Source organism: Schistocerca nitens, chromosome 1 (genome assembly GCF_023898315.1).
Source record: "Schistocerca nitens isolate TAMUIC-IGC-003100 chromosome 1, iqSchNite1.1, whole genome shotgun sequence".
NCBI classification, from domain to species: domain Eukaryota; kingdom Metazoa; phylum Arthropoda; class Insecta; order Orthoptera; family Acrididae; genus Schistocerca; species Schistocerca nitens.
The window spans coordinates 1,218,050,198-1,218,626,913 of record NC_064614.1 but is presented as its reverse complement, the minus strand read 5'-3'; the positions used below and the strand labels follow the sequence as shown (position 1 = coordinate 1,218,626,913).

Below are 576,716 nucleotides of genomic sequence, written 5' to 3'. Positions count from 1 at the left end.
AAACAAAGGGCGAATTAGGGCAGTTTTCCAGTGACTTGGGATTTTCTTGGTTTCCCATACTTGTTAAAGTTCTTTGTGTAGTGCCTCTACTGATGTTTCTCCCCCAAGCTTGAGCATTTCTGCTGTAATTGTGTCTTCTCCACATGCTTTCCTGTTTTTTAGATTTTTGATTATGTTTGTGATTTCCTCTCGTGTCGGAGGTGTTGAATGTGTTGGTAATGTTTCTGGTTGCGTAAAACTGAGAGTCTGGATGGGTGTTTGGCAGTTTAGGAGTGTCTCAAAATATTCAGCCAGGATTTCACAGTTTTCAGTATTGTTGGTGGCGAGAGTCTTATTATTTCTCATAAGGTTTAGGCAAGGGGACTGGTATCCTCGGAGTTTCTGGTTGAATGTTTTGTACCAAGCCGCCGTGTTGCATTTATTGAAATTCTCTTCGATTGAGTCCAGTTGTTGTTTTTCATATTGTCTCTTGGTGTTGCGAATAGTTTTCGAGGCATTCTTTCTGGCTTGCTTAAATTCATCGAAGTTGTTTTCAGTTTTATGTGAGTTCCACTTTTTCCAGGCTTAAAGTCTTTCATGCAGAACTTCATTACAGTTGCTGTCCCACCACGGGTGTCCTCGGTTTGCTCTTTTTTGGAAAGGTTGTTTCTGTTGCCTCAATCAAGGTGTTCTGAAATTCTTGGAGGTTTTGTGAGGGGGAGAATGTCTTTAGTTTTTTCTGAAAATCCTTGAGGTTAGAGTTGGACTTAAGGTTGTAATTTCTCAGGGTTGTAAGATCAAAATTTATTTTATTTCTGTTTTTATATTCACCGTTTCTGCTTTTCTGTTTGTTTTGTGGGATCAGTTTAGTTTTTATTTTCGTGAGACAGTGATCGGAATCGAGGTTTAGAGATTTTCGGACACGTGTGTTCAATATTTCTTTTTCACATTTGGAGGAGATGGCAACGTGATCTATTTGAAATTCTCCGATACTCTTTATCGGAGAGACCAAGGTTTTTTGTTTTCTGGGAAGATGTTTAAAACGTGTTGACATTAGCTTGAGTTTAAACTGCTTACAGAGCATAATTAACCTTTCTCCATTTTTGTTGGTTCGTTTGTGTGCGGGAAAGTTGCCGACAATATCGCGGAATTTCTTTTCTTTTCCAATCTGAGCGTTAAAATCTCCTAGAAGTATTTTTGCATTGTTTTATGGGATTTCTGATATATGATCCTTATGTTTTCCCAGAATTCATCTGTTTCTTCCCTACATTTAGCATTATTTTTGTCATTTGTGGGAGCGTGAACATTGATTAATGTGTATTTTTTATTTGCACATCGAAAAGTGAGGAAAGATGTTCTCGATGATGTTGACCAAAAATGTTCGACAGAGTTCAGAATTTTTTTGTTTACAGCAAAAGCTGTGCCAAGCTGAGGGCATTTCTTCATTACAATTTTTCCAGGTTTTCCTTTAAATATTCTGAATTTGTTTGATTCAAATGTGTTTTCATCAGTGAAGCGAGTTTCTTGTAGCGCCACAATTTGTATGTCTTCCGTGTGTAACTGGTCTGTAAGGTGCTTAAGTTTTCCCACTTTGAGAAGGGAGTTTATGTTGAGAGTTGCTATGTTGAAGATTTTTCTGGGTTTAATCTTGTTGGATTTGCATGGTGTTGCAGACTCCCCAGAATCCTTGGGTCTGCTTGCGTCGTTGCCGACGGTGGATTGGCCAGCTGGGGTAGTTTCGTTATTGAAAGACATTTCCATCATGCGTTAAGATTGTAACTGTTGAAATTCTTCAAAGTTGGGGAGATTACTTGCGTAACCTACCAGGAATACGACTAACGTTGTTAGCGTTAGAAGGTTTCTTGAAACAGCCGCCTCTAACATGAGGAACAGACGCTGCCCACAAGCCGCCCAATCTGGGTACAGACGCTTGCAGTTATAGATTTTTGGTTCCTCCGCTCTCTCAGCCGTTGGGAGTTAAAAATTCCTCATCCGCCTATGAGACCGTTGACCGGTTTTCACCCGTAACCCTAGGCAGGGGCCCTCACAGGGCGCTACCATCCGGAGCCAGATGGACCCAGGTTTTTTTACGAGGTTGTTACTCCTCCCCCTCCTCCTCCCTCATCACTTGTAAGATGAGGATCCGGGCTTGGGACAGGCAATGGCGGAGTTTTATTATTATTATTATTATTATTACTTTTATCGTTACAGCGTGAAGAAATACGTTACAGAAGGCCGTGCACAGAATTGTGGTTTGGAGGGGTCTCGGTGTTCGGTTCCTATTTGAGCTAGGAACACGGGGTAAAAAGGCTTTGCCTCAGCCTGCAGCAGATGTTCTAATTTAAATATCTTTGAAGCTGCCAGATAGACGAAAACCTAGTTCCCTTTTTTTACACCCCTATCACTGCCCAGGAAATACAGTATCTGAGCGAAAGCATTCGGACACCTAGCTGAAAATGACTTACAAGTTCGTGACGCCCTCCATCGGTAATGCTTGGATTGAGTATGGTGTTGGCCCACCCTTAGCCTTGATAACAGCTTCCACTAAAATAGGCATACGTTCAATCAGGTGCTGGGAGGTTTCTTGGGGAATGGTACCACATTCTTCATGGAGTACTGCACTGAGGAGAGGTAGCGATGTCGGTCGCTGAGGCCTGGCACGAAGTCGGCGTTCCAAAATATCCCAAAGGTGTTCTGTAGGTTTCAGATCAGGACTCTCTGCAGGCCAGTCCATTACGGGGATAATATTGTCGTGTAACCACTCCACCACAGGCCGTGCATTATGAACAGGTGCTCGGTCGTGTTGAAAGATGCAATCGCCATCCCCGAATTGCTCTTCAACAGTGGGAAGCAAGAAGGCGCCTGAAACATCAATGTAGGTCTGTGCTGTGATAGTGCCACGCAAAACAAGAAGGGTGCAAACACGACCACAGCTTAACACCACGGCCTCCGAATTTCACTGCTGGCACTACACACGCTGGCAGATGATGTTCACCGGGCATTCGCCATACCCACACCCTGCCATCGGATCGCCACATTACGTACCGTGATCCGTCACTCCACGCAACGTTTTTCCACTCTTCAATCGTCCAATGTTTACGCTCCTTACACCAAGTGAGACGTCGTTTGGCATTTATCGGTGTGATATGTGACTTATGAGCAGCCGCTCAACCATGAAGTCCAAGTTTTCTCACCTCCCGCCTAACTGTCCTAGTACTTGCAGTGAATTCTGATGCAGTTTGGCGTTCCTGTGTGATGGTCTGGATAGATGTCTCCTTATTACACATCACGACCCTGTTCAACTTTCGGCAGTCTCTGTCAGTCAACAGACGATGTCGGCATGTACGGTTTTGTGCTGTACGTGTCCCTTCGCGTTTCCAGTTCACTATCACATCGAAAGCAGTGGACCTAGGGATGTTTAGGAGTATGGAAATCTCGCGTACAGACGTATGACACAAGTGACACCCAATCACTTGACCAAGTTCGAAGTCGGTGAGTTCCGCGGAGCGCCGTATTCTGCTGTCTCACGATGTCTAATTACTACTGAGGTCCCTGCTATGGAGTACCTGGCAGTTGGTGGCATGACAATTCACCTAATATGAAAAACGTATGTTTTTGGGAGTGTCTAGATTGGCTATTATTATTATTATTATTATTATTGTTGTTGTTGTTGTTGTTGTTGTTGTTGTTACGAAGTAATTTCAAACTATGTAAACTTTTTGTTGCTGACATAATATGGCGCCAAATTGCCAGTTTTTACAATGCATTGTAATCAGAAATTTTAGAAAAGTTCAAGTTCTTTTCCACATTATCTGAAAATCTGATACTCCAGTCTTCCTGGAGATTTTCTGACCACAATCGTGATTAGTCTTTCGTGATCTCATTACATGGCAAACCCACCTAAAAGCATTAGCTTTAATTTTTGTTCCAGTGCCAGGTTAAAAGAGGAGAGATTTCTATGGTTTTTTTTTTTTCGGATTCGACTTTATCCTCTGACAGTGTCCTTCTGTACTCTAAAAATTTTACATAGTACTTTGCTTACGAGTATCCTTATCTCATTATCTGAATACTGATACTCCAAGTGTGTGTTGTGCTGGTTGCATAAAATGACGCGTACATGACGGATTTTATTACAGATATTTTTTTCTCAATAAGATATTTGACAGGACGTAAAAAAAAGTTTTATTTGAGTTGAATTGTAATTTTGAGTTAATCTTCTGCGTTTGCTGTCGTAAAGATTTTTAAACTTGTTCAACATGACAGTCTAAGTTGAAGATATTAGAAGATGTAAGGTGCTATTAAAAGATCACTGTTCACAAATTGGCATTTAGGAGCTGCGCCATTCATTCAGTTTTCTGCTCGACTGTCTCTATTTTTTTTTTTTTTTTTTTGACAGACTTCCATTCTATTCACCATTTGTTTCAATAGTATTCTCGAGATAGGTTCACCATTTTGACTGGAAGGGCACAGTTTTTGTCAGCAGTTTTCGCTCCTTTTCATTCTCGTAACAATGGGATGTTGCTTTGGCGACGAACGCGTCCTGATCACCTGGCGCAGTTGAAGTGGCCGCTCCGTACGATCGCAGCTATGGGCCCGCCATCTAGCGGTCGAGCTAGCGAACTACGAGGCGAGGCTCGCGTATCGAGTGCGGTGCGTCTCGGAAATGTGTGATCACTGTTTACGCGGAAGAATTGAGATCATGTAGCTATTTTGCTCCCGTCGGGTGTACCTGCAGTTTCTCATTTCACCAGAGAGAGAGAGAGAGAGAGAGAGAGAGAGAGAGAGTGTGTTTACACAATGGCCCTTCATTAGTAACACGATCGAATGAAATTGGCATTGAAAGAGGGAGTGGCGCTCAGGAGAAAGTAGAGAGAGGATCCTCTGACCGAGTTCGCAGCAATGCGAGCACTCGAAGGCGGCCGGCGCCGGAGGGATGAAGGATTAAACCCCTCCAGCGGCTTAAGAGTTGGCACTCCAGCGAGGCTGGCGCTGGAACTGGAGCACCTCTCGGCAGTCGTCTGTGACTTAGTGTCGGAACGGATTCAGGGGCTCGACTTAATGGCTCGCTGGAGACGTGGGAAACAGCGTCGCTCGCTGTGTATTCCGTAGCACCGCTCCATGCCCATAGTCACTTCCCTTCATGTCATGTTTTAGTTTTCCAAACTGTCATTAAAATGTAGAATCTCCACAGGAGTCTGTACGACCTCGAAAGGTAAATTGCTGCAAAGATCAGGTTATTTTCAATTTTTCAACACCTTTAATAAACCAGTTACAATCCTACAGGGATCATTTTTTGTATTTTGTCTTTCAGAAATTTACGGTTTGAGCGTTGCCAATGAGTAGACACTGTATATCGTACAAATTGCTTTGTATGCAAGACAAATTTGTCATGTAGGAAGTGAATAACATCAATAGTTGTCGAGAAGGCAGCTGCTGAAAGGTGGCACTGCAAAGGATGGCTGGCTATTTCCTTATGGTAATTTATTGCATTTTTACGCGTTGCTTATCTGATTAGAGTTAAACGATTTAATATGTCATTTTCGTTCTGTTTGGCACTCTACGGATAACAAACATATGATATTACAGTTTTTCTGTACATATATACATATATTCTTGTCAGTTATTCGGTTTAGATATGGTACGATTGTCAGCGACACTGAGTCTGAGCAAATGGTAAGAGAGCTAGAGCTGTTTTTCTCATTTTATTTTCGTACTTCACACTTTGTGCTACATTGTACAACCAACACTTTTCTTCGCGACACTTCCCCTCACTTCCCCTCACTTTCCCCATTTATTCCATGAATTTAAGGGACACCGATAATTACAATTCATATTTCAATTTTATCGTTGGAGATATGTAATATGTTTTTGAGAACCATGTTTATACATTTTGTCGTTTATCCTGCACTGTTTTCTTAAGCTTTAAAAACGAGCCGCGTAAAATGAAACATAACCTCGTTTTACCGTAACTAAATATTATTGCTTAGCTTTCGGTTAAAATTTGTGTAGTGTTGAAGCAAGTAGGTCCTGTATTCTCAGTAAGCACGAATTGCAGTCATTTGCATTCGCAGTAATGAGCTGCTCACATGATGCGATGATTTTTTTTTTTGTTTTGTTTTTGCTCATGATTGGCCACAATGTTACCTTGAGTTCTTCCTCTTCCTCCTTACACGTACTATATTGAGAATATAAAGTTTCTCATGAGTGAGAGGTTCAGTGCCTACTTATGCGAAGTGTGTATCCAAGTCCCAGTCGGCAGAGCGCAACACAAATGTTGAAAAATATCCAGTGCCGGATTCTGGAAGAAAGCGCCTCACATCTCGCTAATGATGTGTAGCAAAATGCTGAAATACTTAAGTCGCTATCATTAAGAAATAGTTCAAGAAATTTTGGAGAGAACCGAACGAAAAAAACATCTGTTGATAAATTTTGTTGTAAGTGATATACAAATTGAGACTAATTCCTTGCAATAATTACACTGTTAGAGATTTTTTCGCCTGAGCTACACAGAACTTACCATAGAGAACCACTCACAAGCGCTTTACAAATCTGGAACACTAGAAAATCGCAATGAAGGTCTGGAAATAAACAAACGTTTAAGAAAAGGTAACAATACTTTGCAACTCGCACTTAAATAAGCGCGATTACTCTTTACGTCTGTGCTAATTGCAGAATAAATTTGGGAGAATTTTCATGGATATAATGACAATTTGCTGTCATTAATTAGGAGAGTGCTTAAAAGAATTATGCAGTCGTCCGCGTGGAGCGGTCCAGAGATAACAAGCTAGCATTAACACAAAGGAAATAGGCCCGTGCTGGCGTTACCGACCTTGTATTGGTTCAGCCCTGCTCTCTGCTCAGTATTTGAGGGTTGCGAATTGTTGGAGAACGTATGTGGGAATTAAAGTGCATGTTGTTTCTGTTATTACCTCTAAGACTGGTCCGATGCATGCCTTGTACTTGTGGTGCTCGACAGCGTGTAAATGGGGAAATCCGCTAACATAGGCGACTTCGACAAAGGGCAGATGGTTATGACCTTGCACTTGGGAGTAAGAACTGATGATATTTTTTAAAAACATCGGGTAGCCGATGTATCGATATTTAAAAAAGTAGCATTACCAGTCCTCCACATATCGATATACAAACGGAAAAAATTATTGATGTTTCGGCCTATAAAAATATCGGCTGCTCATTGAAAATGTACTGCAGGCTGTAGAGGTCTAAGGCGGCCAGGGTGGCCGAGCGGTTCTAGGCGCTACAGTCTGGAACCGCGCGACCGCTACGGTTGCAGGTTCGAATCCTGCCTAGGCTAGAATCGTGGTACACTAGTTTGAGGAGCACGATACTGTTCTCGCGTCGAAGTCTCGGCTAAAAAATTCGCCTGATTTGAAACTTTTCGAACACATCGGGGACATTATCGTGCGCCAGCTCCGCACCAGAAACTACGGAAATTGCCTGACTTGTGCGTAGACAACTTGAGTGAGTAGTATTTATTTTTAACAGTGTTGTCCTTAGGTTAGTTAGGTTTAAATAGTTCTAAGTTCTAGGGGACTGATGACCTCAGAAGTTAAGTCCCATAGTGCTCAGAGCCATTTTGTAGAGGTCTATATTTAAGTATTGATTTATTATTAGATATTCTGTACATCAACAAACTGGCAGCTTGCTCATCCCCCTTAGAGCACAAATTGAAAGGAAAACGATGCACGTTCACGTTTGGCGATAACCACTTTGCTATCAATGGTAACGGAATGTAAGTGGCACCATAAAATGTATCCGATGGGTCCGTCGTTCGGTTTCGTCACATATCGGATTTCTCCGGAACACTTCATGTTGACTACCCTGTTTTTTTTTCCTGCAAACGCCAGCGACCTAGAAGTCTCAGTGTCAAAATTGAGTGGTGAAGTTAAACATCGCAGTTTCTGTTGGTAGCGCCGAACTCCGATCACGTCAGAATTTCCCTTCACTCGTCTCTGCTTTCAGATACACTGCTTGGAAGCGACGAAACACGTCGGCTGATCGCGTGGTGCTGTCGCGAGCATGCATGGAAAGTGGTTGATGGACGCTGGGTTGAAACCATGACTAGGCGACAAGGTTCTGTACAGATACATCACGGAACGTAGGATTCGGAGGCTTGCACGCTCTGTAAAGCAGGATAGGCGGTGATAACATGGCAGATCTGAAGACGGAGTACTTTGCTTGTGCAGGCGCAAGTATTTCGAAGCGCTTCGATCAGCACGCTTTGGTGAATATAATAGGGCTCCGCAAGAGACAAGCCGTACGCACGTGTTCCCATGTTCACCCGACGACATCGTCAATTACGACTGCAGTGGGTCCGGGACTATCGATATCGGACCTCTGGTCAGTGGAAACGTGTTGCCTCGTCGAACGAATTACGTTTTATGTTACACCAGGTCGATGGTCCTGTCCGAGTTCGCCGTCATCCAGGCGAGCGGTTGCTCGAAACATGAATCAACCCACGGACGCAGGGCGGTCGGAGATGTGGGGGGATGTTCATCTCTGCCTCCGTGGGACCTCTGCTAATGATCGAAGGCAACAGAACAGCTGCTGTCCACCGTAAACGTTATTGCCGCGCACCTGCACCCCTTCGGGCATATTGTCTTCCTCCGACGGCGCTGGCATCTTCGGTCAGGGTAACAGTCCGTACCATAAGGCTAGAATCGTGGTACACTAGTTTGAGGAGCACGATAGTGTTCTCGCGTCGAAGTCTCGGCTAAAAAATTCGCCTGATTTGAAACTTTTCGAACACATCGCCGTCTCCGCACCAGAAACTACGGAAATTGCCTGACTTGTGCGTAGACAACTTGAGTGAGTAGTACTTATTTTTAACTGTGCTGGACAATTATAGAGATGTATGTGGAGCATAACAGCCCCAGTTTCGGACGAGCGAATCTGGATCAGTGGAATATTATTTTCTCAGTTACCGCAGCTGTTATTGGCCCACTGCGATATGCTTCTATGTACTTGAATACTGGTGCTAAATTTGAGTTGAATTTAAACTCAATTTTAGCCCTGTAACTCGAGCTCTTCATGCAGTCAATAAGAAGAAGTCAATCAGGCCAGCTCTGTTTTTTTTCCATCACCGTACCGATTCCTCGGTGGACCCCCTCATTTCTTGTTGTAGTAGTTTACCGAATTTTCAACATCTTTCTACAGCGCAAACCCTTCCATTCTCTTCCTCTGCAGTTTCCAACGTATCTCCATTCACTTTCTGTGGTGCACATTACCCAGAACTTTTTTCCCCGATTTAAGGCCTATGTTTCACATTAGTGCATTCCTCGTTAAAAGAAATCCATTATTTTCCTGTGCTAGTACACTATGCGATCCGAAGTATCCGGACACCCCCTAAAACATACGTTTTTCATATTAGGTGCATTGTTGTGCCGCCTGCTGCCAAGTATTCAGAATCAGTGACCTCGGTACTAATTAGACATTCCGAAAGAGCTCCACGGAACTCAACGCTTCGACGTGGTCAAGTGATTGGGTGTCACTTGTCATACGTGTGTACGCGAGATTTCCAGACACCTACAGATCCGTAGGTCCACTTTTTCCGATGTGACAGTGAAGTGGAAATGTGAAGTGACCCGTACAGCACAAAAGCGTACAGGCCGACCTCGTCTGGTGACTGACAGAGACCGCCGACATTTGGAGAGGGTCGTAATGTGTAATAGGCAGACATCTATCCAGGCCATCATACAGGAATTCCAGACTGCATCAGAATCCACTGCAAGTACTTTGACAGTTAGACGGGAGGTGAGAAAAGTTGGATTTCATGGTCGAGCGGCTTCTCATAAGCCACACATCACGCTGGTAAATGCCAAACGACGCCTCTCTTGGTGTAATGAACATAAACGTTGTACGATTGAAGAGTGAAAAAACGTTGCGTGGAGTGACGAATCGCGGTCCACAATGCGACGATCCGATGGCAGGGTGTGGGTATGGCGAAAACCCGGTGAACGTCATCTGCCAGCGTGTGTAGTGTCAACAGTAAAATTCGGAGGCGGTGGTGTTATGGTGTGGTCGTGTTTTTCATGGAGGGGGCTTACACCCCTTGTTGTTTTGCGTGGCATTATCACGGCACAGCCCTACATTGATGTTTTAAGCACGTTCTTGCTTCCCACTGTTGAATAGCAATTAGTGGATGGCGACTGCATCTTTCAAGAGAATCGAGCACCTATTCGTAATGCACGGCCTGTGGCGGAGTGGTTACACGACAGTAACATCCCTGTATTGGACTGGCCTGCACAGAGTCCTGACCTGAATCCTTTGGGGTGTTTTGGAATGCCGAATTCGTGCCAGGCCTCACCGACCGACATTGATACCTCTCCTCAGTGCAGCACTCCGTAACGAATGGACTCTCATTCACCAAGAAACCTTCCAGCACTTGACCGAACGTCCGCCCCTGGTAGCTGAGTGTTCAGCGCGACGGAATGTCATAACTAACGGCCCGGGTTCGTTTCCCGGCTGGGTCGGAGGTTTTCTCCACTCAGGGACTGGGTGTTCTGTTGTCCTTATCATCATTATCATTTCATCGCCATCGACACTCAAGCCGCCGAAGTGGCGTCAACTCGAAAGACTTGCACCAGGCGAGCGGTCTACCGGACGGGAGGCCCTAGCCACACGGGATTTCCATTTACTTGACCGAACGTATGCCTGCGAGAGTGGAAGCTGTCATCAAGGGTAAGGGTGGACGAACACCATACTGAATTCCAGCATTACCGATGGAGGGCACCACGAACTTGTAAGTCACTTCCAGCCAGGTGTCCGGATACTTTTGATCACATAGTGTATCATCCGTGCTTTGTTTATCGTGCGCTATTTTGTTTCCGAAGTAGCAGTGTTTCTTTAACTTGTTTAGTGAATCTATAAAGCGCTTCTCTTCAGACATTAACCGACCCCTACAGCCGCGTGCGTTACCACGTCACTAACAGGGATTCGCAGAGGCGCTCCTGCCCGCCTCGGTGCCGCCGGCGCGCCGGCCAACGTGGATGTGGGTTTGAGGCGGTTTCCCACATCCGACCAGGTGGATGCTGGTTGGCACCTACTTCGCGCCTCAGCTGCACAATTCACATTTAGAAAATGTGCTCACACCATAACATGGGGTAACAGTTTGTACACGCAGGCAGATGGAGTCCATAGATTCCGTAAGGGGGTGGGTGGGGTGGCGACAGTAAAGGCATCCGTCCACTTTCTGCCGCTAACATTGCAGCAGAGCTTCTGTGAAGTTTGGAAGGTAGGAGACAAGGTACTGGCGGAAGTAAAGCTGCGAGGACGAGTCGTGAGTCGTGCTTGTGTAGCTCAGTGGTAGAGTGCTTGCTCGCGGAAGGCAAAGGTTCCGTGTTCGAGTCTCGGTCCGGTAAACAGTTTTAATCTGGCAGGAAGCTTCATATGAGCGCACACTCCTCTGCAGAGTGAAAATTTCGTTCTGGGAACATTTCCTAGTCCTGAGAAACATGCGGATCCCGTGAAGAGCGGGCGGGATAAGGCCTGGAGCAAGAGTACCTTCTGACATTACTTCGTTATTGAGTACTGCTGTGCTCTCTCGTGTGGTTGTGACTGCTATAACAGATTCACTAACAGCGTGCTGGACATATAGTTGTTCCATCTACATCGGTTTTCCGTGAGCCACAGCGTACCTAGTGCAGCAGATGATACACAGGACTACAGACTCTCCCTACCCTATGGATGGCTACTAAATTGTCTATGTTAGCGGAGAGGGGACCGCTACGTGAGAGATACGTAGGAGGAAGTAACACGTTTCTTTAGTCCTTCCGGAACGTGAACTCTCAGAATTTTAGGGTTAAGGCTCTGTGCAATCCAGAACGCTGTCGCTGGCACCTTCACCACTATAATTCACTGATGATTTCTGTGTCACTTTTGTATTATTCTAACAAATCCTCGTGACGAATCGTGCAGCTGTCATTTGAATCTTTTCTCTGTCGTCAATGCAGCCAACGGGTCCCCGATCCACGAACGGCACTAAGAAACTGATAGAATAAGGATAAGCGACCACTTTCGGTGTGAATTAATGTTCCTTAACGTTCTGCTAATAAATGTCGCGGCGAACATGATACGCAACGATCAAAACTGGATAGTGTTTCCGTTTTTACGTGTATTCTGAAGGAACAGGCGTTAATCGCGACGGCTGCCACGCTGTTGTAGCAAGTTTACTTTAACTTGGCGTAACCTCATGCTGTGTTTCTCTGTGTTCACGAGATTGGAATGTCTGTCGCCCGACCTTCTTGAGGGACTGCGAGGGAATGTCGCAGCGACTGTCAATAAAGATGTGATCTACGCATCATGTTAGTAGACTTACACTTTGTTTGTAATGGCGATCTCGACCAAGATTTAAAACACTCGAGGCAGTGATCTGGTTAAAAAAAGAAAGCGTTAAATGGCATGGGAACCTTGCCGGAAGTGATCGATGGAGAACATCGAAAAATATATGAAGATGGTATATGTTCTTTCGGACCACTATGGCACTTGACATCTGAGGTCATCAGCCCCCTAGACTTACAACAACTTAAACTAACTAACCTAAGGACATCACGCACATCCATGCCCGAGGCAGGATTCGAACCTGCGACCTCAGCAGCAGCGCGGTTTCGGACAGTGTTCTGGTCCTGCCAGGGTCATACTGGGATAGCCTAATACGTACTAAGACGACCGCTCGCGATAAGCACGCGCGCAATGCAGGATCGAGTCCCAAGCCGTCACAAATTTTCATTGTCTTCATTCCATTGTAGTGTTGATGGTCGTCCGCTTTCGGAACTGCGAATGCATTTGATGTATTTCACAACGCCTGTAGCCGTGGCAGTTCCCGTTCCTTCCGACACGGATGTTGCATCGTACGTCTGAACAGCTCTGGCACTCCCGTATCGTATTTCTCTGCCGACACCGGGCAAATGACTTCCAATTAAAACGTCTCCCCACTGCATCGTACTTCTGAACAACACAGGCGCTACAGTATCGTAACACTTAAGTATCTTGCAGAGCGTGCGTAGAACCACTTTCAGACCATTTCTCGATAGTTACACAGTCGAATAGGATGTGGGGAAAAAATGAACAGCAAACTCTTTCAAACGAGCACTCATTTCACTTTCTCACGATTGGCATTTCTCCCGGTTTAGATAGAAGCCAGCAAGTGGCATCGGAGGGAGACGGTGATCGTGATTTCGTAAAAAGATCTCTCCCCCAACGAAGAACGCCACTCCACATTGCTGCTCATAACTTGGTCACACTCTCTCCTTTTTCGCAGTAATACAAATAGCGCCACCGTTTCTTTGAAGTTTTCAGATGTCCTCCGTCGGTGCTGCCTTGTAAGAACCCCCATGCTTCGGAGCAGTACTCTCGAAGAGGACAGACGTGCGTGTTGTCGGCAGCATGTTTAGCAGACTTGTCGCACCCTCGTTCCGTTGGCAACTGGCTGGCTGTTCTGTCCCGCCTCCCCACCTCTTACCTTACCGTAGCGGCCGGAGCGCACAGCCCCCTGCACAGTAATTGAATGAGGGCGCCAGCAGCGGCGGCCGTGTGCTGGCTCGCCAGCGGCCGCCCCTGTTGTCCGCCCCCTCCCTACCTGTTACTGCCCTGCCAGGCACTCCACCTGCACAGAGGAAACTCAATAAGCCGCGCCTGTACTGCTGCACTTACCGCTCAGAGCTAACACAGGGGCCTACACACCACTTGTAAATTTCAGATTTGTTTAACATGCCTTTAGGCTCGGTTTATCTCGCGGTAACCTAATCTACAGAGTGCTCCGCTATTTTTCGACGTAATTGCATTTGAGATATCATCGCAGGTTCGTAAACTAATCGTTTCAATATTATCGCGGGCTAACAGGATAAATAACTGCTTTTTGTGAGCTGCCTCCCCTGCCCGTGCAGGACTCGCGGTTCAAACTCGCGCCAGGCCATCCTGAATTAGGTTTTCTGTGATTTCCCTAAATCATGGTTCCTTTGAAAGGGGACGGCCGTTTTCCTTCCCCATCCTTGACACAATCCAAGTTCGTGCCCCGTCTCTAATGACTTGTACGTTAATGTCACATTAAACCCAAGCTTCTAACTTTCATTCCGTGCCCACGTAGGTATACAGCGGCCAGGAAAGCTAACTGCGCTTAGCGGGACCACGAAGAGACGATATGAGTGAGACTGTTTTATTACTTTCCCAGAGCTCAGTTTACTGTTGGTAGTGAAAAGTAGTTCCTTCCCCCGACGGCGTTGGGTTAACGACCGTAGTAAGCAAAAGGTCGTCTTTCCACCAAATACTCCAACTTAATTTCCCCACGAACCACTGTTACATTTTGGTAGGGGTTAACCGACCTGTTACGAAAGTGACCGCGCGCCCCAGTATTCGTTCGATATCTCATGTCATATCTACTTGATAGCGGCTGCAAATGTTGCAGTAATACTGTAGAGTCGAGTGCAAGGGCGTCTTGCCCGCGGTATCCTTTACACATGCATAAATTCGAACTCTCCTGTCCGTCACGGCAGTTAAAGATTTGACTTGTTCGTCCCAGTTCATAGCACAATCGCTAAGTACACTGCTGGCCATTAAAATTCCTACACCAAGAAGAAATGCAGACGATAAACGGATATTCATTGGACAAATATATTATACTAGAACTAACATGTGATTAATTTTAATGCAATTTGCGTGCATCGATCCTGAGAAATCAGCACCCAGAACAACCACCTCTGGCCGTAATGATGGCCTTGATACGCCTGGGCATTGAATCATACAGAGCATGGATGGCGTGTGCAGGTACAGCTGCCCATGCAGCTTCAACACGATAGGACACTTCATCAAGAGTAGTGACTGGCTTATTGTGACGAGCCAGTTGCTCGGCCACCATTGAGCAAACGTTTTCAATTGGCGAGAGACCTGGAGAATGTGCTGGCCAGGGCAGCAATCGAACATTTTCTGTATCCAGAAAGGCCCGTACAGGACCTGCAACATGCGGTCATGCATTATCCTGCTGAAATGTAGGGTTTCGCAGGGATCGAATGAAGGTTAGAGCCACGGGTCGTAACACATCTGAAATGTAACGTCCACTGTTCAGCCGTCAATGCGAAGAAGAAGTGACCGAGACGTGTAACCAATGGCACCCCATACCTTCACGCCAGGTGATACGCCAGGATGGCGATGACGAATACACGCTTCCAATGTGCGTTCTCCGCGATGCCGCCAAACACGGATGCGACCATCATGATCCTGTAAACAGAACCTGGATTCGTCCGAATAAATGACGTTTTGCCATTCGTGCACACAGGTTCGTCGTTGAGTACACCTTCGCAGGCGCTCCTGTCTGTGATGCAGCGTCAAGGGTAACCGCAGCCATGGTCTCCGAATCGATAATCAATGCTGGTGCAAACGACGTCGAACTGTTCGTACAGATGGTTGTTGTTTTGCAAACGTCCCCATCTGTTGACTCAGGGATTGAACGTGGCTGCACGATCCGTTACAGCCATGCGGATAAGATGCCTGTCATCTCGCCTGCTAGTGAAACGAGGCCGTTGGGATCCAGCACGGCGTTCCGCATTACCCTCCTGAACCCACCGATTCCATATTCTGCTAACAGTCATTGGATCTCGACCAACGCGAGCAGCAATGTTGCGATACGATAAACCGCAATCGCGATAGACTAGAATCCGACCTTTATCAAAGTCGGAAACGTGATGGTACGCATTTATCCTCCTTACACAAGGCATCACAACAACGTTTCACCAGGCAACGCCGGTCAACGGCTGTTTGTGTATGAGAAATCGATTGGAAACTTTCCTCATGCCAGCACGTTGTAGGTGTCGCCACCGGCAGCAAGCTTGTGTGAGTGCTCTGAAAAGCTAATCATTTGCATATCACAGCATTCATCTTCCTGTCGGTTAAATTTCGCGTCTGTAGCACGTCACCTTCGTGGTGTAGCAATTTTAATGGCCAGTAGTGTAGTTACGTGACATCACTTGGTGGAGACGTTCGTTACGGATGAATGCAGTATTATTTTATCTCTTGGAGAGAACTTGAAGAGAGAAGGTTCAGTACCATCAGCCAGTCACTGTGTAGTGAGTTTGCGCAGAATACGTGCAACTACATGCACGCTCCGCAATGCAGTTTTCGGTGTGTGGTGTAGAGTTCGATGCGGGAACGGTTTCTGCAAACAGCGACTATCCATCAACCTCAGGTTTTCAGTATTTGTTCGATTTCAACTTTATCGCAGGTAATAATAGTAATAAAAAACAGAAAATCGGTTATTTTGAGCGGTTTTAACACAAGTTAAACTGGCAGGGGAAAAAAAGATGTAACCGAGAACCGCTAGTTTTAGCGATTAGGCCGGTGTTACAGAACCGTATTTCTTTGACAAAGAAATATGATCAAATATTCCTCAAGTTTCTTTGAGAAAGATCCTTAAACTGGCGCTCAAAAGGGGCATTACACTGTCATCATATTTTTCGTCAAAGTTCAAGATGGCGGACAACAACGACTTGTTATTATGCGCTACAGTTGCTTGTATCACAATTGCATTGTGTATGGATTAGGAAGAGAAATGGCGGGCAAAAGAAACATACTTCGGTGGAGGCGTGGTTTTTATGTAGAGATAATAAAGACATACAGCAAAATTTGTCACGAGAGCTGCAATTGGAGGATGTTGCCTTACATAAACTACTTACGAAGAGATGAGAGTGAATTTCAGTATTTGCTCAGTAACGTGGTTTCTCATATTACAAAACAGATTACTCACTTGAGGAATGCTATATTTGCAGAAGACGGGCTCACCATAAGACTGAGATTTGAGATCTACGCTAGTTTTCAATACAGCACTCGAATGCTACAGCGCACATTATCCAAAATAATCCCAGAAACGTGTGAAGCGATTTATAAAGCACTGAAGGAGGGATATCTGAATAAATGTTTAGCACAGACTATCGCAATGAGAACTATTTTTCTTTTTGAATAATTTAGTTAATACGATTAGTGTTCAACAACTGCAAAATCACTACAAAGCACGAAACAAAATTCAAATGGCTCTGAGCACTATGGGACCCAACATCTGAGGTCATCAGTCCCCTAGAACTTAGAACTACTTAAACCTAACTAACCTAAGGACATCACACATATCCATGCCCGAGGCAGGATTCGAACCTGCGACCGTAGCAGTCGCGCAGTTCCGGACTGAAGCAAAGTACGAAACAAATGAAGCACTTTTTAACTCGTGGCCTCTAGGGTTCAAAAATAGACAAAGTAGAATCGAAAGCTAAGAAAAAAAATTTGTCATAGAGTGCGACCACCCCTTCTACTCCGGCTTGATGAAAAGCTGCCTGGACGTTTTGCAAACGTAGAGTGGGTGGCTCGAGCTGCATTGTGTAGATGAAGTCACCTGCAGCATATTCCACCTGCTCATCAGCGTTCCCCTTGCTCGTTCCCCACTACGTTCGAAGCAAGGCTATTAAAAAGAATCGGAGGAACACCGCAACTAAACTTTCAAGCCGTGTTTGCAAACACATTAAAGAGACGTCAGATAGCTGTGGCGATGCCAACGCTCCGGGTGGTTACATTTCACGTTCCAGTGAACAGAAGACAGAAGACTACGACGAGGCTCTAGATTTGACGAACTATGACAAAGAAATATGATAGCGTAATGCCGGCCTAAGCTCCATCCCTAGTTTGGCTCGGTCCTGAAAGCGGTGGCCGGCAGGGTGTGCAGTAGCCGCAGCGCCTGTGACAGGTCGCGCTAGTTGACCCCAGCGCACGTGAGCCGCGAGGCAGCAGGGAGGCGGCGGCGCGGCTGGCTGCAGGCGACAGGAATAGCAGCCGGCCGGCTGGCTGGCGATGGCTGGGCGGCTGTCTGCCAGCCAGCACACGTCAGGCAACGTCGGGAGAGGTGTGGGAGTGGTTAGTCACAGGCAACACGTCGGCCTGGTGACGCTACGGTGCCCGTAGGGATGGCGGTTACCGCTGAAACAACCGGTTTTCACTTGTAACGGTTTTTCCCACGCCACTTTAACCTGTCTGTTAAAACCGCTCAAAATAAACGGTTTCATAAGTACTAAAATGTAGAATTTCACGACCGGAAATATCATGTCCATTATCATTATCCGGGCTGTTACGCCGTGGTCGGTTGATGAATTCTTTGTCGATTCCCAACGTTTCGTCTCCGACTGCGGGAGACATCGTCAAGGGGGTCCGTAGCTCGATGGAAGGTCCAACACACCCACTGGCTCACTACTGACTGACGTTTAGACACCGTTCTTGTAGTGGTACCCACATAAACATCACCACAGCTGCATGGGATCCTATACACTCTAGCTTTTTCCAATGGAAGATACAGGAATACCTTAAGCCTGCCAAGGACGCTCGCAAACCACTGGAAAAACCTGGAGTGTATAGGATCCCATGCAGCTGTGGTGATATTTATGTGGGTAGCACTAAAAGAACTGTTTCTAAACGTTTGGAAGAGCATAAGCGAAATTGTAGAAGAGGAGAAACGGAACGATCAGCTGTTGCGGAGCATGCTTTCCAGCCAGGGAATCGACACAGAATTCATCAACTGACCACGGCATAACAGCCCGGATAATTATAATGGACATGGTTTCATAAGTGAATGATTTTCGTTTTTTTATTCCTATTATATCCTGTAATAAACATAGAAATCGAACAAAGATAGAAAAAATTTTGACTCTCCCAGTTTCAAGATACATATTTAAGCAAAATATTAAATTAAATAGGCAAATAACATAAAACTTAGTCCCTGCGCCGGCCGTTGTGGCCGAGCGGTTCTAGGCGCTTCAGTCCGGAGCCGCGCTGCTGCTACGGTCCAAGGTTCGAATCCTGCCTCGGGCATGGATGTCGGTGATGTCCTTAGGTTAGTTAGGTTTGCGTTGTTCTAAGTTCTAGGGGACTGATGAGGTCAGATGTTAAGTTCAATACTGCTTAGAGCCATTTGAACCATTTTTTGATAAACCTTCAGACAGGAAACTGGTTCGTCACAGCTTTGGAGCACAGGTCCGGAGCATACGACAGCGGAGAAACAGAGGTGAAAGTATTAGAACCGTTTGGAGTGTGGCGTTGTGGCAGACTGCTGGAGATGACGCGAACTGATCCAAAAGCACTGAGCACGTCACGCGACGAGTCAATGACCGGCATACGCAGCCAGCTGCAGGGAGTACCTACAGAGTTATGCCCGGTGTCAACCGCAGTGCAGCCGGACATTTTTCCGCATAAACAAATCGAGGGCGAAACTGGGACCTATTGGGTTGGTGCACAAGTTCGTAGCGTTTGCCCGTAAGTTTAATAGAGTATCTACAACAGAAACACATAAGTGAGACTTTCGTCATCAGTAGTATAATCTGCTTCACTATTTACAACGGTCTTCCTACGCTGCGGTAACTTTTCGACTGCACGACTGTAGAAATCACGTGATTTTGAGGAGAAGAACGGGTCGAGCTATGTTCGGAGCGCATTTTCATCTGGAAACGAGGTTCCTTGAAGATTGTTCGATAGAGAGCAGAAAAGGTGATAATCTGAGGGCGCAAAATCAAGTGAATAAGGTGGGTGCGCAATGGCTTTCCAACCCAACTCCTGTATAAAGGTTTTGTCAGTCTAGCAAAATGCGGCCGGGCGTTATCGTGGAGTAGCATCACTTCTACATCTACATCAATACTCTGCAAATCACATTTAAGTGCCTGGCAGAGGGTTCATCTAACCACTTCACAATTCTCTATTATTCCAATCTCCTATAGCGCGCGGAAACAATGAACACATATATCTTTCCGGACGAGCTCTGATTTCCCTTATTTTATTGTGGTCATCGTTCCGCCCTATATAGGTCGGTGTCAACAAAATATTTTCACATTCGGAGGAGAAAGTTAGTGATTGCAATTTCGTGAGAAGATTCCGTCGCAACGAAAAACGCCTTTCTCTTAATGATGTCCAGCCCAAAACCTGTATCATTTCTGTCACACTCTCTCCCATATTTCTTGATAATACAAAACGTGCTGCCCTTCTTTGAACTTTTTCGATGCACTCCGGCAGGCCTATCTGGCAAGGATCCCACACCGCGCAGCATTATTCTAAAAGAGGACGGACAAGCGTAGTGTAGGCAGTCTTCTTAGTAGGTCTGTTACATTTTCCAAGTGTCCTGCCAATAAAACGCAGTCTTTGGTTCGCATTCTCCACAACATTTTCTATGTGTTCCTTCCAATTTAAGTTGTTCGTTATTGTAATACATAGGTATTTAGGTGAATTTACGGCTTTTAAATTAGACTGATTTATCGTTTAACCGAAGTTTAACGAGTTCCTCTTGCACACATGTGGATGACCTCACACTTTACGTTATTTAGGGTCAACTGCCACTTTTAACACCATTCAGATATCTTTTCTAAATCGTTCTGCAGTTTGTTTTGATCTTCTGATGACTTTAGGAGTCGATAAACGACAGCGTCATCTGCAAACAACCGAAGACGGCTGCTCAGATTGTCTCCCAAATTGTTTATATAGATAAGGAACAGCAAAGGGCGTATAACACTACCTTGGGGAACGCCAGAAATCACTTCTGTTTTAGTCGATGACTTTCCGTCAATTACTACGAACTGTGACCTCTCTGACAGGAAATCACAGATCCAGTCACATAACTGAGACGATATTTCATAAGCACGCAATTTTACTACGATCCGGTTGTGTGGTACAGTGTCAAAACCCTTCCTGAAATCCAGGCATACGGAATCGATCTGAAATCCCTTGTCAGTAGCACTCAGCGCTTCATGTGAATAAAGAGCTAGTTGTGTTTCACAGGAACGATGTTTTCTAAACCCATGTTGACTATGTGTCAATAGACCGTTTCCTTTGATATAATTCATAATGTTCGAACACAATATATGTTCTAAAATCCTGCTGCATATCGGCGTTAACGATATGGGCCTGTAATTAAGTGGATTACTCCTACTACCTTTCTTGAATGTTGGTGTGACCTGTGCAGGTTTCCAGTCTTTGGGTACGGATCTTTCGTCGAGCGAAATGTTGTATGTGATTGTTAACCTCATGGTCGTTGCTCTTGGATTGCGTTTGCAAGACGTCTCACTTGTTGACAGTAAATGTCAGCAGTGGTGGTTACCCCTCGGCGAAGCAGTTCACATTACACCACAGCGACGCTGTTCCCGCAGATGCATAACATTATCTTTTGTGGAGAGCGCAGCTCTTTGTAAACGGAATTGGTTATTTTGTTAGGGCTCCGCCGTTCCTTTCTTTTCGTTATGTTAACATAAAGACACCATTTCTCGTCAGCAGTAACGATACAGGATAGGAATGGCCGTTGTTCACGCGCCAATTGATGGCGAGCAGGCAGACACGCACATATGCAGTACCCAACACCTGATTTCTTAAGATTTCCCATTGCGTGAAAATGTCGCACGATCGTGGAATGATCACAGTACATCACATTTGCCAGTTCGTGACGTGGATTGTTGTAGATTAATGCGTTCAAACGATCTTCATAAAACACCGAAGCTCTTCCTCAAAGTAGAGAAAATCGAAAATGATCTTCCTTAAAACGAGAAAGACATTTTCTTGCCATGGCATTGACCCCACAAACGGCGCAAATGCTTCTAGCTGCCTCCGCTGCTGTCATCCCCCTACTGAACTCGAAACAGAAGAATATGTATGAAATGTTCAGATTTGTCCACTTGGCACTCCATTTTCTAGAGTCCACAGCTCCGCTCAGTATCTGCAAATGACAGAATGACAATGTGTAAATTCAAATAACAGTGAACCACAAATAAAAAATGACAATCGAGAAATAAAACTGTAGCAACCGGAATACCAACATGCAAAACAAAGGCGCTACGAACTTGTGTTCCAAAATACTGTGACAGAGAAAATCTCCTAGGGCATTTTGGGTTTCGAACTGCTGTCCTTTGGGGTTGAAATCTGCCCCATCCCACTGAGTGGCCGAGCGGCTCTAGCCGCTACAGTCTGGAACCGCGCGACCGCTATGGTCGCAGGTTCGAGTCCTGCCTCGGGCATGGATGTGTGTGATGTCCTTAGTTAGGTTTAAGTAGTTCTAAGTTCTAGGGGACTGGTGACCTCAGAAGTTAAGTCCCATAGTGCTCAGAGCCATTTGAACCATTCGAAGCACTGAGTGAACGATGGCGATCAAAGGAAAAGTATGTGTTATGGATACATGGTATTCCGTGCTCTTATACATTATAACGCTGTTCAGAACACCACGAGAAATTTTAGGTTGGTTTGAAACTTAGCCTTATGCAAAATGTGGTGTGCGTACTGTAAGACCTTCAGTACGCACACCATCAGATTATTTGACTTGGCGCTCTAACGAAGTAGGCGAGTGTCAGCGTTATGTCTCGTGGTCTTATCGTGGCGTGTTTATCTTCTGCCGTTAGGTTAGACGATAGAAATGCCACTTGCATGCTTAGAGTAGCAGATTGACGGTGACCAACTTTAAACAGAACTTGATTAATTTTCACACACATTTAGTAAAATAATAACAAGCATAAACATTACGTAACTTCATTCTGGATGCCATTTACAATTGACAATCTGAAGTTCCTTTGGTCTTGGTACGTTAATCTTATTCTCACATATCTCTGATACTTGACAAAGTGTCTATACATTTATCTTCGTGGCTATGTACTGTAATATGATAATCTTCTTAGGTGCAGACTGAAACTTGACTATAGACTGGTCCCGACAAATGCAGATTGGTACAGACTAATGCAGACTGGTACAGACTGAGTAATCGGAGGTCTGTACACACGTTATAATACCTCGCGCGTTCAGGTATCACTGCGCGAGTGTGATCCACGAGGAGAAAAGGTTCTACGTTAGCAGCAATCTCATTGGCTGCGTTACATATTAATACGGGGATCGGCGGAAGCAGAATTTGATCCGTCTCTAAGGCAGCGCCATCTTGTAGTGCGGAGACGGACGAGCGCTGCGCCTGCGCTGTTGTGCTTAGCGGGGCGCGCTCTAGTGGGAAAGTTGTGTACTCGCTGACTACGCGGAACTATGTACAAAACACAAACACAATTTATTTTTCATTTTTATATTTACCCAGACATGTTGCGATACCTCTGTGTCATCTTCTGTGGGTCAATTTTTTTTTTCTGTAAAGTAGAATATTAAATTTATAACTTATCTATTGTATCCCTAAGAGTTTAGAATACGTGCATTTCGCTTTGTTTCGTTTAGACTGCTCACCTCACCTTAAAATTACATCGCTAAATGAACTGCATTATTATACATCGGTTTTTGTACCCTTTCTCGTCGTTTTTATGACAACATGTCATCTGCGAAGTACCCATGAAAAAATTATTGTGTATTTGTGAAGAATTGTTTCGTGGGTAGAGGTAATGTGCGTTGTGCACCTTAGTGAAACGAATCACGACAAAGATACCTACGAGATGCATCTCTTAAGTACGCGGAGCGAGGCCGGTGAGGTCGGTGGTGGTGAAGTGAACGCTGTAATCACCGTCTGATGGAGCAGAGTGGAGGATATTAAAGCAGTGGGGGCGACCGCGCCCCGGGGAGCCGTCCGTGTTTGTGTTGTCACCGCCGTCCCGTCCCGCCGTGTTCTGCTGGCGTCGCCTCATCAGCTCGGCCGGCTGCGTAAACACAGGTAGCGTCGTTCAGCTTCCACCCTGCGTTAAACACAGGCCGCTCACAGCTTCATCACAGCCAGACAACGAGCCAGGTTCTGGGCAGGTGGGCGATTAAAAGTCTGAGACGCGTACCGCGCTGCTAGAAAGCTGAATACCTCTTTGTAAGTAGTGGGCTACAACAGAGGAAGAAAACTACAGGGTGATCAAAAAGTCAGTATAAATTTGAAAACTTAATAAACCACGGAATAATGTAGAAAGAGAGGTGAAAACTGACACACATGCTTGGAATGACATGGGGTTTTATTAGACCAAAAAGAAATTCAAAAAATGTCCGACAGATGGCGCTGGACAGCAAAACGTCAGTAACTGCTACCGTGACGGGTGAGAGGTACGCCGATATGTTACAGAATCGCATCATCCCCAGCCTGGCTGATAAACACCTGCTGGAACGTACGATGTTTATGCAGGATGGCGCTCTACCCCATATTGCTAGATGCGTGAAAGATCTCTTGCGCGCGTCGTTTGGTGGTGATCGTGTGCTCAGCCGCCACTTTCGTCATGCTTGGCCTCCCAGGTCCCCAGACCTCAGTCTGTGCCATTATTGGCTTTGGGGTTACCTGAAGTCGCAAGTGTTCCGTGATCGACCGACATCTCTAGGGATGCTGAAAGACATCATCCGACGCCAATGCCTCACTGTAACTCCGGACATGCTTTACAGTGCTGTTCACAACAGTATTCCTCGACTTCAGCTATTGTTGAGCAATGATGGTGGACATATTGAGCATTTCCTGTAAAGAACATCATCTTTGCTTTGTCTTAACTTTGTTATGCTAATTATTGCTATTCTGCTCAGATGAAGAGCCATCTGTCGAACATTTTTGTACTTTTGTATTTTTTTGTTTCTAATAAAACCTCATGTCATTCCAAGCATGTGTGCCAATTTGTGCCTCTCTATCTACATTATTCCGTTTTCAAATTTATAGCCTCTCCCCGATGTTATTCAATCTGTTTGTTGAGCAAGCAGTAAAGGAAACAAAAGAAAAATTCGGAGTAGGTATTAAAATCCATGGAAAAGAAATAAAAACTTTGAGGTTCGCCGATGACATTGTAATTCTATCAGAGACAGCAAAGGACTTGGAAGAGCAGTTGAACGGAATGGACAGTGGCTTGAAAGGAGGATATAAGATGAACATCAAGAAAAGCAAAACGAGGATAATGGCATGTAGTCAAATTAAGTCGGGTGATGCTGAGGGAATTAGATTAGGAAATGAGACACTTAAAGTAGTAAAGGAGTTTTGCTATTTAGGGAGTAAAATAACCGATGATGGTCGAAGTAGAGAGGATATAAAATGTAGACTGGCAATGGCAAGGAAAGCGTTTCTCAAGAAGAGAAATTTGTTAACATCGAGTATAGATTTAAGTGTCAGGAAGTCGTTTCTGAAAGTATTTGTATGGAGTGTAGTCATGTATGGAAGTGAAACATGGACGATAAATAGTTTAGACAAGAAGAGAATAGAAGCTTTCGAAATGTGGTGCTACAGAAGAATGCTGAAGATTAGATGGGTAGATCACATAACTAATGATGAAGTATTGAATAGAATAGGGGAGGAGTTTGTGGCACAACTTGACTAGAAGAAGGGACCGGTTGGTAGGACATGTTTTGAGGCATCAAGGGATCACAAATTTAGCATTGGAGGGCAGCGTGGAGGGTAAAAATCATAGAGCGAGACCAAGAGATGAATACACCAAGCAGATTCAGAAGGATGTACGTTGCAGTAGGTACTGGAAGATGAAGAAGCTTGCACAGGATAGAGTAGCATGGAGAGCTGCATCAAACCAGTCTCAGGACTGAAGACCACAACAACACTGACTTTTTGATCACCCGGTATTTTCTGCTACACAAAGTGCCATTAGTTTACTGCTTCATTCAATTTTAGTTTCGGTTCAAGCACTTCTACTGATTTCAGTGGTGGTGGATTAAAATATTTTTAGGCTGTGAGATTGGCTAGTGACATGTAACTGAGTCATATGTTCGGTAGACGGCGTCATCACAATAATTTTACATGTCGTCTCGCTCAGATGAAGAAACATTAGCGTTTATCAGAGTAGGGAAATGTGTTGTTCACTAACTTACACGAACGAATACGTGGAATCACCGCTTATTGCATATATGATTAAAAACGCTTGCTCTCTGTTGGGAGGACTGTTACGGTTTTAACGCGTCCCGTCGCGGAAGGAGGTCACGACAGTTTAAGGAAGGAAGCCCTCCCCCCTAGAAATTTTACCACTCTAATAATAATAATAATAATAATAATAATAATAATGATAATAATAATTTTGCGTAGCTCCTTCGCCACTTCGGCGACTTGCGTGTCCCTAACCTACTCCAGCTATCCAACAGGAGAAAGGGGAGCTGCAGTTTAACGTCGAGTCACGTCGTTGAGAAGTGAAGGCTAGGTAGGTTGTACCGCAGACTGAAAAATCCAAAGTCCGACCGGGATTCGAAGCAGCGACCTCTTGGTTTCGAATCAAGCGCTTTACTGCTAGATCATTAGGCGCTGTATCCACGACGCTGACGTCATATGTATTGAGAAGCGGCCGACCAGCCATACGACAATCTTTTGTATACTGGAATGGCCAGAAGTGCTTTTTCGTCTCCCACCTCTCGAATAAGAGTCAGCTGATAACATATGTTTTTGAGTGGGGTCCGCCTTTAGCTAACACTATTTTGTTTTTGTCCCAGACACGTTTCACTGCAGTTGCAGCATCATCAGTGGTTTTTTTATTGTTATGGCTGTTAAACAAAAGAAATGTTCTTTAGTGTTCAAATACATGCAAATATTAGTTTTTCTTTACAGTTTGTCAACTGCACCTATATACAACTTAATGTAGGCAAAACATTTACGCAAAAATTAAGATTTCTAAACTGTTGTGGCCATGCCTGATATTAATAATTTATGTGAAAGCTTTGTGTGTGTGTGTGTGTGTGTGTGTGTGTGTGTGTGTGTGTGTGTGTGTATCTATTTACCTTATGTTTCACTTACGGTTTCTTTTTTCGTCTTCTTCATTGCCAAGTTCAGTGTTTCGAGTTGTCACTGTTACTGTCTGTCAGCCGTGGTAACAAGATGCGGACAGTGAACAGTAGAAGGTGTGAAAACAAGATGCCAGACAGTGGAACAGTTAAAGATGTCATTGGCGGTTGTTTTTAATTTCTCAGAGAGAGAGAGAGAGAGAGAGAGAGAGAGAGAGAGAGATAGAGATGTGGGGGGGGAGTAGGTTTCAGGATTTATCATTATTATTATAATGATTTATATATTTATATATGTTTAGTTTTGTGTGTGTGTGTGTGTGTGTGTGTGTGTGTGTGTGTGTGTGTGTGTGTGTGTGTGTGTGTGTGCACGTGGGGGGGGGGAGGGGGGGCGGGAGTTCGATAGGTTGGTTTTATCTACTAATTCTTTGAGGGCAGGGAACAGAGTTCCATTGCAGAGAGCTGTGTGTTCATTTATTACTTGCTTTCCTTCAACTATGGCTTTTTGTATTTGATAATTTTCTTCAATTACAATTAAAATAAATTATCAAATAGAAATGGAGATGGAGAGATAGCGATGGAAGCGGAGGAGATAGGCACAGATAGGATGAGCAGCAGGAGGAGGAGATGACAGAGGGAGGGGAAAATAGGCAGAGGGGGGGGGGGGGGAGTGGAGGAAATGAACAGACAGAGGGAGAGGAGGAAATGGACAGCGAAATGAAAGTAAAGGAGGTGGACACAGAGGGCAAGAACAATACAGAGGGAGGAGGGGAAGAACAATATAGGAAAGTTGAGAGGATGAACAGGGAGAGCAGGATGGAGGGAATGGACAGACAAAGGGCGTGGTGTACGTGGACAGATAGAGTGGGAAGGAGGAGGTGAACTACTAGAAGATGGGAATATATACATACCCGGGCAACGCCGGGTACACGGCTGTTTCACAATAATATTGATTGGGGATCCCTATATATAAGATACATTTTTTGAAGGGATTATGGAACGATGCCATCGCCTTTATTGTTAATCTTAGAAACAAGCAACAGACTAAAACTGTCGTTTCAATTCTACATTTTGAACACTTGATCGAGATGTTTGTGTGCGCACAGTTTTGTGTGAATTTTACATTTTTTCAGAGAACCAGCATGTACGATTTTGAGCCGTTGGTGTCTGAGGCGCTCGTAAGTTCCGGTAACACGAATCATTAACTCTTGCGAGTGTGTATAAGCCATTTTTCCCCAGGGGCGCGGCGCCATAAAATTCCGCTGTCCCTGGGTGGGAAGTAGTATGCAACGTGCCAATTAGGCTCGCGCCGACGATGTACACACACACACACACACACACACACACACACACACACACGGGATTAATCAGCTAAAAGGCGCCGTGATTCAGTGGCCCTGTTACTGGGCATTAGCGGCCGGCGGACCTGCCATCATCGTCTGCTCTCCCCTCCCCTACCCTCCTCCTCCCCCTCCCCCACATACCCCCTTCTACTGTGCGCTGTTCTCTTCGTTAGCGTCCCCGCGGACACTAATTAGCGTGTGACGTGTAATCCGCCCCTTACACGGACTAGCGCGTAATCCTGCCGACCGCTAGGGCGAGATTTTAGCTGCCAAGTCCAAGGAGGCTGTTCTGGACTGTTCGTGTCGCCTTAACCTTGACACTGTTAATCTCCACCTTCATCATACGGGAGCTGAAAATTAGCTCGAACCACCCCAACACCTGTTGTGCTACAGTTCATTTACAATCTTACTCACTAAGTCACTCAAAAGTGATTAGTTTACTCCAGTGCTCTTAGACGGCAGGTCGTGTTGTCCAGAGGATCAGACACCGATTGCATGTGGAGTTGAACTGCTAACCACAGCGATGCAGGAAGTCATTGTTTGAAACCAAACGTGCACACCGAATGTTAGTCTGTTTCTCAAGTTTTTAATTACTTTTTAATCAACTTTCATTGTTCAATCCCTTGCCAACTGAACACTTCAATTACTGTACGCTGAGTGTTGCCAGCTTATGAACCAACATTTGCGTCGCTATTGTGACTCAGCTGGCCACCCGCAGAAGTGGTTGCTTGGTTATGATACTTCACTAAAACTAACATGACGCCTCTCACATGGGAGTAGGGCTCTTGAATTTGATGACGCTTATCACATCACAAAACTAGGCAGACGTTCATAGTATCTTATGTCATCTCCAGAACACCAGCCATCGACAAAAAAAACAAAAAAAAAGGTTCAAATGGCTCTGAGCACTTTGGTACTTAACAGCTATGGTCATCAGTCCCCTAGAGCTTAGAACTACTTAAACCTAACGACATCACACAACATCCAGTCATCACGAGGCAGAGGAAATCCCTGACCCTGCCGGGAATCGAACCCGGGACCAGCCACCGACATTTCAGACTCAAATCACTGACGTTTTCCGAAATAATTAAATATATTGAATGACCTTCTTTTTATATAGATAAATTTGTTGTAACCGATTTGAGTAATGCGTAATTCAAGTCTAAAAAGTGTATATTCACGTAATGGCTTCTGAGTTTCGGAACGTTCATTTGACAGAACTACGCAGTACGAGCATTTCTCCATAAAAAGCTGTCAGACTTTGTTGTCCTAGTGCTGTGTCTTCCAGCGTACATAAGTAACACTAGCGAAAATACGGCAGATCAGGTGTTGAAATTTGTGATGAATTTTACGACTGTAATCGCAAACCTACTCTGAGTGATTCTGTCCTAAAAGCTCGCGAACGTACCAGCACTATAATGCTGACATTAGAAATGCATATTATGCAGCAAAAATTTACTACTATTTACGACACAATTTCCTTTTCTATAGAACTCGAAAATGCAGGATGTTCCAGTTGGTGTTCTTCGATTTCTTGCAACTGAAATGGCACAAGTTGACATAATGTTGTTTAGTTCGGAGAGCAGGCGATTTGAGTAAGATCTTTCCCTGTTATGTTTCTAGTTATATCACAGTCCGAACAGCCGACCCTACGCCGATACCACAATCCTTAAGATCGACACTAATGCCAGATGGTCTAATTACACATATGAAGAAATTTTGGCGTTTACATCTCCTTCAGGATTCTCTTGCGCTTACATCAGTCGAGCGCACTAACTAAATCACCATGTTATACATCACGTAGATGTAGATCTTTTGTAAGCTCATTTATCCTCTCTTACGTCCTATGATTCGTTCATTTCCGAAGACAGTATCGTCATTACGGTTTTCCCAGACCTCACGTACATGTTCACCAATTTATACACTGCCTGATCAGAATCTGGACACACTCCTGTATAACGAGAGGTGACCACTAGTTGCCACGAGGGACGGACCCGTCAATGTAAAGTGAGGATGGGTGATTGTGTTCTCTATGAAGAAGCGGTAAGAGCAGAATGGTCAGGAGAGCAAAAAGGCCTCGAATGTGGATTAATCGTTGGATGCAACCTGAGTAAGAAAATGGTTCAAATGGCTCTGAGCACTATGGGACTTAACATCTGTGGTCATCAGTCCCCTAGAACTTAGAACCACTTAAACCTAACTAACCTAAGGACATCACACACATCCATGCCCGAGGCAGGATTCGAACCTGCGACCGTAGCAGTCGCGCGGTTCCGGACTGAGCGCCTAGAACCGCTAGACCACCGCGGCCGGCCCTGAGTAACAAATACGTATGGTAGATTGGAAGCTCGCTAAAGCTGCGCAGGTCGACTGTTAGTGATGTGAAGCGGATTTGCGAAGGAACAACCTCAGCTAAACCAAGAGCAGACACACCTCGTGTACTGACCGATAAGGACCGACGAGCACTGAGGAGGGCTGTTGTAAAAAATCGCGTGCAATCAGGGGAAGCTATCACTCACGCGTTCTGAAGTGGCACCAGCAGTCCAGCTAGCAAAATGACTGTGCTTAGGGAGTTAAGAGAATGGGAAACAATGGTCGAGCAATTCCTCGTAAGCCACAGATTTCTGTAATCAGTGCTAAGTGACGCTTGAGGTGGCGCAAAAAGCGACGTACTGGACAATGCTCGGGAGTGATGAGTCACGCTGTACCATGTGCAGTCCGATGGACGGTTTCGGGGAACATTACCTGCCATCGTGTGTCGTGTCAACAGTGAACTGCAGAAGAGGAGGTGCTACGGTATGGGAATGTTTTTCGTGTTTAGGGTGTGGTGACTTCATTGCCGCTAAATGGGGAAACAGACCAACATGTTTTTCAGGTACTGTTCATTACGTGCAGTAGAGGAACATTTCGGAGACGATGGTTGTTCGTGTCAGCATGACAGAGCACCCTGTCATAATGCAGAATCTGTGAGGCTATGGTTTGTGGACACTAACATTTCGGATATGGGATGGCCTGCCCTGGGTCCTGCCTGAACCCAATGGAACACATTTGGGTTGAGTTAGAAAGTCGACTTCGCTGCGTATCCTATACACCACTTCCATGTCTGATCTCGACTCTTGAGAAAGCCATTTCTCCATAGACATTGAGATATATCATTGAAAGTTTCTCTAACAGATTTCAAGCCGTCATTAAAGGTGAAGGGTGGACACGCCTCCTATTAATGTCTACTAATAGTTATCCGGATGCTTTTGATCAGATAGTGTTCATCATGAAAGCACTGTCAGGATGATATCTGACCCCACATTCAGTTTGAGATAAATCTGTGTCATGATTCTGGGAGAGGCTTTACCATGTGTTGTTAAGTATTCAATATCCGCTTGTGGATTTCAGCGTCCGAACGCATTCATATTTACTTGGGTATTTGGGCTCGTGTTCATCTTGTATTGTGATAAAATTGGATGTTATGAATACTTACCTAACAGCTTTAAAGTACAAATGGCTCTGCATCAGTATTCTTACATCATCAGCATACTTACGTGACAGTGGCACAGGCTTAGTTTCAAAAAGTGAAAAGTGTTTGTCAGTCCACAGATGAGGGAATTAGTGCTGAAGGACGAAGGGAAAACATCATAATAATCCCGTAAGAACTTCCGAATACTTTTCTGCGAAAAAAGAAGGCAAAAAATTTCAGAGGACGTGTACAACAGGGCCGGCCACGACGTGCCAAACTTCACACGGGCCGAGTGTGCGTGACGCGTACGGGCAAAGGCCTCACTCGTTTCGGCTTTGCTCGGTCCTCAGAAGTACTCGGTACAGGCGACGATTCATTGAGTAATGCGGTGCGGTATTTCTCGGTCAGCGCAGCTCTCTTCAGATCGGCAGAATCCTGGTCTCATCGCTGTTTGCCCTTCGCTATTTGTTCGTGGTTTGAAGGCTATTCACAGGTTCAGTGGATGTTTGCACAAGAACAGACAGTCTTACTTTCTACCGTAACAAGCCTTTTGAAAATGAATGACGGTGACCGAAGACAGGGATCACAATACTCAACATCTATTACTCAGTCGCTTAAGCGACGGGTACTCCAAACGTGTTCTGAAACGATGTTTCAGTGCCATGCAAAAGAATTTAACAATTTCGTCGACACTGAAAGAGCAAAAACTACAACTACCGACAGGCAGGATTCATGGTTCTGTATACCAAGAAGCTGTGTGTGTTAAATTTGCAGGCACGCAGCACGTGAAGAAATCGGTGTTATCAATAGTAAAATTTCGGAAATCGTACGCACCATTCCACTGTCAGTTGCAACACTTTTCTATGGAAATGAACGAAAAGTATACAGACTTTATGTATTACTATAAAGTACGTTGGTTAGCTCAAGGGGCATGACAGGAACGGTTTTTTGATTAAAGACTCGCTACTGTTCAACTCACGAAGATAAAAGGAGTGCAGAAACGAAAATTATAACACCCGGAATGGATTGCAGACCTCGCATTTTAAGTGGACTTGACTGCACACTGCCCACCGCCCACAGTAACACACTGCAAGGCGAAAAACAAGTTCTTTCTGATTTCATGGGGACGCATTTAAAAAGAAAATCGCGTTGGCCGTGCGGAGTGGCCGCGCGATTTGAGGCGCCATGTCACGGACTGCGCGGCCCCTCCCGCCGGAGGTTCGAGTTCTCCCTCGGGCATGAGTGTGTGTGTTGTTCTTGGTATAAGTTATAGTTTAAGAGTGTGTAGCTCTAGGGACCGATGACCTAAGCGGTTTGGTCCCTTAGGAATTCACACACATTCGAACATTTTTGAAAATGCGTAGTATAAGGGACACATTGTAAGAAACACAGTCCTGTTCCCCGAGCCCACTGCCGTTAAAGAAAAGCGGAGGTTTGATGAATTCATTGTGGCCTTGATAGAATTACAACGAGAGTTTACTAAACTTTTGGGGACGCTGTCAATTTTACATCTGTTTTCGAGACCATTTGCGGTTTCAGTTGAAAGCACTCCTGTGAATGAGAGTGACCTGCGAGGTAATTCCCCTTTTAATGACAAATTGTCTTACGGTAAAACTGTCCAAGACGTATACATTGCTTTCTTCGGGTATAGTTTCCACGTCTCCATAATGACGTTGCAGAAGTTCTATATTATTTCGATAGAGTTATTTGTGTGAAAGACCTTTATATGATTGTGGAACTAAATAAATCGCGATTACGTGAAACATGAGCGCGAAAAATCTGTGAAATTGTTTGCGTGTGTCCTTATACTGACACTTTGTACCAGATAAGAATTATACGAGTATTATGTCTTCAGCATGCTAAAATAATTAAATAATACTGAAAATTTCTTTTGTTTCTTATATATGTTCTTAAGATATGTAAAATACACTGACAGAAAAAAACGCAGCAGCAAAAAATAATTAATTTAGAGTAATGAAATTTCGGGAATACATTTGTCTAGGTAACATATTTAAGTGGTTAACATCGCAAGATCACAGGTTGATGTAAGCACGAGGTATGCAACTGCAGTTGCGAAATGCTGGTACTTGGATAGCCGGTGTGACCGCCAGAATGTCGAATGGGACCTTGCAAGCGTACTTGCATTGTGCTGTACAGGTGCAGGATGTCAGTTTGTGTCAGTCAGTACCGGGTCGATTAATGCTGTTTGTGGATGATATCCTATGTGACGCTCACTGGAGAGAGCTCTGATGTCTAGCAGGTCAAGGCAACATTTCTACTCTCTGTAGGGCTTGTTGGGTTACAACAGCGGTATGTGAACGAGCGTTATCCTCTTGGAAAACGCGCCCTGGAATGCTGTTCATGAATGGCAGCAGAACGAGTCGAATCCCCAGATTGACGTATAAATTTACTGTCAGAATGCGTCGGACAAACTCGAGAGTGCTCCTGGTGCCATACTCCAGACCATAACTCTAGGCCGGCCGTTGTGGCCGAGCGGCTCTAGGCTCTTCGGTCTGGAACCGCGCGACCACTACGGCCGCAGGTTCGAATCCTGCCTCGGGCATGGAGGTGTGTGATGTCCTTACGTTAGTTAGGTTTACGTAGTTCTAAGTTCTAGGGGACTGATGACCTCAGATGTTGAGTCCCATAATGCTCAGAGCCATAAGTCCAGGTGTAGGTCTAGTGTGTCTGGCACATATCCATATTTCCTTGTAATATACATACACACAATACTCGTACAATTCTCTCAAAAAATCAGAATCAGTCAATATTCTCAAGTTCGAGTTCTGCGGCCGAAACAACATAGAGAAATCACATTCTACCGATCATAATATTACAGCTTTTCAAACTTTGTAGAAGAGTGTTATTAAAAGGCAGGGTGACGGATGCTGGTGTAGTTCCTGAGATGGGTTTAGCGCCGCAGCGCTTGTCACGAGACTGCGAGCTAAAGTTTAATTAGTTAGAAAGCGATGGGCCGGACCGAGTCACGTGACCTCGCGTGCAGCGTGGCCGTCTGCCCCCCTGCCACTCCCTCTGTTTACCACCTCGACATACTGCGAGCCGCAACATCACCAGGATGAATTGCAGTAGCATTTAGTTATCGCAGCACATAAGAGACAACCTGAGGACCCAGATGAAATAAATACGCTTATAAATAAATAATTAAATAAATAAATAACTAAAACGAATGGCTTTGAGACACCGTACACTAGGGCAAAATTTGCTGAATTTCCAAACCCAACAAATTTAATCACGTGACGTAACGACGTCCACAGCTTTGGTTTTAATTACATAACGAATCTATTTAAGTTTAAACTCTTGTCGTTCGCCGTTTTGTTACTGAAGGGAACCTTGAATTTAACCATATAACGAAATTTACTTTATTCAATAATAAACACTTGTTTATTAACTAATTCTAAACAGGACATAGATACTAATCCTCGGCCGTTTGCTGCAGTACTTACCTTTTGGTGATATTTTCGTAGGATGTTGTTGCTTGTCCCGTAACAATACGTCTTGCCGCAAAACGGTAATCCCATATTGAGCGAAGCATAAAACATTTATGTGACTCGCTACTGTCATCTCGAAACGAATGGTGCTATTTTGGTAACCTGCTGATTCTCTGTGTGCAGCCGTAGTATTACTTCAAAGCAAGCGAGGCCATGTTTGTTTCCTCAGACGACCCTGCCATCACACGGTAGTTCCTACCGTTTGTTTCTAAGGTAATGCCGCACTAGTGCAACGCCACACCAGATATTTGCTGTTGTTAGGTTAATCTCCAGTCCGGAAACTGGTTTGATGATACTGTTCTCTATGCCAGTCTGTTCTATGCAAAATTCTACATTTCTGCACAACTACTGCAACCTACATCCATTTGGGCCTGCACACTGTAGTTACCTCTTGGTCTCCCTCTGCAATTTCCCCCCCCCCCTCCTTCCATTCCCTCCCCCCCCCCCTCAACCCCGGCCCCACTTTCATCGATTACCAAATTCACTATTCCTTGATGCCTCAGGATGTGTCCTATCAAATAATCCCTTCTTTTAGTTAAGTTGTGCCATAAAGAGCTCTCCTTTCAGACTTTACTCAGTTATTCTTCATTAGTTATCCGATCCACCCGTTGGCTCTTCAGCAGTCTTTTGTAAGACCAAATACTGAAATCTTGTTTCCTCTTCGTGCCGGAACTGCTTAATTTTTCTTCATTGTAACCTAATTTATACTGTCGTAACGTATTTCCCTTTCTCAGATAAGCTTTCATTGCTATCACCAGTAGAAATTTTATCCTCTTTACTTCTGCTATCATCAGTAATTTTGCCCCTCAAATAGCAAAATTCATCTGCTACCTTCAGTGCTTTATATCTTAAACGAATTTCGTCATCAGCAACTGACTTAATTCGACTTAGCTCCATCACCTTTATTTTAGTTTTGGTTGCTGTTCGTCTTATAGTCGCTTGGCAAGACATTTTACATGCTCTTCAAATTTTCCAAGCCCTTTGCCGCCTCTCACATTATTATGTCATCGGTAAACCGTAAAATTGTGGCTTCTTTGGTATTGGGATCATTACATTCTTCTTGAAGCCTAATGTATTCTGCGTACCAGGAAGAACACTCTTAGAATGGTTGGCTCCAAGGATCTCAATAATTCGGAGGGTATGTCGTCTTCTCCAGCAGCCTTGTTTCGACTTACGCCTTTCTGTGCCCTGCCAAATTCTTCTCACAGTATCTTATTTTCATCCACTTCCTCATCCTTTTTCTTAACATTCTCTTGAAGTTTATTCATACAACATTTCAGTATTTTCCTTCGATCTTGTTTCAACCTATGCTTCTTTGCTTAGTGCTGCCTGTACATCTGACCTTTTTATGTTCACACAGTTGCTTTTCAGTTCTCCAAAGGTTTTGTTTAGTTTTCCTTTACTCGGTATCTACCTTTCCTAAAGTCACACATGCTTCTACATCTTTCATTTTTCCTCTAACCATTCCCACTTGGTCATTTACACATCCGGTCAGTCTCATTTTTGGACGTTTGTATTCGCTTTCGCGTGCTTCATACTACATGTTTACATTTCCTCCTTCCATCACTTAAATTCAGTCTCTATTTGATGTCCTGCTGTCGCCTCCGTTTCACGGAGCTCTAAGCTATTCATTCGTTTTGGTGTATCAGTTCCACTGTTTCAATCAGTTGTTTGCCTAATACTGTCTCTGAAAATGTAAACAGCCTTACATTGTTTCAGTTTACCCATTTCCCGTGCCTTTAAATTCCTATCTTTTTACAGTCTCTTCGTTTGTTATCAGCACTTCATAATCAATACATTATGGTAACAGACCACGTATTTCCCTGGAAATATTATGTAGTTTCATATCTGGTTTTATAAATCTCCGTCTTATCGTATACAAAATATCTGAAACGTACCATTGCCTCCATGTTAACATCAAAGTGTTGGTTGTATTTGATTTTTGCTACGCTGTCTGCAAAATTCTGCCGGACGACTTCCTTTTTATTGTTTGTGGTCGTCTATTTGAGCGGAGCGAAAACAAGGCTGCCTGTGAATTACATAATTTATTTTTGTCCGAATATTCATAGCCAAACGAATTGGAAATGTAAAAAGGTCTCTCAAATAGAGCACCGTCAGGCCTAGGTTCCCAGAAATATTTTTAATGCCTTGAAATTAATGTGGCTCCTGAAGAAAAACGCAACGCGTGATTCTTGGGGAAACTGAAATATTTCACGCACAGATGCTATGTAAGTGAAGGTTTAGGAATTTTCTCTCTTCAAGGCGTAGCTATTTTGCCGATAAAAGTCGCATTGATGTGATATTTGATTTTTATAATGGTTCAAATGGCTCTAAGCACTATGGGACTGAACATCTGAGGTCATCAGTCCCCTAGACTTAGAACTACTTAAACCTAACTAACCTAAGGAAATCACATCCATGCCCGAGGCAGGATTCGAGCCTGTGACCGTAACAGCAGAGTGGTTTCGGACTGAAGCGCCTAAAACCTCTCGGTCACAGTGGCCAGCTTTTATAATGGCTTCCTTCCAATCACGTACTACATTTAGAACTTTCGAAACAATAGACACTAGAAAAACAAGTGAAATATCAAAAAGTTAACGTTTTCATGCTTTTGTTTCTGAATAAGACTGGAAAGTTTATAAAATGTTGAAAAAAGCTCGGTGAAATAATTTTTGACATAATATGTCCAAAAGTGCTAAAAATAGATTAAAAAAACCTTTGACTGGCATTTTATGATACTCAAAAATCATGGCCAGTGAATAAAGCACATCAGATGTCTCTCGAACCTGTTTCATTTCTTACTTTTAGAGAAATCATTTCACAAAACATTTGATCGTTGTTTTCAGTTTTGTTATTTTAATTTTTTTTCTCCACTCCGTGTTCGAGTACAATTTTCCCTTTCTTCTTATCGAATTCCAGCATCTCTTAAATACCTGAAAATTTCTTGTATCTCATTATACATTTTTTTCATCACTTGAGGAACCAGTAGCACTGTACTATTGGCGGGTCTTTGTTATAGGCGGCACACGAGCGATGGGACACAACATCTGCGAGGTATCGATGAAGTGGAGTTTTCCTATACGACCATTTCACGAGCGTACCGTGAATTTCAGGAATCCGACACAACATCAAATCCCCATGCGGCCGGAGAAAGACCCAGCAAGAACGGAACCAACGGCTACTGAAGAGAACCGTTCGACGTGAGTGAAGTGCCACCCTTCCGCAAATTGCTGCAGATTTCATCTCTGGGCAATGAACAAGTGTCAGCGTGCGAACCATCAACGAAATATCATCGATATGGACTTTCGGGTACCCTTGATGACTACACGACACAATGCTTTACGACTTGCCTGGCCCCGTCAACACCAACATTGGACTGTTGATGACTGGAAACATGTTGCCTGGTCGGACGAGTCTTGTTTCAAACTGTACCGAGCAGATGAATGTGTATGGGTTTGGAGACAACCCCCATGAATCCATGAACCCTGCATGTCAGCAGGGGACTGTTATAGCTGGTGGAGGCTCTGTAATGGTGTTGGGCGTGTGCAGTTGGAGTGATTGGGATCCCTGATACGTCTAGATACGACTCCGACAGTTGACACGTATGTAAGCATAAAAAAAGTTCAAATGTGTGTGAATCTTATGGGACTTAACTGCTAAGGTCATCAGGCCCTAAGCTTACACACTAGGTAACCTAAATTATCCTAAGGACAAACATACACACCCATGCCCGAGGGAGGACTCGAACCTCTTCCGGGACCAGCCATGTAAGCATCCTGCCTGATCACCTGCATCTATCCATGTCCATTGTGCATTCCGACGGAGTTGGGCAATTCTAGCACGGCATTGCGACACCCCACACATCCAGAATTGCTACAGAGTGGCTCCAGAAACATTCGTCTGAGTTTAAACACTTCCTCAGGCCATCAAACTCCCCAGACAAGGACATTATTGAACGTATCTGAAATGCCTTGCAACGTGCTGTTCAGAAGAGAGGTACCTCGACCCCTCGTGCTGTTACGGATTTATGGACAACCCTGCAGGTGTTATGGCGTCAGTTCCCAACAACACTACTTCAGACATTAGTCGAGTCCATGCCACGTCCTGTTGCGGCTCTTCTGTGTGCTCGCGGGGGCCCTACGCGATATTAGGCGGGTGTACCAGTTTGTTTGGCTCTTCAGTGTATATTGATCATAGCACTTACTCACATTCCTATTTTCCTTATTGAATCTACTCCTGCAATATGAAATATTTATATTTGGTTTTTTGTTAATAATGCTGTATACACGTGGCCAAAAATCCTGTGCACTGTGTTATCGGACACTAATTTCTGACCATTGTACTTGAACCTATCAGTTCCCGTTTTTAAATTCTATAGCCTACGTACGCGACGAAAGGGATCTCAAGATTCCACGTACCAGTCTGTAGAACGCCAGTTTCATTTTTCCTGATGACGACGTCATCAGGAAACGGCCCGGAAACCCGAGTGAGTGACGATTTTATCTTCGGAATGTGATACGCAAAAGGATGCTATCATTAGTAATGCAAGTACTTTCGGATAGCGTTAATTTTGAAGTAGGTCCTCTCAGTTTGTAATTATTAATATTCACTAGAGGTGGAGTTGGGCGTGGCGTTAGATGTGCTGCGTTATTAATGCAAGCACATCTCTGCAGGGGAATAACTGGCGTTTATGATCATCCGGATAGTGGGATTTTAACAAACATTTAGAGTTCCCTTATAACTACCATGTAAAAATTGCGAAGAATTTTGTGAGATCGGCCATTTCCTGTGCCAACTGAAAGTAGTGACAAGTACGGCTGCATGATGATTCGGGCCTAGTAGTTTCACTGAGCCGCAGACTATTTTTACGGCGTGAGGTGTGGCACAGGTAAGACACACGATTCGTATTCGGGGGGACTGCGGTTCAAGGCTCCGTTCGGGAACAGTTGCAGCAGAGAGATGCCGAGATGGTTCCTTCACCACCCTCCCTCAAGTCGAGCTCGTACTCTTCGTTTATGACCTCGACGCCAATGGGGCGTGTTCTGAAAGACCTAATACGTCGGTTAGTCATTGATGACCACTGTAATCCACATGCAAGCCGCCATGTTGGTGAATGCTTTGTACTGAAAACTCACGCACTCATTAAGTAGTGTGTAGACTTAGGGATAGATGACATCTGCAGTTTGGTCCCATATGACTTTACCATTGATCAGTCAATCAGGCACTGCCATACCGAGTTGAATGAAGTTACTTGTCGTACCAGCTTTCAATGTTGCCAAATAGCCTTTCTTTGACGTCTATTTCCTACCGAAAATACGGGAAAAAATCGCAACACCAAAAAATAATTAATGTAGAGTAATGAAATTTCCAGAGTATATTTGTCTAGGTAACATATTCAATCGATTAACGTTGCAAGATCACAGGTTAATGTAAGCGCGAGATAAAACATTGCAGATATGAAATGCTGTCACATTAATAAGCGATGTAACAACCAGAATATTCAATGTAAGCATGCATGCATGCGTTGTGTTTTGCTGGTGCCGGATGTCAGTTTGTGGGATGGAGTTCCGTGGTTGTTGCACTTGGTCGGTCAATGCAGGGACGGTTAATGCTGGTTATGGATGACATTGGACAAGACGTCCGGTGATGTGCCATATGTGCTCGACTGGAGACAGATGTGGTGACCGAGGGGGCCAAGGCAACATGCCGACGCTCTGCAGACCATGTTGAGTTACAACAGCTGTATGTGGGCTAGCGTTACCCTGTTGGAAAACACCCTCTACAACGCTGTTAGTGAATCGCAGCACAACGCGTCAAATCACCGATTGAAGTACAATTTTGCAGTCAGAGTGCGTGGGATAACACGAGAGTACTCCTGCTGTCACACCAAATCGCACCCCAGACCATAACTCCGGGTGTAGGTAGTGTCGTAGCACGCAAACAGGTTGGTTCCAGGCCTTCAACTGGCCGCCTCCTAACCAACACACGGCCACGGGCATCGAGACAGAACCAGCTTTCACCAGGGGAGCACAGTAGAGCTCCACCCTGCCCACCAATGAGCTCTCTCTTGACACCACTGAATTCGCAAATGACGGTGGTTTGGGGTCAGGGCGTCTGGTTCGGAGCTGTCCTGGAAGTAACCGATTTGTAACCGTTTGTTGGATCACTGTACTCCTAACTGCTGCTCAAGTTGCTGCTGGAGATGCAGCACGATGCGGCATCGCCAAACGCTGAAGGCGATGGTCTTCTGTCTCGGCAGTGGTACGTGGCCGTCCGGAGCCCGGTCTTCTAGCGACCGTACATTCTTGTGATCGCGACCGCCAGCCATCATGTACACTTGTTACATACCTCCCAAATCTTTCTTCAACATCGCAGAAGTAATATCCAGCTTCTCGGAGGCCTGTAACACGATCTTGTTCGCACTCATTGAGGTGTTAATAATGGCGTCTTTCTGGTCTTAAAGGCATTCTTGACTAACATCAACTCACCACGTCCAGTCTGGAAGGTAACTAAACGCTCACGATCATTACTCCGTGTATTTAAAGCAAACGTGATTTGCATCCTCATAGTGGCGCTACTACCGTTACCCTTATGCAACTGGCGCGAAATTTGAATAGACATCCTGTTTCGGAGGCATCGAGACAGAACCAGCTTTCACCAGGGAAGCACAGTAGAGCTCCACATTGCCCACCAATGAGCCCTCGCTTGACACCACTGAATTCGCAAATGGCGGTGGTTTGCAACTTTCGTGCATGGCGCACAACTCCCTGTTGGTATAGGGATTTTTTACCATCAGTTTGTGCAACGGGTGCAGTTTTATCACAGACATTTTCCTACTGTGAGAATGCAACGAAGCGCGCTGTCGCGTTCCGAGTGCGAGAATTTCGGTTCACCCTGCAAGTAGGGCCGTGTACACTGCTTTCGAACGTATGCGGAATGATATATTCTACTTTGGTTTCCACTTTTTGAAGAAACTGTTGTATTTACTGCTAGACTACCACACACAAATAAGTGACCACCAATTTTCGATAGTGCAGTAGAGCAGAAACCTGTTATCAATTCATAGCTCGCAGGGCGGTGGCTCCTGTTGACAAGTGGAGCAAGACAAGCGTTGTCGAGCAGTTGGCTCTGTGGCGGCCAGGACTGTCCTGTCCTGTCCTGTCCTGTCCAGCCCATGGGAGAGTGGAGGCCGCGCTCTGCCGGCTGTTTACTCGCAGCTCGGCCCCAGGCGAGCACGTCCGCTGATAACTTTTTGTGGCAGGCGAGACTCTGCCGCCACAGCTGCCCATCGTGTGGGCCACAGAGCGGAGCTGAGCTGCAACCACTGCGGAAAGCCGGGACGCCGTTCTTCGGAGATCATCGAGTCAGTAACAACATCGCTAGTTCGGCGTTATTTCTGCGTTCTTAGAAGGGGACCGGAGGAACTTGGTCTCGCCGATTTGATTCATATTGATAGGGAGTGTAGAGTACGACTAGGACTTCAAAATATGTAAACAAGGAGATGCAACTCTCAACCGAAAAATTTAAGCCTGCTTATATATTTCGTATGATGGTCACTAGTGTTCAAGGATTCCGCAGCCTGGGGAGTAAGTGCTTACTTTCACAGTCTCCAGGTCTCTGGATCGAATTTCTCTTTTGGAATGTTCTTAATTCCCCCTAATTATGACTAAGATATGCGTGGTACACAACAGAATTGTGTAATGACCGGGAACCGTTTAGGAAGGTATACCAGTTTTTTCTTTTCAATAGACCCGTGGAAAAACCAATGCACATGCAAAAATTCGACGTTCGTTATAAGTGGTGTTGTCCCAGTAATTATTGTTTTCAGTGTTTGTATGATCAGTATCCTGACTCGTGCGGCGATCCATAGGCTACACATTATACTTCGCGTAAATGTAGATACAATAGTATAAATAAAATTGTTATACAGATTCGACTGAATGTTCTTGTGTATCCGATTCTTATATACAATCTCCTTACGAGAAAAGGTAAAGATTATAAGAACGATTCATTAAATATTCATAATGTACATAGCCATGATAAATCTCTTCTTAGAATTACAGGGGATTTAAAAAAATGTAACGTCAGCGAGGTTCGATCCAGACATCTCGACCTTATGAACGTAAGCGCATACACTCTCGCCTGCGGACTCGTTCATTAATACGTACCATACAAAGTATATAAGCAAGCTTAAAATTTTCTAATTCAAAAATGGCTCTGAGCACTATGGGACTCAACTGCTGAGGTCATTAGTCCCCTAGAACTTAGAACTACTTAAACCTAACTAACCTATCACAAACATCCATGCCCGAGGCAGGATTCGAACCTGCGACCGTAGCGGTCTTGCGGTTCCAGGCTGCAGCGCCTTTAACCGCACGGCCACTTCGGCCGGCAAAATTTTCTAATTCGATTTTCTCGACAACGATTCCTGTTTGCGTATGTTGAAGTTCTAATCGTGTCCTGCACAGCCTGTCAGTACGAATCAAATCGGTGTGGGGAAGTTCGTACGGTCCTATTGTTAGTAGCTGGAAATACGTACAAAGTAGCTTCCGCTTACCGTAGTCGACAGCGAAGGTACTTTTCGTACGCCGTATTCTGTGATGGGACTTATTTGATTTCTTCATCGGTTGGGAGAGGGGCTGTGTTTGATGTTATTCTGATGACAGGAACATGGAGTTAAATTTACAAAGAACTTGGCAGTATGAGCCTCCTTGACGTTGCACGCCCTCTGGCTTGGATGCATGCACTGATTCGGTTGGGAGGCGTGTCATAAAGCCGTTGTGTCGTTTCATCAGCCAAGGCGGCTCACTACTGTTGTAACTGGTCTCTGATATCCCGTATAGTGGCAGTAACTGTTTGAGAATCATGGAACAGATCTGGGGACGCCAGAAGGTTTCACATTGATTGATTATATAATGGTGAGACAGAGATTTCTAAACAAAATTTTAAACTGTAAGACATTTCCAGGGGCAGTTGGGAACACTGACCATAATTTGTTGGTTATGAACTGCAAAGTCAAGAAACGACAAAAATGTAGCAAATTAAGGCAATGGATAAATTGAAAGAACAAGAGGTTGCTGAGAGTTTCAGAGGCACCAACAATGAACTGAAACAGGGGAGAAGAACACAACAGGAAAACAATGGGTTACTTTGAGAGATGAAATAGAGAGGGCACTTTAGGATCACGTAGATGAATACAAGGCCTGTAGAAACTCCTCGTTAACACAGGAGATATTGTATTTAATTGATGAAAGGAGGAAATATAGAAATGCAGCAAATGAAGCAGGCGAAAGGGAATACAGATGTCTACGCTAAGCCGGAATGACTAGAGGACAAGTGCGAGATTGCTGAAGGATATATACCTAGGGGAAATATAGATGCCGCTATAGGTAGATTAAAGAGACCTTTGGATAAAAGCTCGGAATGCAACCCAGTACTAATTTGGAAGGAATATATAGAGTAATTCCACTGGGAAATTGAACTTGAACACTGTTACAGGAAGGGCAGAGGAAGTAGATAAAGATGAAATGGGAGAGATTATACTGCGGGAATAATTTGACAGAGCGCTGACAGATCTGAAACGTATCAAGTCCATTGGAGTAGAGGACATTCTCTCGGAAACAACTATTCCGGCCTGTATACAAGATGTGTCGGACAGGTGCAATACCTTCCGACTTTAAGAAGAGTGTAATAATTACATTTGAAACGATGGCAGGTGCTGTCAGGTGTGAATGCTACCAAACCGTCAGTCTAATAAATGATGACTGCAAAATATTGTCACGGATATCATTTTGGGTTCCGCAGCAATATAATAACATATGAGGCACTAAGACCCCACATCTAATAATCTGAAGAAAGGTTAACCTGTGTTTATAGCATTTTTAGTTTTAGAGGAACCTTTTGACAGTGTTAATTTGACTAAACTCTTTGAAATTCCGAAGTTAGCGAGGATGAAATGCAGGGACAGAAAGGTTGTATACAATTTGTACAGAAGCCAGCTATAGCTAGAAAAGTCGAAGGACATGAAAGGAAACCCATAGTTCAGATGGGGTTGAGACATGGTTGTAGCCTATACGCGGTGTTCTTCAATCTGTACACCGTCCGTCAAAAAGTTCCGAGAGTGATTTTATTCCTGATTATAAGCGACTTCAGGTCAGTAACTACGATAGCAGCTTGAACTAACAACTGTAAACAACAGATGTGCGTTCCACTAGTCGGTTCTGAGCAGGCAGTGTTAAGTATTGGACGTACGAACGTAGGCTGTCAGCACTGTTTTCTCACAAATCGCAATGGAACAACGAGCTGATCATCAGTAAATTAAGTATTCTAGACGTTGTTCGGAATGTTTTGAAGAAGAGAGATGTGCGTGCAAAGTTTGTCCCATGTACCTGGCCAATGAGAGACATGTGGCTGCCTACCACGACTTGATTGAGATGCAGAAAATGCGGACAGTTCTTTTCAGAAAAAAAAATCGCCACGGATGACGAGACTTCGTGTTATCAATACGAACCTGCCACAAACGACAAAGTACAGAATAAGTCTCTGATGGTTCGTCAAGACCGAAGGTGCGAATGTGCCGCGCAAATTGAACAACATCTGGAAGAAAGAGTTTTCTGACAGTTGCTCGTGGTTGTATGAACCTTCTTACTTTTTTAGTAATCCAGTCTCGTAACTTTTTGGACTGAAGAATGTACGAATGAAACCAAGGAGGAGTCTGGAAAGAAAGTTAAATTTCAGGGAGAAGAAATAAAAACATTAATGCCTGCCGGTGATATAGTAAGTCTGAGATGGCAATGGTCCGAACAGTTGAATGGAATATCTTGGAAAGAGATTATAAGGTTAAAGTGTTACATATCGGAGGAGTTAAATATTTTCGTTAGTGTATGTAAAGAGCCAGTCCCTTATACACAAGTTTTTCCTGTAATAGTCTCTGTATATAATAATAACTGTACTCTGTGACATCGTAGTGGAGATTTATCAATGATAAGCAACACTGAAATAATAGGCTGTTGCTGAAACACGATAAAGTAGGGAAAAATGTTGTCTTGTTTTTGAAAAGGACCGCGAGTAAGTCTCCCTCTCTCTCTCTCTCTCTCTCTCTCTCTCTCTCTCTCTCTCTCGTGCAGCCTGTATACACAATGAAACGTGCTGTATAAATTTTTTGTTGGAAGCTATGGTTTTGTTTACTGGTTTTAGAGTAATTAAATATTTCATCTGCTAAGAAATTTTGTAGTAATTTTAAATTTACTTCCTTCAAATTGGATAATTGTAAGTAGGCTGTTTAGGTTTTCTTGTTGGTAACGCCACGTAGCGCTCTGTATGAAAATCTCTGGCTGTGCTGCGTGCAGTCTGTGGCGGGGTGGCATTGTTGTAATATTCGCCATTGTAGTGTTGGGCAGCTGGATGTTAACAGCGCGTAGCGTTGCGCAGTTGGAGGTGAGCCGCCAGCAGTGGTGGATGTGGGGAGAGAAATGGCGGAGTTTTGAAATTTGTAAGACTGGATGGCATGAACTGCTATATATATCATGACTATTAAGGTAAATACATTGTTTGTTCTCTATTAAAATCTTTCAATTGGTAACTATGCCTATCAGTAGTTAGTGCCTTCCGTAGTTTGAATCTTTTATTTAGCTGGCAGTAGTGGCGCTCGCTGTATTGCAGTAGCTTGAGTAACGAAGATTTTTGTGAGGTAAGTGATTTGTGAAAGGTATAGGTTAGTGTTAGTCAGGGCCATTCTTTTGTAGGGATTATTGAAAGTCAGATTCCGTTGCGCTAAAAATATTGTGTGTCAGTTTAAGCTCAGTCCTGTATAATTTTTCAAAAAGGGGACGTTTCATAATTTACACGATTTTTCTCCATAGGATCCAGCGGAGTTGGCAGATCGTTCTGGAGGGACGCAATGACAGAACGGGTATTGCGTTCGTTCATTAATTTGTACATGCTCATAAGCAATCAGCGACTCGGAGATCAACGGCCAGTCGTTTTAATGTGTGTTGCAGCCATTCCATGCAAGACATGTTACAAATGATTCGGTCATTGTTCTCCTAACAATGATGCTGTCGATCTTTGCCTAGGCTAGACACCGGCCCCGTATTCAATAATTATGTGGTCACCTATTTTACAATAATACATTGATCTTCAGGAAGGTTATGAAAATAAAATAAAAACTTGAGCTAAAAAATGTTGCGCAATGCGCCAAAAAATAAATAAATAAAAACGAACCAAGGGTAATAGAGCGTAGTTCAATTAAATCAGACGATGCTGAGAGGGTACGATTAGGAAATAAAGACACTAAAAATAGTAGACGAGTTTTGGTATTCGGGAAGCAGAATAACTAATGATGGCAGAAGTAGCGAGGATGTAACATGCAAAATGGCAATAGCAAGAAAATCATTTTTCAAACAAAAAAGGGATTTGTTAAAATGTAACATCTATTTAAGTGTTAGGAAGTTTTTTTCCGAAGATATTTATCTGTAGTGTAGCCTTAAACGGAAGTGAATGCATTTCAGACTAGAAGAGAATAAAAGCTTTTGAACTGTGGTCCTACAGAAAAATGTTGAAGATTAAATTAATAGATCGAATGGCAATCGGTAGGTACTGAATCAGATTGTGGTAAAAAGAAGTTCATAGCACAAATTGACTAAAAAAAGGGGGCGATTGATGACGGCAAAGTCTGAGGCTGAATTTTGTAATGGTGGGAATGAGGGGAGTACAAAATGTTGAACTTGACTTCTGTAAGCAGTTTCAATTGGATCTGGATTGCAGTAGTTGCGCAGAGCTGAGGATGGTTGCACAGGATAAAGCTGCATCAAATCAGGATTCCACCGCAGGCCCACACCATGAATAGCAACGTAGTGTCGCAAGTATTTTTGTCGCAACTCGGGAGTAGTGCCTCTGTGGAGTCGAATGCACTGAAATAGTCTTTGGTACTGTTCGGTACATAAAGGAATGCGCGTGGCTGTAGCTGGTTGTACTGTAGTTTAGCGGTGGCTGCCTGCCCGGAGGTGCGTCAGCGCTCCAGTGACCCGGGCTCGGCTGGGGCGGCCGCTGCCTTTTGTTGCCTCCGGGCCCTTTGTGCGGCTCTGCCGCTGATTCATCCCCTGCGTTGCTGGGCAACGCGCCATCCACCCCTCCCGCTTACATCCAGGGGGTGCCCAGCGACCCAGTATTTTGTGCTCCGCTCCACCCTACCTCAACCCGTTCTGCTTGCCGGCCGCCAAGAAAACGTCGACATGTCTTCAAAACCTGTAACTGGAGTGAGCTGTTATCATTAAACCGTAATCCTACATTTTTGATATTTCGTATAGTTCTCGTTCTACACGCTGTGATTCAGAGTGCCTTAAAACATTCAACAATATCGCCTGGATTTCTACTGTGCGACTGATTCCTTGTGTACAATATCAATCACTTCTCTGTGGGATGAACGACCCAGTTTCTTATATGTTACTGTCCACGGCGATGCGTTTATTCTAATTAGGACGTAGCTGTACACTCATTCGATTTTTTCCGGCCACTATGTCCTCTTGCACCGTACAGTAGTTTGTCGCAAGACAGGAGTCGTGTAGTCATCAACAGTATGTATGCAGTGGCTGCCTCCGCTCACATCACAGACAGTAGTACGTTTTTTAAATGAAACAACATGGTTACTGTTACCAGTCACTGTTTCATTTATCTCCACGACGCGTTTCAAAGATTTAAACCTCCATTATCAGGTGGATTTACATTTCTTAGTATGACGTGTGTGTGTGTGTGTGTGTGTGTGTGTGTGTGTGTGTGTGTGTGTGTGTGTGTGTGTGTGTGTGTTTGTGTTGTGTTGCGATTATTTGGAGGAACTTGTGGCACTGTCTAGTGGAGAAACAAAATACTATTTCAGATTTTGGGTTTCCTTGGACAAAAAACTACGTTTATTTAACGCTAAAAATAAAATAAGTAAAATAGAGTACCTCCAGTGGTCACATGTTCCTTTCACTTTTGTAATGCATCACATGTATACTGTCATATTTTGTAAATAAATATGGCGTCTGGAAAGTATTAGGTGCAAGGATCATGTGTAGCAGTAGAGAACCATTATTACAGAGTACAAAGAATATATACATCGTAACAACATTATTACAGAATAAATTTTAAACGGTTTTGGAGATCTTTGTTTTGATTGTTGAATGCATGCCTAGAGATAAATATTTCAGGTGGTGTATAAATCCGATTTTGTCAAGTAAAACAGTTATTGGTAACAGTAAACTTGTCGTTTCATTTATGTCAAAAACAGTCAGAGTAAAACCTAACCTAAAATTTCCAGAATGAGATTTTTACTCTGCAGCGGAGTGTGCGCTGATATGAAACTTCCTGGCAGATTAAAACTGTGTGCCCGACCGAGACTCGACCTCGGGACCTTTGCCAGGAAGTTTCACATCAGCGCACACTCCGCTGCAGAGTGAAAATCTCATTCTGGAAACATCCCCCAGGCTGTGGCTAAGCCATGTCTCCGCAGTATCCTTTCTTTCAGGAGTGCTAGTTCTGCAAGGTTCGCAGAAGAGCTTCTGTAAAGTTTGGAAGGTAGGAGACGAGATACTGGCAGAAGTAAAGCTGTGAGTACCGGGCGTGAGTCGTGCTTTGGTAGCTCAGATGGTAGAGCACTTGCCCGCGAAAGGCAAAGGTCCCGAGTTCGAGTCTCGGTCGGGCACACAGTTTTAATCTGCCGGGAAGTTTCTAACCTAAAATGTTCGCATTTAAAGTACGCGTTTATCAAACAAGCGTCCGACACAGGAGGAAGTTCCTCGTTGCGAGAGACAAGCAGTGTGCAGAACTGAACTGAGGCCCGCTATAGAAAACTACGAGAACCGTTACGGATTGCTGTAATCCGACCAACATTTATTGCACGAACTAGATAACGCTACCCTTGCAGTTACCGACCGGTTTTACTACGACTAGTAGACATTGGTGAAGTAGCGTGCTGTGGGACATTCAGGCAGACGTGCCAGGTATTACAAATACTGGCAGTTGTCGACAGAGGGCGGAGACAAATATCTACTCGCTGACTCACACTCAGTTTGTTCGGAACAGCATAACACGTAACTAGTCTCGAGTGATTGGCCAGTCGTCTCGGTTGCAGCTCGTAGTGACCATCAGCGACTGAACAGTATCGATGGGTTACGACTGCTGAGTGAACACGGGCTGTCGGTGTGCCCCGCAAAATGAGGCCTAGTCGACAAACTTCATCCTTCTGTGACCCACATTGGCGGAGGAAAACTGATACTTGGTTCAAATGGCTCTGAGCACTATGGGACTCAACTGCTGTGGTCATAAGTCCCCTAGAACTTAGAACTGCTTAAACCTAACTAACCTAAGGACAGCACACAACACCCAGCCATCACGAGGCAGATAAAATCCCTGACCCCGCCGGGAATCGAACCCGGGAACCCGGGCGTGGGAAGCGAGAACGCTACCGCACGACCACGAGATGCGGGCAGCACACGCTCAACTTATACGTCATCAATGCAGAGTGCCGTCCAAGTATTTTCTTAAGTGTGGGAGGTTGCCTATACTGGGCTCAACGTGCCTTAGGTGGAATCTCACATTTGCAAAAAGCCCTTGGATGTCAGGTAAAATCCAAGTCGAAGCTTATCGAGATGCACTTGACTGACGAATTCGAAGGAGAACAAACATGCGGAGCCACAGGCTGAAAGAAAAGAAAAAAAAAAAACCTCTCAGACGGGTAAGTACCTAGCCCACGCGAACATGTGGGTTTGCAGCAGCCTAGGACACAAAATTGTTACCGTTCTGATTAACCAGCGCCTCTTCATAGCAGATAGCTTTCCTTGCAAACTCATCCTCGTGCCTTTGAGCCAAGATTTATTAAATTTTTCGTCGTTTATCAGATCGCCTATTACCGTGTATTTTCTGTCTTCGTGCACTTGTCTCTCCTCGATCTTCTTCGGTCTACTTCTCTGCTGTCACTTGTTTCTGTGCAGGACTTGAGCGATGGACAGGCGTTACGAAAAGCGGCCACGTGACAGCGTGAGATATAACCGAGCGAGGTGGCGCAGTGGTTCGACACTGGACTCGCATTCGGGAGGACGACGGTTCAATCCTGCGTCCGGCCATCCTGATTCAGGTTTTCCGTGATTTCCCTAAATCGCTCCAGGCAAATGCCGGGATGGTTCCTTTCAAAGGGCACGGCCGACTTCCTTCCCCGTCCTTCCCTAATCCGATGAGACCGATGACCTCGCTGTCTGGTCTACTTCCCCAAAACAACAACCAACCAACAGCGTGAGATAATTCAGCAGCGCAGCCGAAGTTCCTCCAGAAAAAGAGAAAACAGTAACGCGCGCGAACAATAGCGATTTTACTACAACACGGAGACGGTAGTGTGTTCTCTAAAGATGAATAATTTCAGCCGCCGTTTCTGGCTGATGGGCTCCTCACATTATCTTATTACCAGCAATTTATATGGCTTCTGTAGTTTCTCTGTCACCAACCTGATTGTTACTACCTTTACAGTTCATCAAGTGCGTCTCTGTGACTAAATCACTGCCTTTTCAATTTCCGTATCCGTTTCATTTCTTTTATTTCTGAGGCATCACAAATAGCTTACAATACGTACTTTTCTTCTTACTGCATGTATCGATAGGCATACCTCAGGTGCTATTGTTGATGGAACGGTAGGCTCAAGTGGTTTAGCCCTCATTTTTATACCCAACAGAAGGATCGTCTTAGTGTTCCTATCCTACAGTACAGGGTCGAAGTATGAACATTACACCCTTTCTCCCGCTGAGGCAAGTGGAAGAAATCGGTTGGTTCTTCCTGCATATGATGGGGTTTACGGTGGTCCGTAAGGGGCTTATGGACGTTACTTACAAAGTACCACAAAAGAGTTTTTTGCAATTTTTTTCGTTCCGAAACCGATTCACTGATTCAAAGATGGCTATGCGCAGCAAATGACCGAAATGTTTACAATATATTACTAACATACCGATCTAGAATAACTTTGAAAATTTTACTGATGTCTTTCTCCGTTTCCGAGAAACAGACGTTCAAACTTACCTTACCTGTACGCCGTAAAATCCGGTACGACGCGAAATCTAAATAATAGATAACGCAGCAAATGGCTCAAATTTTAGCGTTATATTGTCTAGGGATTCATCTAAAAGTGTCATCTTCTAGTTTTAAAAAAATCTTTATCTTTTATGGAAAGCACCCCAAAAATATTGTTTTTTGGGCACCAAAACTGAGCAGCTGATCCAAAGACGTTTATGTGCAGCAGATGGGTGTAGCTTTTAAGATATATTCCTAAGATCCCGATCTCGAACAACCGTGAAAATTTTGATATCTATCCGTTTCCGAGATACAGCGCTTCAAAAGGAAGGAAGATTAGAGTTTAACCTTCCGTCGACATCGAGGTCATTAGAGACGGAGCACAAGCTCGGATAGGTTGAGGATGGGGGAGGAAATTGGACGTGCTTCTTCAAAGGAACCATCTCGGCATTTGCCTTAAGCGATTTAGGGAAATCACGGAAAACCTGAACCCGGATCTTCGAACGGAGATTTGAACAGTCATCCTCCCGAATGCAAGTCCAGTGTGCTAACCACTGCGCCCCCTCGCTCGGTACATAAGTTCAGAGTTACCTGCTTGTACACATAAAATATCTGTTTATAATCTGGCTGAGGAGAAAACGCACTTCACAAAATAACGTAGCACGAAAAAATATGCTGTAAAATATCTCCGTTATTATCAGAAGAGTTCTGGGAAAGTCATGTTGCGGTACTGAAGCACATGCAAAATTTTTGTAGACATAAAATCCGGTCTGAGGTGTAAAATTAGTTTTGCGTTACTTCAGTTGTGCACATAAGTAAACCGTCAGAATTTTACTGACTAATAAAGTTCATCTGCATCTACATGGATACTCTGCAAATCACATTTAAGTGCCTGGCAGAGGGTTAATCGAACCACCTTTACAATTCTCTATTATTCCAATCTCCTATAGCGCGTGGAAAGAACGAACACCTGTATCTTTCCGTACGAGCTCTGATTTCGCTTATTTTATCGTGATGATCGTTTCTCCCTATGTAGGTCGGTGTCAACAAAATATTTTCGCATTCGGAGACGAAAACTGGTGATTGGAATATCGTGAGAAGATTCCGTCGCAACGAAAAACGCCTTTCTTTTAACGATTTCCAGCCCAAATCTTGTATTATTTCTGTGACACTCTCTCCCATATTTCGCGATAATACAAAACGTGCTGCCCTTCTTTGAACTTTTTCGATGTACTCCGTCACTCCTATCTGGTAAGGATCCCACACCGCACACCAGTGTTCTAAAATAGGAGGGACAAGCGTAGTGTAGGCAACCTCCTTAGCAAGTCTGTTACATTTTCTAAGTGTCCTGCCAATAAAACGAAGTCTTTGGTTAGCCTTTCCTATGTGTTCCTTCCAATTTAAGTTGTTAGTAATTGTTCTTTTCATATGAGTGACTTGCCCTGCTGTACCAGGGAAAATAATGCAACCAATAGAAAAATGCTCCTGTGAGAGCACAAAAAGGGCAAATGTGCTCCCCTTCATTAAAAGACACTGACTTAAACGTCAGGGTACCAGTTGCCTCATTCTATCTTCCTCTGCACTTTAAAAATTTTCCCAAAAATTTTGGCATGCGTACATATTCGCACTTTTTTGTGTTGAAAGAGAAGACAGTGGCAGTGGCTAAGAGACAGAAAAGTAGTAATAAATGCTGGAAGATACTAGACAATGGTTGTGTTGCAGAAAGAGCGAAGGAGACAACGGTAGTGTGAGAGAAAGAGAGGGACACAGTGGTAGTGGATCGTAGTTTATAGAGATAGGACGGTGCTAAGAAAATAGTGATGGGGACAGTGCAAGTGGGAGAGGAATAAAGAGGAGGAGAATGTGGAAATGGGTGAGAGGCAATGAGAATGAGAGACAGTTTATGACAAAAACAAGGAGGAAGAGAGAGAACAAACAGCAACAATGGGAAGGACGGAATGAGATAATAGCAGTAAAAGAGAGCAACAGGGAGACAGTGGCGGTGAGATGAGACAGTAGTAGTAGGACAAAACGAAGGAGACGGTGACTGTGAGTCAGGAGACACTGATAGCTAGATCGACGCGAAGAGATCGTGGTAATGAGTTGGGCTGAATGAATGAGTGAGAATCGGCAAGTGAAGTGGATGGTTACGAGCGACTTACCGCACTGGGCTAGTGGGTTGTATGTTAAAAAGAGGACGACTGTGTTCGCATGCCATCTTTTTTGGGACAGTTTTAAAATGGCGAGGAACGTAAAATAAGGCAGTTGGTGCCCCTCTTTTCAGTTTGCCTTGTAAACAGGAGCATATTCGCCTTATTTGTCCCCCGACAGAAGCATTTTCCCACTCGTGTTGTAGATACTCGGTAAAATGGTTCTAAACGCATTACCGTATTGCAGTTTTTGGCGTTAGTTGCCCACTTTTACTTTGAAAACAGTTTTCTGGTTCACACACTACTGAATTTTTAACGGTTTTTGGTCCTACTAACGATTTTGTGTAGTAGTTTCTTCACATTTGTGCCGCGAAGGCACTCTATTCAGTTACCCTGCAGAGTCAAGGATGTCTCACTCTGAACAGTACCGTGCACATTCCACTATCTCTATGTTTTCACAAATGTGTTCACTGTATGTCTTTAGTGCCAGTGTTATTGGCAAGTTTTCGTTTTTGTTACGTAGTTAGGTGAGTAGTGGCGGAGGCAGTGAAAGAACAGGGAACAATTTAGGTGGGGCCATACACCCAAAATTTGCCTTTATGGTAATCGATATGACACGATGTCAATTTGGCATCTGCCGACTTATCAATGTGCGGCTCGTCGTGAGTCACCAGGACAGCCGTCCACAGGGGGTGGGTCTGGCAGCACAGTACGGGGGTGTTCTGTGTGCCCTTCCCCTCTCCTCCACACCCCTTCCCTACCCCCACCCCCTCCAGACTGCCGTAAACAATGGGACATGGGCGCTGGCATCGACGCGGGGGATAATCCAGCCACTGTGCGCTGCGTTGCTCTCGCCACCGCCACGCGACTACTCTCTGCACCTCCCAGAAATCAGAATCTCACTCTGTAATAGGTTATACTATCTTGTCCTTAGGTGGACCTATTTAAATTTGTGTCCATAAAAAAAAGTGAGAAATTCGCACCTGGTTTTCCTCCTCACTAATTCACGGCCTACTTATAACTCGAAGGTCTGCCAGAAACGCTCACTGTAAGTTTTTCATGACGAATAAATCCGCTTCAGTTGTACTTGACAGATACAGTAGTTGGATAAAATCGTACACATTTCCCGTGTTTCAGACGCTTGAGTGCGTACGCCATTTTATCCAAATAAGGGATTTGTAAAAAAAAAAAAAAAAGAAAAAAAAAAAAACAGGCTCTGAGCACTATGGGACTTAACACCTGAGGTCATCAGTCCCCTAGAACTTAGAACTACTTAAACCTAACTAACCTAAGGACATCACACACATCCCTGCCCGAGGCAGGATTCGAACCTGCGACCGTAACGGTCGCGCGGTTCCAGACTGAAGTGACTAGCACCGCTCGGCCACACCGGCCGGCTGTCAAGTACAATTGAAGTGGATTTAGTCATCATGAAATTTTTTAGCAACAGTTGCGGATGCCCCGCAAAAACTGTATTCCGGTCACTATATGAGTGACTGTTTATTTCTCCACCCAAAGTGATCGTCCTTCCCAGTGGATAGCCACTCGAAAAATCAACTTCAGTGCGACTGTAGTTTCGTAGTGTTCAATCCGTCTGCCTTGTGTGTTTGTGGGTTCGATGTGAAAGTGTCAACGACCATTCCCGGTAAGCCATCTGACCATTAGGAGGGTTACTTGTACATCGTAAGGAGAACGGAAGCAGTTGGAACAGTGGTTTGGCGCTTTTCGAAACAGAAATCAGTGTATTGCGGAGGAATGCTAAAGACCAAAGATTGTAAGGTGCTCAGTTCAAACGATCATCAGTGTGCAGCTCCGGCAGAATCTCTCTCAAAAGTGCGTAAAACTCTGTTAGGTAAAGAAGAGGGTGTGAGAGGAAGAGACGTCGATTTCTAAAATATGTTCCGAAGAGTTAGGTGAGCTGCGCAGTCGAGGCTATAACTTTTTTTTTTTTTTTACTGAAATGCAAGAACAGAAAGTGCACGTGACGCTAGACTGCGAGAATCTATATACAGCTTAAGTCATATATGTGGAAACTCTGAGCGTTTTAGTTAGTACGACAGTGCATGTTGTGTACATTACACGTACTATACGCTTCTCTACGGGTATAGACCATATCATTATAAAGTATGCTTTGTCAAATAGGAACGAAACGGTATTTAAATTGTGTGTTTGTAACTTGGTTGTTATATTTTCCATTGTAGTTTCTGAAGACCCGGTCGTAACTATAAATGTGATTGCGTCAGACAGAAAATAAAAGAAGATGATCAGTTCCGATTGTAAAAACATGTCCAGTTCTCTTCATTAGTAATTTTTGTAAAGTGAAGTAAGAGCCCTCGGCTATTGTGTCTGCGGGACAAATTTCGAAATATGCACGGGTGGATTAATAGACCGTTCGTTAACCTTTTCTGGACGCAAATCTAATTGGGCTTAGTTTACAGGACACTTCCATATGTAAGATCTAGCTCTGTGACTAAAGAGAAATCAAAATGGTTCAAATGGCTCTGAGCACTATGGTACTCAACATCTTAGGTCATAAGTCCCCTAGAACTGAGAACTACTTAAACCTAACTAACCTAAGGACATCACACACACCCATGCCCGAGGCAGGATTCGAACCTGCGACCGTAGCAGTCCCGCGGTTCCGGACTGCAGCGCCAGAACCGCACGGCCACCGCGGCCGGCTACTAAAGAGAAGTCCTTTTGTTGGCCGTACACGTTCCACTTGTTTCATTTTTGAACCATGATCATCTGCCTGTAATCAGTGGCATAGTTAGGGTACAGCTACCGGGGCGCGCGCCCTGGGCGATGCAGTTTTCTGACAGGCGAGAAGGATGAGGAAGGCTGACAGAATAATGGGGAGGGAGGGCGCAGCAGGAGTGGCAATAAGAAGGCAAAGCACTGGATCGAACTTAAATAGGAAGGAGGCGGAAATGTAGGGAAAGGAAACCACGGGAAGATTCGAAATGAACTGTGATGAACAACAGTTACATCAGACCTACATCTCCCATTCTACAGAGACATGCTTCTCGTGCTTGGGTACACTAGATGGAGCCACTATCCTTATGCCAAAAGAGCCAACGCGTGCAGATTGTAAGGAGCGTTAGTTGTTTTGTTTGTTACTGTTTTGCGTTGATCACCAATGAAGCAGTTAAAGGGAAATCCCTTTATAGTTGCAAGAAATGCGGCTTTGTAATGTGTATTGTTCCCCTTTTTGAAGTTTTTCACCCCTGTGTGGGAGGGGACGGGGGGGGGGGTATGGTTAGGCAGATAATGAAGTTTCGTCTTGGGCACTAGGTACTCTAGTTACGACATGGCTTGTAATACACTTACGTGAAAATTCACTTTCTACGCTGTTCTAACTAAGAAGAATGTAACCAGTGACCAGCCAAGGATCTCTTATGCCGCAGCACTCAGCAAACAAACCTGATCATCCTTTCAAAGTGTGTTTGTAGAGTCTGGACTCGCTCCATGTTGTCAGCTACAAGTATGTAAAGCCACATATTCTTGTTTTACTGCCATCACACTTCTTTTACATGATACATTATCTGTCTAGTCTTGTCATAGGCGTCATTTAAGTAGAAACAAAACTGTCTCACTTAATCGGTCTTGATTCTTCGTGATCATGTAATACACCAAATCAATGTGTCCAGTTTAGTTCAAATTTTGCTCTTTCAGTATTTCTATACAATTCCCCATAGCACATCACGAGTCGAAATTCCTGTAAGGCAACGTACAAATATTAAATCACGATTTTGTTTTGACAGAATAGTGAATGAAATGAGGCAGTTGCAGACCAAAAGATTGTCGAGCTGTTAACGCCTACGCAGTGCCACGGTCTCTCACATCCATTAAATCCCCCTCACTCCCCTTCTTTTCAGCCCCTTGCTTGTGTGGCGCAGTTTACGATTTACTCCGATGTACCGACCACTCCACCCTACAATAATCCTTGTACGAAACGTCATCTATTATTTGTTCGATACATTCGAATCTCCAACTTGCCTTCATTTTTCGATCTCTTCGGCGCCCTCTAGTACCACGTAAGCTATTCCTTGATGACTTAACACACGTCTTATCAACCTGTCCCTTCTCCAGGTAATGTTTGCCGCATATTAGTTTCCTCACCGGTTTCTTAGCTTAACAGTCCATTTATTTTCAGTATCCGTAACTCCGCCTCTCAAATGCTTCCATTCTTCTCTTCTCCGGTTTTACCACTGTCAGTGATTCACTCCCATACAGTGCAGTACTCCATCCACTCATTCTCACAGATTTCTTCCTGATTTTAAGGGTTATATTTGATACTACTAGTCTTATTTTGACAAGGAACATTCTGTACGCCTGCGCTAGTAGTCTTCTTATGTATTCACTGATTCCTCTATCAAGCATTATTTCACTTCCAAGGTAGCAGAATACCTACGTTGGTTCCCTGTTACGATTATAGGTTGTCGGTAATATCATTTCTCCTTATCCTCTGTTCATTGGTCTTTTTGAAACCATGCACATAATGACATCAAAAACCTGATTGCAAAATCCTGACAGGAATTATTTGCAGAAGAATGGAAAAACTGATAGAAGGAGACGTCAAGAAGGATCAGTGTGGTTTCCGGAGAAATTTAGAAACACGAGAAACGTACGACTTCCTTGAAAAATATGTTGAATCAAGGAATACCTGCATTCATAGAGTTTATAGATTTAGAGAAAACGTTTGACAATGTTGACTTCGAAATTTTGAAGGCAACAGGTATAAAATACAGGGAGCGAAATGTTACGTACAATTGGGAGAGAAACCAGGCGGTAGTTATAACAATCGAGTGATGTAGAAAGGAGTGAGACAGTGTTTTAGGTTATCTCCGATGTTATTCAGTCTGTGCACTGAGCAAGTAGTAAAGGAAACCAAAGAAAAATTATGAGTAGGAATTGAAGTTCAGGGAGAAGAAATGAAATGTCGAGGCGTGCCGATGACATTGTAATTGCGTCAAAGACAGCAAAATACTTGGAAGAGCAGCTGAAAGGAATGGACAGTGTCTTCAAACGAGAATATAAGATGAACATCAACAAAAGCAAAATAAGGGTAACGGAATGTAGTGGAATGTAGTCGAATTAAATAAGGTCATGGTGAGGCAACTAGATTTGGAAATCCGACACTGAAAGTAGTAGACGACTCTTGCTATTTGAGCAGTAAAATAACTGACGATGGCTGAAGTAAAGACAGGCAATAGCAAGATATGCGTATCTGAAGAAGAGATTTGTTAACATCGAATATATATTTAAGTGTTAAGAAGTCTTTTTGAAAGTATTTGTCAGGAGCGTAAACTTGTACTGAAGTGAAACGTTGACGACAAGCAGTTCAGACAAGAAAAAAATGTAAGCTTTCGAAAGATAGTGCTACAGAAGAATGCTGAAGGTTAGATAGGTAGATCGCTTAGTTAATGAGCAAGTACTGGATCGATTTGGGGTAGAATTTGTGGCACTAATTGGTTGGAAGAAGGGATCGATTGGTAGGTCACATCCGTAGGCAACAAGGAATGGTTAGTTTGGTAATGGAAGGAAGGGGAGGGGGGGGCGGGGTAGAGAGGGAGATAAAGGCACGACTGTAGTAACCAGGTTCAGATGGATATAGGTTGTAGTAACTACGCAGAGACGAAGGGACTCGCAGAGGCTAGACTAGCACAGAGAGCTGCATGAAACCACTCTTTGGACTGAAGACCATAACAGCGGCAACATAAACAACAACAATTTGCGGGTAATGTTTTCAATGTCAAGTTCCGCAATGGGAGAGAGAAGAGCCCAGTGACACAGTTTGCACGGGGTGACCTCAGTGCCGTGTTGGCCGCAGGAGGGCGTCGCGATGTGAGGCGTGGGCGGCCACGGGGGAGGCACGTAAATCTGGCAGGTGGAGGCGGACATTTACGGCGGCCGCGGCTCGCCGCGTATTTCAAGGCCGGCCGCAAAAGGCGCTCTGCACAGTGTGACGTCGCCGGCTTACTGCCAATGCCTCGCAGCTCTGCCGTGTGTTGTGAGCAGGCTCGCGGTCGCACTCTGTGTGGGGGTGGATCTCGAAAGAAATCGCTACGTCACAGCACCACGCCCACTAACGACGAATCGTAAACATCTTTACTTGGAGAAAAGCAAACTCTTCATTGAGCTGTGGTTCATACGTCGATTGATTAGCGTATCGCGTTTCACCTTCTGTGTACACGTTTCCTACCCTGTTACAGATCGGTAGATGTGTGGAAAAGTTACTACAGAACACTACACCATCTGAAATTTTCTTCGTCGTGCTTGTCAGTAGTAGTCTCGGGTCGTACGAGTGACGACTCCTTACTTAGTTTATCTGACGTTTCGCCGACACACGTAACTGCCCGTGTGAAAGATGAACATTGTATTACAGTAATCGGGCAGGCCGTAAATACGAGTGTCAGTCTGAAAGCAATGCCTTCTGTTTTTTAAACTTTTTACAAGAAAAATAAATGCCATTAATTTGTCACTTTTCGAAATAATCGTCATCTTTGTCCACAGTTCATTTTTTTCCACTTCGAAACAAGAGCATGTACGGCTGTGTGCTGAAAATCAGTCGTGCTTCCTCAGACACTGGTGCACAGTATTTTTCAGGGTCATGGGATCTTCAAAATTATGCCACTGATGAGCTTCTTTGAGGAAGGGCTGTGCAGACGGAAGTCTGATGGTGCAATGTCAGGACTGCGTGGTGGATGGGGAAGACTTCCCAGTGAAGTTTTCCTATTTCGCCAGTGGTGAAGTGACTCGTGTGTTGCCTTGCATTGTCGTGCAAAAGAAAAACATCCGCCGTAAGTTTAGATGGGGAACTCACTGAAGACGTGCGTCGCGCTTTCAACTTCTCGAGGATTTTACATATTGGAAAGAATTTATGGTGCACTGTGTCTAAAAGAACCAGAATGACACCCTCAGCATTCCGAAAAACTGTTCCCATATTTCCAGCAGAAAGCATTGTGTCCAGTTACAATTTTCGCTAGAAACTACTCCTCCGCCACGTTGAAGCGCTGCTACATATTTGACGCAGTTGTTTTTCTTGCCTCTTTATTCTGCTCGGTCATTATTTTCGAAACTCAGCCTGCACAAATCTTGGAGCAACCCAGGTTTTCAATAGCGGCCATCACACTGCGTTTACTTATCGATAACTGGCGACACAGTTCATATGCTGTTACCCGGCGGTCGTCACAGATGATTTGGTCGACACGCTAGATTTTGTGTGGTGGTGGTGGTGGTGGTGGTGGTGGGTTTAAAGAGATTAAACGTCTAAGTTTATCAACTTCTTGTTCACTCCACCTGTCTGGGCCCATAATAATCTCATGTGCCAATGTGACAACGTTTACTAAATGATTGTGTGTGTCTGAGTCTGAACATGGGCTCCGTCGGTATTGATCTACTGGGATGTGAGAAACAGCCTGGCTGGCCGGCACACCAGCCGTCGTTGTTAATCTGCTCGGCGAAATCGATCCGGGCCAGGCTCGCCTCCCCGTGTCCCGGAAGCGGGTAGATCATGTGTGGATGTGTGAAGTTCTGGCCGCTCTGCGTTGCATCATCAACTGTGTTCGCCCTTCACCGTCTCTACAGCGACGGACCCCTTATGGAAGGGTGCTGACGTCCAGCGTAGCATCTCCATACACCGTCATCAGGCTCTCATGGATGCGGTTGAGCATCTCAACTTATGCAGTAAGAAATTCAATCACAGAACGCTGTTGCATACGTACGTCGATGTCAACCAGTTTCTAAAATTATATAGTGCTGCCATCTGCATCTGTACGATGCTGTTACTGGAATTGGCTGTAGAAGGAGGTTTGCCGAACTGCGCAATTTCATTATTACTACATTACCAAATAAATGAAGGAGAAAAAAATAGGAGACATTATTTTCTAACTGACCCTCTTACATCTGTACTGAGCAAATCATAGGAGAAGAGCCTGGCAAAGGATACTCTGTGACGTACTGTTTATTGAAGTTTGTCCCAGTTCCATTTACAGAAGGACCGTGGAAAGAATGACTGCTTATACGCCTCTGCGCGAGCCGGATTTTAGCACCAGTGCGTCTGTGAGGGAGATATGTAGAGAGCTGTATTCTTAAATCCTAGCCTGAAAACTGTTCTCGAAGTTTTCTGAACAGGTACTCACGATTTCTTGGGCATCCTTGTTGGGGTGTCTGGCAGTTAAGATTGCTCAATATGTTGCTACCCTCTTTCGCCTGTCAAGCGAGCCTCCGAGAATTCACACCACCCTCCTTTTTATACGGTCTCTTGTTAGTCTGACGGGATATAAGTCTCATACTCGTGATCAGTATTCAAGCACGGACCGTACTTGTATCTTGTACGGAATCCCTTTTTTATACAAATTGCAATTTCCCATTTTTGCTACCAATGAATCGCGCCTTGCACCTGAGCCAATGTCTTCGCTCTGCTTCATATCTCTACGCATACACGGCCCCATCTAGTTGTATACAAATCAGTTACAATAATGTGACCACTTTTTGAAAACCCGAATAACCATTTTTTGCAGCGCGGGGCAGGGAGTCAATGCGGTTCTGGGAGGTGCCGACGGGAGCGTGCAGCCATGCTGACTTCAGTGCCGTGGCCTTGTGCGCTAGGTTTTCGGTTGAGGATCTATGGTGCAAACAGCCTGATCGAGGTGCTCCCACAGAGTCTAGATTCGGTTTAAATCCGGGGAATTTGGTAGCCACGATAGTACGCTAACCTCATCCTGGTGCTCTTTGAGTCACGCACGTACACTGTGAGCTGTGACACGTTGCATTGTCCTGCTGGTAGACGCCGTCGTCCCGAGGATGTAGAGGCCATAATGGTCCCCAAGGATAGATCCATACTTTTGTTGATCCATCGTGCCTTCCAGAATGGCGAGATCACCTAAGGACCTAAGGAATGCCATAAAAACATTCTCCAGACAATAGCGCTCTTTCCTCCGGCTTGGGCCCTTCCGGCCATTGTTGTAGACCATAACACCAACGGCCCTCTGACGAATGCAGCACAAAACGTAATTTATCTGAAAAGGTCACCTGCTGTGGAGGCCCATATGCAGCAACGTTCTCTGAACAGGCGCTGTTGACAGCCCCTTGATTCATGAGGCCGGTCAGTTGCTCAACAGTTGAACGTCTATTCGTGCTTTCACATCTCTGCAGCTCACCCCTGTCATCTATGGCCCGTGGTGTATCACAGTTCCCTCGACGCCGATTTTGTTTACCGCCATTTTAACGACGGCGGCACGCGAACAATTTACAAACTTATTCGTTTCGGAGATTCTTCCACCCTTAGCCCGAAAGCCAATGATCGTGTCGTTTTGGACGTCAGATAAATCGTTCCGTTTCCGCATTTCGACAACGACTGCACAGTTTTATGCGTCCCCCAACACGCTTCATATACCCTCCACTGCCAGTACTGCCATCTGACGTATGTGAGTGGTCATTGCACGTTGACGTCGGACATGAGCGGTGGTCGCATTAATGTGACTGGACCGTGTGTTGTCATTAGAAGACGTCAACGTGGTACTGACCCAAAAACTTTTTGAATGTCTGTTGATACGGAATTAACTTGGTTTCGTATGTCTGTCGCACTGAGGATGTCACGTGTGGAGAGGGCGAGCGGAGTCTCCTATGGTCGATATTTTCGGGATCCATTCTGATTTCTATGGATATTATTTTGTTTGAGGTAGTTCTTATTTCTTGAATGTAGAATATGTACTAATACTCTGCTAAAAACAGATGCGAGTGATATAGAACAGAACAGTAGATATGTGGAGCAGTGCTTTTCTTTGTTATACGTGGTTGTGAGTGGTGCTGTTTTCAAATCACGGGGAATTACCTCTGCTGAAGCGATCTTCGGTAAATGACGGTGAGAAGCAGTGCTAATTCATTCGCAAAACTTGTACAGGACTTGAGAGTAACTCCACGGGCCCTAGGCATTTGAAAGGCCGCGGCCGATTTCCTTCCGGAACCTTCCTCTATCCGAGCTGGTGCTCCATCTCTAATGCCCACACTCTCGGTGGGACATTAAACCCCTAATCTTGTTTCCCGTTCACTGATGCACGAATGTCCAGTAGTTTGTGTGCATCAGTTTCCCTCTATTCTCTTTTACAACCTGTGCTTCCGCAACGTCCTGAGACTTGCTTATTTCTAGATAGATCTACAATGCTTTTCATTAATTTACGTGGTTCGTATTTGTCTGAAACACTGTTTGTGATACCGCTGCGCAAACACAATAGAGCCCGGAGGCGTGACGTTGTATCTGTATAGTTATATCTGTGGTAAATATGGGCGGGAGAAAAAAATGATTGAGAAATAGGAATGAAGAAAGAAGTTAGTTTTTAAATGGATACGACACATAGTCAAATTTATGTTTGAACAACGCTATCAAGCATCAGTCGTCTGTAGATACTCGTGCATATTGCGGGAGTTTTAAATCGTGAAGAGTACACTGTGTAGAACAGCATCCGCGAATAGCGGCGGGGAAGTACCGACGTTCTCGAATGGTTAATTTGTGTAAATTGTGAAGACTAATTATGGTTTAACACTGCCGTGGGACACACCAGAAGCTGTTTTTACATATGAAGATGTGTATCCGTTAGGAATGATATTCTCTGGCGGGCTGCGGTTACCGGTTTGTGCCACTGTGCCAGGCGGATGTGCGACCTGCTTCAGTTTGTTTACAGCCGTTAATATGCGGGTAGTTTCAAAGTCCTCGCGACAAACGTCTAGGCGTGATCGATCACGTCGTGGGGAGCAGCTTCGGTTACAGATAAAATGTTCCCTGACGTTTCCAAGCGACTCTTCGCGCCCTTTACTATTCACTGGCCTTAGGACGACGAGATTTCACCGAACAAGCAGGGACTTCTAATCAGGCGTGCAGCATATTACCTACTCCTCTAAGTTACTAGAGTGATTCTGAACAAGAAAACCATAAGAATGAGTCTCTGTAAGCGGGGAAAGATATTTTAGAAGCGAATCAATACTTTTAATTTTGTTCCTTCTACTGGCTTTTAACTCGCAGCAAGTGACTGGGTCATAGGCCACCCGCATTTCAGACGATCACCGCAGAGTGCCTACAATCTGCCGCCTCTCAGGCGCAGAACTAGTCGCCTGTAAGTGTCACCTAACATTTTGTTTCTAACAAAAGTTGTTCTCCACGACGTAAGCTAAATAATCCCTAGACTTTTGTCGCAAAGACTATGAAACAGCCTGCAATTACGACAGATTGGCAGACCCTTTGTAAACGGTCAGAATTCGGTCTGCGTGAGACATATCCTTTAATTTAATTCTTGGTTATGGAAAGGCAAACCACAGTGAAAAATGTACGGTAATGATGCATTTGATAGGACTGCTGCTTAGGCGACACGTAAAGAGAGTCAAAGGGTCTGGAAGTGCAGAAACTGAGCTCCATGACATAGTCACTGCTCCCGATACTGAAAATCGCGCGAATAGCATTATTCGTGCAGACCGGCGACGAAAACTCGATAATCAACCGTACAGCTATCGGAAAACATTGGAAGTGCCTGTGCAATGATTAAGACTTGGATATTCAAAGATGTGCTCGGGATGGGTTCCACAAACGCTCACAACAGACGGTAGGATCCAAGGAAAAACAATTCAATCGAACTCTTGGAGCAGTTTGAGGCCAATAGATGTCACTGATAGTTACAGATGACGGAACCTGGGTACAGCTTTGTGCCTGCCAGCGTTGTCCTGGTCCCAACATATTCAGACGAGGCAGGAGTTTGGATGAAGATACGAGCACGTGGACACTGGACAGTCGGAGTATACGACAAGTGTATTAAGTAGTTGCAGTCAGACCAGAAGTACATTCATTGCAATATCTCCCATTTTAAAAACTGCACGTAGCAGATAGTTGCATCGCAGTGTTCAAAGTGCACCAGTACAATTTATAAATCTTACTAGCAGATGGTGGTTTGAGCTCAGCACAAAACCTGTAGTCCAGTCCGCGGGCGCGAAGTACAGACAAGACAAGTCCGCAGCAGTGTGAAAACTGATTCTGGCTAAGGCATTCCTGCGCGATATCCTTTGTTCCTGGAGTTCTAGTCCCGCGGGGTATGCAGGAGAAGTCCTGTGAAGTTGGGAACGTAGTACAGAGATACTGGCGCAAGTAAAATTGCGGGAGGGATGCAGCAATGGGATCACAGCTTCGATCCCCCCGGTCCAGCACACAGTTTTAATCCACAGCGAAGTTTCAGATCAACGTACTGCAGACTGAAAAATCAGTCTGGAAACAAAAATATAATAGCTTGCCTAGGCTACATTGATTCAGCATTTATCAGCATAGAGGAATAGGAGATCCATTAAGCTCAAGACATGTCGATGCCCATTGATTTGTCTCTCTCTTACACTATGTACCCCTGATCTTTCTCAAATCAATTACAGGTATTGCCTGGTTTCGTAATTTAACAAATTCCCATTTCCGTGTGGCCAGTTCAGCAAAATGAACAATGTGCATCAGCTCTGTCCCCGACACTTGCCAGTCTGCTCACACATCGCGCCATCAACTCGCTAGATGCCAGAAGCGCGAAGATCATTCCACAGCCACGAACGAAGAACTTGGTGCGCCGCTGATCTAGTTTCCACGTGCTTAGATAGGTACAAATTCATCGAGCTTCAGTTCGTGCGTGCTGATACGATGATGATGAAAGGGGAGAATCTAAAATGGACGCCGTTCAGTATACGCGCATCCTTCCGTCAAACAGACTGGTTAATATGACGACAGGTCTGAAATCCTAGCCATAGACGTACTTGTCGAAACGGGTGACAAGCGTGGATAGCTGCGACGCCTCTGTGAGGTGGCAGCTGTGATCTCGCCGTCACACGTTTCAGATGCTTTGGCACTGCCGATGTGCTCTCTCTCTCTCTCTCTCTCTCTCTCTCTCTGACTGAATTTTGCGCTGCAAAAGCTCGCCTCGCTGGAGACGGTTTTATTTTTTTAGCGGCGTGGCTCGGCTGGCACCGAGTGACGCCCCATTATTGCTGAAAATTCCGCCGGCCCACCTGTCAGCACGCTCACGGTGCAGCACAAAGGGCCTGCCTGCAGCGGTTTGTCACAGACAGCGTTGAAATTTTGGTCTCTCTCTCTCTCTCTCTCTGCATGGTACGCTGTCCGTCCCAGTGTCCACATCCAGTTTACCTCATTCGTACACCAGAAGTGTAGGTGTAAAGTTGAATAATTCTTCTTGTCCTGACGCACAATATACATGGTAATTTAGGTAAGCTGTTTACGTCACATATTCCCTGAACCGTTCAAGATACCTCTTTTCTCGCAGCTTCGCTCGCGTACGTTATGTCACACTTATTTCACACAGACTTGTGTCTGATCTCAACTGTTTCCATGCCACACGACTCCAGAAAGAAATTTAGCTGTCCTATTCAGTCGAGTAGCATCACCTTTTTTATCGAAACTATTTGAGAAATCAAACTTCGTTGAAATGTTTTCATCAAAATAATCAGGAAAAACTTAAATCTCTCCGCCGCCCCCACCCCCCCAAACATACATTCCCGTTTTTATTTCTCTCTCCTCTTTTTGCACCTGCTTCATCGCCGTCTGTACCTCTTCCACCTGACGCCTCACAACCAGTACCTCTTCCACCTGCCTCCTCACAACCTATCCATCAGCCTTGACACCCCCACCCCTTCCGCCACTTTCACCTTCCTCCCCACACTCTCTTCTTTTTCCACCTAACTTCCATCTTCCACCTTGTTTCTACATCTCCCCCTTTCTCTCTCTCTCTCTCTCTCTCTCTCTTTCCATTTCCTCCTCCCCCTCTCTTTGCCCAATTCCTCCTCCCACCTCTCTCTCTGTCCATCTCCTCCTCCTCCCCCTATCTCTGTGCTACCATCCCCACCCCAGTGGGACCTAGATGGATCTTACCTCAACACTACTACTTTCCAGGCAATAACCATTATGTGTACCAGGTTTGGTTAAAATAGATCCATTGGCTTACGAGGCGATGTGGAAAACACACACACACACACACACACACACACACACACCTGTTTTGTGTGTTGTATGTGCGTGCGCGCGCGCGCAAATTAATTATAGAGATATCATAGTAATTCCAAAAGAGACAACGATGTTTGTGTTTTCAGAATACGATCATTAGTTCGCGTAAATTACAATAGTTAAAACTATAGATTTATCTGTGTTCAACGTGAAACCAACTGCTGTCTTACGCGGATGTTCGTGTTGTTATTCAGCTCTATAGTGTCAGACTGACGGGATGTTCCAACTTGACACAGCGAGCAAAGGCTGCTTACAAAAGCAGAATTGTCGAGAAAAGCTTAATTTAAGTCTGGTGCTAATCACACTTGGCTTCATGGCGTTGAACCGATACACCAAGAGGGAAGCAGAGGACGTGACATCTAAGTATGATTCACCATTTAACCGCGGTAACAGTCTTGCTTCTCTTTCTGTCACAGTTGTGAAAGGATCGGGCACGTCAAAGATTGAATGGATTTATAAATCAAGGAATTAGGCATAAAGGTTTTAAATAATAACTTCGAGTTATTAGTTTAATGTGCATACTTTATTTGTTAAACTATATCAGCAACATCAACAAAAAGAAATCACAAAAGACGGCGTTCTTCAACAATTCCTCAATATTGCAGTTATGCCATGAAGTGTTCGCAGTGCCTTCGTCTACTGCAATACAAGATGCAGTCTCTGGTACAAGGAGTTCTGAACGGAATGAAGAGTTTCTTCAACATCTTGTACATGCTACAACAATTCGAAGTTTAAAATGCTCTTGGTATACCGTATCTTGCGCATAGTCTTCACCTTTGAGTATTCGCAGAGAAGGAAAGATCAGTGGCATGAAATTAGGCAACGTGCAGACCAACTGATAACGCTTCACATCGTATCAAGCGACCACGAAAGAGTTGGGTGAGCGTTTCTCTTGGAACAAGCGGGTAACTGACGTCTGGTAAGCATTGGCTGTTTGTAAAACAGAGACTGCGAAGATGGGGCGAGATACAGTGTTAGCTCTGTCTGCTGCATTCGACGCCACTTCTAGCATGCTCTTCCTGTCAGCCAGGCTACCGCAGAAGATAGTAGAGGCAGGCACGTGAACACTAAATTATGCGATACAAATAATTATATTTCAGTTACAAACAATTTCCTGATTTGTTGTTTTAATTGCAGTACTTGATCAATAAAAACAAGTAAGTATACTACCCAGCGTGTGTCCTGGCAGAAAACTACGCTATTCTCCGTCTGGAGGTTGCAGAAGAGGCCTTTTTGACTCTGCCTTAATTGCCACACTGCAGAGTGAAAGTTGGTCAGTTAATACACACATGAACACACTCCGCTTTGTCCACTAAACTGGTTTTCTTCATGACGATATTAATTAAATTTACAGTGGTGCTAATATTGTAATAACGTTGTAAGAAGTTAAAGAAATTCAAAATTTGATTGAAAATGTGGACGTGAGAGTAGGATGTTGTAAACTCGAGACTTTTCCTCGATGTTTTACGTATATGAGGAGAGACCTTAGAGACCGCATCATGTAACCCGTACCTTATTATTCTATAGTTAATAAATCCAATGGCGGAGAGGAAGTTACAGATCGGATGACTGCAATCACGAGTCGATTTCGTAAATATTTCATAAGTCGGAAAACTTAACATACAACTTTTTGTATTAATATCAATTTTGCGCGGTATTCACGACCTACCAGGACCATGAGAGGGCGAGGTCAAAAGTGAGCTTAATACCCGCCAAGCATATTGTTTAAGAAAGTGAGAAAAATCGTTGTAGAAAAGGGCCTATTGATTCGTGTTGGCTTCACGAGCACGTTGTCATGGAGGAAGCCCTTACCTTCTCGGATGCGTGTAGCTCAGTGGTTGCCAACTTTCCTGAGATCATTACCCTCGAATGCAATCAAATGTTAGTTAGTTCCCATCTTTCACAACACCCACTTCCTTCCCTCCTTCCGTTCCCTCCACCATTGTCAAAAATGGCACTTAATTATGAGAAAGCAATTCTCAGTTCATCGCTAGTGCTGCTACAACTCCTCCTCAGAAAAGAAGGGTAACTATCCACATTGAGGGTAGACACTTGTTACGAAATATGCTTCTTTTCCACCACTCGTCTTCCTAGCGACACTTGATTCATCCACACACTGCACCCCGTTTAATATATTAATAATTTCATGCGGCTCAATGGCTGGAGAGGCGCCACTTCGGCGACTTGCGTGTCCCTAACCTAGCCCAATTATCTAATTGGTGAAATGACATCTATACTTTTTCTTGGAATCCGAAGTACGTGTCATTTGTGGCGATTCATTACATCGTTAAAGTCTAGGTTAAAATCCACACTGAAAAATTCGTGGTCTGATCGGAATTCGATCCCGAAACTTCTCCGTTTCCATGCGTGAGCTTTACCAGTTGATCACCAGACTCAACAATAAACTATCCACCAGACTCAACAATAAACTAACTTAAATGTGTGCACTACGGTGAGGCCCACTGTTTGTACTTGACCTGATTGCTGGACTCGGTGCTTCTAGATCAGCAGAAATTGGAAGACTTTGGGTTGCCAGTGCTTTGTGTCTCAGAACTGCCAGTATAATAGTAATAATACAGTTTAGGCTCTACAGCAGTGTAGTAGTAGCCACTACATAGTCGCTGTTGTGTTGTACTGTCAATTAGTCCGTTTATGGTTGTGAAGTGAAGAATGAAGCAGTTTATGGTCTAATGCTGGGACTACCTACAACTCGGAGAACACTCTTCCATGAGTTATTTAAGCATATGTGATGTATAGATACATCTCAGTTTTATTGTCTTAGGCTCATTGTACAAAGTACGTGTGTAGTGGGTGCACCTTGCGAGGAAGATGACGTTTATACTTTCGTTTCACTAGCTGTAAGCTCCACCACATTGTGTCACACGTTATTGTTGGTATTTAAGGAAGATATGTAATTACTGATAACGTATGTAATCAGTATTACAGTTTTTCGAATTAATGATAATAGTAATGGCCTTTTGAAACTAATTTAGTTTGATGACCAAAATGTAACCCAACCCTTTCGTTTTGAGCCCTTAGAGAATTACATTTTACCCCTCAGGGGGTAATTATCCCCAGATTGGGAAACGGTGGTCTAGCTGGCCCCACTACAGAATGGCCAACCTTGTCTCGCCCTCCACACAGACTAAAAAGCCGTGGGGGAGGCGATCGGCGTAGCCTCCCCGATAAAGCAGGCAGAGGAACCACTTTTTACCGGGGTGTGGGCACTCCACTGTCTCTCCACAGAGGAAGTAAAACCAAGGAGGCAAACTCTGTGTCCTGAGTCTGATGCAGGTACTCGTCGGTGTAGTTTGATAATGAGCTCACTCGTAAGTAGTAATGTTGAAGTTGCCGTCAGCTTTGCTAACCACATACTGGCCTCCATTACTTTGCCCTCCGTCACGTTTGGATGCCGTCTGTAAGAAGCCGGTGAGAGAAAGCAAGCGCTTACCGCGGTCGCTGAAATTAATGGGCAAGCAGTCTGCTTTCCGATCAGACTACAAATAACACAAACGGGTGTTCCTCGGATAAGCACTCCGTCCTCAGGCCACAAGTGGTCCATCGGGACCATCTGACCGTCGTGTCATCCTCAGCCGAGGATGCAGATAGGAGGAGCGTGCGGTCAGCACACCGCTCTTCCAGTCGTTATGACGGTTTTCTTGACCGGAGCCGCTACTATTCGGTCGAGTAGCTCCTCAGTTGGCATCACGAGGCTGAGTGCACCCCGAAAAATGGCAACAGCGCATGGCGGCCCGGATGGTCACCCATCCAAGCGCCGGCCACGCCCGACAGCACTTAACTTCGGTGATCTGACGGGAGCCAGTGTATCCACTGCAATAAGGCCGTTGCCCTTCCTTGGATAAGGGATGCCGCGAATACTGCCCTTTGCTTTCGATTCTCGTTTCTTTCATGATCAGTAATATCTCCCATCTTCCTACGGTATTGCGGATTTGTGTCGTCTCCTTATGTAAAGGCTGCCTCATATTTTCTTATGTAAAAAAGTAAAAAAATAAAAATCGTCATTCCGCCTAACAGTTGAACGTTTGTGGTTTCCCGCTGTCCCTTATTTTCTGTTATTATTTGGCTGAAAGACATGTTGTAAATTCGATCTCCGATGCTACGATGGTCCAGGAGACAGATGATCTTTAGGTAAGCTAGCTTTTATGCCCTCATTGAAGGCATTATAATGAGACGTATTGTTTAAATATTCATTTCTGCATTCAGTTGTACCATAACACAACTTGATATTCGGAAACGAGGAACTCGCCAGCCACAAAGACATCAGGCATGTGTAAATAGATTTACCACAAACTGCTTAATAAACGACGAAGGCTGTGAGATGGTCGCTAGGGAGACCCTTTCGCTTAAAATTTTAACGCCAGAGAAACTTATCTACAGTTGCTTTGTTTTGGGCACAAACAGAAGCTCGTCCAAGCTACAAATCGTTCTCCAGGAAACATTTATGGCTACTGTAGTAAACACTGCACAGTTTCTACAGACAGCATTACATAAATGTATGCCTCTATGCCAAGGAAGAGGGAATGACTGAGAGACTATGGATGAACAACTTGTTTATACGCAATGTAAAAATATTGTCGCGATTACGTTACTATACGACAAACCTTTTAGAAACGTTTTTATGCCCGCTTGCTAAACCTGAATCAAAACGACACTGAAATGTCAGAGACTGCAGACGAAATTCATGTGTTTGTTGACACTGGCTGTATCCCCATCAGACTACCAGCGTTGTCACTTCTTTACTGTGTACAGGGCTCGCGGGTAACAAAGTAAATCAAAGTTACTAAACTGCGAGCCCGCCCGGTTGGCCGTGCGGTCTAACGCACGGCTTTCCGGCCGGGAAGGAGCGCCTGGTCCCCGGGACGAATCCGTCCGGCGGATTTGTGTCGAGGTCCGGTGAACCGGCCAGTCTGTGGATGGTTTTTAGGCGTTTTCCATCTGCCTCGGCGAATGCGGGCTGGTTCCCCTTATTCCGCCTCAGTTACACTACGTCGGCGATTGCTGCGCAAACAAGTTCTCCACGTACGCGTACACCACCATGACTCTACCACGCAAACATAGGGGTTACACTCGTCTGGTGTGAGACGTTCTCTGGGGGGTCCACCGGGGGCCGAACCGCACAATAACCCTGGGTTCGGTGCTGGGTGGCGGAGGGGTGAAGTGGACTGCGGTAGTCGTCGTGGGGTTGTGGACCACTTCGGCTGCGGCGGGGACGGAGCCTCTCCGTCGTTTCTAGGTCCCCGGTTAACGTACAATACAGTACAATACAAATACTAAACTGCGAATTTTAAGCGAGTAGATAGGAAATAAATCTGCTGCTTTGGAAAAAGATGCTGCTTCCTCAGTTGTTTTAATAGCTGCTGTTCATCCCGTGCTGATAGGTTAATACTTACTTATCTACAGTGGCTGTTTTCAAAGAGGATACTATGGTTACAAATATCAGAAAATGCTGAGTTGTGTTTATTGTACGTGACTAATTGTGAAATTTACAACGAACCGTGCTGCTTGGGCTTTACAACGGACCTTGCTGCTTGGCATGTAGCTAACAGAACGTTTCAGACCTTGACTGTAGATATTCAGATACTTTGTAGAAAGAGTGGATAAAGAGGTACGTCTTTAATGTTCCTTTTAACCGACTGTTTTGTGTTTCTTGTTAGATGAGAGATTATTGAACACTTACGCGACAAAATACTATAACTCCTCTCTGAAGCATAGGCAAAGAGGGGAAGTCTTAATAAAAATTCTTTTCAAGTCGCATATTGAGATTGTGTGCTTGACAGTTCTGTTGACACTGATTTTCTCTGTTAGCAAAAAGATTAATGAAGCAGTAAACGTATTGGGAAGTGAACTGAAGAACTGCAAAATCCTTATAATGGTTTCTGCGGGAGGTAATATAATAAATATTGCATCGCTTTAGGGGGGGGGGAACCGTCGTAGGGAATCGGTGACGGAGGAAGAGCTGGTGGATTTCAGAGACGTGGAAACATGTGTGGGTGTGTCAGCAGGGGGCCAGCCGGAACTCGTTGAGCTGCCGCCGAAAATAAAACCCGTAGGCGGAGCTCATGCCGTGTACGCGTCACACACTGGTCCGGGCAGCACACTTGCAGCCGGCCAGCCGCTCTGCGCTCGTAGCCGGTAACGGGCCTGCAGCTGGTGCACCAGGGCGCGGGGGCGGGGGCGGGGGCGGGTCCGGGCAGAGGGCAACTGGGGAAGCGCCAGCTACGTCTGGCTGTGCGTGTGGCAGGTGCGGATCCAGGATTCTGGTCGGGACGGGGGGGGGGGGGGGGGGGGCGGGCTGTCATAGTCTGTTGCTGTCGCCTCCCATCCCCAGATCTAGCTTCCGTCACCATCAGTTTAACACGCCAAATAGGGCTACGATTATAATATTAATAACAGCAATAAAATATTTTAATGTAGTATAACTTTGTTTACCTCAGTGAGTGCATCGCTTTAGCAGAACTAGCAAGAAATTCCATTTCAGACAACTACATGATTAGAAAAAGCATTCGTCCAAAGGTTTGAACAGTACACGTGTCGCTCATGTGATTTAAGAACTACTTTAGCAACAAACAGAGTTTTGACAACAACAGGATTAACACAATATAAAATCAAAGCGTTCATACACCATGATCGATATTTCACCTAGCACGACGATTATGAACACAGGTCTGCAGAATATGACAATCCGAGCGTGTAAAGTAGGGGATCACTGTTTCTTTCAATAATTTCTGCCTACATTGTGGGAGTCGGTCTTCCTGTAATTTGTTTTTTCTTAGTTGCACGTTGGTACTTTTCCTTTCCGTCTCTGCTTACTCCCTGTGGTTTCCCTGTGGTCTTCCGACACACGCCGAATTCGTTGTCGGCGTCAGCAACAGCTACGATTAGCATGTGGATTGGGCGCCATAAACTTCTTAAATAGTTCTCTGCTAGCGGTCAGGGCACAAGCCCATCCGCGTGGGCAGGAAACTGGAAATTTCCAAAAATTTCCGATTATCGGGACTCTTACTTTTAGGCTACTTCATTCGCCAAATATAAGCTGAGAAATTTGCTTATTTATGTATGTAGAAACATATATGCTTTTACTAATGTTTTTTTTGGGGGGGGGGAGGAGGTGGAGCATTACCGCCCCTTCCCCTTTTACACTCGCTTCTTGTCTTCGTCCGCCTAGAAGTGGCAGGCTCGCAGACCTACTCTTGAGACAGCGCGGACTTCTGGACCGGACTCACTCGACTCGCGTCCCGTGCTAGGTCTCTGAGCGGTTGTTTCACATCAGCTTCGCCTGCCATTACGGTATATTTGTCTGCTTCCAGGGCTCTTCTTCTGAAACAGCTGTCTGTCCCGGCTATTCCCTGCTACAGTAGTTGCTACCCGCTAAGCTTGTGTAGTGTCGTACTGCTATTATTGCTGGTTTTCTCCGCCTGTGTAAACCATGGTATGTCTGCGCGTGTGTTAGCAATTTCATTATTATTGGTGGTACTTTGCGATAAAACGTTGGCTCGAGTAGCTTTATTTGGGTTAAATGAAATTCCGAGGGATTACGTCCATCCTACTTACCACTCGTAACTGACTACGACGAGAAAGTCACAGCAATTCAAGAGCTCACATGGAGAATTACCGACAGAGGCTCTTCTCCACACACCATTCTCGAACGGAGATGAGAAGAAGGGAAGTTATAGTGACTTGTAAAGTATCCTGAGCCACACACCGTAAGGCTCTTTGCGGGTTGTAGTAGCATTCTGCTGGCCAACATGTGAAGCAAGTGACGGAGGTATTCTTGTGAGGAGGATTTTTCCAACTGCTGAAATGGGGCCTCTGATGCGAGTGGTGTGTGAGCCTGCTGCCCGACCACGTCCATGTCCAATGCTCCGAAGATGGCCCGAACTTTAGGCAAAGACAGCACACTAGTCCTTCCTTCGATCCCAAGTTGTATCCCATTGGTTTGCGGAACACTCCACGGATATGAGAGCGACGGTGTAGGGGGGGCGGGGGAGGAGGGGTTATTTGGACGTCCCATGTCAACTGACCGCAATCTCGTTGAGGACATCAGCAATGCCATGTAGAAGGACGTCCCCGTCTTGCGTCCAGCCCCGAGCTATCTGCGTCGGAGCTGATCAACGGTTGGCCAGCCATGAATCCGGATTGGTGCTGCCCTACGCTCTAGGTTTCTCATGAAGTCGACGGCACGAGTGATAAGTGGTCTTACACGACACTAGCTGTATGTCTGCAATTGGGCTGTTCAGTCATGCAACTAGGCAGGTTTTCTCCGATTGGTACACCACTGTAGTTCATATGATAGTTTAGTCCATATGATAGTTTTATTTCTCTTCTTTCTGCATGATGGTACTGATGTGATAATACCCTGTGAAGCTGTAACATAGCTGCTGACGACATTTTAAAGGAAGTTGGCCACTCGTTCGCCTGGCCTTAGCTCCTGAGATTTTTTTCTTTTTGACGATGTATGAAAAGAAGGGTCTCCGTAATCAGATCACAAATCTTAGGTCCTTCGGAAGTAAATACAGGGGGCGACAGTGTCGAAGGTATTGCCATCGCCACCGCCACCACCTGAACTCATTACTGTATGGACACAAATTGTGGCCGCTTGCAACTGGAATTTAACTGGTATTGAAGATATACAAGGGGCACCATCGCTGACAGGGACTGGGACAACCTATAAGAATGATGTAAAAGTTTGATGAAAAGCTTCTCTATTTCATGTTTCCTCTTGTTGAACGTCAACATTAACTCGTTCCTCGGTAGAGATATTAAGCAGGCCACGTACATTTAATCGTCGGTTTTTCAAACAAAAGTACTTTCAGAGAAGTCTACTGCTACTCACACGAGAATACGGTAAAGTGAGGGGCTGAGATACCTGAATTTGATGGAGACAAGAGGACATTTGGAAGATGACGAATGAACAGCACGCGAGCCCGCATCTCGTGGTCGTGCGGTAGCGTTCTCGCTTCCCACGCCCGGGTTCCCGGGTTCGATTCCCGGCGGGGTCAGGGATTTTCTCTGCCTCGTGATGGCTGGGTGTTGTGTGCTGTCCTTAGGTTAGTTAGGTTTAAGTAGTTCTAAGTTCTAGGGGACTTATAACCACAGCAGTTGAGTCCCATGGTGCTCAGAGCCATTGAACAGCACGCGAAATAAACAGTTTGATGGTTCAAATGGCTCTGAGCACTATGGGACTTAACATCTGAGGTCATCACACATCCATGCCCAAGGCAGGATTCGAACCTGCGACCGTAGCGGTCGCACGATTCCAGACTGAAGCGTCTAGAAACGCTCGGTCACAACGGCCGGCCAAACAGTGAGAGGAAGCATATGCCTTACAGCACTAGAGTCAAATATATAGGCTGCGAGAACAGGCAGGAACGCAATAAAGCGGGTCACAACGGCCGGCCAAACAGTGAGAGGAAGCATATGCCTTACAGCACTAGAGTCAAATATATAGGCTGCGAGAACAGGCAGGAACGCAATAAAGCGGAAACAGAAAGTCTACGATAAAACTTCTCGCTTTCTGAGAGCTGAATATGGCCGTTTATCTTGTCCGGTCGGCAGATGTAACAGGAGGGCGTATAGCTTTGACGTTGTGATGAGGAACGCTGTGTACCACAGTGCTTTTTTCCCTTTGTTTCTGTACAGAACGAGTTGGGGCGCGGAGGGGCACTAGCAACGTTCCACGTAACGGACAGATTATTTGTCAGTGTCGTATCTTCCCTTTGCATCCGCTGTAATTGCCTGTCGACTTTCCCTGACAAGGGGTGTCACGTCGCTGAGTAATTAAAAATTAATCTCTTTTTGCACGGTCGGACTACTGGGCAAAGGAATGGAAGCAACTCTGAACGGAATGAGTGACGAGGTAGTCAGACGCAGCCCTAAAGCCAGACCCATCCTTCCCGGATTGAGTTACCGGTTAGCCTAGCTCTAGGGGCTTTCTAGTTCACTTACACGTCACGACTGCCGTGCGGCTGATGGACTGGCTACTGTTGCGTACGTTTAACTGCTTACCTCCGGTCGCCTCTCTCTACATCTTTGTAAATCGAATGTATGGGATACAGTGTTCCACTTGCTGTTGTTTTCTCGTTTCGCACCACAGCTTACTGGGGACTGAACGACTTGACTAATCTGAGAACGATCTCTTCTGAGACATCGCGGCTGTAATACATACATATATATTTTCGATCCTTGTCAAAAACTGTAGCATTGGTTTCTTTTCACGGTCCTAGCCGGAGGTCATATTTGAAAAAATTAACATACTGATAACTCACCAGCCGGCCGGTGTGGCCGTGCGGTTCTAGGCGCTTCAGTTTGGAACCGCGTGACCGCTACCATTTGATAACTCACCATTTCAAGTTCGTCTCTGTTCTGTATCCTAGTAATGAATATAATTAAAGGGACGCTGTCATTTAATACGAACTGGCCTGCAACAGTCTTTTGTCAGCGTCCAAAGCTAGAGGCACAGTTTGTAAGAAAATACGTCTGACATCTGGACGGAAACCAGAAACTGTCCTTCGTGATGTGCAGATTTCATTGGGCCCAGAAGAGGCTACGAGGCGCTTCACGGCGGATGACACTTGCAAACAGCAGGCTCGGCGTGCCTAATGTTGAATTCTTCGAGCCAATGTCCACACACTCCCGTTACATGTGTTTACAGAGTAAACGTCTCCACAGACTATTTGTAAAGAGCACGATATGCTTTGACACCGTATCGTGTGTTACGAATTATTTCATTCCCACGGATGGAACGTGGGAATATTTTCATATATTCAAGTCGGTACAACTGGTGGTAAATATTCTCTTCGCACTCTCTAGGGAAACGGTCTGTATGGAACCGAAAAGATTCTTCATTTCAATACGTATGTTTTCACAAGAAATTAGAAGTGCTTTTTTTTTTAATGTTCTGCCAGCTTCCGTCAAACACGCTGGATCATATAGTCTGCTGTTTTCGTTTGCATACGTCCCACGTACGCTGTTATCAAACCGGATTTGAGTTCACAGTCTGCAACAGTTTTGTACTCTTGGTTTGAAGGAAAGTGTAGCAAAGAAACTGATCGACAGTTTGCCAGAATCCTACCAGTGCTGTATAGTTGCATGAGGAACTACTGATTTTTGGTATTTCGATTGCGTCACTGACAAAGTCGTAACTCGTTACTCACATTGACTCTACTTTACAGCTTTTAAAAACATACGGTCCTTTGCAAGAAACCGAAGCATGAGTTGATATTTGTGCAGATCCCAACTTGCATCCCTTCAATCAGATCAAGTATATGTGCTTTATTCTCTTCACAATCATCTCTATTCATTAAAAACAGAACAAAACAAGCTCGATGTGATTCTGTTACGCACGTACACGAGATAATATCGCCAGCGGCTTATTTTTTAAGAATCGCGTTGTTGGTAGTCCAATACAGGATGAGTCTTGTGCTTTTTCGTGGTACTTGATGTTACCTACACCGGTTGCAATGCTTTGTATGCGGAAAATACCGTATTGCATAGTTTCTCGGATTTAATATTTCTTGATGGATGTTACTACGAATTTCTGGATGAACAGCTGCACTAGAGAGAGAACATGTTTGGAGACGATCGTCTCATAGAACCTTGCGATGATTTTTGCTGTTGTAAGTCACAGTAAACTAGTGGGACTACAGCTGGCTCCTCGTCCGCTTGCTTGTATTGCGCAGTGTGTCTTTCCACAGTGTAATGAAACAATTCTTCCGTTCTTGTGCACTGGCGTCTGTAACGTTCAGCGTGCCTACTTTAAATTAGGCTTCGAGTCACGCGTAAATACTGGAAAAGGATTACGTTACTGATCATTTCGTGAAGACTTTGACGTGTCTTTTTACTAGTATGCCGCATTTTCGAAATCGTACTGAGCGTGTCCATGTGCCTTGATGAATGGTTCCGAATCATAGTGAATGGGTTACGTTCTAGCAAGTTGAGGTCTACCTTAGAGATCTACCTTAAACAAAATCTCGTGAATACCATTTTCTACTGTCATTTTGATTAACGTCTAATAGCTATGGAATATAAGGACGGAAGCTCTTGCAACAGACCAGAAAGAAAAACAGCTCTCTTCAGCCACGAGCAAGTTAGATTAGATATGCTGCCTTAAGTGAAACCATATTATCAGGCGGAGGTCAAATCAGTGAATTACGACTCACTGGATATAGTTTTGTCACTCTCGTCTCTGCCTATGCTCCCACTTTACACAGCAATAAAGATAATAACAATCAATTCCACCATCAACTGGGCAATGTTTTCGTCAAGATACCTACTGAAAATGAACTGTTCCTGCTTGGCAACTTAAATGACAGAATAAGGAAAGGCAATCGCTTTTGGAGAAACAGTGAGAAGAGGCAATCGCTTTTGCAGAAACATAACAGGTAATCAAACTATTGGAAACTGAGGTGCAAATGGGCTGCTGCTTCTTGGTCTCTGTGCAGAGCGTGAAGTTTCCATCACCAGTATGCAATTACGCTTACCTAATGGTTACAAACACTGACATCTCGCTGGCTATGTCATCAGTAGGCAGCGTGACAAGAAAGACGGTCTGAGAACAAAAACAGTACACACCGCGAGAGGGTGTCCAAAGCTCCAATACAGCAGAGGGACATCATAGAATGCACTGCTACCATTCGAGTCGAGACTAGTGGGTAGCTGTGGGCGACATCCACCAGAGGATTTCTGGAGCCCTAATCTGTGGGGCCAGGGAGCAATCGACAAACGTCATTGCGGAGAGGCGCGCCGTAGCCACCGCCTGTCTTTCGTTCCTGTGGACGTACTCCGATGCTGCGCGCCTTACACCCATTGGAGGCCTCATTGTGACCCAGCGTGACGTGGGCACACCGTGCAGAGCCAGTGTGTGCTCGCTGTGCTGTCAACAGGAGCACTCTGGTGACTCATTGAACAGAGGCGGCGCCGGCAACGTCGGGCCCACGTGATGTACGGGCCCTGCAACGAACTTGTGACGTCACACTAGTCGCCGTGCCCACCATACTTCGCGAACGCTCGGTTCCGTTCAGTGCCCACGGGAAAACAATATGTAATTCAAAGAGTACCAACAAAAGTCTTATCTTTGTCGCGTACTATCGAGAGTTTGCATGTGTTTAAGTGCGCAGTTAAGAATTATTAAACTCTTCCGAAATAGTTTTCGCTCCCCGCCGGAGACGGCTGCTGGCACTCGTGCGACCTGCAGAGTCACGTGCTGTGACGTACGCGCCGCGGCCGGTCTTTCTCGTGGGCCCCGGGCCAACGTGGCGTGACGTCGCAGGGCGTCGAGAACGCGCCTTCACAGCTGCAGCGGCCGAGACAGAGCGCCGTGTGGAGGGGTGTCAGCGCATTCCGCCGTGGCTAGCGCCCTTCTGCCCGCCGCTGCTTCTAAGGGCAATGCTTGTTTGTTAATGGTATTTCCTTAGAGCTTCGGGCGCTGAGCGTACCATCTCCCACCGAGCCACTGCTCACTCGTGTCCGAGGAGCGACGGTCCGGCCTGATCCTGATCCTGACGCTGACGATCTACTACCGTCACATAACGCAATGTGCGGTCTCCAGGCGGTTACAAAACGTACACCACGGTACTGTGCTCGGCGCACGATACTTCGTGTCAGTAGTACCGCATCTCTGTTCTGTTCCATTCGCGTATTGTCGGAAGGAAATATGTCTGTCCATCCGTCTCTGATATCTGTTGACCTATTTTTATTATCTTTACGCGAAATATACAATGGTGGCAGCAAAGGTGTTCAGCATTTTTTCTCGAATATCGGTTGTCCAGTGTTTTTATTTATTTGGTATCTGAGTAGGGCTCATCAGACGTATAAGGTCTAACAAACTGTAGAGCATCGTACACAAAATTTTACACACTGTACATCAACATCGATACGAAAATTACAGTGCGATCTTATTAAAAGTTGACCCAATCTCCAAAAAAACGGCATATAAAAGGCGATTTATTCTCAAGGTTTTCAAGTTGGAGCATATACTGTACCCGAACATTTTGAATCACCTTGAAGAAAATGACTTGTTGATGATTAACCAACACGGATTCAGAAAAATCGTTCTTGTGCAACACAGCTGGCTCTTTATTCCCATGAAATAGTGAGTGCTGTCGACAAGGGATCTCAGATCGGTTTCATATTCCTAGAGTTCCAGAAAGCTTTTGATACCCTTCCTCCCAAGCGACTATTAATTAATTGCGTGCATATTGAGTATTGTGTCAGTTGTGTGACTGGATTCGTGTTTTCCCGTCAGAGAGGTCACAGTTTGTAGAGATAGACGATGAGTCATCGAGTAGAATAGAAGTGATATCTGGCGTTCCGCAAGGTAATGTCATAGGCCCTCTGCTGTTCCTGATTTACGTAAATGATCTAGGTGATAATCTGAGCAGCCCCCTTAGATTGATTGCAGATGACGCTTTAATTTACCGTCTAGTAAAATAATCAGACCATCAATTACAAAACGATCTAGGGAGAATTTCTGTATGGTGCGGAAAGTGGCAATTGGCAATAAACAAAGAAAAGTGCGAGGTCGTCCACATGGGTACTAAAACAAATCGGATAAAGTTTGGGTATACGATAAATCGCACAAATCTAAGGGCTGTCAATTCGACTAAATACCTAGGAATTACAATTGCGATCAACTTAAATTGGAAAGACCACATAGATAATATTGTGGGGATGCCGAAACAAAGACTGCGCTTTGTTGGCAGAACACTTGGAAGATGCGACAAACCCACTAAACAGACAGCCTACATTGCACTTGTCCGTCCTCTGCTGGAATATTGCTGCGCGGTGCGGGATCCTTACCAGGTAGGATTGACGGAGGACATCGAAAAAGTGCAAAGAAGGGCAGCCCGTTCCGTGTTATCGTGCAGTAGGGGTGAGAGTGTCACTGAAATGATACGCGAGTTGGGGTGGCAGCCACTGAAACGAAGGCGGTTTTCTTTGCGGCGAGATCTACACTCCTGGAAATTGAAATAAGAACACCGTGAATTCATTGTCCCAGGAAGGGGAAACTTTATTGACACATTCCTGGGGTCAGATACATCACATGATCACACTGACAGAACCACAGGCACATAGACACAGGCAACAGAGCATGCACAATGTCGGCACTAGTACAGTGTATATCCACCTTTCGCAGCAATGCAGGCTGCTATTCTCCCATGGAGACGATCGTAGAGATGCTGGATGTAGTCCTGTGGAACGGCTTGCCATGCCATTTCCACCTGGCGCCTCAGTTGGACCAGCGTTCGTGCTGGACGTGCAGACCGCGTGAGACGACGCTTCATCCAGTCCCAAAAATGCTCAATGGGGGACAGATCCGGAGATCTTGCTGGCCAGGGTAGTTGACTTACACCTTCTAGAGCACGTTGGGTGGCACGGGATACATGCGGACGTGCATTGTCCTGTTGGAACAGCAAGTTCCCTTGCCGGTCTAGGAATGGTAGAACGATGGTTCGATGACGGTTTGGATGTACCGTGCACTATTCAGTGTCCCCTCGACGATCACCAGTGGTGTACGGCCAGTGTAGGAGATCGCTCCCCACACCATGATGCCGGGTGTTGGCCCTGTGTGCCTCGGTCGTATGCAGTCCTGATTGTGGCGCTCACCTGCACGGCGCCAAACACGCATACGACCATCATTGGCACCAAGGCAGAAGCGACTCTCATCGCTGAAGACGACACGTCTCCATTCGTCCCTCCATTCACGTCTGTCGCGACACCACTGGAGGCGGGCTGCACGATGTTGGGGCGTGAGCGGAAGACGGCCTAACGGTGTGCGGGACCGTAGCCCAGCTTCATGGAGACGGTTGCGAATGGTCCTCGCCGATACCCCAGGAGCAACAGTGTCCCTAATTTGCTGGGAAGTGGCGGTGCGGTCCCCTACGGCACTGCGTAGGATCCTACGGTCTTGGCGTGCATCCGTGCGTCGCTGCGGTCCGGTCCCAGGTCGACGGGCACGTGCACCTTCCGCCGACCACTGGCGACAACATCGATGTACTGTGGAGACCTCACGCCCCACGTGTTGAGCAATTCGGCGGTACGTCCACCCGGCCTCCCGCATGCCCACTATACGCCCTCGCTCAAAGTCCGTCAACTGCACATACGGTTCACGTCCACGCTGTCGCGGCATGCTACCAGTGTTAAAGACTGCGATGGAGCTCCGTATGCCACGGCAAACTGGCTGACACTGACGGCGGCGGTGCACAAATGCTGCGCAGCTAGCGCCATTCGACGGCCAACACCGCGGTTCCTGGTGTGTCCGCTGTGCCTTGCGTGTGATCATTGCTTGTACAGCCCTCTCGCAGTGTCAAGAGCAAGTATGGTGGGTCTGACACACCGGTGTCAATGTGTTCTTTTTTCCATTTCCAGGAGTGTATTTACGAAATTTCAATCACCAACTTTCTCTTCCGAATGCGAAAATATTTTGCTGACACCCACCCACGTGGGCAGAAATGATCATCATATTAAAATAAGAGAAATCAGAGCTCGAACGGAAAGATTTAGCTGTACCTTTTTCCCACGCGCCATTCGAGAGTGGAATGGTAGAGAAGTTCGATTAACTCTCTGCCAGGCACTTAAGTGTGAATTGCAGACTAACCATGTAGATGTAGATGTATACCAGCACAGTTAAACATGTTGGCAAACAGCAATCCTTGGTGACAAGGTGTTGAACTAGGTGAGGTGTAGCGTTGATCTGTTCAGGCATCCAAAAATTATGTGGTTGACACCCTCTTCTTTACTGCATTTGTTCAGTAGAGGTGCGACCGGACCAATGCCATTGAGATACTTCCTGTAACAGCCGTGACTGAAGGATTAAGCGTTTTTGAGTCCTCCGGAGCATCGACGTTTCTCGTGCCAGAAGTTAGTAATCACCATCAGATTGATTCTGATATGATCTTTGCCTTTGTATTTGGAGAGATCTTACCGATACGTGTTTAACTTGTCTCTGGTTATTAATTTGATCACGTTGAAAATGTCTAAAAATTAAAAACTCTGCTCGACAGGCCAAGAGGGCCCAACGGCACCGACCGGCCGCCGTGTCATCCTCAACCCACAGGCATCACTGGATGTGGAAGTGGAGGGGCATGTGGTCAGCACACCGCTCTCCCGGCCGTATGTCAGTTTACGAGACCGGAGCCGCTACTTCTCAGTCAAGTAGCTCCTGAGTTTGCCTGACGACGTGTGAGTGCACCCCACTTGCCAACAGCGCTCGGCCAGTAATTCCACGTGCTCCCTCTCTCCTCATAGACGGCTGTTTGGCTGTTTTGGCTATCTTTTCTAATGTTTCATTGGCATGAATGCCAATGTGTGCCCAGCACGTCGTGACATTCTGATTTCTATTCTTGATCTTTAATGTCATATTCACGATTCCATATGCTGTTGGAAAGTTGGATAGTCCACTGTGCAGATGTATATTGTCTAAATTTACTCAACAAGGTGTCGCAAGTACATGTAGTGATACGAATATTTTGATTTGGTACCACTAAACACAGTGTTTGGTATTCACAAGTATATATTTTATGCTGTCAGTGACGTTATCGAGAGAGATATCAGAGGAAGAGCATAGTGCATCAGCGGCACATGACTCATGGGGTGTGTTGGGGGCAGGTTGTACAGTGACTGCTTCTTGCTACAGTAAGTAAAATCCAGTCTTTGAAGTTGACACTCGGCTGACAATAGAGTGATATTGTATCACGAATCATGCAAAATCAACCTTCCTAGGAATCTTAAGACAGACAAATTTTTCTGTCACTCCTGTGAAAGGAGCGCGCCTACGACACCAATTGGGTTGGCAGCCTGGGAGGAGCCAGTGCAACAGATTATCTGAAGATAACCGCCAAAGGAAGATCAACGGTTGTGGGGGTGAAACACCACCTGATTTGTATACGGACAGTGTTGGGAGAAGTGTCGTGCGAGCATTTCCGCCAATGATAGGTCGGTGCGTGATTGAGGTCTCTGCCGCTGCAGCAAACTTTCCGTGCGTAGGGAAACGTTGACGAAATTCTATCTCTATTTTTTCCTCACGCTTATCGGATTTTTGTGCGTTTTTATCATGATAGTCTGTGCATTGAAATGCATTAGTAATACATGTAGTTTTCATGAGAATTTGTGTGTGTATAAATGCTTCTTAAATGACAAGCTCAAATTATACATTGTGTGTTACTTCCTCCACTCGGTTTGCAGCTCTGGATTACCGGTTACAACATTGCTGTTTCGATTACCGTGCACGGTTACACTATCAGAAGACCCACAGAGATACAGTTCAAAAATGGTTCAAATGGCTCTGAGCACTATGGGACTCAACTTCTGAGGTCATTAGTCCCCTAGAACTTAGAACTAGATAAACCTAACTAACCTAAGGACATCACAAACATCCATGCCCGAGGCAGGATTCGAACCTGCGACCGTAGCGGTCTTGCGGTTCCAGACTGCAGCGCCTTTAACCGCACGGCCACTTCGGCCGGCAGAGATACAGTAATCAGGCGTCCGTATTACGTGCAATTATTTCACTTCACCAGACAGGCACAGTCGGTGCCATGAGTAATTAGTTGATTGCACTGATTGACTGTTCCGCCTGTTCTTGGTAGAATATTTTGTACATTATGAATGAAACACACACAACACTGGTGTAATCATTTTCATCATTTTCTTTGGGCATTTGTCCCACTCCAACGCGGTGTCGGCCTTGTTACTGTGGAATTTGGCAAGTGCGAACGTTTTCAAACGGCTATGTGTCGTGTAACTGAGGTGGGACGTGAGGACCAGCCCAGTATTCACCCAGTGGGATGTGGAACACCGCCTAAAAACCACATCCAGGCTGGGCGGCACACCGGCTCTCGCCGTTAATCCGCCGGGCGGACTCGATCCGGGGCCGGCGCGCCTACCCGACTCCAGGAAGCAGCGTATTAGCACCCCCGGCTAACCTGGCGGATACACAACACTGGTGCAATATTTATTATTTGTTATACGAACCGGTTTTCAGCTGTTACGCCATCACCAAGTATAAAGATAAGTATGTGGTGCAGTGAAATTTTGTTGGATCAAAGATTGTAAACTAGTGCATGTACAGAGTATCTCCATTTCCAGAGATGAAAATGTTAATGTTGGAATAGGAGGTTATTTCAGTGTAAACGCGATGTAAGGTTGTTTAACTAAGATAAAATATGTGACACACTACCCCTCTTACTCACATGTTCCATTTGCTGTATTCCAGTTCCTATAATTTCTCTTGTTGTGCTAAAAATATTTGCTTGTATAATTACAGCTGCATCACTCACCTGCTTAATATCATATACCATTTGTTTGTAGTTTAGGGACGTATTAAAGACAATATTATTTTGTTCACTAAAGCTTATTGTTCGATTATGTTCTTCTATGTACAACTGTTGTAATTTGTGTATAGTTCATTACTTAATGTGTCACACATTTTAGTTTAGTTAAATAAACTTCCATTGCATTTAGACTGAAATCACCTCGCTTGTTTCATTCCTATTCTAACGTTAACATTTTCGTCTCTGGAAATTGAGAAACTCTGTACGTGCACTAGTTTAAAATCTTTGATCAAAGAAAATTTCGCTGCACCACATACTTATCTTTGTCCCTGATGATGGCGTAAGAGCCGAAACTGGTTCGAGTAACAAATAATAAATATTGTAGAACGTTACACCAGTGAAGTGTGTGTTTAATTCGTAATTAGTTGATCTCAGGCACAGACCAGCAGAGGGCTGCTACTACAAATAACGTCGTCTTTCTTCCGAAGATCCCCATTTTAGTTCCGCAAGGCTTTGGTATGGGTCGTACCTACCTGTTAGGATACTAGAAGAGCGACACTGAATCCGGTCGATGTCACTGCGGAGGCAAGGCACAACAAGCTTGTCTCGTTGAGAGAACCGGGTCAGCGGCGGCGCGGAGCGCTGCGTTCAGCCACCTTTGCGCTCACTGTCCATAGTTTCTCTCGGCCGCTAACAGCTTGCCCTGAAGCTCCCCTGTGCGGTCGATTGTATGTTGTGTTTTGCGTGGGCGGCCGGACCTGCCTTTTACGAGTCGGCGGGGTCGGCCTTACTGCAATCACTGCCCTATAGCCGAGGGCCAAGGGCCGAGCAGTCTTATAGGGCGGTAGGCGAGGGCGGTTCACTTGCTGCGCATACCAGCACATGGCTTTAACTCGCTTGACCAAATATCTACCCGGTGCTGTGGTTAGTGATATGTTATCTCTCATGCGACAGTATCGTGGCGCCATTTTTCAACAGGACAATGCCTACAAGATCTCCAGATCTCTCCCTCATAGAACTTGTATGAAATTTAGGACCAGCTTGGACATCAACTGCGTCCAAGTGCCATCCAGCATATCAAGGACCAGTTACAACAGGTGTGGCGCAGTGTGCTTGCGTCGGGAGGGGATACAACGCCTTGTGCCTGTATACAGGCTATAGCGGGGGCAGGGGGGGGGGCAGCGTCATATTAATAAATCGGGTCATTGTATTGTATTGTATTGTATTTTAACCGGGGACCTAGAAACGACGGAGAGGCTCCATCCCCACCACAGCCGAAGTGCTCCACAACCCCACGACGACTACACCAGTCCACTTCACCGCTCCGCCGTCCCGCACCGAACCCAGGGTTACTATGCGTTTCGGCCCCCGGTGCCCCTCCCCCTCCCCCCCCCCCCCTCCAGGGAACGTCTCACACCAGGCGAGTGTAACCCTTATGTTTGCGTGGTAGAGTAATGGTTGTGTACCCGTACGTGGAGAACTTGTTTGCGCAGCAATCGCCGAAATAGTGTAACTGAGGCGGAATAAAGGGAACCAGCCCGCATTCGCCGAGGCAGATGGAAAACCGCCTAAAAACCATCCACAGACTGGCTGGTTCACCGGACCTCGAGCCAAATCCGCCAGGCGGATTCGTGCCAGGGACCAGGCGCTCCTTCCCATTCCGGAAAGACGTGCGTTAGACCGCACGGCCAACCGGGCGGGCAAATCGGTTCATAGTACCAATACCTTCTCAATCTGTCATTGTTTTCTCCACCCCCTTTTGGATACTTCATTAAATTGTTCAGGCACTTAAGTTTAAAAAATTGTAAGGCGTAAAATCTTAAGCATGGCTGTAGCAGCAACTGTGCAAATGTAATGTAGGCCTATGGAATAGAAACAGCCATAAGCTGCGGAAGGTAGTAGTAAAAAGCTCTTGACCTAGGTTTCAACCCATATAAATGAGCCTTCTTCAGAAGTCGTATTACCTAGAAATAAGTATATACACATAAATGCAACGTTCAAAAAAATCAAGATTGTATATAAAAAAACACAACATACATACAGTGGAGGTTATTACAATATGCAATAAAAAATGCGTCCACTTGTTACCATAAGTGGAAGCTGAATGGCCACGTGCAAAACACAGCAGAGCGGCCGACTGGCCCAGTGCCTAACATGGCCGCACTGTCTTCAGAATTCGTGTAATGTTTGGATTTCAGCATGTCGTACAGTTATACCAGCTGTCTGCTACGGCTATAGACCGCAGTGTGTATCAGCGCCATCTAGGCGCACTTTTCTCAACTGCGGTTTACACATGGATGTTGCTTCTTCAGATGCAAGTTTATCCGGTACTGGTCACACACGCCACATCTGATGTGTGTGTTGTTTTATGTATGACACAGCCAGACGATTGTCAATTTTTATTGTGAATAAGCGCCTTGGTAGCAAAACATGTTCAGTGTGTAAAACGTAAGTTGGGGCTTATTTTAATAGTTAATAACTTCTAACCTTTTTGAAATGTATCACTGCCCATGTTAGGCACTAAGCCAATCGGTCTCTGTGCTGTGTTTTGCACGTGGCCATTCAGATTTCAGTTATGGTAACAAGTGGACGTATTTTTATTGTTTGTTGTAATAACGTCCACTGTACGTATGTCGTATTTTTTTTACATAAAATGCAAGTTTTTTGAACGTTGGATTTTTGTGTATATACTTAACTGTAGGTAAAAGGACTTCTGAAGAAGGCCCAGGTCAAGAGCTTTTGACTACTACCTTCCGTAACTGGTAGCTGCTTTTATTCCATTTATTGTCAAGGCTTACTTAGGTTTCCTAGTATTTTGCAATAACACTTACCTTGTTCAACAGAGGATATAACAACTCGGTAAAAATTTGAAAGCGGTAATGATACCATTTGGGTAGCGTTGGCAGAAATATGTAATGAAAATGTCGTTATCACATTGTTTTTCGGGCCTATGCCAGGCGCCCATTAGCACTTCCACTTGAATGGAAATGTACAAATACCTCAGAGGTGTATACTGACATCTTCCTGCTTTTACCTACGGCAGCTGTTGTATGCTGTAGATAAACAAGGGCAAGTGTCTGCCTGGAAGGACTGTGGTGCATCTCGGAAGTGTTTGAGGCTCTGCATACCTAAGGATTTTTTAATTTACACTACTGGCCATTAAAATTGCTACACCAAGAAGAAATGCAGATGATAAACGGGTACTCCTTGGACAAATATATTATACTAGAACTGACATGTGATTACAGTTTCACACAATTTGGGTGCAAAGATCCTAAGAAATCAGTACCCAGAACAACCACCTCTGGCCGTAATAACGGCCTTGATACGCCTGGGCATTGAGTCAAACACAGCTTGGATGGCGTGTACAGGTGCAGCTGCCCATGCAGCTTCAACACGATACCACAGTTCATCAAGAGTAGTGACTGTCGTATTGTGACGAGCCAGTTGCTCGGCCACCATTGACCAGACGTTTTCAGTTGGTGAGAGATCTGGAGAATGTGCTGGCCAGGGCAGCAGTCGAACATTTTCTGTATCCAGAAAGGCCCGTACAGGACCTGCAACATGCGGTCGTGCATTATCCTGCTGAAATGTAGGGTTGCGCAGGCATCGAATGAAGGGTAGAGCCACGGGTCGTAACACATCTGAAACGTAACGTCCACTGTTCAAAGTGCCGTCAATGCGAACAAGAGGTGACCGAGTCGTGTAACCAATGGCACCCCATACCATCACGCCGGGTGATACGCCAGTATGGCGATGACGAATACACGCTTCCAATGTGCGTTCACCGCGATGTCGCCAAACACGGATGCGACCATCAGGATGCTGTAAACAGAACCTGGATTCATCCGAAAAAATGAGGTTTTGTCATTCGTGCACCAAGGTTCGTCGTTCAGTACACCATCGCAGGCGCTCCTATCTGTGATGCAGCGTCGAGGGTAACCGCAGCCATGCTGCTGCAAACGTCGTCGAACTGTTCGTGCAGATGGTTGTTGTCTTGCAAACGTCCCCATCTGTTGACTCAGGGATCGAGACGTGGCTGCACGATCTGTTACACCCATGCGGATAAGATGCCTGTCATCTCGACTGCTAGTGATAGGAGGCAGTTGGGATCCAGCACGGCGTTCCGTATTACCCTCCTGAACCCACCGATTCCATATTCTGCTAACAGTCATTGGATCTCGACCAACGCGAGCAGAAATGTCGAGATACGATAGACCGCAATCGCGATAGACTAGAATCCGACGTTTCACCAGGCAACGTCGTTCAACTGCTGTTTGTGTATGAGAAATTGGTTGGAATCTTCCCTCATGTCATCACGTTGTAGGTGTCGCCACCGGCGTCAACCTTGTGTGAATGATCTGAAAAGCTAATCATTTGCATATCACAGCATCTTCTTCCTGTCGGTTAAATTTCGCGTCTGTAGCACGTCATCTTCGTGGTGCAGCAGTTTTAATGGCCGGAAGTGTATGTCCATGTCTTTCCCCAGAGAGAATAACTTCATCTGTAGAATTTTGTATATTTCTCTGTGTTCTTGATGTGCCCTGACTACACGTCTACGTAGCTTATTTGTTTCCTCCGTAACACAAAACAGGGAACATTGCTGTCCTCTTCGTAAAGTGCTCCATCTGTTAAATTGCGCATGAAGCGCAATATCTGTCTAATTTGTGATGTAGATGAAAGTAAATGTAACTTGAGGCACAGTAGTAGTCCAATTAAAACTACCACAGACGGGTCACAAACAAAACCGATTATGACGAATTCAGAATTGCTCATCAGCTAATCATAATATTAAAATAGCGAGCCGTACAATTATGACGGGACATAATTTCACATTTTCCTGTGTGCGGCGACTTTTTTTGTTAGTTAAACGTTATCAAGGAACAGGCTTGGAAGAGATAATCCGGTGTGGATATGTATTGTGTAGTGTAGAGAGAGAGAGAGAGAGAGAGAGAGAGAGAGAGAGAGAGAGAGAGAGCGAGCACTATTCTTCCCGAGGACTTCAGGTTAACCGAACACCTCATCTGCATCATCTCATTTGCATGATAGCGCATGTAATGATTGCTGCATCAAGTCCTGCATCACACGCTGGTATAAAGGAAGCACGAGGACCGCGTTGCTTCTACACTGATATGATCAGTGCACGCTCCATAATTTCAGCTCCTGTCCAGAATGGATGATCTAACTATGAAGTGTTTCGGTAAGGGTGTTCGGTGCTTATTACAGCTTTCACGCCGCACACCTGTTGCGGTAACCTTTGGCGTCTGACCCCGCTCTGCCCCGCTGTTGTGACGTGGGAAGGTGGGCGTGGCCCTGAGAAGGAGCAACCAGGGTCGGCCAGACCTTGCTCTAGAGCCGGGCAGGCAGCGAAAGCATGGACCGCACTGCAGGGCCATTAGGAGCAATTCTCCAGTGCTGCCAATCAGCCCGGCAGGTGGCTTCGCTGCTCTCCTGAGGCGGCACATCTGCCGTGCCCACGAGGTCGCCGAGAAAGCCGACACAGCCGCAGAGAAACTGCGCCGCCTTTCCCTCTGGCTCGCCCTCTTTGCGGAGAACGTATCGACAGCTCTGATCAGCCACCTGCGCCTGCCGCGGTAACTTTCATAACTCACGTAATTATACGGACGTGATTTCTCGCAGAGTCGCGAATTCAGCTCTTCCGTCCGATGTCACAAACCTCCTGAAATTATCAACAAATGTCGTTCAGCTAGGAGAAAGCGCAGAAATTTTATCGCAGTCTTCAGTGGAGCTCTATTTACTACAGTTGAGGCTGAATTTAGATACACGTGGACAAGATTGCTACTTATTTACCGCAACATACTTAACTTTTTGAAACGTACTTTTTCCGCTCGTCCCACAGCTAAAGCGTCTGCGTCAGCGGTTTATGGTCTCCCTTCGTAAGTTGCAATTCTTATTGTGGACATTTTTTTTTTCACAGCCTGTCGAGGAGTGTTGGTTTTCAAAATGTATTTTGGTCTTGTTTCCTGCATTAACGACCTGAGAAACTTGCAACGCATGCAAGCAGTAGTAGGACGAGGTCACAAAATGCAAAATTCTACCACAAATTTTCTTTAATTTGCCGAGGTGATAACAAAGGAAATTTTGCATATTTTAAAAAAGAATCTCAATTTAACACATGTTAAGAAAAACAATCTTAAAAAAAAAAAAAGGTTCAAATGGCTCTGAGCACTATGGGACTTAACTACTGTGGTCATCAGTCCCTTAGGCTTAGAATTACTTAAACCTAACTAACCTAAGGACATCACACACATCCATGCCCGAGGCAGGATTCGAACCTGCGACCGTAGCAGCAGTGCGGTTCCGGACTGAAGCGCCTAGAACAATCTTCAAGAAAGTTTAATACAACCGAGAAAGGCAATCTTGACGGAGAATTTGCCACAGTTAAAGAAAAGAATCTTCAGCGAAACTTAAAACAGTTACGAAAGAAGTCTTCAGAAAATTTGACACGATTTAAAAAAAGCAATCTTAATTCAAAGAAAAGAGGTCGACCAACTTATTTTACAATTTGATAGAGAAGACAGAATGAAAACTTCACAGATTTAAAGCAATAAAAGAATTATAATGTGCTTCTCTTTAGTAAGCCCGCTGATTTAACAAACCACTTAAGTACGGCTTCTTAAAGGTGATTTGCCGCGTACAAATTAGTAAAGCAACTATAGCTAATCCACCACTTTACCACAATACAAGGGGAACTGGGCTATACCCGTAATTACATAAAAAGGAATAAACTCAATCAACGGGCCATAAAAATGAAATAAGTGCCGAAAATAATCACGGGCTAACCAATATTCCACTCATAAATGGGCATGGAAAAAATTTGTGGTTAAGACTTATGGGACCAAACTGCTGAGGTCATCGGTCCATAAGCTTACATTCTTAATCTAACTTAAACTTTTCACGCTAATTAAGGCCACTGAAACATGGTCTTTTCCGAATGTACTACTGACAAAAAGGTGATTCTTCTAGCTGGAGTCCAAGATATTTGTTTGTCGGTGATGTGTTTTGCGTTATTGTGGTGATATTTCCACAGAACGTTTCATCCCCTAACGCATATTTCTTTATATCTAACTGAGAAACGAAATACCAATTATCATCGATTTAGCTTTACAATTTTTTATTATAAGGAAATATTTTCTTAAAATTTTTCATCCCCCATTTCAACCACTGGCTGGTGGGGGTTGAATATTCAAGAACAGTGAAAGACGTATTTTTTTATTTCTAACAGAGAAGCCAAATGTTAACACCGGTTGTGCAGAAAAGATCGTAAAATCAGTATGTACACTACACAATTATGTCCGAATGAGGGGTGGCTACAATTATGAAGATACTCTTCATACTCCACCACTGGAAAATCCAGTATCACATTACACCGGGCGTGCTCTTCGACAGGCGAACAATGTTGGAGTACATTTAACAAATTACTTCATCGACGAAGGAATAGGTGATTGGGTAGATCGCAATATTTAATGTGTAACACATACTTATTGAAAAGATAAATATATGTACTCAAATAATAATTTCTTCTTTTCTGCGTTGTTATCTCCTTCACAGAATATGAGAACGAGTTATTCCCAAGCCCTTCTCCACAAGTTCTTATCTGAATAAATGCTATTTGTCATGTTCCATATGGCAGGACATTTCTCTATTTCATCTATAAATAATTCGGTATTAAAAGCGTCCATTTCGGACAATTTTTGGATGAACTGAGCAAACCCTAAAATACGCGCGCAGTCCGGAACCGTGCGACTGCTACGGTCGCAGGTTCGAATCCTGCCTCGGGCATGGATGTGTGTGATGTCCTTAGATTAGTTAGGTTTAAGTAGTTCTGAGTTCTAGGGGACTTATGACCACAGCAGTTGAGTCCCATAGCGCTCAGAGCCATTTGAGCCAACCCTAAAATACGTCTATCCGCGTCAAAAGCGCGCCCTCAACTGAACGGTAACATAGAAAAACAATGATGTCAAAGCGCGCGCGTTGACGCGCGCTGACAGCAGTGGAGCGCTAGCACAGCGTTGAAAAGCGCGCTTTATTAAGGCGCCCGTTAGCATGAGTACGACCTGAATGAAATGTATGTAGTCGTAAACGGGCGTTACGCGCTTGTCATGTGAACCTGCTCTAAGGCCTGGGATGGCGCCACTGTGTCTTGGATGAATGCACTCTACGAGGCAGTGCTCACCAGGTCTAGGTCGAATGCGCAACCGACTTCACTTGCGTGCTGCTTTCATCGCTGAAGACCGAGGCGCGCCATTCCGTATTCCAAGTGGTCCTCACACGGCACCAGTCGAGCCGAGCACGTCGTTGGTGTGGCGCGAGTGCTATGGGACTTAACATCTGTGGTCATCAGTCCCCTAGAACTTAGAACTACTAAAACCTAACCAACCTAAGGACATCACACACATCCATGCCCGAGGCAGGATTCGAACTTGCGACCGTAGCGGTCACGCGGTTCCAGACTGAAGCGCCTTTAACCGCACTGCCACACCGGCCGATGAGAGGTTTACATTGCCCGTAGTCCCACAGGTAATAACCGGTTCGCAAAAGTTGACGCGTTTGGGCTCACAAGCCATCTTATTTCTGCTGTGGTATTGTAGAATCTGCCACTGCTCCCCTTACGATACGACTGTCCTGGCGGGCGGCTGTGCTGCGTGGAAGTTCAGAACGTCGTATACGGGTGTGAGAATGTTCACATGACGACTGGACATACGAGCGTCGTTCCACAACTGATTGAGCACATCCAGATTGTGTGCCAGTTCTTCGAAATGACTATCCCGCGACTCGGAAGGCCAAAATTTGAACCCTTTCTTACTCGCTCACTTGGCTGTCGGAAGCACGAGTGCGTCTCCGTGGCATGGTTACTTGCTCGCTTCAGGAGTTTACACCACACTGACCCTCCTGGCTGTGAGCATTCCCTATCAATGGGTAGACACAGATGGCGCTCCGGTAGCTCTGCCACCACTTGTCTGCTCGCGGAGGAAGTTGAAACTAATAAGAGTACATCTACTACCCCGCAGGTGGAATATGCCATTATCTGAACATAATCGTGGTCGTCTTTCCAGGTGTACTTTTGTATGACAGTGTACACAAATATGTGTACTTTTATAAAGGTCCGCAAAGATATTAAAAATGAAGCTGACAGGGCGAAACGGTACAAAAGGCACTGAGCCGCGCGGGATTAGCCGAGCGGTCTAGCGGCGCTGCAGTCATGGACTGTGCGGCTGGTCCCGGCGGAGGTTCGAGTCCTCCCTCGGGCATGGGTATGTGTGTTTGTCCTTTCCTTAGGATAATTTAGGTTAAGTAGTGTGTAAGCTTAGGGACTGATGACCTTAGCACTTAAGTCCCATAAGATTTCAAACACATTTGAACATTTGAAAAGGCACTGAGATAGGTTGGAAATAGACAAAACTCCACAAATCAAGAAAAATCACAGACATAAGTAATCAGAAGACACAAAATAAAGGAATAAGACATCTGATAGAGGGCTCTAGTGAGAGATACTATCTAATGACGGCACGCAGCACTAGAGCGTGGCAGATCGCCTTAGCGGGTAGGCGTGGATGGTTGGGATGTGGTGGTAATGACGAGGTGCCATCGTTATTATCGATGATCTGATTGTCTCGGCTAGTGAACAACAAGATCATTAACTTTTTCTGCGACTAAACGGCTGTCTTTTATCGACCCTTCTGGTGGCTATAGCGCTTAGCTAAACTGTCTCAAACCTGGAAGCTTAGCGGTATCTCTATGAGGGGCGGTGTACTGAGCGTAGCAGCCACGGGAACGCATCGTGGCGGGAGGACAACTCGGTTGCCAGTGACGCAGAGCTCGTGCTGTTTAACACCTCCGATTTCGAAGAAAACGGCCGACTGCGCAGAGGGCTCTCCTTTTCGCGGCCAACCTGACAGTGCGCATCTGCACAGTTAGGGGCGGACTGATCACTTGCGTTAGGTTGCCAGGCACTGACTTCTCCTGACGGCCGGACAGCTTCTGTGCCGCCTGTCTGGTGTTTAATTCGTCAAGTTCAAAATGGTTCAAATGGCTCTGAGCACTATGCGACTTAACTTCTGAGGTCATCAGTCGCCTAGAACTTAGAATTAAACCTAACTAACCTAAGGACATCACACACATCCATGCCCGAGGCAGGATTCGAACCTGCGACCGCAGCGGTCGCTCGGCTCCAGACTGTAGGGCCTAGAACCGCACGGCCACTCCGGTCGGCTAATTCGTCAAGTACCGGCAAAACTTGACACAGAGGACTCCCTTACAACGGGAAACGTCATCTTGACGAAAATAATTTCTGACTTAATTGCAATTGCGAGCAGGGAAAATTTCGGGCAGTATCTCTATACTGAGGCAGCATTACTGCTTATTTGTTATAAGAAGTTTGCAACAGCAACACAAAAAATCCTTAATCAAATTACAGTCAAAATTAATTAGTGTAATTCCTAACCTAAAAGGTTTGTTAATTTCTAATGAATCTCAATGTGATACAATGGTAATAATTCGTCACCTCAGAAGAGTATGTTGTATTATAAATGTGTTATACATTTTCATGCATCCTATAGATAAGAGTATGTATTGTAGATCTTCCGCATCTGAATTTATATGACCATTTTTCACAAAAATGTTGGACGTCAGCGTATTAGCTAAGTTCAGTGCTCCACGAATGAAAGACAGATACTTGTTTAAACATAAGTTCAAATGGCTCAGAGCACTATCGGACTCAACTTTTGAGGTCATTAGTCCCCTAGAACTTAGAACTAGTTAAACCTAACTAATCTAAGGACATCACAAACATCCATGCCCGAGGCAGGATTCGAACCTGCGACCGTAGCGGTCTTGCGGTTCCAGACTGCAGCGCCTTTAACCGCACGGTTAAACATAAGTACTTTGTTTCTTGTTTCGTATTCTTTCGTATCCATTGCGTCTCGTTTGACACAATGTTAGTTTTCAATCAACTGCGTGTGACAATTCTGCATTTCACACAGTATGACATCTCGTATAAACTGAACTTGACCTAGCTAGAAGGTTTATTGGGGAAGCAGGGGAATTATAGAAGCTAGGTGGGGCAGAATGTTGGCATGATGCTGTTATGCTGCGGCCACATACCAATGACTTGAGATTTATCTGAGGAGTGCAATGTGATGCGGCGTTTCTATGCCGTTTTTGTTTACCGATGAGGTACTGTTTACAAATCACGGGTGAATTTGTCTTCGCAGTATGGACTATTGGTCACTTTAAAATCCACGCTGGCTAAGATAAGTGCAAAAAATGATGACATCGGTCTGTCAGCCTGTGGTGTGGGATTTTCAGGAATGACATTGGTCGCTATTTTATTGATGGCTCTCTAAATGGCCAGAAATATCTGCAGTTCCTAAGAGACATGATGCCGCTGTGATTTGGAGGTCTCTTACTGGAGAACGTCCTTGTGAGTGATCTGCAGCCTGCTCTTATGGTAGAGGGCACGGTAGCTCAGCGTGTTCGGTCAGCGGGTTACTGAGATTATGCATCAACGATGAACTTGAACAAGCGTCATGGGACGTCCGCTCCGAACAAATACGACGACCAATAACGAACAAAATGATAGCAAGGGGGAAAAATGGTATGAAGGTGGCCAGTAACAAACAAACTGCTAGTTTCCATTTTAGATTTGCTGTACACTACTGGCCATTACAATTGCTACACCACGAAGATGACGTGCTACAGACGCGAAATTTAACCGACAGGAAGATGATATTGTGATATGCAAATGATTAGCTTTTCAGATTATTCACAGAAGGTTGGCGCCGGTGGCGACACCTACAACGTGCTGACATGAGGAAAGTGTCCAACCGATTTCTCATACACAAACAGCAGTTGACCGACGTTGCCTGGTGAAACGTTGTTGTGATGTCTCGTGTAAGGAGAAGAAATGCGTACCATCACGTTTCCGAGTTTGATAAAGGTCGGATCGTAGCCTATCGCGGTTGCGGTTTATCGTATCGCGACATTGTTGCTCGCGTTGGTCGAGATCCAATGACTGTTAGCAGAATATGGAATCGGTGGGTTCAGCAGGGTAATACGGAACGCCGTGGTGGATCCCAACTGCCTCGTATCAATAGCAGTCGAGATGACAGGCATCTTATATGCATTGCTGTAACGGATCGGGTAGTCACGTCTCGATCCCTGAGTCAACAGATGGGGACGTTTGCAACACAACAACCATCTGCACGAACAGTTCGAGACCATGGCTGCGGTTACCCTTGACGCTGCATCACAGACAGAAGCGCCAGCCATGGTTTACTCAACGACGAACCTTTGTGCACGAATGACAAAACCTCATTTTTTCGGATGAATCTAGGTTCAGTTTACAGCATCGTGATGGTGGCATCCGTGTTTGGCGACATCGCGGTGAACGCACAGTGGAAGCGTGTATTCGTCATCGCCATACTGGCGTATCACCCGGCGTGATGGTATGGGGTGCCATTGGTTACACGTCTCGGTCACATCTTGTTCGCATTGACGGCACTTTGAACAGTGGACGTTACATTTCAGATGTGTTACGACCCGTGGCTCTACCCTCCATTCGATCGCTGCGAAACCCTATATTTCAGCAGGATAATGCACCAGATCCTGTACAGGCCTTTCTGGATACAGAAAATGTTCGACTGCTGCCCTGGCAAGCACTTTCTTCAGATCTCTCACCAATTGAGAACGTCTGGTCAATGGTGGCCGAGCAACTGGCTCGTCACAATACGCCAGTCACTACTCATGATGAACTGTGGTATCGTGTTGAAGTGGCATGGGCAGCTGTACCTGTACACGCCATCCAAGCTCTGTTTGACTCAATGCCCAGGCGTATCAAGACCGTTATTACGGCCAGGGGTGGCTGTTCTGGGTACTGATGTCTGAGGATCTATGTCCAATGAATACCCGTTTATTATCTGCATTTCTTCTTGGTGTAGTAATTTTAATTGCCAGTAGTGTAATTGTGCCGGACAAACGAATTTTGTCAATGAGCGACGTGTGCATCACGACTGCCATTCTTTGCGAGGCACTGCCATTGCAGAGGAGGTGCAGGTGGAGACGAGGTCTCGGGCTGCGTCTACCGGAAGTCACCGGCTGGCGGCCGCCACGGCACGTCGCGTCACAGGCGCTATTTCCGTCTCGTCCCCTGCCCCTGCCCCCACCCCTGCCCGCGTCACGCGCGCACACACGCTCGGAGTTCCCCACTCGCCTTCCGCTCTGCCGGAGAGACTTCCCGCTCCCAGCCTGCGCGACGCTCGCACCGCATTGCGCTGCTTTCATTACCCGGCAGCAGCGGGCGAGCAACGCACATCAGTGGAGCTTTCAAAGCGGCCACCGTTAGCGGGAGTAGTGGGCTTCGAGTATAATGCGGCTTCAAAGAGAGAAAGAGAGAGAGGTTCACTTTCTGTGTAATGGCCGGGTGAGAAAATGGTAGGACGCAGAGGGCACGTAATTTCACTATACGTCAAAGCTATTAAGAGAGATACTGTAGAAAGATCTTTATTTTTTTTTTCAAAATGATGTCTTTTATGATGTCCTTTCAACGGAACTCTGAAGTCCTTGTAAAACAGAATACAGTGATTTAACGCCTGTTAATGTTATTGAGAGGCAAGGTGGCTGGAGCCCGATGCTGCAGCGTAGATACCACCGAGAGGGGCTCCCAGGCCGTGGGACTGCTTGCTCCCTCTAGAGAATGCCTGTAGGTTCGGGACTCGGCCAGAAGTCCGCATCACAGATGCCGATCCGACTACAGTTCGCTCAATCACGTACAGTTTCTTGATGACGTCACCGAATTTCACTTTTAGATGCACTGTTCGAACAGGGTCTTACGAATTAGAAAAAAAAGAAGCACTTTCAACTCACTGAAATGACATTTCTCTCAGAGACGTGTACTCGCGCCACACGTAAGCGGACGCGCGGACGGCTTCAACTGCGCGAAACAAGTCGCAAATTTGCGATCGACGTGGGGCTACGTGGTTTTCCTGACAGCATACGAGGAGATGTAGATCCAAAGAAGAGTGGCGCGTTTCGCCACAGGGTTATTTGGTAAGCGTGATAGCGTTACGGAGATGTTTAGCAAACTCAAGTGGCAGACTGTGCAAGAGAGGTGCTCTGCATCGCGGTGTAGCTTGCTGTCCAGGTTTCGAGAGGGTGCGTTTCTGGATGAGGTATCGAATATATTGCTTCCCCCTACTTATACCTCCCGAGGAGATCACGAATGTAAAATTAGAGAGATTCGAGCGCGCACGGAGGCTTTCCGGCAGTCGTTCTTCCCGCGAACCATACGCGACTGGAACAGGAAAGGGAGGTAATGACAGTGGCACGTAAAGTTCCCTCCGCCACACACCGTTGGGTGGCTTGCGGAGTATATATGTAGATGTAGATAATATACAGTGTGTATGAGAAGCAAGTGAAGTTATCAGGTGATGTCTTTGCCGTAAGTACTCGTGTCTCGTCGGGATGGTGCATAGATTCTGAGGCAGAATAACAGGAATGAGAGACCACAACCTCTGAGAAATTAACATCTTCAACTTTTGTAGTCTTCCTAGGTTGCGTGTAATATTAAGGTTTATTGATTATTTTTACTTTTTGGACCGCCTGACTACAACTGAATGAAACACAATTTTCGTGCCATATGCGTTTCGCGTTTATTCTCTGCAAGGCATCTTCAGTGGCAGGTTGCGTGGACGATTTTCTACGTATTATGTTTCTGTTCCATTTTTGGTGCCGTTCCTCTTCTTATAATAGCCACTTGGGGTTTTTTCCACATTTCACAGCACTAGGAACTGAATACTTGTTTTCTTAAAAACAAGTGTTCAGTTCCTAGTGCTGCGAAATGTGGGAAAATTATCAATATATCGTAATATGAGAAGTTACTATATTACACTTCTACATTTACATACATACTCAGCAAGCCATCGTGCGGTGCGTGGTGGAGGGTACCCTGCTCCACTACTATTCATTTCCTTTCCTGTTCCACTGGCAAATATCACGAGGGAAAAACGACTGTCTATATGCCTCCGTATGTGCCATGATTTCTTGTATCGTATCGTCGTAGTCCTTACGCGCAATGTATGTTGGCGGCAGTAGAATCGTTCCGCAGTCTGCTTGTAATGTCAGTTCTCTAAGTTTCCTCAATACTGTTCATCAAAAGGAACATCGCCTTCCCTCCACGGATTTCCACTTGAATTCCCTAAGCGTCTCGATAACACTTACATGTTGTTCAAACCCCCCCCCCCCCCCCACTCAGTTACTTTGATGTCTTCCTTCTATCCGACCTGCATAGTAGGTCGCACAGGCGTCCTATAAACGGTCTCCTTTACAGGTGAACTACTCTTTCCTAAAAGTCTCCCAAAATACCGAACTCGACCATTCACCCACCTACCCTACCACATTTATCACTTGCTCGTTCCACTTCACATCGATTTGCAACGTTACACGCAGAATTTAAATGACTTGACTATCAAGCAGGACACTAGTACTACTGTAACCGAACATTACAGGTTTGTTCTTCCTACTCATCCGCATTAACTTACATCTTGCCACATTTAGTGCTAGCTCTCATTCATCCCAACAACTACAAATTTTCTTTGTCTTGTATCTTCCTACAGTCACTCAACTTCGACACCTTACCGTACACCACAGCATCGCCAGCAAACAACCGCAGATTGCTGCCCACACTATCACGAGAACGACAGGCGGTCCTGTCACACTTCCGCGGGCGCTCGTGACGATATCCTTGTTTCTGATGAACACTCGCCGTCGAGGACGATAAACTCAGTATTACTTGAGAAGTCTTAGAGCCACTCACATATATGTGAACTTATTTCATATGCTTGTATCTTCTTTAAGAGCCTGCAATGGGGCACTGTGTCAAATGCTTTCTGGAAATGTAGAAATAAGAAAGACACCTGTTGCCCTTCATCCATAGTTCGCTGTATATGTGAGAAAAGGGCGAGCTGGGTTTCACACGGGCGAGACTGTCTAAAACCACACTAACTCACGGACATAAGCTTAACTTCAGTACAATAACTCCTTCATGAATACTAGATACAAGTCCTTGACAAATCCGAGATAAGTCATACACTTCCAGCTCTTCACAATGAAGACATAAACGTAAATCTTGAGGCTAGTCTTCAAGTATAAAGAAACTTGCGACTGCACTATGTCGACACTAGACTGGAGATACACAAAACAACTCGGTGAGAAGTCGTATAGCACTCCGTAAGAACTGGGCAGAACTGTTGTTTAGGTCGCTTTATCCTCGTGGCAACGGCCTTGCCTCAGTGGATACACCGGTTCCCGTGAGATCATCGAAGTTAACCGCTGTCGGGCGTGGCCGGCACTTGGATGGGTGACCATCCAGCCGCCATGCGCTGTTGCCATTTTTCGGGGTGAACTCAGCCTCGTGATGCCAAATGAGGACTACTCGACCGAACGGTAGCGGCTCCGGTCAAAGAAAACCACCATAACGACCGGGAGAGCGGTGTGCTGACCACATACCCCTCCTATTCGCATCCTCAACTGAGGATGACACGGCGGTCGGATGGTCCCGATGGGCCACTTGTGGCCTGATGACGGAGTGCTAGTGCTTTATCCTCGTGACCCGTAGCGGCGGTGGCGCCCCACCGCAGGGGGGTGGCTAGCCGTTGGGCGGCGTCGGTTGCTGTAGCTGTCGGATGACTGCAAAACTTCCAGTGCCAACCTCTGTACTGTATATGGAACTATTGCTCCTTGTGTGGTATCGACCGGCTACATACCACACCAAAAGGGAACAATAAGAATGGAATACCAGGAACGAAGTGCTCGCATTAAAAGGGGTGTCGTTACCCTATGCATGCTTGAAGGATGTCAGTCACAAGATCTGCTGATGACATTGCTGTCCTCGGTGAAAGTAAAGAATTATTACAAGATCTATTTAACAGAATAAACGCTATAATGAGTACAGATTACGGACGGAGAGCAAACCGAAGAAAGATGAAAGTAATGAGCAGTAGCAGAGATGAGTTTAGTGAGAAACTTAGCGTCGACATTGGGGATCACGAAGGAGGCGAAGTTAATAAATTATGCTACCTTGGAAAGAAAGTAGTACACGACGGCCGAAGCAAGGAGGAAATAAAAAGCAGACTCTCACAGGCAAGGAGGGTATTCCTGTGCGAGGGAAGTTTGCTGATGTCGGCCTTAGTTTGGGGGAGAAATTTGTGAGAATGCTGAGCGTTGTATGGTAGTGAATCGTGGACAGTGAGAAAACAGTGCAGAAGAGAATCCATATGTTTGAGATGGGGTGCTACAGAACAAAGTTGAAAATTAGGTAGACTGATAAGGAATGAGGTTGTTCTTCGCCGAATGGGTGAGGAAAGGAACATGCAAAACACTGACAAGAAGAAGAGACGGGATGATAGTACACATGTTAAGGCTAGAGGGAGATATAGAGGGACAAACGATAGAAGAAGACAGAGATTGGAATACATACAACAGATAACTGGGGATGTTAGGTGTAAGTACTACTCTGAAATGAAGAGTTTGGCACAGGAGACGTTTTTTGTTAATGGTTGAGCGAAAATTGATTTTAAATGTACGTATTGAAGGAAAGAATAATAGAGATACAAGAAGCAGCACAGAAATGTTCCAGCAAGTACATTGTAAACCGATATGAGACACTTCTTTTATGACGTAGCGTTTGGATTACTGCAGAGTGCGTGGTAGCCCATAATTGCGTTGTCATTATTGCGTGCCTTACCTCCCTCGTGGTCTCAATTCATATATATCTTGGTTTTAAAATATTTTATTCGGTGCCCCACAGAGTGGGGCAAATAAAAGTGGCCCGAACGAGTCGATACGGTTGGACGTGAATGTATGCGAATAACTGTACGCCGTGACGCGCACACTACGTGTGCACCCGCCACGTGATCCACACCGATTCAGAGGGTGATGTGAGCTGTGTCCGTGTGAGTGGAGCACTGCAGGGGGACGATGGTACTCACAGGTGGAGCAGCGAGTGTTCGTTGTGGGAAGTTACGTGACAACGAAGTCGTGAAAACGGTGTGGTCAGTCGTTCCCTGAGGAATTTTATGATGTCAAAGTGCCAGCAAAGAGTGCCATTCAACGCTTGGTTCGGAAATGGCGTCAGACAGGATCTGTTTTGAACAAGTCAAAAAATATACAGGAACGTGCCCGCACCCCGAGAATGTGGGTGTAGTCCACCAAATCAACCCGACGCCTGTCGCAGGAGACGGGCATATCACGTCGATCACGAGGGCGTATTGGACCTGCACATTCATCGCTAACGAGTGTCTGTTTTTCATGCATTAAAACCAGCAGATGCTCCTCAGTGCCTCTAGTTTTGTGAGTGGCTGTTCACTGCTTGGGCTTGACTCTGTCCTTTATGTCTGATGGAGCCCGATTTCATCTGAGTAGTTACGTCAACTCACAGAATCACAGGTCCTGAGCAGCGGAGAATCTGAATAACTTCCACGAAAGACCATTGCATGATCAGAAGGTTGGGGTTTGGTGAGCAGTGTTTGCACGCTGCATTATTGTTCTCATCTTCTTTCATCAGGTGCTGAATTCGGCGCGTTACATTGCCAACTTTTTCAAACCATTTCTGGTAGCATTAACGGAAGAGGAAAAGACCTAAAGTTACTTCCAACAGTATGGAGCAGCTGCCCTTACAGTCGGCCGAATTTTGGAGCACATTTACACAGTGCTCACGCCTGACAGAGTTCTTAGCAGAGGTCAATGTGGTCGCGACCCTAGCCGGCCATCCAGGTCACCCGATCTGTCAGTGTGCGATTACTTTGTGTGGGGAGCCCTCAAGTCTGAGGTGTATCGCAGAACTGCAGCCGAACATTTAGGATGAGACTGCAACAATTCCAGCAGTCCACCTTCGATCCAGCTTTACCACCTTGCTGACCAGGGCTCAAAAGTGCCCATAGATGAATGGTGGTCGCTTTCAACATCTTCTGTAATAAGATTAGTGCTGTATTTCCTTTCCTGTACTGTATTTCTTTGTACCCTGGAACTATTTTCTCCGGGCCACTTCTATCTGCCTCACCCTGAAGAATCACTGCACCATCTTCTTCTATACATGACAAATACTATTGTTTAATCACAGACGCACAGTGTCACATTTTCAAGTCACAAATTGGCATATCGAATTTCTGCTAACGCTCTGAGCATGAGCAGCTACATTCTCTGGAACGCTCTGAGCATGAGCAGCTACATTCTCTGGCCGTTGCGTGAACCTCTCGGCTTATTGCACCGTTGGCCGCTGCCGTCTGCGCCTGCGCGCCAGCACTCTTATCACGCAACCCTCCCTTCTGCCGGCTCGCTACACGCGACCGCCGGCACGTGCCAGCAACACGTGGCCGAGTCCACTGCGGAAGCCGCCACGCTTTACACGTGGCTCACTGCCTGTCGGTCATGCGGAAGAGACACGTAGTGGCACTGATTTGGTATCCCTGTCGATGCCGGGTCATTTTGTGAGACAACGATTTCACTATAGAAAGGATATTACTTACAAAACACTCGTTCGCCCAGTCCTAGAATAAGTGTGAGGGAGCCGTACCAAATAGGACTAGATAGTATCGAACGTTAACAAAGAATGCACCATTAACGATCACAGGTTTGTCTGACATCTCGGAGACGGAAAACTTGGCTGACTGACGCTCCCTTGGAGACGGTACTGTGTTGTCTAAAGCTACTAAGTATACGAGTTACCAGTTGAATGATCGTGGTTCTGTTCCTGGTCTCATCGTCACATGCACTTAATGCCCGTTCCACCACGAGACAGACGATTTCCAACGTAAATTATAACGATGCATCTCCATCACAGCATCTTCCTCAGCCTCGTCCACAGGAGCTACTTCACAACTTGTTTTACATCAAAGGTGAATTATTATTATTACTGACAAGAATTGAAATACGAAAATAAATGTATCGAATAATACAACAATCTAAAGGCCTTAGACAAGATTGCTGTGTAGCGTCTACGCTGTTTACATTTTATCTGAACGAAATTCTTAAGGAATGTATGATAAAGGGTGGAGGAATTGGGCCTAGAGATGGATGAGGAGCCGGCCGGAGTGGCCGAGCGGTTGTAGGCGCTACAGAACCGCGCTGCTGCTACGGTCGTAGGTTCGAATCTTACCTCGCACATGGATGTGTGTGACGTCCTTAGGTTAGTTAGGTTTAAGTAGTTCTAAGTTCTAGGGGACTGATGACCTCAGAAGTTAAGCCCCCTAGTGCTCAAAGCCCATTTGAACCATTTTTTTTCATGACTGAGGATTACTTAACGACTTCTCTGTTCGCCGATCGTCTGGTAACATTAGCTGCGGGTGACGGTGGTACAGAGCACATCGCAAAGAAAATCATAGAAAAAATACAGCAAGGCCGAACTAAAAATATTTTTTTCTAAAAAAAATAATTTCCCTATATGAAGCAAACAACATGAAATATCATAGTTGAAAATGCACATCAGAAGTATAAATAACTGGGAGTTATTATCTCACATCTTAGGTTGTTAGCAGATGGTGCTGTCGTTTACCGTCTAGTAAAGTTATCAGAAGATCAAAACAAATTACAAAATGATTTAGGAACGATAGCTATACGATGCGAAAACGGGCAGTTCATCCTAAATAATGAAAAGTGTGAGGTCGTCCACAAGAGTGCTAAAAGTAATCCGTTAACCTTCGGTTACACATAAGTCAGTCAAATGTAAAGGGCGTAAATTGAACTAAATAGCTGCTAATTACAAGTACGAACAACTTAAATTGGAAAGTACACCACACAGAAAATGTTGTAGTGAAGGCGAATCAAAGACAGCGATTTATTTGCAGAACACTTAGAAGATGCGACAGAGCTATTAAAAGAAGATGACTACACTGCGTTTGTACGTCCTCTCTTGGAGTCCAGCTGCGCAGTCTGGGAGTCCAGCTGCGCAGTCTGGGATCCTTCCCAGATAGGATTAACGGAGTACACCGAGGAAGTTCAAAGAAGGGCAGCATGTTTTGTACTGTCGCGAAACAAGGGAGAGAGTGACACGGATATGATACGTGATTTGGGGTGGACATCATTAAAGCAGAGGCGTTTCTCTTTGCGGTGGGATCTCACGGAATTTCAATCGCCAACTTTCTCCTCGCAGTGCGAAAATATTTTGTTGACGCCGACCTACGCGGAGGAAAACAATCATAATATAATCGCATGAAAAGATATAGGTGTTCATTTTTTTCCGCGTGTTGTTTGAGATTGGAATAATAGGGATTTATTGTAAAGTTGGTTCCATGAACCCTCTGCGAGTCACTTATATGTGATCTGCGGAGTATCCATGCTGATGTAGGTGTAGATCAGGGTTCCAGTAAACAAGATATGAGGCAGAGGACAACACAAGCTAATCAAGCAATCAATAAGCTGAATTTCATCCTTTGGTCAGGTAGGATTACGAAGAAGACAAAAGAGAGTTGTATGAATTTTTTTCGATGTGGAGCAGTGGCCTGAGAAATGAAGAAAAAAAAAACAGCAGAAGCCGTGCAAATGCATCTTTTGATAAGAAGTTGTTGTTTCAAGGCGAGAGAAGATCCCAAATAAAGGACTCAGGATGTGAAGGAAAACTCCGACGTTCATCAGCGAAGAGGTAGAAAATGTCGTTTTAAGTAGTATAGGCATGTGATGAGGTTAGCGAATTGTGACACTACGTCTATTTCATTAGCAAATTAAGTTATAGCCGGCCGGAGTGGCCGTGTGGTTCTAGGCGCTACAGTCTGGGGCCGAGCAACCGCTACGGTCGCAGGTTCGAATCCTGCCTCGGGTATGGATGTGTGTGATGTCCTTAGGTTGGTTAGGTTTAATTAGTTCTAAATTCTAGGCGACTGATGACCTTAGAAGTTAAGTCGCACAGTGCTCAGATCCATTTGAACCAAATTAAGTTATAAATTAAATCCCGATTTTTTGTGTCCCCGAGACGAGAGGCAACGGACAGTCCCTAACATTATCCCCATTGTACAGGAGCAATTTTGGGCCTGTTGAATTTTGAGGCAACTCCTTTAAAAATGTAATTACTGGTAGCAATACGGCGGTGAGCTTTAGAGGTCTGAAGAAGGATGCCAGGGGCGAAGGGATTCATTCCAGGGATGTAGCTCGTGGTTAAGACCGGCCAGATAATGGCAACATAACGAACCTCGTGAGTTCCCTCAGCACTCGCTGAAAACGCAGCTTTTTGTACGAACTGCATACCTTGAAAGTCGGATGTTTTCTCACTGAGACCGAGATCCTAAGTAAGACCCAGTAGGGTCTCGTTCGTCTCAATCTTATAGGGGGGTTCATTGATTAAATTTTTGTAACTGCGATGTTAACTGATGCTCGGTAACCTGTGAACTTGATGTTGAATGCTTCTTCTTGGTTGGTTGGTTGGTTTGGGGAAGGAGACCAGACAGCGTGGTCATCGGTCTCATCAGATTAGGGAAGGATTGGGGAGGAAGTCGGCCGTGCCCTTTCAGAGGAGCGATCCCGGCATTTGCCTGGAGTGATTTAGGGAAAGCACGGAAAACCTAAATCAGGATGGCCGGACGCGGGATTGAACCGTCGTCCTCCCGAATGCGAGTCCAGTGTCTAACCACTGCGCCACCCCGCTCGGTCCAGCTTCTTCTTGATATTGAACACGCTTCACTTCTAATTTGATTGTTAAACATTCGTTTCATATTGCATTGTAAATTTGGAATGAAACATATATTTCAATTACGGGGTCGAATTTGGGCTCTTCCCTTTGTTATGATTATGGCACTGCTCTTCCTCTTCACATAAATCACCGTGATTAGTTTCATTCGTGAATGTTCAAAGTGACTGCTTGCTTCGCACCTGTTGCTTTCAAGGCAACATCGCCTTCGGTGGATGTCATTTGTTAGCAGAAGCGGCCAGGTGTAATGCCACAGGATGAACGATGGCCGAAAAATGTACCATGTTTATTAGTTGGCAACCTCCATACAAGAGAAAAGTGAATAAATGGTACAGAAAACAAGTGGAGGAAGATACGGAAGGAAGAAATTTTAAAGAGCATTTATACAAGAATCGAGTGTCTTGGATACGAGGGTGCGAGAAACCGCCTAAAGAGATGTAAACGTCTTGCAAAATAATAATAATAATAATAATAATAATAATAATAACATACATGGTTAACAAATATAAAGATAATAGCATTTTGCTTATTCCTATTATCTTCTGCGAAACCTCCCTATTCAGGGCATCATCCCTGCGTACATCGCGATGTTCCTTTATTTCGTTCATGTGGTGTTTTCAGAAACTTCTACTAGGTGGTTGTCATTAAAAAATCTCTTTAGCTGTCGATGATCTGGCATTTGTACTATTCAGGGCATTTGTACTATTAGGAAAGACTAGGAAGCCGCCTAAGGAAGCAAAATTTTAGGGGCCGGCAAAGGGCGGAAAAAATTAATTTCAAATCAAAGAGCGAAAAATCTGAGCAAATGAGGCTAAAAAATGAAAAATAAAAATTAATACACCGAATTGTTTTCAAAGGCGTACGGAACTGTTACGTAATAAATCTTTACCTCAATATTAAATCACGCAGTACTGAGTGCAAAGTGGAAACAAACGTGACCCTGATTCATTTGTGTCGAGCACTGGCTTGTGATATTGTTGCGATTTGATACCTTACCTCCCCTGCCCGCCGCTGTGACCGAGCGGTTCTAGGAGCTTCAGTCTGGAACCGCGCGACCCCTACGGTCGCAGGTTCGAATCCTGTCTCGGGCATGGATGTGTGTGATGTCCTTAGGTTAGTTAGGTTTAAGTAGTACTACGTTCTAGGGGACTGATGACCTCAGATGATAAGTCCCATAGTCCTCGGAGCCATTTGAACCATACTTCCCTCGGTCCCTCTTTTAGTTTTTGTTCTGCAGATCATTTGGTATGCGTCAGTTGAACTGAGGACTACCCACAGAAAATAAAGACGTTTGGTTACCTTCGATTGATGATTAAAAGTATAATAGGAGATTTGCATTTTTGTGCCGTTGTACGTTGGTGGTGGTGGATGGGGGGGGGGGGGGAGGTAGTCAAAAATCGAGTGGGTGTCATTTTTCAGTTCTCGCCTAGGGCGACAAAACACACGTCAACGGCCCTGCTTTCATGTGTAAATTTACCTCTTCTTCAGTCATTAGTTTTTTTTTTTTTGTATTATGATGTTCTTTCGAAAGTAATCAAGGAGCAGTTATAAGACAGGTAGAAAAATTTAAATATTTATGGCCATATATTGACAAAAGTAGACTGGATAATACAGAAGCAAAATACAGAACACAACAAAGCAATCTTTGAATCATTTTTGGTGGGATAAGAGTACACACGACAACAATAGGAAAAGATTGGGTAATCTAATGATTGACCCTGTCCTATACTACAGGTGATCAGAACTATGATTTTTAAAAATCCAATGGCCTCAATCACATATTCTTTCCGTGTGACTGGTATGGACATTAGCAAGTAACCGTAGGCAATACATGACACAAATCGAGCCACCATTTCCCATTACTGTCGTCATATTGCCACCATCCTCTTACCAGAAAATCCTAAAGCTTACAAACTAATAGTGCACTTTTTTAAGAGATAGTGAGCTATACATGTAATCATCGTGTAGTATGTGCTCTGCTTTTGTAATCATATGTACTGTTAATGTAATATGATGCTGGCTGTACATACAGCAAATGCAATATAAAATAAAAATTAGTCCACTGAGTTAATTTCGCTGACACGAAACGAATGGAGTTAAAGAGGATGAAATCAACGAAGACGCAGTGGCCTGGAATGAAATTAGTAGAGCCTAGTGTGGTCTGCTCATGACAAGTAATCGGGAAAACTAGTCGCGTTTCGGATCGCATGGGAAGCAACACGCTGCAACTTATATAAATACATCAAGAAACTGAACTTCTCCCCAGAAGACACAACAGACAGGGAAAAATATAGAGAAAAAAATCAGAACACAGAAATTTCAGCAAACGCCCAAAGCGAAGAAAACAGGAAAGAAGTGGACTAAAGAAAGGAAGAAGAAACAGAGTGAATATATGACAGGTGTTTGGAAAGAAAAGAGTCAGAAATAAAAGGCCATGAAAATTGTGTTTTAGCGCTCTCTTCAAGGGGAATTAACAGGAGAGAGCTGGTTCGGTTCTCATTGGCTTTTCTTTATTTAAGAGTTGCGTATTATTCCCAACTTGTCTCAGTTGAAAAAAAAAATGTCGCTTTTCTGGCGGTGGTAATGATTATCTGCGTCTCATTGTGAAAACGTGATATTTGAAAATTGACGTTGGGGTATCCATGACCCGGAATACAAAGTTTCTCCTGTGATGACCGTTTGTGTTTTCCGATGATTACCGCCCGGTCTAACTCTTTTAGAGGAACTGTGCAGAATCGCTCTCGCACGCGACGAGGCAATGAGAATATATTGCCGTCCGTTATTTGTTGGGTCTTGGGCGCTAGCGCGACTTCAAAGCCCCCAGCTGCGGCTAGAATGGGGAATTTTCCGCTCGGATGGCCGCGGGATTACTGCCTTAGCATGGCTCTGTTTCTTTAGAACTGCTCTCCTTGTACTGTCTGTCCTACTTTAACGGGAAATAGACCGTAATAGCACTTTGATATTTGCTTCACTTTTCTGGACTATAAAGGCTTCAATGCTCTTTTGCAACCTTCGCTTGTGAGTCCGTTTCTTTCCGACAAAGGAAAAAAAATACGGTTCTGCAGTGCCGCGGTTTCTTGATGCACGAAAAGATTTCAATCTAGTGTATCCATTTCTTTATGAAGTTTGTCTTTAATACGAAACTCAAATTGTAACACTAGGCTGACGAAAAACTGCTCGGTCATCTGAACGAGAAAAGTATGTAGTCACGAAATATTGTCTCTGCCTCCTCAGTGAATTAAATGAAATCACCGAGAGTAATTTTAAATACAATTAAACCTTACAGCCCCATCGTTCCCAAAGAAAAATCTTAAGTAGGTAAAGCTTCTGTGTGTATACGCGGAAGGGGGAGGGGGGGGGATATAAACCTAGGATGGGCTTTAACGTAAATACACCTATACCATTGTCGTGTGACAGCCGCCAGTCAAGCATTGTGGTCAAAATGTTGATACCATCCTCGTCAGGGCTGTGTAAGGTGCGCATGATAAAAATTTTGCGTTAGAATGCAGCTTAGTTATACATTAACTTATAGTAAAATGGTAATTTCTGTTAGATGGACACTAGGCAGTGGACTAAGGCATGTATCTGGGCGGCATCCCATTATGACCTATTGATAGTGCTACTGATTGCACAAACTAGTAGGGTTGCCCCACACACTTCCTTACAACAGTTTGTAGGATAAACGGGCACTTACGGAGACACAGAAACATGCTCTACATCACGGCCAAATGCCCATAAACAGGAAATCACTGGCTATGAAAGTCTGCATCGAAGGGACAGCTATTCAATAAAGCAGAAATATTCATAAACGCGTTGGAAGATCAGACTGTAGTGTTGCGTCATTAGAGCAGAACTACTAGCTCAGCTGGAGAGAATCGGCGGCTTCCTTGAAGAACTGATCCCTGATTTCAGTAAGGCATTTGACACCGTCCCGCACTGCCATTTAATGAAAGAAAAATACGAGCTTACGGGGTATCGGAGCAGACTTGAGATTCAATTCAAGACTTTCTTGCAGGTAGAACTCAACACGCGTCGCTCTTAACGGAACTAAATCGACAGATGTAAAAGTAATATCCGGAATACCACAGGGAAATATGATACGACCGTTGCTGTGTACAATATATATAAATGATCTAGTAGAAAGCGTCGGATACTGTTTAAGGCTATTCGCTGATGATGTAGTTGTTTATACCAGAGTAGCAACGCCAGAAGATAGTAAGAATTTGCAGAACGACCTGCAAAGAATTGATGAATGGTGCAGACTTTGGCAGTTGACCCTGAACGTAAATAAATGTAACATTTGCGCATACATAGGAAAAGAAATCCTCTACTGTACAGCTACGCTACTGATGACAAACAGCTGGAGACAGCGGCTTCAGTAAAATATCTAGGAATAACTATCCAGAGCGACCTTAAGTGGAATGACCATATAAAGCAGATAGTGGGAAAAGCGGACACCAGACTCATATTCATCAGAAGAATCTTAAGGAAATGTAGCTCATCCACGAAAGAAGTGGCTTATAAGGCGCTTGTTCGCCCGGTTCTTGAGTATTGTTTATCTGTCTGGAATCCCTGTCAGGTAGGACTGATAGAGAAGAAGCAACGAAGAGCGGCGCGTTTCGTCACAGGATCGTGTAGCTGGCGAGATAGCGTTACGGAGATGCTAAACAAACTCTACTGGCAGACGTTACAAGAGAGGCGTTGTGGATCACGGAGAGATTTACTATTGAAATTTCGGGACAGCACTTTTCAGGAGGAGTCAGACAACATATTGCTTCCACCCACATACATCTCGTGTATTGACCACGAGGAGGAAATTAGAGCCAATACAGAGGCTTACCGACAATCATTCTTCCCACGCACTATTCGCGACAGGAACAGGGTTGGAGGGATCAGATAGTGGTTCCGAAAGTGCCCTCCGCTACACACCTTTACGTGGCTTGCGGAGTATGATGTAGATGTAGATGAGCCGGCCGTTGTGGCCGAGTGGTTCTAGGCGGTTCAGTCGGGAACCGCGCTGCTGCTACGACCGCAGGTTCGAATCCTGCCTCGGGCATGGATGTGTCTGATGTCATTAGTTTAGTTAGGTTTAATTAGTTCTAAGTCTAGAGGACTGATGGCCTCAGATGTTAAGTCCCATAGTGCTTAAAGCCATTTTTAGATATAGCTGTGGAACACTCCTCAAGAGACGTAAGGAAACGTGGTGGGGTGGAGAGGGGACTAGATAGGGATGGATAGCTGGAGGCTACTGATCCAGTCTATGTCCTTCTTGGCTAACCCTTCCTGTAAGTACTACCAAATGGAAGATGGAAGAATCAACACATTTAATAAAAACCAAGAAACTGACATTTATCTTCTCATTCATCATAGTCCTTTACAACCTAAAGATGTCTTCAGTTCAGTATATTTGTTAAACAAAAATTGCGTTCATGCATTCAGTCACTTACCTTAAATACGTCCCAGAGGAATGGCAATGTGCAGTTTCGATTACCCCAATCTTTCAGCTCACCTTAAATGATTTATTTTGAATTTATGGTGTCTGTTCCTTTGAAAGATCAGACACCACGCAGGTCCCGCAGCTGTGAAACACTGTATGTAAATTCAAGGGGGATAATTGCTATCAGCTGCAGCGGGACATTAAGCGGAATCAGCGGCAACGAGCGAAAGTGTGTGTCGGACCGGGATTTCCACAGGTCGGACGTATTTGTGCATTCGCACAAAAGAAAGTATATCCATTGCCCACAGAGGCGAACAGGAGTGTAATGGACAGGGACTGCGGTTAGGTGGCGCTCGATGGGAGTGTGGATCGGCCATGAAGCGCGCCGAGATAGTCCGAGCAGTTGCGATAACGCTGTGTCCCTGATCGCGCAGTGGTTACCGCACCAGCCTCGTAAGCAGGAGTTCCCCGTCCTCCGTCCTGTGCACGTTTTCGCTCGTTGCCGCTGATTCCCCGTAATGTGCCACTGCAGCTGATAGCACTCATCCCCCTTCAATTTGAACCCTAAATGAACCCGACTGTTCTACGAGTTAGTCATATTACCACAGCATTCAGTTAATACTATTAAACAACATCTGTTGAACTTGCGATATTCGCATGTCTGAAGCAACTTTGCATCGTACTTCTGAACAACACAGGCACTGTAGTATCGTACAATCCTTTTATTGTTCTTCAGATGTTCGCCTTTAAAACCGATACACTTCTTAATATAATCGCACCATTATTGGAAACATTTTTCCATTTTGATGTTTGTGCTTCAAATACATCTTTGAAGGGCTAAAAATCACTGTCTGCACATTTTTGTTACACGTACGGGAAAAAAGAGAAGTCTTTAGGCGAAACATCAGGCAGTGAGGCATTAATTCCAAGTTCTTCTATGACAAATAATGAACTGCTTGACTTTGTGTACCATTCTAATGATGAGGTAAGGTGCAATGTTTTATGTTTCTTACCAGGATTACGTAGATGACTAGTGGCAAATAACTTGTTATATATCATTCATCGTTAACTGTTCTCAGATCCTCTGAAGTAGTGTCGCAACATGTTCAGTGTATCCAAAGAAACAATCACTCGCTTTCTTGGAAATGCTTCGTGAACGAATTACTTTTGTTGGATTTCGTTCATCCTGGAACACCCAGTCAGTTGACTGCCTCTTAGTTTCTGGCTCGTGCAAACATATCCAAGTTTCGTCTCGTGTTATGATGTTGTAAATGGATTTTTCGCTTCTTCGGTCGAATTTATTGAACACTTGTTAACACCAGTTTATTTTATTTGCAATCAAATTGTGCGAAATCCATTGCGAACAGATCTTTTTAACAGCTACATTTTCGTGCGAAGTCGAGTGTACTGCAGTCCTGGATATGCTTAACGATGTCTCTGCCCCACAGCCAGTCAGATGTGGAACCTCTTCATAATCTGTTTCACGCAACAACGATGCTTTTTCGCAACAACAACCGATTTTGGTCGACGTTTACGAAATTCATCGTTGTAGGAACCACGAACATGGAGGAGCTCTGCAAACCAACAGTAAATAATATTTTTGCTGGTTTCTAAAAGTTGAGCGAAGCGATATGATGCGTTGTTGCTGAGTTATGGCATAACGAAAATCGTACGAGACAGTTCAGTGAAGAACTTCATGTGTACTTTCCATTCTTTTCATTGTACTGTTTCTTTAAACGACCGTCGTAAACAAAACTCGGCCATTAACAATAGAAAACGAAAACACTTAAACTATACAGCTAGCGCTACCTAGTCATCATTTGGAAAAAGTTCACAACACTTGTCATGCTATTCGGAGAGACGTCGGGACGCGCGAAAGAGTGCGGGAATTCATGATACGACATGCGGATGCAGGCAGTAGTGCGTCCCATGGAGGCCACTGTGAACAGCTGCTGTGACATGGGTGCGATGCACCACAGGTAGTGTGTTTCGGGACGATTTGTTGTCGTTGCATACACACCATCCATTTCCGGATACGTGTCCATAGGATCTTTTTCTGCTCCATTTACGAGTCAGTCCCTGCAGTTTGTCCATATTATGATTATGTGTATGTATGTATGTATGTATGTATGTATGTTCCAAATCTCCTCCTAAACGACAGGATCGATTTCAACCAAATTTGCTATACCGTCCACTTACTGTCGGAAAGAACTAGTGTGCGGTGAGACGGTAAGAAGCAGCTACCTATCAAAGGGGTGGGAGTGAGCGTGAGAAAGAATCGTAGCTGTCGACGAGCAAATACCCGGACGTTATTCGTCCAGTAAAAAAATTGTAAATTTGTGGTAATCTTATGGGACCAAACTGCTTAGGTCATCGGTCCCTAAGCTTACACACGACTTAATCTAACTTAAACTAACTTACGCTATGGACAACACACGCACCCGTTCCCGAGGCAGGACGCGAACCTCCGATGGGGGGGGGGGGGGGGGGGGAAGACGTATTCGTCCACTATTTGAGAATGAGAACACATAGCGACTTGCAAAAAACTTTACGCCTAATTTCGAACATTCACAAAACTTTTTCTTGCTGCCATCCCCTACAAAAGGCGAATGGAAAAAGTGTACCGCATAGTACATTTTCGATGCTCATGCAGCAAAATTGCAGCATCAGGCATGACGCATTAATTTATTATTTCTTTACTCTTAATTCTATTCGCGCCACATTCTGCAGACAGTTTTCACCATTGAATGTACTTGCCAAGCTGTATCATTAAACAGCACATACTTTAGGAGACATGACGTCATGCACATTGAGTTCTGTGAAAAGGTAACTCCAGGGCGAAATTGAGTAGAGATACATGTGAAATATGTGTACAGATATGTGGGAAATGCACTAAATGTATCTGAAATGCGCGTACACAGGTGAGTCCCGGGTAAAGAGCACCTCCTAAACCCCTGCATCGATGGCTACCAGTCTCGGTAACATATTACGAATGGCGCTTAATATGTAATGCAGCGCATTTTATTCTGAAAGCAGGTTGGTTTTATTCTGAATACCAATACGCCATATTATTCCCCACTCTTTTGGTTACAGTACCCTGTTTTTCAACTTATCTCCTCGAATGCGACGACCTCACGCCACCTTACTGGCAGGGCCGTGTGCCCGCAAGGCACCAGTGTACTGGCGAACGTCGGAGCCAACGTCTTGCTGCACTTATAACCTCCGCATCATCCAAGTAGTGCCTCTCGTGGGGTGCATCCTCCGTTAGGCCAAGCAGATGGAAGTCGGAAGGTGCAAGATCCGGGCTCTATGCTGTATGAGGAAGAACATACCGATGAAGTTTTGTGAGCTCCTTCCGGGTATTGCTTTGTCATGGAGCAGGTGAAGTTCGTTCGCATTTTTGTGGCGACGAACACACTGAAGTCGTCTCTTCAATTTCCTGAGGGTAACACAATAGACTTCCGAGTAGAACGGTGCATTATGAGGGAGGACTTCAAACAGAATAACCCCTTCACAGTTCGAGAAGAGCATCGCCATGACTTTACCGGCTGGGGGTGTGGCTCTGAACTTTTTCTTCGGAGGACACTGCCGTTATGCTTCCAGTTCGAAGTGATGAACCCACATTTCATCGACTGTGGGGATGTTCGACAAAGGAATTGTCACAATCAGTCTCGTAACGCGCAAGCAGTTCCGCACAGTTCGTTGCTCTTTATGGTCATGAGGAATCCAGCGGGCACACACCTTTGAGTAGCCCAATTAGTGGACGACCGTGTCAGCACTACCAACAGAGACGACCAGTTGTGCTACGAGGTTTTTGATTGTCATGCATCGATCATCTCAAATGAATGTGTCCGCACGTTACGACATCGCAGGAATGACAGCTGTGTGTGGCGAGCCGGAGATCAGACAGATTTGCGCGAGCTTGTTGCAATGATGACATACAGCGCGCCGAACGACTCACCGTGCTTTTGTTCACCACCAGATCTCCGTATATCTTCTGCAATCGCGTATGAATATCTGTGATACTCTGCCTTTCCGTCAAAAGAAACTCAATGACATCTCTTTGCGTGGAACGTTCCTCCGTTCCACGGTGTCCCACAAAAAATTTCGCATTTTTTCAACCGAAATCGGCCGAGAAAAAAAATGCGTTACATTGGTTGTTTAATGGCCCTCGCGTATTTTCTGAAGTTATTTGGAGTGTAGCCTTGTATGGAAGTGAAACGCGGACGATAATAGTTCAGACAAGAAGAGAATAAACGCATCTTAAATTTGATACTACGGAAGAATACTAAAGATTAGATAAGTAATCGCGTAACTAATGAGACGGTACTGAGCAGAATTGGAGAGACAAGAAATTTTGTTACAACTTTACTAACAGAAATGATCGATTGATTGGACACATTCAGGGACACCAAAGAATTATCAGTTTAGTGTGGAGGGAAGCGTCGGGGTTAAATACGTAGAGGGATACCGAGGCTTGACTACACTAACCAGGTGCACATGGATGTACGAGGATGATTTGAAAAGTTTTCGGCACGGAATAAAAAGAAAGCACTTACATCACTGAAACTTTTTATTTTGCAATGTAGTCTCCTTGTAGATTAATGCACTTGGTCCAACGCTGTTCCAGTGCCTTGATCCCATCTGTAAAATGACTTTCCTCCAGCCGTCCAAAATAGCTGTCAACTCTGGCTGTCAGTTCTCCGTTTGAAGTGAATCTTCGTCCACCAAGAAAAATTTGCAGCTTTGAGAAGAGATGCAAGTCTGACGGAACCAAATCAGGTGAATAAGGCGGGTGTGGCAACAATTCTTACCTTAGTTCGTGTCATTTTTCCATGGCGACGGCACATGTGTGCGGGCTTGCATTGTCTTGATGGAAGATGACTTTCTTCCTTGCTAAACCTGGCCTTTTTTCCCGTATCTTTTGTTGCAGTTTGTACAGGAAGTTAGCATAGTATTCTCCAGTAATTGTTTGTCCAGTGGGGAGATAAGCTTCAAACAGAATCCCCTTCACATCCCAGAACACTGATGCGATGACCTTTCCCGCCCAAGGCATTGTCTTCGCTTTCTTTGGTGGCGGAGAATCAGCATGTTTGCAATGCATGGTTTCTGGATTAGTGACCCATCTTGGCAGACCACTGCGCGGGTTCTCCCGACCAAATTTAAATTCATTTGTCCACTTCGCAACAGTTGAATATGAGGGAGCAGAGTCCCCCAGTGTATTCTGGAAATCGGCAAGAATTTCCTTTGCTTTCATACATTTCTTTACGAAGTACTTAATCACTGCTTGAGTCTGGATGTTTTTCCATCTTCGCAAATCACTACGCGGGAACGACAATAGAACCACGTCACCACCACAACTCTCTTCCAAAAGCACTGACGTGGTACGTGTTTACAGGCAACAGTCCAATGAATATCACGTGAACAACGTGTTGCGTTAGCGCTGACCTCTCTTGGTGATTCCGAGAACTTTTCAAACCACCCTCGTAGTTTGTAGTAAGTATTGAGAGACAGACTAGCGTGGAGAGCTGCATCCAATCATTCTTGGGACTGAAGACATCATCATGAACAACAACAAGAACAAAAAAATTTACATCCCAAACATATTTATTTTTAGTGCTATGCTACTTCAAAATACTACTGCTATCGATATATCTGTTTCGCTCAGCACAACACCGAAACAGGTAGTGGAGCAAACAAATTCAATCACAAACGCAAGACTTATTGCGTTGGAAATGAAGCCGTTAGCCGCTCCTATTTTGGCTGTCAGTAGTTTCCAGTGTTGCTAGATTTTTCCGTGATCGTCAGCAGGTGCAGACGTTCTGGAGCAGTTCGTTTTACCTACCTTTTTCATTTGCCGTCTGGACGTGAGAGGCAGTGAAAGCTGCGCCGGCCATGTGCCGCTGCCAGCAGCGCACATCCAGCATCCAACATACAGGCAACCCCATCCCCGCCCCTCCCAATCCACAAGTCCACAACACTCGGTGGACTGCACTGCACCGTTCCCCCCTCCCGGTATCCTGGACTACCGTCGTGCTCCCCCTCCGTATACAGGATTTGCATTGAATTACCGCACACGCAGTCCCGTATCGAAAACTGCCACGCGTCGCGTTTAAAACGGTGATAGCGACAGAGTGGCTTTAATTACTCACTATTGGAGCCTGTATTACTGTACGCATAACTCGACAGATTAACATCATAAATACAGGCTGTGAGCTTTCATCAGGCGAAAAAGCTCTGAAATCAGTATCCTCCCCCCTGCCTCGTCCTTCTCCTCTGTCTTTGTTTGCACAAATTATCGATGCGATTATAACCTTCAGTTTTTTTAATAGACGAAAGATATTTGCAGCATCATACACAAATCCGTTGGACAATACAAGGGACATGGAATTTAACGGAGGGAAAGGAGAAAGTATAAAAATACAGCAAATGAAGCAGCCGAAGGGGAATGTAGACGTCTAAAAAATGAAATCGACAGAAAGTGGACATAGCTAAGCAGGGATGGCTGGAGGACAAATGCAAGGCTGTAGAATAATGGATAACTAGGGAAAGATATATGCTACCTATAAGAAAATTAAAGAAGCCTTTGTAAGTTATACTGACCTTGCCAGCTGATGTAGAAGATCGGTTGGAAGAGGACAAACCTACGTTCGTAGAATTTGTAGATTTGGAAAAACCTTTCGATAGGGTGCACTTGACCACACACTTCGAAATTTTGAAAGTAGCAGGGACCGAAAGATTGTTTACAACTGGCACAGAAACCACACAACAAATGCAAAGGACATGAAAGGGAAGCAGTAGATGAATAGGGAGTTAGAGTTGTAGCCTATCCCCGAAGTTATTCAATCAGTACTTCGTGCAAATTGTAAAAGCAATACAGCTGATGATGGCAGAAGTAGGGATGATATAAAATTCAAGCTGTCAAATAGGAAGAAAAGTGTCTCTGAAGAAGAGGAATTTGTTAACATTCAATAGGAAACTGTTAGGAAATTTTTTCTAAAGGTATAAGAGACAGTCAACTGAAAACGAGGCAGTGGAAAAAAGTAAGTAAACCGTTTACTATTTCGCAAGTGGTCGATATAATTGTTAATACATTTATGCCACTGCGACAGAAGACCGTCAATGCCTTCACGGGAAAAATGTTTGCGGTTGCCTACGGAACCGTGAATGTATCCAGGCGTACACCCCCTCGTCCGTACCAAATCAACGACCACGAATGTCTTTCTTCAGAGGTCTAAAAATATGGAAATCGCATTGGGAGAGATCGGCACTGATGGAGCACTTGTAAGGGCTACCCAGCGCAACATCTGTAGCGTACTCGAAACAACCTTGGCAACATGTGTGATAACGAAATTCATTTCTTTATTGCTGGTAAACGTACAGGGTGTCCCAGAAGGAATGGTAAATATTCAGCGATATGACAGGAATATTTTGAAGAATCTGCCTCAGTTGCGCAAATTTTCCAGTTTTTAACAGGTTTCAGCTAAATTAATCTAGCCTTCTTCAGAAGCATAAAATTACTATAACATGCCAGAGTAAGGCACAGTCAACGTTAAAATTAAAACCTATAGTACCGTGGTACCATGTCGCATTAAAACCACTTAAATGGTACCACGGCACTATAGGTTTTAATTTTAACGTTGACTGTGCCTTACTCTGGCATGTTATAGTAATTTTATGCTTCTGAAGAAGGCTAGATTAATTTAGCCGAAACCTGGTAAAAACCGGAAAATTTGCGCAACTGAGGCTGATTCTTCAAAATATTATTCTATCACAGTTGCTGACGGGGATGCCATATGCTAAAAATTCTTATATGACAGGAACGCTGGTGTGAAGCAAAAGGCTTCATACGGAGATATGCCCTGTTCTGAATGGTTTCCGAGATGGAACATATTTATTATACTTCTGTTTCTGGTGCACACGTATGTGTCTTAGCCAATCAACCTCATTGACGATTTATTCTAGCCCAATCTACCTCGTTGCTTTGAACCTCTTCGCTCGGGATGTCTTTCTGGCACTAAACTAGCTCTTTGAACGCGTAGTTGTCCGTGGTGTGTTGTGACTGGAGTACTGCGAGGGATTGAGAATGTATCAAAGACGATCATCCGTTAACTGTGCTTGTACACGCGCTGGCTGAAGTGCCACCACGTACACCAATGAAGAACATGCAGATACTGTGCATGTCTATGGATTCTGCAGTGGTCGAAGAATACCGTTGGCCCTTCCTAACGCATCGAATTCCTGATCGTAGAATGCTTACCGGAGTTCTCAGAATTTTGCGTGAAACAGGTGTTCCTCTAAGTTCCCATTTTTCTTCTTAACGTGTACTTCAGTAACCTGTGCAGTGACAGAAAGACAATGTTGAAATGGTGCAGCTTAGTCCTACTACCAGCTCACGACGACTTGGTGCACGTATTTATGTCCCACGAACACATGTATGGCGAACATTACATGCGGAAAACTTGTACCCATTTCACATAGAGTGTGTCCACAATCTTCACATTGGCGACAATACCACACGCCTTGAAATTTGTCACTGGTTAAATGGCTGTCGCCATTTACTTCCATTAATATTCGCTTAAACGAAATGAAATCAACAAAGTACGGAAGAATCATCGAAGGTTGCTGGAAAATCCACATACTAAAGTGAAAACCAATTTCCAAGTTAATTTTTTCGATCAGTGTTGGATGCGGTATCATCGGTAACCTGTTAAGAGGTCCAGTCATTTTAGAAGAGCGAATGACGGGACAGAATTAGTTCGATGTTTTTGGAAAATTCGTTTGTTGAACACCCTGAGGACGTTCCTTTGACCGCACGGACGGCAGTGTACAGTGCCTCGAACATGACAGAGCGCCTCCACGTTTTAGCAGACGTGTCGAAGGAACATCTCAACCGCACTTATCCCAATCGCTAGATTGGTCGTGATAGTAAAGTTAACTGGCCACCAAGATCGCCGCAGCTCACGCCATTAGATTTATGCTTATGGGGTTTGTTGAAGCGTGAAATGTACAAACGAAAGGTGAATAAGCGAGATGAACTTCCTGGACTCACCATGGACTCTGCTACCCTCATTAGGGAACGTGCAGAGGCACTCAGACAAGCAACGCTATATGAACGCCCAAGAGTGCACAAATGTAATGAAGTTGAAGTTGACGGTGGTACATCCGAACATTTTTTGTGAATTTTACAACAGCTGTAATGTAACGTGTACGATAACGCGTAGAAGTAAATGTGTTAAAAATACGTATTTTTCAATTGCTGCTTTTCAACTGTCGTACATGTGTAAAACTGACAATCTACTGAATAACACAACAAATGAAAAACAGTCTATTTACATGTGTTCTGTCTCTGAAGCCATTCGGAATAGAGCATATGAAAGGTTTATCGCATAATGATGTAACTCAGTTTCGCTCGTTGTGAGAAATGGAACGTTTTGTGAAACGTTGCCCAGAAAAATCAGGAAAGGCTAATATAAGTGCGTATCAGAACGTGGCGAGAAATGACTGCTAGTCAGAGACACGCACGGCGTATGAAGCAACAGTGAGCGTGATGTCCGTGTATGGAATGGAGAAGGCGCGCGATCTATCTGAGTGTGACTGAGGTCAGGTTGTGATGGCCCGGAGGCTCGGCACGAGCATTTCGGAAACAGCACGACTTGTAGGGTGTTCTAGGAGTGCTTTGCTGAGGGTCTTCAACACGTAGCGAAACCAAGGTCGTGGGGTTGGGCGAGCACCCCTCATTACAGATGTCGGACGTCGTGCAGCGACTGAAATGGGCGCGTGACCATCGGCACTGGAAGTTGGCTCGGTAGCAGATGGTTGCACGGTCTGACGAGCTGCGACACATTCATCATCATGCCGGTTAGAGGGCGCGAATCCGTCGTCTTCCAGGGGAACAGCTCCTTGACGCCTTGCTGCGGGACGGAGAGAAGCCGTGGGCGGCTCCAGTATGCTCTGGGGAACATTCACGAGGACTTCGATGGGTCCAGATGGGCTCGTGCAAAGCACCATGATGGCCAAGGAGTATCGTACACTGGTTACGTACCACGTACACCCCTTCATGCCGGTCACGTTTCCCGACGCCAATGGCTTTTTTCAACAAGATATGGCGCTATGTTACAAGGCAAGGAGTGTGATGGAGTGGTTCTAGGAACACAGTGGTTGACTGCCAACTGATGTGCTGGCCCCCAAGTCGACCGATCTTCACTCGATCGAACACATCTAGGATGTGACTGAACGTGGCGTAAGAGCTCATCGCCCGCCCTCCCCGGAATTTACGGGAGTTAGGTGACTTTTGTGTGGAGATCTGGTGCCGTCTCCATCCAGCGACCTACCAAGGCCTCATTGCTTCCATGTCACGACGCTTCGCTGCTGTTACCGTGCCAAAAGTGGACATACTGGCTATTAAGTAGATGGTCATAATGTTCTGGCTAATCATTGAATTAATACTCGAGCATAAATGAAGGTTAGTAATATTAGTATTATCACCATAATTATTATAAATTCCGTGAATGTCACTTTGAATTCACAGTTTCACTTTGAGTTAACAATACTTCAGCACAGTTAATTGTAGTAATAATTAATATTGTCATCAGAATTGTGTATAAATTGCATGAATTTCAGTTTGAATTAATACATCTGAGTCACCTTTGTCCACAAAATATTCTTTCAGAGAACGAAGAAACACCCTTCGAACAGGAGGAACATACGGTAAATAGGCTAACATGTCATTTTCCTTCAAATAAGTGGCTGGTCGTATTTCACCCTGTAGTGGTGCCTCTTTCATATTGTTGACCTGGGCTGGACGTCCCTTCGTTCCTTTTTGTATGTCCTAGGTAAAAAAACTCTCTATTAGCATTCAAAGTTGTAACGCGTCTTCGTAGGTTCAGATCTTCTATAGTACAACCTCTGAATTTGTAGTCAATATACTGGACACTGTAATTCCTTACAAGGGAACCTCCCCATTGCACCCCCTCAGATTTAGTTATAAGTTGGCACAGTCGATAGGCCTTCAAAAACTGAACACAGGTCACTCGAGAAAACAGGAAGAAGTTGTGTGGAACTATGAAAAAAATAAGCAAAATATACGAACTGAGTAGTCCATGCGCAAGATAGGCAACATAAAGGATAATGTGAGCTCCGGAGCGCCGTGGTCCTGTGGTTAGCGTGAACAGCTACGGAGCGAGAGGTCCCTGGTTCAAGTCTTCTCTAGAGTGAAAAGTTAAATTTTTTTATTTTCAAACAATTGTTTTGCGAGGCTGCACAGGTACACAGAGCAGTATTGTTTACGTGATCGTGTGTCAATTATCAAAGTTCAGGCACTCACATAATCAAGTTCGCTCTCCAAAATTCCAGGACATGTTCAGATTTGCTTGGACATATGCAGGATTTGACGGTCCACACACGGAAGAATTTGAAAACGTTAAAAACATATGTTTTTGACAGAGCACAGGGAAAACTGTGCGACTGTGAAACTGTTGCATTCACTTGTTGCAGTTTATGTGACAAATCCTTATGTTTTCATCACTTTTTTGGGAGTGATTATCACATCCACAAGAAAACCTAAATCGGGCAAGGTAGAAGAGTCTTTTTACCCATTCGCCAAGTGTACAAATTAGGTGAGTCGACAACATATTCCTGTCATGTGACGCACATGTCGTCACCAGTGTCGTATAGAATATATCATACGTGTTTTCCTGTGGAGGAATCGGTTGACCGCCCTATGACCTTGCGATCAAATGTTTTCGGTTCCCATTGGAGAGGCACGTACTTTCGTCTACTAATCGCACGGTTTTCCTGTGCGGTCGCAAAACACAGACACTAAACTTATTACAGTGAACAGAGACGTCAATGAACGAACGGACAGATCATAACTTTGCGAAAATAAAGAAATTAAACTTTTCACTCGAGGGAAGACTTGAACCAAGGACCTCTTGTTCCGCAGCTGCTCACGCTAACCACGGGACCACGGCGCTCCTGAGCTGACACTATCCTTGATGTTGCCTATCTTGCCCATGGACTACTCAGTTTGTATATTTTGCTTATTTTTTTCATAGTTCCACATAACTTCTTCCTGTTTTCTCGATTGATCTGTGTTCAGTTTTTCAAGGCCTATCCACTGTGCCAACTTATAACTAAGTCTTTGGGGGTTGCGATGGGGAGGTTCCCTTGTTAGTTTTGCGGTTAACTAATGCTTCTCCAAAGTCGCGATCAATACAAATTCTTTTTGCTTCTTTTTGCTACTGTTAATGGCTTCTTTCTTCGTGATTGAGCAATGATTTTATACCAGTCTAGCGGTGTGTAGATACTTCTTTTCTTTTGCCTAAAGTTCGAAATAGCCAAAATCAGCATCGTTTGGCAGATGCTAGTGCCCATTGTCATAAAAAAGTGGTCAAGAGCATCCGCTTGAAGCAGTGGATCTGTCCTAAGTTTCAAACAGCAAAGCGCTGTTTTAAAATTTATATTTTGCCCAGTATGGGCATCACTCTACATTTCTATTTGTTTTCTTGTACTACCCGCTTCCTTTGTGTGTTTCACTACGTATGATAAAATTTTCTGTGATCATCTCGAAGCTATAGTTTCGTCCTATACATACATGAGAACAGAATCAGTTCTGAGGCTGTGGCAGCCGCGATTATAACCATACAAACTGCGTTTATAACAACCTACTTAAATGTGAACTTAGAAAATGACAGGACTATTTCTAAATAAGGTGTGAAAGCGTAACATCTTCGGAGTTACATTTCGAAAATTCCTTATTCACTTTCATGGAATTTTATGCAGATTGAGGTCTCCTTAAATGTAATTCATTGTAGCACTTCTAATTTGTTTTCTTTTTGTCACCTGCAGCAGCTGATACCCAGATGTGGTGAACACCACATGTGCGTATATCTCTTCTTGGTGGATGAAAATTGAATTTGAAAGTGAAATCGCGATTGAAAATCTTTCTCTAGAGAGCCTCTGACACTAGCTTAGTGTCACTTCAACACATTTTTATTAATTGTATGTAACTCTGATGTTCAATTCAGAACACGAGTAATGTCTATTGGAGTTGTATCATCGAAATGATGAGATGAAAAACTTTGAAGGGGGGAATGAATTTGATTAACTGACCGTCTGGAGCATTGTTGGACTTTTATGAAGACCTCTTAAAATCACTATTGGGCTCCTCTCCATTCTTTACTTCTTGTGTACATCGAGTCATCCTGCCATCGGAAATTTCAAAAGTTCTCAGAAAATACCTTTTACAGACTTTCACTGAATAACTCTGAAAATGTAAATAATATTTTTAATACAAGCCTTTGGAGGTCGAGATACTGTTCGTGGTCTTCTTGCTCGAAGAGTTTCTAATTTGATTAGACCACAAACAAAGGCGTTTTGAGAGTTAAAAGAGCTCATTTTCCAAAAACTATCAAAAATTCCTTTCCTTTTTTCTTAGGGTATTTTTGAATCACATTGTAGTCTACAGCGACAGTCATCATTACAAAATATATAGCGGAAATTCCTTTCTTTTTTCCTTCGGATATTTTTGAAGCACTTTATAGTCTGTAGTGGCAGTCATCATAACAAAATATTTTAGAGGGAACTGTTTTTCCTTTGCTGGTATTCTTCCCCTCGATTCCTTTACAAAAATGGTTCAAATGGCTCTGAGCACTATGGGACTCAACTGCTGAGGTCATTAGTCCCCTAGAACTTAGAACTAGTTAAACCTAACTAACCTAAGGACATCACAAACATCCATGCCCGAGGTGAGGATTCGAACCTGCGACCGTAGCGGTCTTGCGGTTCCAGGCTGCAGCGCCTTTAACCGCACGGCCACTTCGGCCGGCGATTCCTTTACAGTTTAGTCTCTCGTCTTGTATTTTCTCTCTGTCGTTTTCTTCCACGTCATGGTCGTTGCTCATCTTGTTCATTAGACTTACTTTTGGAAGGTGGCATCCTGAAGCACAATCCGAAATTTCTTCCTATTCGTCCATAATTTCTCTAATCCTTTCTGAATTATTCATATTACCGTAAACATAAGCCCATAGAAATACTAGTAACAACTGCCAAATAATCAAGCCAATGGTTTCAACAACAATATAATAATATAGAACTTGCCTGAAAACAGTTTTGATAGTGTTAAAATAAAACAAACTTTTCTCCTTCTTAATAATAATAATAGTAGTAGTAGTAATGGAAAACTTCGCGGTGGTGGAACAGATAGTCTAATTTTATGACATTGAATTGTAGTGCTAGTCAGACTAGTTCACTTTGCTTCAACATGTATCATACAAACCATTTCACAGTATAACTTGTGGTGGCACCTGTGACGCTGTTGTGCATACAAAGGCATAAATGACTATGCCATCCAAAATAGTGCAGTTTCTACTACATAAAATAGTAGCTAAATCATTTTCGTCAAAATCGGACTTACACCATTATGCCATAAACTCCTTCACATGTCAACATGAAGTTTTTAGCTTTAGATGCTTGTTCCATTCATACCGCACTTCTCAGAGTATACTCCGCTTTTAAATTTCGTGAAGTGATCAATTTTAAATTTATCTACGTTCACGACATCTGTTTGAAAATTGTACTTTTATATCTGGGGCCATATCTGTATTACATCGAGATTTCGCTACTTTCTTTTATTGTTATTCTTATTATGTTAGAGGCAGACCAGACTAACTGAATGTAAAGCACTAAAAACCCCATTTCCCCCGCAGGGAAAACCAAATTATGACGGTTGCGCATTCATTCGCAAACGCGCCGGACCGGGGCTGGAGGGTAATTAAATCAGTGCGCCGCGCCGTACTTGCCAGTCGGTTTCGTCGCGCCGTGGAACCAGAACGGGCTGCCAGTGAGTGAAGCGGAGCGGAACGGAATGAAGTGGAGTGCAGTAGTTAGCACGTCGCCGCCCACTGCGTCTCTCCGCTAAACGGGAGCGCGATATTCGCAGACACGCGCGATGCCGTATCGAGAGTCTCAGCCAGACTCCGCCACATTAATTCTCGTCGCATGGCTCGGGGCTCGCCCGTGAGCTTTTGTTCGCGCCCAGATGGTCCGGACCGCCTCCGACGCCTCGGCAGTATGCTGTGGAGCCGCCAGCGTTGCCGAAGCCGCGGTCTGTACACTGAATACGCAGTGCGCTTCAGTGCACCGCCAGCATGTTCCGGCGCTCTTGTGGTCTGTATCCGAGGCAGACCGACATGCCGCTCAAGCGACACCTGCGCTAGCGAACTTCCGATCCGCTGTAGCTCAGCCGGTGCGGTACGTCACGCACACGGCGGAGGCGGCGTGGAAAGCAATAAGCTGCCCAGGATTACAACTACATTTCTCCCGCGTCCTTCACGTCTTCCTTGACCAGAGTGATGCATATTATTTACTGCGGGATTCGTACTGTACCACAAACACTATGGTTAATCGGGTTGATTACAGTCTTTTAATTTACTAACAGAATTGTAGCGTGCGTTTTTTCATATCCGAATAACTGATGGTATACTTTCCAATTATTTGCTTGCTCTCAGCCAGTATGTTTGTTCTTTCATCAGCATAATTTGGAACCAAAATTTTCCGAATTGATTTTCGTTCTCTCTTTTGGCTTTCTTCAGTGTCCCTCTTTCTGATTAAAATAAGTATTTCGGTTCCATGAAGACACTGTTTGATGACGGTGTACCAGTGTCTCAGTTTGATATACTTTGAGATGTATTTTTTATTTCAGATCTCTTTTTTAAGCTTCGGGGCTCGTTTCATTTTGTGACAACGAATTTCGTAACCAATGTTTTCCATGCCAGTTTCCTGAATGATTTCGCCTAAATATTTGAGTTCGGAAACTTTCTCGATTTTGCCCTATTTAGTTTTTAGAATTTTGAGTGCCAGGTAGTTGCTGGGCACGTATTTTTTCCCTTTGAAATCATATTTGTAGCACTACTCTTCCTGCTGTTTCTTTATAATTTTTTTTTGCGATATTTCATTATCCTGACATGTAACAACCAGGTCAGCTCCAAAAGCTTACTCATAGTATTAGCTCCTCCTGTTTCCATTCATTAATCAGTTTTAAAGTCAGTTTCAGTTTTAGCTGCTCCTGGATTACTTTCCCGAACTCACATTTGAAAAGTAATGCAGAGACTGCAACACCTAGTCTCACCCTTGTTTCAATTTCAGAATTTTCCACGATTTATTCCAAGAATTTTATATATGTGTGTGTGAAGTGCCACATGTGTAATGGCGATAATAGAAGGGAGAAGAAAGTAAACCAACGTCATCAGTGCATTTCACTACAGTCCCGAGTCAAGCGGTTTGTCTACGCTGTTAATTCTGTCACTAATGCCTCGAAGTGTCGCTTCGAGCTTAAACTTCGCGCGCGATGTCACTTGACGACAAGAATTAGCAGCATGGAATGTTGTCCAGTGAATAGGCGTAAAGTAGAATGTCATACGAACTTTCGGCCGCTGCTGTGGGGAGACAAGTGACAGTGTGCCTCGTAGTGGTCGATGGCGGACAACACCACCCCTGACGATCGCTGCCTCCAGGTATTAGCCCATAGCTACACCGACGATAATCATACATACGTAACTGATACATTGTATAAATATTATAAACGTGATCAATGGCACGGAGAGATAATCAGCAGGACGCTCCAGGACGCAATTTACATTATACGTCATAACGTCTGAGACGTAAACTAAGTGACTACTAATATATAGTCATCAGTCAGAACATTATGACCACCGATGTAGTATCGATATAAGCCCGTCCAGGCGATAGCAGCGTCACCTGGCGAGGAATGACTGCTAGTCAGACACACGCACGGTATGTGTAGTATCAGTGAGCGTGCTGTCCCTGTGTAGAATGGGGAAGGCGCGCGATCTATCAGAGTCTGACTGAGGGCAGATTGTGATGGCCCGGAGGCTCGGCACGAGCATTTCGGAAACTGCACGACTTGTCGGCTGTTCGACGAGTGCAGTGGAGAGTGTCTTCAATACGTGACGAAACCAAGGTGACGTCGTGGGATTGGACGGCCACCCCTCATTACAGATGTCGGACGTCGTAGGCTGGGCGGACTGGTAAAACAAGACACGTGGCGAACTGTGGCGGAACTAACATCAGACTCTTATGCTGGGCAGAGTACAAGCGTGTTTGATCGCTTAGTGTACCGATTATTCCTAAAGATGGATCTCCGCAGCCGACAATCCATGCATGTGTAAATGGTAACACCACGACATCGGCCACTACGACTGAACTGGCACGTGACCATCGGCAGTGGACGATGGCGCTTTGGCAGACCGTTGCAAAGTCTGATGAATACCGATACCTTCTTCATCACGCCGGTGGGAGGATGCAAAGGGGAACGGCTCCTTTACGCCTGTATTGCGGGATGCAGACAAGCTGGCGGCGGCCCCATTCTGCTCTGGGGAACATAGACGTGGACATCCATGGGTCCAGTGGAGCTCGTGCAAGGTACCTTGAAGACCAAGGCGTGTCGTACACTGGTTGCAGACCACGTACACTTCTTCACGAAGATCATGTTTCCCGACGGCAGTCACATTTTTCAGCAAGATAATGCGCCATGTCATAAGCTCAGGAGTGTGATGGAATGGTTCGAGCAACACAGTGGCTACCTCAAATTGAAGCGCTGGACTTCCCACTTGTCAGACCTCAACCCACTCGAACACATGTGGGATGGTGTTCAACGTGGTGTCAGAGCCTATCGCTCCCCCCCCCCCCCCCCCCCGTCCCCCCACGGAAATTTACGGGAATTAGGTGATTTGATTTGTGTGTGCAGATATGATGTCAACTCCCTCCATCGACCTGCTAAGGGCTCTGCTTCCATGCTAAGACGCGTCGCCGCTGTTACCGGTGCCGGTGCCAAAGGTATGTACCGGCTGTTAGGTAGGTGGTCACAATGTTCTGGATGATCAGTGTATACGACCACTTGAAAAAGGCAAACACGCCGAACGAACTCATCGTGGTAGACATATAATGAGTTAATAAAGTCTCAATAAAAAAAGCAGCAGAAAACGAGGAAGAATTTATGTAATTTGTCGTTCCTCGACCTCATACACGTTGCGGGCCTATCACAAAGAAAAGAACAGGTGTTCCCACTACACCGAATGTGCATTTTATACCTCTTTACTTCGGCCATCATCACTTATTTTGCTGCCCAAATAACAGAACGCATCTACTACTCTTAGTGTCTCGTTTCCGAACCTGTTTAGTCGGCATCGTCTGATTTAATTCAACTACATTCTATTATCCATGTTTTTCTTTTGTTGACATTCATCTTATAAACTGTTTTCAGTGTCGTAACCATTCCGTTTAGCTGCTCTTTTAAGTTCTTTAACGTCTCTTACAGAATTTCAGTCCCATCGGCAAACCTTAAAATTTTTATTTGTTCTTCCAGAGCTTTAATTCCCTTCCAAAATTTCCACTTGCGTCCCTTTACTGCTTGCTTTTTCCACAGATTGAGTAACATCGGGGATAGGCTATAACCCTGTTTCACTCCCGTCTCAACAATATGTTTATCGAATATGGAAGATGTACAGGAGGTCCATAATTACAGTTCAAGTTTCAAAACGGTCTAGAAAGAGAACTGCAGCTCCGAAAAACATTAGCGTATTGTTGACGAAGGGGGAAATGTCATGGAACGAGACAAAATTTCACAAAAATTTTGCAACTTAACGTAAGTGGGGTCAGCTATAAATAACGGATGAATCGCAATACGACGGGTATGGTTTGAGTTTCACATTGTACCATCCGTGCTCTTCAGCGAGCATGACTGTACAGAGTTTGGCAGTCAACAGTTGTGGCACAGTTAGCAAGGTAACCCCAGCCATCACGCCAAGGTAGTACCATACAGGATAGAAAAAAATCAGTTTTTAATTGTCCTGGGGCAAAAAATGCATAAAAAGCAAAATGGCATCGGTTTTTATCTGTAGCGAGACTGACGCAAGGTATGTTCAATATGCTGTCCACCGTTTTCTGCCAAAGTTGAAATCGAGAAACAGCATGTTCCACAACAGATGGGAATGTCTCGGGGGGTCACGTCCAGAATGCGTTGCGCAATGCGTGTCTTCAATTCAGCTACTTTAGTAAATGGAGCACTGAATACAACATCTTTCAGAAAACCCTACAGCCAGAAGTCACCTGGATTATGATCAGGTGATCCGGACGACCAGGCTGTAGGGAAATGACGGCTGATAATTCCGGCGTTTCCCAAATGCCTCTGCAGCAACCGTTTCACTGGTTGTGCAATGTGTGGAGGAGCGCCATCTTGATGAAAATGATCCTACCCTCACATCCACACTGTTGAAGGGGGGGAATGACTTTGGTGCGAGAAAGACTCTCATAGCGTTTACGAGTGAAGGAACAGGTAACAGGACCCGCAGGACTCATTTCCTCGAAATAATAAGGCCGTGTTATAAAAGATGCCGTCAACCCGCACCACACAGTGATATTTGCAGATTGAAGTGGTACCACTGGATGTGCGTATTGACGTGTGCTTCGAGATTTAAATGGACTTCGTCTGTCCACAGAATGTTCCAAGGCCATTCGTTTCCCACTCCCATGCGAGCAAGAAATTCCATCGAGCGTTTGTCTTCCTGGGAAGTCAGCAAAGAATGGTTCACATGGCTCTGAGCACTATGCGACTTAACTTCTGAGGTCATGAGTCGCCTAGAACTGAGAACTAATTAAACCTAACTAACCTAAGGACATCACACACATTCCTGCCCGAGGCAGGATTCGAACCTGCGACCGTAGCGGTCGCTCGGTTCCAGAGTGTAGCGCCTAGATCCGCACGGCCACTCCGGCCGGCGGAAGTCAGCAGGAAGCATGACTTGAACATGGTTGATTTTCTATGGATAGCAGTGCAGGATGTTTCGCAGGATTTCATACACCGTGCTTGTAGGAATTTCCAACGTTCGAGCATTTCGCCGTGCATTGCATGTTTGTACACCACCGCCGCTCGACGCCTCCTGCCATGCTTTGGCCACCTCTTCTACAGACGTCGCATCAACTGCTTTCCTCCTCCTGCCACATTCCACTAAAAAAAAAATCTCTCTTCAAATTTTGTAATCATTTTTTCAGACTCTTAGCAGACATTGGACAAATTACTTTTTTCGTACCGTTGAGTGTCCGGAACTTCTGTGGGTGTACTGGCGGGCAGTCAGTGTTCTTTTAAAAGAGCCTTACCGGCTGCGCGCGATCCTTCATGGATAGATTCATGTTGGGCGTCTCGGACGCTGCGTGGATCGTGTCCGTTGCGGTGCATATTGTGACGCATACAGCGCCATGTATTGGTCACATTTTCGTTAATTTTTTTCTCGAAGACGTTTCACCCTGCGTCAATAATATGCTGTTCAAATTTGTCGTCATTTTGAGCAGTGGTTCTGTTTCTACAGCGTTTTGAAACTGGAAATTTAATGATGAACATTCTGTATACCATTTGAAAACACTTTCGCAACGCGACCGCTTTTACAAGTACTTGATTAGGCATGATGCAGTACATGATTTATTTTGCAGTTCGACTCATTAACACCGAAGGAAATCACTCATGTAGTTGATTGGTTCTCTTCAACGGGATGCAGTACGGCCTCTTCCAATTCGACTGTGCGGTGTCTCCTTAGAGCACCACAGTCACGCCTGCTGGCGATGAAGGTACCTTTTCTCCAAGCGGGTGCGGAATAGCTGCGAAAAGGGTGTGCGATGGAGTCGGACGTTGTGGATAACACTGTCGATAAAGGCGACGAGCAGCTTTTCCTTTATAGTGTGTTTCGCCATTCAGGAGGATCATGCCGGTGAATTCTGCAAACGTGTATCCAGCCATGTTACTCCAACACTCACAGACACGTGAATGAGGCTCGAACCAGGTCAGAGAGGTAGGATAGACGCCAAATGACATCAGCTGATGCGTCGTGACCATGGCCCACCATGACCAACCTGTTGCGTACCTAAGTACCAAAAATATGTTTTCGAAGGGCTGTAGCACGGAAACAAGAAGTTTCCGGACATAGGTTTTTTCTTCTTCCCAGAGAGAGAGAGAGAGAGAGAGAGAGAGAGAGAGAGAGAGAGAGAGAGAGAGGGGGGGGGGGGGGGCTGGCAGCAGCGTAATATGCTTCTCTACAGCCTAAAAGTTAAAAAACATAATGAGAATAGAAACAAACAAGAAGAACAGGCGATAGAAGGGTGACATTGTAAAAAAACTGTAAAATGGCGTAAGGTATGGAATTTAAAATATAAAAACACTGCGCTGACGATGCGGAAGAAGAAGTAGACAGGCACAATTAAAAAACACGGCGACAGTCTGGTTTCTGTTCGCGCGAGATAAAAAGCACAACTAGCGACAGTATGGCGGCTGTTCGCAACACTGACAGGAGACGCCCAACACCTATACAGGTGACACGGCGGCAGATTGGGGGGGGGGGGGGCAGGACGCGGACCTATGACGGGGGAACATAGGTTCGTATTCAAAATATTATGTACTCACTCTCCGGTACAAGTTTGTAACGGGAATTTTCGAACACTCTGTGTAAATAATCGAGGATGCGGGTTGCAGGTGCTGTTCTGAGAGATGACGAGGTTGGCAGATGAGAGGAAATCGCAGTGGTCTGCGTCAGATCAGTGTGGGGAGTGTTGACAGAAAGCCACTGTGCGTGTGGCTTTGTAGAGAGCGCTGGTAGCTGCTGGCTGGCGGCGGGCGAGAGTGGTGGCCGCTGGTGAGCGAAGAGGTCGCGCCGCGGCCTTGGCGCGGCCTTGCCCGCCTCTCCAGTCGCGGCCACGTCTGCCTGCGTGACGTGGGCTGCGCCGAGCCGCGGCCGTAGGAAGCGATACGCTCACCCTGCTGGCACCACGATACTGTCGCGTGAATGTAACGAGCGCATGAGGGCGCGGGGTGTCCGTGGCGTACCGGTTTGTTGTCAGACCTCCCTTAATCACTTACCAGTCTCGACATCAAGTCTTACCCGATAGCTTCCCACACCATTACGCCAAGAGTAACGTCGCAGTATCTCTTCAAAAGACTGGAATAATGAGGCGTCTTCCTGGGTCGCTTCTATATTCGCCGACGGTGGCCATCCGGGGTAGTACAGAACTTATTCCTCACTCAACATTTTGTGTAGGACTTCGTACACAAAGGTAAGGAGAGGTGGCCTACAGAGTGATGTAGCAGCTGAGCTGGACAGGAGGAGAAATGATTAGCGAACAAGTTATCACAACAAACAGAAGATTTACTTTGCTTGTATTTCTCCAAGTGTGTGAAGACTGATTACAGACAATGCAGCTAGAATTAGAGTCAAGCACATACAATAGTAACTAGGATGAGGCTCACTGTACTAAGCACGAACGATGGTGTCATAGCGATGAGGCCTAAGTGCAGGTGGGCTGCGTCGCTGCCGCCGGCGCTCGTAGTCCAGAGCCTCTTGAGGCGTGGCTCAGCGGGTGTGCTCCATTGGGTCCGCCGGACATCGCGCGGTCTCTACAGTCGTCAGACGGAAACTTACAGTTCTACTGTCAACTGTGACGCCCGTGGGGTGGTACTGACATGCGATACCACACGACACAGTGCAACGCCATTCATCACCATGCATCATGGTCAGGGCATTGCTCCGAACACAGCTGAATGTGTTGCGGTGTTAACGACAGCCTACACATGGGACAGCGATTCCCTGGTCCAGCTGGTGCTAGTCTCCAACGAATGGTGCAGGATGGCGCAGCATATTGCAGTGTGTCCATTACTTGTTACTGGACGTCAGGAGCAGATGTCAAGAGGTTACGATGTGCTTGGTGCACAAGACAGTGATACTCCCTCGTGCTGGTCACACTTGGTCGGCCAAAACCTTGATAAGAGTATGCCTGACACGTTCCCATGCCGTCCAACATTGCACCGTACCACATCCGAACGCCTCACATATCTGGAAATGCACGATTCGACCAGCTGGCCAAATGGAGGCCCACAGAGGTACCTTTAAAATTCTGTCACATGTTAATAACGCTGTCTCACACTAATACGCTGCATCTGTGTGTCCTCCAGAGTGATCACTCAATAACTGACACTGTTCACGCCTCATATGCACAGTATCAGGCCTGGTAACAATATTAAACACGGACAACAACGCTGCCGCACTCTGATGGGTGTTCTATCTGTCACAGAGACTTGCAACTCTATAATCATTTACATATCGACGGATGATGTGTAAATGTACGAAGTTACGTTGGCCACCGACCATGTCTTCTGGTCAAATTTCCTGGCAGATTAAAACTGTGTGCTGGACCGAGACTCGAACTCTGGACCTATCCCTTTCGCGGGCAAGTGCTCTACTATCTGAGCTACCCAAGCACGCCTCACGCCCCGTCCTCACAGCAGGTCCTGAGTTCGAGTCATGGTCCGGCACACAGTTTTAATCTGCCAGGAAGTTTCATAGGAGCGCACACTCCGCTGCAGAGTGAAAGTCTCATTCATGCCTTCAGGTGGTTTTCTTGTCAGGCCGTGTATATTTAATGATTTAGAATGGTATTAATGGAGAAATGCCGCTTTATGTTGCAGGTAAAGTGACCCACATCACACGGTGTTGCTATCTCATTTTCAACGAATGAGTGCTGTCATTTTTGCTTCCCCTTATTGGCACCGTTTCGAAGCGCACAGATCGTTAACGCCACAGCGACTGTTCGGCGCTGCTCCTGCGTCAGGCGACCACCATGCTACTGCCAATACATGCTTCGTTTGCTCGCCATCTGCTACGGCAGTACCAAAGATAGTTGACAGACAGCACACTGCTCGCAAACTCAGATTCGCTCTCTTGTTAAACGGATTCACTGACTAGTTCTACTCCACAGTAACGATGTAACTGTAACACATTTCAATTATCGCTTATGGCTGTCAGATTTTATACACTTGTGCCGTCCAGAAAATAATGCTGGTTTTTCTCGGAACTTATGCGTTCTCAGGAGTTAGAATATCATGGCAGTATCGATGAAGATTTCTTTTACATGTGCTGTTTTGCTAGTCTCCACGCCAGCGTTGTATACCCTATTGTAATGGGTCTCGCCCCGTGCTCGTAGCCGTGTTTTCAGTGCATTAATTACACTGTCATCATCTTGAAAGTGTGTTCCACTTTGAGAATGTATGAATGACCGAAACAGGAGGAGGTCTGAGGACGCCAGGTCTTGGTTTTAACGTGGAATGTGCAACCCAATTTGACGATGTGGTCCCGGTTTCAGAGACTTGGTTTGCCAGCGCACATTGTCGTGTTGGATCATTTTTTCTTCATTGTTTTCAGACCGAGCGTATCGGAATGGTTATTGTGTTCGGCACATACAAGGTGAACATTAATAAAACCGACAAACTGCAAGGACTGATTCCTGACTGGAAATTGAGGAAAAAATGTGCTACGAAAACGTGTGACGAAATGGACGGTGTGAGTGCAAAGACATCAGATCGCCCCGCGACACAGTACGGAGCGGCATCACATCCACGTCACAACAGATATTCAAAGTGGCCACAGTAGGATGGAATTCACCCGTTCCACCGTCGCATTGTTGACTGCTGCACTCTTTCGCACGTTTCGGTGCAAAAACCGTCGACAAAATCCTTCACGTAGGGGAAAATCCGCGGGCCACTTGCCTGGAGCTCGTACTAGGGTTCGTCTCAGTATCCTGTAGAACTCAGTCCTCCAAATCTGGTGTACGCACAGGCCGCCGCCTCCCTGTGCGTTCGTCTGTCTGAAAGTACCCATGATCACACAAACACCCATAAAAGGGCTTCAAATGTTGTGTGATGTGGTAGCCCTTAAAATGGACATCTTAGCACGAAAATTAGTTCTGTAACCTCAGTTTTCACCCTTTAGCACTGACTATTCGTAATGCCCAAATAGTGGTATGATGACGGATTACAACATGATTTTGAGCAGAGTTCCGTAAAATTAGAATTAACGGGAGAATAGTGGTGATTTTTTGTAGCATTCAACCACTTAACAACTTCTCGAGGAAAGCACAGAATGGTGGACGGAAAAAGTATGCTTTTATTTGCCTATTTAATGTACTATTTTGATTCTGTGTGTCATGAAACTGAGCGAGTCAAAATTTGTCGACCTTTGTTCGATTTCTACGCTTATTACGGGAACTAATAGGAATAAAAACCGTCGATCAGTTATTTTAGAAACCGGTTACCTTGCGCAGTTTTAACACTCAGGTTAAACTGACGTGGAAGAAAATCGACACAACCGATAGCCTGTTGCTTCAGCGGTAACCGTCATGCCTAGCAGAAGGAGCTGCCTCGAATATCTTCTTTTTTGATGACTGTTGGAGGGGTGCCACTCCAGTGATTGCCGTTTTGCTTCTGGTTCAAAGTGCTGCTCCCAGGTTTCGTCATTTGTAACGATCCGTGACAAAAAGCTCTCTCTATTGGCCTCAAACTGCTCCAACAGTTCAAATGCATTGGCTTTCTTTGAATCTTGCAGTCTGTTGTTAGCGATCGTGGGCACGTCACAGCTTTGAAGATCCAAGAGTCTGAATAATTGTACGTGCATTTCTATTACTTATCGACAGCTGTAGAGACATTTGTTGAGTTGAGATGCGCCGGTCTGCAAGAACGATGGAGTCCACGCCGTTCACCGTGCAGTGACTCCGACGGGGCGTCCCGAACGTGTCTTATAATGGACCTCAGGTTCTGCACTTACTGACGCTTCAACTCTTATTACCCATCAGCCAATAGGACCCCTATCAACTGCATCATTACCATTCGCTGCATACAGGCGTACATGGATGTTCACCACGGTTTCTTTCTTCCGCAACCAGGAACTCGGTGACGCCACGTCGTTTATGACACGTTTATTGTGGAGACGCCATACTGACGGCACGCCTCTGCCATTTGTCGGCATCGTGCAAAACTTCGCACACTTGCAGAAGAAACTTGATATTTGAAGCACCTAAAAGGACGTTTTCCTGTACACATTAACGGCTGTAAAAGAAGTTGTGGCATTTCTTATTGTACAGTTCTCGTATATCGGAACTGCAGCTTCGACCGTAACTCATTTTCGAGGAAGTAGTCTACAACGATCATCAGAGGTAAGACGAATCCTGCACTCGCCGGTCAAGAGAACGCGGCATCATCCATCCAGGTTCCACTCCTGGAGTTTCCCTGCTTATGTTATTCCCGCAGAGCGGGACGGCCAGAGTGGAGACAGAAGCGTATTGTAAGATTTTATATACCCCTACCAGTTGCCTCCAAAATTGCGGCGTGCAGTTTGAGAGCACTCAACTAGTGATGCCTGAAAATCATGGTGGCTGATGTTGTTGATTTCAAGAGATCAATACAAAGCAGACCTGCAACGTTTTGTGTCTCCAATAGCGGTCGAATGTTCAAGTGACGTTGCTGTGTTGTACGCCAGTTCTGCGGCCATCTTGCCGGTATGTCAGCCCTCCACGCTGTACAGTGACTATGTGTGCGCAGTGTAACCCTGAAACGATCCTAAAATGTTTCAAATGGCTCTGTCCATTATGGGACTTAACATATGAGGTTATCAGTCCCCTAGAACTTAGAACTACTTAAACCTAACTAACCTAAGGACATCACACACATCCAAGCCCGAGGCAGGATTCGGACCTGCGACCGTAGCAGTCGCGCGGATCCGGACTAAAGTGCCTAGAACCGCTCGGCCACCGCTGCCGGCAAACGATCCTACGAAACGTTGACAGACTGAACGGTGTTCACAAGCCGCGTTGCCCGCTCACGATTGGACACACTTCGTCCTCTTCTGGGATGCACTGAGAATGCACAGTTCAATTTTATCCCCAGTATAAAGGCGGGGATTTCTTGTAGTCATAAGACTTACGAGAAAGACGCATCCGATCGAGCAATAAACAAGTCAGTAGGCGAGGTGCAAAACTATTCCGAGCAGTTCAGATGGCTAGTGCAAGCCCGGACGTAGGCTACCGAGGGCAAATGTTGCATACGCCGATGCGAGGCTGTGATTGTGTTTGCGACATGTCAGCCATCTCTACGTCATTTGTTCGTCAGTGTGCTCGAGATACTGCATTACTTGCACGCTTGCAGAGGATGTGCCACCACAACGCTTTGGAGTGGTGCGTGCATCCCAACATTATTAATCCATTTTGTGATTATTTACATTTTGTATTGCTAGATCGGTTTTGTGATTATTTACATTTTGCGTTGCTAGAGAAAAGTGAATACGGTACTCCTTCCTGCTAGTATGTTCACCTTCCGACAGGCACATTCTTCCATTTGGCAGAGAGCTTCGCTTTTCTCTGCGCGCAAAATTCCTTCATGCATTTTGAGTGAGTCTGTCTCCACTCCCCTATCGATTGGGAACCGCGTCGTGTTTTCGATCGTTCGTTTCGAGTTGTACAGTTTGCCACTAGGTTTTTTTGTGTGTGACATCTCTCTCGGGACCTCCTCCGGGATTGATTTCTAATGTTTAGTGCTTGGAAACAAGCACACTCTGCTTTTGGATTTTATCTCGAAAAAGTTCTTATTCTTCATCTGTCTACAGTTCATTGTGAACGGTGGCTTCGTCAACAGTTCTCCACCAGTTGCCGCGATCCAACGCTCGACATTTCCGTTCACATCATTTTCTGCAGCTTCTCCATGACTCTATCTACCATGCCACTTCAGTCGACATGTTACCGCCGGTCTGTTTGACATGACCATTAAATTGTACCATTCTTTTGCGATTCGTTTATGTAAGGTTATCTGCTTTATTGTAAACTTGTTTGCCGTATTTATTTATGAACAGCACTGCTGTAACTGGATTCCAGAAGTCTTTTAATGATTTCTTTTTATCCAGTTCCATTCAGTACCACCTCATTAGTTATTGGATCTATCCATCTAATTTTCACCATTCTTATATAGCAACACGTTTCACTTTCCTACAAGGCTACGTTCCAGACTAATATCTTCAGAAAACACTTCGTAACAATATTAAATTCGATTTTTGAAAAATTCTCTTTTTCAGAAATGCTTGTATTTAATTTACATATATACTTTTCATACCAAGCGCACACCGCCCTCCGTCCCCCTGCTCCAGCTCACGCACTTCACTTTATTACTCAATTACTAGCGCTACAAATCAATTAAACATATCGTAGTGATTTTTTCCTTGGAAATATAAGTATTCAGTATTAACCTTCGTCAACTGCATCGTGTAAAATGTTAATTGCACCCACTAGATTTTTTTTTAAGTTATCTCAGCTCCAGAAGGGCGCAGAAATTTTTTTTTGTTTAAATTCGTGAAAAAATGTGAGCAGTTTCCTTCTTTAAAAGTTATTTACGTGAAATAAAGTTTGAAACAGTTTAAAAAACACGCACAACAGAAGTGCAAGTTTTGCGAAGTCATTTTTTAATACTTACCATTAACGAAATCGTAAAAAAAAATTTAATATCAGGGTAGCACAATTCTTTGCAAAGAAACTACGCCTAAAGCCGTCACTGTAGGGCAATGCGCTGAGAAGATGTAGCCAATTATCGAGACTCCTTTTTTTTTTCAGAACGTCACTACATATCTGAAAATAGTAATATTTTTAATTTTTGAAACAAGAACTTTTATGACTTATCGCGGGCTATACTTACAGTGACATGAATGTTGACGAATTATAGAGAAATCTATTTTTAACGATTTTTTGATATACCTTTATGCGTAAATCGATACTTATAAAAAAGTAGACACTAGATCAAAAAGTAGACACTAGATCTTTTTAAGTCCATCAACTTCCTCATTCAGCATTTTCCAACCGGAACCACAATTTATTACTTATTTCAGAAAAACGTTTCTTTGCAACTTTGCGGATTTTTTTTTCTTTGTTTTTTGCCATGTTCGCCGTCTTGGATCGATTTTCATGAAAAATAAAATCTATTTCAAATTTAGTCTGTTTTGTTCTCAGGTAATAATTTTTTCAGTCGCTTCTCCGTAATGCTTGGACGAGAACTAAAATTACCTCAGACTGCTATGTGCAGTTTTGTAGCAGGACCTGTGCAATCGCGTGCATCTTCTCGCGACGCTACCGTATTGCTACAGCGATTTAACTCCGCAATGTTGACTTCAAGGTAATGGAGGTCAGAACATGCTGTAAGCTAATGCGGCGGCATACTTGTACGTCAATCTCCACGAGCGATCAGCATCAAGAGGTCGAGACGGGATACGAGCTTCTGATAGTTTCATTACATAGCGGGGGTGCCTCCATCCGCTGCTTCTTTGCAGTGGCGGTGGGTGTGTCTTCCAGACTCTGAGAGGTTAACGCGTTAATGTAACCAATAATAATACACCAAATTTTGTAGGTAAACGTTCCTGCATCGTATGAAATAAAAAAGGTCCTTGAATGTTTTCATTCTGTAAGCAACAACACGACTGATACACTAGTTCGAATAAACACCTTCGTTTAGCAGCAAATAGTTTTGCTGTTGTTCTTCATCTTCTTGCGGAGTATTTACAGCAGGCGCAGCGTCTCCGCCCCTAGTCGCCATCCCCTTCTGTCTTGACTTTCCCCAACGTTTATATTCCTTGGTTCCACCGTCTCCCCCACATCATTTTGCTAGTAGCGTCGTGGGAGACCTCTATTCTTCCGCTGGGATGGTATCCATCGCAGTATCCTATTTGATATCTTGTCTTCACTTATCCTGTTCACTTGGCCAAACCTCATCAGCTGTTTTTATTGGATGTCGTCACAGATGTCCCGATCCAGTTTCATCCTTTGTCGGATTATGTCGTTTCCTATCTTATCTATCTTTGCACAGCTTGAGCTCGTCTTAAGCAGTCCGTCTCCGTGGCAAACAGTTTATCCTTCTTTCCCCTTAGCTAACGTGCAGTACTTCTGTTCCGTAGAAAATAACACTCCAGATTATATTCTTATACATTCTCTTCTTATCTTTCTGTTCATTGCCCTTGTTACAGCCCTTTTTAATCCTATTACTGACTTCAGCATTGCTTGTGCCCTATATATGAAAGAACACTACAAGGTACGTTGCCTTTTCCACACCTACAATTACTTCTCCACCTATTTCCAAATTATTTAATTTTACTTTTCCAACATCCAAGTACTTACAGTTATGTATTTCATCTTATAGTTCAGATCATCTTCCTCTTGTGTTGGTATAACGTGGTGATCAGCAAAGTACAGGCTAAATACAGGGTGTCAATTGTTGAACTATATGAAAAGAAACGTAAATTAGTTACAAACAACGGCGTACACACACTTTATTCAACATATAAACGTCACAACAGATATTCGGATTTAGGTTGCAACATGTTTGATATGCCTGCCATCATTTGGTGATGACGTGGCGCAGACGAATTGCGAAATTCTGCATGACCCACTGAAGTATCGGAACATCGATGCTGTCGATGACCTCATAAATGGCTGTTTTCAGCTCAGCAAAGATTTTTTTGGTTATTGCCGTACCCCTTAATACAGCCCCACAAAAAGGAGTCGCATGTGTTCAGATCCGGAGAATGTGACATCCCATCGAGGCCGATGCCAGTGGCCTCAGGGTACCCAGTGTGTTCCTCCGGGACGTCAAACACGCTTCTGCTTCGATAGTGTCGAGCTCCGTCTTGCATGAACCACATCTCGTTGAAATCAGGGTCTCTTTTGCTAATGGTGATGAAATCATCTTCCAAAACGTTCACGTACCATTCGGTAGTCACCGTGCCGTCAATGAATAGCGAACCGATTATTCCGTGCCGGCCGGGGTGGCCGAGCGGTTCTAGGCGCTACAGTCTGGAACCGCGCGACGCTACGGTCGCAGGTTCGAATCCTGCCTCGGGCATCGATGTTTGTGATGTCCTTAGGTTAGTTAGGTTTAAGTAGTTCTAGGGGACTGATGACCTCAGAAGTTAAGTCCCATAGTGCTTAGAGCCATTTGAGTTGATTATTCCGTGATGGCATTGCAAACCACGCAGTCACCTGTTAGGGTGAAGAGATTTCTCGATCACAAAAATGCGGATTCTCGGTCCCCCAAATGCGCCAATTTTGCTTATTGACGAACCCATCAAAATGAAAGTAGGCTTAGTCACATCAAAATCCTGTTCGTCAATTCTGTGGAAAATAGTGTTGGCGAAACACAACCGCTGTTCCGTGGCCCTGGAGCTTAATGACTGACGGGTTTAACTTTTGTATGGGAAGAGATGCATGTCCTCAACAACAATTTGTCGCAGTGACTCCCGGTTGAGTTGGGTTGGGTTGATTTGGGGAAGAGACCAAACAGCGGGGTCATCGGTCTCATCACATTAGCGAAGGATGGGGAAGGACGTCGGCCGTGCCCTGTCAAAGAAACCATCCCGGTATTTGCCTGAAGCGATTTAGGGAAATCACTGTAAACCTGAATCAAGGTGGCCTGACTCGGGAGTGAACCGTCGTCCTCCCGAATGCGAGTCCAGTGTGTTAACAATTGCTCTACTCCCGGTTGATTCTCACCTGTTGTGCAGCTCGTCTGACCGATTTCGTGGGGCTGGTTTGAAACACAGCGAGTTATTCTCGATGTTTTCAGGCGTTTTCACCCTTTCTTGGAGGACCGACGTTGTCAACACTGCTATGACGAACAGTACCCATTCTCTCAAACTTGCGAATCAAATTCTTGATTGTTAGCACACTTGGACCGGTTGTCCTCAACTTCAACTCAGTCGCAAACTTCCTTTGAGCCGCAGTTGGGCTGTTACTGCTCGCATAGTAGGCCTTTACAAGCGTTATACGCTCAGGCACGCTGTACCGTGACATTTTCACGTGACAATGGGCGACAAGGCGCATGCGCATACTTATTACCATGATGCTCCGCGGCCAACCGTGCAGTGCAGTCCTAACGCAAACCGTTCAGAGGTTATGACGATTTTATTTCATATAGTTCAATAATTTTCATCCGGTTTCTCGCTGTCCTCTCGTGTCAGTCCCATAACCTGGCAGTTTGTGTGTCAAGTCTTCAGGATTGTTCTTAGACACAGCTGAAAGAGGGTCGGTGACAAGCCATATCCCAGCTGCGAATCCTTATTTACCTCAAATTGTTCTGCCGAATTAGTCCCAATCCTCACTCTCGCTGTATTATTTACACGTAATTTTCTAACAGCCTCTAGCAGCCTTTCGTCGTTTCTTTCAACCTTTTCCACAGTCTGTTGGTGGGTGCATTATCATATGCTTTCTCTAGATCAGGGCTTCCGAACGTGTGGTCCGCGGACCCCTTAGGGGTCCGCCGGCTCTTTCTAGGGGGTCCGCGGTCACCCTTCACCAAATCGTGTAAAATAATGAGTAAAATTATTGAATAAAAATGTGAAAAAAAATTCATGACTATTTTTTTCGTGTGAAAAACATATGTACTTCAGGTCGCATTCCCATGCAGCCTTTGCGGTTCCTAAGGGAGAACGCATACACAGTTTAGTGCCGGAGAATGCGGCTTCTCTGATCAACTATTTATCAACAATACGGGGGTCGTTTGTGCGCCGGTTCATGGCGGTAGATGCGCTGAAACCTTTACGCATGCACGGAGCGAGCTTTGTCGACCAATCACAGTGGCCGCTGGTACGTATGCAGCCCCAGGCATCATTAAATGTTAAACTTGCTTTGTCAGTGCACTACCTATTTCATAAGTCGATTTTTGACCTTCAAGTTGTTTTCATTCATCTCTAAACCAAAGGCTATTGATACTTTTGGGCCGGTGGGGGAAGGGGGGGGGGGATCATTGGGAGCATGGAATTTGCATTAAGAAGCTTTCAGTTCCCATGGGTACCGCTCTAAAATTTAAAGTTACTGTGCTCTTGACTGACTAGGGGTCCGCCATGGATTTTCGACTGAAAAAGGGGTCCACCAGCTGAAAAGGTTGGGAAGCCCTACTCTAGATCAATCAGTGCAACATGTGTCTCCAGTCCAACCTTAGTTTTATTGTGAAGGTGTTGTGCATTACCGATCTTCCTGCTCGGAATCCTGCTTGCCCTGCTTGCTGCTTGTCAGCTATTTTTTTCTCTACCAGATCTATCAATACCTTCGAGTACAGTCTTCAACTAAAGGGACCACTGCCAGACCCTTGTAATTATTTGGGTTATTACGTGATCCTTTCTTATGCACCGGTCTTACGTAAAATGTTTTACATTCCGATGGAACATCTCCATTTAATACTCTTTCAAACAGTTCTTCGGAAAAAGCTAAAAGGAAACCAGAAGTGATTTAAATGTCATCCTTGATTTTTTTGCCATTCGCTGAGATGGCAATCCTTGCTATTTCTTGTGCGAGTGAGTTGAATCGTGAAACAATTCCCGTGCAGTAGGTCCCCGACCACTGTGGCGAGTATAGGAACAGAGGCCCCCAGCCTGAGCATCGATGGGGCAGACGTACGCGTGGAGACGCGTCGGCCTGACCCTCGTTGCTATGCGACGGGCGTGCGGCCGCCGGTGGCTGGCAGCGTTGCGCCGCTTCGGAATGCAGCGCCGCGCCGCGGCCGTGGGGACCCGACGCTGCTCGCCATCCACTGTACACTGCGCTGTGCTAGCGACGGGGAAAGCAAAACTGATCTGAGTAACCGGAATTTTTAGGTATTAGTTTGGGTGTTTTTATTTTTTTACTAATAACCGTATAAGAAAACTGAAATATCAGATAGCCATAGCAGCTTTGCTAAAAGTTTTCGTTCTTAAATAAACCTTTTTTAAAGAACGAGTGACTTTTTTTTTGTAAAATTTGCTTGCTTTGAAATATTGCGTTATTATAGAAAATGGGAATAGTGGTCACTGCCATTTTAATAACAGTGCCGACAGAAACGAGCAACAGACACATGACGTAAGAATTGGTGCAGCGTTTCTGAGACAGTAATGTACCTGTTACCATGTGGTGTGGTCTACTGAATGGTACGCGTGTAGATGCAGCGTGCAACACTTGTCCTATATGTTCTAGGTGCGCCGGCCTGGGTGGACGAGCGGTTCTAGGCGCCACAGTCTGGAACCGCGCGACCGCTACGGTCGAAGGTTCGAATCCTGCCTCGGGCATGGATGTGTGTGATGTCCTTAGGTTAGTTAGGTTTAAGTAGTTCTAAGTTCTACGGGGCTGATGACCTCAGATGTTGTCCCATAGTGCTCAGAGCCATTTGAACCATTGGTTCTAGATGGTAATTTCTCACTATTGTCCTCCGACACTAGCTGTATTACAGAACGGCACCATCTCTAGTTTAGAAGGAATTTACCGAGATCAATATCAGTGAAGCACAATGCTCCATTTCTTTTAAAAGAGTAAAAACTTGTGACATATTACAAAGAGAAAACTTAACAGTACATTCCTAGTTACAGTGGCTGATCGCCTGCCTGTGTCTACATAACATGTCTTTATTTGCTTGTAGCCCTTGAAAACGGACAAATTAACATGGAAAATAGAGTTCTTCAACCACATTTTTCGCCCTTTAACACTGAGTATTCGTAATGTCAAAATATTGGTATGACCCTAGATTACAATATGATTTTCGAGCAGAGTTTCAGAAATATTAGAATCAATAGGAGAATATTGGTGATTTTTTTGTAGTAGTTTATCACTTACAACATTTTGAGAAAAGCAGCGAACGGTGCATAGACTTGTTTTATTTTCCTACTTAATTTAGTATTTTGAATTTGTGTATCTTGGAACAGAGAGGGGCAAAATTTTTTCAGTCTTTGTTCGATTTCTACGCTTATTATAGGAAATGGAAGAAATAAAAAACAGAAAGTTGGTTATTTCAGAAATCGGTTATTTTGAACGGCTTTATCAATGAGGTCAAACTGGCGTTGAAGAAACCGATATAACCGAAAACCGGTTGTTTCATCACTGTACCTGGTAACTGAAACGAAATGTACTGGCATCCCACATAGGAAATAACTTCAAATTACGTTGCTTTTATTTCACTTTTATATCTCTTCAGGTTCCACGGAACTCGCCTTGCCAAATCTATTCGATCATCACCTAGTCGGTTCGTAAATTTTTATTCATTTATTCGTTTCCAACCTTTGGAATCACAAGAGACTTGTTCACCACGCCTTGTTTATTCCCAGAACAACTTCTTTATCTCGCTCTTCCTGTTTCTGTGATCGTAGTTTTGGTTTCAGTAAGCACCACCTGTTTATTCAGACAGTGCACAGAGAAAACAGGAAGGAGTAACCTGTAAGAAATTTGGAAAAGGATTTGAAGTTCACAGAGAAGAAATAGAAATCAAGATTTGACGACACCGTGACAGTTCTGTCAGGGGCGGCAAAGGACTTGAATGATCAGCTAACGGAATGAGTGGTGTTTTGTGAAGTGGTTACAGGATGAACATAAATAAAAGTAAAGGAAGGATTTCGAAGTTTAACACAATTACATTGACCTCACGATGAGTTAAATGAAGCTCTAAAAATCGTAGGCCCTGTTTGTTACTTTGGGAGCAAAATAAGAGACGACTGCAGAAGATTTAGATTGGCATTTGCAAGAAGGGCTTCTCTGAAAAAGAGAGATGCATCCCCTAACATTAATTTAGGTAACAGGTTACATTTTCTAAAAATACATTATGTGGAAGTGAAACATGAGCGATAGACAGTATACGCAGTAAGGTGATACAGGCTTTTGAAATGTGGAGCTAAGAAGAATGCTGTAGTCCCTGCAAGTAATAAAAGAATTAATGAACAGAAGACGAGATTAAAAAACTTTGCAGTGCAACTTGACTGAAATTAGGTATACATACGACACATGCTGAGGTACGAGTTAATTTGGTAATGGAGGGGAAGAAGTGTGGAAGGGAACCATATGGTTCTAATGGTAGCAATAATTGTTCAGAGATGAAGAAGGTTGCACGGGACACAGCAGCGCGGACAACTACATGAAAGCAATTTTCTAAACGTTGTCTGAACACTACAATCCACTATGAGCTTCCACTTTTTTTCCTTCATCGCTTATTTGGATTTTCTCTTATTCCACTTGCTTTCCAATCCCGCTCCGCTTCTGTCATCCAGCTGTTTCCTGTGAAGCGTGTTGCACTCTACAGCTTTCTGATCAACCTGATACCGTCCATCCTCATGAGGCAGCCGGGAAACCTCCGTCTTCTCTTCCGTATTCTGCTAGAGATTGGTTCTACATTGTCATACATTTCCTTACTCGAACTTTTCGGTTTCGCTCCCAAAATATTACGTTTTGACCTCTCCATTTTGCTTCAGGCCCTCGTGGCCAAGTTAGTCGTCTTAACAGTCCATAACGCCGTACTTCTGGGTGTCGACATATCACAATGTCGAAATTTGCTTTGGTCGATTTGTTCATCTTTCCATCGATTGTTTTAACGAAATATCGTAGACTGTGCATTATCTGGGCCCTGTTTATTTTTCGTCCGTAGCTTGCCTGTTAGGTTTTCTTCGAGCTACTGCAAGCCGCGTACATTCTCCACCACTGGACCTTCATCCGATCTCCCAGTTGGTCCCTGCTGTCAATGCCTTACTCTTGTTGTATACTAACTGCAGGCCAACTTTCATTGCAAGTTCATCAAGGTTTTTCAGTGCCATTTTGCGTCTTCTTTGTTGTCACGTAGCAATGTCATACCACCGGAAAAGGCTATGCAGCCTATTGTCGTGTATGTCATTCTATACATAATTACCACAATACTGATTTAAAAATTAAAATAGAAACACACGAATACAAGACATTTGACAAATAAATACGGACACAATACCTCAAGGTTCTAAGAAACTGGTCTACAGAACAAAAGGAGTGTGCCACAAGCAGGCATTCAACTTCGAAATGAAAACATGGCGCGAACACATTATTCAGCTGCGCTAGAAGCCTGTTGAAACCGGAACCTGCAGACTTAGGCTGACATTTCTGTACAGTAAACAATGCAGCGTTAATCAAGAGTATCAAATCTGCATCAAATAAAAGCTGCAGTTCAGTTGTAACGTTTTTATGTTAATAACCGCGTATGTGACAAGAGTGTGTGTGCACTGGGGTGATATGGTTAAAATTCCAAAAACCTGCATCAAGTTCCCGAACTGTCTCGACAGACGGTTCACTAAACTAACGGTACTCTTCATGGATCGAAGTATTCGTAGTGTGCAAATTGAAAATAAAAGTATATATATTGTACCGGAACATTTAATTATAATGGAACGTAATATTTTGTCTAGTGGAGAATTTATTACTTAATTAGTCCTAAAAATCGAGTAACCCTTTTCATTGCGTTCCCGAGGGGGGAGATTGGTTCAAATGGCTCCGAGCACTGTGGGACTTAACATCTGAGGTCATCAGTCCCCTATAACTTAGAACTACTTAAACCCAACTAACCTAAGGACATCACACACATCCATGCCCGAGGCAGGATTCGAACCTGCGACGGTAGCGGTCTCGCGGTTCCAAACCGGCGTTCATATTGTGATAACGCAATTTGGCGAATACTTTGTTTATATTTGTGTACGCTGCGAGCTGATGTTACACATTGTCGTGTTTACGTCACACGCTGCTTCTTTCGCAGCGACACTTGTGAGCGACGTTGGTCGGCTGCCGGTGTTGTGTACGGCGGACGCAGCTCCGGGTCTCACTGCGGACGGAGTAGCTGGCGACGGCTTGCTGTTATTGGCCGTGACCCTCGGCGCCCGGGCCGCGGCGTCACGCTTCCCGGGGCAGTGTGTGGCTGCTGATTGAGTGCGGCAGCAGGGTGGACACGCTAGGAGCACAATCTCAGAACCAGCTTGCTTTGTTGGGGGCGAGGCCTATCCATTGCTCTTCACTTGACTGGAAAGCTACAACTCGCTTCGCTGCCACAAGATTTGAGTGGCTGTGATCCCGTAGCTGGATACCAGTATGGAGCACAGGCCGCGAAGTTCCGATCCCGCGCGTCTCTTGATTGCTTCGTTTATGGATCTCGATCGTGTGCGGTAATCTGTTTTATTCTGAAGCAGTACCTGCAAGTTGATACGATAGCTATTGCGTTCCTGTTTCGTGGCGGTAATGTAGCACGTTTTTTTTTATACAGATAAACTCTCGCAAGTTACTTTTTAAGGCGAAATTAATTGTCAAACTGCGTCCAGTGCGATGGCTTTACTCGCGATGGCCTTACATCACCTCACTGGGAGGGCATGTATGCCCGTACAGTACCACTCTACTGATCGACATCGCAGTTAGCGTCTTGTTGCATCAGTAACCTCCCCATCATTCACGTAGTGTTTCCCGTCGAGTCCGTCCTTAACTGGGCCAGACAGATGGAAGTGGGAAGGAGCGAGATCCTGGCTCTAGGGTGGACGAGGAGGGGCAGTGCGATGAAGTTTTGCGAGGAGCTCTCCGGTGCGCAGACTTCTGTAACACCTTATGCTGTCATGGAGAAGGAGAAGTTCATTTGCTTTCTTTCTGGCGACGAACACGTTAAAGTCGTTTCTTCAATTTCCTGAGGTTAGCACAATACACTTCCGAGTTGATCCTTGCACCGTGAGGGAGGACATCAAACAGAATAACCCCTTCAGAGTTCCAGAAGACCGTCGCCAAAGCTTTGCTGACTGAGGGCGTGACTTTGAACTTTTCATCCGTAGCTGAGCCACAGCTCTGTGCGGTTGACCGGCACGAGGGAGATCGGACAGGACTGCGCTTGCCGGCCGGAGTGGACGAGCGGCTCTAGGCGCTTCAGTCTGGAACCGCGCGACTGCTACAGTCGCATTCGACTCCTGCCTCGGCCATGGATTTGCGTAATGGCCTTAGGTTAGTTAAGTTTAAGTAGTTCTAAGTTCTAGGGGACTGACGACCTCAGAATTTAAGTTCCATAGTGCTCAGAACCATTTGAACCATTTGGACTGCGCGTCCGTGTGGCGATGATGACAGACTCCTCGCCCAACGACTCACCGTGCTTTTGTTCACTGCCAGTTTTCCGTAGACATTCTGCATGCACCTGTAAATATCTACGAAGCTGTGGTTTTCCGCCAAAAGAAACTCAACGAAAGCTCTCTGCTTGGAACGGACCTTCGTTACAGACAACATTTTAAAGACTATGTATAGCTCCGCCCCACCTATCGGAAGTTCAAGGAACTTAAGCGCCTGAAGCGGGAATGTTCCACGATGTGCCGTAACAAATTGCGTATTTTTTCAACCGACATTGGCCGAGAAAAAAAAGTGTAGCCTTACATACTGGACGCAGCTCGTATGTTATCGCAATAAAGAAACCTGACAGAAACTTGAGTTGGAGTAAAAGAAAAAAAAAAAAAGAATGTGGAGAATCGAGTTAACAGCGGAGATAACGAATCTAATGTTAATATTTGTACAGTTTTCAAATGGTTCAAATGGCTCTGAGCACTACGGCACTATACTTCTGAGGTCATCAGTCCCCTAGAACTTAGAACTACTTAAACTTAACTAACCTGAGGACATCACACCCATCCATGCCCGAGGCAGGATTCGAACCTGCAACCGTAGCAGTCGCGCGGTTCCGGACTGAAGCGCTCGGTCATAGCAGCCGGCTGTACTGTTTTCGCAGTACAATCTGTGCGAACTCTAGGAAGAACACAATACAAATGACGTGCACTCCACATGGGGGGTCAAACCAGGGACCGACATGACTACTGTAACTCTCTTTTATTTGTTGTTTGGGTCAGCAACCTTCCGACTAGTTCCTGCGCGCTGTGGCTCCTTCTAACACCATGGAAGTTGCTCTTGCATGTCTTTAGTACATCTTCTAACAAGCTGTCCGTTTTTCTACCTAGCACACGAGCCTAATGTGCTTTTTAGGATCCCTCCCACAGTCTAAAATGCGAAAACACAAGTTTTTCCCATCCTGTTTGAGAGCACCAAATAAGCCGACACTTAAAATGCTCGTACAGTGATACACATAAGCTGTTGCACAGTTCACAGATATTGCATCTTTGCTTCGCAGTGTAGGAGAATTTATAGCTCTCGTGTGGGCATAAGAATAAATGGCCGATCCACGACCAGTCGCGAGACACAGACCAAGGAAAAAAATCTTTCTCTCGTAACGAACGTCGTTTTATCAACAGACTGCACTCTGAACGTGACAGTAGGATTTCATTTTGTAGGTTTAGAAATTGCCAGAAAACGACCGACGCATGCAGTTTCTATTAGTACCGATATGCCTGTAGCTATGGTTTCCCAGAAGATATAGTATCCCGTCATTGGGACCTCGTTTGGATACTGATTGCTCTTGTGAGAGGCTTTCCGTATCGAATCTCCCCAAAAATCCTCCAGAATTGGGCTATAACAGCTGAGCGACTGACAACTGACACTGACCAAAAGGATGTGAGCCAACTGTGCAAGTGTACATCATACTCTCCTCCTACGAGGAAGAGAACGATACAGTGTTGAGTATTGACCTACAGTGACAAACTGGCTGGTTAAAAGTCTTATCTGATCATGCAATTCAGCTGTTCTGCAGTTTCTGTGGTTCTTTCAATAACACTATGGCTGATCCCCGACTTCTTCCTTGATTAACCGTACCACTGCCCAGTCACCAGTCACCTATGATCTTTATCTCGACGGTTCAGTGCTCTTCATCGTCCTCTCCGTTGTTTCCACATGCCAAGAACCTAGCAACTCGCATCATCCCTCCTTCCGATTCTTCTTCTCAGGGAATTTCAAGGTGCTTTGAACAGGTATTGAACGCCTGCGAAAGATATGTTTGTGACTGACTTCATTTCCATTTTCACCATGTTGTCCGAGATGTGAGCGAAATTTCCATACACTTTCTGTGCTTTACAGTCTCGTCATCTTACACAGGTCCTGCAGTACTACCACTCGACCTCAACACTCAACTGAACAGCATAGCAGTAACGGAGTCCACCTGCCAGAGAACTTAATGACTTTTCTTATCTTTAGATGATAGTTCCTCACTTATATCTATTAAAACATTGTTTTTGTACTCACCCTGTACCCCATGACTAGTATGCGCCCTCACTTCCTGTCAAACCTTTCTCGTTTTCCAAAATCCCTGCCTGGGGCAGACTTACGAATTTCTCGCTCCTCGGTATGCCTTATCTAAACCTTCTATCCTGTGGGACAATATTCTCCTGTTCGTCACTATATGCCTCTCCAAGAAACAACCAGAATAAGACAAGAGAGATACGTGTGTAAAGAAACACATAGGCAGTCGCTTAATATGCGAATTAAATAGTCGAGAAAATCGCCAATATTACGATGTACCCTCCACCATGCACTGTACAGTGGCTTGCGGAGTATAGAAGCGGATGTACCCTTCATTAAATTCGCATTTTCTAATACATCACCACCACCACTACAACAACAACAACTACTACTACTAGTAGTAGTAGTAGTAGTAGTAGTAGTAGTAGTATTGCCATATTATTATTATTATTATTATTATTATTGCCTCAGTTAAGTCCCATAAGATTTCACACACATTTGAACATATTATTGCCTATTAACATCATTATTATTTAGAAATGAAAGGTAACTTCTACGAAGAAATGACGAAAGACTCTATTAACCACTATTAATAAGTTACAAGTATTATTTTTAAATAAAAGTGAAACGCAAAAACACTTGTATATGGCTGCGCGGGATTAGCCGAGCTGCCTCAGGTGCTGCAGTCATGGACTGTGCGGCTTGTCCTCCCTCGGGCATGGGTGTGTGTGTTTGTCCTTAGGATAAGTTAGGTTAAGTAGTGTGTAAGCTTAGGGTCTGATGACCTTAGCAGTTAAGTCCCATAAGAAATGGTTCAAATGGCCCTGAGCACTATGGGACTCAACTGCTGTGGTCATAAGTCCCCTAGAACTTAGAACTAATTAAACCTAACTAACCTAAGGGCATCACACACATCCATGCCCGAGGCAGGATTCGAACCTGCGACCGTAGCAGTCGCACGGTTCCGGACTGCGCGCCTAGAACCGCGAGACCACCGCGGCCGGCAAAGTCCCATAAGATTTCACACACATTTGAACTTGTATATGTGAAGGCTTGGTCCTAATCCGTACTTTTTAAATAAAGGAGGAAAATATAAATATCTAAGTATTAGCAGCTAAAAGTGTCCGAAGAACGGTCTCTCTCTCTCTCTCTCTCTCTCCCTCTCCCTCTCCCTCTCCCTCTCCCTCTCCGTCTCCCTCTCCCCTCGTCAGCTCAATCGTATACAGCTACAACACTCCTGGTTTCGCGTGAAGCGATTTTGAGGAAACCGTAATTGCCGGAGAGGAAGCTAGCGCCAACCACTGCGTCGCATCGCTCCGATATTTAATTTATTTGATGTCCGAGAGAAATCATGTTGCGCTTCACCTTTTGTTTTTCCTTTCGGCACAGTACTTTTTTTTTTTTTGCATTTCTGCGGCTCCCAATTCTCTTCAAACCTTAATACTCTGCCTGTTTCGGTTGAATGAATTGAAATCTTTTCACTTTCCTTTTTCTCCTCTGGACGCTACTTAGGTTTTAATTGAATTGCTGCCGTAATTGAATTATACTCTCTGCACAACGCGACGGCAGATAGGCGATCGCTTTTCTTCTAATATTTCATGCAAACAGAATTCTCTCTAATTTCCCGTATAAATTTACTGAGTGAGAAAGAGTATTCAGAACATTTCCCGTCCAGTTGTTTGCCCATAGAAAAATATTCACCACTTTGTAAATAAGCATTTCGCGCAAAGTTGTTGACGACACTAAAATATTAAGAGGAGAGTAGTTCTGTAGCGTATTTTCTTGTCACCCGTTTTTGGCCCGTACCCAGAGCTCCAAAGACATCTGCAAACCAACTGTTGTTGGTTAACTATGATGAAAGGTTGCTAGAGAACATCCATCATTATAGGAAAAATAGTCGATTACATTTGCCGCAAATTCTATATGTTGAGTAGGTTTTCCGCAAACATAGCAATGGAAACAAAAGTCAGGAACTGTATAAACTTGTAGCGTGAGTTACGATTTACGATGGCTGAGACCGAATATGAAATAAAGAAATGCAAACACTGTCTGAGTCAGTATTTATATTCAGTCGCATTATCGGTTTCAACCTTTCGTACCACACATGCCACTATGACCACACAAATGAAGAATTTACACTAACCAATCAATTCAACTGCCCTTCAGTGTCCATTGCCGTCTCTGGCAGAATTACAGTGTCATCGGCAAACCTCAAAGCTTGCCCGTGAAAGACAAACGTCTGAGTTCGAATCTCGGTCCGGCACACAGTTTTAATCTGCCAGGAAAGTTTCATAACAGCGCACACTCCACTGCAGAGTGAAAATCTCATTCTGGAAACATCCCCCAGGCTGTGGCTAAGCCATGTCTCCACAATATCCTTTCTTCCAGTTCTGCAAGGTTCGCAGGAGAGCTTCTGTGAAGTTTGGAAAGTAGGAGACGAGGTAGTGGCAGAAGTAAAGCTGTGACGACGGGGCGTGAGTCGTGCTTGGGTAGCTCAGATGGTAGAGCACTTGTCCGCGAAACGAGTTCGAGTCTCGTTCCGGCACACAGTTTTAAGCTGCCAGGAAAGTTTCATAACAACGCACACTCCGCTGCATAGTGAAAATCTCATTCTCAAAACTTTTATTTCTTCACTCTGAGCTCTAATTCCATTTCCAATAATAGAACTTAAGAAGGTTCCTGTGGACAGGGTGTGAAGTTGTTTCTGTATAAACATGAGCAATAGTTTGAAGTTAATTCACGTACTGTACATATATTGTTACAGGCTGTGGCACTTATATAGTTCAGCCATGTACCATTAAACATTTGTCCTCACTGAGTTCAAAAGTGGTCGTATCGTCGTTCACGGTGAGGACCGCAGTGGTACGCCTAGCCATGCGACTGACGAGCTGGTGATGAAAATCAACGACAAAATACTTCAAAATCGTCGTTTCGCCGTTACGGAACTTTCGCAATATTTTCCCCTAATTTCACGGAGTTTGCTGCATGTGACGGAGAAGCTTGGTTATCACAAATTTTGTGCTAAGTGGCTTCCCAAAGTCCTAACGGAAGACCACAAAAAACAGATACATTCTGCAGCACTGACCTTCCCCGAAGAGTACGAGAAAAATGGTAATAAAATTATCGGTCGTATCGTCACTTTGGACGAGATCGGGTGAAACATTTCAGTTGTGAAACAAAAATTCAGTCGATGCAATGGTGACACACAAGTTGTCCCAAGAAACCAAGAAAGTTTTTGCAAACGCTGTCAGCAAGAAACATCATCACTACTGTGTTTTGGGACTCTTAAGTGAGCGGTTCCTGTTTATTTGCTTGGACGTGGCACAACTATTAACTCAGAGAGATATTGTCAGACACTGACGAAGTTAAGGTGGACGATACATATCAAGCGTAAAAGTTTTCTTTTTTTGACGATCACGCACGTTCACACGCAGCAATCGTACCCGAGAGCTCGAACGAACTTTTGAATGGGAGGTGTCTGATCATCCACCATACAGCCCGGATTTGGCGCCGACCGTCTACCACCTCTTCCTAGCAATGAAGACATGGCTTGCTGCACAACGCTTTGATACTGACGCTCAACTGATTTCTGCGGAGGCTATACTGAAAAACGTCTCACAGTGTGATCAGAGCCTCACTTTAAATGACGACTATGTAGAGAAATAGCTTAATAATGTACCTTTAAAATATACACAGTAAAATTTGGATTTTCTATATTATCAATTTTTTGTTTCAAAACGTTTGTTAATTTCTGGAGAGCCCTCTTATATGACGCTCATTTGCTTTCAATTGCTTATTTTCAAGCTGCAGCAGCCAGTAGATGTTGAGTGTTAAATGTTTTCACTGTAAAGTTTAGTTGACGCATGCACTTTGGCGGGTGTATTGGCTGCCGTCTGATATCGTGCGGGGGTGGTGGCTTCTGGGGACGGCGGCGCGTTGCTTGGCGGGGGAGGCGCAGGTGGCGCCTCTTCCCCGCGGCTCCCGGGCCTCCCGTTCTGACGTCGCGCCGCGCCGCGCCGCCTGGGAAATGCGATTACGCGTGGTCAGATTTTCCGCTCGCTCGCCCGCCGCCGCCTAACGCGATTTCCCTGGGAGATGAGTTACGGCGCGCACCTTGCCCCCTAGCCGCTCTGCTGCCCCGGTCTCAGGAAACGAAGAGCCTCTCCCTCCTGTCCCTTCCCCTCCGACTTCCGCCTGCCGGCGCTTCGCCTATTACCTGGAGGCGCGTACACGTAATGCGACAAATTCAGCTGCGCCGTCGCCTCACTTCGTTTCCCAAAACCATCAGCGTCTGACGAAGCACTCAACGTCTTACGGCAGCTCACTCCTCACGACGGCACCTCTTCTCAGACTCGAAGAATGTTAAATGAGAAATGCCGTTACGGCAGCCGAAACAGTTTGTTAGTTACACTCGTTTTTAATTTTTAATTTCATTTTTCATGTAATAAGAGAAGTTGTAAAGGAGAATAACGGGTGTCTTAACATCAAGAGTGGGAACGGCACAGTAGTGCGAGAAATGGAAGAAGTCCCTTACACATGAAGCGAGTTTACTGAAGACAGCAGGGAGCAAGGAAGGGGGAGATTGCTACAGGCGAAGAGAGAAAGAAATTCAGGTTGGTTCAAATGGCTCTGAGCACTATGGGACTCAACTGCTGAGGTCATAAGGCCCCTAGAACTTAGAACTCCTTAAACCTAACTAACCTAAGGGCAACACACACATCCATGCCCGAGGCAGGATTCGAACCTGCGACCGTAGCGGTCGCGCGGTTCCAGACTGTAGCGCCAGAACCGCTCGGCCACCACACGCCGGCGAAATTCCGGAACATTTACATCTGGATCACGTCACTGTATGGACGAGAAATGTCGGTCGTCGCAAATCGGCGGAGGAAGATACTGGGAGCGTTTGGTGCTATCCAAAAATGTCAAAAGTTAGGTGGAAAGATAAAATACGAAATGCAGTAATGCTAAAAAGAATAGGAGGGGATAGAAGTCTCTCGAAGACTCTTTACCAGGGGAAGCGACTGGCACATGTGAGATCCCTTAAGGGGAAGTTTACTATCTTTGGCCCGAAAAAAGCATGTTCTTTGAGAATTTTTTTTCTCGGGATGTGTTATAAATATCAATGTCAAATTTGGTCAAAATGTTTATTGATATTTCCTCTACAAACTGGAATTTTTTCGAGCGGAAATGTCGAAGAGCAAAGACGGAAGTGCTGTCCGAACGAAAAAAAAAATTCGATGTAGATCTCCGCGCGCGGTATGTCACAGGTCAGCCGGCTCGTCTGAAATAAAAGTAGGAGTTGTACCTCGCTGAAGTTATTTGGACAATAGGAAACAAAATTCCGGCCATTTGAAAAAAAAATAGGGTTTTTGTCATCGATTTTTCGACTTCGTCATCCAAGTAAAAATATTTATAGTTGATGGATCGGAATAAAAGTCCTACAACTCCTAGACAATTTAGTTAGCTTCGTCGGAAACAAATAACCATGCCACTCGGTTCAGTAGATTTGAAGTTACCATACCGCGCGATAAAAAAAATCGTTTAGAGAAAAACGCGTTTGAAGTTTTGACTACATATATATGCAATATTATGCAACTTACGTTCAATCTGCTATTGCAGGTCCAAAAAATAGTCCTTCCTCTTCCTCATAGAGGGCGTTCTGCTCGATCTGGGCCATCCTGCGCTGCTCCAGAGCAGCTCGTACGGCCGGTGACAATCTGTTTTCGGACGCTTGAATCCGGTGGTCGTCCGAATGCTTGGCGAACTGCGTCGAATAGAGTCCCAGGGTGACGTCCATCGTTGTCATGTTCTTCAGAATTGCTCAATACCCTTCGTTGAAGCTGCTCACTGCTAGGAGAGTCTCAGTCTCCACAGTCTTCGCACCAGAATGCAAATGCTTGGGGGCCAACTTCCAAACACACGCGTTCAAACTTTTATTTGAATTTTGTGTGTTTCCTCCCAAGCACCGGTACAATAACTCGTCCTCCGAAAGGGCGTCGTAGGTCGGATGAATGACTTTCTGAACTTCTTTGGAGAGCGGCTGGTCGTGTTGATATTCGTCCAGATGTCCGGTAGCCTCTGCAATGCGCCACTTGCACCAACTAGTTTCCCCATCTGGACAATTTTGATGTTGTGGGTGGTCGTCCGTCAAACACTTGTGGAAATACGTTGCCCAAATTGCCCTCTTCATCTATTCCACCGAATTGCAATGCCGTCGGATTGCCAAGCCGTAGTACGTCGTAAGCTCCTTGATCACTTGATCCTTGGGCAAGCACATAGAATAATTTTTCGCGGATACAAAGTAGAAACTCCCGAAAAAAACTGGTGCATGAAAAAGGCTGATTTCAGGCAGGTGCATTTTTTTTTTTTTTTTTTTGCTCAACCGCGAATAACAAACATTTCCAAAAGATAGTAAACCTCCCCTTACGGCATCCAGCTACTGGAATGTTTCTGGAATGAGCAGTAAAGGAGGAAAACAGTAGTGGCAACCAAAGAGTATAGGAAATGTCGCAAAGGCACGGAAAAATTAGCAACGGATAGGAAAATACCGACAAGTTCAAACCAGTACAGTGATTGATGACTTTAAAAAAAATCAAGTGCACAACAGATTGCCATGTCGGCCATGATCATTATGATCATCTTTTTCTAGCTCCGGTTACTCATAACTGCCCCACAAGCGACTACCTCTCATTCTGACTTTGTTGCACCCATGTTTTTGGCGTTTATTTCCTCCATGTCCATGTCGCTCTTCATAATTTCCAGCCATCGTCACGTTGGCTCTCCTCCTTCCACCTGTGACTTTACGCGTATTTAGGCGAGCTAATCTGACGCCCAGTATTGGTAAGAGGTAAGATAGATTTGTTGTACGGCTGAATAGTAGCGGGCACAGGTCTCAGGGCTGTTACGCTCGACTCCAGGTACAAAGATGGCATTGTCGCCGGAAATGGGGAAAATCCCAGTACGGGGAATTCCGACGGCTGTCGTTCGCATAGCCGTCGTGCAGTAGACACTGCTCCAAGTCATGGCGCAGTGTCAGACTAGCTGAAAGGTAGCTTCTTACAGCGCTTTGAGAGTCCACAATAATTAACACAAAGTGCTAAATCAAATTTGACGACATCGCCGATTTCAGATAAATGAGGCACATCCAGCGACACAATATTTCAGTATCTTTAAAACTACAGAAGTTCATATTTCACAGCGAATATACATTTTCACAGCCAGCCTCTGAATTAACAACTTTTAAATGCTTCGTGCAGATTCAGCATGCGGTATCTCAGATGGTAGCATTGCACGATGGTCATCGTCCCTGGAAGCTACTCGTCTGTATCTATTTCATATATTGACTTCCGACGTCTTTTGTAACTTTTTGTTACGCAAATGCTTGTCAGCACATTGTATTCTTCACATTTACACAGAAAATGGATACAACATAAATGCCTCATATTTTGCCACACTTGTATTTATTTAATGAACGGTTTACTGTTTTGCTGGTAACTTTATTCAGATGTTGATTGCAAGAGCTGTTAAAAAACTGGACTAATTTAAAAGCGGTCAATCGCATGTGTTAATGGATGCCACGATTGAAAAGAGAACCGAAAGACGCTTCTGTCAAGAATGCATAAATAAGAATTTAAGCAATATTTAACGACAACTTATTCTCATTTAAGGTGAACGCACTTGCACAAGAATACTAGCTCATTTATATATGAACAATCGTTTATTTGTAATTATTGTAAATGTTTTGAATTTAACCAAATGCACATGACATTTCTTTGTTTATATATTGTTCTACTGTATTTGTTTAGTCTGGAAAGTGCTCATGTTGATCCAGATCATGTCTGTAGAGCGTGAGAACGATGTGTGTTTGGCGAGGATGGCCTTCAGCCAATGGAAAAGCTGACAGTAGTGGAACACTACGCGAGTCAAGGGGAGACGGCGATTTCTCAAGTGAAGAGCTCAAGGGACCGATTGTGGACATTTTATGTCGAAGCTGGAAGAACGCAGACCTCCCTGTGGTTATGTGCATGATTCAGTCGTATAGGTGATTGCGAGTGGTGAACGGCCGCTGCAATACTTTTGAAGGGACTTTATATTTTGAGACTACTGAACGTGCTCCACAATAGGACTCTAACTTTATTCGCTTGTGTTAAGGAAGTGAGGATAGACATAGTATGACTTACTATTCTTTGTATCGCATGTCAATTTGCGAATCATCATGTTGAACTACGAACTGTTTTGAGCTGGTGAATATTTTGTGTATTGTGATCGCGAAATGAACTTAGTCTTCACGTATCTTTGGTAAATATTTAGTCTGGGGAATTCGTTACATTCTCATACCTCTCTCAACGTAACTTTACTGCATAAGAGTGTTATCCGCCTGTGTTTTTAAATGAATATTGTACGACCACTTCCCGTTTGTTTGAGATGTACTTTTTTGAATAAAAATTATTCAGCGTGATTCTCCGGCGTCGAAATCAATTACAGACATTAGAATGGAACCCTTGTTATTAAATTAATCATTTATCTTTCGGTTTATATTTCTGCGTAATTTATTAATTCGCAAATCTAGCTAATGCATAGTCCATTTGACTGCAGGATCACAACTGTGTCTCATTATTTGCAGCGAAGTAGCTGCAGGGCATGAAATCAGAAGTGTACGGCTCGATCCTATGGCTACATCGAGCTAGTCTTCTTAAACAGAGCCTACACTGGCGAAGTACCTAAAGTACGAGTAACGACAGGTAGAGAAGCAACTGGTTTGCTCGTATGGGATGCTCTTAGGAAGAGGAAAGGAGCAACTCAGCAGAAGTAACCGTTAGGTACCGTTGGACACTTCTTCGTTTAGTAAATTTTTGTTATTGTTAATATTGCAGACTTGGGAAAGTTTAATGCAGTTGTGTGCCCCCTGAATATGTAAGGTGTTCACGTGTTATAATCTTTGAGTCAGTTGAAGCTACGTCTGTGCAGTTGTCCTCCACAACATCAAAGGCGGTTGTAACCTGAACGATGATGTTTCTATTCTTTAATGTTCACACGCGATTTTCGTTTGTCGTGGTTCCGAAAGACGTGTCAGATGACTTACAGGCGACTTTGTTGAACAACCTTACCTTGGCTTACCCCACTCTCTGCCTCCCCCCCCCCCCCCCTCTCTCTCTCTCTCTCTCTCTCTCTCTCTCTCTCTCTCTGTGTGTGTGTGTGTGTGTGTGTGTGTGTGTGTGTCGTTCGCTCGCCCGCCTTCTCTTTTTCTCTCCGTATCCCTCTCCCCGTCTCTGTGTATCTCGTTTAATTTGCTATCTCTAGCGCCATGAATCCCTAATAAGGTGATGATAAACAGTTAAGTTTACACCTGTCGGATGCTCTCTTCACTGAAATGTGTTCCCATTAGAAAAAGATAATGTGGCTCAACACTTTGTTGTCAGTAACATACGACTACGAGTGACATACGCTAATAGAATCTGTCTATCTAGAAAAAGCATTCGGAAATGTAAACTGGTGCAAGATACTGGAAATTTTTAGAAAAATGGGGGTAAGCTATAAGGGAAGAGTGATAATATACAGTATGTACAAGAACCAAGACGGAACGGTAAGAACAGAAGATCAAGAACGAAGAACTCAGATTAACAAGGGTGTAAGAGAGGGATGTAATCTTTCGCTCCTACTGTTCAACACGTACATCGAAAAAGCAATGATGGAAATAAAAGATCCAACTGCGGGATTAAAATTGAAGGTTAATGAGTATCAGTCCTTAGATTCGCTGATGACATTTGTACCCTCAGTGAAGTAAAGAATAATTATAGAATGTGATAAAAAGCCCCAGGGTGTCGCTAACCCATGTCTGTGCAATGTCCTTTCTTCCAGGAGTGCTTGTCCTGCAAGATTCGCAGGAGAATTGTGAAGTGTGGAAGGTAGGAAATTCACTACATAAAGTGTTGAATGGAATGAACAGTCTAAATAAAAACAGAATATGGACTGAGAGTGAATTGAAGAAAGACGGAACGTAACGAGAGTACCAGAAATGAGACGTGCAACAAACTTAACATGAGAACTGATGACCACGAAGTAATCGAAATTGAAAAATTCTGCTATCTTTGAAGCAAAATAACACGTGTCGGATGAAGCAAAGACTGGATTTGGAGTGATAAAGCATGCTACACGCTGTTGTAATCCAGTGGAAGGGTGTGGGTTTGGCGAATCCCTGGAGAACGTTACCTGTTATCATGCGCAGTGCGGGCAGTTAAATACAGTCGCAGGTTCGAATCCTGCCTCGGGCATGGATATGTGTGATGTCCTTAGGTTAGTTAGGTTTAAGTAGTTCTAAGTTCTAGGGACTGATGACCATAGATGTTAAGTCCCATATTGCTCAGAGCCATTTGAACCATTTGAAGTTAAATACAGAGAGGTGGTGTTATGGTGTGGCTGTGTTCTTCGCGGTTAGTGCATGGTCACCGAGTTGCGCTGCAGCAAACGCTAAATGCGGAAGAAGAGGAACAGCTCAGAGACGAAAATAGTCTATATCAACATGACAATGCACACTGTCACAAAGCACCACCTGGGAGCCAATGGCTCGAGGACAACGACGTTCATGAAATGAGCTGGGCTGCCCAAAGTCACGACCTGAACCAAGCGGATCACCTGAACCCAGTGGATCACTTTTGGCATGTGTGAGAAAGTTGAATTCGTTCCAGACCCCTGCCTTCTCTGGTTTTGTCTCTCAGGAAATCTTGGACTGCCATTCCACCACAGACACCTCATTGAAAGTGCCCACCCACCCACCCACCTCGATCACTTGTGACCAGACAGCGTATGTTAAATGTGCAGCTGGTCCACAGAGAGGGGTTGGGAACGTTCCCTGGGGGTGTAGGGAGGAGAGAGACCGGCCTCCAGAGCTGACTTCTTCGCCACCTGCTGTGGCGTGCGACCACGGAACGGTTCGGCTCGGCACGCGAGCCCAGCCGTCGCTGCCGGGCCGCTGCTATTGATTGCTGGCGAGCGCCCAGCCGCCGGAGCGCTCCTCCGCTGCCGCGCGGCGCCGAAAGCGCTTTACGAGACAACAATAGGCGACTGGAGGCTAAAGCTTCTGTCTTCCCCCCCCCCTCCCCCACGACGTGCCCTGCACTCTCTCACCGTAAGCCGCACCAGGAAACTCTGGAATGTGTGTGTCTCAAGACCACCCGTACGTAGTCATAGTCACCCAAGTGGGGCTTCCGAGACAGTTGCTCCACTTACCTACTCTGCCCTCATCATTCCATCATCATACTTGAAAGTAGCTACATTGGACTGTGTACAGATTGGGTATTTGTACGAGCGCTTATGATCGCGCAGTTAAGGGCTCCACAAACCAAACATCATCATCATCCACTTACTAAAACCAGTTGCTTAGCTAGTCTATTTCTTGCGCATTTGCTTTCTATCAACGTTTCTATCAACCTCTCTGAACACCTGTGGCAGTCGTTGCTATCATCGCTGATCAACCGAGCGAGGTGGCGCAGTGTTTAGCGCACTAGACTCGCATTCGGGAGGACGACGCTTCAAACCCCCGCCCGGCCATCGTGATTTAGGTTTTCTGTGATTTCCCTATATCGCTTCAGGCAAATGCCGGGATGGTTTCTTTGAAAGGGCAAGGCCGGCTTCCTTCGCCATCCTTCCCTAAACCGATAGGATCGATGATCTCGCTGTTTCGTGCCCTCCCCCAAACCAACCAACCAACCGCAACTCTTCTACGTTAACGAATAGCGAAGCTTGGTTCTGTTCAGCGCCAAAAGACCGACGTTTCGACACGACGTGGTTCCCTAACAAACAGCTGAATGCAATTTTCGAATAAAACGTTTACTACGATGTCTCACGAATCTCTATCCATTCCACCTTGTCTCAAGTGATGTCCGCCCCGATAGCTGAATGGTCAGCGTGACGTATTGTCAAACCTCTAGGCCCGTGTTCGATTCCCGGCTGGGTCGGGGAATTTTCTCCGCCCTGGAACTAGGTGCTGTGCTGTCATCATCATCATCATCATCATCATCATCATCATTATCCTATCATCCTCATCGACTCCAGATCGCCGAAGGGGCGTAAAATTGAAAGACCGGCACCCGGCGAACGGTCTGCCCGACGGGGAGCCCTAGCCATACGAATAAATAAATAAATTACGGTTGATACGTTGAAATTATTTCGGACAAGTGGCCGCGAAAGATTTTCTCTGCAATGCTGTGTGAGGCAGTGCCAAATAAGGAATTTGGGGTCGCTTCGCTATTCGTTAACGTAGAAGAGTTGCGGTTGGTTGGTTGGTTTGGGGGAGGGCACGAAATAGCGAGGTCATCGATCCTATCGGTTTAGGGAAGGATGGCGAAGGAAGCCGGCCTTGCCCTTTCAAAGAAACCATCCCGGCATTTGCCTGAAGCGATATAGGGAAATCACAGAAAACCTAAATCACGATGGCCGGGCGGGGGTTTGAAGCGTCGTCCTCCCGAATGCGAGTCTAGTGCGCTAAACACTGCACCACCTCGCTCGGTTGATCAGCGATGATAGCAACGACTGCCACAGGTGTTCAGAGAGGTTGCGAAACGTTGATAGAAAGCAAATGCGCAAGAAATAGACTAGCTAAGCAATTTACATACAAGGTGTACAACTTTGCTTCCGCCGTTTTTTCCCAACATTTGAGGTTTTAATGAAACAAATTGGTTACACTTGTATCATTCAAAGTATTTTCCATCGCTGGCCACTACTTTCTTCCATCTTTCGGACAGTGTATGAATCCCGCGTCGAAAAAATTATTCATCTTTTGAAGCGATCCACGAATCGATCCAATTTGTGATTTATTCATGAGATCGGAAGTGTTGGGCAGCCAGGCCATGCGCCATTATCTAATCAGGTGATACTTAAGAGGGAGCAATGTCTGGAGAATACGGCGGGTGGGGTAGGACTTCCCCTTTTTAGCGTTTCCAAGTACATATTGACATCTTTTGCAACGTGGGGTCGAGCGCTGACATGCTGCAGAATCACTCTATCGTGCCTCTCGCTGTACTGCGGCCGTATGTCTTTTAATGCTCTGCTCAGACGCATTAATTGCGTTCGATAACGAGCACCTGTGATTGTTTCACTTGGTTTTAACACCTCTCAGTATACGACGCCGAGCTGGTCCCACCAAATGCAGAGCATGATCTTGCAGCTATGAATATTCGGTTTGGCCGTCGACGTGGAAGCATGGCCAGGATATCTCTATGATTTTTTTCGTCCCCGGTCACAATGCGATGCAGAAATCCCTTCTGTTTGTGCCTCTGAAGCAACTGTCCATAAACACACAAACGCCGTTCAACGTCTCTTGGTTTCAGCTCACACGGGATCCAAGTTCCTTCTTTCTGAATCATGCACATAGCCTTGAGACGTTTTGAAAAGGCTTCTCATTAAAGAGAATGTAAATAAAACCCCAACTTTTTCACAGATGATCCAGTTATGAATAATGAAATACTGTCTGGAAAAAAGCTGCAGAAATATTCAGTCGGTGCAACTTGCATTTAAATGTACAGAAACAGAAAATAATGTGCTTCACAACCGGCAAAACCGTATGACCACAATATCCATGACTCATAATCAGACTTATTTACCTCATACAAGTAACAAGATATAGCAGTTTGTGGGAATGTGAAATGGAAAGATGACCTAGGCTCAGTCGTAGGTCGACTCATTTGTGGGAAACTGGAAAAATGCAGTCAGTTTACAAATACATTGTGCGTTCCGTTATCGAATACTGCTCACATGAGCGAGGCCAGTCGCAAATAGGACTAACAGTGGATACTGAAAGTACAAAAAATCGGCGTCACAGAGGGTCATGTGTTTGTTTGAAAGAGGAGAGCGCCACGGAAATAACTGATAAAGTATCGTGTGTGGGTGTGAACAGTTCTATGTCGCGCAGACTGTGGGTACTATTGAAAAGCGCTTTGTAGAAAACGAGAGATGCCTTCGCCTTCAGTACCCTGAGAATTCGGCGGTAGCGGAGTACGCTCTAGTCAACGGGCATCGTATTGCTGTCGACGAGACATCTGTTACTACAGGACTTGGATAGCGTAGTAAAATGAGCTGTCGAGATAACAATATGTGACAACATTTTCAAAAAAGACTCCGGGCTGCAGCTAAGTACGGCTTGGTACCCGGCCATCGGAAGGTTGTAGCGGCCGCGCAACGAAAAAATTAACGTATACGGCGCTGGAACGAGCACCAGTGACGTCAGAGAAGGGAGCGCAGTTGTATAAGGACGGTAGCAGGACCTGTGTTGCTGCATCACATTACAAACGTCAGCGTGTGTTGACGTTGGCGCAGTAGCACGGTTGCTCGGCAGTGGACAGTAATTAGGCGCCATCGTCCCGATGGGTCTACTGCCTGGCTGTGCAGCTGGCTGCGGCCAGAGGCTGATACTTACCGAATGCCGTCCTTGGCGGAAGCGGCCCCAAATAATTGCGCCCGGAACGGCGCTAATTGAATTGTTTGTGCCGGCCATGCCCTCCCCTTTGCTCCTCTCCCCTCCCCACTCATCCCCTCCTCTCCTCTCCTCTCCTCTCTTCTCCTCCCACCAGACAAGACCAGCGCGCCCCAGCCGGGCAGGAGAGCATCTGGGCAGGTGTTTTGGCCGCTAGGAGCCGCCAGCATGGAGGTGAGCTGTTCCGGGCTGAGCAGGCCCCACCTCAGCATGCGACGCGACTCTACCGTAGAGCTTCACTTCACTTCTCTCCTCTCCTCTCCTCTCCTCTCTCTGGTTTTCTTCTCGTGGCCGCCTTGTGCTGCTGCTGACTGTAGTATCGATAGTGCTGCCGGTACAAGTCTACATACAGTCGCTGGTAAACTCCATTTGGTCTGCTAGAATCTACATAACTGGCAGTGTTTTATCCATTTATATGTGGAGCCCTCCGTTGATAATGTTGCTTGATACATTTTGCGCGGTCATGTTCTGAGATGACGTTGGCAGCCTGCCGCTCTCACATGCATTACCAACCTCCTTTTAAACCCTACTACGATACACCCTTTCCTGCCAAAAGTGAGTGGCGTAAGTGCGATTAATTTCAACGGTCCACTTAATGTACTTCCTGTGGAAATCGTTCTCCTATACGAGGGGCGTTCGGTAAGTAATGCAACACTTTTTTTTTCTCTCGGAAAATTTCGGTTGAGAAAAATGGGGTAAATGTGGGACATCTTGGAATATTCCCGCTCCTGCCCCTATAGTTTCATAAAGTTGCAATAGGTCGCGGCGCTATACGTAACTTACAAATTGGCGTCTCCAAAGGAGGTGCGTTCCAAGCAGAAGCTGTCATTTAAGCTTCTTCTGAAAGAAAATGGCAATGAACAAAAGCACGGTGAGCCGTTGGGCAAGGCGTCCGCAACTATCGCAACAAGTGCACAAAAACCTTTCCGATGTCCCACGTGCCGGTCGGCCACACACAACTATGACTCCTGAAATGCTGGAACGTGCGGTTACTCTCATTTCAGGTGATTGACGGATCACACTCGAACACTTCGCTACACAGCTGGACGTCTCTGTTGGTACATCTGACATATTTGTCCACCAGTTGAGGACGTCTTCCTCATCCACCGCACAGCCCGGATCTCGCACCATATACCTGTTTGCCCCAATGAAGGATGCTCCCCGAGGAATCAGTACGTGGATGATGGGGAGATTATTGATGCAGCAAGACGTTGGCCCCAACGTCGACCTGTAGGTTGGTTCCATGCGGACATACGGGCCCTCACACTAGGTTAGCGTAAGGCCGTCACGTTGGACGGAGATTATGTTGTAAAATAGGGTTTTATGGCCAAAACAATGGGGACTAATATGGTGTACTGGAATTATGAATAAAACCAACCTACTTTCAGAAAAAAAATGTGCTTCATTACGTATTGAATGACCCTCGCATATGTGGAGCACTCGGTTGAGAGTGTTTCTTGGTATATTGTGCACTCGCATGTTCTGAAGTGGCATTGGCAGCATGACGTTCTTCAACACTATTGCGATACAGCCATTCTTGCCAGATATTAATGACACATGCGTGATTAATTGGATCATAATTCCACTTGATGTAGTTCCTATGAGAGTGGTTCCCACATATTTTTGAATATGAGACTCGCTTGAAATTCTCATCATCCACTTGCAGACGTACTGTCTACCTATCACCATGTACTGTTTCGATGTAGTGCTATATCCAGAATAATTAGTTTCACTCACTCCTTGTTCTGAAGTGTATGTGGTACTTGCTGAAACTCCCTGGCAGATTAAAACTGTGCGTCGGACCGAGACACGAACTCGGGACCTTTGCTTATCGCGGGCAAGTGATCTACCATTTGAGCTACCCAAGCACGACTCACGACCCGCCCTCGCAGCTTCACTTCTGCCAGTACCTCGTCTCCTACCTTCCAAACTTCACAGAAGCTCTTCTGCGAACCTTGCAGAACTAGCAGTCCTGGAAGAAAGGATATTGCGGAGACATGGCTTAGCCACAGCCTGAGGGATGTTTCCAGAATGCACTTGCCCACGAAAGGAAAGGTCCCGAGTTCGAGTCTCGGTCCGGCTCACAGTTTTGATCAGCCAGCAAGTTTCGTATCAGCGTGCATACCACTGCAGAGTGAAAATTTCATTCTGGAAGATAAGAAAAGTTAGGACTTGTACGGAGGCGTACAGACAGCTGTTTCTGCGTCGCTCCATATCCGAGAGGAACAGGATAGGGAATGACTAGCAGTGGTACAAGGTGCCCTTCGCCATGCACCGTAAGGTGGATTGCAAGCATGTATATAGATGTAGGTGCATTATTTATAGTATTAAAAAAAAGCTTAGCCAACACAAGAGTGTCAACAGATCAAAAACATATCAACTAATACTATAAAACGTGGATTGCATGATAAATCTCGTAAAAAAGCAATTAAAAATGTTTGATTCGTAAACAACTCACATTACTTCTCGAGACAATCTCCTTTGAGTGATATAGACTACTTCCAGCGATCCTACGCCTTTATTCATCACATCGGAAAAAAGATTCTGTCAAATTCTAAAAAATTCTCCTTGACTGCTACTATCAGTTCCTCATTTGATGGAAAAATTCTTCCCACCAAGACAAAATTTCAAGTTGGAGAGCTGGAAGAAGTCACTGTGGTTAAGACCAATGAATAGGGTGAATGAGGAACCAATTCAAAGCTCAACTAATGCACTTACGCCATTGTTATCGCTGATGTGAGGGATGGTGCATTATCCAAGTGGCGAGAACTTTTTTGTACACCAACCTCAGTTTCAGATGACCCAAAAATGAAGCATATTTAGCTCTCGTTACGGTCCTGCCTTTTTCCAATTAATCCATGAGGATTATTCCTTGGGAAACCCAAAAACCAGTGGCCGTCACCTTACCATATGATAAAACGGTCTTTACCTTCTCTGGTGCACTGTCACCAGACTTTTTCTAGTGTTTTGTTTGCCGTTTTGACTCCGGCGTGTAATGGTGGGTCCAGGTTTCATCTACAGTCGCAAATCGGCTCAAGATGTCTTGCAGATTGCGATTAACTATCGCCAGACATTGTGTTCTAGTGTTCTGCTGGATGAGATTTTGATCGATTGTGAGCAATCGCTGCACCCAGGTCGCACACCGTTTCTTCACGGTCAACTATGCACTCGCACAGTTGAGGTGCCTACTGTCTGAGCAATCTTACAAATTTTTATTCAGTGGTCTTGCATCAGCACATGATGGACTTCGTCAGTGAATTCCTTTGTAGCGATCTCAAGTGGACGGCCGGAGCGCGCTCCGTCTTTGATGCTTGTCTGACCACGTCCAAATTCATTAATCCAATCGTAAATGGTCTTCAATTTTCGCGCAGAGCCCGCGTGAACTTCATCCAGTTCTACTTTGGTGTGTGTGGCAGTCCAACCCTTCAAACTAAAATTTATTATAACAGCACGAAACTCAGTTTTCTCCATTTTCAATCACAATCGACACAATGACCAATTCAGACGGCTGTCAACAATGAACTGTACGCTGTACATTCTTTATAGGATCCTTGGAATAATCAAGCTTACCAACCATGAAGGCGCAACAAATATGTTCCATTTCTTCATGGAAATTTAGCGGGCTTATCACATTCGTATTTCGTAATAAGTTTGTGGCAATGTCGCCTCCCTTTACAGTATTCCATCATCTTCAAACAACCTCGAAGCACTGCAGACACAATCCATCAGGTAAACATTTAGTGGAGTGGGAGTCGTAAGTGTCGCTGTGGCGACGGCGTATCCCAGAGGTGTGTAACGACCATTTTTTTCTTCTCATCCATGCTACAAAACGATGTGTGTACTTCGAATATGTAGCAGAACTGGACCGTTTTCACTGGCTAATTGGCGAGTGAAACCCACGCTTACTTTAGGCGCTGCTACCAGTGGGTACCGTAGCTCTGTCTTCGAGGGTCAGTGTCTAATGTCGCTAACAATTCTGCGTGCAGCTACCAAAAAAAAAAAAAAAAAAAAAAAAAAAATAGGCTTTGTCTGAATCGATTTGTTTGACATGCGCATCATTTCGCTTTTGCTACAGAAGAAAATAAGTTAATTGTCTAGTATCTTTATAAGGGATTTCAACGCTTTTGAGGAGCTGCCGGAACTAATTTGTTGATGTCACACAAATGGAGGTCAAAATATATTTAACTGTGCTTTTTAACTTATGCAAAACCACGATCTAAATTAATTCTGTAGCTACATTTCGTGCTCCTTCTATGATGTGAAAAAATAATGGTTATGTTAAGGAAACGAATTGAAATCTACGTTCCATTACCTATCAAGAAGTATTATATGCAAAAGTACAAAATATGGGAAATGGATTGACACATCGCAAAAATGTATGTAATTTTATTAAATCTCCGGATTTATATTAGTGACAGTTCTCCGCTTTCTCAAGGGGATGTTCTCGTTCGACCTACTGTAGCAAGTATGCTGGTTATCGTTCGCCAAGATTCTTGAACAATTCTAGCAATCGAAGGAAAAAATAGGTTATTCCTTAACAGCTAAAAATCAAAACACACGGTTGCTATCTGGCTCCAGATGGTGCAAGATTTGATCGACACGGTTATATAACGAAACTCTTGACAATTTAAATTTAAAACTGCAAGAAAAATATCAGATCACTTCGCAACTGGTGACCAAATAAAGGCAAACGAACGTAAAGCATTTCATTGGGAGGAACAGATCAAGAACACATTTTCGACGCACTTTCCGACATGGACAAATTAAATTTCTCTCGGAGTTTAAAAGTTTCTTTAGCGCATATTGACGTGCTTGGTGTTTCCTATCTGACTAGGAGAACACGAAAAATGTCATAACCCGATTTTCCAGAAACGTCGCTCAGTGGAAGTGACATCAAACTTAGCCGATTTATCTGTAGATACGTGATCGTTTCTTAGAAAAAGACTGTCAAAATTTTCGAGGTACTCTATGTGCATTTTAGAGGGTACATAATTCAGCCAATCCGGGGCACAGTGGCTAGCGTCGCAGCCTCAGAATTTTGCCCCCGTGTTCTAAACCCGATTATTATTTTGTTTGTAGTTTTTCCATTTATTTACCCACGTCCCTAGAAGATTACCATACGAAAGTTTTCGAATGTATATTGAAATAACATTCTTCTTATTCGTCCTCTGATTGTACGTCTGGTGAATAAACAGAAATGAAACAATAAATGAAAGAGAAATTTATCTGAACTTTTTTCGGTGCATTTCCTGTAGGGTATCTTGATTCATAACCAACTGCCCGCTTCAGTTTTCGGCAAAGTGATCCGTTATGGGTTGTTTTTCGCGAAACTATTTCTAACGTGTGAAATCTGCAGCAATGTTAATGTCGTTTCTTTCCCAAGCGAGATTCATAGAATGAAATATGACTGTGATAAACCTGTCTTCGTATGATGCCCGTGGTCTTCGGAACTTCTACGATCGGTATAATCCAAGCGAATGCACCACCTCTTCCTGAAGAATAAACGTATAAGAATAAAATACAAGAATGAAATATACGAGGGGAGTTCAGTAAGTAATGCAACAAACTTTTTTTTTGAAAGCAGGTTTTTTTTCGGGATTCCCACACATAATATTATTCACCACTCTTTTGGCTACAAAATCCTGTTCTCTAACATAATGTCCGCTCACGCCACCTTAATGGGAAGGCTTGTATGCCTGGACGGTACCACTCTACCGATCGACGTCGGAGCTAATGTCGTGCTGCATCAATAACTTCCCTATCATTCACGTATTGCTTCCCGCGGATTGTATCATTCTTTGGGACGAACGGACGGAAGTCAGAAGGTGCGAGAACGACACTTTAGGGTGGATGAGGAAGAACAGTCCAGAGAAGTTTTGTGATTTCCTCTCCGGTGCGCAGGCTTGTGAGAGGCCTTGCGTTGTCATGGAGAAGGTGTTCGTTTGCGTTTTTGTGACGACGAACAGGCTGGTCTTTCTTCAATTTCCTGAGCGTAGCACAATACACTTTAGAGTTGATCGTTGCACCACCAGGGAATACATCAAACTGAATAAGCCCTTCAGAGTCCGAGTAGACAGTCGACATGACTTTACCAGCTGAGGGTGCGGCTTTCAAGGTTTTCTCCGGAGGAGCAGTGCTGTGGCATCACTCCATGGACTCCCGTTTCGTTTTCGGTTCGAAGTGATGAATCCACGTTCCTCCGCCTGTAACGATGTTCGACAAAGAAACTGTCACGATCAGCCTCGTAACGCGCAAGCAATTCTGCGCAGACGGTCCCTCGTCGCTCTTTATGGACTTCAGTTAGGCGCCGAAGTACGCAGTGGCCACACCCCATCTATGTCGGCGCATTGTATCGCTGTGGCATGCCGATTGGGCTGCACTTCCAGACAACAAGCTTCGGGCCTTGAAAGCTCTTCCCGTGGCTTGGACGTCCTCCTCACGCCCTTCTCGGCGGGAGGAGGTAGTTTTGGCCCGGTTGCGAATTGGCCACTGCCGGTTCAGCCATCGCCATCTGCTGACGGCTGCGCCGGCGCCGTTCTGCCCATGTGGGCAATTGCTGACGGTCCGCCACATTTTAACGTCGTGTCCGGATTTTAACACCCTGCGTCTCGATCTTGGCCTGTCATGTACTGTAGAAGCCATTTTAGCGGATGACCCACGAGCAGCTGCTCGCGTTCTTCATTTTATCAATTTGACAACACTCTCAAAGGACATTTGATTATGCTGTTTTCTTTTTTAATCCTATGCCTGTCAGTATGTCTTTCATCGTGTTTTCCGTTTCGTTGCTGTTTTAAACTTGTGACTCGCGGTGCATTCCTAACGTAGTCTGGGCGCTAATGACCGTTGACGTTGTGCGCTCTAAAACCACAAAAAAAAAAAAACACCCCATCTAGTGGTCGAGTGATTCAGCACTACCAACAGAGACGTCCAGTTGTGCAGCGAGGTGTCACATTTTGATCCGTAGATCACTTCGAATGAGAGTGTCCGCACGTTCCGTCTTTGCGGGAGCCACAGCCGTGTGAGGCCGGCTAGCACGCGGGAGATCGGACTCTCTGCGCGACCTTGCTGCAGTGATGACAGACGCCTCGCCCAATGGCTCACCGTGCTTTTGTTCACTGCCAGGTCTCCGTAGACATTCTGCCAGCGTCCATGAATATCTGAGATGATCTGGTTTTCTGCCAAAAGGAACACTCTGCTTGGAACGCACCTCCGTTGGCGACGCCACTTTGTAAGCTACGCATAACGTCGCGACCTATTGGAGCTTCATGAAAGCATAGGGGCTGGAGCGGGAATATTCCAAGATGTCCCACATTTTCCGCATTTTCTGAATAGAAATTCGTCTCGAAAAAATAGTGTAGCATTACTTATTGAACGCCCCTGATAAGAATACGAGACTTTAAAACGATTGTAGCCCTCGAGAAAATAATACGTACACATACTATGTAATTAACGTATGACGTATCGTGAAACCCAGTTGTAATTTTACAATTAATGTAACGGCCTTGTATCTCCGAACTTCACAAGAATCGTTCGTGTAGGAACGTGCTACGGCCTTGAGTAGATAAATGAAACAAAAGAAATTAAATAGAATGTATAAACACAATAATCCGGTTTCAAACATTAGGCGCAAAAGTAAGAGCCCTAACGCTAGCCACTGCGCCACCATTGCGGTTGACGTTATCGCGCGTTTAAAGGCATCAAAATTAGTCGAATACTTTATCATATTCTCGGAAACGGTCGAATATCTACGGCGAAGTGGAGACATGTGTCGCTTGTTTCGAGAAACAGGGTTATGGCACTTGCCGGGTTCTTCCCGTCTACGTAAATTCAGTAGCGCCAAGGAGGCGCACGACCTGCTGCGGCAGCAGGAAGTCTTGAAGCGGGGAACGTGGGACGCTGCCGGGGCTGGAGAGCAGCCGCCGAGTATCGATAATGGCGCATGCAGGTCGATAGCGGCGGTCTCCTCAGGCACGCGACGCCTCGAGTAGCGGCCAAGGGCGGCTAAAAACCTCACTTCCACTGTCCCGTTTCGCTTCCTAGCATCGCTGGCGACCCTGGAGTAACAAGCGGACAAAGCAACCACTGCAAAGGACAAAACGTACCCTGGTATGTCTGTGGCTCCTCTGTTTGCTCCTGGGTGCATAAGGACCCTCAGCTGGCGAGAGGTGGATGCACGTGATGCATACAGTAACCTTGACGAGGATCCTCGATTTGGTGGTCCTGGTGTTATAGGGTGGGAAGGCATAATGATAACGCTCGCCCACATACCACTGCTGTAACCGAACATGCTCCACAGAGTGCAGACAAGTGGCTTTGACCCACTCGATCATCAGATCTGTCTCCAATCGAACAGATATGGGACATCATCGGACGACAACTCCAGCGTTATCCACTTCCAGCATTAACGCTCTCTGTATTGAACGGCAAGTGCAGCAGGCATGGAACTCCATTTCACAAACCCCGGCACTTGTACACCACAATGCATGCACCCTTGTATGCTTGCATTCAACAGTCTGGCGGTTACACCGGTTGTTAACGTAACAGCATTTTACATTTGCAATTGCTTATCTCGCTCTTTTATCAACTTGTGATCTTGCAATGTTAATCCTTTACACAAATCAGCTAGACAAATGTATTCCCAAAATTTCATTACTCCACATTAATTATTTTTTGGTGTTGCATTTTTTCTGGTCAGTGTATTTTAGCGCACACAGTGTTTTTCAGTAGAGCACTTGCCCGCGAAAGGCAAACGTCCCGAGTTCGATTATCGGTCCGGCACACAGTTTTGATCTGCCAGGAAGTTTCGTTTTCTTATCTTATTCTCGCAGGCGTTAGCTAGACGTACGTTGGTAGCAATCAGAGCTGTACCCACGGCGTGCCGAAGTAGCCCCACTGCCAAGGGTGCAGGCACAGACTGGGTGAAAAAACTGGCCGGAAAAAAATCAAGAAAGAGAAATGGTTTAAGAATTAAGTGGGAGAGGCGCGTGAGTTCTCATACCGGTCGTGTTCCTATCTTCCGCCCACAAGAAGCAGCCTTTCGCTCTCCCCACGACAGTAAACCACGCTGTTGTCGCAGTCTAATTTCTGCAGCATCCTGAAGAAGTGACTCCTACCGAACAGCAGTCAATCGCTAACGTGTTTTGTGCAGCAGCTGTGCACTTAGCTCACACAGATGCGCCTGCACAGTTCCCACATGTTCAACAGTGGAGCTTTTGCAGATACTTTGTTACGGTATTGTGTAATCTCAAAGGTCGGCGTGCGGGTGCCGAAGCAAATACAAGTATGCTGTCTGAAGTAAGGCTTCAAATTTTCCCGATTTCTGTCGATTGAGGACTGCACGGAGACGAGACGTGGAGGAAGCAAGAAACATAGGCGGTGGGGGGCTGGGGGTACGTAATTTACTTGTCCATCCAGTATGTACTTTTGCTGCTCCCGAGTTTCGGTTGATTCCATCCGTGGCGTAAATAAATAAGAACTCACGAATAAGCATTCTTTGGTCGATTAATAGTGTTACAGGAGTTGTTACTGTGCTTATACACAGCTATACTCTGTTCGTCTACACTGATACCTCGTACGCTCACCCACTAGTCATCGGCGTATCTGTCAGATCGTTTGTGTGTGTAGGGAAGAAGAGCAGCTCTATCGCACTAGCCTGGGACCGTGATTTAATCTCGTCGAACATAAAAAGCAGTCACTCCATCACTTAGTTGTATGAAGGTAACATCTACCTTATTGCGGTGCTCTTTGTCGGAAGTGGGTCGTGTGTCCGTATATTTCACTTTGTAACCACAACTGTTCACTGCAGAGCAATGGCATTTATGCATGGAAACAGCCTTAAGTCTCGTATTGTGCGCAATAGTGTTTCGGTAGCGGTGGGTGCATGTAGTTGGTTATGGGTGGCAAAAACTGTAATGCTAACGTAGGTAAGACTCGATGCTGTCAACAGAGATTGCGGTGATGTAATCTCTGTCTGCGGGGTTACCAAAGATCTCAAAGTACTTGACCGATTTACTTTAGTGTTAGCAAACAGAGAAGTTGAATTTATGACTTATCGGCTTATGATTAGAATGCCCCTAGAAAATCTGAATTTGCGATAGTAATAAACAAAACAAGGTTCAAGGTGAGAGAGGGGGAACAGGAGATGGATAGAGGGGTGAGAGGAAATGGACATGGAAAAAAGAAAGGAAGAGATGGCCAGAGAGAGGGAGGGCAGAAGGAGGAGATGGACAAAAGAAAGAGGGAGGAGGAAGTGGACAGAAAAAGCGAGCAGAAGGAGATAAGAACATATGCAATACATATTCGAAACGTGCTTTGCCGGTCGGGGTGGCCGAGCGGTTCTAGGTGCTACAGTCTGGAACCGCGCGACCGCTACGGTCGCAGGTTCGAATCCTGCCTTGGGCATGGATGTGTGTGCTGTCCTTAGGTTAGTTAGGTTTAAGTAGTTCTAAGTCTTAGGGGACTAGCAGTTAAGTCCCATAGTTCTCAGAGCCATTTTTTTGAAACGTGCTTTCTCTTTCTTTTCTTTTCCATTTAACCACAGTGAGCCAGAACAACGCATGGTCGGGAACAGCTAGCGCTTTGAGTGGCCTCGCTGTATTATGCTAATTTTCGGTATTGTTTCGGCTATTAAAATGTTTGTGTTACTTCTGCTGCACTGAAACCTAGTGAAGGAAAAAGACAAAGGGCTCGAGCAACGTACCTAAAAGTGTAGTTGCGACCACAGTTGCACTGATTTCAAATTTTCTGTTTCAGACGCTGGACTTTGACCGCGATGGCCTGACGAAGATGAAGAAAGCGATCAAGGCGATACACAACTCCGGCAACTGTAAGTACAATGGTCTAACACGCTGTCGTAAAGTTAATGCATTTAAATTAGCCCATTTTGCTGTTTGTATTCACGCACGCGAAGTGTGACAAGTGGTTTTGATGCGCTCTACGGGTCATTAACTCTTGGAGCTTTGCAGCTGAGACCAGTCGGAGAAGTAGGTTTCTCCCTCCGGTGGGTTGCTGAACGTTGTGATTGTAACGTACTGTACGTCGCGAACGAGGCGACTGGGAGCGGCTGTAGCTCCAAGTGCTCTCAGCAGCAGTAGCTGGCGCAGTGCTCTATTTTTCCCGCTTCACTTGCCTACTGCAGACGTACTGGGACGCTCGCGTACATTTCTGAGCTCGCGTGACCCAGCCGCATGACGCAGCGAAGCCGCTGGGAACGCTCTTTGTTTCACGGAGCCGCCTTCTTCCACAAATCCACGGCCGCTTGCTCCCACATTCTTTCCCAGAAAGATGAGACTGCCTGCAAGTAGTAACCTCTCTGCCAAATCCTGACAGATTGTAACTCGTGCAGAATGCACTCATAGGCAGCTGCCACATCTCTTCTTAATCACATTAATACTGCCGTGGTATTAGTCTCGCTATTACACAATAAAGCAAACTTGCCAGCTTAGCAAAGATAAAGTTTATTGATTTTAATTTTATTAAGGACATTGCACGTATGGCAGCGATCTATGTATGCTCTGACACCCCACCCTATAATTTCTGATTCAAATTATTTAACTTCTGTCTCTGCTGATATTCAGGACGTATACCTCGTCGTTCGTAACAGCACACTGAGCAAACAGGTGGAAAGTTCAGAATTGGTGATTGATCAAAGTAATTGTTACTTATCTGGTAAAATTCTTCGTCGTCATTTCTCGTGGCGCATGTCTAGGGATCTTCTTTCTCGATTTCCTGCAGAATGTCGACAAAAAACTTGGGTTTGCAGGAGTTCACGGGTTTGACCTTCTTGTATCAACTCTAATCAAAAAAATTAAAAATTTTTCAGTTTCCACTTTCTTGATATATTCTCGACATCATTTCACAAATTTTAAGTAACACATTTTCTTTGTCGTTCACAGCTATAAAAATATACTTCTGAGCATTGCTAATTAGACATATTGGGCAACATTCGCCCAACTTTGACCGCACGCGGCCATAGACAACTTCTCTCGGCAAACTACTCCACAGCAACACGCCTAGCTTATCCACTGATAGTCCACAGATTGTTAAATTCAAAGATAACAACACATTGCTCAAAGATTATTAAATTTCTCCATGCTTACGTTCCTCTCTGACATTTATATTCATTAAAAAAATCAAGACAACTTTTTATAAGTAATATTTACAAAATTTATGACAGTTAAAAAAAGGGTATCGCAAATTGCATGATAACACAACTTGTATCGGAAATTACACTTGGTACGTAGAACAAGAGGTAGCCAGACCAGTTTCATTACAAGGCTGAGAGAAGCTTCTGGGAATTTTTATCGACATGTCATAAACCTGGAAAGAGCACGTTGTGCAGGTATGCGTCGCGCTTTTACGATTCCTCTACCTTCTGAGGGAACTAAAAAACATTGTAACAGAACGGTATCGATTAACAGCCGACCACGCATTACTTCAAAGCTTCATCAGCAATGGACTGCTGCTATGGGGCCGCTCTAAGACTGCAGGAGCGTGCTGTTACTACCGAAGAAAGCAGTCGGAATCGCTTTCTTCGAGAAATAAAGAAACTATCTCTTTTTACCCTTTTCAGCCAATACGTGGTCAGCTGCCTTATTCAAGTCGAACTAACCATTCAGCCACCACAACATTCTGAATATGATTGAGAATACAGACAGTGAGACAGGCCAAGCTGTCGACTGACCAAGACACCACACATCTTTCCAGTGGTGGCCTTGAAAATGTTCAGTCTTCACACTGACTGCTTCTCTCATTCCTTAGTTGAGTTTCCCGTGCCACCCCTTCCTAACGCCTCCCCTCCTTTAAGGGGTTAAAAGTTGTCGCGTCTGTCACCTATCAGCGTAGCGATTTCGAAAATTCTACACGACTATATTTTGTTTTCAATTATTCTTGCATATCACTTTCCATTGACACAACCAATGGAAGGTCCTAGGGCTGTCTTACGACTACAGAATATTTTTCCATATATATAAAGCTGTAGTCAACTTTGTCTCTAAAATGCAAACCTTAAGAGCTATAAGCACTCTTTCATCTTCGATACTGTGAACAAATCTCTTCTACTACAAACTCTTTGCTTTCCCTACTCTGGGAGAAGGCAGTATGAACAAGACCAGAAAAATGGCCGGTATATATGAGCTCTAAAGTGCATACCGAAAGAGCTATGAGCATTTCTTTATCTTCGCTCTTTTGAACTATGTCTCGTCTATCAATCTCGTCTATCAACCAAGTCCCCGTAGATCTTAAGGTAAGCATTCCAGAGCCCATGTTTACTAGAAATTTTTTTTCTTATTTTCGTCCATACTACCTCCTCCCAGAACATGGAAAAGGAAGAGCTTGCAGTACAAAAGATTTGTTTCATAGTGTCGGAAGTCGGCTGTGTTGGTCTAGTAGTAAGCCGGCACTATAGCTTAGCGTATTCCGTCAGAGGGCTGGCCACCCTCTGTAATAAAAAAAAAAAAAAAAAACGAGTGAAGTATTCAACGGTGAACTCGGAGTATTATCATGTGACGTCGGCAGAGACCAGAACAATGACGGAGGAAAAGTGGTAAAGCGCTTGACTGGAAACCGAGGGTTCGCGTGATCGAATCCCGATCGAACCTTGGATTTTTCAGTCTCCATTTTAAACTAGCCTTCTCCTCTCAAAGATGTGAGGAATCACCAGAAATTACACGTGGTTCGGATTTCCCGTTAAACTGTAGTTTCCTTTTCTCCTGCAGGATAACTGGGATAGTTTAGGTGCACCCAAGTCCCCGAGGTGGCGTCTAATTGAAAAATTTACTATTATTACAGCATCGAAGATGATGAAGTGGTCATAACTATTAAAGTACGTATTTTACAGCCCATGTTGAAGTACTTTTATGCTTCGAATGATAGTTACTGTCATCCCTGAATGTTGACCAATCCTCCTGGGACGCCTTGTATATAAAGGCTGACCCAGCTGCCTCTACCGATAGGTTTTATGCACCACGCACTGTCTTCAAAACTCATGTGCGATATTTTCATATTCTCTCGCTTGCTACGTTCAAACCATTACTCCTACAGGAAAAAATGAACAGGACCGTTTTTGCACGTAGTTTAACGTAGTTAAATTTTGTTTTTGGATACGACTTCGGTAGACGTCAAAGTTTTCGAGTTAATCAAGAAAAATGCATTTGAAGGTCTTTCTCGTACGTTTTTATTTAATAATTCGAAAAGTATAGCCTCTAGCGAAAACGTATTCCAGTACAAAATTTAACTACATTAAATTTTCTACAAAATGGTCCTGTTCATTTTTTCTGTAAGAGTAACAGTTTGTGCATAGTGAGTGAGGAAATACGTAAATCCTTCCTGTAATGTTTGAAGCGCTACGGTCACAGGTTCGAATCCTGCCTCGGGCATGGATGTGTGTGATGTCCTTAGGTTAGTTAGGTTTAAGTAGTTCTAAGTTCTAGGGACTGATGACCTCAGATGTTGAGTCGCATAGTGCTCAGAGCCATTTGAACCAATATTTGAAAGCGTTGCCGGTTGTATAAAACCCATGGATGGGGGCAACTGAATCACCTTGTATATAAACATAGTTTTGTATCACCCCATTATGTTGTACAGATATACCGATTGGAAGGCTACCCCTTACTTCGTTTGTAAACCTACATACAGTTAACACGATTGTTACCTACGGGTAGAACGCTGCACTGAATAGATTGCAGCATTTCAGTTGAAACTAAATCAGCAGTAGGGACGCGGTAGAGGCGTCTGTGGCACAGCTGAGTGAACACGCACCATGCCACGAAGGGCAGCCGCGACCAGAGATCGGTTCGGCATCATCACGTTACCTGCTGTCAACCAGGGAAGTTGCTCGACATGTACACCGGAGTCAAAGTGACGTGGAGTAGACATGGAATCCGTTCCAGTTAATGCTAGCAAGGAGAAGTTCCACCACGTTTCTCCGGAGTGCTGTGAAAAGGACTTGCGCTGCACGGGCTCGGTGTCTTTTACGGACGAATGGTTCAAATGGCTCTGAGCACTATGGGACTCAACTGCTGAGGTCATTAGTCCCCTAGAACTTAGAACTAGTTAAACCTAACTAACCTAAGGACATCACAAACATCCATGCCCGAGGCAGGATTCGAACCTGCGACCGTAGCGGTCTTGCGGTTCCAGACTGCAGCGGCTTTAACCGCACGACCACTTCGGCCGGCCTTTACGGACGAAACTGGGATGTGTTTGCACCCTGATACCCACAGACAAGCTGTTTCGAGACAGTCCGGTAATATCGAACGCCTCCAACTGTTTGTTCCACATGTGCAGCATGGTGGTGGTGGAGTGATATTCTGGGGAGGGATTACGTTGGTTCGCCGTACACCTCTCGTAGTTGTTGAAAATAATCTTGCTGCTATTACTGCTCCACGGTACAGGGACGGGATTCTGTAGTGGGGCCGGATCACATCGTGAGGGATGGTAACTCGCGTACTAATCGTCCTATTCTCGTGAACACGTTCGTTCGGCATGCTGTGGGCACCAAAACGGCTTGGCTTGCCTGTTTCCTCACGTCAACAACGACCACATGCTGTGCGCGACTTACACAGAATCGCCTTTGAAGAGTGGGACAATTTGGACCAGGGCATGTTTGATGATCTCGTCGATGGTATGCCACGACGGATTCAAGCCCGAATCCTAGCAAGGGGACGTTCCACCACGTTTCGCCGGAGTGCTGTGACAAATTTTCCATGGCAAACAGACGTTTTTGTCGTTACAAAAATGTTTGGTTTCTTGGTTTGGTGATGTGAATACATTGGAAATGAATATATACGCGTGACTCGTAGCAAATTTTGTTTTCTGTGTGCTGAATTTCGAAATATGTAGTATACAGACTTTTAGAGGTTTTATAGGAGATAAAGAGATACAGTTTTTGCGATGAAAATGTCACAGATGCACCATTCCACCTCAGAATCCATGAGGATTTCTATGATGATGATGATGATGATGATGATGATGATGATGATTGGTTTATGGGGCGCTCAACTTCGCGGTCATCAGCGCCCGTACAAAGTTCCAATCTTTACACAGTCAAATTTAGCCACTTGCACGAATGGTGATGAAATGATCAGTCAACACACACATCCAATGCCCGGGCAGAGAGAATTCCGAAAATTTCGACGCTAGTGATGTTCGGATACGGTGTTCATACTGCCGTGTGATGAATATTGTTTTACGGATATTGCTGAATATGTCGTCCGTTCACATTAATGCATATTTGGCATTTGCGTGCTAATGATTGCCCAACGCGCCCCAAAGCCCATGTGTTTCACAAATAATGGCTGGAGCCTCAGCTAAAGAGTCAGTCAGCTCTCCCGCAGTGTCCATCGCTGTCTCGTACGGCAGATGCTTCGTTTCCCTAATAATGGCTGCAGCTTATACGAGACCAGTAACGCTTCTAACACAATACTCATCAAACGGCAGTGTGAACGTCGTTTCTGAACATCACCAGCGTCGAAACCGTCATGTCACCCTGGGGGAAAGCGCTTGTTTTCTTTATTCCAGACACACTATAAATATGTATACGTAGTTTTGATACACTACATATAGCACACACCAAGTCTGATTGAGGTCGGATAGCTGCCACTACTCTTTGTTGTTTCTTCCTCACGGTAGCAGTGGGTAACAACTGTGAATAGATGTACTGTAGTCCAAGTTTTACAGGAAGCCATGCCGTCAGGTGAGAGGATGGGCACCAATCACAATGTGTTAGGGTACGAGTGACAGCGATCAGCACTTTAACTAGTAAATTTCTTTGTTTATTTTCACGTAGCAATTTGTAACGCGAACATTCTTTAAAGCATAAATTACACCGAGCACCATTATATTGACTCTAGCACTCTAAGAATTAGTACTGTGGCCTCTGCCATTTCATGTTCACGCACTTGGTACATGCGACGAGCGGAGAGGCGCGAAAGCGAGCCGGCATGTGTGCGCGTGCGAAACGTGCACAGTGCTGTCTGCAGCCACCACACTGCTGCGCGTTATTGCAGATACATCTCATCTGGATGTAATGATGCAAAATAAACCGAATAAGTAAACAACAATAAATGGGAATGCACTTTAATTGCGTAATTGACACGTGTGTGGGAGAGGACTCCTACAAGTTGGTACGGACGATCCAGAGTTGTGCTTACGTGTGAAGGCATTTCCGCGCTCACCCGTACAGATACGTGAGTTAACCGTGTGTTATCCTACGTTCTATTCTGGCACTAAGCTATATATCTTTGGTGGAAAGTACTCCAGGAGTTTCAGAGCGACACACACACACACACACACACACACACACACACACTCTTACATATGTTTTTTAAAAAACTTAATATATATACTATGTGGACAAAAGTATACGGACACCCCGAAAACCATTCGTTTTTCATATTAGGTACATTGTGCTGCCAGGTACTCCACATCAGCGACAGAATGCGGCGCTCCGCCGACTCACGGACTTCGCACGTGGTCAGGTGATTGGGTGTCACTTGTGTCATACGTCTGTACGCGATATTTCCACACTCGTAAACATCCGTAGGACAACTGTTTCCGATGTGATAGTAAAGTGGAAACGTGAAGGTGCACTTACAGCACAAAAGCGTACAGGCCGACCTCGTCTGTTCACTGACAGAGACCGCCGACAATTCAAGAGGGTCGTAGTGTGAAATAGGCAGACATCTATCCAGACCATCACACAGGAATTCCAAACTGCATCAGGATCCACTGCAAGAACTATGACACTTAGGCGGGAGGTGCGAAAACTTGAGTTTCATGGTCGAGCGACTGCTCATGAGCCACATATCACGCAGTAAATGCCAAACGACGCCTCACTTGGTGTAACGAGCATAAACGTTGGACGACTGAACAGTCGAAAAACGTTGTCTGGAGTGACGAATCAGTGTACACAATGTGGCGATCCGATGGCAGGGTGTGGGTATGCCGAATGCCCGGTGAACGTTATCTGCCAGCGTGTGTAGTGCCAACAGTAAAATTCGGAGGCGGTGGTTTCATGGTGTGGTCGTGTTTTTCCTGGAGGGGGCTGTCACCCCTTGTTGTGTTGCGTGGCACTATCACAGTACAGGTTTACATTGATGTTTTAAGCACCTTCTCGCTTCCCACTGTTGAAGAGCAATTCGGGGATGGCGATTGCATCTTTCAACACGATCAAGCATATGTTCATAATGCATGGCCTGTGGCAAAGTGGTTACACGGCAATAAGATCCCTGTAGTGGACTGGCCTCCACAGAGTCCTGACCTGAATCTTATAGAACACCTTTGGGATGTTTTGGAACGCCGACTTCTTGCCAGGCCTCACCGACCGCCATCGACGCCTCTCCTCAGTGCTGCACTCGTTGAAGAACGGGCTGCCATTCCCCAAGAAACTTTCCAGCACCTGATTCAACGTATGCCTGCGAGAGTGTAAGCTGTCATCAAGGCTACCATTACCAGTGGAGGACGCCATGAACTTGCAAGTCATTTTCAGCCAGGTGTTCAAATGTGTGTGAATTCCTAAGGGACCAAACTGCTTAGGTCATCGGTCCCTAGGCTTACACACTGCTTCAAGTAACTTATGCTAAGAACACCACACACACACACACGCACACACATACACACACACACACACACACACACACACACACACACACACACACACACACACACACACACACGACCGAGGGCAGACTCGAACCTCCGGCGGGAGGCAGCCAGGTGTCCGGATACTTTTGATCACATAGTGTATAAATCGTTTATTATTATTGTTTAACGTATTCCGGGCGCAGTATGTGGAGTCTTATATGGTCAGTGACGCAGCGTTGATACTGAAAGGTAAATTATGAAATGGAGAGTCGGACAGAGATGAGAATCGTATGGACTGATCAACAGACCCATGCTTCGCCATAATGTTTTTCACTCTGTTGTGATAAAACGTCACTAGTGGTACTGAGCGCACCACACGCTTTACCAGAGGAAAAAAACCTAGAAACCTAGAAGACGGATGCATGCAAACAGGCGACACATCAGAGGTACAGCGTATGCTCTGCTCGGCTTTGTAGCTACCTTCACCGCCACTGACTTTAACACACGTTTAAACGTTCCTTAAAGTGTGACAAAGCGTGCGCTAAGGCGAACGGGAGAAGTCACGCTTCGTTAGATCTCCACAAAGCACACGTCAGCCCTGCACTCACAGAGAAACTGCTCTCCTGGCGTAAAGCGGTAAAAGGAAAAGAGCAGTTCTTATTTTCTCTGCGGCCGCTTCATTATGCGCCGTTACAGTGGGCAACACGAAGAGAAGAGACCAGTCATTACGGGAGTAAAAAAATGATGAGCAGACGTCCCGAGAGAAGGAATGTCTTTTTAGAAGGCGAATATTCGCTTCGAAGTTAAATAAGGATGAGCGAGTGTAATTTGGAAGGAAAAGTAATTTCTTTTTCCTAGAAGTTTTCCGCGACTGTAAGATTCCATGTCAAACGTGGATCAAAGTCAGTCAAAAACCTGCACCGGAAAGTATTGTGCCTGAAGGATAATGAACTTAGGAATAAACGATGTTTCCTGGTTGATGTTTCAGTCTAGTGAGTGATTTTAGAGTCCTGTGAAGGAGTGAGCGCTAGAAACAATCATAAACAGTTCCTGTTGTCTTTGTTGTGAGACAAGAGGTTGTGTTGTATGCAGCAGCAGTAAAAATTAGGAGTTCTACATATGTAACTGCTGTATAACACACTAAAGCTATTTGGAGGATTTTGTTAATCTACATCTACATCGTGCGCCGCAAGCCACCTGATGGTGTGTGACGGAGGGTACTTATCTACCACTAACTGAGCCCTCCAACCCTCTTCCACTCGCGATTAGTGCGTGGGAAGAATGATTGTCGGTAAGCCTCTGTGTTGGCTCTAATATCTCGAATTTTCCCTTCGTGCTCATTATGCGACGCGTGTATGGAGTGAAGTAATATGTTGTCCGATTCTTTCCGGGTATTGATCTCTCGAGATTTCAGTAGTAAACTTCTCCATGATCCACAACGCCTCTGTTGTAACGTCTGCCAACTGACTTTTTTGAGCATCTCCTTAACGCTCTCGCGCCGGCTGAAAGATCCTGTAACGAAACGCGCCGTTATTCGATGGATCTTATCTACCTCTCCTGTCAGTCCTTCCTGTTACGGACCCCAGATAGTTCGAGAGTACTCAAAAATCGGTCGAACAACCGCCTTATAAGTCACTTCCTTCGTGGATGAGTTACATTTCCTTAAGGTTCTTCCTGTGTTTATTCCTGATATAATAACTTTTGCTTCTGAAGTCAAAAACATGGCTTTATTTGATAATTTTCAATTAAAATCTCCCATATTTTTCGCACCACGTTTCCATATACTGCCTCCTTTCTTCTCGAAATCGTGTTGTCAGCGCACTGTGGGAGTTGTGAAGTGCACAGCTTGACAGCCCATGTGTCACTGACTGAATTCTTCGGCTTCTATCGGCGGTCTTTGTGCAGCATGGCATGCAATTTCACGCACTGATGTAGACTTGTCTTCGGTTCCTTGCAATCTGCAGCAGCGAGGAGAGGCTAGCGTGTTCACTAGGAATATCTGGGTCCGAAACGAGAAAAACCAATCCCACTTGAGGGTTGCGAGCTCAGTGGGATTGCTTCGTTTCAGATGAGGCTGCGTGCAGTCCAGCGGTGTTTTGCGTGTACTGTGACAGACGTGATTAAAGCAGAGGGTTTACATGAGGAACATTGCGGGAACAATTTGTCAGCAAATCATTCACGGGATGATTTATTTTGTTACTGCAACTATTTTTGTGATAAAGAGGTGGGAAATAAAACTTGGTCCATTTTTTTCAGTACTTTAGTGTTGCTGGCTTCTGCTTCTGCAATATTCACGTATTGTCAAGATTCATCGAAAACTTTTTTGTAGTTTGCAGCAGTCAGTGTATTGAATAGTTGTCTCCGCGAATGCAGTAGCGAGAAGTATTTTCTCGAAAATAACTGACAAACCACACAGATTACGTAGCACTAATCGGGCTAGATAAACGTAAGCAGAAAGTAGGGTCTAGCATCAGATTGTTGTTACGATGACAGTTCACTATGATATGCTTAAGCTGCAAACTAGGGAACTGAAGACTAGAAGCGTACGCCCATGCGGTTCTAAGAAGGGCATTGTCAACAGAAAAAGATACAATTTGCGTGTCCCAGAAACTGCAGGACACTCAAAAACTGGCTCTTTGTGTACTGCGAAAACTTACAGAGCAAATAATTCCAAAAATTGGTTTTCAAGGAGAAATTTGTTTGTCTGTCCTTCCTTGTATATCGCTCCCGTGAAGTTGGAATTGAAGAAAGGCTGCAAGAATAATAGGTGAACAAAATGCACAATCGAGGAGGTTAGAATGGGTGATCGAACCATACACCGTCAGAAATCGCGACACAGTGCTAATAAACAAGAAAGTATTCATAAGAAGCTAGAATACAGATATCACTGGTGGTGAATTCAATTGCAGGACTTCAATCTTTCGTTTTTTAATGAGACTGAAGTCATGAAGTAGAAGAAATTTATTCCTGAGAGAGTACGCTCTTGAACGTAAATAATATTCAGTATTGCAGAACATACTTCTATTATATGAATGACAAAGAACAAGAATCTGTTCCAAATGCGAAAATACAAAAAAAATACCATATAGCAGGACTCGAACCTGCTTCCACCGATACCGCGGGCCTACGTCGCTAACGACAGGACCGCGCCGTTCACGTACAGCTTTGAGGATTCGTATCGTTGACACTGAGGGGACAAAAATCATCGGGCACCTGCTAATATCGTGTCGGATCTCCTTTTTCCTATAGTAGTGTACGTGGCGTGTACTCAAGAAGTCGTTGGAAGTGCTCTCTGTAGCCATCCATAATTGCAAAAGTGTTACTGGTGCAGGATTTGTTGCATGAACTGACGCCTGGATTAAGTCCCATAAATGTCCGATCGGATTCATGTCGGGCGATCTGTGTGGCCAAACCATTCGCTCGAATGCTCCAGAATGTTCTACAGAGAAATCGCGTACAATTGTGCTCGATGACATGGCGCATTGTCATCCGTAAAAATTCCATCCATGTTTGGCTTCAAATGGTCTCAGAGTAGCCCAACATAACCATTTCCAGCCAGTGATCCGCTCAGCTGGACCAGACTACCCAGTCCATTCTACGTAAACACAACCCTCACCATTATGGAGCAACCACCGGCTTGTACAGTGCCTTGTTGTCAACTTGTGCTCACCGCTTCGCAGGGTCTGCGCTAAACTCGAACCGTACCATCAACTCCTACGTTTGCAGCTCGTGGTCTAGTGACTAGCGTTCCTGCCTCTGTATCACGGAGTGGCGGGTTCCATTCCCGGCCGAGTTGGGGGATTTTCTCCGCCCGGGGACTGTGTTGTCCTCATTATTTCATCATCATTCGTGAAAGTGGCGAAATTGGACTGTGTAAAGATTGGGAATTTGTACGGGCGATGGTGACCGCGCAGTTGAGCGCCCCACAAAGCGAACATCGAACTTCATCAACTCTTAACAACTGAAATCGGCACTCATCTGACCAGGTCACGGTTTTCTAGTCGTCTGGGGTCCCATCGATATGGTGACGAGCTCAGGAAAGGCGATGTCGTGCTGTCAGCGAAGGCACTGTCATGGATCTTCTGCTGCCATAGCCCATTGACACCCAGTTTCGCCGCACTGTCCCAACGGATACGTTCGTCATACGTCCCACATTGATTTCTCCTGTTATTTTACCTAGTGTTGCTTGACTGTCAGCACTAACAAATCTACGCAAACGCCGCTGCTCTCGGTCGTTAAGCGAAAGCCGTCGCGAACTCTGTTGTCCGTGGTGAAACGCAATGCCAGATGTATGGTATTGTAGCATACCCCTGACGCTGTGAATCTCGGAATATTGAATTCCCTAACGATTTCCGAAATGGAATGTCCCATGCGTCTAGCTCCAACTACCATGCCACGGTCCAAGTCCGTTAATTCTCATCGCGCGGCCCTCATCACATCGGAACGTTTTTCGCATGAATCACCTGAGTGCAAATGATAGCTCCGCCAAAGCACCGCCCTTTTATACTTTGTCTTCGCGATACTGCCGCCGTCTGTATATGCGAATATAGCTATCTCATTACTTTCGTCACCTCATTGTAATATGGGTTCTAAAAAGCAAGCAACTCGACCCGACTGTTGTGAAATGCTATTGGTAATACTTGTTTCGGGCCGAGCTGTTCCAAACGAAAATCAGCGAGTTTAGGTATTCGACGCAAGTGCACAGGCTATTGCTGTGCGGTGGAGGGAACCTCTAAATAGGGGCGTAGAGAGAATTGGTGTGGATGCGTGGTGCGGCCGCTTAAGCTGTCGGTTCCTCCCTGGGCGAGCCTTTGTGCGGTCCGCACAATGCGGCGCTTGTTCCTGGCCGTCGGGGACCCCAGGCCGTGATAAAGGCCGGCCTGCCGCGATACTGCCGTCTGAAATAGCCTAGCCGCCCAGCAGACTGCTCGCCGCGCCGCGTTTCTCCGGGGGCGCCGCCTCAGCTGGCGAGGTGCCAGCAGCAGCGGCAGTAGTAGCAGGCACCAGACAGCAGGCGGCGACCACGCCCCCGCCCCCCGCCACAACAGCGTCTGTGTCAACCGCATTCCTACTTTCTGTCACTCGCATCGCCTCGCCTAGCTGTCGCCCGTCATTGCCGTTCAACAACTATCCTTTCTGTACGTGGTCAGCTCGAACTCCTACGACAAAATTTCGCTGGTTGTTGAGGAATATTTTAAGGGCAACTTGGTATAAGGGACCCGTCATCTTCTGTGGCTCTATCATTCATTTCGCTTCTTTTACGACAATTACCTGTTTGTTGTGAAAATCCCTTTACAACAGTGGAAATTCCTGCAATAGGCAATCACCAAATCTAGCCCGGGTGGATCTGTTTTCTTGCAAGTACATAGCCGGCCGACGTGGCCGAGCGTTTCTAGACGCTTCAGTCCGGAACCGCGCGACTGCTACGGCGCAGGTTCGAATCCTGCCTCGGGCATGGATGTGTGTGATGTCCTTAGGTTTGTTAGGTTTAAGTTGTTCTAACTTCTAAGGGACTGATGTTAAGTCCCATAGTGCTCAGAGCCATTTTAACATCTTGCAAGTACATAGTGGGGCAAATAAAAGTGGCACAAAGAAACACAGGAGAGGAAAGGGAAGCAAACGCCTCTGTTCTCGGTCGTTAAGCGAATGCCGTTAGCCTTTGCGTTGTCCGTAGTGAGAGGGAATGCCTGAAATCTGGTATTATCAGCACACTCTAGACACTGTGGATCTCGGAATACTGAATTCCCTAACGATTTCCGAAATGGACTGTCTCGTGTGTCTAGCTCCAACTACCACTCCGCGTTCAATATCTGTTAATTCCCGTAGTGCGGCCATAATCACACAGGACACCATTTCACACGAATCTCTTGAGTGCAAATAAAAGCTCCCCCCCCCCCCCCCCCTGCGGGTCCGGGGATTAGAATAGGCCCGAGGTATTCCTGCCTGTCGTAAGAGGCGACTAAAAGGAGTCCATCCCCCTCCCGGGGGTAGTTAGCGCCTGCGTCCGGAGACGGACGGTTTCACGACCTATAATCGTGGTCTTTTTGGTTTTTCACTTCTCGTTTCTTCCTTCCTTTTGTTGGTTCCTTTCTTTGCTCTTCTCCACTTCACTGTCTTCCTTACTCTTTCCCTTGACTCCTCCTTGCCTTCTCATTGCCTTTTTCTCCTTGCCTTCTCATTGCCTTCTTCTCCTTGCCTTCTCCTTGCCCCCTTCTCCTTGCTTTCTCATTGCCTTCTTCTCCTTGCCTTCTCTGGTCTCCGCCTCGGCGTTTGAGACAGTCTGTCCACTTTCTCCCTCTCTCTTCTCTTTCCTCTTCTTCCTTCCTCCCTGTGCGTGTCTGAAGGCCGACCCACGCGTTCGCACGCGTAGCCGGTGACGGGGTAACGCGTAAGTCCCCGCCCTGGGTAGACATGTAAGGCACGCGCGTACCCCCTGGTAAAGGCCAGGCCCGGGGAGGGGTGATTGCCTGAGCTGATACCTTCTGACCATGCCGATTGGTCCCTCCGTCTGTTTCTCGGGAGGTGTGACCTGAGGTGTAAACATTCACCTAAGGCGGGAGTGCCCTCTGAGAGGGTCCCCACAAGGAAGGAGCGCGCCATCGGAGACGCTGGCAATCATGGGGGATTCCTCCGCAATGGATTCTACTCCATCGCTTTCGACTTCGACCCACAAACGGAAACGTGACCAGCCAACAGTGACAAAAATACTACCGCCTGCCCCACAGTTCCTCGTAGTTTCTCGATCTGAGGACGGAAAGGATTTTTCCTCTGTCAACCCTTTCGTTATCCAGAAGGGCGTAGATGCCATAGCCGGATCTGTCAAATCTTGTACCAGGTTGCGTAACGGTACCTTATTACTAGAAACTGAGAGTGCCTTTCAGGCACAAAAACTGCTTCGGGCCACACTCTTGTACACGTTCCCTGTCCGGGTGGAGGCCCACCGCACTTTGAATTCGTCTCGTGGTGTAGTCTATAGTAGCTCTCTCGACGGATTGACTGACGAGGAGCTTCAATCTTTCCTCGCTGAGCAGGGCGTGACGGCTGTCCATCGGGTCATGAAAAAGGTCAACAATGACCTTGTACCGACCCGGACACTTTTCTTAACCTTCGATAGTGTTAAGCTGCCATCGCGCATCAAGGCGGGCTACGAGGTTATTTCTGTTCGCCCCTATGTCCCGACACCTACGCGCTGCTACCAGTGTCAGCGTTTCAATCACACTCGCCAGTCTTGTTCCAATGCGGCTAAATGTGTCACTTGTGGCAGGGATGCCCATGAGGGTGACTGTCCACCTCCGTCTCCTCGTTGTGTGAACTGTCAGGGTGACCATGCCGCATCCTCCCGCGACTGTCCTGTCTATAAGGAAGAACGCTGTATCCAGGAAATTCGAGTCAAAGAGAAAGTGTCCACCTCGGCTGCTCGCAAGCTATTGGCTAGTAGGAAGCCCACGCTGCTCCCAGCGGGGAAATACAGCACTGTCCTCGCCTCTCCTCGGACTACCCGGGAGGTAGCAACCCAGACATGCGATCTGACCTTCAGCACCACGGTCGTCCGTTCGGCCAGTGCTAAGGTCGCGCGGTCGACGTCTCCTCTTCCTCCCATCACCCCACAGACACCAGCCACTTCCTCAGCTTCTGCTCAGTCGAAGACCCCGAAGTCAGATGCACGGGCCTTCAAGAAGGAACCATCCCGTGCAGACTTCCTCCGTCCCTCGACCTCCCAGCCTTCGACCGGTACTTCCACCAAACGTCCTTCTAAAAAGGCGCATAGGAAGCACAGTTCTCCTTCTCCGCCGCGGCGCCTTTCTTCTCCTGCGCCACCCAGCGGTTGCCGCCCCAGGCCGTCATCCGTTTCGCCTGGCCGCACCGCTGGTAGCCGAACATCTGGCCGTTCACCGGCGGAGGAAGCTCCCCCTCCCGGCCATCCTCCTGAGATGGCCGATGACCCTCTAGACCCCATGGACGATGACTGTCCGCCTCCTGCTAGCGGCGGCAGTGCTCGCTCGAAGCCAGGCCCTAAGCGGCCTTCGAGGTGACCCCTTCTCTCATCTTCCTTTTCTTACGATGGCACTTATTAACTGGAATATTCGCAGCGTTCGCTCCAACCGAGAGGACTTGAAGTTGCTGCTCCGCTCGCATCGTCCGCTCGTCGTAGCCCTCCAGGAAACGAAGCTACGCCCATGCGATCAAATTGCCTTGGCACACTACAGCTCTGTGCGTTTTGACCTACCCCCTGTGGTAGGTATCCCAGCTCATGGAGGGGTTATGTTGCTGGTCCGGGATGATATTTACTACGATCCCATCACGTTGCACACCGGCCTGCAGGCAGTTGCCATCCGCATTACTCTCCCCACTTTTACGTTTTCCTTTTGTACCGTTTACGCTCCATCGTCATCTGCCGTTACCAGGGCAGACATGACGCAACTTATTGCTCAGCTACCTGCACCATTTTTGTTAACTGGAGACTTCAATGCCCACCATCCTCTTTGGGGCTCTCCAGCATCCTGCCCGAGGGGCTCCTTGTTAGCAGACCTTTTCAACCAGCTCAATCTTGTCTGCCTCAATACTGGCGCCCCTACTTTTCTTTCGGACACATCTCATACCTATTCCCATTTAGACCTCTCTATATGTACTCCCCAACTTGCACGCCGGTTTGAGTGGTATGCACTTGCTGATACATATTCGAGCGACCACTTCCCGTGTGTTATCCATCTCCTGCAGCATACTCCCTCTCCGTGCTCCTCTCGTTGGACCATCTCCAAGGCAGACTGGGGGCTCTTCTCTTCCAGGGCGACCTTTCAGGATCAAACCTTCACATGCTGCGATCGTCAGGTCGCACACCTCACGGAAGTCATTCTCGCTGCTGCTGAATATTCCATCCCTCACCCTACTTCTTCTCCACGTCGCGTACCGGTCCCCTGGTGGACCGCAGCATGTAGGGACGCTCTACGTGCTCGTCGACGTGCTTTACGCACCTTTAAACGCCACCCTACAGTGGCGAATTGTATTAATTATAAACGATTACGTGCTCAGTGTCGTCGTATTATTAAAGAAAGCAAGAAAGCCAGCTGGGCTGCTTTCACCAGCACCTTCAACAGTTCTACTCCTTCTTCTGTTGTCTGGGGTAGCCTGCGCCGGCTATCTGGCACTAAGGTCCACTCCCCAATTTCTGGCTTGAAGGTCGCGAATGAAGTCCTTGTGGCCCCTGAGGCTGTCTCCAATGCCTTCGGCCGCTTTTTCGCCGAGGTTTCGAGCTCCGCTCATTACCACCCTGCCTTCCTCCCCCGCAAACAGGCAGAGGAAGCTAGGCCACGTGACTTCCGCTCCTCGAATTGTGAAAGTTATAATGCCCCATTCACCATGCGGGAACTCGAAACCGCACTTGGCCGATCACGGTCCTCCGCTCCAGGGCCTGATTCTATTCATATTCAGATGCTGAAGAACCTTTCTCCTGCGGGTAAAGGTTTTCTTCTTCGTACATACAATCGCATCTGGATTGAGGGACATGTTCCCGCATGCTGGCGCGAGTCTATTGTTGTCCCGATTCCTAAGCCGGGGAAGGACAAGCACTTGCCTTCCAGTTATCGACCCATCTCGCTTACCAGCTGTGTCTGTAAAGTGATGGAGCGAATGGTTAACTCTCGATTGGTTTGGCTGCTCGAGTCTCGCCGCCTACTTACCAATGTACAATGTGGATTTCGTAGGCGCCGCTCTGCTGTTGACCATCTGGTTACCTTGTCGACCTTCATTATGAATAACTTCTTGCGGAAGCGCCCGACCGCGGCTGTGTTCTTTGATTTGGAGAAGGCTTACGACACCTGTTGGAGGGCGGGCATTCTCCGCACCATACATACGTGGGGCTTTCGCGGTCGCCTCCCTCTTTTTATTCGTTCCTTTTTAATGGATCGACAGTTTCGGGTACGTGTGGGTTCTGTCCTGTCCGACACCTTTCGCCAGGAGAATGGGGTGCCACAGGGCTCAGTTTTGAGCGTCGCTCTCTTCGCCATCGCGATCAATCCAATAATGGATTGCCTCCCAGCTGATGTATCAGGCTCCCTTTTCGTGGACGATTTTACCATCTATTGCAGCGTGCAGTGTCCACGTGTCTTGGAGCGCTGTCTTCAGCGTTCTCTTGACCGTCTTTACTCCTGGAGTGTCGCCAATGGCTTCCGTTTTTCTGCCGAGAAGACGGTCTGTATTAACTTCTGGCGCTACAAAGAGTTTCTCCCACCGTCCTTACGACTCGGTCCCGTTGCTCTCCCACTCGTGGAGACAATCAAATTTTTAGGCCTTACCTTTGACAGGAAACTTAGCTGGTCTCCACATGTGTCATATTTGGCCGCCCGTTGTACCCGTTCTTTAAATGTCCTTCGTGTTCTCAGTGGTATGTCGTGGGGAGCGGATCGAACCGTCCTACTTCGTCTATATCGGTCGATCGTCCGCTCCAAGCTGGATTATGGGAGCTTCGTATACTCCTCTGCACGGCCATCCATCTTACGCCGCCTCAACTCCATACAACATCGGGGTTTACGACTTGCGATCGGAGCATTTTATACCAGTCCCGTAGAGAGTCTTCATGCTGACGCTGGCGAATTGCCACTCACCTACCGGCGCGATATACTGCTTTGTCGGTATGCCTGTCGGCTACTGTCAATGCCCGACCATCCTTCTTATCGTTCCTTTTTTGACGACTCTCTTGACCTTCAATACGGGTTGTATGTCTCTGCCTTGCTACCCCCTGGAGTTCGCTTTCGTCGCCTCCTTCAACACCTTCATTTTTCACTCCCTGCAACCTTTCGAGTGGGCGAGAGCCGCACGCCACCTTGGCTCCAGGCTCAGGTCCGCGTTCACCTCGACCTCAGCTCGCTCCCAAAAGAGGTCACCCCCGGTTCGGTCTACCACTCCCGTTTTTTGGAACTTCGTTCGAAGTTCAACAACATGACTTTCATTTATACAGATGGCTCTAAGACCAATGACGGGGTCGGGTGTTCCTTTATTGTCGGGGCACAAAGTTTCCAATACCGGCTCCATGGCCATTGTTCGGTCTTCACAGCTGAGCTCTTTGCCCTCTACCAGGCTGTTCTGTACATCTGCCGCCACCGATATTCTGCTTATGTCATCTGCTCAGATTCCCTGAGCGCCATCCAGAGCCTCAGTGATCCGTACCCGGTTCACCCTTTCGTACACCAGATCCAACGCTCTCTTCAGCAGCTGGTGGACGTCGGTACGCCGGTTAGCTTTATGTGGGTTCCTGGCCATGTCGGTATCCCTGGGAACGAAGCTGCAGATGCCGCGGCCAAGGCTGCGGTCCTCCAGCCTCGGACAGCTTCTTGTGGTGTCCCTTCGTCCGATTTTAGCAGGGTCATTTGTCGGCGCGTTGTGTCGCTGTGGCATGCCGATTGGGCTGCACTTACCGACAACAAGCTTCGGGCCTTAAAACCTCTTCCCGTGGCTTGGACGTCCTCCTCACGCCCTTCTCGGCGGGAGGAGGTCGTTTTAGCAAGGTTAAGAATTGGACACTGCCGGTTCAGCCATCGCCATCTGCTGACGGCTGCGCCGGCGCCGTTCTGCCCATGTGGGCACTTGCTGACGGTTCGTCACATTTTAATGTCCTGTCCCGATCTTAAAACACTGCGCCTCGATCTTAACCTGCCTACTACTTTAGATGCCATTTTAGCGGATGACCCACGAGCAGCTGCTCGTGTTCTTTGTTTTATCAATTTGACAAACCTCGCTAAGGACATTTGATGATGTTTTTTAATCCTATGACTGTCAGTCTTTTATTGTGTTTTCCCTTTTAGTTGTTGTTGTCAACTTGTGCCTCGCGGTGCATTCTTAGAGTAGTCAGGGCGCTAATGACCATTGAAGTTGTGCGCCCGAAAACCACAAAAAAATAAAAAAAATAAAAAAAATAAAAGCTCCGCCAATGGCCTTGTGCTCGAGGTACTGTCCTCATCTATACAGTGTGTTTCACAAGTGGTGGTCAATATTCAGGGATTTGACAAAAATGATCATTCTAAACGAAAAAGTCAAGTAAAACATGGGCTCTAAAACACGTATCTTAAGAACTATGAGCAGTTCCTGATCTTCGATACAGTGAAGCAAATCTCTTCTACTGCAAGCTCTTCGGTACCTTGGACAGAACTCTTCTAATGAACAAGTGCTCATAACTTTTAAGGTATGCAATTTAGAGCACTTGTTTACTGACTATTTTTTCTTGTTTTGGTCTGTAGTACCACTTCCCAAAATATGGAGAGCAAAGAGCTTGCAGTGGAAGAGGTTTGCTTCACAACATTGAAGATCAAGAATATCTCATAGCTCTTAAGGTATGCGTTATAGAGCCCATGTTTACTTGGCTTTTTTGTTTCGAATGATCATTCCTGTCAGCTCCCTGGATATTGACCATCACTTTTGAAACAGCCTGTATATGTGCACATCGCTATCCCATGACGTTTATCACCTCAGTCTATTAACAAATTTTGGTAAACGGCGTACTCTATTTACTGTAGTGAACTTCGAGATGGAGCACATTAATGTACTATATTATGAATTCTATTTTTTGTCGTATGCAAAATTCTTAGTGAAGGTAGCTAATGAGAATTGAATCTGTTTACCTACAGACGGAGACAATGGTTCAAATGGCTTTGAGCACTATGGGACTTAACATCTGAGGTCATCAGTTCCCTAGAACTTAGAACTACTTAAACCTAATTAACCTAAGGACATCACACACATCCATGCCCGAGGCGGGATTCGAACCTGCGACCGTATCCGTCGCGCGGTTCCCGACTGAAGTGCCTAGAACCGCTCGGCCACTCCGGCCGGCACGGAGACAATGGATTACTAGTTATGGACACTAATGTATAATAAGAAATATTAACACTTTCGGCTGTGCCACAGTCGCGTTCTTTTCATGGAAAGGCTACATCTTTCCCACGCGATTGTGAGTGAAATGATAATTTATTCCGCTGTTTATCGAATGCGGCCTGGCGGTCATATTCAAATGGTTATGAAGCGCGTTAGTGCACGTCACTGTCAAAGTGCCATCACCGACATGTCTGACGCCGTCAGTGGTCTTGGTTGCGTAGAGGAACACCGGTTAGAGCGCGTAGTGTCTCTCTTGCGACGTTACGCATCCTGACGGATTGCGGTAATTGTATAAAACGGCGATGCCACAAAGTATTAATTAGAGATTTTGGATACCTGAAAAGACTAGGCTCTTCAATTCGAGGCCGCCTCCTTTTTTGTGCACAGATCAGGGTATTGGACACACACACACACACACACACACACACACACACACACCTGCGCGCTCGTGCCTGACAGCAGAAGCCGCAGTGGGGGATCGCCTGCCTGTAGGCTGGCCGCGTGGCAGCAGTGTGGAGCGGTCGGCCGCACTCGGCAGGTGTGAGCGGTGTGTGTGTCTGTGGAGAGGTCAGGCCTGCGCTGCCCTGGTACTGGGACAGGTCAGCACCACGGCCGCGCCCCGCCGCGCCCTACCTGCCCACTGTAGCACCTGGCCGTGGGTGAACCACTCAGAGCGTTCCGGAAGATACCAGCATGCCGGTTCCTGCCATCACCAGTCACCAGTGAGAGGCGTGGCACCCACGGGTGCGAATACACTCTTGTATTTGTCGTCGCATGGAAGCAAGCAACCTCCGAATGCCACCTTGAGGAATTTCTTGGCTTGATACGTCACTTTTTGGAGCTTGCTGGCTGGAAGCTGCTATCAAAATATACGTCATCCCATCGTATCTCGGACATCCACTTGGGGTAATAAATAAGGAGACTTCGACAGTAAAGAATTTGTGCATTCCTCAAGGCGTCTGTGGCGTCAGCTGCAGTGTCGATCTTTCGTTATCGTGTTGGAATATACTGTATGCTACCCTGGTCATGAGGATATGACAACAGCTAGTATTATTTTTGCTACATACTGGCGAACATTCAACAGTTACTAAATCACCCCTGTTGCCAAATGCAATAGCTCCACATCATTGCAGGAAGTGATATGGAACTTGAGAATCGGCGCTTCCTGTTGCGTTTCAGCTGGTCGCCTAAGGAAACACATTGGGGTCTATCTCAGCGAGCGCCACAGACAGGAACGGGACTCATCGCAGATCACCACAAAATATGACTCAGTGTCCCAGTTGAGTCGGGCTGTATCTGTCTTGTGTTAAGCGACTCATGGCACGTGGAGATGTCGACCCGGCTTCCAGTAACGTGTTCCTCATGCTTAGCTGGTGTCATTCATCTATTCGTCAGAGGAAGTCGAACAGGCTTACTATCTCCTGGTGGTGTAGTCCTTCTACAAGGACCTGGGCCTAGTCTCCCTGCCTCGCTGTTACCGTGAGCCCACCTCATCAGGCAAAGGACTCACAGTGATCATTGCACCTCCCTCACCTCTCTGTGCTATCTGTCTGTATGTCACTCATTCGAACATTCGACCTCTGTCAAAGTCATAAACATAACAATAAGCTGCACATGCATCTGAAACGGTTGAGTAATGTTAGATGCACCCGATACACATTATGTATTCACACCGTTTTTCGTCTTTGGGCATGGCATTTTTGCGATCTTGTCCCCTTTCTTTTGAAGCGAATACATCAGTTTCTTTACTTTCCTTTTTATATCTGTAAGGGCTTCCGCATAAATGAAAAAATGAATAATTGTCATAGCTGTGGAAATGAACAAAGCTTGCACGTCATGTTGCGAATAATTATTAAATCGATCAGAAAATGTAATTCCCAGACACAAATTTGATAAAAAGAAACGGCATAGCATGTACCAGGCAGTTGTTGTTTAGTGAAGAACGGGGAAGTTTCATGTGAAGTTATGATTTCTAAATGGAACAACGGGAGCAGAGATGAGACATTACTACTACAGACGTGGTCGAAAGTGAAGGCCAGAATTAAGCCCAAGGGTAAATACACATAATAATTATTTAGTGCATTTGTCTGCAGACCTCTCTAGGAAAAAATCGTGTCTACGCTGATCTACAAATTGTTAGATGCAAAGACTAAAACGCAAAAAGAATTCCTGTCACTTGTTGCTTCTTCCATCAGTGGCAATGTTCGCTAATGTCAAAAGTGCCGAGATGCCCCTTCGTTCAGAGCCCACATCTATTTCCCCCGCCACCTCCCTGGTTGGGTGACTGAGATCGGAAGTCTACCACCACCTGCAGTAGGACCAGGCCTGATAAAATACTACGGTGTACAAACCAGCCTGTGTGTTGAGGGCATCTTTACTTGAGAAAAGTGTTTCGTGGCGGCGACCTCGGTGTTTCTAGATAAAGATTTATTGGCGAACGGAGTTCGTTAACTGATTTCCTCACTAGAATGGGAACGGCTGCCACCATATTACAATTACTACGCAGTGATATTCAAAGCACGCTGAGAAGAGAATAAGCATTGTGTTGTGGACTCTGTCTTCCACTGAGGTAACGGTTAAACTCTAGAACTGAACACGTTTTGTGCACAACACTGACTGAAATAAAATGATATTAAAGTAAAAAAGTTGGAACTGCGGGCAAGGGAATGACGTGAAGTTTCCTCGCTGCAAGTGGGAACAGCAAACGCATAGTGCTGTAACGGTGTACTTCTGCATAAGCTTTCCGGAGGAAGCAATCCATTCATGATGGGGGTGGTGAGAGGGGCGGCGGTGCTCGACAACGCACATGTTATGCGACAGCCATAACAGTAACATATGCTCCCGAACCAACCTAAGTTGCCACATCTCGCCACATGTGATCTGTTTTTTCTCTCAAAAGCGACAGAATACACCCGTTGGTTTTGAGACGTGGCTTAAAATCCTAGTTAAAGACTCACACCGCGTACATTTGGGAGGAAAGTTGTATTGCCAACACGTGGAACTAGGTTTCGGAAAACAGTATTTTTGCACAACTTTTAAGAGTGATTCCCAAACACAGATGATGAGCAGTCTCTCTGTTGACTGATTACGATGGTAGGGTGTCCCAGTCGGCTCGTGGTCCCAGTAGCGGTATGCAGGCGGCGTCCTAAGTAGGCCACTATCAAGAATTCCCTGTGTAGTTAGCGCAGGCCGCCGGCGCCTTTAACCGGTGTGCATTATTCAGCGCTTCACGGTCCCTGTGACGCCATCCAATAATGGTGATAGGGGCGGCGCCGGCGCCGGCGGCAGCGGAGAGGAAAATTAACGGCCGCCGCTGGGAGGGGCCCGGCTGTTCCGTTCTCTTCTGTGCTGCCCGCGCGCTTAGGGGTGCCGTAAGGTGGGTACAGACACGTCTTAAAGACAAACCTTGTTCCATAGTGTTTGTTCACCGTGCTGCGTGGAAAACCTCCCAACGGTCCCAGGTACTTTTCCGTCGAGTGTAAAATTTGTGCAACGTAAATAAGTTTCATTGCTTGAGGCAGAAGAGTGTTGTCTTTTAATAAATTTGTGGCTGTGGCGCATACATGAAAATACATACAGCAACAATTGGCTATTAACGCTTTGGAGAATAATATACGTACCAAACGTCTCTCCGAACAGCCGTAGATGTTTTCAGTTTGATGTTTGCAGTGTGTAGGTTGGGTCATCTCAAACCTTTAATTCCCCTCACGTGTTTCATGCGATGCTTAGAGTAAGTGGAAGACGTCTGTTTAGAAACAAAATATACAGGGTCTATCAAAAAGAATCATCGGATTTGACACGTCTATATTTCGAAAACTAATAAACATATGCAATGAATTTTGTTTTTGATGAACAGGAAACTCAGTTTTTTTTTCGTACCTTTTCATTGATGTTCAATATGCTCCCCCTTGAGATGCACGGCCTATGTCAATTCTTTCTTTCTTTTCCTACCACATTTATCCCGCACTGTGCGCAGGGTCAGCAGGGTTAAGTACGGAATTGGCATGGTTAATTGTAAGGGGTGGCCGGATGCCCTCCCTCCCTCCACCCCATACCCCCCGGGAGGGAATTAGTGTACCCCAGCTGTCTGCGTCTAGTGTAAATCGTGAAAGAGTGTTAATGTGTTTCAAATGTCTGCGGGTCGTGTAACTGAGTCGGGACGTGGGGACCAGCCCGGTATTCACCTAGCAGGATGTGGAAAAACCCCTAAAAACCATATCCAGGCTGGCCGGCACACCGGCCGTCGACGTTAATCCGACAGGCGGATTCGATGCGGGGCCGGCGCGCCTACCCGAGTCCAGGAAGCAGCGCGTTAGCGCTCACGGATACCCTGGGGGGTTCACGGCCAACGTCAATGGGGTATTCATATTGTTCCCACACTGCAGCGAGCATGTCACGAGTTACAGCTTCCACAGCTGCTGTTGTGCGATGTCTCAGTTCATTCATTTTTGTTGGTAACGGAGGCACGTAAACACAGTCTTTTATAAACCCCCACAAGAAATAACCACATACATCCACGTCTGGTGACCTTGGAGGCCAGTAATGCAAGGGTGAATCATTTGGTCCAGTGCAACCGGTCCATCGTTCAGTAATCCTTTGATTTGAAAATTCCCGCACTTCCAGATGGCAGTGTGGCGGTGCCCCATCCTGTTGGTAAATGAAGTCGTTCGAATCTGTCTCCAACTGCGGGAAAAGAAATTTCTCAAGCATATTAAGATACGTGTTCTCGGCAAAGAAAAATGGACCGTACACCTTATCTCAAATAACATAAGTTATTTTTTGAAATTAGATGATTCCTTTTGATGAACCGTGTAAACCTCGAGAGTTTGCCCTTTTCCACAGTACGTTGTTCATGCAAATATCTCGAATAATATAATAGTTACGTTTTTTTTAAATGGGACGATTCTTTTTGGTACACTCTTTTTACTTTAATTTGAATTTTCTGTGCTCATTCGCCCGAGCGGTCCGAAATTAGTCCGGAGCGATATTCATTTTAAAGATGTGTCGTTATAAAACAAGTGGAGTCCCACCACGCCCGCACTTGCATAGTGACCGTCACGTAAAGTTCTACTGTCGCTTCTGCGAAAGGGTTAGTATTTATATCGAGAAGTCACATGAGGCTGAAATGTATTGGTGGTACACTTGATGCGACCACCCACCGATATGGAGCCATGTAGTACAGGGTAGCGCACGAAAAACCGACCCAAAGGTTACTCACTAATTGTTACCCGTCACGAATAGATGCAACAAGATATAGATAATATTCTGACAATAAAGAGTAACTGACAATAGAAAACGTAGTCGCAACTGTTCCGAAAAAATAAATGACAATTGGTCGGCGACAATGTGCAGTCTAGTAGTCGGGGCCGGTTTTTCGCGCGCCGTTCTGTGAATAATAGAAAGCGGTTGAAGAACAGCGGTTTTAGGACAGAGAGAAAAAAGGCCACGTCAGATGCCATACGAAAAAACCTCTGCGGCTTTCTGGGCTGGTAGTGGGCTTCAAATGGCTCTGAGCACTATGGGACTTAACATCTGAGGTCATCAGTCCCCTAGAACTTAGAACTACATAAACCTAACTAACCTAAGGACATCACACACATCCATGCCCGTGGCAGGATTCGAACCTGCGACCGTAGCAGTCGCGCGGTTCCAGAGTGAAGCGCCTAGAACCGCTCGGTCACCACGGCAGGCTGTTACAGCATCTTGTACTGAATCATTCATACTGTACCATCAATAAAAGTAAAATCAGACATTACCATAATGCGTCACTGTCGTGAAGGGAAAATGAGTTTCTGCTGTTGAGTAATCTTACTACTCTGCCCATTATAACTTTAAAAAAAATTAGATAATAGGGCATACAAGCTGCTACAATAATTCTGCCTTGGCTGATGCCTATCGTTTCGTTGGAAACTGGTAGCAGATAAATATTTGTTTTGTCAGCAGCTCGTGGTAGTACGTAAATGACTGTCTGTAAATACCAGGAAGTGTTGAAAAGAAATGCCTCTGAATTTTTTTATGTGAAAACTCGTAAAGCTTTTGAAATAAAAGAAACTTTACTAATATTCTAAATCTTTATTCCTCCTGTCTGCGTATTTATTTTTCAATGTAGTCACCCTCGCTACGAACATATTTCTCCGATCGAGAAACCAGTTTTTTGATTTCGTCACTGTAGAATGTTTGGCTACATTAACGTAACCAGAACCTCACATCTGCTTGCACCGCTTCATACTATCGAAGTGGAGTCCTCGAAGGTCTTCTTTAAGTTTTGGAAACAGATGGAGATGGGATGGGTTCAAGTCGGGTCTGTTGAAGGATGATCGATGACAGAGAACCCAAAGCGTCAGATTCTTGCAGATTTCGGACCGGTCGTGTGTGTTCTGCCAGAGCCGGCCGCTGGTGGCCGAGCGGTTCTGGCGCTACAGTCTGGAACCGCGCGACCGCTACGGTCGCAGGTTCGAATCCTGCCTCGGGCATGGATGTGTGTGTTGTCCTTAGGTTAGTTAGGTTTAAATAGTTCTAAGTTCTAGGGGACTTATGACCTCAGCTGTTGAGTCCCATAGTGCTCAGAGCCATTTGTTCTGCCAGAACATTGTAATGCTGAGAGAGAGGGTGCTCGACGTGCGGACCAACTCTTATAATTCGTGCTCTCAGTTTTCAGAAACTCGATTACGGTACTCCTGTCACACAGCGACGTAGTTGCGTTACACACCGCCATGTTACACGCTACAATTTGCAGCCCCCTGTCGGCAGAGGGTTTCAATTTGCATCAACAGAGCGGGAAATTTGACCGAGTAATACGCATGACATGTAATAGCTCAACCGATATTGAGACCAGAATAAAAAATTCGAGGGCATTACATTTCAACTCGCCGTCGTACTTGTTAGCTTTGGAGCACAACCCGCACAAAATATAATAAGGGATTAAGGCCTTAAGAAGTTCTCAGGGATTCCAACGTATTGTTTGCGTTACCGTAACAGCTACACATTCCTGTGAATGTAACGTCGTCTCTCTAAATTGCACAAGGAGTTAAATTCTGATTTGCACCAGATTCGTGGGCTTTTATCAGACCAACTGCGAAAATTTTGTTTACACAACGGGTCTAGTGGAAATGAGGTACGACGTCTGTTCTAAAAAATTCTGGAACATTCGTTGTTCTCTCCAATGGTATGTTGGAGTGAAATACGGATAGCATCCCTGCACACGCCTGTGTTTAATTTGTAGCTGACGGAAGTTTCATTGTTGTATGACTGTTAGTTATTGTTCAGTGCCGTATTGAGTAGAAAGTTGTACAGCACAGTTTGCGAATTTCAAGATGGCAGAGTTACAGGAGCAACGCGTCTCCATTGAATTTTGCGTGAAACTCAAGAAAACCTTTACGGAGAGACACCAAATTATGCAGGAAGCCTAGGGTGATGAGTGTTCAAGCCGCACTCGGTGTGACAAATGGTCACAAAGTTAAAATAAATAAATAAATAAAAGGCCGGACGGAAGTTAAATCAGACTCTCCTCCAGGACGCCCTTCGACGTCCACCGTCGACGCTCACGCCAGGAACGTCAACGAAATTGTGCGTTTCAGACGAAGACTGACTGTCCGAGAGATTGTAGAGGAATACAACATTTGAGTTGGATCATGTCATGAAATCCTCACGCAGCGTCTTGGAATGCGTCGCGTTGCCATCAAGTCCGTCCCACATCTCACGAGTGAAGACCAGGAAGACCTTAACCTCGCAATCTGTGAAGAACTTGTGGATCGCGCATTTGAGAACGTGATGTTCCATAAGAGAATCGTAACTGGTGTTGAGACGTGGGTCTACGGTTATGATGTGGAGACTAAGGTTCAATCTTCGCAATGGGTCGGGAAAGCTTCTCCAAGATCAAAAAAAGTTCGTCAGTTCAGGTCAAAAGTCAAAGCCATGCTGCTAGTTTTCTTTGAGTTTAAAGGATTAGTTGATAATGAACTCGTGCCACAGGGACAAACTGTTAATCGATGGTACTATCGACAGGTGTTGCGACACCTGTGAGAAAATGTGAGAAGGAAACTAACCGAAATGCGGCGAGACAATTCGTGGCTCTTGCATGACGATAACGCACCCGCAACTTCACCCCTGTTGGTGCCTGACTGTCGCACAAGAAATCACTGTGCTGCCTCATCCTCTGTACTTTCCAGACCTGGCCTCTGCGGACTTCTTTTATTTCCAAAGTTGAAAACCGCGCTTAAAGGACGAAGATTTGCAATGATAGACGAAATAAAACTCGCAGACGGCGCTTCCCTCAATCAAGCAAAAGTCGTACCAAGACTGCTTCCGGAAGTGGAAACGGCGTTGGGTGCGGTGTATCAGTTGTGGAGGAGAGTATTTCTATGGATACCGTGCACAATAGGTAAAAGGTAAGCGAAGAAAAATATTGTGGACAGAGTTCTGGAATTTTTTGAACAGGGCTCGTATACAACTGCACGAAATAACAGCATTTTTGAGACACTTTACGGAGACTGTTGATATCTTAAAAACTGTGTTGTTTTACGTTGAGCAACCATAATTTTGTACTGGTGAACCTATTTTCCGAAAGTTCTGGGCTCACTAAAAGCTAGTCTCCCGACCAGAAACTTTTGCATGATGTGGACTGTTAATCCACCGACGAAAACCTCCCAGTCTAACAGTCAGAGAAATGTTCTGATGGGGGCATAAAAGCGAATGAAAAAGGATGGGCAGGAGGGGGGGGGGGGGGGCGGGTTGTGAGTGGCAGGGAGTAGGAGTAGCCGCAGTCCTCTCGCCTCTTTACTGGCGGCGCTGTTTCTGACCAAAGAGTGGGGGGCTTTATTGCGTGTAACAGTGGCTATGTTGTAATTAATCTGAGCCGTTTGTCTGGGCGTTATACTTAGGCCGCAATACAAACCTGATATTATACTCGTATGTCTTTTATCACACTCCCCGCGCAAGGTAAGAACTGCATTGACAATCTAGGGGAGGGCCGTTCAGATTCACGTCCAGCACTTGGTTTAGCGTGGTTATTAAATCGCTTGGGGTTAACTCTGGGATGGTTCCTTAGAAAATTGCCTGGCCCCATCCTTCCCCATGCTTTTCCAAACTGAACTCGTTCTCTTTCCGTGTCGTCGACTGGACTTAAATTCCAGATGTTTCTCTTTCTAACGTATGCAACGGAGCAGTCTTATTGGATCATATCGAATGATGTTCAAATCACCGTCCTGTATGACAGATTTAGATTTTCGTGGGTTTTCAGTCACTTGAGGCGACTGCTGGGCTGTACTCATCACCATCCAGAACATGTTTTTTTTTCCCAAATTGAGCTTTGTCTAATTCGTTAATATCAGCAACAAATTTGAAGGCTACCAGCTATTTTGTCGCAACCCATCCTAAGAGTGCATCATTCAACGGTATGTTTTTAAAAACATTTATTCGCACACGAAATTCTCAAGTCAACTTTGATCAGTACTGTTGCTAAAAAGTTTAATCTGAGTTTGTCTGGCCAGTCGCGGGTGGCCGGGCTGTTCTAGGCGCTACAGTCTGGAACCGCGTGACCGCTGCGGTCGCAGGTTCGAATCCTGCCTCGGGCATGGATATGTGTGATGTTCTTAGGTTAGTTAGGTTTAAGTAGTTCTAAGTTCTAGGGGACTTATGACCTCAGCAGTTGAGTCCCATAGTGCTCAGAGCCATTTGAACCATTTTTGAGTTTGTCTGAAACGCAATTTAACAGAAAAAACTCTGACACCTGACACCTGGCATTTGGAGTATTGTCTTCCGTAAATAACTGAGTGAGGTAGGCAATTAGTACAAACACTTGACTGCTTGATACCGTGTTGTTCGGCGTTTGGAACGCAGTTCTGCAGCGATTAGGCCTTCACGTGGCATGGACTCGGTAACTAGTTAGTAGATTTGTGGACGCATGTCACCCCCAAATGTCTGCGTGCAGGTCACACAATTCCCTTAAAGTCTGGCCGGTGATTTGTTAGCACGGAGGTGGTCCATGATTGCGTCCCAAATGCGCTCTACGTGGTTCAGATTAGGCGAGTTTGGTGGCCAAGACATCGGAACGAGAGTTCAATATCATCGAATCAGTTAACGTAGAGGAAGGTATCAGTGATCATAAGGCTGTGATAGCATCTGTGGCAACTGGTCTGACAACAAAAGTTAAGAAGGTATTTTTGTTTAGCAAGAGTGATAGGATACATCTTTCAGAGTATCTGCGCTGTCAGAATAAAATATTCGTTGATGAGGGCGAAGATATGGAAAACAAATGGAAAAAATTCAAAGAAATTGTGCAATATGCCCTAGAGAACTATGTTCCGAGTGAGGCCTTAAGGGACGGGAAAGACCCACCACGGTTTAATAGCCGTGTTAGAAAACTGCTACGTACACAAAGGGAACTTCATCTCAGATTCAGGAGAAGTAAAAACCTACCTGACGAACAAAAGCTGAACGAAGCGAAAATGAACGTAAGGAGAGCAGTGAGAGAAGCGTTCAATGACTGTGAAAGTAAAACTTTGTCAGTCGATCTGATTAAAAGCCGTACGAGGTTTTGGTCGTATGTAAAATCAGTACGTGGGTCAAAATCACCTGTTCATTCACTAAGTGACCACACTGGCACCGAAACGGAAGTTAGAAGGCCGAAATACTGAATTCGATCTTTCGAAGGTCGTAACACGGTCCCCCCTTTCAGTCATCGTACGAATGTCGAAATGGTAAATTTTGAGATAACTCATCGCGGAATAAAAAAAACGACTGTAATCGCTTAGTAGTGGAAAGGCGTCAACGCCAGATGAGATACGTATAAGATTACGCAAAAGAGCTTGCTTCCCTTCTAGCAGTAATTTATCGTAGATCGGTTGAGAAACGAAGGGTACCTAGCGACTGGAAGAAAGCGCAGCTCATTCCCGTTTTTAAGGAGGGCCGTAGGACGGATGCACACAATTGTAGACATATATCTGTTGTAGACGTCAACCTATTGTAGATTTATGGAACATGTTTTATGCTCAAGAATTCTGACGTTTTTGAAGAATGAATCTCTTCTACAAAAGTCTGTTCCGCAAACAGGGATACTGCGAAACTCAGCTCGCTCTGTCCCTCCACGACACTCAGGTTGATGCCGTGTTCCTTCACTTCAGGAAGGCACTTAACACCGTCCCGCACTGTCGTTTAGTGAAAAAATAAAAGCTTATCGTGTATCGGACCAGATTTGCGACTGCATTGAAGACTTCCTTGCAGACAGAACCCAACACACCGCTCTTAACGGAACAAAATCGACTGATCTAAAGCTTATTTCCCGAGTACCCCAAAGAAGTGTGATAGGACCGTTACTCTTCACAATACACTTAAATTACCCAGTAGAAAGCGTCGGATACTCTCTAAAGCTGTTCGCAGATGATGCGGTTGTCTATAACAAAGTGGCAGCGCCAGAAGATAGTAACGATTTGTAGAACGACCTCCAGAGAATTGATGAATGGTGCAACCTCTGAGCCGGCCGCTGGTGGCCGAGCGGTTCTGGCGCTACAGTCTGGAACCGCGCGACCGCTACGGTCGCAGGTTCGAATCCTGCCTCGGGCATGGATGTTTGTGTTGTCCTTAGGTTAGTTAGGTTTAAGTAGTTCTAAGTTCTAGGGGACTTATGACCTCAGCAGTTGAGTCCCATAGTGCTCAGAACCATTTTTGCAACCTCTGGCAGTTGATCCTGAACGTAAATAATGTAACGCTGCGCATACATAGCAAAGGAAACCGACTACTTTATAGCTACGCTATTGATGACGAATCGCAGGAAACAGTATCTGCCGTAAAATACTTACGAGTAACTATGCAGACCGAACACTTAAAACAGATAGTGGGAAAAGCAGATGCGGGCCTCAAACTCATACGAAGAATCTTAAGGCAATGTAACCCATCCACAAGAGAAGTGGCTTATAAGGCGCTTGTTCGACGGATTCTTGAGTACTGTTCATCTGTCTGGGATCCCTACAAGGTAGAACTGATAGAAGAGACAGAGAAGATCCAACGAAGAGCGGCCCGTTTCGTTACGGGATCGTTTAGTCGTCACGAGTGAGTGCCCCATGGAGATGTTCAACAAACTCCATTGGCAGACGTTACAAGAGAGGCGTTGTGCATCACGGAGAGATTTACTATTGAAATTTCGAGAGAGCACTTTCCGGGAAGAGTCGGACAACATATTACTACCTCCCACATAGTCTGATGTAATGACTGTGAGGAGAAAGTTCGAGAAATTGGAGCCAGTACGGAGCCTTACAGACAATCATTCTGCCCATGCCCTGTTCGCGACTGGAAGAGAGTTGGAGGACTCAGTCAGTGGTGCAAAAAGTACCCTCCGCCCCACACCATTACGTAGTTTGCGGAGTATGATGTACGAGGGTTGCTCAAAAAGAAATGCACACTATTTTTTTAAAAATCCATCTTTTATTCTACATGTTTGAAAGGTTTACAGTGTGTAGATACATCCTTTAGGAAAAATATTTTCATTTCCCCCATAATTTCCATCCCTCTCAACTCCCTTATGCCATTTTGGAACCAGCGCCTGTATACCCGCACGGTAAAATTCTGGACCAAGCTGTTGGATTCACTGTTTCGCAATGTGCATTAATGCGTCATCATCTTCAAACCTTGTTCCACGAAGAGTGTCTTTCAGTTTCCCAAAGAGATGATAGTGACATGGAGCCAGGTCAGGACTGTAAGGCGGGAGTTTCAGTGTCTTTCTTCCGAGTTTTGTGATCGCACCCATGGTTTTTGGACTGACATGTGGCCGTGCATTGTCGTGCAACAGCAAAACATCCCGCTTTTGCCGATGTGGTCGAACACGACTCAGTCGAGCTTGAAGTTTCTTCAGTGTCGTCACATAGACATCAGAATTTATGGTGGTTCCACTTGGCATGATGTTCACAAGCAAGAGTCCTTCGGAATCGAAAAACACCGTAGCCATAACTTTTCAAGCAGGTGTAGTTTCGAATTTTTTTTCCGTGGGTGAATTTGCATGATGCCACTCCATTGATTGCCTCTTCGTCTCTGCTGAAAAATGATGGAGCCATTTTTCATCACCTTTCACAGTTCTTCCAAGAAATTCATCTCCTCCATTCTCGTACTGTTCCAAAAGTTCGCTGCATACCGTTTTCTTGTTTCTTTGTGAACCACTGTCAACATCCTGGGAATCCAGCTAGCACATACCTTTTTTAATGCCAACACTTTCAGTATTCTGCAAACACTTCCTTCCCCTATCCCATCGTAGCGTGACAATACGTTCACTGTGATGCGTCTGTCAGCAGTCACCAATTCGTTAACTATCTGCACATTACCTGCAGTGTGTGCAGTACGAGGCCTGCCGCTGCGAGGACAATTCTCAATATTGCCGTGCCCGCTTTCATCACGTAACCTGCTTGCCCACCGACTAATTGTACTGCGATCGACAGCAGCATCTCCATACACCTTTTTCAACCTCTTGTGGATGTTTCCCACTGTCTAGTTTTCACAGCACAGGAATTCGATGACAGCACGTTGCTTCTGACGAACGTGAAGTGTAGCAGCCGCCTTGAAGACATGCTGTGACGGCGCCACTCACGGAAACAGGTTTGAACTAAGTTTGAAAACAAGCGGAAAGGATGTATCTACACACTGTAAAACTTTCCCACATGCAGAATGAAAACTGTATTTTACAAAAATAGTGTGCGTTTCTTTTGGAATGACCCTCGTAGATGTAGATACCTCTGAAGCCAGTGTAGCACGATTGTGGCCTTGTGACACGGACAGTTACACTGCTGCAAGATGCCATCGCCGTCGGGGAAGACATCAAGCATGAAGTGATGCAGGCGATCCTCATTAATGTTCACGTAGACCACAGCTCTCGTGGTGAACCCAGTTACCACTAAAGGTGCCATGGAAGCCCAAGTGAAAGTCACACATAGCAGAGTACTGATCCTGCAGGCCTGCGCCTTTGGCGCGCTGCGTGTTTCGAAAAGCTGTTCGCATGGATGACGCCGTATCCGAACGCGTCCATCGACCTTGTGTAAAAAGAACCGTGATTAATCCGACCAGGCGACACAATTCCGCTGTTCTACGGTCCAGTGTCGATGGCCATGTGCCCACTCCAGTAGATACTGACGACCTCAGTGGGTCAACATGGGAACACACAGAGTTCATTTACTACGGAGTCCCGTGCTCAACGGTATGCGCTAAACTAAGTGCACCGAAACACTTGTACCCAGGCCACCATTGTACTATATTGCCAGATGTGCCTATCCTGCTTTACACAGGGTGCAGCCTCCGATTTCCACGTTGTGAGATTAGACGAGAACATCAAACACTCTCCCGGCTGCTCGCGGCTTCACCGTCCTCCAACCAATTTGCAGAAACGCTAACAACAGGTGCACACATGTGATTCTTCAGTTTCTCCCGGCGTATTTGTTGCTCGAACAGTCCACGGGTATACTGCCGGTTCATAGTGTCCAATGGGCACAATATTTCGGCGATCAGACATGTCGCCATCGTCAGGTGCGCTGACGAACTGAGCTCCTGAGGGCGCACCTGACGATGGCGACATGTCTAATCGCCGAAATATTGTGCCCATTGGACACTATGAACCGGCAGTATACCCGTGGACTGTTGGAAGCGTACACATGTTTATAGCACATTTTCGGTTTATTTTCACGTGTACAATCAGCCCACAAATTATGTGACATTCCTCCGAATCACCCTGTATATTCTCAGGTGCCGATCGTTCAGATTAAATCGGTGATGAATGTGGCAACCTTCGATTCCCGGCGGGGTCAGGAATTTTCTCTGCCTCGTGATGGCTGGGTGTTGTGTGCTGTCCTTAGGTTAGTTAGGTTTAAGTAGTTCTAAGTTCTAGGGGACTGATGACCATAGCTGATAAGTCCCATAGTGCTCAGAGCCATTTGAACCATGTGGCAACCACGCCGTAATTGCTTCGCTTTTCACGAATTAAATTCCCTTTTCGGTACTACCTGCAGCGATACTGGCACAATCGGTCAGTTTGGTGTCACGCGATCGCTTGCGGGGCACAGCCTGGCGGGCCGACACACGTCGATTGCTACTGACCTCGTGAATCGAGCCATCAAACTTTCATGAGCAGCTATCTGCCATCGATTAGCGGCAGCCGGTCGAGAGCAACATTGCCCTCCAACACGAACTCGCAGGTCAGCAGCGGCCGGCGGAGGTCGCGCCACAAATCAGTGACATCCTGCTCGCTCCCAAGGGCTGTACTTACTGCTGCAGTCTGTAACAAGGCGTCCACATCCACACTCGGCATCACCGTAAGGCGCGGGCTGGAGGGTACTTTGTGAACCACTGCCTTTCCTCCTGCCAGTGGAGTTGGCTGTGCATCTCCGCGACGCTTTCGCGGCTACTTAATGAACCTGTAACGAAAAGTGCTGCTCTTCTTTCGATCTATTCTACTGCCTTTATCAATCCTGCCTGGTATGGATCCCATACTGACGAGCAGTACTCAAGCATTGTTCGGACGAGTCTTTTGTAAACTCCTTCCTTTGCTGATGGACCGCGTTTCATGAGGATCCTTCCACAGAACCTCCGTCTGGCATCTGCTTCACCTGCAATTAGTGTAGTTTATTTTTAAATCACTCCGTACGCATACTTCTAGACATTTTATGGAAATAGTTGCTTCTAGTGATTGTTGTGCAATCGTGTAATCATACAATAATGTGTCTTTCTCCCTATCACATGCGCAGCACGTAGATTTGTTTATGTTGAAGTTGACTTTCCGTTCCCTGCACCACTCGCCGATCCTCTGCGGGTCTTCCTGCCTTTCGCTACAATTTTCTAGCGCCCCGATTTCTCTCTATACAACCGAATCACCCGCGGAAAGCTCATGGAGCTTCCGATGTTACTTAATATGTCGTCTATATATATTGCGAAAAGCAATGGACCTCTAATACTGCCATGGGCAACGTCCGAGGTTGTCCATTATAATTATCCGGGCTGTTACGCCGTGGTCGGTTGATGAATTCTGAATGAACAGTTTTATGAGCAAACGGATGGCGTGGCTATGGGAAGCCCCCTAAGTCCCGTAATTGCAAACTTCTTTATGGACAAATTCGAAGAACAGGCCTTAGGTACTGCCAGCAAAAAACCAAATGTATGGTTCCGATACGTGGATGACACGTTTGTACTGTGGAGACATGGTAGGGAGGAACTAAGCCGGTTCCACGAACATCTGAACAGTATAAACTCGAGAATTCAGTTTACAATGGAAGAGGAGGTAGACGGCAAGTTACATTTCTTCGATGCGCTTGTTTTTAGAAACGAAAATGGTAGTTTGGGCCACTCAGTATACCGCAAACCCACGCACTCGGACCGTTATTTGCACCGGGATTCGAACCACCACCCACAACAGAAGCGGGGTGTTATCAAGACGTTAACGGACAGAGCTAGAAATATTTGTGAATCTGAGTTGCTCGACGCTGAGATGCAACATCTCCACAATGCACTAATGAAGAACGGATATTCGTCCGCCGAAATAAAACGTGCTTCGAGGCAGCCACGCAGAAATCATACTGACGTACAGGCTACTGCAAAATCTAAGGTTTTCCTGCCGTTTGTTAAAAATGTAACGGAAAGAATAGCGAGGATCTTGACGAAGCGGAATATTACCGTAATTTACAAGCCCGCCAGGAAGATACAGGAATACCTTAAGCCTGCCAAGGACGCTCGCAAACCACTGGAAAAAGCTGGAGTGTATAGGATCCCATGCAGCTGCGGTGATGTTTATGTGGGTACCACTAAAAGAACTGTTTCTAAACGTTTGGAAGAGCATAAGGGAAATTGTAGAAGAGGAGAAACGGAACGATCAGCTGTTGCGGAGCATGCTTTCCAGCCAGGGAACCACAATATTCGTTTCGAGGAGACGCAAGTACTAGCGGCCACAAGCGGATATTACGAAAGGCTCTACAGGGAGGCAATCGCAACACCCAAATAATTTCAATCGAAAGGAGAGGGTGTGAAATTAAACGGTATATGGATGCCGGTGTTAAAGAAGATGTGTACCACCCGTCCACTACTGGGTGATGGCAACGGCGATCGACGGCGACGGGCAGCGGCCAATTGCACTGACGTTTTCAAAACACGTGACGTCACGCCGCGGCGTGGGAGCGCGCGGACACGGAATTTAGCGGCAGTTAGTAGCGAGCCAGTGGGTGTGTTGGACCCTCCATTGAGCTACAGACCCCGTTGAAGATGTCTCCCGCAGTCGGAGACGAAACGTTGGGAATCGACACAGAATTCATCAAGCGACCACGGCATAACAGCCCGGATAATTATAATGGACATGATATTTCCGGCCGTGAAAGTCTACATTTTAGTAACGTCCGAGGTTGTTTTACGTCTGAAGGCTTCCCTTTGTTGACAGTGACATGGTGTACTCTGTTTCCTAAAAAGTAGTCAATCCTGTCACGCCAGTTGGTCTGATATCCTCCATGCTCGTGTTTTATTCATTAGACGGAGCGCGGAACTGTACTGAATGTTTTTCGGAAGTCAAGGAACACTGCATCTACACCATTTGATCAAAAGTATCCGGACACCTGGTTGAAAATGACTTAACAAGTTGGTGGCGCCCTCCATCGGTAATGCTGGAATTCAGTATGGTGTTGGCCCACCATTAGCCTTGATGACAGCTTCCACTCTCGCAGGCATACGTTCAATCAGGTGTTGGAAGGTTTCTTGGGGAATGGCGGCCCATTCTTCACGGAGTGCTGCACTAAGGACAGGTATCGATGTCGGTCGGTGAGGCCTGGCTCCAAAACATCCCAATGATGCTCTATAGGATTCATGTCACGATCCTATACATCCATTACAAGGATGTTATTTTCGTGTAACCACTCCGCCACAGGCCGTGCATTATGAACAGGTGCTCGATCGTGTTGAAAGATGCAATCGCCATCCCAGAATTGCTTTTCAACAGTGTGAGACAAGAAGCTGCTTAAAACATGAATATAGGCCTGTGCTGATAGTGCCATGCAAAACAAGAAGGGGTGCAAGCAACCTCCATGAAAAACACGACCACACCATAACAACACCACCGCCTCCGCAATTTACTGTTGGCACCACACACGCTGGCAGATGACGTTCACCGGGCGTTCGCAATACGCACACCCTGCCGTCGGATCGCCTCATTGTGTACCGTGATTCGTCACTCCACTCAACGTTGTTCCACTGTCCAGTCGCTCAGTGTTTCCGCGCCTTACACCAAGCGAGTCGTTTCGGTGTGATATGTGGCTTATGAGCAGCCGCTCGACCATGAAATCCAAGTTTCTCACCTCCCGCCTAAGTGCCCTAGTACTTGCAGTGGATTCTGATGCAGTTTGGCATTCCTGTGTGATGGTTTGGATGCATGTCTGCCTATTACACATTATGACCCTGTTCAACTTTCGGCGGCCTCTGTCAGTCAACAGACGATGTCGGCCTGTAGGCTTTTGTGCTGTACGCGTCCCTTTACGTTTCCACTTCACTATCACATCGGAAACAGTGGACCTAGGGATGTTTAGGAGTGTGGCAATCTCGCGTGCAGACGTATAACACAAGTGACACCCAATCACCTGACCACGTTCGAAGTCCGTGAGTTCCGCAGTACGTCCCATTCTGCTCTCTCAGGATGTCTAATGACTACTGAGGTCGCTGATATGGAGTACCTGGCAGTAGGCGGCAGCACAATGCACCTAATATGAAAAACGTATGTTTTGGGGGGTGTCCGAATACTTTTGGTCACATAGTTTACCTGGGCGTCGGTGTATAGTGCTTTCTGCGTCTCGAGGACGAACAGAGCGACGTGGGTTTTACGCAGTCGTTGTTTTCGGAACTCATGTTGATTCCTGGGGAGAGGATATTCGGTCTTCAGAAATATTATAATAAGGGAGCATAACACATATTCAAAAATTGCACAACAGGCCGAAGTCAGAGATATAGGCTCAAGGTTTTGTGCGTCTGATCGCCGACCCTTCTTACAGACGGAAATGACCTGCAGTCATTAAATTAGAGCGCTTCGCTCCACCAACAACGTGCGGTAGCGTGCACTGCTGCTAGAAGACGGGTAAGTCTTTCGTATACTCTGTGTAGAATAGTATTGGTTTCCCGCCAGGTCCAGTGGCCTTATCTTTGTTAAGCGATTTCAGTTGATTTTTGGCCCATGGTGAGTTATTTCGGTGTGTCATTTCGACGTTCGTACTGTGATTTAGAGGAGGAAGTACAGTGGTATCTTCCTGTCTCGGAATATCACGTTTAGTATTTCGGTTTTATCTCTGTGATCCTCCGTTTCGATGCTGTTATCGTTACACAGTGTCTGGACGGGTGGCTTCGAGCGGTTCTCTGATTTTACCTTAAGACCAAAACTCCAGAATGAAATTTTCACTCTGCAGCGGAGTGTGCTCTGGTATGAAACTTCCTGTCAGATTAAAACCGTATGCCGGACCGAGAACTCGGGACCTTTATCTTTCGCGGGCGAGTGCTCTACCAACTGAGCTACCCAAGCACTACTCACTCCCCGTCCTCACAGCTTTACTTAAACCAGTACCTCGTTTGCTACTTTGCAAGACTAGCGCTCCTGGAAGAATGAACATTGCGGAGACTTGGCTTAACCACAGCGTGGGGGATGTTTCCAGAATGAAATTTTCGCTCTGCAGCGGAGTGTGCTTTGATATGAAACTTCCTGGCAGAAGGTAGGAAACGAGGTACTGGCGGAAGTAAAGATATGGGGACGGGTCGTGATTCGTGCTTGGGTAGCTCTGTTGGTAGAGCACTTGCTTGCGAAAGGCAAAGGTCCCGAGTTCGAGTCTCGTTCCGGCACACGGTTTTAATCTGCCAGCAAGTTTCAAGACCAAAACCGCTTAGGATTTTCTGTCGACACAGCTGTTCAAACTACATACCTAGCGCACAGTTCTCGTAGGATTAGTGCACACGTATTGTACGTGCGAGATTACTTTTTGGAGACCGAACAAATCATATATAGGAACCAACATTTCCTGTGTCTATTCGTGAGACAGTCTGTAGACAGTACATAAGGGAGTTTCTTTCAGCCGTTTGCGCTTACGTTGGGCGGAGTCAGTTTTTCTGTTGTTTCGTTCTTTGTGAAGGGTCTTTTGTCTTCTGCGTTGCCTCATTCTATTTATCGTGATTATGTGGTTCCGCTCTGTGGCCTCAGGAGTCTTTAGGATTGATTGTTGGCGGCAGGTGTGGGCAGCTAATGAATGCGAGCCTTTCTCTGGCTGAATTGTTCTCTGCAGCCCGTGAGGCCGCAAGATCATCAACGCAGGCCAGCGTTCAACACAGCTTGTAATTTCCTACAACCCTTCCACGTTTTGATGCTTCTTTATTCTCCGAAAATTGCCTGAGAAGTTTGGATATGCGTATAAGAAAAAAATATAAATGCCTTTAGTGAAATGTTGCTGGGTCAGCGCCTGAAGAGCTCTCCAGTGGGGAATGTGTCGCGAAGAGCAGCAGTGGGCGAACAGATTTAGTGGAAGATCGTGACTTATTCTGCCACAAGGGTTTTTTATCAGTTGATCTGAATTCGCTAATATGAATGGCGTCAGTGAGTATGATAATAGTGAAGATGCTATGACAACACACACACACACACACACACACACACACACACACACACACTAGGGCGGACGGACATCGCTTATTCCAACGGCCTCGCCAGAATAGGACAGTTGATTTTTTAAAATATCTGAAGTCCGATATATCGATATTTAAACAAAAATGTGATTATCATCTCTCCATATATCGATAATTGGCGTAAAAAGTACGACGAACCCGGCTATAAGAATATTGGCTGCACATTGTAAATATACTGCCGGTCTTACAGTTGTATATTTAAGTATTAAGTTAGTATTAGATATTCTGTAAATCAACAAGCTATCAGTCTGCCTATCCTCCTTAGAGCAAGAATTGAAAGGAAAACGATGCACGTCCACGCATGGCAATAACAACTTTCCTAACAACGGTAACTGCAGGTAAGTGGCAGAATGAAAGGTGTCTCATGGGTGCATCGTTCGCTTTCGTCACGTATCGGATTTGAACGGAACACTTCGTTTTGACTTCCTTGTTTTTTTCATTTCTGCCAATGCCAGCGAACTAGTAGTTGTAGTGTCAAAATTGCGTGGTGAAGCTGAACGTCGCGGTTTCTCTTGATACCGCCGAGCGCCGATTGCGTCAGCATTTCCCCTCACACGTCTCCGCCCAATGTAAACACCAGACTTGTAATTTAGATTTCTTTTTATCATTTTCAGCAACTGTTTTGGAGGAATATTGATGTGAAGACTATATACTAACGCAACTCGTGTGCTGTTTTTTCAAATCGGAAGTCTTGTTATTCCATTCACACCGCCACACCCCCGTGCAATTCGTGTTCTTATTTTGTACCACATAAAGTTGCTTCACACAGTCAGAGAGAAAGATTGGACGTGATGAAATCTCGAAAAGTAGTAAGACTTCTTCACACAGTGAAAGTAAAATTACGTCCTACTACAATTTCAAAACAGTAACAAATTTAAATATTTTCCGAAAATTGTGGAGAAATGTAATAGAGTATAAAAATATCGGAACTCCATATTGCCTCTTTGATAAAAATGAGAAAATGTCGCCTATATATATACTACTGGACATTTAAATTGCTACACCAAGAAGAAATGCAGATGATAAAAGGGTATTCATTGGACAAATATATTATACTAGAACTGACATATTACATTTTCACGCAATTTGGGTGGATATATCCTGACAAATCAGTACCCAGAACAACCACCTCTGGCGGTAATAACGGCCTTGATACACCTGGGCATTGAGTCAAACAGCTTGGATGGCGTGTACACGTACAGCTGCTGAAGAAGCTTCAACACGATACCACAGTTCATCAAGAGTAGTGACTGGCCTATTGTGACGAGCCAGTTGCTCGGCCACCATTGACCACACGTTTTCAGCTGGTGAGAGATCTGGAGAATGTGCTGGCCAGGGCAGCAGTCGAACATTTTCTGTATCCAGAAAGGCCCGTACAGGACCTGCAACATGCGGTCGTGCATTATCCTGCTGAAATGTAGGGTTTCACAGGGATCGAATGAAGGGTAGATACACGGGTCGTAACACATCTGAAATGTAGCGTCCACTGTTCAAAGTACCGTCAACGCGAACAATAGGTGACCGATACGTGTAACCAATGGCATCCCATACCATCACGCCGGATGATACGCCAGTATGGCGATGACGAATACACGCTTCCAATGTGCGTTCACCGCAATGTCGCCAAACACGGATGCGGCCATCATGATGCTGTAAACAGAACCTGGATTCATCCGAAAAAATGACGTTTTGCCATTCGTGCGCCCAGATTCGTCGTTGAGTCCATCATCCCAGGCGCTCCTGTCTGTGGTGCAGCGTCAAGGGTAACCGCAGCCATGGTCTCCGAGCTGATAGTCCATGCCGCTGCAATCGTCGTCGAACTGTTCGTGCAGATGGTTGTTGTCTTGCAAACGTTCCCATCTGTTGACTCAGGGATCGAGACGTGGTTGCACGATCCGTTACAGCCATGCGGATAAGATGCCTGTCATCAAGACTGCTAGTGATACGAGGCCGTTGGGATCCAGCACGGCGTTCCGTATTACTCTCCTGAACCCACCGATGTCATATTCTGCTAACAGTCATTGGATCTGGACCAACGCGAGCAGCAATGTCGCGATACGATAAACCGCAATCGCGATAGGCTACGATCCGACCTTTATCAAAATCGGAAACGTGAGGGTACGCATTTCTCCTCCTTACACGAGGCATCACAACGTTTCACTAGGCAACGCCGGTCAACTGCTGTTTGTGTATGAGAAATCGGTTGGAAACTTTCCTCATGTCAGCACGTTCACGTTGTAGGTGTCGCCACCGGCGCCAACCTTGTGTGAATGCTCTGAAAAGCTAATAATTTGCATATCACAGCATCTTCTTCCTACGGTTAAATTTCGCGTCTGTAGCAGGTCATATTCGTGGTGTAGCAATTTTATATATATATTGCGGGAGAAATATGGATATATTGACATTTTGTTAACAGCCCTAGGTCGAAATGTATGGCCGTGGAAACAGTTGGTTTCCCTGTCACGCAGGCAACCACCGCAGCCTGCTTTACGACTTGTTTGGCTGTCGGCGCAGCCCGCAACTTGTGGAGACTGTGCTAGGGGGTGGGCGTCTCTAGGGAAGGGGAAGCACCGCCTGGCCACCTTTCTGCCTTCGTCGCAGCTGCCACAGCCTCGCTGCCAGACAAGTACGGCCAGAGAGCAGCGACATTCTCTGTTACTGTACCACAGACGTCCCTCTTAGAGATGTGCCCAGTTGCTGAAACGAGCATTATATGGTGTGTGATTCAGCGTAGCTCAGCTGAATTGCGAGGAGGGGGAGGTCGAAAATCTTTTTTTTTTTTACTGTATATATATATATACCACAATACGGTGCATGGTGGAGGGTATCCTGTATTTGTACAATGCACTCCTAGCTTGTGAATTTCAAAACAGTTGTCTCGTTATGGCCACACAGAGACCATGTCAGTCTCAAGCTTTTTATATATATATACGTGTTGATGGGCGGCCGAAAGTCTGAACTACCGCGCCCCAGAAATGTGAAAAAATGGTTCAAAGGGGTCTGAGCACTACGGGACTTAACATCTGAGGTCATCAGTCCCCTAGACTTAGAACTATTTAAACCTAACTAACCTAAGGACATCAAACACATCCATGCCCGAGGCAGGATTCGAACCTGCGACCGTAGCAGCAGCGCGGTTCCGGACTGAAGCGCCTAGAACCGCTCGGTCACAGCGGCCGGCCAGAAATGCGACTCCAGTGCCTTAACCACTGAACCACATCGTTCCGTAAACTCAAGAGCTCAGTCACTCACATTGTTGTGAGAAATGAGACAAAAGTACAGTCTTCTTGGGTTTCTCTAAACCTGCGTTCGAGCAGCTAAAGGAAGATTAGCAGACTGTACGACTTCATTTTCTCCACAGTTAACGCGCTTCCCCTGACTGTGGTATGTACGACTCAACATTTATCTATTTGGTACAACTGCTATCGTCTTTTGTTGCTTTCAGTAACGTCAAAATAAAGGAACAACAGAGGCCATGTGTACAGTACATGAATTTCGTTACTATCTAAGAACAATCGCAAAAGATATGAAGACGATTATAGGTGAACACCCCATCGACGACGAGATCACGAAAGTTGGGTTCGTAATACTGTTCGAGACGCAGCTTCATGTACTGGCCCTGTCAGACCATTCAGCACCGAGAACTCACAACAGGTGACGAAAATATGCTCTACAGGTCGTAAAAAGTGAACACTCAGTAGCAATGATCTACAACACGCCACGATAAGAGGACGTGTGGGACAAAGGGTACCATGATAAGTGATTTAAATGGTTGAGAGGTGACGCACAGGTAGGTCCAACAGCGCTCTCTTTTGTGTGACGGACAGGTCAGTGTCTGGCAACGCTCAGTCTGTGCGGAGCCGTCATATGAAGTGGAAACGTGTAACAAAGTGCCACTATGCTTCCACGATATCACAGGGCGGAATATCGGCATGTGTGTCCGTTCGAATGGGGCAGAATGATTGGCTTCCGGGAGGCAGGTCTTTCGTTCCGTGGCACTGCAGTTAGTAGAGGGCACGCCGCTTCAACAGTGAGGCGTTTGTGGAAGCAATGGAGAGAAGTGGGCCGTACACAGCGCCGACTGGAAAATACTGGACGACAATGCGACCACAGCGCGGGATGACCGCCATCTTGTCCGCTTGGCCGTAATGGACAGAACAGTTTCGTCCACAATGTTGGCGCGATGTCGGAGCACTGCAACGGATGTGGACATATCTGCGTCGGAGGTTCGACAGAGTCTTCTGTCGGCAAGACTAGTGGCACACATGCCATTGGGTCGGGTTGCGTTAGCTACATCCCACCAACGCCGCAGACTGCAATGGACACTTGACGACACTGGCGTGCTGAGTGACAAAAATAATGTTTTTGAACGAATCCCGCTTCAATTTGCCCTACGCATCCGCGTTCGATGTTGGCTTGGAGAACGCAATGGGGTAGACTGTGTTGTTGTGCGGCATAGCGGGCAGGCGCCAAGTGTCATAGCTTGGGGCGCCATTGCTAATAACACGCGATCTCGCAATCTTAGCAGCTACCGCTACATCAGTGACGTTTTACAGCCCGAGGCACTGCAGGCCGTTCCACATGCCATATTTCGGTAGGACAACGCCCGGCCGCATGTTGCGAGGAATGTGCAAGCCTTCTTTGAAGAGCGACTGTTACCAGCGCTTCCCTGGCCTGCCCGTTCGCTTGACATGTCACCCATTGAACATGTCTGGGGCCGGCCGGAGTGGCCGAGCGGTTCTAGGCGCTTCAGTCTGAAACCGCGCGACCGCTACGGTCGCAGGTTGGAATCCTGCCTCGGGCATGGATGTGTGTGATGTCCTTAGGTTAGTTAGGTTTAAGTACAGGGTTATTACAAATGATTGAAGCGATTTCACAGCTCTACAATAACTTTATTATTTGAGATATTTTCACAATGCTTTGCACACACATACAAAAACTCAAAGTTTTTTTAGGCATTCACAAATGTTCGATATGTGCCCCTTCAGTGATTCGGCAGACATCAAGCCGATAATCAAGTTCCTCCCACACTCGGAGCAGCATGTCCCCATCAATTAGTTCGAAAGCATCGTTGATGTGAGCTCGCAGTTCTGGCACGTTTCTTGGTAGAGGAGGTTTAAACACTGAATCTTTCACATAACCCCACAGAAATAAATCGCGTGGGGTTAAGTCGGGAGAGCGTGGAGGCCATGACATGAATTGCTGATCATGATCTCCACCACGACCGATTCATCGGTTTTCCAATCTCCTGTTTAAGAAATGCCGAACATCGTGATGGAAGTGCGGTGGAGCACCATCCTGTTGAAAGATGAAGTCGGCGCTGTCGGTCTCCAGTTGTGACATGAGCCAGTTTTCCAGCATGTCCAGATACACGTGTCCTGTAACGTTTTTTTCGCAGAAGAAAAAGGGGCCGTAAACTTTAAACCGTGAGATTGCACAAAACACGTTAACTTTTGGTGAATTGCGAATTTGCTGCACGAATGCGTGAGGATTCTCTACCGCCCAGATTCGCACATTGTGTCTGTTCACTTCACCATTAAGAAAAAATGTTGCTGCATCACTGAAAACAAGTTTCGCACTGAACGCATCCTCTTCCATGAGCTGTTGCAACCGCGCCGAAAATTCAAAGCGTTTGACTTTGTCATCGGGTGTCAGGGCTTGTAGCAATTGTAAACGGTAGGGCTTCTGCTTTAGTCTTTTCCGTAAGATTTTTCCAAACTGTCGGCTGTGGTACGTTTAGCTCCCTGCTTGCTTTATTCGTCGACTTCCGCGGGCTACGCGTGAAACTTGCCCGCACGCGTTCAGCCGTTTCTTCGTTCACTGCAGGCCGACCCGTTGATTTCCCCTTACAGAGGCATCCAGAAGCTTTAAACTTGGCATACCATCGCCGAATGGAGTTAGCAGTTGGTGGATCTTTGTTGAACTTCGTCCTGAAGTGTCGTTGCACTGTTATGACTGAGTGATGTGAGTGCATTTCAAGCACGACATACGCTTTCTCGGCTACTGTCGCCATTTTGTCTCACTGCGCTCTCGAGCGCTCTGGCGGCAGAAACCTGAAGTGCGGCTTCAGCCGAACAAAACTTTATGAGTTTTTCTACGTATCTGTAGTGTGTTGTGACCATATGTCAATGAATGGAGCTACAGTGAATTTATGAAATCGCTTCAATCATTTGTAATAACCCTGTAGTTCTAAATTCTAGGGGACTGATGACCTCAGATCTTAAGTCCCATAGTGCTCAGAGCCATTTTTGAACATGTCTGGGATATGGTCGGCCGGCAACTTGTTCGTTGAGGTCCTCCTGCAGCCACATTTGATACTTTGTGGACGCGCCTACAAACCGCGTGACAGAGTACTCCTCAGCAGCATATTCTGTTACCATGCCACGACTTCTAGCGGCTCTGATTACAACACATGGTGGCGCTACTCCGAACTGGATTTCCACAGTCATTGTGCATGTAGAGGTCTGTAAATCAAATCATTTGTGGAGTGTCATGTCGGTAATCGTTGAAATAAATTTCATTCCGATCACAACCTTCGGTAATGTGCTTCATTCTCCTAACGTATTCGGAAAATAAGACATTAAATAAAATCTACATGAATTAGGGTTCTTCCTGTTGCAGTTCAGTCTCTACAAAGGATACGTAGTATAATTATACTGCTTGCACACGAAATGGCAACCTGAGCTTTTGGATACCTGGGACGACAAATTCGCATAAAAGAGCTAAAAATAGAAAGCGGCACGACCATGTTAACGAGGTGCAGGACAACCAGTCGAAAGTGCAACCGGCTATTAGGAACACTTGAAGCAGTCACCGGATGGATCGCGACAGCTACGCTGTAATGCTCAAGCTTTAAAGACTAACCTCACGTCCTCTTTCTAGTATCCTGAAACAGCATAGAGTTGAAATCATGCATTTGCCTCCTGTCGGGACGTCTGTGACCCTTTGCTGTAGCTCAGGAAGCTCTTTGGCCGTCAGATGGCAGCAAAAGACAGACTTTTGTATCTATGGAGGTGGTGGTACCGCTACGTTATTCATTACTTCGTAAAGAGTTTAGGGACCCTCCTGACGTGAGAGCGACCCCATTGTGAGGATTTTTGTGCCTATAATCAAATGTGTGTGAAATCCTATGGGACTTAATTGCTAAGGTCATCAGTCCCTAAAGCTTACACACTACTTAACCTAAATTATCCTAAGGACAAACACACACACACCCATGCCCGAGGGAGGACTCGAACCCCCGCCGGGATCAGCCGCACAGTCCATGACTGCGGCGCCGCAGACCGCTCGGCTGATCCCGCGCGGCTGCCTATAATCAGCTCGATATAAGTTTTTCGTAATTGTTTCCTTAAGTGCTACTAAGTAATTTACGCCAACAGATACGATGATTATAGGCTCACGGAACGGTAACGTCCCATTGCGTTTTGTACATAAATTAAAATAAATACGTGTATGACAATGCACTAATGTGTTTTTATTGATTTGCTTATATTTTCCTCAAATTTTAAGTCTGATGGCGGGGTCAGGGATTTTCTCTGCCTCGTGATGGCTGGGTGTTGTGTGCTGTCCTTAGGTTAGTTAGGTTTAAGTAGTTCTAAGTTCTAGGGGACTTATGACCACAGCAGTTGAGTCCCATAGTGCTCAGAGCCATAAGTCTGATGGTACAGTATTTTATAGTTTACGTAGGAAATGGTTAAAACTGGGTAAATACGGAAAGTAGCTCACCAGTTCACTTCGTGACGGTATGGCACATAAATGCTGAACAACCTAAATATGTTTGCGATGACGAGCTCATCAAAAGGTATTCGGCCTTTTCGAGATAGGAGTGTTTCTTTAGGGTTCCACAAAAATTGCCACTGTTTTTCACGAGTGCCGTGTGAGATCTCCGATGCCATGAAACATCTACATTATTTTGTACCATTTAATAGTATCTGATGACTTCGGTCTCGAGGAGGCGTAAAGCACTAATCTTCTTTTTGTAGTAAAATTCTTTTATGGAGCTCTGACTGACCTTAATATTATGATGCAGCTCCCGTTTCCTCCTGCACGATATTCTGATGCCATTAGTTACGCAGATGGGTTGCTTATTAGTGCTGCGCCATTATCACCTCCGCAGTTGTTCGCGTTTACACGCAATTTTCGCTTGAATTCACCTCACTTGTTTTGTTGTGGGCCAGCCTTCAGCCTCTCTAGCGAATCACAAATATCTCCGTCGCAGCATTTTCTGGAAATACCTTTGCTGAAAGCGTCTTATTGCATAGCGATGGCGGCAACCTCTTGCCTCGCGGCTTCCAGCAAAGTACTCCGTGTATACCGAGTATGCGAACCCCGAGGAGAGCGACCGCAATATGTGGAGGAATGCCTTATCTGACAGCGGCTCACCTGGCAGGCCTTCCCATCCCGGGGGCCTCACACCGCCTCGTGGCGCTGGCAGTCACTTCCCCGCGAGTTGCGACGCACAAGTCGAGCTGCAGGGGTAAGCCGGCTTATATAAGAAAGCCCGCAGCTTACCCGCTACCTCATCGCTGCACCCAATCCCAATACAAAGAGACTGCGTACAGACGTCGGCCGCAGGTGAGGAGCCACTGACTTAGTCTCACGCTGTCTCCGGTACTCCCGTCATCCTTTCATTTTCTTTCTTCTCTTCTGCTGTTCGTTTTCTGCTTTCTTTTTAATGTTGTAGAGGAAACCTTCTCTTTACTTAATTTTGTTTCTGTATTTTATTATATCTTCAATTTCCGCTTTATTTATACCAATTTGATTAGACCTCAATGTACTTTGACAAGTTTCTTAATTTTTCAAGATATTGTATAATATTTTTATAAAAATGCTCGGGCTCAGTTTCTTGGACTTGCCCATAGATAATTAAATGGTTGAAATGGCTACGAGCACTATGGGACTTAACTGCTGTGGTCATCAGTCCCCTAGAACTCAGAATTACTTAAACCTAACTAACCTAAGGACATCACACACATCCATGCCCGAGGCAGGATTCGAACCTGCGACCGTAGCGGTCGCGCAGTTCCAGACTGAAGCTCCTAGAACCGCTCGGCCACAGCGGCCGGATATAGATAATTAGTCATCTCATAATTTAATGTATAATTTCCTCTAGAAGTCTGTGTGCGTCTACATTGCTTCTCAATTTAAATGTTTCTGTTTTGTTGCTCCTAAAATTATTTATCATATTCATTCTGCCGGCCGAAGTGGCCATGCGGTTCTAGGCGCTACAGTCTGGAACCGCGCGACCACTACGGTCGCAGGTTCGAATCCTGCCTCGGGCATGGATGTGTGTGAGTTCCTTAGGTTAGTTAGGTTTAAGTAGTTCTCAGTCTAGAGGATTGATGACCTCAGATGTTAAGTCCCATAGTGCTCAGAGCCATTTGAACCATATTCATTCTGGTCCTGTCACTGCCTTGTAATAATGAACTTTTGAACTTACAGATACTGATTTTTTAATTTATAAACGTCTTTCGCGAAGTTGAAAGCCAAGTCCATTTTTTTGTGATGTTCCTCTAGTAGCTCCCTTTTCCTCGCGATTAGAGCATGGTGATTTCTCTTTTACATCCGAGTTTATCTGCTCTTTTGACATTTTTATACATTCTGCTTAATTTTGGTGGTGCACTCTTGTATCCCACTTTGATGTTTGACATCACAAATTCCTTGCCACACTGTATGACTGCTTTTTTCAAGCGCACCGGTAGTTTCCGTGCTCTGTAGTTTAAAATGTGATTTATAAAATCAACATGTGTCCCCTACAAGATAGTACAGCCAAATCGGCAACTTAACGTTGACGTGCACGCAGTCGGGAAATCCAGTGCCACGAGAGACAGCTGTATCGGCACACGGCACGAGCTGCTTAACGTGATTTTTCACTCTCAGCGCGCTCCGGCGCCAGTTGTTGGATTTATTTGTCTCGCAAAACATATTTTCCTCAAGAAAGTAGATACGCATAGAATTCCTAAGTTAGCTCTATTAAAATGCATTTCTTTTGCTGACCACATGCCAGTCATGTTATTCTGAATGTGATATACATAAATAAAAACAACGATATCCGTGAACGTGTAATAAGACAAAAATGAAAGATACATGTCCACTCAGTAAGGACATCGTCTTTTAAAAGGGCACCAAATCGAACGACTGACAACCTTGTGCCTCAGTCCCTTTGATCTCCAAACCAACCAACCAACCTACCTGACAGAGAGCGCACTTACATTCACGAAACATCAAACATTACAAAAATTGTTTCTCTTAATTAGAAAACTCCCACAACGGTTTAGAAAACATGAAGTCGGGAAAAATTAGTGTACAGCAGGCCGCCAGTCTTCTACGGATCTACCACCGATTGCAAAACGTGGCGCCTCAACCATCTGCGCTGTGCTGAAACTCAGCAGTTAACATTCCCGTATTTTATGTTAGTCTTCAGTCGCCGAAATGTTATTGACGTATAATTATAACGAATCCTAACAAGAACGGCAAGTTTTCATGAGTCTTCAATCGGTCGTCACGTTGAGACGGCTTACTCTCATAACACGCGACTGATAACGCGAATACGGCTAAATAGGAAAATTCTTCAACCACCAATATGACATTCCCCGTCATTTTATTACAACAAATTGTACCAGTAACGATTCGTTCTCGGGACAGTCAATGTGCTGGTGGTTAGAAACAGCATATATTCATAGCGTGTAACGTATAACAATAAAACCCACCGAATACTGAACACGACAGATACAGTTTGGCGTCTTCTGTTTGTGACGTAGGGAACGTTCTTGCTTCCTTTTGGTTCTACGCTGGCGAACTATCTCAGATATTATTTTGTGTTTATCACGTGACAAAATGGTTCCAAAACGAGAAGTAACTGGAAGTGGCGTCACAAAACTCGTAGAGCGCAACGCCAACGTTAGCTAACTCGCCCCGTGGCTGATGGCTTAATGCGTCTCGCTCAGTTCGCCCATGAGGTCCAGAACGGCGTAAGCAAGTGAGCCTAGGTTAATGCCGTGTTCCTTGACATGAGGAAGGTATTCGATACAGTTCCGCAACGTGGTTCAGCGATAAAATACGAGCTTGCCTAGTATCGCATCAGGTTTGTGATTGAGTACGGCACTTCTTTGATGATAGAATTCGAAACTTCATTCGTAACGGAACAAAATCGAAAGATGTAAAGGTCATCGCTCTTGGTCTGTCAACGTTTGGTGCGATTTTTTCAAGATTGTCACTGTATTATTGGTCGGAAACTAAATAAAGTAAAGTATGTCGAGTTTCTAAAATATACTGCTGCCGCACTTATTGGAAGACATCCCCTTGGACGTAAGACAATCAGTGTGGTACCAACTTGACGGATGTCACACTCGTTTCGCACATACAGTGACAGACCATCTTAAGGGAACATTTGGTGAATACTAGAACACACCGTCAGCAAACTGACAATCGTCTGCATACGCACCAAAATTAACAGTTCCGTAGTTTTGCCTGTGGTGAAAATTCAAAAAGAAATCTATTAGGAGACACTGGCGACTCTCGAAGGCATGAAATGCATTATAAAATTGGCTGTGCTGCCGTTAACTCCTGATGAAATTCAAAGTGCAGTATTGTTTCCCCAGAATTACTGAGTAGCTTGTAGTAAAGATCAAGGCCAATGTTTTAGGCACTTGGTATGACAGTCGTGATAATAAACACGCGAACCGTACCTAATTTACGTCTTGCTTATATTTGCTGTAGTAGGGCAGACCTTTCTGGAACCTCTTCTCCTGAAGGCGGAACAGTGGTTTGCGGTGCTGTTACCTTGACACTATTTGATCGCTCCCCATAAATTTTATGTCGTTTCTCTTTGAACTTGTGTCAGATGCCACAGAAAAAGTATATTATTGCATTAGAATAAAACAAAGTCCATGTCGTAATTCGGCGACTATAAACTACAAAAATTCCTTGCAAACACCAGCAAATTCGCCATATTGACCGCTATAACTTTGCGAAAACCGCTCCTCGATGTATTTATTCATTTTGGACACATGGGGTGGCCTGTCTTAGCTGCTTCACCCTTTGTACCCTTACCAGCCAGAACGTTGTGACCACCTACCTAACAGCCGGTATGTCGACCTTTGGCACGAATGACAGCGGCGAAGCATTCAGGCCGTGGCTGGAGGGAGTTGGCACCACGTCTGCACACACACACGTCACCTAATTCCCATACATTCCGGGGGCGGGGACGATGAGCTCTGGCGCCACGTTCAATCACATCCCAGATGTGTTCGATCGGGTTCAGATCTGGCAGGTTGGGTGGTCGGCACATCAACTGAAACTCGCCGCTGTTTCCATTACACTCCTGGCTTTGTGACATGGCACAGTACCTTGTTGAAAAATGCCACTGCCATCGGGAAACATATTCGTCATGAAGGGGTGTACGTAGTCTGCAACCAGTGTACCATACTCCTTGACCGTCGTGGAGCCTTACAAGAGCTCCACTTGTCCCATCTATGCCTGTATGAATGTACCCCAGAGCATAACGGAGCCGCCGCCAGCTCGTCTCCATCCCGCAGAACAGGTGTCAAGGAAGTGTTTCCCTCTAAAACGACGGATTCGCACCCTCCCATCGGCATGATGGAGAAGATGTCGGGACTCATCAGACCATGCAATCTTCTGCCAGGCCACCTACCTGCAGTACCGATGGTCACGTGCTCATTTCAATCATAGGTGCCTACGTCGTGGTGTTAACATTGGCACATGCATGGGTGTCGGCTGCGGAGGACCGGCATTCGAAGTGTTCGATGCACTGTGTGTTCAGAGACACTTCAACTCTGTCCAGCAGTAGTGTCTGATGCTAGTTCCGCCACACTTCGTCGCCTGTCGTGTTTTACCAGTCTGTCCAGCCTACGTCGTCCTACATCTGTAATGAGGGGTGGCCACCCAACCCCACGACGTCTGGACATGGTTTCACCTTGTATTAAAGAGACTCACCACAGCACTCCTCGAACAGAGGATAAGTCGTCCAGTTTCCGAAATGCTCGTGCCGAGCCTCCAGGCCATCACAATCTGCCCTCTGTCAAACTCGGATAGATTGCGCGTCTTCCCCATTCTACGCACGGACAGCATACTCACTTATATTACATGCACCGTGCGTATGTCTGACTAGCAGTCATTCCTCGCCAGGTGACGTTGCTATCGCCTGGACGGGTTTATGTCAATAATAAAAATGGTTCAAATGGCTCTGAGCACTATGGGACTTAACATCTGAGGTCAGCAGTCCCCTAGAACTTAGAACTACTTAAACCTAAGTAAGCTAAGGACAGCACACACATCCATGCCCGAGGCAGGATTCGAATCTGCGACCGTAGCGGTCGCGCAGTCCCAGACTGTAGCGCCTAGAACCGCTCGGCCACCCCGTCCGGCCATGTCAGTAATAGGTCGGTGGTTATAATGCTCCAGCAGATCAGTGTACGTACAGAAAAAACTATGGAGAAATATTCTTAAAGTGAAACCAACTGATGAACGGGGAATGACGGACAACCTGTAAGAAGAGAGGAAAAGAAAACTTGTAGAATTAATGAAAACGACGAAAATGTCGTGCTTGGAACATGTGCTGCGAAGAAACTAACTCTAATGAAGACACGACAGAAAGATTTCAGGTTAGAGAGGTAGAGGAAGGAGGCAGCGTTGGATACTGGATGACATTTAAAGTTGACGACGGTACCGAATGACTAAGAAGAGGAGCAGGACACTTAATAGCGCTGAACACCCAGTCCAAACTTGCCATAAGTCAGATATGCCAGAGACGAATCTTGTAGCCGATCGAGCTGTGCGTACTTGGGGATCGAACTGCAACGGGGATTGGGCCGGTGCTTTGCGCAGCAGGTGCTGACGTACGAGTTTAGTGTCCCGCGGAAGCCCTGCACGTGCGGAGGGCAGCACTGGTGCGAGAGAAACGCAGCCAGCCCTGTAAGTAAACTTGGGCGTCGCCTCTTGTTTGACAGAGTTATCGCCCGCGTCTGTTTGTCAACTGTTACTCGGAACGCTCGGGCAACTTCCGCCGTGGGAGAGGGCGCAATATTAACTCAGTTAACGGGGACTCCAGTGTTCGGACCCTGCGATGCGTCTATATCTCCCAGGAGAACCTCTCCCTGCCTGCACGAAAAGCCGGTTGCTTTCGAGTCTTCGGGGAAACTGATTCGTCTTTTTCAGTATGTGCTGCAGGCAAATTACTCGCGACTGCGTAAGATGTGTGAGTCTAACAAGCAGCACATAATCTCAGCAGCCGTTCGTAAATAGAAAATGGTTCAAATGGCTCTGAGCACTATGGGACTTAACTTCTAAGGTCATCAGTCGCCTAGAACTAATTAAACCTAACTGACCGAAGGACATCACACACGTGTTCTTCCAGTTTGCTTCAAGTGACTTAGGAAAATCAGGGAAAACATTAATCTGCGTGGTCGAATAAGGATACGAACCTACCTTCGTCCTGTCATGGCCGCCAGTTATCACGTTCTGGGTCATCCTGTAGATCTGGAAAAAAAAGTCTTACGTATTCTACGAGGGGGGATTCAACAAGTAATGAAACTCACGAAGTGCGTTCCAAGCAGAAATCTGTCATTCAGTGCCTTTTGGCATAAAATCGGAGCATGACAGATATTCATTGGCGCTTCCAGAATGTCTACGGAGACCAGGCAGTGAACAAAAGCACCGTGAGTCGTTGGGCGAGGGGTTTGTCATCATCACAGCAAGATCGTGCAAACCTGTCAGATCTCCCGCGTGCCGGATGGGCGGCACTGAGCTGTTACTCCTGTTACGCGGGAACGTGCGGACACTCTCATCCGATGTGATCGACGAATCTCAAAAAAAAAACATCTGGCTGCTGAACTGGACGCCTCTGTTGGTAGTGCTGACTCACTCATCCACCAGTTGTGCCCGCTGGATTCCTCGCCGCCTAACAGAAGGCCGTAAAGATGGATGTACTCCGCGGGTGTACATAGAAGATGAGGAGCTTCTTGATGCAACAAGACGTTCGGTCTGACGCTCACCAGTAGAATGGTACCATGTGGGCATACAGGCTTTCCCAGTAAGGTGGCTTAAGGCCGTCGCATTGAACGGAGATTATGCTGAAAACATGGTTCTGTAGTCGGAGGAGTGGAGAATAGTATGGTATATTGGAATTATGAATGAAACCTGTTGAATCCTGCCTAGATGTGTCTAGGAAAGCTGCTTTCTCCGATCGCTAGACGACATTCAGACAAACCTTATTAATGAGTTTTATTATAAAGTGGGCAAATACAATACTTAACTTTGTGCTACACAGATGTGTCGCAAGCAAAGGGCGACAGACAAAATAAGAAATCTCTTCAGTATAACAGTTCCCAAATCCGTGTTGCATAGAAGTGAATAGAGTAGTTGCCGCTATACAAGTGCCTAAACTTGAAGCTGCTCTTCGACTGGGCCGCGACCAGTCGGGCGCGGTGCTTATGTTCTCTTCACACAGGGGGAGCTGCTGTCGCGTTGTCGTCCTGGAGAGGGCTTGGTCAGCGTGCGATTGACTGACCTCTTCTGACTGTCTTCCCTGCTCTATCGTTTCCGACTGCCGTGCCGGCGCTTGTCTTTACCCCGTGACAAAACCAACCTGTTTTCAGGAAAAATGTGTTTCATTAATCATCGAACGCCCCTCGTAACTGTTGTTTGCTTGCCTGTGACCCCGTTAGCGGTCGGAAAGTAATGCTGCTAATTTCCGGAAGCTGGCACAGAAATTTCTTACGAAAGTTAATTCTCGGACTCTTACATAAATAACGAGATCAATGGCCACTGTGATGCTAGAGAAACTTTTGTTTTATTTTTTAATAAGGCTGATAAACAATCGCCCTAGATACCAGCTAGACCAGACAGCAAGATGCTCTTCATAATAAAGTAACTGAACCGTTTCTTCTTCATTTAGCTTGACAAGCGAACTTGTACGCCTTGCATAGATAAGTGTTGTGGCCACCACCATCCCTAATCGGGTCATTATCCACAAGTGCGTTCTCAAAATAGCCGGCCGCGGTGACCGAGCGGTTCTAGGCGCTTCAGTCCGGAACCGCGCGACTGCTACGGTTGCAGGTTCGAATCCTGCCTCGGGCTTGGATGTGCGTGGGGTGCGATGTCCTTAGGTTAGTTAGTTTTAAGTAGTTCTAAGTTCTAGGGGACTGATGGCCACAGATGTTAAGTCCCATAGTGCTCAGAGCCATTTGAATCGTACTCAAAATGAGGCGTAGACAAAAGGGAAGATCTTATAATTCTGTCGAATACGAGTCCAGTATTGTAGCACCGTACAACCTCTGTTACTTGTTGATATATAGAGTCTTGACAACTCGCAAGAATGAACTGGTGGTGGGATCGACAGTCGCGTATGTTCCGTTTGTAGCGTTTCTCAATAAAAATAAAAAGAGTTTTTATATTGTTATTGGTTAAATAGCTATGAATTAATTAATTAAAATGGAATTGTAATAAATTTTATCTCTGCTAGTAAACATGACTTCTAAGAAAGCACTGAATAATTCGGAGGTATTGGTTGAGAGCACTACATGAACGTTTCTTGCTTTGCTGGAGGCAGTACTACTGAAATGATGAAACATGTCATAGAAAAATTTTACTCCCTTTCCTAATTAAGCTGGACTCTGCCTTCCAGTATCGTCAGTACATCAGACCGACGAGTGCGCTGGTAGAGAACGTTTTTTGAGGCCAGTGGCAGATCTGAATATTACGTGGTTTGCTTAATACCAGTGCCCGGATTTTGAAAGAAAAAGACCTGTAAAAATGATGTCGGGGACTTATCAATTATAATCTGATGAATTAAACGGCGAATAAACACTAACAGTGTTCGGCCGTGACCACCAAACAATGCGCCAGCAACCTGTCTTCGATGCAGCCTGAAACTGGTGTACAAAAAGTACGTAATACAATCACATATAACATGAATAGCAGGAAAAGCGATCTTCAAATGAAACACGGCTACTTAACATTAAATTAACATAATTATTCAACAGAAGCGTACAAGTGACAGTTACACAGCTTATCTCGACAACGGAGGACAAAAGAGAGAGAGAGCGGATAAGTCGCGTTACGCTTTTTTTTTTTATATCGTTAGACAAACGAATGTAACTACTACATTTTGCTTCACAGAGTGTTCTTTACACATTTTAACTCACAGATACTTCTTTACAAATTAATTCACGAATAATTAAAAATACATCATCTAATTACTACATCGGTTCTTTCAATTAATATACAAATTTATGTATGTAAAATTATTTATAATATTTTCTGGTGTTAATTAAAATTAAGGCTACTTTTTTTCATACTTTTATGAATAACATTTCACATTATATGTAGCCCATGAATAGTAGTGTTGTGCAGGACAAAAATATACCCGCCAGTACAACGATAGAGTCTTTGGTTTGCTCTGGCAGGAGACCGAATGGCTTGTCTAGGACACGAAAAATTAGTTCACTTTATTACAACATAGTTAAGAACAATTACTTAACTGTGTACAATCCATTTCTGCAGGAATGTCATGAGCCATTCACAGCTGTCTCTGAACATTAACGTGTCAGGTGATACAGGCAAAATACAAATCTCTCACTCAGAGTACGTTTAACGATAATGTTTACATTGTGCTCTGCCTAATGATTTGCTCACAACTGCGCCTGACAGAAGACGATGCTGTCTGGGGACTGTGTTGAGCCGTACTGTGCTCGGCTATTAAGTAGTAGAGGAGGCGATGTGGCGGCGGCTACGCAGGCGTCGCTCATTCGTCTTCCCTTGTGGTCCCGTTGCGAGGTACCAATCTTGCTTTGGCATCTCGCTCTCCGGACGACACCATATTAGTTGGTGTTCTGGGATTCCGTGTAATTATTGATATACATATTTAGACAAAAGGACGCGTCGATAATGGCCACACGGACTACTTTTGGCGATATTTGTCTTTGCAAGTGTTTGAAAAATTCGCTGTGAACATAACACAGCTATTAATAGAGTAGTGTTTTTTAAAGTTTCGCTGTTGGTTGGTTGATTTGGGGGGAGAGGAAGGGGAGGGGAGGGGGCCAAACCATACTGCGAGGTCACCGGTCTAATCGTATTAGGGGAGGATGGGGAAGAAAGTCGGCTGTGCCCTTTCGAAGGAACCATCCCGGAATTTGCCTGAAGCGATTTAGGAATGCCGGACGCGGGTTTGGCTCCTCGTGACCACACAGCACAGTGGACTATCTGGAGGCCCCTTAATCGGAAAAAACCGATCTCCAGAGATGGGGTCCCAGGGCGGAGTCTGTGTTTCATGAACGTGGGGCTTGCCAGACCTCGGTCCACTTTTTGTAGTGTCTCTTATGTTGAGTCTACTACGCCATAAAGCATTTAGAAAGAGTTATTAGCGATGAACATGAAGTTGCCAATTCGGGTGTTGTTTAAGACATGTGAATATTTTGTCCTTGGATAAGATGTTTATATTGAAGCTGTATGTTGTAGTATTTGGTTAAGGTTAAGACCAAACATTGGGCGCCAATTATTTAACGGTGAATTTAATCAATGTTACATCGCTTTCAAAATCGAGAACATTTGTAAATTTCCATGTATAAAAGACAATGCCCTGACTGACTCACTCATTTATTCATCATCCCCAGCCCAAGCACTAAGGACAGAAACTTGAAATTTGGAGGAGATGTGAACCTTATAATGTAGACATTGTTTAAGAAGAGATTTTTCGGAATTCCAACCCTAAGGGGCTGAAATGGCGGATAAGTATTTTTAAAGCTACATCTACGAAAATTATTAGATTTCTCGGTTACAAATAAAAAATACATTTTTCATTGTTTTTGAAAACTGAAATAGCGGATGAGATTTTTTATGAAAATATTTTATCATAGCATTTTTAAAGCTATATCTATCAAAATTTAAATTTGGCTTCTCTTCTCTGTTAGAAGTTAAAAAATATATATTTTCCACTGCTTATGCAAATTCATTCCCAATGGGGTAAAACGGAGGATGAAAGTTTTTATGGAAATATTTCATTGAGCAACCATTTTTGAAGCTAAATCTATCAAAATTTGTATTTTGGTTCTGTGTTAGGAACAAAACATACACATGTCGCTGTTTTTGGAAATTCAACACGTAAGGGGGTGAAATAAGGGATGAAACATTGTATGAAAATATTTTATTGCGAAAGCATTTCTAAAGCTAAATCTTTGAAAATTGGTGTTTCGCTGCTCGGTTAGAAGTGAAAAAACGTGTTTCACTCTTTTTGGAAATTAAACCCCCAGTAGGGTGGAACAGGGTGTCAGACTGATTCACTGACTCATCGTCGGCCAGCCGTAACTGCTAAGGAGAGAAACTTGAGGTTTAGAGCGGGTGTGGATCTTACACTGTAGACATCTTTTATGGAGGGATTGCCAGAAATTATATTCGTAAGGGGGTGAAATAAGGGATGAAAGGCTTTTAGAAAGTATGTCGATATTAAGGGAAGTTCGAAGCTAGAACCAGAAAAACGGGTAGAGATGAACATTTCTAAGAAAATATTCGTTATATTAAAAAAACTTTAAACCTAAATTTATGAAAATTGTATTTCACTTTTCGGTTAGATGTAAAGAAATAGTTGTTAGGGGATGAAAGTTGCTATGGAAACATCTCCACAGGAACGCAAAAGGCATGATTAACAAAACCTTTGTACCCCAACTACCAGAATCGCCTTTTAGTCAAAAGTACGTTCGGAAAAGACCATGTTTTACCGTCTTAATTAGCGTGGAAAGCTTAGGCTTTGCATTTGAGAACAACATAAAAACCAGATTTTTCACAAAAAAGTCAGCAGACCGCACAGTCTACGCGAGCGAAGCAGCGGTTGTTAGGTCGTGGGGGAACTCACTCATGTGTCAAACGTTCTGACTTTCCGAACGACCCTCGTATTATTTAATTCATAACGTGTAGCATTGTGGTCTTTCTACTGAAGAAGGCAACGTGCGTGCGCAAACTCTTGCTTTCGTGGACCTCCATTGCTGATAGGTAATCGTTAAGAGCATTTCTGTACACACACTGCGGGGCAGCAGTGTATATAAAGATTCTTTCCCGACAACCAGTTCTCATGGAGGAGATATCAAAACCCTCGAAACCGGCGGGTTTTGAATAGTCGCCCGGAATGACGGACGCGTAAACTTTACGCTGGAGAAGCCTTTTGCTCGCAGATAAGCACGAGGAAGTGGAAAACGTAGTTGAAACGGCAAGAGGATAGCAGAGTGATAATTAAAACTTTTAATGGGGAAAAGTGGCGCCTTCTCAAAAAGGGACTAAGGAAAAAAGCAGATCCAAAGAAAGGCGAAGTGGTAATAAAAAGCGGGAAGAGTGCATTTCTTCAGTATTTTGTTCGGGGAAGTGGAGAGCAGATAAAAGCAGAATAAAGGAGCTGAGAGATACAAAGACTCAGTGACCGGACAATGAGAGGACGATTGCCAACGAGACTTTGAAAAACAGTTCGTCCCTTTTAAGGTTCTCTATTGAAACGAGACAAAATGTCGAACAATCGCGAGAAACTGTGTAGAAATGCAACACCTCGACAAATAAGACTCGGAATCATTCTGCTCTGAGAAGTTGTGTCTGGGAAGTGCTTAAGTATCAGATTTCTAGTATAATGTAAGAAACAACACACCCTGACGGACTTACGGGAATGGGGCGGAAAGTGGTAGATGTGATTTACATGTACAGACAAATAAATGATTATACTTTAAGAAAAAATAGATTTATTATTCAAGAAAGCGAGATTCACAAATCGAGCAAGTCAATAAACTCGTGTCACAAACATATTTATTAACCAGAAATTGAAATGTCCGATCCATCAACAGTAAACACGAAATAATATTTAGGAAACATTCTCTCATTATTGGTCAGTGAATAGTAGACGATAATTTTAAGCTTCGAGCCGAGCGAGGTAGCCAAACGTGTGGTAAGACTGTGGACTCGTGTTCGGGAGGATGACGGTTCAAATCCCTGTGCGGACATCCAGATTCTGGTTTCCCGTGACGTCCCTAAATCGAGACATGAAATGTCTCAATCGATTTTTTTCCCGATCCTTCTCCAATGCGAGATAGCACTCCATCTGTAACGACCTATTTGTCGACGGGACGAGAACCCCTGAACCGCCTTCCTTAATACCTCCAAATTTCTCTGTAAAATTGGATGAATAAATCCAGAAAAAGATCTGTCTTTTATTTATCATTAGCTGTTAGTTAAGTTTTATCTTCTTGTTCTTTTTCCTCCCCCAATGCTTTTTCATCCTCTCAGTATGACTCTGTCGTCTTTCAGTGTCCATACATTTTTGAAGGTTGACTCCTTCTCGATAGTTGTCTGGATGCGAACTTAACACATGGGGGTCGATCATGGCTTGTGTAGTTACCAGCAGGTGAACAGTTACTTCGTGAGACAATTTTGGGTGCCAGTTTTCTGTATTAATCGTGATTTATCCGTTGGTGTGAAACTTCAGACGTCTTTTTTTGCAATGGAACTAAATCGTTCGAACGAGGACTAAAATTCTTCAGGATTTTAAAGCGACCACGCCGTCCTAAACCTACAGGGATAGGCAAAATAATGTGGACAGTGGCAGTAATGGGGTGGTTGTGTTTGATGGACAACAGCGCGTGTAAGGCACGTGTCGTGATGGACTGTGCGTGTTCAGTACGAACCAGGCATCAGTGCAGGTTGTTTACGAGTATCGCACACTTCGCATTTGCATTCAGAAGTCGAGGTCGACGTGCAATGAAGGACTTAGCGGAGTTCCAAAGGGGGCAGATTGTGGGGGCCCGATTAGCTGAAGCATCAGTAACCAAGACAGTCACCTTATTGAATGTTTCAAGAGTAACTGTTTGAACACTCATGACAGCGTGCACAAAACGTGGAAAGACATCATTGTGCAAACAAAATAGTGGGCGCAAATCAAAACTAAATGGCAGCGATGTCAAAACAACACAAAACTACGGCGGCTACAATGACTGTAGAGCTGAATAGCCATTTTCGAGACCCCGTATCTATCGACACTGTCCGCCGAGAACTCCATAAAGCGAATATTCATGGACGAGCTGCTCTACGGAAACAAATTAGTGACGACAACCAACGCAAAGAAGCGTAAAACATGGTGTCAGGAGCATAAATCCTGGACTGCTGATCAGTGGAAACGCGTCATATGGTCTGACGACTCAGTGTTTTCGTTATTTCCAACATAGGGCCGCGTTTACGCCTGGAGAACGGTGGAAGTGTGATGGTGTGGGCAGCCATGTCGTGGTATTCTGCTGGTCCCGTCATTTCTCTCAAAGGCCGTGTTACAGCCAACGATTATTTGAACATTTTAGGTGATCATTTGCATCTTGCATCCCATGATTCAAATGTCGTTCCCCAACAATGATGCCATACTCCAGGACGATAATGCACCCATTCACACAACCAGGACAGTAAAATGGTGGTATGAGGAGTATGCAATTGAACTGCAGCGTCTTCCCTGGCCAGCACAGTCCCTGGACTTGAACATTACCGAACCCTTGTGGGCTGTATTTGAGCGCAGACTCCGGAACAGATTTCCTCCTCCCTCGTCACTACAGGAGTTAGAAGAGGTTGCAGTTGAATAGTGGCATAACATTCCTCTGAAGACTACACAATCATTACATGCCAGTATTCCAAGAAGAATCGCAGCTGTATTACGGTCAAAAGGGGTCCAACCTCTTATTAATAAACCATTCCCAAGTATGTATAGATGTTCACATTATTTCCCTGTCCCCCGTAGGGCAAATATAATTTTTCAGTATCCGTCGTTCTATTTTCTCGATGGCGTTGACAATGTGTCACCTGCGTTAAGTGCTTCTGGAAAAAAGACTGTTTGGTGCAGTTACAGATTGTGTTTGATAGAAAGGAATTTGTAAGTATACTAGAATAGGCTTCACGCAGTTTTCCTGAACGGTTTTCATTAGTTACTCTCTCGCTGCCAGTGTTCCTGATATTTTCACCGAAGGACATGCAGTTTTTGACGTCTGTTTCTGCCGTATCTCGTCGTGAGGGATCACAGGTCTGTTTGCGAAGATGTGGTTACTCGCTAGAGATTTTGAGTTCAGTCTTGATAGCGACATCATTCGGATTCTGTAAGTCCTATCTGGCTTCAGTGCAAGTCTTACTTATTTGATTTCGACTCGTTCAATTTTTGTTCCCATATTTATTTCAGGTATTTATTTATGGCCTGTTTTCGTAATCTTGTCTCGTACTACATTGTAAATAACGCATCACCTTGCCTTTAGCCTGATTTTACATCAAAAGGTTTGGAAATTTTTCCCTTGTATTTTACTTAGGGACTATGTTTACCTAAGTGTATTGGATTAAGTTAGTTGTTTTATTATCCACACCATATTCAAGGAGCGTATTACGCAGTGTGGCCTGGTCGATCGAGTTACGGTTGTTTCATTGATATTATTTGTTAAATAATGACATGGCATTCAGCTACATCGACTTCTCTTTGAAGCTGAACTCGAACCTGTACGTGTCAGGGAGACAGCAACACTGTTCGCAAACTGCGGAAGTCATCATTTTGGTCTAAATTGTCCGTAACTTCCATAAATCTTAGTGAAATCTCTTGCGACTCCTCAAGCGAGATACATATGAGATGGTGTGTGTCGCATCAGGATTGACTGAATACTCGATCTGTCTCAAAATAGTTCGCCTCGTGGTTTTTATGCTTGCACAGTATGCTTCACGTTCCGCGGTTGCCAATACCCTATTTGTTAGGCTGCGAACACCCCTTTCTGCAGCCCGGCAAGCGCTATCGAGGATGGAGAGAGAAATGACTGGGGACACTGTTTCGGCACCGTCCTGTTAAATGATCTGTGATTGCTAAAGGCTCTCTCTGGGTCAGCTTTTCAGGTAACTCGCAGACGATCAGCGCTATAAATATGTGAGAATTTTTAAGAAACTGAAAAGTCTGTACCTTGAGATTCCATGAGTGATAAATGCCCCTTCTCTTCCCACACCCCCTCTCCCTAGCCTTTCTCTTTCGCGGATGCTTGTGGTTTAGCATAGTGCTTTTATTTCTTTTTTTGGCTTGGGGGAAGGGGGGGGGTGGTCATACTACCCTATGACACGCCATCCCAGCCCTCTCTTGGATTTGCGCCTGATGGTCAACCTGGGGAAAGCCTCCACAGATAGCGGAAACCGCAAGCATATCGTAATACATAAACAGTTGGTACAGAATGGAAGACGTACCTACTAGGTAGTACACTGTACACTGCAGCAATCAACTTCTCTGCTTTGCTCTGCAAGCCCCGCCCCTGTACTCTTCTGCCAAACTCTGCGAATTCTCTTTACTTCCCGACGAGCCGACAGATGCCGCTAATTACCAGATGCAATGTCGCTAAAAGCTCCCCTGTCGGCCTCCCGTGCACGCACGCACGCACGCACGCTGCCTGCAGCAGCCTAGAGAACCCACCGGTCCGCACCGCAGCCCCCTGCAATTGATTTGGCTAATCTGGCGCCAGCAGCCAGATTGATAGAATAGATACACAAAAATTGAAGGGGGGCTTGGGGTGGTGAGATGTAGGGATGGGGGCCGGGAGGAGAGTGGCTCGTATTGTCTGGCGGCGAGCAGCGCCACTCCGGCGCAGGAAGCCGTGAAATGGCGCACTCCGCGCGCCGGCGAGCGCTGATTTACTGCGCGGCCTTCCGCCCCCGTCATCCGTCACGCGGCGGCCTGAATAAACGTAATTTCCAGAGTAAACGGCTAGACGTTAACTGAATTGCCACCGGCTTGATTACGTTTTAAAGCGTTAACGATGCCCGTAATAGAAACAATGTACTGAATTTTAGTACCGCCTTGAGCACACTCCATCACAGTGTGACGGAGGTTTTTAATCCGCACCGTTACTCAGCTTTTGTTAAATGGTGCAGCGGGATGTGTTGAAAGTGACGGTATTATGGTGAATTTTTACTGATTTAATTAACGTGCGCTACAGCATGCACACAAACATGGGTGTACTTATTAATAGTGCTTGATTTGTAAAAAAAAGAAGTTACGATACTGTGACCTTCCGGGGAAATTTTTTTAATCGGGGTATTTGAACGCATCTTTTTCGTCAGAGGTAGGGGTACGGCGTACCGACGTGTGCCGTCACAAATCAAGCACTGCTTATAACAAAGACTCAGCAGTGCGCTAATACCCCAAGCGTACGGCATTTGTAGATGATTTTAACCTGCCCAGTATCAAGTGAGAAAAATACGCATACGTTTCCGGCGGTAAGGAGAAATAGTCTTACGAAGTAATACTGAAAACATTGTCAGAAAGCTGCCTCGAACAACTTTTCTGAGAACCCACACGTGAAAGCAATATTTTAGACATGCTAGTTACCAACAGGCTCGATCTTTTCACAGCGTCACCAACGAGAGAGGAAACAATGGTCATCGAAGGCAAAAAGGTGACGAAGAAATCTAGGAGAGTATCTGTCTTTGCTACAACTGATACTCACTAACAACTTAAACGAGAAACTGAAAATCCTTTTGTTCAGACCCGGTAAAATGCGTAAGAACTGAGTTTGAAGTGGAAAGATGAAAGGCGTTATAAATTGTGGTCTGGATAAATACTTACCAAGGAAAGTCATAAAAGACAGCAAACAACCGCCTTGGTTTAGTGGTACCGTTTGCAGAGTGTTGCTAAAAGAGAGACTGCCACACAATCGCTACAACAGAGACTGCAAGGAAGCTGATGGAAAAAACGCAAGAGCTGTAACAAGTCGTGCATCTGTAAGACGGATTATGGCTGTACCAGTTGTCAATCTCATCCTGGAGAAACATCCAAGAAAAGTGTGCTCATATCTAAAGTCAATGAAGATCCAAACCTACCATTCATTGTTTCATGTATCCTTCTGATGTTCAACGTAAATAGAATAAAAATGTAAAAATACTTATTCAGAAATGTTTTCCCATAAGTATACTATCATACCAAATTTTGACCGCTGGACGCATTGAAAAATTGTAATTCACTGAAACAGAGGCGCTACTCCACGTGTATTAAAAACCAGTGAAGACTACTGAAAGCCAACGAGGTACCAGGCCATGACGGTATTCCACTAAGATGTTACATTTAGTGCAAAAAGGCTAAAAGAATTGATGGAAAGAATTACAGAGCAATATCGCTGGCGTCTGTGCGTTGCAGGAACCAGGAGCAAATTTTAATCTCTGGCATTGTGACGTTCATGGAGAAGAACAAGCTGCTCTGAAAGAATGAGCACGCAGCCAGGCAGAAACAGCTCGCGTGAGACACAGGTCACTGTATAGTGGAGGCATGTGAAGAGGTAGAAGTCATCTTCCTAGATTCCCTAAAGGAGCTCAGGACTAGACCGCATACTCTACTCTTAACGGAACATGTAATCGTTCGAGCAATATTTGACTAAGAGAACCTCACATAGTGTACTGGACAATGTCCAACTGAAACGAAAGTAATACGTGTTTGCTCCAAAGAAGCGTAATAGGACATGTAATGGTTGGAGCATACCTAAACGATTTTTCAGTATCAACGGCACTGTGATAGTGTTGCAGATGATGCTGTGGTTTAGAAGAAAGTGTCATCGTTGAAAGATCGAAATGAAATGCAGGAAGACTTGAACAATATGTGCAGTTGGTGTAATGAACGGCAGCTCCCTTAAAATGGAGATAAATGAAATATGTCTACAAGAACTGATAGTATCCGATTAGAAGATTGGTGCGGGCACAGTTACAGCACGCCACATAAAGTAATTCTTTAGGGATGTCACTAAGAAGCAATGTGGATTGGGACCAACATGGGTAAACCGGAGTGTGGAAGGCGAGTGGAAGAACTGAATTTGTTAGAGGTGTTCTGGGAAAGGGTTGTGCATGTGTAGAGGATGTTGCATACGAGACGCTAGTTGACCAATTGTGAAGTACTGCTGCAGTGTTTGGAGTAGTCATCAAGTAGGCTCGACAGCAAGCTTGGGACGAATTTAGAGATTCACTGCTAGGATCGTAGGAGGTCGATATAGCCCATACGAAACGGCAGCAGGCATCCCCGGTAACTTAAATAGGAATACTTGGGACAAAGACTACGTAAAAGTCGCGAAATACTTTTGGGTAAATGTAAAGAATCTGTACTGCAGTACTGCAAGAACACTGTACAGCCATTATATTGCCACCATCGCACATTTGACTGCAGGAGTCGCACAGTCCCAGGCTGGAAACCCCTACTGTTTCGTCAAGATGAAGGCTGAGGAATTTTTGTGACGTCATCAGATGTAGTGCAACAAGATTAAGTATTACTTCTTTTATTCATCGGAATATATTTGTCGCTGTGTCCTCCGCGGCAGGAGTGGAATCTGCTGAATCCAGTGGCAGACCCAGGGCTGCCGAGATCGGAGCATCAGTCCCGAACGTAGCCCGGTGATTCGGAGTGTGGCAGGTTGCCCACCGATTGGTTCTGAAGGCGCTTCCTGTCGGCCGGTCTGCTGTGGATGAAGCCGTGACTACGGCTCACCAGCTCTCCTGGGAGTACTCTACCCCTCCCAGGTCACTGCCCATCTTCCACCAAATGGGCCATGATGTCAGATACCGTGACTTTCCGTTGAATACTGAACCTGGGCTACCAGTTCAATAGGCCGTCTGCCTCAAGCGCTGCTGAATTTTCAGAGCAGTTGGTCCCCTGAACTGAAACGGTGCTGGTAGAATTGTGGACTGCCCATCAGTGGCAGCTTCACTAGCGGATGCTGGTTCGCAGTCATGCGTGTCTACATATTGACAGTCATCACACCAGGCAGCAAGAGTGTGACCAACACTAGAACAGTATCACACTAGATGTTACAATGTAATAATCAGAGAAGTGAATGTGAACAACATCTACACTATCGATCCTACTGATCGACAGATTCTAGGCTGGTGGGGTCGGCTTTGCTGCGCGATATCACTTGTAATGACTGAATCAGTTTCTCTCATTACGAGTCGTCAGCGATCTTCAGTTTTGATGCACTGGTTTAATTAGTTTGTTACAGTATCATAACTGCTTTGGAAAACTTGTGATAGGTGTTGTTGCGTTCTTTATAGTGCTTCTTACATGTTATGAGAGTAACAGAGTCAATTTGGCCTGCACTTGCCTTATTCTATTCCGCTAATCTCGCTTGCGCTCACACACATAACTGTTCATGTCGTACTCCTTGTGACTGACTGATTGTGTGGAAATGTTAATACTTCCATGTGCTTGAGCAATGTCGGGCTGTAGGGACTTGGGAAACATTTCTCTCTCCTGTTCCCGCGCTATCTCGATCCGTAATGTAATGTATGGACCATGAGAATAAGATAAGAGATATCAACGTAAAGGTGTGATCAACCAGAAGGTTGATCTGAACACTGCAGTGCTTTAGCAGGCACAGTCCTCTTGACTGACAGGAGACCGACCCCGAGACCTTTGGATCTGTAGTATGGCACTTTGGCTCCAAGCTACACAAATAGGGGCATATAAAGACATCTTTCCCTCACTCAGTATGCGAATGGAATATGAAAGAAAATCGACGATATTGGTATGATGTACCTTCCGCCATGCGCTCTACAGTGGCTTCCCGTCTATGCATGGTGATTCGGGTAAAATGTTCACCTCAGGTTTTTTTGAACTGTTTAAGGTACCGTAATTCTGTTTTCAAGCAAATGAATTGTGATGAAGCGCCCACTACGCGACGTGTAGTCTCTTTTCGGAATTCTATTAATTACAGAACTTCGCTTTTTCAAATGCAAATATAGTAATTTCTGATGCTAGTATCGTAACTCTAAAATAGAATAATTCCATGGCGTTTCACTCTTCAATATCCAGTTAGTAATTTCGGAGTAATTACAAATTTAGAACTAAGTATTTACCTATTTTGAGCATGAAACAATTTGCTGTCTTATTCGGAAATCCCTGATTTCATAGGCAAATAAGGAAAAACTTCACATCATAAAGGAGGAAACAGTGTCGGACCAGAGCGATATCTGTCGAAGTGGGGCGCAGAAGAAACGTAGCTTTCAGTTTATCAGAGTCGTTCATGTGTGTCGAGTGCCGATTAGTTTGAAAAAATGACTGTCTTTCACAAACGAGGAGAAACTATATAGGGTCGACATTAATGAAACCGACAAACTGCAGGGACGGATTCCTGACTGCAAATAGAGGAAAAAAGGTGCTACGAACATGTGTCCGGAAACGCATCTTTGACACGGTAGATGAGGCTGACAAATGAAGGTTCCTTCGGCCATGTGGCGTGTGTTCCGTGTGTGTTGCAGGCTGTGCGATTGACGCAGCGTACTGTAAGCAGCAGAATGGGCCGGTATTCATGTCGTGTGTGGATAAGCAGATGGAAACGGTTCAGCGGCAGCACGGTTATACAAAAATAAGTACCCTCACAGACACCAACCACATCACACAAGATTTGAAGCCCTTTTTTTGGCGTTTGTGTAATCGTGGGTCCTTTTAGACAGACGAACGCTCAGGGAGGCGGCGGACTGTGCGTACACCAGGTTTGGAGGACTGAGTTCTACAGGATACTGAGACTAACTCTAGTAAAAGCTCCAGGCATGTGGCCCCCCAACACGGTGTAAGCAAAAGTACGATTATGTGTATCCTGGGTGATAACCGCAACCATCCCTGTCACCTACAACGAGTGCAATGACTATCAGCAGTGGATTTCCGTGTACATGAAGGATTTTGTCGATGATTTTTGCACCAGACTGTCACAGTTCTGGAATTTATGTCATCAGTCCTCTTTACCGACGAAGCAACCTTTACCAAGACTGGAATCATTTATTTGTATAATCGTCATCTGTGGGCTACAGACACGGCACGTGGTTAGAACCATCACTACAGCCATGACCATCTACTGGACACATGTTCATAGGACCTGTTTTTGTCCATTCCCACTTCGGAATCCGTTCCTGCCGTTTGTCGGTTTTACAAGTATTAATGTTCACCCTGTATACACTAGGCTTTTTAAAGAGTACGCAGAAGGTACGCGAAAGGAATAGATGCCTCGTACGCACGAAGGTGTCCCTAAAGATGGTGTCCAGCAAGAATGACGATTCAGCTAACGTGCAAAATATTATTATTTGAAGGGTACTGGAACATAACACAGACGATAGTGAGCAAGCCTACAACGAGCGGAGCGACGAATAAACGTTTCAACAGCTGTCCCTCGTAATCTACACCTCCGCTCCAGAGAAGATGCGAGTAGCTTCGATAACAGCCCACTTCAGTTTCCACCAGACTCCGCCGACCGGAGTGGCCGAGCGGTTCTACGCGCTACAAAAAAATGGTTCAAATGGCTCTGAGCACTATGGGACTTAACAGCTATGGTCATCAGTTCCCTAGAACTTAGAACTACTTAAACCTAACTAAGGACATCACACAACACCCAGCCATCACGAGGCAGAGAAAATCCCTGACCCCGCCGGGAATCGAACCCGGGAACCCGGGCGTGGGAAGCGAGAACGCTACCGCACGACCACGAGATACGGGCCCTAGGTGCTACAGTCTGGAACCGCGCGACCTCTACGGTCGCAGGTTCGAATCTTGCCTCGGGCATGGATGTGTGTGATGTCCTTAGGTTACTTAGGTTTAAGTAGTTCTAAGTTCTAGGGGACTGATGACCTGAGAAGTGAAGTCCCATAGTGCTCAGAGCCATTTGAACCATTTGAACCACCAGACTCTCCTTTTTTATTTTTGAGGTTGCAGTTTCCACCTCTTTACAGTACTGTGCTGCAGACCTACACTTTCAGGGACTTCTATCTCAGTTCCAAATCAATATCTGGTTCTAGTATAACCTGTTTTATAGAAACCTTTGTCTACCTGTGGTAACCCACATCTGATATCTTCCCCACTTCGGACTATCGTGTTCGATCTTACTTCTTAGCCGGAATTTTTTCATATTTTCCACGGCTGTGTCCTTTCGGACTTTGATATCAAGTAATTCGGTAGTCTGCTGCTCTTCATCACATTCGCCCTTGCTTTGCTTACCTGATTTTAAGCAAATCGGTAGTTCAATTTCTGCTGCTCTTCATCACATTCGCCCTTGCTATCTATCGCTTGAGCCTTGTCCTGCAGTTACGCAGGGTCAGCCATCGTTAGTCGGATTTGGCATGTTAATGTTTTAAGGGGTGGCCGGATGCCCTTCCTGCCACCACCCCATACCCCCCAGAACGGAATTAGTGTACTGCAACTGTCTGCGTCGGGTGTAATCGATGGAATGGTGCGAAAGTCTTCAGATGCCTACGAGCCGTGTAACTGAGGCGGAACATGGGGACCAGCCCGGGATTCACCTAATGGGATGTGGAAAACCGCCTGAAAACCACATCCAGGCTGGCCGGCACATCGGCCCTCGTCGTTAATCCGCCGGGCGGATTCGATCCGGGGCTGGCGCGCCTGCCCGAGGCCAGGAAGCAGTGCGTTAGCGCTCTCGGCTACCCTTGCTGTACTTACCTGATATTAAGCAATTCGTTATTCTACTTTTTCCTGTTCTTCATCACATTCGCCCTGGCTTTGTTTACCCTTAAGATATATTCTGTGTTAATGATGCTGACCATGACTTTCAGCAAGCCTTCTGAGTCCCCGTCACAACCAGGAAGTAGCGCTGTGTCGGCTGCGAATTGTAACGTTGCCATCTTTTTCCTTTCCACTTTTTCTCCGTTTCCGAAATATTTTTCGACTCCCCTCACGCTTTCTTTGGCGCACAAATTCAACAGCCAGTGGGTAGAGAGCAGGGGACTTACACTCTTCTTAACCTGAACGTTTGGCTTCACGTTCCCACGTTCGCTTATATGGCGTTTAAGAAATGTTCAGATGTCAACGAACAACTGGTATGAAGAAACTGTTTCATGCAGAAGAGGCGGGCGATAAGGAGAAGTGGTCTTACTAAATTACCAGTTGTGTGCGCGTGATGAACTGCAGGGTAACGACCCTCCCCTTTCCCCTGTACTTACCTGCAGCCTGCGCCAGGACTCGGCTCTCAGTTGCCAGAGCTTCGCCACGTTATCCCCTTAGCTCGCCGCGTGGGAGCGCCATCTTTTCTTTTATTAATACGAGTGCGGCGCAGCACTTATCTTAATTAACGCTGCGAGAGCGGCCACGCCGATGTGCACCCGTCACCAGGCAGAGATGAACAGCTCTCCGCGGGGCCTTATCTGACGAGCCAGGAAAGTAAATGCGTGGCGGAGGAGGAGGAGTTGGGGGGGGGGGGGCAAGTTTAGGCGGCGCGTCTCACGTCTCGCCATGCAAGTCCGTCGACAAGCTGAGTCCGCAGTCTCCTTACCCAGGTACGTCACGAGTAACGACTGCACGCTCGGAAATACGAAAAATCGTGGTGGCCCCAGGGGAATCTGCTCCCCGCTCCGTCCGAGTGCAAATACGTCTACATCTGCACAGTGTGGTAACCATACCCGGTAAAATTTCCTGTATCAGACCTAGTACCTGGATACGATGTTAGATGAAGATATTGTGTTAAAACATCGATAGTTAACGTTCCATATAGCAGATACTGTGCGTCCCCGTTAGTTGCGGATAGGACGTGAGCGTCACTGAAAGAGTTGCGAGAGGTAATTTTGCAACATCATTAGAATAGGAGGAGCAAACTCTTGGACTAATTAAGGACAGGTTAACAGAACAGATTGCATTGTTAGGCCCTACAGACCTTTTATAATAACAGGAAGTTCCTCGCGTTTAGTTATTTAATAACAGAAACTGAACGTACTTCTTCAACTTCTCAGGGCGTAAAGAATAAGCCATTACACTTCAGGCACGCAGCCGTGCAAATATTACTTCTTCAACTAATATTTCGGTTGCATATCATCCGGACATGCTCAGAGTGAGTCGCAAGTCAGGAAGTCTATAAAGAAAAGATATATGGTCTATGAAGTTCTGGTGCGTACCGGAAGATTAACAGACACTCTACCAACAAAGTGAAAGTAAGGACTGCTGCCTTACCAAACGCTACATCGCTACCAAAGGAAGTTATAAGAGGTTTAAAAGTGCGAGGTGCGGTACCATCGAGATTTTATCGGCTTCCTAAATTCTACAACATGGATAAGAATGAGCGTCTGGAGGTAACGAGCCCTGTCGGTTGACCAACGTATCTTTCTGCCTAATATTTAGCCTCATTATTAAAACCGTTGCTAGGAAAATGTAGTCACCACATTACTAATTCTGTGGAATTTATTCAGAGATCTAGCAACCTCAGGCAAAATAGTACGGATGGCTGCCGAGTTTGGCGTCGTATCATTATACGCTAAGGTACCATTAAAGGATTCTTTATCCCTTAGTGGCCAACTCTTTGACAAAGACTTCACGGCCTTATTTGAGCATGTACTTGAGCGAGTAGTCCTGTCATCTTACTCCCAGTTTAATAGTGAATTTTATGAGCAGATTGATGGAGTTTCTATGGGAAGCCCCCCTGTCCGCTCTGGTAGCTAATTAATTTGTGGAAGACTTCGAGATCAAGTCTCTCGACTCGGCAAAGTTTTAAACCAACGATCCTCTGGAGGTACTGGACGACAAGTGTGTGATATGGCCTCACGGAAAGGATGAATTCCATCGATTTCTTGAGCATCTGAATTCTGTTCACGCTAGTATTAATTTTCGTATGATGACCGCCGTCCTTTTTCTGGATGTTTTCGTTCGTCGTTAAGTTGATGACACATTAGGCCTTGCTGTATATCGTAAACCAACGCATGCGAATTTATATTTACATGCGAGTAGTTGCCATCACCCTTCACAAACCATAGGTGTCCTTAAGATCTTAGTGCAGAGGGCACAATGTATACCCGATTATGGTAATTTACAAGAAGAGCTCACACTCCTCAAGAGTATTATTAAAGCAACGTATATTGCCAGCAGCAGTTTCGCAGATCGTTCAATGTGAATTCTAGAATGCTAGTATGTGATCTGACAGAAGAAAGTAATACCTTGAGATTAAGAGCATTTTAGCCTTACGCGGGTGCTCTTTCCTCGAAGACAAGCCGTATTCTCGAGAAACAATGTGTTAAGGTAACCTTCCAGACTACTACGAAGATTGCAGCCGTACTCGGTTCTGTAAACAATTATTTATTCTCCGCAAGGCGGTTGTGATCAGATTCCTTGCGGAAGTTGTGACAAGTCATATACAGTATAGGTCAGATAACATGCACCGTTCATGAGAAGTGCGTGGAACGCCGAAGATACACACGCTTACTACAGCCAGACAAATTAGCTGTGGCAGAACATTGCATAGATACGGTCGTACGATGAGCTACAGTGACGTGAAGACTTTACCATCCACCTCTTTATTTTGGGATTCCATTTCCAAGGAATCCATAGAAATTAGATTAACCAGTAACTTAATAAAAAGAGATAATGAGTTAAATTTGGATAAGGCATGGAAACCGGCTCTTGGTATAAGTAAATTGCAGAGAAGTCATCAGGATGTTATCGCCGCCGGATATACTTCGATAAGCGAATCGAAAGTCTGAACTCTTGCACCATAGGTGGCACGTGTGTAAGTGCACATTCTTGCCGCCTACCAGCATATGTAATCCGCATACGCAGTACCACCGGGGTTGAGCATGTAAGGCCGCTCTTGACGCCTCGTCGTCAGTCTTGCAACTGACTCTGAGGATGACTGCACGGTACGCGGCCGAATATCAGTGAAAGAAGTAATGTTTACTCGGCTGCATGTCCGAAATTTAATGGAATAATGGTGAGTGAATGAGATATATCTTTTTGAATTTTCTCTTACCAGAGATGGTGTCTTTCAGTTGGCTGGGTTGCTGCCTAATTATGCAGTAGAAACAAAGGCAGCTCACATTTGTTGTCCTTCTATCATATCTCTGCTACTCGTCTTAGAGAAGACAACCATTGATGTCCCTCGTGTTACGTATAAATGTGAACGTTTTTGGAATTATATCACCCAAAACTACTTTGCTGAATACGTTTTCGTTCTGATCGCAAGCCCCGTGACGAAGTTTTACTGGCTTCTCATTGGCTGCTTCTACAAGGAGTCACTCTTCCGCGACTTCACAAATGTGACTGTCACATTACCCCTTTTGTTGTTCTCCAGCTGCTATTCTCTGCGACAGCGGCGTCCTTAATCACTACTGACTTCTGGTTCCGTGCTCTAGACTAACTTCTAGATACGGGGCCGAGTTTCATATCATCACTAAGCTACCATAAGGCTTCTGGAACTTTTCCTATTTCACTGTGATTGCGGACGTTGTGTCTCGTGGCCGGGAATCTTTCCTCAGAGAATAACGATGCCTCTGTAAGTCTTTTCTGTGTCCGTGCTATTGCTGGCATAGTGGCTCGTGGCCGGATACCATCCGTTGTGCGTCACTTCCTAAAAAACGAGGACATCTCTCCTCATTTACGAGTACGTTGGCCATATCTGGCCTGGTGACGACTGCGAAACGCGTTCTTTCTGTTCATCACCAGTCCCCGAGATACCTGTACTATGCCTGAGCGGACAGCGAAGCCGCTACCTCCTGCTCTGCTGACGACCCGTTTGCGTCGTCTTCTCAGATTACGCCTGTTTATGCAGCCATGAAAATGGTTCTGTTCAACGCAGTCCAACTGCTTGTTTATTGAATTTAATTCGATTCGAAATGTAATCGAACTTAAATGTTTATCTTAAAATGATAGATGTTAAGGCAGCACGAAATAACATCCATCGTACTGGAGCCTTAGGAGGAGACAGCGATCGGACTATATCCGCAAATAATTGACGACGCTGAGTGTAAGGAATAATCTGTGATGAAGAGGTTCCCACAGGATAAGTCGTGGGCGATTCGCATCAAACTATTAAAAAAAGCTTCAAAATAATATTTATTCGTTCCATTGTAGCCTATTACTTATAGTTCAAACACAGGCTCTATACCAGCTTAGCGCTCGCTGCTTCGCTCGCGTAGACTGTATGGCCTACAAAGATTCTTTTTGTTTTTATTTTATCGCATTTTTATTTTGTTCACACCACCTTTTAAGCTTTTCGTGCTAACTGAGGCCATATAAGCATGGTCTTTTCCGAATGTACTTTTGATCAAAAAGCGATTCTGGTAGCTGGAGACCAAAGTTTTTCAAAAATGTTCAAATGTGTGTGAAATCTTATGGGACTTAACTGCTAAGGTCATCAGTCCCTAAGCTAACACACTACTTAACCTAAATTATCCTAAGGACAAATACACACACCCATGCCCGAGGGAGGACTCGAACCTCCGCCGGGACCAGCCGCACAGTCCATGACTGCAGCGCCTTAGACCGCTCGGCTAACCCCACGCGGCCCAAAGTTTTTCCCTAAAAAGTATTCCTTTATATCTAACCGAAAAGTGAAATGCCGATTTTCATAAATTTAGCTTTAAAATCTTTTTAATGTAACGAAATATTTTTTAAAGCTTTCATCCCCTATTGCACTCCGATACGGGTTGAATTTCCAAGAAGAATGAAACACTGATTTTTTTTTATTTCTAACTGACAAGCTAAATTTAAATTCCCATAGATTTAGCTTTAAAAATGTTTTCGTAATAAAATATTTTCATAACAAATTTCATCCCCTATTTCACCCCTTATGGGTTCAATTTCCAAAATCACTGAAACACTTTTTTTTTTAACCGAGACGTCAAATACCAATGTTCATAGATGTAGTTGTATAAATAATTAAATAGTTCTTTACTAATGATATATTTTCAAAGAAAAGCTTTCACCAATTATTTCACCCCTATAGGATTAAATTTCCAATAATGCTGAAACACGTATTTCTTATTTCTGGCCGGCCGAAGTAGCCGTGCGGTTAAAGGCGCTGCAGTCTGGAACCGCGAGACCGCTACGGTCATAGGTTCGAATCCTGCCTCGGGCATGGATGTTTGTGATGTCCTTAGGTTAGTTAGGTTTAACTAGTTCTAAGTTCTAGGGGACTAATGACCTCAGCAGTTGAGTCCCATAGTGCTCAGAGCCATTTGAACCTCTTATTTCTGACCGAGAAACCAAATACCAATTTTCGTAGGTCTAGCTTCAAAATTGCCTTGATAACGATAGTTTCAAAAAACTCTTTATCTCCTGTGTCACCCCCTTAGGGATGGAATTTAGAAAAATCCCTTCTCAAACGACGCCTACAGCATAAGAGCCACACCTTTTCCAAATTTCAAGTTTCTGTCCTTAGCGGGTTGGGCTGGGCCTCGATGGGTCAGTCAACCATTCAGACAGACAGGACATTGCCCTGTACTATACATTGTAACTACACCTCCTACCAATCTATATTTACTGCCATTATAACTACTTCAGTTTTTGTCTGTCACATTTCACAAAGCACTCCATCGATTCCCGGGCCATAGACACGCCCTGCCGGTTCCTTGGGCGCTTAGAGGAAGTTGTGTATGTACCTGCCTCTTCCATTGTTTGTTGTCTCCCTGTTTGCAGCGAAGGATTGCCCTGTTCCAAGGGAACATCGTTGTCGCAGCCACACGCCAGTCCGCTCCACCTCGGTTCTGGTTCCTTGGGTGGAGAGACACGGCCCACGGCTGCGTTTCTCTACGGTGTTGTTACGATGGCTGCCCATATGGTGTTCGTAGTTATTCCGCCGCAACTGTTGACCTCAGCTACCTTCGCTTCGTTGCTCCTCCATCTGCTGCCGCAACCTGTCGTAGTGCAGTAGGTGGCTGTTGGTTGCTAAGATAACGCACTAACCAAGCCTTTCTTGATGTCAGCAAAGTTCTCCAAGATCTGCCACTACATTTCCTAACGCGGTTTCTCCTTGACGTCGGTCGTCTGATTGAGTTGGATTGAGTTGCTGCCGATCAGTACCAGCAGCATCGGCATACAGCCGTCATTCCCAGATAATATATTCTGGCGTACCTTCATCAACACACACACACACACACACACACACACACACACACACACACACACACACACACACACGGAGATGCCAGTAGACGCTATAGGATCCACGACCAATTAAGAAGTGTGGCAGAGCTCTTGAGGTATTGAGGTGCTTCATTCCCAGTCTCTGCTTTATATTTGGCAGAAAACCACGGGTGAACCTCGCTGTTTGGGCCTCATCTCATCGTTTCTGCCACAGATGCAGGATCTGAATTTGGATTTGCTACCCGCATGTGACCAGTATTCTTCTTAAATTCAGCAGTTCATGATATTGTTCTTTGCTTATCCAGTACATCGCCGCTTTTTCCATATCTAGAGATCAAGTGGACACGTTTACACATATTACTTGCAACCCTTCGACTGACACAGTGGCGAAAGCTCCCGTGAAGCGAAGAAGTATTCCACGTTGCACTTTGTTGATTATCCGTACTGGATAGTTTACTCACGTTGAGCTCGAGGGGGCGATCTGTAGTGTTTTCTTAGGAGAAGAAGAACTAGTTAGCCGAGATCGCTACAAAAAACCATTATTGTAGATAACCGGTTTTGGTAAAAGTATGTTACCATATTCAGATATGTAATAAAATTACAAAAAGTGCTACAAACTGTTTTACACATACTGCAACATTTCCCGTAGGTGAACCAAATCACAACATACCTTCAAAAAGGTTGTTACAAACATCTTGTGCCAGCTACACACAAAATCTTTCCGTTGAATTTCTATTTACGTAAAACATGAAATGAGAGATGCGTTGGCACGTCAAAATTACTACGTACGTCTTCAGTGACTTCTATTGTGCTTCTGGTCAGTTCACATCTTGCATTGGCTATTGATAGTTAGTCGTGTGCCACCCTGGGATGTATGACGTGTTATGTTACGGGAACGATGTTATAGCGAATTGTATAGCGAATTGTGTACTTTTATTTTTGACGGGCCAACGCATCTCTCATTCCATGTTTTATGTAATTGGAAATTGAATGGAAAGATTTTGTGTGTAGCGGGTACAAAATGTTTGTAATAACCATTATGAAGGTACGTTGTCATTTGGTTCTTCTATAGGTTAACGTTGTATTATTTGTATAACAATTTGTAGCACCTCTTGCAATTTTATTACAGATCTGAAGATGGTAACTTACGTTTTACCAAAATCGGTTATCTACAATAATGGTTTTTTATAGAGATCCCGGCTAACTAGTTCTTCTTCTCGTAAGCAATCCGTGCTGGTGTTTTACGAGAAAAAGTCCGTGGGGCGCAAGCACCCGCACTTCTGACCGTCCCAACCCTCTTGTTGCCCAGTGTTGAACTTAGTGGTGTTAGGAGTAAGTCAGTAATTCGGGCGACTGGTCACATTTTCACTGGACTTGCCACACTGAGATAATGACACATTGCAGCGAGTGACAGGGACAGTCGAATTTTACTAACCAGTCCTGTTAATAATAAAAATACTCATCTTTTTTGTGGCTCCTCTTTGTTTCATGTCGTTGGCTCGTCGTTCTCTTCCTTTCTGTGGTTCTACATCTACATGGATATTCTGCAAATCACATTTAAGTGCCTGGCAGAGGGTTCATTGAACCACCTCTACAATTTTCTGTTATTCCAATCTCGTAAAGCGCGCGGCAAGAATGAGCACCTATATCTTTCCGTGCGAGCTCTGATTTCCCTTATTTATTATGGTCATCGTTTCTCCCTACGTAGTAGGTCGGCGTCAGCAAAATATTTTCGCATTCAGAGGAGAAAGGTGGTGATTGAAATTTAGTGAGAAGATTTCGCTGCAACCTTTGTTTTAATGATGTCCACCCCAAATCCTGTATCATTTCAGTGACACACTCTCCCCTATTTCGCGATAATACAAAGCGTGCTGTGTTTCTTTGAACTTTTCCGATGCATTCCGTGAATCCTATCTGTTAAGGATACCACACCGTGCAGCAGTATTCTAAAAGAGGTTCAAATGGTTCAAATGGCTCTGAGCACTATGGGACTTAACTGCTGAGGTCATCAGTCCCCTACAACTTAGAACTACTTAAACCTAACTAACCCAAGGACATCACATACATCCATGCCCGAGGCAGGATTCGAACCTGCGACCGTAGCGGTGGCGCGGTTCCAGACTGTAGCGCGTGGAACGGCTCGGCCACACCGGCCGGCGCCGTCTGCAAACAATTGTCTAAAGGATGATCGGGATACTAGTTGAATAGCAATGTGAAAACTGGTGGACATGCTGCACAATTACATATATTACTTCTAGTCATTTCATTTCACAGTACAAATAAATAAAACACACACAACTCTTTCTCCATCCACGCACTTCCGACTCCTACAAGCAGCTGTCCAAAAAGAACCAAGTTTTTCCTCTAAAAACGTCTCGCAAATAAATTACTATCATACAAGTATATCGATCTATTTATGCAAAATAATCTTTGCCACATACATTTCATAAATAAAATACAGTTAACTGTCAATCTTTTTTGAGAAGTTTATAATCATCATTGTAATTACAGTAAGTATTTATAAACGTTGACATTTAAACATTTTCATGTAGTTTTGTAGCAGTGGATTTTTGGTTTTTATGTCTTCACCGCGGTATCGTTCACTTCATATGATACAAGATCGGATAGTACATTTATCTCACTGTAACCAGTTTCATTACACACTGTGTTCCATGATTGCAATTAATATGCATTTACAATACGTTCTTATTGTTTGCATTGGCAGCTTGTAATTGTAAATGGTGAGATTAATAATTTTCTTCATCGTTCTCCTGGCTCTCTTTTACTGCTCGCCCAAGAAGACGCCTAAGTATCTGGTGAGGCACGTGTCGTTTAATTACGTGGTCGGGTCTCTTAAAAGCTTGAAGCCAGAGCACTGCTGACAAAAGTTTCCCGTACCAGCTCTGTGTCTCAGAGCCGAAGTGCGGCCGTGGGTGGCGTGGCACACGGAAGGCGCCCTGCAAATGCCAAGGTGAGGGGACAGGAAACGGGGGACCCCAGGACACCCTACACGCACGGTGACAGACGGGAGGAAGCTGCTACCGTGGCGGCGGCAGCGCGGCTAGTCGTCAGTTATACGATCCCACGTTCGTTCTGTAGTGTTCCAGTTCTACCACCTATCTTTTGCCCCAAGAATTTTTTTCTCAGACACTCACAACAGCATCCATCTGTCTCGGTCCCGGTTTCTGGCGTTATATAGTGTCCTTTCCTCGTCACAACTGCGATTAAGTGGGCATATAGGGGGAAACAAATTTATTGTTTTTCCGTTTATGTGTCTAATCCACTATGGGTCTTTACTGCAGGTACTCACACTTTTCGGTTGCACGCCATCGCGACCTGCCGCACATTGCTACTCAAACATCGAAGTCTGACTGCTCCTCGCGCCACTGTCTGCAGCAGCTGATGGTGATGTGCAGTAGTTGTGTTCTATAACGGTTCGACTCCTGCCGGATTCTGCGTCGCCCGTGGACTTCGGAAACAACGGGGCGCGAGGTTAAACAACTCCGTCCGCTAGTATGCCAAAACAGACACGCCCCACGCAGCGAAAGATTCAAGGCGACTGCAACAAGTTAGCTGCCAGTTGCGGAGTTTTTCTGAAGCTGTTGCGCCCTTCGCCGCCTTTAACTAGAGGTTCGTTTGGTTGCGGTCGAACGTGAAGCGATGTCTTCCACATGAAGGCAATAGTGGTGCGCTTACAACACCACTTGTTTCTGTTTATCGCGGAGGCAGTTTAGCGATTCCGCGCACAGTGAGCTCATTACTGTAGGAGCTCTCCTCCCTCCAAGACATGTGGAGCAGTAGCGACAGCTTGAATGCTTCAGCATCCAGGATTCCCCCCAGTATCAAACGTTTCCTCCTCCGTACCTCAGACAAAGCATCGATGTTAAGGGTTCGTACTTTTTCCATCCACGCTGACGGAAAAATCCGCAATAACAAAACATAATTAAGGGGAGGTTTACCATCTCTGGCCGAAAAAAGCATATTCTTTGAGAATTTTTTTCTCGAGATATGTTATAGATATCAATGTCAAATCTGGTCAAAATGTTTATTGATATATCCTCTACAAACTGGAATTTTTTCGACCGGAAATGTCGAGGAGCAAAGGCGGAAACGCCGTCGGAACGAAACAAAATTTCGATGTAGAACTCCACGCGCGGTATGTCACAGGTCAGCCGGCACGTCTGAAATCAAAATTGCGTTGACGTTAGCGAAGTATATAAGATTCTTTAGAAGTTGTACCCCGCTTAAGTTATTTGGACAATAGGAAACAAAATGGCGGCCATTTCAAACAAAATAGGGTTTTTTCATCGATTTTTTTACTTGGTCGGCCAAGTAAAAATATTTATAGTTGATGGATCGGAATAAAAGTGGTACAACTCCTAGACAATTTAGTTAGCTTCGTCGGAAACAAAGAATCATGCCAATCGGTTCAGTAGATTTGAAATTACCGTACCGTATGTCTGCCGGCTGTTGTCAATGCCCGACCACCCCTCTTATCAGTCCTTCTTCGACGATTCTCTCGACCGTCAGTATGGGTTGTATGTGTCTGCCCTCCAGCCCCCTGGAGTCCGCTTTCGTCGCCTGCTTCGACAATAGGATTTTGCCCTCCCTACCACCTTCAGAGGGGTGAGAGCTCGACACCACCTTGGCTCCAGGCTCCGGTTCACATTCATCTTGACCTCCGCTCGCTCCCGAATGAGGCTGAGTGTATTGCTCACGGTTTGTCGAACTTCATGCGCGATTCGCCAATAACACCTTTATTTACACTGATGGCTCCAAGACTGACGATGGTGTCGGCTGTGCCTTTGTCGTCGGGGACGTCACCTTTAAATACCGGCTCCTCGACCAGTGTTCCAGCTCTACGGCCGTGCTTTTTGCTCTCTCTCAGGCCGTTCAGTATGCCCGCCGCCACCGCCATTCATCGTGTGTACTCTGCTCTGATTCACTCAGTGCTCTTCAGAGCCTTGGAGCTCCATATCCGGTCCAGCCCTTGGTGCAACGGATCCAGCAATCCCTCCATTCTTTTGCTAATCATGGCTCCCCTGTTAGCTTTATGTGGGTTCCAAGCTATGTAGGAGTGCCTGGGAATGAGGCTGCTGATGCTGCGGCCAAGGCTGCAGTTCTCCTGCCTCGGCCAGCCTCCCTTTGTGTCCCATCGTCTGACATTAGTGGGGTTGTCTGTAACAGGTTTGTGTCATTATGGTGGGATACTTGGTCGTCACTTCAAGAAAATAAGCTCCGGGCCATAAAACCGTTCCCAACAGCTTTGACAACCTCCTCCCGACCATCTCGGCGATAGGTCATTTGACCAGGTTGAGGATTGGGCATTACCAGTTTAGCCACCGCTACCTGCTATCCGGTGACCCCGCCCTGCAGTGCCCTTGTGATAATGCATTGACAGTGCGCCATGTTTTATTGTCTTGTCCCCGTTTTAATCAATCTCGTGTTGTCCTGTCTCTGCCATCTACCCTACAGGAAATTTTAGCTGATGACGCTCGAGCAGCTGCTCGTGTTCTTCGTTTTATTACTTTGACGGACTTATCCAAAGACATCTAACTCTTTTAATTATTTTATCTGCGTCTTTGTAAGAACTTTCTGGTGTGCGCCCCCCCCCCCCCCCTTGAGTTTTACCGGATTATATGTGCACTTAAATTTGTGACTGGGCGCTAATGACCTCAGTAGTTGAGCGCCCTAAAACCCCACAAAAAAAGCCATACCGCGCGAAAAATAGTCATTTCGAGAAAAACGCATTTGAAGTTTTGACTACATATAAATGCAATATTATGCAACTTACGTTCAGTCTGCTATTTCGGGTCCATAAACTAGTCCTTCCTCATAGAGGCCGTTCTGCTCGACCTGGGCCATCCTGCGCTGCTCTAAAGCCGCTCGTACGGCCGGTGACAAGCGGTTTTCGGCCGCTTGAATCCGGTGGTCGTCCGAATGCTTGGCGAACTGCATCGAATAGAGCCCCAGGGTGACGTCCATCGTTGTCATGGTCTTCAGAATTGCTCAATACCCTTCGTTGAAGCTGCTCACTGCCAGGAAAGTCGCAATCTCCACAGTCTTCGCACCAGAATGCAAATGCTTGGGAGCTAACTTCCAAATACACGCGTTCAAACTTTTATTTGAATTTTCTGTGTTTCCTCGCAAGCACCGGTACAATAACTCGTCCTCCGAAAGGGCCTCGAAAGATAGGATGAACCACTTTTTGAACTTTTTTTGGAGCGGCTGGTCGTGTTGATATTCGTCCAGATGTCCGGTAGCCCCTGCAATGCGCCACTTGCACGAACCAGTTTCCACACCCGGACAATTTTGGTGTTGTGGGTGGTCATCCGTCGATCTCTTGTGGAAATACGTTGCCCAAATTGCCTTCTTCATCCGTTCCACCGAAGTGGAATGCCGTCGGATTCCCAAGCCGTAGTACGTCGTAAGCTACTTGATCCTTGGGCAAGCACATAGAATAATTTTTCGCTGATTAGAAATTCCCGAAAAAAACTGGTGCGCGAAAAAGGCCGATTTCGGGCAGGTTCATTTTTGTTTGTTCAACCGCGAATAAAAAACATTTCCATTCCGTATTCGGAAAAACCGTTTTATGGGTGGATTCTAAACACTTTTATGGATCCAAAAATGCAATAAAAATCGATTTTTTTAACCAAAAGATAATAAAGCTCCCCTTAATATGGAGTGATGAAATTACGGGAATACATCTGTGTAGCTAACATATTTAAATGATTAAAATCGGTAGATAACAGGATAATGTAACCGCAACATAAGCCATTGCAATAAAAAAAATGGTTCAGATGGCTCTAAGTACTATGGGACTTAACATATGAGGTCATGAGTCCCCCAGATTTAGAACTACATCTACATTTGTACTCCGCAAGCCACCCAACGGTGTGTGACGGAGGGCATCTTACGTGCCACTGTCATTACCTCCCTTTCCTGTACCACTCGCGTATGGTTCGCGGGAAGAAGGACTGCCGGAAAGCCTCCGTGCGCGCTCGAATCTCTCTAATTTTACATTCGTGATCTCCTCGGGAGGTATAAGCAGGGGGAAGCAATATATTCGATACCTCATCCAGAAACGCACCCTCTCGAAACCTGGACAGCAAGCTACACCGCGATGCAGACCGCCTCTCTTGAAGAGTCTGCCACTTGAGTTTGCTAAACATCTCCGTAACGCTATCACGCTTATCAAATAACCCTGTGACGCACCGCTCTTCTTTGGATCTTCTCTATCTCCTCTGTCAACCCGACCTGGTACGGATCCCACACTGATGAGCAATACTCAAGTATAGGCCGAACGAATGTTTTGTAAGCCACCTCCTTTGTTGATGGACTGCATTTTCTAAGGACTCTCCCAATGAATCTCAACCTGGCACCCGCCTTACCAACAATTAGTTTTATATGATCGTTCCACTTCAAATCGTTCTGCACGCATACTCCCAGATATTTTACAGAGGTAACTGCTACCAGTGTTTGTTCCGCTAACATATAATCATACAATAAAGGATGCTTCTTTCTATGTATTCGCAATACATTACATTTGTCTATGTTAAGGGTCAGTTGCCACTCCCTGCACCAAGTGCGTATACGCTGCAGATCTTCCTGCATTTCGCTACAATTTTCTAATGCTGCAACTTCTCTGCATACTACAGCATCATCCGCGAAAAGCCGCATGGAACTTCCGACACTATCTACTAGGTCATTTATTTATATTGTGAAAAGCAATGGTCCCATAACACTCCCCTGTGGTACGCCAGAGGTTACTTTAACGTCTGTAGACATCTCTCAATTGAGAACAACATGCTGTGTTCTGTTTGCTAAAAACTCTTCTGTCCAGCCACACAGCTGGTCTGATATTCCGTAGGCTCTTACTTTGTTTATCAGGCGACAGTGCGGAACTGTATCGAACGCCTTCCGGAAGTCAAGGAAAATGGCATCTACCTGGGAGCCAGTATCTAATATTTTCTGGGTCTCTTGAACAAATAAAGCGAGTTGTGTCTCACACGATCGCTGTTTCCGGAATCCATGTTGATTCTAACAGAGTAGATTCTGGGTTTCCAGAAATGACATGGTACTCGAGCAAAAAACATGTTCTAAAATTCTACAACAGATCGACGTCAGAGATATAGGTCTATAGTTTTGCGCATCTGCTCGACGACCCTTCTTGAAAACTGGGACTACCTGTGCTCTTTTCCAATCATTTGGAACCCTCCGTTCCTCTAGAGACTTGCGGTACACGGCTGTTAGAAGGGGGGCAAGTTCTTTCGCGTACTCTGTGTAGAATCGAATTGGTATCCCGTCAGGTACAGTTGACTTTCCTCTGTTGAGTGATTCCAGTTGCTTTTCTGTTCCTTGGACACTTATTTCGATGTCAGCCATTTTTTCGTTTGTGCGAGGATTTGGAGAAGGAACTGCAATGCGGTATTCCTCTGTGAAACAGCTTTGGAAAAAGGTGTTTAGTATTTCAGCTTTACGCGTGTCATCCTCTGTTTCAATGCCATCATCATCCCGGAGTGTCTGGATATGCTGTTTCGAGCCACTTACTGATTTAACGTAAGACCAGAACATCCTAGGATTTTCTGTCAAGTCGGTACATAGAATTTTAAATTCACTGAACGCTTCACGCATAGCCCTCCTTACGTTAACTTTGACATGGTTTAGCTTCTGTTTGTCTGAGAGGTTTTGGCTGTGTTTAAACTTGCAGTGAAGCTCTCTTTGCTTTCGCAGGAGTTTCTTAACTTTGTTGTTGAATCACGGTGGGTTTTCCCGTTCCTCACAGTTTTACTCGGCACGTACCAGTCTAAAACTACTTAAACCTAACCAACCTAAGGACATCACACACATTCATGCCCGAGGCATGATTCGAACCTGCGACCGTAACAGCAGCGCGGTTTCAAGCCATTGCATAGCTGAAATGTTGGTACATTAATAACCGCTGTAACTGCCAGAATGTTGAATGCAAGCATGCATACGTGCATGCATTGTGTTGTACAGGTGTCGCCGAAAGTCAGTTTGTGTGGTCGAGTTCCATGAGTGTTGCACTTGGTCGGTCAGTACAGGCACGGTTAATGCTGTTTGTGGATGACGCTGGTGTTGTCGTCCGATGATGTCCAATATGTTCTCGATTGGAGACTGATCTGGTGGTAGAGCATGTCAAGGCAATATGTCGACACTCTGTAGAGCATGTTGGGTTACAATGGTGGTATGTGGGCGAGCGCTATACTGTTGGAAAAACACTCACCGGAATGGTGTTTATGGATGGCAGCACAGTAGGTCGAACCACCAGACTGACGTACAAATTTCCAGTCAGGTTGCGTGGGAAAACCACGAGATGCTCCTGAGAAATCGCACCCCAGACCGTAACTCCAGGTGTGGGTCCTGTGTGTCTAGCGGGCAGACATGTTGGTTGCAGGCCTTCAACTGGCCTCCTCGTAACCATCATTGGCACCGACGCAGAACCAGCTTTCATCAGAAAGCACAGTAGGCATCCATCCCCTCGTTTGACACCATTGAAGTCGCTAATGGCGGTGGTTTGGGGTCAGTGGAATGCACGCTGCAGAGCGTCTGTCTCGGAGCTGTCCTTGAAGTAAGCGATTTCTAACAGTTTGTTGTGTCATTGTGGTGCCAACTGCTGCTCAAATTGCTGCTGAAAATGCAGTACGATGCGCCAGAGCTATATGCCGAATACGATGGTCTTCCCCCTCGGTAGCGTCTCGTGGCCGTGCGGAACCCGGTCTTCTTCCGACATTCATTCTTTACCACCGATGCGAGCAGTCATGTACAATCTGTCTGCAATATGACAGAAGGAACATCCACCTTGTAGCCTTGTTAGACGACCTCGTTCATACTCTGTGAGGTGTTGATAACGGCGTCTTTGTTGCCTTGAAGGCATTCTTGACTAACATCAACTCACAGCGTCATATTTAAAAGGGAACTAACGCACACGACTGTTACAGCGTGTATTTAAAGGAAACCTGATTTGCATCCTCACGGCGGCGCTACTAGCGCCACACTTATGCGAATGGTGCAAAATTAAAGTAGACATCATCTTTCAGGTGTTGAAACAAGCCTACGAACTTTCGTTTCTTTCTTTCTTTCTTTCTTTCTTTGTTTCTTTATCGTCGCCTTGTCCCACGTCACGTAGGGTCGGCGTCGCTCTCCTGGATCCTTCTCCTCCATAGTTCTCTATCCATTGCCTCTTCCTTCTTCCATCCTTTTTCCCTTAGGTCCCCGGATATCTTATCCTTCCACCTCATCTTCGGTCTTCCTCTCCTTCTCGCTCCTTCAATCTTTATATTTTCAACTCTGTTTCTGATATACTCTTCCCCTTTTCTCTGTAAGTGTCCGTACCACCTTAGTCTGCTCTCTCGTATCTTTTCCCCCGTGAGTCCCACTTTCACAGCTCCTCTAACAAATTCGCTTCTAATCCTGTCCTTCCTTGTTACCCCACACATCCACCTCAGCCACTTCCATCTTCCTTTCCTGGGCTACTGTGATTCGCCATGTCTCTGCCCCGTATATCATAGCAGGCCTTACCACCGACTTGTACACTTTCCCTTTCAACCCAATGCTCACCTTTTTGTCACACAACACTCTACTCATTTTTCTCCAGTTGTTCCAACCTCAATTTATTCGGTGTTTTATCTCGCTTTCCAGTCCTCCATCCCTCTGTATGTACGACCCCTGGTGTTTAAATTTGCAGACCGATTTCAGCTCATCATCCTGGATCTTGCAAGACCTCATTTGCACATCCTTCAGTGCTAAATATTCTGACTTCGTCCTGCTAATTTTCATTCCTCTTTCTTCTAGTGCCTTCCTCCAATCCTCCAGCTTTTCCTCAAGTCTGTCGATGCTCTGCTCACAAAGTTTCGTTTATGTCGCACAAGTACTTCTTGGTGTTGCGATTTTTGTCCGTCTGTGTAAATGTGACGGCATCAGTCGAAGAGGATGACGTGTAATATTATTTTCTTAAGGAAAAGGTAAATCTTGATGTGCTGCGATACAAGTTGAGGAGAGTTCCTAATCTGTAATCGTTCAGTCCTCTATGAGCCGTCGTTCAAGTCGTGGAAGGTCCCCCGCAGCGCTGTTCGCTATTTGTTCTCCTTCCATTTGTAAAAGGCAAGATGCACCCATTCTGACGTACAATACTGACGTTACGGGTTTCAATCGCGGTGGCGGGAGACGTTTTCGCCAACGAGTGTGGTACATTACAGGACGAGAGGCGGCGGTGTGTGGTGTTGCATGACGAGACTTTGCATCATCGTCCTGCATTAAACACCGAATATGCCCGAAGTGTACCGTGGAGTGAGAGCATGGCGACCCGCCCAGCGAGCGAGGTGGTGCAGTGGTTAGCACACTATGGTTCAAATCCCGGTCCGACTACCCAGATTTAGGTTTTCTTTGAGTTCCCTAAATCGCTCCAGGCAAATGCCGGGATGGGTCCTTTGACAGGGCGCGGCCGATTTCCATCCCCATCCATTCGTAATCTGAGGTTGTGCCCCGAGTCTTATGATTCCGTTGTCGAAGGAACGTTAAACTGTAACCTTCCTGGCTCTATGAGGATCGCGCATGCCACGTGGCGACGTTACCCTCTCCGACAGCCTCCGTGCTAGTCAAGAGGCGTAGGCTGCATGCCGGCACTTGATATGACACCTCTCTCTCTCTCTCTCTCTCTCTCTCTTTCCCTCCCTCCGCTCTCATCTGTGTTCGCTCTACCTACATTCATCTCAGTTACACTGTACACAGTATTTCGCATCTAGTACGCAGCACACGCAAACCGCCGAAATTGTGTTCATTTAAACGCATGCGCCAAGCAATGATCCATATGGAAAGCAAAGTAAACAGAGGCCAAATGAGTCTGTGCTGAGACCGAACTGTGCGCGTCATGCAAATGTAAAACAATTGCAAGGCCAAGAGAAGAAAAACGAACCCAACGGACGTACGTGAGTCTAAAGTACTTGGTGCGCCTCTGTTAGCCTTCTACACCGAATTAATTTCTACATCCCACATTGCTCTAATATTTATTGAAAAGTTTCGTGAATGCATAGCTAGTAAGCATATGATTTGTAATTTTTCCCATGCTATGTATTGTTCGACCATTATTTTATGGACTCGACTCGAGATGGAATAAATTCAGGAAACCACTGTATGAGGAAAGGATGTGTGATCAATAAAAAACGATCACAACCAATACTAATCCGACTGTTAAGATTTAATTATTAAAAAGTTGAAATGTACGACATTTTTTAAACCGAGAATGGATACAAAATCGTGTTTGCAGTGACATCTCTTCTAACCTCTTGCCTTCGTGTGTCGCATTGTCTGCGTCGTCAACTTGTGCTCTTTACTGAAAGATAGTCTCCTTCCGCTTGTAGTCGCACGCCGTCAGGAACGCCATTAACTCTTGCTTTTTTATTTATTTAGGACGTAGCGTTTCTGTTTTCCTCTTTGTCGAATCTGGCCTCTTCGAGGTTGTCAGCGGACGATATATTTGTCACTGACATCCCATCTTGCCACTTTGTGCCAAAAACAAAGCGTTTTGTACCTAACACAAGCTCCCCACGTTGTAATTGGACTTTCCCCTTCAAAATGTCGATCAATCATTTGCTTTTTGCCCTGACCGTGCCCACTGCATGAAGATCTGATTCAGGCAAAGTAGTCATCAGTTGATAAGAATTTAAATGTTTCTCGAAGGCAGCAAGTCGATAAAACTTCACGTACGTTTCTCGAAGTCTCACTACAACTCTCTCCTCAAGAGAAAAATTGGAACCTTCTTGTCCTTGCCAAACGGTATGTATATAACAACTAATCTAATAAATATATGAAACTTCTTTGATGTCTTTACTTGTCCACAACAAAACGCAAAGTGAAATGTACCCCACTGTAACAAAAAAGCGGACCCGCGCCCAGGCGCCACACTGTTGGCTTCAGATAGTTCGTAAAACCAACAACGCGTCTTGGCGTCACACGCGGGTGCCCTGTAGGCATGAGAAGCAAATGTGTGTTTGGTGATACACCTATGTCACTGTGGTCATGAAAGGATTAAAATGAAACACGTATAGCAGTTTAATGAAAGAAACTTAGCCTCGCGGGGTAGCCGCGCGGTCTGTGGCCCCTTGCCTCGGTTCGTGCGGCTCCCCCCTACCCCCGTCGGAGGTTCGAGTCGGCATGGGTGTGTGTGTATGTGTTGTCAAAAATGGCTCTAAGGATTATGGGACTTAAGATCTGAGGTCATCAGTCCCCTAGACTTAGAACAAGGTAAACCTAACAACATCACACACATCCATGCCCGGTACTGGATTAGACGAGTAGATCGAGTAAGTAAAAGTAGATCGAGTAAGTAAAGAGCGGTAGTCGTCGAACTGCGAAAAAATGAAACTTATGGCAAAACCTGACTACAATGAGTTCTCCGTTGATGCGACACATCCTGATGGATTAAAGAATCGTCAGTTTCGTAATAGAAGAAAGTAGGGAGAGGGGTGAAAATCGTAGGGAGAAACCATGGAATGAGAACAGTAAGCCAATTCACATGGAGGTTGCGGTACTTATACAGAGATGGAGAGGTCCCAAATAATACTGGGGCCAAAAGTGCTCCAACAGTAGCTGCTAGAATCTGTACTCATTACCGTACAATGTTGGGCAAGACGGCGAGTGTTCATCAGTCAAAGGCAACGTCAGGAGTGTGCTTCCAGGGCAACGCGGTTCCAGATTGAAGCGCCTAGAACCGCTCGGCCACAGCGGCCGGCTGTGTGTTGTCCTTAGCATAAGTTAGTTTAAGTTAGATTAAGTAGTGTGTAAGCCTAGTGACCGATGACCTCATCAGGTTGGTCCCATAGAAACTTACCACAAATTTCCAATTTTCCAAAGAAACGTAGTCAAAATTTTAAACTATAATTTTATTTCCGCAGTAAATAAGTAAGTCCAGCTTCTACAGCTTTTATGACAGCGCGGGAGGAGTTTCCTCATTTGCAATTACAAGTTAGTAGTATAACAGTTTGAAAAAGAACGTAACATAGAGGGTGTGAGAGAAATTTTTCATGTTCTATAGTAGATGACTTTGCGATCGCTTAGTTCTGGACACATTTTTTCTATTTGGCACTACCCAAACACAGCAAAGCCTGTAAAATATTATATACTTTGATCGGTGAGCAAGTACAGAAGAAATTACACATAGTTTGAAATTTTGTTACAAAAACGCTGCCAAATCTATTTGTGTTGTGTTTGAACATGATCCCTTAACAGTACATGGGCAACAAAGCCGATGGAAGCGTTTCCTACCAGAAAATTTTAATATTGATCACGAAATACTCGTAAGTTGAGCAACGCCACAACCTTAGCGGGCTTGCTGCTCATTACAGGCGCCAAATTCGGTGATGCCCATGGTGATGTGTGGAAATAGTGGTCGTCGAAATGAAGTGAAGCTCTGCTGATTGACGAAAAGAGATGTTTGGCTCAAGGAATGTGCGGCTGTGTGTTTTTAGCAACTCTGCCTTGGAATTCATTTTCAATGCTTTTTTCTCGATACGCTCCTCTGTTGTTTATATCTTCTGGTTTTATATTGTTTCTTTCTACATCCCATGTGGGATTTTTTTGCAACTGTTCCGCGTTATGATGACGGAAACTATGACGGTTGTGTAGACAGCACGCAGTGGTTTCGCGGGCCGCGGCGTTCCGACCTCTGGCGTAGACGATAGAGACGTCAGCAGAAAGAGCACTGTAAAAAAAAACGCACTAAACAAACATTCCAACAAGTTTCCGCATCCAACAGTAGCAGTCAAGCGCAAGCGCTTGCACTACGACTTTTGTTGTCCTTTTTCAGCACAATTTCCGGTTACGTGATTCGGTTCCGTACCGTACATCGTGTGTGTAAAAACAGCTCTTCCTCTCACAGCTGGTAACGGGCCGGAACAGTTCAATTAGCCGCGTGGCTCTTTTTTTTTTCCGGAGCGCCAAGTTTCATAAACATCGCGCCGCCCTTTCAGAGACAGTCCGCCCGCCGTACCGCCGCGGATGTGGCGGCTGCGGCGTGGCCGTCAAAAATAGCGGCGCCGCAGTGCCGTGAACGGGCCGGCCGGAGCGGAAGTAAACACACCGAGTGTGAGGGGAGGCGGGGGCGTGCCAGTGCGCTCGTGTTTTGGTTCCGCCGGCAGCGCGGCCGTCCTGATGCTCGCGAAGCGTCGACGTAAGGCCTCTCGTCTGTCCAACGCAACCCCTGCGTTCCTCTCGGAGATCCTTCTGACATGGCGCTACCTCCGCCATCCACCAGCAACACATCGCGCCGCAGGTCGATGAACTCAGTCCCACAACAGTTTCTTAACACGGCGGAGCACACACGTATTCAAAAATGGTTCAAATGGCTCTGAGCACTATGGGACTTAACATCTCAGGGCATCAATCCCCTAGAACTTAGAACTACTTAAACCTAACTAACCTAAGGACGTCACACACATCCATGCCCGAGACAGGATTCGAACCTGCGACCGTAGCGGTCGCGTGGTTCCAGACTGTAGCGTCTAGAACCGCCCGGCCACCGCGGCCGGCACACACATATTAATCGACTGGTTATCTAATCGTCATGGACTAAAATTTCCCCCGTCAAACAGGCTGGCAATCACAGAGTTCAAGCTGAGTACAGAAAGGCTTTTTTTTTCTTTTCGTATATCTAAGTGTCCCATCCATCAAGCTGGTTGTTTAGATATTGCTACACCTCAAAAAATGAACGATGAACCTCACAAAAGTAATTGCCGCGGAATATTACCGCAGTGTTTGAGGAAGGAAAGGGGAGGGGGGGGGGGTGTCCGCAGCTCGTGGTCGTGCGGTCGTGTTCTTGCTTCCCACGCCCGGGTTCCCGGGTTCGATTCCCGGTGGGGTCAGGGATTTTCTCTGCCTCGTGATGGCTGGGTGTTGTGTGATGTCCTTAGGTTAGTTAGGTTTAAGTAGTTTTAAGTTCTAGGGGACTGATGACCATAGATGTTAAGTCCCATAGTGCTCAGAGCCATTTGAACCATTTTTTTTGGGGGGGGGGGGGGGGTCGGGGGGAGATTGCTGAGGGTAACTAATAGTAATAGTATGGTATTCTGCCTTCCGGCAGGTCTTGTCATGGGTTAAGCTTCTTCCCCGTTTGTCTGTCCATAGCCAGTCTTTTCATTTCTGAATATTTGTCTCCTTTTATATTGTCCAGCATTTGATATCTTCTTTTTCCTCTTCCCCTTTTTCCCCTCCATCATTCCTTCTATTCCTTCCTTCAATAAACAGTACCTCCTCAAACAATGTCCACTCCAGTTCCGTTTTCTCTTTCAGCATGTTTCTTTCTCCTCCAGCTCTTCTTAATACTTCTTCATTTCTTACTCAGTCTTCCCATTTCACCTTTTCCATTCTTCTCCATATCCACGTCTCTAGTGCCTTCAGTCTTCTTTCATCTTCCTTCCTCAATGTCCAGGTCCCAGCACCATTTAGTGCAACGCTCCAGATGTAACATTTCACAAGTCTTTTCCTCACATCTTTGTTTAGTGGTCCACAAACTAATTTCTGTTCCCTCTTGAATCCTTCTTTCGCCATTGCAATTCTTTTCCTAATTTCTGTTGAGCCCATATCATCCATTATTACACTTCCCAAATAACTGAAGTACTTCACTTGCTCTATTTCCTCTCCTCCTATTTTCATACGGCATTTTCTCCCCTTTCCTCCAATTACCATGCTTTTTGTTTTCTTCTTGTTAATGTTCATCCCATACATATTCTTCTAATTTTGTGTTTAGATCATCTAACATTTGTTCCTTCTCTCTTACACTCACCGGCCGTTGTGACCGAGAGGTTCTAGGCTCTTCAGTCCGGAACCGCGCTGCTGCCGCGATCGCAGGTTCGAATCCTGCCTCGGGCATGGGTGTGTCTGATGTCCTTAGGATTACTTAGGTTTAAGTAGTTCTAAGTCTAGGGGACTGCTGATCTCAGATGTTAAATCCCATAGTGCTTAGAGCCATTTGAACCATTTTCTCTTGCACTCTCTGCCATCACAACCATGTCGTGTGCAAATCTTATACACTCCACTCTCTGACCCCCCTATACAAGCTCCTCTCCTTCCGTCAAAACTTTCGCTAATAATTTCTTCCATATATATATATACATTGAACAGTGTTGGTGATAAACAAGAACCTCGTCTTACATCTCTTCCCAGTTGTTTCTTCACTAGTCACACTAATGAAACATGATTTTTTTTCCTTTGTTTATCAGCGTTAATTCGATTGTTGGCCGACGATGATGATGGAAGTTAGTGAAAACTGTGATTCCCACACGGTATGCGTCACATCTGCCGTGGAAAACTATCAAGTCTCATAACGCGCAGTGAAGCTGCCCAAATGTAAACAATTGTGTGAAAGGTAGCATGGAAGGCATTGTGCAAGAAAACTGTAGATCTAAATCCACATTACGAGAGCCACTGTTCAATGCACGTTGTACCACTGCTAGGCATTACATTTCTTGTTCCACTCGCAGATGGAGAGAGGGAAAACGTGATTGCTCGCGCGCCTCAATGTTTCTTTTAATCCGACCTGGTGGGGATCCGAAACACTTAAAAGCTGTACTCAGCCATTCACTTTGCCTACAACCTACTGTATGTGCTCGTTTCATTTCATATCGTTACGCCTGGATATTTAATTGGCGTGACTGAGTAATTATACATGCAGCTTAACTCCAATAGATCAATATTTAAAGCAAGCTGGCATACGTCTCACCAAGTGGAAATCGTACCCAAATCACTCTGGAGGCCCCTACCGTCACTGTACGGCGACACTTGAGCGTACACGTCAGCTTCTTCAGCGTACAGTCTCAGACAGCTGTCCTCCGAATACGACAGACCTTTCATGTATATGGAGGAGTGCACCTAACGCACTTCCCTGGAAGCACACTCCTGACGTTGCCTTTGACTGATGAACACTCGCCGTCTTGCCCAACATTGTACGGTAATGAGTACAGATTCTAGCAGCTACTGTTGGAGCACTTTTGGCCCCAGTATTATTTGGGACCTCTCCATCTCTGTATAAGTACCGCAACCTCCATGTGAATTGGCTTACTGTTCTCATTCCATGGTTTCTCCCTACGATTTTCACCCCTCTCCCTACTTTCTTCTATTACGAAACTGACGATTCTTTAATCCATCAGGATGTGTCGCATCAACGGAGAACTCATTGTAGTCAGGTTTTGCCATAAGTTTCATTTTTCGCAGTTCGACGACTACCGCTCTTTACTTACTCGATCTACTTTTACTTACTCGATCTACTCGTCTAATCTTCAGCATTCCTCTGTACCACCAAATTTCAAAAATTTACACTCCTGTCTTGTCTGAACTGTTTATATTCGATTTTAATAAATGTCTCATTTTGAGAAACTGTTTTTCTTGTTGTAGCCAGTTTGCATTTTATATCCTGTCTTCTTCGGCGATCATCAGTTATTTTCAGAATAAGCTTTTCGCTCTGCAGCGGAGTGTGAAATTCCTGACAGGGTAAGGCTATGTGCAGGGCCGAGACTCGATCTCGGAACCTTTGCGGGCAAGTGCTGTACCGACTGCTCTACACAAGCACGACTCACGACCCGTCTCCATAACAATACTTCCACCAGTACCTGATTTCCTACCTTCCAAACTCGCTCTTGCCTGCGAGAGACAAAGATGCCAAGTCCGAGTCTGCGAGTAGCACAAAGTTTTAATATGGCAGGAAGCTTCATCACTTACTTTGCTGCCCAAATAGCATAACTCTTCTAGTACTTTTAGTAACTCCAAATTTCTCCTTGGTTTCCATTACTGCTTATTAAATGTACAGACTGAATAACATCAGTCCGTCTCACTCCCTTGTTAGTTACTGCTTCCCTTTCACGCTCTATGACTCTGGTTTCTGTACAGGTTTCCTGAGTACAGTCCCTCCCATCCTCCAAATTTTTAAAAGTTAATTCTAGTCAATATTGTCAGAAACTTTCTCTACATTTACAAATGCTACGAACTTTGATGCGACTTTCTTCAACCTATCTTCTAAGATACGCAGTAGGGTCAATATTGACTCTCGCCGTCCTACATTTCGCTGCTAAACAAACTGATCTTACCCGAGGTCAGCTTCTGTCAGTTTTCCATTATTTTGTAAGTATTTAGTGTCAGTATTTTACAATCATGAGTGATGGTTCTGAAATATTCATACCTCTCACCAGCCTTCCTTCTTTGGAATGGGAATTATTTCATTCTCCTTGAAGTGTGAGTGTATTTTGCCAGTCTCTCACATCTTGCAAACGGAGTGGAACAGTTTTGTCATGGCTGCCTCTCCGAAGGATCCCAGTAATTCTTCTCGCAGTGCCATATGTCCCACCTCAACTTCACCTACTGCGTTTTCTGTTTCCATAATATCGTCTTCGGGTTTGTTTCCCTGGTACACACACTCAACATATTCCTTCCACCTTCCAACCTCCCCTTTTTTACTGAGTATAGCCTTCCACATGAGCTCCTAATATTAGTGAAGTTGCTCGTCTGTTCTAGAAAGGCGTCTATAATTTACTACAGGCGACATTATCTTTATATAATCATAGAATTGCTGTACGACCCTGCATCATGCATCCTTCTAGAGTCCTGCGTTTTCGTCCCAGTACTACTGCAAAATACATTAAACTAGAAATAAGGCAACAACCCCAGCTCCACCGACGAAAACGCGTGAATATGATTTTAAAATACGGAGCTGTATCTGTTCTACAAGCAATCAATCCCATTTGTGTACAAAGTTTGGCATTTGTGTGCAGTTAACGTTTGGTTGGTAACGAATATCGATTAAAAGGACACAAGTCTCCGCAGAAGCAATACCGCGTAGCAGACAGGTGTGATGAACAGATTCACAAGCGTCATAAACGGGGTATTATTTGGCGCAAAGTCAAACATTTGATTGGAAGACATGTTTTAACATATGAATTACTTACAAAATCATATCTCCGAAAACAGAATTTGCTGTACGTTCTTGTTTTATTCGTTACCGGAGTGCTAAATTGGAGTTACAATGGAATGATTAAAACACAGCGAAATGCAGGTGCTCGTGGCAAAGAAATGGATAATTCAATCATTCTGGCCTTTTGTTTCGAATGCGCTGGAAATGGTGTGTATAGTATGTCGACATGTGGTCCTTGTCGAGTGTGCGTATTGTCGCATGCCGCAGTAATACTCGGCATTTGCGCTTCGTTGACTAGCCAGGAAAGAACGTACGGCAGCACAGCAAATTGCATTTTAGGTGATGTGATTATGTAAGTTCTGCAAGTATTAAAATATACTGTTTCAATCAAATGTTGAAGTTTTTGCCGACTTCCACCTCATTTATGAATGTTGTGAATATGCTACTGACAACGGTCTATTACACTGCATTGCTTCTTTAGCGACGTCTGATTATGCTGTCTTTATATTACTTAACCACAAAACATTAATTGTACTCAAGTGCTGAGTTTTAGAGATACGTTACATTGATGGGCAGTAGAACAGACACATCTCCGTATCTTAAAATCATTTTTATTAGATGTCAGTCGTTCCATCTGAGATGCGATTGTTGTGGCTTCTTTAGTACAGACAGAATTTGGATGATGTAAATTTTTATTTAGCAGCCGCTACGTGTTTGGAGCATAAGCTTGTCTTCAGGCGACCGTTCTGCATAGGTTACGTACGAAGCTTATTTACAATTGATGGTGACTGAAAAGTTGTGTGTCGTCGGGCTCGCTCGCAGGTCTGAAAATAATTGATTTAGACAGCATGAGTTAGGTTAGCAATGACTCGAAGATTTTTTTGAATAACAGAACGTAGTATGTTGTCCAGGACAGCGAGTGTTGGTCAGTCAAAGGCAACATGAGGAGTGCCCCCAGCGAAGTGCGTTAGCAGCGCTCCCGTTGTCCGTGTGCGGCAAGGTGTTCTCGTATACGGTGGACAGCAAGCTGAGACTGTTAAGACGTCGTTGTATAGGGCGAAGTGTCGTCGCTGAATGATTTGCGCGGGATTTCTATTTGGCCTGGCGTATGCCGACTTGTTTTAAATATAGACATGCTTTAAGTTAATGTAGATGGATAGGGGAAGCCTATGAACGGGCAGTGGCTCGCGTTATATGGTTGTAGCTGTAAGAGCTTGTTGGAAAATGCCTTGCCTACTACTTTCTGCATAACTGTTTACGTTTGGGCAGCCTCACAGTGCGTTATGTGACTTCGTATTTTTCCACAGCAGATCTGACGCATGATATCGTCTCGACTGCAGTCCGCGCATATCGCGTGGAAATCAGGATTATCAGTGACTGCAATCGTCATTGTCCGCAAACAACAGTATTAATGCGAATAAACGAACGAGAAAATTTTATCTTGCATTACACGCTCACTGATTATCCTCAGCAAACCCCTCCTCTCCCTTCCTTCTCCCTCCCCACACGCTTCGTTTATTGTCCACGGCGATTACTTTGATGAGGTTCATTGGCCCTTCTTTGACGTGTAGCAAAATCGGAAGAAGCGATTTGATGGATGCGACACTTACATATACGAAGGGGGAAGAAGAGTTTAATATACTCATTAACGTATTCGGAACTGCGGATATCGATAGCCTCCAGCTATAGAATTGAATGACAACAAGGAAAATGTGTGCCGGACTGGGTCTCGAACCCGTATTTCCCGGTTATCTCGAGCGGTCGCCTTACCATTTGGTCTTTCGTGGACGACTCGCGGCCAGACCCAAACTACCATATGTCTTGAACCATGCGTCTACGACCTGTACTCTTACATCCATTATGTATATTCCCGTACAGCTGAGACATTTTACTTGAAAATCGCTTGCTCGGCGTCGGAGGGTAAATACGGTATTGCAATGCCTAAAAGAACTTGGCTTCCTAATTCAAAATATATTGTATTAATCGTATTAATATATTCAGTTTGAACTCTGTTTTTGTCAGCCTATCTGACGAGGAAATGTTTATCGACAACGATTAGATAAGCAGCCTATTAATACGGAGGTGGTCCACAGTGTTAAGAAGTTGTAGTCGGAAGGAGTTCATCGACCTGCGGCGCCAGATGTTCCTGATACATGTCGGTGGCGGCGCCGTGTCAAAAGGATAGGGGTGGAACGGGTGTTTGTGAATTATCAACTTTGAGCGCTGTGTGTGTGTGTCGTAGAGGGGGAGACAGAGGAATGTGTGTTATTTCTCGTTTTATGGAACGATTTCCCAACTGTAATCATCGTACTGTAAATAACAAACACAAACATCCTGAGATGCCTAATGCACCCGAGAAAAGTTTGTCAGAAGAAGAGTGTAGTTCGGAATTTAACTGTCGCACAGCATGTCTGGGTCATCCATATTGTTTGTTCTACAGCATTCCTTACCCGGCCCGGAGAGGAGCATTCCCTGGAATGCAGATTTTTGTTCTAAAAACTTCAGCCTTCTGTAAAACACTGAAACTATGAAAAAATCGTGTTTTGTGCTGGGTGAGCACCACGGCCTCGACAACTTCAGACACAGACCTATTTTCCACATGCCTCTTCAGTTAAACCTAAAACTGGCGCTGGTAAATATATCTACCTCTGCAAGTACTATGTATTAATTTTTTACTCATGATTCATTGGTGTAAATATCCTATAACTCGGGTCAGATTTGGAAATGGATAATAAAACGAACCGTTTCATTAATTAGTATTCCCTACAAGTATATATACTGATATGTGTTTCATTTTTATGCTCGAAAAATCGTTTTGTCACTTAAAGGCTTAAAATAAGTGCTTTATTTAGCATTTCTGGACAGTTTAGAGCTTAAGCTAATCGTCAAGTGCACATATAACATGGTGACACAGGAAAGTAGAATGAACCTCCGAATATAAGTGTCTCTTCGGCCAAATTGGACTCAGTGTTTCTTAAAATAATAATAAAAACAAAAGTCCGGATGAGTGCGAGTAGGCCTCGCTCATCGAGTGTTCCGTACGAACTCAGTTATGTACACGAGTACTTCGCCCATCCTGGGAATCGAGAGTCTCGACGATTTTTGACTGGTATCGGTACTGGCGAAATATCGGTCCCGGGAAATCCAAAACTTTCGGAAGTGTTTTAAGTTTTTATTTGTGTAATTTCGAGTTTGCTACTGTAATTTTTCATTTATTTTCTTAGTTCTGAAGTTATATTAACATGCTATGCTAACTAGGAGTTGTATTTATGTCTCATACTTTGATACTCGCAAACTTACTGATCAAAACCTATAGGATACTTCCCTTTTGACCTAGAATCGTGAAATTTGGTAAGAAGCAAGACTGCACAGTACAAGTGAAGGAAGAAGTCCGAAAATTGTTAACTGCACCGCCAAGGGACCAAACACCTCAGTACGTGACATAAATTTCAACTTGATACGCCTGCCCGTTCCTGAGAAAAAGTGGCCTTAACAGTCGACCAACAAATTGATTCTGCAAGAGTTCGGTTTTTAGCGATTGAGGTAGCGAACCCTAAAAGGGTGTCACTACTTACATACGTGCTTCTTCTCAGTACGCGCACCAAAATCGACTGACGGAAAAAAAAATCACAACAGTATGAAGGAATTGTGCGACATAAACGAAAGTTGGTAGGCGCGTTTCTACATGTGAAAGATGGTACCTATAGAAATTTTGCACCACTCGCATAAGAGGATGCGAATCAGGTTTACTTCAAATAGACGCCGCAACGGTCGTGCGCGTTAGTTCCCTTTTAAATACGACGTGGTGAGTTGATGTTAGTCAAGAATACCTGTAAGGCGACAACGACGCCACTATCAACACCTCACTTGAGTTTGAACGAGGTCCTGTAATAGAGCTGCGAAAAGCCGGATGTTCCTTCTGTGATACTGCTGACAGACTTGGCAGGAATGTGATCACTGTACATGACTGCTGGCAGATGTGATCACGAGAATGCACGGTCGCAAGAAGGCCGGGCTTCGGACGGCCACGTGGCACTACGGAGAGGGAAGACCATCGCGTTCGGCGTATGGCTCTGGAGCACCTGCATTTGCAGCAGCAATCTGAGCAGCAGTTGGCACCACAGTGACAAAACGAACTGTTACAAATCGGTTATTTAGGGGGCAGCTCCGAGCCAGACTCCAAATCACCGCTATTTGCTACTTCAGTGGTGTCAAGCAAGAGCTTTTCTCATGAAAGTCTATTCTGCCTCGATGCCAGTTATGGCGGTGTCTTGGTTAGGAGGAGGCCAGTTGGTTTTATTGACAGCAGCTGTGTTGAGCATGGAAGCACCTGTTGGTGCCAGACCGGGTCTTTAACCTGGGTACCCCGCTCTTGGTGAGCGGTCGCCTTAACCATGTCGGCTATCCGTGCATGCTTGCTGGACAGATCCCAACCTCCGTATAGCACAGGGTCTGTGCCCCCGTTGCGCGTACTTAATTGGATTTCCGCAAGAGGGTTAACGGGACAAGCGTGTCCAGCGTTAGTATATCGCCCTTTTGCCCGTCTAGGCTGTAATATCTTTTATTGCAATGTCTGTCCCTTCAGACAAGCATTATGCGAGCAATAGCGCCGTAAACACTGTGGCATATGGAGGCTTGGATTGATCCTCCAAGTGTGCACGGATAGCCGAGATAATTATGGCGACATCGCCATAAGCGGGAAATCCGGGTCTGGTAAATTCTTGTGTGTCTCCAATAAATGCATTTCCATGTCTAACACAGGTGATATCAAAAATTTTCGCAAATGTGCCAAAATTTCGTAAACTTCAAACGCTGATCTGAGTTCGGCCGCAGTCCATATGAGTAGGCGGCTATCACGTAAGGGCACAACAGCCCTGCATCAGAAAGTGAAAGACAGAGGGAAGGTTCAAATGGCTCTGAGCACTATGGGACTTAATATCTGAGGTCATCAGTCCCCTAGAACTTAGAACTACCTAAACCTAACTAACCTAAGGACATCACACACATCCATGCCCAAGGCAGGATTCGAACCTGCGACCGCAGCAGCAGCACGGTTCCAGACTGAAGCGCCTAGAACCGCTTGGCCACATCGGCCGGCACAGAGGGAAGGTTTTTAGAATTCCGGCTTGGTTCTTGTAACTAAAGTCTCCCTTCAGCGTGTGCGATGACGCAGATTGTGTGCTCAGTAAATGAGCTGTGTTGTGTTTAGACGTTATTCAAGGCGTGACATCATCTGAAATAACAGGGCGGCACGTAACGACTGGAGTTAACACCTATCGGTGCTCGTTAATGCGCTGTGAGTATAGTGTTAACAGAAGGATCCGCTTCGGTCTGCAGGCGGCCTTGAATCCATCTACTAGGACTAAAATTTTCGTGTCACGTTTGTCGCCAGTCTCACTTCGGCTGCTTCTCAATACTTTCATCTTCACTTGGATTGCCTCAAATTCATATTCTTTGTATATCAGACTGTGCATTCCGTTGAGCAGCTCCCGTAATTCTTCCTCACTTTCGCATAGGGTAGTAACTCATGACATTGTAAATAATTTTATCTGTGGATTATGCGAGGTTTCTCAGAGCTTGCCACACCACGATTACATGACACCTAAGTTCTTTCAGTGCCTCACTTGCAAGTGCAGAAACCACCGTTGAGTGCGCATGGACTCGCTCTGTTTGTACAAGAAGAACCGCTGATTGCCACTTAACCGCGCCTGTTGACGCTGGGCGGGATCGGCGACCCGATAGCTAGTTAAACTCGCTGTCTGCCGCCCACACCACACCTGCTTGAGGACCCGACGCCCTCGCAGCACCCCTACAGCCGCCGCAGTGCCTCTCCTACAACTGTCACTCCACATCCAGCCCTCTGCTACACTGACCGGCCCCACTTTTCTTCCTGCACTGAAGGAAGCTCGGAGATAATGGAAGGCTTATTAGACATTCTAAAGAAGGAATTATCCGAATAGGACGGAAATCGTAGACGTGATGCAGATATACAAACAAACAAATAATTGCAATTTCAGAAAAATTGGATGATTCATTCCAGAGAAAGAGCATCACAAACTGAGCAAGTCGATAACGCATTGGCCCATCTCTGCCCTTATAAAGCAGTAATTCGGCTTCGTATTGACTGATGGACTTGTTGGCAGTCCGCCTGAGAGATATCGCACCAAATTCTGTCCAACTGGTGCATTAGATGTTCAAAAACGCGAACTGGTCCCTGCCCGTAGTGCTCCACATGTTCTTAATTGGGAAGGGATTTAGCGACCTTGCTGGCGAAGATAGTGTCTGGCAACCACGAAGTAAGCTGTAGAAGCTCTCGCCGTGCGCGTGCGGGAATTACCTTGCTGAAATGTAAGCCCATGGTGGCTTGTCTTGAAGGACAGCAAAACAGATAGAACAATATCGTCGATGTTCCGCTCTTCTATAAGGTTGCCGCGAATGACAACCAAAGCAGTGCTGCTGTGAAAATATATGCCATCCCTGATCATCGGGCCATAATGCGAGCGACGATCAGGTTCATGTCCCACTGCTGCCCGGCACATCTCCAAGCACGTCTTCGGCCTGGAATTGCATTCGCTGGCGTGAAATTGTCTTCAGGAATGAGGCCCGCTTCGAATTGAGCCTCAGTGACCAGCAAAAGACATATTTGGAGATGCCTCAGGCAGCAGTGGGGTACGAACCTGACTGTCGCCCGCCAGGAGTGATGGTCTGAGGTGCCATTTCTTTCCGAAGCAGGACCCCTTTCGTGTCATCCGTGGCACCCTGACAGCACAGCGGTACGTTGACGATATTCTACTTCCCGTTTTGTTGCCCTTCATGGCAAGCCATCCTGCGCTTTCGTCAGCGAGATAATTCCCTCCCGCATATAGAGTGAGTTTCTACTGCGTATCATTGTGCTTCCCAAACCCTACCTTGGCGGATCCCTCGCCAGTCGAGAACGTTTGGAGCATTATGGGCTCGAGATTTTGACAATCTAATGTGGCAGTTGGACTGAATTTGGCACTCTATCAATCAGTGCCAAGCCAAATAGCTGCTTGCATAAGGGCCAGGGGCGGGCCAACGCTTCATTGACTTACTCAATTTTTGCTGCTCTCTGTCTCTCTTGTATAAATCATACAATTTTTCCGAAATACTAATCATTGTTTGTCTGTACATGTAAACCACGTGTACTGATTTTCGCCCCAGTCGCATAACACCCTCGTCGTTTTTTTGTCTTATAGTGTGCGTGCACTATATTGTTTTTCAAACACATTTCCAAAAAGAATTATTTCACCCAGTTCTTTTGAGGTTGATAGAACGACCAGATGTGGGGAGAACGTCGTTTTGACTCTTGAGAGAAAATACATCCTGACAAAAAAAAGTAAAGCGTCCAGAAGGGGAGGAGGAAAACTTGATGGGGCGAGATGGTATATGATGTTATTTCAATAATTATAACATCATGTCAAATTTATAAACAACTTGGCAGTATGAGCCCACTTATCAGTGTAGCACTGCACCCTCTCTGGTCTGTATGCGTGCATTGATTTGGTTGGTAAGGCTGTCATAAAGCCATTGTTTCCTCTCCTGAGGCAAACTGGCCCACTGCTGTTGCAACTTGTCGTCGATATTCTGGATACTGGCGCTAGGACAGAGCTGACATCCGACGTTGTGCCACACGGGTTCTATCAGGGACAGATCTGGGGATGTTGCTGGCCACAGCGTGCCTCAGGCAGTTCATAGACACACGTGCCTTATGTGAACGATCAGTGTCGTGTTGAAAAATGGTATCATGATACCGTAGCATGAAAGGTCAATGGCGTAGGACGGCACAGAATGTTGCAAGGAGCCCCTGTCCTCAGATGGCAGGCGCCACGGTGAAGTATACCTTGTGGTCGGTGCACAGTACATCGATCCCCCTTGTGGCAGTCAGACGTGGTTGACCGGAAGCTTGAGGATAAATAAGCCTGTCCTCGTGTTCTCATGCAGTCCAAAACCGGGAACTGTCACATTCAAATGCCCCATAACTCTGGATATTGCACAATTCGACCAGCTGGCCGAATGGAGACCCACAATGAAGCGCCTTTCGAACTGTCAGGTGCTGATAATTCTGTCTCATACTAGTACATGGCGTCTCTGTGTCCTTCACAGTGATCACTCGACAGCTGACGGTGTTCACGCATCTTACGCGCCCTGCCGGGCCTGGTACAACACTAACCATGAACAACACTGATGCACTCTCTTTGTCTTTCCACCAGTCACGGAGAACTGCAGTTCCAGTTGTTTTCGTATTCACCCAGATATATAATGCCGGTCAACCGAATACTAAGTGTCGAGAATGGCTTGAATAGGCGCCGAATAATATACGCCGAAATATCTCTAAAGCTGCTTTGATTGAAGAAGATACAGGTTTTCAAAAGGAGCGTCAGTGGCGATGTTTCCACTATGAAAAAGATATAAAAGAAATTCAACATGGAGACACTCTTTGTTGGATTTCAGAAAAGCATGTCATCTTTTTTGGCAGATGGAAGTTTCGGGATATGATGTAGAATACAGGCTCTCCAAGACACCTGATCCAACTGATTCAAGTCTTTGTAGCAATACAAGAACATCATAGTTATCGCCAACCATGCGCATAAACCAGGGAATTAGGCGGAGATGCAGTATGTATTTGACCCTATTTAACATTCATATAGATGCCTAGATACTTTCATGGAGAGACCAGAATTCTACTTTGCGAATCAAATTAAGAAGAGAGGAGTATGCATACACCTTACGGTACTCATGAAGGCATTATATAAGATACAACTCTTGAGCTCGAGATATCGTTTAAAGACTAAACACTAATATCAAGGAAACGGTTTTCCTAGAAAACGAATCAATAAGATGGAAAAACTTGTGTCGATAGTAAAACATTGGAGCAAGTGAGTTATTTACAGTTCATGGCTGCGATATAATCCATAAAGAGGCTAAGCATAAAACAAATAAACCAACACATAGAAAAGCGTATGTGGAACGATCGCAGGAAGCCTCCAAAGGAAACTGAGGAAAGAAGTGCAAATGAAATTTCATGAAGTGATCGTTGTTTCCACCTACTTTTACGGAATGATAGCACATAAAATTTGGAAAACCTGTATAAGGGCGAGAAAATTGCACGGAACAAAGAGGAATGAAAGAAATATCTAAGATCAGGGTTCTGTAGCTGTCATTACTTTCTGAACTTTTGCAGAGGACATCTTAGTTTGTCCGCAGTTTTTTGCCATCGTTTACCATCTAGTGAATTCATCAGAAGATGAAAACTGATTGGAAAATGATTTCGACAAGATAGCTTAATGACACGAAAAGTTGAAATTGATCCTGAATAGTGGGTTCCTCGAGATCAGTGTTAGAATAACTCCGTTGAATTTCAATTACATAGCGAATGAGACGAATTTATGAGCTGTCACCTTAATTTAATATCTAGGGCTTACATTTAGGAACAAATTAAATTTGAATGAGCATATAAAAAATTTCGAAGTGTACAATAAATCCATTAAGAAACTGTTACACAACGCTTGTCAATCCTCTGATATTGCTGCGCAGCACGCGTTAACAGAAAACGTCGAAATGCTTCAGAGGCAGGCGACTCCTTTGGTGTTAACACGAAATAGGGTAGTGTGTGTCACGTATATGGTAAGCAAGTTGGGATGGCAATCATTAAAAGCAAGAAATTTTACACTGTGGCGAAATATTTTCACATTTCAATCAACTATTTTCACCTTGCATAGTCAAAATATGTTGTCATTCACTTACACAAGGTTGAATAAGCATCAGAAATGTTCAAATGTGTGTGAGTTCCTAAGGGACCAAACTGCTCAGGCCATCGGGCCCTAGACTTACACATTACTTAAACTAAATTATGCTAAGAACAACACACACACACCCATGCCCGAGGGCAGGACTCGAACCTCCGGTGGGAGGGGCTGCGCTGTCCGTGAGACGGCGCCTCAAATCGTGCGGCCAATCCGCTGGCGGCTGAACGAGCATCTCGATAGAACAGTGGAGGTCCGTACTTGCACGGAAAGAATTAGGTGTACATTTTTATCACACACTACTCGAGAATGCGATAGTAGAGACATAGTTTGACAATGGTGTGTCCCTCCGGCAAGTTCTTCAGTGTGAACTGCAGGTCAGAAACAGTCTGAAAAGCTTGTAATGGTGTTGAACGGCAGGTTATGGAGGGAAATAATTGTTTAGAAAAAAATCGATAAGTTTCACCGTTTCCGATTTAATCAGCATTGAAGTTAGCCAACCAGACCGTTGCGCGCGCAGGTTTAAACTGCCCGCCAGAGGCGGTGTCGCCAAACGTGTTCTTCTTTCGTTTACTCAAAGCGAACAAGAGAGCAACACCAAAGTTGGACGTGGAGCGTTAGTAAGGACCGAATCAGAGTCAAAGTCTGAGCAGCCTCGTGCGCCATCGTCTACGCTATGAGAACAACTGCCACTAACTGTATCTGGCGGGGCGCTTGAATTTGCGCTTACAGCGGCCTGATCGGCTTAATTCGATGATCATTAACTCGGAAACGGCGGACCTTAGCGAATTTTCTCATAACGGTTGTTTATCAGCACAACCAACGCTGGAACACCCTCACAGGCTTTTCAGACTGTTTCTGCTCACCCTGCATAGGGGAGCTTTAGAAGCCGATGTATTTCGCATCCTCTAAGGAACTCCATGTGTCATATTTCAGCAGGACAGTGCACAGGTGCACCTGACGAGGAATCATATCTCGCAAAGGGACCATGAGGATAAGATGACACGGGCGCGCACAAGGGCCATCCTGTAGACAGTTAATTTTTCCTCGTTTTGTACAGAAATAGAACAGAACTGGAAGTAGCTAATATTGTTGCTAACCAATATTCGCCGTGCACCGTACAGTGCCTTTCCATTCTCTGGAGTCAGTTGCTAGCGCAGACGATGGTACAAATTTATACGCCGGACTACGGGAGGCTGGTTGGCAGCGCAAAGTTGCCCATTACCAGACTTTGCGTCATTGTCGTGCGCTACATTTCAAATCCCTTTGCAGGGTCTCACGGCTAAAAGTACAACCCTTGTCGCCAATCCTGAGGAGAAACTGCACACACCTATCCCTGTTGTGTCATTATGGTGGAGGCGAGAACTTCCTCAGCTCTAGGTTTGTCCTCACCGTGTGGCACCAACAGGAGGACACCGAGGTAAACGCCGCCCTCCTCTACCGCGTGGGCCACACACAAAATTTCAACGTAAACGGCTTTCCTAATGGCCACCGCCATATTGGGGTTTTTAATAAAAGTGATTTATGGTAATCACATAATGGTTCTGACATTACTGTTTGATTGCCCGATCCTTACACAATACACAGGTAGTTTCAGCTCTTCACCCTAATTGATTTTCTGGGGAAGATTTACATATTAAATTTATATACTTGCTTTCTATACATGTAATCGACTCACGATTGTGGTCGTTGTATTAGTAATTTCATCAGCTTTCGGAAACTGTGATCTGAACTTAATGGTCTGGATTTATAAAAGGCTATTCCTTTGTAAGACCTGGATGTAATGGTTGTGTTGGCCTTGTCAATATAAGTGTGAATCGTCCCGGAGAAGTCTATACCTACAAACGATGAAAACCAGCGGTAGCAAATAGCAGTTTCTCATCTAACAGGGGTATTCAGTATGTAAATGCAACACCTTTTTTCCTCGGCCAATTTCGGCTGAAAACTGCGTAATTTGTTGTGGAACACCGTGGCGTATTCCACCTTCGGCCCCTGTAGTGTCATGAAATTCCGATATGTGGCGGCGCTGTACGCAGCCTTCATCAAAGTGGCGTCTGTTACGGAGGTGGGTTGTGTGATAAACCTTTGCATTTCTTTTATGTTTTCGTCTTCTTTACAAGCAAAGAGAAAAGATGAAGTGGTAGTACATCATAGAGCCTATGCCTACCGTCAGGTATTTTTTATTTTCAGTTGTTAAAAAAAGAGAGGAGTTTTTCTTCTACCAGTAGGAGGAAGGAAGGATTCGCGCTCAGCTAGTGAACGAGTGAGAAGCACGCCATTTTAAGCGAGTAATTGTAGACCGTCATTTTGGGGTCGCTATGAATAAGTGAGGAGTATGTATTTCATATGTGCACCGTTTAGAAAAATACAGTAATGTTTACTAACAGAGAGGTCGTGTGATTTCTTATTTCAAATAGTACGACAATTACAAGAACTAAGCCGACCTGTGTACTTTGGAAAATTACGAAGATCCGATAAGCTCAATGGGAACACGGTCAAGACTTCGAAGGTGAACACGGCGACCAAACGTAGCATTATAAAGAAGGATAAGCACAAATCTACAGCGGAGAAAGAAACTACTTACACCTGCAAAATAATATGAACTAATACAAACTTATTTCCAGGCATAGCTCAGCTTATTGTGCTTGTCATTCATGCCGAAAAATTAATCTCATTAATTCAATACATTTTAAAAAGCTACGCATTTCAACTTTTTATGATCACCTATTCCATTATTTTATTATATTATAGTTGTAAGCAGAGAGCTGGCGCTTGCAGAATGTCTACGGAGACCTGGCACTAAGCAAAAGAACGGCGATTCGTTAGGCGAAGCGTCTGTCATCGAAACGAGGTCGCGCAAGCCTGTCCGATCTCCCGCGTCCCGGCCGGCTGCACACAGCTCTGGCTCTTCCACATTTGGAACGTGCGGACACTCTCGTTCGAGGTGATCGACGTATCACAGTCAGACACCTCACTGACAACTGGACGTCTCTGTTGGTAGTGCTGACACACTCGCCCGCCGAATGGTGGGGTAGTCTATGCTGTGTGCCCGGTGCGTTCCTCACCACCATAAAGGTCAACGAGGGACCATCTGTGCAGAATTACTTGCGCGTTACGAGTCTGATTGGGACCATTTTCTGTCGAACATCGTCACAGACGATGAACCATGGGTTCGTCACTTCGATCCGGATACAAAACGGCAAGCCATGGAGTGCTGCTACAGAACCTCCCCTCCGAAGTGGTAGCCCAAGCCGTACCCTGAGCCGGTAGAGTCATGGAGACGGTCTTCTAGGACTCTGAAGGGTTATTCTACAGGGTGTTTATAAATGAATATCGGGGTTTTAACGCTGTATGATATTTATTACATTAAACTTACAGTTATAAATGATATGTCAAACGAAAGAGCAAACTCGAGCAGTTTTACCAAGAACCTCATAAATGTTCATTGTGAGCACCATTTGTCGCACGGCACACATAAAGTCTTGAACTTCACTGTGCCCAAGCGCTGGATAGGCCGCAAGGGGCCCAATGACAGGGCTTGCTTTGCATGGCCTCCACGTTCACCCGACCTAACGCCATGCGATTTTTTCCTTTGGGGCTTCATCAAGGATCGTGTGTACCTGTCTCCGCTACCAGCAGACCTCCCTGAATTAAGAAACCGGATTGAAGCAACTGTTGCTACAATCACTGAAGATACACTTATCAACGTTTGGGAAAAACTCTGCTATAAACTTGATGTCTGCCGTGTGACAAATGGTGCTCACACTGAACATTTATAAGGTTGTTGGTAAAACTGTTTGAGTTGCTCTTTCATTTAACATATCATTTCTAACTGTAAGTTTGATATTATAAATATTATAAAGCGTTAAAACCCCGATATTCATTTACAAACACCCTGTATTTGATGTCGTCAATCGTGGTCCAACGATCAACTCTAAGTGTATCGTTCTACCTTCAGCAAACTGAAGACGCAACTACAGCGAATTCGTAGCCACAAAAATGCAAACCTCTCCTTCTACATGACAACGCAAGGTCTCAGACAAGTCTGCGCGCCCTAGACCAGCTGTTGGACTCTTCTTCCTCACCCACGCTACAGCCCGGACCTCACATCTTCGGACTTCGATCTGTCTGGCCCAATGAAAGATGCACTCTGTGGGAAGCAGTACGTGGATGATGGGGAGGTTGTTGGTGCAGCAAGATGGCTCCGACGTCGACCAGTGGAGTGGTGCCGTGCGGGCGTACAGGCTTTCCCAGTAAGGTGGCGTAGCGCTGTTGCACCGAACGGACATTATGTTGAAAAACGGTGTTTTGTAGCCACAAGAGTGGTGAAAAATGTGGTGTGGTGGAATTCTGAATAAAACCAACCTGCACTCACAAACAGTGTATTGAACGTCCCTTGTAGAGTAGCAACGACGGTACCCACCGAGTTTAACATCCCCATTCGAAAGTCAGGTCACCACCAGAAGTCACAAAAGGCCTCATTTCGTAAGACACTGCAAAGCAATTTGAAATTTAACGTAGGACAATGACGCATACTATGGTAAGGGAGAACTTCGGGTCGCCAACCATCCTCTCATAGCCCGCCAAATACATATTTATTCAATAATTTGAGTTAAAATCTGTACTGTACTCTGATATGTGGTTCCGAGTAGACAAGACGTGCAACTACTTAGATGTGATGATCCAGTGTTATCGAAACATGTAACCTAACAAAAGTGTGCAACTGAGACAGAACAATAAATGAGAATTATCTTATAAGTAATTATATTTGCCGATCACTGGCAAAATAACAAATCTGATTTCATAGGACAACTAACGTTTTCAGAGATAAAGTGAAAATATAAAGAAACGAATTTTCAAAATAACATGAAATGACTGTAATATGATAAATGGAACTTCGATTGATAGTCGCTTAATACTATAGTACTCCCACAATCTTCCTTTTAGAACATAAGGGCCGGCCGCTGGTGGCTGAGCGGTTCTGGCGCTTCAGTCTGGAACCGCGCGACCGCTACGGTCGCAGGTTCGAATCCTGCCTCGGGCATGGATGTGTGTGTTGTCCTTAGATTAGTTAGGTTTAAGTAGTTCTAAATTCTAGGGGACTTATGACCTCAGCAGTTGAGTCCCATAGTGCTCAGAGCCATTTGAACCAGAACATAAGGTATGCAAATTTCAACGAAACAGCGTCAGAAAAAGAATGGTAGCGAAAGGTCCATTTGACCCAGCTGCATCGTGATCTACTGCTGAACAGATGTCACAAAGGTATAGATTTGTTTCTAGATGTACGAGTTTAGTGATGTCACTTCTTGTTATTTCACGCTGAGGAACTATTGCCTTCTCTAAAACACAAAATAACGGGAACGAGCTACGAAAGATTGAGCCAATAAGAGGTAACAACGCTCTCTACAAGCAGAAAAAATTTGTATTTGTCGTTTTTAGTTGAAGCCCATATTAGGTGAGCTATATGTAATACCCAATGTATATTTGCTGTTTCTGAGCATTAGCGGACAGAGGATCTATCGAAATTGCGTCATTAATACGATTTATTGTAACGAAATTACGGAATCAGGTATTGGTGGTTAAACAGTTTCCACATTTTGTTATTTTCGTGTTAACAACTCGTGTGTTATGAAAGTACGCCGGCAGCAGCACATAGAAGATTCGTAAAAATCGTATCGTTCTTGGTATGATTTGTTGTAATTATGTGCCAAAGCGGAGAGTATAGTTAGAGGTAAGGAAACTTTAATAACAGTACAAATAATTGCCATTTACATTGATTCTCCGATCCCAGCATGTAGGTAGGGAGTGTGTGACTTCAGTGTAGAAACTCCAGGATTACTGATGGATCCAGTTTTCCGCGGTGACCTGCACTTCTTTGTCACAGGTGAGCCTCTGACCTTACAGAGATTGTGGGGGATATTGAGGATGTTTCAGGACCTCCCATCGAAATTTTTGAAGAAGCTCGAGGGTTTTCTTTGATAGCCTAGCCTAGCGTTGTCTCAGAGGAGCTCAATCCCATTCGAGAGTTTGACCATGCATTTGCTCTTCATGGGCAGTTCGAGCCTCAGCAACGTATTGCAGTACTCCTCAGTGTTGACTGTTGCACCCCATCTAAGAAAATCGAAGAACAGAAATCCCTCTTCGTCGGGTGAGACTCACTTTCCCATACTTTAGGACAGGGTGAGGTTTTTTGGAACACCGCGCCATCTCTTTGGAAACACATTCACTCCCTGCGAATGTGTTTCTGCTACAGCAAAGGGGTCGTTTCTAGTTCGACATACCTTATAAAGATCAGTTAATAGCATATCGGGGATTAAGGCCTTTAGGAGAAAGTAGTATAAAATTCAAAAAAATAGTTCAAATGGTTCTGAGCACTATGGGACTTAACTTCTGAGGTCATCAGTCCCCTAGAACTCAGAACTACTTAAACCTAACTAAACTAAGGACATCACACACATTCATGCCCGAGGCAGGATTCTAACCTGCGACCGTAGCGATCGCGCGGTTCCAGACTTCCAGACTGTAGCGCCTAGAACCGCTCGGCCACTTCGGCCGGATAAAATTCTAAGTCGTTTGTTGTTGAAGTTCACTGTTGCGTGGTTGGTAGAGGCGGTGAGTTGCGAAACAACGTGAATCAGTTTCGCGCGTTGCCGTATGTAGGTTTTTTCCCCCACATCACAAAGGAATTATCCAAATGGCACCGAAATCGATAGATCTGATGTACATGTACACACAAACGAATGATTACAATTTCAAAAAAATTGAATGATTTATTGAAGAGAAAGAGCTTCACAAATTGAACAAGTCTGACGCATTGGTCCACATCCGCATCTTATGCAAGCAGTTATTCGGCGTTGCACTGATTGATAGAGTTGTTGGATGTTCCCATGATGGATATCGTGCCAAATTATGTCCAATTGGCGCGTTAACGAGCTGGGTGGAGGGCCCTGCTCATTGTGTTTCAAAGGTCCTCAATTGGGGAGGAGACCCGGCGAGCTTTCTGGCCGAAGTAGCGTTTGGCAACCACGAATATAATCTAAGGATGCCACGAATAACAGCCGAAGGGGTTCTGTTATGAAAAGAAACGGCACCCCAGATCATCACTACTGGTTGTCGGGCAGTATGGCGGGCGACAGTCAGATTGGTATTCCACTGCTGTCCAGGGTGTCTGCAGACACGTCTTCGGCCTGAAACCTCATTGACTGGAGTAGAGCTGTCTTCAGTGATGAGTCCCGCGTCGAATTAAGCCCCGACGACCAGCGGAGACGTGTCTGGAGAGGCCGTGGACAGTGGTGGGATACTGACTAGACTGACGCCCGCCATACGGCCAGACAAGCAAGAGTGGTGATCTGGGGTGCCACTTCATTTCATAGCAGGACCCCTCTGGTCGTCATCCGCAGCACCCTTACAGCACAGCACAGCACTGTGTCGTCGGTATTCTGCCGCCCTTAATGTTATCCTGAGCTTACATTTCAGCAAGACATTGCAAGCCCGCACGAGTTTCGTGCTTGCTAAATCCTCCCTTGGCCAGAAAGGTCGCCGTATCGCTGCCCAGTTGAGACCGTTCCGAGCATTGTGGGCAGGACCGCCCAAGCAGCTCGGGATTTAGACGATCTAACGCGCCAGTCCGACAGAGTTAGGTACGATATTCCTGAGGAGGACATCCAGCAACTCCATCAATCAATGCCTAGCCGAATAGCTGCTTGCATTAGGGGAGAGCTGGCCCAACGCGTTATTGACCTGCTAACTTTGTAAAGCTCTTTCTCTTGAATGAATTGTAATTATTGATTTTCTGTACATTTACATCACATCTACCAATTTTCGTCCCATTCGGATAATTAGTTCATGGTGCGTCTTTTTCTTTGAACGGAATATGAGTGCGCTGTGTCAGGAGTGAGTTTGTTCGAGTTTGTGAGGTTGTATAAGCTGATGTCCTTAGCGATTCTACATAGCACTTTCGCTTTTCGTATTAAATGTTCGTGGATAGTGAAGCTTTAATTTGCGTATAGTACAAACGAAACAACGTGACTAGGATGTGGACAAGGGAGCAAATGCACGTTTTAATAGAGATAACGTAGAAATTTTACGCATAAAGAAAATGAATGGTTTGAAAACCACGTAGAGCAGATGGCTGCTGCTGGAGGGTGCTACAGTCGCAAATCACGTTAACCGCGACGTCCCATCTGAAAAGGGCGCTCCGAATCTTCCGGCTGGATTGTCTGTCTGCGTCCACGTCAACGTCAGCATACGAATGAGCCGCGCCCACTCATCTAGCGCGCCGTAGCAAGCCGTCTGTGCTGCCCGCCCCCCAAAACTCGTGTATTCTATTTGTTTGGCCTGCAGCTAGCCAGGTATTTAGCCACGCCCCCAAAAGTACAGCGGCCGATGCGATGCGGGGTGAGGTGAGGGTAGCACAGGGGCAAGCCAGTCAAGGCCCGGAGTGCCGCCTGCCCGCTCCGCTCACGGTCGCGCTGGTGTTGTGGTGCGCGGCGCGGCGCGGTAATTACAGCCGGTGGCCAGACACTGGGCAGCACAAAGTTTGCTAATTACAGGGGAGGGGGCGGGCCGTGCTTGTCCTCGTTACAGATTTTCCAGCCTGTCGCTCTCTGGCCGGACTCTGACACAACTTTCCTCAGGCGCAGGAAGTACCCACTGTTAACGATGGGGGCTAACGGAGAGTAATACAAAGCCGGAAGTAGGAGAGCGGTCAGATAAGGATTTTCTGTTGTACCGGGCGAAAATACACTCGCCGGCACAATGGTGGGTTCTTTACTTTGCTCCGGAAGGAGACCGAGTGGTTACTATAACGCACAAAATATTTCCTCACTTTATTACGAGGGCCGTTCAACAAGTAATACGTCTTTTTTTCTCGGCCAGTTCCGGTTAAAAAATATGAATTTCTTATGGAATATTGTCGCATCACTACAGTAGTTTCATGAAGTTCCGAAAGAAGGCAGAACTACACTACTGGCCATTAAAATTGCCACACCACGAAGATCACGTGCTACAGACGCGAAATTTAACCGACAGGATGAAGATGCTGTGATATGCAAATGAATAGCTTTTCAGAGCATTCACACAAGGTGGGCGCCGGTGGCGACACCTACAACGTGCTGACACGAGGAAAGTTTCCAACCGATTTCTCATACACAAACAGCAGTTGACCGAGGTTGCCTGGTGAAACGTTGTTGTGATGCCTCGTGTAAGGAGGAGAAATGCGTACCATCACGTTTCCAACTTTGATAAAGGTCAGATTGTAGCCTATCGCGATTGCCGTTTATCGTATCGCGACATTGCTGCTCGCGTTGGTCCACATCCAATGACTGTTAGCAGAATATGGGATCGGTGGTTTCAGGAGGGGAATACGGAACGCCGTGCTGGATCCCAACGGCCTCGTATCACTAGCAGTCAAGGTGACAGGCATCTAATCCGCATGGCTGTAACGGATCGCGCAGTCCCGCCTCGATCCCTGCGCCAACAGATGGGGACGTTTGCGAGACAACCATCTGCACGAACAGTTCGACGACGTTTGCAGCGGCACGGACTATCAGCTCGGATACCAGGGCTGCGGTCACCCTTGACGCTGCATCACAGACAGGAGCGCCTGCGATGGTGTACTCAACGACGAACCTGGGTGCACGAATGGCAAGACGTCATTTTTCGGATGAATCTAGGTTCTGTTTACAGCATCATGATGGGCGCATCCATGTTCGGCGACATCGCGGTGAACGCGCATTGGAAGCATGTATTCGTCATCGCCATACTGGCGTATCACCTGGCTTCATGGTATGGGGTGCCATTGGTTACACGTCTCGGTCACCTCTTGTTCGCATTGACGGCACTTTGAACAGTGGACGTTACATTTCAGATGTGTCACGACCCGTGGCTCTACCCTTCATTCGATCCCAGCGGAACCCTACATTTCAGTAGGATAATGCACAGCCACATGTTGCAGGTCCAGTACGGGACTTTCTGGATACAGAAAATGTTCGACTGCTGCCCTGGCCAACACATTCTCCAGATCTCTCACAAATTGCAAACGTCTAGTCAATGGTGGCCGAGCAACTGGCTCGTCACAATACGCCAGTCACTACTCTTGATGAACTGTGGTATCGTGTTGAAGGTGCATGGGCAGCTGTACCTCTACACGCCATCCAAGCTCTGTTTGACTCAATGCCCAGGAGTATCAAGGCCGTTATTACGGCCAGACGTGGTTGCTCTGGGTACTGATTTCTCAGGATCTATGCACCCAAATTGCGTGAAAATTTAATCACATGTCAGTTCTAGTATAATATATTTGTCCAATGAATACCCGTTTATCATCTGTATTTCTTCTTCGTGTAGCAATTTCAATGGCCAATAGTGTATAGGAGGTGGAATCCAAAATTTTCGGGACTGCTGCTGCCATCTGGAAAGTATTAATAGTAGATCTTCGCACCGCTAGGTGGCGAGAGCTGCATATGTGATGAGTCAGTGTGCGGAGTGGCATTCAGCTGGGAGGACGTGTTGCGTGTCCACGGTGATTTCCGTAATACTCTGTGTTTGGTGTGTCGCGATTTTACTACGGATCCGCGAACAGAACAGCGAGTGTGTATCAAATTCTGTGCGAATCTCGGGAAAATTGGCACGAGACCCTTGCAATGATTCAACAAGGGTTTGGGGGACAGAGCATGAGTCGTGCGCGTGTGTTTGAGTGGCATGCTCAGTTCAGGGCCGGCCGTACAGACGTCGAAGATGATGCTCACACTGGAAGACCCGTTAGCCGCACAACACCAGACATTGTTGCCAAACTTCAACAATTGGTTCGTGCGGATCGACGTCGAACCATTCAAGACCTTGCGGATGAAGTGGTTATCGGTTATGGGACATGCTAACGAATGTTGCCTGATTAACTGCGCACGCATCGTATCGGTGCAGAATTTGTGCCAAGGATCTTGACTGCCGATCAGAAGGCACAGCGTGTTGAAGTGTGCACGGACCTTCGTCAGACCGCATCTGATGATCCAACCTTCTTGTCACGGGTTGTCACCGGCGACGAGAGCTGTATTTACGGTTATGACCCAGAGACAAAGCAACAATTGTCCCAGTGGAAGAGCCCAGGCTCTCCAAGACCCAAAAAAGCGAGACAGGCGAAGAGGAAAGTGAAGAGAATGATCATCGTTTTCTTTGATACCAAGGGAATTGTGCACATAGAATTCGTCCCACCCAACCGAACAGTGAATTCCGCGCACTACTGTGACGTTTTGCGACGGCTCCGTGAAAACGAGCGGCGACAACGGTCCGAACTTCGGCGTCAAGGGACCCGGTTGTTACATCACGACAGCGCACCCTGTCACACGTCCTTGCTCACCAGGACCTTTTTGGCAAAAAAACAACATGGCGGTTGTACCCCACCCACCGTACTCGCCAGATTTAGCACCTTGCGACTTCCCGCGATTCCCAAAACTGAAACTCAAATTGAAAGGCCGTCGGTTCGACACTCTAGAAAGGATTCAAGAAGCATCACTTGCGGTTATAAACACCATCAAAGAACAGGACTTCCAGAAAACGTTTCACCAGTGGCAGAAGCGTTGGGACCAGTCTGTACGTGCAGATGGGAACTACTTCGAGGATGATGGTGACCATTAGTCCAAAGGCAAGGTTTTCAACAGATGGCAGCACCAGTCCAGAAAATTTTGGATAGCACCTCGTACCTACCCTTCAAAATGGCATTTGTAACGGAAGTGCGTTCTAAGCAGAGATATGTCAGTGGGTTTCTTTTGGCGGAAAAACCAGAGCATCACAGATATACATAGGTGCTTGCAGAACGTCTACCGAGACCTGGCAATTAATGAAAGCACGGTGAGCCGTTGGGTGAGGCGTATGTCGTTACAGCAACAAGGTTGGCTGGTTGGTCGATTTGGGGAAGGGGATCAAACACCGAGGACATCGGTCCCATCGGATTAAGGAAGGATGGGGAAGGAAGTTCGGCCGTGCACTTTCAAAAGAACCATCCAGGCATTTGCCTGAAGAGATTTGGGGATATCACGGAAAACCTAAATCAGGAGGCCGGACGCGGGTTTCAACCGTCGTCCTCTCAGATGTGCTAACCACCGCTGCACGTCTCTGTCATCGCATCAAGATGTCTCAAATCTCTCCGATCTGCCGTTTGCCGGCCCGCCGCACACAGTTGTGACGATCACACAGCTCACTGCCCAAGTGGACGTCTCTGTTGGCCACCAGTTGGGGTACTCAAAGGTGTGCCCTTCCTCATCCGTCCTGCTGGCCCTATATCGCACTACGTTTGTCCCAATGAAGGATGAACTCTGCGGGAAGCGATACGTGGATGACGGGAAGGGTGTTGACGCAGAAAAGACGTTGGCTCCGACGTCGACCAGCACAGTGGTACCATGCGGACATACAGGCCCTCCAGTGAGGTGGCGTAAGACCCTAACATCGAATAGGGATTATGTTGAGAAACAGGCTTTTGGAGCCGAAACAGTGTGGAATAATATGGTGCAGTCTCCTACATACGGTGTGCCGCTTCCCGGATGAACCACCACATATAGTGCTGTCGTGGCTGGCGCCCAGATGCGGTAACCGACTGCTGTGTGCCGTACTCACCTGCCCGGCCCGTTATGAGGGAATGGTATCCTGACAACTACTTATCATGACAAATGCAGCGCCGTTTAGACGTCAGCTTGCACATCGTATTCATTATTGCTACCGAACATAAATTGAAATAATTCTTCCTATTTTTCTACATTTCTTAATCATTACTTATATCCAATAATTTCCTCGATAATATACGCACATCATGATGTGCGTATGAAATAACAAAAAAATTAGGAAAAATTAAAGGTTTAAAAATTTTTTTTAAGAATTGTATCACATTAGTGTAATGAATGCAACTGGATACAGCTTTTGTGAATGCAGGCACTTATCGGTAGACAAAGGCAGGATCTAACTCCGCCCACAGAACCTCGACCTACCGCTGCCGTATGTATTGTTGACAATGCTATGGAAAGCGCTTGCAGTTTGTGTCTTTAGGTATGACTTCATTCCTTTTCATCATAATGAAGGCTGTTACTTGCCAGATTATATAGAGTATACAAAGTTTCGCTCTTTCCTGTTTTCATCCGCTGACGATGACCACTAGCTGTTCGAAACCGATTACGGCATTGTGTAATGCTCATGTGATTGTATCGCGTAAATATAAAAAAAGAATGGTACCTAATAAGTGACGCCCCACTTTATCTGTCTTCTAGTATTCTTTTGATCATTATACAACTGTTTTGAACTTCCACCTTATCTGTCATCTAGTATCTTTTCCTCTTCCTTCTTCGTTTTCGTTTCATCATTTCTTCCGGAGCGTCTGTTGATAAACAGTTCTTTTTCTCTTTAAGGTCTCTTGTAATAGATTTCGTTTTTCTCCGACCCTTCTTTAAACTTCAGTCATCCAGTTTATCATCTCCATCCTCTTCCATACTCACATCAAGAACACCTCCAGTCTTTATCGATCTTCATCATTCTCTGTCGCCCATGTTTCCGCGCCATACACAACTTCACGCAAATGATTTAACCAGCCCTTTTTCTCAGTTGTCTGTACAGTTTCCCCATATATCAAGCCTCTCTTTTCTGTTGAACGCTTGTTTACCCACTAGAAATGGTCAAATGGCTCTGAGCACTATGGGACTTAACATCTGAGGTCATTAGTCCCCTACAACTTTGAACTACTTAAACCTAAGGACATCACACACATCCATGCCCGAGGCAGGTCCGAACTTGCGATGGTAGTGGTCGCACGGTTCCAGACTGAAGCGCCTAGAACCGCTCGGCAACACCGGCCAGCTACCCATTAGAATTCTGCTATTTGTTTCTTGGATATATACCGATTCCTCCTTTATTAAGCTGGCTAAGAATTTGAAATTTTGCACGTGTTCACGTGTGGCCTGCCTTAATTTTAAGGTTGCGTTCTTCCGCTTTGAACCAGTGACCATGCTCTTGATTTTCTTACTATTAATTATGATGCCACGCTCTTGGCGCGCTGTTATCACGTCTTCTACCAATTTGTTCATTATTAGTTTGTCTTCAGTCAAAAGCAGCATGTCGTTACCGTGTTTTACACGTATCCTTTTCCCACCGATAGATACATCAGCATCCAAAGGCGCTACACACCGCCCAAGTTACAAGGGTCGACTGCTGCCGCCAGGCCGGTCCTTTTGTAGGAAACGCGAGTTGCGCTGACCCACTGCAGTCACAGCGGCTAAGCGTATCTTCAGTGTCCTTACAGGCATGACCGCGTCAGCCGCCACACTTGCCGTTTGGGGCAGCCAGCTGTCGGGCGTACCGATTGGCTAACGTTTTTTATCTCATAAGAAAAGCAGCTTGGTCTTTTAGAAAGAACCGATAAACGTCTCCGCAGTTGGCTGACGGTCCTCTGTCAGTAGCCGTAATGTTCAAAATATAATTTGTAGAAAAACTTTCCTCGTATCAAATTAATTCGCCAAACTTCTCGCTAGCACCGATCGTCTCGAGAGCCCGAAAATCGCATTCAGGCAGTTCAGTCTGTTCCGCCGGGTAGGCGAGCGTGCTGGGCGGGCGCACGTGGCTGCTCCCTGATCGCTGCGCACACCTTACAAGGATTCTGCTACGAAGGGACACCCTTTCTTTTAAGAAGCTCATTTAATCTTCCGCTGCACCCATTGTTGTCAATACGGAAAATTTTCATCACCTACAGACCAATATAATGCTCTTTCATGTTTTTTAATTGATTCATGCTGATAGCGCTGCATTATGTCTGCCGTCTATATTTTTTTCCATTCCATTGACAACATAACACACGCATGTTAGCCCCCGGCGTTCCTACTGGCTGGTCGAGATATTGATTACAATTCGTAATACGTCTTGCTGTAACTCTGTTGTTACTGCGTTGTTAAGGAGAACAAATACACTCGTTGCTTGATAAAAGTAAAATGCGAAACCGTGAATTGCGTGCACTGGAACAATGAGGCAGCGATTGCGCCCGCATTGTTCACTCAGCCGGAGAACTCCAATCAAGGGAGCCACGCCGCGGCACGTGCGGCGTCTCTGGCTCAGGCTCGGGACACGCACAGGCGGCGCGTGCGCCACCACGTGTCGCACGGTTCTGTTTCTTATGAATGTTTGTACCAGCACGTACTGCTACGAACACTGAAATCGCGTTTTAAAGGTTATTGTAGTTATTACAAACAGGGTTTTTCAGAATGCAGTGTGTTTGTTCAGAATGCAGTGTGCGACCAACGTGGAGGGGTTATAGACGGAGTCCTGAGGGAAAAATTGAGGATAGGAATCCATGAAGGGGGACGTCATCCAACGGCGCCACAAGCGTTCAAGTTACAGGGAGGGGAAAATGCCTGCCGCGAGGCAGCAAATGTAAAATGTAACGCTGACAACCGCAGGCGTGACGTCATAAGAAAGGCTGCATACTCCTGCATTAACCGAAAGGTGTCGGTCTCTGCAGTGGGATTATCGTGATCCCACAGCAGTTTGATATATGATCAGGTGGTACTGTATTTTAACCAGGGGCCTAGAAACGGCGGAGAGGCTCCGTCCTCGCCGCAGCCGCAGTGGTCCACAACCCCACGGCGACTACCGCAGTCCACCCCTCTGCCACCCCGCACCGAACCCCTCTTTCAGGGCTATTGTACAGTTAGGCCCCCGGTGGACCCCTCCAGGGAATGTCTCACACCAGACGAGTGTAACCCCTATGTTTGCGTGGTAGAGCAATGGTGATGTACGTGTACGTGGAGAACTTGTTTGCGCAGCAATCGCCGACATAGTGTAGCTGAGGCGGAATATGGGGAACCAGCCCGCATTCGCCGAGGCAGATGGAAAACCGCCTAAAAACCATCCACAGATTGGCCGGCTCACCGGACCTCGACACAAGTCCGCCGAGCGGATTCGTGCCGGGGACCAGGCGATCCTTCCAAGACCGGAAAGCCTTGCGTTGGACCGAACGGCTAACCGGGCGAGCTGATCAGGTGGTACTTCCATTGCAATTTTCGAAGCCATTGCTGCCTTTTCTTACTTCCCAACATAGCACTTTCCAACTTTCTTCCTATTTCGGGTTTTCTATAAACAAACAGGTTCCCCGCCTCTGTCTCATTAGTAAAAGAATTTATGTGAAGGTAATATGAATCAGCACGTTTCGTAGCTCAGTCAAATTTACCACCTGTGAGAGCCCAATGGTACACTGCAGTCAAGGAACTCCAAACTAACCACAACACACCTCATTAACCCAGCCTTGTGCTCCACATCCACTCTCGGCGACTGTGAGGAACACAGGCTTACATGTACAAACTCGAGAACAATATGTATCGCAATGATACTGTCGACTATCGACACCTCATGCCATAACAACAGCAGACTTCCTGAACTCAGACGATGTCCCATTTCCCAAAATGGAGAGAAACGTAGTGAACTGGCTAAAAGGTTAGTCGGTATATTACATTTTTGCGAACGAAGAATAGACTGAACATGACTTTTTGGCGTAGGCTTACCTCACAACACAGCACCATAAATTTCAACAGACGAGAAAGTGTAAAGAAGAATTTACCAATTTTTTACTCGTTTTCTTAACGAAAAGTTATAGTTAATAATATAGTTAAAGAAAAAATCCGTTATGTTAGATAATATTTCCTAAGAAGTACAATATCGGCAGCCTGAATTTGTATTATGAAGTCTTAATGAGATTAAATGTTGCTCCAATGTTTGTCTCGCGATGAATGCAATACACCAATGTTGTAATATTTGTTGATGTGCTGCAATGTAATGTATCTGTATATGAAACAAGAACTGTAGATTTATCGGTTCGTACTAAAAGACCAAGCTGCTTTTCTTATGAGATAAAAAACGTTAGCCAATCGGAACGCCCGACAGCTGGCTGCCCCAAATGGCAAGTGTGGCGGCAGACGCGGTTGAAGGACCGGGTTTCCATTTAACTCAGCTGCTATGATTTTTTAAAATTATCTCTTCTTTCTTTCATATCTGCAACGATTTATTAAGACGAAGAATGTCAAGTTGCACTGGGGCACAGGGTCCACATCATAATCCAGTTCTGAGGTTAGTTTAGTATCCCCTGTTAGCCTTATTTGGTATGGATCCGACTCGCTTGAGAAATTTTTTTTTTTAATTCACTGTTCATACAGCCTTCTTAGTAGTGGAATGTCAATAATGAGTATATGACGTGGGACAGCAGGACACCCAGTCCCCGAGCGAGGAAAATCTCCGACTCGGCCGGGAATCGAACCCGCCACGTTGAGCGCACAACTATCGAGGCGGAAATTGATAATTATTCAAAGATGAGATGAACGAGTGTTTTATAAGCAGTCCCCTTTTCAGACGGCGTTTTTCAATGTTTTTGGAGCATACCGCTTTGGAAAGTTGGAATGCTTTCGTTTTCAATTTTGGTCATCCATTTTTTTCGAAGGTTTCATTGATTTAAAAATCTCCATAGTAATGACATGTTATTGCCAGTATTACGGAGTGTTTTTAAAATCTAATTTTCAGGCACAAACAGGGTACATGAAAATTATTTCACAGGCGTTCTCTTTATGATGCACCGAAAAAACATGAACCTTCAAACAAAAATTCATGACGCAAGGCTTTACAACAAACGATGCTGCCCTGCTGCAAAACGGTGTCCAAAGCAGAGTATGATAAGACACTGAACACTGCTCAAGGTATTCAGGCGCATGAACGTTTACTTCAGTACTGACACCACGGAAGCCAAGAATTAACGCAAATAATTATGAATGAAAACACCGCTGACAACCGTCAACTACACTACCGACTTCAAAGCTTACAGCCGCATCTTCAGGTGCAATCTACACATCTAACAATTCAGATATACACTGAGATGACAAAAGTCATGGTATAGTGATGCGCACATACACAGATCTCGGTACTATCGCGTACTCAAAGTAGACAAGCTTATTGCGTTTGCGAAGCTGTCACTTGTACTCAGGTGATTCGTGCCAAAGGTTTTCCGACGTGATCGTGGCCGCACGGCGGCAATTAACAGACTTCGAACACGAAATGCTAGCTGGAGCTAGACGCACGGGACATTCCATTTCGGATACCGTTAGCGAATTCACTATTACGCAATCCACAGTGTCAAGAGTGTGCCGAGAATACCGAATTTCAGGCATTACTTCTCATCACAGCCAACGCAGTAGCCGACGGTCTTCACTTAACGACCGAGAGCAGCGGCTTTTGCGCAGAGTTGTAAGTTATAACAGACAAGCAACACTGCGCGAAATAACTTTGCAATGAATCTGGGACCTACGACGAACGTATCCGTTAGGACAGTGCGTCCAATTTGGCATTATTGGCCTATAGCAGCAGACGACCGACGCGTGTGCCTTTGCTAACAGCACGACATCCCTGCAGCATCTCTGCTGGTCTCGTGACCGTATCGATTGGGCACAAGGCCACTGGAAAACAGTGGCAGGGCCAGATGAGCCCCGATTTCAGTTGGTAAGAGCTGGTAATAGTGTTCCAGGGCGGTGCATCTCCATCAAGAACACCTCCAGTCTTTATTGATCTTCATCATTCTCTATCGCCCATGTTTCCGCGCCATACACAACTTGACGCAAATGATTTAACCAGCCCTTTTTCTCAGTTGTCTGTACAGTTTCCCCATATATCAGCCTCTCTTTTCTGTTGAACGCTTGTTTACCCACTAGAAATGGTCAAATGGCTCTGAGCACTATGGGACTTAACATCTGAGGTCATCAGTTCCCTAGAACTTTGAACTACTTAAAGCTAACTAACCTAAGGACATCACACACATCCATGCCTGAGGCAGGTACGAACTTGCGATCGTAGCGGTCGCACGGTTCCAGACTGAAGCGCCTAGAACCGCTCGGCCACCTCGGCCGGCGCAGCATCAACACTTCCTCACTTTTTGATGACTATAGGGGCGGTATGACTGAATATTTCTGCAGGAGACTTTCAAGACCTGTTGAGTCCAAGTTAAGTCGAGTTGTTGCACTACGCTGGCCAAAAGGAGATCTGCCACGATATTAGGAGGTATGCAATGATTTTGTCACCCCAGTGTAATTATAAACTGTATTGAAAATTTATGGTATAATATAGACCTGATTTGAACACTTAGACTCACAAAAATTATTATATTAATAGAGCAGCGTGAAGCCAACGTTTTTAGTCAAGGTGTTGCCATTGACTTTGTGGATTCGTGACTAAGAGCGCTTGGTCTATCCCATTCGATATAGTTAACCACACCGGCAATCGAAGTTTGCCAAGCGGGCGACATGGTGCTTTTAGTCACGTGTGCATTGCGACACAGCGCCCACGTGAGAGCTATTATTTACCTGGGCGATCACTCTTTCCTGGTGGCTGGCAAAGGCAGGCCCTACTCTCCAAGCTGCACCGTCCGTGTCTGGTTCGAGATAGGCAAGAAAGCGGCGTGCGTAGTTTATTCTACTTAGCACCTACAGTCTTGCACTATTTTCATCGTTATGAGCTATATTTTCCAAATCGGTTTTAGCCTGCATGCACAGTTTCTCTTTCTTACAGATCTCGGTTCAATCTACACGGCAACATTATTACAGGATATTACATGGGTCACCTTCTCAATTATCCTTCGTTCGTTTAATTTTTTTAAATTTTTATATTGACGGCGTTTTCAGAATGGCAGTACCTCGGCTAAGAACGTTGGCTTCATCTGTCGTGGATTAATGTAATAATTTTTGAGAGTACATGTCTTTAAATAATCTTCGTATTATATCACAAACTTGTGATACAGTTTACAATTATATCTCAGTTCTTAAATATGTAATACACACCTGCAGATGCGGCTTAGGCCATGAAATCGATAACACGATCAATTAAAACCAAGTTTCACAAGCTGTCATCGGTGTTTTTTATCCATCGTGATCATTAGCAGCTGCGGATGCCCTGCATATAAAATAGTTTGTGACAACACAAGTAAGATTTATAATAACGAAGAACTAAATTCGCTAGTTTTTTGCGGGAGTTAAAAATTTATTAAACGTAGATCCCCTTTTGTGCTTTATACAAGTGCGCACAGTCACCTGAACAAGCCGGGGGGGGGGGGGGGGGCAAGAGAGAGAGAGAGACATAAACCGGCTGCCGCCTTCTTGAAAGAACTGTTCCCGAGTACAGCCGAAGTGCTTTTAGGGAAGCGAAGTTGCCAGACTGTCAGTTTGCTGTCCCTTTTGCACGGTTCGGCAAACGCCGCTCCTGCTCGATCACCGACCGCCGACCACCCCGCTGGCGCTCAGTCACTGTCAGAACTTGAGTCTTGGGTCCCCAGCCTCGTCGTTTGCGGCGAGAAGAGCGATCAAGTTCCTCTCAGCTCTTACCCTGACTTCTAGAGGACATGCCCAAACCTGTTCGCTAGACGCTGGTTTCATTACGACCAAGCCAGAAAGCGCTCCAATTATCAGAAAGTCAGAAGCAAAATAGAACCGCAATTAAGAGAACAACAACAACAAAGATTTCGACCTGGAAGATCAATTATAGATGCCGTATTTACAGCCAGACATGTGGTAGAAAAGAAATGGGAATTTGGGAAACGTCGTAGTTGCAATCGTAGATATAAAAAATACTCACGAGACTGCAGAATCTGGTAAGTTCTGAATAGACTGTAACTGTCAAAAGGAACAATTTTAGCATCAGAAAATCGATTAAAACTACCTGTATTGTGTGGCAAAAGATCAGAATAGCTTAGGACAGACGGTGGGGTTCAACAACGAAGTGTGATCCTACCAGTGTTCTTCAACATACTCGTGAGCAACATAAGGAAAGTTCGCCAAGGGTCAACGGCAGGTGATACGAAAATCAAAGAATATGCAGACGACGTGATGATATTGGAATACAATGAGCAGAAATTGGAAAAACAACTAAATACCTGACATGTTGTTGTTGTTGTGGTCTTCAGTCCTGAGACTGGTTTGATGCAGCTCTCCATGCTACTCTATCCTGTGCAAGCTCAAGGTGACTGAAAAAGCAGTCATGGAAGTAAGCTTAATAAAAGATGAGGAAATCAGCAGGGAAAATGAGATACTCAAGGATGTAAGTTGTAACGAAAAAATTATTAAAGAAAAAAATGCTCTCAAATATTAAGGAAGCAAGTTAACTAGGAAAGGAGACATCAAGGAAGAAATTTTGGAGAGAACAGAAAATTGCTCAAAATTTTGTTACTGTGCATCAGACGTAATTAGGAACTGGGGAATCCTTGGAATAGCGAAGATCGTGATATACAAACACATTATCTACCTGTTTTGACGTATTCATCGGATTATTGGACCTGGTCAAAGAAAGAGGAAAATACAAGCATTGGAGAAGAGCTTTCTACAAGGGACCGTCGACAAGACGAGAAGGGGCAGGATAAGAAATGAAGCAATGCGGAACACGGTCCAGGTCAGTCCCCTAAAAGAAGCTATGGAGAGAAATAGGCTGAAATTGTTTGGTCTATTAAAGGAATATGAAAAAATGTTTCTGAAAAAGTCTAATGTTTTGTTAAATTATTTGTGTGAAAGTAAAATAGATCAGAAAAACATTTGAAGCGTCCTTGAATGATGCTCGATATCATCTACAGCAAGTGAGGAGCAGATTGAGAATTCGCATTCTCTTTACTAATATTTGAAGGATTCTCTATAGAAAAATTTTTGAGAGTGAAAAATTATTGGAATTTTTTTTATACCGTCGGACGTAGTTGATAGAAATGTGTCAGTGTCACACAACAGCCAGATGTACATAATCCTCCAGACAAATATCCTCTAGTACTCTTTATCTTTCTAATTGAAACATTGAACTTTAAATCCTCAATCGGCACGTCTTTCGCTGTTCATAATTTCGACCATCATTCAAACGCGTGTCAAATGTTTCTTTGATCCGTTTTATTTTCTTATTTGTAGTCAAATCATTTTAAAGAAATTGACCGTTTTTTCAAAAATGGTTGAAATGGCTCTGAGCACTATGGGACTTAACATCTATGGTCATCAGTCCCCTAGAACTTAGAACTACTAAAACCTAACTAACCTAAGGACATCACACACATCCATGCCCGAGGCAGGATTCGAATGTGCGACCGTAGCGGTCACGCGGTTCCAGACTGAAGCGCCTAGAACTGCACGGCCATACCGGCCGGCCCGTCTTTTCAAAAATATTTTTTTTTTTTCAGAAAGCAGAATCCTTTTGATCTTCTGTTCTCGAAACGTCGTAAGTTTAACACTTATTTCGAGGGAAGCCATTTGGACAGTTAAATATAACACCAATGCGCGAAATTGCTAGGCCTTGAAAAAATGTACCATTTGTCACTTCGTTTAGATAGCTAACACCAACTACTCGTGAAATATTTTTATTTTCCCTCAAATCAGTAATTAAGATTTTGTTAATAACCCTGAGTACTCTGCAAAACTAGGGCTAACTCTGGTTACCTCACTGGTCCATTTCTCGCTTTTCGTTTGATTATGAAAATTCGGACAAAAATCCTTTGTATAATTTATAGGGTGTTTTGTTTCCGCTCTGCTCCAACATTTGACCAAGAAAGACTAGCAAGAGAAGCTCTGGAATGGACAGAATCTCGAAGAAGACCAATTCGAAGACCACGAACAAGATAGAAAAAGGTGAAAGATGATGTAAAACGAAGAGACTACAGTGGGAGGAAATGCTGGACGATTGACTGCGGGAAGAAAGAGAAGATTGGAAGAGGCTTTGTGACACACCTACATGAGCAGAAACGTTTCAGGAAGAAGAAGTAGTTTATTTGGTAGTTACTACCCAACGTGTCTATTTATTTACGAAAAACTAAACTCTCCTACATCTCTGTTAAGACAAACCTCATCTGAAAGCAGAGAGCACGATGCACTTAGCTATCAGTTCTGAAAAGCTATTCTGCGGCGATAATTCGTCGCTTCCACACTATCACCGCATCCCATATAAAGACCCTGCGCAGCCAGTTTTTTAAACCATTTGGTGCTAAATGTCCAGAATGTCTCTAATGTTTCCAGCCACAGAGAAAATCCGCTGTTATGCTTTGCCGCCCAGTGCCAATTTCGAAGGACTGACTTTCGGGAGATTTTTCTAATCCCTGACACATCATTCTCAAACTTGCCATCAATTGTGAAAAGGAAAGAAAAGGGGGAAAAATAGATGTTCTCAGATCTAAGGTGATTGCAGTGTTCTTTCTACTGTCCATGGTCACCTCGATCTGATGTCAGCTGTAGGAGTGTGTGCAGTGCAACATGAGCTCCAAACTACAGCGCAGCTTTAAAAGTCGTTTGCTGAAGCGAAAGAAGTAGTAAGTAGCACGTTTAGAACTGAATCCCAGTCTGGAACTTGACCGCCGACTTACTGAGCCGCGCTCTCCAATCTTATTCCTGAATGGGAGTGAAGACGTCTTATGTCGGTGCCTGGATCCAGTCCAACTAGCAGCTTAAATTAGAATTAAAGATTCTTGCAAAATATTCCGAGATATCACTGAGTGTCCCTTGAGTTCTATACCCCGTGGCCAATGGGCAGACTGCTTAAAAAAAGTGGGACGTGGTGCGTAGACAACCGCCAGGGCTTTCCCCGTGTCGCTGCCTTGCATTCGTCTCACTCTTTGTTAGTTGAGTCTCTTAACCACTGCTACATATCGCCCGGTATGGAGTGATTCCCCTAAACCACTGGGACGGTTCCTTTGAAAGGACATGCTCGAGGTCCGTCGTCAATCCGAGCTTGCGCTCCGTCTCTAATGACATCGCCGGGGACGGGACGTTAATCGTTAACATTCCATCCTTCCGAGAAAAGAGTAAAAAGAGGAAGAAGTCAGCAATTGAAATAATAAAAATAAATCTATCGTACTAATTACTGTTCGCAATATCTAACTGAAATATTTCAGTTGACGCTCGGTGCTTGCAGTCCTAGAATATCTCCTGCGCTGATCGGTCACCTTAACGGAATTGCAAATAAAAATGTGTCTTTGTTTAATGTATTATTAGCAACTTAAACGACAAAAAGAAGGTTCAAAATGGTTCAAATGGCTCTAAGCACTGTGGGACTTAACATCTGAGGTCATCAGTCCCCTAGAATTAGAACTACTTAAACCTAACTAACCTAAGGACATCACACACATCTATGCCGGAGGCAGGATTCGAACCTGCGACCGTGGCAGCAGCGCGGTTCCGGACTGAAGCGCCTAGAACCGTTCGGCCACAGCCAAAAAGAAGGAAGAAAGATTTTGCTACTATGACGAAAATACCTGTGTGTGGCTGTTAAAGTCTTGACATCTTGGAACATGGGGTATCTGCCTTTTGCTATGCTGTCAGTATGTGAAAAGGTGCCTCTTTGGCTTTATGACAGCCGCAACACAACAGGAAGATTTTCTATTAAGCGCTGTCGATGGATTTAGGAATTTCACTCCATTCGTTCTGCTTACTGAAAGTGGACCGCTGAAGCAGGCAGCTGGAACTAGACGTCTCCGATAGCTCCTTAACTTTGGTATAAAAATCGGTCTTGGGCCTGCCATTCAGTTTGCTTCTCTCCTGTTTTGCAATCAGTCGCTTGTGACCTTCACGCAGAAAGACACAGCCACGTTCACGCGATAAACAGTAGTTCCGAACGAATCTGTGCAGATTGCAGAGAACCATGCAATATTATCAGACCGACTCCTTCACCATTCATAGCTCGAGAAGCTCCACCAAGTGGCTCGACAGCAAAACACTAACAAGTCCAGCTAAGTGTTATTGTGAAATTTCACTGCGGAGTACTCCCTTGAAATCTTCAGTTCCATCACATCCAACTGACTGAAAGAACACTTAAAATAAGTTGAGAGTTCGTGTAGTGCTGTAGTGTGCCGGCTTGAGATCCCCACCGCTGTCAAGATGACGGAGCGTGGAGTGTGGCAGAGCAGGCCAGTTGGCGCTCTGGGTGCTAATGACACAATGTTAGCCAGACAAGAATTGATTCGTTAAGGTTTACAGTCGGGCCACACAGGCGACGGTGCTGCATCGCGGCCTCGGAAGTTGCTGATGCTGATGCTGTCTCAGCAAACGCTGCGCCGGCGGTTGTCGCCCTCGGTGTGTGGCTCACGTGATCACGATGTCGTGCGGGTGGCAGGACTCGGAGGCCGAAGGCGCAGCCCGTTCGACGGGCGAGGCTGACCAGGGCGGAAACTGCGAATTACCACGGCGCTCTCGCTGTTGTCGAAGGAGTTGTCCCCAGGTAATCTCTCAGCAGCTCTGCACGGCGTGTAGAAGGTCCGCAAGCGTAGCCCTCGTATCAAGGAAGGTCGGGGATGTCAGTGAGTACAAGTACCAGTTAGGGCCAGCAGAGGTTAGCACAACTCCCGAATTCTGTGACAGGTGTACAGCGCGACAAGCACCGGCATTCCAGCTGAGCAAGCAGTCGGTGGAGGTCTCCATATCTTCGCAACAGTGGTTGCCAGGTCGGCAGCTCACTGTATGAGAATCCGGTAGGTGATTCAGGTAGCAGTCTGAGAGGCGGAAGTCATCTTGGCGAACTATAGTGCTGCTCCACAGGTACGGCCTCGTAGTTGGTGTACTAAAACGTAAAGTTTGGAAGTCTGAGTATTTATTACTACTTGTCTGAGGCAGTGACATTCTGTCGCACCGGCGGTAGGCGACTGTGGCCTACTTTTCTGAGTTTCTCAGCGGTCTCCATCACCCCCCTATTTCGCAAGAATGTCTTTCAGGATTTCAGCTTGTTGCTTTTCCGCCATATCAGCAGGCTGACAGGTGTTCTTGTGAAACTTTTACACTCTATTACGAAATGTCTTATAATGACATGGTGGCTTCTCTCGTTCAGGTCGTGTCGCTGACACTTCAAGGCTCTCGTTCGCGTGAGGTGAGGCATTCCCTTCCCGGTTTGTTCCGTTTTCCTCTATGTGTGCTTTGTGCCTGTTTGTCGCTTTGATTGCGACTCTGGTCACTGGGCCGGCGGGCTCTGGCTGTACAGGACTTCCAGACAATTTTACTGAGTCTATAATACATTTCTGCTGTAGAACAGTGATCTTCATCAGCTACGCAGATCGCCGGGATCTGTTTCGGACTGTATTGAATTTCGGGAGCTTTGTTTACGTACGGTGAAACTCCAGAAGAAACCGCAAACACGCTAGTGCAACCATCTCTATAGTAGTACCGCTCCGACGTTAAGATTCCTTGTTAAGTAGGCATGACAGCGGACGTAGGACGGATTTAGGGCCGACCTGCTAGCATAGTACCAGGTTAGTTCACCCCCCATGAAAGCGTTAGGAAGATTTTCAGGGAAATGAATAGACGAATCTTTGGGAAGAAAGGGGGTGAGTTCCGTGTGGAAACGCTGCTGTATAAATTTAGAAAACCGGTGTTCGAGTGTTACTGGGCAACGCTTCTACTGCTCCACCGAATACCTAGATTAGGGCTGATAATAATGTGATAGCTTAGCGCTCGTAACGAAGCTTATGTACAAACTTTATTTCCCTCGCTGCATACACGTATGTAATAGGACAGAAGAGGCCGGCCGCGGTGGCCGAGCGGTTCTAGGCGCTTCAGTCCGGAACCGCGCGACTGCTACGGTCGCAGGTTCGAATCCTGCCTCGGACATGAATGTGTGTGATGTCCTTTGGTTAGGTTTAAGTAGTTTTAAGTTCTAGGGGACCGATGACCTCAGATGTTAAGTCCCATAGTGCTCAGAGCCATTTGAACCATTTAGGACAGAAAACCGCTAATGGTGATACGGTGTAGTCTGTGCCTGGAAACAAATAGTCGTTCTATAGCTGAGAGCCCGCGCACTTACGTGGTAATGCTCTGTTCCGTCGTGTGCGTTTCTAATCCTGGCTATGGAAGAATAGCTGGTAGTGCGAAGCTACCCATCACCTTAATTTGCCGCAGCATCTTGCGGTAAGCTCCAAAACCACCGCATAAAACTCGCATATGAACCGAGAGAATAAAAGTAGAAACGTTACGCTGCGTAGCGAGGCACGTGCAAAGAAGTCCCTCACGAATGAGAAACGAACTATCGTATGTCACGTCCAACGTATATGTTGATGTAGGTGCAGGTGTTGCTGGCTAGTGGTGCCCAATAGCAAACAAAAATGGAAATGAGCGTATGGCATCGTTGGCCGGGAGGCCCCATCCGGGGAAGTTCAGCAAACGCACATCAATGGATGGCACAAGTATAAATGGAAAGTGTGAGTGATGATTGATGTTTTTTTGACCTTAAACATCGAAGCTATTGACGATCTCTCTCTGTCATTCTTTTCGTGGACGAATGGACTAATAGTTGTTGGGCACTAAAAAATATCACGAGCATTAGTGCTCTTTCTGAAAGTCGTGGCACTGGTGTATGAGTAGTTACTGTTCTCGAAACGAAAAGCAAAGGAATGTGGATAGGCCGAGATAGTCCGTCCAGTTGCGATAACGCTGTGTCCCGGATGGCGCAGTGGTTACCGCACCTGCCAAGTAAGCAGGAAATCGCGGGTTCGAATCCCGATCCGGTACACATTTTCGCTCGTTGCCGTAGATTCTTCTTAATGTTACGCTGCAGCTGACAACAGTGATATCTCTTCAATATAAAGGTCATATAGCTACATCCACTGTAAAACATTCACATACATTCTCTAGTATATATATTCATACCGTTGACAGACGTCAATAGAATTTTAAAAAACAGAGGATGCCATTGAGATAGTTGGTTGATCGCGAAACTAATAATATGAGTCAGCCACACTAAAACAAATTGAAATATTCGTCCAGTTAAAATTGGCAGGAGTCCTGAGCCACACAACATGTGAACAGTTTACTTGCTGTTGTTTCGCCATCGCTTAAAATTGAGGGAAATCCCTCAGTAAACCAAAGGCTGTCTCCTGTCAGAATGAAAAACACAGGACGTTAAACATGATGCACCCCGAGTGGGACACCGCAAACACTGCATCCCGGTGGATCTTCATGCGGCAAGAAATAAGCATACGTCTTTGGGCGATGGGCTCAGGTCGGGACTCTGGGCAGGCCAGTCCATTTCAGGAATGCTGTCGTCCACAAACCAGTGCCTCACAGACGCTGCTTTACCAGAGGATGCACTGCCATCCTGATACAGCCATCGTCTCCGAGCTGTACCTCTACTGTATACGGTACACAGTGCTGTAAAGTATGTTCATATCTTTCGCTTTTAGCGCTTTCTTAAGGGCAGTACTACTCAGATGACTCCATCTTCCCACAAATGCAAACGCGCACCCGCACCCGCACCCGCACCCGCACACACACACACACACACACACACACACACACACACACACTGACTCTGCACTCCCACACGTAACCGACTGTTTATTTGCAGGTTTGGCTGCATACATAGGCATAACTGGAATTGGATTGCGTGATGGTGTTGCAAGTGGGTGGCGACTAAGGATTGGAAGTGCTGGTACTGGTGGCTAGCTTTGCAGTGGGTACAGGTAGGATGGTTTTTGCAGTTGGGAGTTAAATGATCATTGTAGATCAGGAATTTGTGGCAATGGTGGTCTCACGCTAGCGACCAGGAAGGCTCTACTTTGTGTTCACGGTTACAGATGAACGTTGCATTCTGAAGGTGGTGATCTACGGTTGACGAGGCTTCGGAAAAGATGCGAATGAGGAATGTAGGGCCGAATTGTGGCGAATTCAAAGGGCTTTTTGGATCTGCATGACAGGATTGGGTCTTAGCTTCCACACAACTTCTCCCACTGTGATCTCGGGCTCCACCCCCATCAACTGTAACAATAAAAGTTCGCAGGAGGTAGGGCGTTGGGGTCATCTGGGTCGTGCTGGACTGTTTTTGAGGAGGGAGACATGTGGACCGAAGGTGATGGCAGGTAGGCATTGCAGTAGGTGGGTTTACAAATGAGAATCAGTGGATTTGATGATTACTGATTCTTTGCAGGGTATGAGTTGTGATATGTTGAAGTTTGGAGGGTACTTTTTTTATGCGAAAGTGTTTTAGGACAGGGGAATCCGAAATCAGAATGTGAGAGGATGAAGAAATGTGTGGGCTGGGATGGGATTTGACTGCAGAGGTACGGGTGTGTGAGGCTAATTTGGGGGGGGGGGGGGGGGGCATCACAGATACGTGAAGTACCTGTGTTAGGTCGGTTACTGGGATCGTTTCAGGGTGGGGTGTCAGAGGATATTGACTGTGGAGTGGGACAAGATTTTGAATGCCTTTTCTTATTTTTCTTACCTTTAGCAGATGGGTTCAGGCCAATGCAGATGTAGCCAGTGCAGTAACAACTATGGCACAGGTTGGTGGTGTTGGTTTCTTGTTGCTGGAGTAGGTGGGGATGTTGGGAGGCTGCTTCTGGACCCATAGTGACGGTGACGGTGGAAATGGAGCAACAGTAAGGGCTGAAGACACGGGTGGCTGGTGCGAGTGTGACAGGTGGCACGGTTGGCAGTGTGGGTGGCACTGGCAGTGGAGCTGACCACGAAAAAATTTAACCATCAGCAGAACGAGCAACCAGTCCAAAGTTACAAATTTTTACTTTTTATTCTCTCGGTGACTAGTTTCGGGCCGAGACCCGTGTTCAGATCAACGTAACATAGTCGAATATGGCATTTCCGAAGCTGTCAAAAATGCACAATGAACATTTGCAGTGCATACAGTTTTCTGTATGCATTGTAAACGTTCAGTCCACATTTTTGACAGTTTTCTGTATGCGCTGTAAATGTTCGTTGGACGTTTTTGGCATCCTCGGAAATGCCATTTTCGACTATGTTATGATGATTTGAAAATGGGTCTCGGCCCGAAACTAGTCACAGAGTGAATAAAAAGTAAAAATTTGCAGCTGTGGACTGGTTTTTCATTGTACTGATTAACAGAATTTGCCGACCCAAGCTACTCCAGCATGCTGGAAATTCGTTTAGCATCAGTGTTTCACCGGAACTACGTCATCCTCCTTCAAGGCTTCCCATTCAAGTTCCCCAACCTCTTCGTAAGGGCTGCACCGCCCTGCCACGATCCTAGCAGCGCGTCCATGAATACGTTGGATGTCCTCTGACACGCGTACCTGATAAGGGCCCCAGAGACTGCCTTCTATCCCTGTTCCAGACTATTGCTCAAACCATACGCCAACGTTAAGAGCAGGGGAACCTACATATGCGCAACCCCGCCCTACCTCGCAATAAAACCCCATTGAGTGTGAGAATCCATTTTAAAACTCTTATCGCATGACTCGCTACACAGTCTAGAACAGAACTTGCTGTTTTGGCAGTAGCAATTTTGTGAACGAACGTTCAGTTGCGGTGCAAAGCCGCTTAATTTCGATAAAAGGAAAAAAAAAAAAAGGTTCTGCAGTCACGATTTCGCCGCCTGCGGAACGAATACTTACTGACTGCCGAAAGCCCCCTTCGCGTCGGTAAATATACAGTACAGCTTGGGGGCATGCACGCTGCTCGTTTAAGTACAAGTCTTGAAAGGTAAAGCCTCATTGTTCGGTGGTACGCGACACGCAAGCGATGGCCGCTTCATCTTCCTCTCGTTAGTTTGGTATTCGACCGGAGTGCAGGCGATAATCCGTAATCCACAGCCGACGCAGCCTGTAATTCGAGACAGCACAGGCAGCTGCAGCGAGAAAACGATAGACAGGATGCCCTTGTTGGAGTGAGGCTATGCAACTCCGAGAAATGCTGCTCTGTCAGAGTTCTGCCTGTTCACGCCGCGCGCGCTGACAGGGTAGCTGCCGAACATTCGTGTCTGAAATTTTATCGAATTACAATTCAGGTAAATCACCTAAAGCTACATACTTATTATGGATGCAACCGTCTGCCATTACTGGAACGGTACTAAGCGCGTGTCAAGTGACTTACAACATTACATATTCTACTTACCTGGCGATTGCCGTTCGGCTGATAGTACCCCCGTAAATATCATGTCACCGTCCTCTTGCTCCGTCCCCAGAAAGTGGCGGTAGACTCCAAGGACAAAGACTTCCAGAAAACACGCTGCTGAGCCAATACATCCAGATCCCCGGTCTACCGCTACGTTGATTGCCATCTGTTTGAGTTTCCGGCAGTTAGGTAATACCAAAGAAAGCAGGTGTTGACAGATGTGAAAATTACCGAACTATCAGTTTAATAAGTCACGGCTGCAAAATACTAACGCGAATTCTTAACAGACGAATCGAAAAACTGGTTGAAGCCGACCTCGGGGAAGATCAGTTTGGATTCCGTAGAAATACTGGAACACGCGAGGCAGTACTGACCCTACGATTGAGATTAAGGAAAGGCAAACCTACGTTTCTAGCATTTGGAGACTTACGGAAAGCTTTTGGCAATGTTGACTGGAATACTCTCTTTCAAATTCTGAAGGTGGCAGGGGTAAAATACAGGGAGCGAAAGGCTGTCTACAATTTTTACAGAAACCAGATGGCAGTTACAAGAGATGAGGACCATGAAAGGGAAGCAGTGGTTAGGAAGGGAGTAAGACAGGTTTCTAACCTATCCCTGATGTTATTAAATCTGTATATTGAGCAAGCAGGAAAGGAAACAAAAGAAAAATTCGGAGTAGGTATTGAAATCCATGGAGAAGAAATCAAAACGTTGAGGTTCGCCGATGACATTGCAATTCTGTCAGAGACAGCAAAGGGCTTGGAAGAGCAGTTGAACGGAATGGACAGTGTCCTGAAAGGAGGATATAAGATGAACATCAAGAAAAGCAAAACGAGGATAATGGAATGTGGTCGCATTAAATCAGGCAATGGTTGAGCGAATTAGATTAGGAAATGAGACACTTAAAGTAGTAAATGAGTTGTGCTATTTGCGGAGCAAAATAACTGATGATGGTCGAAGTAGAGAGGATATAAAATGTAGAATGGCAATGGCAGGGAAAGCGTTTCTGAGGAAGAGAAATTTGTTGACATCGAGTATAGATATAAGTGTCAGGAAGTCGTTTCTGAAAGTATTTGTATAGTGTAGCCATGTATGGAAGTGAAACATGGACGATAAATAGGTTAGACAAGCTTTCGAAATGTGGTGCTACAGAAGAATGCTGAAGATTAGATGGGTAGATCACATAACTAATGAGGAGGTATTGAATTGGGGAGAAGGGGAGTTTGTGGCACAACGTGGCTAGAAGAAGGGATCGGTTGGTAGGACATGTTCTGAGGCATGAAGGGATCACCAATTTAGTATTGGAGGGCAACGTGGAGGGTAAAAATCGTAGAGGGAGACCAAGAGATGAATACACTAAGCATATTCAGAAGGATGTAGATTGCAGTAGGTACTGGGAGAAGAAGGAGCTTTCAGAGGTTAGAGTAGCATGGAGAGCTGCATCAAAACAGTCTCTGGACTGAAGATCACAGCAGCAGCAGCAGCAGCAACAACAACAACAACAACAACAACAAGAGATAAGAAACACATACACTGAAGTGTCAGAAGTAGTGGGACAGCGATATGCACGTGTTTAGATGGTGATAGCAGCGCGTTCCCTAGGTGTAAAAGGGCAGTGCATTGGGGAGTTGTCATTTGTAATCAAGTGATTCATGGCCGCATTATGGGAATTAATATACTTTGAACGAGGATTGGTGCTTGGAGTTAGATGCATGGGACATTCACTTTCGGAAATCATTGGGGAATTCAATATTCCGAGAGCCACAGTGTTAATACCAAATTTGAGCCATTACCACTCATCACGGACAACGCAGTGGCCGACGCCCTTCACTTAACGACCGAGAACACAGACGTTTGCGTAGAGCTGTCAGTGCTAACAGACAAGCTACGCTGCGTGAAATAACCGCAGAAATCAATGTGGGTCGTACGACGAACGTATCCCTTAGGACAGTGCAGTGAAATTTGGCGTTAATGGGCTATGGTAGCAGACGGCCGGCGCGAGTGCCTTTGCTAACAGCACGACGACACGTGCAGCGCCTCTCCTGGGCTCGTGACCACATCGGTTGAACTCCAGACGACTGGAAAACCGTAGCCTGGTCAGATGACTCCCGGTTTCAGTTGGTATGGCTGATGGTAGGGTTCGAGTGTGGTGCCGACCCGACGAAGACGTGGACGCAGGTTGTCAACAAGGCACTGTGCAGCCCGGTGGTGGCCGTGTTTACATGGAATGGATGGGTCCTCCGATAGTTGACCGGAAATGGTTCTACATGAAATTTATTCGCTATTGCAACTTCATAACGGAATTTCAACAATGAAAATTTGTGCCAGAACGGGACTCGAACCCGGGTTTCCCCGCTTATCGCGAGCGGTCGCCTGACCATTAAGGGGCTCCGGAAAGGCTCAAAATCATGAAAAGTTCAATTTTTACTTTTTTGCGTTTTCTGAATCTGCAGACTATTACCTTTTAATAGATATATAATTTATTCAATTCCGAAGACTACAACTATTTTTAAATTTTTTTTGAAATGTGTTCTACATGGGCGTGACCCACTGTGGCGCTGTTAAACTGCTGTCAAATGGTGTTATTATTAACGTCCGTGTTCATCAGATACATTTTAGTGATGTGAGATAAAGTATGTGTTGTGGCTAACCTGTGATGGTTCAATATATATCGCTGGTGTGATTGTCGATTGTTTCATGTTTATTTACTCTGTCGTTATCTCGAAAATATTCGTAATTAATTCTGTTTCTTGAGTCTCTGTTTTGTTGAAGTATAATAATGAGTAAAAGTAAAGTTATTAGAAATCCTCTGAAGGCTTTTAAGAAAAGGAGAAATGTTGGAAAGCCAAAGGTATGTGTTATTACTGTAAACAATAAAGACGATAACCAAGTGAGTGAACCTAACCTCTCAAGTACACCTGCCCATACCAGTCAAAGTGGGAAAGAAAATACTTCACAGAAAAAGCTTGGTTCAATGAGGTGATAAAACCTATTTTCAGAGACTTAGCAGCACCTGAACTGTTGAAAAACTGTATTCACGGAAAAACTCAAAACCCCAATGAAAGTGTAAATAGTGTTATATGGTCGAGAATCCCCAAGACTGTATTTGTTGGAATAGAAACACTTCACTTTGGTGTGTATGATGCTGTTGCGACTTTCAATGATGGCAACATTGTAAGGTGCAGGGTATTTAGAAATATGGGAATGAAGATAGGTTCTAACATGGTACGAACGATGCTTGCTTTAGACAAGGAACGCCTTCGGGCTGCAGACAGGGCTGTAAAGAGTCTAGAAATACAAGCAAGAGTAAACAGGAGGAGGAACAAGAGGAAGCTGGAGGAGGAGTTTGCAGAGGATGAAGATAATCCATCCTATGGACCTGGAATGCACTAAAAAGTTAATCCAATCTTTGTCGCTCGATTCCCAAAACTTTTATTTTCTCATACTAATTACATGTTTTCTAAGGATCTTCCACACATATTTGTTTCAGACTTTCAGTAAATGTTACACAGTACCTTCTGCATAATTTAACACAGCCATTTTCCAAAAAACTGTATATTTTTGAATATATAAATAAAAAATTGCAAAAAATGTTGTGAATTTTCATTACAATTGAAAAAAAATAATCTTTAATAACTGAACTAAAATTTTGTAAAATCCCTGTGTTAAGTTGTAGCCCATATTCCAATAAATAATCTGTAAAAAGTTCAACTTCCTACCTCAAATACTTTGTGAGGAAAGATGTAATTTATAAGCGTTATTTTAACATTGCAAGTATAGGGCGTTCCGGAGCCCCTTAAGCTAACCGAGCACAACTCATGGCCGACACAAACTTCCAGATTCTAGAATAACTCGCGCAAAAGAGAAAGGTCTAATAGCAATAACATGATATATTAATAGTAATGTCATTAGATAATATTACAGAAAATATTGATAATGCAATTTATACTAGATTCTGCACTCACGGCAATTTCTTAGCCGATTTTTTCAGGAGGAATAATGTCTGATTATGCAATGGTGGCTTGAGCCTGACGTTTAACCCGGATTGCCTTCACGCAATCTGATTCTTCGATACAAATACCTAAGGGACCTAACTGAACATTAAAATAAGGGGGAAATGGATACACGAAAGTGGGTTTTGGTAATGGTTATCAAATCTGAGATTGAATACATTAGTAGCCTCCCGAAAACAACCGAGATACCGCTATAAAGAGCTGACCTGTAACACAGTTAGCGTACATCAAAAGAACACTGAGATTACTTAAAGAAAATAATATAAAGAAAAAGATTTCATTATGACTCATGATATATTCTAAAGGAATCCATACCACTGAACACAAACAAATATCTAAGGAACGTAGAACTTACATTTTATATTTCTTTCACTCATTCCGTGCTACAACAATGTCCTGTTTTGACTGTCCAATATTTTCTTGAAATTAGATGTCCTTGCGTGCGCGTGAGTATTTCTTTGCGTCACACGGTTTTTCGAAGCGTTTTATCGAAGATTTACATTTTTTAAGTACACAAAATATACAGGGTGATCAAAAAGTCAGTATAAATTTGAAAACTGAATAAATCACGAAATAATGTAGATAGAGAGGTACAAATTGACTCACATGCTTGGAATGACATGGGGTTTTATTAGAACCCAAAAAATACAAACGTTCAAAAAATGTCCGACAGATGGCGCTTCATCTGATCAGAATAGCAATAATTAGCATAACAAAGTAAGACAAAGCAAAGATGATGTTCTTTACAGGAAATGCTCAATATGTCCACCATCATTCGTCAACAATTGCTGTAGTCGAGGAATACTGTTGTGAACAGCACTGTAAAGCATGTCCGGAGTTACGGTGAGGCAGTGGCGTCGGATGTTGTCTATCAGCATCCCTAGAGATGTCGGTCGATCACGATACACTTGCGACTTCAGGTAACCCCAAAGCCAATAATCGCACGGACTGAGGTCTGGGGACCTGGGAGGCCAAGCATGACGAAAGCGGTGGCTGAGCACACGATCATCACCAAACGACGCGCGCAAGAGATCTTTGACGCGTCTAGCAATATGGGGTGGAGCGCCATCCTATATAAACATCGTACGTTCCAGCAGGTGTTTATCAGACAGGCTGGGGATGATGCGTTTCTGTAACATATCGGCGTACCTCTCACCCGTCACAGTAGCAGTTACAAAACCAAAATCACGCATTTCCTCGAAGAAAAAAGGCCCGACAGCGGTAGATGTGGTAAATTCAACCCATACCGTGACTTTCTCGTCGTGCAATGGAGTTTCCACGACAGTTCTAGGATTTTCGGTAGTCCAAATTCGTTTTGCTGTCCAGTTTCTTCTGTCGGACATTTTGTGAACTTTGTTTTTTTTTTTGTTCTAATAAAACCCCATGTCATTCCAAGTATGTGTGTCAATTTTTACCTCTCTATCTACATTATTCCGTGGTTTATTAAGTTTTCAAATTTATACTGACTTTTTTGATCACCCGGTAGTATAACTTGTAGCGATGCCACACTGCACTTCTTCACATGTCGGCAACGAAACAGTAAAAGGTAATCAAGTCTGTAGAACTACACATAACAAAAGATAGATTTTTGCCATTCATATGTTTCGCATCGTACTACGATCAAGCAGTGCGGCAATGATGTAAATATCTGCGCCCAGCGGGTCATAGTGTTTATTTGAAGCAGTTAGTGCTGGATGCGCGTCTTTGTGTAGTCGCAGTTTACAAAAATGTAATTTTTTACCAACTACAGGTCGATGGCTGCTCTTCTCTTTTATGACAAATATTTTCATTACAGAGCATCCGAAACCCAATAATATTACGCCGGCCGGTGTGGCCGTGCGGGTCTAGGCGCTTCAGTCTGGAACCGCGTGACCGCTGCGGTCGCAAGGTTCGAATCCTGCCTCGGGCATGGCTGTGTGTGATGTCCTTAGGTTAGTTAGGTTTAAGTAGTTCTAAGTTCTAGGGGACTGATGACCACAGATGTTACGTCCCATAGTGCTCAAAGCCATTTGAACCAATAATATTGCAACATGTCGTCAATCACGTGTGTGCAGCCTATACTCGTACATCCATTATGTATTTTCCGTACAGGCGAGACATTTTACTTGAAACTTGATTGCCCGGTGTCGGGGGATAAATATGATTTTGCAATACCTATGTTGTTCCGAATTATGCACGCATGTCCAAAGGAACTTTGCATCGTAATTCGGAATAACACAGACACTGCAGTATCATAAATGGTTATGTTCGGCTACTTGGAGACCAGTTGCAGCCATTCATGGACATCATCTTCCCAAACAAAGATGGAATTTTTATGGATGAAAATGCGCCATGTTACTCGGCCACAGCTATTCACGATTAGTTTGAAGACCATTCTGGACAATTCGAGCGAATGATCCGGCCATCCACATCGGCCGACATGAATCCCATCGAAAAATTGATGGGACATAATCGAGAGGTCAGTTCGTGCACAAAATCTTACACCGGCAACACTCTCGCAATTATGGACGGCTACAGAGGCAGCATGGCTCAATATTTCTTCAGTGACTTGCAACGGCTTGTCGAGTTGCTGGGCAAAGGGAGGTCTGACACGATATTAGTAGGTATGCCATGACTTTTGCCACCTCAACGTGTGGCTCCTGGCCTACAGCGACATTGACTACCGCTTGATGGGGTGTCGGGCACCTGACGCGGTAAGGAAGGAATAGTAGCAGAGACGAATAGGGAAATCATTCTTACGACGGTACGGTCCGCAGTTGAGGAAATCCACTGACATGAGCGACTCGGACGAAAGACAGAGTGTTATGCCCGGCTCTTGGAATCGAGCATCTCGGGAGCGTCGAAATTGGTCAGCTACTCGCAAGTTACTGTCGTGAGCATCTGTGGAAAGTGGTTGATGGACGTTGAATCCTCATCACAGGACGTGGAGGTCGGAGTCTTGCCTGCTCTTACAGAGGATACGCGTCGATTTGTGGCGGATGTGACGACAGAGTAGCAAGGTGATGCAGGCAGACGTTTTTGGAGCACACCGTACAGCACTGTTGTTGAACACGGCGGTCCGCAGGACACGACTGTACGAGTTGCGAAATTGATCAAACGACATCGTCAATTAGGATTGTGCTGGGGACCATCGAGATTGGACCGTGGATCAACGGAAACGTGTTACCCGGTTCGATGAATCACTTTTCTTGTTACTCCAGGTAGATGGGCGTCATAAAGGCGGACGGTCACTGGAGACACGAACCGCGCTGAGGACGCGTGTCGGTGGGAATAACAGTACTCTGCAATGGGGGACGTCGACCTGGGCATCCGTGGGATCTGTGGTGGCGATTGAAGAAACCGAGGCAGATGTGGACTAGGTGAACGATGTTGCATCCCTTCGTGCTTGATACCTTCTCCGACAGCGATGGCATCTCCCAGCAGGAGAACAGCCCAAGTCACGAGGACAGAATCTTGGTACTGTGGTTTGACGAGCAACTCACGTTGACATGTGGACCACCAAATTCGCCTTACCTCAACTCTGTGGAAGATGCTTGGGGCGCTAGAGGGCGCAACATCTGCGCCCACCGGGCCGCAATTATGGGAATTGCTTGACCAGTGCGTAAACAGCTGCTGCCACGTATCTCCGCAAACATACACATGATTGTTGTATCCATGCCATTGAGAAGACGCGACTTAAAAGTTGCGAAACCAGTTGTGTCGGACTGTTGTCAACTTGAATGAATAAAGCTACAGGCGGACTATTGGACTCTTCATTGAGTTTAACACCTGTATTTAAACAGCTGTCTACTGTATGAATTGCCAGTGAAACATGTATAAGAAAATAACATCCGCATCGCTGAATGGGACATCTGCAGAGTTCAAAATGCAAGGTAGGTGAGTTTACAGTTCTATTACTGTCTCGGTCATACTTGTACCTTGGAAAATATAGAGCTTTGAAAACGAAAGGATCACTTACGGTAGCCTTGTATGTGAAACAACATGTTGAAAGTCAGATCTGGATTGTCCGTCCGCAAATTAGGACCAGAACGTATCAACCACACAGAAGTGGGCCCAAGATATATTCTTGTGCGACCTAGTTGTCTCGAAACGAATTTTACCGGCTTGGCCTCCGATTGGCTCTCGCAAAGCAGAGACTTGTAGCTCCGCTAGAAACACCACCGGAGATCGCCTAGAGACACTGTGGGAGCCGGTGAAGAGTAATGCTGCCTAGCAGGGCTTCGATACTTTGGCACAAAAACAGAAGGCAGTCAGGAGTCTGCGAGCAGCCAACACCGTTCTAGTTTCAGATTTCTGTTTATATTCGCCTGCTGATCGCCGTATGTGGATAGACTACGACTCTGTGCCACTCCGCCGCGCGGGATTAGCCGAGCGGTCTGGGCCCTGCAGTCGTGGACTGTGAGGCTCGCCGCGGAGGTTCGAGTCCTCCCTCGGGCATGGGTGTGTGTGTTTGTCCTTAGGATAATTTAGGTTAAGTAGTGTGTAAGCTTAGGGACTGATGACCTTAGCAGTTAAGTCCCATAAGATTTCACACACATTTGAACATTTTTTGTGCCACTCCGCTACTGCTTGCTGTCTCGTCATTGTATGCCCGCAGTCTGTACAAGCAATAAATAACCTTACGCTTCCTGTATTTCATATATCGTAATTTCAGAATTTGAAAGAGGATAGTACATTCAGCGTGACGAATGCTTTTATTGTACAGGGTGATTCAAAAAGAATACCACAACTTTAGGAATTTAAAATTCTGCAACGACAAAAGGCAGAGCTAAGCACTATCTGTCGGCGAATTAAGGGAGCTATAAAGTTTCATTTAGTTGTACATTTGTTCGCTTGAGGCGCTGTTGACTTGGCGTCAGCGGCAGTTGATGCTAAGATGGCGACCGCTCAACAGAAAGCTTTTTGTGTTATTGAGTACGGCAGAAGTGAATCGACGACAGTTGTTCAGCGTGCATTTCGAACGAAGTATGGTGTTAAACCTGCTGATAGGTGGTGTATTAAACGTTGGTATAAACAGTTTACAGAGAATGGGTGTTTGTGCAAAGGGAAAAGTTCTGGACGGCCGAGAACGAGTGATGAAAATGTAGCACGCATCCAGCAAGCATTTGTTCGCAGCCCAGGAAAATCGACTCGCAGAGCTAGCAGAGAGCTGCAAATTCCACAATCAACTGTATGGAGAGTCCTACGAAAAAGGTTAGTTATGAAACCTTATCGTCTGAAATTGGTTCAAGCACTGTCTGCAGCTGATAAGATTAAAAGAATCGATTTCGGTGATTTTATCCTTGCTCAAATGGAAACAGATGAATCTTTCGTTTCAAAGATTGTGTTTAGTGATGAAGCAACTTGCCACACTAACGGGAAAGTCAACCGTCACAATGTCTGTATATGGGGCACTGAGAATCCGTGGGAAACAACTCAGTATGAACGTGACTCGCCTAAGGTGAACGTTTTCTGTGCCATTTCAGCCAATAAAGGTTTTGGTCCCTTTTCCTTCGAAGGTGCTACTGTAACTGGACTACAGTATCTGGAGATGTTAGAGAATTGGCTGTTCCCTCAGCTCGAACAAGAAGCACAACAATTCATATTTCAGCAGGATGGAGCGCCACCACATTGGCACTTATCTGTCCGTAACTACCTGAACGTCAACTACCCGAGGCGATGGATCGGCCGCCAGGCAGCCCGTGACAGAGCACTTCATCACTGGGCTCCAAGAAGCCCTGATCTTACCCCCTGCGATTTTTTCTTATGGGGGTATGTTAAGGATATGGTGTTTCGGCCACCTCTCCCAGCCACCATTGATGATTTGAAACGAAAAATAACAGCAGCTATCCAAACTGTTACGCCTGATATGCTACAGAGAGTGTGGAACGAGTTGGAGTATCGGGTTGATATTGCTCGAGTGTCTGGAGGGAGCCATATTGAACATCTCTGAACTTGTTTTTGAGTAAAAAAAAAACTTTTTAAATACTCTTTGTAATGATGTATAACAGAAGGTTATATTATGTTTCTTTCATTAAATACACATTTTTAAAGTTGTGGTATTCTTTTTGAATCACCATGTATATAATATATGGTTATGAACACCCGTTCTGTGAAAAAAGTAATAGTGGTAATGATACGCGCTACTCCTCCGGTGCTCGTTCCACGCCACTGACGGAGCTGCACAGCAGTGCCTGGGGCCGCGTGGAGTGTGCAGTGGGAGTGTAGCTGTGGTTAGCGCGGCCTGCGCCCTCCCGGATATTGCAGCCGCCTGCTCGCGCTGCCTGCGCGCGGTAATAAACTTGGGGGAAGCCCGCCCCTCACTGGCGGTGGGGCGGGGCGCTCCCGCCCTCTCACAACGAGTTTGGCGCCGGGAATTCGACACACCCCCTCCCCCTCGTCGCCCCCGTAATTAATTGTGATTTGTGGCAGCGTCCAGAGGTTAGTGCAGTGCCGTTCCGGGTTGACTCATGATTCCCGGCAGTTGTAATGTCACGTAAAGCTGGTTAGGACTAGCGGACTATTCGGAAACGGCTCCTGGTCCGGTGGTTCGCCAGGAAACCTTTCGCTTATTCCGAAGCCGGTGTCCCAAATGCTTCTGATGACGCAGTGTACCTGTAAGCTCGTATTGTGCCAGTTTCGTCTTCAGTTATTAAAACAATAAAAACACTCTATAATCACAATAATTTTTGGTATTTTTCCTTCGTAATTGCCAGACGCGTTTCGCTGTACTCGTGAAGATTCACAGTCCAGAATCGGTAGGCCAATCAGGCAGTATCCGCTTGAACATAGTGGCAATCATCCTACGGACCCACTAGGTTGAAGATATCCGTTTGGTAAAACACTGTCATGCTGCGTGAAGAAGCCGGTAACTGCCTGCCGCACATCATCGTCCGACAACGATTATCGGCCGTTCGAGTGCTGTTTCTAAGGAACCGAAGGCGTGATAATCGCACTGGGAGAGATCAGGACTATAGGGCGGGTGCTCGGGTTTCTGTCACTTGGGTTGGCGTAACTTCTGCGTCGATGTGGGGACATGCGTTGTCATGAACCGACAGCTCCGAAACGATAGTTTCTGAGAATCGTGCTGCCCCACACACACGTTCTTCGTTCTCCGATGGGTGTTTGTCCTTCGGCAGCCACGGAAAGAATAACAGTGCGTGGGTGCTATTTGGCCACATTCGTTAATAACGTCGGCACAGTTCACGTTTCCGCGTTTACCGCACTCACGACGAAAAGACAGGAATACTAGTCCCATACCTGCACCTCGGTCCTTACATACCCGCATCGGAGTAGTGCCACGTTGCATATACGATGCAGAAGCGCCCTCAACGGAAACGTTTTGAGCGCCAATTATATATAATTTACTAAAGAAAATGCCACGCTTACAGAGGTAGGCATAATCCGTATCACTTCAGGCCGAGGAGTTACCTTCACAGTCTCGGATGTGTTATTGAATTTAGCATATGTTAAAATTCAGAAGTAAGTAAGAACCACGTATTTTTTAAGAGTCGACATAGGGGTAGCAACTTTCTGACTTTAAAATAGTTAGGGGCAAGGATTGTAGCAAACATAACACACATAGTGTGTAAAAAAAAGAAAGGTATAAAACATTTTAAATGTTTAGAGGAGGCAAAAAATGTTCAAATGTGTGTGAAATCTTATGGGACTTAACTGCTAAGGTCATCAGTCCCTAAGCTTACACACTACTTAACCTAAATTATTCTAAGGACAAACACACACCCATGCCCGAGGGAGGACTCGAACCTCCGCCGGGACCAGCCGCACAGTCCTTGATTGCAGCGCCTTAGACCGCTCGGCAGAGGAGACAAAACCAAATACTTTTTTTATGTGACAAAATGTCGTAGCAGCGCCGTTTTCCCACTAACAAGAGTCAATGAAGATTTGACGCAAGTAAGATTGAGAGACAGTGTTCAGAGTTTTTGCTGGCCTCCTATCGATTTGCTTTTGTGGTACGGGGGGAGGGGGGGCAAGGGGGGAGAGGTGAAGCGTTTGATTTATGAGACACCGCTAGATACTGCAGAACTTGTTCCCCGTTTGGCTGAAGCTGCAGCCATTAGTCGTGAAACACCTGTTTGTTTTTATAGTGTTCGACAATCATTAGCGCGCAGATACCAGTTGTCCAGTAATGTAAACTGCCAGCAGTTTCAGCAACATTTCTAAAAGAAAATTCATCACACTGTCTCTCAACATGACTGAGAGTCAAAATTTTCACAGACCCTCTCTGAGGAAGACGGTGTGCACTTATGACGTTTTTGTAACGTAAAAAGCGTTTGTTTTTATCTCTTCTGAACACTAAAAAAATTTGTACACCTCTCTCTCTCTCTCTCTCTCTCTCTCTCTCTCTCTCTCTCTCTCTCTCTGTCACACACACACACACACACACACACACACACACACACACACACACCTTTCAAGTGCAACGGCCGCTCAGCACCCAATTCCGTTCCATCAACAGGTGTTCTGTGACCTGGCCACAGAGCCGCTTACACGGAGGGGATCAGTGCTACGCTACGCACTCCTAGGGCGTCACCAGAAAGCAAACTGACCAAACGGATATTCGCTGGCAGATTTTTGGATTCTTATTGCGAGGCTCAGCGTCCTGGAAACATGCAATTAACGTAGGAAAAAAAAGCTTCACTATGCTCGTGTATGATGACCTTCCTGTAGGGTGAAATAATCCTATGTAGGAATGAACAGCGATAACGCAAGTATCGAAGGTGAGCTCCGTTCGTCCATTGGATCCAGAACGCAGGCAGATGACGTGCTCAGGATGATGTGATGTTTTTTGACTTCCAGAAATCCGTCGACACATTCCCGCTCCGTAGCTTGATAAGGAAACAAATATCGGGAAAAAAATCTAATTCTGCATCAGTCCCTAAGTTTTTGCTCCATCCACTACGCGTTTCGAAGGTTGTACTACCATTATCAGCGAAACAGTTTTACACACCAGTAGCCGTTTCTAGTTGCAAGCATCGGCGATTTCTTGCAGCACCGACGTTTTATACGCTTCCACTCTACACGAGTTGGTCAATTACGAGGGCCAGTCGAAAAACAATGACTCGTATTTTTTTCTGTTTCATTAGGTTAGTAATGTAGCAGTCGTGAATTTGGCGTACTCGTGCAAACCACGTTCTACAGCCCATTCCAGTAACAGCGTCTTTCATTAACGGATGGGATCTTTGTATTGGTTTAGAGACTGGCCGATTTTGACGTCCATATACGACAGCGTTCTGTGGCAGTATTGCTTGTTGCGCAATCGTATTCATGAAAGGCTGAAGGAGGTGTATGGAGTGGCTACGCTGGACGTCAGAGCGGGTAGACGGAAGCTGAAGGGCGAACACAGCTGGTCACTGACACGCGGGACGGTCGGCCAGCGACTGCAGTGGCTTCACGCAGTGTCCAGCGTGCCGACCCAATCATCCGTGTCACCCTGTCAGGGAGAGCCGCGTCGCCAGTTACCAATCAGTAAAGGCCCGTGTCGACTGTTGGTAATCGGGTTTGTTATGTGGAAACGCGAAGGAACAGCGACGGCATGAAATCAGCAGGAGGAGTTCAAAGTGCTGACAGCAGTTCAGTTATCGAAATGATTGGACGTAGGGAGTTAAAAATAATGGTCCAGCAGCTCCTCATAAACCACACATTTCTGCAGTCAGTGAAAAGCTACGCTTGGACGCATGCAGCGGTCTTTGACGAATGCCTGGATAACGTTACCTGCCATCGTTTCTAGTGCCAGCAGGGGGGGGGGGGGAGGTGGTATTACAGTATGGGGGTATTTTGCGTGGTTAGGGCGCGGAAGAAAACACTGTACCACAGAGGGATATCAACACATTTGAAAACATTGTGTACTTTGTACAGAGGAACAGTTCGGAGATGACTATTGGTTGTATCAGTATGAGAATGCAGCCTGTCGTAAGGCAGCATCCATCAGCCAATGGATTGTGGACAATGACATTCCTGAAATGGATTGCCAGCGCAAAGCCCCGACCTGATTCTAATGCAACGCCTAGGGAATGACAACGTCGACTTCGCTCCAGACCCTAGAGTCCAACATTATTTCCTTCCCTAGTTTCGGCCCTTGAGGTAAAATGGTTTGCCATTCCTCCACAGACATTCAGACACCTCGTTGAAAGTGTCCCCAGTAGAGTTCAAGCAACCATAAAGGCGAAGGATGAACACTCCTCGTGTTAATGCCCACTAACATGTGTTCGTATACTTTCGATCAGGTAGTGTATATGCTTTATTCTATACGAGCCCTTATTTCTCATTCTTACGTGACATGTATGATGGTGGCAGTAGGTTCGTTCTGCAGACTGTCGCAAATGCCGGTTCTGTAAACTTTTTCATTAAGTGTTCCCTCCAGGGATTCCCATTTTAGTTCGTGAAGCATCTCCGTAACACTTGCCTGCTGCTCGAACCTACTGGTAGCAAATCTAGCAGCACGCATCTGAATTGCTTCGATGTCTTCTTTAATCCGACCTGGTGGAGATCCCAAATACTCGACCAGTACTCAGTGATATGTCGCACAAGTGTTCTGCACGCCGTCTCACTTATAGACGAACTACACTCTCCTAAAATTCCCCTAATGAACCGAGGTCGAGCGTTCCTTCTCCCTACAATTGACCTTCCGTGCTTGTTCCTTTTAATGCCGCTTTGCAACGTTAGGCGCAGATATTCAATAGCGTCGACCGCGCCAAGCAGCACACGATTAATACAGTATTCTAACTTAACATAATTGATTTTCCTAGTCATTGCAATAAATTACATTTAGAACAAGCTATTCTCAAGCGTAGGAGAAGCTACAGCTGGGTAGACAAATATCAGTCCAGCAATTCGTGTTGCGCTAATTGCTCAGGACATTCCTATGTTCACATTGTGCAGAGAGGCAACTGTAGATGTTTTTCAGAGCACCATCATCGAGTGTTCTGTGATTTCACTCACTCACTCCGCTAAGTGCAGTCAAACTTGATCAGAAGAGAAGAACACTTCAGCTTCAACCTCTCCATCGTGTACAGACTTCAATAGGCAGCTGCAGTACTGACCTGCAGCGACAGTATCTGAATCGGTCAGACAACGCAGTATCGTCACGTAAGGCTTTTGATAAAGGAATTTGATACAATATTCATCTCATTTCTTTGACAATGATTTTTGACGTAGCGCAAAAATCGGTATTATACTGTCATCAAATACTTCGTCGTAGTTCCTTCAGAAGGGCTGGCATGTACTAACAGAAGAACTGCACGATATCACCTTACAAATTGCTATTTTTAATGCTGTTAATTTCATAGTTCCCAGTCACTAACCGAACCATTGATTTCCCAACACGAATGCGAAATATAACTGAACTATCCCTCCTCCTGTTAATGTCAACATATAATAATAAAATCGGCAGTGTTATGTACACAGTTGGTAGTAGCCGAGTCGTAACGGTATCATTAAAATCGTTTGACATGATAAGTTAACAGTGACCTGATGTGTTTAAGTTTCAAAGGAACAGATTATATCCGCGTGCTCGCCAAGCACTTTCTGATGCTTTAGGCCGATTGTAGTTTCATATCATGAGTTTCTTTACATGTTTCAAGTTCATTCTAATATATTCAAAAATAAGCAAGATTTTTACATACTTGTACATTAGTTGATATGATTATTATGGATGACTTTTTGGCCTTGTCCGTGCTCCTATACCTTGCGTGTACCTATCAAGTTTCTCTTTCACGGCTGCAACATTTAGTCCTCTACATGTCCGGCTGTGACGCTTTGTTTTGTTTGTGCATATCTGTAACTACAGCTAACACATGTTCCACTGCTTTTAGCGCAAAAGTTCAATTCCTATTCACTTTCAACTGCCACTGCTTCATCATCAGTGAATCGGATTGAACCAATTTTCTGTCCTTGACAAATAACAACAGTTCTTTAATTCCGTTGTGAGTGAACAAATAAACATCAGTAGTGACAAGGAACAACCCTTGCATGTATGCTGGGTTTGACTTCTTATCTCCGTCAGTACAGACTGTTGTAATTCGCTTTGAAGAAAAAAGAGATTTCCATCTCCTTGCATAAAAAGGGAAAAGCATTTTATTGTATCTCAGATAATAAAACACCTTTCCATATTTATAGTGTCATAGTTAGCTCCGAAATATTACTTTCTCATTCTGAATGCCCTTCCCCACTACATTTATACAACATCTAGTGTTTCGCAGTTTGTTTATACTTGTTCAAAATGGTTCAAATGGTTCTGACAAGGGAACCTCCCCATCGCACCCCCCTCAGATTTAGTTATAAGTTGGCACAGTGGATAGGCCTTGAAAAACTAAACATAGATCAATCGACAAAACAGGAAGAAGTTGTGTGGAACCGTGAAAAAAATTAGTAAAATATACAAACTGAGTAGTCCATGTGCAAGATAGGCAACATCAAGGAGACTGTGAGCTCAGGAGCGCCGTGGTCCCGTGGTTAGCGTGAGTAGCTACACAACGAGAGGTCCTTGGTTCAAGTCTTCCCTCGACTGAAAATTTTACTTTCTTTATTTTCGCAAAGTTATGATCTGTCCGTTCGTTCATTGACGTCTCTGTTCACTGCAATAAGTTTAGTGTCTGTGTTTTGCGACCGCACCGCAAAACCGTGCGATTAGTAGATGAAAGGACGTGCCTCTCCAATGGGAACCGAAAACATTTGATCGCAAGATCATAGGTCAACCGATTCCTCCACAGGAAAACACGTCTGATATATTCTATACGACACTGGTGACGGCATGTGCGTCACATGACAGGAATATGTTGTCGACCCACCTAACTTGTACACTTAGCGAATGGGTAAAAAGATTCTTCTACCTTGCCCGGTTTAGGTTTTCTTGTGGATGTGATAATCACTCCCAAAAAAGTGATGAAAACATAAGAGTTTGTCACATAAACTGAAAATGAAAAATTATACTTTTCACTCCAGGGAAGACTTGAACCTAGGATCTCTCGTTCCGTAGCTGCTCTCGCTAACCGTGGGACCACGGCGCTCCTTGACTCCGAGTGTCCTTGATGTTGCCCATCTTCGCATGGACTACTCAGTTTGTATACTTGACTAATTTTTTTCATAGTTCCACACAACTTCTTCCTGTTTCCTCGATTGATCTGTGCTCAGTTTTTCAAGGCCTATCAACTGTGTCAACTTATATCTAAATCTGAGGGGGCTGCGATGGGGAGGTTCCCTTGTGAGCACTATGGGACTTAACATCTACGGTCATCAGTCCCCTAGAACTTAGAACTACTTAAACCTAACTAACCTAAGGACATCACACAACACCCAGTGTTTATCCCTGTGGTACATGGTTTTTCACTGCATTGGACAGCTTTTAATGGCCACTCATGAGGCTGTAAATGTACGCTTGGCACAACACCGGTAGGGAGTGCCCACTTCAGTGAACCGTGTGCGTTTGCAGCCTCAGAACTGATCGAAAACGCTAAAGAAGCGACCATTAACCGCTGTCCACTATAGTGGAAGCCATGCACCACAGGGATATATACACGTCAGCCAGCTGCAGTAAACAGAAGACGATCGTTTTCTTTTATCAAAACTAAGGCGTGGCGCTAGATTTGATCAAATAAATTTGATGAAAAGCAACATTTGACAAAAGTTCCTTACTGCACTGAGTCAAATATATTTGACAAAGCAACTTTTTCAAAGATATTTGATAGTGTAATACCGACCCAACAGGTGTAGCTTTTTTCCGGCTGTGACCGAGACGCTATCTGCCACACTTTACGAGCAACGGTCGGCGATCACAGCCCGCCTACAGGGGTTGTGGTTCGTGCGTAGCCTTCTGAAAAGTGGAACAATAAGTGGTGATGGAGGTGTCGACAGTGCGGCCTGAGACACTGTGACTGTGCGGCGACGTTACAGCGGCAGTCTACGAGCCCTTGGGTCAGGAGTGCAGACCACAGAGAATAGGCTGCCGCTTTTAGTCGTAATGGGTTCGCTGAAAAGCTCCGAGCGCTGAAGCTAACGCCGTGTTTAAAGCACTCCCAGCTACCAGCGCTGCAGTGCTCACGCGCGCGTTCTGCCAAGGGAAGCTGCCCTCAGATTTAGTGGTAAAATGGCTCAGAAACTGAACACAGATCAAGTACGAAAGCAGGAAGAAGGGGTTCTGAACTGTGAAAAAAGAAGCAAAATGGAATCAGTGCACGGTCCAAGCTCAAGATACGCAGATCGAGCACCCCGCAAGAACACGGCGTCATGGTTGGGTGTCACGGTAGATCAGTTTTCAAATCTCTCTCGTGCCCCATTTTTGCACAAATTTATGTATCTGTCCGTCGGGTCAAAAAATGGTTCAAATGGCTCTGAGCACTATGGGACTTAACTGCTGAGGTCATCAGTCCCCTAGAACTTAGAACTACTTAAACCTAACTAACCTAAGGACATCACATACATCCATGCCCGAGGCAGGATTCGAACCTGCGACCGTGGCGGTCTCGCGGTTCCAGACTGTAGCGCCTAGAACCGCTCGGCCACTCCGACCGGCCCGTCGGGTCATTGGCGTGTCTGTTTTCCTTCTGTAGTCTTGGCAATTGCCCTACTATACATTCATTATAGATTGAGTCCTGTGGTAAGAATATATTATCGTTGAAAGTAAATGTGTTAAATAGTGACTGCAGCCGAGATGCCTCATATACCTCTCACAGAAATGAAAACAACAAATAAAGGGGTACGAACTATGTTACAAAGAAGGAATTCAAGAGTCAAAACTTCCAAAACGGAACACAAGAGGCGTAAAATGTGGTACTTGTGTAGAACAAATAGGAGGTACGTATGACTGGAGGTCCCTTCGTTACACGTTCCTGTTGCAAACGGACGTTACATCACGATACAGACACAAATTTGAATACAGCGAATTTACACATTAGTGAACAGACGGAGAGTTCGTAATTTAATGAGAAAAAGGTGAGGCTAGAGGGAGATTTAAACCGGGATCTCCCTCTTCACAGTGCAACACTGTGACCACGTGACCATGACGTCACAGTCATTCAGTGTCGCTCGGTGTTTCATATTTCGAGCTTGGACCGTTCACTGTTTTTATTTAGCGTTTTTCCTCACAATTCAGTACACTTTCTTCCTCCTTTCATGCTTGATCTGTTTTCAGTTTTTGACAGGCTATCCAATGGGCCATCTTAACACTAAATCTGAGGGGGGTGCGATGGAAAGTTTCCCTTGTGAGCAACACGACGGCGCCATGTCTGGGAGAACACTTTTTTCCCTCTTTTTTTTCTTCAGATTCTTAGCGTGGATGCCTTTTCACCACAGGGAACTAAATTTCTCCTCCCTAAGTCATTTGCGCCTGCCGCCACCTCTTCGCCAGTATGACTAAGATACTAGACGCGTGTGTGTCAGAAGGACGTGGGCAATTAAAGAAAATCATTCGTTCATTCACTACGACTAAAGTTCTCCTGAAGTAATTGAAGCGATGCCGGGACTTTTCCAACAAGGCTGTCCGACTTTCTCTCCAATTGAGGAAGTGCTCCATTTCTGATGGTCTGGATGTCTACAGGTGGCTCCCTAAGGTAGGCCGTTCCGAACCGTGACCTCCCACTGGTCGACGAATTGTTACATTGACGATCCAGCGTTCCTAGCGTCATGCGTTGACGGTACTGTTACAGTTCTCCGCGTCTCCCCTCTTGTTAGATTTGGAGCTCTACGCTGGAGGGTTCCAGCTTTCGTTTAAAGACCTATAAGTGACATAACCGAAACGAAGAAGTTCAGCGGTGCGACAAATGTAATCACTGTGCAAACCGGGCTGCCCATGTACGTCGTCATACAACAGTTACGAACACTTTACAATTTTGCGTGGCTTCTTCAGTTTCCCGGCCTCACCCCGTGTCTTCACGGGGGCGGCGTATTAATGAAGATTTGGCGATGTTCGTGGTAGTGGGTGGCCGGATGCCCTCCCTGTCGCCTTAAAACACGGCCCCCCTCCTCCCGGAACCGAATTTCTGTACCCCCATTTGTCTGCGTCTAGTGTTATACCATGTGACACTGTCAGAACGTGTTCGAAAGGTTTGCCAGTCGTGTAATTGAGGACAGCCTGGTATTCAGCAGTCGGATATGGGAAACCGCCTAAACCGCACATCCAGTCTAATCGTCGTGTCTCCCCAAATCCTCGTAACAGTTCGCAGATATCCATAAGAAAATCGTACTTTTTTCATTAAAAATTTTACGACGGCACTGATAATTTCATCGTACTGACGAATCCGGAATAATCGATTTACTGACACCATTCTTCTACAACAACTGATGCTCGCAAAATCGATTTTCGGTTATATACGTCTCGCAAAGTGAGCAGGACGGGGAAAATGGGAGAAATTAGAGGTATTAGAATTATATATTAATACCTTCAGATGCCGACGGGCGTTGATATATATCAACGGGGACAGGTGAAAATGTGTGCCCCGACCGGGACCAGAACCCGGGATCTCCTGCTTACATGGTAGACGCTCTATCTATCTGTGCCACCGTGGGCACAGAGTGTAGTGCGAGTGCAGGGACTATCTCGAGCACGCCTCCGGCGAGACCCACATTCTCACCGTATATGTCCACACACTACATTCGTAGTGTCCCTGCCCAACACACTCATTACTCTTGGAAGACATTCTTACCAAGTCCCATAAGAGTTCGTGTAATATGTGTGCATGTTACCCGAGGAAGGTCATGGCCAGTGTTGCCAGAACTATATACTTTGGTGTCTGTTCTCGCTATAAGTATAAATTATAGGTAATACTGAGGATTACCGACAGTCGTTCCTCCCACACACCATTCGCGAAAAGGCCGGGAGAAAGAAAGGAGGGAGCTGGGTGACGGTAGCAGCATAAGTACTCTCTGCCACACTCTGTAAAGTGTGGCAAGATGCAGACTTACGGTGGAAATGAGGCAATGTGAGATTCAGAAGGCGATCATTATCTTCTTTGGACACCGCGAATCGCCGCCAGTCCTAGGAGATTACACAGGGACTTGAACGTGACTGGAGATGCGCGAAGCCCGGTCGTGGCGGCCAACCTCGAGAACGTTGGGGTGTGGAGTGGGGGAAGGTGAGGTACACACGGGGACTGGTCTGCCAGCCATTAACCAATTGCGTCCAATTGCGGCGACGGGCGCGGGAATGCCGTGCCCGTCTGTGGCGCGAAGTGGCTGATGGGAATAGCTGGAGCCATGCTAATTGATGAGTCTAATATTTCAATACAAAAAGTGACGGACTTACTGCGTCAGTGACATATATATAAATCTTTTAAACACCATTGCTGGTTCCATAGATTATGCCATCAATATCAGATGGAAGACGAATGGAAAAACTGGTAGAAGCCGACCTCGGGGAAGATCAGTTTGCATTCCGTAGAAATATTGGAACACTTGAGGCAATACTGACCTTACGACTGATCTTAGAAGAAAGATTAAGGAAAGGCAAACCTACGTTTCTAGCATTTGTACACTTAGAGAAACTTTTTGACAATGTTGATTGGAATACTCTCTTTCAAATTTTAAAGGTGGCAGGGGTAAAATACAGGGAGCGAAAGGCTATTTACAATTTGTACAGAAACCAGATGGCAGTTATAAGAGTCGAGGGGCATGAAAGGGAAGGAGTGGTTGGGAAGGGAGTGAGACAGGGTTGTAGCCTCTCCCCGATGTTATTCAATCTGTATATTGAGCAAGCAGTAAAGGAAACAAAAGAAACATTCGCAGTAGGTATTAAAATCCATGGAGGAGAAATAAAAACTTTGAGGTTCGCCGATGACATTGTAATTCTATCAGAGACAGCAAAGGACTTGGAAGAGCAGTTGAACGGAATGGACAGTGTCTTGAAAAGAGGATATAAGATGAACATCAACAAAAGCAAAACGAGGATAATGGAATGTAGTCAAATTAAATCGGGTGATGCTGAAGGAATTAGATTAGGAAATGAGACACTTAAAGTAGTAAAGGAGTTTTGCTATTTGTGGAGCAAAATAACTGATGATGGTCGAAGTAGAGAAGATATAAAATGTAGACTGGCAGTGCCAAGGAAAACGTTTCTGAAGAAGAGACAGTTGTTAACATCGAGTATAGATTTGTGTCAGGAAGTCGTTTGTGAAAGTATTTGTATGGAGTGTAGCCATGTATGGAAGTGAAACATGGACGATAAATAGTTTAGACAAGAAGAGGATAGAAGCTTTCGAAATGTGGTGCTACAGAAGAATGCTGAAGATTAGGTGGGTAGATCACCTAACTAATGAGGAAGTATTGAATAGAATTGGGGAGAAGAGGAATTTGTGGCACAACTTGAAGAAGGGATCGGTTGGTAGGACATGTTCTGAGGCATCAAAGGATCACAAATTTAGCATTGGAGGGTAGCGTGGAGATTAAAAATCGTAGAGGGAGACCAAGAGATGAATACAATAAGCAGATTCAGAAGGATGTAGATTGCAGTAAGTACTGGGAGATGAAGAAGCTTGCACAGGATAGAGTAGCATGGAGAGCTGCATCAGTCTCTGGAATGAAGAGCACAACAACAACAACAACATCAGATGTAATAAGATTTTTTTACCTTTTTGAATTTATTTGTGACTCGCGTATTTGTCTATTTGGTACACTACGATGTAGCAAGAATAGAAGGTTGTGTGTCGTCTGCATTGGCGGAGAAACCCTAGCTTTATTAATTTACACCAATGAAGGGTCCAGAAGCTGTAAATGCCACATATCTGGAATAGCACACTTCTGTCAACTGCCATACTGCCCTAAGGATTTCAACATCACTAATGTTTGCAACGCTTCCAGTGCGAAGAAATTAGCTCGCCACAAGATACTAGGCTACATCAAAGGCGTTGGTATGGACAGGCGTATTCATAAGTACCGCGAGTGGTTTCAGAATATGGCAAGCCGCATGTACGGGGCATAAAGGAAGACACATGCGTGGACAGTATTTCTCCAAGTATCGATTCATCATACGCGCCGCGGCGTAGCCGCACTCGGGAGCAGGCATGTCAGGCAAGCCATCCGCTGCCTACTGTCACGTCGAATTAATTCGCACCTGTAGGTAGGCAACACTGTGAACAAATTCCCAAACTGGCCTCCTGTCGCGCCTTCCAAAACAATTCATATCAGGCACTTCTGTGAATATCGCGCCCCTATTAATGATTGCTGCGTCACAAGTGGTGGCCATATTGAGGACCTGTTTAAAACTTGGACAGAGGCTGCTTTCGCGGGTATGTCTCGGTTTTAAACTGAGACGACGAAAGTCATGGGATGCCTCCTAATATCGTGTCGGACCTTTGTTTGCCCGGCGTAGTGCAGCACCTCGGCGTGGACTCAAGAAGTTGTGGAAGTCTTCTGCACAAATACTGACCCGTGCTGCCTCTCTAGCCGCCTATAACAGCGAGAGTGTTAGTGGTGCAGGGCTGCGCGCACCAACTGACCTCTCCATTGTGTCCCACAAATGTTCGATGCGATTCATGTTGGGTGATCGGGGTGGCAAAATTATTCGCCCTAACTGTCCAGAATGTCCTTTAAACCAATCACGAAAAATTGTAGCCGGGTGACATAGCTCATTGTCACCCATAAAACATATTCTCCATAGATGTTAAGTAGAACCGGTGATGAAAAGGATTTGAAATAGTTTCATGTTGTCTGATTTCTTGGTAAGATGATCAGGAACGCCCATTTCTGCTAGTTCGCTGCACAGTTGTTTCCGTCGAACACAGTCGAAAGACTTGATATACTCCAGGAAACAAATAACTAATGGGATATTGAATTCCCTGTATTTTTCAATTAGCTGTCTGACACTGGGACTCCGCTCTCGTGTTGTTTTATTGTGCACAAACTGAGCTTGCTCTTTTGGTATTTGTTTATTTAAGTAGGTTCTCCGGCGTTCATGGATGAAATTAAGAAAAACCTTTTTGGCATGTGGAATTATGATATGCTTCTGTAGTTCTTACAGTGCCATCAGCGGAAAACAAAAGTTTTTATATTCCCTCTAAACTGTAATCCCTCTTCGCAATTTCTCCTTTGTTTCCTCTACTGTTTGCTGATTGTAGACCTTGAATAACAGCGGGGATAGGATAAAACCCTGTCTCACGCCCTTCTCAACCACTGTTCTTTCGTCCCTATAGGCTCTTGTAACTGTAGTCTCCTTTCTGTACAAGATGTTAATAACCTCCTGCTATATTTCATCCTTGCTAGCTTCAGAATTTCAAAGAATGTAGTCTCGACAGCATTATCAAAATCTTTGTCTGAAGCTACAAACTTTGTAAGTGTGGGTTCCTTTCTCATGTTTCAATATACGATTACCTGATGCTCCCTCTGAAACCCTCAACAAGCTATGGGTCTTTCAGTTTATGCAAAAATGTTCAAATGTGAGTGAAATCTTATGGGACTTAACTGCTAAGGTCATCAGTCCCTAAGCTTATACACTACTTAACCTAAATTATCCTACGGACAAACACACACACACTCCAATGCCCGAGGGAGGACTCGAACCTCCGCCGGGACCAGCCGCACAGTCCATGACTGCAGCGCCTTAGCCCGCACGGCTAATCCCGCGCGGCAGTTTATGCAGGTCCTAACTCCTTAATTTCCTTCTGTTTGGAGTTTTTTCAGTTTTAATCTGCAGTTTATTGCCAGTAAATTATATCGCAGTCCACACAAACCCCTGGAAATGTCTTCCAGTTTAAAATCTGGTTTAGAAATCTCTGTTTCAGCATTATATAATGTCTTAATCTAATTCCAAATCTTATTTTTCTGAAAATTACATGTAGAAGTGCTCTATGTAAATATTGTGTATGTTTAGTGATATTACATTAATATACCTGGAAAACTTATAAAGGAATTAATTGATTTAGAATCAAGTTTCTTTTCATTTAGTAGTTTTTGCCAGTCCCGTTGTTTTTCACCAAAATCTCCAGCTCTCCTTATATGTCTTTCGTATGGCCTTTCTTCAATTTCTGTAGTATTTTCAACTTATTATTTACATTTTCAAACTTATGCCCTGTATTTTCGATGGCAATAAATAAGACGCTTTCAGACTGAGCTATACAAGATTTCGATCGTCGCTATAAAAAAAAGCTCTGATCACTTTTCCCATTTTGTATAATAACACAATATTTGAAAGCAATGGAAATTTTCGAATGAACATTACTCGCTTAAAAAAAATGAAAAGAAAAAAAGAAAGTTCCAGCATAGCTACTATGGCAAATGGATGTCCCGGTTTTTTACTCAGTTATTAGTAAAAAGTAAAAGAATGCATTATAACCAAGTCCAAACACATACCGAAAAATACCGGTTATTCAGAATTAAAAGCCAGCCGGGGTCGCCGAGCGGTTCTAGGCGCTACAGTCTGGAACCGCGCGACCGCGACGCTCGCAGGTTCGAATCCTGCCTCGGACATGGATGTGTGCGATGTCCTTAGGTTAGTGAGGTTGAATTAGTTCTATGTTCTAGGGGACTGATGACCTCAGATGTTAAGTCCCATAGTGCTCAGAGCCATTTTGAGCAGGAATTAAAATACTGGTAACACTTTGCACCGGTCGGTTTTTCCCATCCCTCCATCCTAGTCTCTCGTCAGTTCAGATTTACAAATTTCCCACCCTCAGCGTTGTGCGTTGGTTTGTTTTAGGTTACCGACAAAAGCGAACTGTCGCGAGCCGCCACTTTCAGGTGCTGTTTTGGACCCGGTGTGACGGGCGTGTTTGTGTTGCAGCGCACGTGGACAACGAGGTGTACCTGTCGCGCGCGCTGGAGAGACTGGGCGGCAACGCGCTCGACAAGGACCAGGAGCCCGACATCGGCGCCGCCTTCATCAAGTTCGCCGTCGTCACCAAGGAGCTATCGCAGCTCATGAAGACGCTGGTCAGTACGCCGAAACTTCCAACTTAGCTCCTAACAATAATTTTAAATAAGTAAATGATTGCATAAAATTTAGGTAGGAGATTAATTAATCAAAATATCCACGGGTGTACTGCCGGTCTACAGTGTCCAACGGGCACAATATTTCGGCGATCATACATGTCGCCATCATCAGGTGAACTGACGGACTGAGCTCCTGTGAACTTGCCGGCACGGAGATCCGTACGCTATGGATGCTCAGCGGGAACTGGGTTCGGTCGCGGCGGCGGCCGATTTAAATACCCTCCGCCCGCGGCGCGCTCCCTCCGGTGTCCGCGCCCAGGTCCCCCTGAGCATCCATAGCGTACGGATCTCCGTGCCGGCGCGTTCAGAGGAGCTCAGTCCGTCAGTTCACCTGATGATGGCGACATGTATGATCACCGAAATATTGTGCCCGTTGGACACTGTAGACCGGCAGTACACCCGTGGATATTTTGATTCTCAAATACGCCGGGAGAAACTCAAGAATCACATCAGGAGATTAATTAATTATGGTCGTCAGCTCAAAAAGAAGCAGAAGTTATATATCCCGAAACAAGAGCAATACCGACAGACTTGGAGCGTTTGTAATGAATATCTCGGTTAAGGATAGGAACCCTCGTCCAGAAACGTCACACACCGCCAATGCAGAGAACCCAAGTTACGAGGGGAAGCGCCAGCCTCTAGGCCACTCCTGTGGCAGCAGGCGCAAATTTGCACGCGAGGCACCGCTAGCGAAACACGTCGCAGGCTTCAGGTCCATAGATAGCTTCGAAAGCGTCCGTGCGTTTCATAACAACACTGTCACGTTACAAATTCATGGTTGTTGGCCTACTTGTAGGCTCTGTAACGTAGATTCGGCGCCCTGTGGCGTCGTTGAATCGTGTTACCGAACATGGATTCCTCTCCTCAAGACACCCTGGAAGATTGCCGGATATCAGTTTGTTGCATCGTTTACATAAGATAATGCTAAATATTTTCCTAAGGAGTAGGAATTGCTGTGGCCGAGCGGTTCTGGGCACTTCAGTCCGGAACCGCGCTGCTCCTACGGTCGCGGGTTCGACATCACACACATCCTGCCTCGGGCGTGGATGTGTGTGATGTCCTTAGGTTTGTTAGGTTTAAGTAGTTCTAAGTCTAGGGGACTGATGACCTCAGATGTTAAGTCCCATAGTGCTTAGAGCCATTTGAACTATTTTGAGGAGGAACTCGAGGACAATGGGGACCCGAAATGGCTGGCTCTGAGCACTATGGGACTCAACTGCTGAGGTCATTAGTCCCCTAGAGCTTAGAACTAGTTAAACCTAACTAACCTAAGGACATCACAAATATCCATGCCCGAGGCAGGATTCGAACCTGCGACCGTAGCGGTCTTGCGGTTCCAGACTGCAGCGCCTTTAACCGCACGGCCACTTCGGCCGGCGGGGACCCGAAATAAATGCCATTGTACGTATCTTTGACCACACTTGTTTCTTTCTAATTTACTAAATCCACAAAAATTGTTCCGAAATCATCTGTATCGAACAGAACACATCTTTAAAAAATTCTTCGGTCACTCGATTAGTGAAAGGGACGATGACATCAGATCAATTGATTATACAATTTTTAACTGCTCGTGACTTCCTTGTCTAGAGAGACAATGTTTCAGTGAGTCAAGAAGACTCTAAAGAGACCTTTTGAGAGTATTTTCTTTCGTAGCGTTTCAGCTGGCATTTCAATTGTCTGTCTATTCAGTTATTTCCTCATTAATGGCGTTACACTCAACTCATTAATAACGTTTACATTTCTGATTGCACCTCTTCTTGTGCAACTACCCTCAAGAATTTCGTCTTCGCAGCTTGTATTTTACTGTCATCTTCCTTTTTACTCAGCCAATTCTCACTTCCGAGCAACGGCAATGGTATCACCGTAGTATTATAAAATTTGATTTTTATATATAAATAATTTTAAAGACCCTTGTACCTAATGTTCCTTATTTAACAGGAATAGGCACAAGTTCTGTTGAACAATGCTAACTGAAAGATTGCAGATAGTTGTAGACTGACCGCTATCGCACAGATACTCACCATGAACATTAAAGATCGCAAAATAAAATTTTGTGATAGGTTGAATGAATTACTGTTCCTAACAATAATTTTAAATAAGTAAATGATTGCATGAAATTTAGGTAGCAGATTAATTAATTATGGTCGCACAGCTCAAAAAGAAGCAAAAGCTTACGTTTGTTAGTGACTGAAATAAAGTTGAAATTACGTAATAATCACAAATGTGTTAGGATGGCAATAGCGGGACACAAATGCACATGCGCGACTTTGAGTGTAAGTGCCACATACAGCGTGAACAGTATTAATTTAATTAGAAATTTGTTGACATTACTTGTAACTAACCGAAATCAGTTATAGTTACTGGCTAGCAACAGGTACTGAATGACGTTACTCAATGTAATGCTGTCTGCCGTCAGGTTTTGTGAAGCAAACGCTGAGGACTAACTACTACTTCATAATCAATCATCCCTTGGAAAATTCGTAACAATTTCAATAACTAACAACAGACACTTTTGCGCTGCCAGTGTTACGAAAGTTACAAATATATGAAATATTTGCGAGACACACAACATAAAATTATATAAGTCGCGTTAGTTGAAATAGTATACGCATTTTGCCATTGAAATTACTTTTGCTTTGCTGATTGGATGCAGTAGAAACACTACAATGTACAGAGAACTTTAATTGCTATTGCATCTGATTTAGTTACTCGCTGATTTAAGTTAAAACTGCATATTTAATTACTTTCATCTTCACTGAATTATCTGTCTCAGTTGTGACTTTCTCGGTATTTACGGTGGAAGGTAAGAACTCTGCTGATGGTTAATGAATCGGGATAATTAGCAGCACTCACAAGCTTTATGGTTCAGTTAAATGAACACCGCTACATTCAAGTACTGAAACTATGACGCTGGCAAGGAGTGTACATAACTAAAGAGATCAATATCCTGATATTACTTTGTGGTGAGTTGCTGATGGTGCGACGTAACGCATTTTGTAATGACCATTCTTGGCAAAATGGTGTTCTTTAACAAAGAGCAAGTTTTAATACTTTTGGGCCACACGATACTCTTGTTCTATTAACAATTCTTCGTACATTCCTTGTACTGTGCCCAGATACGTGCTCGCTCACATTTCCACAGTGCCTTGCCATGCTCACATCACCATTTCTAGGACACTCTCCATCATACAGTACAGCGCCACCACTTTAAGTCCGTACCTCACACGTATGTAAAGCAACGACTCTTTCCACTCGTGATACTGGTTCTGCATTCTCAAGCACCCAACGATGTTATTATCAATATACAAAAAATGTTTCAAATGGCTCTAAGCACTCTGGGACGTAACATCTGAGGTCATCAGCCCCTAGACTTAGAACTACTTAAACCTAACTAACCTAAAGACATCACAGACATCCATGCCCAAGGCAGGATTCGAACCTGCGACCGCAGCAGCAGCACGGTTCCGGACCGAAGCGCCTAGAACCGCTCGGTCACATCGGCCGGCGTCAATATACAAACAGGTTCTCTGGATTCTGCACAATACGAACGTCCTCGACTTTGCTAGCGTTTCTACAGAAAGTTTGTACAATATTTTCAATTATCATAATCGTATTACAATTTTTAAATGGCGATACTGTCTAAATTAATGAAATACATCCGTACTCAAGAAATTACTTTAAAATTACATAATTAACTAATTGAAAAATCGTGGGGCACTGAGTTGCTGTGTTGTAATGTGCTCTATCTAGTATTTCACACATTGCTCCATGTCTGTGCAGCTTAACGTCTTTATTATAATCATAATGATAGATCATATTAGCCTAGATAATTCAAATGTAGCAGCCCCTCCATTATTTCGTTGTTATTTAATGTCTTCGACCTATTGGGTATTTATTTCGCAACGCCGTAACATTTGTGTTATGTAATGCAGTTTTAAGATTCTATTCTGTACATTTTTATTTTGTTTTTATCTTATTTACGCGTCAAGTTCCGTAGGACCAAACTGAGGAGCAAATCTCCAAGGTCATGGAACGTGTCAGTACATGAATTACAACATAAAAGTAATAACAGATAAAAATAAAATGTTTATGAACCTGAAAAAGTCAAGCCATAAGTTTCAGTAAACGCAGTTAACAATATGACATAAGAATCTGCTTAATTTTTCAAGGAACTCATCAACAGAATAGAAGGAATGACCCATGAGCAAAATCTTCAGTTTCGATTTGAAAGCGCGTGGACTACTGCTAAGATTTTTGAATTATTGTGGTAGCTTATTGAAAATGGATGCAGCGGTATACTGCACAGCTTTCTACACAAGAGTTAAGGAAGTCCGATCCAAATGCAGGTTGGATTTCTGCAGTGAGTGAAAGCTACTTATTCTTGGTAATAAGCTGATATTGTTAACAGGAAACGACGGTAAAGAATTTATATATTGAGAGACCAATGTCAAAACACCCGGACTAGTGAACAGGGGTCGACAAGAGGTTCGCGGTACTTACACTGCTTATTGCCCCAACCGACCGTTTCTGAGCCAAATATATCCTTTTAGAATGGGAAGAGTTGCCCCAAAATATAATACCGTACGACATAAGCGAATGAAAATAAGCAAAGTAGACTAATTCTCGTGTCAAACGATCACTTACTGCAGATACCATTCGAATAGTAAAAATGGCAGCATTAAATCTTTGAACAAGATCCTGAACGTGAGCTTTCCACGACAGTTTGCTGTCTATCTGAACACCTATAAATTTGAACTGTTCAGTATCACTAATCAAATACCCATTCTGTGAAATTAATACGTCGGGTTTTGTTTAATTATGTGTTAGAAACTGTAAAAACTGGGTCTTAGACGAAGTATTGCTAGCTGGTGTCATTCTTTCATGTGTTATTACTTTATAATCTGCAAATAGTATTAGGTCGGTGCATAAGTTCGTAGCGTTTTTCCATAAGTTTAATAAGCACAACATATACGCATAACAGAGGCTGTAGTCATCAATAGTATATTCTCCTTCAGTACTTATAACAGGTTGCCAACGCTGGTGTAACTTTTCGACTCCACGGCTGTAGAAATCACGTGGTTTTGAGGCGAAGACCTCGTCGAGCCATGTTCGGAACGCATTTTCATCCGGGAAGGAAGTTCCGTGAAGGTTGTTCAATAGAGAGCGGAAAAAGTGGAACTCTGAGGGCGCAAGATCAGGTGAAAAATGTTGGTGCGGAATTACTTCCGATCCCAACAACTGTATAGAGTTTTTTTTCTCAGTTCAGCAGAATGCTTGCGGGCTTTATCGTGGAGTAGCGTCACTTCATTCAGTCTTCCTGGTCGCTGTTCTTGCATTGCATCTGCAAGACGCCTCAGTTGTTGACCCGACCATCGCTGTTCCACCAGAAGAATAACGTCATCTTTTGTGGATGCGCGCAGGGCTTTCTACGGGGAGTTGCTGCTTTGTTTGGACTTAACCATTCCTTTCTTTTTCTTACGTCAGCATAAAGAAACCATTTTTCGTCACCATTAACGATGCAGGATAGCAATTCTCGGTGGTGTTCAAGAGCCAATTAATGACGAGCAAGCAGAGATGCGGTATCAATACACCCAATTTTCAAAGCTCCCCCATTGCATGCAAATGTCGCACGATGGTGGACTGATCACAGTCAATCACATATGCCAGTTCTCGTGTACACTAACGGGATCATTGTGGATTAATGCGTTTAATAGGCCGGCATCGTACCCCTAAGGTCTTTCTGAACATGGAAAGTCCTCCTTAAAACGAGAAAATAATTTTCTTGCGCTGCCTGTTCAGTGGCATTATCCTCACACACAGGGCAGATGTTTCTGGCTGCCTTCGCTGCAGTCACTCCTGTATTAAATAGAAGAATATGTCGGAAATGTTCCGGTTTCTCCACTTGGTACTCCATTTTCTAGCGACCACAGGTCACCCACTATCTCCAAATGACAGTATGTAAACTCACATAGCAACAATGAAACACAAATAAAGTGACAATCGATAAATAAAGCCATAACAACCGGAATACCAAGATGCAAAACAAAAACCTGTGTTCCAACCTAATAGCAATACAACAGAGTTGTTGATAAAATCTGGTTACTGGCCGTGTAATAAATGTATATTTGTATGTATGTTTCTATGTATATATTTCCATCTTGGACTAACTGGTGGCACCGTGTAACGATGTCGTCGCAGATGCAGAACATCAACAACATCGTGATGTTCCCGCTGGACAACTTGCTCAAAGGGGACCTGCGAGGTGTGAAAGGGGACCTGAAGCGGCCGTTCGACAAGGCGTGGAAGGACTACGAGGCCAAGTACTCCAAGATCGAGAAGGAGAAGAAGCAGCAGGCCAAGGAGGCCGGACTCATCCGCACGGAGGTCACGCCCGCCGAGGTCGCCGACGAGATGGAGAAGGAGCGCCGCCTCTTCCAGCTGCAGATGTGCGAGGTGGGTGTGCGTAGCTTACCTGTACCGGCGCCTGCGTACCGTGCCCCTGCGAGATACTGTTCACTGCGTGGTGCAGGGTTCCTGGTTCCAATATTCACCATTTCCCGTCCTGCTCCATTGGCGTACTGAACGATGACATAATGACTCTACGCATTCTAATCTCTATTATCTTATTCTATGATGACTACGCGAGGTACACGACATTGGCATCATATCGATCGCACAGCCTTTTCCGAATACATTTTCTCTGAATTTACCACACATCTTGGGATGCAGACCGTTTCACTCTTCTCCATCTTTACCGTGCTCTAATCTTGTTCAAACTAGATTATGGTAGTCAGGTTTATGGCTCAGCAGCTCCTTCCACTTGCCATTCGCACTAGTTCCTCTGATAGTCTCCTCACAGAAGCAGGGATTCCCCCTCTACACAAACGACGGAGCCAACTACTGGTTTTTTACGCCTCAGTTCACTCTGTGGGGACACCATCTCCATTGACTGGAATGCATCCCGTGTCTTTCCTCTCATAGCCCCTCCCCCTCACCCCTCCTTGCCTTGGATGATGCCTAAAACACGGATTAGGACCGATCTATTCCAGGGTCCTAAGATCTGTGTAGCTCCTATGGTTTTCTGGCGTCTTGTATGTGTCATAATTGCAGAATTCCAGGGTGCCACCATCTTTTACATTGATGGTTCTAAGACATCGATAATGTGGGATACACTTTCACGCCTCCTACTGGCTTAGAACACCATTTATTGTCGGGATCACACAGTGTGTTCACAGCAGAGTTTCTAACCCTCCTTTTTGTTTCTCAGGCCTCCCTCCACGGTGTTTTAATATGTTCAGAAAACAATGAGCATTCTGCAGGTTATCGACCGATGCTGCTCTTGTCACCCTTTCGTCTCTACTATCCATGACCTTCTTTCTGCCTTTGGGCATGCCGCCTGTTCAGTTCTCTTTTTCTGGGTCCCAAGTCATGTTGGCATCTCATAATATGTGTGAAATCTTACGGGACTTAACTGCTAAGGTCATCAGTCCCTAAGCTTACACACTATTTAACCTAAATTACCCTAAGGACAAACACACACACCCATGCCCGAGGGAGGACTCGAACCCCCGCCGGGACCAGCCGCACAGTCCATGACTGCAGCGCCTTAGACCGCTCGGCTAATCTCGCGCCATGTAGGCATCCCAGGGCATGAACTGGCTAACCGTTTGGCTAGAGAAGCAGGTACTTACCCCCCCCCCCCATTTCCTTTCATGATTCCAGCTGCGGATCTGTGTCAAATCTCTCTTTGCCCAAAAATGGAATGACATCTGGTCCGCTGCTGCTCATAGTAATAAACTCTGCACAATCAAGGAGTCTGCTGCTGTTTGGCGCTCTTCCTTCCGATCCTCTCGGAAGGAGTCCGCTGTTTTATGCCGTCTATGCACTGGTCATACCAGGCCCACCTATTGTTTCCTCCTACGTAACCACCTACCCCCCCCCCCCCCCCCCCCCCCACACACACACACACAATGTGGTTGTGGAGCCAGACTGACGTTATCTCACATATTGGTGGAATATCCCCTTCTTTCGGCCGTTCGTGCTAAATATAGTCTTCCCGATTCCTTAAATTTAATGTTAGCAGACGATTCACGAATGGTTGAACTGGTCTCAGTTTCCTCCTTTAAAGTAGAACCTCACAACTGCAAATAAAAACCACTTTCGTCTTGGAGCAGAGGCAGGTTGATTGTGGTTGGGGCCTCTTTTTCAGTCTTCTCGGTCTGTGACTCCATGAGCGCCCCTTTTCTCCACTTTTTGGATTTGGTCTCACTTCTTATGCCTTTAATTTGACTCCCCTGACTGGCTATGTCCATTTTTATCGGACCCTCTTTCTTCTGTGACTAACTTCGGAATCGCGGGATTGATAACCTCACCGTTTGGTCCCATAACCCCTCTCAATTAATCAGTTAATCAATCAATCACTCTGTGAATTTGTCCAACAGGGTCTCGCGAGAACTACGTCTGCTTCCTGCCAAAGATTCCCATTTAAGTTTCCCATGTATTTCTGTTACAATTTTCGTCTGGGCTAATACCGGTCTGATACGATCGTATCAGGTCGTCTCTGAATTCGTTCCATGTCTGCTGCTGTCACACATACTTCATGAGGGCTCCAAGTACTGAAGCAGTATTCTGTAAATGGTGGCACTTGCATGACATGACGTGCTGTAGGTTTCACCAATCGTCTTGTGACTCGATACTTTCGTTTGCTGTAGGCACTGTTTTTCACTTATCCGCTTTTAAACTGAGTTGCCATGCATTACTCATAAGAGGAAATCTTGTCCAAGCGTTCTTGCATTCCAACACGATACTTTCCTGTATAGACAGCACTATGGCAAGTAAACAACGTAATGGTGCTGCTGACCCTATGTGATATGTTGATGTACAGTGTGATACAGCCAAGGCTGCGTTCACAGTGGCACCGACGTCGGTCGTCAGACGCCGTCACCAGAGCTCGCCCGACAACATCGACTGACAGCTTGGTCACAGTGCGTCCGATATCCTTATCAGTTTTTGGAGGGGTCGAGCAAGTTAGTCAGGTTAGAATCATTCTTCGTATGAAGTAGGTTATGGTAGGATGGATATCACGATGCTTCTATGCTTGGAGACGAATGCTGCAATGAGGATTTTGCTATTAAAAAGATGCCGAATGCAGAAGAATGAGCGACCGGCAAATCTGTTTTGAAAAGATATTGGAGAGGCTGTACACTCTGTTGTCAGGTGTTGGAACTACCAGACAAGTTTTACGAACATGTGATATGAAGAGAGAAACGTTCTGTTACACACTCGACGTGATTAGTGGTAACCTTCAAAAGCAAGGTTGCCAACAATCTTTCTGCCGAATTTATTTGAAGTTCCGCAGACATAGGTCATTAATCTTCAATGACTGTCACTGGGCATACGTCTGAAAGACAAGCATAAAGTTCAGAATAGGATCACTGACATCTAAAGCACTGAAAACTGGAAATACATCACATTTGCAAAACCATTGCATGTAAAACAAACGGAATTACCGCCCTGCTGGCAGCAAAACGCGAGTAACCAGCAATAATAATTTGTAAATCGCTAATGCCCACCCAGCCACCATGATCCACAAATAATTCCTAGACATTAACTTTAAGCGTAAGTCTGCCCCGGTAGCTGAGTGGTCAGCGCGGCGGAATATCGTGCAAAGGGGCCGGGGTTCGATTCCCTGCGGGGTCGGAGATTTTCTCCGCCCAGGGACTGGGTGTTGTGTTGTTTTCATCATCACCTTATCGACCGGGGTGGCGACAGGAAGGGCATCTGGCCACCCCTTAACTATCACTGCCAAATAACAATGCCGACCCTGCCAAAACTACGCGACAAAGGCACAATCAAAAGAAGAAGAAGAAGATTAACTTTAACTTTAAGCATAAGATACGTCACTTGAACAAATTATTTTTTGAGGTTATAATTCATGCGTAAAATTTCGGTTAGAGACTCTGCCTACTTGTGGTTTCCAATAAACCTGCGATTTTTGTACATAGATTCCGAACTATATCCCGATTATAGTAGTTTTCATCCTCAGGATGACTAAACTTATCAGTTTCTTACAATCCATATCATATAAGAAATCAAACTGATCTGAGTTTCATCGAATGTCGTTCGAAGACTGTACGTTCAGGTGATGAGATCGGCTACATTGTGACCGCGCACAGAATGCCGTACTAAATTGAAAAGATCGTGTGTCTTCTGCCATGTCAGTCGGCGGCGGAATCCACCGATTCGCCTCAGATACATCGTAAATCGTTTAACATATCGTAACTCTGCTTTCAGTTAGATGAATTGTGAGAAACTCCTCACTAACCGAAGTATAGTCTCTTTTCATAGCTGTTTTAATTACAGAGATATCGAAATCAGCTTCGCTTTTTCAGATGTAACGTGGTAATTTCAGCTGCTAGTATCGTAGTTCTAAGAGATACAAATTAAACGACGTTTCACTCTTCAAAAACCGTTTTTATAGAAAAAAAAGCGCTTCAGTTGCCAATAATTTCTTAATTTATTCCACGAACAGTCTCGAAGCATAAAGCTTCGTCTTCAGCTGTCATCAAATAACTATGGGAAAATAAATGTATATGTTCAAAACCAGTTTTCCGAAATCTATCCTATAATATTGTATGTTAACCGGGGAACTAGAAACGACGGAGAGGCTCCGTCCCAGCCGCAGCCGCAGTGGTCCACAACGCCACGACGACTACCGCAGTCCACTTCACCCCTCCGTCACCCCACAACGAACCACTCTGTCAGGGTTATTGTGCGGTTCGGCCCCTGATGGACACCCTCCCTCTCCCCCTCACAGGTAACGTCTCACATCAGACGAGTGTAACCCCTATTTGTGTGGTAGAGAAATGGGGGTGTACGCGTATGTGGAGAACTTGTTTGCGCAGCAATCGCCGACATAGTGTAGCTGAGGCGGAATATGGGGAACCAGCCCGCATTCGCCGAGACAGATGGAAAACCGCCTAGAAACCATCCACAGACTGGCCGGCTCACCGGACCTCGACACAAGTCCGTCGGGCGGATTCGTGCCGGGGACCAGGCGCTCCTTCCCATTCCGGAAAGACGTGCGTTAGACCGAACGGCTAACCGGGCGGGCATTCTATAATATAGTATACAGGTTGTCGTGTAAGTTAGTACTGTCAAATTTTTCGCAGTGATAATTCTTCACAACGTTTGGCATAACTGTTGTAGACGAAACATGGAACTGACAGGTTAAAGTCAAAGAATCTACATTACCTGTCTTTTGTTATTTCTAAGATCATATATATATATATATATATATATATATATATATATATATATATATATAATATGCTTTCATATATGTAACAATTTTTTGGAAGTTGGTAGAATATGCAAAAGGTACATGCATAACCAAGAATTGTCACTGCCTAAGATTTGACATTCTACACGGAGCGCCACGAAAAACGCAACACTTCTGTTTCTTACAAAAAATGAAATTTATTTTAAATTTAAGACACTTTTATGACACTAATCCACTATCTTGTGATGGAATATGATCCCATCTAAGTGTCCAACATTGAAAAGAAGAAAGACGATTATAAACAAATTTGACCAATTAAGCCAGGGATGCACACCTTCTGTTCAATAATGGTGGTGTGACGGTTGCGGAGAAGCTGAAGTTGTAAGAAGTGTTCATCTCTCTCCGATGTTGCTCTTCCCGGGCCTGTTCGTGATCTCCTTGCAAAGCCTGCAGTTTCCCTGTGCCTTCTCACGGTTCTGGCTATCGTCGTAGGTGTAGTCCTCAACACTTATGCAACGTAATGCATGCTGTGGCCATCTTCCACCAAAGCAATAGCTGTCGCAGCTTGTTTAGGGCTTAACGGTATGTTTACTCCAGAAAGTTGATTACGACAATCGCAGAAAGATCCTACAAACAGGTTTGACTGAAAGGGGGACAATTCAGGGTACAACAATAAGCGCTACAAGAACGGCAGAACATTATTCGCTCACATTCAGTGATGTGTTTTCGAGGTTGCGCGAGAAACAACGATTGAGGCTAGTACAATAAACAATCGACACTTCATTGTTTGCTCGCAAATTAACGACAGTAACATACGTTTCAAAAAAATGGTCGAAGTGCTTCACTTTGATTAAATAGATAATCACACAATGATAACACGTCACTTATTGGGTGTTGTGTTTTTGTTGCCGGTCAGTGTATTAACTGACATCAAGTCATTGCTGTAGATGTGCGTAATGTAAGTAGACTTATGTTACTGCTACTGTATTTTCAGTTATCATTTAGTAGAAACTGATGTATATATAATTATTTGTCCCTCTGTAACAGATGCCACCGATGGTGGGTTATAAACCGGAAAAACAGCTTTGGCAAATAATAAAAAATTCCTAGTACAGCTCATGGTGTATCGAAGATGTCCTTTAGTAAAACATGTCGTAAATAATGGAAAGGAAAGCTAAAAAAGTTATCAATTTTTTTTCGAATCCCATTCACTTTGCTTAGTCTACGTCGTGGTACGAACACATTTTGAACGGATCGGTACTCTCTCAGCAGCGGGGAACTCTGCCTGTTATCGCACCTCAGCTTGACATCGCACCCTCCTAAATAACTCAAAGTAGGTGCTGCCACCTGGCGGGATTAGGTTCATCAGGTGTGTAACAGCAACCCTACAGTACTGTATCTGCAGCAGCGTTCAGTTTGTGTAATTTTTCGAAAGTTTTGTGCACAGCAAAAGTTTTTTACGTTTCAAAAGAACAGTAATCAATCTTTGAAGAGGTAAGCTATTTTTAAACAGTGCAGCATAAAACAGAACCACAGAATAATGTAGCATAACAAGACATCGGCATATTGTCGTTTGTATTGTTAGTTTTGGGAGTAGAGTTGGCCATAATGGAATGTTGGTTTGCTCCTAATATCGCAGCTCTACTGTCATTCTAATATCGCACTGTGCGATAATATGCTCACTTTTTTATGTTTACCATTTCTAACAAAAAAAATGGTTCAAATGGCTCTGAGCACTATGGGACTTAATTTCTGAGGTCATCAGTCCCCTAGAACTTAGAACTACTTAAACCAAACTAACCTAAAGACATCACGAACATCCATGCCCGAGGCAGAATTCGAACCTGCGACCGGAGCGGTAGCGCGGTTCCAGATGTAGCGCCTAGAACCGCCCGGCCACTCCGGCCGGCCATTTCTAACATTTCATCGCTCTATCTGTACTTGCAGCAAGTTATACCGTATTGTTACAGAGGCCACCTAAAGAGAGAAAGCGGTGGGCCGAGGAAAATATGAAAGAGCTATCATTGCTGTTAGGAATAGAGAGGCGAGCCTGGGGCGTGCATCGAAGCAATTTGGCGTTCCAAAATCGACTTTGAAAAACAAAGTTAATTCTGGAGATACTGATATAAATAAGTTAGAGACAGTTACATTTGGAAGAAAACCTGTGATTAACACTGAGCTAGAGCAATTTCTTGTCAAATATTGCCTAGATATGGAGGCCAGATTTTATGGTTTAACTGCAAAAGATATAAAGAAGATGATTTTTGATGTGGCAGAAAAAAAAACTTTACGAACCACTTTTAATAAAGCGACAAGTATTGCTGGCTGGAAATAGCTCCACTCATTTATGTGGAGACACACAGAACTTAATATAAGAAAACCTCAACAAATATCAATGAAATGTATTAGAGGATTTACCAGCGAAAATGTTAAGCAATTTTTTGACATTTATGAACCCCTTCCAGAAAAGATAAATTTTGACCCTAAGAGAATTTATAATTGTGATAAGACTAATCTGACAGTCCTACAGCATATGACAACGAAGTTCAGTGCATTGTGAAGGTAAACACCAAGTTAGTGACCGTTGTTACTTGCATGAGTGCGACAGGTCACGTTATACTTCCTTTATTTGTATTTCCACGAAAAAATCAAAAGCCAGAGCTATTAGATGGGGCACCGAATGGAAGCATGGCCGTCTACCACAAATCAGGATGGATAGAATCTCAAAGGTTCTTTAAATGGTTTGAAGATCAGTTTTTAGAAAGTGTGAAACCTACCAACGAAGACCCTGTGATCGTGGTATTAGATGGCCACTATTCACCCACAACAAATTTACCCTTACTTGAGTCAGCTAGGGAAAATGGTGTACACATAGTGAGTTTTCCACCTCGCTGTTGTCATAAGATGCAACCTCTTCACAGAGCATTCATGTTTCTCCTGAAATCTTACTACGCACAGGAAATAGAAAACTGGTTGAGAAATCATATAGGTAGAGTGGTGAGTCATTTCCAGATTGTAAAGCTGTTTGCTGAAGCTTACAAAAAGTCAACCGCAGTAGCTACAGCAGAAATTGGTTTTAGAATAACAGGGCTGTATCCACTGAACAGAGACATTTTCCAAGACCATGAATTTTGGCTGACTCTACCATGTCCACTGGTCAACAAGACAACCCACAAGACTCTGTCTGTCATTCACCAAAAAATGACAGATATCCAGCTGAGACAAGTCGCATTAGACAGGAACTACTTGAGCCCCAGCCTGGATCCGGTGGCTCCCAACCACCTGTAAACAAGAGTCGCACACCCATTGTTCGAGGACAGGCCAGTTGTGAAACTTCCTCACCACCTGCAAATGACCGCAGCATTTTTCCGACAGAAATAAGCCCCTTGCTACTACTGAAAGACCAAACCGTTCATTCGAAGAAGGAGGACAACCAAGTTGCCCAGCAACTGTTCTGACAAGTATGCCGTATAAAATGAAGCAGAGTGAAGACATTTCCAAAAAATCAAACAAAAATGTTGCAAAAACCATTTTTGCTGATAGATCAAACAAAAATAACCAACTCACTGTAAAACATAAAAAGGAAAAAGTCATGCATATGAAGAAAACTATTATAACTAAGAAAAGGAATGACCCACATAAGCCATTATTGGAGACATCCTCAGAATCAGATGAAGATCCTGATAAACCATTGACAGTGTCTACATACGACGAAGACAGTGAAGATGATAGCGAGTGTCCTTTCTGTAATCAGTTTTATTTGACTGACAGGCCCAGAGAAAAATCGATAACTTGTACTGAATGTCGCATGTGGTGTCATCAACAATGTTCTGGAGCTGCTGAGTATAAAACCTTTATTTGTGATTTGTGTTTGGAAGGATAAATTCCAGCTTCTTATAATGTATGTAGTGTATGACATTTTTCTATGTGAAATTGCGTGACAGAGCTGTAATTGTACGTTTAATTAATTGTAATAATATTCTAAAATGTTCAGTTAATTTATTTTCATTCCGTAATTCTATTTTAAAATTGTTTGCGCTAGTATCTCGAATATCGCACAGGGCGATGTTAGGACGACACTTGGTGCTATATTAGGAATACTTTTTTCCAAACTGCCTAAATATACTTGGTGTGGTTTTTTATTTTTGAGTTATTTATTAGATGGAAATGAGCGTTTGGCGTCATTGGACGGGATGCCCCTTACGGGGGAGGTCCGGCCGCCCTGGTACAGGTCTTACTACATTCGCCGCAACATTGGGCGACCTGCGCGCCGGTTAGTGATGAAATGATGATGAAGACAACACAACACCCACTCCCTGAGGGGAGAAAATCCCCGACCCAGCCGGGAATCGAACCCGGGCTGACCATTCAGCTATCGGGGCGGACATTTATTAGATGAGATACTCACTTAATTGTTTCGAATAAAGGACAACAGTAACCAGCTTAGTAAAAAATTAACAAAACAACGTAATAAAAGTAAGAACAGCAACATTACTCGCAAAAATAAAAATGGGTGCGATATTAGGCACAGTTCCCCTATTTCCAGCACTAGATTCACATAGAACTAGTGCTTTTGGTTTTTCAGAGTCTGAATTATTGCAAGACAAATCAGTTACTTCATTATCACTGATGAAAAATGATTCAAATGGCTCTGAGCACTATGGGAGTTAACACGTGAGATCGTCAGTCCCCAAGAGCTTAGAACTACTTAAACCTAACTGACGTAAGGACATCACACACATCCATGCCCGAGGCAGGATTCGAACCTACGGCCGTGGCACCAGTCGGTTCAGGACTGAAGCGCTAGAACCGCTCGGCCACAACGGCCGGCACTGATGAACACACTATCAACAAGATTCTGTAAACCCTCCTCATCACCACCACGGACTACTGCCTTACCCTTGGCTGTTTGCTAGCTACCAAGTGACACACATGGCTATACTTGCCCTTCAATACATTTAAAGGCCGTCTGTTAGCTAGAAATTGAACTCCGTTCATTCATGTACACAGAGGTGGTAAGTCATGGATGACGATATGCACATATACATATGGCGCTAGTATCGCATATAAGAGGGGAGTTCATTGCGGACCTGTCATTTGCACTCAATTGATTCATGTGAAGACGTTTCCGACGTGATTATGGCAGCACGACGGTTATTAACAGACGTTGAAAGCAGAATGGTAGTCGGAGCTAGATGAATGGGCATTCTATTTCGGAAATCGTTAGGGAATTCGGTATTCTGAAACTGAACCGACCATTGACTGGAAATGGTTATGTTCGGCTACTTAGAGGCCATTTGCAGCCATTCGTGAATGGAATTTTGATAGATGACAATGCGCCATCTCAGCGGGCCACAACTGTTCGCGATTGATTTGAATAACATTCTGGACATTCGAGCGAATGATTTGGCCACCCAGATCGTCCGACGTGAATTCCATAGACCACTTATGGTACATAATCGAGAAGTCAGTTCTTGCACATTATCCTGCACTGGCAACACTTTCGCAGTTATGGACGGCTGTATTTCTGCAAGGGACTTCCAGCGACTTGAGTCGATGCCACGTCTTGTCGCTATACTACCCAAAAGGAGGTCCGACACGACATTAGGAGGTACCCTATGACTTGTGTCACTTCAGTGTACTGAAGTGCTCACTTGCAAGCTGAGCGTGTCACACGATGTAAATACCGCAGCAGCTTAATGTTGCTACAGCTCGTTTTTTTATGCGCTTAGGTTACAGCCCCGGGAGTAGACAACATTCCATTGGAACTACTGACAGCCTTGGAAGAGCCAGTCCTGAGAAAACTCTACCATCTGGTGAGCAAGATGTATGTGACAGGCGAAATACCCTCAGACTTCAAGAAGAATGTAATAACTCCAATCCCGAAGAAAGCAGGTGTTGACAGGTGTGAAAATTACCGAACTATCAGCTTAATAAGTCACAGCTGCAAAATACTAACGCGAATTCTTTACAGAGGAATGGAAAATCTGGTAGAAGCCGACCTAGGGGAAGATCAGTTTCGATTCAGTAGAAATATTGGAACAAGTGAGGCAATACTGACCCTACGACTTATCTTAGAAGAAACATTAAGGAAAGGCAAACCTACGTTGCTAGCATTTGTAGACTTAGAGAAAGCTTTTGACAATGTTGACTGGAATACTCTCTTTCAAATTCTAAAGGTGGCAGGGGTAAAATACAGGGAGCGAAAGGCTATTTACAATTTGTACAGAAACCAGATGGCAGTTATAAGAGTCGAGGGGCATGAAAGGGAAGCAGTGGTTGGGAAGAGAGTGAGACAGGGTTGTAGCCTCTCCCCGATGTTATTCAATCTGTATATTGAGCAAGCAGTAAAGGAAACAAAAGAAAAGTTCGGAGTAGGTATTGAAATCCATGGAGAAGAAATAAAAACTTTGAGGTTCGCCGATGACATTGTAATTCTGTTAGAGACGGCAAAGGACTTGGAAGAGCAGTTGAACGGAATGAACAGTGTCTCGAAACGAGGATATAAGATGAACATCAACAAAAGCAAAACGAGGATAATGGCATGTAGTCGAATTAAATCAGGTAATGCGTGAGGGAATTAAATTAGGAAATGAGACACTTAAAGTAGTAAAGGAGTTTTGCTATTTGGGGAGCAAAATAACTGACGATGGTCGAAGTAGAGAGGATATAAAATGTAGACTGGCAATGACAAGGAAAGCGTTTCTGAAGAAGAGGAATTTGTTAACATCGAGTATAGATTTAAGTGTCAGGATGTCGTTTCTGAAAGTATTTGTATGTAGTGTAGCCATGTATGGAAGTGAAACGTGGACGATAAATAGTTTAGGCAAGAAGAGAATAGAAGCTTTCGAAATGTGGTGCTACAGAAGTATGCTGAAGATTAGATGGGTAGATCACGTAACTGATGAGGAGGTATTGAATAGAATTGGGGAGAAGAGGAGTTTGTGGCACAACTTGACAAGAAGAAGGGACCGGTTGGTAGGGCATCAAGGGATCACAAATTTAGCGTTGGAGGGCAGCGTGGAGGGTAAAAATCGTAGAGGGTGACCAAGAGATGAATACACTAAGCAGATTCAGAAGGATGTAGGTTGCAGTAAGTACTGGGAGATGAAGAGGCTTGCATAGGATAGAGTAGCATGGAGGACTGCATCAAACCAGTCTCAGGACTGAAGACCACCACCACTACTACTACTACTACTACTACTACTACTACATGGCTGAGATGTTCCCTCACACGTGTGGTAAAATGAACATTAAATATGTTCTAATTCGGAAACCATTCAGAATAGGGCCTATAATGATACGCCAAAACATTATGACCACCCGCTTAACAGCTTGTTTCTACGTCTTTGGAACCAAATTCATCACTGGTTCTGCATATCAAGGGTACGACATTTTGTTCGTAGGTTTGTGGATGTATGTGACATTAGATGACTACGCAAAGGTCATGTAAATCGCGTAAATAACGGGCTGCAGATTTGCGTAGCGGTGATGCCACCCGATAGCGACCCAGATAGGTTCCATAGGATTCATATCAGGCAACTTTGGTCGCCGACACATCAACGTTGATTCACTATAATGCTCGTCAACTCACTTTAGCACGGTTCTGGCTCCGAGACACGGACAATTATACTGCTGAAATATGGCATCGCCATCGGGGTAGACATCAAGCATGAAGGGATGCAGGTGAATCGCAGTCGTCAGCGTGTCTTCATTACTACCACAGGTCCCATGCAACCGCAGGACAATCTCTCCCATAGCGTAATACTGCTGCCACCAGCCGGTGTCCGTGGGGCGCTGCACGTTTCGAGCCGCCGTTCACCTCCGTGGCAGTGTTTATGAAGACGACCGTCGATCTAATGCAGCAAAAACGTGATTCACCCGAAGAGCCGACACGTTTCCATTGATCGACGGTCGAGTTCCGATGGTCCTGTGCCCACTGCAACCGTCAATGAAGATGTCTTTGGGTCAACATGTGAACATTAGGGATGATCTGCTGCGGAGCTCCATGTTTAACAATGTACGATAAACGGTGGGCTTCTTAACATAAGTGGGTGCACCAGTATTGTGCTCTTTCGGCAGAGATGCCGCAGATCACCACCTGTGCTACTTTAACGAGCAGACACGTCTCCGAAACCAACGTTCTGCCTCGTGATGACTGGGTGTTGTGTGATGTCCTTAGGTTAGTTAGGTTTAAGTAGTTCTAAGTTCTAGGGGACTGATGACCATAGATGTTAAGTCCCATAGTGCTCAGAGCCATTTTGAAGCCAACGTTCTGTGAAGAGACGTGGGCGCCCAACCATTTAGCGCCTAGTGATAGTATCACTCTCCTTCTACCTCGTTACGTAGATGCTCACGACAGTAGCACGTGAACATTCGACCAGCTTCGCCATTTTCGAGAGACTCGTTCACGGGCTCTGACGTAATAATAATCTGCCCTTTGTCAAAGTCGCTTATCTCAATGGATTTCCAATTTGCAGCTCAAATCTTCTGTAGGGTGATACCCGTCTGTGCCTGCTCTGCTTACATACTTTTCTTACCGCGTCACGTGGCTGCAACGCCACCAGACAGCATCCAACGTCGCGCTGGGCAGTGGTCATAATGTCTTGGGTTATCGGAGTATGCCCAATATGAAGCTTTTTGCTTCTAATGTGTGTTCGTGGCGTATCCCTGAATACTGAACATTCCTCCTGGGATATCCTATGTAATGGTTGGTTGGTTTGTTGGGGGAAGGAGACCGGACGGCGAGGTCATCGGTCTCATCGGATTAGGGAAGGACGGGGAAGGAAGTCGGCTGTGCCCTTTGAAAGGAACCATCCCGGCATTTGCCTGGAGCGATTTAGGGAAATCACGGAAAACCTAAATCAGGATGGCCGGACGCGGGATTGAACCGTCGTCCTCCCGAATATGTAATGGAACACTGCATATGCAGTTAGTGTTCATACATTCGATATGACGTTACATTGACAGTAACGAATGACAGTTGTATACGAAATGAAAGACAACCAAGCGTCGTCTGTGTTGCGTAACATAAACACCGCTGTCACCGAAGCTCACGAGAAAGACGGGCCGTGGCGCTTACGTCACAGCACGTGACACTGCAGGTGTTGCGAGTGCCAGCGGCCGTCTCCGGCGGGGAGGGAGTAACAACAGGGTGATTACAATTAAAATTAACCGCTGTTGAAATAACACCACTGGTCAGAATGACATCCAATTGTAACGACATTTTATCAGAGAAGGGGAAAAACGTATGGCAGAAGATTCCAGCAATGCCTAAGGAGTACGTCTGACGTAAAACAAACTGTATTACTCAGGCCAAAAACCGCATAAAAATCATCAATCAAAATCAAATCGGACTATTAATTTCCTTGTGACTGGCGCAAAACATGTTCAATATGCTGTCCACCGTTTTCTGCAACAAGTTGAAATCGAGAAACACCATGTTCCACAACTCATCGAAGTGTTTTCGGGGTCACGTTCAGAATGTGTTGCGCAATGCGTGCCTTCAGTGCAGCTAAGTTTGCAATCGGAACACTGAACAGAACATCTTTCAGGCAGCCCCACAGCCAGAAGCCACACGGATCAGGTGATCGGCAGTAGGGAAATGGCGGCTGATGATTCTAGTGTTTCTGAAGTGGCGCTTCAGCAGCTGCTCAACTGGATTTGCAATGTGCGGAGGTGCGCTATCTTGCATAAAAATAATTCCGTCCACACATCCACGCTGTTGGAGAGCTGGAATGACGTGGTTGCGTAAAAGACATTCATAGCCCTTACCAGTGACGGTACAGGTAGCAGGGCCGGAAGCATCTGTCTCTTCCTGTGATAAATAATGCCGCAAACCCGCACCACATAGTGACCTTTTCAGGATGAAGTGGTATTGGTTGATTTGTGTGTGGATTTTCAGTTGCCCATACTCCACAATTCTGTGTATTGGCATATCCTGTCAGATGGAGATAGGCTTCGTCTGTCCACAAAATCTTCCACGGCCAATCATTGTCCACGTCCATGCGAGCAAGAAATTGTAAAGTAAAGGTGTCTCTTTCTGGCGGGTCGAGAGGAAGCAACTCGTGGACATGAGTAATTTTGAATGGATAGCAAAGAATGATGTTTCGTAGGATTTTACACACCCAGCTCACAGGTATGTCCAATGTTCGGGCTATTCTCCGTATACTACATGTTTGCACACCACCACTCGTCTGCTCCTGCATTGCTGTGGCCACTGCTTCCACTGACGTCGAATCAATTAGTTTCCTTCCTCTACCACGTTGCACACCAGAAGAATCCGTCTCTTGGAATTTCCGAATCATTTGCTCCAGACCGACGGCAGTCATCGGACCAACGCCTTTTTCAAACCTTTCAGTGTCCGGAACTTCTGCAGAGCGACGTGTGCACAGTCATCACTCTTGTAATACAGCTTTACAAGCAGAGCGCAATCCTGCATTGAGACACTCATGGTGACCGCTGCAGACGCAAAAGGAGGAAAAGCCGTGTACCCGGCGTGTTTATACCAACTTCAATGGGACGTGTGCGTGACAGGTGTTTCCATTTATGTATTCTGACACACACAGCGCCATCTATTGATCAATTTTCACACTATTTTATTTTCTTCTGCCATACGTTTTCCACCTCCTCCGATAATATTCTGTTGCAATTTGATGTCAATCTGACCAGTGGTGTTATTTCTACAGCGTTTTGAAAATTTAACTTTAATAAGAATCACCATGTACTTCAGACGAGTTCAGTAACTCTTGACTGCACCTTTAAATTCATGCAAGCAACAAAATTAAGACCGTCAGTGGGTACCTTGTTGATACGTATTGATTTACCGTGAGCCCTGCACCGAACCGAGCGTTCGCGAAGTGTGTTGGACAAGCCGACTAGTGTGACGTCACAAGTTCGTTGCAGGGCCCGTATTTCTCGTTGGCTCCGCATTGCCAAGGCGCGCCCTTTTGTTCGATGGCGAGCCCCGCATCCCCAAGCCGGGATGCCGCAGCGCAGCATAACTGCCAACCGAGCACGTAGCACCAAACACCTAGTAAACTGCAGTCGCCGTCCGACTTTGAAGACGCGCGGCATTCATCCGTACCAGGTTACATGAAAAACAATAACAAAAACTTTTTGCAATGCTAAAATACTTAACTTACGAAAAATACTTTCAACGGTCGTGGTCATCATTCGTCGGCTAGGTAGTCGTTGGGTGAAACATACCGCTTTTCCAAAGTGATAATTTACACCACAGTCGCGAGCAATGCCTTGTCACCAGCCTTCAGCAGAGCACAAGTCATTGGCAGCTAATGGTTTTCTGGTTCGCACTGACACTTGAGAATAGTCCACGATCTACATTACTGCTATATATTGGCCTTCACTTTGTTCCCTCGTCTCACGAACCTGAAGTCTCTCCTTCTTGACTGAGCGAGGTAACTAAAGCAGTGCTCAGACATGGGACTCCATTCCCCTTCCAACTGTACAGATAAGGGTTTTCTATTGTTTCCCTAAACTGCTTAATGGATCCTTTGAAATGGACTCGTCAGTATCCTTACCCGTCCCTGACCAACGCCAGTTGGTGCTTTCATCTTGCCATCCTCTGGCCATTAATGCTTAGTCTTCCTTCTTTCTTTCTGATTTGTACATATACTGCTAATTCTTTTCATACAGTGTTAATTCCGCTAGAAATGACATATAAACAGATATTTTTATAATGTTTGAATATTGTTTTCATTCAAGGAAGTGTAACATAAATTCAAAAGCACAATTCGTATTTGATAACACTAGCATATCTCACTTTTGCATGTCTAATTACGCTCTTGTTGTTTCAGTACCTGATAAAAGTCAATGAGATTAAGACGAAGAAAGGCATCGAACTGCTTCAGCACCTCGTCGAGTACTACCACGCACAGACGAAGTAAGTGAAGCCTGCAGCAGCATTTATCGTACAGCATTGTTTGGAGCCTAAGTTCGTAGCTATTTTGCTCGTTGCCACCATAAAACAATACCAGAATACTGATCACAAAAGGACATTTGACTGTGGTTTTTTTGAAATCGTCTTCAATGGTTTATTATGTCATTTTATGCTTATCACATGTTTTTTCCCCCTCATGAATTTCACTGTTAAAAAAAAGTAAACGGAAATGAAATTCAAATAATTTGAAAACCCGCTGAAACGCTCCATTTGAGTTATGTGATGCTTGCGACGTTAATGGCTAGCCCGCTGCTCCTACCGTCGTAAAGCTAATTCACAGTGATATCTTGTTTTGGAATGAACGGTTCGGAAAAGGGTTAAAATTGTGTGTAGTACAACATTGTACAAACACTTCTATAAAAATTAATTTAAAAATTATTCTTGAATGTTCCAGAGGATGAGAAGATGCGTAAAATGTATTTGCAACTCGCTCGTAGAATCCAAATGAGAGAGTGGACTTACATGTGCTTATTTCTGTCAGAATCATTTTGGTGTAAGTGCACACTTCATATGAACACATTGTCGTTTATAGCGTAGTAGGTAGCGTGCTGGACACATCTAATGCAACGTTCGCAAGATCGATCTCTCTTCGCTTAATACTACTGTCTTCTGTTTACTTTATTCGTAATGCAGTTACGTAAGAGCTTTAAATCATGTATCGCATTAAATTTCAATATCTGTTTTCGTTTATTAGCTTCATTTTACATTTGATCAATTTGAGATGAATCCACGAGAATGTTATGAAGAAACTGTGTTTCATATCTAATGTAGTTCTTATTCTGAAGAATCTGGAAACCGTTTAAGACTTTGTGACCGCATTATTTCTTCTCAAAGAAGTCGTTAAGTCTGTAATTTGCCACTTCCAACTGTGTCCATTGAGCCAGTTGTAAAGCTATATGTTTGACAAAGAGAAAAATCGAACATTGCTTGGAACCTGCAAGGAAATGTAATAATACCAGGGCATTGCGATAAAATAAAAGTTTGTCTTGCTTAAGCACTTATAAATCAGTGTTTTAGCAATAGTTAAATATGCAGTAGAACAAGAGGTATGTTAACAAGGCTCTGCTGTGTCAACTGCATATTTTATAGACATAATGTTCCGGTGGTTTAAATTAATAATTAATTACCTGGAGGAATAGAAAAATTGCAGTGTCTAAAGTTGTTGAAATTAGACAAGATGATGCGGTTACCAACGAGTATTATTACGCTTTTTAGTACATTATGGGAGTAACAGTGGTCAATGTGTTACAAATATTTACTATCAAAAACAGCCTTGATCACAATTTATTTATTATGGTGACCAGTTTCGACCACTACTGTGGTCATCTTCAGACCAATGAGTAAGAACCTCTTTTTGCTGGAGATACAGTTTTGTCCAGCAGAAGGAGGCTCTTACTCATTGGTCTGAAGATGACCACAGTAGTGGTCGAAACCGGTCACCATAATAAATAAATTGTGATCAAGGCTGTTTTTGATAGTAAAAATGTTATTACGCTGTCTGAACGTTTGAAAATTGAGAAAAAGGGTACCTGAAAACAGTAGTAGTTTTGGCAACAACCAAAGCAATTAATAATCAGAATTGTCTTCTGAATAAAATCCCAGTCGCCATGCAATACAGTTTTGTTATTTCCACAACATAAAAATCTTGGTTATTTTTTAAGAACAAACAGTAAACGTGTCACTTTCGGAAGGTTTCCACGATCAGCCTTAACAAAATTACTTTCCATTGTTACTTAAAAGTTGTAAATTCGTTTTCCATCCCTAAATAGCAAAACTGTTTGCAGAAAAAGTATGGAAAACACTAGTAACTCCTTATAGCTTCGTCTCACTCTAGCGTGTGACTTCGTCTGAGCTTCAGTCAACAACTGAGTACTTTTGATCATGTGACCAAATCTTGATATGTAATTATTTTTAAGCTTTAATTACATAAAAGTAACAGATATTTTGCGAGAATGCTACTGGAATGGTATAATCATTGAGAATAACAAAACCCGAACGATAGACTTAACATATGCAAAAAGTGTTTGTGACTTGTCATTCGTTATTTCTAATGTTGCGCTTATAAACACTCCTTGAATACTCCACATTAGGAAAAATGTGAGAGAAAAGGTAACTGAGTACCAAATAGGAAAACAAAAATAATTCCACGTTTTCTTTCTTTCGACGTTACATAATTCGCACCAATGCCCGGGGGTGAGGGGGGGGGGGGGGTGTAGGGTAAAGAGCAACAAGAAAACTTAGGTGTCAATGATTCTTCCAAGTTTAGAAAGACTGTGGGACTTCGAAGTCCTCATTGTCAAATTCAGTTCCATACTCGGGAAATGAGCGTTGAAGACAGTGCGTAAATTACATATCGTGCGCGAGGTCCTAGTGGAAGTGCTTGGCCGATGCCTTCCGTCGACATGTTACGGTTTGACGGTTTGTACATGTGTGATGAGTGCTCGTGCAGTGTAGTGCTGTTTTTGTGTTATTATGGATGAAGGGAAGGGAGAGGGCGAACGAATCCCGCTGCTGGCACATTCCCTCCTCGTCTGGAGTACCAACGAGGGTACCACCAGGCGTAAGATCCCCATCAAACTGGGTCACGTGTCTTCACTCCATGAGACACTGTGCGAGCGGTTTGGAACTTTAACCCTGGTCATTGGCGCCAAGTCTGGAGATCAGGAACTGTACGTCACTAGCTGACCACGAACATTTCTTTCCCCTCATGATTCGAACCAGCTACCTCCGAGCAGAGCGCCACAGCACAGGCGCGGTTTGGCTGTCTCTGTTGCAAAGGCGGGTGCCTGAAGTCCTACAGAACACTTTGTCACCACTGTCACCTTCATCCAATAAAAGAATCGTGTCGTGTGGCCAGCCCACCACGGCTAATAACAAGTTCATCAATTCTGCATACAGGTATTACTCATTTTAAGCGAACGTAGCAGAAAACAGCAGGTGGCTCGCGGACGTTAAATGCTAACATTCCTTATTTTCATCATAACTGAACATCACCAGCATCTCATAGACACTGACGGAAAAAAACGAGTTGTGCGACATAAACAAAAAGTGGTGGGCGTGTTTCTACACCTGAAAGATGATGTCTATTCAAATTTCGCGCCAGCTGCATAAGAGTAGCGCCGCTGTGAGGCTGCAAATCAGGTTTACTTTAAATACACGCGTTAACAGTCGTCAGCGTTAATTACCTTCGAGATTGGACATGTTAAGAATGCCTGCGACAAAGATGCTATTATCAATATCTCACCGAGTTTGAACGAGGTCAAGTAATAGGGCTGCGAGAAGTGGATGTTCGTTCTGTGTTACCGCACAAAGACTTGGCAGGAAAGAAGCCACTCTACATGATTGCTCGCCAGCGTTGATCGTGAGAATGTTCGGTCGCAAGAAGACGGGTCTCCGGGCGGCCACGTGGCACTACCGTGAGGGAAGACCATCGTATTCGGCTTACGGCTCTGTCACATCGTGCTGCACCAGCAACACCAATCTGAGCAGCAGTTGGCACCACAGTCACATAACGAACTGTTACAAACCGGTTACTTCAAGTACAGCTTGGAGCTAGACGCCCTGTAGGGTTCATTCCACTGACACCCCCCCCCTCCCCCCAAAAAAAGGAAAAACACGCTTGCGACTTTATTGGTGTCAAGCGAGAGCTAATTCGAGGACAGGGTGGAAGTGTGTTGTGTTTTCTGATGAAAGCCGGTTCTGCCTCGGTGCCGTGGTGGCCGAGTGTTGGTTAGTAGGAGGCAAGTTGAGGGCCTGCAACCAGCCTGTCTCAGTACTAGACACACTGGAACTACAACTGGAGTTATAGTCTGGGGAGCGATTACGTATGATGGCAGGTGCATCTCGCTGTTATCCCACGCACCCTGACTGCAAATTATTTTTGGCAGTTTGGTGATTCGATCTTTTGTGTTGCCATTCATGATCAGCATTCCAGGGTCTATTTTCCAATCGGATATCTCTGGCCCACACACCGCCCTTGTAACCAAACATGGTAACATGTTCTAAAGACTGTGGCCCGCTCGATCATCAAAGTTGTCTCCAGTCGAGCACTTGTGGAAAATCATCGGACGACAACTCCAGCATCATCCACAACCAGTATCAATCGTCTCTGTACTGACCGACCGACGGCATCAGGCATGGAACTCCATCCCGAAACTGATGTCCGGCACTAGCACACCACAATGCTTTCACATTTACATGCTTGCGTTCAACATTCTGGGGGTTACATCGGTTATTAAGGTACCAGCAATTTGCAGTTGCAACGGCATACCTTGCGTTTACATTAACATGTGATCTTGCAAAGTTAATCACTTAAATCGTGGATTGCCAGGTCAACAGACTTTTCTCAAGCTGTGAACCATCCATCTAGCGCGATAGCGAGTACTTTCCGCCGGTGGTGTGTGCCGGAGTCAAATTGTCCTGCCGTCAGTTCAGTATATGACACTTTAGCTGTCTTCACTGTTGTTCCGACCTTTCCCTGACCTTCCGGTTTGAATTCAAAACCGATGTCTGTCCTAGAACATCATAAAAATTCACACGTTTACTGAATTGAGCAGTTACCCTCTTTCTTTTTAAGAAGGTACAGCAGTCATGTATCCTACATTTTGTTTTAATATACGGTGCTTTACCAGGCGGGAGGACAGACGCCATCGTCTTCCGGCGTCTGCAAACTGATTTACGCAGCTAGTCGTAGATGGTGCTACATTTTACCACGGAGTTCGAAATACTGTGCTACTTGGACTTTGCATATACAAAAGGCAATTGCTCTTAAGCGACAAAAAACGTCCTAAGAGAGGTCAGGGTTCGACACTGTCCCAACATTATTTGCTAGACAGTACCTACACGAAAGAAATAGGCATTGGGCAGTCATCGGACATAATAATGGTCACTAATGAAAGGTAAGATCATACAAAACGAAGACATGCTAATACCAAAGGGGTAAGCCAAAAAGCCTAAAGCCTATAAATACTGGGACATTTCGCAACTAACCAACACCAAGCAGAGACGTATGAAGTATGTGATCAGCAAATAATAGATCCGGACAAACAGAAAAATATGAAATACCAAACTTAAGGATAGTAATACCATCAAATTCCTGAATACCTCGGTCATGCCTCGTATCACTTATTCTGGTGGCATTGTGAACTGGACACAGGCAGAACTAAACAAGTTGGACACGAACACTAGAAAACCGGTGACAATTCATCATGAGCTGCATCCTCGCAGTGACGTGAACAGGTTGCACTTTCTCTGAAAATCAATTGATAGAGGGCTTTTGTAGGCTGATGGGCAGTGGCAGAAGAAAACAATGGTACTAGCGGATTGTACGAAAGGAAGTGAAGGAAGTTAACACCTGGAAGCTGTTGATAATGCAGCGAACAAAGAATCAGTACTGGAAAACAGCTTTGCAAACTCAGAACAACATGCGGTCCAATACAGCACTGCACAGACCATTTTTGGAGAAGATCGAAGGCAAAGTAGGCAAGGAAAGAATCTAGTTGTGGCTCACTGATGGAACACTCAAAGAGAAATAGGAATGATTCTGGCAGCGAAAGAGCAAGACATCAGAATGGATGCTGTCAAAGCCAGAATTGAGAAATCAACGGAAGACCTGAAGTGTAGACTTACTGCCTGTTCACCGTCAACGACTCCAAATCTGAGCATATGGGCACGAGATACTATTAATTTCGGATTACGCCACAAATTCGAATGGCAGTTCACAGTGGTTGATGCGTGGCAGCCCATTCTAGGAGATAATTTCTTATCTCTTTACGGCCTGGTCCCCGGTATACGAAATCGGGGACTGATAGATTCCACCGCTAACCTGGATAGCTGAGGATAGTTATTTTGTGTCACCCCGGTGACAGTGCACCTGTTACGGAAGTTCCCCGAGGTCACAAAACAATCGCACACCCTGGTACCAGTGAAGGACACCACAGTACATCATATGCCTACCACACCAGAACCACCAGCCTCCGCACGTCCTAGGCATCTAACGCCGGCAAAAATAAAGTCGCGAAGTAGGAATTCTATTGCACGCTGACACTAGGTAACTGTCAAGCTTCCAGTAGCAGTTGGGGATCCCCATTACACGTGGTGCCGAAGAAGAATAACACATGGCTCTGCCCCCCCCTGCGGGTCCGGGGATTAGAATAGGCCCGAGGTATTCCTGCCTGTCGTAAGAGGCGACTAAAAGGAGACCATCCCCCTCACGGGGGTAGTTAGCGCCTGCGTCCGGAGACGGACGGTTTCCCGACCTATAATCGTGGTCTTTTTGGTTTTTCACTTCTCGTTTCTTCATTCCTTTTGTTGGTTCCTTTCTTTGCTCTTCTCCACTTCACTGTCTTCCTTACTCTTTCCCTTGACTTCTCCTTGCCTTCTCATTGCCTTTTTCTCCTTGCCTTCTCATTGCCTTTTTCTCCTTGCCTTCTCATTGCCTTCTTCTCCTTGCCTTCTCCTTGCCTCCTTCTCCTTGCTTTCTCATTGCCTTCTTCTCCTTGCCTTCTCTGGTCTCCGCCTCGGCGTTTGAGACAGTCTGTCCTCTTTCTCCCTCTTTCTCCCTCTCTCTTCTTTTTCCTCTTCTTCCTTCCTCCCTGTGCGTGTCTGAAGGCCGACCCACGCGTTCGCACGCGTAGCCGGTGACGGGGTAACGCGTAAGTCCCCGCCCTGGGTAGACATGTAAGGCACGCGCGTACCCCCTGGTAAAGGCCAGGCCCGGGGAGGGGTGATTGCCTGAGCTGATACCTTCTGACCATGCCGATTGGTCCCTCCGTCTGTTTCTCGGGAGGTGTGACCTGAGGTGTAAACATTCACCTAAGGCGGGAGTGCCCTCTGAGAGGGTCCCCACAAGGAAGGAGCGCGCCATCGGAGACGCTGGCAATCATGGGGGATTCCTCCGCAATGGATTCTACTCCATCGCTTTCGACTTCGACCCACAAACGGAAACGTGACCAGCCAACAGTGACAAAAATACTACCGCCTGCCCCACAGTTCCTCGTCGTTTCTCGATCTGAAGAAGGAAAGGATTTTTCCTCTGTCAACCCTTTCGTTATCCAGAAGGGCGTCGATGCCATAGCTGGATCTGTCAAATCTTGTACCAGATTGCGTAACGGTACCCTATTACTCGAAACTGAGAGCGCCTTTCAGGCACAAAAACTGCTTCGGGCCACACTCCTTTACACATTCCCTGTCCGCGTGGAGGCTCACCGAACTTTGAATTCGTCTCGTGGTGTGGTCTATACTAGATCCCTCGACGGCTTGACTGACGAGGAGATTCAATCTTTCCTCGCTGAGCAGGGCGTGACGGCTGTCCATAGGGTCATGAAAAAGGTCAACAATGACCTTGTACCGACCCGGACACTTTTCTTAACCTTCGATAGTGTTAAGCTGCCATCGCGCATCAAGGCGGGCTACGAGGTCATTTCAGTTCGCCCCTATGTCCCGACACCTACGCGCTGCTACCAGTGTCAGCGTTTCAATCACACTCGACAGTCTTGTTCCAATGCGGCTAAATGTGTCACTTGTGGCAGGGATGCCCATGAGGGTGACTGTCCACCTCCGTCTCCTCGTTGTGTGAACTGTCAGGGTGACCATGCCGCATCCTCCCGCGACTGTCCTGTCTATAAGGAAGAACGCTGTATCCAGGAAATTCGAGTCAAAGAGAAAGTGTCCACCTCGGCTGCTCGCAAGCTATTGGCTAGTAGGAAGCCCACGCTGCTCCCAGCGGGGAAATACAGCACTGTCCTCGCCTCTCCTCGGACTACCCGGGAGGTAGCAACCCAGACATGCGATCTGACCTTCAGCACCACGGTCGTCCGTTCGGCCAGTGCTAAGATCGCGCGGTCGACGTCTCCTCTTCCTCCCATCACCCCACAGACACCAGCCACTTCCTCAGCTTCTGCTCAGTCGAAGACCCCGAAGTCAGATGCACGGGCCTTCAAGAAGGAACCATCCCGTGCAGACTTCCTCCGTTCCTCGACCTCCCAGCCTTCGACCGGTACTTCCACCAAACGTCCTTCTAAAAAGGCGCATAGGAAGCACAGTTCTCCTTCTCCGCCGCGGCGCCTTTCTTCTCCTGCGCCACCCAGCGGTTGCCGCCCCAGGCCGTCATCCGTTTCGCCTGGCCGCACCGCTGGTCGCCGAACATCTGGCCGTTCACCGGCGGAGGAAGCTCCCCCTCCCGGCCATCCACCTGAGATGGCCGATGACCCTATAGACCCCATGGACGATGACTGTCTGCCTCCTGCTAGCGGCGGCAGTGCTCGCTCGAAGCCAGGCCCTAAGCGGCCTTCGAGGTGACCCCTTCTCTCATCTTCCTTTTCTTACGATGGCACTTATTAACTGGAATATTCGCAGCATTCGCTCCAACCGAGAGGACTTGAAGTTGCTGCTCCGCTCGCATCGTCCGCTCGTCGTAGCCCTCCAGGAAACGAAGCTACGCCCATGCGATCAAATTGCCTTGGCACACTACACCTCTGTGCGTTTTGACCTACCCCCTGTGGTAGGTATCCCAGCTCATGGAGGGGTTATGTTGCTGGTCCGGGATGATATTTACTACGATCCCATCACGTTGCACACCGGCCTGCAGGCAGTAGCCATCCGCATTACTCTCCCCACTTTCACGTTTTCCTTTTGTACCGTTTACGCTCCATCGTCATCTGCCGTTACCAGGGCAGACATGACGCAACTTATTACTCAGCTACCTGCACCATTCTTGTTAACTGGAGACTTCAATGCCCACCATCCTCTTTGGGGCTCTCCAGCATCCTGCCCGAGGGGCTCCTTGTTAGCAGACCTTTTCAACCAGCTCAATCTTGTCTGCCTCAATACTGGCGCCCCTACTTTTCTTTCGGACACATCTCATACCTATTCCCATTTAGACCTCTCTATATGTACTCCCCAACTTGCACGCCGGTTTGAGTGGTATGCACTTGCTGATGCATATTCGAGCGACCACTTCCCGTGTGTTATCCATCTCCTGCAGCATACTCCCTCTCCGTGCTCCTCTCGTTGGACCATCTCCAAGGCAGACTGGGGGCTCTTCTCTTCCAGGGCGACCTTTCAGGATCAAACCTTCACAAGCTGCGATCGTCAGGTCGCACACCTCACGGAAGTCATTCTCGCTGCTGCTGAATATTCCATCCCTCACCCTACTTCTTCTCCACGTCGCGTACCGGTCCCCTGGTGGACCGCAGCATGTAGGGACGCTTTACGTGCTCGTCGACGTGCTTTACGCACCTTTAAACGCCACCCTACAGTGGCGAATTGCATTAATTATAAACGATTACGTGCTCAGTGTCGTCGTATTATTAAAGAAAGCAAGAAAGCCAGCTGGGCTGCTTTCACCAGCACCTTCAACAGTTCTACTCCTTCTTCTGTTGTCTGGGGTAGCCTGCGCCGGCTATCTGGCACTAAGGTCCACTCCCCAGTTTCTGGCTTGAAGGTCGCGAATGAAGTCCTTGTGGCCCCTGAGGCTGTCTCCAATGCCTTCGGCCGCTTTTTCGCCGAGGTTTCGAGCTCCGCTCATTACCACCCTGCCTTCCTCCCCCGCAAACAGGCAGAGGAGGCGAGGCCACCTAACTTCCGCTCCTCGAATCGTGAAGGTTATAATGCCCCATTCACCATGCGGGAACTGGAAAACGCACTTGGCCGATCACGGTCCTCCGCTCCAGGGCCTGATTCTATTCATATCCAGATGCTGAAGAACCTTTCTCCTGCGGGTAAAGGTTTTCTTCTTCGTACTTACAATCGCATCTGGATTGAGGGACATGTTCCCGCATGCTGGCGCGAGTCTATTGTTGTTCCGATTCCTAAGCCGGGGAAGGACAAGCACTTGCCTTCCAGTTATCGACCTATCTCGCTTACCAGCTGTGTCTGTAAAGTGATGGAGCGAATGGTTAACTCTCGATTGGTTTGGCTGCTCGAGTCTCGACGCCTACTTACCAATGTACAATGTGGATTTCGAAGGCGGCGCTCTGCTGTCGACCATCTGGTTACCTTGTCGACCTTCATCATGAATAACTTCTTGCGGAAGCGCCCGACCGCGGCTGTGTTCTTTGATTTGGAGAAGGCTTACGACACCTGTTGGAGGGCGGGCATTCTCCGCACCATGCATACGTGGGGCTTTCGCGGTCGCCTCCCTCTTTTTATTCGTTCCTTTTTAATGGATAGACAGTTTCGGGTGCGTGTGGGTTCTGTCCTGTCCGACACCTTTCGCCAGGAGAATGGGGTGCCACAGGGCTCAGTTTTGAGCGTCGCTCTCTTCGCCATCGCGATCAATCCAATAATGGATTGCCTCCCAGCTGATGTATCAGGCTCCCTTTTCGTGGACGATTTTACCATCTATTGCAGCGCGCAGTGTCCACGTGTCCTGGAGCGCTGTCTTCAGCGTTCTCTTGACCGTCTTTACTCTTGGAGTGTCGCCAATGGCTTCCGTTTTTCTGCCGAGAAGACGGTCTGTATTAACTTCTGGCGCTACAAAGAGTTTCTCCCACCGTCCTTACGACTCGGTCCCGTTGCTCTCCCACTCGTGGAGACAATCAAATTTTTAGGCCTTACCTTTGACAGGAAACTTAGCTGGTCTCCACATGTGTCATATTTGGCCGCCCGTTGTACCCGTTCTTTAAATGTCCTCCGTGTTCTCAGTGGTATGTCGTGGGGAGCGGATCGAACCGTCCTACTTCGTCTATATCGGTCGATCGTCCGCTCCAAGCTGGATTATGGGAGCTTCGTCTACTCCTCTGCACGGCCATCCATCTTACGCCGCCTCAACTCCATACAACATCGGGGTTTACGACTTGCGATCGGAGCATTTTATACCAGTCCCGTAGAGAGTCTTCATGCTGACGCTGGCGAATTGCCACTCACCTACCGGCGCGATATACTGCTTTGTCGGTATGCCTGTCGGCTACTGTCAATGCCCGACCATCCTTCTTATCGTTCCTTTTTTGACGACTCTCTTGACTTTCAATACGGGTTGTATGTCTCTGCCTTGCTACCCCCTGGAGTTCGCTTTCGTCGCCTCCTTCAACACCTTCATCTTTCACTCCCTGCAACCTTTCGAGTGGGCGAGAGCCGCACGCCACCTTGGCTCCAGGCTCAGGTCCGCGTTCACCTCGACCTCAGCTCGCTCCCAAAAGAGGTCACCCCCGGTTCGGTCTACCACTCCTGTTTTTTGGAACTTCGTTCGAAGTTCAACAACATGACTTTCATTTATACAGATGGCTCTAAGACCAATGACGGGGTCGGGTGTTCCTTTATTGTCGGGGCACAAAGTTTCCAATACCGGCTCCATGGCCATTGTTCGGTCTTCACAGCTGAGCTCTTTGCCCTCTACCAGGCTGTTCTGTACATCTGCCGCCACCGACATTCTGCTTATGTCATCTGCTCAGATTCCCTGAGCGCCATCCAGAGCCTCAGTGATCCGTACCCGGTTCACCCTTTCGTACACCGGATCCTACGCTCTCTTCAGCAGCTGGTGGACGTCGGTACGCCGGTTAGCTTTATGTGGGTTCCTGGCCATGTCGGTATCCCTGGGAACGAAGCTGCAGATGCCGCGGCCAAGGCTGCGGTCCTCCAGCCTCGGACAGCTTCTTGTTGTGTCCCTTCGTCCGATTTTAGCAGGGTCATTTGTCGGCGCGTTGTGTCGCTGTGGCATGCCGATTGGGCTGCACTTACCGACAACAAGCTTCGGGCCTTAAAACCTCTTCCCGTGGCTTGGACGTCCTCCTCACGCCCTTCTCGGCGGGAGGAGGTCGTTTTAGCAAGGTTAAGAATTGGACACTGCCGGTTCAGCCATCGCCATCTGCTGACGGCTGCGCCGGCGCCGTTCTGCCCATGTGGGCACTTGCTGACGGTTAGTCACATTTTAATGTCCTGTCCCGATCTTAAAACACTGCGCCTCGATCTTAACCTGCCTACTACTTTAGATGCCATTTTAGCGGATGACCCACGAGCAGCTGCTCGTGTTCTTTGTTTTATCAATTTGACAAACCTCGCTAAGGACATTTGATGATGTTTTTTAATCCTATGCCTGTCAGTCTGTCTTTTATTGTGTTTTCCCTTTTAGTTGTTGTTGTCAACTTGTGCCTCACGGTGCATTCTTAGAGTAGTCAGGGCGCTAATGACCATTGAAGTTGTGCGCCCGAAAACCACAAAAAAAAAAAAAAAAAAAAACATGGCTCTGCCGGCCGGTGTGGCCGTGCGGTTAAAGGCGCTTCAGTCTGGAACCGCGTGACCGCTACGGTCGCAGGTTCGAATCCTGCCTCGGGCATGGATGTGTGTGATGTTCTTAGGTTAGTTAGGTTTAATTAGTTCTAAGTTCTAGGCGACTGATGACCTCAGAAGTTAAGTCGCATAGTGCTCAGAGCCATTTGAACACATGGCTCTCGTGTGGCGATTACCGCCTACTCAAAGCAAGGACCATTCCTGATCCGTATCCGATGGTACACATACAAGACTTTGCTTTCAGCATACATGGAAAGAAAATATTCTCTACTATTGACTTAGTCCAAGCGTACTATCAGGTTACTGTCGCACCAGAAGAAATACACAAGACGGCTGTAACTACATCTTAAGGTCTTTTATAGTTTGTGAGAATACCTTTTGGACTGCGTAATGCGGCGGACGCTTTTTAACGCTTTATGGACGAAGACACAAGAGACCTGGATTTCTGTTGTGTTCACATGGACGACATTTTAGCGACGTGAGCGCCAGAAACTGAACGTCTAAGACATTTAATGAAGATATCTGATCTGTTGCGTATGCAAGGCCTAGTTATTAATCCTGCGAAATGTACCTTCGAGGTGACAGAGGTCCACTTTCTTGGATATACAGTCGAGCCCCGTGGCACCCGACCTCCTAAAGATAAGGTGGAAGCCATAGTCGAGTATTCCTGTTACAGGAAGCTACGTCGTTCTCTCGGCATCATTAATTTTTATCATCGATTCATATGCAGCCATGCACTAATAACAGCTCCACTGAATGAGCTTCTGAAGAACTCACCGAAGCCAAATACCACTTTTAATATATTTTGTATGGGATCTAAAATTTAAAAACCTCTCTCACACCGGCCTGATTTAGCTTCACTGATCAGGATAGTAAAAACATGCGTATATTAAGGGAATTTTCATTGACAAAGCAGGCTTATCACATTCACACAGTTCAATACTGTTCTATCCTGATTAAATTAAGCTTAACTTAAATTCCATAAGGCAGTGAAGCAATTTGGAAGTCTCGGTGCGACGAAAATTGTCAGTCGATCTCCTGGAAACATTTGTAATAATTATTAACTTTCGGTGACCACATGGGGAAGACCGGAGATCTGCTGGTAAGACCGTGTTATCCTATTTATTTGAAGTAACTGGATATCTGGAGCATACAAAACGGCAGGTTCATCCAGTGTAAATCAGACGTTCCCCACTGATCCCGTGCAACACAGCGTAGTAAGCAGACACTGTCAATAATAATCAGTTAAATAATACGCGAACACACTTACTTTAGTTTAGTTCATGTATTCAATTCCTTCTCATACATAATCTCATCAAGATGGCGACTAGCTCAACAATACATACATATACATCCTTCTTTTACGACTAATCGGCAAGAAGTCACCTATTCTTTTTCCTAAGAGAAAACATAGATAGCAGAGAAGCTATTCCATGGAGTAAATGGACGCTCCAAGGAATAATTGGGCTAGAAACTACTTTGCCTTGATAATCGGTAAGATAAGAAGAGATATTTCGAGATATGTACTGAGTCATATGATTTATAAAATTTCTGTAAATATCGCGGAGAGACCGCTGCAAGAGACATTACACAGTGTACAATAAACAAACGAAACAGATACTGCTTTCCAAGGGGTAAAAACAACGTTAGCAGAGGCTACGCAGTTACCTAACCCAATGTCACGGGCTCCACTTGCGCCCATCGTAGATGAGTCAGCTACCGCTATTGGCGCTGTACAAGGTGAAGTGAACATGCTTGACAGCCACTCGCGTCCTTTAGTCACAAGCTGTCACTATCACAGCAACGCTGGGCACCTTACGATCGAGAACTGTACGCCGCGTATGGTGCGATTAGGAAGTTTGGATATCCGTTAGCAGGTCCACACTTTACCATACGCAAGGACCATAAACCGCTGACATGCGCTTTCAGTATGAAACCAGAGAAGGTATCACTAAGAAAACTTCGACATCTAGACTATATCAGTCATTTACGACTGACATAGTATATGTGCAAGGAAAGTTGAATGTGCAGCAAATGCTCTGTCACGTGTTGAAGCTATAACAACAACAACTGATTACAAGGTCCTCGAGCAGCGCGATGATGAGATACGCACATTGTTGGATCACCGAGCAGGGTTAAAGTTTCAACGCGTTTCTGTAATAGCAACAAATGTCGTATTGTACTGTGACGTGTCTGGAGCAAAAGTACGACCATTCATAACTCACCAGTTTCGGTCACAACCAATTGCATCAGTACACAACCTGGGTCATTCCGGGGTCCAAGGAACAGTGAAATCACTCAGAGTTTCGTGTGGCTAGGAATGGACGTCGACTGCAAGATATTTGTCAGACACTGTATGGCGTGCCAGAAAAATAAGATCACTCGACACGTCAAGACACAGTTAGGCACATTCCTACCACGAAGTCAGCGCTTTGAACTCGTGTACGCAAACATTCTGGGCCCCTACCCGTATCAGAAAGCTACAGCTACTGCTTCATGGTCGTGGGCCGATTTTCAAGATGGCCAGAAGCTTTTCCTATGAAAGACATTACAGCCGTGACGGTAGCACAAACGGTTTTCCGCAGATGGATCGCCCGGTCTAGCGTGCCGGCACGCAGTACGGCGGATCAAAGACGCCAAGTCGAGACGTACTTATTCAGAGCATTGGCTGGCTTGGTAGGCATTGAGCCCATTGGCACTACTGCTTATCAGCCGGCAGCAAACGGAATAGTAGGACCCCTTGTAACGTATCACTGTTAATAATAAAAAAAAGTATAATAAGGTATTTAGTTGTTGTGTGACGGCCGGCCGAAGTGGCCGTGCGGTTCTGGGCGCTGCAGTCTGGAACCGAGCGACCGCTACGGTCGCAGGTTCGAATCCTGCCTCGGGCATGGATGCGTGTGATGTCCTTAGGTTAGTTAGGTTTAATTAGTTCTCAGTTCTAGGCGACTGATGACCTCAGAAGTTAAGTCGCATAGTGCTCAGAGCCATTTTTTTGTTGTGTGACGTGGTGGACTCGTTAAAATGGTTAAGGTATGAATTTAAATTATTTTTTTTTAACATTGGTTGGTTAATAAAGATTAATCCTGAGCAAACTTACTGTTCACGAAATAATCTTGAAATACGTTACATTTAAGTTACGAACTGAAATAATCTTTTGATATTTTTGCCTCGGCTAAATATTTCTTCTCGGGCATGAGATCTTTGATTATTATTTGCAATTGCCAACACGCGCGCGACAGAATTATTTCTTACCACTTTTAACAATTTGTTGTAGTCCGAGTCGTGGCTCTGGATCTCGGCCAAGAACTGAAAATGAAAATCTTAAAACAACGTCTACTGCTGCTGCGAGAGATGGCTGTGGAGAAAATATTTATTATAATTTTAGCGGGCGAATTCTTCGCTTCCGCGAATTTTATGAATTACGATTGCCACATAATGGCGTCTAGGGCTGCAGCGGCGGCTGCAATTGTTGCGCTGAAAATTACTCAAAATCTTGGTATTTAAAGGAAGCGCACATGAGATAGGGCTCACCTCTTACAAATAAAAGTGACAATAACGTTAAACTAATATATTATGAGATTAATGGTACAACTGAGCTTACATTCAACAGCAGCGGAGCAATACGTCCGTCTTCTCATACTGCAGACAAGAGAGAGAGAGAGAGAGAGAGAGAGAGAGAGAGAGTCAGCTGATAAAAGAAGACAATTGAACACAGTTGTTCTTCAGATTAAATGTCCATTGTTTGTGTGGTCTATGATCATTATTCTTTGCAATCGACAGTCTCTTCAGTATCTTATATGATAACAATAATAATAATAATAGTAATACACACGAGAAAAATTATCTACCGCCTGAGCGGTCTGTATTCACACACAATATTTTGTGTGGAGATAAAATTTCTCGTCCACTTTATTTGTTTTTAAATATCACGTTCGAGTTTTTTTGCAATATTTCCACTGGCGACGGCACACCCTGAAGCGCCAACTCAAGGCAGGCCTTTGGTGTCATGCTACACAAAATTGGATGGAGACATTGCCCATCGTGCTCCGTGGTATCCGTACTTCATTTGAGAGCGACCTGAAGGCTACAGCAGCTGAATTAGTGTACGCTGGGCGTAACAGCGGAGTTCGTGCATATGGCATAATGTGGCGTTTATAATATGGTCGATGCATCACAGTTTGTCACCAAATTACGGACGCACGTCCGATAACTCCAGTCAGTGACACCTAGAGAACAAACTGGACAACACCCGTTCGTATTCGAGGACCTCTCTAGCTGCAATTGTGTATTCATACAGAACAACACGGTGCGAAAGCCACTGCTGCTGCCACGTATAGTACTTGGTAGAAGCAACAACACTTCAACGACGGACATCCAGGGTATTTGTACCACCGTATCCATTGACAGATTCAAACCTGCCTTCTACGATACACAAGATTCAATCAAGACAGTCGGCCGCGCGACTGCTGAAGATACTGTACCTGAAGATACTGTACCTGAAGATACTGTACCTGAAGATACACATGTCCAGCATGATGCCGACAAGGTACTACAACCAAGGGTGCTGTGATGAAGAAAGTGGCGCAGAGTACAGCTCCTCCACGACCCGCTGGTACCGCCGAGTTCAGAAATAAGATACCCGGTTTCCAAAAACACAATGACAAAGCGTGCACGACATCAGTCCGGTTCAACCTCAGATACCGTTGCCAAAGGGGGAGGGGGAGTCATGTAGGCTATCACGACAACAAGCAGAGTGGCAGTGTACGTAAATATTCCATGACACTCGTAATTCTGTGTCTTATTCTTTGACTCTTGATTTCGTTTTAGTATTCTATGCTCCATGTATTAAAGAACATAACGTCACTTATACGTGCAAATAGTATATGTGGGAATAAATGCCCGCATCTCGTGGTCGTGCGGTAGCGTTCTCGCTTCCCACTCCCGGGTTCGATTCCCGGCGGGGTCAGGGATTTTCTCTGCCTCGTGATGGCTGGGTGTTGTGTGCTGTCCTTAGGTTAGTTAGGTTTAAGTAGTTCTAAGTTCTAGGGGACTGATGACCATAGATGTTAAGTCCCATAGCGCTCAGAGCCATTTGGGAATAAATGCAGCTAACGGCATGCTCAAATTCATACACACAGGAGACGCTCAGTGACAACAGGCCTCGTGGTTCAGAGTGTGAGGCACTGTATAGGTGGCAGGCACTCCAAAAGGGGGGAGGGGTGTACCTTACAAAAGGTCAGTCTTCTCAGAACTGTTAGTATGCTTTATCTACGTACTCTGTAGCGTAATATAACGTGTCAACCTCCAGAACTGCGAAAGTTTGGAAATTTTTTCAGTTTTTCTGCATATTTCTTTCCCTTGCGCCCTTCGACAAAAAGCAGTATGATCTTTGTAGAGTGTTAAAATGTCTTCATTTTCCACTGTTAAGTTTATTTTTACACCACATACTCACCAAGGTACGGTGGAAATGTATACGCATTTGCCAAATTAAACAGAAAAAAGACATCGTGTGGGCATACCTTTACACTTTTAAACGTCAACAATACACGGGGACACAGCAATTCGCCGTCCGGCGGAAACCGTAGTGTGTCAACTGGCCTATTACAGTCTGCAAATTCGAACGCCATGCACTGACAGTAGCTGGAATGACATATGCCGGAACTGTACGTCGACGACATAGTCCGATCTACGTACGTAACGAGTGTAAAATTAAATTGTGATCTTAACTGAATGGAGGGATTAGTTCTATTTTACTACGGTTCCTAACACTGTTGATATGAGTTCGCATTAACGATAATAACAATGATGCATGTAGTAGTAATTTCGTGACATGCTTTATTTCGTGGTAGCAGAAACATTTTTTGTCCTTTGGTAAGGTTGGCCTTTTTTACACGGGAAGGACATGCTGGACGGAAATGAACGCTGTGTGCGGAACAGATAGTGTATTGTTTTTTGTGTAGTTTGCTACACTGATCATGCAATACAACTTCCAAGGCAAGTTTTTCAAGTAGTCAGACTCTTACATTACGTTGTATTACCAGCGTAATACACTTTTAATATTGGTCATCATACTTGGACAACAAATCGTCACGTTTGTGTCATTTTCAGGAAGAAGGGCTCCATCTCTAATCAAATATGCGAAGAAAGGGAAGCCAAAAATAGGTTATGTGAGCAAGAGAAGATAATCTTATTCCGTCGTGGAGCACGTCAGAAGGTTTTAGAAGAAAAGTGGTCTATATGCAAAGTTGCTAAACGTTTCTACATTTCATGGAGTACTTTAACAGAATATGTAGACCGCAGTGGTTGTGATATTGGCAAAATATATAGACCGTTTGCCCTTACTAGTAAACTGGAAGTTCATAACTCCATAATACATGTTCATAACTTCATAATGCAAATGCAGGAAATAGGGTTCGGCCTGAACGTTAACCGAATAGGCACTAACCATTGTAGCACAGTATTAAACCAGTGTGTAAGGGAAAACAGAAGTCAAATAACAAAAGAAATGACATATGCGCTACCTGTAAAGAGTGTTTTTGTCTGCCATGTTTTTATGAAAGTTGTCAGTCAATCGGTTCACCTGATGCTACTGTATTTATGTGTAATATTTGTGCAAACGTTAGTGGATAGAGATACTGATGCTGAAATGCGTTAAGTGAACTTCAACACGTGAAAAGAAAAACGTCACGGAATTAAGAACATAATCACTAATTTAAGTAGGGGAGCTTTACACAAGAGCGCGCAGTGACGGAATAACCGTAAATATCTGGGTTATTATCCATAGGAAAACAAAATCCTTTTAGGTTTATATTTATGGACACAAAATCTACATGTTCAGAAAACTACAGCAACACAGAGGTAATACTTTTATTGAACAGTACGTAAAACATGCCCAAAGAGTACACCTTTAGCAAATGTCACAAATGCACACATTATCACCCACAAATGAAGAGCACTGTTCGTGCCACCATCTCCCATACTTAACGAACTGGATCCAGTCCCCTGTAAACGCCAAAATCTATGTTCTCTACTCACAACATTCAGTCTTTTCCTTAAAGCAGGGCCGGCCGGAGTAGCCGAGCGGTTCTAGGCGCTACAGTCTGGAACCGATAGACCGCTACGGTCGCAGGTTCGAATCCTGCCTCGGGCATGGATGTGTGTGATGTCCTTAGGTTAGTTAGGTTTAAGTATTTCTAAGTTCTAGGGGACTGATGACCTCAGAAGTTAAGTCCCATAGTGCTCAGAGCCATTTTTTGAACCTTAAAGCAGGCACCTACATACCAAGAATACCGACAACCTTTGTTTGCTTTTTCCATTTTCAGTTCATTGTCTCGCCTGATTCAGCAGCTCTTCAGTGTAGATGAGCTTCCTGTCCGATTTTCGTCCTTAATTCAGTCATCCAGAAACAAAACCTATCCTTCGGACTCCACAGCGCACTGAAGAGGTAGAAATTTGCAGCTGTGCCCTAAAGAGAGACCGAGCTATGTGGCGCAGTGACTAGCACACTGGACTCGCATTCGCGAGGACAACGGTTCAAACCCGCGTCCGGCCATCCTGATTTAGGTTTTCCGTGATTTCCCTAAATCGCTTCAGGCAAACGCCGGAATGGTTCATATGAAAGGGGGAGGTCGGCTTCCTTCACCATTCTTCCCTAAATGGATGGAAACGATGACCTCGCTGTTTGGTCACCTCCACGACCCAACAGAGTACCAGAACTACACCAAGAAAGCTGAAAAGTGATTCATACCTGTTTCACTTCGGAAACACAGGAATTCTTCACCCAACTTCTACGAGGCGTTTCTGATACCACTTCGAACCGAACTACGTCATTGGCCAGCTGATCAGTTTAGTCAGATGTCCGGAACGCAATCTGCACTCTCTTTGAGACTACGTACTCTTTGGTACATTACCCTTTATAGTGTCACAGAATTAGGTATGCTATAACTATAGTGTCACAGACTTAGGTATGCTATAACGAAATTAGGTATCATGCCCGCTTTGTTTATTACATTTTATAAGTTAGACAGTTTTTCTGTCCTTAAATGTTCTTTATCAGTGATTAGCAGAGCAATGAATACGAAAGTAAAGTTCTGTGTACTGACTTGGCAGAAAATCCTGAGAAATTTTGGTCTTATGTCAAAGCCCTAGGTAGATCAATACAAAATGTCCAGACACTCTGTGACCAAAATGGTACTGAAACGGAGGATGACAGACTAAAGGTCGAAATACTAAATGTCTTTTTCCAAAGCTGTTTCACAGAGGAAAACTGCACGGTAGTTCCCTCTCTAGATTGTCGCACAGATGACAAAATGGTAGATATCGAAATAGACAACAGAAGGATATAGAAACAATTAAAATCGCTCAAAAGAGGAAGGGCCGTTGGACCTGATGGGATACCAGTTCGATTTTACACAGAGTACGCGAAGGAACTTTCCCCCCTTCGTGCAGCGGTGTACCGTAGGTCTCTAGAAGAGCTTAACGTTCCAAAGGATTGGAAAAGGGCACAGGTCATCCCTGTTTTCAAGAAGGGACGTCGAACAGATGTGCAGAACTATAGACCTATATCTCTAATGTCGATCAGTTGTAGAATTTTTGAACACGTATTATGTTCGAGTATAATGACTTTTCTGGAGACTAGAAATCTACTCTGTAGGAATCAGCATGGGTTTCCAAAAAGACGATCGTGTGGAACCCAGCTCGCGCTATTCGTCCACGAGACTCGGAGGGCCATAGACACGGGTTCTCAGGTAGATGCCGTGTTTCTTGACTTCCGCAAGGCGTTCAATACAGTTCCCCACAGTCGTTTAATGAACAAAGTAAGAGCATATGGACTATCACACCAATTGTGTGATTGGATTGAAGAGTTGCTAGATAACAGAACGCAAGATGTCATTCTCAATGGAGAGAAGTCTTCCGAAGAGTGATTTCAGGTGTGCCGCAGGGGAGTGTCGTAGGACCGTTGCTATTCACAATATACATAAATGACCTCGTGGATAACATCGGAAGTTCACTGAGGCTTTTTGCGGATGATGCTGTGGTATATCGGGAGGTTGTAACAATGGAAAATTATACGGAAATGCAGGATGATATGCAACGAATTGACGCATGGTGCAGGGAATGGCAACTGAATCTCAATGTAGACAAGTGTAATGTGCTGCGAATACATAGATAGAAAGATCCCTTATCATTTAGCTACAATATAGCAGGTCAGCAACTGGAAGCAGTTAATTCCATAAATTATCTGGAGTAGGCATCAGGAGTGATTTAAAATGGAATGACCATATAAAATTAATCGTGGGGAAAGCAGATGCCGCCGGCCGCGGTGGTCTCGCGGTTCTAGGCGCGCAGTCCGGAACCGTGCGACTGCTACGGTCGCAGGTTCGAATCCTGCCTCGGGCATGGATGTGTGTGATGTCCTTAGGTTAGTTAGGTTTAAGTAGTTCTAAGTTCTAGGGGACTTATGACCACAGCAGTTGAGTCCCATAGTGCTCAGAGCCATTTGAACCATTTTTTTGAAAGCAGATGCCAGACTGAGATTCATTGGAAGAATCCTAAGGAAATGCAATCCGAAAACAAAGGAAGTAGGTTACAGTACACTTGGTCGTCCACTGCTTGAATATGGCTCATCAGTGTGGGATCCGTACCAGATAGGGTTGATAGAATAGATAGAGAAGATCCAACGGAGAGCAGCGCGCTTCGTTACAAGATCATTTACTAATCACGAAAGCGTTACGGAGATGACAGATAAACTCCAGTGGAAGACTCTGCAGGAGAGACGCTCAGTAGCTTGGTACGGGCTTTTGTTGAAGTTTGGAGAGTCAAGCAGTATATTGCTCCCTCCTACGTATATCTCGCGAAGAGTCCATGAGGATAAAATCAGAGAGATTAGAGCCCACACAGAGGCATACCGACAGCCTTCTTTCCACGAACAATACGAGACTGGAATAGCAGGGAGGACCGATAGAGATACTCAAAAGTACCCTCCGCCACACACCGTCAGGTGGCTTGCGGAGTATGGATGTAGATGTAGTTGAATTGATCTCTTTAATGCCACCGTCAGGTGGCTTGCGGAGTATGGATGTAGATGTAGTTGAATTGATCTCTTTAATGTGAAATATAACATTTCTAGACCGAATATTTGTTTTGATTTTTCGTTTACAATCCTTCAAAATGGTTCAAATGGCTCTGAGCACTATGGGACTTAACATCTGTGGTCATCAGTCCCCTAGAACTTAGAACTACTTAAACCTAACTAACCTAAGGACATCACACACATCCATGCCCGAGGCAGGATTGGAACCTGCGACCGTAGCGGTCGCGCGGTTCCAGGCTGAAGCGCCTAGAACCGCTCGACCACCACGGCCGGCAACAACCCTTAATATAACAAAGTCATGTAGGCTTAGCTTAAAATACAGTACTTTTTCTCGTTGTGTAGTGCAGTCATTATGTAGCGGACAAGCAGCAAACGGTCTTTTTTTCTTTTTCTTTTGTTTAAGTAATGCAAAGTCGACAATCATAGTCAGAGAGAGGCCCCACAACAAATTTCAAAAACATTTATGCATTGGGACATTCAGAAACGAGTGTCTTGCAAAGAGTATGTGTCTCGACAATAGCGAACCCATGCGACACAAAATTCATTCGTCACTTCTACAGCACTAGTGTTAAAGGGCGCAAACATTCCGCGCTATTGGAATCCGTAGCGTTCTTCTGATCTGCGATTAAATAAAATGAATGTGCAGAACAAAAGAAGAGACGTTATGCTTACGACAGCGCTGCGACAAGTCAGTAGCTTCGCAGGCAGAGCGGCGGCGGCGGCTGCAGCGTTAGCGCGTGTTAGCGGGCGGCGGTTAACGGCGGCCGGGCGGCCTGTGTGTTGCAGCTACTTCCAGGACGGGCTGAAGACGATCGAGCACTTTGGCAGCTACGTGGCCGACCTGTCGGTGAAGCTGCACAAGATCCGCCAGAAGCAGGACGAGGAGCGCCGCCGGCTGTCCGAGCTGCGCTCGCTGCTCCGGAGCGCGCCCGGCATCGACAAGGAGGTAGGCGTGCCGGAGAACCACCTCGTCTGCCATCCACACGGAGTTTCCACTCCACTTCCCATTTTTAACCTCGTCGACATTCAGCACAAAGGGCTAGTGGACTCCCTCACTGTGGTGACAGAGCGATCTGTACCGTAGCCCGAGGCCTATGTTACGCCCGGCGGGAATAATTGGGTTGCGAGTGGAGCTGCCGAGGCGAAATATAGATTGTGGTAACGGACTGATCTGTAGCGCAGCCTGATGTCTACGGCTGTGCACTTTGCCGTGTAGTTGCCCTCTGCTTCCCTCGCGTAGACTGTACAGTCTGAACAGATCTTTTTCGTTTTTCTTTAATCTAATTTTTATGTTACTCACAAATTGCAAGACCTTCTAAAGTTTTTACGCTGATTAAGGTCATAGAAGCGTTGTATATCCAATGACCATGAAGCTATTCTGATAGCTGAAGTCGAACCTTTTTCTTCGTCATGCCTTTTGCATTCTTATTGTGATATTTCCCTAGAAATTTACATCCCCTAACACATATTTCTTTATATCTAACCGAGAGGCGAAAGGCTAATTTTTATAGATTTAGCTTCAAAAATGCTTTCATAACGAAATAACTTCATAAAACTTTTCACCCTCTATATCACTTTCTTAGGGAGTTTAATTTCCGAAAACAATGAAACACATTTTTTTTATTTCTGACTGAGAAGTCAAATACTAGTTTTCATAGCTGTAGCTTTGAAAAGGCATTAATAGTTCTTTAATAACGATTTATTAAAAAAAAGTTCAGCACTATTTTACCCACTTAGTGGTTGAATTTACAAAAATCCAGAAACACACATCCTTTTTTATATCTGACCGAGAAACCAAATATCAGTTTTTGTAGTTCTAACTTCAAAATTGCCTTAATAGCGACATATTTTCAAAAACCTTTGATCTCCTATTTCACCCCCGTAGGAGTGGAATTTCAAACAATTTCTTCTTAAACGAAACCTGCAGTACAACATCCACACCATCTCAAAATTTCAAGTTTCTATCCTTGGTGCTTAGGGCTGGGCAGTGATGAGCGAGTGAATCAATCTGGACCTATTTCTCTCCTTGAGGGGTTGAATTGCCAAAAACAGTGAAACGCACATTTTTTTTCATTTCTAACTCAGAAGTCAAATACCAGTTTTCAAAGATTTAACTTTAAAAATGCTTTCACAATTAAATATATTAATAAAATATTTCACCCCTAAAGAGAAATGCGCAATTTTTTTTTTTTTAACAGAGAAGCAAAATACAAATTGCCACACATTTACCTTCAAAAATGCTGGCATAATGAAATATTTCCATAAAAACTTTCATCCCTTATTTCACTCCCATGGGAGTTGAGTTTCTGAAAACAGTGAAACATTAATTTTTTTTATTTCTAACCAATAAGGCAAATGCGATTTTCATATATTGAGTTTTAAAATTTCTTTCACAATTAGATATTTTCATTAGAGATGTCATTCCCTATTTCGCACAGACAAGGGTTGAATTTCGAAGAACACCAAAACATGTTTCCAGAATGAGATTTTCACTCTGCAGCGGAGTGTGCGCTGATATGAAACTTCCTGGCAGATTAAAACTGTGCCCGACCGAGACTCGAACTCGGGACGTTTGCCTTTCGCAAAGTTCTGCAAGGTTCGCAGGAGAGCTTCTGTAAGTTTGGAAGGTAGGAGATGAGGTACTGGCAGAAGTAAAGCTGTGAGGACAGGGCGAGAGTCGTGCTTGGTTAGCTCAGTCGGAAGAGCACTTGCCCGTGAAAGGCAAAGGTCCCGAGTTTGAGTCTCGGTCTGGCACAAAGTTTTAATCTGCCAGGAAGTTTCACCAAAACATGTACTTTTTTATTTGTAACCAAGAAGTCAAATACCAAATTTCATTGATACAGCTTTTAAGATACTGTAGTAGTTATTTAATAATGATGTATTAAAAAAAAGCTTTCAACCACTATTTCACCCCCATAGGAGTTAAATTTCCAAAAAATGCTGAAAAACACATTTCTTTATTTCTGATAGAGAAACCAAATACAAATTTTTGTAGTTCTAGCTTCAAAATTGCCTTGATAGCAACATATTTTCAAAAAACCTTTCATGTTCTATTTCTCCCCATTAAGGGTGGAATTTTGAAAAATCCCTTCGTAAACAACATCCACAGTATAAGATCAACACCATCTCCAAATTTCAAGCTTCCATCCTTAGCAATTTGGACTGAGCAACATGAGTCAGTCAGTCAGGACCTTATGTAGATTTTGCAACAACTAAAACTGCAAGGTAAGTCCAGAAACCTAAGTTAGACAATGCACAAGTCTCCAATGAGTATTTTGATACATGTTATGAACAACAAGTATTATACAAAAACTATGAAAAAATAACTTTTACCACATAATGGTCCTGAATTTTCCTTTTATGTAGTGTCCCTTTACATTTTATTTTTAAAGCACTGTAATCATCTGATTGTAGAGGATGCCTCGCCCCCCCTCCCCTCTTCTCCACTGGAAAAAAATTCCTTCATTATAACTATCGTTACATTAATTTGAGAGATGTTGGCATTGTGTTGGATTATCTTGGAAAAATTAGACCCCTATTGTATACAAAATACCAATTTTATCAGAAACTTGCAGGTGTTGAGGTACCACCGGCAGTATGATGTATTTGGATTTAGGTGTTAAATTGTCACAGCAGTATTGTCAGTTGTGTATACTGTCATATGTTGCAAGTTAATGCTTATGTGTTTGCATCCACCATTTTGATAAATGATAATGTAGTACTTCCTGAGTGTGGCATGCAAAACTTTAATTGGAAAATAAACCATAAATTATTGTAAAATGTTCCGTTCATAAAGCACTGGGTGAGAATGTTGATTGTATAGTTTGTTATATGAAACTTAATCCTCGACGTGAACAACAGATCACTTGTAACATGTATGAAGTGAAAAACAGGTGAAGCTGGAATTCAAAATAGACTGTTGAGACATAAATTCATATCTACGTGTTGGTAAAAACAGTTGCAGTCACCAAAAAACAACTTGCAAGTGCGTAGGTGCATTTGAATATTACACTGTGATGCAACAACCAGCATTTCAGATTGACTGATGGTGCTACTTGTACAGTTGCAAGTTTGTCAAATGTAAGTGTTTAAGCTCTGAAACTAAATATAAATCAGCTATCACCAATGTAATCGTAAGTTTTCTTATGGAATCAGTAATTAATGATCTTAAAGAAGAACAGCTTACTTCAGCAGTTATTGTTTCTTCCAGGTTCGCAGATCTGAAGCTGATTCCTTCAGTTACTTTTTATCTGTAGCATTTCTGAAGAGCATGCTCTGCAAACTGCAATTCAAAACTTATAATACTTGTGTTGGCACCTTCAATATGTTGCACCCCAGTAGCATTATTGATCTCTTACTTTCTCAAAATAAATTTTTAGTTGTCTTCATGATTGAGAAATCATTTATGCCTTGATTTTTACTCCTTGTTTTGGATTTTTTGTGTAATGTTCTGAAAATTACCTCATTTTCTTAGATATGATACAGGAAAATACATTTTGCAAGTATCAAAATCTCTTATGATGCACATGGAAGTCTTCAAAAACTCTCTCAAAGTAGCTTACATGCACAACCAAGACCATTATGCACAGCTTCATAAGGGACAATTAGAGTCCAGTTTTAAAGCTAGACTTTCATTTCACCTTCTATCAAAATTAGCAATGAAATATGTGATTTTCAATATGGTTTTTCTGAGAACACATCTATAAATGTTAACAACCTCTTGAATATTCTATCTGAAAGAAGGGAAAGCATTTTGTTTGGGTTGTCAGTCTACAGCAGGGATGTCCAAGAATTCGGCACATGAACAGTGCCGTTGCTCATGTGCTGTAGCTATCTCACATGTGCCGTAGCTTTCTCACCTGCGTGAACACTTCCCCCACACCAGACCATGTTGTCTGGATTGTGAGGAGGGGCAATAGGGTGGAAACTGCACAAGTGCTGCATTTAAGTGGCAATTTAGTTGCACTGGATACAGCTTGATTTCATATTTCTCAACAACATAGATCACAAATGAAACAAATTTTCAGTATTATTCATGTTTTTGGCACACTGAATACATAATATAATTTTTATGTGATGCGGACTGTCAGCATAGGGGCAGGTGCAGACAGTTTCAGAGATTTTTGCCTTTGAGTTGTCACGTAATTACAACTTCTTTAGTTTCATAATTGAAAATAAGCTTTCACACACGCTTGTTGATAGAAATATTGTAGCACTTTTGCAACCTCATTATGGAGACATGGAAACTCTATCCAAGGAAATTAATATGGGTGTCATGGACAGTTTTAACATTCAAGGGATTTGTCTTTAAAATGGGAATTACCTTGCTGATCAGTCACTTCCATCTGTGCAAGCACATGGCACTTTTAATTGAAATGGCAAATGGACTAGAAAACAGATGTAAGATCAGCAGTGTCCTCAAAACATTAAAAAAAGCTATATGTTTAAGTCTTTCAAGGCCACAATTAATTCTTCACAACCCTCACATTTTCTTTAAAGCCAGTGAAGTTAGGGGAAGGAAATATTTTATTTTTCAGAATTTGTCCTTTCCACAATACAGTTTTCTTTTTAAATGTGTCGCTTTCAAATCAGAAATAAGTTTTTTCTCACCTTGCAGTAACTTACTCTGGGCAGTGCGCAATCACGTCCACTTAAAATGCAAGGTGTGCAATCCCTTCTAGAAGTTCTAATTTTTGATCTTGCTCTCTTTTCTTCTTCATATATTCAACAACACTGGGTTTTAAATTGAAACATTGTTTTAGGCATGCCCCTTAATTTAATCAACATGCTTTTCAGAAATACATACAGTCTCCATAATCTTCATTCAATTCCATTGAAAACTGTTACAATTGACAGCAGAGTAACGAGTGCAACTTCAGAAAATTTACTGTATGTACCATCAGTTTCATCATATTCTCCATGCCTTGGCTTTCTAAGAATTCTTTCTGCATGGTGTTGTAATGTTTTTCTATAGCAAGTTTGAACTACCCATCGATTATGATATAATAGGTATTGAGAATTCTTATTCTTCTCTTCTGTCAGTCTTATTCATTTTTATAGCTGTGTGTTGATAGATTGCTAGACTGTCATGATTTTTGCAAACAGCCACTGGATCAGTGAATTTCTTTTTTACGATGAACAGATAGCAAAGGGTAAATGGATGGCACTTTCATCACAATTCTGTCGAACTGAAGAAACTTGTGCTGTGGTTTTGAAGCTTCAGGTTTCCTCCTAACCCCCCCCCCCCCCCTCCCAAACACTCTGTTAGGAGCATGGAATGTTCATACAACCATGTGAAACTGTCAAAAAATTCCTTATTTTGATATTCAACTTGTGCATCATATTGGCTTGAATGTCCACTATGTCATCAGTATGTTGACTCTTCACATGAATTTCTGCATTTTGTAGTTTTGTGGCAACTGTGTATTGATAACATCAAGTCCCATCACCCGTGATGATTTTTTCCAGAAAAGAATTGTCTGTATTTTGCATTTCACTGAAGTCATGGCAGGTGTCCATGTGTCGTCATTTTTGTTTAGGGTCAATGTGTGCAGGACAGATTTTGCCCACACATTCTGGAGAATGTCTTGAACACATGGTTTAGAGATGTTGCTTCATTGTGATTTGTGACACACAAATGTTGGCACACTATGGTTACATATCCACTGCTTAACGCGTCTTGTTGCCTACTTACTGGATGAACACAAATATGTTGTTTTCATAGTCAAGCTGCCACCATAGTTACTGTGCTGATGTCACTTCTATGCCAGGAATAAAGCCAGTCCATTGAACTTTTTGAACTGATGAAGTATATAGGAACAACAATAAATTGGACAAAAGTAGCTTTTTGTAAATGGCATGAACTTCAGCTGCTGTCTGTCAGTGTGCGCAACTGTAATTACAGCTAGGCTTCTTATTTTGGATCAGAAGAGGTACCCACTTAAAACAGTGAGCATTCGTCCCATCCACTAATCACAAAATTGGGACATACAACTAGATTGGGGAATTTCACCCTTTGAGTAATTTATAATCATACACTTTCACAAATGATTGTGTGCTTCCTTTTGTGTTTATGACGTATTACTGGGCCTTGATATATCTGTTGCTATTAATACACCACAGCATTATTTTGAAGTAGCATTTGTTACATTCAATTTACAACTATAAGTAATGCATCAAATGAAAGAGCAGTTCAAACAGTTTTTCTTACAAGTGTTCAATTTTGATCACCTTTCATCACACATCGATTTGACTGCTGAGTTCTTCCCAAATGTTGATCAGTGTGTCCAGAGTAAGTGTTGCAACAATGCTGTTTTTAAAGTCAGATATACCAGTTGGTAGTGGAGGCACATACACGTGATTGTTTATAAACTGCCAAAGGTAAAAATCTCATGGCTTCAGATCTTGTTTGAAAAAGGAGGTTCATGCAAAATGCACTCTGTCACCTGACCACTTTTGCCTAATCCAGTGGTACATCATTTAACCAACCACATACTGAGTTATGCCAGCAAGGTGGTGCACCATCTTGCTGACAAATAAAGTACTGCGGTTTAGCTTCTTCCAGTTGAGGAAAGAGCCATAGTTCTAGCGCATCAAGATAAGAAACACCAGTTACCATTGCTTCGTCGAAAAAGAAAGGCCAATAAACTTTCTGCTGGGATATACCACAAAAACCATTGAATTTGTGAGGTTTCCTCCCGAACTGATTTCTTGAACCTACCCGTGAAAGACTGTCACTCACTAAGCATGCTCTTCAGTCATTATCGGTTGTTCCATTCTCTTCCCTTTGTGCACAGGTATACATTTGATTTATTATTTATACCTGTAAGTTGAATGTAATAAATACTGCAAAGCCTTAAAAGCCACATATTCATTTTGAATCACCCTTTATTTTTGTTCTGTTCAGAGAATACATTTTAAAAACCTGAAAGTAGATGTGCTGCATTTGATAGATAATTCATTGAATAGATTCTGATGGATAGTGCTTCAATTATGCAATTAGGTTTTCTATTTAGTGTTTAATGGTGCATTGTTATTAACCACAGGTAAGATGTGTAATGTGTAAGAACTACAGTTTGTTCTATGTTGTGACAATCCCGGAGATAACAGCAGCATTATTTTTTTCTTTTTTTTTCTTTTTATGATAGGTCAGCTGTGGAAAAATGTTGCATTAAGTGCCAAATACAATTTGTCAATTTCACTGAGATTGTTAGAGTTTGCCAAGGGAAGGACAGGTGGGAACAAGGAAAAAATGTTAGTGAACTATAGTATTTCACATGCAGTGGAGGGGCAAGATTGTCAGAGTTTTCTCCAAACAACTGATCACCTGAGATGTAAGGTACTTGCAGTTATCCAGTGAGGAAACCACTGTTACTTCAACAAACATTCTGACTGTAGTTGATGTGAAAGTGAAAGCAATAATTTTAACTTTTATTTTCAGTAGATTGAAGTAGAGCTGAGAGGTTATGTTGAGACAAATGAAAATTTGTAGTAGATTGAGAGTCGAACGCAGATTTCTTTCCTTTCATAACCATTCATGTTTACTGTTATGCTACCTGAGCACTCCAACAGGCCTGACTCAGATTTTTATTGTTCCTGATGTTTCCACACAAAAATTAGGAGGAATCTCTTGTGGTGCATGGGAGTAGCACCATTAGGGAATTTATTTGGATAAGTGCTGGAGTTTCTTGCTACAGGACGAATGCTCACAATAAGCTGGAGATACAGGTTCAAATTCCCATCTGGCATAAATATATGTTTGTCATTTTGGGTTCAGGTTTTCAGAAATGATTTCACTGATACCATTTCATTTATGTGAGTTTAATGCACTTGGTGATGTATGGCTCTTAAGTGTAGGGGCAAACATCACCAGTTCTATGTCTACATCTATGCGCTATAAACCTCTGTGAAGTGCATGGCAGAGGGTACACCCCACTTTAAAGTTATTAGGGTTTTTTCTTGTTCCATTCAGGTATGGAGCATGGGTAAAATGACTGTTTGAATGCCTCTGTGCTTGCTGTAATTAATCTAACATTATCCTCATGATCCGTATGGAAGTATGTTGGTGGGTGAACTAGCAGGGATCATACAATAAGTTAGGATTTTGTACAAGCTTTAAGTTGCTGCTAGATGTTAGATTGGTTCATAAAACGCTAGTGAATTACAGTCATACTTTTCTACATTACACACTTGCTAGTGGTGAAAATTTCTTAAAGTGAATTATAATTATTTAATTTTAGATATCTGTTGTGATTCTGAAAGTGCTTATAGGACTTCGACAGTAAATTCTGAAGTGGATTAGCAAAATTTGCTTTTATCCCATAGTGACACAGGGCATACCAACTACTGTTGCAAGATTTTTTGAGAATATTTTCAGCAATGGCTTTCTAAAATACATTATAATATTTAAAAAAGTATTTATGAATACATTAACATAAAACCTGGTTTCATTGATTCATTGTGTAATTTTCAATAGTTACTGAATTACAGATATTTTATGTATTTGTAAAATCTGTGATGAATTTATTTTATGCACTTGGATACATTTCAGTCCAGCGTGTCTTCAGTGAGTGCAGAGAAGGGTGGTGGCTATTCGTTGCACCAGATGCAAGGTGACAAGCAGCATGGGGTGACCCGGACGGGCCACCTGTTAAAGAAGTCGGAGGGAAAGATGCGTCGTGTGTGGCAGAAGAGGAGGTGCCGTGTGACCGCTGAGGGATTTCTCGAGATCTGCCATGCAGACGAAACTAAGCCACCCACCAGGGTGAACCTTCTGACCTGCCAGATGAAGCTGGTGCCCGATGACAGGCGCTGCTTTGACCTCATCTCTTGTAAGATGGCCACAAAATTCTCATGATTGTCTTTTGTCTGAGCTCAGTGATTGTTACATTGGAAATACATGATGCATTAGGTTTTTTCTTACTGTCTCCCCAAGGGAGGCTACATAAGAGCAGTTTTATGTAAGAAATGTGTAGAAATGATACATAAAACTTTCTAGGGAGCCTGCAGTGTAAACTTCAGTTAAAATCCTTTGGGAGAGTCTGCAAACTGAGATGTCTCACATAAAGTCTAATCAATCTTTAGAGCCATCATTTCAGTGGTTTTGCTCACTAGAGTTATGTTTAACCTAGATTTCTTTATTTGTATTTGAACAGCAATAGAAAAGAGGCTGGAGCTACTAGTTCTTTCCCTCTGTGTTTGCTGATTCTTGCTTAATGTTCACGCAGCAAGATGGATGTAATTATTCGGTAGACTCTTACCACTGTTTTATTGTCTTTTTTATGTATTTTGTGATAAAATACTCTGCTCTCTGCAGGTGCACAAAGTGTTTTAGAGGTATAAATAAATTTTTCAGACAACAGAACATACCATTTCCAAGCAGAAGATGAGGCAGATCAGCGAGCATGGATGTCTGTGCTGGTGAACTGTAAAGAAGGAGCACTCATGCGTGCATTTGATGACAGCGGCCGTGGTGGCAGTGAGCGGCTGAACCCAGGCTTGGTGGAGCTGCAGCAGGCCATCATCAGATTTGTGCAGAGGCTACCCGGCAATGAGCGCTGTTGTGACTGCAGCTCTCAGAACGGTAGTCCTATCACGTTACCCTGGTTATTTTGTGTTGTCTCCACACACACACACACACACACACACACACACACACACACACACACACACACACACAGACTCTCTTCCCCTCCCCTCCCACCCTCTCTCTCTCCCCCTCCCTCTCCCCCCCTCTCTCCCCCCTCCCTCCCTCCCCCCCCCCCCCCCCCTCTCTCTCTCTCTCTCTCTCTCTCTCTCTCTCTCTCTCTCTCTCTCTCTCTCTCTCTGTCATTTTTGGCAATGTATGCTTCCCAAGTTCTTATACAATTTCCCATACTTTACGATGAGATCAACTTTTTCCTGCCTATTGCTGGATGATGCAAACCAGGTTTTTAGTGTGTCATGAGACATCCTCAGAGTATTGCTGAGTGGTAAATTTTATCTTTATTTGCTAAATAATAAGTCCAGGACAAAAATAAATAACAACAGTTCCTGACTTGTGCATAACAACATGCGGTCCTCGGGATGTTTTTCCTCATTTATGACTCGCCTTGCATGTAATGCAACCTAGAATAAAATGCAGATGAAGGGGAATGGAGGTGCTTCATTTCATTTCATCAACTGATATACTAATTTTGCAGCTCAAGCTTCTTTGTTGTTATACTGATACTGATATGGAACATAAAAGCATAGAGAAAAATCTTGTCGTATTATAAATTATTTCCAACCTGAAGTCTGTTATCAATGTATCTGCCCTCAGTAGCTGAGGTTACTAATGTAAGCTGGTGTACTGATGCTCAACTCAGTAGTACATGATTCAAATCCTAATGATGAAAACATATTCATCATTAGTATTGGGCTGGCAAGGGTGGACTGGGTCTCAGCATACATTCCGTGATTACCAGATGCTATACACACATGCTAAGTCAAGTTTTCAGGAAGGTCTCCACTGTCTCCCATTGAATGAGAGCATGTGACACTGTGGATTATGCTCTGTATCTCAGATAGACATGATAAGCTGTGTGGCATCATTGATACTGTTTGAGAACAGCAGCTTTGTGTTGGCAAGTGGTTCATCTACCTTCCCTTAAACCTCAAATATTCTAGACTAATCAACTTCAAATTTTTACATGATTCTCTAATAAACATTTGGTCAACCATAGGCTATAAATTTTTTAATGTTTATTTTATATAAATATATACATAATACAGGGTATCCCAAAATAATGTATACACTCTTTAAAACTGAACATCTCTTTAATGAAAGGGGTTAGAAATACAATTTTAGCGGTGTTAGGTGCCTCATGGTCCGACTTAAGGTGGTAAATGTTCAAACTGGTGCCCGTCAATTGCAATACACCATCAGCAATGACTTAAACTGAGCAACATGTAAATTTTATTGTTTCCAATGGAATAGCATCACAAGCTTGCTCAATTTGCTCTCTAAGATCATCCAGAGTGTGTGGTCTCACAGCGTAAACTGTGTTCTTGAGAGTACCCCACAGAAAGAAGACTAGAGAAGTTAAACCTGGAGATTGAGTGGGGTACTCCACACTCCCTCTTTGTCATATCCATCTGGCAGGGAATGTACAATTGAGAAATGTCCTCACATCCAGGTGAAAGTGAGATGTCACCCCATTCTGCTGAAGGTAATAATCTTCATTTCCAAACACAACACTAAGACCAGGAGTTACCATTTCCAACATTTCCGAGTACGAGTCACCCTTGACAGTGTTGTCAAAGAAGTACAGCCTGATTAATTCTCCAGAAGACAGACCACACCAGACTGTTACTCCTGGTAGAGTAACATGTATTTGCTCAGTTACGTATGGATTCTCCCTTGCCCAGCACATGCAATTATGGTGGTTAATTGTTCCACCAAGTTTAAATGTCACTTCATCTGACCAAAGAATTCAATCTTGGAAACATTGCTCTTCTTCACATCTGTTAATGAACGAATCACAAAATTCAGTTCACCTATGAGGATCATCCTCGTTAAGAGCACGAAGAAGGCTTGGAATTTAAGGCTTAAAGTTCTGAGACCACAAAATTCTATGAACACTACTTGTGTAGATCTCTCTCTCGTGAGAGCACTGCTTCACAGATTTCTTTGGGGATCATGTGTATGCCTGGATTATTGCATCAACACTCTCATTGTCTGTTCAACTTCTCTTTCGTCCGCAATGTCCCTTCTTCATATCGTGCACCATTCCTTTGACTTCAGACTTATCTCTGATTCTTGTAATTGTTACTCTTGTCGGTGGTGGTGTTCCAAATTCAACTCTCCAACATCAGCATACCACACTCACATTCTCTGTTTTCCAGTAACACTTTAGCATCCATTTCCGTTGTTCAAGCGATAACGCCATGTTTGCTGACAATCCTGAAACAAAAGAAAGCATTGTTATGTTTTTCACCGCCTTCTAAATTATTACCCATAAAAATTGTATTTCTGTCTCCTTTAATTAAAGAGAGGTTCTTTTTGAAAGAGTGTATACATTATTTTGGGACACCCTGTATATATAACAGGAAAAAGTTGTTATCAACACACTCAAATTTACACGATAATCTAATAAATGTTTGGAGATATATAGGCTACATATTTTTAACACACTCACACTCACACTCACACACAGCCCTGACAGGACTAATTATTGATACTCATTACTGAAAGCAGTTTCCTGAACTGATCGAGGTGGGGAGTGGGTAGATAAGGATACAAGGTAGGAAAAGCGGGAAAGAGGCAGGTCTTTGGACAAATTGCTCCGTGACCACACAAGAAGATGAAAAGAGTACAGAGGGTACAGCAAAAGAAGCATAGAAAGAGGGAGAGCGAGGGGAAGAGAGAGAAAAGAGGGAGAGGAGGCTGGAGGAGAGAGAGAGAGAGAGAGAGAGAGAGAGAGAGAGAGAGAGAGAGAGAGAGAGAGAGAGAGAGAATGATGCTCTAATAAAAATTTGAAACATTTGGATGCATATAGGATGTATATACAGGTATACAGGGTGTACATAAAGTCCGGGAATACTTTCAGTTATTTATTGCATTGTATGGATGTCATACATATTGCATTTTGAAGAGAAGCACTGAAAGTCAATCTGCAGACCATGAATGACTCGGCAGAAGTCGATACGGTAATCGAATTCTTGCCATACCCGTCCCAGTATGGGATCGTCAACTGTGGCAGTCGCTTCCCGTATTCTCTCCCGGAGCTCTGCTACATCATGTGTTAGAGGCACTAGATCTGTAATGTGTCCCCGCAGAAAAAAGTCACACGGAGTGAGATCTGGTGGTTGGGGAGGTCATTTCATGAAACAACTGTACAATATTTGGTTCTTGTGCAATAAATAATTGAAAGTGTTCCCGGACTTTATGTACACCCTGTATTTTTAAGCAATAATGAACAGGTTTTCTCTTTAAAATGACTGTGGGAAAAAAGTGGTGTGTTGTGCTGCGAAAATGTGCAATTTTCTTTCCTGCAGTTAGTTTTAACTATGGTTTCAGGGCATTTCAAGTATTGGACAAATTATTTCTCCTCTATATCTCCTGGATCGCTATATCTGGATCTTACGCAACTCACTACACTTTCAAGTACAGCATGCAAGATTTTCAGATTCTCGTGCTCCCTTTGTGCAATGTATTAGACCTGCAGAAAAAAATTAACAAATATTTTTGTAGGAAATTTAATCATTTAAATTTTGTACTGGGATGTGTTTTCACTAGAGGCTGTGGTTTTCAAAATATTCAAGAGAAACATACGAAAGAGACCTTCAAACAAAGTTTTCTTGAATAGCTTGAAAAACTGTGGCCTCTGGCATATCCCAGTATAAAATTTAACTACATTAAATTGCCTACAAAAAGATCCTGTTCATTTTTTCTGTAGGGCCAATAGTTCGTGTGTAGCACCTTTCAGGTGGTATCTGAAGGTGTTGCAGGCTGCATACAACCCAGTGGTAGGGCAGCTGAATCATCCTGTATATAATTTTAAACAAAAATTTTATACACAACAACATATTGTTTTGATTTCTTTCCCGCAGTAGGTTTTAACTGAAAATAGTGGGAGAAGGAGTTTAGGACATACATGCTTATTGACTTATGACTGGAATACTGCTGCAGCACTGAATCATCTAAAACTTTGTAATCCAGATCAAAACTACGTGAGATACTGTCACTGAAGTTACTATCCTCACAGACCCAGCAGCTGGAGAGGTCCTTTCAACACACCATACCCCAATTATTCCAACTGACTTACCTGTTCATTTTAAGCAACTTCAGTTCCCAACCATTTGCAATACCAATAAACAATTCTCATGGGCAGAGAGAAGGGTGAAAAGGGGGTGGGCAGAGAGGAGAAGGAAATGGGCAGAAGGAGGGGAAGGAGAAGATGGGCAGAGAGAGGGGGGAGGTGAAGATGGAGAGAGATGGGGAGGAGGCAGAGCTGGACAAAGAGAGATAGATGAGGAGGAGACGGACAGGAAGAACTAGGGGGAGAAGGAGTTTAGAACATACATGCAATTATTTAACAGTTGCGAAGCATTGTCGGGTTTGCTGTTCATCAGTAAAAACACAAATTTACAACTGTACGACACACACACACCATATATATATATATATATATATATATATATATATATATATATATATATATATATATATATATATATATATATATATATATATATATAAAAAGATGAAGAGACTTACCAAACAAAAGCGCTGGCAGGTCGATAGACACACAAACAAACACAAATATACACACAAAATTCAAGCTTTCGCAACAAACTGTTGCCTCATCAGGAAAGAGGGAAGGAGAGGGAAAGACGAAAGGATGTGGGTTTTAAGGGAGAGTGTAAGGAGTCATTCCAATCCCGGGAGCGGAAAGACTTACCTTAGGGGGAAAAAAGGACGGGTGTGTGTGCGAGTGTATACCCATCCTTTTTTCCCCCTAAGGTAAGTCTTTCCGCTCCCGGGATTGGAATGACTCCTTACCCTCTCCCTTAAAACCCACATCCTTTCGTCTTTCCCTCTCCTTCCCTCTTTCCTGATGAGGCAACAGTTTGTTGCGAAAGCTTGAATTTTGTGTGTATGTTTGTGTTCGTTTGTGTGTCTGTCGACCTGCCAGCACTTTCATTTGGTAAGTCACATCATCTTTGTTTTTTTTATTTTTATATATATATATATATAATGAAGTAGTATGAAGTCTGCAAGCTCTCTTACTATGTTTAATGTAACATCTGTTGAATTAAAACAGATTAGATTCTATTAATTTGTTGTTGGTATTTTTCAGATGCTACATGGTTGTCAACAAATTTTGGCATCATAGTTTGTATAGAATGTTCTGGAATACACCGAGACCTCGGTGTTCATATTTCTCGGATACAGTCATTAACATTAGATAATGTAGGAACATCACAATTACTTTTAGCTAGGAACATGACAAACAATAGGTTTAATGAAGTAATGGAAGCCAGGCTTAGGTCTTCAAAATTGAACCCCAACAGTACAATGTAAGTATAATTATGTTCATCTTGACCACATATTATAATAACTCTGCAGTTGTATTCATTCTTAACTTAAATTTACATCTGCTCATTGTAGTGGTAAAAGCAAATTGTGAACCCTTAAGGAACAAACGAAGAAATTTTTTATTAGAATATGCAAGTGCTTGTGCACTACTACATCTTCGGAAGTGGAGTTGGGAAATGTTAATGATGGAGAGGTCACTACTAAAGAAGTTATGCACTTCATCAGACCCAGCTGTAGTGCAGTTAATGGGTCCACAATTATCTTTTAAAGGACCTTCAGGGTTTCAGTGCTAAGAAGAGAATGAAAGTAGAGAGTAAATGACTTCAGTAGAGGTCATTTGATAACCAGCTGCCTTAGTACCAAAGAAAAAGGGAACCAATAAATACAGTGGATACAAGCCAATCAGCCCCATTTCACAGGCAACAAAAATTATATTGAAACGTAAAATAAAGGAAAACCAGCCACTCACCTACAGTGGATTGATGTGTGGCACACATATAAACATGCAACAGAAAATAGTGTTCACATTAGCTTTCAAGCTCTTGCTCTGTCTCTAGTAAGCACATTCACACACACAACCACACTGACATCCAAACACACACTCCTGGGGCCACTTGTGTGTATTCAGACCACTATAGGTGAGTCTGTTGGTTTTTCCTTATTTTATGTATTATTCCATTCAAGAATTTCAATTGTTGTTATACAAAGTTGCATTAAGTATCATGAATAATAGATTGGAAAAGTAACGGAGGAGAATTTGGCTGAGGAGCAGTTTGGATTTAGAAGGAATACAAGCACAAGAGATGCAGTGGAACTCTTGTGAATTTAGAGGAGGAGGCCTACTGATGAGGAAGAGACTTACACAGCCATATGTTTTATAGACATGTAAAGGCATTTGTCAGTCTGGTTTGAGCTAAACTTACAACTATAATGAGGGAAAAGAGTGGGCTGGAAAATCAGGACACTTATAAAAATATTACATTTAAATAAAAAAAAGTGGCAGTAGGAATGAGAGGAAAAATTACCAGTTGGACTGAATAAGGAAACACTGTAAGAGAAAATTACTGTCTACCCCCTATCCTTTTCAGTATATACTAAGAAATAGGTCTGAGCATTGCCCACTAGATAATAAAGGGGTAAAAATTGAAGAAAGAACAATATTGTGTTTGAGGTTTGCAGATGAAATGGCCCTTTTAGCAAAGGATGAAAAAGAGTTGCAGGAAATAGTGCAAGTCATTGAAACAGCTATGAAATGAAAATTAATACAAAGAAAATAAAAGTAATGGTACAGGGAGGAAATAAAAAGGTAAGGGTAATGGCAAAAGGAGAAAAATTAGAATATGTGCAGAGATTTAAATACCTAGAAAGCAGAATGTAAAATGACTAGAAGTGTGGCATAAAAATTAAAATCAAGATACCACTGGCAAAAAGAGCCATTTTGAAAGAAAAGGGGAGTGTTCTTTGCAGCAATGTTGATATAGATTGGAGGGAAACACTGATAAAATGTTCTGTATGTACTGTCCTCCTGTATGTTACTGAAATGTGAAAAATAAGGAAGAAAGGTACAGATAGACCTGAGGCTTTTGAAATGTGGATATGGTGAAGAATGGAAAAAATAAGTTGATGGATAGTATGAAAAATGAGGAAATACAGAGAAGAGTGAGAGAAGAGAGATAATTTCCGAGTATTATAAAAAGAAGGAAAAGAAATTGGATAAAGTATTTTAAAGAAGGAGAGGCTTATAAAAATAGTCCCAGAACAATCTATGGTAAGGAAGAGGAGTTAAAGGAGGAAGAAATTTCAGATTCTCGCTGAGGTGTTGAATAGCAGCAAGTACGCCAACATTAAAAAAGGAAGTTATGGACACTAGATGTGCAGATACAGAGGACATACTAGTTTAGCAGAAAACGATGATGACGATGACGATGATGATGATGATGATGATGATGATGATGATGATGATGATGAGTGCAGTTTAATGTAAGTGGGGGTTGAGTAGATACATGAGAAGAACACAATGTGCTGAAATACTGTGAGTAGACTGTGTTAGAGGTTTCAGTCATTTGTCATGATTCTCTTTTATTAATTCTGAATGGGACTTTTGTCATTTATACTCATGAGAATGACTTGTACAATATACAATAAACAGTTTGGCTATCATGCCACACAATTTTCTCCAGTCAGTGTTCATTGTTTCATTGATACATGGACTAATAACTGTTTTTCTCCTTTGTTTTGCTTTAACTATGAAAAAAATCAGCTATAGCTTTAACTGACAATAATTTAGCGGCATTACAATAAATAATGAGCAGTGTTGCCTCAAGAGAGCCAGACTGGTTGATCTTTAACATGTTTGCTGTGGAGAAACGTGTTGTGAGTGGATGATTTTGAGATGTTATCCCTCTCACACAGCATGAAAAAAAGGCAATTGCACTAGTATAGAGAATATATGTGTGCCGACACTTTATATGTAATGAATGAGCTTTAATGTTGCTGCCTGAAAAAAGAACTGCAATATACTCCTTAATAATTCATAAATGAAAAAGTCAGAAATTGTAAATCTCTTTTTTAAAGAAAACTATAATCTTTCTTGCAGATTAATTTCATAGTCCTAACAAATTTATTTTTCCTATAGGGAAGAGAGGTATGACTATATTCGTGCTAAGTATGTGGAGAAGAAATTTGTTGAACGCACATGTTCAGATGAGTGTGATCTCCTGAGTGAACTGGAACATGCAGTGAACAATAAAAGTCTGTACAATTTACTTCAAGTTTTTGCAGAGGGAGTTGATCTTTCTGCACCATTACCATCCAGTGTAAGTAGGTTTTCAAGCTACTGTATTGTCATTTGCATTTTTGCATATTGTTGTTTTGCATTAGAGGTGTCTTTTATTTCTTTTTATTATTAACTGGCTTTTGGTTTCATGACCATACAGCCAACCATAGTGTTCCTCTAGTGTGTGAACAACAGTAAAACTGTGAGAAAGGAAGGCAACTAATGCAAACTCAATGATGAGGTACCATCACAGGTTCCAGTCTTTCTACATATACCTTTGTACTCTATTCTAAAATTAAAATTATTCTGGAACATTGTAATATCAACTACAATAATCCTTAGCTTTTTGTATTTTGCTGGAAATCAATACTTCTATTAGAAAAGAATAAAAAAATACTAAATCTCCCCCCCTCCCCCCACTCTCTTTCTCAGAGAGAGAGAGAGAGAGAGAGAGAGAGAGAGAGAGAGAGAGAGTGTTTTGATATTACAGTGTTTTATGTATATATATTCGCCACTTGCTTCTGTCTGTATGTTCGGACTAATCTCGTGGATTTTGATCCAGTTTTGACTTACAGACTGGTTTATGAGGAAGGTTGTGTATATAATTTTATTAATATTTCATGGAAATTGGCTGAACTGTGAAGAATTAAATTCCATCTCCACTGTGAAAATAATGGCATTTCCATCTAGCTGTACAGCTGCTACATTTCCATACAACTGCAAAGCTTGAGCAGACTCCAATTCAGGCCTGTTGGTCTACAAGTGAAGTGCATGTCTGCAAACCCAAAGGACATGGGATCAAATTTTGGCCAGACCACAGATTTTTCACTGTCTTTTAACCTGGCATTTCCCTCTCATTGATGGGGAGATTCACCAGAAGCAGAATGTGATTTGGATTCCATGTTAAAGTGAAGGTATCCTTTTAAAGAGTAGAATCAAAGTAAAACTTGATAGACTAGTAATAAAGTGTGTGCCTGGTAATGGACACATCATGGGTTTGAATCTTGGGTGGACCATGAATGTTTTTAACCTTCTTTTATAACCTGGCAATCACACCTGGGGGGGGGGGGGGGATTTTTCAGATTCCACTTTAAACTGTTGGTTGCCTTTTCCCCAGTTGTCTAGTGAGATGTAATTCACTGAAGTGACATCCAACTGAAACATTTACATGAGGACATGAAGGAATCTGTGCATATGTACGTACATTCTTCTTCTATACATGTTATGAATCAAAGTTCCCCACTGCCTTTTTCTGTGTTTGTATGAAGGCTAATCCTAGGATCTACTCTAGGGATTTTGATAAGATTTTCACTAATAGATACACTGATGCACAAGGAAGGTCTGTGTATATAATTTATAAATGTTGGGTGCAAATTGGCTGAATTTTGGTGTGTCCCCCACCACATTTTTCTGTCTGTATATGAAGGCTATTCTTAGGAACTTCTGTACAGATTTTGATACTCACTGCACAGTGGCAGGACTGCCATGTTGACAATTGAGCAGCTGCAGAGTGATCATATTCAGTTACCTGATGTTGTTATCTAGTTTTTAACTATAACTCTGCACCGTGCTTCTTAAACAAAATTACTTTTAGACGAGCCAAATTATGTGGCCTTAGATACAACTGCTACCCATGCGAAGCCAGGGTGGGTTGCTAGTATATTTATATGTGACACCCTATTAGGAATGGGATGAGTCAAGTCTCTCCCATGTGTATGTAACAGTTTAACTCAAATATCTGCTTGACTTAGCCTGGTCAAATGACTCTCCTGAACTGTGATGAAGAGATTCCACTTGAATAATTGTGATGAGACTGACTCTAAAAGAGAATATTTGTTAAAGTTGTTGACACCAACATCAAGTGAACATCTTTACTGATAAACTTACAAGACTGAGAATTAACTTAAAATATGCATAACCATCAGCATTTAGAGTAAAGACTACGCTGAAGTTAGAAGCTCCCTTGATCTACTTATTATACTAGTGTTACTAATCACTAAGTAATTGGCAGCTAACTGATTTTTTTCTGCATTAATAATTAATGTAGTAGTAGAGAAATTGAATCCCATTTTATTGGCAACACAAAGTTCCACTGAGTGCTTTTATTAAAAAAATTCTGTTTTCTGAAACATGAAATTGTGTTTTTGAACACTATGTATATTTATGTAAGATTAGAGCACATAAAGGTGAATGTATTCTGTTATCCATTTTATGCAGCAATATTTATGAAGCTGAAACCAAAAAGTAGACTTGAACCCCTTTTTAACAAAAGTGTCATGTTTTATAGGATTGTGGGGAGACAGCGCTTCATCTTGCAGTGGCACGTGAGATGGGGAATTCACTCCACCTGGTTGACTTCTTGGTGCAGAACATGTCAACACATTCTCTAGACCGTGGCACAACTCCAGGAGGTGACACTGCACTACATCTCTGTGCCCTCCATGATCGACCTGAATGTATGAAGCTGCTGTTGCGCAGTGGAGCTGATCCGACAGTGCGTAATTCTCGAGACAAAACACCAATGGATATAGCCCAGGAGCGTGGTCACTCAACCTGTGAGGAACTGGTCTGTACAACTATCTACATTCAGATGTTTTATAAATACATAGGCTTTCATGACAAGTGCCAAACTCGTTAAAATCCTTCTGGATGTACTGCCATGTCCTTTTATAAAATACTTAACATACTAAAATACTAAAATCACAGACGTTTTGCTGATATTGCCTGAGTTGACCTGAGAAAGGCCACTGCAACACAGGTGAAACTTTGGTTATATTAGTATTTTATAAGATTGATATGACAGTACACCCAGAAAGATTTCAATAAGATCAGCTGTTTTAGCTAGCTGCTGGTTTTCTTTTTTGCAATGAATATGGACTTGATATAATGAGGAAATGTCTCTGATTTTTTCCTGTAATTGTGTTTGTTAACATTCGAAAGTAATGAGAGAAGCATCTTCTACACTGATGACATTGCAAGGAAAAATATTTGACATGTTGTTGTTGTGGTCTTCAGTCCTGAGACTGGTTTGATGCAGCTCTCCAAACTACTCTATCCTGTTCAAGCTGCTTCATCTCCCAGTATGTACTGCAGCCTACATCCTTCTGAATCTGCTTAGTGTATTCATTTCTAGGTCTTCCTCTACAATTTTTACCCTCCACGCTGCCCTCCAATACTAAATTGGTGATCCCTTAATGCCTCAGAACATGTCCTACCAACTGATCCCTTCTTCTAGTCAAGTTGTGCCACAAACTCCTCTTCTCTCCAATTCTATTCAATACCTCCTCATTAGTTATGTTATCTACCCATCTAATCTTCAGCATTCTTCTGTAGCACCACATTTTGAAAGCTTCTATTCTCTTCTTGTCCAAACTATTTATCGTCCATGTTTCACTTCGATACATGGCTACACTCCATACAAATACTTTCAGAAATGACTTCCTGACACTTAAATCTATACTCGATGTTAACAAATTTCTCTTCTTCAGAAATGCTTTCATTGCCATTGTCAGTCTACATTTTATATACTATATTTGACATAAAACTGTTTAAATAGTAAGTTCATTAATGAATTGCTCTTGATAGATGTTCAATATTCAGGATACAAATTTACATTGGTAGGTGGTTAAAATTTTTCATAGTATGTGGTAAATGGAAATGTTGTGTGGCTGAGGCCTCCCGTCGGGTAGACCAGTCGCCTGGTGCAAGTCGTTTTAGTTGATTGCACTTCAGTGTCTTGCATGTCAATGGGGATGAGATGATGATGATGATGATGATGATGATGATGATGATGATGCTGATGATGACAACACAACACCCAGTCCCTGAGCGGAGAAAATCCCCGACCTAGCCAGGAATCTAACTCAGGCTCCTTGGCGTGGCAGTCTGCCACGCTGACCCCTCAGCTATTGCGGCAGACATAGTATGTGGTAATGGCAGAGTAATACTTGAATATTTCACTGGAACAGTGATTTACGTATTCTTCCCCACTGGGGATGAAAAACTGACTTTATGTGATAATGTCACAATATGATGGAATAAGGGTGACAACTTAAGAGGAATGAAATGTAATGAAAATTTGAAAAGTTGGCATGTATTTTCTGCAGTGAGATGTGCAAATCATGAAGTTCCTTAGAGGTTAAAACTGTGCATTCAGTTCTAACTTGAACACAGACTTTGGCCTTGTGTCTGCAGTGTTCTTACTAGTTTTTTTTCTATGTGGGTCAACAGCCACTGTAAATCTGTAAATTTCTTGAAGCATACCATTTTCCTGCATTGGCTGTTATTTAATTTGAAATAAATTTATTTCATTATTGAGCAGTTAATTAATTTTGCCCCCATGGGCATTGTCAGGCTATGTCCAAATAAAAATTGTTATGCCACCAGCATTTTATATTCCCCACTTCATTGTGGAGAAAAATCGACATCAGAGTTTTGCACAGATGTGATAGGTGTGGACGCAGCAATCATGTATGTAAAGTACATATTACGTAAAACAGAAAAATTGCAACTCTTATGCAGTTTTTGTCACTGTGTCAGCATGCGTAACATATTAATACATAGCATAAATATTGAAGTGGGAACACACACAATGTGTTTAAAATCATGAGACAGCAAAATTAGCTAATGAAATGTTTATTTCAAAATGAACAAACAGCATACACAGCAAAATGACTTCTTTTAAAATATGAGAAAAAGACGTGCTCTTACCAATCGAAGTTGTGAGCCATGCCTGGGTAGCACCCTCAGCCAGTACGTCTGTTACCCTTCCCAAACTCAACACAAGTTTCCTGCATGTCTTGCTGAACTGGCACTACTACAAGACAAGGTAAGACAGAGACTGGCTCAGCTGCAATATAGTACGATTGTTTGCAGGATGAATCTCTGTGTGCTGAAACTATGTATCATTGTGAGCATTCCTGACACATTAAAACTGTGTACCAGGTTAGGACTTCAGTGTGGACCAAGCCTTGATCTGCACCTGCATACCTCTTGTGAGCAAAAGCATCATGCAAAAAGATAAGGCCTGCATTCAAATTCTAGGCTGGTGTCTGGGAAGGTTCACATCAGTATCCAGTCTGCTGCAGACTGATTGGTTCATCCTGGACACAAATTATCCTTGTGCTGAATCAGATCTGTAGAGAATCACAAAATTAGTTTGTATTAACAGTATTTAAAGATTCATTTCATCATCAGCTATATCAATCTAGGGAAGCCACAGAAATTTCCATTTGTCAGTGATTGGTTGTTCACTCTGGCACTGGATGGTGTGTGAGGGTTTTAAGATACATTTATAAGATGTCACCTATATGTAAGAGATCAGGCACTGAACAAGAGAGCGATAATATTAAAATATTTCACAATTTTGGACATGACAATTACATTAGTATAAAGTGAGAGATATTAGAGTTAGTAGCAGTGCCTACTTTCAACAGATATTGTTGTTTTGGGCCATATCTGTGTTTGCAACTATAATGCACTAGTAAGGTAAGATTCTGCTTTTCAGTTCAGATTTATGAGTTCACTTAGTGAAAGTTTCTTAGATTTCTGCACCTGAATACCTGCTGGCAAAAATGTTCTCCCAAAATGTCAATTTTTCAGGAGCGAACAAAAACAAGAAAACAAGTGGAATGTTTGTGAATGATTTTGTTCTGTCATTGGTAATCAGTTTAAATGAGTTCACTAATTTGTAATGTACAATAATTTGGACAATGTGTGAATTTAAAATCAAGATATGAGAGATGATCATTGGACGTTCATGAAAAAATGTTGTAACTTTAATTGAAGTAGCACATTTTTGCAGGTTACAACATCTGTGCCACTAAAAGTTTTTAATAATTTTTTTTGTTTTATTCTAGATGAAAGTAATGAAACAGAACATATATTTGCAATTTGCACTATTCGTTGTTAGAGCTTCCCATTGATTAACAGAATTCACTGAACACTAGAAACATAGTTGCAAAAGAATATTTTGCAGTGATTAACCATCACATTGTCACTTCACTTTATCTTTAGGTTCTCATAAAAGGGTCGATATTTTTCTGGCATATATCTACACATGTTTATCAGATTAGCTTTCTTTTCCGCAGATACAGGGAGTGGGACTCCATACAGTCTGCGTAGGTTATTCAAGCTAATTATAATCATCTTGTGGTTCAGTTCTTCTTCTTGTCTCCATGCTTGCTAAGAAAATGGGATGAGAAATTCCGCCTTATGCAAGATCCCTTTCTTTCTTTTGTTTCACCCGTACATGTTTCAGCACTTTTGTGCTATCGTCAGTGGGTTCTATTTTTATTTTTGACTTACATGATGTTATTGTCCACTTGTTTTGGTAGCTGTTCTCCTACACAATATATAGCTTGTCATAGTTCTGAAGTTGTGGTACGTTTTCCTGTGTTGTTGGCGAAGTAAATAGGCTTACTTCTTTGCCTGTGTTCGCGTGGCAATGCAGTTTTTCTGATTACTCAAAACATAGGTGGAGTTCTCGCTGCCATTACGTGTTGTAATGGCAGCGAAAACTCTGCCTATGTTTTGAGTAATCGGAAAAACTGCATTGCCACGTGAACACAGGCAAAGAAGTAAGCCTATTTACTTTGCCAACAACACAGGAAAACGTACCACAACTTCAAAACTATGACAAGTTGTATATTGTGTAGCAGAACAGCTACCAAAACAAGTGAACAATAACATCATGTAAGTTAAAAATAAAAATAGAAGCCACTGACGATAGCACAAAAGTGCTGAAACATGTATGGGTGAAAAAAAAGAAAAAAAGGTGTCTTGCATAAGGCAGAACTTCTCATCCCACAAGCTAATTATCTCAAGTGTAACTGTAATGTCGTTTTTACCTTTACAAATTTTGCTAAGTTTGCAGATTAGTGAGGTTGCGAGTAGGTGCAACTCTTGTAGCACTGAAGTACTGTTGGAGAGTCTGAGAATATTTTTGAACACACACAATCTGTTAGTATGCATTTTGGATCTTTGAAGATTTTGTTTTTAATAGCCGACACATCAATGAAATCATCTTGCTGCATGTAACAGACCAAAAACCAATTGTTTGGTCGTGCAGTTGCTATTACCTAGACCCATTAAAATGGCTCATACACAAGGTAGCTCCTCTTGATTCTCCCACTTAATGCAAATTCTTGATCACAATTTTTGCTCCACAGATGTGAAGTACTTAAAGTTCACCAGATATTGATGTAAAATAATAGCTTTCCAATTATTGTTCTGTCATATACATCAATCTGACCACATCACAAGTTCTTTCTCCACCCACTTTTAGTACTGAAAATTCAGAGACTGAGCGAGATGGTGCAGTGGTTAGCACACTGGACTCAAATTTGGGAGGACAACAGTTCAAACCTGTGTCCAGCCATCCTGATTTAAGTTTTCCGTGATTTCCCTAAACTGCTTGAGGCAAATGCTGGGATGGTTCCTTTGAAAGGTTACAGCCAATTTTCTTTTCCATCCTTCCCTAATCTGATGGGAAAGATGATCTCGCTGTTTGGTTCTCTCCCCAAAATCAACCATCCAACCAAAATTCATAGGTTATATACTTCAGGAGGCAAGAGGTAATTTCTGCTGATCCCTGTCTGGCTACATTTTCAGATCATACACACATATCCGCATCCTATTGTCACCAACATTATGTATTGCTAGAGTGCATGTTGACAACTGACATTGATAGACAATTTTCTTTCTTTCTGTTTCACTTTCACTGTTAACTATCTGAAGGAACATTCTGACGCAATACCCACATTAGTCCATACATGGCACTCCAAAGCCTAAATTATATTCCACCCTGAAAATATCCCTGTATACTCTTTCACTGCATTATTGTGTAGGATTCTCTTCTTTAAAGAGTTGGTAAAGTTTATTAATATTCAGATCGAAGCTCAGACAGAGCTTTTCATTCTTACCTCTCAAGTAGTGGCTTTCTTGTTTTGGTAACTTCTCAATGTGGTTTGTTATCAAATCCTTCAGGCCGTCCTGCAGTTTGTTTTGGCAATTCCTATGCCTACCCATTTTGTCTTCAAATGGCATGCCATGTTTTATCTACTCCGGGAGCATTTGCAGATGTCTTGCAATGATTCTGTATACCATGCACAAAATTTTCTGACAGACCTGAGTTTGTTGTACATTTCTTCTCAAAAAGTACTTAAATGTGCAGTGTCTGCACAAAATGACCTCCTTAGTCTCTTTGAGCTTGATATCAGCTATTTCAATACATGGTGAAGCTAAATGTCTTGTTTGTGCGTTATATTTCTAAATTGTAGAATTCTTCAAATAGCATTTTGTTGTCCTCCAGACTTAGTGTCCTGCACTGGTATTTACATTTACAGGTAGCAATCTGTAAAAAGAGCAGGACATATAAGTAAAGTTAATATAATGCAGGTGATAATAAAGGCTCTGATTATACTTTAAATATAATATAGGCTATTAATCATATGAATCTGCCATTAAACATACTGTTTTTTTTAGATTGTCTTCACATTGTTTTTGTACCTGGCTGTTCAGAAGTGATTTTCCCCCGACACAGGTTCTTTATTATGGGCCAAGTTTGATTGCTATAAATTCTATTTGTGTTTCTTTACATTCCTGATCCATTTATTGTTCTTAATTTTACATTTCCATTCTCTGTTTATGTTTTCACACATACTCCACATGACTTTCCTCCTCCATTATTACATTTAGCCACCCAAGCAACCTGCAGCAAATTTGCAACAAAAGAAAAAGAGCACTTAATGTACATATTTGCAAACATAACTTCCTATGTGCCTCACTGTTGCTGGATACAATAGCTATATGTGAAAACCCAGCATTCTAGGAAAGTGAGGGTTACAACATTGTTGCTGGCAGATATTCACTTTTCGTTTTCTTTGCATCTTATTTCCTGAATGGAATCACTGGTTGAAGAAGCTTAAGGTATCTCAATATAGTTAGTATTGCTTTGGCTTTTTTTTCTTGGAAAGTACAGCTTTCAATTTTTGTACTATTTTCCTGTATTGTAAAATATGTTACGGTCATCACTTTCCTCCTCATTATCATACATTACTCCCCTTCCTCCTCCTCCTCCTCTTCCTCCTCACCATCATCATCATAATCTAAATATTGTACTTGACTAAAATATTTTCTGTATTCAGCTGCGCCATGCACTTCAGAGGCAGAAGAGTCATTTTGATAATGTGAACATTGACTGGAATTTGTCACACGATGAGGGGTCAACAGATTTCTCAGATGATGAAACAATCATTGATGACAGGGTAAGCAAAATAAAAGTTGCACATACATCATTAAATAAGAAATCAAAATATGTTTTTCACTTAAGTTTTGCTGACATAATCACAAACTTGCAACAGATTCGTAATGTCAGTTTGACATGGCAGCTGAGGTTCCTTGACAAAATGGAAGGTTCAGTGACTCTGAAGAATCAGTACTTTTTGCAGACGATACGAGCATTTTTATTAAGGGAGTTAGTGAAGCTGACCTACAAGAAAAAATAGCTTCAACAATGAATGAGATAGCTGAATGGTTCAAGGACAATTACTTAATTATAAATGACAAAAAAAAAAACACTTGGATTAACTTTAGGCACATAAGGAACAAAGTACAAAAGAAAAACATAACAGTAGAGATTGGGAAATGTCTCATAGAACTAACTTCTTGTACAAAATTTTTAGGTGTATGGCTGGACAATAACTTGAGATGGGAAAAACATGTTGAACTATTGAATAAAAAACTTAGTAAATACTTCTATATATTAAGAAAACTTAAAGAAAACTGCAATTTTGAAACAGTACTATGTGCGTACTACTCTTACATACATAGTAATCTAAGATATGGTATTATATTTTGGGGGAATACAGGTTTCACAAAAAGTTGTTTTAAGCTCCAAAAGAGAGCTATTCATATTATGAAGGGTGTTGCCTACAGAGATCCATGTAGAGGACCCTTTGAGGAGTTTGAAAATTTTGACCCTCCTTAGTTTATTCATCTATGAATCAGTATGTTTCCTGAAGTCAAATCAAGAATTCTCTTCTCTAAACAGTCAAGTACACAACTATCAAACCAGAAACAGGCACGATTCCCATAGAAACATACATTCAAAATCCCTGTACCAAAATAGTGTGATGTATCTACCCAAAATAATGTTCAATGTCTTACTGAAAGAAACAAAAAGTATACAAAACTTACATATATTTAAAAAAGAATTGAAGAGGTTAGTATTAGGTCAAAGTTTCTATAATGTTGATGAATTTCTTTGCTATCTAAACAGATAGTGCTCATCTTTTGATTTTTCTGCATAAACCTTTATTTTTTCCAATTTACATGTAAAAAGAAGACAAAATATGTGAAGTGTAACTAAGAAAATATTGAAGTTTAATTAAGAAAATTTTATTTGCCTTAATAGATTTTTGTATAAAACCTGTAAATTTTTTTTCATCTTGCATGTAAAAAGAAGACAAAATATGTAAAGTGTAACAAAGAAAATGTTATTGCCCTTCTCTCTCTCTCTCTCTCTCTCTCTCTCTCTGTGTGTGTGTGTGTGTGTGTGTGTGTGTGTGTGTGTGTGTGTGTGTGTGTGTGTTCCTATATCATGTATACGATAAAATGGATGTAATAAATTGAATTGAATTGAAACTTCAGACACTGTCAGTTCACAAAGAGGTATTGCTTATGCAGCTATTTTAGCATGTTATGTTATAAACATCAGATCAGATATGGTTAATGCAGGAGTAAGTATAATAATGAATGAGAAAATAGTGATGTAACTAAGCTATTGTGAACAGCATAATGAATGTATTGCAGTAGTGAAGATAGACATGAATCTAACACCTACTACAATAGTACCCATTCATATGCCAATAGCTCCACAGATGATAAAGAGATGGAAAGAACCTGTAATGTAACTAAAGAAATTATTAAGATAGTTATGGAGCATGAAAATTTAATTGTTATGGGTGACTGGAATACTATAGTAAACAAAGGAAGAGGAGGAAAAACAGCAGGAGAACATGGACTAGGAGAAAGGAATGAAAGGGGAAGCCATGTGGTAGAATTTTGCACAGAGCATAATTTATTCACTGAAAAAACTTTGTGTAGGAAAAGGAGTCCTGGGGACAGAGGAAGGTTTCACATAGATTACAGAGGAAAGCAAGGAGAAATTTGGAAAGGGAATTAAAATTCAGGGAAAAGAAATGAAGAGGTTGAGGTTGGCCACCAACATTTTAATTCTTTCAGACACAGTAAAGGACTTCAAATGCTGTTGAATGGGGTGGCAGCATCAAAGAAGGATATAAGATGAACATTAGCAAAAGCCAAACGGAGGTCATGGAATGCAGCCAAATTAAATCAGGCGATACTTGGGAATTAGATTAGGAAATGAGACACTAAAAGTAGTAGATGAGTTTTGCTATTTGGACAATAAAATGACTTATGATGCCTGAAGTAAAGAGTGAATAAATATAGAATGGAAATGGCAAGAAAAGCCGTTCTAAGGAAGAGAAATTTGTTAACACCAAATATAAATTTAATAGTGAAACTGGGATCATAAGCAGTAATGATGAGAAGAGAATGGAAGCTTTTGAAATATGATGCTACAGAAAAATGCTGAAGGTTATGTGGGGTGATTGTGTAAAGAAAGATCAGGTACCAAATAAAATTGGGGAGAAAAGAAATTTGTGGCATAATTTAACTAAAGAGGGATTGGTTGATAGGACACATTCTCAGATATCAAGGCAAGAGTATTGTGTGGAGCTGCATCAAACCAGACCTCAACAACAACACAAGACAACTATTTTGGAATCAGATTTCAAACTGCAAAAATGTTTCCAGGGGCAAATGTAGACTCTGACCTTACTGATTATCAACTGCAGATTAAAACTGAAGAAATTGCTGAGAGGTAGGAAATTAAGGCAATGGGACCTGGATAAATGGAATGAACCAAAGTTAGTTTGGAGTTTCATAAATAGCTTTAGGCCACAATTGACTGAAACAGGAGAAATAAATGCAATAACAGATGACTGGGTGGCAAAGAGAGATGAAAATAGTGACAGTAGTAGAAGATTAAATAAGCAAAAAAGACAAGGCCCAGTAGAAAACCTTGGATGACTCAAGATATATTGAATTTAATTGAGGGAGGAGAAAATATAGAAATGTAGTAAATGAAAAGAGCAAAAGTGAATACAATGTCTAAATTATGGGACTGATAGAAAGGGCAAAGTGACAAAGCATGACAGGTTAGAGGACAAATTCAAGCCTGTAGTAGCATGCATGGCTAGGGGAAAGATAGATGCTGCCTATAGGAGAATTGAAGAGGCCTTCAGAGAAAGAGAAACTACAGTATGACTATCACATGCTCAGACTGAAAGTCAGTAATAAGAAAAGAGAGGAAAGCTGAAAGGTGTAAAGGGATGTACTGAGAGGCTATACAAGAGAAACAGACATGTAGACAATAGTATAGAAAGGAAATATGAAGTAATTGAAGATCAAATGGGAGATATGACACTGCAAGAAGACTTTGACAGAGCAATGAATGACCTAAGTCAAAATAAGGCCCTAGGAGCAAACAACATTCCCTCAGAATTATTGAGATCCTTGGGACAGCCAGGCATAACAAAAGTATTAAATCTGATGTTCAAGATGTATGATACAGGTGAAATACCCTTAGTCTTCAAGAAGACTGTAATAATTTTAATTTTAAAAACAGGCTGATGCAGTCAGGTGTGAACATTTCCTGATTATCTGTTAATAAGTCATAGTTGCAAAATACTGACAAGAATTATTCACAGAGGAATGTTAAAACTGATAAAAACCAACCTTGAGGGTAATAAGTTAGGGCTCCAGAGAAATGTGGGAAGACACAAGACAACACTGACCTGATGACTTCTCATATAAGAATAACTGAAAAGAACTGGTGTTTGTAGTATTTGTAGAGTTTGAGAAAGACAGTTGTGACTGGAATACCCTTTTCAAAACAATGAAGGTGGCAAGTATAAGATACAGGGAGTAAAAGGATATTAACAATTTATAAAGAAACCAGACTGCAGTTATAAAGTGTAACTCATTCAGTACACTGAGGAAACTGTGGGGAAACCAAGGAGAAATTTGGGTAGGGAACTAAAGTTCAGGGTGAAGAAATAAAAACTTGGCCACCACCATTTTAATTCTTTCAGAGATGATCTTGAAAGGGCAGTTGAACAGAATTGGCAATGTTGTGAAAAGTGATCAGAGGATGAATATCAACACAAGTAAAACTAGGGTAATGGAATGTAGTTAAATGAAAACATGCAATGGTGAGAAAACTGGGCTAGGAAATCAGATACTAAAAGTAGTGCTTGAGTTTTCCTAATTGGACAGTGGAATAACTGAGATGATGGCCAAAGTAGAGGGGATATAAAATGCAAACTGGCAATAGCACGCATCAAATATAAATTTAAATGTAAGAAGTCTTTTCTGAATGCATTTGTTTGGTGTATAGCCTTATATAAAGGTGAAATGTAGACATTAAACAGTTCATGCGAGAAGAGAATGTGGTGTCGCAGACGAATGCTGAAGATTAGATGTGTGTATTAAATACCATTGAGGAGATACTGAATGATTATGGGTTGATATGGTATACCCTGAAGGATCAAGGAATCATCAATTTGGTAATAGAAGGAAATGTGGAAGGCTTGGATACAGTGAGTTGGTTGATCTTAACATGAACACAATGTTCAGATCATCTGGCAAACATTCCTTGCTGCAAAAAGAATTATACACTGCAGAAAAAATGCAATCCCCCCCCCTCTCCCCACCCACTCATGAAAAAAGAAAAAGAAAAGATAATGTGAAACTTGTGTTTATTACAGTATATAAAATGTTAAAACATCTTGCAGCAATGCACCCAGATGACATCTTTGGCAATTGCTGGTTTTCAACAGGCAAACACTTTGTCATTTTCAAGGCACAAAGGCAAGAAAATTTATTTTTTCTGTTTAACTTGACCAGGTCAGGGCCTCAGGGCCACTCCTTCGATCAGAGTAGGAATTACACACATTTACACATACTCCTACAATAATACACATACACAAACAGGTGGCATTAGTAATGCAATAATAAGAAAAATAATATAAGACATTAAGAATAATGGCAATACTGATTAGCTTAGCACTTTTGAAGTGTGTCTGTTATTATCAGAAACATAAGGGATAATGATAGAGGAGAAGATTGCAAATGACAGTAACAATAGCTGTTAAGGAAAAAAAGGTTTTCAATAGATGACTGTATGATGGGAAGAGAACAATGGAAGGGGAAGGTGTGTTGACAAGAGTGTGGTGCAGACAGCTCTATGGAAGAGATACTGTTGTGATGGAAGGGGAACCATTAGCTCTCTTTTGAAGTTTGAAAGTAATTTAATTTCTCTGATATATTGAGGAAGATCATTCTGAAATCAGGTTCCTGATACAGAAAATAATACTGATAAGATGGATTTGTTATGTAGTGGTATAGAAAAGATTTTATTTTGTTGAGAATGAATATTTCTGCTGTGCTGTTCAGACAATAGCATTAAGAGTTCAAAATAAATAAGAAGGAATGCAGTAATGGAGAAGATGATACAGCAAATACAGAGTATGATAGTCTCTATGCATTTTGACATATAGCCATGGTAATTGTTTCTAGGCAGAAGTGATACTGTCAAAGTATCAAACGTCACAATTGTATTGCACACAAGCAGTCTGTACCAACTGCAGCTGGTGAAAGTTCTCTTAGGAAAGTCTTTAAAGAAAGTGATCACCATAATCAAGTATAGGTAATATTAGTGATTCTATGAGTTTCTTTTTAAGCTCAACAGGAAATTCCTTTTTTTTATATTTTTGAAGTGAATAGAGTGATGCTGATACCCTCTTACAGATCACAGTCGTGTGTTCAGTCCAGTATTAGTGACAGTTCAAAATTATCACCAAGTTATTTGCAGAAGCAAGGAAACATATTTCTCTGGTATTTATCACTGAGTGTTGAAGGAATTCCCTGAATTGAGAGATAATAAGTCTTTGAAGAACTGACATTGCTTCCATTTTGGATGGGTTAAATTTCAAACATATGTTATGTGCCCACTCTGATAAGGCAAGGGCAGTCAGCATTTACATGCTGTGGATGGCTGTGCATGAGTTTTTTGATCTTTGGTGTAGCTGAAGGTGTCTGTGTATGTGATATTTACAGTGGGACAGAACAGTCAAAATGTGGTTAGCAGATAATGAGAAAAGTAATGGACACAACACTGATTCTTGTGGGATCCCTGATAATCATCCCTCCATTGTGACCTTTTGTACTGATCATTACATACTGTTGACGGAATGTAATGTAGGAGTGGAACTGTTGTACAGCACTTGAAGAAAAGTTTTGATTTGTGAGTTTAGCAAGTTGAATGTTAAGGCTAGTGGTGTCAAAAGCTTTGACAAAATCCGAAAAGCATCTAATAGTCACCTCTTGTTCCTCCTTAGCTTGTTTCAGTTCATCACTGACTTTTATAAGAGCAGTTATAATGCTGCTATTTTTGCAGAAATGAGAACTATGTACTCTGAAGCCTTATATAATGCTGGTAGAATGTAAATAGACCTGTAGTCATTTCTCACAGGCTGACAAACTTGGTTTTGTAGATTTTTGTGGGAGAGATGATTATCAGATGTGGGGTGGCATTTATATGTCATTTGTATTGTGTCTCTGATACTGTTTTAAGGTGATCTGTATACCATAGTGCAAGTTTTCTCTTTACTCTTACAGTTTTTAAAGGAGTATGTTTATTGTATAAATTATTGAGTCTATCAGTGAAATTAGATATTTCATAATTTATATTGAAGTTATTTCCTGCCAAGAAATATCCTGCCAAGAAATATCAGAGATATCAACTGTAAGCTGAGACCTATCCATGTGCTTAAAATCCCTAAAAGTTGTCAATTGTAGTTGGTTCTTTGGACATTTCTTAAAATAAGTCATGAGTGTTTCACTCGTGGGAGACTTGCCAGATGCAAAGATCTGGTTGCTCTGTGTGGACATTTGCTTGCAGATACTGATAAACATGTGCATGTAAGCTGTATGGTGAGTTGGCCCAAATGGAAACAGTGTAAGGTTTGAGCAGGAAAGCACACACCTGATTTTTGAAATGAACATACTACTGTATAGAAAATGTATGTCTGTATCTCCAGCTACAAGTACATGGTCATACAGAGATTCAAGCCCTGAGAGCATGGATTCAAAGCTAGGCAGCTGCCAAATTTGGGTGGCTTTTATAAGACAGATAAAACATTTTTGTTGGTAGGTATAATTTCAATAAACATGTATTTAGTCTGTTTTTCCTAATTTTTGGACATGACTGGCACTCCATCCCCTTGTCTTTTGGAGAAACATAGCTGTCAAGGCTTGCAGAGTTCGATGGGATACTCTGCTTCAGCCATGTCTCCATCAGGAGTACAACATGAAAGCTGAGATCGTGAAATATTCAGTGAAACTGTGCAAGTGGTCTGTTAAAGACTCCTCTTTCCTGTATGAGAGTTGTAACATAGAGCCATCTTAGCTGCTTCCACAATAAGCTGGCCAGTAAGAAGAAAAGTTGTCTTGGAAACAGGCAAGGCTCGACGCATTGCGGAATGCAAAGGGTATGGTAAGGGAGTGTGCTCAATGCACAATGAGTCAGATAGTGGTCCGAAGAAATAGGTAACCAGTAAGAGGTATTCAAGGTCGGGTATGCTGGCCATAATACAGAGCATGATAGTCAAGGGTATGTGAGTTAAGCAGAGAGAAAGATCCTTCAATTTAATGGATAAAGCAAGATTACAAAGTAATTAGTGAATAAAAATGTAATGCAGTACTAATAGTAATTATACTGAACAGGAACGAAAAATAATAATGAAACATTGAGAATAATAGATAAACATTGTATTCAAGAATATGTTACTAATTAATAAAATCATAATTTAACAGTAAATTGATAATCAGGATCAAAGTACTATGAGAATAATGAGGAAAATACTGAAATTCAGAGTATATGAGGACTGAAAGTATGAAAAATGATTCTGTAAATTAATAATTAGTAGTAATTATTAACATAAAGTGCTCTAAGGAGGAATACAAGATGAAATGTGTATTAACAAAGAGAAAATCATTTTGGGCTCACACAGTTTATGCCCCCCCCCCCCATGAACCATGGACCTTGCCGTTGGTGGGGAGGCTTGCGTGCCTCAGCGATACAGATAGCCGTACCGTAGGTACAACCACAACGGAGGGGTATCTGTTGAGAGGCCAGACAAACGTGTGGTTCCTGAAGAGGGGCAGCAGCCTTTTCAGTAGTTGCAAGGGCAACAGTCTGGATGATTGACTGATCTGGCCTTGTAACAATAACCAAAACGGCCTTGCTGTGCTGGTACTGCGAACGGCTGAAAGCAAGGGGAAACTACGGCCGTAATTTTTCCCGAGGGCATGCAGCTTTACTGTATGATTAAATGATGATGGCGTCCTCTTGGGTAAAATATTCCGGAGGTAAAATAGTCCCCCATTCGGATCTCCGGGCGGGGACTACTCAAGAGGATGTCGTTATCAGGAGAAAGAAAACTGGCGTTCTACGGATCGGAGCGTGGAATGTCAGGTCCCTTAATCGGGCAGGTAGGTTAGAAAATTTGAAAAGGGAAATGGATAGGTTAAAGTTAGATATAGTGGGAATTAGTGAAGTTCGGTGGCGGGAGGAACAAGACTTCTGGTCAGGTGACTACAGGGTTATAAACACAAAGTCAAATAGGGGTAATGCAGGAGTAGGTTTAATAATGAATAGGAAAATAGCAACGCGGGTAAGCTACTACAAACAGCTTAGTGAACGCATTATTGTGGCCAAGATAGATACGAAACCCACACCTACTACAGTAGTACAAGTTTATATGCCAACTAGCTCTGCAGATGACGAAGAAATTGAAGAAATGTATGATGAAATAAAAGAAATTATTCAGATAGTGAAGGGAGACGAAAATTTAATAGTCATGGGTGACTGGAATTCGAGTGTAGGAAAAGGGAGAGAAGGAAACGTAGTAGGTGAATATGGATTGGGGCTAAGAAATGAAAGAGGAAGCCGCCTGGTAGAATTTTGCACAGAGCACAACTTAATCATAGCTAACACTTGGTTTAAGAATCATGATAGAAGGTTGTATACATGGAAGAACCCTGGAGATACTAAAAGGTATCAGATAGATTATATAATGGTAAGACAGAGATTTAGGAACCAGGTTTTAAATTGTAAGACATTTCCAGGGGCAGATGTGGACTCTGACCACAATCTATTGGTTATGACCTGTAGATTAAAACTGAAGAAACTGCAAAAAGGTGGGAATTTAAGGAGATGGGACGTGGATAAACTGAAAGAACCAGAGGTTGTACAGAGTTTCAGGGAGAGCATAAGGGAACAATTGACAGGAATGGGGGAAAGAAATACAGTAGAAGAAGAATGGGTAGCTTTGAGGGATGAAGTAGTGAAGGCAGCAGAGGATAAAGTAGGTAAAAAGACGAGGGCTAGTAGAAATCCTTGGGTAACAGAAGAAATATTGACTTTAATTGATGAAAGGAGAAAATATAAAAATGCAGTAAATGAAGCAGGCAAAAAGGAATACAAACGTCTAAAAAATGAGATTGACAGGAAGTGCAAAATGGCTAAGCAGGGATGGCTAGAGGACAAATGTAAGGATGTAGAGGCTTATCTCACTAGGGGTAAGATAGATACTGCCTACAGGAAAATTAAAGAGACCTTTGGAGATAAGAGAACCACTTCTATGAACATCAAGAGCTCAGATGGAAACCCAGTTCCAAGCAAAGAAGGGAAAGCAGAAAGGTGGAAGGAGTATATAGAGGGTCTATACAAGGGCGATGTACTTGAGGACAATATTATGGAAATGGAAGAGGATGTAGATGAAGATCAAATGGGAGATACTATACTGCGTGAAGAATTTGACAGAGCACTGAAAGACCTGAGGCGAAACAAGGCCCCCGGAGTAGACAACATTCCATTGGAACTACTGACGGCCTTGGGAGAGCCAGTCCTGACAAAACTCTACCATCTGGTGAGCAAGATGTATGAAACAGGCGAAATACCCTCAGACTTCAAGAAGAATATAATAATTCCAATCCCAAAGAAAGCAGGTGTTGACAGATGTGAGAATTACCGAACAATCAGTTTAATAAGTCACAGCTGCAAAATACTAACACGAATTCTTTACAGACGAATGGAAAAACTGGTAGAAGCCGACCTCAGGGAAGATCAGTTTGGATTCCGTAGAAATACTGGAACACGTGAGGCAATACTGACCTTACGACTTATCTTAGAAGAAAGATTAAGGAAAGGCAAACCTACGTTTCTAGCATTTGTAGACTTAGAGAAAGCTTTTGACAATGTTGACTGGAATAGTCTCTTTCAAATTCTAAAGGTGGCAGGGGTAAAATACAGGGAGCGAAAGGCTATTTACAATTTGTACAGAAACCAGATGGCAGTTATAAGAGTCGAGGGACACGAAAGGGAAGCAGTGGTTGGGAAGGGAGTAAGACAGGGTTGTAGCCTCTCCCCGATGTTATTCAATCTGTATATTGAGCAAGCAGTGAAGGAAACAAAAGAAAAATTCGGAGTAGGTATTAAAATCCATGGAGAAGAAATAAAAACTTTGAGGTTCGCCGATGACATTGTAATTCTGTCAGAGACAGCAAAGGACTTGGAAGAGCAGTTGAACGGAATGGATGGTGTCTTGAAGGGAGGATATAAGATGAACATCAACAAAAGCAAAACGAGGATAATGGAATGTAGTCGAAGTAAGTCGGGTGATGTTGAGGGTATTAGATTAGGAAATGAGACACTTAAAGTAGTAAAGGAGTTTTGCTATTTGGGGAGCAAAATAACCGATGATGGTCGAAGTAGAGAGGATATAAAATGTAGACTGGCAATGGCAAGGAAAGCGTTTCTGAAGAAGAGAAATTTGTTAACATCGAGTATAGATTTAAGTGTCAGGAAGTCTTTTCTGAAAGTATTTGTATGGAGTGTAGCCATGTATGGAAGTGAAACATGGACGATAAATAGTTTGGACAAGAAGAGAATAGAAGCTTTCGAAATGTGGTGCTACAGAAGAATGCTGAAGATTAGATGGGTAGATCACATAACTAATGAGGAGGTACTGAATCGGATTGGGGAGAAGAGGAGTTTGTGGCACAACTTGACCAGAAGAAGGGATCGGTTGGTAGGACATGTTCTGAGGCATCAAGGGATCACCAATTTAGTATTGGAGGGCAGCGTGGAAGGTAAAAGTCGCAGGGGGAGACCAAGAGATGCATACACTAAGCAGATTCAGAAGGATGTAGGTTGCAGTAGGTACTGGGAGATGAAGAAGCTTGCACAGGATAGAGTAGCATGGAGAGCTGCATCAAACCAGTCTCAGGACTGAAGACCACAACAACAACACAGTTTATGCCTTTAAGTTCTGTGTTGGCACTCAGTTTTCTGTAGCTGATTTGATTGTTCTGCCTTTGATGATCCACACATTCTGTAAGCTAAACTGGGAAATCACACTGTTCAGTATTTTCATCCTGTCGGATGCAAGGTCCTCTTGTATTGTAACTCCTGACATCATTAGTTTCTTCTTTGCCCTGAAGACTTATGATCATTCCCAGTAGGACATGAATTTTATTATGATAAGTCCTAGTTTTGTGGGATCTGCCATCCGACCCTGAAACCTGTATGCCTACTTTTCACGAGCAGTACTGATAACCACTTCATCTGTATTTTCACGAGATTCTTATGATATTCCAAACACTTTAAGATTATTACAAATAGGTATTGTTCAATTGCATGTTGGTCTTTCAGTGATCTGTTTTGAAACATATGCACTTTCTCATCAGCTTTGGCAACAGACTTCTTTAGGGTACTGATCTCATTCACACTGATTTCTGTGGAGCACTAGATTTTCTCAAGAACTGTTGTGGAGGTGGCATCAGTGATGGTTAGCATGACAAGGCATAAATGCAATGAGAGGGGGCTATGCAATGAAACAGTGATGCAGCACAGCTGTCACCAGTCTGCAGACAAGCCCATCGAAATGTGTTGGCGTGGGAGGCGGCATGGCAGTGTTTTCCAGGATCAGCTAGGCTCCTGCACTGCTGTCGCTGCAGATGGAGAAATCATTGCATGGGTTTCATTATCTTACTGTTATTTTAATGCTACACAGGCAGGAGGGTAAAAGATGGAAGTGTAGCACTGCCTTAGAAGCACTCAACATGAGATTTACAGAGGTTGAAAACAGAGGCACTGTCGTGGAACACCTTTAAACATTGAATAAACTAGTGAGTTGTGTGCTGTGCATCTCTCTTGCTAGCCACCATCTTGATCTTCATAAAGCCTTGGTAGGCAGGGCTGTGCTGAGCAAGACATATGAAGAAAGACACACACACACACACACTCTCATCTCTCTCTCTCTCTCTCTCTCTCTCTCTCTCTCTCTCTGTCTGTCTCCAGGGAGAGAGCAGGATTCCAAGCAGAATTTAAGCAAAAACTTCCATCTCTATTTATAAGGTCACTTACTAATTTAACCTCCACTCCTTCCTTAATAGCATTATCCCAGTAGCTGGAAGTGCATGTCAGAATCTGCCTGTTGTGAGTGGCAGTGGAAATATGAACAGCTTTTTAGTACATCTGAATTCAATCCACCCAAATGTTCACTTCACTATGGTGTTGGGAAAGGATAGCTGTTTTCCCTCCCTTGAAGTACTGGTCAGGAGGAAGATCGAAGGTACTTTGGGATGTGCCATTTATAGGAAGCTAACTCACATTGATTTGTATCTTTAGACTGACAATTGTTGCTGTCCATCTCAGCATGTAATGGTACTTCATACCCTGTTCAATGAGACCAGTGTCGCCCAAGACACTGAGAGTTTGTCAGCTGAGCTACCCCACCTTGAAGAGTCACGTTTTGCCACAATGGTTGTGGTAAAAGACAAATCGGATATGCATTGTGCTGTTGGCCAATGGTGAATCGAGCGAGTGATGAAATAGCAAGATAGCATCTAAGTCTATAGACCTTCTGCCCCATGCAGGTAGCATTTCCAACAGGGTTGGTCATATTCTTTGAAAATATAGAGTGACAGTCACAGTTTGCATAAGGTGATGTCAACTGTATCCCTTACAGTTGTGGCATGTCACCTATTGGTCATGCCATGTCTACTGTATCCCTTGCAGTTGTGGCATGTCATGTATTGGACAGGTGTGTTGAGCACAAGCATGACACGTACTTACAGCAGCAAGGCAAATCTGCTATTTCAGAACATTGCCTTGATACTGGTCTCTATGGAGTATAACAAATAGAGATTCTGGAGTGTACAACCAACTATTGGGATAATGTTATTAAAGAACAAATGGAGATTAAATTAGCAAGTGACTTCATAAATAGAGATGGAAGTTTTTGCTGTAATTCAGCTTGGAATCCTTCCCTCTCCCTTATCAAACAACAGAAGCGCAGAGCAAATACTACTTGCCCACTCATTGGTAATTAATATCCACTATCGATAACTTCTGACATTGGTCATCTTTGATTGTGTGGTAGTAGCAGTTTTTACAGTGTCTTTCATATTTATGCGTATGCCATATTTTGTTTCTTAGTAGGCATATCCCCACCTACTGAGGGTTTCAGTTTCCTTTCACAGCCCTCTCTCATTGCATTAATGCCCTGAAACTAATAAGTGTTTTCACCAGTGAAAATATCAGCAGTTGCAGAAAATGTCACCAGCTGTATTCCCGTAAGTTGTTCGAACAAGAAAAGATAAGGTGTACAGGAGTTGTAGGGCAGGAAGTTTTCCACATTGTGTATCAGGAGAGGCACCCATCTGGTATTTAAAATTTTGGAGCACTTCTTATAATGACTTGATGATAGTAAGAGAAGAGGCCTGAACTTGGGTACAAAATGGAAATTACAAATAAATAAAGATCTTAAGGAGACAGGTGAGGGAAGGTAATACAGGGAGATTTATAATGATAATCATAATATTAGTAAGGCCTAGATTTCCATGCAAATGCATATTGCAAGCATGTTTGTATGGTTTAGTCTTCTGGAGAGTGAATTCATATTTCTAAGATATCATTGATATAGCTTGATGAATTTAAACATTTATAATGCATTTTACACCATTTTTTGACCTCAGTGCATATATTGTAATAATTCACATGATAGCACCTTTAGTGAAGTTTTTTTTATGTGAACTGTGCCAGAAGTGTAGAACGTGCCTCATTTTGCAAATTTTGTAAATTTTGTAGTGAGCTCAAGTGCCCTAGTTGAGCATAGTAGAAGTCAATATACTTTGTACCAATGAATCTCAATAAGAAACAAGTCCTATTGTTGTTAAGCGATGCTGTCCCACATATGCTGAAGGCCGGAAAAGCAATCAAAATATTTTACTGTATCCTATCGCGTGTTATTTGTTCAACATGAGTTTACATTTTGTAGCTGAAAGAGTACTACTAAAACTTTATAATGTGAGTAAGCTGATATTCTCCACAGACAAGGTAAATAGGTGCACAAAATACAAAGGATTGATCATTCTGACATTATTAATTAAGTCATATGCTGACTTGTTTCCTGTTGAAGGTATTCTTGGAAGTATTTGTCCATGTTCCTGCAGAATTCCTGGAGAAATTGTTTGCTGCATACTGTTTTTGAAGAAAAAAGGAATAATGCTGTGATCCTTTACAGTGATAATTTTGATGATGTCACATCAGTAAGAGACCATAAATTACCACAAATTAATTGAAGTTACCATCTGTTTGCTTCAGTCTATTGAAAAGTCGTGAGTTATTGCCCCGTAATTTTTTTTCCTCTGGCTTTGAGTCATACACACTTTTGATGCCATTAAAGCAGCTTGCATTAAAGATGCAGAAGTGGAATTCAAGAAAACAGATTTAAGCAAGACCTGATTTGCAACATATCAAATTTTGTGCATATGACTGTAGCAGTAACAAAGTTGGAAGCCACAGGGAACTGAAGAAATCTCTATCAATTACTGAAGAAATTGGAAAATAGAGAAGTAGATGTTGCAGTAAAGGATAAAATGAACAATATTATTGGATCAGATCCTGATTTTGAGTATATGAATTTGACAAAAAATATTTTGTGGCAAAAATGCAAAATGATTTCAGCTTTATCTGACTTAGTAAGAAATTGTTGCACATGTCTCTTCTTGTGACATAGAAAGGTCATTTTCTATGTACAGAAATGTTCTGTCAGATAAACACATGAGCCAAAGTGAAGACAAGTTGGAGAAATTGTTTGCGCATACTGTTTTTGAAGAAAAAAGGAATAAATATAGAATTGAATTTCGTATCATAATTTTTTTTTCTGTTCCAATGATGAATAACGGAGAATAACATAGCAGTTGGTGAACTATCACGTAGGCGTCAGTGCCTGATTGTGGGGTTTCCTTTTTTTCCTTTATATTTTTTTTTTTCTTTTGATGCCTCATTAGACATGTTTAATGATATGATATTGCATGAATGCATGCATGTTTTACAATTTGGTAGTGCATGAGAAACCCCAGCTCTAATTATTATTACTATTATTATTATTATTATTATTATTATTATTATTATTGATTATGTAGTGACAACTGAAAATTTGTGCTAGACCAGCATTCAAAATTGAATTTCCTGCTAGTCATGACCTTAACTGTTAGTCCATCTGAGCATGCCCTCGGACCTTATTTTGAAATCTTGAAGTTTTACTGTTACCTTATGGTATTGAATTGCTGCTGCATTCAATTTCTGTGATCTGGTAATTCATTTTTCTTTAGATTCATTTTTTACCAGGTTTGTAGAAATGGAAATTGATGGTGAATGAACATGGGAGTTGTTTTCTAGGAATTGTAGAATTCAGATTTTGTGAGGTAGTAACCAAAAGGCAACAACGCATTAAGATATAAACTTTCATCTTTGCAGCTACTACCCTTGTTAAGTCTATACACAGTGGTATTCAGAAAACAGCTACGCTGTCAATTTTAATGATATGCATAGGTTTATTTTTCCCAACACCTTTTTTGGTTTTAATGTTTCAATTTTGTTCCCGCTGTATTGGAAGAATTACATGTTTTTTTTCTCTGTATTATCAGTATTAGTGCATGTTGTAATAAGGAGCAAAAGTGCTACTGTAATCATTACCTTCCTCATAAACTGCTAGAAATTGCACTAAATGTTTTGAAGGTGGAGTTAATACTAGTGAACTCGACCAAAACACACACACACACACACACACACACACACACACACACACACACACACACCACTATACCCTGGGTCTCAGGATTGAGATGATGTTCTATTTCCACAGAAAAGTCTTGTTTTGTCACCACTTTCATAACTCAGAATAAATTACAATATTTTATTAGATATAGAAGTATAGCTGTACAGTGGTGCACTGCTTGAAATAATCACATATTGTTTTGTCGTCTTCAGAATGGCTCAATAACTCCGGAGAAGAAGACACGGTCAAGGCCACCCAGCTATGCTGGAGGTGAGTCCCCCGTGAACCTGCGCTCTCGCTCCTCTACCTCTGACAGTATCAAGTCCGGCTCTGGCTCCAGCCCCAACAGCAACTACCGGCCGGTGCCACCCCCTCCCCCACCTCAGAATCGTAAACCTTGCATTGGTATGTATAATTGAACACCCATCATAAAAGACAACTGGTTTTCCCGACAGTGTGTGTGATTAGTTATTATGACAGATCTCAGCCAACGTGCAGGCCTATTTGTTATTGACAGGTAAATATTGATGCAAAGGTATGGAATATCATTTGTGTGCCAGGGAGTGAGGGACAAACATTTGGTTCAGTTGCTGCTTTCACCAAGGAAGTGCTGCATATTTAATGATACACTGATGGATGTAGAAATTGCTGCTGTCAGAGCACTTGGGTTTATATCTATGTTTAATCTGCATTCAGTTGGGCATACAGAGCACTGAGATAGAGGAAAAAACAGATTAACAAGATAGAAAGTACATTCAACCATTGGCTTTTGGATTTAATGTAGCTTCCAGTAATAATACAATAACTGTATTTTGACCAGTATATCACACGCCTCCAAAGACTTCACGCAATATTTTAGCAATATTTCTACCCTTACAGAATACTTTTGATTGTACAGAATACACTCCATTCAAGCAATGAGAATTAACTTCTTTACTTATAAGAAATGATACATCATACAAGTGGACATTTGTGTACTGACAACTTTGTTCGCTCAGTTTGAGCTACCGAGCGAGGTGGCGCAGTGGTTAGACACTGGACTCGCATCCTGATTTAGGTTTTCCGTGATTTCCCTAAATCGCTCCAGGCAAATGCCAGGATGGTTCCTTTCAAAGGGCACGGCCGACTTCCTTCCCCGTCCTTCCCTAATCCGATGAGACCGATGACCTCGCTGTCTGGTCTCCTTCCCCAACAACCAACCAACCAATCAGTTTGAGCTTGGGGATTGACTACAATAAACTGACTATATATCGTACATATTTTACAATCACAATGTGGAACAGATCACATTCCACTGGAATTTCGGAACTCGTTGTTGGAAGTGGTAACCAAATGACTCGTCAAGTTGGTATGTAGAACCTATAAGACTGGACACACACCAACTGATTTTTGGAATAATACCGTGCACACATTGCTGAAGACAGCAAGGGCAGATAAATGTGAGACTATTGCACAATCACATTAACAGCTCATACACCCAAGTTTCTGACAATAATGATATATGGAAGAGAGGGAAAGAAAACTGAGCATCTGTTAGATGATGATTCAAAAAGGTAAAGGAACCAGAGAGGCACTTTTGACATTGTGACTTAAGAAAAATTAAGACATATTCATAGGGTGTGTCAGTCTAGAAAAAGTATTCAACAATGTAAAATGGTGCCAGATATTTGAAATTCTTAGATAAATAGGATTAAGCTACAGGGAAAGATGGGTAATATGTAATATGTACAAGAACCAAAAGGCAAAAATAAGAATTGAAGACTAAGATTTAAGTCTTTGGAGTAAAAAGTATACATGAGAGGAATGCAGTTTTTTGCCCCTACTGCTCAATCTACACATCAAAGAAACAATGACAGAGATTAAAGGAACAATGACAGAGATAAAAGAATGATTCAAGAGTGGGATTAAAATTCAGAGAGAAAGGATATCAGTGATAAGATTAACTGAGACATTGTTACCCTTACAAGGTTTACTCAAAAATGAATATCAGTAACAATTAAGGCAGAGGAGGAGCTGCCATTTACTTCCTGACACAATAATAATTAAAGTAGAACTGACTGCCAGAAAGGTTCGGGGACTGGGATGAATCTTTAACTTTCAAAAGTCTTCAAAATTTCTTTATCAGAATAAATGGGGAGTGAAAAAAGTTGTAGTCAAATTAAATCGGGTGATGCTGAGGGGATTAGATTAGGAAATGAGACACTTAAAGTAGTAAAGGAGTTTTGCTATTTAGGGAGTAAAATAACTGATGAGGGTCGAAGTAGAGAGGATATAAAATGTAGACTGGCAATGGCAAGGAAATCGTTTCTGAAGAAGAGAAATTTGTTAACATCGAGTATAGATTTAAGTGTCAGGAAGTGGTTTCTGAAAGTATTTGTATGGAGTGTAGCCATGTATGGAAGTGAAACATGGACGATAACCAGTTTGGACAAGAAGAGAATAGAAGCTTTCAAAATGTGGTGCTACAGAAGAATGCTGAAGATAAGGTGGGTAGATCACGTAACTAATGAGGAGGTATTGAATAGGATTGGGGAGAAGAGAAGTTTGTGGCACAACTTGACTAGAAGAAGGGATCGGTTGATAGGACATGTTTTGAGGCATCAAGGGATCACAAATTTAGCATTGGAGGGCAGCGTGGAGGGTAAAAATCGTAGAGGGAGACCAAGAGATGAATACACTAAGCAGATTCAGAAGGATGTAGGTTGCAGTAGGTACTGGGAGATGAAGAAGCTTGCACAGGATAGAGTAGCATGGAGAGCTGCATCAAACCAGTCTCAGGACTGAAGACCACAACAACAACAAAGGGAATTCCACTTAGCTTGCAGAGGTATAGGTTTCTGCTTCAGGGAGGAAAGAGGGACAAGGCTCCCTTCTCCTTCAGGGAGCAAAGAGGGACAAGACCTCGTTTCTAACCTACCCCTTTTACCTTTATTTTTATTTATCCACAAAATGGTCTTCATGACATGGGATACAAGCTAAGTAGCAGTTGTTCAAGAAGCATTTGCCTATTCCATGAAGTTTCAGGTTTGTAGCTGGAATACGTTGACTTCTTGCCATGGTATTTCAGCTGACAACCATTCAGCTAAAATATCATGGCAAGAAGTTGACATAATCCAGCTGAAATTCTGATACTTCATGGAACACACTTTACACTGGAAAAATTTCAAGAATCACACAAGCATTTACCTTATTGGTACAATGATTTAAAATAAAATATACATGGACTGTAGAAGACAGAATATTCATATCTTCAGAGCAGTAGTCTTTAAGCAGTGATCTCTGTTTATAGATATATATGTACTGTAGAGGACAAAGTAAAACGATCAACAAAAGGATTAATTGTAAGTTGTCTTCCATAATATACAAGATTATGACATTGTGAACAAAATTAAAGTTACATGTGACTTAAATTACTCTCCATAAATTCAGCAATGGGATAAAATCAGTATTGGAGCATTGTACTGGCAATATTCTTCTTGAATGACATTACTGTTTTTGACTGAACAAGGTGATTTATTGCTGTTCATATGTGCCACACAGTCATGGCATTCACTCAGTCTCTGGCTTGTCAGATGAACATTACCACTGGTATGGGTATGGTGCTCTCTCTCTCTCTCTCTCTCTCTCTCTCTCTCTCTCTCACACACACACACACACACACACACACACACACACTATCATTTGAAACTTTCCTGGCAGATGAAATCTGTGTGCGGGACCGAGACTCGAACTCGGGACCTTTGCCTTTCACGGGCAAGTGCTCTACCATCTGAGCTACCCAAGCACGACTCACGTCCTGTCCTCACAGCTTTACTTCTGCCAGTACCCCATCTCCTACCTTCCAGACTTCACAGAAGCTCTCCTGTGAACCTTGCAATTCGAGTCTTGGTCCAGCACACAGTTTTAATCTGTCAGGAAGGTTTCATAACAGTGCACAATCTGCTGCAGCATGAAAATCTCATTTTGGACACTATTATTTGTTAGAGATAAATGGAGATTCTTATTTGCAAATGAAACAATCTCTAGGATTTATACCCATGAGATACGAGTACATAATATTCCCCATTCTTTTTAAGACTGCCTTGATAGGTGAGTGTGGTGGCAATTGTATCGTGATCTTGACAACTTGTTTCTGCATAATAAATATTGAACTCCAGAAAGGAATGACTAATCATCCTCTGTAATGTAGGAAAAGACAGATTGCTACTTACTGTAAAGAAGACATGTGAAGTTGCAGACAGGCACAATTAAAAGATACTCACAAAAAGCTTTCAGCTACAGCCTTCATCAGTAAAATGGGGTGGGAGATGAGGATGGGGAGGAGATGATGGGACAGAGGGGGTGGAAACTGTCAGGTAGAGGGTTTGGGCATTGCCTATCAGCATGCCCAGAAATAAGGGACATCCTACTTGAGATACTTCCCACCCCTCCTAAAGTGGTGTTCCATTACCACACAACCTCCACAACATCCTGTTCCATCCCTATGCCACTCCCAATCCCAATCCCTTGCCCAAGGATCATATCCTTGTGGAAGACCCAGAAGCAAAACCTGCCCAATCCACCCACCCAGCCCTTCCTATTCCAGTCCTGTCATTGGTTTATCATACCCAATCAGGGGTCCGGCCACTTGTGAAAGCAGCCATGCCATTTACCAGCTCTGCTGCAATCATTGCACAGTTTTTTATATTGTTATGACTGCCAACCAATTGTTCACAAGGATGAATGGCCACGGCCAGACTGTGGCCAAAAGCAAAGTAGACCACCCTGTGGCACAACATGCAGCTGGACATAACACACTTGATTTCAGTGGCTGGTGCACTATCTGAACCATCTGGATCCTTCTATCCACCACCAGCTTTACTGAACTGTGCAGATGGGAGTTACCTTACAACACATTCTCCGCCCCATAATTCTGCCGGCCCCAACCTACGGTAACATACTGTCCCCATACCCTCTACCCAACAGTTTCCACTGCCTCTGTCCTATCATCTCCTTCCCATTCTCATCTCCCACCCTGTTTATTTGCAGCCACCTGCCACTGCATCTGCCCATCTTTCCTCGCTCCCCTCCTTTTTTGCTCCATTTTTCCCTCACCTCCCTGCCCCAAAACCTCCTGACGCTGTGCCTGTTGGCAGTCTAGTCCCTGCAGACTCCACCAGACAGTGTTTGTCTCTCTCCCCATCCTCTCCCTTCCCCTTTCCCTTCCCAATCCACTCCAGATTTCTCCTTGCATCCTACGTGATGTTGCATTTTAGCCCGAGATCCTAGATTTGACGTTTTTGTGTGTGTGTGTGTGTGTGTGTGTGTGTGTGTGTGTGTGTGTGTGTGTGTGTGTGTACGCGTGCGTGCATGCGTGCGCGTGCGCATGCATGTGTTTGTGTGTGTTTGTTTATTTTACTGATGAAGGCTGTGGCCGAAAGCTTTATGTATCTTTTAATTGTGCCTGTCTGCAACTTAACATGTCTCATTAACAATAAGTAGCAGTTTGTCTTTTCCTACATTGTTGATACTCCTACCTGGAGTTTCTGTTATTCTCCCCCTGTTTCAGGCTGTTGATAAACCATTGTGACTTCTGTTCTTGATTAAAATTGTCAAAAAGAAAGAAAAAAGATTAAGAACATTTGTCAAAGTACGGACATAGGATCATATGTTCAGTGACTGCTTCATGAATTAGGAGCAGCAGCTGCGGGTACTGAAGCAGATATAAACAAAATAAGGTGGAACCAAAAATAACTCTCGTATATAAATCTACCAACCAAAAATACTGTAATAAAACAAATAGTTCCTTCTTTTATGTTCACAAACATTCTTAGTCACTGAAATGTTCATTACTAACAAGGAGTGGTTGCCATCGGTGGACTGACTTGTTGAAACTATATATATGGTAAGAATATAATAGAGGGAAACATTCCACGTGGGAAAAAATGTATCTAAAAACAAGGATGATGTGACTTACCAAACGAAAGCGCTGGCACGTTGATAGACACACATACAAACACAAACATACACACAAAATTCTAGCTTTCGCAACCAATGGTTGCCTCGTCAGGAAAGAGGGAAGGAGAGGGAAAGACGAAAGGATTTGGGTTTTAAGGGAGAGGGTAAGGAGTCATTCCAATCCCGGGAGCGGAAAGACTTACCTTAGGGGGGAAAAAAGGACGGGTATACACTCGCGCGCGCGCACACACACACACACACACACACACACACACACACACACACACACACACACACACACACACACACACACACACACACACACACACACATATCCATCCACACATATACAGACACAAGCAGACATATACAGAGGCAAAGAGGTTGGGCAGAGATGTCAGTCGAGGCGGAAGTGCAGAGGCAAAGATGTTGTTGAATGACAGGTGAGGTATGAGTGGCGGCAACTTGAAATTAGCGGAGATTGAGGCCTGGTGGATAACGGGAAGAGAGGATATATTGAAGAGCAAGTTCCCATCTCCGGAGTTCGGATAGGTTGGTGTTAGTGGGAAGTATCCACATAACCCGGATGGTGTAACACTGTGCCAAGATGTGCTGGCCGTGCACCAAGGCATGGTTAGCCACTGGGTGATCCTCATTACCAACAAACACTGTCTGCCTGTGTCCATTCATGCGAATGGACAGTTTGTTGCTGTTCATTCCCACATAGAATGCGTCACAGTGTAGGCAGGTCAGTTGGTAGATCACGTGGGTGCTTTCACATGTGGCTCTACCTTTGATCGTGTACACCTTACGGGTTACAGGACTGGAGTAGGTGGTGGTGGGAGGCTGCATGGGACAGGTTTTACACCGGGCGCGATTACAAGAGTAGGAGCCAGAGGGTAGGGAAGGTGGTTTGGGGATTTCATAGGGATGAACTAAGAGGTTACGGAGGTTAGGTGGATGGCGGAAAGACACTCTTGGTGGAGTGGGGAGGATTTCATGAAGGATGGATCTCATTTCAGGGCAGGATTTGAGGAAGTCGTATCCCTGCTGGAGAGCCACATTCAGAGTCTGATCCAGTCCCAGAAAGTATCCTGTCACAAGTGGGGCACTTTTGTGGTTCTTCTGTGGGAGGTTCTATGTTTGAGAGGATGAGGAAGTGGCTCTGCTTATTTGCTTCTGTATCAGGTCAGGAGGGTAGTTGCGGGATGCGAAAGCTGTTGTCAGGTTGTTGGTGTAATGGTTCAGGGATTCCGGACTGGAGCAGATTCGTTTGCCACAAAGACCTAGGCTGTAGGGAAGGGACCGTTTGATGTGGAATGGGTGGCAGCTGTCATAATGGAGGTACTGCTGCTTGTTGATGGGTTTGATGTGGATGGACGTGTGAATCTGGCCATTGGACAGGTGGAGGTCAACATCAAGCAAAGTGGCATGGGATTTGGAGTAGGACCAGGTGAATCTGATGGAACCAAAGGAGTTGAGGTTGGAGAGGAAATTCTGAAGTTCTTCTTCACTGTGAGTCTAGATCATGAAGATGTCATCAATAAATCTCTACCAAACTTTGGGTTGGCAGGCCTGGGTAACCAAGAAGGCTTCCTCTAAGCGACCCATGAATAGGTTGGCGTACGAGGGGGCCATCCTGGTACCCATGGCTGAACCCATTACATGCAGTCTCCCATCCTTCATCAAAGACACCAACCACTTTCTCGAACACCTGGAATCCTTACCCAATCCGTTACCCCCAGAAACCATCCTTGTAACCATTGATGCCACTTCGTTATACACAAATATCCCGCACGTCCAGGGCCTCGCTGCCATGGAGCACTTCCTTTCACGCCGATCACCTGCCACCCTACCTAAAACCTCTTTCCTTATTACCTTAGCCAGCTTCATCCTGACCCACAACTTCTTCACTTTTGAAGACCGAACATACCAACAATTAAAGGGAACAGCCATGGGTACCAGGATGGCCCCCTCATACGCCAACCTATTCATGGGTCGCTTAGAGGAAGCCTTCTTGGTTACCCAGGCCTGCCAACCCAAAGTTTGGTACAGATTTATTGATGACATCTTCATGATCTGGACTCACAGTGAAGAAGAACTTCAGAATTTCCTCTCCAACCTCAACTCCTTTGGTTCCATCAGATTCACCTTCCCTACCCTCTGGCTCCTACCCTTGTAATCGCGCCCGGTGTAAAACCTGTCCCATGCAGCCTCCCACCACCACCTACTCCAGTCCTGTAACCCGTAAGGTGTACACGATCAAAGGCAGAGCCACGTGTGAAAGCACCCACGTGATCTACCAACTGACCTGCCTACACTGTGACGCATTCTATGTGGGAATGAACAGCAACAAACTGTCCTTCACATGAATGGACACAGGCAGACAGTGTTTGTTGGTAATGAGGATCACCCAGTGGCTAACCATGCCTTGGTGCACGGCCAGCACATCTTGGCACAGTGTTACACCGTCCGGGTTATCTGGATACTTCCCACTAACACCAACCTATCCGAACTCCGGAGATGGGAACTTGCTCTTCAATATATCCTCTCTTCCTGTTATCCACCAGGCCTCAATCTCCGCTAATTTCAAGTTGCCGCCACTCATACCTCACCTGTCATTCAACAACATCTTTGCCTCTGCACTTCCGCCTCGACTGACATCTCTGCCCAACCTCTTTGCTTCTGTATATGTCTGCTTGTGTGTGTGTGTGTGTGTGTGTGTGTGTGTGTGTGTGTGTGTCTACCCGTCCTTTTTTCCCCCTAAGGTAAGTCTTTCCGCTCCCGGGATTGGAATGACTCCTTACCCCCTCCCTTAAAACCCAAATCCTTTCGTCTTTCCCTCTCCTTCCCTCTTTCCTGACGAGGCAACCATTGGTTGCGAAAGCTAGAATTTTGTGTGTTTGTTTGTGTGTCTATCGACGTGCCAGCGCTTTCGTTTGGTAAGTCACATCATCTTTGTTCTTAGATATATCTATATGGTGATGTAGGTTAAGATCCCAGGTATCTTACACTGCTGACATTCAGCCTGGTGGGCCCTCGTTTGCAATTGATGAAAAAAAAATCAGAATTTTGTGAGACACTCAATAAATTTGCTTTGTATAATTGGTCTGCGTGGTATAATGGATATGATAACATCTTTATGTGCAGGAGGTTGTGGGTTCGAATGTTGTCAGATGTTTAAATTTTTTTATTTTTGAACCTTGATCAAAATTACTTTAATCACTATTTTTATTCAATTAATTGATTTAAATGTAATTTTTTGTTTCTATTCCTTTGTCACATCATTGTAATTATTGTATGAACCTTTTCATTTATTTCCTTTTTACTTTATATCATTCTTTTTCCAATTGAAATAGTTGTGAATATGAATTTAATTATATTTGTCTACTATAATATTCAATTATTTGAAAATTACGATCTCAGTTGTAAAAGAAAAGACAAAATAATCTATTTATATTTGTGCAATGGTGTGAAAAATGTATTTTTGTTACCAGATGTGCAATTTTTTTGCACAGTAATCATTATACAAACATTTAAAACATAACCTAAATGCCCATTGCACTGTGGACGAAACAATGCAGATGAAAATTTAAATCAAATATAGGTTAGTAAGTAAAACAAAATTCAAGCAAAATGAGAAATAAATATAATCAACACAATAACATGGATGAAAAAACAGGGTGATATAACAACAAAAATTAATATGTAAAATTAATTAAAAACACACAAATAAATGTTTCAGTTGAAGAAAGAACAAAAGGAAGAAAAATTAGAGTAAATGGAAAAGTTGATTTTATGATTAAAATTATGTGACAAAGGAATGGAATTAAAAAATTACATTTAAATCAATTAATCAAAGAAAATGATGATCAAAGTCATTTTGATAAAGATTTTAAAATAAAAAAAAATCTTATTGCACATAACAAGATTTAAACACACAACCTCCAGCATGTGAAGCTATTAGCCTGTCCATTATACCTCACAATTAGTCTATATACTTCAATTTTCTTAACTCTATTGAGTGCCACACAAAATTCAGAAAACGAGGGCCCATCAGGATAAATAGCTACAATGTGACATACTGAGGATCTTAACCTACAGCACTGTACAGATATTTTTTAAAAGTCGATTGCGCCGCTGGGGACTTCTCCTTGTAAGTGGCATAGTATTCTGTGAATATTAACTTCCTTTGATTTGAGAGTCTTGGTGTGTTCTGTTTCACAATAAACTGTTTGACTGAAAAGAGCCTCACACACTGATGGAAACTACTGTTGTACTCTGCAAATGATATTCCATAACTTTACTATGAATTTTATTAATAAATCAGTAGCACAGTATTGCATGCATTTGAGTGCGATGGACAGCCAATTTCATTAACTATTCCTTCATTATTTTTATTAGTTAGAGAAAGTATTTCAGCTTTATTCCTTATGCAGTGGCTTAAGGTCATTCAGCTCTCATAGTTATTAGAAAAATTTTACCAGTAAGGGAAATAAAATTAAGACATATACAGTATCTCATTTTTGTGTCCAATTTTCATTTTTTTTTACCTTGCGCAAGCCTATAACTGGTATGCAAGTAATAAGAGTGATTGCTGCTAAATAAAGTAAACTAAACCTGATTACATAGCTTTCAGGGTAAGAGCATAAGAAGTATTTTAATTTTTGTTTTTGATTTTTTTAAAACTAACCAGCTTTTTCGTATAGTTTTGTTGATATCATTGGGATTCCTACTTAATCTTACATTGTGTTGTATACAGTTTTAGAACATTAAATTTTTAAATTTTAGTTTACATAGTACTTTACATTCACTATTTGTCCTGCTAGAAGAATCAGTAATTCCTTGAAGTTCTTGTGTTTTGACTTCACATCATGAGTGTACTGAGTGAGGGCAGGAGAGGGGAGCAGGGGCTGCAGCTGCCCATCCACATAGACAGATAGGTATCAGTTTAGTATCAATATCAATCTGTAGAAAAGTAGAACATGTCACACATAAAGACTAGTAGCAATAATACCCATAACTATTCGTCATGAAATCTCAGAACTACCTTGCTGTTTACCATGAAATTAATATGAGTTGCCCTATAGCTGAGTTCCCGGATACACTCTTGGTTCACCCTGTACCACTATTAAAAAAAGTTCTGGAAGGTTAATAATGAAAATAAGTGTAATGCCGAAAGCCAATAATTCGGCAATCTTCTTTTACACATGTATGTGGATATGTTGTTTTATTTGTTATTAATGATGTTTGCTTTTATTGTAATTATTACTGTGATTTTCTTACCAAATATTTATTAGTCAAACTCTGTTTCTTACTAGACTTTTTTTAAATATTTAAAAATCAAACATTATTTTACCTCAGTTTTTCATCACAACATTGTGATTGCTTCATATAAAACAAATAAATGTTATTATATAATGACACTGTAATTCAATTAAAATAACTGTGTGGTTGTCGTTTCAATGAGGCAGCCATAGGGCTCAATGCGAGCCAATCGTAGTTCTCTCTCAAGTGCCAAATGCTCGCTCTGTTGCCTGATTTGCAGGTACATGTGGAGCTTCGTGAAGTGTGGCTGGCTGCACACTGACACCAGTGCACTCTGTCAACCACAGGATTAGTTTATTTAATTTGTAGCAATAACACAGTGTCAGAGACATGAATATTGACAGGAAAGTGCACTAAATTTGATGATACAACATAATGTGTTAATTATTAGCAGCAATAGTGAAACTGGAAATGCCTGTTGAATTATTCTTATTACACTAAGTACATATAGTCATCCCATTATGACAGGATTTACTCTACACATCAGACTCCAAGTGACTGCAATAAAGGCTTCTCGAAGAACTACAGCTCAGTGTTACATTCACAAGTTCCTTATTGTGCATGTCGACACAAAGGTTGTTAAAGGTTTTAATGTTTTGGTTTCTTGTGACATTTTATTTTACACAATAAACCCTTCCCTCGCCTATTCAGATTATGGAAGTAGCAAAAATTCTGAATCTGCAAGAAACTTTCAAAACTTGCATTCTTAATTGAAGGAAATGCATGCTTCAAATGATAGAAGAAGAGCACGCATAGTACTTCTGGTCACTTGTAATAATAAGGCCATCACACATGAGAATGGGTGGAAGTAACAATCAGTAATGTATCAAAACTCTGAAACTGGGGTATCATAACTTATTAAATGATAAACCTGATTGTAATGCTCTTGTTATGACATTAATTAGGATCGTAATTAAAATGTGAGGGTAAAATTGTTACATGATAACACAACATTGTTTATCACTTCTCTCAACTAATTGCTCTCTCAAAAATTCTATGAAGCATAGATCATGTAAAAGATGACAGTGAGCTTGAACATTGTCGTTTGTGTATTAGTTCCTGCCCCTAATGCCCATGGAAGCCTGAAGAAGAGAGCTGCTCCATTACCTCCAGTCACCAACATCTATGGAACATTGCCCAATAGTCATAGCCGAACGCCATCAGACCCAATTGTGGCCAACAGCCATGGTTATCACACGCTCAATCACCATAAGAGGTCACCATCGAGTGACTCAGGTGCTGTGAGCATTACAAATAGAACAGCCTTAATGTTAGGTGAGTTTGCGGCATTCTAATGAAGCATGCACTTTCATATTCTGCTTCCATATCTGTAACTTGCATGATATATGCCCTAAAGCCCTACGAGTAAAACATGCTTCATAAAGAGCTTTGTCTTGTGCTTTACACCGTAACATTACATGTAAGCGATGACCAAAAATATCATCTCTTATTTTCCTGTTTTATTGTGTTGCTTTCCTCAGTATCTTTGGTTTCCTTGCATTTATTTTCTTCTAATATTATAGTATCATTAACTACCTCCATTCATACAATCCAACACACAATCATATGGTGAAATCTGTCACTCGATGCACAGAAAATGGAAAACAAAAAAACAGGGATATTTCAAGTAAATGATGCTTATGTATTCAGTCCACCTTGGCATAGTTTTAAGGGGACTGTCATTCACAGCAGAACGCCTTAGTAGCTCATTTTCACAATAGAAATAATATTTAACAGTCTACATATCCTATTGCTAACACCTGTGAAATAAATGAGGAACTATTTAACAATCTCTATTTGGTGTGCTTTTGAAGACTAATTTCTAGTGGTATAAATTTATTAATATGTACAATATAAAATATGTGTATACATTAAGCAGTTGATGTTGCATTTAATGCTTTTGTCTTGTGAACATTTTTTCTTTCATTATGATACCTGATCAATATCTTAAATCCTTAAGATTTTCTCAGCACAGCATACCTCCTGTTACATTGTGGTATTCTTCCCAGAGAACACAGCTTTATAACTGGGAAATTGCTGTATCGTTTTGGCTTTTATTATCTGTTTCCTTTCCTGCATTCTTCTGGGTGTAATGAATATCTCTTTTAAAAAGTTGTTATTGCATGATGTGTTAAGTATGTATTTAGTTCAGTATATGTAACATCTATATTTTAGAATTGTTGGCAGAATATCATACTTATTCACACCATATGAAATGAGCAATATGTAATTTGGTTAATATAATAGTAACAATATTATGAAAAGGAAAGTTGCCACTCACCAGACAGCAGAGATGCTGAGTCACAGATAGGCAAAACAAAAAGACTGTCAGGAATAAACCTTTTGGCCATTAAGGCCTTTGTCAACAATAGACCGTGTACCGTGTGCGCCCACACACACACACACACACACACACACACACACACACACACACACGACTGCAGTCATGTGTGTGTGTGTGTGTGTGTGTGTGTGTGTGTGTGTGTGTGTATTGTTGACAAAGGCATTAATAGCCGAAAACTTTATTTGTGACAGTCTTTTTCTTATGCCTATCTGCAACTCAGCATCTCCACTATATGGTGAGTGGCAACTTTCCTTTTCATAATATTGTTACATTCCATGCTGGATTTTCCATTGTTTGGTTAATGTAATAGAATGGTTATGAAATCATAAAAAATTGCCTAGCTTGATTTGAGTAAAATACTTCATCTAAATGATTATACTTTATTGTTCAGAATTATAATTTATGTATCGGATTCCAGTGAAACTATTGTGTCATCTTTGTAGGCACTACTGGCAACAATAATTTTACTTAGAGTTAATGATGACACAAAAAGCCATACATACCAAACAAGAAACACACTGTGGCTGACTGGAGATGCCAGAAAATAAACAACTGTCAAAGCTCTGTGCCATGTTCCTATCATATCTTTCTCTCTATGTACCTGTGTTCTGTTCTTTTTGTTCTTTTCTACATCTATGTATTTTTGAAACTATCTATTTATTTAACTACAGAAGCTGTTATAAAATATTTTGTCACAAGTCTTTGTAAAAAAAGATTTGGTGGCTAATATGGATCTCATATAAGATCAACTGTACCAAACAGAAAATTTGCTTGAGAAAACTATAAAATTATGACCAACAGTTGCTGGTGAATACGTACCTTGAGGTGGTGAAATATTAGTATTTCTGGTATGCACATATAAAAATTCACAACACTATCCAAGCTTTTTGGGAATTAATAGTTCCATCCTTAGGAAGAAGAGGGGGTAGGTTAAGGGTCACAGCACTGAACCTTTGTGATTAGTGTTAAAGAAAGGAATGTTGTTGTAGTCTCCTGTCTGAAGACTGATTTGATGCAGCAATCTAAGCTAATGCAAGCTGCATCTCGGTGTAACTGCTGTAGCCTATATTAATTTGAATCTGGTTACTGTTTTCAAGCCTTCCACACTTTCCTCCATTCCTAGTTAGTTTCTCGATGCCTCAGGATGTGTCCTGTCAACTGTCAACCAGTCCCTTCTTTTAGCCAGATTGTGCCATAAATTTATTTTCTCCCCAATCCAGTTCTGTACCTCCCTATTAATTATTCAGTTTACTCATCCAGTCTCCACAATTCACAGACCTTAAGCTTTCCTCTGCAGCACCATGTTTCAAAAGCTTCTGTTATCTTTGTGTCTGAACTGTTTATTGTCTGTGTTTCACTTCCACACAAGACTACAATCCAGACAAAATCCCTTCAGAAAAGACTCCTTAAAATTCAAATTTTTCATTGAGTTTAACAAATTCTTATTTTTCTGGAATACTTTTCTTGCTACTCCCAGTCTGCAATTTCTATCCTCTTTACTTCTGTCACCGCTGTCCAAATAACAAAACTTATCTACTACTTTTAGTGTCTTGCTTCCTAAAAAAATGTAAATATTGTATGGCTTTGTTGGCTGGGGAATCACATGAGATGGCGTCGGTTGCTTTTCAGAAATGGTGTTCGTCCCCCATGCATGTTGGTCCATTTCCGTGCAAATATGAGAGAGCTGTAATGTATGTGTATTTGTAGAGTGTAGGTGAGTGCAAGGCATGTGCGTATAGTGTAGTGTTATGTTTGTGTGATGTGTTGGTGGTGGTGATAGTGATGGTGGTGATTATGATGATCAGAGAAGGAAGAGTGTGAAACCTGGTGCCAGCACATAGCATACTCCTCTCAAATAGCACTAAGGGGGGCCTCCTAGCTTAACATCCCCATACAACTTATGGATCACCATCAGGTCACATTCTCTCACTTTATGAGCCGTCGTGGAGAGATATAGAATTCGGCATAAATGCCGGTGTTCAGGAACTGTACACTACCATCTGCTCTCCCCTTGCTAGCCAAATACTTGCAGTGAAAATTTCATCCACCACTATCTTTGAATCGAGCACCACTGCACAGAGATGTTCTAGTCACTTCAACTGCAGAGGCAGGTATTTCAATTTCTAATTGAATTCCCTTATTGTTGCCTTATTTAATTCAACTGCATTCCATTATTCTTCTTTTCCTTTTGTTGATGTTCATCTTATAACCTCTTTTCAAAATGATATCAATTCTATTCAGCTGCTCTTCCAAATTCTTTTGTCATCTCTAACAGAATTACAATATCATCAGCAAATCTCAAAGCTTTTATTTCTTCTTCCTGAACTTTACGTCCCTACCCAAATTTCTCTGTGATTTTCTTCATAGCTTGCTCAATACATAGGTTGAATAACATTGGAGATTTGGTATAACCCTGTCTTATCACTCCCTTTTCAACTACAGCTTCCATTTCTGCCACTTGACTCGTATCATATCTCCCATATCATCCTCATCTACTTTCTCTTCCCTTTCTATAATAGTGTTGTCATGTTCTTTTTCCTTGTCTACTCCTTCTGCATATTCCTTCCACCTATCATCTTTCACTTCTTTCTTCATACTGGCTTGCAATCTGAACGCTTGATGTTCATAAAGCTGCTTCTTGTTTCTCCAAAGGTCTCTTTAATTTACTTGTAGGTGGCATCTTATCCTTTCCTGAGTCATGCTTGCTTCTACAACCCTCGTATTTGTCCTCAAGCCATAGAAGCATAGGCAGTTTGCACTTCCTGTCAATCCCGTTTTGCCTTTAGTGTAGTAGTGGTTCATCTAATGCAACTAACTGAAAGGCTGTTCGTATTGTGCCATATTTGCAGACAAACCATGTCTCCAAGAATATAGAAGCAACTAAGGGATGACAGAAAACACAAAAAATGACTCATTTTTGCCAGTTTCAATTGTTGCATTGTTATATTTTGTTCTATTGCCAACTAAATTCAATATCTTGAGTGTTATTGAAGAATTTTTTTGGGCCTTGTCTTTTTGCCTTTTTGATCTTCTGCTGCCTTCATTATTTCATGTCTAAAATCCACCCACTCATCTTCCATCATATTTCTTTCCCTTGTTTCAGTATTTCATTGCCTAAGGCTATGTTTAAAACTTTCCACAAATAGTTATTCTTTTAATTTATTGAGGTCCCACCTCATTAAATTCTTATGTTTCTACAATTACTGCTGTTTTACTCTGTATTACATTAACAAATTAGTTATAGCCAGCATCTACAGCATGACCCTTGGAAGTGTTTTGCAGTTTACAGAATGTAGATTTAAAATCTATTGTTTTATCATTATCTAATCTATGTCAAAACTTCTGGTGTCTCCAATGTCTTCCATGTGTACAGCCTTCTTTCATAGTTCTTAAATCAGGGTTTGCAGTGATCAAATTATGAGCTACATAAAATTGTACCAGACAGCTTCCCCTTTCATTTCTTCCTCTCATTCCATGTTCTCTTACTATTTTTCCTTCTCTTCCTTTTCTTTCTATTGAATGCCTGTCTCATGCCACAGCTGATCCTCAATTACCTGAATAACTAGGCATTTATTCTTGGGTTAGTCCATCTCCTACTTCCCCTTCTCTCTGTCCATCTCATCCTTCCTTCACCCGACTTTCACTGTCAATCTCCTCCTCTCCTCTCTCTCACTGTTTATCTCCTCCTCTCCCCCCTCCCCCAACTGCACTGTTCATCTCTTCCTATGTTTCCTTTCTATGCCAATCTCCTCCTCTCTCTGTCAAGTACCCCTCCCCCTCTCTCTAACCATCTCCTCCTCCCCCTTATCCCCACAGTATTTCTTTCCAGATCATAACTAATTCATGTTCCAAATTTGGGTGAAACAGTTCCATAGGTTTAGGTTGAGCTTTCTACCCATGGCTTTGCCCATGTACACATGTCATTTATATTTCACATATATGTAACATATTTCACACATATTTGTACATATACTTTATCTGTATCTCTAGCGAACTCTACTCCACACTTTAATTTTCATGTAACTTAATGTTTATAATGTTGTATTTCCTGAAGTATGTGCTGTATAATGATATACTTTTGCAGGTACATGTTTTAATGGTATATGTGGCTACTGTCTGCAAATAGTCTTTTGAATAAAGTTAGTAGTAAAGGAGTAATAAATGAAAATGTCATGCATGATATGGCAGTTTTTCATGCATTTCAGTGTTTATGACATCACATATCCTGAACTATATGTCGTACAATGATATAAATTTCCTGGTATGTTCAGTGGTAAAGTTGAATATGGTCTGAAAAATGTGTCAAAAATACAGTTACTTGTAAAGAAGTAGTAAATTAAAAGTCGTGCTTCATGTGGCAGTTTTACTGCAAGAACAGCAAAAATGTGGTAACTGACAAACTTTTTTCCTTTTATCTTTGTGTGGGGGTTGTCAGTGAGAAAAGTTTCATAAAGATTTGAAATTATGTGTAGAGTTTGTCACTAAACTATCTTGTTCTCAAATACTGAATGATTAAAATATGGCTATTCACACGTTGTGAGCTACACTGCTTTTCCACCCCCACTGCCACACCTTTGATAGATTGGTGTTCTTACCCCCACTGCAATGATTTCCAGACAGTAAGTGATATACAGAATTGTTAAGGCTTTCATGGCCACTTGTTGACAAACTGCCTATTGGCTTCTGTCTCGGGATCTTTGGCTGATGTTCATCTGATGGTTTTACTGACATTTCGCCAGCGCGAGTAGCTGGCATTGTCAAAGCTTCACCCTCCATTGCCGGTGGTGAACTGGAGCAGAGCTCGCGGCCGCAGACTATATGCCCAACGTCCGAGGACTTCTCTGCAGTCATATCTGGTGCAGTTCTCCTCCTGCTACCTACGGCAGTCATTCACTGCAGTATGGGAAGCCAAGATCCGTTTACCTTAAGGCTTTCCTCTTTCTTGTTGAAGCTACAAAAACACACGAATAGCTTCAACAAGAAAGAGGAAAGCCTTAAGGTAAATGGATCCTGGCTTCCCATATTGCAGCGAACGACCGTGCAGGTAGCAAGAGGAGAACTGCACCGGAAATGATCGCGGAGAAGCCCTTGGACATTGGCACGTCAGGTACATGTAGTCTGCAGCCGCGAGCTCGCCTCCAGTTCATCACCAGCAATGGATGGTTAAGCTTTGACAATGCCAGCCACTCATGCTGGAAAAACGCCAGTAAAATCTTCAGATGAACGTCGGTCGAAGAACCCGAGACAGAAGCCAATAGGTAGTTTGTCAGCAAGTGATACGTGTATCAAGTTTGGTTGAAATTGGTCCAAGGCTTAGGAGGAGATGTGGAACATGCAAACATTGAATGACTATATAATATGCATGGATTTCTTTTATCCCATCCTACATTCTTGCAATCTCTTCATGATCTGCAGAGCTAAAATAGTATATAAACTGGTATTACCATCATGGATGTTTGTTTTGTACGCTACTGGCCATTAAAATTGCTACACCATGAACATGACGTGCTACAGATGCGAAATTTAACTGACAGGAAGAAGATGCTGTGATATGCAAATTATTAGCTTTTCAGAGCATTCACACATTGTGATGCCTCGTGTAAGGAGGAGAAATGCGTACCATCACGTTCTCGACTTTGATAAAGGGCGGATTGTAGCCTATTGCGATTGCGGTTTATGGTATCGCGACATTGCTGCTCGCGTTGGTCGAGATCCAATGACTGTTAGCAGAATATGGAATCGGTGGGTTCAGGAGGGTAATACGGAATGCCGTGCTGGATCCCAACTGCCTCGTATCACTAGCAGTTGAGATGACAGGCATCTTATCCGCATGGCTGTAACGGATCGTGCAGCCACGTCTCGATCCCTGAGTCAACAGATGGGGACGTTTGCAAGACAATAACCATCTGCACAAACAGTTTGACAACATTCGCAGCAGCATGGACTATCAGATCGGAGAGCATGGCTGCGGTTACCCTTGATGCTGCATCACAGACAGATGCGCCTGCAATGGTGTACTCAACAACGAACCTTGGTGCATGAATGGCAAAATGTCAGTTTTTCAGATGAAAGCAGGTTCTGTTTACAGCATCATGATGGTCACATCCGTGTTTGGTGACATCGCGGTGAACGCACATTGGAAGCATGTATTCGTCATCACCATACTGGCCTATCACCCGGCGTGATGGTATGGGGTGCCATTGGTTACATGTCTCGGTCACCTCTTGTTCGCATTGACGGCACTTTGAACAGTGGATGTTACATTTCAGATGTGTTACGACCCGTGGCTCTACCCTTCATTCGATCCATGCGAAACCCTACATTTCAGCAGGGTAATGCACGACTGCATGTTGCAGGTCCTGTATGGGCCTTTCTGGGTACAGAAAATGTTCAACTGCTGCCCTGGCCAGCACATTCTCCAGATCTCTCACCAATTGAAAATGTCTGGTCAATGGTGGCCGAGCAACTGGCTTCTCACAAAACGCCAGTCACTACTCTTGATGAACTGTGGTATCGTGTTGAAGTTGCACGGGCACCTGTACCTGTACATGCCATCCAAGCTGTTGTGTTGGCAGAAGAGCCAACACCGTGTTGCGAGAGGAGGCCGAAATGCACGCGTTTAAGCTCACGCAGACTGGCGTGAGGTCTGGAACAATTAAAGGAGTTGAGTCTACTAAATAAAGTAAGGAGTTGCTTGAATACTTAACTTTAATCCACAATTGGAGAACATCGCTCTTGATGATACATAATTACAATCTCAATATAAACTGGTAATGGCGCCTTGCTAGGTCGTAGCAAATGACGTAGCTGAAGGCTATGCTACCTATCGTCTCGGCAAATGAGAGCGTATTTGTCATTGATCCATCTCTGGCCAAGTCTGCTGTACAACTGGGGCGAGTGCTAGGACAGCTCTCTAGACCTGCCGTGTGGCGGCGCTCGGTCTGCAATCACTGACAGTGGCGACACGCGGGTCCGACGTATAATAACGGAGCGCGGCCGATTTAGAGGCTACCACCTAGCAAGTGTGGTGTCTGGCGGTGACACCACACAAGCTCTGTTTGACTCAATGCCCAGACATATCAATGCCGTTATTACGGCCAGAGGTGGTTGTTCTGGGTACTGATTTCTCAGGATCTATGGACCCAAATTGCGTGAAAATGTAATCGCATGTCAGTTCTAGTACAATATACTTGTCCAATGAATACCCATTTATCATCTGCATTTCTTCTTGGTGTAGCAATTTTAATGGCCAGTAGCGTATTTATCTTGGTTGCTATAACGCATTCACTGTGCTCTTCATTGACGTTTACCCATATTTCTGTCTTTCTTTTCTCTTTTCTCTCTCTCTCTCTTTTTTTTTTTTTTTTTTTTTTTTTTTTTTTTTTTTTTTTTTTTTTCAATTGTTAGGCCTACTCCTGCATTAAACTCTGCTTCATTTTGCATTTATAATACTGTACTCATCTGGCTAGACTTCCTGTTCTTACTGCCACTGCAGTTCACTCATTCCCATTATATCTCTTCAACCTATCCATTTCCCTTTTTAAATTCTTTCAACTACCTATCTGATTAAGGAATCCAACTTTATGGACTCTGACCCATAGAAAATTTGTTCTGTTTCACTAGATTACATCCTCCTGAATCATCCTCACCTGAATATCTGAATGGTAGACTATTTTCCATGCATAATATTTTACTCAACAGGATGCCATCATCATTAAGTGATACTATAGAACTGTATGCGCTCAGAAAGATTTACAATTGTAGTTTCCCATTGCTTTCATTTGTACACAGCACTAATATGAAGGGCTTATTTCAATAGTGGTACAAGTCCATTTTTGTTCATATTGAGATACAGAGTCCTAAAGTTAAATGAGCACTGAAAAATCTGCAGTTGAGATACCAGAAATATTCCAGCATATGGCTTCTTGCTAGAGATGAACGTTTCTTTCTGTTTGTTTGGCTCATTAATTTCAGAAGCATTATAGACAGAAAAGTGGAGGTAATGGACTTGTACCACTATTGAAATAAGCCCTTCATAGGATAGTGCCGTGTTAGGTAAGTGTTATAAAGTCATATCAGTCAATCCTCCAGATTCCTGCCACTGCAGCTAATGAAAACACTTAAAAGTACTTAGAATGTTGCCTCATAAATGTATGTCTTGGGCAGACATTCTCTCTCCTGGTAATCTTACAACTGTATATAACGATGATGGAAGTAGCTGGGTGGAAAAATAAGGGAAAGGCAACCATTCACCTATAGCAGACCAGTGTGTGGTGCACAGAAACTCATAACAGAAAACAGTATTCACACTAGCTTTTGAGCTCTTGCTCTTTCTCTAGCAAAAGTACAGACATTGACACACACACTCTTGCAGTCATGGAAATGCAGTCAGTCTACAGTCAACCGGAGTGAATTCTTAAACACTGATCATGTGAAACCTATCTTATGCTTTTCTTCTCATGACATCCTAAATGTCAGGCTGGTCAGGTAGATGCAGTGCTTCTCAAAGACATTTCACTCATTATCACACATATGCCTATTATCGTAAGTATGATCACGTGGTATATAAAGTGAGAGTCTTGACTGGATCGTGGATGTCTTGATTCTCAGGTCCCAGGATGTTATCTTAGATGGAGAATAATCACAGATGTAGAAGTAACTGCAAGTGTGCCCCAGGGTAATGTATTAGGACCCTTGTTGTTAATGTCAATATTAATGACCTTCCAGACAATGTTAAAAGTAACCTCAGACTTTTTCACAGATGTTTCAGTTAGCTGTAATGAAGTACTCTCCTAAAAGTCTGCATAAGTGTCCAGTCAGATCTTGATAAAATGTCAAAGAGGCTCAAAGGTTAGCAAGTTGCTGTAAACGTTCAGAACTGTAAAATTGTGTGCTTCATAAAATGAAAAAAAAAGTGGTTTCCTATGAGTACAATATCATCAATGATCCACAGTTAAAATAAGTCCTCTTGTCCAAATACCTATATGTAACAAATTTTGTGGTACAACATGGAATGATCACATAGGATCAGTTGCAGGTAAGGCAGTGGTCAGACTTTCATTCTTTGGCAGGGTACTGGAAAAATGTAGTCAGTCTATAAAAGAGAGTGCTTGCAAATCACTTGTGCATCCCATTTAAGAATGTTGATGAGTTGTGTGGGACTCATACCAAATATGACTAATAGGTGCACAAATGGTCTCGGGTTTGTTTGACTGATGGGAGAGTGGCACAATAATGTTGATAAACCTTAACTGGCAGATGCTTGAAGATAGTCAGCAATATCCTGTGAAAGCTTAGTTACAAAGTTACAAGAATCACTATTAAGTGAAGAATCTAGAGATTCTTCAGCTCCTACATGTTGCTCTTCTAGGGACTGTGATGACAAATTTCATAACAATGAAGTGTATTTGTGTGAAGTGAAGTGTATTGGTGTATATTTTCACAAAGACGTGTGGAGATGTGTTTTCCATGGCTGTCAGTGTAGAGTAGGTGTACTTTGGTGCATCTTTGCATTAGAAAGTGCTTCTCTTAATCTTTCAAACATTGGAAACTTCAGGTAGACGTACAACATCGTAGGAAAAGACAAATTGCTACTTAACTTAAGGAACACACGTTAAGTTGCAGACAGGCACAATTAAAAGACATTTACATAAAGCTTTTGGCAACAGCCTTCATCACACACCATTCATATACGAAAGGAAGCACACCTCATGCACACATGACCGCCAACTCCAGCATCTTGCAACTCCAGCATCTCAGCCCGAGACGCGTGATTGGCGGTCATGTGTGCATGAAGTGTACTTGCTTTTGTGTGTAAATGGTATTTGTTTCTCTTTTGATGATGAAGGCTGTGGCCAAAAGCTTTCTGTAAGTGTCTTTAAATTGTGTCTGCCTGCTACTTAACATGTCTTCTTTATGGTACGTAGCAATCTGTCTTTTCGTACATTGCCATTTTTGTAATCTTTATCAGAAGTTATCACAACTGGGGTTTTGTGCCATAAATTTATTTAATAATGACATCATTGAGCTTCTACTTACACATTGTGGTTACTTGCTTTTTTTAAAACATAAATGCCACTTTTTCTGCGAGGAATGACCATTAACAACAACACTGTTGTGCACTAGGAATGTTTGCAGTGAAGTGCTTCATATTTCTTCTCCAGCTCTTGATTTTTCCTCTGAGGTTGTTGATATTTTGAATGGAATATCACTAAATCATGTTTTAACATAGAAATCATTTCTTCTTTTAACTGTAGCCTGCTCATTGTTTCATATTTTGTGGACTCACTATACACTGATGACATGTCCAGTCGTGTTTGTTTGAAATTTAGTTTTACATATTCATCATGTTACCAGCACTTGCAGTCAGTGCACATACCTTCCATATTGTTGCACAGATTTTACAAGCAAAACTATAACTTTTTAAAGAAACCATGAAATCATTACACAATCAGCTATCGCTTAGCACCATTTTGAACTCATTCCTTGTTGTCTCTCTTCTTTGAACAATGCAATACGCTAATTTCCTAACTTATTGGCTGTTGCAAAGTTTTAAAAATAACAAGCAGATTAAACAATGGAAAATCCAGGATGGAATGTAACAATTATGAGAAGGAAAGTTGCTACACACCATATAGTGGAGATGCTGAGTCACAGATGGACACAACAACATAGTCTTTTTGTTGTGCCTATCTGCAAGTCAGCATCTCTGGTATATGGTGAGTAGCAACTTTCCTTCTCACAACAAGCAGATTTTTATACAGAATATGAAAAAGATAACAATGTGCTAAAAATCTGTCAAATTATACGTAAAATGTTTACGAAACCATACTGGTGGAAGTGGGTTTGGCCATTCTGTTCAAGAAAGCTCGTTATGAACAAGGTCAGAACATCATCTAGGATTCTGTAACAAACAGAAATAAGTGGGATTGGATAGTAGTTTTTGTATCACTTCTCTTACCATTCATGTAAATGGGTGAGGCCCGTGTGCTTTTCCAAACCTGCAGCACATTTTTTTTTGTACAAGGTATCTATGGAATATTATGGTTAAAATAGAAGCTAAGTTTGCTTGCAGATTCTATGTAGAATCTGAAACTGATCTCATCATGCTTGGGATCTTTGTTTATTTTTAGTGATTTTACCTAATATTAATGCCAATACCACTATTGGTTGCAGGTGTATGAGTTGGGATCGCACTTCTGTACCTCTCTTAGTTAAGCAGCATTTGAAAATGTAATTCAGCAGTTGTGTTTTTGATTTGCTGTCCTCAGTTTCAGTTCCTGTGACAACAGTAACTTTTGGACAGTAAACTTGGTGCCAGTGACATCATGTATGTGTGATCAGAATTTCCTTGGGTTTTGTGAGAGGTCTTTTGATAAGTTTCTGCTGTGGTAGTCATTGCAAAGTTCACACATTGACAACCAGGAATGTTTCATTTAGCATCTCTCAAACTATGGCTCTATGCTTTCTTCTACACCTGTTGTGCTGCTGTCACTGTTTGTTCAAAAGTTTAGTTACAGTGACTGTATGCCATGGAGGATTCCTCCAATTACGAACTGTCTACAAGGTAGACATCTAGGCAGTATATGGTCAACTGTTCTTCTAAGCTTCAGCCACAGTTTCTCTAGATGCTTCTGCCCAGAGGTGGGTGTATCAGTTTCCTGTTTGAGATGTGACATGACTGCCATAATTATCTAACTTACTGAACATGTAGATCTTCCTTTAGTAATCATTGTTGCTACAACTGTCACATGGTCACTGATACCAGTTTCAATACAAACATCCTCAAAGAAATCAAGTCTAGTGTTGCCATTAGGTCTATAATATTTCGATCATGAGTGGGCTACTGAACTGTTATATGTAGTTTTCAGAGAAAGCATTTACTAATATTTTGATGGATGCCTTATCATCCCCATCAAACTGTAATTTTCCCAGTCGATTGTTATATAATTGAAGTATCCTTCAATGATGACTGTATGATAGGGGAACATTCATACTAGCGAACTGAGATTTTCCCTTAAGCTTTTGGTTATCTCTAGTAGTGAGTCTTACCGTCAATAGAAAGACACAATTAGAAATTATGGTCACCCTTGATACAGCATTTCACCCTAACTATCTTGCATGCAGTGCCAGTTACTATCTCAGTAATACAGAGTATCTTGTCTACTGCAACAAATTGACCACCTTCATTTCCTAGTACCCCATTATTTTGATATGCATTTATATTCACCCGAAAATTCTTACTACTGTCAATTTCAGGTTTGTAGTCAGCTTTCTGTACCTAATATTATATGAGCTCCATTGCTCCTCAGAATGCATCAACTTCTGGGATGGCAAGCTTAATTTTTTCCAACAAGTGCTGTAATCTGCAGTTGGTTCCATGTTGCTCTGTCAGTGCCTAACAGAATAGCCTCTTGGAAGTCTGGGATGAAAGGTGTCATTTGGTGCACTGTGTGCCACAATTTGCAATTGATTGCACCTGGTTCCCTCAGTGGTTGCCAGAACAGCCTCTTCAGTATGCTGAATGGGCCTGCAGAGTGCACAACGTGATGTTCTCATCACTTGCTGCCATTTTGTTAAGGGGTACCATTATTCACTGTTACATTGTGCTTCCTACAATTAATAGACCCTACTGTTTCATGTTAGTCTCGTTTGTCATAGGACAAAGCAGGTTTCTCAACAGGTGAAATTTATCTCACTGGCTCAGTGTCTCCTCAAACTTGTTGGTTAGGGGGTGAATGAATAACCTTAATTCTTCCTGATCCCTGCATCCCCTGTATAGGACACCCTAACTCCACCACTGACATGCTACAGTGATAGGTCCTGTACTTCTTGTTGAGGAAACTACTCACTGAATAGTATAGTACTTGAGATACCTTTGACTCTGGGAATTTCACCCAATGCAACCATTTAGAGCAGTTTCCAATAATATGGCAGATATGAGAGTATTTTCCAGCTTCTTATGAACAGCATCAAACTTGCACCATGCTCAAGAACAGCATTCATCTTGGGGCTGCATTCTAACTGGTGCAGTGTTTATCTGAACACTGAACAATAACATTAAATTATCGTCATTGATATTGTTTTACTGTCAGTATATGTTACACTACATGGATTCCAAGTTTCCTTTTAAGATCTGAAGTTACAACAACCAAGAAAATGGTTTTTGTAAATAAGTGTGTAAAACTTGGGATAATACTTTCATATTCTCTGCAATTAACTTTGTGTTTTGAACTTTTGTTGAGGTTATCTCACTAACAGACTCATGCAACACTGTCAAAAACAGAACAAATGTGTGACAGATGTGGACAATATATACTGTTGTGGAAGTGGGAAATTAAAAATGCATCTTTAACAAATACAGTTTTACAAAGCAGCAGTTGAATGCAGAAGAGCTAAAAGCCAATCAAATAGTGATGAAAAGTGAAAATATTGTATAAATCATTGAAGAACTTGTTCTGCAGTAAGAGGAAAATGATTTTCTGAAAAGAAATTGCTGCAAAAGTTTGCAGACCACATAACTGTAGCCAATAATTTGCTATCAAATCAAACAATGGAAAATCCATTACAGTGTTACATTCAATAATTTTCTATGAAATACATTATGCACAGCACTTGCATAAATCCAAAAATTCTCCAAAAGATTCCTTTTATCATCCAAATATACATTTAAAATAAAATCGATAGGAAGACAGTCCTGTTGCATTTTAGAAAGGTATTGATGAAACTATTTGTTATGAATGACATTATCAGAAATGTGCCAGTGTGACATTCATGAGGTGAATGAACAGCAGATACACAAGGTAACATGCATGCTAAAGAAAACATTCCTCTGGTTGGAGTGACAAATCCATTGAAATTACTAAGTTGTGCCTAAAAGTAATTTTAAAACCTCTTACCTACCTGACCAATTGCAGCCGCAGAGAAAACATGTATCCAACAGTTCTAAAAATGAGTGTTGCGAAACCACTGCATTATAAAGGAATTAAGGAAGCTGTCTCCAAGTATATACCACTCTCATTAATGCCCACCTTTACTAATATATTTTAAAGTATTGCCCTGTCCCATCATAGTGCCTTTATCACAAATAAAAACTGTTTATACGTACTCGGCATGGCTTTAAGAAAGAGCTAAGTGCTACCACAGCAGTTATACAGTTGATTGTTCAGAGGATGCAGATTGCAGACGTACTTGGAGACCTAGATAAAACCTTTAAGCTCCATAACCCATAGGCTACTTCTGAAAAATCTGAAATCATATCATATCAGGGATTCATCCATCAATCTTCTATCCACATACCTGTTGAACATAAACAATACACTAAGCTGAGAAAAAAATCGAGATTATAAACTTTCAAACAGTCAGTAAAGAAGGAGAAAAAAAACACACACACACACACACACACACACACACACACATGTGTATCATAGCATAGTCCTTTAACTCTCATATAGCAAGCTATGCAGCTGACATCTCTGTCTCATAGTATGGTGCAGCGCAGGGATGCCAACCCACAGGTCATGTGTGGTACAAAGCAAGCACCAATACAGCCCAAGAAGTGAGCACCTGTGGCACCATCAATAAAAAATAAAAATTTATTTTTATTTGTAATGTTATGAAAGTAATGAAATGTCACATAGAAAATGTCAAATTAATTCCAGTTTGCTTTTTTAGAATAAATAATAATACATTAATAAATTCTAAATTTCTAAATTATTTAGTTCAACTACATACCTGCAAGTCTCCGGGTGTCCATTCCTCCACCTCCCCCCCCCCCCCCTCCCCTCTGTGGTTGGTAAGTTAAAATGCTGGGCACCCCTGGCGTAGACTAAAAAGTTAGAATCTTTTGCTGTTAGGAGTGTAATGAAATTAACTAACATCATAAGCTGGGGTGAATCCAATGAAAAAAATACCACCCATTTCCTGTAGTGACAATGCAATACAAATTTGAACTGTTATCTGTATAAACTTGATGATGGTGTATTTTCAAGTATTAATTTATTTTTAATGCGTAACTGCACTGTTTATTTTATTCTGATTGTTGATCGGTTTCATCTTGCAATGTGAGGTGAATTCTTTCATTTCCATGTAATAAATCCAATCACTGTTTTGAATGTTAAAAATATACTAGCGTCTTTACAAAACCGTATTACATTTTATAGCCTAAACAAGTTTTAATAAATACATTAAATTCCACCATACCTGTTATAAAAGCACTTTCGTTCAGGCAAGTTAATGAACAAATTTCATTTTCAGTAATTCTATGATGCTCTGAATATGAAATATAATTACTCAGTCTTATAATCATCTGTCCCTTCAAATATGAATTTATGTCACCTTCTGTGTTTTGGCACAACTTTTTTTAATAATTTGAACTCTTTCTACCTGAGTTGGATCTTCAGTTTCCAGAAGGACAAAGTAAACATTACCATCAAGAACTTTCTATCTCAGAAATGTCATTTCATAAGTGTCATTCAAGACATTATCAGTCTCACCAATAAAAAACCTGAATGATTTTTCCTTGGAAATTTCAGTGGGGAAATCATTTTTATTGAAGTATTGGCCTTCCTTTATCCTTCTCCTTGTTAATTTCTTCATTTTGTTTTGACTTGTGCTGGTCTACAACACTGTTAGATGTTCATGAGTTATAATCTGAATCACAAGGAATGGTCTCCCTGCTTTCAGCACTGTCACTATTACTTTCATTGAAGTCCCTGACAGCAATATCACCTTCTGGGGTCAGCGATAAGCTTGCTTGACATGTCTTCAAATAACATTGTAAGTAAGCTCCAGTATCATGGCTTAAAACTGATTATTATGACAGCTGCTTTGGAAGATTTTTATTTTCAAGTACATCCACGTTGTCCTGATGTATATACAACATCTGGTGTTATATTCCACATGAAATTCTAAAATATTGATTTCTTGTTGATTTTTTGCTGTTTTATACAGTGTAGTATAATATTTTGTTGTAATATTGTAGATATTTCCTGTAAATTTTTTTGAAAGTTTACACTACAGATGAACTGTCAAAAACAATTACAGAAAATATCTAAAATATTAGATCAAAATATTACACCGCACTGTATAAAATGGCACAAAATCGATGTGAAATTGATATTTTAGAATTTCACATGAAATATAACAAGAACATTCACCAGATAGTCACACCAGATGTTATATATACTTCATCGTAGACATACTTGAAAATGGAAATCTTCTAAAATAGCTGTCATTATAATCAATAAATCTTGTTTACGTAGTGTTACTGGAACCTTACTTACAATGTCAATGATAAACACTTTGCTTGGAATAGCACTCTTCCTGTTTGTTTAGAGTGAATCTGTTTCAATTGAATTTTTAAAGCTGCTGTCCAAGAAACTTCTGGTGTGTCAGTGTCATTTTTATCTGTTTCTTCTGGAATTTGTGAAGTGTCTTTATCAAGGCAGAAAGGGAAAATTCCTGCTTTTTCAAAGTCAGGTATAACATTATATTTAGTAGTGGTAGTTATCTTTTTAAGGGCTCCTTTCAACAGTGTAGGAAATACAGATTTTGCTGAGACCGATGACCTCGCTGTTTTGGTCTCTTCCCCCAAACAACCAAACCTAACAGATTTTGCTACCATCCCTCTATATTTCCTTTTTTAGCCAGTTAACACATTTCTCCAGGTAAGTTTTAGAGATCTTATATAAAGTAGCTGACATAAATTAGTGAAGTTAGGTGTAGAAGCACAAATTGAATGTCGTGCCCTTGGCACAGCTTAATCACATTCAGTGACAGATGACTGGAGAGACTGTCACATATAATCAGTTTAAGTCCCTCTAAATGCTGGACAATATGAATAAACCATGATTCAAACATTGTTAGGTCAAATCAACTCTTTGATTCATATTATAACCTGCACCAGTCATGCCTCCTTCAGTCCAAGATTGAAGAGATGTTTTGCCCTATATATATAGTGTACAGAGGGAGGATTGTGCCATCTGCAGCCACCACCGTCATTACATGCATACATGACCTAGAACTATCCACAATCCATACAGGATGTCTTCTACCTTACTCTGCTAATACTTTCACTTGTCTAGGATGATAACAAAAGTTGGCATTGTCAGTTTAGTACATTGGAGGGAGGAACACAATTCAAGGACACTTCAAGTTTCTTAAAATAATCAATCACTGTTTCTTGGGTAACTGCTGCCCTTGCCCTCTTTAGATTTTCATTTACGCTACCATTAATTTCTTATTTATTTTCGGAAAACCTCTTGCTCACTCATCACCAGGTTGATTGTCATGAAATCTGTTTTCAATCCACCCAGCTTGATTAAGTTAGGCCATTTGAGACATCCCTAACATCACTATTTATCAAAGGAAATCCCCATTTCACACAACAGAATATTCGTTCAACCAAATTTTTTTTCTCCTCACTGGTGGTTAATGCTACTTTACTATTTTATATTAATGTTGTATAAGGAATTGTATATTGTTCTGAAGTCTTGTGAATGCATAATTTTCCTGATTTGACACAGAATTTGAAAGAGATTCTGGGTTGTAGTTGGATTTGCAGGTCGGTCCTTGGCTCCAACCAATAGTAAGGTTTGAGTGTGGGGCAGACCCCACAATGCCGTGGACCCAAGTTGTCAAGAAGGCACTGATGCTGACTCCATAATGGTGTGGGCTACATTTACATGGAATGGACTGGGTCTGGTTATGTTCAGCTACTTGAAGGCCATTTGTAGCCATTCAAAGACTTCATGTTCCCAGACAGTGATGGAGTTTTTATGGATAACAGTGTGCCCTGTTACAATTGTCCCTGGTTGGTTTGAAGAACATTCTGAACAGTTCTGGTGAATGATTTGGCCACCCACATCACGCAACATGAATCCCTTCAGACATTTATGGGGCATAATTGAGAGATCAGCTTGTGCACGAAATCCTGCACTGGCAACACTTTCACAATAACGAGTGGCTGTAGAAGTAGCATGCCTCAGTATTTGTGCAGAGGACTTCCAACAACTTGTTGAGACCACGCCACATCGAGCTGCTACACTACACTGAGCAAAAGGAGGTCCAACACAATATTAGGAGATATTGCATCACGTTTGTCACTTCAGTGTATCTTCTTAAAAGAAAGATGGTGGCCCCTGAATTTAGTTTTATGGATTGAATTTGAGACAGAGAGTCAGGCAATGGTTTTAGATATCTGAAGAATGGTATATCAACCTGACAGCATGTCAGTTTGACCCCGGCACACGCCATCGGTGAAAGCTACTCACTATCACTCCGCTCAGTCTTGTCACACACCGTGTGTTGTTCTTCATGGTGTATGCATTCTCAACTTCCTCCACAATTAGGAGAAACTTTATCTCACAACAAGGGATTTGTCTTGGTGAAAGGACACAATATCTAATGTGTCTCAAGGCCTACTTAGTTTAGTGAAAAAAATGTCGTAGTAATCGGTAGCTTTAAACGGGCCGTATTAATGGGTCTCCACTGGCTGTCACCGGATTCAAAGAAGGGGTTCTCTACCTGGCGCAAGGAAGAAGATGGTGAAGATGTATCCAGATGGCTTCTGATGACATAACAACAGCATTTCTTGATCAACTGCAGTACATTTATTGCAGACCCTGTAGGCGAGATTTGCTTCTGCTCCTAATATTCTCAGCGGCAATGAAGGTGGCTGGCGGATGCTCACATGTGCACCCACTGCAGATGCTCACGTGTGCCCCCACTGCAGTGACTGTAGCCATGGTGGTGGAACCTGCTGCCTTGGCAGTGGCACTGAGGCCTTACTGGGTTGTACGGTGGTGGCTGGAACCACGCACTGTGGGCCTCTATTGTGATTGTGGCTCAAGGGTGTGGTGGCAGCTGTGGGACAGGTCTGCACCCTGTCTCAGCGACCATCCCCAGCTGTGACTGTCTGGCGTCGATGGTCCGGGGTCCATAGCCTTGGCCCCAGTCACGGCATATGTGGGGGGAGCACCCTGGGATAAGGGCAATAGTGCGTTATCACATCACGTCCTAAGTTATGACTCCCATCACTGGCAGCTGTTGATGATGTCTAATAATAGTTACATGGCAGCATCAGCCTGGTGCCTCCTAGGCAATGAACTACATTACAATGGTGACTATTATGATGACTGTGATGACCCTGAACTGATTGTGGCACTAAATGGTACAGGCTCTGCATCACTCGCACACCTCACGATCGACGACGGTGATGATGAGTTGGCTGCCTGTCCTTAAATATGGCTTTCTGTCTCTGATGTCTACGGTACTTCTTCTCCAGTAGGTTAGTGGAACATTCTGGTGTTGCTCGGCTGGCATAACTGACCCGATTACCGCCCTCGATGTTGACACCTTGGCGTGTGGTGAGCTGCTTCTTGTCACATCCTCTGCTGGCCAGTGACACAGCATTCTCCTTTGTGTTGCTTAAGCAGGCACTCCACTGACTCACTTGCATCACAGTACCCTACCATTGAGCTGTGCAAAGTAATGTAACATATATACAACTTCTGGCTCCCAATATTCCTTCACATTGTAATTAACTTCATTACTGTAAAACCTCCATCTTTAACTAACTTAATTGCTCTAATCATTTGACTCTCTACACATGGTCAGATATACCATACAAAAATGACATTTTGTAATTAGACATGCATAGTGTCTAAGCAGTATTAACTATGAACACAAAAATGAAACAGTAATACTAGAGATGTTCATATTCCAGCAAAAGCTTTTGCACTGATGTATTTACTTCAAGAGTGCAGCACATGAATTACACGTCTACTAAAAATGCCATATGTTGGTACCATGTGCTCCAGCAAGCGGCTCTCATAAAAAACTTGGTCAAGAATTCTGAACAATGGTCAGCTGTGATTTTCTTGTTAAGATGCCACGCTCAGATACCCAAATGTTGAAAAATAGGTACATGATCAGATTCACCCCGCCTGGTTGGATTCACCTCATTTTATGGTACTTCAACAATCGAGACCTTAAGGCAAGTGTCACCAAATCTCAATTATGACAAATAAAACAGACAGTTCTCACCACACAAATGTAAATAATGTAAGTAACTCTTGGCAATAGAAACTCGTAACTGTATTTACAATTATGGGGATTTATGTTGTTGAAAACGTGGTAGATAAACTGCATTAATTTTTTATGTGGAAAAGGTAGTAGTGCCTTATATCTCCTCAGTAAGCTTGCAATGATAGTTCATAACCAAAATTAAAAATAGTACACTCAGCAACAACTCACCTGTTGTTGTTATGGGACTGAATGATAGGGCTGTACAGCTGATGTTCAGTTAAAAAGGAGGGCCATAAGATGTATACACAGAATAGGCCATAGGAAGCATGCTGTAAAATATTTGTGCAGCACAGGTGCTTAACAGTCCATTCTTTTTACATATTTCCATTAATTAAATTTTTATTTGTCAACAAAGTAAAGTTATCAAACTCAGCAATGTACACAATCACATCACCAATAAAAAATATAAGTACTTCTGGCAAAGAACAAAATGAAAAGTGGCAGATCAAAGCTAATAATTCAATGGTTTAATTTCATTTAAGTCACTGATTATCTTATGAACCATAGCATATCCCTGTATCCCTGTATGAAAGTATAAATTGGATGTAAGTTACAGCTACTGTTTTACATCACATATTCTGTAAGTGTAGTTATTACAATACTATTATTTTTATGTTTACAAAAGCTGTCTTTTTGATGGCTCCATTGCAAAGAAAATGTAATCCAAAAGACTTAATAACATTCATTTCTGTTCCAGCTACTATCATTCCAAAATATAGTTTTTCATTTAGGATCAATTAATAAAAATCTTGGCCATTCACAGCCGGTGCAAAGCAGGTTCTGCCACCTGGTGAGCCACCATCACTGAAGTCGCTTAATGCGGTGCTGGATAAAAGCGGTGGTGTGCAGCGACCACGGGGGCCTCCGCCACCAGCACCGAGCCCGGTTTCCAGTACCGGGAGGCTAGCCAATGGTCGGTCCACTGAGAGCATATCGTCCGTTGCATCAGATGTTGAGACTGCAAGCTCTGGAATTAGCCTGCACAATCCAATTCCTCCTCCTCGAAAGGTGAGTTTGTGCAAGTGCAGACAGTTCACTGCTTTATATTCATATCTAGCTGTACACAATTCTTTCAAAAGTTTACTTGTATTCACCCTGTACCATTATTGTATGCTGCAATGTTGTGGTTTCTGATATGCTTGTGTACATTAAGATATTGGACACCCAACATTTTAACATTGCACTTGATAAAATAAAATGTATCGCATCTTAAGTACCAGTTCAGTAATTGGAGAATGAAGAAGGTAGTCAGGAAAATATAAAATAAGTAAGGACAGACCTACATGTGATGCATTCTAGCCTCCAAAATCTAAACCTACAGAGAAGACAAGAACCCATGTCCAGATGCTTAATAATGAATTTTAAACAACTTGTAAGCATGAGACAGTGGCTACAGGTGGAAGGAAACAAAGTGTGGAAGCAATGAAAAGTAAAGATACACAGAAATGCACAAAATGGATGAAAGAGAGAGAGAGAGAGAGAGAGAGAGAGAGAGAGAGAGAGAGAGAGAGAGAGAGAGAGAGAGAGAGAGAGGGGGGGGGGGGAACAGGAGTGAGGGCTCTCAGCAGCAGTAGTAGATTGTTGATTAATACCACCAACAGTCACCAAACTGATGGATGCAGTGATGAGATGAAACAGTATTAGAATGGAAAACAAACAAGGGAATAGAGTTTATCCAAGTAAGAGCAAGAGAGTTACTGGAATGGTAAGAGGGAAGTTGGAGATCGAGAACGGTGGAGATTTAGGCCAGGACTACTGCAGGAACAATGGATGTCCACAGAGAGTTTATTTTGGAAGGAGGTACATGTGATGCAGTAATTTTAACACTAAAAGGCTTTTGTACTCAAACAAATGTCAAGTGTAATTACAAACTATGTAGGAAAGCTAATCAAATGGCAATAGAGAGTTTTTTTAAACCTCATCAAATAACAAGAGTGGCAGGATGTTTATAGTGCCGATAACATAGCTGACAAATATAATGCTTTCCTTAACACATTTCTCATGCTCTTTGAGAGTTGCTTTCCGTTAGAATGTTCTAAATGGGATACTAGCAGTAAAAGGCAGCGTGGGTGGCTGACTAGTGGGATAAGGATATAATGTAGAACAAAGCAGGAATTATATCAAAATGTTAGAAGTAGTCACAATTGAGCTGCAGTAGCCTGTTACAAACAGTATTGTAAGGTGTTTAAAAATGTTATTAGGAAGGCAAAGCGTATGTGGTATGCAAATAGAATAGCTAATTCACAGGATAAAATTAAGGCAAAGCGTATGTGGTATGCAAATAGAATAGCTAATTCACAGGATAAAATTAAAACCATATGGTCAGTTGTGAAGGAAGTGTCTGGTCAACAGCACAAGGTCGACGATATAAAGTCAAACTTCCTGGCAGATTAAAATTGTGTGCCGGACTGAGACTCAAACTCGGGTGTTCTAGTCTCAGTCCAGTATGCAGTTTTTAATCTGCCAGGAAGTTTCTTATCAGTGCATACTCCACTGCAGAGTGAAAATCTCATTCCGGATATAAAGTCAGTTCGTAGTAAAAATATTTCTGTTACAAGTAAATCAGATATATGTACAGTATTTAACAATCATTTTCTGAGCATTGCTGGTGAATTAAATAAAAATTTAGTTTCTACAGGGAATCGTATAACTCTCTTGGCAAATGACTTTCCGAGATTGATGTCCGAAATACTCCTGTGTGATACAGACAAGAGGGAGACTGAGCAACACTTAAATCACTGAAGACTAGGGACTCTCATGGTTATGATGGAGTGCCTAGCAGAATATTAAAGTACTGTACTGCACAAGTTAGTCCTGTATTTAGCCATATTTGTAATTTTTCCTTTAGGAATGGTCAGTTCCCTGAACAATTAAAGTACTCGGTAGTAAAGCCGCTTTATAAAAAGGGAGAAAGGGATAATTTAGACAATTTTAGGCCTATTTTTATGCCACCAGTGTTTGCTAAAGTTATTGAAAAGGATGTGTATGTAAGGATAATTGATCATTTTATATTACATAATTTGCTATCAGATGGACAGTTCATCTATAAAAGTCATTTAACAACTGGAAATGCTACATTCTCTTTTCTCTGTGAGGTGCTGGATGGGTTAAACAGAAGGTTTAGAATGCTAGGCATATTTTTTTGATGTAACTAAGGCGTTTGATTGTGTTGATCACAAAATATTGCTTCAGAAGTTGGACCATTACAGAATATGGGAAGTAGCTCACAATTGGTTCACCTCTTACTTCACGGTTTTGATACTAACTGTGATGTGGGGTCTGAGTGGTGTACGGTCAAATGGGGGATGCCCCAGGGATCAGTGTTGGGGCCATTCCTGTTCCTTATTTATATAAATGATATGCCCTCTAGTAATATGGGTAACTCTGAAATATTTCTGTTTGCTGATGACACTAGCTTGGTATAAAGGATATTGTGTGCAACATTGGCTTGGTTTCAAATACTGCAGTTCATGACATAAGTTCATGGCTTATATAAAATAAACTAACGCTAAATCACGTAAGACTCAGTTTTTACAGTTTCTAATATACGGTTCAACAAAACCTGAATGGGCATGTGTTTAGTGAAACTGAACAGTTCAAATTTTAGCTAGGTGTTCAGATAGACAGTAAACTGCCATGGAAAGTCCACGTCCAGTATCTTGTTCAAAGACTGAATGCTGCCATTTTTACTATTCGAATGGTATCTGATGTAGGCGATCGTTTGACACGAAAATTAGTCTACTTTGCTTATTTTCATTGCTTATGTCGTATGGTATTATATATTGGGGTAACTCTTCCCATTCTAAAAGGACATTTTTGGCTCAGAAACGGACAATTTGGGCAATAAGTGGTGTAAGTTCGCAAACCTCTTGTCGACCCCTTTTCTCAAGTCTGGGTATTTTGACATTGGCCTCTCAGTATACATATTCTTTACTGTTGTTTCTTGTTAACATTATCAGCTTATTACCAAGAATAAGCAGCTTTCACTCAGTTAATATTCGGCAGAAATTGGACTTCTGTAAGTCTTTTGCAGAAAGGTGTGGAGTATACTGCTGCATCCATTTTCAATAAGCTATCACAAGAATTCAAAAATCTTAGCAGTATTCCATGTGCTTTCAAACCAAAACTGAAGAGTTTCCTTATGGGTCACTCCTTTTATTCTGTTGAGGAGTTCCTTGAAAAATTAAGCTGATTCCTCTGTTATATTGTTGATTGCATTTACTTAAGCTTATGGCTTGACTTTTATGGGTTCAAAAAAATTGTGTTTTTATCTGTTATTTCTTTTATGATGTAATTTCATGTACTGACACGTTCCATGACCTTGGAGATTTGCCCCTCAATTTGGTCCTATGGAACTTGGCATGTAAATAAATAAATAAATAAATAAATGTGATGTGTCTATTGAAACAACTGTTGAAATCATCACTGATTTAGTGCACAACACATTCTGCAACCAGAATACTAATTTGGTTGGTGAGAGCAGCAACTTGGATATCACTCATATCATAGCACAGTGATTAGATAACCCACTCATATTCAGGAGTAGCTGTGTTCAAACCACCATCCAGTTACACTGAATCAGATTTCCTGTGGTTTGCCTAAAGTACTTGACATTTTGGATCTGAGGTGTGATCCCTGGAAACAGGCCACAGTGATGTTACACTCCCATCCTCATCAAATCTAGCTAATGCTCACTTGTCAGTCTTTAAGGACTGCAAGATGAAAATGATGTTGGGAGGGAAGAATAGAGAGAAACCAATGGCAAGGTGAAGGTACAAAGTGAGCTTGGGCAGCACAAACAGAATGACTGGCTGATGTCAAAGTTCCACTGCTGGGCCAGACATCTGCATGAAGCAGACACAGTATATTTGTTAGATAAGATGACTTTATGATGTAAAATGATAATCAATAAGTGCTAGTAAAGTAAAACATCTTCCGATATAGATACATATGGCAGATTACAAAAATGCTTAATGTTAAAAGAGGTCAGTATTAGGTCTTGGTAAGAGAGGCAGTGTAATATATGAGGTGCGATCAAAAAGAAATGGGAATTTTTTAATTTCACGGGCTTTATACATCCAATTTTCAAAACTTTTTTTTATGTTGTTGGTATGCCTGTTACTGATGCATATTTTCATTTTCAGCTGCTTTCAGTATTTAGTTTATTGTTGACAGTCAAACAATTTATACACATTTTCAAGTGCTCAGTGAATTTTGCTTTCAAAAAAGATGGAGCAATGAATTTGCAATAAATTTTGCTTGAAAAATTGAATAAAGTGCAGCACAACATTTGAATTGTTGACTGTGGCTTTTGGCGAATCTGCTATGAGTAAGACAGGAGTTGATGAGTGGTATAAACATTTCAAAGAATGTCGAAAAGACATTGTAGATGATGACTGCCATGATGCTGTAGCACATTGGTTAGATAGTGTAGAAAAAGTAAAGAAAATGGTTCTGGAAAATCACCAAATCACCATCATAGAGGTTGCTGATGATTTTGGCCAAGTAAGTTTTTCTAGTTTTTCTTATATTTAAAGCATGAGACGTGTAGTGGCAAAGTTTGTTCCAACATTACTGAATTTTGATCAAAAATGACATCACATAGACATCACTCCAGAATTTATGAGTAAATTGTAATGATCCAGAATGTCTAAAGAAGGTTGTAGCAGACAACGAAACATGGTTGTATGAGTATGACATTGAAATGAATGCTCAGTTGTCTCAATGGAAACTGCCTGAAGAGCCAAGACTGGAAAACATTTTATAAGTTGGATCACTGTTTCCCTCAATTACATTGGGATAGTTCATTATGAATTTCTGCGTTACAGTTGTACAATGAATAAGGAATAATACCTAGAAGTTATGTGCCATTTGCTTGAAGCAATCCAAAGAAAATGACCAGAATTGTGGCAAAACTCTCATGGAAATTCCACCACGATAATGCTCCTACTCGCATCTCACTGCTTATTCATGATTTTTTTGGCAAAAAATAGAACTGTTATGTTGCCTCAGCCATCTTATTCGCTGGACATGGTCCCCTACAATTTCTTTCTGTTCCTGAGGCTGAAAATGATGAAATGACATTGTTTTGCTACCATAGATGAGAAAAAAAAGCAGGATCACTGAAGGAGCTGAACATCATAACAAAAAGTGAATTTTAGAAATGCTTCCAAAACTAAGAAAAGCACTGGCACAAGTGTGTGTTATCTGAAGGGCATTGCTTTGAAGGGGACAAAGTTGACAACATTGATGAATAAATAAAGATTCTTTAAGAAAAACAATAATTCCCATTACTTTTTGATCACACCTCATACAATTAAATGTATTAATAATATGTGAAGATACATATGGGATTTGGAAAACTAAATCATTATCAATTATTTCATCTAATATAAACAAAATTATTACACAACTACAGTGTTTTAGAAATCGTATGTTAAAGTTCATAGTTAAAAACTGTCTTTATGTGGTGGTAGACTTTGGTTTATTGGTAGAATACTGGAGGAGTGCAATCAACCTACAAAGGAGATTGCTTAGATTGCTTACAAATCACTCGCGCAACAGATTGTAGAATATTGCTCAAGTGTGTGGGACCCATACCAAATAGGATTAACAGGGGAAACTGAACGTATACAGAGAGGGGCAGCACAAATGGTCACAGGTTTGTTTGATCCATGGGAAATTGCCTCAGAGATACTGAAGAAACTGAACTAGCAGACTCTTGAACATAGATGTGAAGTATCCCGAGAACATCTAATAACAAAGTTTCAAGAAATGGCTTTAAATTATGACTCTAAGAATATACTACAACACTCTAAATATCACTCACATAGGGATTGTGAGGATAAAATCAGAATAATTACAGCACGCTCAGAGGCATTTGAACAATCATTTTTCCTGCACTTCATATTTGAATGGAGTGGGAAGTAGTCCTGATAACCTGTACAATGAGGTGCACCCTGTGGCATACATTTCACGATGATTTGCAGAGTATAGATGTAGATGTTAAAATGGTTCAGATGGCTCCGAGCACTATGGGACTTAACATCTGAGGTCATCAGTCCCCCAGAACTTAGAATTACTTAAACCTTACTAACCTAAGGACATCACACACATCATTGCCCCAGGCAGGATTCAAACCTGCGACCGTAGCGGTCACGTGGTTCCAGACGGAAGCACCTAGAACAGCTTGGCCACACTAGCCAGCTGATGTAGATGTAGATAGTGCCAAAAGTACAAGTAAGGTAGTCACCAAGATGGACTTACAGTGCTTTCGAATGGAAAGATTTTCTGGGATTCACTAAAATAATGTAAAATGAGAGAGTAACAAGATGATGAGGAGATGTGGACATTTCAGAAAGGAAAAGTGATTGTGGAATTCCCTTATATGGTCTAATTAAGTGAACTGCATTGGCTTATACAAACTATATGATCTAGCAGTATTGAGTTTTATTTAGTTGCTGCTGATGTATTTGCTCTGCTTTAAACATACCCTTGCTCAAAACCATTGTTTTTAGTTTTATGCTATATAAAGACTTGTAGCCCAGTCTAGATTTTTTGCCAGCCACAAAGAATTTATTTTAGTACTTGGGTGTATAAATATGAAATACATATGGACTGTATATTTGGCATTATGCATTGTTGTTCCCATTGTACTTGGTAATGATATATACATATTCTGCAGTATTTTGTGCACTGGTTCAATGTTATTTAATTGTGCTTTTCTTGTCAGACCTATTTATTGAGTTCTACAGGCTTAATATGTACTTTGTGGCAACAAAGTTAATTTTGGCAGCGGAAGAGAAAGAACTTCTCTGCTCTGATTGAATAAAAAAGTTAAATGATTACGTAACTTAATGGAAACAATCTGCTTATTTGTTGATACTTGTTGGTGCTTTGGATAAATTCCTTTTTTGTAACCTTTCCTCTAAAAGTTTCTTAAACTTTACAGTGCTGTAGAGGCATGACTAAGCCAGCTACATACATGCAGTTATATTGTTATTGAGCTTCACTTAACTATAAACAGAAACTTAAAGCATAAAATGTAGATTTGGAAATAAATTTCTGATAAAGTGCTTAAGAGTGACAACTTTTAGTTTTTCAGATTTCTCTCTTGCTTCTTCACTGTCAGTTAAAATACTAACACACTTGCTCGTATTTGCAGAAAAAAGAAAGGTCAAGGCTAGAAAGCTATGCCGAAGAAAGTGATCTCCACATTAATTTGGTAAACAGAGCTGCTTCTTTGTCATTTGCTTGCTTTTGATGTTAAAAGAATGATCTGAAATGCTTTGTATTTCTTTGAAATGTGATCCTAAAGCTACCATAAAAACTATATCCTATTTATCATTAGTGAAGACAACTGCTTTCTAATATGCATGGCATGCTATTGCATGTAATCTTGATCATTATGAGTAATACATTTCTTTGAAAACACTCCTTCTTTTACATACCTACATGCTTTTATGTCTGTTAAAACACTCTAGTTTGCATTAATTATATATTAATTTTTATTTGAATAGATTTACCCACACACTGATGCGCTGAGGGAAAGAAATTTAAGGTAACAGATTGTTTGTTTTTTTCCATGTGTGTGTCTAGAACAGTGTGTGGAGGTTATAGTGGGTTGTGTCTATAACAGTGTGTGTCAGTTTGTGGTATCATATTGACTTTGTTGTGTGGTGTTTAAGTATTGAGCTGTAAAAGAATCTACGGAATTAACTCATTTGATGCTTTTTTTCTTGTGTTTGTGTACTTTATCAAGTCAATAATCACTTATTATTGAAATCTAAGTATGGAAATGGAAAGTCCATGGTGGAATATAAATAATTGGAGGTGTACAGGCAACAGAACACCCATATAGAATATTCTTTACACACACACACACACACACACACACACACACACACACACACCCTATATTGTATCATTTGAATGAACTGCTTAGTTGCACAGGTGATGTGTGTGTACATGATTGTGTAGTAAATAGCTCTGGAGAAAAATATCAACTGAGAAATTAACATAATCTTAAATCTTGTTATCTTTACTTCTTACAACTTTATTATTGGAATCTATTTTGTTCAAACTGAAGAAAATAGCATATCCGCTTGTTATATCATCCCATACTGCTGTTTAATTTTCAGCAAAAAATAGGGAACTTGTTGCTTGTTATGAGTGAGGAGCAACCATTTCTGGTGTCCTTAAAAGTAACTCTTGTTACACAGTGTAAATTGATAACAGTAAGTTGTACATTGTCTTCAGTTTTATTTGTTTCATCACAGCATAAATGCCATTACCTGTTCTCAACTTTCTCCCCTGATATAAAACTTGCACCAAGCTCCCAGTACAGATTGTTAGGAAGTTGTATTCTACAAGTTTTTTTTTCTGCCACATACCATAAAGAAAGTTGATGATGATACCAATTAACTTTCTTCTCCACTTAGTGAGAGAGACCTACACATACATAAACATTTTAATCTGTATTTTAAATACTATACTGTTCCAAGGACAAAGAAATAGATAGGCAGTGCACAAAGATCAGACAGCGACTTTGAGAGAAAAAGCTGACAGGAATTTGGCAAAGAGACGTAGATTTACTGACGAAACGGGTCTATATTGAGTAAGGTCTCTTGAGCCAGAATAAAGGGGCTGAAATGGCAGCTAGGCTCACAAAATGAAGAGCTGCTAAAAGTTATCTAGAGAACAATAAGTAGCTTCAGGCATGACACTGGAGATTTAGCAAAGTTTGTGGTGCATCATAGGTGTCTGGAAAGCAAAGACCATCACCATAGTGTGGGGATTGAGCAAATGCTCACAGGAAGAAATCATTCTGGTCAATATCAGGAAATGGAGAGAGAACTGTTGGCTCAACTGGCTTCACAGTAGAGCATGGAGGAGCCTTGTCTCAATAAAACAAGTTGTTACACCCTCCTCACCAATAGTTCAGAAAAGCTGCAAATTCAGTGCTGGGTGCAACCCAAGTAGCCTCAGCCACTAGCTACACATGTCATGCTGAAACTACACTGTGGTATCTTCCTTTCAAAAAAGAGAAAGTCCCTCTTGTTTCCAGACACAGTATTGCAGAAACAGAACATGAAATTAAAAAAAAAAAAAATCTCGGGAGACTGGTAACAGGTCTGTACTATTCACATCCTCATTTGGAAGGCTTTTAATATGTTAGCCATGTATTCCTGTTGTGAAAACCTGAATGTTGGCAATCAGTATTACAGTATTATTGTTGTACTCATTATATCCAAGAACCGAGCGAGGTGGCGCAGTGGTTAGACACTGGACTCGGATTCGGGAGGACGACGGTTCAATCCCGCGTCCGGCCATCTTGATTTAGGTTTTCCGTGATTTCCCTAAATCGCTCAAGGCAAATGCCGGGATGGTTCCTTTCAAAGGGCACGGCCGACTTCCTTCCCTAATCCGATGAGACCGATGACCTCGCTGTCTGGTCTCCTTCCCCAACACAACCAACCTATATCCAAGTTTGACAGGTTTCCCTTGCCAATTTGAAATGTGCAATCAGTTCTTTTCCTAATTAATATGAAAATTCTGTAGCTCAGCTGAACCTTCTCAAGACCACAGGCATTGATAATAGCGATAAGTTAATGTAGTGGAACACTCCTTAGACATTCAACTGGTTATTTCTTTTTAATTACCTGCAAGGTATCCAAAGTTAGGCTTTACGTAACCACCCACCATATGGTTGAGGCATCTAAAAATTGACGTGTTTGCCAAGTTCTCAGAGACTGTCCATCTTCAGGCCTAAGAAAGCACGTGCGCGCACACTCGCACTCACACACACACACACACACACACACACACACACACACACACACACAAAATATTTCTTACCGTGGAATAGGTGGGATGAACAATATTGAGGAGTTGGTTGGAAGGATGGATGACTTCATGGCACTTCTGGGGCAGATAGTGGAAGTTTTGTGTGGCACAAAATTGAGGGAGGAGAGAGAACAGTGTGGGTAAAACAAATTGAGTGAAATGGGAGGGATGGGGTACAGTTGGGTGTAGCAAAGGGACTAACAGGCCCAGATGATTGTGGGATCGATCACTGTCTTGTGAGGACAATTTCCATCTAAGAATTTAAGAGAAGCTGGTTGTTGGGGAGAGACAGGAAAGTGAAACAGACATTAAAGTCTAGCATGTTGTGCTCAGTGACATCTGATACTGGGTTGTATCTTTGTTCTTGGCCATAGTTTCACAGTTTTTTGGTTGCTGTACTCCAGTTGGATATTGGTTGTACCTAAATGAAAGACTGTACAGAAGTTACAATGGAGTTGGTATATGACATGACTGGTCTCACATGTGGCCCTGCCTGTAATAGGGTAGGGACAAGAAAAACAGATCTAACTAACTTGGATAAATATTCTTGAGTTTTGCAGCAACAGTTCCTATGAGTTTGGTCTGTATGTTCAGCACTCTCAACATTCTTCACTAAAGCAAAGTTAACATATTATGTTATTCATGGAAATCTGTTGGATCTTTGTTGGACATTAGGGTACTGTTAACTTTTCAGTTATCATCATCAACAACAACAACAGCATTATACTAAACATCATAAAAGCAAGTATTCTCTACTGAGTCGGTCTTCAAGGTTGCCTCTAAACTAAATACTGTACTTAAAATATCTTTTATGTCTTTGATTAATATACATTATGTGAGCTGTTATATGAGACAAGACAATTCCTTTCTGCCACTGTCACTTGCTACTTCTGTTATCTTTGTGACAGTGGTGGTTGCTGCATAAATGGCCACAGTCAGCAGCCATAACTTAGCAGCCTTACTGACGTGCTCCCTTACACCAAATAAATGAGATAAAATATCGTTGATGGCAGAAAATAATGCCTCATGTTGTTGATGCTGATTTCCTACATCATTAGCTAGTATGTATACAGCTGTTATTCATTGTAGGTTAAAACAGGCTTGTTTGAACCCTTCCACTACTGCCATTTCATTCACAGTATCTGTTGTCAAGCAATAACAGTAGGAAAAGGCTCTTGCAGAACCAACATAGACCAGTAGCAGAAATTGATGTCATTGTTAGGTGTAATGTAGTTTTATACACTAAAAAGTCAAATAAACACAACTATAAAGTCTGTATTTGGATTCTTCCCTCCTCCCCTCCCCTCCTCTCTCTCTCTTGTGTGTGTGTGGTGGGGGGGGGGGGGGGAGGGTAGGGGGGCACAAGGATGCTTGTATTTACCTTTCCTACATCTTCTTCCGTGTATAGAGCGACCAATTTGTTAAAAATCTGTTGTTGATGCTCAGAGTCTACAAATTTATTTATCCCACCCCCCCTTCCCCTCCCACCAGCTTTCGAATTAATTGAAACACAGGGCATTTGTTTTCTGACTGTGTCTGTGTCATCTACGGGTACTCAAGTTTTTCCAGGAATACTATTATGAGTGTGATTTAATTACAATTTTTAATGTCCAATTATTTTGATTGTTATCATATATTTACCTCTTGCAATATGATATTCAACTTTCAAAATGTTTTGGCAACTGTAGTAACATTGGTATTATGGTAAGTGTAGAACAAAAAGTTATCAGTGAAATGCCAAACACAGAATCAGCTCACTGATGGAGAGTTACAACAGAACAAGAGTTAGGTGTGGTAGGTGTTAAACTGAACTGGAATGAAGTGATAACCAAGACAGATATGAAGACTGAGATGCAAATGGATAATATATTTCAAATAGGGATGGAGCACATGTTTGATACAAGTAGCTATTTGTGGAAAGAAATTGGTATGAGACATGTCCATAAATTAAGAGTTGTTAAAAAATCGAAAAGACAATAAACTGAATGGTTATAATTAAAATACAGCTACTCGTGGAGGTCCAGTGTGGGCTGTAATTATCATGTGGCAGCAAAACTTGTAGATATTCTAATGTGTTTTGCTCTGAAGAAAAGTTAGTTCCAAATTTGGCCACCAGGTGCAAATCTGGAACTGTGACAGCAACAAAAAAGTATATAAAGGTTTCCGTATGTAATGGTTTGGAACAGGATGTAAGCAGAAAATGTCAGATGAGTGAGAAAGACATAATGTTGATTTTATTATTACCCACCACTCACTCAGTGTTTAATATGAGCACTGGAGATGTCAATGAGATGCTGCATCTGTAAAATGATGTGATCATCAATTGCAGCAGTTCCAGTGGTATCTGAGCAATTTTATCCTGTTTACTGGCCTTCAGATCAGGTAGAGACCAAATGATCCCTGGTAAATGTGTTCCTTTACATATCCCCAGAGCCAAAAGTCACATGGATTCAGATCAGGTAATCTTCTTGCCCATGCACCTGAAAAACCTCCGAGATAACACATTTGTGAAAGGTTCCTTGAAGCAGACATTTCATGGGGTGAGTAACATGAGGTATTGCCCCATCTTGCATGAAAACAGTGGTTTCCACACAGTTGTGCTCTTCCAAAGTGGGAATCATATGCTGTACAGGGAGGTCTCGATAATATGCAGGCATCATGGTACACCTGACAGGCCCTCTTGGTGTATTCTCTTCAAAAATGAATAGACCAAAGATAAAGGTGCTTGAGAATCCACACCACACAGTCACATACTGTGAATGCAATGGCTCTTCATGCATGACACACGGTACAACAGTATCTCAAATCCAGCAATTCTGTGTATTCACTGCACCCTGTAGCATAAAATGTGCCTTGTCATTCCAACGGATATTGCCTGGCCACATGTCATCAATTTTGATCCATGCCAGAAACTTAAGGCCAAATTCAGAGCATTGCTGCACAGATTCTGAGGTTCCAGTTGCTGCACCCTCTGAATATTTCCTGGCCACATGTCATCAACTTTGATCTGTGCCAGAAACACAACGCCAAATTCAGAGTGTTGCTGCACAGATCCTGAGGTTCCAGTTGCTGCACCATCTGGATCTTGTATGGATACCAGTGTAAAGTAGACTGCAAAACTTTCTGTGCTGTTGCCATGGGATGGAAAATGCTCTTGTTACTGCATGAGAACTAGCACTAGCACCACATGCTGCATGTTCAGTTACAGCAACAGCAACCTCATCAATAACTTCCTCTGGGGTAGGACACCTTCCTCTTCCAGGCACCACACCAAGCTCACCTGCGTTTTCAAATTTCATTATTATCTATTTTAAACCATTTAATGATGTCAATCCTCTCCTCAGACTTTTCAGTCAGTGGTATTCTTCAGTGCAGCACAGCAGTTGCTGCCATTCTCATAAAACAGTTTCAATAACAGCGCAAGGTTTCTCTTCTTGATCACCATTCTGTTCACTCACGTTATAGCTTGTCAAGTGACAGTGTGCTTGTCATACTGTCTTCCAAGCAGTGTACAGCACCAGATTTTCACTTGGTGTACACAATTGGAACTAATTTGTTTTCTATCTTAAATTTTTTCCTCATTAATGCATAAGGAGATTTACCAAGTTTTGCTGCCAGACAATAATTACAGCCCACAGTGGACCTGTGTGAGTATCTGCACTTTAATTATAACCACTTGGTAGTTATGAAAAATTTACAACTTCATAGGTGTACATCAAACATATTTTTTAATGTAATCATCTTCATTCTCAATGCCCTTTGTGAACCATGGAATGAGCTTTCTGGTACCTTTCTCAAACAAGTCTCCTGTGCCACTTTGATCTATTATCAGACTGCACTGTCGACCTCATTGTCAGTCATCATCATCATCAGTTATCTGCTACATTAGCAGGTCCTTTGCCTCTCCATTTTCTGCGATCCATTGCTTCCTTCTTAAATCTGCTGTATGTTGTACCATCCATCATGTCATCCAGTATCTGGAATCTCTTCCTTCCTTGCTTCCTTTTCCCTTCTACATAATCTTCTAAAACTGTTTTGATCAGTCCATCATTCTTTCTTAATATATGCCCAATCCAATTTCTTTTTCTTCTCTTTATTACATCTAGTAACTGTCTTTTCTCTCCCACTCTTCTCAATACCTCTTCATTTTTTACTCTGTCCATCCAACTTATTCTTCCCATCCTCCGCCATGTCCATATCTCAAAAGCCTCCAGCCTTTCTCTGTCTTTCTTCCTCATAGTCCATGTTTCAGCACCATATAGAAGAACACTCCACACAAGACATTTTATGAGTCTCTTCCTGAGTTCTCTGTCCAGACCGCTGCAGAAAATTCTCCTTTTCTTATAAAACGCCTCTTTTGCCATTGCTATCCTTGTTTTAATTTCTGTCAATAGAAATCTGAAGGTGCTAGATCAGGGCTGTGATGTCCCAGTGGAATGAATCCAAGAGTTGCTCTGTAGCACTGGTTATGTACAGATGTGCATTGTCATGCAACCATCACACTTTGTTTATTAGTACTACTAGTCTTTTGTCCTTTATTGTCCACTGTAGCTGTTTTAGGGTTTCAGAATAGTGCACAGCATTGATTGCTTCAGTGAGGAGAATCCTGTTTGGTCCCAAAACACACATCATGATTTTTCAGGCCAAAACAACAGTTTTGACTTTTTTTTTTTGCTAATATTGAGAAGGTCACCAAGGCAGTGACAGTATTTTTATCAAAGAGCTGTAGTGGGCCATCCACACTTTGCTATCAGCCACAATAGAGTTAAGTCACATCCCAGTTCAAACTGATTGCAAAATTCTCATGAAGATGCAATGCTGTTGACTTTGTGCAAATCTGTGAACTGTTTTGGTACCCACCTCACACACAATTTTTGAAATCTAAGTCTTACAGTAATGACTGCATGCAGAAGAGATCTGGAGGTATCCAGAAACATTGTGTTCATCTCATCCAAAGTCAGTCAGTGGTCACAATAAATCATTTCTCAAATCTTGCTCAACGTCACATCAGTCATGATTGAGGATGGGCACTCTTTTGCTCATTATATCATTCTGCCAGCTTTACATTCATGACACCAGTCATACGTATTAGCACGATTCATCACACCATCCCCATAAACAGTTTTGATTCTATAAAGATCTGGACCAGCACTTTCTTTCTCCCTTCTTTGTCAGAAATAGACACACACACACACACACACACACACACACACACACACACACACACACACACACAGTCTCTGGCTGCAGGAGCCAGACTGCGAGGAGCAGTGCATTTTGGGAGAGACAACCGGGTGGCAGTAAGGAGGAGACTGGGACAGAGAGGGGAGGGATAGCAGGTTAGGGGTGGGAGGCTGGTAAATTGCTGCTGGGAGCATGCAGGGATGAGGTGGAGACGAGGGCTGCTAGATGCAGTCAGAAAATTAGATAGAGTGTAGAGAGGGGGAGTAGCAGAAAAGGAGAGAAGTATAAAGACTGGGTGCATTGGTGGAATAGAAGGCTGTGTAGTGCTGGAATTGGAACAGGGAAGGGGCTTGATGGGTAAGGACAATGACTAACAGAGGTTGAGACCAGATGGTTACAGGAACATAGGATATATTGCAGGGAGAGTTCACACCTGCGCGAATCAGAAAAACTGGTGTTGGTGCAGAGGGTTCAGGATGTGAAGCAGTTATTGAAATGAAGAATGTCATGTCGGGTAGCGTACTCGGCAATGGGGTGGTCCAGTTATTTCTTGGCCACAGTTTGTCAGTGGCCATTCGTGCGGACAGACAGCTTTTTAGTTGTCATGTCTATGTAAAATGCAGCACAGTGATTACAGCTTAGCTTGTAGATCACGACTGGTTTCACAGGTAGCCCTGACTTTAAGGGGTTGTTGATGTTTGTGACCAGATTGGGGTAGGTGGTGATGAGAGGCTGTATGGGACAGGCCTTGCATGTAGATCTGTTATGGGAATATGAGCCATGAGGCAAGGAGTTGGGAGCAGGGTCTGTGTAGGAATGGATTAAATGTTTTGTAGGTTCAGTGGTCGGCAGAATACCCATGTGGGATGGGTGGGATAGACAGTGGGTAGGACATTTCTCATTTCAGAACACGATGAGAGGTAGTCGAAACCCTGACGGAGGTGGTTTGTTTGAAATCCATTGGGCGTTGGGAAAGATAGTGTTCAATAGTGGTAAGGCCATGGGCGTTTGGGATGTTAGTGTAAAGGGAGGTCGCATCAGTAGTGACGAGCAGGGCACTATGTGGTGAAGGAACAGGAACTGTGGAGATTCGGTGGAGGGAATGGTCAATATCTTTTATATAGGAGGGTAGGTTTTGGGAAATAGGCTGATGGTGTTAGTCTATGAGAGCAGAGATTCTCTCAGAGAGGGCACAGTAATCAGCCACAAGGGGGCTTCCTTGGTGGTTGGGTTTATGGCATTTAGGAATCATGTGGAAGGTAGGAGTGTGGAGAGTGTTAGGGGCGAGAAGGGAGATGGAATCCAGGGAGAGGTTCTGGGATGGAATGAAGGATTTGAGGAGAGACTGGAGATCCTGGTGGATTTCTGAAATGCAGTCACTGTGGCAGGGTTTTTTGGTGGATGAATCTGACAGCTGGGCAGAGTCCTTCTGCCAGGTAATCTTTGCAGTTCAAAACAACAGTGGTGGAGCCTTTGTCAGCAGGTAGGACTATAAGGTCAGGATCAGTTTTAAGTGGGTCGATCAAGGATATTCTGCAGATGTAAGGTTAGTTTGCTTGTTGAGGGATTTGGGGAATGATGGTGAGGCAAGGTTTGAATTTAAGAAATTCTGGAAAGTTAAAAGGGGGTGATTTGGGGGCAATGGGGGTGGATCACAGTTGGATGGAGGATTGAACTGAGTCAGGCAGGGTACAACATTGGTCTTTGGTTGAGTCTGATTGGTAGGGTTTGTGACACAAAATTGTTTCCACTGTAGGGACCAGGAGAAGGAGAGAAGGTCTTTAACAAGTCCAGCATTATTTAATTTGGGAGTGGGGCAAAAGGTGAGGCTTTGGAAGGGGCTGATATTTCTGCACAGCTAAGGCTTTTGAAGGGAAGTTTCATGGCTGTGTTATGGGTCTGTTTAAGTTCTGGATTCTGTGCGGTGGTGGGAGGGAGTTTGGAGTATTGGGTAATTGTAGTAGGTCCATGAGACAGGGTTTGTCAGCTATGAGGGGACATGAGGGAGGTTTGGAGGTTGTTTTAGAGATGGTGGACAGTGGTAATCCAAGGCGGGAGTAGGAAGTGAGCAGGTTGGAGAGTTTTTTGATATGGCATTGAGCATGTTACTCTAGTTCCTGGAGGGCAAGAGTTTCAGTGTGTGTGTTATGCGATCTAGAAATTTGGGATCGCATAGCAGGAGAATTTTATGGATCGAGAGGAGTTCTGGACCTGATTGATATCTTTTTGCAGTACTATGTTGGTGAGGTCTAAGGACTAGTAGAACCTGAACAGATGAAGGTTATTGTGGAAGGAAGGGTGGCAGCCGGAGATGGGTAATTTGATGATAAGACCATTTGAAGGGATTCCATGAGCCATGCAACAATGCAGGAACAGTATGTGGAGCTGGGTTCTGGCTAAAGATAAGAAACCTTTTCTGTATTGACACAGATGGAAGGAGCAAGGATCCATGATTGTGGAAAAAAACTAAAAAACTTACAAGGGAACCTCCCCATCGCACCCCCCTCAGATTTAGTTATAAGTTGGCACAGTGGATAGGCCTTGAAAATCTGAAGACAGATCAATCGAGAAAACAGGAAGAAGTTGTGTGGAACTATGAAAAAAATAAGCAAAATATACAAACTGAGTAGTCCATGTGCAAGATAGGCAACATCAAGGATAGTGTGAGTTTAGGAGCGCCGTGGTCCCGTGGTTAGCGTGAGCAGCTGCGGAGCGAGAGGTCCTTGGATCAAGTCTTCCCTAGAGTGAAAAGTTTACTTTCTTTATTTTCGCAAAGTTATGATCTGTCCGCTTGTTCATTGATGTCTCTGTTCATTGTAATAAGTTTAGTGTCTGTGTTTTGCGACCGCACCGCAAAACTGTGTGATTAGTAGACGAAAGGATGTGGCTCTCCAATGGGAACTGAAAACATTTGATCGCAAAGTCATAGGTCAACCGATTCCTCCACAGGAAAACACGTCAGATATATCCTATATGACGCTGGTGACGGCATGTGCGTCACATGACAGGAATGGGTAAAAAGATTCTACCTTGCCCGATTTAGGTTTTCTTGTGGATGTGATAATCACTCCCAAAAAAGTAATGAAAACATAAGAGTTTGTCACATAAACTGCAGCAAATGAATGCAACAGTTTCACAGTCGCACAGTTTTCCCTGTGCTCTGTCAAAACATGTTTTTAACGTTTTCAAATTTTTCCATGTGTAGACCGTCAAATCCTGCGTATGTCCAAGCAAATCTGGACATGTCCTGGAATTTTGGAGAGTGAAGTTGATTATGTGTGAGTGCCTGAACTTTGATAATTGTCTGAAAATAAAAAATTTAACTTGTCACCCAAGGGAAGACTTGAACCAATGACCTCTCGCTCCGCAGCTGCTCACGCTAACAACGGGGCCATGGTGCTCCTAAGCTCAGATCTCCTTGATGTTGCATATATTGTACATGGAGACTCAGTTTGTATAATTTACTTATTTTTTTCATAGTTTCACACAACTACTTCCTATTTTCTCGATTGATCTGTGTTCAGTTTTTCAAGGCCTATCCACTGTGCCAACTTATAACTAAATCTGAGGGGGGTGCGATGGGGAGGTTCCCTTGTTAGAATAACATCTGAAGGAATTTGCAAAAAAACACTTGTGCAAAATCACGGAAGAATGAAACAGATGAAATAGGGGAAGCAAGAAGATATATAAGGGATTAGGTTGATTGTAAAATGTAAAAACCAACTGAAATCGGCGTGAAGGCACAGTGATATCAAACCTGCCCTTCTATGTAAAAGATACCAACCATTTCCTCTATCAACTCTCCACACTTCCTGTTCCTTTACCACACAATGCTGTACTCATGAATATTGATGCCACCTCCTTTTACTCTAATGTCCCTAATTCCCATGACCTTATTGCTATTGAACACTACCTTTCCCAATGCCCAGTGGATTCCAAACCAACCATCTGCTTCCTAGTCACCACGACCAACTAAACCTCACCCACAATTACTTCTCCTTTGAAGGCATTGCCTACAAACAAACCCGGGGTACAGCTATGGTCACCCACATGGCACCGCCCTATGCCAGCCTATTCATGGGCCATCTAGAGGTATCTTTCCTAAATATCAAGAATCCCAAACCCCTCATCTAGTTCAAATTCATTGATGACATCTTCATGTTTTGTATCGAGGGTGAGGGCACCTTATCCACATTCCTCCAGAGCCGCAACACCTTCTCCCCCATTCACTTCACTCAGTCCTACTCAGCCCATCGAGCCACCTTCCTTGATGTTGATCTCTACCTAAAAGATGGCTATACCAGTAGCTCTGTCCATATCAAATCTACCAACCACCAGCAATGTCTCCACTTTGACAGCTGTCACCCATTCCATACCAAGAAGTTCCTTCCATACAGCCTAGCCACCTGTAGTGACAAACAGTCCCTCTCGAAATATACTGAGGGTCTCTCTGAGGACTTCACAGATCGTAATTACGATCTCAAACTTGTACAAAAACAGATCTCCCATCCTTATCTTTTCAGCCACTCAACATCTCCCAAAGTACCAGCAGGACTGGAAAAACTGAATTACATTCTCTGCCAAGGTTTTGACTACCTCTCGTCATGTCCTGAAATGAGAATTGTCTAACCCACTATCCTATCCACCTGTCCCACAGTGGTATTCTGTCACCCACCAAACCTACACAGTATCCTCATCCATCCTTACACAGCCCCTGCTCCCAACTTCTAGCCTCACAGCTCATTCCTGTAATAGAACTAGATGCAAAACCTGTCCCATACATCCTCCCATCACCACCTACTCCAGTCTGGTCACAAACATCACCCATCCCAACAAAGGCAGGGCTACCTGTGAAACCAGTTATGTGATCTACAAGCTAAGCAGCAATCATTGTGCTGCATTTTATGTAGGTATGACAACCAACAAGCTGTATGTCCGCATGGTTGTCTGAGAAACTGTGGGCAAGAAACAACTGGATTACCCTGCTGCTCAGTATGCACCAACACTAGCTTTTCTGATTCGCACAGGTGGGAACTCTCAATGTAATATATCCTATGTTCCCGTAACCCTCTGGCCTCAACCTCCATTAGTCATTGTCCTTACCCATCTAGCCCCTTCCCTGTTCCAATTCCAGCACTACACAGCCTTCTATTACACCAATGCACCCAGTCTTTATACTTCTCTCCTTTCCTGCTACTCCCCCTCTCCGCACTCTTTCTAATTTTCTGACTGCATCTAGTAGCTCTAGTCTCCACCTCATCCCTTCATGCTCCCAGCAGCACTTTACCACCCCAATCCCTACCCTTCTATCCCTCCTCCTCCCCCTCCCCATCCCAGCCTCCTCCTTACCCCGACCCGGCTTGCCTCTCTCATAATGCACTGCTTCTCACAGTCTGGCTCCTGCTGCCAGAGACTATGGTCATGTGTGTGTGTGGGGGGGGGGGGGGAGGTGGTGTATGTTTTTGACAAAGGCCTTGTTAGCCGAAAGCTTTTGTTGTGCCTTTCTGTGACTCAGCATCTCCGCTATATGGTGGGTAGCAACTACCTATCATTTTCTGACATTGTTACATTCCATCTTGGATTTTCCATTGTTTGATTTTCTGTTATATGACTTCATATCCTAGTATCCATTTGATTTTGTGTGTTATATTAATCACCTATATTAAGGGGACTGTGTGTTATAAACAGTATATTTAAAAAATAATTATTTTGTTCCCCACTGGAAAAATTTCTAAAGTCTTTTATTTGTCATTTGTGGTCCAGGGTGGTGTGTCATCTCAGTGTATACATCAGTAATTAATCAGCTAAGAAATGTGAAGACTAGCTTTTCATTTCCAAACTCAGCAGTAATCTTGTTGCTAGATATTTTTCACATGTTGGTCATTAATGTGTATTTATTGTGTGCTTTACATATTTTCATTGGTTGTTAATGCATATATGTGCCTGTAGTTTAGAATTACCATGTCTAGTACTCAAAGAATTGGCTTTCTGTATTTTGCTGCGCAATTGAAACCTGAATAGGAGTATTAAATGTTGTGAACTGTTCTCATATTCAATTTATTGTGCAGAGCTGTAACATTTTTTGAAAAGTTAATATAAGCAATTATTTATATAATCTAAGATTGCATTAGAACAAAGTACAATTTAAAGAGAGTTAATTATATAGTTTTGTAGTTAAAACAGTTTAAATGGAAGAACATCACATCATCTGCATGGGAGCTCAACAGGGTTCGCTCCTGTGCTGTACTATTGCTGTACATCAATGATTTTCCATTGTGTTTGACTCAGGAGACAGAATTGGTCCATGCTGATAAACAAGCAGCAAATTATGTTTTATTATGAAAGTGATTCACTGGTTTTCCAGAAGGTTTAATTTTTAAAGAAACATACCTCACTCAGTTTTTTACGATCAGAAATACACCAAATCCATTTAATATGCTGTGATAAGAAGATTGTAATGACACCACGAAGATGAAAATGGAAACTAGAAAACACATGTACAGTGTTTGACATGTTAATGCATTTATATTCAGCTGCTTATCGATAACAATAACAGTCAACTTTACGAACACAAAATATTTTGCATATTTTCATTCATAGATGCCACATGGAATGTTATTTTGGGATAATCCTAACATACATGCGAAGGATTAATTGTAGATAAGAAAGATATTAAGAGTTAAATGTGTTTTTTCACACACACATTCTACTTATAAGCATCTGTTTCAAAGTAATAATCACAAATGCACTCATATAAAGGTAATGATCAGTACTGCTCTTTAGTGAATATAGTTACAGCACAGGGGAGAGTGGGACGTGTGTGTGTGTGTGTGTGTGTGTGTGTGTGTGTGTGTGTGTGTGTGTGTGTGTGTGTGTGTGTGTCAGGGAGTGGGAGTTGGCATGGTGGTGGGAGATGGGGGGGGGGGGGGGTGATGGGGTGGAGCATGTGTGCAACTTTTGTGTAATTGATATCTCTCACCTCATAGCATTTATTGTGAATATGACCCATATCAAGTAATTAACATTGTTAATAATGACAGATCCCTACTTACATCATAACTATTTTTAACTTTCTTTCTTTCCCTGTTTGCTTTAAGAATGCTATTCAGTCTCGTTACACATTAGTTGTTCATAATTATCTGGCCATGTTAATAAGTGCTGATACACACACATGCACACTACAGGGAATGCATGAAAATGGAAGGCCACAATAAATTTGCATGTTAATAAAATAATAGAAGAATATGGTGTATCCATCAAATTTCAGAAATCTCAGGTGCTCTGCAAACAGGCTGAAATGTTTACATGTAAAATTAAGTAATCCACTGACAAAACTTCTGAACATGAATCATTAATATAGTACCGTTTCCACCATGGCTCCCAAATATAATGACTAATCATAGGCAATGTACTAAAGTCAACATGGTTATGTGGTTTGCATCAACAAATACATGTGGCAGAAGGGACTGTCCACGAGCATAAAGATTATTACATTAATAGATTACAATGCAAGTCCCGTAAAATTATCCACCATCATAATAAAAGTAACATGGGAAACAACTTTACTCACATAAAACCAAATTATTTTGTAGGCATAAAGTGTAGCCTCTCATATATCAGAGTCATAGATTCACCAAGGAGGTCAATAATGATAATATTATTACTGAAGAAAATACCCAAAGACCTATTTGAAATAATGTAAGAAACTTGGAATGTTCTTAAATACAAGGTGACACACAACACAAAGAAAGTCACGTAAAGAATCTAACACCATGCATCAACTCTCTTTTACTTATTGAGAGAGGAGAGACAGACACAGACAGACAGAGAGAGAGAGAGAGAGAGAGAGAGAGAGAGAGAGAGTCTGAAGAAATAGTACTGTCCTGACTAGCAAGAATCAAGAATGCGATGAGGCAGCTCAGCTTTGTTAACAGGATCAATGCAACATTTATTTGATGCAGAAATTTAGCAAAACAAAACAAAAAATAGGAAGCATATATGCAGCTTCATGTTGTAGTGGATGACTGCAGAATTGTGGCAAATAATGTTCTTATATTCTTGCATGTGTGAATTAGCGATTTTGTTTCAAGACTTTTTGGTTCATGTTGTCTAATACATTTTAAAACATTATTCTTAGTTTTAGTATTCTGAGTGCAGTTAATGTAAAAACCTGAATGTGTGTTTGAATAGAATGTGCTTGCCACTGTGTTTTAACTAATACTAATCCTGTCACACACAGCCAACAACGTCCACAGCCATCCCTGCACCGGCGCCCCGCCGTTGCCGTGCGCTCTACGACTGTGAGGCCGATAACGATGATGAACTTTCCTTCAAGGAAGGAGAGGTGATAATTGTAACCAATACACAGACAGATGATGAGAACTGGATGGAGGGTGAAGTGGAAGGGCAGCCGTCACGAAAGGGGATGTTCCCTGTCAGTTTTGTTTACATGTTATCAGATTGAGTCTGTGGAGCAACTGTGCAACATGTCATACTGCATTTTTGAGAAAGCTCTATTTTTATTGTGGTCAGTAAGGCTCAAATATAGCTTTTGTGAGGAACTAAATTTATGCAGGGCTACTGTTTATTGGCCTCTTCACTTCTCACTTTAATACTCCAAATTCACTGTGCACTGACATCCTTATCGTTGATGCCCTTTTATGCTATTTGTGGTGGCTGTGATGTACAACTTGCCCACAGAAGCAGAGTGGCATTTAAAATTTGTTGTAACAGCTATACCCTTGTTCCAAATGTCATTTTTGTCCAGTGCCATAAGAATAGTGGATAATTTGCACAGTTGATGTCTGTGTTGCTGTTGACTAGTCATGAGGGTGCAAGACTTTAAAGTGCTTTGTAGAATATGTGTATACTCCACAGGTTACAAAGATGTACTCAGAAGCATACAAAGAGAAAATGAGATAGTCAAATATGTAATATTTTATTAATGTAATAGTAAATTTTGGATAGCAAAGTAGATATTCAGAGTAATATATTGAGTATTGTTGTAAGCTGTTGCCATTGTTGGGACATCTTCAGAGATCTAATCCCTAACATTTCCGATCACACTGGGGTACCAGAGCTGTTTGCAGTAATTTCTTTGCAATAAAATTAATTATTGGCAATGTTATTTTCCAGTTATGCAGTAAAATAATGTAGACAATAATTTAATTGAGTGGCTAAAGATAATGGAGCTTGCTGGCAAACATGTAAAACTCAAATTTCTCAGCTTGATTGGTGTGACTGTGTAGGACAGCTGTAGCTCTTCACCCCAGCCTTGCGAGTCTTATAAAGAATGTGATAATATTTTGAATGTTGTTAGTGTAAATCCCATAACATAAAAAAATGTTGAGTTCCTTTTTATTTTTGTTACTTTCATTTTATAAGAAAAGTCATAAGCACTCAATGCTATATATAATTATTTTTGGATGTAGATATACAATAATGCTGTCATTTAGTAATAAGTAAATTACCACAAGCTCTTTTTGAAGTACCAGTAGGTCTGACCTTTAGTCATTTGCTGTATTGATAAAGTGCTCACAATTAAATTGCCTTGGTAGTATTTTACAAATGCTACTTTGTAAGAAGGGCCTACATTATTTGTCCTCAATTACACTGTAAAATCTTTTGTGCCCTATGGGCGACCTGAGAGAAATTGGCTACCAGACATTCTGATGTCATTCAGCTTGGGGCGACTATGTTTTTGAGTGCTTATTGTATCTTGAAATATAATTATCATTTCAGTTGAAACAATGAAAAATACATTTGCTGTATACTACAAGTAGATCACACAGGAAACCAAAAGAAAAAAAAAACTGTTACATAACCTACCCTCATTGCTGCTTCCACCAGCCCCTTCCTGCTTACCTTCCTTCATCCCTCTCCCCCTCCCCCTCATAGTAATATACCTTATTTTCTCTGCCTGTTGCATTTAATTATTAAAACAATTGAAAGGCTTGACAATATTTTGATCTTCTACACACCCTTCTCCCCCCTCCCATATGCCCCCCCCCCCTGCCCCACACACACAGATAAATGAAGCATTAAAACTGATTTTGCAGTTTCTTGAATGGGCAAGTAGTGGCCTTCATGTGATGCTATATTGGCAATGTAGCACTAGAAGATTAATGAGTTATCTTGTTTTTCTTTTAAAAGATCAAAAATAATGTTACTTTCTCAAAACCAAAGATTTTGTTTTTTATCTGCATACAATTATATAAATGTTACTGTACATTTTCTGTATAATATTAAATCTAACGTGTGTAAATATTGTCTAAAGGAGTAGTCCTAAGCCATATTTTTATTGTAAATAAGTAATGCATATAAGATAAATATATTTATAGTTATATTGCATATTGTGCAATATGTGATTAATTTATCAATGAGCTGTAGTTACAAAATGCAGGCTGTTAGGATGCAGCACGTTAAAAATGTAAAACTTTATTTATTCCTACAATACTCACTGCTCCACATTGCTTGGTGGAAAGAGATTCTGGTGAAGTAAGACAAGTTTTGAATCGTCTAATAAAAGAAAAAGCTTTCATTAAATAGAGCACAAACTATTTTAAGTTGGCAGAAAAATGAATTTATAAATGACAAATGTAATATGGAGTCAAAAAATAAAATATTTGATACAGTGTGGCAGAGTGTTTAAATATTAGTGTAACACTGTTTCACTAGTTCCATATATTTTAAACTCTTCAGCACAGTTACAAACTTCTTCATTAATTGCATGCTCTATTCTGTTTCATGTTCTGTACATTCAATCTCCCAAGTCCTGTATCTAACACCACTACTCAGGGTGCCCATACCTGAGGGCAAGGGGGGGCCACGCCTGCCCCTGCCCTCACCACCAGCTCTCAAGGAAAGGAAAAAATGTGGGGCAGTCAGGTGTTTTTCTTTCAAGAAAATGATGTAAAAGTCAGTACTATGCAGGTCTTTAATGAGATCGGAACTGGAACTTTTTTATGGCTAGTTAATAGTCGCTACAAACTATTATGTGGGTGTCCTTGTCACTTTTAACACACATTGAGAATAATTCACCTGTGGTAGCACCAGAAACACTGTATAGAGTCTTAACCTAATAAAACACTCTGCATTCAAGAGTGCTGGCATAACAGGCAGAATATTCTGCCTCCTAGCCCATAAATGAAATTGTCTATATTTATTACATACAGCTGTTGGAGAGACTAGAACATTTAAGTGTTTCTGACCTTGGAACAGCTGAATCAGCACACACACACACACACACACACACACACACACAGAGAGAGAGAGAGAGAGAGAGAGAGAGAGAGAGAGAGAGAGAGAGACTAGGTATCTGTGAAGTTACACCCAACATCCACTGCTCCAAGGCACTGGTGCCAGGAGAGGAATCAAAATTGCCACTCTGTACAGTTTTCTTGTGGCTATTCCTAGCCAAAATAAAATGTTGGACAAAAGTTACAGATATGTTGATGTAATTTTGCTAATTACATGAGATGGTGCAGTGAGTTCTAGAGAGCAGAGGGAGGTTAAGAAAAGGAAGAAGAGACTGCCACAATAAATTTCATAGTGTACTTCAGATAGGATATCACAGTTGTTTATGACTCTATTGTGAGAAGTAACAGAGTTCATTCTGATATCATCAAAAGAAAGGTTTTGACTTCTGTAGTGGTATACTGCCAAATCACCCCACTGTAAGAGCATAAACTGTTCCAGAATGGTCGCTTTCAAAAATTCATGAGACACTTCCTGTGTGTTTTGGTTTGAACAATACAGACTCCCAGTAGTTCTGGCAGAAGCAATTTGTTTGACTGGCCGTTCAGTATGTGATAAAAATTCTGTGTGTGTGTCAGGTGAGGTAGAGCAAGAGAAGCACTGTTTTTTCAACAATCTGAAATTGACATAGCATGCATGTCTTGAGTTACTTGTGATTGTTTAGCATGCATTATGGAAGCATTAGTTAAGCTGGGCCTGTTATGTGACCACCCCATTTTCAAGACTTAATGTTTCACAAGTCTTTATTTTTTTGGATTTTCTCCAGTTGGCTATATTTGCTGACCTTGGATCAAGGACCTAAAGGTCCTACACATGACTGAAAAGCTGTGCAATGATTGCAGCATCGCTGGTACATGATATGGCTCCTTTTGCTGGTCACCAGACATCTCCGCATCAGAGGTCAGGACATTTGTGAAAGAAGCCATGTCATGTAGCAGCTCTGCTGGAATCATTGCACAGCTTTTTATGTTGGCATGACCCTGCTAAGTTCTGACCAAGATCCAAGTGGACCACCCTGTGGCACAACATGCAGCTGAATGTAACATGCTTGATTTCAATGGGTGCTTCGCAGTGCTGAACATCTGGCTCCTCCCCTACACACCAGCTTTTCTGAACTGTGCAGATCAGAGTCAAGTGTGAGTTGTGTATGCTTTGTGTGTGTGTGTGTGTGTGTGTGTGTGTGTGTGTGTGTGTGAGTGTGAGTGTGAGTGTTTTGTGTTTGTTTTCCTTTCTTTTTTCAAGAAGGCTTTGCCTGAAAGCTCAATGTGTAACAGGCTTTTCATTGAAACACTCTTACAAGCAGTGGTGTAAATAATTGACCTTCAGTGAGGGGAGGAGGAATGGCATTTGTTTTGACCATAGAAGCTCATTAAGGAGAAGTCAACAGTAGTCTGATGGTTAGCATTACATACTCTTTCTTGTTTAATGTTAACAAAAATGCTACAGCATGTAGCAGTCAGCACTGTATACAATGGACAAGATTCCACCACTGCTATTTTTCTAAATGAGCAATGGCTTGTATTCCAGCTAGTGCTCTGGAATGGCACTACCTTCTTCATTGTGTATTTCCTGCAGTTGGTGTTGACAACAGTAGGCTCTCTCTTATCATTCCCTTAAGTTTTCTGTTTGTTTCTGATGGATACTGTGTAACAGAATAGGTAAACTGCTAATGGAAAGTGACTCAGACATTACAATTGTATACATTACTTATCTGTTTAATATAGTTTATTTGCTCTTCATCTAAGCTGCACTTGCATTAATATAAACATATTTCTGATTGTTCTTATATGGGCTGCTCTTAAATATTTGCGTTAAGTTAAAACCACAATGTCTAGAAAGACATTATATTTAAGTGGTGCCCAAAAGAGAAAACTGAAAGCCTACTGTGATGAAGAAGTTAAAAGACAAGGAAGACAGATACAATCTTCCAGCAATCAGACACATGCCCAGAATAGGTATGTAATAAAATTAGTAACACAAGTTGACAAATGCCAACTGAGCTAAAAATGTGAGTTTTCTGACTGCTATAGAGATCTGCATCAGCTGTACTACTAAGAGGCGGATCACACCTCAAAGAACTCATCTACTGAATTAAGAACTATGCCCAACAGCTTTGATGATAGTTAAGTGGTGGTGCTGATAAATGAGGCCTGGGTGTTGAGCTTGACAAAAATCGTTAAGGATATACAGCTGGGAAAAACAGATTCACTAACTATTGAATTAAAATCTTGGCCCAAGTGAATCAAAGCTTATTACAATCATCCTCGATATGCACATGTCAAATGTAACATAAAATTAATCTCAGTTGGGCTCACAACAAAAGCACATTTAATTAGGACACACAAATAAGATAGAACAAGCATCAACTTCACAAAGTTCTCTGAAAAGAATTGGGAATTTCAGAAATAATTAATATTGTAACAACTTAATTGTGGAATACATGGTCTCTGGTGGCTACACAGCAATTGTAAGATCATACTGAATGGAGAATGGAAAGCAAACATGCAATTACTCCTGCTTGCTTGGTAATGGATGAGCCCAGATGAATTTAACTGAGTGATGAAAAATGTCTAACTTCACTCTTCCCCATCCATCTGATGTCACCAGATAATCTCACCACAATAGGTGTGTAGAAACACAACCTGGTTTAATGTTACTGATGGCAGACAACTCACAGGCTGCCTCTCAGAGCAGAACTTCCAGTCACTGCTATAGCCTGTTGCTGAAGCCTCCAAATCTCGAGTCTCAACTCTGAACAAGTGTACTCTTCGAAATCTTAGCACCGAGTTCTCTCCTTGCACTCCTAGCCCTCAGTAAGTCTCCATCACATCTACTGTCCTTGGTCTGAGCAGAGTCCCTGCCACGAAACACAATCCTCCAATGAAAAAAGGTGCACTAAATTCTGGACAGTGGAGTAATTGGTAAGCCGTTGCTTGTTCCCCCATCAAAACTCTTGTGTGAAAAGTTCTTCAATCAGCTGGTTTCCCACCAATGCTGTTTCTAGAACATTCAATCTAGCTATCCTTTGTCATCAATCTCTCTCTCTCTCTCTCTTTTTTTTTTTGTCCACAAATCCCTTGTTTTCCTGTGTATGATATTTCCAGAAAATCAGCTCCTAGTCTCCCACTACTGAGTAAGTTTTAAGAGGGCTCAATAAGAACATCTCCCACCTTATGGAGGAAGAAATTCTCACACTGATATGGCTGGCATCAGGTTGATGCAGTTTGCTTTCTCCAGGAGACTGAAAACACAATAAACACTGCTGAATAGCATCATTTGCATCGGAGCAGCAGGAGATGGGAATCTGTTCAAACTGTTTTCCATTCCACCTGCCTTCCGAGAAGTCACTGGGCTGAGTACAATGTCCTGTGCAAAGCTTGCTTCAATTGACCCGGGTCCTGGTTGTAAAATGGCCATTTACTTGATATGGGCAACTCGCTCCACTGTTCACTATTCTCACATTTTTAGCTGGGTCCCTGTTGCATGCATTGTCTGTCTACAGCTCACAGGGAAAAATTTGCAGGTCCACCAGAATGGTACTCAGGAGAACAGTGCTGGTCAGCCCCAGCTGCTCTGAGGCATTGCCCTCGTCCTGTCAGCGCAACTCTCAGAAGTCAGCCCCATCCTTTTAAACGTATCTCTGCAGTTATCTCAGCCCACAACCCCTCCTGTGGCATTCCACTGACTCTCCAGATCAAGGCTCACAAGTGGCATTTACTATTCTGTTTGCAAAACTTCACAGCAGAATATGGTAGTGGAGATTATAGTATATAAAAATACAGCTTCACCCTTTCAATCACTCACATCATTACTGCAATTGTGATTAATGAAATTTACAGTATAAAAGTGAAATATGTCAGGCTGGGAACAAACTGATGCCACTCATCACTCCCACCTCATAATAAAAAAATTGGGTGGATCTTACACTAATAGATTGTGGCGTCACACCAACAATCAAATTTTCTCCTCTTGCCTCATTATTATTTTTTGGTTTGTACAGCAGGTAGGTATACCATACCACAAATGGAAGAAAGAGTGGCAAGGACAAGGTTAGTTTGACAACATTCAAACATAAAATGCAATTACTCCAACTTACAAAAAACACCAAACTCATTCATCCTCATTGATGGTATGGACATTGAAGACTTATTTAATGCCTTTGACAAAGGTAAAATTTCCTTTTAAAAACCTACTCAGCTCGCAAATCCTATTCACTCCAAAATCGAAAATTTTGCTAGTTTTAATCCCGATTCATTCTCTCTAGTATTTACAATTACATTTGTTACCCACTGACTCACTCATATTCATTCATCCTACCAATGGTTCCCATGATTTACTCACTCACTCACTTATTAATTATTAATCATAAAACACAATATTCACAGCTAATATAATCTCTGAGCACTTACTGCTCACAAAAAAGTATTTTCATAGTCACCTTTGACCACACACATTCATTCCTTCCTAGAACAAAACAAAATTTAATTTTAATGTAATAATGCTTTAGTGACAAGTACACAAACATCAGCCCACCTGGCTAGCCGCACGGCCTATGGTGCTTCTTCCGGAGTGGGAAGGCAAGCCGGTCTCCAACACGAATCCGCCAGGTGGATTAGTGTCGAGGTCCTGTTTTCCATCTGCCTCGGTGAATGCAGGCTGGTTCCCCATATTCCTCCACAGTTCCACTGTGTCAGTGATTACTGCGTGCTGTGCAAACACTGTCTCCACGGTCTGCGTACACCATAATTACTCTACCATGCAAACATTTGGGGCTACACTCATCTGATATGAGACGCTTCTGGGAGTGTCCACTGGGGGCCGAACCGCACAATAACCTCGGGTTCTGTGTGGGGCAGCAGTGGGTGGGGGGAGACCACTGAGGGCTAAGGCCCCTCTGTCGTTTCTACGTTCCCAGTTTAATATACAATACACACAAATATCAATGTATATTTAACAAAAATAATTAATAACAAAGCTTATTGCAATAATACATAACTACACAACATATGCTGATGTAACTCATGAACAGGATTACTTAACAAGGTTGCTAACACTAAAAGATTGACAATACATGATATCAGAAAAGCTTATGCACAATAATGCACAATAAAATCTAAGTTGCACATAATTTATATCAAGATCATTGAATTTAAATGTGCATAGACACAGCTCACACAACTTTATGCAGCGTAAAATAAACGGAAGGTAGTTTCTGAAAGAAAGCAACTTAAAACATGTGCAGCACTAGAGGTTCAATAGAAAATATATATACAGAAAAATTTCAAATTAAGTGCTCAGTTTCACATTTGATAGGTCCTTTGTGCACCAATGCACTAAAAAAGAACAGAGAACACAATAGACAATGTAACCATCTTCTGCATTTTTATCTAGGCTTGTGCAACATAATCTCAACAACAAAAAATAATGTCATGACTAAGTTCTGGCATTCGAGAAATGAAGAACGACACTGCCAACATGAAAAAATAGGAATATGATGTAAATCTGTCTGGGGGGAGGAGTGGGGACATTGTTAACAGTTGGTAGTTATATCCAACCATAGGCCTATTCATTGATCAGGCCTCCTTCTCCCATAGGAAGCACATGTCTACACAAGCTCAGTGCTGCATCTGCATGATGAGGAGTGATGACAAGCGAGTGTCAAGACGAGACAAGATGCAAGCCTCTGCTGTCAGCATTGTGTGGCTTATCTGTGTTGTGTCATTGTGCAGCAAAAGAGGTGCTTCTGGGTGTGGTAGACCAAACAAAGAACTCACACGAAAGGGGAAGCTTCTCAACTGTGTCGACATCAGCGACATGCTACTGTTACCTACAGAGAGCGTGGGAAGGAACTGTACATAGAGTAGCACTACCTGAGACAGTGTTGCTATCCACAGGTACTTGTCAGATCTGGATTGTTTGTCACCTGCCACTTGTTCACGGGTGCTAGCTGAAGGATTTCTGAAGAAGGAAAAAAAATCAGAATATAGTTTCTGGCACAATGCTGCTAGGAATGGCAGACTGGCCAAAATCAGCTTCATCAAAAGTAGGGAAAGAATCAAGGAAACCTCTGATCCTTCATTGTTTACCTCACCAACCTGCACAGTGATGCTTTCAAAGTCTGTTCCCTGTTGTTGCAGAAGGCACATGCAAATCAGATTTCATGCTATTGTATCATCTCTTAGCATACATTTGATAGTGGTCACAGCAGGAGTGACACCGCCTACAGGTTGAAAAGTATTTAAACCGACAAACTCTGGGAGGTAGATTGCGTCACCAAAACATATTTTTCGTAATGTCATATTTTCCTGTGAGGATTTTTTAAACTGGTATAAGGAATTTTCTCTGGACAAAAATTAATTAAACTGACAAACTCTTGGGAGGTTGCATGGGACACTGAAAACACTTTTTCGAATGTGTTTTCCTGTGAGGCACTGTTTTATGAGGACATCACAACTGACTTACATTAGACAAATAGTAACACAAAACGCTTGTAATTCTGTATTACCAGGGGTCAATGACATTAACATGACACAAAGACTTCAATTACAGTAGCAGTTCAAAAATGTAACAAATGTTACACTGGCAGGTCATGTCTGCTAACACAGTCCATCACTGTAGAAGCATTCTTAATCTCTCCTGCTGCTGTTGCTACTACTACTACTACTACTACTACTACCATCCAGGCAACCAGATTCTGTTCTGATTCAACAGGGGTTTTTTGAACAAAGTTGCAAATCACAGCAAAGTCCAGTGGGGTCACGTCAGGGGATTGAGTGGGCCATGGTTTAGAACCATCTCTGCCATTCCACTTTTCTGGAAACTGTTGGTTCAATAATCAATGCACAGAGTGACTGTCATGCAGGAACCACTGTCATGTAGTGAGTGGCAAATCATCCAGCAATTGTGGCAATGTTCTGGTGAGGAAATTGTAATAATGCCTGTTATTTAATGGCCTAAGTAGGAGATATGACCCAAGTAAAACCACACGTGATGAGGTGATGAGGTGATGAGTGCGAGTTAATGTAGTGGGTGGATTAAACTCACTCAAAACATGTGAACTGTGGATGTTGAAGACCCCATCGCTATGTAGTAAGCACTGACCGTATCAATGTACTCATTCCAGGCCTATTGCTCCATCGGTAAACAAGTACCATTCTGGGTCGAGACATAAAACCAAATGTGAAAGTGAAACATCAATTACAACTGAAGAGTGAAGTGTGCCCTCTGTCAGTACAACAGGAACCATTACAACAGCAAATCAGTCATTAAAATTGGAGAGAGATGCCCTCTACTGGATTAATTACGCAATTGCAATGTTAGAAAAAAATATTTGTTTTGGTGTCCCGTGCAACCTCCCTGATGTTGTTGGTTTAAATAATTTTCAACCTGCATAAGTCCTAACACTACTCAGTTCAGCTGAGGCACTGTTATGGTCTCTTTCCATCAGAGAAGCATGTCATCTACTTGCACTTGAGGCCGCTTCTCCAGACAGCTGGACATACTGTCAGTTAAGCCTCTTCACAGTAGTGAAGGGGAAAATGGGCAGCACTCACCCAGGATCCTCTCTTCAGATTGGTCTGCCTGCCCCTTGTCCCCTCTGCACAAATGCTGGTCACTTGCATCTGACTTTCTAAGAAAGGTATCTCATCAGGTGACATGTACACCAATTCTTCCTACCAGTAGCCATCAAACTAGTGTCCGTTGCTCTCTTTCGTGCCATGTCTGCACAATATGCAGAAAGCTCAATTACTTTCTTACCGTAAGTAATTGATCACATGTTATTTACAAAAACAGCAAGAAGAATTATCCATCATAAATTGTATAGCTTAGATCACATGTTTACAATAATGCCACATCTTTTCGAAGTTACCCTTCATAAACAATTACTTTTACTGTGAGGGAAATGTTGGTTGCTGGGCTGGGCCGTGTTGCGCGAGGAGAGTGTGCAGGCATTTTTTTTTTTTTGCCCCAGGTGTAGGCTACTGGGTAGACTGAAAGACGGGGAGGGGGGTTAATGTTATCACACGTCTGTATGAACTATATTCGGTGTGACTGAAACGCATGGCCGGTGCATTGGGGCATAGTGGGATACTTTTAATCGGGTAGCATATGCAAAATATAGATCGCCCATCACTAAGAGTATGCACTTTTCTCGCCTAAGTTTTATGATTAAACTGGCAGTTAGCAGGATAGTAAATGACAATAATGCTCCCCCTGTGGGTAGAGGCATAACCCAAAGTCATGTGATCTCTTGATAACAGCAGTAGTTGGGTGTAGTGTAGGAAACTACACTGTGTGATTGCAGGAGACAGTGGTGGCTGTGGCAGCCTGTGCCCACTTGATACACAGCCGAGTTGGAAGGCAGAAGCACCGTTTAGTGGCTGCAGGGTGCTGCACTTTTGGTGGGTAGCACAGAGAGAATGGCTTACCTTGCTGGTGGACATTAATTAGGGGTAAAGAGCTATATGCTCTGGTGGAATCCTTTGGTAGTGTGAGGTGCATCTGCTCCCTTTGGCTCCAACTGTGGAAATGTGTTGGGCACACACTGGATACTTGTCGGCATGCTCCAGACTCTGGTCAGTATAATAAAAACTTTGTACCTTTCCAATCCCACAGGGAACCATATTGTAAATGTCTAAATTTAATGAAAGGCCCATTCAACAGTGCACACCTCCTCCTATATCCCTATCCTAGTGGTAAAAATGATTTATTGTGTATGTGACATACCTGTAGAAAAATTTCTAATTTCCAACCATTATTTACAAGTACACAATGCTGTGGAGAGGGACACTTCTTAGGCGATGTGATAATGTATGGCCTATTGATTTTTTTTATAATGGACCTGTGTACCTGATGACTACACATCTAATTTCCAAGACCATAGTAGGCTATCAAGTGTTTAAGTGTGTAATTTGTGTAAATAATGTGTTACGGTATTTGTTAAACATTTGAAGTTGCATATTTATGAACTTGAAAAGTGTGTATTTTTTTGGAAAATCAGCACAATTGTAGCAAATAGCTCCAGAACTGTGGGCAATGACGGAGAAGACTATTATAAGATGGAATTCTTGCAGAAATACCATTGGGCTCAATACTCTGCAGCAAATTGCAAAAAACAGCAATGGATGAAAGGTTGATGGAGATGTCAGGAATGCAGATAGGCAGAGCACGAGTGACGAATCTGACTGTCTGTCTGATTGTTAGTCACGAAGCTTCCATTACTGTGAACAGAATTCTTGTGAGGAGTCGATCTGATGGGCCAAGGGACTGGAGAGCGAAAATCCTTCGGGTATTAAATGATGGAATGAGGTCATTAATAATGGTGATAAAATTACATGTCATTAATTGCACTGATTGGACAATAAATTATGATAGTCATTAAGTGATAAGGCCAAGTGGCTGACTTGTAGTGAACAATAGTAGTGGACTTTGACTAAGGACTTTCTCCTGTGGCCTTTAAGGAGGAGGACTTTGACCAAAGGTAACTGGCATAGGTATGTGACATTGACCTTAGATCTTGACCCTTGACTGCACTTGAATGAACACTGCCCCACTATTTAACATGTCTATAAAAACTGAGTTTGGTCATACCACTGTTGGGTAGAGGGTTAGGGAATAGTAGGTTAGTATAGATTGGGAGTGGAGAATATGTTATAAGGATAACTCCCATCAATGCACTTCAGAAAATTTGGTGGTGGAGGGGATGATCCAGATGGCCTGGGTTGTGAAGCAGCCATTAAAATCATGCATAATATATTCAGCTGCATGTTGTGCCACAGGGTGGTCCAATTTGCTCCTGGACACAGTTTGATGATGGCAATTCATCCTCACAGACAGCTGGTCGGTAGTCATACCGACATAAAAACCTGGTCAAGCATTGCAGCAGAGTTGGTCTATGACATGGCTGCTTTCACTGGTAGCCTGGCATCTGATGTGGTAGGATAAGCCTGTGACAGGCCTGGAATAAGAAGTGCTGGGTGAGTGGATTGGGCAGGCCTTGCACATGGGTCTTCCACATCCCCATGTAAACTTATGTCCTCGGAGTGGTCCAAGGTAGCCATAGTATGCTGAGTAGTAGCCACCTTTCGGTTGTGTAATGACATTCTAGTGATGCTTTTGTCATTCCTGCTAATGGTGCAGCTACATACTGGATTACACGTCTTATGTAAGTCTTCTATGTGGGGATATCAGTGGTTGAAATGCACCCGTGGAAGTGGCCTTACACAAGTTTCATTAGTCTCTGTCTTTTTCGTATTTTGTATAGAGTGAAGTTAATGAGGGTCTTCCATTTAGATATTTGCCCAAGTGGATCCCTAACTATTTCATAGTATCCAAAATGTTGAGTCTGGTGTCCGGCAGTTGAGGTCAAATTGTCATTGGTCTTGCTGCCACGTGTGGTTCAGGTTTCTGTGTCTGAGTTTTTCCTGGGTTGGGTTTAATTCGTCAGCGCCTTGTCCACATTTGCAGCCTGTCTAGGTAGGTGGGGATCTGCCTTTGGAAGATTGTTGTTGATGTTGTTGAGCACCAGTAGGCTGTATCATTGACATACATTGATAGGTTTTCATTTGGTGTATCTGTAGGTGGGACATCAGTTGTCTAGAGGATGTAGAGCAGGAGGGATATGGTACCCTCTTGCACTTCACATGCCTGTGAAGTGAATTCGTCTGTGCACTGCAGCATCTGTCTTGCAGAAGGTTCCTATGACCATGGCAGCCTTGGTAGGGACAGTTTGTGTGGTAGCCCTTCGTGCTGAATGCAGTTCTAAATTTAAGATCACTGCCGGTGTGCAGAGTCCTATGTTGATAGATTTGGTCATGTGTGTAGTAAGTCTGCAAAGAGGTTACTGGTCTGTGATGTGTAAAGGGAGGTCAGGGAGGAGATCTGCAAAGTTTTTCTCTCTTGGTGAATATTCTTTCAAAAGTTTTCCAGATAACATTGAGGAAGGAGGAGGGATGATAGGATTTTGGATTTGTTGGACACTGACCAAGTTTGGAAATCATAACTGTTTCAGATTTTTTTCATGCTAGGGATATGATCTCGTTTGATAGGCAGTAATTGAAGAATGTAGTCAGTAGGTGAATATCATTGGAGCTTTCCTGAGGTGTGGATGGGTTATGCTGTTGCCACCAGAGGCAGCATTTCGTCCTTACTTGATTGCATTTGACACTTCCTCTTCTGATGTGTTCTGCATTAATCAACTTCCTCTGTCTATACTGTGAGAGTTGCTAGCAAATGTAGAAATTCTCTAGTCATTAGCTGTCTGAAGTTGTCGCCAAACGGGTCATCCTCTGGGAGGGAATGAACTGACTGAAGAACATCTCTGAAGGTTTGTGCTTTTTCTTTGTCGTTGGAAGGAGGGGCATTGTTGACTGTTAGGTTTGTGTTGGTCTTTGTGTTTGTCCTGTAAGGATTTTGAATTTCTTCCAGAATTTGCATTTATCCCTAAAGTAGAGTCTTTGGGAGATGTCATCCCACTGTTGCCATCTCTAATGGGTATGTTTCTTTTAATGTGGGCTTTGAGCCTGTTCCATATGGGGTTTGAGATCTAGGTTATTAGTCCTTTTAATTTCTCGGTATATCTGTCTCTTTTCTTGGGTTACTGTAAGCGTGCCTTATGGTAGAGTAGGTCGGTAGTTTTTAATGGTGATTTTGGAAATTGCTTCATCCACAGCTGTCTGTAGTGTCTGTTATATCTTGTAGGTCAGTTCTGTATCTTGGTCGTTGGTGGTCGTCGTGTGGAATTGAAGCTGTTTTTATATTATGTCTTCAAAAGTCTCCCAGTTTGCTGCTGCTAAATGTCTGATAGTAAATTCCGTGGATTTAGGGGAAGTCCTCTCATTACTGTGATTTTAAATATAATTGGTAGATGGTCACTCGTTATGCTGTCAGCTATTATTGGGTCAGTGATGTGGTCAGTAAGTTCGGGGCTGAAGAGGATGTAGTCTGTGTCCCCTGTAACTTATGAAGTTTCGTCCAGTTAGAGGAAGTCTGCAGATGTTTTCTCTAGTCAGGGAGTTGCGCAATTGAGTTGCATTATTGTTAGTCGTTTTATAACGTAGGATATCTGTTGAGACAATGATTAGGGATGTAACGTAGATGCAAATTAGCATTAGTCTAGGTCTTCTCAGTCTATTAACGCAAATCATTACTGCCTGAGTGTTCCAGAATTGTGGAAGTAGGGGTACGTCTGTTGTCGGAAGTTCTGTCCGGGTGTAAATTGCTATTCCACCTGTACTGTCGTGTCTGTGTCCGATACGGCAATTGTATTCTGATAGGTTGATGTTGCTAGTCGGCTTAGCCCAGGTTTCTCCCCCTCATTCCAGATGTACGTTTTGTTTGTCAAGAGAATATGAGAGCACGAGCTTTCTGTTATTAAGGCCTGCTGCACTGGCGAAGAAGAGATTGAGTGGCCTTCTGCATCTTAAGACGGAAAAACTATGCACATCCAAAGAATTATCCGATTGGGACGGAACTCGGTAAATGTAATGTACGAGTTCTGTTAAAAAATATGCAGAACTTTGTCGACAAAAGTTTTCTACGCTTACTTTTTACTTATTATGCATTGTCCCCTTCGAAATATTCTCCTCCACAGTTGATAAACCGCTTCCAAGGCCGGTTCCACTTCCAGAAGCAGTCTTAGTATGTCTCTTGGATCATGCGAAGCGCCGTCTGCGAATATTCTTTTATCTCGTCTATCGTTACAAATCTTCATCCTTTCAACGGGGTTTTCAACCTTGGAAATAAAAATAATGCACAGGGGCCAGAAGAGTACGAGGATGAGACAGCACGGTGATTTTGTTTTTTGTGCAAAAGTCACGCGCCAACACGGATGAATGTGCGGGTGCGTTATCGCGATTCAAGAGCCGTCTCGCCACATTTCAGGCTGTTTCCTTCTCACATTTTCTCGTAATTTGCGAAGAGCTTTTGGATCGTGCAGAAGAGAACTAGTTGGTTCTGAAGAGAATCATAACTGGTGATGAGACGTCGTTCAGGGCGTCGCAACACGTCCCGATAGTGCCATCAATTAACGGTTCCTGTGGCACAAATTCATGATGAACCAATCCTTCAAAGTGAAAGAAAACTATCAAAATTGCTTTGACATTTGACCTGACGAGGTTTTTTTGTCTTGGAGAACATGGCGTATTCCATTGTCGTAAATTTGAAGGGCATCCTTATTTCATAAATATTCTTCAAACTACAATAGTTACTATATGGTTTCACTTAAATACACAGTTGTTGTTATGTTCTTTCACTGAACAATACAGAAAACTAACTCACATCAAGGTTAGGAAACGACTAAAACAACTCACTAGCGGTTGCCAACGATGACACAAACGTTTCTACATTCTTATTGAAAAGTAAACAAATTTACTTGTATAATAATCTTTGCTTTGTGGATGTTCTGGAGAACTACTGCAGATGCACGGCTGGGACATGTTTTATTAGATTCACCAGACCAATAACGACAAAATAAATAGAAATAGCGCTTTACTTTAACCTCGTACTGTTTTGCGATGGCTTCATATTAACGAAGTTGCTAAATTTCAGGCAAACTCTTTTATTAGGCGTAACTCCATAACTAAACATTTGCGAGCCTATGTTTATATGACCTTTTTTCTTTAGTTTTGCTTGTAGAATATTTGCATATTTTCGTGAATCAACCTGTATAATGTGCGCAAGAGTCAAGAAAATTACTCTTTCCCTATTTTTACGGTGAATGTCATCTCACCACGTGTAAATAATTAAATGTAAAATAATGAAAGTATCTAAATTTATATACGAATTTCTCGTTAGCGGAAAGAGACTTGACGCCACTGTATCCTTTTCTGCTGTGCCATGCTAAAAAAATGACTCATGTCTCGTCCGACCCGAGCCAAAAATGCTATTTGTTCAGGGTCAGTGCCTCGGTCTGTAAAAACGAAACCGTTAGAGGATCGCTTTGTTGTCCGGCTGTCTGCCTGTCCGACCCTTTTTCTCAGGAATGAGTAAACGAATCAAGTTCACATTTATGTCACATATTAAGTAAGGTGTGTGGTCCCTTGGCAGCATGTCAGTGGCCTCGACGCAGTGATAACATCGGTTCCCGTCTGATCACCGACGTTAAGCGCTGTCGGGCTTTGCTAGCACTTCGATGGGTGACTGTCTGGAGCTGCCGAGTGCTGTTAGCAAGTGGTGTGCACTCAGCCTTTGCAAGGTCAATTGAGGAGCTACTTGATCCAGAGATAGCGGCTTGAGTCACGAAAAATGACAACAGCCGAGAGAGTGCTATGCTGACCACACGCCACTACAATCCGCATCCAGTTCTGCCCATCGACTGAGGATGACGGCTTTTGGTCATTACCGTTGGGCCTTCTGTGGCCGGTTCGTACAGCGTTCCCTTGCAGTGTGAAAACTTTAAGCCTGTAAGTCAATTCAATCAAAAAAATACGGCGGCCATTTATGTCGTATACTTTGGTACTCGAAAAGTCATCCATCAAAACCTATAGGTCACTTCCTGTTGACCTAGAATCATGAAATTTGACAAGAACACAGTGGCATAACCTGCCTTAGATGGGCCCTGTATCAAAATTTGTAGCGTGGCTCTTTTATCCCACTGCAGTAAAGCTCAAATTGAGAGTAAGGATTTTACACAAAAGAAACAAAAACTCTCATTTTAAATAAAATAAATATTTATTGATTAAGTATAGGTTACATAGGTAAATAATTATTTACAATTAATGCTCCAAGGAGTCAAGTTAGCCAAACAATTCAGATATACAGGGCGGTCCATTGATAGTGACTGGGCCAAATATCTCACGAAATAAGCATCAAACGAAAAAACTACGAAGAACGAAACACGTCTAGCTTGAAGGGGGAAAGCAGATGGCGCTATGGTTGGCCCGCTAGATGGCGCTGCCAAAGGTCAAACGGATATCAAATGCGTTTTTTTAAATAGGAACCCCCATTTTATTACATATTCGTGTAGAACGTAAAGAAATATGAATGTTTTAGTTGGACCACTTTTTTCGCTTTGTGACAGATGGCGCTGCAATAGTCACAAACGTATAAGTACGCTGTATCACGTAACATTCCAACATTCCGCCAGTGCGGACGGTATTTGCTTCGTGATGTATTACCCGTGTTAAAACGGACCGTTTACCAATTGCGGAAAAGGTCGATATCGTGTTGATGTATGGCTATTGTGATCAAAATGCCCAACGGGCGTGTGCTATGTATGCTGCTCGGTATCCTGGACGACATCGTCCAAGTGTCCGGACCGTTCGCCGGATACTTACGTTATTTAGGGAAACAGGATGTGTTCAGCCACACGTGAAACGTCAACCACGACCTGCAACAAATGATGATGCCCAAGTAGGTGTTATAGCTGCTGTCGCGGCTAATCCGCACATCAGTAGCAGACAAATTGCGCGAGAATCGGGAATCTCAAAAACGTCGGTGTTGAGAATGCTACATCAACATCGATTTCACACGTACCATATTTCTATGCACCAGGAATTGCATGGCGACGACTTTGAACGTCGTGTACAGTTCTGCCACTGGGCACAAGAGAATTTACGGGACGATGACACATTTTTTGCACGCGTTCTATTTAGCGACGAAGCGTCATTCACCAACAGCGGTAACGTCAACCGGCGTAATATGCACTATTGGGCAACGGAAAGCACACGATGGCTGCGACAAGTGGAACATCAGCGACCTTGGCGGGTTAATGTATGGTGCGGCATTATGGAAGGAAGGATAATTGGCCCCCATTTTATCGATGGCAATCTAAATGGTGCAATGTATGCTGATTTCCTACGTAATGTTCTACCGATGTTACTACAAGATGTTTCACTGCATGACAGAATGGCGATGTACTTCGAACATGATGGATGTCCGGCACATAGCTCGCGTGCGGTTGAAGCGGCATTGAATAGCATATTTCATGACAGGTGGATTGGTCGTTGAAGCACCATACATACCATGGCCCGCACGTTCACCAGATCCGACGTCCACGGATTTCTTTCTGTGGGGAAAGTTGAAGGATATTTGCCATCGTGATCTACCGACAACGCCTGACAACATGCGTCAGCGCATTGTCAATGCACGTGCGAACATTACGGAAGGCGAACTACTCGCTATTGAGAAGAATGTCGTTACACGTATTGCCAAATGCACTGAGGTTGACGGACATCATTGCATTAATGTGGTATTTACAGATAATCACGCTGTACCAGCATGCGTTCTCAGGAATGATAAATTCACAAAGGTACATGTATCACATTGGAACAACCGAAATAAAATGTTCAAACGTACCTAAGTTCTGTATTTTAATTTAAAAAACCTACCTGTTACCAACTGTTCGTCTAAAATTGTGAGCCATATGTTTGTGATTATTAAAGTGCCATCTATCACAAAGCGAAAAAAGTGGTCCAACTAAAACATTCATATTTCTTTACGTACTACACGAATATGTAATAAAAATGGGGTTCCTATTTTAAAAAAACGCATTTGATATCCGTTTGACCTATCGCAGCGCCATCTAGCGGGCCAACCATAGCACTATCTGGTTTCCCCCTTCAAGCTAGACAAGTTTCGTTCTTTGTAGTTTTTTCGTTTGACGCTTATTTTGTGGAATCAATGGACCACCCTGTATACTTTATCGCCTTTGTTCGGCAAACTTACTTATTAAAGCAGCCAAACCTGAAGACGATTTTAGTTTTTCGAGATGTTCTGCCTCTATAGACAGCACTGACAAGCCTGAAAGCCGTTCTTGGCTCACAGGAGTCCTAAGAGAGTTTTTAGTCAGTTTTAATTTCGAAAAACTTCTTTCAGCTGTTGTAGTTGTTACAGTAGGGGTCAAAAATAGGAAACATACTGTTATTACCTCCGGAAAACTGGATGTAGTGCTGTTGAATTTAATCAGTAATCAGTGAATTCCGTAATGGAATGGATTTTATGAATTTCAGTTTTCAAATAAATTATTGTTTTTTCAGATCAAATTATATGTCTTTACTGTATTTAGCAGTCAGTTTTCCCACTTCCTTTTTTATTATTTCATTTGAAAATGATAGAGGCTTCTCTGGTTGTAACGCTTCGGATGTATTACTAGGTCACAGAGGCTTTGTAATCTTCGTTTAGTTCGAGAAGTACAGCAGTAATACTCATTGACTTTGAAGTACGATTCCGGGCCTAAAATTCTTTCATGTTCTGATTCGTCATCTCCTGTCTTTTATTTTTGAAAATAGTTGTTGCCCCCCCCCCCCCCCCCGCCACTCGTTGTTAGGTCTCTGCATTCGTTTAGTAAACTCTGGAATGAATTTTGATTTCTTGCTTCACTCATTATTTAGTAAAGTACTAGCTTTCTGTAAGTCATTATTTTCATGCTATAGAGCCTTAGAAACTGGATTAATGATTTCAAATAATTAATTAAAAAAGATGACACGCTCTATAAAATCGTATTTCTCTAAAATATTTATTATACTTTTACATTCATCACGCTCATCTATTTTAGTGGGCATTAAATTTAGCTGGTATAGAGTTTTCATTATTAAAGAATAATTTTTATTAATATCCGATAAAGCGTCGTGTCTTGAAGTAGGGTATACCTTCTTAAGGGTAATCTCATATTTTAAATATTTATCGAGTCATCATTGACCAGCGTTACATACTACTGCCGGAAAGGAAAATAATTTTTCCAAATTATCGAAAAAATTGGCACTTCAGGAACACGTTTCGCAGCATCATTTAAAATTAAATTCAATGCGTATGCCGCACAAAGAGTATAATCGGTATTTGGTGGATGTTCTTTTATAAGGGCTTGTAATCCTCCATACACACCCGACGTAACATTTGCACCATCATAAACCTGCCCTCTACATATGGACAAATTAATTCCATATTCTTTTATAGTATTAAAAATTTCATTTTTAAACCTATCTGCTCTACAATCAGTTACTGATATAAATCCTAGAAAGGACTCGCAGATTGTTATTTCTTTAGGGACATGATCATCTTACTGCTATCGAGATGTATCGAAAAATTACAGAAGGCTGGTCAGTTTTTGACAGGTCTTGAGATGAATCCAAAATAATCACCAGAAATGGAGCTTTTTTAATTTCTAAAATGCTGTGTGCTGTATTGTTCTCAGCGCCTCAAATTGATTACTTTATGATAAAATCCAAAACACAATCTACTACACTATGTGATCAAAAGTATCCAGACACCACCAAAAACATACGTTTTTCACATTAGGTGCATTGTGCTGCCATCTACTGCCAGGCACTCCATATCAGCGACCTCGGTTGTCATTAGACATCGTGAGAGAGCAGAAGAGGGCCCTCTGCGGAACTCACGGACTTCCAAGGTTCCACGCTCCTAAACATCCGTAGGTCCACTGTTTCTGATGTGATAGTGAAGTGGAAACGTGAAGGAACACGTACAGCACAAAAGTGAACAGGCCGACCTTGTCTGTTGACTGACAAAGACCGCCGACAGTTGATGAGAGTCGTGTAATAGGCAAACATCTACCCAGACCATCACACAGGAATTCCAAACTACATCAGGATCCACAATGTGGCGATCTGATGGCAGGGTGTGGGGTGGCGAATGCCCAGTGAACGTCATCTGCCAGCATGTGCAATGCCTACAGTAAAATTCGGAGGTGGTGGTGTTATGGTGTGGTCGTGTTTTTCATGGAGGGCGCTTGCACCCCTTGTCGTTTTGCGTGGCACTATCATAGCACAGACCAACATTGATGTTTGAAGCACCTTCTTGCTTCCCGCTGTTCAAGAGCAATTCGGGTATGGTGACTGCATCTTTCAACACGATTGAGCACCTGTTCGTAATGCACAGCCTGTGGCGGAGTGGTTACACGACAATAACATCCCCGTAATGGACTGGCCTGCACAGAGTCCTAACCTGAATCCTGTAGAATACCTTTGGGATGTTTTGGAACGCCGACTTCGTGGCAGGCCTGACCGACCGACATCGACACCTCTCCTCAGTGCAGCACTCCGTGAAGAATGGGCTCCCATTCCACAAGAAACCTTGCAGCACCTCCTGGTTGAAGATATGCCTGCGAGAGTGGGAGCTGTTATCAAGACTAAGGGGAGGCCAACACAGGGCCGGCGCAAGGCACGTGCGGCCGCACGGGGCGAAACTTTCCGAGGGGCGGACGGAGGGGCTTCGGGTGCCTCGACTACCTGTCCGCCGCCCCTGTTGAACAAGGGGAGGGAGGAAGCCTAACTTCTTCCTCGCCACTGTGCAGCACCGCCGTGTTTACGCCGGAGGAACAGAGAGGGGGAAGCATTCTGGCGTTGTTGTTGTTGTTGTTGTCTTCAGTCCTGAGACTGGTTTGATGCAGCTCTCCATGCTACTCTATCCTGTGCAAGCTTCTTCATCTCCCACTACTTACTGCAACCTACATCCTTCTAAATCTGCTTAGTGTATTCATCTCTTGGTCTCCCTCTACGATTTTTACCCTCCACGCTGCCCTCCAATGCTAAATTTGTGATCCCTTAATGCCTCCGAACATGTCCTACCAACCGGTCCCTTCTTCTTGTCAAGTTGTGCCACAAACTCCTCTTCTCCCCAATTCCATTCAATACTTCCTCATTAGTTATGTGATCTACCCATCTAATCTTCAGCATTCTTCTGTAGCACTACATTTCGAAAGCTTATATTCTCTTCTTGTCCAAACTATTTATCGTCCATGTTTCACTTCCATACAAATACTTTCAGAAACGACTTCCTGACACTTAAATCTATACTCGATGGCCGGCCGCGGTAGCCGTGTGGTTCTAGGCGCTCCAGTCAGGAGCTGCGCTGCTGCTACGGTCGCAGGTTCGAATCCTGCCTCGGGCATGGGTGTGTGTGATGTCCTTAGGTTAGTTAGGTTTAAGTAGTTCTAAGTTCTAGGGGACTGATGACCTCAGAAGTTAAGTCCCATAGTGCTCAGAGCCATTTTTTTTTATACTCGATGTTAACAAATTTCTCTTCTTCAGAAACGCTTTCCTTGCCATTGCCAGTCTGCATTTTATATCCTCTCTACTTCGACCATCATCAGTTATTTTGCTCCCCAAATAGCAAAACTCCTTTACGACTTTAAGTGTCTCATTTCCTAATCTAATTCCCTCAGCATCACCCGACTTAATTCGACTACATTCCATTATCCTCGTTTTGCTTTTGTTGATGTTCATCTTATATCCTCCTTTCAAGACACTGTCCATTCCGTTCAACTGTTCTTCCAAGTCCTTTGCTGTCTCTGACAGAATTAAAATGTCATCGGCGAACCTCAACGTTTTTATTTCTACTCCATGGATTTTAATACCTACTCTGAACTTTTCTTTTGTTTCCTTTACTGCTTGCTCAATATACAGATTGAATAACGTCTGGGATAGGCTACAACCCTGTCTCACTCCCTTCCCAACCGCTGCTTCCCTTTCATGCCCCTCGACTCTTATAACTGCCATCTGGTTTCTGTACAAATTGTAAATAGCCTTTCGCTCCCTGTATTTTACCCCTGCCATCTTTAGAACTTGAAAGAGAGTATTCCAGTCAACATTGTCGAAAGCTTTCTCTAAGTGTACAAATGCTAGAAACGTAGGTTTGCCTTTCCTTAATCTATTTTCTAAGATAAGTCGTAGGGTCAGTATTGCCTCACGTGTTCCAACATTTCTGCGGAATCCAAACAGATCTTCCCCGAGGTCGGCTTCTACCAGTTTTTCCATTCGTCTGTACAGAATTCGCGTTAGTGTTTTGCAGCTGTGACTTATTAAACTGATAGTTCGGTAATTTTCACATCTGTCAACACCTGCTTTCTTTGGGATTGGAATTATTATATTCTTCTTGAAGTCTGAGGGTATTTCGCCTGTCTCATATATCTTGCTCACCAGATGGTAGAGTTTTATCAGGACTGGCTCTCCCAAGGCCGTCAGTAGTTCTAATGGAATGTTGTCTACTCCCGGGGCCTTGTTTCGACTCAGGTCTTTCAGTGCTCTGTCAAACTCTTCACGCAGTATCTTATCTCCCATTTCATCTTCATCTACATCCTCTTCCATTTCCATAATATTGTCCTCAAGTACATCGCCCTTGAATAGACCCTCTATATACTCCTTCCACCTTTCTGCTTTCCCTTCTTTGCTTAGAACTGGGTTTCCATCTGAGCTCTTGATATTCATGCAACTCATTCTCTTTTCTCCAAAGGTCTCTTTAATTTTCCTGTAGGCAGTATCTATCTTACCCCTAGTGAGATAAGCCTCTACATCCTTACATTTGTCCTCTAGCCATCCCTGCTTAGCCATTTTGCACTTCCTATCGATCTCATTTTTGAGACGTTTGTATTCCTTTTTGCCTGCTTCATTTACTGCGTTTTTATATTTTCTCCTTTCATCAATTAAATTCAATATTTCTCCTGTTACCCAAGGATTTCTACTAGCCCTTGTCTTTTTACCTACTTGATCTTCTGCTGCCTTCACTACTTCATCCCTCAGAGCTACCCATTCTTCTTCTACTGTATTTCTTTCCCCAATTCCTGTCAATTGTTCCCTTATGCTCTCCCTGAAACTCTGTACAACCTCTGGTTCTTTCAGTTTATCCAGGTCCCATCTCCTTAAATTCCCACCTTTTTGTAGTTTCTTTAGTTTTAATCTACAGCTCATAACCGATAGATTGTGGTCAGAGTCCACATCTGCCCCTGGAAATGTCTTACAATTTAAAACCTGGTTCCTAAATCTCTGTCTTACCATTATATAATTTATCTGATACCTTCTAGTATACATGGAAGAATCCTGGAGATTCTAGAAGTCTAGCGTACACGCCAGTATTCGTATGAGTGGGGCGCTGCCAGCCTGTTACTCGCTGTGCGTTTACTCACAACTAATTTTGCACAAGACGAAATGTAATTTGGAAATTTGAATGCAATGTTCGATACTGCGGTTACATGTTAAGCCTGAAACAATTTTGCTAAGCCCTTCAATGGCAGTTTCCGAGTGTTTTATTCTTCCCGCATTATGGAAAAAAAATGGTTGAACATTACTACAGTCAAACATGTCCAACACCTACAATGGCTAGAAGTATTCCGAATGGACAAATACGCTGTGAGTAATTACAAGGGATAAATACATTGCTAATAAGCGTGGCATAAGTTGGGTTTCGAAATGGTTCAAATGGCTCCGAGCACTATGGGACTCAACTGCTATGGTCATCAGTCCCCTAGAACTTAGAACTACTTAAACCTAACTAACCTAAGGACATCACACACATCCATGCCCGAGGCAGGATTCGAACCTGCGACCGCAGTAGTCACACGGTTCCGGACTGCGCGCCTAGAACCGCGAGACCACCGCGGCCGGCTTGGGTTTCGACGTATTTTTGAAAATTTTTGCTATCCGTTTCTGAGTGATAGTCGGACGTTTTGGTTTTTGAGCCATGAAACACCTGGCTCCGCCTGCATGAACAACAATTAAACTCTGACCGGCACTTTTGTTTGACAATACTACTCGTACACTTACTTTGCCAACATTTATTGACTGTATAATGCGCGTGAATCCATCTTAGTAAAATACTGGTCGCTCTGATTCTGATGAAAATCTGAGAAAGTAGAGTCTTTTAGCAACAATGCCCTCTCGTCCGCCAAAACAAAACGTTAATTTTGACACCTGCTAAAACGAAAATCACTAGACAGAACATTGTTTCAAAGGGTTTCCTTGCTAGCTTTGAAGCTCATTTCTGTTTGACAAAAGTTGTGCAGTTTTCGCAAAGTTCGTATTTCTTTCTATTGTTCGTAATGCCTCAGAAATTGATGCCTGATAATACATTTATCCATATCATCTGTCACATACATATTGTGAGCTTCTTGCTTCTTCTTCTTGGGCGCTATAGTTGAATTCTTTTATCTTGGCGGCTCGCGCATGCCCGCCCAGACGCGGGAGATTGCTGCGTTGCCAGTTGCACACGACGCACGCGCCAAGAGAAACAGCGCCATAGTACAGTATAGTTCGCAAGCTTACGTTTAGGGGGGAGCGCGCAGTTTATGAAGTAAAGCCACCACGGCCGCATTAACCCTTTCGCTACTACAGAGACGTGCTCCCCGCATTCCGCGCTGTGCGCGATTTTGTCACTGCACTGATCGCCTGTGCTGACACATGGTGTTTCCGACTGCTTTGACACACTTATCATTCGATTCCACAACAACTATTTGGCCCAAAAATTAGATTTTTACACATCTTCTTGACTGATACCTTCCCCCCACTTCCTTTGACTGACTGAAGTGCTTTAAAATAAAGCCAAACGCGCCCGGTGTAAATAAAACTTTTATTACAGTCGCGAAAGACGGAATATTTCTCAATATTACATACGACACCTATGTGGCACTTAAATTAAATGAGATATTGTTATACAGTAAATTTTATATGAAATTTAGGTACCTTGTCCACATTTCATTCTCAACATTGTGGCAACTAAAATCGACCATACGGAAAGTATAAGCTATGGACTTTTACCTCTGCAAACTCTTCAAAATTTCGTGCAATGGTTTACTACATTTAATGCTGCACAATAACTGGGTTGAACATCGAAACAAAATTAAGTCATTTATGGGGGGAAGGTATCAGTCAAGAAGATGTGTAAAAATCTAATTTTTGGGCCAAATAGTTTTTGTGAAATCGAATGATAAGTGTGTCAAGGCAGTGGAAACACCATGTGTCTGCACAGGCGAGCAGTGCAGTGATGACAAAATCGCGCACAGTGCAGAATGCGGGGAGCACGTGACTGCAGCAGCGAAAGGGTTAATGAAGAGACAAAGCACCAGAAATTTCAAAAAACTGCATTCAAACGAATAAAATTCGTGAAGTAAGACACTTCGATATTGTTTTAAAATAAAAAAAAATATTTAGCGTTGCACAAGGTTTTGAACTCGTTACCTATCGCCTGCTAATCCAACACCTTAACCATTACGCTAACGCAGCCCATGCTGCTTCATCTCTCCATAAGGACTCTAACCCGTCACGCAAAATTCTGACAAACACTGTTGGTATGCCTATGAATTACTCGCACTTCGTCGAAGTACAATAGGAAATAAACAATTACCGCTGTTCTTTATTGCGAAAAAGCGGTTCGTGAAATTGATACAAACACCTTTTCTTGCTATCGCCTGAATTAAGAGTCTTATTGCTTGTTTGGTTTAATTAATTAATAGAAAATGAAGCAATTGGCATAAAGAATGGTTTTTCCAAACTTTCAAAAAACAAAGTCTGCTATCAAGACATTGCTTTTGTTCTATTACTTTATTTATGACTGAACGTTTCTAAAACTGAAGACACTCGTCCGTGCTCTGTACTACAGTCGAGATCTGGCAACGTCGTTCTCTGTTCATTGGCTGACTGTATGTTTTGACGTCAGATGCGCAGAACGAACCTAAACTCGGCCGCCAAGATATATGACGCGCACTTTAGTTTAACCGTAGCCTCCCTGTACCTCGTCACGTGACCTAGTTCCTTTCACTGGCGCGTCACCACTTCGCCTTTCCAGGCAATAGGTATTGTTGCGTTCTCTACAACGAAAACTGCAGAATTCGTTTCGGTAGTTGACCAAGAGAGTCTACTATTATTCTACTATTATCTTTTAGATATAGTTCAAAATGGTTCAAATGGCTCTGAACACTATGGGACTTAACTTCTGAGGTCATCAGTCCCCTAGAACTTAGAACTACTTAAACCTAACTAACCTAAGGACATCACACACATTCATGCCCGAGGCAGGATTCGAACCTACGACCGTAGCGGTCGCGCGGTTCCAGACTGAAGCGCCTACAACCGCTCGGCCACCCCGGCCGGCTTAGATATAGTAACCACATCTTTGGAGGAGAGATTCAGTCAACTGAAATCTCATTGTGATTATTTTGATTTTCTCTACGACATCGGCGAGCTGAAGAATGCACCTCCTGACAGCCTGGACACAAAGTGTAGAAACCTCGCAGCGATTTTGCAACATCATGAATCAAGCGACAATGATGCACTGGAGTTGAGGGAAGAACTAAAAGTGCTTTCAACATTGTTGAAACCTGGTATAGGTTCAAAAGAGACTCTGAAGTTTATAGGAAGACATAATTTTTGCGGTAATGTTAAAATTGCCCTGAGAATTCTCCTAACACTCCCAGTGACAGTTGCGAGTGGAGAGAGGAGTTTCTCAGAACTGAAATTGATGAAGACATACCTCCGATCAACGATGAGCCAAACTCGTTTGAATGATCTTGCAACAATATCGATTGAGCTCGAGCTTGCAGAGGACTTAAATTACACAGATCGTGTGAAAGAGTTTGCACAAGCAAATCCAGGAAGGTTCGATTTGTCTGGTATTTTTTTAAATTTTTATATTGTGATCAGTGTCTTGGTCATTTACTGTGTTGTTTCTTATTTTGTTCAACATTAAATAGTTATTGTAAGTATTATTGTTCAAACCAAATTATCGTTACATTGTAAATATATTTTGTTTTCCGTTGAATACTTTATCTGTTCACAACCATTGAAAAATGTTTATTTACGTTAACTGTAAGTTCATGCCGCGCGGGATTAGCCGAGCGGTTTAAGGCACTGCGATCTTGGACTGTGCGGCTTCTCCCGGCGGAGGTTCGAGTCCTCCCTCAAGCATGGGTGTGTGTGTTTGTCCTTAGAATAATTTAGGTTAAGTACTGTGTAAGCTTAGGGACTGATGACCTTAGCAGTTAAGTCCCATAAAATTTCACATACATCTGAACATTTTTGTAAATTCACAAGGCTTATTAAAATTAGCTAGATTTCTTCAGTCAGGTTTGACTCCATTTTTGAGCTGGTGCCCAGCGACTGTTTTGTACAAATCTGTACAGAATGGCACCAGTCAGTCGCAATTTTTGTTTTTATTTTCCAGATCTACATAGATTTCGGGCACAGTGTGGCTATTCTCAATGCTTTGAGTTATGTTTACATCTACACCGTCATGCTGAACGTAACTATCAACGTGACGGTTTAGATGAAGCCACATATAAAAAGCTTTGAGACTGGCCACTCAGTGTCCGAAACCTGGGTAGATCTGAAAAGTAAAAACAAAAATTGCGATTGCTTGCTGACATTTCCTACAGATTTGTTTAAATAAAATTCCACAAACGTTTTGTAAAAAAAAAAATAAAGAAAAATAAAAAAACCTGGGAGGGCGGGGGGGGGGGGGGGGGCGGCAATTTAGTAGCTCGCACAGGGCGGCACTTGGGCTTGCGCCGGCCCTGGGCCAACACCATATGGAATTCCAGCATTACAGATGGCGGGCGCCACGAAGTTGTAAATTGTTTTCAGCCAAGTGTCCGGATATTTTGATCATATAGTTTATATCTCATTTGGAATCCCACAAAATAGGTTTTTCTATCAGTATAACTATAACATGTACTGATAACAGATCTAATTTTATCATATAGTGAGTGAATTCGCATATATGTGGAGTTTGCTACCACCTATCGGGATTTCTGCCAAGTGAACGTAGATAAAAGTCTGCTGCAGTGTGCTACCACCTGGTGGCACTGACATAAAACTTGAAATTGACTTGGAAGGGCTAGAAGTGCACACCGTGAGCCGTGCACATCGTTTATCATATCCGTATTTATTTGGCCTGTAAGGCAATTGCCTTACATAAGTTGCGCATGCACAGAAGCTCCTTAAAATGTGCACGAGTGAGACTCAGGAAACACCTGATGAAGACGCCGAGTTACGATGTCGAAATATCGTGTTGGGAAGACACGGTTCTAGGCGCTACAGTCTGGAACCGCGCGACCGCTACGGTCGCAGGTTCGAGTCCTGCCTCGGACATGGATGTGTGCGATGTCCTTAGGTTAGTTATGTTTAAGCAGTTGTAAGTTCTAGGGGGCTGATGACCTCAGAAGTTAAGTCCCATAGTTCTCAGAGCCTTTTGAACCATGTTTTTGGGAAGACACGGACCACCTGCAGAAAACCCAATTCTACAAGATGACAACGAATATATTATTATTGTTGTTACTATTATAATTTCTATGAACTGATCCTGTACTGTATACATCGCAGTGATTAATATCTCCATTAACGTTCCTACACCGATGTGCAAAACATAAATATAAAAGTAGCTTTCACATGGTGTGTCACTTCCAAGTAATGTTAACTCGATGAAGCGTGGAACATACGTAGAAAGAAATGCTACTGTATAGCACAAAAGGTAACTGAAAAAAATACGCAGTAAGACATTAATTACACTGAAATCACCACAATGTATGATGGTCCCCTGGATATGACATCGGATGGGATATGGTTCTTCATGGGGTATGTCATCAGTACGGACTACAAGCCATGTTCAACAACGCGCTCCTATGCTGGCCACACGGTTGGAAAGGAGTTCTTTTTAGGTCTTCCATTCCGCCACCAGCATGGTTGCCAACTGCTGGATGGTCGTTGATACACGTGGAATGTGCTGCAGTGCGTCTCCCCAACGCATCCCATGCCTGCTCGATGGTGTTTAAGCTGGGGGAATGGGCAAGCCGTATATCCTCTCGTTCCAAGAGCTGCTCCACCTGCGCTGTGCGATGCGGTTGTGTATTGTCATCTGTAAAAGTGGAGTGAAGAATGCACTCCTGGAAAGACGGATATGGGGAAGGAGTACAGTCTCACAATAACGTTGACGGGTGAGTATAACGTGTTCTAAGATATGGAGATTAGTGCGCACTTACAACATTATGCTTCCACACCATAACATCCAGGCCACCAAAACGATCCTCTTCGACTGTGTTCCCGGGTGCGTTATGCGTTCCCCCGCTGTACGAGGTTAAGTCCAGACTGAAACGGCTCTCACCCGAGAAAAGCACGCGACCTTACTCCTCGCTGGTCCAGAACATATGTTCTTAGCAGCTTCGCAAACGGCGCCGCACATGTATCGGTGTCAATGGAACTCATCGTGTTGGTCGTGAGGCAAACAGACCACCCCAGTGCAGTCGCCGTGCCACTGTGTAGCGTGAGATTTCGTGTCTTGGTAGCCCTGTTGGACGGAGCTGCAACTGCAACCCACGTTCTTGCCTGTTGCACAATCTATCCTGCGATCGACCACCTCCCTCCCCCTGGCCAGCAGTGCCTGTCGTTCAGAATGCTCCCCATGCTCTTCAAGCAATGCTGTGAGCAATAGCAGCGCACTTCTGGGCAACACTCATCCCATTTCATCCTTTTTCAAGTTTCTCAACGATTCTCCCCGCTGTGGACTCATTTAAATATTGTTCCCGGGTCATGTTGTAACGGAGAAGACCACCATAACCGGCTGCTGTTTGACACGAACGGTCTTTTCCTGTTCCCTCAGCAGTCTCGTGTTGCGGGCACTGTAGTCACGCCGACCTCTCGCTATGTGACGTCCAGCTTTCTGAACACGACTGGAAGACCTGTGAGAACATGCTCCTAGATTTTCGTTCATTTCCATGGAGCACTTAATATGTTATATTACTTTATCGAGCTCGTTCTTAAGTTTTGCAAAGCAGCGAATTATTATTATTATTCTTTCCTTTCTCAGACGTTATGTCTGGTTAAAAATGGAAAGTGACGCGGACCTTGATCAAGCGTGACTTCCTTTTAACTGTACGGTATATGTTACATTGCATTTAGGAACTTTCGAGTAATTGAACATGTATCAATAATTACAGATTTCTGTAGTTGTATACAGGGTGTTACAAAAAGGTACGGCCAAACTTTCAGGAAACATTCCTCACACACAAATAAAGAAAAGATGTTATGTGGACATGTATCCGGAAACGCTTAATTTCCATGTTAGAGCTCATTTTAGTTTCGTCAGTATGTACTGTACTTCCTCGATTCACAGCCAGTTGGCCCAATTGAAGGAAGGAAATGTTGACTTCGGTGCTTGTGTTGACATACGACTCATTGCTCTACAGTAGTAGCATCAAGCACATCAGTACGTAGCATCAACAGGTTAGTGTTCATCACGAACGTGGTTTTGCAGTCAGTGCAATGTTTACAAATGCGGAGTTGGCAGATGCCCATTTGATGTATGGATTAGCACGGGGCAATAGCCGTGGCGCGGTACGTTTGTATCGAGACAGATTTCCAGAACGAAGGTGTCCCGACAGGAAGACGTTCGAAGCAATTGATCGGCGTCTTAGGGAGCACGGAACATTCCAGCCTATGACTTGCGACTGGGGAAGACCTAGAACGACGAGGACACCTGCAACTTCCCCTTTGAACAATTATACATGACTGTGCTTAAACTGACACACAATATTTTTAGCGCAACGCAATCTGACTTTCAAAAATCCCTACAAAAGAATGGCCCTGACTAACATTAACCTATACCTTTCATAAATCACTTACCTCACAAAAAACTTCGTTACTCAAGCTACAGCAATACAGCGAGCGCCACTACTGCCAGCTAAATAAAAGATTCAAACTACTGAAGGCACTAACTACTGATAGGCCTAGTTAGCAAATGAAAGATTTTGATAGAGAACAAACAATGTATTTACCTTACTAGTGTTCAAAAGTCATAATATATATATAGCAGTTCCTTACAACCAGTCTTACAAATTTCAAAACTCCGCCATCTCTCTCCCCACATCCACCACTGCTGGCGGCTCACCTCCAACTGCGCAACGCTACGCGCTGTTCACATCCTGCTGCCCAACACTACAATGGCAGACAACAATGCAAACTACCCACAGACTGCACACAGCACAGCCAGTGATTTTCATACAGAGCGCTACGTAACGTAGCCAATAAGAAAACATAAACAGCCTTGAGCGCTATGTAACGTTGCCATGATAAGAAAACATAAACAGCCTACTTACAACTGTATGGAGAGTGCTACGGGAGAACCAGTTGTTTCCGTACCATGTACAGCGTGTGCAGGCACTATCAGCAGCTGATTGGCCTCCACGGGTACACTTCTGCGAATGGTTCATCCAACAATGTGTCAATCCTCATTTCAGTGCAAATGTTCTCTTTACGGATGAGGCTTCATTCCAACATGATCAAATTGTAAATTTTCACAATCAACATGTGTGGGCTGACGAGAATCCGCACGCAATTGTGCAATCACGTCATCAACACAAATTTTCTGTGAACGTTTGGGCAGACATTGTTGGTGATGTCTTGATTGGGCCCCATGTTCTTCCACCTACGCTCAATGGAACATGTTATCACGATTTCATACGGGATACTCTACCTGTGCTGCTAGAACATGTGCCTTTACAAGTACGACACATGTGGTTCATGCACGATGGAGCTCCTGCACATTTCAGTCGAATTGTTCGTACGCTTCTCAACAACAGATTCGGTAACCGATGGACTGGTAGAGGCGGACCAATTCCATGGCCTCCATGCTCTCCTGACCTCAACCCTCCTGACTTCCATTTATGGGGCATTTGAAAGCTCTTGTCTACGCAAGCCCGGTAGCAAATGTAGAGACTCTTCGTGCTCGTATTGTGGACGGCTGTGATACAATACGCCATTCTCCAGGACTGCATCAGCGCATCAGGGATTCCATGCGATGGAGGGTGGATGCATATATCCTCGCTAACGGAGGACATTTTGAACATTTCCTGTAACAAAGTGTTTGAAGTCACGCTGGTACGTTCTGTGGCTGTGTGTTTCCGTTCCATGATTAATGTGATTTGAAGAGAAGTAATAAAATGAGCTCTTAACATGGAAAGTAAGCGTTTCCGGACACATGTCCACATAACATATTTTCTTTCTTTGTGTGTGAGGAATGTTTCTGTTATAACCAGGAATAACACAATAACCTCTTCAGTCTGGTTTATTAAATCACAAATCACTTTTTAACAATTATGTTAGCCAAGCGTCTACCCAGGCTCACACTCAGAAGTAATGCAGAATTAAAGTTTGGTTATACCAATGTCCGAATGTGCATGGAGGGGTGCACGTCCCGAAATTATTCCCACGTCCAGTGAGTTCAGTGTCTCCAAGTGAAGTCGCTAGATTTCCGCCGAGCAGCCAGGTAACCTCGAGTGGTGCGGCGAGTCATCCACAAGCAGCTGGAACACGGCGTACTGCACTTCCCGATGAGAACTGTCGTTTGCAGCGGCGGCCGGGTTTATATAAGGCTTGCTAGTTAATGGAGCCGTCGGCTGGTGTCGCTGTTTTCCATGGAAAACCAATCTCAATGTTTCCTGGCGTAGCCAATTGCTGTGCTGACGAACGCGCGCGCGCGAAGGCGGTCAGCGATGGTAGCCGCGAGCCGCCCGGAGAAGTGCGGCCAGCGATGTATTTCTCGGCCAAGTAAGGGAACGTGCGTGTGAAGACGGCCAGCAATGGAAGCAGCGGGCCGCCCAGAGAAGTGCGGCCAGCGATGTATTTGGCGGCCGCGTACTGGAGCGCGTTGCTCGGTGTTTGTTAGAAGTGGTGTATACCACACCCCTTCCCCCGTGGGGAAGCGTGGAAACATTGGCTGCGAATGAACGCCACGTCCATGGCGTCCTCCTCCTCCGAAACCACGGCGTCGGCGGTGAGACTGGGCACAGGAGCATATGGGCGAAAACGCCCCGGCCGGGGGCGAAGTTTATAGCGTGCGGACCGCGGCAGCAGAGGTGGCAGTGCAGGAGGAACCAGTGGCATGTCTTCATCAGCATCCGGAGTGACCTGGGGGTGGCGATCGGGGGAGACCTCGGAGTCTCCGGCTGGCTGTGGCTGGGTCTGGTCCACGTCCGGGGAAAGAAGCTCTGGCTGGGAGGCTTCGTCCGTGAGCCGACCGGGGGCCAACTGTGAGGACCACCCTGGCGTGTCCTCCTCTGGTTGGCGTGGGGAATCAGGGGAAGCAGGGGACGGGAGGAGGATATGTCGAGGGGGGGAGGAGAAAAACGATTGGGAAGGCAGGCGAGGGCGAAGGTGATTGGCATGTCGAAGAACCTCCCGGTCGGGAAGTTGAACCCGGAAGACTTTCCTGCCCCTGCCCTGGATGATGGTGGCCGGAATCCAGGCTGGTTGTCGGCCGAATCCCTTCGCCCACACCAGAGTACCTGGGCGGAAACGAGAAGCAGACAGCGACAGAGCCAACCGAGGTGTCGGCAGAAGCAGATTCAAGAGGGTCCGGGGCTGCCGTCCGTGAAGAAGTTCCGCCGGGCTTTTATCTCCGATGGGCGTGGACCTGTAACTGCTCAAGAAAAAACTAAGAGATGTGTCGGGGGAGTGATCCTGGAGGTATTTCTTCATCTGTGTTTTGAAGGTGCGGACCATCCTCTCTGCCTCGCCATTAGATTGAGGATGGAAGGGGGGCGTCGGAATGTGGCGAATGCCATGCCGGGCACAGAAAACCCGAAAATCCTCACTGCGGAACTGCGGACCGTTATCCGAGACGAGAACCCCCGGCAGACCTTCAATGGCAAATATTTTTTCTAAGGCTGCAATAGTGGTGGAGGTGGAAACGGAGTTGCAGCGGACAATATATGGAAACCTGGAATATGCGTCGACGACAATAAAAAACATGGCATTAAACACCGGCCCAGCAAAATCAACGTGCACCCGATCCCAAGGGCGAGCACATGGTGGCCAAGAGACAAAGGAGTGTCGTGGAGCTGCCTGCTGGCGTTGGCAGGAGGGACGTCTGCGTGAGGCGTTCAATCTCCTGAGTCATAGCAGGCCAGTATGTGAACCGGCGAGCCAAAAGCTTCATCCGGGATATCCCCCAATGACCTTGGTGTAACAGGTGCAGAACGTGCTGACGTAAAGACTGCGGAATGACGACCCGTGGATGTCCGTCGTCCGAAAGAAGTAGAAGAACCCCGTCAACCAACTGAAGCTGATGGCGGACAGTAAAGAACTGACGAAATGCCGCAGAAGCCGTGGGAGGCGGTCGTTCGGGCCATCCATTACGCACGTGACGACAGACTTGTCGGAGCACCTCGTCGTTACTGGTTGCGTCCGCTACCCGAGAGCTGGTAATGGGAAACGCCTCTACTGCGGCCTGTGCTTCTTCGCCTACGTGAAAACACAGAATTTCCTCTTTGTCGAAATCCAAATCCGGTCCCCAGGGAAGGCGGGAGAGGGCATCAGCGTTGGCATGCTCGGTTGTGTTGCGAAAGTGGATTTCATACTGGTATAGTGCCAAAAACAAAGCCCAGCGCTGAAGACGGTGAGCAGTCCGGTCTGGGATCTTCGCTGCAGGATTGAATAACGATATGAGGGGTTTATGATCCGTTATGAGGTGAAACTTTGTACCATACACAAAAACATGGAACTTCTTTAAGGCGAAGATGATGGCCAGTGCCTCTTTTTCAATTTGGGAATACCGGCATTGCGTATCGGTTAATGTTTTCGATGCATAGGCCACAGGGTGCTCCGACCCATCTGCCTCCCTGTGAGCCAGGACCGCCCCGATGCCTGTATCCGAGGCATCCGTTGCAATGACGATTTGCTTAGTAGGGTCAAAACGTGCGAGGCACGGGGCCTGCAGTAATTGGGATTTCAACCTGTGGAAGGCGCGGTCGCATGCCGGCGTCCACTCGAAAGGAACCCCTTTTTTGCATAACTGAGACAAGGGGGCAGTTGCCGTCGCGGCCGCGGGTAGGAATTTTCGGTAATATGAAATCTTCCCCAGAAAGGAACGAACTTGTGTCAGCGTTGTAGGTCGTGGCAGCTTGATGATGGCTTCTATATGTTCCTCTAACGGACGAACACCCGAACAGGAAATGACGTGGCCCAGGTACTCAATTTCAGGTTGGAAAAAACAACATTTTTCTTTCCTACATTTTAGGCCAGCCTCCCGTAAGACATGGAATAAAGATTGCAGGTTGTGAAGGTGTTCCTCCGTCGTACGACCCGTCACCACGATGTCATCCAAATAGTTAATGCATCCATCCACTTTAAGGACTAATTGTTCCAAAAACCGCTGGAAAATGGCAGGGGCACTGGCTATCCCAAACATAAGGCGTTTCAGGCGGTGTGTTGAGGGTCAGGAACTGCTGAGATGCGGCATCAAGTGGGAGTTGTAGGTATGCTTCAGCGAGGTCTATTTTCGAGAAGAATTTTCCACCCTTCAATTTGGACAGCAACTCCTCCGGCTTTGGAATAGGATATGTCTCGATTTCTGATTGGGCGTTAACTGTTACTTTAAAGTCGCCGCAGAGACGGAGCTGCCCTGACGGCTTCCGAACAACGACGAGGGGAGTAGCCCACTGACTAGAAGGAATAGGCTCAAGAACGCCACTTGCCGTGAGGCGGTCCAACTCCTTCTTCACTTGATCTCTGAGAGCTAAAGGAACGACACGGGCACGAAAATACCGAGGCCGCGCATTCCGTTTCAGTGTGATGTGTGCCTCAAAATTATTTGCGGAACCGAGGCCGGGGGTGAACAGGTCTGCATAATCCTGGCAAAGCCTGTCCAGATCCGAGTACGGAACCTCGTCCGACACCAAATTCACAGAATCGTCGATTGAAAAACCAAATTTCCGAAATGCGTCCAGCCCAAATAAATTCTCAGAGGAATCCCTGTTAAAGACTAAGAAGGTGACCTGGCGGGTGACATTCCGGTATGTCGTCGGCAAGTCGACTTGACCGCGGACTGGAATGGAATGTTTACCATACGCCATGAGGCGCCGCTGCGTGTCGTGGCAGAGAGGAGCTCCAAGTCTCAAATATGTGGCGTAATTTAGAATGCTCACGGCTGCGCCAGTGTCGACCTGTAATTGAATCGGTTTTTCCGCAACCAGGACTTCAATAAAAAGCCTATTGGTGGTCTCCTGATGATCAATAACGGCGATCAGATTAACATCCATCGGAAGATCCGAAGGTTGCTGCGGCCGGCGGGACTTTCGACACACAGAAGCTAAATGGCCCTCGGAAGAACATTTGTAGCAAAAGGCCCATCGATCAGGACAGTCATCTGGTTGATGTTTTTTAAAACAATCAGGACATGATGGCAAACGTTTTGGCACCCACGACCGGTTTGAGCGGTTGGAGCGAGGTGGCGGACGGGTCTGCTGAGTGGACCGGCGGCCTGCCCGCACTATCGCTATTTCGGAATCATCACTCGGGCGGGCCTTAGCCGCCGGCTCTGATGTGTTTACATTGACTGCTGCAATGTTGACCCATGATTCTAGTTTCTTGCCTGCTGCACGGGTCACCTCGAAGCTTTGTGCCAAGTCCAAGACTTTATCCAATGAGGGGTCGACGAGCTGAAGGGCCTCATGTTGGAACTCCCTGTCTGGCGTACCCCTGATTATCATGTCCCGGATCATTTCTTCGGCGTAGGAGTCCTTATTTTTAGAGGTAACAAAGTGACATCGTCGCCCCAAGCCTTGCAATTCCGCTGCCCACTCTCTATGCGTCTGATTCGGCTGTTTCTTGCATTGGTAAAAAGCGACTCGAGATGAAATAACATGGGTATGGCGCAACGAGCAAATCTCGGCAAAAGTTAGCTCCGAAGGTTTTGATAAGGGGGCCAGTTTGCAGAAGAGCTGATAAATCTCAGGTTTAGACCAAGACAAAAACAAAGATTTCATGAGGCCAACTTCAGTTACCTTGAAAGCATGGAAATGTTCCAGCAATCGGGATTCGTAGGCTTCCCAGTCCTAACATTTCTTCAAAAGACGGAAACGGTGGTACTTGCTGCGTGGCCTGCGTCTGCATGAACCCTTGTATAAGTGGCTGGAGGGTGTTGAGTAGCAGCCTGTGGTTCTCGCCCTGCTGCTGGAGAAGATTCTTGAGGAGATCTTCCAACGTCTCCTGGTGCGTGCTCGTCGCCATTTTATTGTGTTATAAACAGGAATAACACAATAACCTCTTCAGTCTGGTTTATTAAATCACAAATTGAAGTTCAGTATCTCCAAGTGAAGTCGCTAGATTTCCGCCGAGCAGCCAGGTAACCTCGAGTGGTGCGGCGAGTCATCCACAAGCAGCTGGAACACGGCGTACTGCACTTCCCGATGAGAACTGTCGTTTGCGGCGGCGGCGGCGGCCGGGTTTATATAAGGCTTGCTAGTTAATGAAGCCGTCGGCTGGGGTCGCTGTTTTCCATGGAAAACCAATCTCAATGTTTCCTGGCGTAGCCAATTGCTGTGCTGACAAACGCACGCGCGCGAAGGCGGCCAGCGATGGTAGCCGCGAGCCGCCCGGAGAAGTGCGGCCAGCGATGTATTTCTCGGCCAAGTAAGGGAGCGTGCATGTGAAGACGGCCAGCGATGGAAGCAGCGGGCGGGTCGTCCAGAGAATTGCGGCCAGCGATGTATTTGGCGGCTGCGTACTGGAGCGCGTTGTTCGGTGTTTGTTAGAAGTGGTGTATACCACAGTTTCCTGAAAGTTTGGCCGTACCTTTTTGTAACACCCTGTATATACGTTTGGATGTAGCTGTATTGCGTTGATGTACTGGTAGATATTGTGTGGTATGACTCCTGTAGTTGATAGTATAATTGGTATAATGTCAACTTTGTCCTGATGCCACATGTCCTTGACTTCCTCTGCCAGTTGGATTATTTTTCAATTTTTTCTCCTGTTATCTTCTGTATATTTGTTGTATTGGGTATGGATATTTCGATTAGATGTGTTAATTTCTTCTTTTTATTGGGGAGTATGATGTCAGGTTTGGTATGTGGTGTTGTTTTATCTGTTATAATGGTTCTGTTCCAGTATAATTTGTATTCATCATTCTCCAGTACATTTTGTGGTGCATACTTGTATGTGGGAACGTGTTGTTTTATTAGTTTATGTTGTATGGCAAGTTGTTGATGTATTATTTTTGCTACATTGTCATGTCTTCTGGTGTATTCTGTATTTGCTAGTATTGTACATCCGCTTGTGATGTGATCTACTGTTCCTATTTGTTGTTTGCAAAGTCTGCATTTATCTGTTGTGGTATTGGGATTATTATTATTATTACTATTATTAATGTACTGATCATGCACTACACATACTGTACTGTTAATCTTCCCATGCAAAATAAATAAACGTTCCTGTGACGAAACGTGCCCCCGTTCGGTGCATCTTCTCTACATGCTATATTAACCGAGATAAGGGCTCCAGGCTGATAAGCCCTACTAGAGAATCAATCTGACAAGTGTTTTGTAAGCCACCTCTTTCGTAGCTGAATCAAATTTTCTTTAGATGCTCGCAACGAATTTCGTCTTGGCACCTGCTTTTCCTACTATTAGTTTTATGAGGTCATTAAACTTTAGTTTGCTCTGAGTGGTTACACCTAGGTATTTTCGGGTCGTTGCTGTTTCCAGTGAGTCATCGTCGACAGGATAATACACAATCCAAGGGTGAGAGCATTTCCGAAACGGGTTAATTTGTAAACCGTTAGCGTGCCGCCATGGTTAAACTATACGATGCATGACAAAATGGCGCTATCCAAATTCGACACCTAGGGAACTGTGGTGCACCACGGGAACCACGGACCATAGATGACAGAGGATAGCGTAAACGTACTCTTTTAATCGTACAGATGTAGGTAAAGCACACTCTGTCGATTATACTCCCATACGGTTACAATGGAAGAGTCGTACTGATATGGGGAAGTTAGTGGCTCATGCTTCGCTTTAAGGCTGCAGCTTGAACGTATTCTTACAGCCACACAAAAATCAGCTCATATTCAATGCACCTACCTGTGCCAGAATGGAATTTTCACTCTGCATCGGAGTGTGCACTGGTACGAATTTCCTGGTAGATTAAAATTGTAGAGGCACTTTCCCGTGAAAGGCAAAGGTCCTAAGTTAGAGTATCGGTCCGGTACACAGTCTTAATCTGTCAGAAGTTTCATACCTACATGTGATTGATAAAAACAATGAGTAGAGACCAAATAAAAAATTTATAATTTCGTTTAGAACAATTTGTAAACGATGGATTAATATGCAACTCCAGCAAACACTTCACAAAGGATCAGGTAGAAGGCATAATGCTGTAACAAGAAACGAAACGTTATGTTCAGTGTTAGGCGTGGTACACTGAGGCGATACGATGTGCGATGCAACTCGAGATACGACGCACAAGTAATCCGCGTTGGTGGCGCGCTTCAAAACATAACGGAGGCGCAACACGGAGTGCTGGTCGCCCCACACAACTTATGCCGTACGATACACGGGGAGGGAAATTTCAAGCCATCTGATGCGCCTAAAAAAAAAGTGTTATGTAGATGAAGTTACATCCGTCTCTGCAGTCAGTTTCTCAGTAAAACCTTTACTTCTCGCGCAAAACATTAAATAATACTGTTTTGGGATTCAGGCGTGTTCTCCGCTACACAATTTTTCTCGTTCGATTTTGAGGAAACTATTCGAAAAAAAAAATCCGTATCTTATAGTCTGACATCACTATACTGACCTTGTTTTCCTTTCGTTATTGCCCAAAATTGTAGTGATAGTTCGAAGTAAAGTGTAACACCACGCGTAGTTGAAAAGTTTGCAGTAAAGAACATAGTCGCTGATTAGCTTAAATTTGGCCCGTTTTAGGTTACATGTTCCTGCGCACAAAATACAGATACCATTGTGAAACTGTTTCGGTGAAATCAGAGCGATACCTCTTTCCATTCTCGAGAACATTTTTGAGATGTGGCGATTGTCCGCGGCAGTTTGGCAGTTACGCGACATACGCGCATCTATTGCTGTCTGCTATGTGGAGTGCAGATCCACCTCGCGTTTCTCTTTTTCGTCTGCTGCTGATACAAGCCGAAGCTGTAAATGAAAACCTTACTGAAATGGAAAGACGCATCACCTGATGATGCTGACTGTTTTTCTTTCTCAGTCTGTGTGCCCTGATTTCAGGGAACTTGGTGACAGGCTTGAAAGCTAGAGTCTGATAAAGAGTACTTCTGAATGAACAGCTGGACGAAGCCAAGGACGACACGTCGGGATTTTCCTTATCATCATGGGCCAAGGACGTAGCTATGATTTTATTTGTCAAAGAGGACCCTAAAAGGCTTATCATCATCATTTATTCTTAAAACAGATTTATTTCTTAATTTTATCATATTGCCAAATAAATATATATTTAATTGTGGATTTGGGTATTTCTTAAGTATATAAACGAGAAATGCCAAAATCCATTATTAAATACTTCCTTATTTGGCAGCATTGTTACTTCACTATATAGCCAAACGAATTAAAATACAGTCTTCGATGCTAATAAACTCGTCTACGATTTACAACATACGTTTTCCTTCATATGACATTTATTCGCAAATACGCTAGTATTGTGACGGTTAGACTCACTGTTCCAAGGATATTACGAATAAGACATTCCACAGTAGAATATTCGTTCTTGTAGAAAACTCGAAGACATGATATGCCGCCGCTCCACAAGTGAGCCTCCTTTATGCACAGATACATAGTACCTAACGACGATCGGTAGCTGCTTCTACTTTAAACATTGCTGAAGTACGCATACTGGCCAAATCTTACGCACAACAACATTAAAATTATATAGAGTCTGCCCGAGAAATAAATAACTACACCACAAATCAAGGTAAGTACAGCTAAAAAACTAACGAAAAAATATTTTTATATCAATGTTTCTACAAACATTACAGTTTGAAGACAGTAATACAACATCTGAACAAGGATAAGAACTACTAAATAAAAAAATATGAGTAAAAATAATTATTTTGAATATTTTTGGTCAGATTAAAGAAATAACTAAAATATAGTTCACTAACTCAGATCGTTATGTGAATGTCCTGTCTATCATTTAGCTTTACATGACAGCAACTACAAACTGAGTTACCCAACTTAGCTAAAAATTCACTCTGAGACAAAAAATAAAACGTGCACCAGGAAGGAATTACCCGAATGGGACAGAAATCGATGGATTTGATGGACATGTACTGACAAAGAAATGATTACAACATCAGAAAAATTGAATGATTTATTCAAGAGAGTGAGCTTCACAAAGTGAGCACGTCAGTAACACGTTGCTCCAGCTGTGGCCCTTACGCAAGCAGTTATTCGGCTTGGCATTGATTGAAAGAGTTGTTGGATGCCCTCCTGAGGGATGCCGTACCGAATTCTATCCAAACAGCGCGTCAGAACATCACAATCCCAAGCAGGTTGGAGAGCCCTGCCAGTAATCCTCCAGACGTTCTCAATTGGTGTGAGATCCGGCGACCATGCTGACGAATGTAGGATTTGCCAAGCACGACGACAAGCAGCAGAAACTCTCGTCGCGAATGCGGGTGGGCATTCGTTATCTTGCTGAAATTTAAGCCCAAGATCGCTAGCCATGATGGGCAACAAATCGGAGGGTATAATATCGTCGACGTACCCGTATGCTGTACAGGTGCCGCGGATGGAAACGAAAGGGGTCCTGTTACGAAAAGCAAGGCACTCCAGACCATCGGCCCTGGTTGTCGGGCCATATGGCTGGTATGCCACTGCTATCCAGGGTGTCTCCAGTCACGTCTTCGATTGGCATGGGGCACAATTTGAAGACGGACTCATCACTGAAGGCAGTTCTACTCCAGCCAATGAGATTGAAAGCCTAAGAAGTGTCTGGAGACTCCATAAAATTTGGAGTTTCCATAAAAAGGATAAACCATTTTATTCGACAGCGATCTTGGAAGTTTTCCCGAAGCAGAGATATAATCTCTTTACTTAAGATTGCTGCATTTTGGCAAACCAGGAATAAGTACTCATGCTCTAATCTCCCTTCACCCTCCAAGGCCATTTTACACCCTTCTTCTTTTAATCTGAATCTGAGCGATTTAGCCATTAGGAATGTATGAGCGCAGGCTGTCTGGGATACCATCATTATTACCAACAGGGCAATTGGAATAAGCAGCTCTGATATTGTTCTGTTCGACAGAGAAGCTAGAACAATTTCTGGTGGCGAAAATGCAAGTAATCTGAAATTATTCAGCCTTATACTATTTCAAGTGTCCTCATAGGAGGATGCAAAGCAGAAAGATCATTTTCTGCACTACAGAATATCCCGGCAATAAACTCATGAGCCAGAATGTGGTTTATTATTTAGCTGTCGTATTTCTTTTAGTGTCGGGAGTCTCCAATGAGGTCTTCGGCTTATCTTTGATACAGCTACATCCATTTACGCAGAAAGGCTACATCTTTAAGGGAACTGGATTCTGTCGGGGAAGAAAGGAATTCGGAAGGAACTGGCTGAGGCCCATAGCAAGGGAACAAGTCCTAGCATTTGCCTAAATTGAAAACGGGAAAGAAACCACAGAAAACGATTGCCAAGGTTGTCGGCGGAAGGATTCGAATCAACTCGCCTCTCTAATCCACGGATTCGCCTCAACTCAGTGTCTCAATGCGCAGAGCTATCCCGGTGGGTGGAGAGTTCCGTTGTTGTACTTTTTTTCATATAAAATAAAATGCATCACAACAAAATATGGAATTATGATAGTCTGTTGTTTTTCCTTTAATCGTGCATGTTTAGTCATTCGATTGTGCATGAATGCATGCATATTTTAACATTCAATTTCGTATGGAATTCCAGACTCAGTTATTATAGTATTAAAAGGACGTAACTAGATTTTGGATGAAAGAGAAGGGGGGATATAGGGCGCAATCGAATTCAAAGTAGACCACTGAAAAAATGCTTTAGAAGCGAACGAAATATAGAGTGTATTGTCATCACATACCCCTTTCGGTCCGCACAAACCCCTCCCCATCGTTCAGACTGGTTTTCATAATTGAGTAGCATCCATGTGACCACACTGGGCTATATTTTGACATTTGGGCTACTAATTAAAAAAATAGATACGTTGCGACGTTTCTGAGTTGAGTAGCATTGCAGTTAGCCATTCAGGCCGTCACCCGTCAGATAAACTGATGTTAGTTGTTCTCATAGCTTAGATGATAAAGCACGAGACTGCTCAGGCTTCGGTTCAGATTTAATCGTTACTACCGTCCCATGACGAATTTTTACATCGCTCTCGTTTGTCGACACGGTCTCTGGCGAGCCCCTTGAATTTGCGAGCGCAACGGCCTGATTGGGTAACTTCAGTGATAACTCGGAAACGGGGCAACTTATCGAATTTATTTTCATAAGAATTGTTTCTCAGTAAAATTTAACCTGTAGCTCCCTCACAAGCTTTTCAGACTGATTCTGATTACCCTGAATGTACCACATTGATTAAAATACCGGTCTTACAAAAATTCTTTGTGTAGAATTCGTGGGATTAGTGTCCGTGTTGGGAAGCTGACGAGGAACCACAGCTGAACAATGTTCATATATATACTGCATTGAACGGGTGCGCCCAGTTATTCCTTTTCTTTTTCTGTTTCTTCACTTACATCTTCGTGATTACTCTGCTATTCACAATTGTCTGTCAGAGGGTTCAATGAACCACCTTCAAGCTGTATCTACCGTTCCACTCTCGAACGGCGCGAGGGAAAAATGAGCACTTAAATTTTTCTGTGCGAGCCCTGATTTCTCTTATTTTATCGTGATGATCATTTCTCCCTATGTAGGTAGGTGCCAACAGAATGTTTTCGCAATCGGAGGAGAAAACTGGTGATCGAAATGGCATGGAAGATCCTGTCGCAAAGAAAAACGCCTTTGTTTTAATGGTTGCCACTCCAATTCACGCATCATGTCTGTGGCACTATCTCCCTTATTTCGCGGTAATACAAAACGAGCAGCCCTTCTTTGAACTTTCGATGTCATCCATCAGTCCCACCTGATGCGGATCCAACACCTCACAGTAATACTCCAGAACAGGGTGGACAAGTGTGGTGTAAACAGTATCTTTGGTAGATCTGTTGCACCTTCTAAGTGTTCCGCCAGTAAATCGCAGTCTTTGATTTGCTCCATCCACAACATTTTCTATGTGATCGTTCCAATTTCAGTTATTTGTAATTGTAATCCTTAAGTATTTAGTTGAATTCATAGCCTTCAGATTTGTGTGACTTATCACATAATCGAAATTTAGCGGTCTTCTTTTAGTACTCAAGTGAATAACTTCACACTTTTCTTTATTCAGGATCAATTGCCACTTTTCACACCACACAGATATCTTATCTAAATCATTTTGCAATTCGTTTTGGTCATCCGATGGCTTTACAAGACGGTAAATGACAGTGTCATCTGCAGATAATCTAAGAGGTCTACTGAAATTGTGTATTATGTCGTTAATATAGATCAGGAACAATAGAGGGCCCATAACACTTCCCTGGGGAACGTCGGATATTACTTCTGTTTTACTCGATGACTTTCCGTCTATTAGTACGAACTGTGATCTTTCTGACAGGAAATCACGAATCCAGTCGCACAACTGAGGCGATATTCCATAGGCACGCAGTTTGGTTAGAAGACGCTTGTGAGGAACGGTGTCGAAAACCTTCTGGAAATCTAAAGGTATGGAATCAATTTGACATCCCCTGTCGTTAGCACTCATTACTTCATGAGTATAAAGAGCTAGTTGTGTTTCACAAGAACGATGTTTCGTGAATCCGTGCTGACTACTTGTCAATTAATCGTTTTCTTCGAGGTAATCCATAATGTTCGAATACAGTACATGTTCCAAAACCCTACTGCAAATCGACGTTAGTGATATGGGCCTGTAATTCAGATATGTGCGAGCGGTTGTATATAATTGCTAAATATGGAGCTATCACACCAGCATACTCTGAAAGGAACCTGACTGGTATACAATCTGGACCGGAGGCCTTGCCTTTATTAAGTGATTTAAGCTGCTTTGTTAAACCGAGGATATCTACTTCTATATTTCTCATCCTCGCTGTTGTTCTTGATTGGAATTCAGGAATATTTACCTCGTCTTCATTGGTGAAGGAGTTTCGGAAAACCGTGTTTAATAACTCTGCTTTAGTGGCACTGTCATCAGTGACTTCACTTTTGTTATCGCGGAGTGAAGGAACTGATTGCGTCTTGCCACTGGTGTGTCTTATGTACGACAAGAATCTATTTGGGTTTTCTGACAGATTCCGAGATAGAGTTTCGTTGTGGAAATTATTAAAAGCATTTGACATTGAAGTACGCTCTGTATTTCGAACTTCTGCAACTTGAGTTTTAAATAATGATAAGCTACAATAACATCCTTTCAGAAGAGCTCGTGACTAGGATCCCTGCTGTACTCCTTCTACACCTCCGATACACCGAAGGTGGACAGCCTCTAGGTAGCTCTGTACACAAACGACAGGGTGCGGTACACTACGTAAGGTGTCAGGCAAATCCAGCACCTTCCATGAAAACCCTGACATGATAGCAAATCCGGCAGTATATCACATAGCTCCGAATAAATCCTGACATTAAATTAGCCAAAGTAATACGATCAACGAGTGAGCAAATGGAATACCACAGACTAACACAAAAATGCCTAAATGCATGTCATATCTTCCCACTGTGAAACAGACGCAGTTCCGAGGGGAGAAACGAGAACAGAAGCTGAGAGCAGAGCCGTGTAGGCTACAAGGCCTTACGATAAAGGACACCATCGCTGTCCGATCGCCGGGAGGTCCACCCGCCAGCCCATGTTAAAAGATAGAGCCCTCCAGAAGAACAGTATAGATCTTACGTTAACACTAAAAGGGCCACACCAGCTGCAAGCTTTAGCATGAGACTATATGCGTCCCTGTTACGTAGCAAACATTAAAAACATTGGATAGACAGAATTTTTGTAGGCAGACCTTAAGGTTAACATTGAGACCCTGACTGGTCAGTTGAAAACACAGCCAGATACCTTTTCTTAAACCAACTTCGGTAAATTGTAGTAAGGATAAGTTCGAGAGAATTGCTACCGAGATGGCGAGGTGTGTGGAGCTGCGCCGCCTGCCGCCCATGACGCTGCCTATCCACCGACAAGGTAATGAACGCACGTGATGCCGCATAAGAGCACATAAGGCTTCACTCAGAACTGCACAAGCCTCATCTGTTACATCCCCTTTTTACGTAATACTAGTGTCGATCGTCAATTAAACTTCGTGGTATTCACATTTGCTACTTGAAGTTAAAATCTGAAATGCGATGATTTTTCTGTTACATAATTATTGAGAAGCCACATCAGCCACTGTAATTTAGGACAAGTTAAATAAGTAATTAAAGATAATGGAGGGTCACTGTAGACCATTTTGATAGTTTTCTCTTTTATGAAACTTAACTTAAACCTAGATTATGGATGTGATATGGCATAGCTCATCCTTCGATCCATTATAGTACTTGGAAACCCATTCAGGGAATATTCGTTCACATTTTTGTTGAACGCAGTTGGTTTTTATCATCCTGTATTAAAATATTTCCTTTTATCAATAGTGCTATTTATAAACAACGTTTTGTGAGTAGAATAAAAATTCCAGTGGTAAACTTAACTGCTTTTTCAACGTTATTTTACCAGCTAACTAAAAATAGGAAAGCCTTGAACCCCTTCCGCTAAATTTAGTTAGTATTAAGAGTCTTTTACAGGGACCGCAGTGGAGCTGACGCTGAAATAATTAAGTATTTGGTTATATCATCGCTAGTCTCACTGAACTCTTCTGAACTCTACATGTCATGTGTGGTCTGGTGTCTCCTTACCAGCAACAGGTCCCAGGTTCAAACTAGTCAATTCCCTAAAAAAACACGCTCAGAGCGTCGTTGTGCGAAACTGGTAGGGAGACATGACTTAGAACAAACAGACACCATGCAGAATGTTAGAGAATGGCGACCCTGCCAGGATGGTAAAATACCATGATTGAAGGTCGATCACATGCCTAACTAAGTCAGAAAGATATCCTTTTTTCTTAACGAATAATTTTTTCTGAAAGGTATAAATAGTCGAAAACAATAGCTGCAGTGATAGATAGTAAGAAAGTATTCAATAGAAAGTGAGACATCCTAGCAGAGACAATAGCATAATTAAGTTATGAATTTTAATATTGTTAAAATTAAATTTTCTCTCCAATGCAAGCGCACAGGTGGCGGATACATCGTTGACAAGTTGGTTCTGACCCAACAAGTAAGTGAATGGATTGTCAGTCTGGGGTATAATAAGTGTCAAGTCGTGTGAGCAAAAAGTTTATGAAACGCGTGAGATCGTATGAGCGCATGTTAACGCGAAGTAAGGCGCGTGAATTGCTTTTAAAACAGAAAATAAGGGAATCGGAAAGATTAGCAATGGCAGATCGAGACCTTGATCGAATTGAGGTAGACACCCAGCATGAAGACGGTCAGAGAATAGAGGACAGTACAACAGACGATGCAGTATCGCGAGAAATAGGACAGAGGATAATGTAAGGCAATGCACAGGAAAAGTAGTCAGCATACGACAGAGGAGCAGGAAAGTAGAGACACAGCCGATGAGGATTCTACCTTGCGTCTTGAATACGTAGAACCCATAGTACAAGTAATCAGAGCTCCCTCACAACAGAGTACAAGGAATTCGAGCAGAAACGTGTCACCACACAGTTCAATGCAATTGATTGCAAACCAACACCTGGGCGAAAATATAGAGCGTAGGACCCACCAATCTGGCAGAATTATTACAACAAATGACGAAAACCATGACAAGTCAAAATAAAGAAATTGCGAACCAAATTCAAATTCAGAATGCAAAAACACGAAACAAATGCGTTAGATTAAAGAACAAAACAAAAAAAAGTTCAGTTACACCTAAGTCATATTGAAGACGAGGCAAAAGAATCTCGAGAAGTGATAGGAAACTTAATCACAGATCACAATCAATTGAGAACAGATATTGACAAGGTACAAGTGGACGTACAAACATTGCATAATGACACTCAGGACGAGATCAAAACATTACGTAACAACACCCAGGGAGAAGTCAAGAAACTAGAGAAACAGATAAACGTAATTACTAGACAAGCAGCAGGTACAGCGCGTGAAATTATTGAAAACAGTGTGTTACACAAACGTATCACAAAAGCAGCGCTGAAAAGATATGATAATTGCATAGTCAAAATACAAGCGCAAACGAAGCAACAATTTCAGAAATTGCGAACAGAGTTGTTGCAAACCATTGAAGAGCGTAGTGAACAGGATCGAACAAGCAGAGTCTGCAAACACATCTGAATCTGTAACAGCACCGGAAAAACAAGCAATTAACAAAGATATCATGCATTTGCGATTCCAATCACAGGCGGAAAGTAACATACGTGAAATCAGACAGCCTGCGAAATCAGACAGCTTGCACCGCAACAAACACGTTTCGAAACTCTTGATGAACAAACGACACCACAAACACATGCGGAACCACAAATGTATGTTTCAAGACAGTTTGGATTGTGCAATGAAGCGGCAAGGTTAGCCAGCCAAGATACCGAACCAATACGTGACAATGGAAAGCCAGGTCGCGAAGAGTACAGTGCAATGCATTCAGCTACACGTTTACAACCGATGGAAGAAAATTATTGCGTACCACTTCAACGATATCACGCAAGGGTAGGCGAAAGTTACAGAGGACAATATCCAATGGATCTACCAAAACCGGAAAGAACGACGAGAGGAATGATCAGAAACAAAAGTGGCGAAGAATCGCGAATTTCATATGGAACCATGACGAAGTACGACAATGATCATTTCTTCACAGTCAGAAAATTTCAACACTTTCGAGAAGGAAACTCATTACATCCATGAACTTTTATTGATCAGTTCCGAGTAGGATTACCAGAACACTGGACGCTAGCACACAAATTAGACTTTATATGTGCACACATGTCAGGAACAGTCGCAGAAACCATGCAAAATGTTGCAGCGACATGCCGATCGTACGAAGATTTCAGAGAGAAGTTTCTCTCACGAAATTGGTCCAGCGAAGCACAGAACAGAGTGAAGTACGAATTATTACAGAACCCATATTTTGAAAATTCAGGAGAGAAGAGTCCCGCGAAATTTTTCGAAGTAATGGCAAAGAAAAATCAATGCTTAGATGTACCATACAGTGACGGAGAGTTGATTAAATTATGCGCCATGACGTTACCATTCAAATACCAGCAGTCATTAGTTGGTCGCGGAGGCAATGACGTCGAAGCATTTAAAGGAATTCTAAGGGAACTAGAGTTTATATTTTCGGAAGATGACGCAAGAAAAAGACGAAGCGCACGTGAAAACGAAAGCAAAAAGCAGTGGAATCCACAAGACACAGTACGAAGAAACAATAATTACGAACTACGTGATAACTTCGCACCAAGAAACGACAACAGATTTCAAGAAAGAAACGGTTATGGATTTAGAAGGGAATATGGCAATAACTATAATTCACCCAGGAACGGCAACAACTATTACAGAGGGAATAATTACAGCCGGAACGGCTATTAGAGAACCAATAGAGCGACAAATTATCAACAAAGAAACCAATATCAACAAGCTGAACAAGAAAAGACAATACAGATAGAAGAGGTGGAGGTAAGGCCAGCAAACCCCGAAAAACGTTAGAATTGACAGCTAAGCGCCCAAGCCCAAGGTAATGACCCACCGACCCAGGATAACTGCAGCACCTTGAACAGAGAAGTAAATACCTTATCACGAGAAGAGAAGAAGGAAGAAACAAAACCGCTGGGACCAGATGAAAATGAAGACAGGAAAATAAAAATATTGTGTTGGGACGAAATTAATTGGGAGAATACTGACGAGGAAGATGAATTACCGGAGGCATGCACAATGAATGTAGGAGGAAAGGATGAAGTAATGAGTATTGCAGAGCTATTTGAGATGGAAACCAGGGAAAGCGAATTCAATGAGGATAATGCGCAGTCAACGGAAGTTGAAAACAAGTTACTAGTGGGCACACAACGCAACGTATATAATGAAGGAAGTTATGAAGTGATAATTAGAGCATTTAGATGCGATTATGTGGAAGTAGCGATGAAGAAGGAGAAAATGGACGAGGATGAGGAAGAAGTAGAGGATGTTGAAGAAAGCATAAATGAAGGAAGAAATAGAGAAGAGGATATAAAAGAGAGAGAAGTAGCAGTCGAATTTATCCTACAGAAAGTTCGAATTCACAGGGGAAAGTCCTGAAAAGACTCACATATGATTCAGTGGAGGATTCGTTGATGCAAGAAGAAGAAGGACAGAACCAACCCTTTCAAATTCAACCAATTGTGAAGGCCATGGTAAAACAGATCGCAGTCAATATTGTAATTGATAGCGGAAGTGAACTGACCGCGATCTCAGAAAGTTTATTCATGCAGTGTAATGCCAATGAGGAATTGCCAGTTCTGAAAACACGTAAGATTAAAGTAAGAGGTCATATTAGAAACAATGCTGCGGAAGTTACGAGACAAACAAGGTTAACTCTTTTGTGCAAAGGTCAAAAGATCGAAGCCAACTTCGTGAGTATACCTAAACTAACTGAAGATTTGATTATAGGTGCAGATTTTTTAAATGAGAGACGAGCGATTATAGACATGGGGAAAGCTAGCGTAACATTCGGGAATGTCACACTTCTCTTTGAGCAAAAGCTAAAATTAGAAGAAATACCGGTTATAAACAAACAATTAAGAATGATGCGAGATAAAGAGGATGAAAAATTAGAATGGTATGCACAAAAGGGGGAATCGCCTCAACTCATGTTAGAAGTTCATAAAGAAATCGACGAAAAATTGCAGGAAGTTCAAGGTATTTCGGAACACAGTAAAAGAGAATTAGAGGATATTTTACGAGATAAAGCAGAGGTATTTTTACCTAAGACTGGCAGTATTAAACACTTTCAGTACAAGTATGAAGTAAAACAGCACAAACCATTTACAGTGCCACCCTATACAATCCCATTAAGCTATAGGAATAAAGTATTCCAGGAGTTATCTAAAATGTTAAATGATGATATTATTGAACCAGCTACCTCCACATATAACAGCATGATCCATACTGTACAAAAAAGAGATGGGAGCATCAGGTTAGTGCTTGATCCCAGACATATCAACACAATCATAATCACTGAGACAGATCGGCCAGAAAAATTAGAGGAATTGATACAAAACTTCCATGGTGCTAAGATATTTTCATCAATTAATTTACAGAGTAGTTTCTGGCAAATAGAATTGGCCCCAGAATATAGAAAATTTACAGCATTTATCGTATTCGGTATATGTTACCAACTTAAACGATTGCCATTTGGTTTAAACATATCATCAGCAGCGTTTATTAGGGGATTTAGTACTATACTCAGTCCTGAAATTTTACAAAAAATTACGTGTTATGTTGATGATGTGATTATAGCAGAATCCTCTTGGGAACATCACAACGACACATTAAATCAGTTTTCACAGATCATGAAAGAGCGTGGGGTGACAGTAAATATAACAAAATCCAAATTTGGAAGGTGCAAGGCCAAATTTCTAGGACACATAATTTCAGAGAAAGGGGTAATACCCGACCCAGAAAAACTAATGACAATCAAAGAATTCTGTACTCCATATAATAAGAAAACTGTCAGAGGATTTCTAGGTCTCACCAGATTGTATAAAAAATTTAATTGGATCGACTCTCTCGCAACACCACACCTATGTGCATTGACTGGAAAAAACAAGCCATGGGTATGCGATCAACAAGCCAATGAAGAATTTTTAAAAGTGAAAAACGCACTAACAACATCACCGTTTTTAGCACATCCTGATCTAACACAAAATTTTTGTATGGCCACTGATAGCGCGAAAACAGGTTTAGGAATTGTTTTATTCCAAGAATACGAACAGGCAGGGATAAAGATCATACAGAAGAATAGCATTTCCCAGTCGTGTACTCAAAAAAAGCAAGAAAAACTATTCAGTCACGGAGCTGGAAGCATTGGCCATTGTATGGGGCTTCCAACGTTTTCGATACTTCCTATTCGCAAGAAAAACAAATGTATACATTGACCAAAAAGCATTAGAATTTCCATTATCCGCCAAACTAACTCACGGGAGGTTAGCCAGATGGATGTTAATACTACAAGAATTTGACTTCACTATTACACACAAACCAGGACCAGCGAATGTATTAGCAGATGCTTTATCACGATGTCCACAGGGTGCATCCAATAACATAGGTTTGGAAGCAGCAAAAGACCAGTTTACTATGTACTATATGAAACAAGTACCTTTCGAAAACTACATTACGACAGCATTGAAAAACATAGGCAAAGAACAGGACAAGGATCCTGAAATACTAGGGATCAAACACAAGTGGAGAAGTAAGGATTTTCCAGACATTCGACAGCACTATCTCCTAAAAAATAATGTTTTATTTTTTAGACGAAATATTGCAACGAATGAACGGTTAATTTATATCCCAGATGAACTAATTAATAAGTACATATGGTACACACATTTAAGTAATGGTCACTTTGGACAAAAGAAATGCTTTTTAAAAATAAAACAAACAAGCCATTTTCCTAATATGGAAAGATGAATTAGAACAGTATTAGTCAACTGCAAAAAATGTATGAGGGCTAAACACATCACTTTCCAAACCAAATCACCTGTTTCCAATAATCCCTAAAAAATTAAAACAAAGAGCTGCAACAGATTTGATGGGGCCACACACACACACAAAAACTGGATATATTTTCATATTTGCCGTTTTGGAACTTGCTTCTAAATATGTTATGTTGACACCATTAAAACGGGCAACAGGTCTTACTATAAGTAAAGCATTTAGACAAGATTTTCTCAGACAAGTAGGTCGACTGGAACGAATAATTTCAGATAATGGCCCACAATACAAATCAATGTAATGGCAGAACACATTAAAACAACACAAAATAAAACCCATCTACATATCTAAATACAAACCGAGTGCAAATCCAGCGGAACGATCTATGAAGGACATAGGCACTTTATGCTGATTATATGCAGGCAAAAGACACAACACTTCGGATGTATACCTTAAAGTTTTTCAAGAAGTAATAAATGAAATGCCACATAGCACTACACTACTACCTCCAATTACTGTACTTAAAAATTTTGAACCCCCAAACATAACCAGAGAAAATGTAAGATTTCCTATTGTACCACGTAGACAGCACAAACAAGTCATAGCAACAGCACTCTCCAACATCAGAAAGGCAGCCATTAAAAGAAAAGAAAGAGAAGATAGAACAGCAATTAAAAGAACATTCTCAGTAGGCCTGAAAATATTTGTAAAAACACACCATCTCTCCAGCAAACAGAAACACAAAATACATAAGTTTTATGCTGCATACAAAGGACCGGTCATGATTAGCCGAATTGCTCATGATAATGCTGTAGAACTAATGATCCCAAAAACAGGCAAAACCTTAGGACTTCACCATGTGAACCATATCAAAAAGTTTGAAGATTAATTTTGTTACTGGTAAATGATTAGCACAACATTTCAAGTTAATGATGCAGATAAGATCGTCAGGAGAAAGAAGAATGAGGAGAGAGGAAGGTGGGAAAAAAGTAGATTCAATAAAAACAAACAAAAAATAACACCAATAGTAGCATAGATTAAGGTGAAGGGATAAAGCGTAGATAGTCTAACAGCATGAAATACTAAAATGCTATACACCACGACACTACACACACACACACACACACACACACACACAAACGAATTTGAGGATTCTTGTAGAAGTTAAGACTCACTATATCTTAGAATTGTAACATGGAAAGGGTGCCAAAATTCGTAAAGCTTTTTAAAAGGCATAAAACAATGTAGGTACTAGACATATGTTAGATGATTATAAGAAAAACTTTTTGTAAGAACCATTGTAAAAAACTCCAGCAAGAACCAGATGCAATGAACTACAAGTTGCAACGAGAGAAGTATCAATAAAGAAAAGGATGTAATTAGCAAGACATAATTCCTACAAGGCAGAAGCGTCGAGAGAAGGGAAAGGACTGTGAGACCAACAAAGGGCACTTGTATCCAAAGTCGGCAGTAAATCTACTGCTAAGGGGAACCCTGCAAGGATAGGAGGGTCCTGGGACACGGAGCCAGTCCGACACAGCGCAGCGAGTTAAAAACAGCCCGACAAGAAGACGGCTTGGGCAAGCCACCACTGGCAAAAAAAAAAAAAAAAAAAAAAAAAAAAGTGTGAAAGTCACACTACTGCTATTAAATAGCAACGCTGAAGCATGAAACTGAAGAAAACTTCCACAAAGTAGAAATGATGCGTCCAAATAATTTATCAAACTGGTACTAAGAGGAGAACTTCAAAGCGACTAGTTATCAATAAATATTCCCAAATCCTGCCCAGAGAAAAACCAAGAATCAAGTAAGAAGGAGAGAAAAAGCAGGAAGAACAGAAGTTGAAGATTCACAAGATTGAGACTAAGAAAGTAGAAGGGTCAAAAATAGACGACATACCTTCCCAAATCCCTTTCCTATTGTGTACTAGCCATCTGCAAAGCATTACAACGAAAAACAGCCGCTTTCAGCGACATATAACGATGACTTTCACGCATACAAAGCCAGTAAATCACGAGATTCCGCACTCACAGCTCCATTCCATTATGGGACCTCCACAACAACAAAACACAGTTGCAAAACCAAAAAGGAATGACGAATGAGGCTGTACATCAAAAACTTGCCCACATCCATCTCGCTCAAGTCCATCAACTTTGTGCAAAATATTCATCAACCTCATGCATAAACATTCATAGGATCGTGAAAATGTGTGCAATCATGTGATGTAGGAATTGTGCAAAAGAAACGTGTAACGCCGGAAATGCATATCCTCCTATTTCCATCTATTGTACTGTAAATTTTTTTCTTATTTTGTTACCTGAATATATGACATTTCTGTGCCTTTATATATTGTAATTGTTTTACTATATATATATATATATATATATATATATATATATATATATATATGCATTTATGTCGATGTATAATTGGTTTGTTTCGTAAATATTATTTGTATTTTTACGCTGGGTCTCGCCTAGGGAAAACTGCTATCGAACGATAACATCGATAGGTCGTGTGAAGAATCAAAGTGTGTAGGATCTTTGGTAGTGTGAACTCTGCCGCATGGAGCGCGGGCAGAGGGAGAGTCTGGCTGGAGTAGCGAGTGGAGCAGGGGTGTTGTGTGTAGCTCCCGCGAGTTGCCGCGCTTTCGGGGTTTGGCAGCATGTAATTGCACTCGACTTGCTATGATAGTTTCTGACATGGTGTCGCGGACGGGAAGCATTAGCTGGCGCACATCAAGAGCCCGTTTCGTCTGGTGACCGTGTTGAGAAGAAGGCGCGCCAACATCCAGCTTCTGCAACAGCGACGGCCGACAATGAGTGACTGTCGCCACCTCCTCGATCGACGGCTTCAAACCTTCAATCAACCAACAAGGAAGACTAAAAGCACGTAAAGTTTCAGAACTGTATGGCAGACCTCAGCTTTTCAAATTGTTCCATTTGCCTCGCAAAATTACAGCAACTTAGCATGAACCTTTGTTGCTCATTGTCCCAATTGCATTGCCAAGCAGGGTCCCTTCCTTTTCCGAAATGAACCCGAGTGTCGTTGAAATTCAAACGCCAGCATTAAAATAATATAATTAGATTTCACTGCTTTAATTTCAAAGTTCAGTTAAAGTATTCATAGCTGGCTACAATATTTAGATTACACGAACACAAATTAAGACTGCGAGTTTTGTTAGCATATTTTAGCTTACCTGTGACTGCAGCTCAGCTTGGTACGTACTAAATTTTACTATTGTTAATTGTTCAGAATCATTTAATTCAAGTTCAAAGTTAAATCTCTTGTTTCTAAATTGCGTAGAGTCAAGTTGCTTTTGAAATGATTGTTGAGGTAGTCCAAGACTAACCGTATTTTACTGGATTTCGATGTGCTTCAGAAAGAAGCTCACTATTAACTTCAGTCACTAAATTAACTTTCGATTTTCCGGTTTTATTAATTCTTTTGCTAAATTAAGTCAGAGTGTAGCGAAATTTATTACTTCTGACAAACTTTCAGTTTTCACACTACACGTGTCAACCTTCAGTTGCCACGCTTCTAGTGCTAATTATATGTGTAATAACCTTTCTTTTTCAGTTACTATAGTAATTGTCCTTAGGACTGGCGACCGTGATTTCCCCCAAATCTCAAATATCTAATTACCGCTAGTTAATTGTTAACGTAACGGCCGCACATTTAGTTTCTTTATTAACTTTACCCCTTTTCAAAATTAATTTCCACCAGTTTCATTTGCATTTTTCCTTTCATTTAGATGTAACCATTCCCTCCCTCTTTACTGACAGATTAACTTCGGTGACGATTGCTTTTCCCAAATTTCCATTAGGTACACGTGGTTTGATTTTTCACTGTCATTAAGGTCGATAAGTGAGGGGGAGGTTACACGTGGCGACCTGGTGACAGGACAATCTTCAAATTTGAGGTTGTTCTGGACACGAATTTTGCATTGTGCAAATCTCGTAACAAAGTACTGGTTACGAAATGGTCGATACGTCAGCGAGAATATTAGTGTGAGGAATCCTAATCAGATTTGAGATTTGGCATTTATATTGAAAAATATTAAAATGAGTGAAGGCAACAATTGCCAAAATTTGGTTGACTTGGATACGGAACAATCGGTCGAACAGTGGGAAACGCGCACCGCGGTACCCATTGTTCAGGGGCAGGCGGCTAGCATGAAAGACGCGACCGCCGAAACGCAACATAGAGCAGAAATGGAATTCCAAACTTTAGAAATTGTTTCGGAATCGGAAGTGAAAATCAAATCTGAATCCCTTGATGACGAATACGGGGGGACAATTAAAGAGGAAGCCGCTGCGGAAGTAAAACCGGTAGTTTCCGGGAATTTAACTGATTTATTGAATGTTTTGATTAACGAAATCAAGAGTCAATCGGCAGGAATTAAAGCTCTGTCTGCCAAGCAAGACGATCAGGCTGCCAAGCAAGAAGCTCAGGCTGCCAAGCAAGAAGCTCAGTCTGAAAAAATTGAACGAATGCTAGACAATCAGAGCAAAGCTATTAATGTTGTTAACAACAATGTTGAAGTTGTTAACACAAAAGTTGATAAAATTAAAGACGATATTGTGGTGATTAATACCAAAATCAGTAATCTTAAACAGGAAATTATAGGCGTTCAGGCGGAATAGTTTTTCTTCCCGGACAGCTGATGTGAAAGAATTCTGCTGTCAATATTTATGTTTTTTTTCGGTCTACTGAATATTATTTTCTTGTTTAGGGTTAAGTGGAATCTCATGACGAGATAATAATTATGAAAAGGTTATATAAAATGTGTGTTCTATGTAATTAATAATTAATTTGCGTATTTTAATCCATCTCTTTTTATGACCATGTACTCTGATTGATTTTGTAAATAGTATTCCATTTCTTGATAGTGTTACGAATTTTAATGATTTTGAAGTAGCTAAACCATTTTCTATGCTTTCTATGAATTTTAATATGTTGTCAACCTGTTTTATTTTGTGCAAGATGACAGAGTGGAATTAGATTAGGACTGTCTCCACTCAATTTTTATGGTCTAAAAATTGATTTATGCTTAATTAGGCGAATGCTAAATTTTGATGATGTTTTGAGCATATGCATTTCCGCTGTTTATTTTTTGGGACATTTTCTGAGTCTGTTTAGGTTACACGAACATCCTCAGACAATGTGGGGCACGTGTAACGCCGGAAATGCGTATCCTCCTATTTCCATCTATTGTACTGTAAATGGGCGCTGATGACCTCGATGTTGAGCGCCCATAAACCCCAACACACACACTTGTACTGTAAATTTTTTCTTTATTTTGTTACCTGAATATATGACATTTCTGTGCCTTTATATATTGTAATTGTTTTACTATTTGTATATATATATATATATATATATATATATATATATATATATATGCATTTATGTCGATGTATAATTGGTTTGTTTCGTAAATATTATTTGTATTTTTACGCTGGGTCTTGCCTAGGGAAAACTGCTATCGAACGATTACATCGATAGGTCGTGTGAAGAATCAAAGTGTGTAGGATCTTTGGTAGTGTGAACTCTGCCGCATGGAGCGCGGGCAGAGGGAGAGTCTGGCTGGAGTAGCGAGTGGAGCAGGGGTGTTGTGTGTAGCTCCCGCGAGTTGCCGCGCTTTCGGGGTTTGGCAGCATGTAATTGCACTCGACTTGCTATGATAGTTTCTGACATGGTGTCGCGGACGGGAAGCATTAGCTGGCGCACATCAAGAGCCCGTTTCTTCTGGTGACTGTGTTGAGAAGAAGGCGCGCCAACATCCAGCTTCTGCAACAGCGACGGCCGACAATGAGTGACTGTCGCCACCTCCTCGATCGACGGCTTCAAACCTTCAATCAACCAACAAGGAAGACTAAAAGCACGTAAAGTTTCAGAACTGTATGGCAGACCTCAGCTTTTCAAATTGTTCCATTTGCCTCGCAAAATTACAGCAACTTAGCATGAACCTTTGTTGCTCATTGTCCCAATTGCATTGCCAAGCAGAGTCCCTTCCTTTTCCGAAATGAACCCGAGTGTCGTTGAAATTCAAACGCTAGCATTAAAATAATATAATTAGATTTCACTGCTTTAATTTCAAAGTTCAGTTAAAGTATTCATAGCTGGCTACAATATTTAGATTACACGAACACAAATTAAGAGTGCGAGTTTTGTTAGCATATTTTAGCTTACCTGTGACTGCAGCTCAGCTTGGTACGTACTAAATTTTACTATTGTTAATTGTTCAGAATCATTTAATTCAAGTTCAAAGTTAAATCTCTTGTTTCTAAATTGCGTAGAGTCAAGTTGCTTTTGAAATGATTGTTGAGGTAGTCCAAGACTAACCGTATTTTACTGGATTTCGATGTGCTTCAGAAAGAAGCTCACTATTAACTTCAGTCACTAAATTAACTTTCGATTTTCCGGTTTTATTAATTCTTTTGCTAAATTAAGTCAGAGTGTAGCGAAATTTATTACTTCTGACAAACTTTCAGTTTTCACACTACACGTGTCAACCTTCAGTTGCCACGCTTCTAGTGCTAATTATATGTGTAATAACCTTTCTTTTTCAGTTACTATAGTAATTGTCCTTAGGACTGGCGACCGTGATTTCCCCCAAATCTCAAATATCTAATTACCGCTAGTTAATTGTTAACGTAACGGCCGCACATTTACTTTCTTTATTAATTTTACCCCTTTTCAAAATTAATTTCCACCAGTTTCATTTGCATTTTTCCTTTCATTTAGATGTAACCATTTCCTCCCTCTTTACTGACAGATTAACTTCGGTGACGATTGCTTTCCCAAATTTCCATTAGGTACACGCGGTTTAATTTTTGACTGTCATTAAGGTCGATAAGTGAGGGGGAGGTTACAAACGTGTAGAAAACTAAATAAGTAAAGCACACCAGACAGCTAATAAACTACAAAATAACAGTCATTGACTATGGACTTAAGTAAAAATAGACTATCGATGAAAGTAAGTCATTAGTTCTGAAATGGACAGTGTATAAAGAACAAAAGTAAGGCATAATAAACACTAAAACTATATGATACTTATTTTCTCCTCATAAAAATAAAAGTATAACTATATATTATTTACTTTCTCCTTATAATAACAAAGAATAAAAAATTATCTTGTTGGAGGATAATATCTCAATACTTGTATATGTATATTTCTTTGTCAAAGCAATTCTTGTAAATAATTCTTATTTGTTAGTGTAACAATGTTGAAATGAATGTCTAGAAACAAAAACATTTTTTGAATAATGACCAACAATATTCGCAGTATTTACTTGTACATGATATTTAGAAAATGTGCTAGGAATTGGTTTTACTTAACTACTACATTTATAAAAAAAAAAATCTAAGAAAACCGATGTGAAAAACTTCTCACTTTCAATAACAAACTTCTTAAAAAACAAACTTCACACTTAAATAAAGAAAGAAAATAATTAAAAATCAATAATAATAATAGCGTAAAAATATTCTTCTCTTGTAAATATAAACATATTTTTGAGAATAATATGGAAGAATATAAAAATATAAATTAGTAATACAAACTAGCATAGAACTAGAATAACGTGGCTGAACAGTAGGCAACAAAATTTAGATAAAGGAATAATTTTTGACTGATTTAGACAACGATTCAATCATTGCCTAACTTCAGTGCAAAAATTAAGTTCGAAGGGTGGTGATATGTAAGGCGTCAGGCAAATCCACCACCTTCCATAAAAACCCTGACATGATAGCAAATCTGGCAGTATGTCACATAGCTTCGAATAAATCCTGACATTAAATTAACCAAAGTAATACGATCAACAAGTGAGCAAATGGAATACCACAGACTAACACAAGAACGCCTAAATGTATGTCATACCTCCCCACCGTGAAACAGCTGCAGTTCCGATGCGAGAAACGAGAACAGAAGCCGAGAGCAGAGCTGTGTAGGCTAGAAGGCCCTACGATAAAGGATACCCACATCGCCGGCCGATCGCAGGGAGGTCCACCTGCCAGCCCATGTTAAAAGCTAGAGCCCTCCAGAAGAACAGTATAGATCTTACAATAACACTAAAAGGGCCACACCAGCTGCAAGCTTTAGCATGAGACTATACGCGTCTCTGTTACGTAGCAAACATTAAAAACATTGCCCCACCACGAAAAGTATAACGTTTCTCATTGGATAGACAGAATTTTTGTAGGCGGAGCTTAAGGTTAACATTGAGACCCTTGGTAGAGCACTTGCCCGCGAAAGGCAAAGGTCCCGAGTTCGAGTCTTGGTCGGGCACACCGTTTTAATCTACCAGGAAGTTTCATATCAGCGCACACTCCGCTGCAGAGTGAAAATCTCATTCTGGAAACATCCCCCAGGCTGTGGCTAAGCCATGTCTCCGCAATATCCTTTCTTTCAGGAGTGCTAGTTCTGCATGGTTCGCAGAAGAGCTTCTGTAAAGTTTGGAAGGTAGGAGACAAGATACTGGCAGAAGTAAAGCTGTGAGTACCGGGCGTGAGTCGTGCTTCGGTAGCTCAGGTGGTAGAGCACTTGCCCGCGAAAGGCAAAGGTCCCGAGTTCGAGTCTTGGTCGGGCACACCGTTTTAATCTGCCAGGAAGTTTCATATCAGCGCACACTCCGCTGCAGAGTGAAAATCTCATTCTGGAAACATCCCCCAGGCTGTGGCTAAGCCATGTCTCCGCAATATCCTTTCTTTCAGGAGAGCTAGTTCTGCATGGTTCGCAGAAGAGCTTCTGTAAAGTTTGGAAGGTAGGAGACGAGGTACTGGCGGAAGTAAAGCTGTGAGTACCGGGCCTGAGTCGTGCTTCGGTAGCTCAGATGGTAGAGCACTTGCCCGCGAAAGGCAAAGGTCTCGAGTTCGAGTCTCGGTCGGGCACACAGTTTTAATCTGCCAGGAAGTTTCATTGAGACCCTGATTGGTCAGTTGAAAACACAGCCAGGTACTTTTTCTTAAACCAACTTCGGTAAATCGAAGTAAGGAGAAGTTCGAGAGAGTTGCTACCGAGACGGCGAGGTGTGTGGAGCTGTGCTGCTCGCCACCCATGATGCTGCCTAATCACCGACAAGGCATAGGTCATCCTTTGATCCATTATAGAACTTGGAAACCCATTCAGGGAATATTCGTTCACATTTTTGTTGAACGCAAGTGGTTTTTATTAATCTGTATTAAAATATTTCCTTTTGTTAATAGTGCAATTTATAAACAATGTTTTGTGAGTAGAATAAAAATTCCAATGGTAAACTTAACTGCTTTTTTGACATTATTATACCAGCTAACTAAAAGTAGGAAAGCCTTGAACCCCTTCCACTAAATTTAGTTAGTAGTAAGATTCTTTTACAGGGAGTGCAGTGGAGCTGACGCTGAAATCATTAAGTATTTGATTATATCATCGCTAGTCTCACTGAACTCTTCTGAACTCTACATGTCATGTGTGGTCTGGCGTCTCCTTACCAGCAACAGGTCCCAGGTTCAAACTAGTCAATTCCCTAAAAAAACACGCTCAGAGCGTCGTTGCGCGAAACTTGTAGGGAGACACGACTTAGAACAAACAGACACCACGCAGAATGTTAGACCTAGGTGCTTAAACCGCGTCATGCGCCGTCGTGTGCAGCTGGGATGCGACACCGTTGGAACCTAGGACACTAAATGGAGGTTGAAATATAACGCTACCGAAAACCAGGTCGTAATCTTCAGAAAAGGATTCCTGTGGATGTCCCACCGGTGCAAATCATAGTAGCACCCCATCACACGGTCGAGGACAGCAAAATACCTGGCCGTTACCACAGATACGCACCTCACGTGGGGACTCCACATGAAAGGAGGGGTAAAGCAACGGGCAGGTTGACGTCAGTCTACCCGTTAATACACCCGGTGTCTGCCCTACCCTCACACTGCAGCGTTACGCTGTATCTGTCGCTAATTCGCCTCGTGACTGAATAGGTGGCCGTAGTGTGGGGAAGTGCGGCTCATGCCACATACGGCATCTGCAAGGCCTCCAAGGCAGTGTGTTTAGATCAGCGATGCATCTCGCACGCGACTTTCCAACGCGAGAGCTGCTCGAGCTCACTGATATCACGGAAGTCAGAATTCGAGAGACTGCGCGACTATTCTGTGAAAAGTGGTGGAGAATAGATTAGTCGTGAACTGGGAAACCAGCCACACAGGCGGGCCACGATCGGATGGCCAGATCCGCTCCGACTTTAATGTAAACGGCTCAGCAAGCTGGGTAGAAATTCGAAAACATAAGCAATACCGCACGCTTAACACAGGACCTACTCAAAGATAAGCCATACCAACAGCGCCACGTGAAGGAAATGCAGGAATAATGCCGAAGCATTAACCTGCAGAGCATAGAGATGGTTAAGTACTGCCCAACAAGGTCACAGCGGACAGCAACTGAAACAGAAACGTGATTCGTGCTGTCTTGTTCCTTGTCGTATGGCGAATCGCACCGCGCTTTACATCGTACAGTCATGGAAAAAAGTATTCATACAGTAGGTGCAGACAAACTACGATGGTGTGTTGGGGTAGTAAATCACTCACAGCGCCGATACGAATAACTACGATGACGTAGCGTCAGATAACCATGTTCTTGGTAATGAAGCTTCCCGTATGCCATGAATCTATTCTGGGGAAATAAAATACTGTTACGCTCCGCACGGTCTACGACAGGGCAAAATGTATTCATACAGCGGACTACTTTCAACCAAACAAACGGCTGATGCAGCCGCGGAGTGCATGCCACACTTGTGTAGTCGTGTGGCGCTCGTTAAGCTAAAGCACCTCGGACGTGGGTACCGTGGAACAGCAGTAATGGGCCGCAAGGGGAAGGAACGAAACGTCGTTGTCACCCAATATCTTCAACACAAGTCGTATGCCGAAATTGCGAACATCATAGGACGAAGCCGAGCGACTGTGCAATCTATCATTAAACGATATAAGGACAGACATCTAGTAATACACAGTGAACGACACGGTCGTCCACAGAAACTTACAAGAGAAACCAGACTGCTACTAAGAATCATCAAGAAAACCCGAAAACGACAGCGTCGGCACTATCCGCATATGTACATGACCACTTCCGAAGGGGCATCACTCAAAGGGCAGTTCGTACCATTCTCAATCGTTCGGGCTACAGAGACAGGGTCCCGAGACGAAAACCCTACATCAGCAAAAAGAACAGGAAGTGGCGGATGGAATTCGCGAAACGGCATGTATCCAAGACAGCAGACTTCCGGGATACTGTATTGTTTAGTGATGAAAGCAAATTTAATATCGTGCACAATGATGGTAGGATCTTGGTCTGGAGAAGACCCGAATACAGACCTCGACCGAAACAACATTCAACCCACGGTGAAGCACGGAGGTGGTGGAGTGATAGTATGGGGCGGTATGTCAGCCTCCGGTGTCGGAAAATTAGTGTTTGTGGAAGGTACCGTGGACAGATTTGTGTATATGAACATTCTCAAACAGAACTTACAACAGAGTGTTGACGCCTTGGGTCTTCCTAGAAATTATTACTTCCAACAGGACAATGATCCCAAACATACGGCTCTACAACATTCCACACACTCTTAAAACACCAGCTCAGAGTCCGGACCTGAATCCCATCGCATACTTGTGGAGTGAGCTGGGAACACGAGTGAGAAAACACGACATCCGTAGTAAGGCCTCTTTGAAAGAGGCTCTCCTTCGAGAATGGGAAGGTATCAAGTTGGAAAATACAGGAAAATTGGTCCACTCCATGCCACGGAGGTTGCGAGAAGTAATACATCGGAAGGGAATGCATACGAAGTATTAAACGTGTTCTGGATTTGTTAGAAGTGTCATTTTCTGTTGGTGTATGAATACTTAATTCCCAGCGCAGCAGAGAACTTGGCAGACGTTTTTGTATTTTGTTGTGTAAAGGCTTGTTCATTCTCGTTCTATATACCAGCACTGGCGACTGGCCAATGTGAATAGTGCATATCCAATTAGTGTTTCTGGTTTCATATTGTCCATAAAGGCAGTTTACTTGCCCACGCTCTAGTGTATGAATACTTACTTCCATTACTGTATATCGTGTCATCGCAGTGGGAACACCAGTGTCGCACCGATAAAGTCGCGTCGCGCGATCGTTATTGCAATATATCATATCGCATATCCTGTCGTCTCAATGCGAACTTTGCCTTACGCTTACAATGTTCCGCACAATGTCTGTATAGCAGTGCTCGTCAATCTATTTGGCTCACTGACACTGTGGAACCACACCTCGGACTGCAAATGTATCGATCTTATTAGTAATTAGTAAAGTGCTTAAATTATTACTTTATGAGCTTCCAATAGACTAGCTTCAATTGGGGAGCCATGTTTCCGTGTCAAATTTTATAGTGAGTTGTCAGTACTGGAAGCCAACAATAAAACACCCCTCCTCTCACACCCTCTAACCCTGGAGTGACCGCGCTGCTTATCCCTCTGCCACTGAATTAGCTCACAGTCGAATTCGCCAACGTCGATTAAAATTAAGCGCGTATTAAAATATTACTGTCTCTTTTAGAATTTTTGTTTGTTACTGAACATAAAAACTACACTTGTAATGAGCTCTTACCGTTGTTTGTCGCTTTTGGATTGGGCTGTTACTTGCTACATGCTTGTAACCGGGGCCGCACGAATACCTGATAAAGGCCGCATTGTGCCCGCGTGTCACAATTTGACGGCCACTGCTGTAGAGCGTAATATCACTGTTTCGCTAGTTATTATATCTCTTGCAAGGGAAACGCCCCATCGCTTCCTCCTCAGATTTAGTGGTAAAATGGGGCCCTTGAAAAACTGATCATAGGTGACGGATGAAAACAGGAAGAAGGTGTATTGAACTTTGAAAAAAGAAGCAAAATAGAAATAATGAACGCTCCAAGCTTAAGATACGTAACATCGTGCAGATTATAAGAACCTTCCTGTCGTGGTTGTGCGGTCATGGTGTGCGACTGCTAAGCGGGAAATCCGTGTGTAAATCTCTCTCATACTCATTTTTTTTTCGCAAAATTATGAACTTTTCGTCCGGTCATTGCCGTATCTCTTCTCCTTCTGTAGTCATGGCAATTGTCATACTATACACTGATCATACAATATTGAGTCATGTGGTAAGTGTGTATTACCGTCGCAAGTAAATGTGATGAATAGTGAAAGCAGGCGAGATCCCGCATAGGCATCTCACATAACTATGTTACATACGTCAATGACCGGACGGACAGTTCATAATTGTGAAAAAGAAAATCTGGGGCACGAGCGTGATTTGAACACGGAGCTCTATCTCCAACACCGTGACCACACAAGCACGACACGCGGCTATTCAGATCCTATCGATGTTTCACATTTTGAGTTCGGACAGTTCACTGTTTCTATTTTGCTTCTTTTTGCACACTCTTCCTATTTGATGCTTGGTCTGTGTTCAGTTTCTGGTCGGCTATCCACTGGGTCATTTTACCATTAAATCTGATGGCAGTTTGCCTTGTTAGTTTTCCGACAGTGATTCGATAGCGTCCCTCGTACCTCATTGTCAATAGTGGTATGCATGCTTCAAAATGGTTACACTTTGTACTGAGCATTAAATGTAATAATTGAGTACAAGTCTGGACGTATAGAAAATGCATTTTATTTATCGATTTGAAAATAATACTTAACTTTATAGAGACATAAGCAAAGTATTGGAAACCAGTAGTGTGGAAACTGATGATATCGTGGCATGTGAACGAAATTTAGTCATGTCTCCTCATCCTGCTGCGTCCTTAATGAGTTTTATACTACAGGTTCAAATGCCTGGTCTCGAGGGGAGAAAGAAGCTGCATCAGGCAACACGAAATCTTCTTCCCGCGAGATGCTACTGCAAGTTATTTAGCTCTCTTGCTCACATGCTTTTCTGTTGTACTTGCCACCATTTTCGGCTTTGCAAGGAGTAGCTATTACAGTGTAGAAATATGTTCAGTCTGCCGCTTTCAGTGTTAATGTAACTTGCGAATGCATTCTTTTGAGTATTTCTCAAGCGGACTGGGGTTACTACTTACGGCATCCCAACATTGCCCTGGATCAGAAGAGGTTCCTTAAACGGGAACGGTTAGACTTGTCATGACGAAACCTGTACTGATTTTATCCGAGTTCGTCAACTTTGACAAAAATTCTTAAGCAGAATTTTAGCTGGCGACATGAACAGGATGTCAGTCAAAAACAATTATAATATTCAGACATCTGTCATACGGTTCGCACACTGGAATCTGCCTGGTGTACAATACTCTCGCGATGCGACGCGACCCTCTCTTGTCAATGTTTCCATTGATTTTGCGATGCTCACGTTGATTTGTCGATGGCCAGCTATCGAATCCTAACGAAATATTCGTTGGAAAATACAACACATTTTGTTTATAGCTTTCTTTCCAAACTGGTGTGAAGTATTAGCACATGAATACGAAATTGTCAACACGTCCACATTAATCCTATTTCTTCTAACTATTGAAGAAATGTGAAATACAAAGTTCAGAACATACATTTTTGTGCGCCATGAACACAAATCAAATAAGGCAATTGACAGCGCTGTAAGCAGCAGACGGAAAACTGGGGCTAATTAGAAATGTTCCTAATTACGGCGATGAGCTGAGGGAAACCAAACCATACAATAACAACTCATTACAGTTACGTTAGCAGCAATGATTGTTATGAGTGTCTGCGGTAACAAGTACATTACGTAAGAGTGATGTGGCAACGGTGAAGAGAACAGAAGGCGCTGTCAATTTCATTCTCTGATTCGTTGTTACTATTGTAGGGCCTATCTGTCATGTAAACAAGTACTGGTCAATCACGCTGTTACTCTCATCACAGTACTGTGACTGCAGTATAAGAATAACGTCACGGTGGTAAACTGGAAACTGCAGACGTCTTCTGTCCATGACAATTCTCTGTGTCAGATGCATTCCATGACGGAAACATTCTCGATCTAATGGTAGATGAACAAGTGGAATCTGAAGTATCTGTACTTCTTCGTCAGTATGAGTTCGAAATGCGGCTGATAATGATTAAGAATTTTTGTGACCTGACCAAATATCTGGAAGGAGAAACATGAGCGAAGCATGAAAAATATATTTTCCTTTCCCATTTTTCCAAACTTCGATGGGTCTACTAGAAAACATTCTGAGCAGAAGATTGTTCTTGCTACACGTGATAAAAAGTTACAGGTCGATTCTTGAAGACAAACAAAACATGTATGTAACAATGAATCGTCCAGATCGATCACGGGCATTATTGTGTACGAATGCTTAGTTGCATACATGGACTTTGGATTACACATTCGTCACTGTATGTTTTTCACCTTAGAATGAAAGCGTTTTCTTACCCTGCATTTCATTTTCAAAATGTACGCGCAATACAGAGCGGTCCAGAAAAATGTAGATACTCTTTGGTAGTCAGTATTAATGGTACAAAATGACATACCGTTAACAACTCTTGCACGGGGGAAGGTTGTTTTGTGCGTTCAAAGTGACCCCCATTAGAGGTGAACCACAGTCGATGTTGCTGAACTGTTGGCCGAGCTACGGCTCTCAGTGTTGCCGGTGTGATAGCCGCACATGACGCTCGGATGCTTGGTGTAAGGTCTGGAGACAACTGACATAGAAATTTAAAATCTCTTTTAATATTTTGATAATGCAAAGAACGAGGGCAGCTAAGTAAGAAACATGGTATTTCTTACGACTGTTGCAACCTTATGATCACTGCTGTCTTAGGACGAAATTTAAATTCACAAACATGTACGTCGTTACCATTTTATTTAAACGTTAAACATAAAAGCACAGGAAGTCAATGAATATTACTTATTTTATTTTTCGCTAAAATATCAATGTCTGGTATCACTTTTCGAGTAATGTTAATTCGATCAGTCAGTGAGCTTCTGTGGGTGGATTTCGTTCTCTTCATTGCGTAAAAAAGCAGCATGTACATGTCTAAACATTGGCATAATCATAACTACAGACTATTAAAGCATGAAATCTACACTAATTTCACTATGATGCTAACCACGCAAATGTTACAGTGTTGGTGTATAAGTTCTAGCTGTAGCCGAGTTCCCATACTGTCAACATAGCCCAAAAATCAGTGAAACTGCGCAACCTTTTGCAAGCTGGAAAGCAATATGGTAACTTGGTCTAGCTGCAGATTCATTCATTGAATATTCTTCCTGAAAAAAAAATGCTTTTCCTCAGGAAAATATTGGGAAAATTATTGAGAAGTTTATTTCTCTGCCCCCAATGATGAATACTTCCTTCAGTCATATCGTTTAAAAGCGTTCTTTTTTCTCTTTCTTTTTTTCAATTTTTGCACATTGGCTGCGCGCTATTCGCCTCCCAAATGGCCATAATATTTTGCTTGGGATCTATTGTAATGTGGTTGTAAACTGAATTCTTTCGTTGTGTTCAAAGTTTTGAAGCTCATTAATAGAACACTAAGCGTATCAAAACACCATCGCATACAACACACATTTAGACAAAGCATCCTGCACTGATACGTCGATGATGGTGTTTCTGACCGCTTTGAAGTTCCTAATCCTACTATCATTCTGCTTTTCGTACCTTTAAGGGGAAGCTCCACTCTAATGCTTTAATTTAAAAAAAAATAATGGCTATTTCACCTCTTTGGAGTGTTTACTCTTAGATCCCAAAACGGTTTGGCTGTATTCGAATTACTGTTTCTGAACGTCTAAGAAATGGTTGAAATACGGTCCGCGTAAGGGGCTGTGGCACACTGAAAGATGCCAAACATAATTTTTGATTTCTGTCACCATCGAACAGAACCATCTTCACACCGAACTTGGGATAAACTCAAACAGGGAAAAACAAGTTGATAGATTTCCTGGAAAACTAATGCCAAACAATTGGCAGCCAGTCGTTGGAAAGCAATTACTTTGCCTGTTGAAGTGTAAATATTTACTCATGAAATACACTTTAGTCCTGCTCAGTACAATCAACAAACTCCAAACAAATAGGCATTGGCTTACAATTAGATAGCTCTATCACTGCAACTCCTCAAGAAGACTGTGAGTAGATTTTTATTCAGAAAATTCAATAAAAAGGCTATCCTGATGTTAAAATTGCAAGAAGAAGCCTCTCATACGGGCAGGAAGGGATTTTCAAGCGTGCTCTCTTGAATATACATCCACCCATCATCCAACATTTCCAGGGGAAGATGAGCTAGTGCAGAACACGTTATTACGCGACAGCGTATTTCCTCGTTTCCTTATACGAGGGTCGAACGAGGCCGCAACACTGGACTTGTTTTCACAAACATTGATTAAAATTATAATTGAAACCAGAAATATCTGATCCAGGAAACAAACTATTGGATGCCTGGACAATGGCAATTTCGAAGCCCATCGTGAGATGCCGGATTCCCTCTAGGCACGTTGGTTTTAATAGCTTTAAAGATCGGTCATACGTTTCTCGCCTTTTATATGGCAGCAAAGCGTAAACAACTGGAATGATGTGTGTTGTTGTTCCCCCCCCCCTCCCCCCGCCCCTCCCCCTCCCTTCAATGCCGGCCTTTGTGACCGAGCGGTTCTAGACGCTTCAGTCTGGAACCGCGCGACTGCAACGGTCGCAGGTTCGAATCCTGCCTCGGGCATGGATGTGTGTGATGTCCTTAGGTTAGTTAGGTTTAAGTAGTTTTAAGTTTAAGTTCTCGGCGACTGATGACCTGAGATGTTAAGTCCCATAGCGCTCAGAGCCATTTGAACAATAAATAAGAATCTTAGCAGTTGAGATGATTTACATGATCTACAAATGGAATATTACTTAGTTAGCGAGTTATCTACCCCAAAGAAGCTTGTTGCGGGATTCTTATGCAAATAGCTAGCGGAATATCGCTGTTGCACAAGCTTAACAGTGACCTCAACATAGCGCTATGTATTTCTCCACATTTGTTATTATTAACATCGAGTATAGATTTAAGTGTCAGGAAGTCGTTTCTGAAAGTATTTGTATGGAGTGTAGCCATTTATGGAAGTGAAACATGGACGATAACTAGTATGGACAAGAAGAGAATAGAAGCTTTCGAAATGTGGTGCTACAGAAGAATGCTGAAGATAAGGTGGGTAGATCACGTATCTAATGAGGAGGTATTGAATAGGATTGGGGAGAAGAGAAGTTTGTGGCACAACTTGACTAGAAGAAGGGATCGGTTGGTAGGACACGTTTTGAGGCATCAAGGGATCACAAATTAGCATTGGAGGGCAGCGTGGAGGGTAAAAATCGTAGAGGGAGACCAAGAGATGAATACACTAAGCAGATTCAGAAGGATGTAGGTTGCAGTAGGTACTGGGAGATGAAGAAGCTTGCACAGGATAGAGTAGCATGGAGAGCTGCATCAAACCAGTCTCAGGACTGAAGACCACAACAACAACATGCTTTCTTCCTGACCTCTTGTCAAGCGTTTACTGACGGTGTTTCACAAACTGTTCGAAATGGTAGTATAAATTTCATTATTAGACCTCTATTCATCGTTTTTGCGAACTGAATGTAGGTACACTGAATTTTGACTATTTCTTGTTGGGCTGTTATGCTACAGCTGCAGACAGCGGAATAAACGTATCCCTACAATCGTACAAAATAACGTAAACCACGCGATTTCTACAGTGCTATAGGACTGTAAGCGCTTCAGACAAATCTTGGAGACTATCGCTATGGAATGGGACAGTCACACGACTAAAACTAGTAGCAGAGAAAGGAATTCGTGTGAGGTGATTCTAAATGATTTGTCTGAAAGTGACTCACAGCAGATAGAGAACCGAATAGTGAGGGCAATGTCTACGTCCTGTTAATAACTAAGAGATTGTTTTCCAGGAGAGTGTGTGATGTAGCTGTGATTTCATTGTTCAGGAAACAAGTTGGGCGTCGAATGTAGCTTGGGCAGTTTATAGAGTCCATGGGAAATAAGGGAGTAACGGGAAAAGAAAACGTAAGGCACAATGCTAACCTCCGCCCGCCTTTTGCAGATATTCGCATGGTTTGATGTTGGACTCATGCAGAATTTTGAGCACTTTATGTATACTGTTAATATCTTTTGGCAAAATAGTTTAAAAAATTTCCCCATTTTTTAAACATAATATTGCGTACTTCACCCAAGAGGGACGCCATAGAATCACTGTTTGAGAACTATGGGTTTCAAGAACGAGAGTCGGTGTGTTTTTTTCTGAAAAGGGAGCGGCGAGTAATGTATCCCTCAAAAAGGTTGCGCTAGGCTAGGTGCGAAGTTATGGTTTACATTCCGATTTCACAACTCGACAAGGTCAAGCATGTGAGATGTTCGTATCTGTACTGGCATATTTCGAGTGGATTCAGTAGGAACGCAAATGATTGCCTCTACTCTCTCTATTCAAGAAAATATTATTGTCATTTATTGTTTCCGCACATGGAGGTCCAGACTAGTATGTTCCTGGATACTAATTGAAATGCTGGTTAAAGCTCGGTTGTACGTGGAGTTTAACTGATTGGTTGTGTTTACTTATTCTTTACCTTTTCCTTTACGAGCTGATTACACAATGCCAATGGTCATCTTCAGACTGTCAACAGATAAAAACAGGAGACAAAGTATCATTATAGAATCTATAAAATCTCCAAAGGAACTTCTAAAAAATGCCTAAAATGACATGCTGCTATTGCATTGTCAACAATAATGAATGCTGCGGTGTGTAGTAGTACAGGTTTTATGAGCGGAGTGAAAAATACATCTTCCTTTTGTCTATGAAAGGAATACTTATTATGGCAGATATTGTAAACTATAAAATCTAGGCGGACTGAAATCCTCTTTGTCTTGTCTGTATTCGCGAATGGAATAGCTACTTCGGCTGATTTTAAAGTTTATTTTATTTTATAGACTATTAAAATTGTGGTGTCACCGCTAGACACCACACTTGCTAGGTGGTAACTTAAATCGGCCGCGGTCCTGTAGTACATGTCGGACCCGCGTGTCGCCACTGTGTATTCGCAAACGTAGCGCCACCACAGGGCAGGTCACAAGACACGGACTTGACCTCGCCCCAGTTGTACGGACGACATAGCTTGCGACTAGACCTACCAAGTATTCCTCTCATTTGCCGAGAGACAGATTAAATAGCCTTCAGCTAGTCCATCGCTACTACCTAGCAAGGCGCCATGTGTATCATTGCTAATTGCTTACTACTATGCAAGAGATGTATTTCAACAAGAACAAGACTACATTAAAGTTAAGTATATTAAAATCTCTCTTCTTTTCTTTATAGTTTTCATCCAGTCTCCTGTTTCAGAATTTACGCCCGTCTGCGTTAGTTTCGCGTGCACCTAGCCACTCATTGTGTCGAGACCTTAGGGAATCGACACAACAAAAATATGCTATTACCTTTATGAATATGGACATGTATGAACAGCCGAAGACAGGACTTCTCTTTGAACCTCAAAATCTGCCTAATTTTGCTTCTTGCACTGGTGGCAACGCAAAACGTTACGTCAGCGGATACCGCAAGTGCATTTAGGTATAAATTTCATTCTTTTTTATCATTATGTTGGAAGATATGCTGAAAAGTAATGCCTCCGAATACTTTTACTTGAAAATTCCAAATCTTTTTAAATGTGTACAATTTTTGCAGCCTGCTGCCGCTACAGAAAGGAGACCATATTTCTGGGAGTCGAAGCTGGAACAAATGTTATAACTGCTCGCTGCTCGGAATGCTAGAAACCTACAACGCTCTGTAACGGTTATACGTTATTAAAGCTTACACCAAATCAAAACGGTGATTTTCCTAAATCGCTCCAGGCAAATGCCGGGATGGTTCCTTTGAAAGGGCACGGCCGACGTCCTTCCCCGTCCTTCCCTAATCCGATGAGACCGATGACCTCGCTGTCTGGTCTCCTTCCCCGAAACAACCAACCAACCAACCAAATCAAAACGAACATAATTACAACATAGGCACGTTTACTGTTGTGTATAATTAAACTACTAAGGAATTTAAAGATTAGTAAACGAGATACAACACTTGGTTTGCTTAGATAACTAGACACAGCTTTTAACACTTGGAGTTGTTGATGCCGCCATACTTCTGTGATCAATGAGCTTGATTCAGCAAATGTTTCCTTCCCTTTATGTTTAAGAAGTCCAAACAACTATATTTCAAATTTATTTTCACCATCAGTATTACTTATAAAGTCTCTACTTTCAATAGAGTTATCTCAGACGTCCATATCTTATTCATCAAACAAAATACACGCTCGTCCGGTAAGACATAACACAAATTCCACAGTCTTCAAAATATTTTCACAAGGTATATGTTTTGGTGTGAAGTATTGGGACATTTGTACCCATTGTATATCAGTGACATTTTTTCCATGCATTTCCCTGTTTGCTGAGGTGTGACGAACTGCTGCATATTAACACTTTCTTGGAAAAACTCATTATCAATAATTTTGTAGTTTGGCAACAAATTTGTAAGAGACTCGAAACATTTTTGTACCTCATCCCAGATAGGTACATAGTTTAAAAGAACCCATTTGTAGTTAGAAGTCCGCAGCTCGTGGTCGTGCGGTAGCGTTCTCGCTTCCCACGCCCGGGATCCCGGGTTCGATTCCCGGCGGGGTCAGGGATTTTCCCTGCCTCGTGATGACTGGGTGTTGTGTGCTGTCCTTAGGTTAGTTAGGTTTAAGTAGTTCTAGGGGACTGATGACCATAGATGTTAAGTCCCATAGTGCTCAGAGCCATTTTTTTTTTTTTTTTTTGTAGTTAGAAAAGGCGTTAAAATGATCCGTCGGTTGCCCAATGCGTTGTGCACTGCTATCATAAAATTCACAGACGGTTTCAGTGCACCTCGTAACGTTTGTATCCCTCTCAGATTCAAGTTTACTTAAACCAGATGTTATAAGGCGTGGCATGAATCTGGCTTTTCGTTTTTGTCTCATATTTATTCTTAAATCTTAATGTGCTTCTCCAACCTCTGCAAATGTAATATGCTGTCCTCCTTCTACCTTCAGTGCTTCTGCATGAAAAGTTAGTGCCTGATAATGTAAAAACATAAGACGGACTTCGCAATACAGGTTTTCAAAATGCGTCTTTAATATTGTTGGGCATTTTCTTCACTAAAAAATATGATTTTAGAGACCCTCAGAGCTGCAAAACTCTCTCAACGGCAGACACCAAGGCAAACTAGCTATCGTAGCCGTATCCAAACAATCGTTTGTACTCTACGTTTAAAAAGGTACAGAAGTCTCTTAAGCTGTTTACATGGACAGAATATATGTTGAAGCAATAATAAATCTTGTGAATGACACACTGCACATCTGCTGGTAAACTACCTGCAGCTGTGTTTATATAATTATGCTTTAAGTGCGCTGCACATCCTACACCAATGATGTCATGACCAAGGAAAATATTATCTGTCCCTTTTCGAGACCGTTCATCAAAGTTTAAGTTGGCTATGTCGCCGCAGAATGCTACATCATTCAAATTATATTCTGCGACTGTTTTACATAGACAGTTTCCAACAACGTTTGGAGTTTCACAAGGCTGCTCTTTAAATTGGAGAAATTTCACATATACGCCTTCAAGAGGCAAGAAGTATCGGACAAGAACAGAGAAGATTTTTGTATTTTCATAATTAGATGCATCAGAAAGAATACTAACGCAATATACTTGGTATTGTTCCCGCTGCATTTCATGACGACATTGTGGGACAAGCGCGTTAACAACAATAGCTTCGCAATTTGTAAGGCCACAAGTGCACTTAGATTCGAAGTATTTTTCGTCAGGGTTGCTATGTTGAGAAATAAATATGTAGACACGAAGAATAAAGAAGTAGAATGATAATAACGTTCGTTTTATTTAAAAAGTTTTAAGAGTTCTCACATAAAATTCGTTTTCAGTACTCCCTCTTAGACAGTTATTTGGCAGATATTATAGTTCTGTGATGGTTTCCTCTTTTTGCCTATTAACAGTCTGAAGATGATCAATGGCTGGTCCAAACTTGTTATGGTATTGTGAGTATACCGTGCCATTGTGTCATAAAGGAAATATAAAAACATAAAAGAACATAAAAACGTGTTCGCTGTTTTTCTTATGGATTTTCTGGGTTGATCTCAAATATTCAGCAATGAGAGTGGTTTTTTTCCCTAGTACTACACTAATAATATTACTGTTGCGACGTCCAATATTAGACATTAAGTTCGTCTTCACATGGTTAGTAATTTTTGTATTGCATCTCATTGTAATGTACATGATCATGTTTTAGAGTCGTTTTGGTGAAGTGGGAGGTGTTTCTTTGTGTATAGTAAAATATCATTTGGTATTTCCGGAGAAAATTATTGATCTTTTCTTTTTTGATTCGCAGTCCTTTGGTGTTCCAGATACGAAATTTCAGATCACTTTGTAAGAGTGCAGTGTTTGGCAATGCTAGGCTCTTCGCTTCGGTAGGTTAATTTGTTTAGAATTTGTGCTTTTCTTGCGTGGATTACGCGTCGTTTTTGACTTAGGGAGGAATGGCCAGACTCGGCGTATCGAAACGTGTTTTGGTTTTGTATGGATGTTAGTCAACTAAGCAAGATGTCTGTGTGAAAAATTTTAGCTTCCGACACCAATTGTAAGTTACTCAAAAAAATTATGAAATATGCATTTTTTCAAACGTATCCGCCCTTGAAATTGCTTTGTGTACGGTCGTGAATTTTCTTGTCAGTTCTCCCATTGGTTTTCGAAATGAGTGCTCGATCGCCAATTGTAAGTGATCGAAACGTAGCAGCCAAATATCCATAACGTTCTTTCCAAACTGCTAAGCACTACACACAAATAAATACACTCTTTCCGATTCGCCAACATTAATTTAACGAAACAAACACTGTTTTGGCCTTGTTTCACAAATTTTGTTATGGTTACTGCACAACTTAAGTTTCGGGTTATAAGCCCTTTTTCAAGATCATTAAGGTAAAGATAAACATCTCAACTTCTTAATGTACCGATCCTTGTCTTAATATAAAATTACATCAATGACCAGTTTTTGACAATTTACATAAGGAATTACACAATTCACCAATTACGCTAACGTGATTAAATATACTTCAGAATAAAGTTGTCCATCAGCCTAGAACTTTTTATCTACTCATGGACTGAAACCCAAAATTACACGTCTGTCTAGAAGTTGTTATATCATCTAAAAGAGGCGAATAATTGAATTGGGTTTGCTTATTTAATAATAGATGTAGGAATATACAGATCCGGTTTTTTAATTTATAGAATTTCTAAGTGGCTGAGTTTTTCCCTTGTGTGTAAGACTTCTACAGCTATTGTGTATTTGTGGTTTTTGTTAAGGCAATGCTTGGCAAAGGCTGAACGAGACTTCTTCAATCTCCAACTCCTATGATATTCTTTACGCCTAGTGCAGATTGACATCCCAGACTATCCAGTGTAACAATATTGACACTCCATGCATATGATCTTATAAATCCCACATTTTGTGATGGCTAGTTGTTTGTCTTTTGCATTGAACAAACAACTACCTATTATCTGAGGGACAGAAGAGAACAGAGAAACCCTTTGCCTCCAAATTAATTTATTTCCAGTAATTTCTGCAAAAATGTGAACTGTTGATATAAGCTCCAAACATTAAGAATGAAATTTGGAAGCCCTGTAAGCTGCAGATTGACGTCTACGGTTATACGCCAAACTGGACTGGAATTAAAGAACGCGCCCGGCCTAATACCGGTATACGTTAAGTAGTGCCTTCATATTTGATGGGATATTGAAATCGGGGAGAGGAAGACTAACGGCATATTATTGACTGCAAATTAAAAATATGATCTCGGTGGTGGACTAAAAACTGCATTGTCCATGATAACTGTCTCTGTTATTCCTCCGTAAAATGTATTCCACTGGCGGAAAAATTATAGATTTAGCGGTTGAAGAACAGTCGTTGTAACAGATCGTCTGACCAAACTGTGGTTTTTTATCTGTATGGTTACGAAAGGTTGTTGTGAAAAAGTCAGAATATTCATCGCCATACTTTGAATCTAAAAGGAGGAAGAATTTGATTCGATAAATGTAACATCTTCATTCCCTCCTCTTTCGAAACTTTATTGAGTCTACAAGAATTTCTACGTAAAACGTTGATCGTTCCGCACGTGGTCCAGAGTTTTCGTTAGATTTTTAAAACAAACATATAAAACAGGTAACAATGAACCGTTCATACCGTTGGCGGGTATTATTGCGTAATGTGAATATGCATGCATGGACTGCGCAGTCGCCTCTGTTTTACTCCCTCCGAATGAAAGGTCCTTTTAGCGGTCCTTTTCAAAATTATATGTTCATTGTACACACAAGATTCACTAAAACTTCCGATGTTATTCTTTTCGTTTGTGGCAAGAGCTTCGATCACTTCGGTTTGGATCATACCTTTTTCACGCATGTTTCCGGGTACGAATTTTATAGTGTTCCTGATGCAGTTGCATGCGATTTCTTGAACCGAGTAAACCAACTTGGAGAAGCTATGGATTCTTTTCCTCCTACATCGCGTTTGACGTCACCTTTACTTCCGATCGTCCATTATGTTGTACTGCAACTTAATTTTTATCCTTATATATTTCAAGTTGCGAAGGTCAAATGGAAATTCTTTTCAACAGTCCTGACACGTAGGCATTTCTTGTCACTACGTTCTTCTAATAAACCACCGGTTTTTGGTTGTTTGAGAAGGCAGTTTCAGTTTCTGGCTTTTATTTCGGAGACAGTTTTTTATTTTTGTTTATGGTGTGGAATACTGTGTAGCTTTCGTCACACTGAAAAGATATGAAAGGCAGTATATTTCGTTCCGTAGTTGAACTTGTTAAAAATATCAGAATTTTGCCATTAAAATGTCAAAATTTTGCCAACGAACTGTTCAAGATCAAATCACTTTCTAACTTCTTTTAATGTAATCTTTAAAAATGATAGCTACTTTGCTACTCATTAAGCACGGATGTGTGTTAGAACTCTTGCCTTGAAAAGTAAGCGACTACACGAAGCTGTGCATTAAATATTTTTAGCCTGGCTGTTTTGTCACTGATGCCTTTGGTATCGGAAGAAAACTGAAAGCAGATACTGTGTTAACAGTTTTTAATCGTCCACAGCATGTAGTACCTAAATGAGAAACTGGATGTCTGCCAGTTCAGAAAAAATGCGCTACGCATGTGATTGCATCGTACAATGAAATTTATCCGTAGATCTATCGGTATGTCTGAAAGAAAACTGACCAATATTTTGAAGCGTAAAATGTTAGTAATATCTGACTCACCGCAATTGTTTTCCTACTCAGCAACGTTTCCCTATCCATTCAGGTTCTTGTCTTAATACAGTTTCAGTTTCTGTACTGGTCTTAGCAAAAACTGTAAAACGAAAAATCCTATTTTGTGTACACGCCAGATATTATGGAGAAAAGCTAATGTTATTTTTTTAAACGAGTTATATATATTTATGAGGAATTGTGTGAAAACCTTCCTCCTACCACCCCAATAGATTTTGTTCCAGTTGTGTGAAGATGGTAAACCATTTGATGGCTGCCTATTATATAAAAAATGAGGAAATTCACAAAAGAAAGAGTAATTTTAATGCTTGTAAAAATTATATGCAGAAATAACTGTGTATACAAAAACTTTACTAATTGTGCTTTATGAGTGTTAAAACGATAATTACTGAACTAATTTAGAGAATTTCGCAAAAAATTCGCTATTCTTACAGTTGCATGTGTGATACTAATACAGTATAACCACACCTGGTGATATTAATATTTTCTTTCTGTTATAAATGGGAGAAGCTTCTACTGTCAGCTGCAATTTGCACAGCTCTTAGAGGGACTGGGAAGCATTCTACAAGTCACGTGAGATCAATATTGATTGCAAAACTCAGCATGGCAGAGATAGTAGCAAGCGCGGTTGTCAAAGTTAACGGAGCACTGTCGAGCACTTTCGACAATGCGCAGTAGCGCTTGGGCAGCACCGACTGTTGGCACTCGGCAGTTGCGTGTGGTCTGTTGCTGTGAGCGGTTAGGTGGCATGTGTACGTGGACGAAGATATGCATAGGCCGCTGGTTTTGCGAAGCACGCTGATTTTGCGAAGCAAAGTATTGAATTAAGTTATGTCTTGAAACGATAATTAATTCATGCGTGCCCAAAAATATGGGTAATAGGAAGAGTGATTGAGTTACGGGAAGTAGTAAGACGCGCGGGAGGGTCAAATGGCGCACTTCGCAACTGCACCGAAGCGCTACTGCACTGAAACGCGCGTGGAAATTTGATAGTATGAACAGAGTGGGACTTAACATGTAATATCATGTTTGCAGCTACGTCTTTGTGCTGTGGCTTATCCGTCTGCAAGGAGAACCATGATTAATGTTGAACACTGCAGTCGATTTCACTTCAGCTGTGAATTCGGTTAATGCAGTGTCCGTATAAACTGTGTTCATTTCAGAACACCCTTACGTATAAATATTATGAACGATTGTCAGTGCTACGAACTTTGCGTTGTAGGACAATGTGATCAT

At 43.6% G+C, this 576,716-nt stretch overlaps 1 protein-coding gene across 6 annotated transcripts; it reads left to right on the top strand.

Moving 5' to 3' along the window:
* The first annotated feature begins 181,583 nt into the window (after positions 1–181,583).
* LOC126201359 (arfGAP with SH3 domain, ANK repeat and PH domain-containing protein) lies at positions 181,584–497,268 on the top strand. 6 transcript variants are annotated; one of them, XM_049936782.1, is made up of 16 exons: positions 181,584–181,652; positions 347,024–347,172; positions 353,431–353,685; positions 370,330–370,415; positions 393,580–393,739; positions 402,344–402,623; positions 403,148–403,375; positions 408,615–408,834; positions 411,489–411,669; positions 413,917–414,195; positions 420,776–420,895; positions 437,119–437,176; positions 449,228–449,446; positions 471,367–471,611; positions 478,768–478,827; positions 494,872–497,268. In XM_049936782.1, the coding sequence occupies exons 1-16, from the start codon at positions 181,613–181,615 to the stop codon at positions 495,094–495,096; spliced, it is 2,805 nt and encodes a 934-aa protein (XP_049792739.1). In that variant the 5' UTR covers positions 181,584–181,612; the 3' UTR covers positions 495,097–497,268. The 6 variants fall into 6 exon arrangements, with proteins under 6 accessions (XP_049792739.1, XP_049792738.1, XP_049792736.1 ...); XM_049936781.1 differs by lacking the exon at positions 478,768–478,827 and adding an exon at positions 479,123–479,163 and having other exon boundaries at positions 437,119–437,311; XM_049936779.1 differs by having other exon boundaries at positions 437,119–437,311.
* The last annotated feature ends 79,448 nt before the right edge of the window (positions 497,269–576,716 follow it).

Coding starts and splice junctions, on each gene's coding strand:
- LOC126201359 (XM_049936779.1), top strand. CDS start 181,613: ATGAAGAAAGCGATCAAGGCGATACACAACTCCGGCAACT. Junction 403,376..408,614: donor TGACTGCAGCTCTCAGAACG/GTAGTCCTATCA, acceptor GGTATTTTTCAG/ATGCTACATGGTTGTCAACA. Junction 478,828..494,871: donor GTGATCTCCACATTAATTTG/GTAAACAGAGCT, acceptor TGTCACACACAG/CCAACAACGTCCACAGCCAT.